This window comes from Salminus brasiliensis, chromosome 7 (assembly GCF_030463535.1).
Source record: "Salminus brasiliensis chromosome 7, fSalBra1.hap2, whole genome shotgun sequence".
Lineage (NCBI taxonomy): Eukaryota > Metazoa > Chordata > Actinopteri > Characiformes > Bryconidae > Salminus > Salminus brasiliensis.
The window spans coordinates 29,940,826-30,471,053 of record NC_132884.1 but is presented as its reverse complement, the minus strand read 5'-3'; the positions used below and the strand labels follow the sequence as shown (position 1 = coordinate 30,471,053).

General features: G+C 39.9%; 13 protein-coding genes across 24 annotated transcripts; 4 read left to right on the top strand and 9 right to left on the bottom strand.

Annotated features, from left to right (window-relative positions):
• The first annotated feature begins 14,369 nt into the window (after positions 1-14,369).
• LOC140559569 (caveolin-2-like) lies at positions 14,370-16,348 on the top strand. The gene is made up of 3 exons (XM_072683108.1): positions 14,370-14,561; positions 15,564-15,751; positions 16,198-16,348. Exons 1-3 carry the CDS (start codon positions 14,370-14,372, stop codon positions 16,346-16,348), a joined length of 531 nt encoding a protein of 176 aa, XP_072539209.1.
• A 9,443-nt stretch (positions 16,349-25,791) lies between these two features.
• cav3 (caveolin 3) lies at positions 25,792-29,534 on the top strand. Its single transcript, XM_072683107.1, has 2 exons — positions 25,792-25,902; positions 29,193-29,534. The coding sequence occupies exons 1-2, from the start codon at positions 25,792-25,794 to the stop codon at positions 29,532-29,534; spliced, it is 453 nt and encodes a 150-aa protein (XP_072539208.1).
• A 3,051-nt stretch (positions 29,535-32,585) lies between these two features.
• oxtra (oxytocin receptor a) lies at positions 32,586-46,452 on the bottom strand. The gene is made up of 3 exons (XM_072684571.1): positions 46,325-46,452; positions 45,038-46,050; positions 32,586-34,739 (listed from the first exon to the last, which is right to left on the bottom strand). Exons 2-3 carry the CDS (start codon positions 45,924-45,926, stop codon positions 34,486-34,488), a joined length of 1,143 nt encoding a protein of 380 aa, XP_072540672.1. The 5' UTR covers positions 45,927-46,050; positions 46,325-46,452; the 3' UTR covers positions 32,586-34,485.
• A 40,273-nt stretch (positions 46,453-86,725) lies between these two features.
• Positions 86,726-149,059, bottom strand: rad18 (RAD18 E3 ubiquitin protein ligase). 3 transcript variants are annotated; one of them, XM_072683105.1, is made up of 14 exons: positions 148,915-149,059; positions 148,413-148,491; positions 148,128-148,189; positions 146,942-147,012; positions 139,978-140,321; positions 135,157-135,256; positions 134,474-134,518; positions 132,443-132,624; positions 130,511-130,581; positions 130,299-130,359; positions 116,008-116,130; positions 112,635-112,773; positions 97,688-97,730; positions 86,726-86,927 (listed from the first exon to the last, which is right to left on the bottom strand). In XM_072683105.1, the coding sequence occupies exons 1-13, from the start codon at positions 148,963-148,965 to the stop codon at positions 97,706-97,708; spliced, it is 1,353 nt and encodes a 450-aa protein (XP_072539206.1). In that variant the 5' UTR covers positions 148,966-149,059; the 3' UTR covers positions 86,726-86,927; positions 97,688-97,705. The 3 variants fall into 3 exon arrangements, with proteins under 3 accessions (XP_072539206.1, XP_072539205.1, XP_072539207.1); XM_072683104.1 differs by lacking the exon at positions 97,688-97,730; XM_072683106.1 differs by lacking the exons at positions 97,688-97,730; positions 134,474-134,518.
• A 33,128-nt stretch (positions 149,060-182,187) lies between these two features.
• srgap3 (SLIT-ROBO Rho GTPase activating protein 3) lies at positions 182,188-305,106 on the bottom strand. Of its 2 annotated transcripts, none has more exons than XM_072684569.1 (22): positions 304,455-305,106; positions 267,989-268,184; positions 246,779-246,941; positions 235,125-235,187; positions 227,311-227,496; positions 222,504-222,632; positions 218,596-218,817; positions 217,456-217,557; positions 213,348-213,545; positions 212,692-212,776; positions 209,678-209,705; positions 205,932-206,034; positions 203,675-203,735; positions 201,616-201,693; positions 201,014-201,148; positions 199,706-199,811; positions 197,247-197,474; positions 196,838-196,911; positions 192,300-192,480; positions 191,358-191,507; positions 189,971-190,286; positions 182,188-188,595 (listed from the first exon to the last, which is right to left on the bottom strand). In XM_072684569.1, the coding sequence occupies exons 1-22, from the start codon at positions 304,519-304,521 to the stop codon at positions 188,161-188,163; spliced, it is 3,306 nt and encodes a 1,101-aa protein (XP_072540670.1). In that variant the 5' UTR covers positions 304,522-305,106; the 3' UTR covers positions 182,188-188,160. The 2 variants fall into 2 exon arrangements, with proteins under 2 accessions (XP_072540670.1, XP_072540671.1); XM_072684570.1 differs by lacking the exon at positions 205,932-206,034 and adding an exon at positions 205,471-205,501.
• Positions 305,107-316,055: 10,949 nt separating this feature from the next.
• Positions 316,056-331,430, top strand: hemk1 (HemK methyltransferase family member 1). Of its 2 annotated transcripts, XM_072684568.1 has the most exons (12): positions 316,056-316,113; positions 316,214-316,288; positions 317,609-317,785; positions 318,517-318,608; positions 320,724-320,817; positions 321,095-321,226; positions 322,263-322,327; positions 322,432-322,481; positions 324,814-324,919; positions 326,889-326,984; positions 329,005-329,115; positions 330,594-331,430. In XM_072684568.1, the coding sequence occupies exons 2-12, from the start codon at positions 316,226-316,228 to the stop codon at positions 330,622-330,624; spliced, it is 1,017 nt and encodes a 338-aa protein (XP_072540669.1). In that variant the 5' UTR covers positions 316,056-316,113; positions 316,214-316,225; the 3' UTR covers positions 330,625-331,430. The 2 variants fall into 2 exon arrangements, with proteins under 2 accessions (XP_072540669.1, XP_072540668.1); XM_072684567.1 differs by having other exon boundaries at positions 316,088-316,288.
• Positions 331,431-334,259: 2,829 nt separating this feature from the next.
• On the bottom strand, positions 334,260-337,761 carry cisha (cytokine inducible SH2-containing protein a). Its single transcript, XM_072684566.1, has 3 exons — positions 337,091-337,761; positions 335,918-336,081; positions 334,260-335,497 (listed from the first exon to the last, which is right to left on the bottom strand). Exons 1-3 carry the CDS (start codon positions 337,108-337,110, stop codon positions 335,007-335,009), a joined length of 675 nt encoding a protein of 224 aa, XP_072540667.1. The 5' UTR covers positions 337,111-337,761; the 3' UTR covers positions 334,260-335,006.
• Positions 337,762-342,090: 4,329 nt separating this feature from the next.
• twf2 (twinfilin-2) lies at positions 342,091-356,631 on the bottom strand. The gene is made up of 8 exons (XM_072684563.1): positions 356,535-356,631; positions 348,457-348,635; positions 348,236-348,331; positions 347,050-347,154; positions 345,729-345,854; positions 344,761-344,911; positions 344,448-344,569; positions 342,091-342,466 (listed from the first exon to the last, which is right to left on the bottom strand). The coding sequence occupies exons 1-8, from the start codon at positions 356,629-356,631 to the stop codon at positions 342,299-342,301; spliced, it is 1,044 nt and encodes a 347-aa protein (XP_072540664.1). The 3' UTR covers positions 342,091-342,298.
• A 2,583-nt stretch (positions 356,632-359,214) lies between these two features.
• wdr82 (WD repeat domain 82) lies at positions 359,215-364,288 on the bottom strand. The gene is made up of 9 exons (XM_072684564.1): positions 363,621-364,288; positions 362,793-362,890; positions 362,134-362,200; positions 361,075-361,174; positions 360,854-360,970; positions 360,438-360,593; positions 360,129-360,198; positions 359,875-360,017; positions 359,215-359,421 (listed from the first exon to the last, which is right to left on the bottom strand). The coding sequence occupies exons 1-9, from the start codon at positions 363,779-363,781 to the stop codon at positions 359,392-359,394; spliced, it is 942 nt and encodes a 313-aa protein (XP_072540665.1). The 5' UTR covers positions 363,782-364,288; the 3' UTR covers positions 359,215-359,391.
• A 3,572-nt stretch (positions 364,289-367,860) lies between these two features.
• cplane2 (ciliogenesis and planar polarity effector 2) lies at positions 367,861-371,323 on the bottom strand. 2 transcript variants are annotated; one of them, XM_072683102.1, is made up of 5 exons: positions 371,120-371,323; positions 370,082-370,234; positions 369,761-369,885; positions 369,391-369,527; positions 367,861-369,018 (listed from the first exon to the last, which is right to left on the bottom strand). In XM_072683102.1, exons 1-5 carry the CDS (start codon positions 371,226-371,228, stop codon positions 368,781-368,783), a joined length of 762 nt encoding a protein of 253 aa, XP_072539203.1. In that variant the 5' UTR covers positions 371,229-371,323; the 3' UTR covers positions 367,861-368,780. The 2 variants fall into 2 exon arrangements, with proteins under 2 accessions (XP_072539203.1, XP_072539204.1); XM_072683103.1 differs by having other exon boundaries at positions 371,156-371,323.
• Positions 371,324-372,932: 1,609 nt separating this feature from the next.
• Positions 372,933-462,076, bottom strand: cadpsb (Ca2+-dependent activator protein for secretion b). 7 transcript variants are annotated; one of them, XM_072684562.1, is made up of 31 exons: positions 461,429-462,076; positions 436,967-437,080; positions 432,467-432,799; positions 420,388-420,468; positions 420,001-420,234; positions 416,291-416,412; positions 410,798-410,909; positions 406,650-406,789; positions 405,853-405,919; positions 405,612-405,720; positions 404,228-404,440; positions 398,361-398,497; positions 397,211-397,398; positions 394,710-394,811; positions 394,512-394,575; positions 394,229-394,352; positions 392,558-392,626; positions 391,431-391,463; positions 389,804-389,910; positions 389,244-389,273; positions 386,486-386,642; positions 386,234-386,375; positions 384,949-385,110; positions 381,591-381,746; positions 381,211-381,358; positions 380,157-380,231; positions 379,981-380,064; positions 379,864-379,896; positions 379,622-379,729; positions 375,172-375,276; positions 372,933-374,292 (listed from the first exon to the last, which is right to left on the bottom strand). In XM_072684562.1, exons 1-31 carry the CDS (start codon positions 461,768-461,770, stop codon positions 374,116-374,118), a joined length of 4,068 nt encoding a protein of 1,355 aa, XP_072540663.1. In that variant the 5' UTR covers positions 461,771-462,076; the 3' UTR covers positions 372,933-374,115. The 7 variants fall into 7 exon arrangements, with proteins under 7 accessions (XP_072540663.1, XP_072540659.1, XP_072540657.1 ...); XM_072684558.1 differs by lacking the exon at positions 392,558-392,626; XM_072684556.1 differs by lacking the exon at positions 391,431-391,463 and having other exon boundaries at positions 461,429-462,075.
• A 26,368-nt stretch (positions 462,077-488,444) lies between these two features.
• synprb (synaptoporin b) lies at positions 488,445-498,824 on the top strand. The gene is made up of 5 exons (XM_072683100.1): positions 488,445-488,612; positions 492,799-492,917; positions 495,072-495,270; positions 495,482-495,673; positions 497,176-498,824. The coding sequence occupies exons 1-5, from the start codon at positions 488,589-488,591 to the stop codon at positions 497,497-497,499; spliced, it is 858 nt and encodes a 285-aa protein (XP_072539201.1). The 5' UTR covers positions 488,445-488,588; the 3' UTR covers positions 497,500-498,824.
• Positions 498,825-507,643: 8,819 nt separating this feature from the next.
• Positions 507,644-516,956, bottom strand: LOC140560242 (sodium- and chloride-dependent GABA transporter 2-like). The gene is made up of 14 exons (XM_072684554.1): positions 515,833-516,956; positions 514,251-514,385; positions 513,922-514,062; positions 513,599-513,680; positions 512,958-513,090; positions 512,534-512,668; positions 512,264-512,367; positions 512,022-512,146; positions 511,408-511,520; positions 511,138-511,275; positions 510,866-510,968; positions 510,613-510,713; positions 509,078-509,248; positions 507,644-508,424 (listed from the first exon to the last, which is right to left on the bottom strand). The coding sequence occupies exons 1-14, from the start codon at positions 516,026-516,028 to the stop codon at positions 508,281-508,283; spliced, it is 1,821 nt and encodes a 606-aa protein (XP_072540655.1). The 5' UTR covers positions 516,029-516,956; the 3' UTR covers positions 507,644-508,280.
• Positions 516,957-530,228: the final 13,272 nt, after the last annotated feature.

Here is a 530,228-nt window from a genome sequence, read left to right as displayed (position 1 = left end):
TTTCCTGTCTCTCTGTCTCTCTGTCTATCTCTGTCTGTCTCACTCTTTTCCCATCTCTCTGTCTCTCTGTCTCTCTATGTCTATCTCTCTGTCTGTCTCACTCTTTCCCCGTCTCTCTGTCTCAACACAAATGACGATTAATGAATCACTTGCAGTTTCACCTGCATTTTTGTCCAAAGGCCTGTGCCACCCCCTCCCCTCTCTCTCTCTTTTCTCTTCTCTTCTATTCTTTTTTTCTCACTTTCTTTATTTCAAATTCCTTTCCGCTCCTTCCCTCCTGCTCTTTTTTTCTTCAGTCCATCTCTATCTTTATTATTTCCTCTTACTCTCAATCTTCCTCTCATGCTCTCTCTGTCTCTTTTTCTCTATCTCTCCGTCTCTGTCCCTCTTTCTTCTTTTTTCTTTTTTCTCAGTCCATTTCTGACTGTGTTCCTTCCTCTCACAATCAATTTATCTTTTGTTCTCTCTCTCTCTCTCTCTCTCTCTCTCTCTCTGTCTCTCTATTTCTCTCTCTTTCTCTCTTTGTGTCTCTCTCTGTTTTGCCTTCCTTTTTTCTCTATTTTTTCTCACTTTCAATTTCTTGTCTCTCTGTCCCTCCCTCACTCTCTTACTTTTTCTCGCTCTTTTATTTTGTTTTCTTTCTCTCACTCGATCTCCTCTGCTCTCTCTTTCCTCTTTCTCTATTCTTTTTGCACTCAAATTTCATGTCCTTTTTCTCTCGCTTTTTTTATCTTGATCTCTCTCTCTCGTGCTCCTATTCTCTCTTCTTTCTCTTTCTCTTAGTACAGCTGCCTTTGTTCTTTCCTCTTACACTGCATTTATTCTCTCTCTCTCTCTCTCTGTCTCTCTCTCTCTCTCTCTCTCCCTTCCTGTGTTCCTCTTTCTCTAACCATTTTGTCAATTTCTTTTCTTTTACTCTCTTATTCTTTCTTCATTTCTATCATTCTTTCCTCTCTGTTTTCTCTCTGTTTCTCTTACTCTCAATTTCTTATCTCTCTCTTTCTCTCTCTCTCTTTCTTTCTCTCCCCTCCTCCTTTCTTTTTCTCTATCTCTCTTTGTTTTTCTTTCCTGTCTTTTTCTCTCATTTACGGGTAATAGGTTCTCCCTTTCTGTATCTTGATGTCCATGACATCTTGTGTGCCGTAAAAAAAGCTCTGACTACCCAATTGGAAGCTTCCTCATCAGTGGCTAAATACACAGTGACCTGGTCTGCCTCCTCCAACAATAAGCCAACCACGGGGGCTGAGAGAGAGAGAGAGAGAGAGAGAGAGAGAGAGAGAGAGAGAGAGAGAGAGAGAGAGAGAGAGAGAGAGAGAGAGAGAGAGAGAGAGAGAGAGAGAGAGAGAGAGAGAGAGAGAGAGAGAGAGAGAGAGAGAGAGAGAGAGAGAGAGAGAGAGAGAGAGAGAGAGAGAGAGAGAGAGAGTGAGAGAGGACCGAGCGAGTGAGCAGGAGAAAGACGTGCATGTGGCATGATTAGAGATTCATAAACTTGAGTGTCCCTGTCATGATCAAAACAAGGCCAGACCAAAATAGAACCTGAAAGGATTTGGAGATGTTGAGGTGAAGATTAAAGGAAAATGATTAAAGAGGTGTGGGGGGTGGGGTGGGGGGGAGGCTGTGGCCAGCATCCTTTTGTCTCTCTGAATGGTGGCGGAGGTGGAGGTTGAGGTGGGATAGAAGCAAGTGGCTTACATTAACTTGTATTAGCATACCTCTTAGAGCAGTGTGTTATGTGCTGACTATCTCCTAACACTCCACCAAACTTCAGAGGAACGTCACAGTACTAGTCTGTGCTGTGTAGATTATCATATATAAACCATTTTTAGATGCTTGAGATTTTAGATGCTTAGCATTTTTAGCATTGTGCAAGGTCGGATCATGCCTTCAGCTTATGATGATTTGGAATACTTTGGGCTGGAGTTCAGGTAGCTTCTGCTCTGTGGTGGGAAGCCAAGCCCCCCTTCTGATGTGTGGAACCAGGAATGATCGGTGACAGGGTTAAAGGGGATGTGATGGGCTGGTGGAGGGTTGCACAGACTTGTCACAGACATGTGTGTATATATATGATGTTAGATTAGGGAGGACTGGCTTCAGACATGATCCTGCTTCCAATTCAGTAATTTTCTAACTCCACTTAGATTAGTAGCAATTGTCACTGTAAAATATGATTAATTTTGCCATCATAACAACAACTTCAATCTCATATCTTATTGGGGCATCTGTACTGCTTACTGCATCATGAAATGTTTACACAATGATGTAAATTTACAGCAGTTTAGAACTGAAAACAATGAAAACCCAGAAAGTGAAGATACAAATATACAAGTATACAAGCTACAATGTTTGATTGATAACAGCAATAATATACAGCAGAAAATACTTTTGCTTTTACATTACTGCAAACACTCCGGTCTAGATTTGGCTTTGTGTGTCTATTGGCCCAAAATACTTTTTAAGCTACTACCACCTTTAATGGTGGTACTAAAGTACTTTGAGCAACACTTTGTAGCATTTTTAAAATACCAGTTTCAAAATCATTGTGATGCTCCACTAAGTTTTGAAATTGAGAAAAATGCTCCAGACTCGGCACACTGCTAGCTGTACTATGTAACTTTGGTGAGGTAGGCAGGATAATGCTAGTGGGAACTGTGTAAACTTGCGTAACCCAAGTCTATCTATATCTGTGTAGAATCTGGCATAATTACTTTACCTTGTCAGTCCACATGCTTCTTTCACTTTCAGTTAGGGTTTTGTTTCTCTCAGCTTGTCCAGAAAAAAAGTTCCTTTTGTTGCGGCTCGAAGCATAAATGACACCTTCCGACTGTAGGGGGAGCCCAGGAGCAAGAAATGCCCGTTTTTGTTTGCCCATTTGTGTTGCTTTAATTATATGTGTTTTTGGTGCATCTTGTTTGGATTTCCCTTGTCCGTATGAAAAGCCAGGTGTAAACACCCCAAGGCATATTGTGTTCGGATTATGACTGGATCACCATATTGGGAGGTGGTCCGAGACAGCTCTCATCCACAGTTAATGTGTTCTCATATGGGGACATCTGGGGACATATTGCCTCTCTGCACCATGATACTTGATTTTTTAAACTTTGACCCTTTGGCCTCATATAAGGACATTGTTTCTGTACAAAGACTAAGTTTAGGTTTTATACTTGTTAGGTTCTACTAATCCCAAAAATAAGAAATTAAAAATCCACTCCAAGCAAAAGTCCGGGTCAAAGGAGGTTAATGCAAGTGTAACTGTAATGCGTTTTCTGTGATCGGATTCCGTCAGGCAAGCGGAAATACATCTGTCGAAAATAGATGTTAATACTCCTTGATCATCTCTGAATTAGGTAGTGCCTCATATTTAAGCCATTTGTAAGAGCACTATGACTTTTTATTGGCTGTTACACTGTAAGCTCTAACAGGTCTGATTGACTCCAGCAGTAAATGACAGTTAGGTCAGCCAGGGGCAAATCTAGCCATCTGATGGGACGGCTTGCCGTCTATCTGCCACAATTCCGTAATTGTAGCAACAGCTGGTGGGGCAGATGTGGGTGTCAGAACACGGTGCTCTGAATCCAACCACTCAAATGAATTTCTGGGATGGGACTTTGTTACATCAGTGTGAGGTTGAGAGAGGTTTCATTTTTCTGATCATCATCTGACTGTCTTTTTGCACACAGATTATGACTGAAATACATTTGATTGTATAACCATTTGCCCTATTTTATTTACAGTGAGGTCCGAAGGCCTGAGGCCCCATAAAAAACCTGGGATTTGCTGAATGTAAATCTACGCTGTTGATATAATGTATACAAAAAAAAAACATTGAAGCTCAGGTTCAGATGACTCTGAGTTGATCTACTCATCGGAGGCTTTTGCATAAACATGTGGAGTCCATTCAGCCCGAGTGCATTCTGTCATTTAAGAATAACATTGCTATAATGCAAAAACCTTGTATCTCCATTTTTCATTTAGCCATTTTTCATTTTTTGGTGTAATGTTTTTCTTGCTTTATATTTTGTCAAAAGTTCATGGATTTTTGCATGGACCGATAGAAATGATCCAAAATCACTTGAAATAAAAGCTTTACATGGTCTTCCATTGAAAATTAAGATGTTCTCTAAAATTGTCATTGTGGAGATGCAAGGTTTCTGCATGACAGCGAAGATGAGGAAGACAAATCCTAATTCCAGTACATTGTAATTAAAAAAAAAAAAAATCTGCATCATCAAAGATTCTGGACTTAAGTCAAATTGTAGACTCAGACTCACAGTGTATTTGACACTGGGAGGTTAAGTTGTAATTTAGCAGCAACCACTTAGCACGTAGATAGCAATGTGCTTTTAATGCAAAATAGCTTTCAGTGTAAATTATGTAAAACCAAACATCAGCACCTGATACCTGACTCAAGGCCATAAAACAATGTCATATTGTATTGTCTCAGAGGTGTACTTATGACATTTGGATGACTTAATGTCATTAATAATTAATAATTAATTAACTCTGGTTGCGCAACGTTCCGCAGTGTTCTTGCAAGCAATGTCCTGCTCACTTCGGCAAAGTTACAGTAGTGCAGTTAGCACTGGAGCATCAAAATTATTTTGAAGCTGTTAAGCCATCAATGCTACAGTGTCGCTTTTAAATAGTCCAGCCTGTTCTGTTTTTGTGATACGTTCCATTGGAAGGTCACCAGTGATTTACCAGTGATGATTGGGTGTGTGACATATCCTCATGCAAAAAGCTGCAAATGAGAATCAGTTTTTTTGCACTGGCTTTTTCCTTCATTGACATTACAAAGCTCGAAACACTAACATGACAAAAATGTGTGCTTTTGGAATGGAGGTACACCATCCGGTACTTTCAGGATGAGTTGGAGACTTGGGAATGAGGTGGAATGTTAGTGATGTCAGGATCCAACATCCTGACCTCACTAACATTCTTGTCACTGAATGCAATCAAATCCTCACAGCATTGCTCCAAAATCTAGTAGAAAGCCTCCAGCTCCTTCCAAAGATGCTTGATAGGATTTAGGTCAGGGCTCATAGAAGGCCGCTTTAAAATAGTCCAATGCTTTGCTCTTAGCCATTCTTGGGTGTTTTTAGCTGTCTTTTGGGTCATTATCCTGTTGCAAGACCCATGACCCTGCGACTGAGACCAAGCTTTCTGACACTGGGCAGCACATTTCGCTCTAGAATCCCTTGATAGTCTTGAGATTTCATTGTACCCTGCACAGATTCAAGACACCCTGTGCCAGATGCAGCAAAGCAGCCCCAGAACATAACAGAGCCTCCCCCATCTTTCACAGTGGGGACAGTGTTCTTTTCTTGATATGCTTCATTTTTCCATCTGTGAACATAGAGCTGATGTGATGGCAAATTCCAGTCTGGCTTTTTTATGATTTGTTTTCAACAATGGTGTCCTCCTTGGTCGTCTCCCATAAAGTCCACTTTGACTCAAACAACGACGGATGATGCGATCTGACATGGATGTTCCTTGAGCTTGAAGTTCACCTTTAATCTCTTTAGAAGTTTTTCCTGAGCTCTTTTGTTACCATTCATATTATTCATCTCTTTGATTTGTCATCAATTTTCCTCCTGTGGCCACGTCCAGGGAGGTTGGCTACAGTCCCATGGATCTTAAATGTCTGAATAATATGTGCAACTGTAGTCACAGGAACATCAAGCTGCTTGGAGATGATCTTATAACCTTTACCTTTAACATGCTTGTCTATAATTTTCTTTCTTATCTCCTGAGACAACTCTTCCCTTCGCTTCCTCTGGTCCATGTTAAGTGTGGTACACACCATGTCACCAAACAGCACAGTGACTACCTGTAGCCCTATATTTAGAACCACTGACTGATTACAAGATTGTAGACACCTGTGATGCTAATTAGTGGACACACTAATGTCCCTTAACATGTCCCTTTGGTCACATTATTTTCAGGGGTACCATCATTTTTGTTCAGGCCTGTTTAATGAGTTTACTTCTTTAAATAATTCTTTTGAATCATGGTTCAAAATCAGTGTTTGTGCATTTTCATAGAATTTTAATCTATTATCACTTTTGTCAGATTCAAGTTATTTTTGTGACCATTGTTGTTTTTTCTTTCATTAACAGGGGTACCAACAATTTTGTCCACGTGTGTAGTGTATTTCAATATGTCCATGTGTATTCCACAGGAACAGGAGTGGCAACAATATATTTTAAAACTATAAACAAGAAGGGCCCTTTGAAAGGTTCCCAGGAGCCAGATGTTTTCAGGGGGTGCAGTTGAGTGCATTCGTTTTCAGTTACACAACTGTGTGGGGCCTATTTAGGACAATTAGCTGAAGTAGCAGAGAGGGGGGAAAAGAGTTCAAATTCCTGCCTGACAACAGCGCTGAACAGTGACTGGAGCCAGGGCATGATGGGAGTTGATGAAAGCATGGTAGAGGAGTGTGGTGGAGGGTGAATGAGTGGGGGGCAGGAAAAGGGGATGAATATTGTCTTGTTCACCTATTGAGTGCAATCAGGGGAGGTTATGGAGGACCTTGTTCACATATTTTAGGGAAGTGTGTGACCTCATCAAGGATACCAGATAAACAGCAGTTGAGAGCATGTCATGACGTATGTAGAAACACCAATGTAAAAATATGGATGAAAAACACAGACATGTAAAGTGCAGGTACTATATTGTACTACCATATACTGATAGGTACATCACCCCCCCTTGGACACTCTTACTAAATTGATTGTATATAGTATTAAAATTGGTGCTATATGTAACTACTTTTCAAATATTCTTCAAAGGTTCATTTATTAAGTTTTTCCCTGATCTAGCCCAGCTCACATGTTTATGTTGGGCCTGTATGGGTAGCCCAACTGGCATCCAGAGTTCCATGGATGCCCTTCAGGGTCAGTGATGGGGCCCATCTAGCAACTGTTCTTGATGCTAAACATCAGTGTACAACATATGTGTGCCTTACAAATGTTTCCTGAATGATTATGATTATCTTCAGTAGAGTTACAACGCTAACAGTTCTGCAGATCTGTCAAACACAAAGTGATTACTATAGCACACAGCCAAACATAGTCAAACGTAAGTCAAAAGGTAAGTTGTTCTTACAGCCTGTAACACTGAGGCCAGGCAGTCATCTATTACACAAGGTAACCCGGGGGAAACGACAACACATTTACGGTGACTACAGTCACTAACTGGGGAAAATGCTTGTCGCACAGACCAGGAGGACTGAAAAGTTTCCAGTAAAGCAGGTAGCTGACTTTTTCATTTATGCATTTTTTTATATTTAGAAAATTAGAAAATTAAAGCAAGTAATTTGGCCATACAGGTTATTAAAGTTGTGTATTGGTCTTGGTAAATGCATAAATGTTATAGCACTAGTGTATTTGCATGTTTTTGCAGCATGTAAAGGTATATAAATCCCTCCCACCCTCACACATACACATTGCTTTGGTTCTACAATGTGCACCTATATCTGTACCATGGTGGATGCCTGCATGTCCACAGTGTCCTCTTTTCAGTTCAGTTCTGTATCATTGGTGCCAGAAAACAACAAGCTTTACACAGGTGCAGATCAATCACATCAGGGTTAACTCAGGACACACATTTAATTCACACTGAATGAAATCAGTTGGAAACTCCCCTTATGTGTTTATCAATAAATGTGAATTATGCATTGCATTTCAGCTCATTTTGAACTAAAACTGAATTAAATAAACTGAAACACACTCTTACTTTTATCTGACAAAATAACATTAGCATAGCCCTCTTAGCATTAGCATAGCAAGATATAAAGTTAATTGTTAACTAGCTGTTATTTAACTGACAACATTGCTGCACCTATGTATGTTTGTTATGGAAAGGGTTAAATGGGTTTGATGTGAAGAGGCTGTGCAGTATAAGTTTCCATAAAACAAAAAAAAGCAAAACATGGTTGCTTCCAAAAAGTGGACTGTGGATTGTGTTTTCCCTGCAAACACACGTGGAAAATCCATGTTATCACAGCAGTGACAGCAGCCTCTCTCACACACACTAGACCAGATTTTACATCATTCTCCAACCTTTGGACCCATTAAGAGATCATCTTCCACAGCCATCTATTAATATCCAGTCAGCCTTGAACGTCTGCTGCAGAGGGGTTTTTTCCATCCTGTTAGGACACCGCTAATCCTCCTGGACAGGCCTACAGCAGGTAGACTACATGAGCCCTGGCAGGTGGGGCGAGCACTGTTATTGTAACAGTTTTTACTGTATGTGTGTTTCTGAGTCACACATGAATGAGAAACCAGTATGCTGTCCACTAATAAAAGAAAACAAGCATGGAGCAGACATGGTTTGTGATTGATAAATACTAGGTATCTCTAGAGTCAGTACAAACTGCATGTAGTTGAAAATTCCATATAAAGAAAGATGTGTGTTGTCTGTCCAATGTGGACAATTCCAATGTTTTATAAAAACTCATATACTCATATACACTTCAATTTATTCAGTGCACTTTATTGATAAAATAAATAAATAATAAACTATATCATAAATGTGCATTTTGTTGGTTTACATTTACTCTCTGAAGCCCTTTCAATTGATCAGTGGAATCAGTGGAAAGTGACAAACAAAGGACCACCACTGGTTAGATATCTTCTCAGAACAGCATTAATACTGAATTGCTAATGAATATAGTAGGTCAAAGGTGGTTTTGAGGTATATTTTGAGTGTATATTTTCATCAGTATACTCTCATGTTCTTTTCCGCTTCAGACTTTTCACACTTAGTTTGGCAGGATTTGCTGGTATTTTGTGGAATCCATTATTTCTTCCACCTGTGCTATGTTGCCAATGCCTCTGATGGCAAAACAATCCCAAAGCATGATAGCCCCCCAGTGATTCACTGTCAATGTGATTCAACGGTCAATGTGTTCCTTTCAAGAAATGCAGTTAATTTCTTCTCTCCAAATGTACTTTTGCTGATTCTGGTTAAAGAAGCATTTTAAGCAGCACTGCACATCAGAACAGTGCACCGGCCTCTTGAGCTAAATGTTCATGCAGGTTCTTGGCAATCATATGGGGATTTTGATTTGCCTGTCTTACTAGCATCCCAGCAGTTCAGACTGAGTTTTCTTGGTCTTCAGGATCTTGACTTCCACAGTTCCCCTGAATGGCCATTTCTTAATAACAGCCTACAATGTAACAATGTAACTGAAAGCCCTTAGCTGTCTTATGTGTTCTAGATGCATTGTAAGGAAGTAGAACTACTTTACTGTTGTACTTAAGTATTAAAATGCTGTATCTGTATCTACTGGAGTATTCTTTTTTCTCCTACTTCCACCTTTACTTCACTACATATTTTAGATGAGTTTAATACTTTTACTCTGTTACATTGTTTATGTGCTGTTACAATGCTCGTTACTCGTTATAATGCTAAAAATGGTACGAATCATTTTAAACCTACATTATCACCACGCCAGAGCACTAGATGACACTGTCCCCGGGTTTGATAAAGCCGCCTCAACATTGAGCAGAAGAAGCGATCAAGCCGTGAGCGTGCATGCTGCTGTTCTTCCTTTTACTCTGCTGTGAGAACAGTAACGCTAGAGCTTTCTTAGTTTATTTCCAGATGGAAGACACACCATCATCACCACCTTCAAATACTTGTATGTGGCCTAAGGGCCTGAGATCTTTTAGTTGTAGTTGTGTTTACTGAGAGTTAAGCTCAGTGTTTTAAGCTGCTCTCCTCACTTGTTTTTAGAAGCGAAACACTTGTATGTGGCAGGTTGCTGTCGATTCTGTTTAACCTTTCTTTTGGGTGAGTTTGTTGGGTGAGAGTTAATTGAAGACTCATGTTCATGAACTCTGTCTCGTACATTCCTGTCCTTGTACTACAGCCAAAAGAATTGTGACAGTCCTTAAGTCTAAGCATTTGAAATAATATAAACCATGATATTTAGACTTTTGACTGCCTTCTGTATTAACTACAGAACACAATACTGTACTTTTACTTTCAGTACTTAAGTAGTACATTTTAGAATAAACAACATGCAATGCTTAAGTAAAAAAAACATTGAATACTTTAGTACTTCCACTTAAGTATGGTGCTTAAAGAACACTTCTACTTCTACTCAAGTCACTTTTTTGATATAGCGCTTGTACTTTTACTCAAGTCTGGGTCTTTATACAAATCTGCTTATAATAATAATTCAGATCTTTAGACATTTGCTTAGAGGAGGATTTGAAGAGTCAAAGGATTTATAAAGCTTAGAAATTTGGTTCAACTCACAGTTGCTAATTACAGTTGATAACATGGCTTAGGCCTAATTTTCTAATGAAAACATTGAGAAACACAGAAAATCTGAGCCTTTGCAAGAATTAGAATTAGAATGCCTAACCTTTGCATAGGCCACATTGGTGATTTTGACCGACAAGTAACTGTACAGTATTTTTTTGTGTGATTAGCTTCACAAACTGTGTTTACTACTTCCCAATGTGTCATTTGGCCAAGATTGCCCAAACATTCACATTAGACTATATATATCTAAAAATAACTGCCTACAGATAGCAACAGATCTAATGATTGTTGTCTAAGAGGTCTAATAAAAACATGATGAGATGATTTCTGAAAGGGCTTTGAATCTGAAAGTGTAGTTATCATTCTGGCACTCAGCAGAAAGAGCATTTATCTGGTTAATAATCTCCATAAATTAGCATGTAGATTTTGATGGTCGATTACTGAAGCCACCACCACAGCTTTATAAACAGGACCTAAATACCATGCTGCATGTTTTGTGTGATATAACTCTGTCAACTCTGAGCTGAGTGAATGTGATCCATAGACAAGTTTGCAGGAACAAACTTATAGAGACTTTTGCTGTAGTTTCCACCAGAGAGGTTTAAAGGGAAGCAATGACCCATAATATTGGCCCTGATTGCTCATCGCCCTGTTGATAGATGTCCTATTTGATTGCCTTGGCACTGAACGTGACTTTTTGGCTCTGCAATAGACCTTGCACCTGGCACAAACCCCTCGTGTTCGATTCCTTCTGATTAAACTTGTATAGCCTGGTGACTCATCACGAACTTAATTCCACCGCTCTGTCCATCGACTTACTTCTCTGAAACTGTTGGACGTTATTTGTGTCCACATCTGTACAAAATAAATCAGCAAATTGATCATCTATAATTGATCTAAGCATCAAGGCCCATTTACTAGTTTCTGTTTGCCTCTCTGATTAATTCCTCTGCGTTTTGCAGCTTGTGTTGAGTTGCGGGACTCCTAGTACTGTTGGACTGGGCTTTATAGTTCTATAAATAATGCAAAATAACCCAGAACAGCTAGAACCCATGCTCTCTCTGTAGGTATACATACATTGGCCTGCTGTTTCTGACCGTAGAGAAAAAAAAAAAAAAATCTCTTATACATTATACGTCATTCTAGACTCCCAAAGGAGAGAACTGGCATTGGAACAAGTAAAGAAAAAGTACTTTAAAAAATTTTTTTAACTGTTTTGAGAAAAAGACCCCTTATCTTTTTGAGTGATAACCAGAAAAGTTGAGCATATGGACAAAGTTCTTTTTACACAGCTCATTATTTAAGCCAGAATGGCCATCACTCATCTACCAGCGGCCACTCTTACTGCCTAATGCATTTCATCAGTCTTATTGTCTCCACATTGTTTTAGACAACCATTTATCATATATTCTCCTGCTGTATCTCATACCTTAGTATAGTCTTATGTCGAAATGTCTAGTGAAAGGGAAAACATGCAACCATTGTGGTGACTGTATGTTCTCTTTATGGAAATGCTATTTTACAGAGTTGGCTTTAAGACAGGAAGATGAGAGCTGTGATGGTCTGGTGTCTGGTCAACAGGGAGTGCCATAGAGCCACAAATACAAAAGCTGAGGAACTCCACTGGCAAGTGATAGAATAGGCTTAACTTCTTAATTGTTTGACACCAGAGTTTAATTGAGTTAATCACTACAATATTCTGTGATTAATTGTAATTAATGTAATTAATTGCAAGTGAAAATGCTAGCTAGTACATCCTTAAACAAACTGGCAGATTATAATATCTCAGTGTAGTTTTGAGAACTTGAAACACGATGAAGCTCATCAGAAGCTTTAACAGAGAAAACACTTTAGCAACATTTTAAAAGCTAAATGGATGATCAGTCACTGGGCTGGATTAAGCTAAGAGCTAAGAGAGTGTGCGTGTGTGTGTGTGTGTGTGTGAGAGAGAGAGAGAGAGAGAGAGAGAGAGAGAGAGAGAGATGAGGGAGGGGTAGGAGAATAAGAGTTAGTTATGAGATTTCAGCATAAATAAAGTGTAATCTATCTCTGAAATACAACAGTAGTGAGGCTGTGTTTACATCACCAAATAAAGCCGCTAATATGTAACTGGGCTAAGAGAGTAACCTACTGGAGGGAGTTGAAGTCAAATCTGGTAGCTGAGCTGATTTATTTGCATAAAAAAAGGTTTATGCGTTAAAGTTTGCAGATTATTTCTTTTATTTATATCTTTTTTTGTAAATTATCCAACCCACTTCCCATCTAATGCCCCAGACACTGGGAGGGTCCCCTTATGCCTCCCTTAACTTATGCACAACCACCTTATTTTTTTTGAAGTGCTGCCGATGCAACGTCGCCAGTCAATCAACATGCTCTGGGGAAAGCCCTTGGTACCCAGCAGTGACATGGTATGCATATATTGTCCTCCTCTGGCCTTGATGACTTCCTCACTACACTCTGTCATATCTTTGATGGTTTCTGGATTAACTGCTTCTCACACATTCTTCACTGCTGGCCAGACACCTCCTATGCTGGTTGGATTTTTATTCTCTACACATTTCCCATCACACTTCCACACCTTCTCAGTGGTATTTCCCTCTGGTGATTGTTGACACATCACATCATTGTTTGTGGTTCTTCACCAAAACAGAAGCGCTAGATCCCCACACATGCATCCAAACAGTGTGTGGCACATGAGCTGCCAGTGTATAACATAACGCTGACAAACACTGTGTCCTGTGTGTGAAGCGTGCAAACAAGAGACGTGTTTGCTGACAGGTGGAGACCTAATTTTCTTCCCAGATACTGTCATTTCTGAAAATAACAGAAAGAACCATGTTCATCTGCTCACTCTTCGATATGAACAATGAGCTAATTGAACAAACTGCAGTGAAACGCAGGCTGGTGGATCAACCTAATGCGCAAACACAGCATTCTCAGTGCACATGTAATGGGATTTATTGAGAACATAGATCAGCAAATATAAATCAATCAATTTCTACAATGAATAAAATAATCAGTTCAACCTAAAAACAAGTGCTTCTGGAAGAAAAACAGAATGGTTGTGCAGCCTAAGTGATTCTCAGTCCAGACAGTTACTAGGCTGTTGCTACCTGGTTGCTACAATATTCCACATGGTTTTTATGTTGTTTCTCTGCGATTGTTATGGTATCCAAGGTGGCTGCTATGGTATCTCAGGTAGTTGCCATGATGCTTGCTAAATGGATGCTATTGTGTTGCAAGGTGGCTGCTATGGTATCTCAGGTAGTTGCCATGATGTTTGCTAAATGGATGCTATAGTGTTGCAAGGTGATTGCTATGGTATTCCAGGGGGTTTCTGTAGTGTTGATAGCTGTTTTTTATGGTATCCCAGGTAGTTGCTAAGTGCTTGCTAGACAGGTGCTATAGTCTGGCAAGTTGATTGATACAGTATTTTAGGCGGTTGCTATGTTGTTGCTAGGTGGCATCTAGGCAGTATCCCAGAGGGTTGCTATGGTCTCAGGGTTGTGATTGGTTGGGTTACCAGTGTTTCTGTATCATTTTAACATAAAAAGGTTGCACAAACTTTTTCACGCCATTCATTCTTATGTGGAAAACATCTGTTGCTACGCAGAAACCGTCTGTCTGATGAAAAAGCTGTAGACAAGCCTGAATGACACAATCAGACTGAGCAATCTGGAGTTGGAACTTTGTTGATAACTTGAAACTGCGAGATCTACAACTTTTCTACCTACTACTGCTGCAACTGCAAGAAAAGCCTTCACAGATCACACCGATCTAATCAGTCTCCACTCAAGCCCCACTGTACTACAGTAGGTCAAGAACTGCTGTTCATCCACAAGTAATTCTCACAGAGGTGCTGATGGTGTTTCTGCCAGAGAGATGGGTAGCAGAGGCCTGTGGGCCTAATTGCTGGCACAGTGGAGAAATGGAGTGCTGTAATGCTCTCACTATGTCCCACATTGGTGCAAGTGCCTTAACTTCTTCCTCAGTGATCAGCCCTTCTACTTCTTCATCATCTTCATCATCTTCTATGGACCATACTGTGCCATAGTGAGCTTCTGACTCCACTGATTTGGCCACTGGCTGAAATGCACAACATGGACAACGGCAGCGCTTCAGAGGAAATAAGGATAGACCTCCTGGACCACCATGGAATTTGTCCCGATAATATTTTTGGGATCACAGTGGAGGAGCAAACAGATAACCAAACAGTAGAGGATTCCACTCACAAGGGGCTCATTGAGGACAGGGACCCCAAAAGTGTCAACCAGTGTCTTCAGGTAGGTCTTCATTTAGCCGATCAACTAGTTTGGTTGAGACACAGCGAAATACGCAACATAAACCTTATTGATTAGTTAGATTTTTAAACAAGCCATGCGTTTGTGAGATATGCACAGGAGGTGATGATGTTATATTGCCCTCTTCAGTCACATAACGGTATCACAGGACTTCTCCTTTATTTGAACCCATTAAATCCTCTTAGACAAACAGTTTTGCTCTTGTTTAACCTTGGCATAACAGCACTGTGCACTAAACCCCTGATCTACATGAGTGTTTATCTAATGTCCAGTGAATGCTTATGATTTAATGAATAGTCCCAAAGGCACACGATTGTTAAATAATCCTTCATTACACATAAAAAGCATTTAGCTTTGGTTGGTTAATGTCCATTCATTAGCAGAGAAATTACTGTTCCACTGCAAGAAATACAAGCTGGAATTTTCAGGCTTACCATTTTAACACAGGAAATGAATAACACCTTCCCACAATGGTGATGGAGGTGTCTTATTTATTGTTACTGTTCCTAGGAAACAGCCCCTGGGTAAACAGGCATATCGTCGCTGTCACTCAAAAACCATCTTCATTTTTTATGTTTTTAACTTTTTGACATAATTAGAACGTGGCCGTTAAATACTTTGTCGAAATGTCATGATGAATGGACCAATAGAAATGCTCCGAATTGACTTGAAATAAAATCTTTTCCAACTTTCATTGAAAACTTTTTCCTTATCCTGTAAAGGTGGCATTTTGGAGATGCATGGTTTTTGAGGGACAGTGATGAATAGTAAAGTTTAGTGGTATTTGAAAACCACTGTTATGTGCTACTTGCTTCATTTCTGAAAAGGACACTGAAGGCCAGTCCATATACCAAGCCTTAGGCCTGCACTTCTAAAAATATCGCTGCCAGAAATGGCTCCTGGTTTCTTTACTGGACTGGAAAATAAGACATTCATTGCTTGCGATCTCTTGTTTGAGTTTTAGTGCCCCTTGTGTTCACTCAGGTGAGCTTTGAGGATGTGATAGCAGAGCCTGCTTCAGTGCACAGCTTGGACAAGGTGTGGCTGTGGAGTCATGCGCTGTTTGAGGTGTCCAGGCTGTGGTTCTATCGGCTCATCTCTCTTCTGCTGGCTGTCCCTGTGGCTCTGCTGTTAGGCGTGTTGTTCGCTTTCCTCAGTTGCCTGCACATCTGGTGAGTTAGATCAATGTGAGCGTGAAGAAAAGTACTGAATATTAATTACTGTCATTGTAGCTCAAAATAAAAATTCATCATGAACAAAAACAACAACAAAACTGTCATTTTTCAATTAATTAAATCATGTTACAGAGAAACATAAACCTATTGGCACCATGCCTAATGCCAGGCATTAAGCTGTGAAGCAGAGGAACTGTGTTCTCTGGAATGATGATGCTCCATCCAATACTTTTGGGATGAGTTGGGGATCTAAAATCTAGTAAAAAGCCTGCGTTGGATAGCTGACAGCTGAACCTTGATTTCAGAAGAAACAAGGAATGAGCAGGTGTCCTAATACTTTTGTCCATGTAGTGTATGTAGAAAAGATAAGACATAAAGGTATGCAAGATTGTTTTGCCCTGAATTGTAATGTCCAGTAATGACCAGCTGATCTCTCCTCTCAGGTTGATAATGCCCAGTGTGCAGCTGCTGCTGATAAACATGCACTGGGTGAAGGTGGTATGGGCCAGTGTGCTGGACCTCACCATCTCTCCCTTCTTCAGCAGTCTGGGAAGATGCTGCGGGGCCATAAATATCCGCTGGGCCAAGGACTAGCTCTGCAAGTTACAAGAACATATCCAACTCCTCAGTAATAGTGTAAACTGTTTAATAATGTAAACTGTTAATGCAATATTTCCACTCCTGCGAGACACTGAATAACAGACAACCCGACACATGCAACACATGCACTTTACACAATATATGGGAATAGCCATTTTGGGGTAATTTGGCTTGTTGTCAGAATGAGAAGATCTTCTGTTGGCATGAAATTACATAATCCTAACCCAAAACCATGCCATAGATAAAATAAACTTTTTATATATACTTCATAAACCTCATAAACAGCGACCTTATTATAATAGACCTCTTACACTAACATGACATGAAAGTTATGTCATAGAATAACCTTAAAAATCTCTCATAAAGGGTTCCTGCAAAAAAACTTTGCAGAACCTCCACAGAACATCTTTTGCCTCCAAATAATGCTTGCTTTGCCCTAAAACAACACATCCAACAGGAACAGGACACTCTGGAGCAGATAAACATAAACCTATTGGCACCATACCTAATGCTGGTGTGGGCTACAGGGAGGGGTATCGTCCGGGGGGACGAATGGGGGTCAAGTCTAAGGGCATGTGACTGACAGACGTTCAGAATACAATCAATGTATTAATTCAATATTTTGGCAGAATTGATAGAGTTGTGGGGCCCAGTTCAATGCGTTGGGGGAGTGGGGGATGAGGTGGGCTGGGAATCATCCAGCATCCTGACCTCATTGCAATGCTCTAAAATACAGTCAAAATAAACTATTTTTGAATACCCTTGATTTCAAAAGAAGCAATAAATAAGCAGGTGTCCCAATATGTTTGTCCTTTTAGGGTAATAGATTAATAGATTAGGGCAATCGACCTCTTTATATGTTTATTTATATTGCTTTTAATTCCATTCAAATCTGCACCTTTAAGAGTGTTATTATAACTTGTGTGCCAAGAACAACTTAATTTTTTAATGTTTGTGAGTAAAATAAACTAATTATAGCTAAAGAAATAACACAAAATAAAATGTCTCAATAAATACCTCAAGGACATGAAAATTTGATTTCCCTGCCGTGTCTTTCAGTGCTTGATGAAATGAAAGACATTGCTTTGAATATTAACAGTGTTTTTTTTCTCTGATGGAAAATCAGGCTGGTAACAGAATGGCTTACCAATTACCATGCAAACCAAAACCCTAACAGATTATTTATAACTGCTTGTTTCCCAGCCTGTAATTCAGTTTTCATAATTAGATGCATAAATCTTAAAATTCATTTCAGCATGAAGACTCTGCACATGAATCAAATGTTGCTGTGTGACATCAGGAGAATTTACAGAATAATAATAATACAAATGGGTAACATATGCATGGATGACATGTTAGATGGAGATGCTCGTGTGCAGTTAAAATGATCTGACTATTATAGCATTCAGTTGTGTATGCCTCATAATAACCTGGATAGAGTGTGGTGTTATTCTGACTGCTTAGGGCTGTGAGATCCCCTGCTTTGTCTTTTAAATTCAGGCTTTCAGGGGTTCAGGACCTTCCCCTATTTACACTGCCGTCTTCAGGTCTAACACTAGATGGATTTTTAGTGGTGCAGAGACTAAAGCATATGTCAGTCCATTCATAAAAGTAGTCATTTTGTTCAAACAGCTAAATATAATCATAGCTTTCACTTTGTTTATTCTTGACTTATTATTATTAGCTATATGTTGCAGAAGTGCTGTTTTTTAACCTTAATCTCCAGTCTCCAGTGTGGCTATAGCTATGTAGTTCCTGTTCCTGTTTCTTACATATTTATATATATATATATACTGTATATATAAAACACAGCAGTATATTGTAAGAAACAGGAACAGGAACTACATAGCTATAGTCACACTGGAGACTATATATATATATATATATATATATATATATATATATATATATATATATATATATATATATTAGAGCAGTCTGTAATATAAAATTACAGCATGTGCTTGCGGTCCTAATCTTGCAGTTCAATAGACTCAAACTTTTTAACAGTGCTTGGACGTACAAACAGCCAAATAACTTTATAATATTTTGGTTTCAGTAGTATTAGTTAATAAACTGGTAATAAACTGGTGCGGTATTGTGTTATAAAAACTGTCATCGTTTATTTCTACACGAACATTTTCTACCCTCTCTTCATCCCTTAGAATTAAATTAGCTGTGAAAAACAATTAAGAAATGAATGTTTTTGCAGCTAAATATATGTACATACGCATGTGTGGACAGGGAAGTGACCTGTACATTTTAAAATCTTAACAATGTTTACACTCAACATCAAACTCCAATCCATATGAGGGATCAAAAAAAAAAATTGACATGTTGGGTCTGATATTTGTGAAATAGCAGCTTCCTTGTGAATTTTTAGGACATCTGCACTGTATACTGAGTTCACATTTTAATTAATTTAATTAATTTAAGCAGTGGTTATCCAGAACATTTTGAGAACACTGTACTACTCATAATTTAATGATAACCTGGGTAAAGTGTGGTGTTATTCTGACTGCTTAGGGCTGTGGTGATCCCCTGCTGTACAAAGCTCAGGCTGTACAAACTTACTGTTTCCTTTAGTAGGATTTCATGACCTTCCCCTATTTACACTACCTCATCGGTTCTGACTCTGAGATGGAAACTTTTAGGGGTCCAGAAACTACAGTCCATTCATAAAGGTAATAATCCTGTTCAGACAAACAGCTAAATCTAATCGTGAAGCAGTAAAGTTCTAGCTGTACATTATCAATGTTAATGCAGAAGACTTTACTAGGTTTCGGTAGCTTTTATTCCTGACTTGTTATCACCAGTACAAAAACGATCATTTCGGCTAGTGCCTTTTCATTTTTCCCCAGAAGCTGATCAGCTATGCAGTAAAGACAAGAGAGTCACCTCCTTCTGTTGGTATAAACAGACTCGGGCATGTCTGCCCTGCCACTGTGGTGGGTATTTTTGTAGCTCTTTCCGTTGGGACTCCGACCCCACCCAAGCTCACAGAGCACTGTGAATATTTTTCTAATTAGAAGAGAAGCAGGGGGCATGTAACCTCTGCAGAATTCCTCCTCTGCTGTGTTCATTTTTGGTGCAGAAGAATGAGGGGGACAGAAATATCTCTACAGTGGTACTCACTCACCCAGCAGTGTAGTAAAAATGTACATGCTGCAACGCGTTTACTATGTTGCCAATACTATCAAATAGAATAGGATAGTGCTGTATAAAATAAGGGTGTAAAATGTTGTGCAATGTCTGTGGCAGTCACTTAATTCAACACATTGACATTAGTATTAGTATTTTTGTGGGTCATTACCAGATTCTCGCTAAAGATTTCCATAAACAATGTGATTTATAGTGGGAATGTTTGCTGTGTGCTAAGTTTAGAGAGTAGTCTGCAGGTTTTATTTTGGGTGGGGTATTGAGTTTTACACGGTTTTGTGCTGTATATCAGCAAGCACTGTGAGTAATTTAAAATGTTGGAATAGGAACTTCCTAATGAATTGTAATCCTGAGATCACAGTATATAGTTATTAATTTAAGATAAGATTATCCAGAACATGTTAAGTACTCCAGAACCTTTTATAAAGTCGTCACTGAATCACAGTATAGTTACCGCATATACAACAGCCTATGTTCTGTGAGACCACTGAGATGACATTTAAAGAGATGTAATGTCCTAAGTTGTTGATACACACTGTTTAGTTTAATGTAGGATGACAGCAAGGCCTGTAAATGGTAATACTCGTAGATACAGTATCAATCAAAATGACTGAAAGAAGCTGTTGAGGAAAGGGAATTTGCAGTGAGAACATGCAAGCTGAAAGTTCAAGAAAAACAGGTGCAGGTGTTGCTGAGAGAATCGTGTCCCATACCCCTGTGTGATGCAGTTAAAGCAGAGCATACATTCGTAATGCTTCATGAAATTCAAAGCGGTTTGATTACACCGTTTAGGTCACATCAGTGTAATGGCATTTCATTCTGTTAAATGTCAAGCACAGCCTAAAATCAGGAACACTTGCATGAGAATGAGTGACGTGTAGAATTGCTGGAGGCTTCCAGTGATAAAAGACCTTAATAGTCCAAATGATCTACATCAGTTTTGGGGAAAGTAGATAGTGGTTGGTATTTTAACATGAAAGATAAACATTAAGCTCAGGCCGTTTAAGAGGTCACACGAGAACACCAAACATTACAGTCAGGATGAAAATTATAGAGATTTATATAGAAATTTATAATTGTGCCATCCCTTTGAATTAAACAGTATGTTTCTGTGCCTTTAAGACTAACATATGTAAATGGCCTCTGTTCTGATTTGCTGAACTGTCTTTGCTTCCCTTACAAAGCAGAGTGAGCAGAAACACTATGTATCTGTATATATATACAGATATTGTCCAATAAAAACTCTTCTTAACCGTTCTTAACTTTGATTGGCAGTTGATGTCAAATAATAGTTTATTCCGAGTCATTTAGAGCATTTCTATTGGTCTATTCATCCCAGATTATTTACTCAATGTACAGAGAAGCTACAGGGTTCAAAACTTGAGATACATGTTGCTCATTGGACAGCAGCAATTTATATATAGATATTGTGCCGGTAAGGAGGCGGGAAAGAGCTGTGGGTCCACCCAGGGCGCCTCTCTACACCGCCCTGAACTGTGCACTTGTGGGCGTTCAGTCCAGGTGGCGGCATAAAAAGGGTCTGCTCAGCCTTACTTGGGAGAGAGTGGACACAGTGATCGAGAGGAGTGAACTGCCAGGGTGTGGCAGAAGGAAGGCAGAATAAAGGTGTGCGAGTCACTTGAGTCATGTGTTTGTGTTGTTTCTAAGCATCGGTCCTCACTGGGTCATGGTCATATATATATACAGTGAGTCCAAGAAGTATTTGATCCCTTGCTGATTTTCTTTGTTTGCCCACTAATAAAGACACTATCCTTCTGCACTTTTAATGGTAGATATATTCTAACATGGAGAGACAGAATATCAAGACAAAAATCCAGAATATAATTTTAAAGAATATATTTTAATTAATTTGTATTTCAATGAGGAAAATAAGTATTTGATCCCTCTTGCCAAACACACTCAATACTTAGTGGCAAAGCCTTTGTTTGCAAGCACAGCGGTGAGACGTTTGTTGTAGTTAACCACAAGTTTAGCACACACACCAGGGGGAATTTTGGCCCACTCTTCTTTGCAGATCCTCTCTAAATCATGAAGGTTGGTGGGCTGTCGCTTGGCAACTCTGACCTTCAGCTCCCTCCATAGATTTTCGATCGGATTGAGGTCTGGCGACTGGCTGGGCCACTCCATGACCTTAATGTGATTTTTCTTGAGCCAATCCTTTGTTGCCTTTGCTGTATGTTTAGGGTCGTTATCATGTTGGAAGACCCAACCACGGCCCATTTTCAGATCCCTGGCAGAGGGGAGGAGGTTGTCCCTCAGGATTGTGCGGTACATGGCTCCATCCATCTTCCCAGTGATGCGGTGAAGTAGCCCTGTACCCTTGGCAGAGAAACACCCCCAAAACATTATGCTTCCACCTCCATGCTTGACGGTGGGCACAGTGTTCTTGGGGTCATAGGCAGCATTTTTCTTCCTCCACACATGGCGGGTGGAGTTGAGGCCAAAAAGTTCAATTTTGGTCTCGTCTGACCACAAAACCTTCTCCCAATAACTTGGTTCATCTTTCAAATGATCATTGGCATACTTGAGGCGCGCCTCCACATGTGCTCTCTTCAGCAGGGGTACCTTTCGGGCACTGCAGGATGTGAATCCATTGTTGCGCAAAGTGTTGCCAATTGTTTCCTTGCAAACTGTGGTCCCAGCTGCCTTCAGGTCATTTGCTAACTCCTGCCGAGTGGTTGCAGGACGATTTCTGACTGTTCTCAGCATCATTGCCACCCCACGAGGCGAAATCTTCTTTGGAGCACCGGGCCGAGGTCTGTTGATTGTCATGTTATACTCTTTAAACTTTCTGATAATTGCACCAATAGTTGTTACTTTCACATCCAACACCTTACTAATCTTTTTGTAGCCCATTCCAGCTTTGTGAAGGTCAACAATTCTGACTCTGAGGTCCTGTGACAGCTCTTTGGTTTTACCCATGTTGGAGACTTGAAATCTGTGTGATCTGTCTGATTCTGTGGACAGGTGTTTTTCACACAAGTGATTAGTGAGAACAGGTGGCTTCAGGTCAGGTAACAAGTTGATTGGGAGTGTCTAACTGGTCTGTAAAAGCCAGAACTGCTAATGAATACTAAGGGATCAAATACTTATTTCACTCCATGAAATACAAATCAATTAATATATATTCCTTAGATTTATTTTCTGGATTTTCTTTTTAATATTCTGTCTCTCCATGTAAGAATACATCTACCATTAAAAGTATAGAATGATCATGTCTTTATTAGTGGGCCAACGAAGAAAATCAGCAAGGGATCAAATACTTCTTGGACTCACTGTATGAATAGGTGAGTGTAGGCTAAAACAGAAGATGTAAATGAATTGGTTAATTTCATGACAGGATGAAGCGTCTGTGGAATGTGCTGCAAAATACCAAGCACTTTGAATTTTAAGATTTGGAAAGCATTTCATTAACCTGCTTTGATACCCTGATACCCCTATTCATTCTTTTTTTTCTGTTAAACAATGAAAGAGACCATCTTTGTTTATTTTGTGTTGAACTTCCGGTGTGACAGCGGACCCACTGATTTAAGTTACAGCCACAGTGATCATAAACATACAGTGAGTAGTATAATATGCTCAGTTAGAGGATGTCCCAATATTTGTAGGAAGGGGAGAGTTTCCTTTGATCAACAGTACAAAAAGATTGAATAGTTGTGGGGAACTATTTAACTTATATCCACCACCTTCCAAAAAGAGGACGTGCATCTCTAGTTGAAGGCGCTTGCATCCACCCAAACATCCACACGCCTGCTCTTACCATTTTGTGGAGGAGAATCCAGCACCAGAACATCCTTAAAGTGCCAGTGCAGCAGATGCGTCAGTTGCTTGTGAGGCTCTTAGGTAGGTTAGAGCTTAAGCTAATGTCTTACCTGATAACCCCACAAACAGTTTATGTGTTTACATTTCACTCATTTACATTTCACATGCTAAATTGTCTATGCCTCTGCCCGATGCCAGAAGAGGCGAAAGCAGCTTCAGGCTCGGTTGCTTCCTCATCCCCATATCACAGCTCTGCTCCCAACAGAAGCAATGTGATGAACGACTTGTCAGTTGGCACAAACGCATAGGCCCACTGGAAATTTCTTTTATTATTATTAGTGATCTAGACAAATTTTTAAGGATCGAGTGTTCTGATTTGTTGTTCTACCACAGTGTTCAGAGCACCATCTATTGTCCTCAAGGCACCATTAACAGACATTTGTCCCTATCACTGTTTTACCAGCGGGAGAACCGTTCGCCTTTATTATTTGTTTTTCAACCAGCACTGAAGAGCTCATTCAGAACCGTGAAGAGGCTAACACTAATGCTAGTACGCACAGAGTGTGTACACACACACACACACAAAGTGACTTGACTGCAGTGTTGTAAAGGAGCTGGGAGCTGAATGGTCTGGGAGGAGAGTCGGGATTATTAATGATATTAAACTCATTATAAAACAGTAATTTTAAGAAAAGTAGAAAGGGGGGGTGTAGAAAGAATGTAAACACTGTAAAACCATTACTTTTTCATAACCTGCTGCAAAGCAAAAGCACAGTGCTGGTTGTTCAGCATAACAGCATCCAAAACATAAGATAACCTGGTTTTGCAGCTATACTTTTTCCTAATTCAGCAAAGTATTCTACAAAAAGGGGTCCAAAATCCCTGGCAGCACCTCTGCATTTACACATGAAAAAAATTGGGCAACCTGGTCAAAATATATTGGAGAGTTAATTGAGTAAAAAATAAATTGTTATGGACCTGCTTTTAACATTTTTCATGACTGAAAAAGACTTTGGAGTGGTTCTGCACTGTTCTACTGACACCAGCACTAATATGACTCATGTTTGGCTAAATAAAAAATAAACCTGCTTAGCTGTTCACAGTGGCAAAACGTTTAACCTGAGTGCCCAAGCTTTTGCATGCTGCTGTATGTTTTTATGACATCACAAAAAAGCTCATTTCCATATGTGTGTTATTGCACTTTCTATATGTGGACTGTAGGGACCGGAGGACCCTTGCAGTGTCTATACACGGATATTAAACTCTTTTACTTTTGTGAAATATCTTACAGAAAAACATCTGTAAAGTTTCAAATGCAGATAATGACACATACTTTTCCTAAATTTCACAAACATATGTGATATGTCTGTAAATACTGGGTTCCTTAAACAGAAACTAGGCTTGCATCTAAAAGGAATTACACTCAGCAAAGCCTCATTCCATTCCCACCCCACAGCCAAGACTAACTGAGCCCTGATTTCAACAAATGATAATGACATAACAACAGAGGTTTCATTGGCCTGTTTCTGAATATGACACCAGTTATAAAAAGCACTCATATGCAGAACCAGATACATTTTAATTGTGCCATATGATAGACATAGCTATCTCTAGTGGCCAGCGTATCTGTCTTTCATTAAAACCTGCATAATAATGCCTATTTGCATTGTTTAACTTTGAGAAAAGTTTTTTTTACCCAGAGAATCTTCGCATAATAAGCATTACACGATCTCACTTCAGCTTTTAAAAAAGACAGCAACTGCATAATGCACAGAGCTCCTGAAGTGCTAACCTATTAAACCCTTGACAAGACCTCTCTTGTTAGCCTCTTAAGCCTTTTTGCATGACTACACCATAAGGACTGTTATTCAGTAAACACAATAGAAGTATAGAAGTAATGAGGGCAAGAAAGGAAAGTCTGGACCTGCTGATGGGTCCATGGGTTGAATCAGAGATGTTCCCCAGGCAGCTGAAATGACTAGGTGATGTTACTTTTCTCTGCACAGATAATTAGCAGCTTTGGACACCCCACCAACGCAGCCAAGAGTGTCACGCCAGAGTGGAAATTCATGCCAGTGTGCAACTCCTGCCTGGGTGACCCCACAGTTAGGTGTGAAATCTGACACAGGCCCTGGACTCTTCTTTAAGTGTTGCCTTTACAAAGTAAAGTACGCATGATATGTAGTGTAGAGCTAGGGTGGGTAAAGGGGCTTCAGAGAGAAAGCGAATGAGAGAAGGAAAGAGAGAGAGAGAGAGAGAGTGAGACAGAGAGAGACCCACTTTAGAGTGGAGGCCAGTCTAGCGCAGCTGTCCTCTAGCATTCCAGAAGTGTCGTCAGATCAGCGCCGGGAGGTTCAGGGACAACTGCTGAAGCGTTTGCACTCTCTTTATGTTTAGCCACTTGCTGGTCGTCACTCTGATCCCTACGCTCGGACCCTTCCTCGCCTCTCCGCTCCGGTCCCATTCCGGCAAGTGCTGGGCCCAAGGCTCCAACCATGGCAGATCAGTATAACACCAACGAGGAGAAGATCCTGAAGGACAGACACGCCAAAGAGATCGACCTGATCAACAGGGACCCCAAGCAGATCAATGAAGATGTCGTGAAGGTATGTGGGTGCTTCTAAGACACCACCCTTTAATGCAGTGTGTTCTGAGGAGCTAACTGTGGAATGCAGGGGCCTAATGTCGTCTAACCTTATCAACACTCAAAAGAACAGGGAAAATTAAGGTGTTCCTTGCAACCAACCACTGCATGTGTTTTAATGTCTTCTCTCACATTGCTGTATATGAAACAGGCCTGTCTGATTAACTGTAAAAACATGAGTTTCATTAATGATTCTTAAATGATTATAAATGATAGTGAGTTCTCTGATGTTTTGATTAAAGGGCTCCATGGAAACAGCTCTGTTTGCATGTAGCGTGCATGGCTTAATGTACTGCTGCTGCAAGGCATGACCCAAAAATAGCCCACAGACATACTTCTGCCAGGCCAAGCTACACTGCTATTATTTATGGACGGGGTATAAGGGCGTGTCAGCTAGATCAGAGCTAGTCTTATTTCTGGTGATATCTACATTTCCAACAGACACTTTGTCACGCTCCAGGTGTAAAAGGAGTCTATAGCATGCAACATGTAGGTGTACATTAATGAGGGAGAATGTGGACTACCAGTACTTGGTAGGAAGCTATGTTAGGATCTGAAATGTTAATAGTGCAGCTGAATGAGTCATGCCTTATGCATGATGTGTACTCACGTTGATAGCAACCCCCATGTGTTGCATGGGTGAAGCAGTGATACACTGCATTCTTACATTTCTCTGCACGTAATGCTGTATTCTAGTCACGAAATAATTGGAAAACAGTGTGAATTCTATTAGCTCTGACACTTTCTCTCCAGAACGTCAATGGCAAGTCAGAATCTCATTAACAGTGCTTCTGAAAAAGAAATCAAAGACTTTTTGTTGTTGGAGAAAACAAAGATGTCTGAATAGATATCTTTACACAGACATCTCTCGTTCTGGTATTTTGAGTGGAAAAAGTGACCATTAATAAAATCTAGACTCTAAACTCTAGACACTAAGCTGTCACATTTGGGCCCTTAAACAAGGGCCTTAATCCCTTTCTGTTCCAGAGAAATCATAGCATGGCTTTTTTGTCTGTTGTCTTAGCAAGAATGGGCCTCATTCACCAATCGTTCTTAAGAGAGAATTTCTGCTTTAAGCCAACTTACTCAGTTTTCACCAATGTTTTCTTATTTGGAATAGCTTTCATGTACGAGAATCTGGGATCAAACATTAGATATAGCTGTGAACAGCTCTTCACTTTGAAAATACATCATGAATCTGTGGTAGACTTTTCTCAGGAATAGATTTCATTTGAAATCCTATTTCTTAGAAAGATATTGCTGAATGAGGTTCAATGGCTTTATGCTGTTGACAGAAGAATCAGAGAAATCATAATAGGGATGTCTGTCCATCCTTATACATGAGATCTACCAGCCTCTTTACTTAAGCCCTGTTACATTAGCCCCCGTTTTTAAAGACTATAACTGCATGATATAGGTGATTAGACTGATCATCTACATTATTTAGTCATTTACAGGTGTGGTCTAAATGACTCTGTATGATTCATTCTAGCTTGAGATGTTAAGCTAGGTCTAAGGTTTGAGATCTGAAGCACTGCTATAAAGACCAACGGTTCATCTGCCCCTGATTACTGTAGCTCATCCGTGTATCAGTACTGACAACTAGTTGTAACAAGTTTCAGAGCAGACATTCAGAGCATTTTGTTCCTCAAACGAACGGATATGAGCTGCTATGTAAGATCCAGAAGCCTATTTAAAGGCAGTTGTCCTGTCATAAATATAGCCACTGTTTACAAGCCGAGTTTAACAGAACTGAAGCTAGGTTAGTCAATCTTAATGCTTACTGTTGTTTTCCATTCACTGGATACTTAAAAGCACAGAATCTGAAATATTAGTGACAGGATTCGGGTATCGAATGTCTTTGTTTAGGGAATTAATCATCACCCATTTGAGGAGTATAAATAGCAGAGTTCCTATGCTGAGAGTCTCCCGCTGAGCCAAATGGGCTGTAACATATCAACAGATTCAACTGCAGTATTATGTTGTTATTTAAAGTTACTGTCACAAGTAAGCTTAATAAATCAGTTTTCCATTTCTTTCCTTCTTGCTCTATTTTTCGTCTTGTGTTTTGCTTCTTTTTCCTCCCAAAATGCTCTTAATATTTTGTGACTCATCATAAATGAATCTATGGTTATCCAAAATCACTTGGAAAAAACATTTTATGCCAAATTACAGGCATACAAGATTTCTCCCAACTTAGCAGTTCAAGTTTTGGCGTTGTGGCCTGTCTGACCAGCTTGACCATTTCCTAGTTCACTGCAAAAAGCAATATCTTGGCAAGTGAAATCATCTGAAATCCAGTCTTACTGTCAAATATTTCTCATTTTAAGACTGCTGTATGATACACAATATGGTCAAAAGTCTTGGGACATCTGCCACTATTTCTTTCAAATAATCAATGGTATTAAAACGTTTATTCTATTAAAAAGTTTATTCTGCTTTTGTTGGAGTAACTGTCTCCACTGTCCAAGGAAGGCTTTCTACTAGATTTTGGAGCACTGCTTTTAACTGGATTTAATTGCATTCAGACAAGAGCATTAGTGAGGTCAGGATGTTGAATAATCACCACCCCACCTCATCCCCAACTCCTAACTCATCCCAAAAGTATTGGATGGAGCACCATCCATCATTCCAGAGAACACAATTCCACTGCTCCACAACTCAATGCTGGGGGGCTTTATACCCCTCTAGCCCATACCTGGCATGAGGCTTGGTGACAATACGTTCATGTTTTTAGTCCAGTGCTATTGAAAATACTTCTCTACAGGGACTAGACAAGCTGTGTGTGTGTGTGTTTGCACATCTCTGTCAGCAATGGGTGCAACTTAAAGTAACTGAATGCATTCATTAGAAGGCTTATATATATTTGGAAATATTTGAACATATAGTGTATTATAATATGAATGTTTTAATTGACTGTTTTTAAGAGTGTTAATCCATTTGCAGTGAATCATTTACCATTAAGAAGCATTGATTTTGACAACAGCAACATTATTTGCATTATGTTTTATAATTAATATCATTATAATTATTATCATTATCATTATTTATTGTCATTAAATAAGATAATTAAGAGAATTAAATAAGACATAAAATTGCTGTAAACAAGTAGAACACATCTAGAGAACAGTTCCCATAAAATATTATTCAATTCTTTTCTCGAAGTGACAAAAAATGACTAGTGTTAATTGGAGTTAAGAAATGTCGGTACGCAGTAATGACGTTTAACCTGTTCATTTGTTCACAACTTAGGTAGATTTCGAGGACGTCATCGCCGAGCCTGATGGCACACACAGCATGGATGGAGTGTGGAAAGCCAGCTACACCACCTTCACCGTCTCCAAGTACTGGTGCTACCGCGTGCTGTCGGCCGTCTTTGGCATCCCTGTGGCCCTGCTGTGGGGATTCTGCTTCGCCTGCATCTCCTTCTGCCACATTTGGGCCGTCATGCCCTGCATCAAGAGCTACCTTATTGAAACCCAGTGCCTGAGCCGAATCTACTCCCTGTGCATCCACACGTTCTGCGACCCCTTTTTCGAGGCACTGGGAAAAGTGTTCAGCAGTGTGCGGGTGGCGCTCCGCAAGGAGGTGTAGAGTTCGAGAAAGGAGATCTTTGTTTACGAAAGCCTGCCAGGGAAACGTGGGGGTTTTGTTTTGCCTTTGTTTTGTCTTTGTCAAAAAAGGTCAGATTTTGATGGGCGTCAACCTGATCCCCATCACCTTTCTATGACGTCAAGCTGGATAGATGTAAGCAATGAAGCAACGCTAGCTGAATGCCGAACGGCATTGCTTACGTCTATGCAGCATTTTATATTCAATGGCATGTGGAGAGGGGCTTAGTGGGCATGTCAGGTTGAGCTGGTCAAGTATTCAGAGAAATATTTATGACGGATTTGAGTGCTGACAGACAGAAGAGCAAGTCTTATTCCTTTGCGTGACGAGGCCTTCTCCCTGTGTGCTCAATAAACGCTTTTATTGAGTGCTAAGCGGCTAACCGTATTCATGTAATGTCACAGAAAAGCCACATAAGAAGGTGAAACTGCTTGTGGAATGATGAATTTCCTTTTGTCCTGTTTTTTACACTCTTAAAAATAAAGTTGCTTCAAATGGTTCTTTGAGTGATTGCATTTAGGGGTGTCAGACACGTCTTCATGTCCGACACTGATAATGAAACCTTGAGTTTCTTCAGAAACCGAGAGTAGTCTTTTTCCCTTCTACGGCAGTGTTGTTAGTTTAACATAAGTTTATTCACTTAAAACATTCTAAAGAGTTTCTAAGAGACATGCCATGTTATTTCAGGAGATTCTAGGCTACTTAAGACATATTTTAAGACAGCCATCTGTCTGAATTTTAGATGTAGATAGTAATAGAATTTAAAATGTTATCATGTTATGATCATAAATTTACTTCATGTCTGCAATTGGATTTGTTGCTTGTAAAGACTATAAAACATGGTTAGAAAGGGTAAGTAGTGCTGCTTGTTATGACGTGTGTATCTGTCTTTAACAAACTGATATAAAGCCCAGAATAGCGGCATGTAGGCTTGCAACCAAGCACTTACCTGATTTGTGACCCTTACCAGTTTAAGGTAAGGGATCAGATTTTTTTTTCTTCCAAAAATCAATCCAGTGAGTCAAGTGATGCCAAGACTGAGTATCAGATCGGTGCACCCCTAACTGTTGTAGAATCATTTTTTAAAGTCTAAAGAAACTTCACTTGATGTAAAGGTTCATTGCCGATTTAAAGGCTCTTTACACTCCAATAAAGCGATTACAAACACGGTTCTTTATGTAAACAAAAGTGGTTCTTCGCTGGCATCACATAAAGAACCATTTGAAGCACCTTTCATTTTAGGAGTTTGAGATGTCTTGATTGTGTTTTTCTTTATCACCATGACCATGTCTCATGTATACTGTGCACAAAATAAATATGTTTAAAGACTGGTCGAATTGTTTTCCTCTTCACATTACAATGCTGAGAAAGTTTATATTGGCAGATTTTGTCACCGGTCAACACATAAGAATCACAAAAAACTTAACAAATGTTGTCCCAGTAGAGTAACAGGTCTAAGTTGTTTTTAAAAAAAGACATGGCCTAAAAACCATGAACTCAGTATGTTTTGCTTCATGAGAGAAGAACCCATAACTATGTATCACCGACTGCAATAGTCATTCGTAATTTTGCAGTGACCCATGTAATGAGTCAGAACCATAATATTCTTCTAATCTCAAATAAATACTGTTTCACTTTCCTGGAGAAAATGACATAATTGTGCACAAGACCCTTGTGCTAAGACAATGTCAGAGTGCTGACATCATTACTAAATTGATTATCCACACTGCCTGCTATAATTTCTCTTGGTTGACTTCACTTAAACTTCCCAAGGTAAGAATCATTAGTGAGCACATGTTTTTGAGGTTTATCTGTTCATTTTCAGGATCTCCCCGGGTACCAAATGATTATATGTTACAGGCAATGTGAGAAGGGTGAAGAAGAAAAGCAGAGCTCTCCGGAGATGTTACATGCCCGAGAAGAGTAGACCATGTGGATTCCCTTCTAGTGTGTTGTTTTGTTTTTGTGCAGGCTAACTAGTCTCGTGGACCTCTAGTCATGGTTCTAGGCCAGAAGTACCAGTCTGGAGCTCCACCATTCTGCAGAGTGACCCATCATAAAAGATCAATTGAAGCATGAAACTATAAGAATGAATTTTTTGGTGTGTTGGATCTGTATTCCAAGACCAGGATTGGAAACCCATGTTTTAAGCCATCAGAGAAAACTATGGTCGAAAGTCTTGAGCTCAGGACATGTCTACCAAGGCACCTTCACAGCTTTCAAATAATTAGCAATTATACACTATATGTTCAAATGTTTTTGGACACCCCTTCTCATGAATGCTGTCAGCTATCTTAGGTTGGCCCCTTGCTGATTCAAATGTGCAAATGCACACACACAGCTTTTCTTTTCCCTGCAGCGAAGTATTGCCAATAGAATAGGACTCTCTGGAGCAGATAAACATGAATCTACTCTGGCACCATGCCTCATGCCTCATGCCCACCCACATTCTTGTAGCTGAATGCAATCAAATCCTCACAGTATTGCTCCAAAAATCTTGGACAGTAGAGACAGTTATTTCAACAAAGGCAGGATCAACTCTTTTTTATACTCTTGATTTCTGAGGAAACAATTTCTGAGTGTCTCAATACTTTTGCCCATAGACGTATTCAGCTTCTTCAAAGTGCAGACATTGTTAACAGGCACACAGCTTATATAGTCTCCACAGCAAAAAAAAGAATGGGACACCCCGGAGCAGCTGCACCTGAGCCTAAGGCTACTGGGCATCAAATATCAGCTAAGGGTATAAATATCCCCGGTATTGGGTGGTAGAGCAGTGGACATTTGTTCTCAGGGGTGATGGAACTCCATCCAATGCTTCTGGTATAAGCTGAAGTGATGTTTCTGATCCAGAACTAATCATCCAACATCAGTACCTGACCTCACTAATGATCTTGTGGCTAGGCTGTAAATTAACCCTCACAGCAATGTTCTAACATCCAGTGTAAAGCCTAGTCAGAAAAGCAGATGCTGTTATTGCAGAAAAGGGGGACCATCCCCATTTTAATACATTTGATTAAAGAACACTCTGAATACAGTTTACATTTATTACATATTTTTTGGGCAATACTTATGCTGCTGCACACTCCTACAAATAAAGGTGCTCCAAATGGTTCTTTGAGCAATGCCAAAGAAGAACCATTTTAGGTTCCATAAAGAACCATGATGAGTGTGAGTGTGAAGAACTTTTCAAAGGTCTAAAGAACCTTCACTTGATTGAAACTTTCATTATCAATTTAGGTTAAAGGTTCTTCACACTCACACACATCTCTATTACACACATGGTTCTTTTTGGTGGAACCAAAAGTCTTTCTCCTATGGCATTGCTCAAAGAGCCATTTGAAGAAGAGTGATCCATATTACCATTGAGGTGGAAATTCCTCACTTTTCTTCAGAGGGCCCCCTAGACACAGAAACAGCCTAACAATAATGCCATCCTAAGTAGATTGCTTTAAAAATGCCTATTTTCCTAAAAAAAAATAAAATGAAAAAAAAACCTATTTTTATCAGATGGGAGAGACTGCTGTGTTTGAAAATTCAACAAGGCCCGAACATCCAACTTAGCTCTTTCACCTTTTCTTAGAAATAATGCGTAATAAGTTTACCAGTAAACATTCAGTCATGGTCACAACATCATCAGCACATATATTTTATTTTCAATAAATTACGTAGTTTTCTGATTTATATTAACTGTAAATGGGCATGACTGGTTTTCCGAGAAAACGTTCAGTAGCCTTTTGAATGAGACGAAAAAGCTTCACTAAACAATATGACCAAACACTGTGAGAGATGTGCCATGCGTCAGACTGTCTCTGGTAGCAAATCCCTGTTACCATCAGCATCAACATGGGAATAGCTAATGCTTCATTTTGCTGTCAAGGCTGGATTTCCTAAATATGTGCATGTCCTTTCTTGGAAGTTTCTTTTGAAGGTGCACCAACAAGATGAGTTTTTCTTCGGTTTTCAAAATGACACTGAAATTTGTTTACCTCACCTGAATCACATTTCCGATTTACAAGTAAAAATACATACATTTTCTTTGCAATTTCACATTTAAAAAACAACCAAAAGCTTGTGACTACAAAACCTCGACTCAGTTCAGATGTGAAGCGAAATTTGAAAGGAGTACGTTGGCCAGTGGACAACGGAAAATGGACGTGAAAAACGATCAGAAAAATGGATACAAATACTGAGCTCATAACGGGCCAAAATAACACTCTTTGCAAAACAACAGCAGATATCTGTTGACATCTATTAAGTTGAAGACTGGAAGAAAAATACAGTGGACACTTTCCCAATGACCCAGGCAGTCTTCCAGTTCGTACTGGAGTGTAGAGTCTAGCTCACGTCTTGCAACTTAAGCCTAAAATGTGCAGGTAAATCCACAAAAACACACAGTTTGCCTAGATGTGATCTTAAATAAGAAGTAAATAAGCTTATGCAGTGTCAGGAGTCTCTTTCTTTCGGCAGAAATTTAATGGCATTCATGTCAGTAAATTCCAATACGGGCAAAAGAAGAACATTTTCCAGCCAGAAGCATACCCACAGAAAAAGAAGCTAAGACTCTTCAAGATGGCCTCTGTTCTTGCGGCCAAAACCTCAAACAGATTCTAATGGAGACAGGCATGTTGCTGGCTCCATTTAAGATTGTGTGGCATTGCAGTCCCTCCTCACATCCTAGCACTCAGATGTATGAGAATGGTCTTTTTTGTGCTGTCCAAAGAGTTCAAAGCTAGACAGGACATTGTATACATCTCCAGGAGGTAATCACAGTGATCACAGAGCCAAAGCTCCTGCTGATTCCAATAGCACTCAAGTACTGAGTCCTATTAGGCTCCTGTCCAAGTTTCCAAAGCCCCCCATGACACAATTGTCCAGTTATTTCTGTGATGCTTTCATGAGTCATTATGGTTAGTTTGAGCTGGGTTAGTGCTTATGTGGTGGATGTCTGGGTGATGCTCCTTTGGCTGCTGGTGCTCTTGATGACAAAGGTGGAGGAGTTGCTCTTGCGGCTGGATTCATGTTCCAGATCGCAGCGGCACTGAGAGGATTTCAGGTAGAGTGCTGGACAGCAGAGCAAGTTCTGCTTCAGGTCTTGGAACAGATGTCCCGCGAAGCACATATAGATCCAGGGGTTACAGCAGCTGTTCAGACTGGCCAACAGCATGGAGATGATGAAGGGCATGGCTGAGAAGAGGCAGACAAACAGAGGTCAGCTGGACAATAGTGTGGCTACAACACTTTACTAAACCTTTAGTAATTGTTATTCCATTCACAGGCTACTTTATTAGACACCCCTACCCCATAGCTCTACCCTGCTGCCACACAGTAAGAGACTCATCTGTTCTGGCACAATTTGTGTATCATCCTCTAGCATTTCATAGATGATGAGTTTTCCGTTCGCTAAGCTTTTTTAAGTGGAAGATCATTTTGTACCAGGCACTGAAATCTACCAACTGGACAGCAAGTGTAAATACGAGGTAGGTGTTTCTAATAAAGTGGACAGTGACACAAATGCACACACTTCCAACTATTTGTGTACATTCCAAAAATATCTCATATTTGTACATATACAACTAGAGTATACCCCAAGAAATTCATAATGTTTTGTACATATTTTCTGATTCATAGGAGCTCCCATCCACTGGTGGCGCTGTTTTGCCACTGGTTAACGGTTAGGTTAAGTTTAGGTTGAGGTGTCAGCTCAGATAATAACATTTCACTGGTTGCTTTGTAACTGTTTGATATCTGTGTGTCTGGGTTGCGTCAGTAATTATGCATGACCATCAAACTATATTTAGTGCACATCCTGAAATGATGTTGTAGTCTTGTAGTCACATATATACAGTACATTTAGTAATTTTCAGAAGATATGCCTGAGCAAACTTGCATAAAAATGGGTAATGTCAAAGGAAAAACGTGGAAAAAGGTCAGAGTTTTCATCATCAACCAAGCTCCACTCTCACTTCAGACCTAAAAAGAAATCCACAGGTGTTTTTGTCCCTGCTTTCACAGCGAGGAGACTCAACTCAACTCTGTCAGAAAAGCTCCATATAGGCAAAAAAGAAGAATCTGCAAATCAATCTATTGAAGTCTCTGGGTTTCTCTGAACAGAATGGCCGCAGTGGAGTGTCCATACCGCAACATTGCTGAATGGTTTTGAGATTACTTGAATGGTGAGAGGCAGAAGATGCTCCAACTTCAGACAGTTTTTGGAGGTGCAGAAAAAACAAAGCTCTTGGACACTAAAAAATACCGTATAGCACTACAACTCTAAAGTCCACTACAAGTCCACTATAGCAGACATGAGTGACATTTCTGCAGCTGAGTATCTTGGCTGAACCATATCACTGACATTTTCCAAGATATACTTGAGATCAATGGGGAAAGCTCATGTTCTGCTTTCAGTCTCTCCCTGAGCCAAAGTGACCAATTCCTCAGCTGCGATAATAGCTCTGCACAAATCTAAACCAGAGGGGACAGTCGACGGCCATGAAATTACAGGATTTCATTTGCTGCTTATTTAACAATCGTTGGCCATGTTTTTGATTTATGAGCGCTAAAGATCCTCAGAACAGTGGTCTTCATACAGTTGATCTGTGAAAGCGCAGGCATGAGAGGCCAGGAAAAAGACTTCCATTTCAATCAGCACTATGGCTCTGTGTTTTCTCCCTGACGCGGCTGAAGATATCCATACATGGTGCGTCATGAAAAATGAACCTGCTTGAAGAATGTAAAGCATGCGGACACCTTTAGAGGGGTTTATTTTTCGGTTGTATTTTCTCTTTATGTTGGGTTGCTAAAACCTTGTATAATTTCACTGGTTACTTACTGAAAGCATGCAGACAAACTTCTATAGCCAGCTTAATTAACATTATACCTTGCCTCTCTTTAGTTACTGAATAATACACCTTAATGTGTAAAAAGCCTTTCTGTGTTAAGGGGTTAGACTGTTTAGAAGTGACACCACATGTATTTAACTAATCTGAATCTTTGCATGTCATTTTAGACCTAATACCTAATACAGTGTGATTACTCTCAAAATCAATGACAGTTAAGTTAACATGACCAAAATAAACAATGAAGCCGTCACCAACCTGACACCTGACAGCCTATTAAGGCTGAATATTTCTGAAAAAAAAAATTGCTGAAAATGTGTCTGCCAGTGGAGCAGTGTAGGAATGGCAGCTGACTCCCAGCAGTGCAGAGATGAGGGGCACATAAAACATTGGAATTCTGGATTCTGGACATTTTTAGCCCTAATCCATAGAAATCAAACTAACCTCAAAAATGCATATGTTTTCTGGCCATAGACGAAGCTTCATGTTAGACCGAACTGCAATTGCAAATTCACTTCTCCATCGTGGACCAGACCTAAACGTGTCTGGATAGTCTCAAACATTTGTTCTTTGTTTGACTGAACTCCCACTTTTTCTTAATGGAGGTATTAAAACAAAGCCCTCACTAAATAAGCTTGTATTTGAGATCTATAATGATTAAAATGGCAGATTATATCATGAGTGTTTCTTTCCTCTTCTTTGGCAAAGATAGATTGTTTTCATTATGTGCTCTGAAGCAAGCTGCAATTTGTCAAGCTCTGAAAGTGAAGGAACAGAAGACATACAAACAGCTCTACACAATATAAAATAATTGACTTATGAAGGCCAGAGGTCCAGGCAGTTTGGCTCGATGGATCAAATGGTCTGCACAGAGGACACAGAAGGTCCCATAAAAATCGATTTGTCTCTGAAGACGTTTCCACACCTCTAGACGCCTGATAGTTGAGTCGGATCAAGATCAGATCATGTACTTACTACAAACTAACCGCTACAGAGTTTGTTTGGGACCCGACCGAGACCACCTCTTCTCAGAGGTCTCAGTGTGGTTGTTTTGTGCGATTACTGTATTTCTTTAAGATTCTTTAGAACCATGTTTAAACCTTTCATTTTAATAATGAAGGTTTTAAGGAGGCCACTACATGGACCACTCACACCTATTGGCCATGATCTGGTACTGGTATCTAACATCTAACATATGTACCATGCTCATCAAGCTGACCTTTCACAACTGTGCCCCTCTTAATTCTGTGTGTGCCCCAGTGCAAGTAGTCTAGAAACACTCAATATCACTGTGTGTGTGCTATGTTCAGAGGGAGCAGGATGAGCTCAGTTCTTCTGTTGTGTCTGTAGTCTGATTAATGCCAGGGAAGATAAAACATCAGCTTTAATCTGACACTCTGAGGAGAGCACACATACTGACATTTCAAACTACTGTTATTTTTTGTGGCTGTGTTTTAATGGAAAAATTCACAGAAAAATTCACCCCCCCTCCCCCCCCCCCCCCCCAAATGTGCCAAGACATACTTGGTGTCTAATGTTTGCACTGGAGCTACAAGGCTACTGGGTAACCCTGTATTTGGAGAGTTTACTTTAAACGCTTTGTAGATATTTATCCTTAAGCTTTAACTTACAATCAACTAAATATCCAAAAACCTAAACCTAACCCCACTCTAGTCCAAAACCTAATCCCTACCCTAATAGTAACAGTGCTTACTATCAGCTAGGTTTAAAAAAAATAGATAGTAGATCATCTAGAGGACTATATTGCATGATTCTTATAAAGTGAGACTGGCTAAAGTAGTAGACATCAATGACCCCACTGACAGGTGGACTTTAGTGTGTCTTGAGTAACAAGATTAGATCTGGATGGTGCTTATTCACAAAATACAGGTGTAAACACACCCATATACATTTAATACCTGGTGCAATACCACTGTATGTGCATCTCACTCTACCGGCCAAATGTGCTAACCTCTTTCAATAATTTCACAGTGCCCTCTGGTGTATATAAGGAGAAAACCACCCCTGGAACCCTGCAATTGAACACAAGCATCACTGCTCCTTTAATTTAACTCTTGACATCAGTTTGTCCTCTGGATTTCTTTCAGTACTTTGCTGTCATTTGTGTTAAGCTAGTTTAGGTTAGTTTAGATCCTCAGAATCCTCAGAATCCCCAGTTTAGTCAACCTTTACTTCGCCTAGTGTTTTGTTACCAAAGCTGCATTTTAACACACATTATCAATGGCTAATACAGGAGGCTAATTATTTTTAATAAATATAGGGATGCAATAATGTTGTACTCCGGCTCGAAGTGTTCCAAACTTTTGGTTGCTGTTGGTTTGGTCACAACTGAAACTGAAAAGGGCCTTCCCCAAACTGTTTCCACAACATTGGAAGCAAACAATTGTCTAAAATGTCTTGGCATGCTGAAGCATTAGGATTTCCCTACACTGGAACTAAGGAACCCCTGGAAAACAACCCCATAGCATTATCCCTCCTCCACCAAAGTTTACAGTTGGCACAATGCAGGCAGGTAATGTTCTTCTGACGTTCGCCAAACCCAGACTTCATCAGACATACAGTCAGATAGAGAAGTGTAATTTATCCCTCTGCAGAACACTGAAAGGAGGGGTGTAGCCTACTTGTTTTGCTGCTGAGCTCAAATATCACAATCTTTCTCCAGAATCACTGACTCGCCCATTGACAATCATCGTTGGGCTAAAAATGCTTTCAGGAAACCCAACCCAGGGATACATTAGCCTACAAAGTGTTAATGCATATGTCTATAATCATATCAAGATACAATCCATGTACTGGTTCCATAAAAAATTTACCCAAAACAATCCAAGGTCACATAATTTCCATGACTTTTTAGTTATTCCTTACAAATGATACAACAGTGATTCCTTTCAAATGATAATTTAAGGGATTAATGCTTCCACAATTTTTTAGACTTCTGTATTTTTGTAGACTAGAGCTTCAACAACAAAGAGCTCTAACTAGTTTTCATTTGTACTTTTTTATGTGACTCTTATCACTCATCGGAATTAAATTTTGTTTCTTTCAACCCATCAAGAGTCTTATTCTTAGAGAAGATATTGGCCAGTTCCGCTTGAAATTCAAGCACAAAGACAAGATGATGAGAACTGGAAGCTAAATCTGCCATGACACTGCCAAATTCTACATGGTTATTCATCGCCAGGCTAGATAATAGCCACATTTCAGTCTGTACAATCCAATTGCAGGGCAGTGTGCCGTAGTCATCTCAAGCAGTCTTATTAGAAAATCAGTCTAGGTTTGGCCAACCCTGACACTGTCTTATCCCAAAGAAGCATTTCCGATCTTTTGTAAATGTAGAGGCTATCTCTGACTCTGCCTGACTCTGACTCTTCCGTTAGCAAATGTTAGGACATCATTCAGTTAATTGGTTTCTTTATATAAAACACATCTGAAGGTCAGTGTGGACTTTTAGTGAAGGTGTTTGGTACAGATTGCAGAAGAGGGTATGTGCTCTCTCTCTCTCTCTCTCTCTAATTCTTTGAAAAGTCTGCTGTATACCCCTGACAGGAAGAGCTATCCAACTACCCTTTTAATCTTCATTAAATACAGAGTGATGAAGAGAAAGCACTAAAGCTCTCCAATGCACACAGGGAACACCCAACACTCACATCACACAGTCCTTAAACGATCAGGGCTATTGCAGTTAATGACTATCCTGTTCTTACAATTGAATTATATGCATTGCATGAGGGAGTTATGACATAATGGGGTGAAACGGGACATCCTCCTCGTTCTTGTCAAGACTGTTAATCACACTGTTTCAGAGACTCTCTCCATTAAAACACACATAACTGACGTGAGAACACAGACACATTCATTTTAAAGTCTTGCTGTGCTGGAATGGAATGGTTCATTTATCACAGGGAACATTTCCAGGTTTGAAGATTTGTATGTGTTCTTGGACAACCTGTCATCCAATTTCTGAGCCTGTCTTCCAGAATTTACCTTCGGACTTGGTCTTCAGAAAAACCCAGAAGAAGTCTAGTTACAGGGTTTGTGTGGGTTTATGCACCAAAAATGACCTCTGTTCTGACTGAATGTCGCTATCGCGCCTCATTCAGAAAACAGTCTAGACTGACATTTGCTAAATAAATCTGTTATGAGTCATTCTATGAAACTGGTGCCATTTGCGTCTACAACTGATAAGTTTGCCAAAGCTTCCAAGCTCAAAGCTATCAAGCGTTACCTTTAGCGCAAGATATAAGAAAATAGGAGTACTATACTATTAACATAAGTACATACTATTTTTAATAATTCTTCATTAGGTCATGCCCATTTTCACATGCCTGTATTGACCAACAAAACATTTGCATTGAAAATATTTTTTATTAAAGCTTTATTACTTTCAGGATTATATGTGTGTCTTGGTTCCACCTTCCACATTCAAATATATTAGTATTAATATATATATATATATAGTTTCTCTTCCAACACAGTAACTTGTTTTTTTTCTGACAAATTGGTTCTGTCAATTAACCCATCCATTCAGAACTCCCCATTGCACTCACTCCTGACACTAGGAGTGTAAAGCCAGCCCCTGTCATGCGCCATGGCCAGGCAGCCGACACACTTGGAAAAAAGCGCAGGGTGCTAACAGCTAACAGTTTTTTTAATAAACACATGTTTTATTTGGTCAGTTTAAAAAACGACTCTTACACCAAAATCCTCTTCATTCTTTTCAGATGTCTGGAATATTTAGGAGGCTTGATTGTGATTATACCTATACACTGGTACATTACAGTTAATATTTGTGGGTCAGACATGCTACAGCTCCCTTTGAGCAAAGAGGGTTAAGTGTCTTGCTCAAGGGCCAAGTAGTGACAGCTTAGCCGATCAAGGTATCGAACCCACAACCTTGTGGTCAATAACCTGGTGCTCTAACCACAGAGCGACCACTCCCCACACTGGGGTGTTCTGAGCTTTGCAGTTGCAGCAGTGGAGACTACTGCAATCCTCCAAGACCAGAGCTGTTAGCAGTTTAACGACTGATCTTTAGAACAGGTTTATTTAAATCCAGGATGAGGCTGCTCTGGGTGTGCTATGGGAGGGAACTGCACCAGTAGCCTCTAGTTAGATACTGGAGATTTGACATGACGCCTGATGCAATAGGCAGTGGTTTCATGGTCTCCTCATACTCCCCTCCTCCTCCTTCTGAACAACACCTCTCTACTTCCACTTTCTCTGCATTGTGCACCACACAGTTCTTCTCACTGCATCCATGATCCACTGCATCCATCCCAGATCTGCGAGAGATCCACCAAATATATATATTTTTTCGAGCCAGAGTTTTATATTTATAATATTATAATAACTAGAATTATCCACAGTAATCTACTGTAATATCCATATTCTTATCCAGTATCACCACTTCTGTGTTTCAAATATTTAGAAAGCACTGTTATAATGTAAACACTTACTGTCATAAACAGTACTGTGCAAAGTCTTAGGCACCTGAGCTGTTTACCTGGACAATGCAGGAAAAAATACAAAACATGAATTGGATCTGAATATTAGTTACTAATTACTAATGCTGTTTGAGTATTTTCAAAAGACAGAAAGTAAATGATAGGGAATCAGAGTTTGTCAGACACATTATATTAGTAGACATTGTTGAATTGGGGTGTAATATTTATTTGTTTATGTGTTATGTTTATTGTGTCTTTTTTAAATAGGTTAATACTATTAAAAAATTAAAAAATTAAAAAATACTATTAAAAAATGTTTATGACTGTTTTGGACAGTGTTGTAAGTCTCAAATATTAGGGAAATACACTGCTACTCAATCATTTGGAATCACATATAGAGTGTAGATTGAAATGTAATAGGTTAAATAGCAAAGGGCATATCAATATTTCTATTTTTTAATACTGTACTGACCTATTTTAATTTATATATATGTATATATAAATTAAAAAAAAAAAATATATATATATATATATAAATTAAAAAAAAAAAAAAAAAAAAATATATATATATATATATATATATATATATATATATATATATAATTTCCTGATATTTTGCCCTCAAGATCATCATGCTTAAAAGATGAAGCATACCAGATTCAGTCAGTTCTCTACTGCTTTCTCAGTTACTGTCAAATCAGCTTCAGCTCTGTTCATCTCTCTGAACTCATCTCTCTGCTCATCTACATTTCTTACTTTTTACACCTTTCTCCCAATGACTTAAAACCTAGTAGTTGAGAGGTAGCATCAGAAAATAATAAAATAATACATTTATAACTGAATATCTTGATAATCAGTCATTTCTTTTGAATGGTTTGAATGGTAATTCCAAACTTTAGTCCAAAACTCCATATTAGTCACTGAGAAGTACTGGGAATGTATTTTGGCTGAGTTCTGGACATTGTTTTTCCTTCGGTCTGAGACAATCTGAAGTAATGCGAGCTGTTAAAGGTCCTTTCACTTTTAAAAGCTATGAAGCAGCCAAAACCATAAAGCTATCACTTAGAATATCAACTCTCAATATTTTCCCAATTCCTGTTTCTTTTAGATGTAATGATTTCAAGTCAGTTCTACAAACACAGTTACACAACTCATCACATGTACAATACTGCTCGCATGTCTCCAGTCTGAGCTCAAAGGATTTCTAATAACTTCTTTTGAAAAGCATGGTCAGTGTTTGCTATAGCAGGCTGATTAAACACCAAACACTCCATCTGTCACCACTTAAGCCTATCATAGTAGAAATATAGTCCTTATCAGCAGTAGCCTAGATTTGGTCTCCTTGGCTTGTTTGGGTGGGTGAGATTCTGTAGGATATGAATAATTTCTCACACTGCAGACAGTCATGATTTAATGGGCACACTTCTGCTAAATATTAATATGTTTCCTCAAGGGCGTCTGGGTGCTGTATGGAGCTGCTGGCTGCCGTAAAGTATCCGCAGCGACTTAAATGTAAAATACTCATCATGCCACTGATAGACATCACAGCTGTACCGAAATGACGCTCTTTCCGGGAGCTGATTATTAAAGAACAGCTTTGTAAAATCATTCCTGTTACGAACCCTAAACAGTTCAATCAACAGAGAGAATACAGACTCACACTCATATAAGATGGGAAAGATAGGTCACCAAGGTCGTGTGCATGAAGAAGGTAAAAGGATTTGGAAGAAAATTATCTGTGTACCTTTATGCACCTGCACGCACACACACACACACACACACACACACACACACACACACACACACAACATACAACACACACACACACATAAACAGACTGATCTGTATTCAGAGTTGTGAGTGGACTGTGCTGCGGTTTAATTGGGACTGTTCTACACTACCAGCTTCACTTCCACTGCAAGTAAGCACTGAAAAGATGCCTGATTGAACTGTGTCAGTCAGTTACACCTGAATACAATCTGTTAGACATGTGTTAGCTGTGTTGCCTCCACACAGCTGCCGTGTGTAGGTCTATTTCTTTTGGCAGGCAGAACTGTGTGACACATTTTATTCATGAGCTACCAACTGATACACTTCAAATCATGCACATTCAAAGCAATGTTTAACATATAATATACATATGTTGTATACATATTTAACACATCTTCCTAATCTTCCACATCCCCACATCTTCCTTCCACATTTCCTAATTGTGTCTCATAAATATATATATTTTTAATAAATGCAATGAGAGAGATGGATTAGAAGACTTCAAAACGATATAAAAGATATGAAAAAGATAGACAGGACACCCCTGTTCATGTTAGATTTTATTCTGTGTTTTCTTTAAAAACATATGTACATAAAGAAATGACTGATTATTCATTAATTTACTGCATAGGGAAAATGTACTAATTGATAGATAGAAAAATGAAAACAATGTGAAATTTGACCAGGGGTGTCCAAACTTTTTCATACAATTATAGATTGATACGTATGTGGGTACATAGATTGATGGATAGACAGACAGACAGACAGTTATTTAGCTATATAGCTATATAGATAGATAGATAGATAGATAGATAGTTAAATAGTTATTTAGCTATATAGATAGATAGATAGATAGATAGATAGATAGATATATAGATAGATAGATAGATAGATATATAGATAGATGGGTAAGTAATAGGTAGGTAGTTACACACACACACACACACACACACATATATATATATATATATATATATATATATATATATATATATATATATATATATATACAGACAGAAATGCAGACAGGTAGGTAGGTAAGTAGGTAGGTAGGAATATAGGTATCTGTATCAGGCTGATTCTGTATGAGAGGGGGGAGAAAGAATCCAATACAATAAGAAATAAACCCAGCCTGAACAAGCACACACACTGTATGATGAGCTGTTAGCTGGGTGTTTATTTCTGTGGGGTAACAGTGAGTGTGTGAATGCACCTAATTCTAGAGCTAACTGTGAAGCTTAGTATTATTATTTAGTAAGTATAATCAGTATGAACTGATACTGTACCGTCTCTAACTAACTGAGCTGAACTGAACTCTAGATTAGTAGCAACAAACAAGCTTTTCCGAAACGCTGCACCAAGCCCACCCGTTCTGCTACCAAACCCACCCGTCCCCCGCCTTGTAACTCACCCTCCCTGGGCGCCCCCGGGTCCCACGCGGACCACATCTGCACGACGAAGAAGGGCGTCCAGCACACGACGTAGGCGAGCACGATGACGAACGTCATCTTGACCGTGGTGATCTTGGCGCGCGAGATGAGCGCCACGCTGCTGACGTGCCGCTCGCGCTCGCGCCCGCGCCGCGTCTTCAGACGCACGTTCTGCCAGATCTTGAAGCTGATGAGGCCGTAGCACGCGCTCAGGATGCCCACGGGCACTACGTACACGGTCAGGCTGATCCACGTGATGTACGCCTTGGCGCCCCACGGTTGCACGAAGTCGCCCCAGCAGTCGTAGACGCCCGCGCCCACCTCGCGCAGCGAGAAGATGCCCACCTGCGGGATGCTAAAGATCAGGCTGAGCAGCCACGAGCACAGCACGTACAGGCGGTCGGTACGCCTGCGCAGGGAGCGCAGCGGCTGACACACGGCCAGGCAGCGGTCCACGGACATCAGCACGAGCATGTAGGTGGAGGCGAACATGCCCACGATCTGCAGGTACTTCACGAGCCTGCACAGCAGGTCGGGCCCGTAGAAGCGGAAGGTGATGTCCCAGATGAGCTGCGGGAGCACCTGGAACACGGCGACCACCAGGTCCGCGATACTCAGGTGCTTCATGAAGTAGTACATGCGCGACGGCCCGTGCTTGGTGGTGCGCAGCGCGAGCAGCACGCACAGGTTGCCCGCCAGGGCAAAGAAGAGCACCAGCGCGAGCACAGCCACCTCCACTTTGGCCACCTCCTCATTGCGCTTCAGCGGGTTCACGGTCTGGTTGGACGCGGCGCTCGCGTTGGAAGCGCTGGAGTTCTTCCACGACTCGTTAAACGCCCAGAAGGGCTGATCCACGGACAGGTCCTCCATGGTGCCAGACCCGCATCCACAGCTAACGAGTCCCACAGTTTGGACGCGTCCAGGGCGCGCGGAGATCAGCCGGCACGGAGGGTCTCCTCATGCGCGCTGGCTGGAGACGACGGACCCTGCAAAACTGGACAGGGTCAAAGGAGCGAGTCAGAGCGCGAGGGAGAGTGGAAAACATACGAAACCCAAGTTACTGTAAAACTTTCAAAATGCACAATAACAACAGGCTACTGTAAAAATTCAGAAACTGAAAATTAAATGCATTTATACATGTATATATAAACATTAAACACAAAATATAAATACAGTACTAGTGTGTGTGCATATATATCCCTTTATATATATATATATGCACACACACTAGTACTGTATTTTAAGGGTGTATAGAAGGAAGTACTTACATTAGTTGTTCATTTCCAGACAGTTCTGTAAGTAACACCCCAGTGCAAGAGAGAGTCCTGGAAGAGGAGCCTCAAACCTCTCTTCTCTCTTCTTCTGCTCTCTCTTTCTCCCTTCTCTCTGTGTCCCTCATCCCCTGCTCTCTCTCTCTCTCTCTCTCTCTCTCTCTCTCTCTCTCTCTCTTTCTCTCTCTCTCTCTCTCTCTTTCAGCTAGGGCTGAATGAACGTCAGTGCTATTTCTCCCCCCAGATCTCCTCAAAAGCAACTCTACCCATGACTTCCACTAGATGTCCGTATGAGCCCTGCACAGCTATTGATCATGAGACTATGCATGTTCTCCCTCATGGGAAACATCAAATAAACATAAAATGGCGATGTCTCACTCCTCACGTATTATGGTGACATTGTGGGATTTGATTTTCCATCTCAGTCTCAAAACCACAACCGTGCTTTATTTTTCTCCTCCACAAACCCTCTCCCAGCGTAATGATTTCCACACGCTGAAAGCCTTTTCTGCACATGATGACAAGCACTTTAGCTGGGTTTGTTCAAGGCTAATCAATGATGCGAAGAAAAAGTTTGGATGAATGAGAGCAATATCTTATTTTCATCAGCACTTTCAAAAATGATACAAATTGATCGACTGCGAAAGGAAGCACCACTTTTGGTTTACTATTTTTGTATGAAATTTGAGCGTTCGGTTCTACCTCAAGTGAAGGTTCATTAAGCCTTTTAAAGGTTTTTAAAAGCAGTTCTTTCAGGAGCCGAACATGGTTAGTAAGGGTTATCTTTAAAAGTGTAAACTATAGAAACACTTCATATCAGCCCTGTTTCCATATTTACAGTGAGGCAAAATAGACCTCTGAAGACGTGTCATTATTTGGGGCCATTCCCACACAGTGTGAGATGCTCAGGTCTGAGGAAGATTCCTCTCTGAGCTTGTTTACACCTTGCATTAACACAGGCTTCGTGTGGGGATCGGATCTGGATACACCTTGAAACACTCCAATTTGTTTACTGTTTATTCCCATCAGCAGGTTAGGACACCCCTCCTGGCCATGAAGGGCTGTGGTGTGGGCAGGACCTGAATATTTGATGTCTTTTGTCTCTTAAAGCACTCTACAGCTGTGAAGCAGCGAGGCCTTGTACAAGATCCAACACAAAGGTACATTGTACATTGAGTGTAATTATCCAGCTCTAGAGTGGCATAACAGTCTAACTGCCTGCTCACCACACGAGAAGATCGTAAGTTCAATTCCCATGCAGCAAGGGGTCAGCGCTCCATGGTCAAAAGCTTTCCAGCCTGGGAACATCCTGTAATAGAAGAAGTTCTTGCCCACAGCAAGGCATAAACTGTAAACAAATAGAGGAGCTTTTCTGTGTTATGGAGCTTCTACAAAAGGGATTAATGGATGGAAAGCATATGGTTATGTTTAGGGCTGCTTTGTTACGGTGTCTGTTTAAATCTTTTGATTTCTGTGTGTCTGAGTTGTGTCAGTAATGGATATGCGGGGTCGAACCATATGTAATATACATTGTACAAATCTTGAGATGGTCCAAACCTCTAAGATGTCATAGGATCCTCTGAAATATGAGATAAATAGATTCAAATAAATAAATTATGGATAACACTTTACTTAACCCTTTCACACGCCAAGGCTTATTACACACTAAGGCATATTGTTCAGTAACCACAGGGGCTTCTGTGCAATCCGGTTGGGCGACTCCTTGGTGAGAGAAATTTGCACTTTCGGCCTGCCGGCAGGCCATACCCTAATTAGTGGGTTAGACAGTGTTATATTTATAGACAAGTTGTTATGGCAACAAAGGACATTACATGTTTATGGCATGATTATGTCAATGATATGTTGCAAGTAAAGAATAATGCTACACCCATGCTAGCAGTTAGCTAACAATCCTGCACATTGAATTGATGTAGCTTTACACTGTCAAATGTTATTTGAGGAACTGTTGGAGGTTCTTCCATTTGACACTGTGCAGGACCTCTTATGGTGCTTTGAGGACTCTTCAAGAAAAGGTTTTTAGAAGAAAAAGGTTCCTTGAAAGTTCCTCGAATTCATATTTCAACTCGACTAAGGATCTAGTAATTCAGAGGATCCACTGACGTTACAGGGTAAGTGCACATAATAAATGAGCATTATTGTTTACCACAGGGTATGATAACCATGATTTTCAAAAAATGCCATTCATTTTTATCATAGTAAAATCTAGCTTAGACCTGCTGTTCCTAATATGGATGTGGAAATGACTGCAGAATGACAATGATGTTCTATGAAAGGTCTATGAGGTCTATGAAAGCAGTAAATATAGCATTTGGAAAAAGTTGCCACTCCAAGTAAATAAAGGCACATAAAGCCCCTTGAAAACCTGAGCACTGTGGAGCATGGAGAACCTTCTGGAAGGCTTGCAGGTCACGCTTTGGCCTTGTGCATGTGAGCAAGGCTGGTTAGTATGCAGTGAAAGAGGTGCACCACTCTTGCTCAGCTCAATGCCCTGACTCCTATCCCTGGACTGCAGCCTGGGGGGCAGGCCACTATCTGCAAGTCAATACATTCCAAATATAGCACAGGCCTAAATAAAGCTGGGAAGTGATATACGCCGCAGTGTTTAGTCGGACAGATGTTTTCGAAAGACAGAAACAAACCTGGAAATGCGGTTTATATAAGCGGTCTCCTAGAGGAACACATACAGGAGTGGGCGGTGGGGCCAGGGGGACATTTATGATAATCAATCACGTTGACATCAAATGAGTAATGTAAGTTGTCTGATGTATTATGGATAACCTTTATATATTTGATTAATGATATTATAGTAATACTGACAGAAATGACAGAAGGCTTCATGGTTGGGGTTTGTGTTGGCACAACTTAAAAACATAAAAGCATAGTCAGGAATCACAGTGATCTGATATAATAGCTCTGATATAATGTGGGAAAGCTCACTAAATGTGCTTGAAAACATTTAGAAATGGGGCAGGACTCAGTGGTTAAAGATTGCTGGATTATTGATTACAAGGTTGTGGGTTCGATACCTAAGTTTGCTTAATTGCCACTGTTTGGTCTCTTGAGTAAGGACCTTATCCCTCTCTGCTCCAGGGATACCACAGCATGGCTGACCCTGCGCTTGGACCCCAGCTTTCTAAGTGGAGATATGTGAAGAGTATAGTTTTGTTGTCCTGTATAATGACAATAAACTCACCTTCTTCTTCTTCTTAAAGCACTGAGCTACTGGTTCAAACTACACAAAGGTCAAAAAGCTGACCTACGACAATTTACTAAACTCAAATGTCCTAAAAAGGTTCTTTGGAGAGGTGTCAGAGAACCCTCTAGGACTCCCACTATCACACAATATGAAGAGTGCTGGTGGATGAAGGCACTTCCTTCAAGACATATGAAGTTAGGTTTTAGGTTTGCTAAAACTGCTAATGCGATGTCATTGGACAACTGAAGGAGTAGAGCGATATCTGACGTTTCTGTTATGTGGCTTTCAAGGCCAGCACCAGCTAAGAGATCCCTCCCAGCAACAGTAATGTTCAGTAATGTTCACTCTACTAACAGGCCATGGAACTCACAATCCCCCCCAAGGACAGGGGTAACACTTATACAGTCTGTTTGGGATCCCCAGATCTACTTACCTGCAGGTTTGACCTCCAACCCAAATCAAGCACACTGCATTCAGCTAATCAAGCACTTCTAAAGGCAATAATTACATGGATGAGGAGGGTTGATTAGAGTCTGGAGGGTTAGTGACCACTGTTATAGAAGAATTCATTTCTGTTCCCTAAAGAGCTTTTCAATTGAGTGTTTTCAATTGTTATTTAAGGAAATAAAGGGAATATGGGAAGGAGGAAGGAGAAGGAAATTCTGCTGCTGCTCCAAATAACAAAAATATTAAGATGTTAATCAGCGTCTCTAGGTCACTTCCATTATAAGAGCGTAAGCATACAGTACTTTCTTTACTTTTAATGTGATCAAAACTGCTGGTCTCTGTTAAATAAAATATATATATATATATATATAATTTGTACAAAAAACTGTAAAATTGCATTGTGTCACAAGGGCAACATGAAGTGCACTCAACTATGCAGAATAAATCACTTTTTGCCACTGGAGCTCTTGCGCTAGGCAACGCGAAGACACAGTGCCATCTAATCCCAGTCACTCACCCATCAGACAGCCTCTGTGAATTCCCACTCGAGTCAAAATGACTTAGTCTCTTAATGCATCCATTATAACCCGTCAAAAAGAGCACTCCATTTTCTCTTATATCTGTTCTTACCACTCCAAACTGGACCTACTCCACCACTTTAAAGCCATTTCCATGTGCCGTTGGCTTTCCTGCTGAGATAAAGAGCCTCACCTGGATCCGCAGGTTTCGCTGAAAGGTCTATCATCACACCACAGTCCTCTCTGACTTCTGTAATAGGTTATAATTATCTGCATGCCATTTAAACCCTAAAAACACCTAACCACTTATCCTTATTTCCCACACCTGCCATTTGGTCATGCTGAACTTGTTTTCCACCAGGTTCGCTTATCCAAAGAGTATCCACGATTAATTTGGATAAAATCACAGTTTGAATCAGGGACAGCATTACTCTACAACATTTAAACTCAACCCACCAGCGCATTTAACAGAGAACTGCATTCCCGTTATTCACTGAGACCAATGTCCATAGGCACTGTGCGATTTGACCTCGAGTGGGTTGGGTGAGTTATAAGTCAGGTGCAAGAGGTGATTCACATCTAAAATGTTTTATGGTAGAAGCAGCAGCACAGTGAAATGGGTTTCGAGCTATTTAGTTCGTTTTAGAATCAGGCTTGTAGCAAATGTTTCTAGTTTTGTTCCTTCAAATTTATAGGTTTTATATATGTGTGAGTTTGCCCATGTTTTTTTTCTCGTAGAATGACAGATAATGGCAAATTAATCATATAGCAACAGTCTCGTTTCAGTTGCACCTGTCAGAGGGTGGGATTTACATATTAGGCAGCGAGTGAACAGTCAGTTCAGTCTACAGTTGAAGTTGATCTGTTGGAAGCAGGAAAAATGGGCAAGTTTAAGAATCTGAGCAACAGGCCAAATTGTGATGGCAAAACTACTGGATCTCCAAAACAACAGGTAAGGAAGGACAACCAGTGAACTGGTGACAGGGTCATGGTTGGCCAAGGCTCAGTGACGCATGTGGGGAGTGAAGGCCAGCCAACCTGGCCTAAACCTATAGAAGAGCTACTTGAGCACAAACCACTGAACCATTAATGCTGGTAATGTCTTGTGGAGTCCATGCTTTGATAGGACAGAGCTTGGCAGAAGGGAAACTTACACAACATTAAAAAGGTGGTTTTAACATATTGGCTGATCAGTATGTAGTATTGTTTAAATGAGTGTATAAAGGAATCATGATTAGATGGCTAATATTGCTAATATTGAATAAAATATCAATAGCCTAATCAATAGTCCGCCAGATTTTATCACTGCTAATCTCACTGATTTATCTCATTTCCTCTGTATGATGTGTTTAATCCTACATTGGTTCTACTAGTACATTTCGCAACATTACCCTGTTGTTGCCAAAAGGAGGATGGGTTCCCTTTAGTATTAGATGCTCTTAGTGTTTCTTCTTTGTGCTTTTAGGGAGGTTTTTCTCATCACTGTCGCCCTGAGCTTGCTCATAACATGAAGCAGATTTTTGTAGAACTCCCATGTGACTATGTCTGTTGTAAGTAAGACACAATATAAATAAATAGGAACAAACATTAAGAATTGCAGAGAACTGTAAGCGCTTGGATATTGAAGGTAAACAAATACCTGTCATGTTTAATCCCAATCACTGAAATATCCAGGTAAAATTGAACCCGAAAAAAAGCAAGATCACCTCTTCCTCTCTTGGGCAAAGGCTCAGTCGAACGTCTTAACAAGGTGGTCAGTGCAGTACGGTATTTCTTCCGCTGATGTAAAGTGTATTTGGTTTAGGTACAGATATTGTATTACAGATCATGCAATGTCAGGTTCACACTACATGACTTGAGCCCTTATAGTTGGAGTTGGGACAGTCTTTAGAGATGGCTAGCAAGCCTCAGATCAGAGGCAAATTGGCATTCACTGATCGCTGAAGTCCCTGACAAATGTCTGGCAGGACCTATCGGCCACTCTAAATCTAAATGTGTGGGGGGGGTGTTTTTCGCTGCAAATCAGCTCAACTTGTATTACTCATTGTCTCAAGCATGCCATCGCATCTTGGGTTACAAAATGTGTCTTTTGAGAGCAGACGCACTTTGTGACAGATATTGTCATTTGTGATCCTGTGTTGCTGATCAGTTGTGTAGTCTGCAAACCACAACCACTAATAGATTCTCGATCGTAAGACAAGTTGTGTAGTGAAGGGTACAACGATCCCATAGTGATCCAGAAGTCTATGGCTTCTGGATCAAATTTATTTTCTCCACAAATCTTGTTCATTCTTTTTAACTAGTTGACAAACCATTAACACAAGCTCTTTGGTGGTGTGGCATTAGCAAGTGGGTTTGAAGAATTTGTGTCATCATCCAGAGAAAAGCCTCACTGAGACCATACCTGGCTGTAAATGATATCTGTCAGAGACGGGTCTGCAAAAAAAAAAAAGTAACCTCAGATGAAACCATATGGCTGCTGTCCACATCTCTCTATTTCTGTCTGTTTTTAGTTTTCTCCATTGTTTGAAGCCTTTCGCTGCTCTGTACACTGTGTAAATACTTCTGGATGAATAGACCAGTGGAAATGTTCTGGATTACTTGGAATAAACTCTTATTTTACATGAAGTTCCAAGTTCAAAGTTAAGGATATTTCTGCCTTCTTCTGTAAACACATCATTTTGGAGGTACATGCTTTTCATTGGACAGTGATCATATGCAGTATGTCCTTTTTTTTAGGGCTTTTCTCTTTTCTGGCAATTTCAACATAGACATTTCAACACTTTGATATGAACTGATAAAAAGACACCTTCAGTCTTCAGTTATTAGATTTTGGCATCAGTGCTTTGCTCACAATCAATGAACCACATGGCCACATGGCACTACGGCAGCGGTGATTATAAACATAGCACCAGCTCTGGCACCAATGAGAGGACTTTGCTACGTATATATATGACCTAATCTCATGATTAATTTTAAGAGCCATCCTGTTTTGAGCAGCACAAACAAGCTTTCACCACCCAATCAGACAATAACAGGACATTCCTGACTCTTTGCAGTGAATCCACTGGAAGGGCTCTTGGTTTCCTTTAAAATTCTCAAAATAAAGGCTGAAGAGGATGAAGAATATAAAGATTTCTGTTGGATGTTCTAGAAACTTTTCAAGATTCATCACATCATACATTATTACATATACCTGTAATACATCTGCCATAACATTAAAATCACCAGCCTAAAATTGTGAATGTCCTCCTTGTGCCGGCGTGAACCCCACAAAATCTCTAAAGGTGTCCTGTGCTATCTGATACCATTACATTAGCAGCAGATTCTTTAAGTCCTGTAAGTTGTTAGGTAAGGCCTCCATGGATCGCATTAGTGAGCCTTAGGTGCCAATAACCCTGTTGCTGATTCACTGGTTGTCCTTCTTTGGACTACTTTTGATAAGTACTGACCACTGCATATCGGGAAAACAAGACCTGGCATTCTGGAAATGCTCTGACCCAGTTGTCCCGGATTAAAGTAACTAAGATCCTCCTGCTTCAACTTCAAGATCTGACTGTTCACTTGCTTATATATTTTATATTATATTATATTATATATTATATTATAATACATATTATATTCCATCCATTGACAGATACCATTGTAACCAGATAATCAATGTTATTCACTTCATGTTATGGTTGACTGATGCTTACTGACAGCAACACAAGATTCCACACCTCTCAGGTGATGGATTGGGTTGAAGAGTGAGGAAGGTTAGGAGATGACATGGCATTGCAATAAAGAACTTGCAGGACTGTGTTAAGAAATGCGTGGAGAAGAAAAATCTAGCTATAGGAGCTGTGTGGACAGCAGTGATGAACGTGTGGGAAGCAGGTTGTTTAGATCATTTTGAGAAAACAAAAATATGACAAAGAGGTGTGAGGTGCTCACCAACACCAGAGGAGAACCTATACAATCGTGATGGACACTTCCTAAGTGTCTGTTTTTTTGTGTATGAGTAATCATTATAGAAAACAACTCTGGAACAAGTCTATTTAACTGTGAATTAATAGACTATGTGTATTAATATATATGTGTTAATGATCATATTCTGTGAACTGTGCACTCTACTCCTTCACATTTCCACCTTCATTACATTCAGTTTTAATTATGTTAAAAAAAAAATTGCATTGTCAAATATCTCATTAAACACCATGTGTGGTTAATAAATTTGTTCATCTTCACTGGTTCAGAAAAGTCAAATGTATCCCAGCTGGATGATTATTTGATAAGCAGCACTTTGTAAATCAAGCATTTGTTTTTCACCCAGTCAAGCAGTAACTACATTCAGCAAACTGCAGGATCAACTGGCAGAAAAGGCCAGGACATTGGACAGATACCAAAATGCTCTCTTGATGTTTGCAGATGTTTATTTGAAAATGGTATGCTTCTTGCAATCCTCGGCTGATTGTAAACATCAGTCATAACTTCTCACAATACTTCAGCTTGAGAGGAGATGTTATTGGGAAATTGCGTGTGCTGATGAGAACTCCGTATGGTTCTTTTGGACCTTGTTCAAACAGCGTACACAAATGCCTCAATCAGTCTGAGACATCAAATGAAGGGAAATGTCATTGTTCCATACCAGGTGGATTCAAAGTCAACCAACCGATCTCCTGGAAACCAGGCTACTGTTTATGAGCCCGTGTCCTTTCACGCTTCATTGGTGTGCTGTTGATATCAGCACATGAGCTAGTCATTTGTGAAAGTGGATGTGTACCTATGTGACATTGGCATTAGCCGACGTAGAGTACATACACACAGCTGATTATGGAGTTTCCCTGCTGTTGTTATAATGAAGATGCTGGTGAATCACAGGAAGTTCCGAAAATAATCCTGGGAATTTCCCGCTAATTCTGTGAATCTGCTTATTTTTAGATGCTGCTTTTAAATTGGCACCAATCCAAGCTATTAAGTTAATGTGCAGACTAAAATGAGGTAAAAGCAAGAGAAATCATTGTTAAGTGTATACTGACCTTGAGTGTATCCTCAGATGAGGTAGAATGTGGGAGAGAGAGAGGGGATAAGAGGGAGATGGACAGAGAGGTTTCAATTAAGGAAACTCAGAAGTGACTGATAGAAAGAACATCAAAATATGCAACGTATAGAAAATAGGAGTATAAATCTGTGACCTTAATAGTATCACAGTTGCAAAAAAAGGAATTGGAATTTAGTGTATATATACTGCTGTTTTTATTCTTATATATTTGTTATTATTTCTGTGTATTTAATTTTTCTTTACAATGTAGCAAATTTAGATTATTGCATTTGACAAAGCTGTCTCTTCTTTACCTCTTATTTTATGATTTTATTCTATATATTCTATCCTGTTGTTTCATGTGAGCAGACAGTTATCAAAGCATTTCACTGCGAGTTGTACTGTGTATCTAAACTAATAACACACACAAACATTTGTACTGTTCAACAGTTGATCCGTTCATTGAGCATATTACATAAACATCCAGAGTGCAGGCTAGAAAAAGTAAGTGAACCTCTTTGGTATTGGCTTTTCCAACGACTAATTGGCGGGTAATAGCAAATTGAAGAATAACAGAAAAAAAGGATCAACAGGTCAACTTTTTGCCTATGCGTCCATTATTAGAAAAGACACTGAACAAGAATGGTGATCATGGAAGGACACCATAAAGGTGTCTTCTGCGGCCTTAAAAATAAACATTGCCGTCCATCTCAGGTTTACCCAAGAGCTCAAACAAACACTAGATGAAAAAGATTGCATGTTGGAGCAAGCAACATGCTTTGGGCTGCATTTAAATTTGAACTATTATTTTTGAATGTCTATTTTACTGTAAATAATCATTTTGTAGTTATTTATGTTCTCATATGTGAAGTTATAGAATAAATAAATTCTAATCATTTCCATCCACTATGTATTATTTTTCCAGATGTTTGGATGTACTTTGTACATTATACAGTCTGATTTTTGGTGGTCACAGTTTATAAGTCCGTGCCCGACTCAGCAGTATGTAAAAAGGCTGGTGTAACCTTTAAAACCTTTACTGCAAAGGGAAGCTGTTCCCAAGTTCTAAACCTTATGCTCAAAAACCCACACGTATCAATCTCTCCTTACCCCAGTTCCGGAGGCCCTGGACAGTTTCTTGTTTTCTCTTCTTAAATAACTCATGGCATTGTTGATGATTAGCTATTGACGTCACTCAGCTGGGTTGGAGTGGGAAAATGCAAAGCGTGTCATTGCAGGGGCTCTCCAGGACTGGATCTGAGAAACACTGCTGCAGATAACAAAAATGCAATACATATACAGCCCAGTGTCTTTACTGCTGAACTCCACACCCTCAGCTCAGAGAGACTTACAGACGTAGGCTGCACTCTTTAAAAGAATTGGTCCTCAGTGGCTCCTGGTTTGGACATTTGGTTCCACTCTAGGTTCCACTCATACAGTTCCTTTGTTAGTTCCACTAACAGAGGGTCTCTCTTTACAGCAGTATCCATTGAAAGGTTCTTTAGGGAAATTAAAAATGGTTCCTCATAGGTTTATTTATCTGCACTATTTACACTTTACTGTACAACCTGTACATCTGCACTCCAGGACACTTGACTTCAATACTAATATATGCACATATTTACTCAGTATTGTCTGAGTATCTGCTGAAACACACTCCTACTGCACATTATGATTTATTCATTCATTATTCTTCCATTATTCCTTTTATTTGTATTTATCTGTTTTTATAATCTTTATTATTCCTTGTTATTGTATCGTCTGTTATTGTGTAACTGCTACTGGTTGCTGAATTTCCTTCAGGAATTTTCTTGCTTCCTCCTATTTATCCATCCATCCATCCATCTATTTTAAACAGCATCACTGCAAAGAACAGTTTTAGACCTTTTTGTGTGGATTTGAAATACAGTAAAGTGACCAAAGTGCAAGTGTACTGCATTTTAATAAATACATGAGGAGAAAGATCTGAAGTCATTGTTTTTTGTCATGAAGTTTAATGGATTTTTCTAAACACCTTGAAAAACATTAGACGCTGCTCCTTATCACCTAGTCTGTCTTTACAGCTGTAATAGAGCATTTTTGTCTGTGAAAATGGGGCAATCATTTTCAGTTTCATTTGCATTCAGTAAGCAATTTCTTTTCTATTACAGCGTTCAAAAAACGCTTTACTGAACACACTTTCCTGAACAAGTAAAAGACATAAACACCCACAATTTTCATGGAATTCAATCAATCACACTTCCTTCACCAGAAATGAGTATTTTCTTTATGGCACCACTCATCGCATTCAGTGAGAACAATTGTTTAATCAGATTCTGCAAAACACTTCACACTGAAAAATCATGATAATTATCCCAGTCAAGTACTTTAAAATGGAAAATGATGCTGTGGTTTTTATCTGTGTCTTGCTTTTGTTTATCTCTAATCTTTCCCTTGCTTGTTGGAAGTGGGAGCCACATACCTAATAATTTTTTATACATAATACATAAACAAAGAAGTACATGGATCAAGGCACATAGTTGCTGGATGTACTTATAAGTTTTACTGTTTTTCCATACAAGCTACTTAGTATTTTCTCATACTCTGAGACCTGTAGCCTTGGGCTACAAAAAAAAAGTTAGCTAAAAAATAAAGGTAGCTAAACCGTCCTTTCTAGAAGGTACAGTTTTAGTAAAATCAATCAACAATTGAAAAGAGGGAGACATAAATATTGAATATATATTGAGTAAATATATGCAGTGTGTTTGTATGTGTACTATGTTTTCCAGATATCTTCAATTCAAGATTCATGAATTGCCATATGGGGGAGGGGTGGGGGTGGGTGCCAACTGCCAATGCAAATTAAGCATATTAGTAAAATGTAAATATAGCAATAAACCAATCAAACAAGCACAATTTCAATAGCTCTACTGAACTAATAGAACAAGAAAATTCTTCAAATGTAACACAAAAATGATTTTGGTCATTGATTTGTCTTAATCAAAGTCAAAATATTCAACATTCAACATCAGATCTTCTTTTGACTGCATGATCATTTACTTGCAAGGGTTGTAGCTAGTTCCATTTATTCAGTTACTCAAAAAACATTAAGTATTTTCAAAAGACAACCTTTACTTCTACTCAAGATTTTTAGCTGAGCAAAGGAAGGGCAGAAACGTTAGTCATTAACATTTTGTAATTCCTTTTTTGGATGATTTTGTTATGTAACATTAGTAACAACATCAATACTTTTATTTTAGAGACAGATACATCAAAACAGAAGTGTAGAGCCCATTAAACCTTGTACCAAGAGGTTTCACAAGATTTATTTTCACTTACGTTCCACAGTAGTCCTATAAGTTGGAACAGTGGTTCCAAGGGCACTGCCAGGGATTTTGGGCCCCATAAAAGGATATTACACTGGGCTCCAGTGTAATTTTTACTCTTTACTTTTTACTAGATTATTCTATATTTCCTTTCTCTACATGCATGCCTGTATATCTGTATTGTTCTAGTATGTTAATAACAAACCCCTTTTGAACATATACATCAGTCTAACGTATAACTACAATTATACAATGCCAACCATTGGCTTTAAGACCCCCAGGGACATTCCAATACATATAATTCTAAAAAGTCATTCAGGTCAACCCCCTTTCCGAAAAAAACAAAAAAAAAAAACATGTTTTGACTTAGGTTACAAATTTCAGGATTGTGTTCAGATTACAGCAAATCAGCAAGAAATGAAACGAACACTGTTTTTAAGGTCAATTCAGTTTTTTGAAACAGTTCCAAAGCTCTGTGGATGTAGAAGTGCATGACGAATGTGATAACATCACTCTTCTACCTCTCTCCTCATCGCTCCCCTAGGCTTAGTTTTACCCCTGTGTTTAGACAAGAGTGAGATAAGATGAAAACAGCTCCAGGGCTGTTCATAAATGCCAGATATGGAGCCTTATTCAAAATCAAAAATTTGATATGCTCATATTTGTATTTTTTTTCCCACAGGTTTCTAAGGTTAAGGGATAAAGTGAAGTAGAACACCCCATCCAAAATTCCCAAAACTATCTGAAACCAAACGCCCACCTTATCAACCGAATAAAAAGAGCTGTCTATGTTTATATTTTTACAGAAAATATAGGTTTTACAAAATTCTGAAGCATATAAAGTTACACATAACTCTACTATCATTTCTTACTGGCCCCTTCTGGCCCAGATAACTCAACAAAAAGGAGAACTTCTGTCAAAAATGAGGAGTGTTTAATGAAGTTTTTGTTGGACGGGGTGTGGGAATTATGGCAGAATGTGACCTTTTGTCTCATCCCATACAAAGCACAGCAAATCCCAGCCTGCTAGAGCTCATTTGCTTGAAACAAATCCTCTAAGTAGATGAAATTTAGCTTATTACTCATGACTTGTTGCTGTGGGGAGGGAAGGGGATGGTGGAGTGTAGGCAGGAGTTCTGTTCCTTTCTGAAAGCAGCTCATCGCTCCCTACTTCATGTTGTAATTTGCCATGTTGTAAAGCAGTGGCGCATTACAGCAGCATAGCAGTGAAGTGTACGTGGCTGAAAAGGCATATGGTAACATAAAGTACCTGATGGAGAAGATGGGAAACTGCGAGCAAACATAAAGAGAGATGTTAGCGAACACCACGTTTAGGGATGAGTAATAATGCTGGATTTTCTGGTTTGGGGTCGTACTACAGGAGCATCACTGAAATGAATACATTCAAATCCTTTTTAAAAAAAAAAAAACTTTTTAAAGATAAAAACTTTTTCAACCTTTTCTTGAATGTCATCGTTTGAAAATGACAGCTGCTCTGTCCACTGTGTGACCATTTCATGACGAATGGACCAATAGAAATGATTCATTCATCACGAAACGTCCTATTGCATTAACTCACATTAATAATTAAGAACACGGCGCAACAGTGAGCTTGAACTCCACTAGTCAGCTCCCCCTGCTTGCAAAATAATGATTCTGATCAAAAATCAATGATCTATCAACATCACCTTGCTATCTGGGGCGTGTCTCTATAACACTGCCGAAACACATCAACCCCTGTATTAATCCAGGTGTGACTGGCAATTTATGCTCCAGTGATGTGTTGCAAAACAGAGTAAAAAAAAGTTTTGTTTGCCGGCTGTGCCTCCAGTCCTTTAATCTCACTGCGTAGCCTCAGTATAACATTTCTGACATCAAATTCAGAAGGTGCAGATTTATGACACTGTAAACAAATACAGCTGCACTCACCAGGTAGAGTTATTCTCTAGCTTCTTACTGGAATTTCCCTTTCCACCTTAAATGCTGCAGATGCCAGGTAACTACAGTGTTATTTTGAGATATATTTTAAGAATATCAGCTTCATGCTAAAACCTTTTGCTTTTTTACATTTTTTAAATTCTTAAACAAGTGAATACATGAATCATGAAGTGTGAGTCTTGAAGTGTCACTATCTTATTAAACATGTAAAAATCAATATCTGATTTTGTCTGCACAGTTACTGCCTGTTGATTCCCCACATCGTTCTACAGATGGTTAACGGCCGTGTTACTGAGTAATGAACTCGAACTTCCACTAAAGAACTCACTAAATCATGCTGCTCGTCATGAGCAGAGTCCTAGCAAGCAGGTTGGGTAATTGGTTGTCTAAATTTGGGAGAAAAAATGAGGTAAAAAATTAAAACATATATAAACAAATAAATTAAAAAAGCATTATATTAAAGATCACATTTGACAACACCTGAAATAAGTGGAGTTTGAGGAATTACCATCTTCAAAACCAACTCTTTAGTGAGTGAAATGGAACAGCTACCAAAGACAGATGCACACACAGGGGGCATAATGAGAATAAGCAATTTGCCTGTGCGTAAAACAGAGAGTGTGAGGAAAGTAAGTCTCATTAAAGAAGAAGAATATTGCTGGAGCGGAATAACATTTGCCAAATAAGGAATGTTCTCTCTGCCATGCCATTTCACTGTTTTGTTACTTTATACAGCATTTCTAAACCATGTTTAGTAGATTTTACAGTGAAATACGATTAAATTAAACAGATCTCAAAAAGTCTTTAAATGGTAATAGTGCATGGGCGACTGTCTCCAGGCCATTGCATTGCTAATCGGAAACGAACGGATTTTCTGCTTAAATACAGTAAAGAAATCTCTTGTAAATGTGATTGGTGCTGGTTGCAGTCGTGTTTAATGAGATATTTATATTACTCCAGGGCAAACAAAGTGGAGAAACATCTGATTCAGGTTTTGAGAACTGATTCAGATCTAACCCTATGATTTTTGTCCTGTTGGAAACGCTCTCCTCTGCTTGCTGTTCTCTGTTTCAGCAGTGTGAGGGTCAAAGAGCAGTACAGTGTTTGAGGTGTGTTTAAGAGAAACATATGGTGGATGGAATACTGAGAATTGATAGCAGCCATATTTGGCAGGTGATCATTGATGAGCCTGAGGCAGTGTGTGATGTGTCCAGATGTTGACAGATGCCATATTTCGCATGTGTTGTGTTTAGTGGCGACTGACTTCATTAACACTTGGCTCATCCTCTGTACCGAGTGTTCCCTCCATGCCCCGGCATATCTAACAGAGTCAACAAAGAGCCACAGCTTCACCCTGCTCACTTCCATGCCTGTGTGTATCTTTCTGTGTCTAAGAGAGGAAGAGAGATCTGGAGCGAATGAAGAAGACAAATCAAGTCATACCTCAATCCTACTGACCCTTACCAAACTCTCCAGACCCTCCTGACTTCTACCAAACTCTCCATACCCCACATCGACTGACCCCTACCAGTACTCTCCATACCCCAACCCTACTGACCCCACCAAACTCTCCATACACCAACTCTACTGATCCCTCCCAATACCGTCCATACCTCAACCCTACTGATCCCTCCCAGTACCCTCCATACCCCAACCCTACAGACCCCACCAAACTCTTCATAAACCAACTCTACAGACCCCTATTGGTGGAAGGCACCAATGGGTGTTTGTTGACTAACAGGGGTCCTAGAAAATGTACAAATGTAATATTTTGGCAGAATTGTTAGAGTTATGGGGCCCAGTATATTACTTTTTCATTGGGCCAAAAAAACAGGCAGCACCCCTGCCGACCAGTACCCTCTATACACCAATCCTAATGACCCTTTACTTAACCTAACAAACTCTCCATTCCCCAGCCCTTGAACTGACCACTACCAGTACTTTCCCAACACCAACCCTACTGATCCCAAACAAACTCTTATTACCCTAACACGGCTGACCCCTAACCTACCAAGTGTGGGTGTTGTTGTAAAGTTGAAAAACTTGAATTCTTTTTTCAATACATATCTGCATCCTGAGTTCAGTTTCATTCAACCCAACTTGAGCCAAACTGTAGCTGGAGTATGCCTTAGAATGATTCGGGTGATTATATTGCTATAGCTAGAAATGGCCCTGATAGTACTTTTAGAATGTTACTATACAGCAAGGTAGTGTAAATTTTTGCCAATCAAATATGGGAAGTCGATTGACACTGGACCTTTTACTCAGATATTACTGTAGGGAAGTCTGGGCATGCAGCATCAAATCTCTCTTCAGTTCCAGAGACAAGTGCCTAATGGACCTCGGTGGATTACAGGCTATATGTTCCAGTCTGACATGACAAATGAAAAGTGGAAATGATAAAGAAAGTGAAAATCCTGTCCATACATCATCTGTCCACAGTCACAGCCACTTTAAATTACTTGTCATCTCTCTTTGAACCTTTTAAAAGGTGATGAGGTGCTGGGAACATATTTCACAGCCTAAAAGAGCTTTAACTGCACTGAAATTGATCTACGCTTTAACAAGAGAGCAGAGCCTCATGTACAGTGAGCCAGAGTCTCTAGAGACACCACAGTACAGTGCTTTTTGGACAAAGTCCTCTCTCTCTTTCTCTTTCTCTGCGGACTTATTTAAGCTGCCTTGAAGATTAGAATAAACAGTGTTGTGAAAAGTTATCATAAAAAGTGCTGATGAGTTCTTTTTTTCTCCTCTTCCTATTAAGGGATTTATACAGCCCCTACGGCAGCAAGGCTTGCCTTAATCAGTGAAGTACTGTGCAAAGCCAGTCCACCAGCAGGGCTTTCAACATTGTCTGGAAAAGAGGCACATTGTGAATTATGAAAATATACGAGGTTCTGCTCTGTTATATTCCAATGATGGGGTGAGGACATCTCTAAAGAGATTTCTAAATTAAACTGGAAAATACATTTAAAGGAAACATAAATTCAGACTTGAATTTGAAAAGGAGCTGAAGTCTGTAGAAGTCCTTCTGTAGAAAGAACAATCACCATTTCTTTTTCTCCAGATCTGGCAACACTGCAGGTGGTTACACAATACACAAATCTAATCTGTAAATAGAGAAACACTACAGTGACTGTGAATGACCGTGTTCTACATAAGCTCTATTATGAAGCACAAACACTTAAATATGTAAAACACAGCAGTAATATTGTTTTTTTGTATAAATGTACAATATGTATTGCGTGTTTAAAATCACTACTCGTTTAGCATATCAGTAAAATGTCCAATATATTCAGAGAAATGCAGTAGATTATCATCAGACTATTTAACTGTGAAGATAAGGTTCATTTATAATCTACAGAATTCTGTCATTTTCCACTGTTTCTTTTTGAAGTATACAGTCCATATCTGAAGATGTTAACCTGAGAAACTCCTGAACATTTATTAAATACAATGTACATTATCTCATGTTACTCACCAACCTGTTCATGACGGTTAATCTACATTTAGTACACATTCTTAGGTGTTTTTTAGTCTCATAAGTATGAATTCTTCTTGATACCAGACTGATCTTTCTGGAATTCTGGAAATGACAAAATTGGGATTGTATTTTCAGAAAGGCTCAATTTTGGAAAAACGATAAAATTACAAACTAATAATATCTAATAATTCTGTGTAAAAGCATTTTTGTAAAATCTTCTGCCTTTAGGTTCATCATCACTTAGTCTATCGTTAACTGTATTATTGTCAGGCCCTCGTTATTTATTACAAACATCTAAAGTTACCCAAGACCATACGTGATTCCACACAACTGATTCTAGATGAATTCCTTCAAATTAGTCTTTTTGACTTACTTAACATTAACTATACAGTAAAGGTCGGCTTAAAATGTCTTGGGTCATATTAGGCCCAAATCATCCTGCTATATCAATTAAGAGCCAATACAAGAAAAGACAACCATATTCACCATTTGTGTCATTTGGACACGGAAAGAATTTGGCTTCTGCCTTTAACCCATTGTTGAAGTGAACACACACATACACACCAGTGAAACACAAAGTGACTGTGCATTGCTGTGGCGCCCGGGGAGCAGGGATGGTGAGGGGCCTTGCTCAGGGGCCCAACAGTGGCAGCTTGCTAAGCCCGGACAATCGAACCCTCAGCTCCAACCACCGAGCCACCGCTGCCCAACAAATACTGACATCCAGCTAGCCCAGAGACCCTCCCTGATGCTGAATTTTGCTCAGAAAACTTTAGGCTTTATCTCTGGGGGAACAAAGTCCAAACACAAAGCATTTCAACTGTACTCCACTTCAGACAGAATTTTACATCCCCCCACTCCTAATATAGTCATTCTGTCTGCTGAATATTCTCTCTGCTTCCTGGGGCGGTCTCGCTGTAAAAAAGAAGCTATTAAAAACAGACCATTAAGAGCACTATTAGACTAAAATAACCCAGCTGGCCTAGACATCCATTCTCCATCTCCTTCTCTCTCTTTAGAACTACTATAAATACAGTCAGCATTTGAGCAAAGATGACTAAAATTCAAGTATTTTGTGAAATATCTGACCTTATTAGGTATGCATGTAATGCATGATGTTATTAATAACTACATATATTAAGACAACCTTATAATAAGAAAACCTATGCTGGTGCATCCAGCAGTTTTACAGCATATAGCCTAAAACAAGAGCGTGTTCCTGAGCTTACCTTTTATAACAGCATCCAGTTTAATGAGCGAAACTGTTAAAGAGAAATGTCACATTACGGTGTACAGCCGAAAGCATTACCCAAGGTGTTGAGCCTTGTTCCAGTGAAGGCATGGTAGGGCCGGGCTGAGAATGCAAATGAAGCTTGTTAATGTGCTGCAAATGTCGTCCTGATAATAATGCCGCAGTGACGCAGGACGACAGCATTCAAAGAGGACGGGGTGAAATATGTCAGTCACATCATGTGGCTTATACCTGCCTTTTTTATATGGGACCTTCCTACTGTCTGTTTGAGGTCTGATGTCCACTGACACACAGTCACTCTACTTAACTTAAACAAAACGGCTTTCTAATAAAGTTTCTAATAAAGTCATGTGTTCATAGGAAGCTGCAATATTGGAAAATATTTTACTATTTTTAAAAACCTATAATTAAACCTAAATAAGGTTACCAAATTATACTATCAAACAGAGTATGGCTGATATGGCAAAAATAAATAAATAAAAATATATATTATATCATGATATTTGTAGACATTTTCACAATACACAAAATGCATCATGATATCTGTATACAATACTGCCATATTTTCAGATCCGGAAGCAGGAAAAATGGAGAAGCATAAGAATCTGGCCAGCTGGTTGTAGCTAGACGACTGGGTCAGAGCATCTCCAAAACAGTCAAACAGGACTGATTTTATCCTTTTTTAAATGAAATACACAGTTGGTCAGTGGTCAAGTATGAAAATATCCATGACATGCTATAAAATGAATCATGTTAATATGAGAAGATAAGCAATAATGCCACCAGGACATCATTTCATAAATGGCTATGCATTGAGCTTCACACAGCTGAAATCCGTTTAAACATAGTCTAGTGACTGGCTAAGCCACATTCGAAGGCAGTGTAAAATCATGCAAATCACCACACTCAGCCTCTGCTCTCAGAGTCCTCTCAGCAGGCCCCTGATTGGACTGGATTGATTCGAGTAAGGAACGTAGGAAACACTAGAAGAATGTGCGCCCTGCCCTCTGCGTTAGCTCAGTTCCTGCACAGATTGCTGAGAGGAGTTCAAGTGAGGCCACTAGAGAACCCTGCAGGTAAAGAGAGGATCAAATCCATTCATCTGTAGAGTCATGGCCTAGACTGTAAAATGTGAGCTTAAGGTCTGCATTCATGTTCGCCTTCTGCAAAAACCATAGAAGCAAGCCATGCAAGAGGCTTTTTCCACCTTGCAGTCTTGACATTAATGGTGACACAAAATGAAGGCATTCATTTATTCATATTAAAATGAACAGAACAGTAAACGACCATAAAAACACAGCAGCATTTCTACTGAATAACTTCCAGGATGTGATTCCGACTCTCGAGATTAAAAAATCTCCCCATTACAGGTCTTCAGCTGAGCAGCAGCACTCCAAGCTCAAGTGAAAAACCAGGAGTCAAATCAGAGCTGACGGCTCCAAGGGCACTGAGTGCAGCGGTGCTAAAAAGCACAACAACAGATTCATCAAAAGGAACATTGCAAGTGTGAGCTTCCTGCATTGGAAGAAGAAAAAGACGATAAGGTCTTTCGAGCACAAGCCATATCTGTCTCTCACAAACGGACACAAACTAAAAAAAAAAAAAAAAACACACGCAAATGACTTGGTTAGCACAATATGTTGGAAAGGGCAGAGCACAGGGGACGGGTGGCGTGGTTTAATCACTGTGGCTTTGATGGTTTTCTCTGCAAATCAAATATGTCTCTGGATCGGCCCCCACCACCCCCACCATTCCTAATTACACCACTGTTCTTCACAGGGGTCTGAATAGGCAGTGTGCTCTCCTCCTACACATCATGGTATTATACATGACAGTTGTGATGTGAAAGCACTTCTGCTCTGGAGGTGGATTCGGACGGAGAGCAGGAAATCAGATTACATTTGCTGAGTAAGTGGAGCACACAGTGGACAGAAAAGGCTGAAGTAATCTAAAGTTTACCTGCCGCTACGTGCCCAGCAAGCAACATGCATTCTGTCAAGAATTTCATTCGGGCTCGGAGAAGAGAAGAGAAGCCACCATACTGAAATTACAGACAAAAGAGAGGATGCCATGAGCTGTCTTACACAGCATTTCAGCTCTGAACCAATCTGACTGACCGTGACACTGTTTTAAACATATAAACTCCTATAAACAAGAAATCTGTTTTTTCTCTGATGAGGTTACTCGTCTCACTTCTACCCCCATGTAACCTTGTTGGCTCACAACAAGTGCAAAGCATTACTCTCTATGTTATTATGACTTTAAATCAGAGCTTTTTTATATGTGTTAATAAATAGCCCCTTATACATTCTCTCTCAGCTTTACAGATTTACCTCAAGAGTCCTGAGATGGTTTTCAGAGTGCATACGATAAAATACTCAGGGTAATTTACTCTCTTATCAATCTTTGATGGAATGTAAAACATACTCAAAGTTATAGGTTAACTATAAACTGGAAAGAGAACTGAGTGTAGAAATCAGAGAGTTAGTAAGTAGAGAAAGTTTTGATGGAAGAAATATACATTTTACAACATTACTCCAGAAGTTAGAAGCAGACAGCTTTCACTTTCACAACCATGCTGGAGACACTGTGGCACTATTGGTGTAATTCATTTTTTGATACACACATTTTTTGCTAAAAGTAAATGCTAAAAGTAAGTGCTAAGCTACAAAAGTCCTGAGAGAAGTACTATATTGTACCACAGCCAAAGGTGTGGTACAACATACTACTAATAGCTATACGATACTATTAATATAGTACAAATACTATTACAAATACTATTAATAGCTGGCAAGGAGGCCATAACCAAAAACTGGCTTAAGACTGATCCACCTGAAGAAAGTCACCGGTTTGACATTGTGCAGGATATATTCCAGATGGAAAAAAATGACCTATGCTTTAATCAGATAAATCAATAAAAACTGTCAGAAGTGGAAGAAACATGAATAGAGACACACTCTCTCTATGCATTTCATGTTTAAAGGAAATGTTGGCTTGTTTATAGCACAGTATTGTACTGAAAATGTAACCCCATCAATCACATCCCCTTTGTCCCCTTTTTTCTTCCTTTCCCGTTGTCCCTTTGTACCTGGATACAAAACACATGTTATTGCCAGGTATAAGCAGGCTCACTCTCCCTTTTAGGAATAATCTTTGAGCCAAGGTGCTTTCTGGGAAACAGCCATCTGCCTATTAACGTTTTGTGTTAAACAGGGAGTAGCACCTGTTGGAACAGTCTCTGTTTTCCCATCACGGATGATTTCCATTTATTATGATTTATGCTATTACTATAAGTTCATGAGGTTCACTACAGTGCCATCGTTTCCAGTACCACCTGTTGTTGTTGATCTTTAGTTTGAGCTATCTTCTCCAGGCAGGTGGTAGAACAGATAGTAAACCAGATAAGGAGAAGAAGATCAATGTTATCATCGCTGTGTTTGCTTCTCTAAACAGCACCATCTCCAGTGCGGCTTCACAATGTGTAAAGAAACAATGCTGTCTTATTATCAAAATGCGATAACTTTAATAATTCATTTGAAATTCATGATGCCAACTGATTGATTTCATAAACTGCAGTATAAATGCTGAAGAGTGTCCTCTGTCTATTTGGTCTCCTAATGTGCCTCTACTCCTCTGTTTAAGCCTGAAGGTTTGTGTGATGGTTGAAAGAAGAACCCATTCAGTATGAAGGGCAGTGTCTAAAAGTACTTCACTCAGCCTTCGTGGAGACCCAGTTACATTTCAGTAACTGATTGCTGTAATCTGCATTCACAGCATTCACAGCTGAGCTCAACTGTCATATACTCTTTTGGACAGGGAGGCCCTGGTTATCGAGTGGGCCATTGAGGACCTCCAGACCACCTCGCAGTCAGGTCTCATCAGTGCTGGCAAACCAGGAATGCTGATGGAGGAAAATGAGATTCCAAGGTGCCAGTGATGTTACCCTGAGAGCCACTCCAGACTCTCCTGCTGGCACCACTGAGGACTAGGGACAGAAGCCAGTGTGCCCACTTAGCGCTAATGTTGTTGGCCGTTGATGAGCTGAAATAGCGCATGGCTGCCACTGATTTCTCCCCTACTGCAGCCCACAAAGCATCTTACATGCCACTCTTCCCAGATGAGAGTACAGTCTAAAAAGGGGTTTTCAGGTTAAATAATGATTTGCTTGGTACTACATAGCACTGAACAGGCGTTCACTTTTGTTTTGAGCCAAATGCCTCTTTTGGCATTTAGTTTAGCTGCAAAGGATGCTCTTCTGCTCATTAAGATCTTCTCTCTTCATTCTAGATTCACCAAAAGAACTCGGGCAGTGTCGGCCATGAACCTGCCAACATTAGTCACCAGAGCACAACAGTGACTGGGGGACCAGAGTGATGAGTCATTTCACCTTCACATCTGATGTCCTTTCACCAGCACTGTGTAAATGATCAGACTTTGGGGGCACTCTGAGTGTGTGCATACCATGCTTCAATGTGTTACATACAGATACAATAAGAAATAGACAACATGGAAATGTGTAAAGATGTGCATCAGTCTGCTTCTTCATTCAGTTGGTGAAGCAAAAGAAAAAATTATAGTATTTCCTTTTTCAGTTTTCAGGTTCTCCATTGTTTCTGAATTGTTTCTTTCTATTATAATACTATATATATATAAGGTTATATATATGATATATATATGATATGATAATATGATATATATATGTAAGGTTAACCTTTTGGCATATTTCGAGCTAAGGTGAATTAATTCAGTTAAGAGTTAAATGAAATTACAGAGGACTGTAGTAGACTGAGCTGTTTCAAAGAAAATATAGTGACTTTAAGGGTGCGCCGTATGTTTGGGCAGTACAACCTTGAGTACAACTCCCATCTTTCTCATTGGCTCCTGGAACTTTCTATTTGCATACTGGGCCTGTCTTTCTCCCTTTTGCTCACTGCCAGTATGTAGAAATTCCCACCAGGCTACCTTCTCCTGTGCCGCCACTTTTTATTTATATTGTAGTGTACTTGCCCGTCCTCAATGCTGAAGGCTGTATGAGCAAGTTACCACTTTCTCTGCTACTGAGTGTGGCTTTATATGGGCTAAATACTACAGTGTCTACTGTTATTATGCTATTAGCATCCGTGAAGATGGTTAGAAGGTTAATGTGTCAGTTAATAACTCAAATCTTAAGTGGAAACAACTACTTTTAAATCTCAAGTCTTGAAATCTGGACCCTGAATCCAGACTAATGTTGGCAATGCTGGACTTTGTTCTCACTGGAAGTTAAAGGAAAGTAATTGACTAGCCAATTTACCAAGGATTACAAAGTCCATGACTGGAAACTGGACTCAAGCTCCAGATTTGACCTCTGGTAAATTGTGGATTTAAGTAGAGCTACTACAATTCACTTAACTTACTTAAGTAACAAGTGCCTTGTTTCTTACTCAGTTCAGGCTGTTATTTAAGCTTTAATTAAACTTAAATTTAAATTCACTTAACTCGCTAGGGTTTACAGTGTGACCATGGTTCCCTGCCCTAAACCAGGAGAACCCCCTGCCCTGTCTTTTTCTTGCTCCTAGCACACTAATCATTACATTAAAGCTTTTTCCATGTCGAGGTGGGTCGTTTGTGCCAGGAAAAACAAATATTCACATATTAAATATTCAGGGCAGATCCAGAACAGGTTGAGAATTATCATAGATGGTCCTCATTACTTGTGCCTATATTATCTGCCTGAATATAGACCAGGTGACCTATTTTCAAAGCTTATTGCCAAAATGAGGAGGAAATGCTAGGCAATCAGACGGCCACTTCTCATTGCAGTTCCATCTCCAGAGGAAAGTCAGAGCAAAGAAATGGTAATATCTGTAAAAGCCACTGGAGTTTGTCTTCAAACAAATAGTAGGTCAAATAAACCAGGTAATTTATCTTCACTCAACGCAGCCAATACGTGAGTCAGTCTACTTCACTAATCTCACCTGAAAACTGGAATATAGAATGGGTCTGTTTCTTTATGCAATTTAGAACCACAGCACGGAAGCGTAACTGATCTCCTGTTGGACGTGAAAATGTAAACTGTGTGCTTAAATACACATTGTGTAGATTAAGGTGTAGGTCAATGTGTAGGTTAAAATTAGATTTAGATGTAGAGGTGTGTGTTAAGGTTAGGATAAGATTAGATTTAGGTGTAAATTAAGAAGTAGGTCAATGTGTAGATTAAGGTGTAGGTCAATGTGTAGGTTAAGATTAGGTGTAAATTAAAGTGTAGGTCAATGTGTAGGTTAAGAATAGGTGTAAATTAAGGTGTAGGTTAAAGTTAGATTAAGATTAGGCATAGATTAAGGTGTATTTTAAAGTTCAATTGAGACTAAGTTTACATGTAAATTAAGGTGTGGGTTAAGGTTAGGATAAGATTAGGTTTAGATGTAGATTAAGGTGTAGGTCAATGTGTAGGTTAAGATTAGGTTTAGATGTAGGTTAAAAATAGGTTTAGGTGTAGATTAAGGTGTAGGTCAATGTGTAGGTTAAGATTAGGTTTAGGTGTTGATTAAGGTGTAGGTCAATGTGTAGGTTAAAATTAGATTTAGATATAGGTTAAGGTGTGGGTTAAGGTTAGGTTAACATTAGATGTAGATTAAGGTGTGGATTAAGGTTAGGTTAATATTAGGTGTAGATGTAGATGTAGAAGCACTACAACCATTAAAACTCCACAGGCAATGTTTCAACTTGCAGCTTTAATCACAAATGATTTGGACAAAAAAGACAAAGAAGGGTGAGAGCATTTTGATGAGCTGTCTGGAGAGGCCTGTATGACCCTTTTCTCTTATCAAATAATTAACCTTTGGCTCTGCTCATCTATGGGCCACTTGTGTTCATTACTGCTATGCCACTATATGTCTACAGAATTGATCATTAGGACACAATTAGACCACAGAACACTTTCTTTGTGAGAGAAATCTTTATTATTGCTCTTTACTTTGTTTAATCGTGCTACAGAGAATGTAGCATTAGGAGTCTTACTGTTGTGGCATTGTGTTTGCCTGGGTATGTAGTTGAACTCCAATCTCCTACATTAAATGCAGTGATGTTATCCACTACGCTATATATATCCACTACGCCAAATATAACAAACATACAGCATGTGGGCATTGGCTCTGCACTCACCACAGCCCTGACCGTGAAGATGCAGATATGAAGATTAGGTTTAGGTGTAGGTTAAGGTGTAGGGTAAAATTAGGTTAAGATTAGGTTTAGGTGAACATTTAGGTGTAGGTTAAGATTATGTGTACATTAAGATTAGGTTTAGGTGTAGATTAAGGTATTGGTTAAGGTGCAGTTTTAGATTAGGTTTAAGTGTAGATTAAGGTGTAGGTTAAAGATAGATTAAAATTAGGTTTGGGTGGATATTAAGATTAGGTTTAGATGTAGATTAAGGAGAAGGTCAATGTGTAGGTTAAGAATAGGTGTAGATTAAGGTATAGGTCAATGTGTAGGTTATGAATAGGTTGTAGATTAAGGTGTAGATTAAGGTTAGGTTAAGACTAGGTTTAGGTGTAGATTAAGGTGTAGGTCAATGTGTAGGTTATGCATAGGTTTAGGTGTAGATTAAGATTAGGTTAAGACTAGGTTTAGGTGTAGATTAAGGTGTAGGTCAATGTGTAGGTTAAGATTAGGTTTAGGTGCAGATTAAACATGTGTAGGTTATGAATAGGTGTAGGTTGTGTAGGTGTAATAATGTGCAGGTTAAGATTAGGTTTAGGTGTAGATTAAGGTGTGGGTATTGATGAATAAATGAACATGATCTGAGTACATGCACTGAAGTGGCTCAAACAGATTACTCTTATCCACCAGAGGTCTGCACAAGGCGGGTTTGCCCGCGAGTCCTGCGTGATCTGTGAAACAATAGGCGGCGGGATTAAGCGTGAAGTGCTGTGGTCATTGCAGGCATGCAGGAAACAGGTAGCACTCTAGTCTGAGTGGGTATCATCGCTCGCTGAGAGAGGCAGGCTTGGCTGCTTGCAGAAGAAAAACTAGAAATGACCCATGCACTAAATATATTTACAGTTTAGCTCTTTTTGGTAAAACTTCATTAGACCTAGATAATAGCAGCCTATTAATTAGGTCTGCTGAGGTCATTTGCTTAAGTGTAGGAAAGGCCATAGAACGTGGCAAACACAGTGACGTCAAACCAGCAAAGGCCAAACCGGATATCTGGGAGCAGTTTCTGCTGTAGCTGATGGTGAGGGTCAGCAGATGTCATACGCTCGGTGTGATAAATGCTCAAGACTTCTGCAGTTCAGAGGCCATAAGTCGTGTACATCACCAGTGTGCTCAGACAAGATGACGTACACAAACTGCGGAGAAATCCTAACTGCCCTATGTGCTTCAAAAAAAATTGGTTTGCGAGCATCTTTGACGTGGGAGCTGGCCAGGGATTTCAACAGCTGGAACAAAATCTGGTAAACACTGAAGTAAAAAACTGTTTGTGATATACTCCCACACCCAACAACAGTCTCTCGGCATGTTACGGGGAGAGCGCAACATGTCCGACAGACCGCAATGGAAGAAACAATACTGCATATCGACGGGCGGCTGTGCTGGGACAACAGAACATCTGGACAGACCTTTCATCTCTGCAATGATCCAATACATTAATGAGCAGTTTGAAAAGATCAACCACTAAAACCAACTGTCACAAAGACTGGTGCAAGGCTAACTGGGCAGGTCCCTTAAACAAACAGTCGAGACGGATGGAACAGATTGAACACAGTGTTTGTTATGTTTCAAGTTTCAAGTTTCAGGTTTATTTGTCATCTGCACAACATGTCAGGACATTTATGCATTGAAATGCTTGTGGTGAAGCTCAGGTTGATGCTCTACAGGAGGACAAAATTATATATATAGTAAACATTAAAATAAAGTTATATAAAAATTATATTAAATAAATACAAAATACACAAAATATACACAAAATACAGAATATACAAAGACAGGAGGGATGTTGGACGATGAGCTGCAGCAGTATGCAAACAGTATGACAAGATTTGAGGCACTGATGTCAATACTCTTTTCTTCTTAGACCTTTTAAATTTGGAAACAGGGAACACCCCAAGTGCACCATTAGTTTTACCTTGCTCTGTGAGAGTCGTGGACCACTACACAGCAGCATCACTGGAGCCAATGCTCGACGGCATCGCTACTTTTTGCATTTCACGTCTAGAGGTACTAAAGTCAATGGCCAGAAATGCACCCCAGCCTCTCCACATGCTCTACAGAGCTGATCCCTTTTTAACCCTGAAGTTTCGAAAGAGCACAGCAGGAGGTTAACAAGGCAGTCAAAGAATTGATCCTTTCCAGGATACTGGGGGTATGACAACTTCTAATGCAATGTGCTTTGCTTTGCAGTTGATGACGGTCAGCAACCTGCCAAGAGGCCATTGCGTGTCAGCGAGTTGTCAGACTGGGAGGATGTCACAGACAGGGAAGGGTCCACAATCTCTGGACAATTAGCTGCTGGAATATGCAGCTCTCAAAGTTAGCCCGTCAGATGCCCAACAGTGCTGTGTTCTGTGGCGGTGGTATGCACACAGACTCTTATTTCCAGACCTCAGCAAACTAGTACCATCATGTACTCTGCATCCCAGCTTTGAGTGCTCCTTCTGAGAGAGCGTTCAGTGTCTGTGGTCGGTTTTTGGAGCAGAGATGCAAAATGCTGAAACAGTCTGCTGTCAGCGACACGCTGTTTTTTTCATAGCACTTTAATATAATCAACTTTCAGTAGTTAAAACACTTGCTTGTTATAAATGCCATTCCAAACCAGCACTAATGATGGAATGCACTCGAGCTGATTTTCAGGGTGCACATTCACTCCGTTTTTGTTTTCGTTTATTTTCTTTTAATATTGTACATAAATTATGTTATAAATGACAGGTTTGCTTGTTTTAGTAACTTTTCAGTTCACTAAAACTACACTGAAAGCAATGAACTGCCACACATTCTTGCTTTTACAGATGGCATATATAGGTATTATTGTATCAACATTAAAATGCACCTACTGATGGCACAAAATTCTAATATTTTAGTGCATTTTATATGGCTTTAATCAAACAAGTGTCCAAGTCCAACTTTCATCGGCCGAAAATCATATTGAGTGCAGACGACACAAGACGACATGTCAGGGCCCAGAGTGATCCAGCGGAATAAGGATCTTTCACTATGACCAGAGAATCGTTAGTTTGAATCCCGGTCATCCCTGCTAGTCATCTACCCAATTGGCCTTGCTCTCTCCAGGGTGGGTAGATGCCACTTTCTCTACACATCACTCCAGTGCAAAGCTGGTTGGCACTAATGACTGCTGGCCAATGCTTCAGAGCCAGGTAAATGACACTTTCCTCCGAATGTGTCGGTTGCCCAGTGACGTTGCTTCTGCGTTGGCTGGCTGCGTCAGTCTTTACCCTCCTAGTATGGCTAGCACTGCATGTGATGGAGGAGAATGTGTTTGGGTAATAGGCAATACAAATAGGGGAGAAAATGGGCAAAAACGTTCCTTGTTAAATAAGTTAACATCATGTCAACATTTCAGGTTTGCAAGTCAACCAACCATGGCTCTCTTTGCATGCCCTAAACTAGGCAGGACAGACTATAACAACCAAAACACCAAAGAAGGTGGGCACTGACTACAGTGGCCAAAGTCAAAGCAGGCCGATGCGGACAGATATGACGTGGACGGAGAGAGCAAGCAACACTGGATTTTGCAGGAGGCTGTGAATGTAAGTGAAGCTAGATTTTGCATTTGAAAGCAGGCAAAACGTGTGGGTGGAGCGGGCAGGTAGGGGTATTACAAATCAAGCCTGTGCAGACCTCTACTTCACACTCTATATATACTTACACACAGTTCTCCTTTAACAGCACGCTGATGATCCCAGACTGCATGAAGCCTCGAGTCAGAGTTGATCTGAAGGGTTTTACTTCTACCTTCTCAGCACCACTTCAGAGTTCATTTCCAGTTCTGACTTTGTGAGCAGTTGGTCTGACAGTCGTGACCAACTGCTTGAAGAAACTCTGAAGCATTTTCTTGTTAATTTTCTCAGCTGAGGCCACAGCTCCAAGCATATACAAATCAACTCGGGGTGTTTAGACGGCTTAGTATTTTAACTACTTCTGCATACTGAGGGCGTGTTTAGACTGTGTTAGATTCTGTCAAAATACCACAGTTTTTTAATGGGTACAAAGCTATTAAAGACACAGCCATTTTCCTGTGAGGATAAAGGTAGGCCACTCTATGCTATTGATGGCTATGGCTATAGCTGGTATTTCTCCCTTCAGCTGATGTAAACTCAATTAGATGTCTACTACGCCCTGACATTGACTTTTCCCTACTTCTCCATGCACAATTCTTTCAGCTATGTGATGTTCCAGATTTGCAGATTCAGTTTTCGTACAGATGGTCTCACACTTTCCTCAAGCTCCCCCCGGTTATAGAACCTAATTCATAGTGGATTCTATAATGCAGAGCTCGTCAGGCCCTGCTGCAGCAAAGCAGATCCAAGCAGATTGGTATGAGGTTCTAATGTTCCAATGCTGTGGTTTCCACCAAACATGTCTTCTGTTTCTGTGGCCCAAACAACTCAACTTTGGATTCATATGTCCAGAGCACATACTTTCAGAAGTCCTGGTCTCTATCTAGGTGTTTTTTTTTTTTACAGCAAGGGTTACTCCTTGCACACCTCCCATGAAAATGCCCATAAACGTGTATGGTATTTCTTGTGGTAGATGCTGTACTTTGACATCAACTGTGGCAAACTTGCTAGGACAGTCTGATCTGGCCATGGTGCCAATTAACCCACCCGTTCATAGCTCCCCTAGCACTAGCAAAGGTCCTGACACTAGAAGGGCAAAGACTTAACACATGTCCTTCGAAACATGTAAAGCCACTGCCTCTTTTCAAATTGTCACCAGTGTGAAATCTCCAGGCAGCCCACACGGTCAGAGGAAAGCTCCAGGTCCCCAGCTCCGCCACACCAGCCAACATATGGCCTACGCCGCTTTTAGAGTGATGATGGGAGAGCACGACCAATTGTGTGCTCTCTGACTTCCACCACTGATGGAACAGCGGGATGGCTCAGAATACAGCTGATTTCTAATTGTTTCAAGATCTTTTTAAATCCCTTCCAAGGCTGATAAGCATCTACAACCTTCTTTCTTAAGGCCTCAGAGCGCTCTCTGAGTCTTGGTGATCCCACTCACTTCAACAATCAAAAAGATACCTAACTAAGACTACGTTCACATAGCAGGTAAAGTGAATTAAATCTGATTTTCTCACCAAATCTGATTTTTTTCACACTCCTAAACTGTGAGATGTTTCTCGAAATTCAATACCACATATAAAAGTGGCTAAATCATAACTGAAAATGTCCCTTTTGGGCCCGTCTTACCTGCTGTTTACACAGCCAAAATGTCAGAGGAACAGATAAGACAGGCTCCTCCAAAATCCTCTTTAACCACGTTCTGATCAATCTGCAACTATTCTAATTTGAGGTATTTTAAGTAGTAATAAACATGGGGTGTCCTAACTTTTACCACACTACCACATTTTACAAATCGGTTTTATTCTTCAGTTTCATTATATTAACCTCCATCTCAATATTGTTTAAACCAAAATCAAATGTCCATCTGTTTAAATATGTTAGAAGGTTTTAATGGGGTGTCCTGATTTATTTACATGACTGTATATGTTTACATTAGATTACGATCATGTCTTCTTCAAGTTCTTTTGTCCCCTAATCAATTTTCTTAATGCTGGGTATCAACTGATACTAATCTGATCTTTATGTTTAAATAAATAATACAGTCACACAGTTTAGATCAGATGAGCTGCTGATTAATATGTTAGGTAAAACATTCAGCAGCAGTTTCTATAATGAGAAATTCTGGACTGACTGATTTAGTTTAGTAGAGACTTTTCTTTTTTTGTGGCATTTAGCTGACGCTCTTATCCAGAGCAACTTTACATGATTAGTAATTATGTAAAAACGTTCCACACTGCAGACTCCCAACTCTTTTATTTACTTTCTGAGAAGGTCCACACTGCTGTTGGCTGGAAGTAATGTCCATTAACAGCACCTCGGGGACACCAGATCAGGCCCACAAAGACACAAGGCCTTCAGAAAACACCAGCTAGAAGACGACTTCTTTCAAAAAAACAAAATCAATAAAGCCAATACTACAATACTACAATTAGTGTAGAGATCAGAGAGCTAATCTGCCAATCTTGTTCTAGTAGAACCATGTTTTTGTGACCTTTAAACAGAAGACCAGAGGATTTGATTTTCAGCTTAGTTTTGCTTCAAACACACGAACACATGCACTGAATTAAACGCAGGACAGAGCAAAGCAGTAGCACAATCTGTCAATCAGAAAGTAACTACATTAGCAGAGGGATCCGTTTCTATCCCACACACAGTACACACGCATACAGGGAATACAAATACACCAGCTGCAGAAAATCTATAGTTATTATGCACCAGACACGCACACGCGCACACACACACACACACACACACACAACGTCTGCACTCTGTTGTTCTGTCCCTGTCTTACACACACAGAGAAACAAAGTCACACAGCGGTCATCCTCCTCTAATGACTCTGACCTTTCCCCATCATGTCCTAGCAGACCAAACACGACTCACAAGCACGAGAGAGCCGCGCCACTCATTACAAATGAACCTCACGGCTTCCACTAACAGCACAATGTAAAGGCAATGAGGCATATCCAACAATTACCCTCATCACCACCACACTTACATCATACTTAACATGTTGCCCTGCAGGACATAGTTAAGTGCCTTTTTGAAAAACAACACAATACAGCCAATAACTCAATTCATGCATCTTGAGTATCAGGATTATAACTGAATAGGACCAAGCCACATATATATGCAAGTGTAAAATGCACCCAAGACTCATACAGGTCAGATACAAATCTGATTACTCAAACCTCTTAAGGAGGTGGTCTGAGAGGCATTTGAGCCTTGTTGACCAAGAAGCATAAAAGAACCCTGGCAATCAGAATGGGGAGGAAAAAGCGATCTCTGTGATTTTGAGGGGCAGTTCTGCATTGATGACCGAGGCAACTGAACATGGCTGCTTTGAGCTGATAGAAAAGCTACAGCAACTTAAATGACTCTCTACTCTCTCTGACTCGGTCAGCCATGAACAGAAAGCTGAGGCTGCAGTAATCAAGTCAAGTGGGGTTTTATTGTCATTTTAACTACATACAGAGTACACAGTGAAACAAAACAAATGTTCCTCCAGGACCATGGTGCAACATAGACACAGTGCATACAGAACACAAGTGCAACACAGTACACGTGCAGACAGACAACACAACACAATACAGACAAAGAGTAATAAATCATTTACGGGTAGTGTGCAATAAATATTGAGTCCAGTGAGGTAGTATAGTTATTAGTGCAAAATGCTTCCCATATTGTCTGGGGTAAATGGTTGAGAAGTCTGATGGCTTGGGGGAAGAAGCTATTGCAGAGTCTGGTCGTGTTGGACCGCATGCTGCGGTACCTTCTTCCTGATGGCAGGAGGGAGAACAGTCTGTGTGAAGGGTGGGTGGAGTCATCCACAATGCTGGTTGCTTTGCGGATGCAGCGGGCAGTGTAAATGTCCATAACGGCGGGGAGAGAGACTCTGATGATCCTCTCAGCTGTCCTCACAGGCCTCTGTCCAGTTTTGTCCAGTAAGTTGGGCTTGGAGACCAGACTGGAGAAGTGTAGTCTGATCTGTCTCTGCCTTGTGTCAACACTGGTGAAGGAGGTACGGCAAGTTTTTTTTAGGTCGTTAATCCAAATAATCCTTTAAATAGCACAGCCTGTCTGATATTGTGCATCCATTATTGCCACAATTTTCTCCTAATTTGCTACTTATATAGACATATTTAAAATTGAATTGAATTGAATTGAATTTAAATAGCAGCATGATGTCACAGAGCAGCTTTCATCTCCAACTGGTTTCATGAACATGGCAATGAGTTCATTGTCTAGATCAGAATCCAATAGAACACTGTTGGGATGTGGTAGAACTGGAGATTCACGGCATGAAAGTGCTCCTGAAAAATGAGCAGGAACTGCGTGATGCAATCACATCAGCAGGGACCAGAACCTCAAAGAATGTTTCCAACATCTTTCAGGCTGTTTTGAGAGCAAAAGGAGGCCCTGCCCAGTGTTAGCATGGTCTCTCTCCTGCTCAGTATGTAGCAATAGTGCCGTAATTTTTTATTATTATTATTATTTCACTGTTTTATACCTATTTATCCATATATCTAGAAATATCTATTCACACATGACACATCAATAGATAGTCTTATGAGGTCAACATCTTTTCTTTTAAACTAAAGTAGCTGAAATATGAAAGAACAGAGACTAACAGTTCCTATGCTGGTGGGTGCTAGAAGTAACACTTTCCACTGCAGCTATAAGATCCTCATTTCTTCAGAATTTAAACTTTACTCCTACTTGAGTGGGTTTAGGAGTCTCTACACAACCTCTCCATACGTCACACTTACACAGCTACCAGATGCAGCACACATGGGTCAAAGAACAATCTGTTCATATCTCACCTTTATTCTGCCGCATTGAGCTTCCTGTCAAAATACACTGGTTCAGAAGGAGGAGGACACCTTCATGTACACAGTTGTCAGACGATAACTAAAGCAGGAGAAGGTCATGAGGTCACCGAGCACGTTGGCTTTGGAAATTCTCCGACACTACTTACAGAGCTGTGCCCAAATGAGGCATGTTTACATGTCGGAGGGAAATGAGTGTGAGTGTTTATGTAGTCTAAAGGCACCAAGAGGATTGCGGGATGTGTGTGGTGCTCTGTTACTGAGGGAAGATAGAGATTTGTGTGTGGATCTGTAGGAATTTGAGAATGCCAAGAAGGGGAGTGGAGGGGCATAAAATCTCACAGTCTTCTTTCCACACTTTTCCAATCCAGCCACTTACATATGACCTCATGCCCGTCTGAGTCATGATGGATTTTGTATCATAAGCAGTGGGAAAACATGGCGAATGCTATGAACTGACATTTGCTTGCACAGTGTCACCTTATGGCACACAGAAATAGTTGGGTTGAGGCTGTTGGGTCCTTTTCCTGGGTTATTTCCACAGTGCTGGGTGGCTTTTGGGTGGCCTTTGGGTAGTTTTCGTTGGATAGCCCAGTTGCTGGGTTTAGTGTTAGTATAACAATTAGCAAATAAGCTCATTTTCAGTATTAATGACCACCTGAGGAAACTGATCAGAAAATACTACGGCTTTCCATTAGACAGCAGCATGGAGACATGATTGACGGAAATCTGTGAATAATCTTAGTTAAAAAAAAAGTTTTAAATATACATTAATGTTACATTAATGTTTACTTACATTGCCTGTAGTTAAATATTAACCTAGCATGACCATGTTTTGGCTTTCAGAGAGAACAGAAAAGGAAAAAAAATGTTATGGGGACGTTATGCAAAAAAACTGTACAAAAAAAAAAAAAAAAGTAAATAAATAAATAAAAAAAATGAAACTGAAGTTTACATATTTAAAAAATATAAACAAACAATATATTCATTAAATAGTCAGTTCTCATGTAATATTCACGGTTTTACTTTATTTGATTATAGATATGATACTTTGATCATATTTAATTTGATTTGATTAATTTTAAATAAATCAGTGCTTTTAGAACTTTCAGAATTTTTGTTCCAGTTGGTTCCATAAAGACGGGACCACAGCATTTTTTTTCTTCGACTTGTGTTCATTTACAGTTGCTTTTAGGCATTTTTAGGATGTGATGGGTAAGTCTGACTAGTGGTTGATGTAGATTCACGGACATGTAGAACAGTCTTTACAGTAAGGTGGTGAAATCCCAGACTTTTTACACAATTTAGAAATTCTGACTGGAAAAAAGAGGACACGTCTGTGGGACCTATTGTCACCCAAGTTAACTGAACAAACTGGGTTTGACTAGACTTCATATCACTGCTCTTCTTCTCATCAATGTTAGGTAAATTTTTCTGGCAGTATTTACACACATACCAGTGGTCATATTATTAACTGTCTTCTGCTCGGTCCCAACTGCAGAACAGCAGTGGAGAATTCAAACACAGCGAACCGCAGTTTAAAGTCTTTAACATCACACTGAATAGATCACAGCCCTTCACACAGGACAATGTCTCAATGTTGCTTCGCCAAGAAAGTACACCTCCACGACTTCTCACGCTACTGTTGTCTAGCATTTTAAATAGCTGTGGATAAGAGCTCAGCTAAAACAGAACAAAAAGTTTACAGTGTGTACTTAATCCATCCCCGTGATCGGGTGAAAGTCTGGACATCATTAAAAATGGCTACTAGTGCCTGCTGCTTCAGCACCAGGTGGCAGAACAGATTTAAGGAATACAAAAAAGCCGTATGTGAGATGGGGAATGGGACCCTAAATGTTCTAACTTTAATTAGTATCAAAAACAGTTATAGTTACCAATATTTTTAGAATTGCAACAATAGTCATACTAAATATCATTTTTGTTGTCTCTGTTAGTTTTAGCCAAATAATAAATAAAAAACAAATCTTGCAGTCTAACTGCATGAAGGGAGCTTATGTAGTATACATAATATAAGCTTTACTGGCCATTTTAACCATGTAGTCATAAAATACTGTTTATTGCAAGAACAACAAAAAAAAAATGCCATAATTGCATAAACCCAATAAGCAAAACTGACTATTTAAACAAGGGGATGGGATTTTAAACAAATCCATAATCCACCTTCTGTGAATTTTAACGTGTGTGAATTTTAACCCAAATGTCTTTCTGTGTGTGTGAGTAAGATAGAGAGGGCACAGACTGAAAGCGTGCCCTGTTGCCATGACAAGGCAGGTGTGTGTGTGTGTGTGTTTACGTGCCCACATGCACGCACCTGTTTTTTTGGCTCTGGTGATAAGCTCCCATGTGCCTCTGTGGCTTCCAACCTGCAGCTCAGAAAGGGCTGATCTCGGTCCTGGACTTACTGCTGTAGATGACAGGAACAGGCCGTCTCCAGGCAGAGAAAGACTGAGATGGAGGCAGAAAGGAAGGGCGAGGTTAAGAAGGATAGAGAAAACAGTAGGCAGGGAAAATATAGGGAGAATGAAAAGGCAGAGGCAGTCCGTTAGACATTGGGGGAGAAGGAGAAAGTGAGTAAGAGGAGAGAGAGAGAGGGGGAGAGAGGAGAGAGAGAGAGAGAGAGAGAGAGAGAGAGAGAGAGAGAGAGAGAGAGAGAGAGAGAGAGAGAGAGAGAGAGAGAGGAGAGGAGAGGAGAGGAGTGTGTCTGAGAAGGAAGAAAAATGAAGGCTGACAGCTGACAGAGACCGAGAGCAGCAGAGGAAAGGCAGATAGAGATTCAACATTCTTCCCTTTCCTCACATCAAGGCTTGTGGTGTTTGGATTCAGAACAGCTGTTTGTGCGCAAGTCTACAATAAACAAGACGGCAACAATAAACTGCAAGACGAGGCAAGGGTTCCAAAATAAGAGGACATTAGTACCAAACCGTGATGCCCAGTATTTTTCCGGCATCAACCACAGGTCTCAAATGTAAAAATGCACTCATTTCAGGATGGTTGCAAACACTACAATAAATAAAATGCTGATATTTCAGCACAGTAGTCCAACTTCTATTGTGTCACTGGCCGCAAGACAAGAATGTCCCCTGGACAGGGCATCACAACTTATTAATACAGGCAGTTTAGTATAGCCAATTCACCTACAGACAGTAGAGACAGTTCCTTGGACAGTAGAGACAGATACTCCCAACAAAAGCAGTATAAATGCTTTTTTTAATACCCTTGATTTCACAAGAAACCAGCAGGTGTCCCACATTGGTGTCTTACATTGCCATCTTACACCCCACCACCGTCACATGAACAGAGCGTGTGGCGCTCATATGGACACAGGCTTCCCATAGAAAGGAGATGGACGTTATAAATGAGGAGACTCATTATTCACTGGCTGAAATATGAATGGGAGTTCTTGTGGCGCCTGTTTATAGATAAAGTCCCGCCCTTTGACAAAAAGATCCAATCAGCTTACTGTTCACAGGTTGATTGTTAATTAGCTCATGCATAAGCCCTAGTCTATAGTGTGACCTGTACTGTCTGTCTTTTCAGCTTTGGCACTGTCCAAATTCTATTTTTTTTTCTGCACTGCTGCTCCTCTTCTGCCTTTCTTCTCTGTGGGCTGTATTCCTCAAATCTTGAAAAGATTGAATTATCCTGTGCTCAGCATTTGCTTTCAAACAAACACAGAATCAAGCTGAAGGCTGTTTATAGCGAGCACCACGTACGCCGATAGCAAATGACAGGCAAATTCAACAGCTCTTAGGCTCGCCAGGCTTACGCTTCTAAACAAAGGAAGAAGGACATCCAGCTTCCATTAGACGGACAGATGGCTTGCAGGAAAGCAGCCGGGTATGTCAGTAAGAACAGTATGAAAACATGAACCTCTCCAGTGTCCTGACCGGAGAGGTAATCAGCTCCCTTGCTGCCCTGCTGTACACATGATGATCAAAGACACAGGGGTCGTACATCCACATAGCACTGACGATCCAGAGCTTCTCCAAGTATCTGATACACAGTTGCAAAAGGCAAACATCTGTGTTTAAACGAACATCAAGCATACTTACCACTTAAGAAGCTGAACATGTGCACCCTTCAAGGACAGTTAAAATGTGTAGGACATCTACAAAGTTGGTTCAGTGGTTATGGCACAGCTGGAGGACATGTACACTACTCTAAATGTTAACCAGGTCAAATAAAGTAGCTATAGGCTCTGTTTTTCTCTATTTGTAACTCAAGGCCCATCATATGGCTTTAATAAGGTCTTAGAATCAGCAGAACCTAGAGCAGGTACCACAGCAGAACGTTCAACTTGCTCAGCATTAGTATTTGATTTTCCAGTCCTGCTCGTCACCTTTAGATGTTTGCCTTAAAATGCATGAGCAAAGCCAAGAATGTTCTTGAACTTTTTACATATGTGAACACTAACTAAAATATGATTGTGTAACACAGATGGACTGACTCCAGCAAGAAAACACACGTTCAAAAATCCCCATCTCTCCCTTTCAGGCGCAAAAATCGTTTGATTGCTTGGGTGGGTGACTTGATTACCACTGAATCTGAAGCACCTCTTAAGATTCCCTAACTGTAGTTCTCTCTGTTTCATGAGAAGGCATGCAAATAATCAATTCATCCTTTAGATCCGATAAAGGGTGGCTAATCCTTTTTGTAAAGTGGAACACACAGTGCATCAAGTGGAAAATACCTATGGACTTCTAATTGAGCACACATTGAGAAGAGACAGGGGAGGCTTTGCATGCTAAGCTTCAATTAGGAATTCACCTTATAGTACATGCAGCGCATGCGGTGTGAATTAGTTCAACCTCTTTCAGATGCTCAAACGCAAACCGCTGTACCTTCAAGTGTGTAAAAGGACTCTACGGCTAGATTCAGATCACAGGTTGCAAAGCTCACATCCCATTTTGACTTGATACGATTTCTATGGGTTTCTAGGCGACCTGAAAGCATATTTGCAGTGACAGTTTTCTGCTTTAGATACCCCCCAAGGCATCAAGGATTTGGAACTGTAATGGTTTTGGAATATTGCTAAAATAACTGTAGTCTTGTTTACCCAGCCCACCCCTGTTCTTCCTCCTTTCTTGTCCAACGACCGTAGAAAAGACTGATTATCTTCATCTAAAGTGCCATCTGTCAAAAGAATTCGATATGTTAGGCAGCAAGTGAACAGATCGGTTCTTGAAGGTGATGATTTGTTGAAAGCAGGACAAATAGGCAAGCATAAGGATCTGAACCATGAAACAAGAGGCAAATTGTGATGGCTAGAGGACTGGGGCAGAACATCTCCAACACATTTTTCCGGTATACAGTGGTCAGTACCTACATCAAGGTCATGGGCACCTAAAGGGCGTACTGATGCAATTTATGAAGGCCCCACCTCACAACTGCTGCTAACATCACAGTCAAGGACATGAACGGTCAGATCTGTTGTGGCAGCAATGGAGGGGAGGGGAGGGGAGGGGTCACTCAATATTAGGTAGGTGGTGTTTATGTTATGGCTGAATACAAAAATGTATAGTATCATTTACTGGGACAAAGCAGAGTTTTAGAATATTTTATTTAAAAAATCATTATGTACAAAACATAATTAATACTACATTCCAGTTTTAACAAGCCTTTCATTATTATTTAAAACTTATCATCACCACCACACTGGTTCTTTCCACCAAGTGCCACTTGAAGTGAGTAAGTATATTTCCGGCACGGTGTCGATTACTCCCCAGAGACCTGCAGCCGTGCTTCAGCCTCCTGAACCGTTCCCCGGGGCTCTGGGGCTCTGTGGAGAGAAATTCAGAGAAATCAACCTGACGGCTCTAACAGTAATGCTCAGGTTAATTGAGCAGAAGGAGAGATAAGCAAAGAGAGACAAGTGTTATGCAGAAGCAGCAAAACATCCAACAGTCTGGTCTGAACAATGAGCTCAATCACACATCCACCAGAATCTAAATGCATAATTGCCATAATGTGATTTCATTCCACTGCAATGCCCCAATTGTGTTCGTTTTTCTAAAGACCAATGGCCCTTCCATTTTTTTTTTGCCAGAGTTCGAGCAAACAGCCAGCTTCCACACAGAGGGAAAACAGAGTACCCAGCCTAATGATAACGAAATGACAGCACCAGATCCAAATAGCGGGGTTTCCACAGAGACTGCCGACCAGGAGGGATCAGGGTGGATTGAAGCTGGCCATGCCCACCAACAAGGACTCTGAGAATCTTACCATCATAAAGAACTCCATGGTACTTCTACATTCTTTTTTAATTAAAGCACTGAGCTCAGATCTAACTCTACTGGCCTCACATAGTTTGCTTATTATGAACATGCAAGGTATTACACGTGATATTATGCCTGAGGCACTAAAGTAGTTCTATAATTTTCTAGAAAATCAGCTACAGCGCACTCATCTCTTCTTGCCCTTGAGGCTTCTCTCCACTCGACTCCTTTTCAGAGAGAGTGGAACGCTGAGACAAATCACATGGCTCTCCTAAGACAAACTTTTCAAAATTAATCAACACCCAGGCTTAGCTGCTTCTGGGTCAACAATCTGCCAACACCATTCCCAGCTTTCTGTTTCAAGCAAGTCAACTCAAAGGGGCATGCTCAGAAAGGAACAACCACAGGAGTCGAGCAGAAGGAAGTGGGTTGAAAAGACAGTGCCCGCGCTGGGAGATATTTCCTCAAGCTCTGCACGCGGAGATCACACCATGCGACAGGTATAATGCCCTATAGTGCATTATTAATACACAACTATGCAGTTGCAGTCCACATTGCTCGCATTGCATATTCTTGTGAGGACTGAGGCTGAGGCTGCCTTTCATGTTGCTGCAACAGATGCCGCACTGGAGTGCTTGAAGTGAGCCTTTAATATCCTTGTTTTCATATTCCAGTCAACTCCGATTCTCCTCAGCATCATTGTCTCACAGTGGTCCTTTTTTCTGAATTTGATGATGTCTGACTTTTGTTGACATCTCATTTCACCAGCTTCTCCCTCTCAGCTCAGGCACAGAATACCTCAATGCCTAACTTTGAGCTGAATCATCAGCATTTTGTTTCCTGTTTTTGTTGTTTTTTGTTATATAAAGTGAAATATTCCTTCCCATATGGCAACGGTTCTGTGCCAGATTATGTGCAAAAGGAAAAGCACATAATCTGAAATGACAGCATCTCCATCTGAAAGAAAGAACCTATATGAGCTCTCACTAAGGATTACATGAACTATGTCTAATCTACTCATCGTTCTGCAGAGTAATTAAGCATTTTGTCTGCATTGATTGAAAACACATTTTAACTAAACTAATAACACACAAACTGTTGTACGTCTCGTGTCTTTTATTGAGCATACTGAGTAAACATCCGCAGTGCAGGCTAGAAAAAGTAAGTAAACATGTAATTATGGCAATTGGCAAAAGTTTCAATTAAGGAGAGTGGGTCAAGTGTGGGTTTCACTGGTGCTTTGCTCAGTAAATAAAGGCACACAAAGCCTGGTTACTGACGAGTCTGTTCTTTTCAAAGACGATTTGTCAGAGAGAACTACGCCTCAATGCAAGCAACTTTCAGAAGATGCAGAATATGCATTACAGACACACATTAAGCTGGAAAAGGTTACAGAGGCACTGCTAAACAAATCTGTCTACAAATGGAAAAAATTCAAGACTGTTGCTGCTCTCCCATAGAGTGGGTGTCCTGTTAAGATCATTTCAAGAGCACACAGCACAGAGCACAACAGGCAATCTTGCAAAAAGTAAGAACGAACCCAAGAATAACAACAAAAGACCCACAGAAGACTCAGAAAAACACGTTTTCAAAGGAAGGTCACCACAGAGTAAGTTGCAGCTGCCCCCCAAAAAACAAAAAACAAATAATAAATAAATATTATGGTCCATATTAAGTTTGCCCCAGACCAGACCACCTGGATGTTCCACAACTACTACAAATACAGAGACAGAAGTGTTTTTTTTTTTTAAAGCACAAATGTGTAACGTTATGTTTGGAGGAAAAAGAACACTGCGCCAATACCTAAACCTCATTCCTAACTGTGAAGCATGGTGGCGGGAGCATTGTGCTTTGGGTCTTAACTCTTTGCTGTCATTGAGGGAATAAGACATATTAAAACATTTTAGATTAAAATGAATGCACACTAAACTCAACTGAAGAAAGGTTGAAAAAGATGATGGTTTGCATTTTGGAACAGCTGAGTCAGAGTCAGTCCTGACCTTAACCATATCAGGATGGTGTGACGTGAGGAGGGCTGTACATGCAAGGCATACCAAAAATATTGACAAACTTAAACACATAGTCCAGAATTGTATTTGCAGCTACAGGGAATGTTTGGTGGAGGTGAAGTTAAAATGCTTTTAAATGAAAGGGTTCACTTACTTTTTCTAGCCTGCACAGTGAATTGTGTTAGTCTCACACACAGTATATGAATATAAACACATACATGTTTACTGTGGTAAAAAAGATAACTTATTCCTCAAGAAAATAAACATTTATAGATGACTTTAACAGAATAATTGTCATTAATTGAGATATTCTAGCAGCTTTAATACAAACATAAAAATAAATAAATTGTTTGTCCTCATAGCTTTTTCAACAGCATAATAATTGTATAGGAGAAAACAGGCCTTTGCACCACTACCACAGGAGAGAAACAGAGAAACATGGCTATTGGTGAAAAGAAAAAAAGCACAATTTGATCTTGAACTGAGCTGAAAAAAGACGCTGGCCACACAGGGAGATAAGGTGGTGGTCAACTCGACTGCTGTGTGCTGTCAACAAGCTAAGCTGACCAGTGAAGACACAGGCAAACCCCCAGAAACCCACACTGTGAAGGTGACACCGTCTCTGTACGATCACCTACTGCACTCACGGATTGATGACGCACATATTTCATTACAAGGGCTTTAGTGGAGGGAAGCATAGGGGCTCAGCCATATGTTTTCATTCCATTCAAGCAGCTAGAGACGCCTGAAAGCCATTGCTCAGGGGGTAACTGGACACAGAGACTATTAATCTCAGTCGCAAAGCAGCCAGAGGGGTGGTACAATTTGGCCGTCTGAAACACCATAACAATAACGCTCCTTTGCAGGTCTGGACAATTCGTTCAGCATTATTTGTGGCATATTTGCAACGGTCTAGCAAAGTCCAGTGATCCTAATATTTTCCAGCACAGGTCCTAACAAGCGGAACGAATCAATTCGTCCTATCTGAAATCGAGGAGCTTTGAGGTGGCTCCATAGTCTGAACCAGAGTCATCATGGGCCAAGGACTTCTGCCAAGCGAGATGGCAGAGTTAGGGACACAGCGCATCAAAACATGCATAAACAGGGTTTGTCCTTGAGCCCTCTAATCCAGGCTTTTCTTCAGAGGGGGACACAAACTGAATGATGAAAAAAATGATGGGGAACTGGATGAGTCACAGAATAAGTGAGCAGCCCCCTCGTATGCTTTTAAAAATAGCGGCCTGATAAAGCCCTTTTCACAGTGCAGTGGATAATTAAAGCGCCATGTTATTTATTCAGATATTTACAACAGCATGTGCAAACACTAACACACCGACATTCCAGAGAACAGAAAAAACAGCTTTTTCATATCTGCAGTGGCCTTCGAGTCTTCTGTGCAATTAAAACTGCCTTAGCTTTGCATACAAGTAGACCTATTTTGCATTCCTGGGGAGAGAAAAAAAAAATAGATGAAAACTAAAATGGTAAATAAAAACACTACAGGTCAGAAGGGCTTCAGAAATATATACTGTATTAGAGAAGGAACCACCAGTGTTTTTGGGGCTGATACCAATTGAGGGCGAGGCTGGATGCCATATTAACTTTTCCAGACAAACTTAGAAAAATGCATTAACATGAAGGGCTTCTGTAATGTTCTCAAGATGTCTCTCAAGATGAAATGTACTTTACTTTTTGGAATCAACCACATTCCTGTTGTACTCTGAGCACCAGCTTTGAATTATAATACAGCACTACAGTGTGGCGCTCAGAGAGGAAACACAACTATAAAAGGTCAGTTTTTAACGTGATTCCTTCAGCTTTCTGCCTGTTGCTGCTGTAGTTTTGGTGGTGGTTACATGTGGTCTGCATTGTTTGCTGTTTGGTGTGGTTAAGGAAGCTTGTTAGCTCTGCTGCGTTCTGATACTCACCGTACTGGGTTGAGAGATGGACTCTTGTGTGGTATCCCATTAGTGGTGTTAAGTATTTACTCTACTTTCCGCACAAGACAGGTTAGTTTAACACATTCTTTAAATATGCAAGTTTAATTCAGATGGTAAAAACCCGCCAGACTGATGAACACAGCACACCGAGCAGAATACAACACTGGCTGTATTGGGCTTCTGCAGCCGTGTGAGAGCTCCGTAGTTCCCTCAAGAGGTTGAACAAGGATCTGCAGTGACCTGTAAGCGAGGAATCTCACAGAGAGTTGCTATAATGCTTAATTCGCAAATATGAACCGGTTTATGGCTAAATGGGATCTGATTGGCTAAATGTGTAAATTTGAGCTTCCGCAGCCATGCACAAGCACCATAGTTTCATCTAGAGGTTGACCAAGGAACAGCAGTGACAGCTGATTGGTCAAATCAAATATTTTGGCTGAAAATCAGCTGTTACCGATTCACTACAGAGAAACACACACAAAAAAATTTACCAGATATTCAAATAATACCTCAACTGCATTCTCTTTTTTTGCTGTTGTTTGAGTGATAATCTTTACCTTTACCTTTATCTTTACTTAAATTCCTTTCCACTGCTGGTGCAATTACAAAATCCAATGTCTTGTCCTGGATTATGTTGCAGTCATTCGGTTTTCAAATGAACCATAATAGTCAAAATGGCCCTTTTAAACACAGCAGATCACCAAAGCTCTCTCCAGCCGATAAACAGCACTTGCTTTCATCTTTGAGAAACAGGGAGAGGGAAGAAAAAAAATAAAATTATCTGACAAAAATAAAAAATCCACAGGTACATCTGTCCATCCTGTCACTGTGAGAAGACAACTTACCACTGAGGGTCTGAAAGAATGTGGAGCTGATGAATGGTCTTTTTTAAAGCCATCAGAAACAAACAGACAAAAAAAGAAGCTACTAGTGTTCTCAGGACAGTTCAGACCTCAACACCACTGAATAGATCTAATCAGTTTCGAGAAGAAGGAGAAGGAGAAAATGCTCCAACTTCTAAGACTGAACTTTAGAGAAGGTGGAAAAATCTGCAGATTTCTTTGAGAAACTGAAAGCCAGTCTGCTGAAAGGAATACAGACTCACAGCCTTTAGCAAAGAACCCTTGCATTTTATATGGGGTAAAGGTAAAGGGAGGACTCACTTAATACCGAAACACTTATTATATTTAATCAATGAAAATATATACAGTAATTCTGCCCAATTCAGTACATCTGAATCTTTTCAAAAGGTCCAATTTCAGAAAGTCGATATTAACTCAATCTTAATTAAGTCAGCAGAGATTTTCTGTTTGAGCATGAGTAAGAGAGGGCAGAGAAGGCCAGCAAGCAGGAGGGCCACTGCATCTTCCCTCCAGTGGAAAGAGCAGTTTCCACTCACTGCTGAGACCTGGGCTTAACAGACCCCATAACACCCAGGAGCCTCCCATATGGAACCACTTAGTTTTACATGAAGTCTCCTGTGATAGTTTACCCTACAGATGTACTTTTCTCTCGCGGTCAGAGAGCCAGCCATGGGCGTCTTGTGTATACTAGACTGAAAAGAAAAACAAAATTCCATCACTGGAATTCTGGTCACGTCCGCATACAGGCGAGGCATGCTAGGAATACTATTCATATGTGTGACATACAAGTTGTGACTGTCTCATGAACTTGCCCTCACACACTTTCTCCGCCACCATCACCGCCACTGCAGCCAAACTTAGAAAACACATCTGAAGTCAGTGTATAAACACTGCACAAATACACAGCAACACCTGTTACTGCAGGTATCAAACATATTCTGAGGTACTATGTACAAGCACCACGAAACATAGTACTGACAGGTGGAGCCAGGCTTCAGGGCATGGATAAGGTAAACGGTCTCATTTGAAATGGATGTTATGGTGTAGGACAGAGTGGGTGGGGTTGAAAAAAGCCCTTGCATCAATGGGGGTGGCAACATTTGTTTAAATCACACCCACTGCTACATAATAGAACGCAGCTGAATTAAATTTGTAACCTTGTAGGGGTGCACTAGTCAGGTTAGGAGCAGCAAAAGTGTCATTTTAATAGAAAATGGCTTTTATCCTTAAGAAAAATGCTAGAATGAGTATGTGGGGGGGATTTCTACATTAAATTAGTTTGTCTTTATTTATTTATTTAATTCTATAATTTTGAGAGCCCTTCAGAGCCCACAGTAAACTCTACAATATGCTCTGTACTGCCAGACATAATATACAGAGGGGACCTGTCAGATGGTACTACCCCAGGACAGGATTTCGTGTTTACGGGAGGCGAGACAGGCAAGGAGAGGATGCTGGTTCAGCAACAGAGAACAGAAATAAATCCAGTGGCAAAGCCCAACAAGTGGTTTATTAGTGTGACGTGACAAAAGGACAAAACAACAAAACGAAAAGACACTATAAACGGAAAGTAATTGCTAAGTAAATGTATACACTATGTCCAAATAGTCCAGACCCAAGCAGAAGTCTATGGTAAGGTGCAGCCACAAGGCTGAAACCTCAATCAAACTCAATACACACACCAACACTCACTTCTACTGGCAGCTAGTGTTAGGAGTTTGGGCGAGTAAGTCTTTACTACTGGCTGATCTACTTATCTACTACTGATCTTTTGACAATAAACCCCGCCCCTGGGGGTTAGCATTGAAACCAATAGTCCCTACATCATGATGATATTACATCATAGCTGTTAATGAACATTGCTGCAATATCACATAGTTATTTTACCGGTAGGGATTTTTTCATGCCACCAAATAGTCTTTTTTTTTGTCTATACTTTTTCAGGTTCTACCAGAACTGAGGAGCGGCAGCCGCTACATCCGTGCCGGTGGAGTTGTCCGAGCAGGGATTAAGCTGACTTCTCTCGATGGTATATTTATAGTTCTGGACGGACTGCTCTTAATTAATTTCATCCCATTATTGTTAATGAGCACTGAAGAGGCCGGATCTACATTAAATAATACATAAACTTATATTTGCCTCATGCATTTATGATTAATAATACAAAATATATATGTTGGTCGGTTGGTCTAGAACAAAATTATTGTACAGCAAAGGATTTGTTCAACAGTAAAAGAAGTTACTAGAACATCTTCCAAGGTACAAATGTCCAGTGTTTAAGGTAGACTTAACTAGCATTAAATCCAGAGTGGGAAATGACCGTACAACACAAATCCATTAAGAGTTTGACTAAAAAAAAGGTTTCTTTATTAAACACAGCTACAGTTTTCTATGGTATTCTTAGTATTATTACTGGAGCACAAGCACAAGGACACAAAGAGCCATGTACTGTGTGTTTGTGAGCTAAAGGATTTCTGGACATTTTGTTAGAAAAAAAGGGAACTTTTGCTGAAACTTCACCTCATTTTACTTTGAGAATAGTCTTTAAAACCAGCATTACTCAAAATATTAAAAACATACTGTACAATTCATTTATTTTGGACTGTAACACTTGTTCTAGTGTTCCTCCGGAAAGTGACTTGAGTTTTACATTGTTTTCTTTATTCTGTTATTGTTAAATGTGTTTCTCTTTATTTTTTTTACTTGAATTATTTAATTTCTTGTGGTTAAGAATTTATGTTTGATTGTAAAGCTGGTAACAAGTATTTTTTTGTTACAGAATAATGCCCTTAAGTGCAAACTAAGTGTTTAGGAAAAGACGAAGAAATTATTGCCATATTATAGAAATATTGGAGACATTTTAATTCCTAACACACTCACACCAGAGTAATCTAAAAATAAATTGTTAGATTAACTGACTAATTGAAAAAAAGAATCATTAGATTAATCAGTAAAAAATTCATTAGATGCAGCCCTAATTACAATTATTATTATTTTTATTATAATTAATAGCAAAAACAACCAATTAAACTTTATTAAATTCAACTGTTTATTCCTCTTATAGCATCGTGGCGTCCCCGTGGCTTATTGCTTTGTGACACTAGCTGAAAGTTGCAGATAAGCAGGATTATGGATGAAAAACTCACGCATGTGTATATGTGAATCAAGGGGGGGCACAAATTATTCCTTTCCTACAGTTCATCAGTCATACAAAGCTCTTCAAGACCAGCGAGAGACACTGAGCTTTTGCTTTCTACTCCCAGAGCAGCCAGTCCAAAAGCAAAGCCAATGTCATTGCTGGGTATACAATGACCATGGTCTAGCTAAATAGAGATGGAATAAAGGATTCTGATGTTTCATAAACACAATAGTTAAACCACTAACAAACAGATCCATCCCCAAATCATATTCAAACGTTCAACCTCTCTTCTGCACTATAGAGCAAGCGCTCAGAAGCGGAGCTAAACAGTTGCGGCCTCCATAGGTGTTCAATCTTACTTTCACCAATCCATGTATGGCCATATTAAAAGAAATAAGTCATGCTCAGAGTCGTACATATGGATGATCCAGTAGATCCGTCCCACAGTTGAGCATTACTCAGCATTTCTTCTCAATGGATACAAATTTTGATTATGGTATTAGATACATATTTTGATGCATATGGTAGGTACACATTTTTAATAGAAATTAGGATGAACTATGAAACATGAACTCCCTCATGTTATGACTTTAAACTCATGCTTGTCAACCATGGATCATTTTCACTCCATATGGAGGCCCTAGGGAACATGAAAGAATACAATACAAGAATACTCACAATCGGCACCAGAAACACAAGAGATTTCCAGTCCTCACTGGAAATCTGTTGAGAAAGCCATCATGACGCAGCAAAGGGACCATTAATGCTCTATGTGGTTGGCTTGAGGTCACATGATGACAGCAAAAATCAAGCCAATAATTCACCGACTTACTATGATTTATATAATATTCTTTGTGGTCAGGTTTCACATCAGTGCCAGAACTGAGAGCTGCAAGTCAGAAAACAGCTGGTGTGTACTGCTTCTGAAATAACATGAACTATGGATATTCCCGAGGGTGATGTCTACACTGATGTCTACACTGATAACTGCAAACAGATTCACACACCTGACAACAGAAACCATAAATGTTGCAGGTTCATTGCAAAGCCTTATCTGTAGTGCAAAATGACCTCTGTTTTTTTCCCCCTCCTGACAACAGAATTCCTGCTCTACCTTCACCTCGGCCCAGAGCTCAATGCGCCTGCTCGTGTGCACCTTGACTGGACATCAGCTGCTGAGAATGGCCATGAAAGAAAGGCCTAAACAGAAATTTCATCCCTTTCCAAAGTCCAATTCCAAGAGACTGCAACATTATCATCATCCCACTGGACTTAAAAATAATTAAAATAAAACTGTAATTGTGTTTTGTTAGTTGTAACACTGTGCTATGGTCCTGGTCATAGTGGCACCACTAAAGCCCCATTTACATAAATTGGGGGGGGGGGGGGGGGGGGGGGCGCTTTTAACATAGTTGAGCCTTTACACCATGTCCAAAGCCTCCTGTGTCTTGTAAACGGGCTACAACCCCATAGCTCTCAAATTTCCACTCTTTCTATTTCAACTGTTTGCACAACTTTAATTTCCCTCTTCCACACGAGCGGCCACTGATGAGGGGCACACAAGTACACCTATACAAAGATTTAGGCACAGTGGCAGTCCGTCAGTTTCAGTCTCTGTGTGAAAGAAGTCATTAATAAACGTGTTTGTTTTTGTCCGTAAAAATCGGACTCCACGTGAACAGGCCTAAAGAACGTTAACCTCTAACAGAAGAAAAACACATCCTTCACTTAAGGAAAAAATGGAGTTATTCGAGGTCTCCAAAAGAAATACTTGTGAGCAAAAGCAGCTAAAACTGCTGCCTCCTTGGTGACCTGCTCTGAATGAGAGGTATGTATCGCCCCACCAAAAGAGGCCAATTTCTTTCCATCTGGACAGACGGCAAGGCAGCCATTTTCACTCCACATGGCACAGGAACACAAACAGCTTGGGCTAACAACTGGCTAAACTCCGAGGCTTCATTCAATTACTCTGGAGGAGGGACGTTTATGAGCCAAGTTCATTCCAGCGTAGAGGAAGTGGGTTATGGAAATATTGGCAAGCATGAAATACAGCATAGCAGTGCATTAACGTGAATGAGAGTCCACATGTGATTAGAATGACACAGCAGGTTCCCTAGAGACTTCAGTGCACTTCAGAACTGAATCAACAGCCGGCTTCTCAAAAGGTTTTAAACTGCTCGAAGCAAACAATTAGCGTAAACTGATGCACGGTTCAGTCTGATAGAGGTCAGCAAATTAGCCTTAGCACATTTCAAGATGGCCAGAATTATTTACTATAGATTGCACTTCAAATATTACAGATATCACAAATCAGCTTCAGCTTCAGCAGCAGCTTTATGTAGAACACTGAAAAGCAGATGAGGAATCACTTACTGGGGAGGCTTCTATTCTTCAGGAGAAAACATCAGAAATGGAGCTACAACAAAAAACCAAAGACTTTATTTAGCATATTGTATGAGGTGCAAGGAGACTTAACATTGAGACAGTGAAGGTCATTTGGAACTAATTAGAACACATACAGACATAAGAGGGACAAAATGCCATCATGAGAAACACAGACCTTATCTGATTGCTCTTGATCACAAAGGAGGGGTGGGTATTCTGGTTGCTGTCTAACTGGTTAGCTTATTGTGCCTCAGTTCTTGTAACGGTAATCTTTTACCATTAAAAGCATGCTGAGCCAGTCTCTAAGGCAAGGTCAGCTTAAGATGCTGCAGAACATTTTTTTTCCATTCACATATTAAAACCATTTCACAGCCTTGGGGCTACATTAGGGCTTTTTATAAACAATGACAACACAAAAAAACATCCATACAAATGGTCCAATGGATGCTTTTATGAGGCAGTGGAAAAGTGTATGAGTGAGGGAAGCCAGAGAGCATGAGAAAGAAAGAAGCAGATCCTGACCAGGTACAGTCTCAGTGACCACAGTGTGGCCATAGAACAGGACAGATCCAAAATTCTAGCTGTCCTGAGAGAAAAGACTGTTGTCGCTGACAGGTGAGGTCCTGACAGTGTTTCAGGTAAAATTTTTCACAGTGAAGGAGAAAGTTCATATCTTAGCTTCTTATATTTGACATCAAGTGTGTAAGATCTGGAACCTTACCAGTACTCTGCGCTCCCCAACCGTACTGACCCCTACCAGTACTCTGCACTCCCGAACCTTACAGACCCTACCAGTACTCTGCACTCCCCAACCCTACTGACCCCTACCAGTACTCTCCGCTCCCCAACGTTACGACCACTACCAGTACTCTCCATTCCCCAACGTTACCGACCACTACCAGTACTCTCCATTCCCCAACGTTACCGACCACTACCAGTACTCTGCAATCCCCAACCCTACTGACCCCCACCAGTACTCGGCGCTCCCCAACCCTACTGACCCCTACCAGTACTCTGCGCTCCTCAACCTTACCGACCACTACCAGTACTCTGCGCTCCCCAACCTTACCGACCACTACCAGTACTCTGCGCTCCCCAACCTTACCGACCACTACCAGTACTCCATATTCCCCAACCTTACTAACCCCTACCAATACTCCTTATTCTCCAATCCAACCTCATTGAGCTCTACCAACACTCTATATACTCCAACGCTAATGAGCCATACCAGTACTCAGCGTTCCCCAACCCTGCCCATGCCACCAGTATTTTCCATACCTCAACCTTATTGAGCTCTACCAGTACTTTACATACACCAACCCTACTAACCCCTACCAGTATTCTCCATACACCAACCCTAAACTGGAAAAGGGAGAAAAAAGGGAGACGAATGGATGAGAGAGCGAGCGAGAGCGAGAGCGAGAGCGAGAGAGAGAGAGAGAGAGAGAGAGGGGGCACAAGAGAGAGAGAACACAGCTGGGTTCAGAAGAGATGATTACAGAAGGGTGTTCCACTAATGAAAAGCACATGGTTACAATAAGCCACCAGTCAGCCATGGACAAAGTGAGGAAATTGTGAGGCTGGAGGCAGTGAGGAGAGCGGGAGACATCAGCACTGAGGTAAAGGAGAGGTGGTGCTACAAGAAAGCAAAAAAACAACAAAAAATGAAAAATTACTACTGGATTTTTTTTTTTGCTGTTCACCGAACACAGCAGAGTATGAGATCAAAGGGTCAATTTATTATATAATAAGTCAAAATGTCAGCTTTTACAACCATTTCTGTTGCCCAGGTGTAGCCTTTAAGATTGTTTAAACTATTAAAAGCCCTGGATTTTGCCTGTCAAGACTGCATTTGTTGTTTAAGGTTAAACCAACATGAATACCAGAATACTGGTACTAACAACCAGACATTGAATAGGTCAGTTAAACACAACCTTCCCAGGGCAGGGGTGAAGGCACCTCAAACCACTATTTAGACACTGAATGAATGAATACACTGTGTGCAGAATTATTCGGCAAATGAGTATTTTGATCACATCATCCTTTTTATGCATGTTGTCCTACTCCAAGCTCTATAGGCTTGAAAGCCAATTACCAATCAAGTAAATCAGGTGATGTGCATCTCTGTAATGAGAAGGGGTGTGGTCTAATGACATCAACACCCTATATAAGGTGTGTTTAATCATTAGGCAACTTCCTTTCCTTTGGCAAAATGGGTTAGAAGAGAGATTTGACGGACTCTGAAAAGTCAAAACTTGTGAGATGTCTTGCAGAGGGATGCAGCAGTCTTGAAATTGCCAAACTTTTGAAGCATGATCACTGAACAATCAAACGTTTCATGGCAAATAGCCAACAGGGTCGCAAGAAACGTGTTGGTAAAAAAAAACGCAAAATAACTGCCCATGAATTGAGGAAAATCAAGCATGAAGCTGCCAAGATGACATTTGCCACCAGTTTTTCCATATTTCAGAGCTGCAACGTTACTGGAGTATCAAAAAGCACAAGGTGTGCGATACTCAGGGACATGGCCATGGTAAGGAAGGCTGAAAAACGACCACCTTTGAACAAGAAACATAAGATAAAAGGTCAAGACTGGGCCAAGAAATATCTTAAGACTGATTTTTCTAAGGTTTTATGGACTGATGAAATGCGAGTGACTCTTGTTGGGCCAGATGGATGGGCCCGAGGCTGGATCAGTAAAGGGCAGAGAGCTCCACTCCGACGCCAGCAAGGTGGAGGTGGGGTACTGGTATGGGCTGGTATCATCAAATATGAACTTGTGGGACCTTTTCGGGTTGAGGATGGAGTGAAGCTCAACTCCCAGACCTACTGCCAGTTTCTGGAAGACACCTTCTTTAAGCAGTGGTACAGAAAGAAGTCAGTATCGTTCAAGAAAAACATGATTTTCATGCAGGACAATGCTCCATCACATGCATCCAAATACTCCACAGCGTGGCTGGCCAGTAAGGGTCCTGACCCTCTTGTTCACCTGATCTGAACCCCATAGAGAACCTGTGGTCCCTCATAAAATGTGATCTACAGGGAGGGAAAACAGTACACCTCTCTGAACAGTGTCTGGGAGGCTGTGGTGTCTGCTGCACGCAATGTTGATTGTAAACAGATCAAGCAACTGACAGAATCTATGGATGGAGGGCTTTTGAGAGTCATCGTAAAGAAAGGTGGCTGTATTGGTCACTGATTTGTTTTTGGTTTTGTTTTTGAATGTCAGAAATGTTTGTTTCTAAATTTTGTGTTATATTGGTTTACCTGGTGAAAATAAACAAGTGAGATGGGTATATATTTGTTTTTTATTAAGTTGCCTAATAATTCTGCACAGTAATAGTTACCTGCACAAACGGCTATCCTCCTAAGATAGCCAAATCTAAAAACACCCACTCCAACTTCCAAAAATATTCGTTGAGTCTTTTGGGTTGATTGAGAACATAGTTGTTCAATAATAAAAAGAATCCTCTCAAATACAACTTGCCTAATAATTCTGAACACGCTGTAGTGGAAGGTTTTAGACTGGCTAAGTCAATCATCCTATATAACCCATATGACTTATAACATATAACATATAATAAGCACCTCTTGAAGAAGAGACTAAGCAAACCAAGCAAAAAGAATCTGGAGAAAGCTTGAATAACCCACACAAAAGAAGAACGTCACTGTCAGGTGATGTCAGAGGGTCACCAGCTTGATATGCAACCAAATATTGTGTCATTTTCCTCATCATTCCTATACTTTTGTTCACCTAAACATTAGGTGGTCAGCCCCAACGATGCCATGTTCCAAGTTGTTTCGATCGGCAGCATTTGGATAATACAGTGCAGAGAACTTCATCCGTGATCCGTCACACCCTGGACATCACCTGTTCCAGTATCTTCCCTCAGGTTGGCGTTTCAGCCAGTTGAGGATCAAGACCTCCAGACTACAGAGAAGCGTCTTCCTACACGCCATCACACTCATGAGCAGCTGAACATTACACTACATTCTGAATACAGTCTATTACATACATACATCCTATCCAGATGTTCTCTCACTCTTCACTCTTCTTTCTCTGTACTGCACTTTTATTTATCTGTTAGTGTCCCAGAACAATCTGTACTACCGTCTAAACCAGTGACTCCTCTGTTCTCCATATTTATATCTATTTAATCCAGTCTGCACTGTTCTTCTTTACTGCTGTACTACTGCTGCACTTTACTTTAAATATACAACTCTGCACATGTTAAGTTTACAGGTGTGTCTGTGTGTGTGTATGTCACACAGTGATGATTTTTTTTTTGTGTAGGATGGGTGTGTGTGTAGGATGGGTGTTTGTTACGTCTGTAATGTCAATTGTCGTGCACTGTGAGCTACTGTAACCAAAAACAAATTCCTTGTATGTGTAAGCATACTTGCCAATAAAGTCTGATTCTCATTCTGAATAATTAGCCAAAAGAACCCAAACCTAAACAAGTAAGGAATCTAGCTGAAAACCCCATTCCCTCAGCAAAGCGAACCTTTAGCAAGAACTACAGGGATACTGCTTTCTAAAGCTTAAGCATCCTGAGTACTGAATGCAGTTGGCTTAGAAACATTAAAGAACAATCTTCAACATTTCTGATCAGTTCTGGCCAAGGAGTGAGAACGAGAGCGATGGGGGGAGAGAATGCAATTCTGCCATTTATAAAAGAGCAATAAAAAGCAATAGCCTATTTGGTTCCAATGCAGTGCTGAACTGGTTTCCGGTGCACATATTACAAATCTCAAAGTATTGAATGCCCTCAATGACTTCTTCATTTTAGAATGACAGAGCGAAGAACTTTTTTTAAGATCTGATCATGGGGGTAATTACTTAGAGAGAGTGCGCGCGCGTGTGTGTGTGTGTGTGTGTGTCAGAGTGGAGATTGCTGCCGTTCAGCAAGCCAGCAAGAGTTTAGAAATGTAGCAAAAGTCATTTTCTCTTCATTTTCCAAGCAGAGGTAAAAACCATCATGGAAATAACACCTGCCCAGACCAAGAGTAAAGGTAAAGGTGCACGTATTTGTCACTGTACAGCGAAATGTGTCCTCCGCATTTAACCCATCTGTGGTAGTGAACACACACACACACACACACACACACACACACACACACACACACACACACGTGAACTAGGGGCAGTGAGTACACACACACCCAGAGCGGTGGGCAGCCAACTCCAGTGCCCGGGGAGCAGAGAGGGTAAAGGGCCTTGCTCAAGGGCCCAACACTGGCAGCTTGCCGAGCCCGGGAATCGAACCCACAACCCTGTTATCGATAGCCCGGCTCTAACCGCTGAGCCACCACTGCCCAAGAGGGTCGGCTGAACACAGCAAAGGGTGTTCTGAATGATCACAAAGTGAAAGGAGATAAAAGAAGTAACTGTGAGGTAGACAAGGGGACAACATTAACCACCACTGGTAGTTTCCTCCTTAACAATAAAGGTGACAAAAAAGGGCAATACCACGGAAGAACCACCTTCAATGGCTGTTTTTTTTTTTGACGGAGGCTTTGTGTAAAGATGACGTATAAGTGCCTAGAACTGTACACCAAAGCCAAGAACCAAGCAAAAGCTAGGAGTTTACCACACTGGCATCAGTCTGAAGCCACCACTGGCACATTGGACAGCGAGACTGCAAGAACGCCAAGAAAAGCTGACCTATCCAGGCCAGAGTAGTGTCCACAGGATTTACAATTTATAAATATTTACTGGACATAATTACAAAAGCTGCTCAAATACACTGTGCTGGGGGTCAAACAAGGAAGGTCGGCTTAGAAAGCTGTTCAGGAGACTGAAGTGAAGAATGCTTATATATGAAGAAAAAAAAAAAAAAAGTCTGTTTTCCTAAACTAAGAGTGATCCAGGGTTGTACAGTAAGTCAACACTATGGCAAGAAAAACAGACAAAGTCCCTGACATTCAACGTCAGACAACACCCCCACACACATGTTTGAAAATAGCATTTGCTGATATGTTTCTGACATCAGTGGATTTCTTCACTGCAACAACAAAAATGATCCAAGCACCGTGCACTGGAAAGTATGCATGGTATTACTAGGACAGATTTGGGCTGAAAGAGCAGATGCTGAAAAAAGTAGATAAAGCTTCAGAAGTCAAGGATAAGAATCCTTCAGAAGTCAAAAGTTATATGTTTGGTTCAGTTCAGTTTGGCTGGTGGGTGGGGGCTGTTTCTTACAGATTGGTCTTTAATTCAGCACAGGGAAAATAGCTAAAGTCCACTGGGAGGTAGCTTTTCCCTTCAGGAGTTTAGTTGGTTTGCAAAACTTAGAGATATTCAGGTTGGAGAAACCCTATACTTGTACAAAAAAAAAAATGTATGCTTTGTATGCTTTGTATGATTGTTGTAGTTTGCTAGTCATTTATCATTACAGTCAAAACAGACAGCAAAATGTCCTAGCGAAGAGCCCAGCACTCATCCATACAGATGGCCCAGCTATAAGAGACCAGCCAACGATCCGCACAATTGTTAAATTTAGGGGGATTGTACATTCAATCATAATCCACAACATGTCAGCTTTGCACCAGTGCCCCCATCAGTCCTCCTGTAATGAACAGGATTATTACTGCCACTTCAATTCGATATCTGGAATGAACACTTCAAAAGTGCTTGTGCTTTACGTCTTGATCAAAAGCACCCGACTATCCCTTAAATTACACTAACCAACACTGAATCAGACCTAGGAGATGAAAGAACCGCTCAAAACTGCAGAAGATTAAAACAACAAAAAAAGGCCATCAGAACTTCTTTCCATTTGGGATTTTTCTTTTATATCCCCCATTAATAAATAAGAACTGCTTAGTTAGGAATATATCAACATAAAAAGCACCTCTCAAATCACAAAATCCAAGCTATGCCTCCCAGAAAACTGATTCAATCTGGTACAGTTTTAACCAGGGCTGATTCAGCGCTGCTTACCGCCGACTATCACAGCCCACAACCATTATTAACACATTCAGCATATTAGTTATAACGACTTTGCGAACACACCAAAAAGTAAATGGGTGGGATTAACAGTAAAGCCTCAAGCAGATCCATATCAATGATGTCCTATAGCTTTAATTACACCAACCACTGCAGCTGCATTCAAGGTTTCGGTGGTCAGCATTCTTCTTTAATGGGAAAACATGAAGAATAAGCATAAGATATAACCGTTAATTAGGCAGCAGAACAGAAGAAACCTGTCTAGCGATCAGTGTAATTGGACATGCCTTCTAATCCTCTTTAAATCCAGTCCGATTAGACTCAATGGCCAATGACAGGTCTTGAGGGCACGTAGAGAAGATAAATCTCAAACTCCAGGTTATGTCATCAGCTATGGAGAAAATATTAATGATCAAGTATTTACAGAGTATTAGTCCGGAGCAGAAAAACGGCACAGGACCAGAGGATTCTTTCAAAAAGTAACCAATTAGATGGTGCAGGCTCATTCAGAAGAGCACACACACACACTGAGAGCACAGTGTATTGGTTACTATAATAGGGGGAAAGTCCTCATTAACCTCAACAAACTAAATAAATCAGTTTAAAGCTTCTGTAACTCAGAATCAGGAAGGCAAGCTAAGCCTTGTTGGCAAAATAAAAAAAACCTGAAGCGCTAATGTAATGCAAATAGAGCAGCCGAGCAGACAGGCGACTCAATTCACAAGTTTCCCCTTCTGACACATTTCCACCATCAGGAATGATTTTCCAGGCCAGGAGCTCAATCGGTAGCGCCTGACAGTGCAGATGATTTGCTAGTGTGAGAGATTAAAAATGTCCATCTTTAGCTCTCTGATCAAGCTCAGGAGTGATTGTAGAATTGGCTATGTTAGCCATCTCCAATATTTTATCCTCTCTTTTTCAAAACGTCCTCCATGAGTCCTGCAGAGCGAGATGGTCAGCAAACGCGACTGAACAAGCAACTCAGGGCAATTGGAATCTGGAATTTCAACACGACTTGCAAGTTAGTAAGACACTGCATATCCAGCTTCATCTGAAGACCAGAATGGCTTCTGTGTTCCCCAAAAACATCTATGCTAAGACAGTACATTACTAGATAGCAAGCTGTCTGCCAAGAGTAAATAATAAAAGGCTTTCCCCCTGTTCACCTTGGCCCAATCAATCCACTTAGCCATGAACAGTGCACTGGCAACACAAAGGAATCCATAAACCAAATTAGGTGTCCTCGTGCCTCACAGCAAAAGACAACTAACAAAGTTGAATGGAGGGTTTGAAATTCTTCCTTTTCCATGATAATGAAGAAAAAGGGAGAACTTAAATTGAAAACTTGTTCTACTTTAAGTCCGGGTTTTTGTGAAATACCACTGCAGATTAAGGATGTGCACTCAGTTGAGCCTTTTTAACCATTAAATCACGACTAAACCCCCAAACTGAAACGCTGCCTTCAGCTTCGAAAATTCTATGCCTTGGAATCATGGCTAACTAAACTAGCAATGTAAAGTGAAGACTAGCCTGAGAGCACATGTCCAGACCAGTCAGGATATTAAACAGTTTTAATGCTCTAAGGGTTCTTCACTAGTCTAACTTTCTTTGTTTACTGTTGCCAAGTTTCCTGGCAGGACATCAACTCCTACTACAGACTGCCAAAGTGGACTGTGTGCTACAACACCTTCAGAAAATAACAGTGGATATCTACATGGCACAGTGTCTCAGGGCTGCCATGAGGAAAATGCAGTAAGGAAACCTCATTTCAGGAGACATGCAGATAGTTATAGTGAATTAGGGATGGGCGATATGGTAACAATACTAAATACTATACACGATATTTAAAGACTTTTTTCACGATACACAATATTTATCACAATACATGTAAATCACAGACTACAAACATCCGTAGCCACAATTTCGATACTCTCCCGTACTAAATAGTGTCATTCTTATGCAACATTTGCTGCTCTTCATCTAAATAAACCAGTCTAATTACACAGTTCGTAATGAAACCTGCAGCTTATCAGTGTTTATTACGCATTAACAGTATCCTCGATACGCTTAGGAAAGCATAGTTATCACTATAACAACATTTATCAACATACAATAAAATATAGTCATACTGCCCAGCTCTATAGTGAAAACTAAGGGCACAGCAAAAAGTACAAGAAATGAAATGTATGAAAACAGTTTTTCCCTTTGCATATTCTAATGGTCTCCGTCTTTCATAGAAATCCCTGCCAATGATCAAACACACATCTGAGAGCGTTCTATCGCAGTTCACATTGAGTAAAAAGGCAGGGGCTTATGCTGGCACAGTCAAACCAATTTGTGCAGTACATAATTAGAGCTTGACCTCCAAAGCAAAAATCAGACTGAACTAGAGACAGCGCCACTTCACGTTTGCTTTTCCGATACGGACACTAAAATCTTCCCTATCAGCCGATATGAACCATTCTTCAATTTTTCCACCCTACTTCAGTTTAAAATCCTGTGTGAAATCCTTAGAGAGCTTAGAGAGGAGTGGGTCTAGGACGGCGGTTTTGTTGGCTTAATTCAGCAAAACACAAAACACAAAGGGAGGTGCATACCTAATGACTTCCTGTGAAAAGCTTGCGATGTAGTGGGAGATTACAGTATGGGTGAAAGGAAGGTTATGTGTAACCTTAACTGGTAAGTGTAGGACCTTTGTATCTTCCTGTGCTGCTTCACTTCACATTAAGCGACAAATGATAAAGGAAGAGTTGCTGATCGGATCACAAACGGCCATAGCAACGTAGGAGAGGGAAGTTGATTCAGTGAAATACTGACGAACAGAGGAGCCTGACCTGATCGAGCTTGCGATGTAGTGGGTGATTAGAGTATGGGGTAACAGAATGGGCTGGGCCCTATGTGTTAGGTGCAGGATTGTGTCATCCTTCTAAATTACTTCACTTCACTAATCTGTTTTTTTTTTTTTTTACTTCCCTTTAGGTAAAACATCTAAACGGTCTCACACCACTCATTCTCAAGCTACTAGAACAGCCCACAGGAGGACAATCACAGCTAGCATCGCCACATCATGTGTGCTGTTTCAGGCTAGATTTGTTTTTAGGACTTGATCGGATTCATTCTTTATTCCCTCACCAAGATCCAGCATCTCCTGCTGCTTTCAGCCCAGTACTGATACCCACCAATACTGAAAAGCTATCTCTATGATGTACCTAAAATATATGTGCGTCATTAAACCCCCATTGGAACCTCTTCAGCTTAACTCATGAACTTAATAATTCTATTTATTGCTACATCCCCTGTGTCACACCCTCTTATATTTCCTATCTGAATGAACTTATCAGTGGTCAACATCACCTATTGACCACTGGTCCTTCTTACGCTACCTTCCCAACCTTCAGGCTCTACTACCTCATTATCAGGTCCATCTGCTTCCTATTCAGAGACTTTTTAAATCACTTTTTATTGTCTGCTGAATCTGGCAGCTGTTCTGTGCATTGTGCCAAAAATCCATGATAAATGGACCAATAGAAATACCAGAAGTGACTTCTTTTTACATTGACTTCCATTTAAAGTTAAGGAGGGTTTCTACTTCTCCTGTAAAACTGCCACTTTAGGGATACATGGTTTTGCATGAAAGCGATGAGACACACATACAATTGACATTTTAGTCAAAAATCACATCTGATAATTTAATAATTCAGCATTAACTCAGCACAGAACCCGCAGAGATGCGTACAAATAGGAAAAACAGACTGCATGTGGATAGAAATATGAAAATGAAGGGGTGCACCTTTTGGTTCAAGAAGAGTTTTTTCAAGGAAGAAAAATAACTTTCCAAAACAACTCACTGCAAATTAATCTCTTGCATATTTAATAAAATATCATATTCACAACTGTAGACAAACTGGTGATCCTCCTCAAATATTGGACATTAAACAAAGCTGAGGTCCCATTTAGAGTAAGGGCATTTTATTATGTATTTAATGCTAAATAAAACAGTAGGAGAATGGCCACTAGCCCTGTGTGAGTAATAATGCTATATGGCAGCCACTCTAATAAACCACCATGCAATAACAGAACTACAGAGAAGGAACTCAAACGTTGAAACTGTGAGTCATATGCATCGCAGAGCCCCAATATCAAACACACAAGAAATAAAGAGCAATAAGGCAGGGAAATTTGAAGCATTAAAACTTATTTTGTCTCTGGCTGCTGAGGTTGAAGTAAACTGCAGCATTCTGCTAAAGATGTATTTTATTAGTACGGTAATACTTAGGAATTCTTCTGGGCAAAGCGGATCATTTCTGCCTCAATTGGCCAACACTGCTGCACAAACCACTCTGTCAGATTTATTACACATAAGCGTATAAACACGGCTGGCCCTCACAACCCTACTTAAACTTTCACTTTCTGTGGCTCAGTTTTAAACTGACCCCTCCAGAACTGGCAGGAATTATTACGATGTACACTTTTACTACGTCAGGCTTGTTCTGTACTGAACTTTTGTGCTGGGTCATGCTGTTGTGGGCTGGATGACAACGACAGCAAGATGAAAACAGAGACAATAAGGGCTCGGTCAATCTCCCTGCTTTGCTGAGAGTCATATAAAACAGAGTAAAGAACCGAGGACAGCTTTACAAGGTGATGAATGTGAATGATTTAATACATCAAATAAAGGTTGTGCAAGTGCGCTATGAAAACAATATGATGCTGTAGTTGATGCTGACATGCTATTTATAGGTGTTTGCCACTTATACAAAGAAATCTGAAATTTTAAAAACACTATAAATAAAGAAATATACTATAGGCAGAATGGTTTTTGGCTAAACTGTATCTATAATATTTTTTAAACTTAAATTATAAAAATGGTACATCTAATAGAAATATGTTTGTTCAGTGTGTATTGGCAAGCCACGTCCACTCTGAGGTTGATTCTAAAACTTCTAAAAAGCTCAGTATACAAACAAAAAATATCATAGTTTCAGTCATGAAAAAACTTCTCAATGTTTGCTGTTTTTCACTTTAACATAATGAGAATCAGGTATTAAAAATGAAAGAATAATGATAAATGGACCAAAACCAACGCTACAAAATAACCAGGAATAAAATATTTTAATTGAAAGTTAAGAAACCTAAACTTCCATTGCCAACACACAGGGATATGTTTCTAATTCTATTCTATAGAATATTACAGATGGATCTGTTACTATTTTAGAAGTAAATCAACAAATAAACAAATAAATAAATAAACAACAACAAAATGTATATATATAGTTTCCTGATAGGTTGTCCAGGTTTTGTGCTGAAAAATGTAAACGTAATAATATTTCTTTCAATAAACAATATTAATTATCTGTTCTGTAAAACTCTAAACGTGAAAAGGCTAGACTTCAGGGGTTTCTTTTCAGAATTATGCAAATATATATTTGTTTTTTTGACATAAATAAAATATCTAAATTGTGTGTTTGATAATGCAAAAAAACTAACAAACAAACAAAAATAAATACCAGTAAGAATATCACTAATAACTGGCAAGGTTGATCTGTGTGGCTTAAAAATAACCCTATTCACCCTATAGTGTCTCAACCATATAAACACCACCTCAGGCCCAGGGCTGTCCCACCAAAGTGAGGGTGCTTGCTCGCATGCATTTAAGTGTGTGTACAGAAGACCCCCAACATGACCCAGAGCCAGGGTCATAATGATGGTTAAAGGCTGTCGATACTGCTTTAAATGAAGCAAGATTGTTTCTCAGCAGAGAGGGAGAGAGAGGGAGAGAGAGGGAGAGAGAGGGAGAGAGAGGGAGAGAGAGAGAGAGAGAGAGAGAGAGCGCAGTTCTAAATGAGGAAGCTTGAAAGCGAGTCACAGTGGAGGAGACAGTACCTCTCTCTCCACTCATTTCGGGGAAGACTCTTATCTGTGTGCCGACTGAGAGAGCACGGAGTGCTGGGAATGTAATTAATCAGATTGCTCCCACACCTGAACAAGTCCTCAGCCATCCGATTCAAGCGCTGCTGATATTCCGCACAGGAAGAGAGAGATGCGGGGCAATGCGCTGCACGTAATATGAAGGGAAAAAAAGACCAAGACGTGCACAGTGAAACCTCACATTAACAAGCTTCATTATGGGATAAGGCTTCTAAATTGCGACAATATAGCCGGTGTTGCATCAGCGATAGAAGAAAAACCTGCCTTTAAATGGTACTATATACACATTCTCTTTTTTTTTTTTTACTGTTAAGATTTTCTCCATTTGGCTCACACTTCATGGTAGCAGAAGGAAAACTTTTGAATGGAGGTGTGAATCAAATTTAATTGAATAGTTCAAATGGAGCGACATCACCAAAACAAACAATGAGTTTCAATTTTTTTTTACAATAAAGATATTCAAGTGTACAAAACTCCTTACCTTAAAAGGAAAGTTCATTACACTCACGCTAATCTCGATTACAGATGTGGTTCTCTATGGAACCAAAAGTGTTTTTTTAATGGCACTGCTCAAAGCCATTTGAATCACCTTCATTTTTAAGAGTTTACTCCCAGCCATGACTTCCCTAACCCTGTAGGCCCACACTTCTTCACTTGCATACCTATAGTACTATCCTAATTAACAGTTTTATAGGCCCTAAAATAGAATCAAGTAGGACTTCACAATATATGCTAATTCAAAGTTTCCAAAAGAAATCACAACAATTTTGTCACTGGGATTCATAACTGAATAACAGACCTAGGGTTCAAGAGGTTCATAACATATGATTTCAGCACAATCTGAATCTGGAACTGAGTGAGTCTAGCCAGCTGTATATTTCATTTTTCCTCATTTTTCCCCCTAAAACAAAAAGCTGGATCTAAATTCAAAACACACTTTCTCAAACTGCATGGTGTTGTGTTTCCAGACAATCAAGGCTAATAGAAAGACCTCTATAATATTCCCACAATACCTATTTTTTTTCTTTTTTGTTATATAAAAAATAGATTTTTTGCTTTAATGAGACATGATAAAACAACACACTGGTGTGGTGAAAGTACTGAATTTGTTTCAATAAAAAGTTAATAAGATTTTAAGATTTTTTACTCAGGTGTTAACATCTAAATTAAAGCAAAACCAATCTGTGGACTTAATTTCACAAGATAGCATAACCAAAAAAAAAAAAAAAAAAAAAAAAAAAAAAACACATTTGGAAAAACTTCTCTAATATTAGTTCACAAAGAAAAATATGTGCAGACTAGATAATTTCCCAGTTCTTCATATTTATTTAATTGCTGTCGAAAGGGCCCACTCCCAGATGATGAAGCTGTTTATTTAGCATCTTCACTTAGGCCAATAATCATACTGTCTGAGGTCAACTCCCTCCGTTTTTTCTAAGTTTGGTGCCTGTCATGAAAAACATAATAAGGATAGAGGTTGTGATGAAGGATGGCGTATGCTGACAGATCTCACCCACTAGCTCCCTTGATAATGAAGAATTGATAAGAGGAGACATGTACAGCTTAAAAGTGAATACTTAATCAATACAGCTTTCAAAGCAAGACATAATGACATAAAACATCACAAATAATTCCACAAAAATAAAATCTACGATTCTGGGGAATAAGTCACAAAAACACAAACAGATAAAGAGACAATAAAACAGTACAACCACGCAGAAAGTTGACTGTTTGGGAATGTCTCTCCTGAGCAGAACCACAAACTGGAAAAAACTATAACTGACACTTTGTTGCATCACACACTACAGTAACCTGCAACCACACTTTAGCGTTCTGCTGTAAAGTACGGTCACGTAGCTCAAGCGGTCATGAACATGGCACCACCAGAAAGACAAATGAACAACATGTAGGTAACATTCGACCCCCAGACCCCTAAACTTGCCTACTAACAGCTCATCAACGCTCTTACAGTGCAGTAGTGGTGTATGGTAATGCAAAAAAATTCAGAGCTACAGACATACAGACATACATAAAATAATAATAAAAAAAGAAATGTACCTGCTGATCGACACTTCACTGAGGGTGGGACTGGGTGACCTTGATGAAATTTCTATAACTGGAGTCTTCTCATGATTGGCTACTTCCAGTACTGTGGAAACTGGTGTCTGGGTTGTGCTCTGTACTGTGGCATGATCAGCTGTACCAAAAAGACAGAGGAAGAAGTTTAATACAACATTGAGCAACTCATACCAAAACTAGAGACCTTCATTTAAGCAATACACACAGAATTTCGTCTCATATCCATGAAAGAATCAATGTACAAAACACGAGAGAAGTATTTAAGCAAAACAGAAAACACAGTCCAGTTTAAACAGACTGATACTCAGTGGACAGTTGTAAAACCCCATAGCTCAAAATAGATTTTAATGCTATTCAACTTGGGATCTATCGTAATATTTTGTTTTCTGAAAATTCATCAGCAAATGTGTCTTTGCACTACTGCCCCATAGCTCAAAATAGATTTTAATGCTATTCAACTTGGGATCTATCGTAATATTTTGTTTTCTGAAAATTCATCAGCAAATGTGTCTTTGCACTACTGTAAATTGGTGACTACTGTTATCTTGCTTACACATGCTTAATACTTCAATGTAACCCTCTAACAGTAATCCCATCACTTTCAATTACTGATAAATCTAGGCCTTAATGGACAAGAACAATCACTGATCTACAACAACTGATCTTAAGCCTGCATCTTTGGCACTTGGCTTGATCTGTATGATAATCTCTATGAGATTGCTAATATTAACTTCCAGTTAACCCAAATATATCAGTATGGGCTTAAGCACTTAGTGTCATTTGAACTAAAACATTCACACATTTCAATGAAATAAGTCCTACAGTGCTTAATGTCTTGCTCTATCGAGTGCCTCAATAGCAGCGTGAGGAACCTGGAAGAAGCAACTGCTTTCCACTCACAGGTGGCTCTTAATTATACTAAGCACCTGCTTCTGCTTTCTGCCCTGATTTCACAGAGTGATACACTAGGATTGAGCAGTACACTGGCAGCATCGCTTTCGCAACGTGTGAATGCACAGTAGTCACATCACGAAGTCAGGTGCAATGTCAAGTTAAATCAAACACGTCATGCTACATGTTTTTTGCTGCCTGATACAACCAGAGGCAGAACATATCTGCCCAATAGCATTTATTTTCTGCCAATCTTCCAAACATGGAGTAATATTCATGACAAGCTGGGTCAGAACCTCTGGTCAACCCCCCATTTAGCATTTATACATATGCATAACATTAAGGGGACAACTGCTACAACTTACAAGGTGGGCTTAAAAGGTGCACTGTTGTACTAAACTGTTCAGACATGCTAATTCTACTTCAGAGGGGGAAAAGGTTCGTCATTGCAATTATTGATGCAAATCTATATTTTTTTGTTTCTCTCCTTTATGAGTGTAATTACAGATAATTACAGAACATTTAAAATCACACTTTGCACTGCTGGACCCAATACACTGATTAACCTCCTGCCTATGGCATGTGGGAATGGATTCTGAAAATGTACAAAATGTCTATAATAAAGATTGGATATCCTCTTTTCATGAACAGAATAATAGAAATCACTGAAACGTCCATGTGTGTCCATCCGTGTTTTTTTGTGGTCGAGTCTTGTTTGTTACAACTGTATTTACACAGCTGAGCTTAATAAATAATCAACCCAATAAGTATAATTACAACTAACCAATTTAGCATCCAGGATTTAGCTTGAATCTTAGCTTAAGCCCTAAAGACCTTTTATGGGGACACAGACTTCATTTCCTTCATTATGGATTAATTTATATGTATTGATTAACCAAACAATTGTTTTGATTTGTTGATTAATCTAATAGATAATTTATTGATTATTCTAGGTGTGTGTGTGTGTGTGTGTGTGTGTGTGTGTGTGTGTGTGTGTGCGCTTGATTAAGATCATTTAAACCCGGTAATAAAATATATTTCTCCATCATCTTCAATCATTTGGTCTCCAAACCACACACAGGTTGCACTTAAGGGCATTGTTCTGCCACTAAAAATACCACAGTGTTAACACGTAACCTCGGTCATAGCAACCCTATACCTGAAATAGAATATTAATATTTTTACTAGACATTAAACTTTAAATGGTTATAACTTATTTATATTCTAACACGGAGGTAATGTGTAGTTATCAGGCCCTGGCAATTGATTCAGAATACGGGGGCACGGTGTCAAGTTCCTCTGCTGCGTTCCCCTCATTGGCTTCCAGTAGCTGCCCACTTCAGGTTCAAAACCCTGACGCTGTACTACAAAGCCAAGAATGGACCAGTCCCTCCGTTCTTGGTGGCAACGCAACTGTCAAAAGCCAATCTGTACCAAGAGTCCTTCGAACTTCATGTACAGCTCAGCTTCACCCACCATCCTTTAACATGCATAGAAAACACGCATCCTGACCTTTTCCTGTCCTGGCACCTAGGGTGCCCGAAAGGCACAGTCACTCGCTGTCTTCAAACAGAGACTGAAGACCCATCTCTTTCAAGAGTATTCAGCACTTACTAAGGCTTACGATCGAACTCGTCTTACATGATTTGTTTGATACTCAAGGCAAAGGGTAGTGTATATTGAGCATTGTGTATCTAGGTATCTAGGCAGCATCTAGCTTAATGTCTTGGATGACTGTGTGCTATGTGCTAAATGCCTAATCACTGGCGAGTGTATTGTTGCTTCAGTTTACTGCCTTTAATTTCTGGCTTATAGTGCAAGATTTTGCCCATAGGTACCAGATCATCAGTCATATCTCTCTCTCTCTCTCTCTATATATATATATATATATATATATATATATATATATATATATATATATATATATAAAAAGAATTATTCACATCTGTGAGGAAAAAAAGGAAAGGTACTGTTTTTCCACATGGTGAAATCAAATTGAACAGCTTTATTTTTGCCAGTCAGTTGTGACTTCTAGGGTCGAGAGATGCTGCTACCTCTCAGCAGCGATTCTGGAGCCATTATATGAAAAGACAGAATGTGATGAACAGCTTATTTGAGCATTTCTGGTGGTCAGACATTCACATATTGAACAATTTCTCCTGAACGCTCTCAAATGATTAATCTGAAGATGGTTTTTCTATACACTAGTTCCAATCTCTTCAGATGATTTGACCTGAACTACCTGTTGCCTTGTCTGAATGGGGAAGGATGCCTAAAGTCTATGCAGACAGTAAATAACCATTCCAAGCAGACACACACACAAACACAAACCGTGCCCATTTCTGCACTGGAAATTGCTTATTGACTCCAGTCCACCTGGACCAACATAGAGACTTTCCAGTTGCCTTATTTTGGAGTGAAGGCCTATCTCTGATGGAGATAACGGAGTTGTTGTTGTTACCTCCTGAACATGACGCCTCCACTGGCTTCTCCTCTTCCTGCCTAACCTGAGTCTTTCTCGAAGTATCCAAACGGCCTCGGACCTGGGCGATGAGACGGGAAAATTCACTGCTGTGCTGCTTCCCTAAGAATTTATGGGACAGATGGGAAATTAAACATCACATTTGTGAGAAACACACATTCAACACTAAGGCAAAACAACAGAATTAGATCAAGAATGAAATACAATTCAAATAATGGCAGGATAGAATCACGAGGCAGTTTTAATCTATATGCAAGTTAACAGTAATTGAACAAACACACTTAAATCAATGTAGCATTCAAGGAGGAGAAATAAAGACCATGTGTTCTACACATATATAAAAGGCACAGTAACATGATTAGTGCTTGGATTACAATCATATCAACATTACTAGAAGCAGATGTATTCATCTAGAACAAGACACAAAAATCTGGCATTGTTTGTGACGGCATATTGATCCCATTATGTTTTTGCGCTCATGCTCGAACACCATGAAAATTTAGCTTTATAAACAAAACCATTATAGCAAGGCATAACAAAAAGCAGATACATTGAAAAATAGCACGTACATATTCATTCCCAATGTACATTTTTAAAAAAAGAAAAAGAAAGAAAGAAAAATTCCATAAAAGCACTTATTCCTCATAGCTTCCTCCCTTTCATCCAGAAAGGAAGGTAAAAAAAATAACATCCAAAAGCTCAATGAGAGAAAAGCTAACTCTAACCTCATAATGCAATTGTCTAATCGGACTGCTTATCTCAAATTACGAATAAACTATCAAAGCCAGGAGCAGATGAAAGACCGATCCAGAGGGCACTGTTTGGGGAAGTACCTGCCAAAGTCTGAGAACGACATCACTTAAGATGCTGATCTCAGAGGAGCCCAGGAGAAAAGATATAGCGATAACATGCACATCCTTCCAATCGAACCCTGCACTAAACACTCGTTAGAAATGAGGCTCCTCAAACAGAACTGCCATACTGCAGTAAAGCAAAGGAAACATGCGACGCCAACTGTAAACAATCCTCCTTCTTTGAAACCGTATAAAGTAACGTGCGCTCTTGTATTTTCCTCTTCACTGAGCAACAGTTAATGGAGGTTTCCCCTTTCAGAGAAGTTAATGATCTGACACAGTTAAACATTACAGCGTAATGGATGCTAATGAGAACTCATCATCTACATAAAGCACAATATATGTCCAAATGTTTGTGGACACTGCTTCTAACAAAAGCTCTTGTAAGGTACACCCCACTGCTGATTCAAATGTGCAAATGCACAAAAGTCCCAATAGAAAAGTACTGCCAAAAGACTAGGACTCCCTGGAGCAGAAAAATATGAACCTATTGGCACTATGCCTAATTCCAGAGGTATAGAGGGGTATAAAGCCCCCCAGCATTGAGCTGTGGAGCAGTGGAACCGTGTTCTCTGGAATGATAGTGCTTCAACCAGAACTTCCTACACCCAGGTGATTTGACCTGAACTGTCTGTTGCCATGTCTGAATGGGAAGGATGCCTAAAGTCTATGCAGACAGTAAATAATCATTCCAAGCAGACACACACAAACACAAACAGTGCCCATTTCTGCACTGGAAATTGCTTATTGACTTGAGACCAGCTAGACCAACACAGAGACTTTCCAGCTGCCTTATTTTGGAGCTTATAATGGAGTTGTTGACCTCACTAATGCTCTTATCGCTTAATGCAATCAAATCCTCACAGCTATGCTCCAAGATCCAGTAGGGAAGCCTTCCCAGGACAGTTAAGGCAATTTAGAGGCTTAAAAAAAAAACTGTGTCAATTCCTTGTTCAGACCTTTTATATATTTGAAAGCCTCAGGCTAACTCTCCTTTCCTACTGAGAACACTGAGCACCGTTTGAATCCTATATCCACCCTCTTGCATGTGTCATCATCTATGCAATTATCCTTCCTAAAATCACCTGCAACATCAGTCGATAATTACACATTCAATCTACTTTACAGCACACACACAAATTAGCACCACTTATTTAGGGTTTCAGTAAATCAGGGCCTCAAAAACATCCAGACATCTCTTCTAATTAGTTTAATACGCTAATTTAAGGTCCCTTCTGACACAGGCCTGCAACTGCATGAGCTCGGCTCCACAGAAAAGCACTGTCAGTAGAATGGGATGTTCGGGAGCAGCTGTACAGAGACTGTAGTCACTACGCCCAATGCCAAGCGTCAGCTAGAGGCAGGGCTGGCTGATATAGTTCAAAATGTTGTATCACGATATTTATCGCAATATTCTATCAATGTCAATTCACTAGTGGCTGCAGATTTTAAAAACTGCTATTCAAATATTTTCCCATCACTCCGCCGAGGACTGAGCTTGCAGTAAAAAAATAAAAAGTGGTATGGAATTGGGATGGTTTTGAGAAGCCAGATGCTGAACAAAATGAGGTAATGTGTAGACTGTACTTTTGCCATCAAAAGTAGCAGCACAACAAATTTGTTGTTCAAGAAATGTGTAAAAATCTTTTTTTCCTTCCTTTCGCAGGAAATCCAATAGCTGGATTTCATATTGTTATATATACTGGTTTACATTATACATTTGAATCCCTCAAAAATAAATGTAAAAGATAAGTTTAGAGCTTTGGATGATGCTGTTCTACTTTGGCACATGTACATTTTCCATTTAAATAAAAAATAATGGAATTAAACTTTCTTTTTAAAAAAAATAATTTTAGTTTTAGTTTTAATTTTAAGTAATTTTTTGTTATTCCCCCAATATCTCCCAGCCCTAAATGGAACTGCATTCACTGGTGTGATGGAGCTTTTCCTAATAATAAAACAGTTAGGTGTCTGACCCATAACTAAATATCAAGTCAAGTGGGTTTTATTGTCATTTCAACTACATACAGAGTACACAGTGAAACGAAACAACGTTCCTCCAGGACCATGGTGCAACATAGACAGTGCATACAAGACACAAGTGCAACACAAACAAACATGTGCGGACAGACAACACAACACAGTACAGACCAGAGAATAATAAATAATTGACGGTAGTTTGGTGCAATATCTTGCACCAAACACCTAATCTCAGCCATGCTGGTGTTGGTGAAGGCAATCAAGTCCTCAAGCAAGGTTTTAATATCTAGTCTAATATAACAACTAAGAGGCAAGGATAAAAGATTAAACAAAAGGTTCGAGGCTAAAGAGGCTGAGAGAGAAAAGCTTGATCGATACCCCTTTTTTTTTTGTAAAAACAAAATGTGCACTTGTACGCAAGTTACACTGTGAATTTCCTGCTGTTACACTGTGAATTTCCCCACTGCGGGACTAATAAAGGACTATCTTATCTTATCTTAACTGTGAATATCTAAATAGCACCATATGTGGTTGGGAACATGTATAACAGAGTAGTTCACCCTCATTCAACAATTGGAATTAGCTTAGAGCCTGGAAGAAAGTCCATAAAATTCTGATGAAAGCAGAATGGGGTACAGCATCCACATGTGGCACCAAACATATTTCACAAGACAAACCTTTTCACAGTGATAACCTGGCTGATCTTTTACTCCACACACAGGCCTCTAGCTTTTTATTTGCTGATGAAAGATCTCTTGCTTGGCCACCATGACCTTCCTTCTTAAAGGCACGACACGCTCGGGTCTCCTCTGCCTACCTTGTATCCACAAACGCCCTAGTCAAGAAAACTAAAATAGCACGTCACCTCTGTTTTCTTTCTTCTGTCCATAAAGCCAACACAGGGGAATGTCATGTGGTCAGGTCAATCAAAAACACTCCAATACAGTGAAGGATCATCTGACACATTCTGCTTCTGCTGTAGGATCCCTGACGCCTCTTCAGGGCATTCAGGTCAGCTTTCCTCATGTTTTTACAACGTATTGATGAAATCTGCTCGTTTTCATGATGCCAGCAAAAGGAGAAATGTTAATGGAACTGCAGATCATAGAGAGCATAGAGAGTCTGTTTAACCAATACAATGTCTCACTCTAGACTCTGACATCACACACATTTCTGCTTAATGGATTCACTCGCTTTACTTTATCCAGAAACTGATAAAAATGACATTAAGGGGGTTCAAGTGTTAAAACGGCTCATAGCTTGAGTCTGACTTCTCTTCCAATAGAATACGGGATTTCAGACTGACTGGAAAATGAACAGCATGTATTCCATGTCAGCAAGATCACTCTACTGGAAATACTCAATATAAGCCAGGTTAGAATAAAAAAAAAATTCTAATAAATAAATAAAGTGTCATCCAGCTCAGACTACCGTTTTATGCCACTGGCTGTACTTCCAGTATTTTTTTTCCTTTTCTTATTTTCTTCTGTTGTAGGACTGCACTGTGGATTGTCAATGTTGGGTTCTGGCATAAATAACCTCTCAGATGCCTGCAAAAAGAGTGTGGGCCTCCAAGAAATCACAGTCCTAAAGGCAGGTAACCAAACACACATACAAACTAGTGATCACACACATACAGTCACAGTAAGCAAAAATGCCTGGCACGAGGGGTGGGGGGGCAGTCACTGCTGCAGAGCCCAGGGAGCAGAAAGGTTGAAGGGACTTGCTCAAGTGCCCAACAGTGGCACAACAGAGCCTAGGTATCAAACTCACAACCTGATCATCAATATCCCAGTGCTTCAAACATTGACCCGCCGCTGCCCCCAACTATACAGGAATTGTGGACTGAGAATTTACTTGCTGAAGTCAAGTTGATCTATAAATCACTTATAAAATGCAAAACTGGATTTACATAACATTTTAGCAACGTAGGTCAGAATAATCAAAACATTCTGTTCAGGACTTGCAATACTGCAATAAATTATGCTTTGTTGAATCAATGCATTTATTTCATGTAAAGCAACATTTTGTAGCATTTGTGCCTCAAAATAACAGCTTTAAAATGATGCTATTGCTTCACTGATCTGTAATAGGGAGAGAAGCGGCTTTTTAATAGCCGTTTCAGGTTTAGCATGCCAGAAACTGCACTTTGTAACTTTGCTGAAGTGGATACTACGGCGCTCGCAAGAACTGTGTGACTCATGTCATATTTGTGTAAAGTCTTAAGATATTGCTCTTCTGCCTCATTCCACACTCTCCTTTTACTTTCAGTAACAGTTCTGTACCTCAGCTTGTCTGGAAGTCATTATGTGACTGGACTCTTTGCACATTTATTGTGCATACATTGCACACTGCGTTTTGCACATACCTGTGTCTATTTTAAAAACAGCTGCTAGAGTAGCGCACTAACCTGTGCTGCACACTACTGTTTTTAACTTAGTATGTACATTTTATTGCACAACTAATTCCACTACTGTCTCCGTCTCGGTCTTTATTTACACTTTCTAGTCTGCACTGTGCTGTGTTGCACCATGGTCCTGGAGGAATGTAATTTCTGTATATAGTTGAAATGAAAATAAAGTGTCTTGACTTGAAAAAAATGCATGTGTAAAGTGTGTCCTATAGTGGTGGCTGACCGTGCAAATTGCACTTCGACTGTAGGGGGAGCCCAGGAGCAAGAGATGCCATTCCTCACATAAGACGTTTAATAAAACAGTGACCAACAGTCAAAGTAACAGAGGTCAGTCTTTATAGTCCATGTGTATCAGAAAGCATAATGTCTTCTGTACCCTTGCATATGTATTTAAAACCTTTAACATTACATTAAACATTGAAAAACATTAGATAAGTGTTTTTACTAGGTGATAGTTGGTGGTTTTGCTCCCGCTAGTGCATACCTCTGTAATCAAAAATCAGGAAGTGATTTAGAGACAGACAAAAGTCATTACTAGTTTTGGAGTACAATTCCTGGCTGAAAACATTGAGATATCCGCAGGGAATTTGACATTTTGTTTATGACCGCATTCCTATCACTAAAAGGGGGGGTCTGGCTCAATAAACTTTGCCTCAATTTAAGCTGACTCGAGTATTGTTAAAGTCGAGTCAATCTTTCTGCCTCTAAGGTCTTGCGTACAAACAGAAATAATTGTACACGGGCAACTTTTTCCTCGCTGTCTAGCTGCTGCTCTCCAAAAAGAGCGAGGGAACAATGCTTTGATACTTTTCATACTTGGGACTTTTTGGTCCTGCCAGTCTGTGAACATCTATTGTGTAGGAAAAGAGTGCAGTGCACACAATGTCCATTACATCAATAACGGTGTCTCTATACACACAGAACAGAACATGTTACTCGAGGCTAATGGGTGCTTTGGATAGGCAGGCAGGACAAAGTGCAACTGCATGATTATTCTATTGTAGATATAGAATAATATATTATAGATATAAATTAATATATCACCCAAAACCAAAAGAAAAATAGTACTAAAACATGAAATATATTAGCAGAAGGTTTTTTTTTTTATATAATAAAAATCCTAAACATTGCTTATCACCACAATTATTTCTGGGACAATATATCGTCCAAAAAAACTGTAATCATCAATTGCCAGAGACAAAGCAACACATTTTTGCAGGTTGAAAGGTCCTTAAAAGGTCACGTCTAATATTTAGCAATAAGGCACATGATAATCCAACAGGGTATTTTGTAAATATAGAAAATCTACATTCAGGTTAGTCTGGCCATGTCCCAAAGGGTATAACCCAATACACAAGCAAAACAATCATGGATCCGGGCTTGTGTGTACAGACAGTGATCCAAACATCTAAACAACATTGAACATGTCCCACTGACAGCTGTTGTGTGTAACCTCCAGCGTACTGAGAACAAACAGGGACTGTTCTTACGCAACACACGGCTCAAACACACGTGCGAGTACGAAAGCAGGTTTCTTACTTTTTGACAATTCCTTTCTTCTTCCAGCCATGTCAAACATGCCCTGCTGCTCTGATAGTAGGTCAAGGAGGGTACGATTTTTTCTATAGGCGGCACGCATGTTTCAGCCAAGAATTCAATTTCAAACAGAGCTAAAGGTGATTAAACCCATACCCAGCCCAAGGCTGGAGACACAAGTACTCCGGCATGCTGAAAGATGGTTGCTTGACTGGAAAAAATTAAAGGTTGACTGGAAGAAATAAAGGTTTAGAAATATTGTTGACAGATGAGCAGTTGATTTTTCCATGTTGTACTGAATTTAATATCCTACTGGGCTTATGGCCTTCTTAGAAGTTGTTTATTTAATGGAAAGTATGGTTTATTCCAGTGCCACACATGCAATACAGCACAGCGCACAGATACAGTACACAGGAAAGGCTTGTTTTACACTAGCACTTTTTTTTTATTTTTATAAATGGTCGATTCCAATTTCTTTACAACCAAATTGGACCGCCGCCCCCCCCCCCTCTTTTTAAGGCAGATTTAGGAGAACCAGTACATGAAGACATTCTGACCAGAGTAAACTAGCACACTATTCTACGTATTCATTAACTGAATTAGAGGAACAATTAAATACTATAAATGTAACCAGGCATGATGAGATTATTAGTCCACATGATACACTGCACGCCACAAGAAGCCTCACTAGCCTGGTAAACAGCAAACTTCCATAGCAGTCAGGTCTTGTGGTTTAATTAGAGCTTATAGTAAAAGAATCACGTGTAGTGTTTGCTGTGCTGTAGTCAAGTCAAATCAGATTTATTTGAATAGCGCTTTTTACAACTGTTGTCGTCACAAAGCAGCTTTACACAAATAGTTATTAATAAAAGACAGAGACAAAGAGGAAAGAAGAAAATAACGTAAAACATGATGGACTCCCAGTGAGCAAGCCAACGGCAACAGTGGCAAGAAAAAAACCCTTAGAGCTGGAGGAGGAAACCTTGGGAAGAACAAAGACTCACAAGGGGGACCCAACCCATCCTCCTCTGGTCAGAACTACTTAAATATTAATAATAAAAATTAGCCTCAATGTAGCCTCGCAGCCGTAATAGGAAATCTCCTGGATGTAAATTAGCTGCATATCTGCAGTGCGTAGACCGATATTATTAGCCAAGCTTGAATTTTGAACTCTGTGGTGAGGACACAGGGAAGGTTTTCTTCAGATGACTCTTCCATGAAGGTTTTATTTGTGCAGGTAGAACAGTGCACCGCCCATCCAGAATGTGCTAAATCTTTCTGAAGGATCTTTTGCAGGCCAGTGCTTTGATTTGCATCTCTAGCAAATGGATGAGCAGTTCTCTCATCATTTTCTTCCACTTCCAGACCTCAACTTGATTGCCATCACCCTGCTTACTGAGTGAGGAAATGGCTACCTTAGAAGTCAAAGTTTACACAGAAATTTGCCTTTAGAGCATTGGACATAAAGCACATACCTGGCTTTTATCTTGAGGCAGTCTTGATGCACTTTGGATCCTGTGTACTAACGAAGTTAACAAACTAAGCAAAGCTTTTTGCACACAACAAGCAAAAGGTATGTTTGGAGAAAAAAAGGGAGAAAAATCCTATGAAAAGAAAACCTGTCCAACTAATCTTTAATGCTTAGGGGTTGCGTTGCAGCCAGTGGCAGATGAAACATTTCAAAGGTTGAAGGAAGAATGTATAACGACCCTATCCATTTCAAAACCCACAATAAACTACCTCACACAGTCCCCTGGCCTAAACATCATTAAAAAAATTGCGCATAGACCCTCAAAAAGGGCTTGCAAGTAAAGTTGCCACTTTGGAGATACAAGGTTTATGCGTAACATAAGGGCTGTTTAGCTGCTATTCATTACAATCAATGTGTCCCCAAGCAGACAAGCTCGGACAAACTAATAAGAACTGCCTGGACATACTTTGATTATACAGCTCTGGAAAAAAATTCCAGACCACTTTTTTTCCCCTCTCAAAATTCAGATCACTACATGTATGGCAGCCACTTTATGAATGGCATAAAGTCACCCAACAGCAATGTGAAAGACTAGTGGAGAGCCTGCCAAGACATGAAAGCTGTGATTGTCAGTCAAGGTAATTTCACCATAGTGATTTTTAAATGCTCTCAAAGTTTAAATATTAGTACAGTGTTGTTTATATTTGAATAATAACTTCTCTGCATTAAATGATTATAATTTCTTTGCATTATTTAAGCAGCTGTTTTGAGCAGTTGGCATTTCTGCAAATAAATGCTCTACATAGCAATATGTTTATTTAGAAATTAGGGGAAATTGTCTATGGTTTATGATGGTTTATGAAATACAACGCTGTTACCTATAAACAGTACACATTACCTATAAATAGTAAAATCATATAATGTAGGGTGGTCTCTTCATTTTTGCCTACTTAAGCAATTTAACAGCGGAAATAAGAGTCAACTGCAGCACAGATCTGTAAAATCAAAATAACTAATCTAGCCGATAGTTGAAAAGTTCTTTGCCCAATAATGCTCTGTATAAGAATGTATGCTAAGCGCTTTAAAAGTGACCAATGATCTGAGCAGTGTGTGTGTGTGTGTGTGTGTGTGTGTGTGTCAGAGAGAGAGAGAGTGTGTGTGGGAGTGTGCGTGTGCGTTTTTGCCGCTCTCATTCACTACCTCTCTCCGTCATTTCCCCATTCACTAACCATCCAAGGAGGCCAGTGACTCATCAAGGCGTTCATTGATTAATCAAGAGGTTATCTCAGCATGGCTGCTATTTATAGAGACCCCTGTGCACTGAGCATCAATATTTCAGCATCCTCTTTCTAGCGTAAATGTCTGACTGAGCTATTTTCATTCGCTCTTTCATCTTCCTCCTGCCAGGTCGATTATACATGGCAAATATCAAACAACCCCCCCCTCACGAGAAGCACACAAAACCAGCTCAAATCACTTCATTTCTTTTATTTGTCTCTGAAAGGAGGTGGAAAGGGCAAGCTACTCCACTTTCAGAGCTACACAGAGAACTCCGCTGCTTTTTAATCAGGCTAGCACTGGCAAGCATGAGCCGTGGTGCAAGGCATCTGTGGCTCTCTCTTTAAAAATGAAAAAACAAAACCAAACAAACCCCCCACTCCACCCCACCCCACCCCCCTAAAACACACACAATAACACAATATCTCCTTCAATATATAGTCATAGTGCAATAATTTCTTTGGCTGTTTGAACACCTGGGATTCACCACTCTCTGTGTTACTGGACTTACTGCAACCAGAACCAACATATGTGCTTTATTCACATCCTGGTTTGATGAAATGGCTGATTATGATGCAGCATGCATACTGCCAAACAATGGGCCATGAAAAAATAAATAATAAATAGAGATGAGGACACGATGCACAGTATTTAAATCCTATTCACAGTCACCGTGCAGTCACTCCCTATTTAACTGTGCTGTGTTTCTACACTTGCCCCCAATAACAACCAAATCAAAACCAATCATATTGTCATTTTAATGAGCATATGCATATTAATATCCAGAGCTCAGTACCTTTCTGGGTGCCAAAATCTCAAAATCACAGCCAAGTATTCCACTAGGAAGAACAAAAGTAACAAATAAGCTACGGAAACATAAATATCAAGCAAGATCAACATGATACCAAATGTAACTAACCGATTTACTTCAAAAAAAAAAAAAAAAAAAAAAAAAAAAAAAAAAAGTAGAATTAGGGTTGGGCGGTATCCACTTTTTTCATACTGTCAAAATATTACTGTGGTATACAGCATTACTGAGGGTGGAAAAGTAGCCCATGTTGCACAAGTCACGAAGATGGTTCTAGCTTAGTTAGCAGGACAACAATCTGCTCACCACAGAACAAGCCTTTGCTGACCTAGCTCGGCTACAGATACCCAGAGCAGTATTTAGTTGCTCAGTCGCAGCCGCTGTTGACTAACCGCTTAGCTACAACACAAGTGTTGGCGATAAAAAAAACTTGTGTCAGAGAAGTTCTGCAGGGTTTGGACTTGTAGCTGGATATCTAGACTTGGATATGTTAGCTAGCAGGCTAAACACCACAGCAAAGACCTGCTAACTGAGGCTCAAATCACAAATGTTTAGAGGATTAAGCTTCATATATGAGAGCACAAAGACGAGTGTACGATCTTAGGAGTGTTTATGACTGTTGTCAGGCACATTTAGTAAACTGTTTCATTCAGGTTTGCTTGCTCTCCCTTATAGCGCATCTTGATGGACCGTTTTTCCCCCCACCTGCTTTCAGAGTGTGACATAACCAAATCAGTCAGCTCCCACAGCACCACCAACCTGTGGCTCTCTAAAATGCACATGGAGGAAAGTGGAGTTTATTTGGCTGTTTACTAGACAGACACAGAACAGAAATCAGACACATCGTAATTTTAAAATGCCATGATTGTTTTGATCACCTAAAGCACATTTTGTCAAAGTGTTTAAATACTGCTGTATACAGTATTACTGTTATACACACTTCCACACACCTCTTGGAAGAACAAGATACTTTGCAACTATCCTTATGTTAAAGCATTAGGTCAGACTATGCTGGCACAGTCTATGGTGGTACTTATCTCCAACACAATATTTATACATACCTCAGTTCCGATCTTTTTCTCAGAAGGGCTAAAAAAGTTTGTTGGCTGATTGTGCACATGTGAACGTATTTACTGACTACTACTACTAATAATAATTCACCTATAGAAATATATTGAATTGTAATCCCCCGTATTGAAACCTAAAACAATTTGCATATCTGCAAAAACAACCCAGCTGCAACCCAGATTCAGTCCTCTTCACACTTTTTTTCCGGCTTGTTTAGGAGGAGCAGAACATTGAATGAGGCAGAATTGATCGCAATGACTGGTCGTAGCTCTCGTCACATTGATCTATCTCTCTAAATAATCGAACACAGTCACACACACGCACATCCTGGCAACACTGCAACTTCTTTCAAAGCTTTTTCGTCTGGGAGAGTTTCTGGAAAAAAGCTCAGCAGAACCACTGAAAGGTCTGAGCATTCTCACTGAAACCACTGAGACAGAGAGATGGAAAATTCGAGAGGGCAAGTCCTCTCTGTCCAGTCGGTGTTCACTTCACCATCTCAGCTTGTTAAAAGCAATGTGCCTTCAGTGTCCAAACTGCACATTAAAGCATGTCAGACTAAAACTGAGTAACGTGTAATCTAATGAAGAAAGAAAGCGTAGATGATTTTACTGAATGCAAGAACACTTTTGAGGTAATGAACCAAGTGAGAAAATGAACAACGACACTTTTTCCTATTTTGACTGGCCAACTGAACACACACTAAATGAGCACTCCGTTCTAATCCTAATGCTGCTGTGGTTTTCAAAATGTTTGATTAGACAGGGCTTAAAATTCAAAGTGTAAATATGCGAATAAGGCAAAATAAACCGACTGAGATGTTTACCCGCTTTTCCCGCTGTCGCTGTGTTTGTACTGATTTCAGAGTAACTCAGGATAAATCTGGCAACCCTTGTAGTTTTTCTGAGAGTCTGTCACAGGTGTAAAAAACAAAAGTCCTTATAGGAAAGTCTGTTCACTCAACAGCCATCTTTGCATTGGCACCTGGCAGTTATTTTCACTGATCCCTATGAATAGGGAGAGACCAAAATACTCAAAATTGAAGGTCAGATTACAGTTTCAAAAACATATTTGGATAAAATCTGACAAAACCTCATAAATAGTCTTGTAGTGCTTGACTCAATAATGCACACAAAAAAAATAAAATAAACCCATAGATGATTTTTGGTTTGTTCTGGCTACTGCGTTTATGCAGGGGCTAAGCTACTGTTCAACAGTTATGGCAGTCATGTTTGATTTGTTAATGTTGTTTGGTCAGTTCACCATGATAAAATGCTGTACGCTGAAAGAGTTAACCATTTCAAGCGCAGCCACTGTCAGCTACTTTCACAGAACAAGTCAAGCCAAGTTTTACATGGTTGAATGGGAACCGGCAACGCCAACCCAAATCCAACACACTCCGTTCAGCCAATCAAGGACTTTAAAAGGCAGTAATTATTTGAATCAGGAGCGGTGGATTAGGCTTGGATTCGGGTTGGATTTAAAGTATGCTATAAGGTAGCTCGCCAGGAGCAGCGTTGGAGACCACTGGTCTACACTCAATCATATAGCAGAGCACAGTGCAGACACAAAAGGACACAAATGCAAAATGCACATATACAATGACTTTCCATATGCTAATGTCACAAATGATTAGTAAACAGAGCTCTTAGTAAAATACTGTTTGTGGAAAAGGTATTTAATCCGAACACACTGATTTTGTTCAGCCAGCAATGTTTGTTCAGCCGACACTGGCCTACAAAGCCAAAAATGGCCCATGTCTCGTCCCGTGAAGTGAATGGTCAAAACCTGATCAATACCAAGAGCCCTTCAAGATTCAAGTACGACTCTGTTTAAACAATCATCCATCAAAATATGTATGGAAGACCAGCATCTAGACTTTTATCTGTCCTGGAACCAAGGTGGTGGGACGAACAGCAGAATCGCTTGCTGTCTTCAAACGCAGTCTCAAGACCCCTCTCTTTCAAGAGCACTTAAATCAGCACTAGTCTTGCACTTATTAAAGGGTTGAGACTGCACTCTTTTTTTTTCCTGTGCTTTTTTGACATTCAAGCAACATGTAGTGTATGCTGCGGTCTCTCTGTTGTGGTCGGGAAAGTGCTTTGACTGCCTGAAGGCTAACCGATCATATGCGGATGAGCCTTTTTCTGCAGACTATACTGGCTCTCGGCCAGAACAGTAAATAAGTCCATCTACATGTACATTCATCAGACAACAAATTTCACTGGACGTTCAACACATATACAATTCTTTTTATTGTATTTATATTTATCTCCTTGCACAGCATTATGTTGCAGTCACTTCTTGCACTTCTATTTGCCTTATTTCCTATATTTTGTGTATAAATTATCTTTATATATTATTAACATTTATGTTCTCTGTTTGTATTTTATTGTTGTTCAATGTGACCAGACAGTTAAAGCATTTCACTACTAGCTGAACCATGAGTATGTATGTGGAATCTGAAACACTGGGATTAGATGTAGCAATTGAGCACTGTGCACCTTTTATAGATAGGTATTATTTCTGACTTCTGTATTTTGCAGTATCTAAGCTTGAAGCATATTTGAACTCTAGCCTATTTACAACTAGCTAGGGATGTCTTCTGAGTAAACCATGAAACCCTTTACTTTAAGCCACTCTGGATAAGAGCTTCTGCTCAATGCCATAAATGTATGTTACATTCCCATCAGAAGTCAAGTGAAAGAGACAATGTCAATCTACACACAATAAGGACATTTGACAGTCAGTGTTAACATTATCTGCAGCAGCAACTTACATAACAGGTAAATGAGTTTTTGGCTGTAAAGAACAAACAGAACACCTACAGATCTAACAATGTTTATTTGTGTGACAACTTACGGTAGTTTGAGTGCAAATGTTCAATTTCTTCAGCTGTCTGGTTCTTTGTGATGGTTATTGTCTGCAATAAAAAAATGGGACCAAAATCAGAATAATGCTTTGAATCAGCTGTTAAAGAAAACGACTCTTTGCAAACACAGTGGATCATACAAAACTTCAAGACGTTGCTGGATGTTCAAGATGTTACTGGTTACTGATTGACTGGTACATACAGGTTTACTTGTACTCCCCAGTTGATTTCTTGCCTTCTCATTGTTTTCAACCTCTCTCGCGATGTCTTCACCTGTATGAGAAAAACACATTATATTACATCATGAGATCATGATTAGCAGATGAAGACAATTTCCAAATATCCACATGATGTATTTTAATGTCCATTCAGAGATCACACGGACATGGAGACTGATGCATCATTGGGAAATTGTGCGCTTTAACGGAACAAAACTGAAACTTGGGTCTCCTTTGCAGGAACTCCCTCTGCGTTACAGATGGCAGCTGTCTGGAAACTGGACTTGATTTGCGAGACTTGCGTAAATGAGATGGCAGCGATTTAAACTACATAAACACTACAATAAGTCATGAAAGTGTCTTAAACTATTGCAGCTGACATTAAACTGGCACAGAAAGTAGTACTGAAGCCAGAAAATACAGAACTGTAACATTACATTTACTATATGATTCTCCATGCCACAATGTTTATTTCTATTTCTGTTTATTTATGAAATGCAAAACCTGTTTCTTAGTAATGCAAATATTCCAGATATCCAGATCACCTCAGATTGTTTAGGTCACATTATTTATAATACAAAAAAGCTCCTTAAACTAAAACAACCCAATTGAAATCAACAATTTGAAGTCTGACTTATTTTAGCTTTTAATTTTTGCAAAGAATACTGACTGTGAGACTAAATAAGTGGTCCTTAGGATTCAGACATCATTTAAATATATTAATTTTATCTATAGGACAGAAAAGGGGACCCTCAATTTAGGATTTGTAAAAACTGCAACTTTAGCTCACTGGATTAGAATTACAGAGAATCACATTTATGTAGTGGTACTATATAGTAACAAGGTAATGTTAACTATAGTATAGTACAAAGTACAACAGTAATAAAGTAATAAAGTAATCTGATTAAAATGCAGATATCCAAGCACAGCAGCCCAGCATCAAACATTCTGCTCTTTCAGAGTACAATAAACCCATCAAATATCGACTGGAAATCTCAGTCAACTATGAACGCAATTATCTTTAGACTCTGCTGTAATTCCAATATCATTGTGCATCCTTGCAATTTACCACTGACCACTTAAGAGCCTAAAATCCAGCACTCAATACCATTACTCTGCTAAATTGTAATATGAACAAAGCAGAGAAGAAGTGTGCCAAATTTCTAACTTGAGTGCCAAATTTCTAACAGTCTGAAATTTGTGTGGAACATGCAATGGCTCTTAATAAATAAATCATGTCTAAAGCTGCACATTGCCTGACAAAAGCTGTATTCGCAATACTGATTCAAATAAATAAATCACTGGACATACAGTGATTGTCTTCATGTTCCTCTGAATTCTGAACTTCACAAATGCCTTTTGGGAATTGCGGAAAAATAAAGACTTAACAGACAAAGCTGTCAGGTTCACAGTGTCGAGTGCATGCAGGGGGGGAAAAGAAGCTAACTTTTCGCAGCAAATCAGGACATTTCAACATACAGGGATAGATTCAGCTCCGCAGGGGTCAGCCTGAGGGAAGACAGTATGTCAAAACAAACCTAGAAAGGGCGTAACAAGGCCTACAGCCTTTTCACTGAAAGAGTCACCGCTGTGCCACGGTCCTCTGCAGAGCAACTCACTCCATGAGATATCCTTCAGCCTACACACTTTCAACGACAAGAAATTTCCTTCTATACTATTACTTATTTTATTCAACATCTCAGCACAACTTGCACAATATGGAAATTGAACAGAGACATGTTTTTTTTGACTGTTCTCTGCACACACATATAAGGAAATGTGCTTCTATAGAGCTTCGGAGAGAGTTTGAAGAGTATACAATAGGACACAAAACATTAAACGCTGCTAAGCACTCATATAGCTCGTTCACATGTATACAAAGCTCTGCACTATTTTGTTTAATTAGACAGTTTTACCTGATCTAGGGTTGAGTGCGTCACACTGTGCGTTGAATATGTGGGTAAACTCCTGATGCCGTCTGATGAGCTGCTCTCTGGAGCCCTGGGTTGACAGATGGCACTCTCGAAGCCTTCTCTTGAGCTCAGCCATAGTCAGCAGTGTGTACACCAGCTTAGCCATTGGCCTACGCCTCCCAGAGCTGCAATTTCAGAACAAAACAAGAAGCAAATAAATGACATTAATTAATGCTGTTCAACAATCTGTACAAATACTATTAAAATGTTCATTAAATGACTTAAAAGAATCAGTAATTAAACTCCTACAATATTTATGCTGACTTGCATAACTGTTTCCAAATGCTTGACTTTGGGCTGTAATGAAAAGCTTAAACGTCAATTACTGAATGAGCCATTAACTTCATGGCTTACCACGCACGTTACAGCAAGTGTCATTTAAAAGCAAAACAACCTCTGCAAGCAGATACATTTAGCAACAGGTTAGAGGTTTATATAGACTTATATTGGCCATTTTGGGCATTCAATGGTTTATCACTTTCGGCAGGAGGAGTGTAGCACACCTAATATTTGGTGCAATGTCCCTTAGCAAGTTGCACCTTGGCCAGAAGCTTTTAGTGGCTATAAACAAGCTTCTGCCATAATTCTGGCTTGATATTTGACCACTACTGTTGGCAGAATTGGTAAAGGCAGTCTTGGGTCTTCTTTCAGACACTGGCAAAGTGGCGACAAATCTTATATACTGTACTTCCATACATCTGTTTGAACTGATGAGCTTGTAATTTGACGTTGTTTAGGAATGGCTCTATCTCTGCCTTGTGTAAATCTGCACTGGGCTTCTTAGATTTTCCCCACTGTACTGTGCGTTGGTCAAACTAATAACTGGACGTTAAGAGGCCTTGGTAAGTAAAACAACATTTTAAAACACACACACACACACACACATATATATACATATACACACATACATACATACACACATACATATTATTTTTATTTATTATTATTATTATTATTATTATTATTATTATTATTATTAATAATAATAACATTACTTTAAAACATTAACTCACTCATTAGAGCCATCTTACCCTGACTGCAGAAAACACAAAATCACTAAAAGGTGAACTCATGCATCATGCTTTTAATTTGCCATTAGACTCCGTGGCTGTGTGAGAGCGCAGAGTGGTAGGGCGTGCTTAAGGCCAGCAGAATGCTGAAGCACACACTCATTCATCAGGCTTTCCTCAAGGTCTCCCGCAAACCGAATCAGCCTGCTTGCCAATCAAAGCCTGAACAAAATGGCTGCCCTTCAAAAATGCTCCCAGGGGGAAGTTCAGCTGAGTGGAAGAATCATTGGGTTTAATAGAAACTTCTACAAGTAAACACAGTCGAGCTAAGAGTCACGACAGGGCAAATGTCTGAGTTGAGGCATGAGGCACAGTGATAACCGAATGGCTTAAGTTTGGGTTAAAGTTTGGTACCAGGGAGGGGGACTGAGGATGTCGCACAGCAGTCTTCACCGAGGACACAGAGACGCTTGAAAATGCATTTGACTGAACGCATTTTTGTTACAAATCAATTGAAAGGAAAACACTGTCTGCCTTCCAAAGACTGTTATTTGTGCGGTTTCCTTCCCTCTTACAAGTACTCCCTCTTTATCATCTGCCCAATTTTGTGCGATTGCTCCTGTCTCTGTATACTACTCTCAGATGCGCTTCAGGCTCAGTGCCGCCGACACAAACGCATGCACCAGCTCTGAATGCATTACGCGCAGCCTCTTAAAACATAAGTGCGCCTTTGTGTGCAATTTCTTCAAGTGCTTACGTGAAGATCTTCTGCTTGGTGGCTTTCAGCATTGTATGTTTTGTTTAAAACAACAGTGAGCTACAAACTAAAAGATTGTCTTTGCCATAGAAGCTTATCGCATTATCAGAACATACAGAGGAGTAACAGGAAACCGTGGCCAGGATGTTGGATGATGTTTACAGAACCATCTAATTCAATTACTTCAAGATAATCTTGGGCACTCACTTGGGCACTACAAATGCAGAACTGGGAGAGCCTAGCTGGTCAGACCTACGGAGAAGACAATAATTTGTAAGACACAACACAACTTCCCTTAAACAATTGTTCAATAAGCGGGGAAACTATGTTTAAAGATTCCCAACAGAGATCCAAGCCTGCAATACTTTCTCTGGCAATAAAACAACTGCATTATTTTTGACTGAGCCTGACTACACCTTAGAGTTCAGCTAGGAATCCAGAGTTTGTGAATAATTCACAAGCAATGAAAGCCAAGCAACCCACTGTCCCTTTCCATGACAGAAGTCCACCGTTATGCATTGCCTCAGAATGGCAAAAACGTTGGTGTCATTTAAGCATATTAGATCACAAGAAGGTTTCAGATCATTTATATTCTGCCTGTGTGAAAAGAATGGGAGGGTATGGGATGCAGTAGTGCTTGGCAGTGTTTCCACAGCCCTGACTTGTGGGACGTGTTACCCAGAAGGTAGAAATTGCCTTGTATTTAAAAATAATAACACTCTGCACTTTCAGAGTTTGGAACACTGCTCAATACTACACTAAATTAGAGCTGAATGTTCAGAGGAAAGTTGATCAATGCAACTGAGATTACACCGCTGCTACAGCAAACAGTGCACACAGCAGTCGCCTTTTAGTAACTGTGGGCATATACATGAATTGATCCACCAAACCTTCTGAGGCCCTCCTTCTTCTCTTCTCTGGTCAGACAAGTATCCAGATGTTTATTAATGTGCTGCTGAGATATGCCTACTCCACATACTGGACATTCCACTGCAAAACAAGAGAGAAACAAAAGAACAAATTTAGTAACTCCACATGTAAACTCTGTGGCACCTCTCAGTTTCATTTAGGAAATTAATAGCAATTTCTACAATGGATCAGTTGCTCCAATATGATTATGATTAATCAGGAAGAAAAGGTGCTGCATATAGTTGCAATTTATATATAATATACAGCACCTTTTCTTCCTGATTAATCATAATTATATTGTGTGTGTGTGTGTGTGTGTGTGTGTGTATATATATATATATATATATATATATATATATATATATATATATATATATACACACACACACACACACACACATACACACACACACACGAATATATCATTTCAAAATAAAATGACAAAATCTTCTGTTCATAATTAGAAATATATACGATTAATCGAAATCCTAACTAACCAACTAATCGATTATGTAAATAGTCGTAAAGCTGTTACTGTGGTGATCATCATATTTCTGCAAGTTTCCTCACACCAGTGGTCTCCAATTCAACTCCTAGAAAGCTACCTTTCTACAATTTTCCTGCAAAAAACTCCTACCAAAACCTAACAGCCCATTCAGCCAAACAAGGACTTCTGAAGTGAGTAATTAGTTGGATTAGGAGAGGTGGATTAGTGCTGTATCCAAAGTCTGCAGGAAGGTCGCTCTCCAGGAGCAGGGTTGGAGACCACTGCTCTAGAAGCTCATGCAGGACAGTGGTGCTACTGCACCCCACTCGCCTTTACACATTGCACAGAAAACCTTATATTGCCATAACTGACGTTAAAGTGAAGCGTTGATTTTATAGCTGCACTGTCGTCTCTGCCGTCCGTATTTTTTTGTCTTTTAGTCACAGCCATGTTTTGTCTTTCAGTCATTTTCAGGGAAGGCTTTCTATTAGATTTTGGAGCATTGACAAGACAACCATATTCACCATTCGTGACGGACACAGAAGGAATTTGGCTTCTGCGTATATCCCATCTGTGCAGTGAAAACACCACCAGTACACACACACAGTGGACAGTAAGCATGTGCCCGGAGAGTTGGGTAACCATTGCTGCGTTGCCTGGGGAGCAGAGAGGGTTAAGGGCCTTGCTCAAGGGCCCAACAGTGGCAGCTTGCCGAGCTCTGGTATCATTGCTCCTAGGAATTGAGTGCATTCAGCGGCAGGAGCATTAATATGGTCAGGATATTAACGCTAATGGCAATACTTCTCTACAGGAACAAGACATGGCGTGAGTGTGTGCATTTGCACACCTGTGTCAGCAATGGGTGCAACAGCTCATTTAGCCAATCAAGGACTTCTGAGTCCAAAATCAGTGAGGCAAGGTAGCTGTCCAGAAGCAGGGCCGGAGACCACAACTCAAAGAGCTAATGCAGGACAGCTGTGCTTTATTGCCAATGATTTTTTTTTTATTATTTTTGATTATTATTATACTGATAATGTTGATTAGTTGTTGCAACACTAATTTCTTTCTCAATACAGACCACATGGAACTGCTGGCACTGCGCAGACATTAACAGTGCCAGTGGGGATAGGTATGGCATTAGTTTTGAGGTTGGTTAAATTATCCAAAGATCCAAGTGAACTTTGAAGTGTGGCATCTCAGAGCCACTCCCCTTACTGCTGAGCATTCCGGAGGTGTTGTGGGCCTAAATCAGTGAAACACTGGCAAAAAGCTGGTGCATCTGAAGAACCCTGTGAAGATAGTGGGTGATATAAATATGGGTTATTGCGTAACCCCAAATATTTAGTGCAGGATTCTGTATAATTTTGCCAGTCTATGGTCATACAGCAGACAAATGAGCATTTGGGAAGTTCATTACTCATCATAGTAAAAAGCAAATAAATGAAGCTTTAAAAAGAATTCCCATTTAAAACAGCTCACTTCAAGCTTTATCCTCTTTACTTTTGTAAAGTCAAAAGTTAAGACACCTCTCAACAATTTCCTGCACTGCAATTCCCATCAGACACAAATGTGAAAAAGACAAGGAAAGCCTAGTTCAGCCAGACTGTTATATAGCAAAGGTGGGGAACAGTGGGCTGTAATCCAGCATAGTTCCTCGATTTCCCTGCTTCAACACACCAAATGAACCTGTCAGCTAATGGCAGAGTTTAATCAGGTGTGCTTGTGCAGGAAAAGCACAAAACTATGTCAGCCCAGTTATAATGCTAATTACAAGCATGATGTAAATGTTTATCCCCAAACAAAGCTGACTAGTCCATTAAGAATAACTAGACGTGATTAATGGATCAATTCTTTACACTAATTTATTTGTATATCCAGTTGTTTATGATTAAAGAACAGGATGAGGAACGTCTCTTCTTATGGCAGGAAACCGTTTATATGAGTCCCCTTTGGCCTTTGCTAGGATAGTTTGATTGTGTTTGTCTCTAATTGTAGCCATGATGGCTGTCAAACCATTCCAGGTTAAAAAAAAAAAAAAGGTTCACTTACTTTTCTTTGCAACTGTAGAAAACGTTCCTTTGCCATGACTTTCTATATTGGAGAACTGTTTTTTGAGAACTTCACTGGTGCAGCAGCCATAGCAAACAAACAATACTGTTGATGCTGCAGCAATCCTCAAAATGCCACCACCTACAACGCACAACATCCCCTTGGACAAGTGTGCTTTTCAGCACTGATGAGTCAGTCAGTCAATAGTCAATTCCAGACACTGACCGTTCCGTTTGTGATCTACAGGAAAAAGAGTTTTCAAAACAAGCCACAAACCCAAAAGGTCAAAGACCAGCTTTTCTTATTCACTCTCTGCTTCATGATGTTTAGACAACTGCTACAATCACCAGCATAATTATCATTTGACTGAGCTTCAGGACAACTGCTTGATTAAATAAAAGAAGAGAAATTATAGTTTGAGTTATCACGTACCAAAAATAAATAAATAAGCAAACAGACGCAGAACAGGTAGATGCTGAGGAGGAGGGCAAATGAGAAGAAATACATTCCGGCATTAAAAGGAAATTTCTCTAATTCAAATAGACATCAGAAGTGTTAATGCACGGGCAAGCCACAATTTGTAAACATCTCTCAACTGGGCTCTCAGACGTCTGCAAGAATGCAAATGAAGGAAACTAGAACAACCTTGTTGACCTCCAAAAGGTGAGATGAGGAACAAGTACACTTTCAATTCAGCACAACATCTACACACTGTCCTTTCAGAAATCGCTTATCCACTTCTCAGAACTTCCAGGGCATGGTAATCAGAGACAGGTGCAGCTGCATGCATAAAAGGGAGACGGAGCTGTGTGTGTAACAAGCGGAAAGAATGTGTGTAGGTTCCGAAACAACGTCAGCAGCTCGGAAGTCTTCACAGCACTGAAACAATTATGCAACCTCTCACCAGTGAAGTTCTCAAAAAACAGTTCTCCAATATAGAAAGTCATGGCAAAGGAACGTTTTCTACAGTTGCAAAGAAAAGTAAGTGAACCTTTTTTTTTTTTAACCTGGAACGGTTTGACAGCCATCACGGCTACAATTAGAGACAAACACAATCAAACTATCCTAGTCATACTGTTTGTATTATATTGAGCCCATTCAGTAAACATTATGCAGGCTAGAAAAAGTAAGTGAAACCTTAAATTTGATTCCCCTGTAAACGTCCCTTAGAAACCTCCACCAAACGTTTCCCCAAAGGTGCAAATAAGATTTGAGAAGGAATTGAAGACCATTCCTCCCTGATGATGTGTTTTGGTTTTCCCAGAAGCACTGAGCGATGTAGTTGGTCTTTAGCAACCTCGAGATGGGGTGTAGTGTCTTATTTCTTTAACTGCTACGGCTTCCTTTGTGCTGTATTTTCCTAAACACCTTTTTGTTCAGAGCTTTGCTAACAGACACGTGAACAAAGCTTTTACAGTTAAAGTTATGCAGAGCACTCTGTGGGTCAGTTGCTGTTCGTTTATGCCTCTTCCAGGACTGCCCGTTGTGCTCTTAGAGCAATCTGAACAAGAAGCTAACTCAAGGAGAGTACCAATAGTCCTATTTTTTCTCCATTTGTGAATAATTTGTTTATCGGTAGATTGATGAAGACCCAGGTCTTGCTTTTGTAGTCTTTGCTTCATGCATCTCTAACACAACAGGTGTTTTTAGGTCTTTTAAAAAGCTGCTTGCATTAAAGCATGGTTTACACTAACCATAATCTTTCTTCAGAAGAACAGGTCTGTCGGTAACCTGGCTTTATTGTGTACTTCTATTTAATGGGCAAAGCACCAGTGAAACCCACACTTCCAATCTTATCTCCTTAATTAAAACAGCTTCTGCCAGTTAGTCAATAACAGAAATCCACTTACTTTTTCTAGCCTGCACTGCTGATGTTTACTCAACATGCTCAATAAAAGAAAGAAAAAGTACATGTTTGTGTGATTAGTTTAGTTAGACTGTGTTTGTCCATAAATGTTTCTTAGATAATGATCAGACCACATTATATTAGTAATATGTACAGAAATATGAAAACTGTACATCAGTCACGTTTCTTCTGCAGTGCGACTCTCACATTACAGACACTTATGAGGTTAACTTGTCATGGTCATTATTTTCTAATAATGTCCAGATTCCTTGAAGAAATATCAAGACGTGTACACTCACTGAGCTTCACTGGAATGTTAAGTGTGCAATGACTGTAAAAGCATAATATTATGAAAAAAATGTAACAGTTGAAAGAGTCTGATGTAATAGTTTGGAACATGCTTCATAAATACTACATCACCTTTGACAACAGCCTTAGCAACCTGCGATGTGGAGGGAGAAGCAGACACATCCATCTTTTCCTCTTTCACCCTGGTGCTCGCAGCCTCCACCTTCTCCTGTCTGAGGTGTCCAGGGACCTGCATAGACACCTCCATGGGTTCTTCTTTCACTGGGAAAGGAAGCATGGGGTCTGCCTTTGCCCCTGACTTGGGGGTCGCTGTGGCCCGTTTCTGGAAAAAGTGTGTGAGAGTGGTGCCCTCTTTCCTGGTGCATTTCTGTCTTGCTGCCTTGCCTTTCAAAGCCACAGAGGGGGTCTTGGGGGAAATCGGAGGAGAGTCAAAATTTGCCTGAGACAGCTGTTGCCTGGGGAGACAGAACAGAGAAACAGAGCAAGAAATTAAATTAGCCACACAACAAACCTGACACCTAAACACACACACACAGAAATGCAACACAGGGAAAAAGACCAGAAAACAACACATTAGTATACACAGCAAGTCTCTATATAATTCTGCAAAAGCAGAGGGGATGGGATAGGGGAATGTGTATGTGACTGTAAAACAAATAAGTCGCAATTTGCCAACTAAGTGCCACATAGAGTAATATGAGCGTCTTGGCATGATCTGCACATTTCCAATTATCCTGCACTTTTCCTGCTGTGTATGCACATGAGATGGGGAGAGGAAGCAAGCAAGAGTCAGACAGAACCAGTTGGCCGCAACCTGGTAAATGTGGAAAGCAAACAAACAGACCGGGGAGTCGACAGACCATTATGGTGCTATAAAGCAGAGTCAATGAGGTGTGCAATGCCTCGCTTTCCATACTGAGACTTTACTTGTCGTTTGTCTGCACATCTACACCCAAGAGCGCCCTCATTACATAATCGCCTTCTTGACATTCACAGACGCATTTAAATGTAAAAAATAAAAATAATAATTTACCCACAACACACTATATATCCTATCCATATTGAAGTGAGTTGCTTGACGACATCTTGAAAGTTATGCAATACCCATCTGCCTGGTTGATAAATCTGGGCTGGAAAGAAAGGCAGAGTATGTCGAGGTGGATGCGGAGAAGTTCAAGTGAAAAACGTAATAAATAAAACAAGGATTATGTGGAAAGTATGGGGATGCAATCACAGCCACGTCTGTCACCGCTTATGCAGAGTCATGTCTGGAAAAGAAAAAAAAAGCCCCCGAACGCTTTGGAGGAGGGTATAAATCTGCAGAGTAGGCAGAGGAACAGACATAGAGTTAAGACTTTTAAATTACACGCTCTTGGTTTTATTCGTCATAAAGCTGCCTTGTAACATTGGCCTATCCATCTAATATTGTGATTCAATTCCAGAAGCTGTCACAACCTCAGACCATAAAAATCACAGCCACAATCATTTCTTGACTGTTTGTTTTATTTATTTATTTATTTATTTATTTATCCAAATCATTTGGCATGTAATACAGCAAACAAGCCAAATATGAAAGCACCCTACATGCTCAGCAACGTACTGTTGTCCAGCTATGGTATGTTCCTTTATGTCGTCACTGGTCTAGGTGGGAAACCGCTGAGCTGTATATTAGTAGAGTTACTATCCTCTCAGTGTACATTTCAAGCCACATCATCTACTATAGATTCTTGTGGACCGTACCCCATGTTCAATAGAGTGCAGTAGTAGTAAGAAACATGTACACAATACCCGTTCTAGTGATCAATTGCAATTTCTGCTGACACAACCATGCAAATGCACATACACAGTTTATCTAGTCCCTGCATAGAAGTACTGGCAGTAGATTAGGACTCTGTGCAGCAGATAAGCATGAACCCATTGGCAACCGTGCCTAATGCCAGGCGTGGGCTAGAGGGGTACAAAGCCCCCCACATTTTGAACTGTGTTCTCTGGAATGACGATCATGCTCCAGCCAATACTTTTTGGATAAGTTGTGGAGTTGGGGATGTGGAGGGGTGGTGATTAGAGCTGCACAATATTGCTTTAGCATTGTCATCACAATGTGGAAAGTGTGTTGATGCTTAATTTACATAGTTTCCATAACACATCTAATTGATTGCATAAAAACTAAGCTTTTAATCTCTTACTTTTTAATGCATGTGATGTTTTTTTATACTGACAGTCTTACAACTTGATTCAACAAATACTGCAAAAAAAAGGAAAAAGAAAAAAAACAACATAGCAAAATACTGAATCAGAACCCATGACACATATCATATTACGCAGGGTCAGCACTCCGTTCACCAAGGGGCTAAAAAGGAATTAAAGGGAAATTTGCAGACAGCAAAAAGGATCCCAGACACTGCCTGTCAAGTAATAAAACATTAGCAAATAATAACCCAGATATATTTGTAGCCTAGATCAATCTCAATAAAATGTCCCCGGGTTAAGAACAAATCTTCCTTCTTCATTTCACACATGCAACACTGAAAGGTACACCACAACGCCCATGCAAGTAATTCTTCTCCTCCATCATCATATTCTGGTTCTGAGTGCAGCGGTTTAGACGGACATGCTGAGTGGAGTTATGCACGAGCATAAATAGTAAAGGCTCCTACTCTTCACAGTCCATCAGGACAACAAAATCCCCCCATTTACGAGGGGCATTCAGTCTGTGTCCAAGTGTTTCTTTTCTCACTCTCCAGGTCTTAAATCCGATTTCTCCTCTGCTTCTTATTTGCAGCCAATTTAAAAACCGTGAACTTCACAGCAATTCAGTGAAATCTGTGCAGCATCCTGCCGTCTACTAAACCTTACACTATCAAAGCAGCACACCTTAAACTGGACTGAGGCAGACCACATTGCACTGCTGCCATGTACACTTCACTTCCAAACACTGTTTCTACAGTGGTGGAACAAAATAAGAGACATATGTAGTACTGAAATATAGAGATTAGCATTTTCACATTTTCCCGTTTAAATATCCACAACTATAGGAAAAAACCTTCCCCATGTCTCAGAATCGGCCACAAAAGGTTTCTCCAACTCAGTCGACCATGAGAGCCAATCAGATCACATTCACAAGTTAAGGCTTACAACAGCCCTGTGTGAGCCTCCTCAGGACACTGGACACAGCCGTTCTTTATTCAAGCGCTGGATGGAACTACGGAGCTTAAGCACGGCTGCAGAACCGAATTAAAGCTAGTGTTTAACTCCGCTCCATATGCTGTATTCATCAGTCCTACAGATTTTACCACATCAGATTTAAACCCAGATCATAGTACAATGTGCAAAAGTAACATTTGTCATGGGGGAAGCAGAGAAAAGACCTTTAACACCACCTGGATACTCCTCTGGAGAGTAAACTCAGCTTATAGAGTATCTGGAAAAACAGCAGAGCTAACAAACACCACTAACCACACAAAACAGCAAACAGTGCAGACCACATGTAACTAGGGCTGGGCGATATGGTTAAAATACTATATCACAATATTTACTGGATCTGCTGGAACACACACCCTTAATTCAAAATGAGCAGTAAAGCATTCTGCTGCACGGCTGCATTTATTAGGGTTAGCAGCCAAACCGGGAACAAAACAACATTGCCTGCTCATTTTAAAGGCAGTTGGACCAAACAGCAATCCATCCAAATGACTAAAGAACCAACATCCAGGCTCAATTCAACTGAGGCTCAATTCTCACCGGTTTATAGGATAAAACCTCATTCCTGAGAGCACAAAGTCGAAAGAATAGTGTCAGGAGTTTTCAGACTGTTTTCGGCAACTTAACATGTTGCTAAAATCTACTACAGTGGGCTCCTCCCCCAAATCTGTTTGCAGAGCGTGACTTCACCACTCAGTGAGCTCCGGATTCCAGTCATTTCTGTGAATTGCAGCAATCTACTAGTTTATCTTCTCTTTAGCTTTCAGCAGTCAGCAATTTTGACACAATCTGACACAAAGAAAAACTTCCAGATCCCAATTATGTCGGCAAAAATGGAGATACAGGATTTTTGCATGCCTGTGACAATCTAAACAAAATAAGAATTAGTTTACCATGCAATGATTTTACCTATACATTAAGCAACTACTGTTATACTACTGTTCAGATCGCAATGTAGTCTAGACTAAGATGCTATGATTGATTAAACTGTACAAACTTCCCACACTTATGTTGGAAATATATATAAATATTATTTATTAAACTAAATAAGAACAGACAATTTAGTATTTGGGGTCGAGTATTATTGTAAATGTACTTGTGTACATGTTTACAAAAGAATGCTAAAGGACCTCCCAATTATTATAAAAGTCAGCACATAATCCCTAAAACAGCCACTGGGCAATGAACAGGCTATGAAAGCAAAAGAAAAAAGAAAAAAAAAAAAGAAAAAGCTTTTCACAGCTTGAGACAAACTTAGGCTCACAGCCACCACATTCAGAGGTGTTTGGGGGCTCATTGATCACTCAGACACAGAGGAGAGAGGAGAGTGTGCAGATGGGTCATAACCAGTGACGGACCAGAGTGGAAGTCAATACAACAGGCCAGTCGTTTAATTGAATTCCCTGCATCTGCTCGGCCCCTACTGTACATAATGAGGTGAGCGCGCTGATGCATGCGAATCTGAAGATCACTGCAGTATATTTAAAAAGAAATAAATATATATCTTTCTTTGTTCATCATTTAAGCACAGCAGTTTACACTGTGTGAATATTTAATAATAGATATGTCAACAGAAAAACGCCGAAAATAAAGTTATGAAGGTTTTAGCCTTCTTCTTTAAAGTCACTATTTTAGTGATACGTGTTTTTGGTTTGGTTGGGTTTTGTTTTTGTTTTTTGTTTTTTTGTTTTTTTTTGGGGGGGGGGGCTTGAATACATCTATATATACACATTTAAGCATGTTTAAGGGTCACCACTGTATGATTTTAAATGCTTCGCTTTAACACAAGCATCTAAAAGTTGGTTATCATGATCACATTGATCCAACACCCTACTACCCCACAAGAAGAGGTTACCCCACATCTCTAGTTACAAACTGCAGAGATTTTTGCACAGTAGCCCAGTGTCATAACCATTTCACCCCTCCAAAGTACAATAAATGAACATATACAGTATCATATACTGATTAAAATTACCAGTCAAATATAAACATATGTGATGACAATGACTTTCTCAAGCAATTATTTGCCAACATCCTCGGAACTCACAGTTCTAAGTAAAAAAAATAAATAAAAAGGATCTACCCTTGGGGTGGGCGATATGGTAAAAATATTATATCACGATACTTAGACAATTTTACAATACATAATATTTATCGCGATATGTTGCAGACATAATGCAGACATGCCGGACAAAATGCACTGGTAGCAGCAGATTCTTAATAACTGCTACTGAAATACTCTCCCACGCTGATATTTGTTATTTATATTCAAATTCAAAAAATAAAAGTCTAACACACATCATCTAATTAAACAGCACCAATTACACTCTCTCTAATCAAATGTGCAGCTGATTAAGGTTCTTTAAGCCCTGATGATATCGTGTCAGTGATCACTTGTTTACAAAACTGATCGCGATTATGATAAAACATCTTCATATCGCCCACCCCTACCTACCCAATATTGCTGTTAAGAAAACACACACTCTATAATCGATAAAAGAGTGTAAAACAACCTGCAAGAATAACCTCCCTCCTTGATGCTACAGCACTTTGCCTTTCACATCACCAGTGTGAGACAACAGGAAATTAAGCAACACAGACATATCAGCCCCTTTCTCTTTGCAGCCCGATGGCCATCTTTTATTCCACCATCCACTAAATTAGACCCTCAGCCCCCAGACAATACACTGAGAAGATTGATGACCGCCAGTGTCACTGACTCAAAAACAAATGACGCTGTGCATTAAAAGCTACTGATCTCTCCAATCACAGACAGTCTGCTGCTTTTATAGCCTTTCAAATAACTTTTTTTTTTTTTTTTACTAAGCAGACTCTACTTTCTGAATTAGCTCGTATAACCATACATATCAGATTTAGTCCTCTTATTACAAAAGGTGAATGCAGCGGCTTGTTTTAAGCTTTCTATTAGTCTGAATGTAAGACTCTAAAGCTCTAAATAATCCATGTCTAAAAGCTCTGTGACAAAAGAGCACCACCGTTGCAGCAGGTGAAGGGTGCCACTGAAACAGATGCAGTTAATGAAAATAAAATCCCCACATTTTATTCAAGGAAATTCTCAATTCCATGGCAGACAAATATTAGGTCAACTGAAAAAAATATTTAAGCCACTCATGATAGAGCAAATAAAAGGAAAGGACTCAATAAAACATTTCATTTAAACTATGATCCTATAAATGACTTTGACTCCTGACAGGCTTAAGCCAATTGGTTCTGTAACTTAGGATAACCTTGGTTTTACAACCTTGGCCTCTTTTTGAATTTATGGGCAGATCAATCTGCTGTGCCTGCTTATAAAAGCCTGTCTCCACTGGAACATCTCGAGGCAATCAAAAAATTGCTTTTTCAATAATGAAAAGCATGCAATGCATGTTGAAAATGCAAACATAGAAATGGAGGCTCACTTTTCACACAAGCACAATTCATAAGTACATACCATTTCTATAGATTTCTATCACTTAATATACAACATCCAGTCCACTCTGTCTGATAGATTCTGCCCAAAACAACCTACATGAGGCAACAGCACAAGCAGTACACCTAGGGGACAGGTACCCCTGAAATGAGCGCTTCAGCTGAGCAAGTGACTGAGGCACAAGGTCCAGTGTCCGAGCTACCGAAGAAAAACATCACATCATGTGCACGTACAATGTAAGTCACAGTGGCAATATTAGAAATAAAAATGTTCCCCAAATCTATTCTACCCTGTAACCAGTTTTCAAAATAACCCCTACAACATCTACTTTAACACTGACTTACATTTTTCATTACAAAATAATTACAAGGACTAGACTTTACACATGGACAACCGTCGCTAAATACCACCTTTGTCTCTTTTAAGAAATATTACAGTTACCTTGCAGACTGGAAACTCTGGACAAGCTCGTCTAAAATCCGGTTGTTCCTGAGATCTTGTTCTGTCATTGGCTGAAATGAGACAAGATATCTTAGTGACATTCTCCAACATACATAAGTACATACAGATGTGGTCAGATGTTGACAACCACTCATCATTAACAGGCATGTTAAGCAATACTGGGATTTCAGTGAAATCTTTTTAAACAAATCTTCATTATAAATTCAGTTGTTCTGAAAGTTAAGTAAATGTCTAACTTGTCTTACTTAACTTAACTTCCTGTTAGTGATCATGGGTGACTCACATCATAAGGCCACCCAAACCTTCATCCTCAGCTGAGAGGAAATTGGTTCTTCTGGTCAGTAATGACCCAAGAGCAACTTAAGTACATGCCGGTCATGAACTGGAAGCTGCTTGAACACAAGCGTCACTGTCTACAGTTAAGCACGTTTTACATCACCATGGGCTGAAAGGCAGCAGATGAGATGAGAAGCCCCTGCACCAAAAACCTAAAGGTAAGACATTCAACTCAAAGAACACTACATCTACTGTTGAGCATGGTTGAACATGCTCTGGAGGCGTTTTGGAGCTGGTAAACTGAAGAACGTGAACAAACAAAAAGATGAAGGATGAACAGAAGAAGGAACAAGGTATACTGTAGACCACATCTGTAAGACACAGATGAGGTTGTTGAATGGATAAGGCAGGGTACGATTAAGCTTTTGGAAAGTCCTGGCCTCAAATATGCGGACTGGGATTATGAGTCGGTTTGTACAAGGAAACCAACAAATTTTGCTGAACTCAACTTCCAACCCAAATTCTTCCAGAGGCTCGCTCACGGCTCCCGCCATCAAAAGCTTCTAATTATGGTGCAACTTGCTAAAGAACATGTAAGCATATATTAGATGTGCCGTATGTTTTGACATTGTGTGTATAATGTTTAGATTTCATAAACCATCAAAAATGTAAACCTTCAAATTCTTGAATGTTGTACACTAATTCTGTCCTAAAGTATAAGTGTGTATAAGTGTGTATATATGTATATGTATATATATGTGTGTGTGTGTGGGTGGGTGTGTGGGTGGGTGTAGTGTGTATTATATATATTATATATACATACATATACACACACACACTCGCATACACACACACTAAAACAATATATGCACAAAAATGTTCTACTTACAGTGTTGCAGACAGGACACAACAATTTGTATGACAGAAACTTCCGGATACACAGGGAACAGACTGCAAAGCAAACAAAAAAAATAAACATTTTATTAATCATGTGTTCCAGGTATGACTTGCTAGCTCATTTCCTACAGAAAGTCTATTCACGATCACAATAAATCATGACATGACAGTGCTGATACAGAACTATTCTTCAACAATTTCATCTTATTGTGTTCTTACATACTCTTCTATTGTACATTTCACAACAAAAAAGAACAACAACAACAACTATACTCACAGTTATGTGAACACTGTGTCACCATTGATATGTTCAAGAAGTCAAAGCAAATGGGACATCGGAGCAAGGTGTCTATAGTCTGGCAAAAACAGAAGGATCAAAAGGAGTTAGCTAGCACTGAGTATCCTCTGGAACTTCTCCTCAGCAGGCCAAGGTTGGTAAGGTACTAGCTAGCTAGCTGACCACCCATAAACAACAGTCCCTAACAGGAGCTAACAAAGGTTAGCGTTAGGTGATAATCGTTAATGTTGAGCTAGCTAGCTAAATCCCCAGGTTTCTAACAATACTGGCAGAAGAATAATCCCCACTGACGTTTATAAATTAGCTAGCCAGCTAAGGTACAGCTCAGATCACACCGCCTAAATTCCGCACAGTATGCCCAGTTAATGACATCCCGACAGTTACTTTAGCTTAGCTAACGCTAGCTAGCTAGCTCCTATAGCTACGACTCACAGTAGAAATTAGCAAGTGATTTAGCAAAGCCTTTATGCATTGCACTTACTTTCAAGCATGACAAGTTCGGAGGTAAATCCGTCTCATTTGAGTTAGACATTATTCCCCACACGGGTTTGATCAGCTAGCGCTATCTAGCTCCTTACGAAGGTAAACACAGTCCCGCTGCGCTGCTGCAGAACTTACCCGCGCGCACTTTCACACGCTACATCGACGTCACTTCCATTCATGTTTTCAGGCGGTTCGCGGGCGGCGCTCATAGTGATTCAGTTTAGTGAACCGATTCGAAATGTGTGCTTTAATGAATCAAACGATTCATTACTTCTCATCTCCTCCATTGATGAGAGTCGGTTCAGTGAGCGAGTCTAATGTCGCTGCTTGTAATATAGCTCATGGAATCGGACTCGGAATGCCTGAATCACAGAAAGAGAAAGCAATGCACATCTTCAGAGAGATCATCTATAAGGAACTATAACGTACTTGGTGTTATGATGTACATTTGCTTAAATATATTTGGAACAAATAAAATGTACAAAATGACATTGTGCATCACATTTAGTTACTAATTCACTTTCTGTGTTTCATTTTATTATGTATGATCACCCTGCCAAAAAAAAAAAAAAAACTCAAGCTGGCCCCGCTAGTTTAAGATGGTTGATTAGCTTAGCTCTTGGCCAACCTATCTCAGCTCTACCAGCATGACCAACCTGTCAATGACCATGCTTGTTGACCAGCATGACCAAGCTGGTCGACCCACACAACCATGCTGATGCACCAGTATGAACAGTTTGAAAAGTTGGTCAGTTGGCCATGCTGGTAGATCAACGACCAACCAAACTGTTAGACCAGCTAGTCCATAAAACCCAAGTGAAAACATATGCTATGCTGGTGTGGATAATGTGGTCAACCAGCTTGCATACCAGAATAGAGTAGGTTTTCACCTGACTGGCCGCCTGGAAATCTACCAGGATAACCATTATGATCATTAAAGACCGGACAAAGTTGGTCTTAGATGGATTTGGTCACACCTCTGATTTTCGAACATTCACTTCTTTCATTTTGACCAAGAGTGCATTAAAAGGAGAACAGTGCAGATGGGGAAAGAGAATGACACAGGGCACAAGGACTTGATCCTATACCAGCACTGACACATAAACATGGGAATTCTTGTCAACAATATTGTTAAAAATATGAAATAAACTGCAATTAAACTGATTATTTAGTGGATGGTAATGCCTACAGAACAATGATCTGTTACAGCGCTGAATGCACAGTTGGTGTCATAGAAAGAAATATTTAGTATACAGGTTAAAAAAAACTTTTTTTCTGTTTTGAACTTCTATTCGAGAGTTTTTTGAAGGGTAGCCTTAAATTTTCCTTGTGTCATAACTAGTGCTGGCAACGATTAATCTGCACATTTTAACATGTTATTCATCTTAACAAGTTTGGCCCCACCTTCCTCCAGCTGCTCACTCCCAGTTACATATTAATGGTTTTATGTAGTTATGTAAACACAGCGCTGCTACTGTTGAGCTCAGAGGATAGATTACACTGTATATATGCTGAAATATGGTAATGCGAATAATATTAAATCTCAAAACCAACTCTCATTCTCTTACTCCTCCCTCATCTCTCTCTCTCTCACACACACAGTTGCTCCTCTCTTAGCTCAGCCCAGTGACTAATTATCTATTTATCTGCTAAAAAGTTGCTGAAGCAATTTAGCTTGTGATTATTTAGAATTAATTTTTAATTCTAAATATTCAGAATATTTTTTTAAATACTTGAAGTAATCTTTTTAATACTTGAAGTAACAATATTTTGTCTTGAGTATAGATTCAGACTTTTTAGCCCTAACACATTAATACTATAAGATTTAGTGGGATGTATGAATTTGTTTGACCAGTTTAGATTTAGCAGAAAATGAAGCATTTCTGTATTTGCTAGAAATCACAGCTATGTGGAGAATATTTTATCCAAGGTGACACTATAGTGCCAAGCTTTGTAAATTTTAGTTCTGAGCTGGTATACATTTAGTGACACAGCTGTACTGATTAAAGAAGAGTCATACAGAGGTTATGGTGACCATTTTCAGAACATATACAATACAAAAACACTGCAGATGCAATTTTTACCTGATAGACTCAGTAGTTAAAATATTTGCAGCAATGCAAACAGAAAAATATGTAATTTGTGGATAAATCCCCTTCAGCCCAACACAATGCAAGGCAGTTTGAGTGTCTAGTTTCAAATCATAGGTTTTGAGGTTGTGGCCGTCAGGTCTGTACTGCAGCCTTATTAAGGCTTAGGCATAAACACTGTTTTATAACTTGCATGTATGTGACAGTTAAATAATTTGTTTAATTGCCCACAAACTTTTGCTTGATTCATTACATCAGAGACTGGACCTTGGCTGCTGTATCTCTGACTTGCAGCACCCACAGCATCATGCTCCTGCTTGGACAGGATTGATTTCTCAGGAATTTAATTGTAATCCCCACTCAAACGATGCATTGTCCACCTTAAAGAGTGTCCTTCATATACAATTATTGACTGGTATATGCAGACTGATATTCAGGCAAACTCTAAATAACCGGCTTCCTTAAAAAGCACTAAATATGCCAGTCAATAATTGTATATGAAGGACACTCTTTAAGGCGGACAATGCATCATTTGAGTGGGGATTACAATCAAAATAGGCCGGACATCCAATGTTCCACTGACTGGAAGATATCAACCGGGACACTGAAGAGCAATGATCCGTTAAACAACAGACGCTTATTTTGCATGTAATGCATTGATACAAAGGAGGAGGGTGACTCAACCAAGATAATAGCAGATCAGGAAATCTTACAAAGGAGTTGTCAACATGTTCAAGGAGAAGCTGAGCTTTTAGACACACTTTAAATGAACAAGTAGAGGCAGACATAAAGAAGGCAATTTTATTGTCATGATTGAGGATTTATTGAACTCTGAACAAGTGGAATCATCCAAATTCTTGGTAGTCTCACTTTTCAACAAAGGAGTTTAGATTTAGCAGTGAGAAGGGTTTTCTATGAGAATAGTGGAAACCTTTTTGTTGAACAAGGTTCCCCCAACATTTACATACACTCACCAACAAAGGTCTTTCAAGGCTGCAGTGGCTACTTCAGAAGAATATGGAAGCGAGGCTAAAAAGGCTAAAAGACAAGACAACCACATTCAACATTAGTGTTGGACACAGATGGAATTTGGCCTTCACCTTTAACCCATCCGTGCAGTGAACACACACACACATACGGAGCAGTCGGCAGCCATTGCTGCAGCACCAAGGGAGCAGGAAGGGTGAAGGGCCCACCAATACCGAACCCACAACCCTGTCATTAATAGCCCGGTGCTCTAACTGCTGAGCCCCCACTGCCCGCCAAACGTTAGGGCAACCAAAGCAAACACTGCTACAAGTAGCTGGTAAGCCAACAAAAATGCAGGGGGTGCAGCTAAAAAGGCTAAAAGCTAACACCAGGCCAAACGGAGAAAGGTGAAGAGGTGCTAGGTGAGCAGATTCTAGGCTAAAAGCTAATGCAACCAACTACCTACAATCTATCTATGCAATCTTTAGCTATCTAACCACACATTGTGCTGTGAGGACATGGAGAGGACAGCAGCACTTAATCTTAGAAATAATTCAAAAAAAATGTTCATATTACTAAGTGCTAAGGTATGCTATGCTAGGCTAGACCATGCTATGCTACATGGCTGCTGTTATCCCTGGCAGTGGCAGTGATCAGCCAATTCATCTTTTTTTGCAAGCCCTCCATAAAGGCAAAATAACAGGGCTGTAAATAAGCTGACAAAACACATCTGAGCATTGCTCACCCCAACCAGAGTCACACACAAGTACTATTTATACATCAAGCAAGTAAATTTACATTTGAAGAACCATTTAAGCAGCCAAAGAAGCATTTAGATATTCAAATGGTGCATTGAGTTATGCTACCACATCGCACCATTACCGTAACTAAAGAACTGTTGAAGAAGCTTTATTTTAAGGGTGTATGTACCTCGCCTGGTGCTTGGACCCCTGTAAATGATGTCTTCAGTCTTATTTTGCTGTTTTACTGAGGGAATGAATGTAACAGCTATTTTCTTCATATCAAAGAGTCACACTTGCTGATTCTGAATGTGGAAATAAACGTGTCTATTCATAACCTCCTTTAGTCCTTCATAATTATCTTCCATTTCATTCAGTAGTGCTGCATTGATATGGTTATTTGAGCAGTTAAAAAGAGAGGCTCTGCTATTCCAGGGATTATGTGGCCTAAACAGCTTCAGTGATTAAAACACAGCTCAGTGAATAAGCTTCTGTCTCATATTCCCTAATTCCCTCACCACAAACAAGGCAGGAAGCACGCAAATCTTCCCTAAACATCCGTGAAATTGATTTAAAAATCCCTGTCCGCCTTTAAACGAACATGCTTTGCTCAGTGCACGTACCGATCTCGAATATTTATATGCACTATATGGTCAAAAGTATTGGGACACCTACTCGTTCATTGTTTCTTTTAAAATGAAGGGTATTAAAAAGAGTTTTTGTAGGAATAACTATCTCTACTGTCCAGGAAAGTCTTTCTAATAGATTTTGGAGCATTGCTGTGAGAAACTGATTACATTCAGTGACAATAGCATTAGTTATTTAAGGATGTTTTTGGATGATCACCACCTTACCTCATCCCTGATTCCCCCAACTCATCCCAGAAGTGTTGGCTGGATCACCATCATTGCAGAGAACACAGCTTTCTACCTCTCTAGCCTATGTCTGGCATTAGGCACGGTGTCAGTAGTCCTATTTCACTGGCAATACTTCTCTACTAGCTGAATGAATTCATTAGAATGGGTGTCCGCAAACATTTGGACATGCTTCTGTGTGTGTTTACAGGTGGTGAAATTTAGGCTGAATATCAAACAAAGAAATCAGTTTAGCTCATTTTGTTTCCACTGTGAGACGGCCGTCAGCTGACAGCTGTGCATTAGAACGAATGGACCCAACTGCAGATCGCTCTGTGTAAATATAATCAGTCAGTGGAACAGACCTCCAGTCGAGTGTTTATTTTAATAGCCTTTAGCCATCGAACAAGGCAGGATGCATTTTAAAATGGACAAGGTGATCAGTCAAAAACGGGCCGCTGAATAGCCTCTGTGCCAAAGCAAGGCTGCATTAAATCTCCGAAGCTTTGTCACTGTATCTCCTTCATGCAGCAGCTCCCACGCTGCCCATGAATAAAGAAGGGTCCATAAAGCTGATGAAGAATGTAATTAAGTCAATTTGCATATTTATCAGCCTCATTCATAAACCCAGGGCCACACTTTTGTGGCGAGAAGTTGAGCACTGCTATTGATTAGGGTTATGAAAAATAGCCACACATTTGAAGTGATTCTTTTTTCTAAACACTTGAACAATGTGGTGTCAGTGCTGTTAGGTAACAACACTTTTCTTTCAGTTACAAATGTAGACAACAAGGACCAGGCATTCTAATTCACTGTATGTCAGCTTCCTCCGCATTCAAGTGCATTTTCCTTGGTCCCAGCTAACAGAGAACATTATAGGGACATTCAGCCATGTTTGTAGTGGTTCACATCACAGCGTTAGTTTCCCAAAACTAAAAATACTCTAAATAAAATACAGTCCAATAAAACAGTGATATAACTGATACATAATCACACTGATATCACACTAATAAATAATAATTAATTAATGTGTCATACAGCATTGTCCAAACTTAAGAACTGGAGCATTTATTTAAGCACAGAATATTTTTTACACTTTACACTGATAATAAAAAGTTATGAACTTGCATTGCTTTTTGAAGTATACCTGCAGAAAGTGAGAATAAATCAATAAACATCAAATAAAGTTCAATAAAAAACATTCTAGGAGGTCCTTGACAGATGACTTACAGAATGTTCTCCTAACATTTTACTAACCAACAATTCTGATCATAAAATCACTTAAGCTTAATAAACATTTTGATGCTTCACTGACCTGTAAAATCTGTAATTTTTTTCATGTAAAATTCTGTAATAGCACAATACCACATCAGTCCACACTTCTTTCACTTACAGTGACGATTCGGTGTCTCTTGGCTCGTCCACAAATGCATGTGTATGCATGCAAGTGTATCCTTTAGGAGTGGCTCAAAGTGGTAATAAAATAAAAATAAAAACACTTCCTGACCATAGGGGGAGCCCAAGAAATACCAATTCTTGCAGAATGCTGCTTTAAGTGAGAAATGGAAAAGCACAAGCATATGTAACCTATTAACAGAGACTGGACAGCTAAAAGCACTCTAATCTGACCTTGAATTAGTTCTGGGGTTTGAAGAGATGGAAAATCAGAATATGACACATGGAAAATAAACTTGGCTTCCAAACCACCATCCAGCCTGTGTGAAATTAGCGTAATGATAAACGATGAGTGTAAATGGCCGTGACCAGAACAAGACACACCACTGAAAGAGGATCTGTTGCAATGTCTTTAGCTGCTGAGAGACTTTTTGCGCATTTGCTACGCTAACCCATGACTCAGTAGCAGAGATGTTAGGCAGGTATACACCATAGCTGCAGTAGGAAATCACTAGGATTAAAAAATGCACACTTATCTGTAAGAGATCCATGTATTTAGCCGTAACTACCAACATATCATCACTGTTAAAAAATAAAACCTAAAAAAAAGAAAGATAATCATCTGTGTTTCACACATTACCATAATCACCCAACATCTATCCATCATTCATCAATCTATTAATTCACCCACCCATCCATACATCATTCTATCTATCATCAGTCTATGTATCCGTCTATCCATCCATCAATCTAGCTATTGGTTTATCCGTCATTCATCCATCCAACCATCATCCATCTATCATCAGTCTATCCACACATTCATCCATCCATCCTCCATAACCCTATCTGTCAGTCTATTTATCCACCACCTGTCCATCCATCCATCTCCCATCAATTAGACTATACATTTATTCATCCATCCAAATTATCCATCATCCATCCATCTCCCATCAATAAGACTAAAAATTTACTCATCCATCCATTTATCCATCCTCCATCCATCCAGTCATCTATCTATCCACCATCAATCCATCCACCTCTACATATCCATCCATCAATCTCTCCACCCTTTTATCTATCAGCCCAACCATCATCAATAAATCGAACTATTCATTCATGCATCCATCCATCCACCCACCCACCCACCCATCTATCTATCTATCTATCTATCTATCTATCTATCTATCTATCTATCTATCTTTCGCCCATGTATCTATCCATCATATGTCCACCTATCATCTATTATCCAACCAGTACAAATAATTACTTCTTAAAACCAATAAACAAACACACACACACAGACACACACACACACACACACATTTACGATGTGCTCATTACTTCAGACTAGTCATTACCACTGGATCCATAGTGTTCTATATACAGCAGGCTGCTGCTGCTGCTGCAGATAATGATGATGACCAGTAAAGCAGGGTTTTGGAGTGCAATTTGAGAAAACACACCTCAAGACAGTGCAACTCAGAAGAAATGGGCTTAGAGATAATTGTGGATAAACAATAATGATTGTTTTTAATGGAACTGCAAACCCCAGACTCTCCATCTATTGTGCTCAGTGCTGTGAAATTGCTCTGCAAGATGTTTTTCTCACATAACTGCTTCCATGACAGGATCTCTTACACTTTGTACATAAACCACCAAAATGCACCTCTGGAAACACGTACCATTTACACAAACATATTCGTACATATTGTACGACTTGTCGTAGAACTGTTTTGCCAAATACACACAACCTAGTCTGTCATGTCCTCTAAGAAGAATTGAGAAAACAGTGGCGCCTCAGCATTCTGCTTTTCTCTGTAATGCAGCTTCTTCAAAAGGGATTAATGGACAGAAACTCCTGCAGAAACGGTAAGAATTCTACAGTTCATTTGGATTATAAACAGCTAATATCTGTAACCACTGAAATGTATTAACTAGTGATCAGCTACTTTCTAGTGAGACTCTAACATTAATGTGACAGCAGACTTAATAAATGATCCTCTGTAATGTGTGTGGATAATACTTACTCCCAAGACACACACACAGTGTCTGACACGTCCATACATTACCCATTAATCACACTTGCTTTGACTACTGCAATAAATATATATGCTACCTCATTAGTCTAACAGAAAGCAAAGCAATTACAGTGCACACAGTTTACCAGCCTTGTTTTGCATTCATATTAGAAGTCCAATTCATTAGGTTGGAGAAGGTTTTTCTCAGTGTAGGGCACTTATGCATACTTCATTCAGTGAGTGCAGATAACAGAAATCTGATCATTTATAAGCTTTTGAACAAAATAAGCTTATGTTTCTAATCAAGCTTTGTTCTTCAAATTAGCTCACAATATTGACTACCTTTTCCAACATGAAAAATTCTTGTTACTTTTTTGTTTACTTGCATCTGTTCAGATGTAATCTGGAGTTTTAGTAAGCAGATTCACTCTTTGTGCTGAGATAAATATGAAAAGTAAGTTATAGTTGCTTTATAAATCAGTATTTACTTTTATAAAATCAGCTGGTAATTGTAAAAGATGTGCAACCAGATAAAGCATATCAGTGATTTATACCAAATGTGGCAGAACTTTCTGTTCATGTACTCCTGAATGTTGTAAAATTATAAATAATGCAATTAAATTTCACTTTAATCAAGTATATTTATGAAGAATGAAATCAGTTTTATTCAGTATTATTTTTAGTACTTAAATATCTTTATTTGTATATGTGTGTGTGTGTGTGTGTTTTATTGTGTTCTGTTGGTGATTGACCACATCTCAGGTCTAGTGTCTTATTTTATACCAACAGTACAGTTGTGGAGTTGTAGTCTAGTGCTACAGATGTTTCAGATTTACCACTATTGTACCATCACACATCACACGAGGACACATGAAGGTTTACTGGAGGTTTTGGACAGGTAATAACTGCAGTATTTAGGTTGTCAACTATTTCACACCAAATCACTCACTGCTTTTGTGTTTTTTTACGTCTCAACAGTTGCATTATGTAGAATGTGTGGAATTGCCCTTATAGTAGTTTGTTTCCCTGGTACTTTTATGGCTTTACTCAAGCCGCTCTTTGAAAGATACCTTTCCTTTTACAGGAGTGACGGTTCTATTGAAGGGGTCTGCTGTTTCTGGAGGACTGTTGGTTTAGGCTACTTTCCCCGCCTCTGATTAAAAGATATGAAAGGCTTTTGGTCCTCTTTCAAAAATCTCTCGAGATTAACTGGTGTCTCACAGCAGTAAACAGCAGACCCTGCACCCAGCTCTCACGCTCTCTCTCTCTCTCTCTCTCTCTCTCTCTCTCTCTCTCACATGCACACATACACACACAATGCCATATTATAAAACAGAGCACGCAATTTCTGCATCTTCTCTCTCTCACTGTCTGTCCTTCTATTTCTCTCTCTCTCTCTCGCTCTTATAATTATGTTCTGATTGTTAGAAAAACAGATGCGGAAACTGGTTGATGGTGTTTCACTGCCTGCCTCAGTCTGATGCCCTCACATGTTTGATTAGAAAGCTGGACAGTTCAGATTAGATTGATCAAGGCACTGATAGAGCAATCATAGAACATTTAATAGAGTTTGAGCATTTAATTTTTCTTAATTCTTAATTAATATTCCTCAGGTCATAGAACTCAAACATAATGAAATAGAACAGAAAGAATGAGGGAAAGAAAGAAGGAAAGCATTAAAAGAAAGAAAGAAAAACTGAAAAAGAAAGAAGTATGGAAAAAAGAAGCAAAGAATGAAAGAAGTGAGAAAAAAATGAAAAAAACAGAGAAAGGAAAAATTATAGAGAAAGAAAGATTAGAAATGACAGAATACTGATGTAACTATGTCTGCTGTGGAAAATGTAAACCATGTGTAGAACCCTTTCAACAGTTTATTAAATGTATGTAATAAAATAAAGAAATAAAGAAATAAAGGAAAACTCTTGCAGAAGTTCTACCAGGAGACTCTACTGCAGCGTCACCTTTCTTCAGCCAATCACCAGCCTCCACCTGTGTAAAAGACCTCTAATTACATGCTTTTTTGCTGCGTTGCTGTTTTCAAAAGTGACGTCACATCTCTACCTCCATCCTCCCCACTGCCACCAGTTTGGTCCCGATGGCTGCCCAATGGGTAGGCTCCGCCCCCTGCTTCTAAGAGTCCTGATCTTGCAAGTCCTGGGCTGGCAGCGGGGCCTACGCCAAAGACAATCAACAGTTTTAACTTGCTAACATTGTTTCCATCTCATTCCTTGTCAAGATTAAATTTAGGATTTACTGCCCTCATGTCTCCAGAATCCTCTGGTAGAAATCTGTGTGAATAAATCGCTGAGTTTGTGACCTTAGTGCTCCTGAAGAAGGTTGAGAACATAAACATAAACATTCACTGATCAACATCTGCAGAAATGACTATCTAGACGTTAGCTACGGCACTAACAATGTAGGGGAATGCACTTTCTGAGGAAAAGCATGCAGCAGTGTTCCTCCACACATCCATGATTCACTTCCCAAGGTGACCAGAGGGATATGGCACCATCCCGAGAAAATGATAGTGAATTCTGCTCACAGTTTTGAAATGGTGACATGAGGGGCCACTTCGAGCCAAGTTTACCAATAACAGTGTGTCACTGTGGCCTTTTCCAGCAGCAGGTGTCTGACTGCTCTATGGAGAGGGGAGAGATAACCGAGGTTGCATCCTGCAGAGTTTGGTAATGGGAAGATTACAGATGTCTTCTGCATTGATTCGTACGTAACAGGAAGTTTTGTCACAGCAAGATTGTCAGGTTTTTGAGTCGATACACAGTGACTATGCTTTTCTGATAAAGGAACGTGGCCTGATTTGGTAGCCTGGTCGCCTTTATAATTCCAGGAACCACAACTGCCTCAACTGTATTTCTGACAAAGCCCATTATTTGGTGAACTACAGCCATTTCTCAGAAAACCAAACGTGGCCTATGTTGTCCTTTCCCTCAGGAGGAGAATATGACTAACAGAAGATGGCACTAGCCGGTGCAGAGGTGCGTCTTTCACTGATATTGTGTTTCTTCAGATGATTAAAATAACACAACCCCTGGTTTTATCACTCGATTTCAGACCAGGCAGGAATGAATATGGGGGTCATTCTCTCTCTTTCTTTCACTCTCTCGCTCCCTCTCTCTCTCCCTCTCAGGGGACTCGTAAATGTCACAGCCAATCAGTTCTCCTGCTCAATTCATCTCGTTAGCCAGACTGATTAAATACCTGGAGCCAGAGACGATATATATCATCAGCCCTCGCGCGCTCTTTCTCCGCACAATGAAGGAGCCTGTGAAATATTCCTCAACGTTACTGTTTATCTCATTTGTTTGGGTCTATTTTAAAGTGAGCTTTAATTTGTTTATCTCATCTTCATGCAGGAGACTTCAGTGTTGTGGGGGTGTGCCACCCTGCCGTTACTTGCAACATAATGTATCTTTATTACAGTCATTATACAGTATTTCTCCTGTCTGGGGTTTTAATTAGAGGCTTATTCTGTCATATTTTCAGAAATGAAGTTTTCTCTCAAAGGTAAGCAGCTTAACTGGCTATGGCAGATGTACACACACACACACACCTGCCAGATAGTAACCAGACACTTTAACTGCCAGGCCCAGACCTATAATGTCCTGAGCTGTAATTATAAACCATGGTGAGTCTCAAGACAACTATGATCAGTAATCATGCAATTACACCTCATTAATGTCCCTGTTCTGCTGCCTCTGCTTTAAATTAGCACACTGAGAAAGCCAATGCACGACTGTTTTTCTATCGATTGATCTACTGTCTTTTTTATGAATTAGTCGATTCATCAAAACTAATAACTTTCCTCCAAAAGGCTCTATTGAACATTTAAAATTCCTTTTATCTTGACACTAAAAACTGTCTTTGTTTAAAGCAGCATGAAACAAAACGTAGGTTTACATAAAGTGTCAAATTGTAGCATCTGGTAAAGACATTTACCCAAATATATTTATACCTAAACCATATATATTTATAAACCTAAACACATATATGCATATATATATTATGCATAGTCTTAATTTACAGCATTTAGCTGACGCTCTGGATAAGCAACTTACAAGGTTACTGGTATTACAGAGGTGGGCCAATGTAGTGTTAGGAGTTTTGCCCAAGGGCTCTTATTGGTGTAGCCCAGCAGAATCGAACCCGAGTCTCCCACATGGTGTGGTAGCTTACTAGGAGGTAGCATTGTTATCTGTTGCACCACACCATAGTGATTTCAGAAAACCCTCCAAACAGTTAGACTTGTGCAGATTATTCTTCTTTTTTCTATTAAAGCTGTATGTTAAACAGAAACAGTTGGAAGAAATTACTGAAAGCCAAATATTGGCATTACATGTATGTCCATGATGTGTGTTTCTATGTGATCCTCCAATCACAACTGTGTGTACAACTATGAAAACTCACAGACCCATTTATAATTACATAGTGTTTTGCTTGTTTACAGGGTTCTTCGCATAGGTGGATAACCTTTTGTTGATTTCTTACACACAATATCATAACTATCCTTATCAAGTCAAAGAACCCTTCTTCCCCTTTTTAGCTTAGCGTTCCTTACATAACAACACCGCTACTAAAACTATTATATTTTACTACAGCAACAGCAACCTAAGTACCAGGTTTGACTAAGCATGCCTGGTGTCAGCTCACTGCAGTGTTGGAGCACGTATTTCAACTTATTAACAAGGACGACATTTATCAAGCTACTGCATTTGATTGAAATCAGTTTTGTCATAGCTTAAAACTGGACTGTTGAAAATGGGTGTGATGCTCACTAGACAATAGCACACAATCTCTGTGGCCTATTTGAATCTAGTTCATTTAGTGCATTGCCTTTAATTAAGAACAGCCAAAATCAGTGTGTGTGTGTGACCCTGTGTAACAATCTCTATTGTGAAAAAAACAACAACAAAAAAATGAAAAGACACACTATACAAATCCATTTCACCTGCATGAAGTGACTGTGCAGACTATATTGGCTGAGTTCTCGAGTTCTAGTTGCACTTAGAGAGCTCTGCTGGACTGCCCCAATTTCACTCCACACTCTCTGGTACTCAGCAGGACTCTGCAGGGTCAGATGTAGAGAAATTTGTTTTGGAAGCTTCTTGTACAGCACAAGTGTGTTCAACCGCTTCACAAGACTAGGTTTATTAGTCAGGGATGAATGTCAAGACATATTTTTCAGTGTTAAGTGCTGTAGTACAACTACTATAAATGATATATAGGGCTTCCTCAGGGCCTGAGGGGTTAAATAATATTTTTATCAGGTGTCTAAAACTTGTGCATATTCCAAAATAGAATTCAGGTACGAAAACTATAAATTTTTGCTATTTTTGCAGTGCTTGTTAGCTACATTAGCCTTGTAGCCTTACTATGAAACTAAAGAAGTGAACTTCAGGCCTCACACACATCTTAGATGATTGCCTGTTTGGGGTAAGAATGAAATTGGGTAAATTCGATTTTTCAGTGAACTGCACAGCGGATAGGACAACATCTTCTAAAAAGTCTTTTTCTGAAACCGCAGACATACTGCTGTTTCCCAGCTGCCTCTGCCATCATCTGCAAATGCACAGGGGCTGTCTGTGCCCGAACCTGCAGAAAACATTACAGCGTCTGTTCTCTGTGTGAGGTGTACGAGATAAAACACCACACTGTCAAACTGTCAAGACTGGGAGCGCGAAACCTGAAAGAAGCTAAACAGGGATTGTAATATCGTGAATGTGTGTGTGTGTTTGTGTGTGTGTGTGTGTGTGTGTGCTTACCTACACCTGTTGTGAGCTCTCTACATCTTTTGGGCAACTTATTTATTTAATTATTTATTTTTGGCAAAAAAGGGATTTAAGAAATTCCATGACAAAATAAAGAGCTTCACTATGAAACATCAGCTTTTACAATGTTAAATTCAGTCATTTATTATTTATGTATTAATCTGAAGTCTAAGTATTTTGTGATCACTTTGTATTATTGAACTGAATAACAAGTTTGCATTTTTTACTACTATTATATTTTTACTACTCGATATATTATCAATTATCATATTTGTTATGTAGTCATGAGAAGTTCTTGGAAACCTGGTTGCAGGTTACGATTAAACTATAAGTTTAAATAGGAGTCCTTATTTAAGAGTCATTATCCACAGCTTCAAAGGGGACCTATTATGAAAATACCCAAGCTCTCAGAGAGAGATGTGAACTCAAGGTGAAGTAAATGTTAACTAGCTAGTGAGAAGACAAATGAGAATAAACTTTAAAGACACGGTTAACTGACCTGATCTGTGTGTTCACAGAATCTGTCAGCATGTCCCTTACACACAGAGGCCTGTGTAACTGACAATGATGGTCCACATCCAGAGAGATATCATTGACATGTTTTTATTAGTAAAACTGAGAGTAGCTGCTGAGCTATAGAAAGCAAAGTCAGGTCTCTTCTCATTTATGCAGCGCAGTGTGCCGAAGACTGACCCTCTTGGAGATGCCAGCACTAAGAGCTGCTTAACCTCTTTCTCCTGGAGTTATGCGCAAATTGTTGAATAATAATAATAAAATTATTTGAGGACATTCGGAATAGATAGTGATTCTTACCCTCACTCAGGAAAATGAAGGTGCCAAAAAAGGTGCCAAAGATGCTTAGTTATAATTCTATAATGAACCTTTCAGCTGAGTGGCTTCATATCTGTCTTTCTAAAGAAGTGGAGAGTGGGGCACAAATGCTGTATATGTGAAGTGTTGGACTTTGATCATTTATTTAGACTGTTAGTATTTAAGAAGTATTTAAGTAATTCTAATGTGTAGATGCAAGCAAACAAACACATTTGCAACAAAGGTTTCCAGCACATTTTGAACTAATTTAGCCAAAACATTAGAGCTTAAGGTCAGGGTAATTGTAATTGATAGAACAGCAAGTTTTAGCAACTGCTATACATTTTAGTTAATAAATAGAAACACTTCAATACAATTCTATACGGTTTAAATCATATATGCATTTCTATCTTAAGACTAAAATACGTAAGAAACTAATAAATATGAAAATATATATATATATATATATATGAAATATGAGATTGATATGAGAGACTATGTGGACCATTCTCCAGAGTTGAAAACATTTAGAAATTTGTATCTTTCCAAATCCTTTTCTGAATGTACACTGCACCATATCTAAGTATAGTACATGTGTCGTAAAAGTAACTACAGCTAGTAAATAAAACAGGACCCAGAACTGAACTTGTGGGGCCCCTTTGGTCACAGGTATCAAGTCTGATTAGTAATTATCCAGTGCTGTGCCGTATTGTTGGCCATGAGAGGTCATTCTGGATCTATCGTGCCATATTTTTCAATTTTCCAAGTCAATCATTTGTTAATTACTTAGAACAAGAGTGTGGTCAACAGTGTTATAGGCTTTTCTAAAACCAGAAAAATAACAAGGTTTCTTTCGTCTTTTGCTGTCAATAATTATCAGAGGTGGTATTATGTGAGTAATTATATGTTGTATGGAGTGTATTATGTGGTATTTTTATGTGTTGTGATGTTAATGTATTGTGTTCTAACAGAGCTCCTGTTCTTGTGCAAGACAAATTTCAGATTTTTGATCTGACAATAATTGATCTATGATGGCTGAGATGAGGCTGTGTCTTTCTTTAAAGCCAACCTGTTAAACAAGACAGAGTATTTACAACGAATTCTTTGATTCTAAAACCTTAGCCAAGCATGACAGTTTAGTCTAGATTAGTCTAAAACTATATCTGCTGCTGTGCCTTCTGTGTGCAGCTGAATTACATTTGCTGTTTCCCAGATACTGGGAATTCTACTGGGAATAGTGTGCTGAAAAATGGTGTTGCAAAGGGAATACCAGTTAGAGCATTAGCCACTAAATAGGGTGAGAGAGGCTTGAGTCTGAAGAAACCATGGCTCCATGGTTAGTGGTAGATGTGATGCCAGATTGATTTAACTGCAGCTCTGAGTCAGAATTTTTGAAGATGTGACCAGCTGTGGATGTCCACTAAAAACCTGGCAGAGCTCTTTTTGAACACAGATTAACTGATCATCAGCTATGATTTCAGTCGGAATTGGAGACGAGTTGTTTTTTCAAGAATTTACTGCTGTCCAGAAGATTTGAGTGCTGGGCGAGTTAGTGATCAAGCCGAGGCAGTAATCTGATTTGGCTTTTCTAATGGTAGAGGTACATTCATTTCTCAATTACCTAAATGTAAGCCATAGTTGTCTTTTCCCAGAGCGTCTGGCAGTGGTCCAGGCTTTATTTCTAGCTTGAAGCAATGAGGAAATTTCATTAGAAAACCAGGGACTCGTTCTAACTTTTATTCTTAACTTTTGTTTCTTTTTTTTCCACTGCCAGGAAGGATTTATTAAATGATCTAATGCTAAATTAACATCTGGAATTTCAGATGGAAGGTGAATTTCTCTCATTGCAAAAGGAAAGCTTTTTTAAATCATAATCCAAGAAACTGGTTTTCTTAGGGGATTGCTTTTAATGCATCCGATAGGGCAATGACCACTCAAGCCAAGATCCAAAAACTCCAGAGGCATTTTATGTATGCTCTTGAACAAATAAATCAATTTAGTGTTCAACCTTTAGATTTGAACATGTCAGTTCAGTGATTAACTTTGTGAGGGTGCAATTGCTACATATTTCTTTTTAATGATTAGATGCATTAGAAAACCAGCTAGAATAAAATCACCTAGGATCATATGATGGAATATGGACTTTTGTTTTCTTTCATTGGAAGCATAGTTAGTAGCTCTGTGTGAGGCTGTACTTTAAAATGGAGAGAAAAAATACAGATCTTTATTCTGGGACTTAAACTCACTGTATTATAGAAAATCAGTCTTTAAGGTGAACCATGAGAATATTTGGAAATACAAGATGATGACCAGAAGCACATTGAACCTTCATACATTTCATGTTATATGTATCCTGTATTGCATCAGTGTCACACCAAAACTGTGTTTTTCCAAAATACAAAATCACTCTACGGAACCTGGATCCTAATGATGGTGCTGTTCATTATGCTTCTTTGTGTTTTAAAGAATTCTTATTTAACTTATTGAGGAAAGCTGCACCTCAACTCAAAGCTGGAACAGAAACTACATTTCTGAATAGCAGTCCATCAAATCCTCCAGCATTCTTTATTTGCTTCTTTTGGGACAAGCAAAAACAGCAGCTCTGTAAATGCCTCATCAGCTATCACACAGCCTCCTTCCAGAGTGCTCTGCTAAACTCAGAGGTTTAAAGGCAGGAAAAACAGCAGAGGCATGTGGAAGAAGCCGAGCTATGTTCTTCTCCCAGGAGCTTTGCATTGTTTTGACCCCATGGATTTTTTGGAAGGTTTCGTGGGTCAAAGTGAAAGAGTCTTGCTGTGTCAGTATAAAGATCTAAATGTAATTTCTGGAGCACTGTGAAGACGGATAATTGAGCATGATACATTTTGATTACAGACATGTTATGCTGTTCAGGTCTGAGCCTGAAACCAGCCTAACTTATGCATGGAAGATTTGGATGTCAGGATTTTATCTGACAGGTGGCATCATTGCACTAAAGACTTTGAGAGACTCAGAAGGAGCTATGCAGCTGCGCAGTGTGAAAAGCCAGTGTGCCTCCCTCTTAACTCTGCTTTGCACCTGTCAGATCTGAAACCTTTCTTACACACAATGTTTTGACCAAGTTCCCCTTGCTCGATAGGTGCTATCTGATAGCACATAGAGGCGGCACACACGGGTGAGTCTCACTTTTTGGACACTGTGTGGAACGATGAATGAATGACCTAGGTGAGTCATCCAATTATCTGGTCGCATTAGTAAGCCATCTGGGGATTGTCTGTTTGAAGCTATTTAGCAGGGCTAATTGCATACAACGTTCCGTCGCGTTCTCTGTCTCTCTTTTCTATTAAGCTTCCCCACAGGGTCAGAATATACACACCAAAGCACCCACTGAATAAATAGTGCTTTAAAAAATCCTGCATTGAAATATGTTAATTGGGTGCTTATGAATAAAATCTGTTAACTCTTAATAATAAAGGTGCTACAAATTATTCTTTGAGCGACGACATAAAAGATTCACGATTGATTCCATAAAGAACCATGTTTGTAGTAGAGATATGCAAGTCTGAAGAACCTTTAAGTTAGTAACGTACCTTTGCATCCAGTACAGTTGACACTTTACTTAAATACCAATATATGCTCATGTTTATTCAGTACTGCATTTTAGCTGCTGATACCCATTCCTCTTGCACATTTTTCATTCCTACTCTTTATTACTGCACTGCTTTATACAGTGTGTTTCAGAATTATTAGGCAATTTGTATTTGAGAGGATTCTTTTTATTATTGAACAACTATGTTCTCAATCAACCCAAAAGACTCAAAAATATCAAAGCTTAATATTTTTGGAAGTTGGAGTGGGTGTTTTTAGATTTGGCTATCTTAGGAGGATATCTGTTTGTGCAGGTAACTATTACTGTGCAGAATTATTAGGCAACTTAATAAAAAAGAAATATATACCCATCTCACTTGTTTATTTTCACCAGGTAAGCCAATATAACACAAAATTTAGAAATAAACATTTCTGACATTCAAAAACAAAAACAAAAACAAATCAGTGACCAATACAGCCACCTTTCTTTACGATGACACTCAAAAACCTTCCATTCATAGATTCTGTCAGTTGCTTGATCTGTTTACGATCAACATTGCGTGCAGCAGACACCACAGCCTCCCAGACACTGTTCAGAGAGGTGTACTGTTTTCCCTCCCTGTAGATCTCACATTTTATGAGGGACCACAGGTTCTCTATGGGGTTCAGATCAGGTGAACAAGGGGGCCATGTCATCATTTTCTTCTTTTAGACCCTTACTGGCCAGCCACGCTGTGGAGTATTTGGATGCATGTGATGGAGCATTGTCCTGCATGAAAATCATGTTTTTCTTGAACGATACCGACTTCTTTCTGTACCACTGCTTGAAGAAGGGGTCTTCCAGAAACTGGCAGTAGGTCTGGGAGTTGAGCTTCACTCCATCCTCAACCCGAAAAGATCCCACAAGTTCATATTTGATGATACCAGCCCATACCACTACCCCACCTCCACCTTGCTGGCGTCTGAGTCGGAGTGGAGCTCTCTGCCCTTTACTGATCCAGCCTCGGGCCCATCCATCTGGCCCATCAAGAGTCACTCGCATTTCATCAGTCCATAAAACCTTAGAAAAATCAGTCTTAAGATATTTCTTGGCCCAGTCTTGACGTTTTATCTTATGTTTCTTGTTCAAAGGTGGTTGTTTTTCAGCCTTCCTTACCTTGGCCATGTCCCTGAGTATCGCACACCTTGTGCTTTTTGATACTCCAGTAATGTTGCAGCTCTGAAATATGGAAAAACTGGTGGCAAATGGCATCTTGGCAGCTTCACGCTTGATTTTCCTCAATTCATGGGCAGTTATTTTGCGCCTTTTTTTTTCGACACGTTGGCTATTTGCCATGAAATGCTTGATTGTTCGGTGATCACGCTTCAAAAGTTTGGCAATTTCAAGACTGCTACATCCCTCTGCAAGACATCTCACAATTTTTTACTTTTCAGAGTCCATCAAATCTCTCTTCTAACCCATTTTGCCAAAGGAAAGGAAGTTGCCTAATAATTAAGCACACCTTATATAGGGTGTTAATGTCATTAGACCACACCCCTTCTCATTACAGACATGCACATCTCCTGATTTACTTGATTGGTAGTTGGCTTTCAAGCCTATAAAGCTTGGAGTAGGACAACATGTATAAAAAGAATGATGTGATCAAAATACTCATTTGCTGAATAATTCTGCACACAGTGTATTTCTGGTTAGGTTCAAATTGTCAGGCCCTCGTTATCGCGCCCTCCCCCGGGGTGATCGCGAGTAGGCCCGCAGGCCCAAATAAGGACTTCTGCCTCATTTACGGTTCTTTTGTGTTTGTCACGGTTCATTCATTGTTCATGTGTTGCACCTGGGACTGGGAGCATTTAAGGAACTCCACGGCGGCCACTCCTTGCTGTGAATTGAATCTCCAGGAACCCGTGATTCCCCAAGCAATGGTGACATATTCAGGTTGGCCAGAGTTCCATTCTTAGTCAAGGGTTATCACAGTCTGATTCGAGAGGCAAGTGTGTTACGTTCGCTTCCTGCTCATGCCCCTTGGCGACCCCAGTTCTAGGCAGTCGCTGCATACTCCGGTTTGGTTGGCTTTGTTTTCTAGTCAGGCAGCTGGCTCCCCAGCTACCCGTTTGTTTACAGAGCGCAGCTCTGCACCTAATTTGTAGTTGTGCTTTTTAAAGACTTTGAGAGACTCAGAAGGAGTTATGCAGCTGTGCAGTGTGAAAAGCCAGTGTGCCTCCCTCTTAACTCTGCTTTGCAACTGTCAGATCTGAAACCTTTCTTACACACAATGTTTTGACCAAGTTTCCCTTGCTCGATAGGTGCTATCTGATAGCACATAGAGACGGCACACACGGATGAGTCTCACTTTTTGGACACTGTGTGGAACGATGAATGGATGACCTAGGTGAGTCATCCAATTATCTGGTCGTATTAGTAAGCCATCTGGGGATTGTCTGTTTGAAGCTATTTAGCAGGGCTAATTGCGTACAGCTCCTAGGCGACCCCAGTTCTAGGCAGTCACTGCTTACTCTGCCAACCACTGGTTTGGTTGGCTTCGTTTTCTAGTCAGGCAGCTGGCTCCCCAGCTACCTGTTTGTTTACAGAGCGCAGCTCTGCACCTAGTTTGTGGTTGCTCCTGCTCCTGCTCCAGTATCATGCTCAGCTCTCTGCTCCTCCCAGTCCCAGAGTTGTTATTCTCGCCATCTTGTTTGCCATGTTTTGATTGTGTTCTCTGTTTAACCCATAGTTGCTGCACTTTGCTTTTCATAGCCCCTTGTTTTGTTTGTATCGCTTAATAAACGATCTTGCTTTGCTTCCATCTCTGCGAGTGTTCATCATCTTCTTGTCTGGCCGTACACGCCGTACACGTTTTTTTAAATGTCGTTCTATTTATTATTGTATTGTATGACTGTGCTGAATTTGTTTAACTGCTACTGGCTGCTAAATTTCCTTCAGGATCAATAAAGTGTATCTATCTATCTAGCTATCCATCATTTGAATCGTATACTTCAAACCTGTTAGCTCATTATAATATGGTCAGATTTCCAAGCACACCTGGTTTATTTATAGCCAGAAGAATGTTACTGAATCATTCCATGGTGCAGACATGTGAATGAGGAGTGCCTTCTGAGTCATCAGTGTTGTGTGTGTGTGTGGTTGTGCGTATGTGTGTGGAGACGTCTTGCTCTCCCCCCACCTGCTGTGTAAAGGGATATTGCGTTAGCATCTGCAGCCGCTGCTCTGGCCCACACCAGCACGGCTCCAGCCTAATCAGTTGGCTGACATGACAGATGGCTGCTGTTTACCTTCACACTTGGTCTGCTTCCACTCGGCATCCACCCTCAGCCGTGTTCAGCATCTCATGTCCAGCTCACTGTCGAATGGTTGAATGCTTCATGATGTCATATCTTTGTTTCATAGTTGTTTTTTTAATTCAACATTTAATCCCATTCCCTTATCTACTGTAAGCTTTATTCCCAACTAAAGGCAACACTTTACAGATATCCTCCAAATGAACGGTTTACATCCTGCATCTTCTGCAAAATATGTAACTTTTAAATTACGTTATTTCTAATCTTATAGCACCATTATGTCGCATTTTACCTTAAAATAACAGCTTCAAAATCATGATGGTGATACGTAATCTCTTAACCTTTTAGTTCCACCTGCAGCAGCAGTTGTTTCTTATGGAAGCCACCACCATATCAGTAACTTTGTAGTAGGTCTCATTGGTCTCTGCTTCAGAGAGAAATGGTGGATCAACAGGATCAATAGCTGATGCCAGCAACATTGTCTCCAGCTCATTGGTATCTCTTTCCTAGATCTTGATGTACTTCACTTTCTGTTTTTCATCCAGGCTCTTATCTGTGCCCATGCCAGGCTTGGCATACAGTGGTGCAACGATTCCTCCTCTGACGTTACCACAGTGGCATCCTTCGTCAGCTTCGGGGCCTGTTCCATCTTGTGAAGACGTCTGATTAAGCAGTGTTTTGGGAGTTGGAACAAGTCTTGTTTGTGTTTTAGCTGTTGTCTGGCTATGGTGCTCTGTCTGAAAAAGCTTGTTACATGCTGGATCCTGCTGAGTATTCCCTCCACTGTTTGTAATTTCAGTACTTTCTGTGTGGCGAGATTCAGGCTGTGTGCAAAACATCATTTGTAGTTTATGTTTGAAAATGAAACTGTGACATCATATTAAATGCATTTTCTGTTGCTCCATTCAGTAACAGCCTTCAGTAACCCTGCAAGGTTCTCTCTTGTGTCATGCATTGCCCGAGTTTGTAGCACATACGAGTCCAGATTCCATTCATCCGTTATGTGATGTGCTGTTATGGATACGTATGATTCAGTGGACCTCAATGTCCAAGCATAGAATGTCAAGAATGTCTCTATCACCTGTTGTTTACTTCATGATCAGCATCATCAACATAGTCATTGTGATCAGTAGCAGCATTATGAGCAGGAACAGCATCATCACTAATATCATCACCATCAGTCACACCAGCAGCGTAATCATCTTTGTCATCAGCATCATCAGAATCATTGTGAGTGGCATCATCTTTAGCAGCTGCCTCATTTGCAGCATTATCAGTATTATCATCTTCACCATCTGCAGCAATATCAGCTTCAGCATCATCTTGAGCATCTGCATCATCTGCAGCCTTATTAACATTATCAGCATTATCTGAATTATCTGCAGCATTATCAGCATCATCAGCACCATTCTCTGTATCTGCAGCATTATTAGCATCATCTGCAGCATTATCAGCATCAGCATCATCCTCAGTATCTGCATCATCTGCAGCATTATCAGCATCAGCATCTGCAGCATCATCTGCAGCATTATCAACATCCGCATCATCCTCAGTATCTGCATCATCTGCAGCATTATCAGCATCATCAGCATCATCTGCAGCATTATCAGCATGAGAATCATCAGCAGCAGCATCAGAATTATCATTATCAACATCATCAGTCACATTGTTTAGTGGGCAAACACACTGTTGATACAAAGTTATGGGTTTCTATTTTAAAATGATGATACATAATTTGGTAAAATAATTATTATTAATGGTAAAATGTGGTAAAACTTAATGAATGGTAAAAATAATGGTAAAACATACATTTTATTTTTAAGCTACAATCATCACTGTGGTAATAACAGTAATATCAAACATGTCATTTTTACTGGTGCTAGTTATTGTAGTGTCATTTTTCTATTTGATCCATTTACATTCAGTTATTAAACCTTAATGGCTTTATCATCAAATCGCTGATCGGTTAAATCAGCAAATCACTGTAAATCTGAATGTTTTTATGATTATAACATTTTTAAGAGCATGTATGACATACATAATTACAGCCTGTAATTACAGTGGATCTAGATCCTATTAGTTGTAAAAGAAAACTAATATTCTTTCCATATCTCTGCGTTTTGCATCTCCTGTGACGTTGGTTGGGTAGTTTGCTTATTATAACAAAACAATAAAACAATATGCAGTAAGTCACAAATGAAAGATAAAAGGTGTGACATACAAACCCAGGAATGGGCTGTAATTACAGAATAACAGTGAAATTACTGTCCAGTTTCATTGTAATCACAGCCCATTACTGCCTTTGTACATCAAATTGTGTTTCTTAGGAACACTGAGAGGAACCAAACGTCTAAGAAGAGGACGTCTAAATCTAATGGGCAACTCGTCCTCCTCTAGTCCTCGCTTCCCCTCCACAATAAACAGCTGATTGAAGCTCCTCAGCCTCAGTGCTGTTACCCTGCTCCTAAGCCTGATTTCGCTCTTATTGCTGCACATCTTCTCTTGGCTTGGCTCTCTTCTTCCCTGTGCCAGCTGCTAAAGGGATGATTACAGCTGGATTAAGGGTGTGGTCCAAAGTGCTCTGTGTGTTCCTGGAGCACGTCCCCTGCTCCCTGATGCCCTCTGAGATGGCAGAGATAGTCACTGCTCTGCCTGGCGCTCCAGGCCCTCCCTTCAAGAGCGGATTTATAAACCAAAAAACCTGCTGTCTCCAAACGTCGGTCAGCTTCACACACAATGCCCCCTTGGCAAATAAACAAACCCAGACAGTCTTCTGAGCTGCACGGTTTCCAAGAACAATCTTACCAGAGAGCCAAAATGCTTAGCAGTGAGGCACAGGGGACTGTTTCTGCTTAAAGTAATAGGCTCAGCTATTTAGCTGATTCACCTGCCACGATGATCGGATATTTGCGGCTTGCTCAGGCTCACGCATCTTTGAATAACTCATTATGGGCAGCCCGAGTGAGACAGCAGAGCACATTGAAGAAAAATGAGAACTGTCAAGCAGTCCTGGCCTGCATTCCTTGACCAGTTTTTGTTTTACACTCTGGTGCCAGAGATTTCATTCAAATCACAATCACAATTTAGAGGCACTGCACAGCAGAACTTAGCCTCTACATTCAACCCATCTATGGCAGTGAACAAACACACCCAGAGCAGTTGGCAGCCACCATGAAGCTATTGGGGGTTAGGTGCCTTGTTCAAGGGCACCTCAGCTGTGAATGCCAAGGTAGGAGAAACACTGTTCCTGCACCCCCCCCCCAACCCCCCAACTGCCTCCCATTCAGGGGATCAAGCTGGCAACCTTTCTTACTCTTGTAGGTGTGTCTTTCAGCCTCCAGGACTGGAACTAAATACCCCTGCTCTAATATAGGGCCATCACTTCCTGTAGGACTGGTGTCCATCACTGTAGATCTACATACGTACATGGACACTGTGTTGGCTATCATTCCTAGGTGAGTCACTGATTTAATCAAATTTGTGTAGTCCAGATTATCGGCCTAATTGTGCATGGATACCAATAAACCTTAGGGAAAGTCAATGTAATCAGAACTACTAATATTACTATGTTGCTCCAGTGCTGGGATGTTGGATTGGAAGCAGCACTGGTGGGACATTCTCTCATGTCTGTCTTCACATTTTTATTCATGAAATTCAGCAACTGCCCTTTGTATTGGGAAAAAAATAGGAATATTAAGTACTTGACTTAAGTTGGGGCAGAAAAAGGCTGAGATGTGATGCTGCAAGCCCATTGAAATGCATGCTGAAGTGGGGGCTTGTGAAAAAGTGTGGCTAAAACAGGCTCACAGATGCAGTATATTATAATATAGTTTTAATACTGTAACGCTTCCCTGGATCCCCGTTTGCCTCCACGCCTTTCGCTTTGCCACATGCTGAGTTTGAGCTCCACTTTTGCAGACACTTGTATAAAGAAAGCCATGGCCATGAGGCCTGGTTCACTTAGCAACCCATGTCTCCAGAACTTGCAGAGTCTAGACTATGAGGACCGTGTTACCAAAGTCTAGCAGAGGTGATGTGCTGCTCTGCATGATCAGCTCCACCATATTCCCCTGTCAGCATTACATTTTACAGTTTTGCCAGCCTAAACCAGGGCTTTCACTATTGAACTTTTGAGGGGGTAAATATAATGAATTAAAAATGTTTGGGTTTTAGAATTTCCCAGCTTTTCTTTGGAAGACAAGGAGCTAGAGGGGTGATCTACCAGGACCAGAGAAGTACCCCAGTCTAATGTTTCTAACACAAAGCAGTATTACATAATTAAAAGCCTGGTTTCCGTCCCGCTGCTTTACTTTCTAAACACTCCAATGCTTCCAGTGCATTCGTGTAAAACGGTCTCGGCACTTTTTGTGATTTTGTGAAAACCTGCTGTGATTTCTGCATCCTTGCCTGGCTTCAAAGTGTGAGATCTGGCTCCTTGAGTGTGTGCTGTAATTAGCTGCCTGTATTGATCTGTTGAGGGCATGCTGAATGCAGTGCGGTGAGCCATCTGCCAAAGCCCCCTAATTCAGACCAATTACAGCAGCATCAGCGCCTCAAAACAGCAGCAGCGCACAGGAGTGTCACCATGGCAGCGCTGTTGCCACGTCACTGCACCTTCAGCAGGTTGTAATGACGGCAAAGTATACTCGGAGGGGGATGTCTGCTGTTTTTCTAGACTTTTGTAAAAGCACACAAATAAGAGCATGATTGACAATCAAGGCACTGTGATTCGAACAGACTGGGGGCTGTGAAGTGACCGTTTAGTCCGTCATCTGTTTGACACTGTGTAATTCCCATTTTGGTGAAGCTGCATTTGCAGTGGTACTCGGTCAGTGGCAGCATGCATCTTTGTAAACATTTCCATAATGATGCAGCAGGGCAGCGGCGCCTCAGTGGTTAGAGAGCACCGGGCTATTGATGACAGAGTTGAGGGTTTGATACCGGGGCTCGACAAGCTGCCACTGTTGAGCACCCTTGAGCAAGGCTCTTCACCCTCTCTGCTCCCTGGCCACCAACACTCCGGGCACGTGTGTTCAATCACTAGTATGTGTGTGTGTTCATTGCTCAGATGGATTAAAGGCGGAGGCCAAAATCCATCTGTGTCCAAAACCAATGGTGAATATGGTTGTCTTATCTCGTCATAGTTGGAGCACTGGTATTGTCCAGTACTATGGTGTTATGAAAAATGCTTATTGACGAATCGAATGCTGTGTTTTTGGCCAGTGTTTGGATTTGTTGTCATGTCCAAGTGCTACAAGTTGTTCGGCATCCCTGAAATCCCAAAGAAACCAACATCCCATTTTGTTTCCACTGCCGTGTCATAACCGTAACTGGACCAACTTTTTTGCCGCCCTGCCATCATAATCATAACTACAGCATAACTGTGAGGGACTGGTACGTAATAAGAGAGTTACTTCATGTCCTGTAATAAAAGACTCTTTTATGAACATGTCCAACGTTTAAGAGGAGGCATTGTAGTGCTCTCCAGACAACTGTATCGGAGTCATTTTCCTTTTTCAGTGCATAAATCATAGATCATTTCACTAAGTGTTTACGCTCCGGAGGAAACAGGAGCCATGCTGTCAGTAATTCAGTCTTTTCAAAGGAATCTCAAATGTATGTCCACCACAGGCTCCCCTGAACAACATGCAACCTAATAAAGACTTTCTGCTAACATCCACAGAGGGAGTTAATGAGAGATTTAAAGAAAATTCCTGTCTTGATTCCTTCTAACGGTGATGAACAAAAGGCCACAACAGTCAGGATAAATCTGCAGAGGCGAGCTGAGCAGATGGAAAAAATACAGGAACAAAGAAGATTAAGGAAAACAACCGGATTCTCTTGTTTATTCTCTTAATTCCTATTTAGATTTTGAAAATATTTGTTCTGATTGATCTGATGAACAAAGACTGATCTTACCACATGCTATAAAATTCCACCATCACCATATATATACATATATATATATATATATATATATATATATATATATAAACTGGTGATTATATTATATATTATTTATTAAATATTTAGTATTTTATATTCAATACTGTTCTAGAAAATAACTTTTCTAGAAAATAAAAAAGCCATGAGGTGTCAGGACTGATTTAGCAGGTCAAAAACCCAGCTAATAGGGCCGTAAGTGTGGCCCAACTGGATTCAGAAAGTTTTGTCCTTGAGTTCCATGTTGGCCCTACATATAGATGCCCACCAAGGTGATGGGACCAGGAGGGGTTAAACATGGGCCTTATCTTGGTTGTACACTGCACATGGGGCCTAGATTTGACCCATGAAAGACTAAGGTGGGCTGTAATGATGGGTCCTAATTGGGAAGCCTAACTGGGTCCCAGTAAAAATGCATGTACAAACCCACTCAGAGCCCAGAACCCACCTAGCCTACGTTCCACCCATGTGAGCTTCACATGAGCAGGCTGGGTGGGATGTAACAATGAGCTTCTCTAAACATCTGACTGGGGATTGGAAAATGAAGCTAAATGATACCAATAAAGCAGAAGGCTATAAAAAAGGCATCAGCCTTTCAGCTGCTTTCAGCTCACAATTTGCGTTGTTTAAAATGGCAGGAGGAACTGTCAGAAACTGAACGTCAAGGCAAGATTTGGAAGACCAAAAAGTTGCTCACATAGAGCTGCCCATATGTTGTCCAGAAAGGACCTGCAGAAAGATTTAGCTACCATAGGAGTGGTGGTACGCTGTCCATAAACTGTAATAATTCATGTCATTCATATTACGATATTCTGATTACAGCACTTCAGTCTCTGGAATTATAGCATATCCAACAGTTGTAGTACAGTGAGGGGTTCCTCACCTTCCTCAGAAAAATGCATATCAGTCTGTTTGACTACATGTACAGTCCTGATTTATGCTGCAGTGCTATACGGACTAAAAGTAATGTGCACAGACCTTTTGTCCAAAAAATGTCTCAGTCTGGTCTGTTTTTTCGAGGGCAGCCAATCTGAACAGAAGTCATTGACATATGCCAGTGTTGGAGGCACAGTTCCAAAATGGTCTGTTTAAATCAGAATAAGAAATAAAAAAGGTTGGAGATGGTCATGTAGAAATGAACGATGATAGCTGTGGGAAACCTCACCATTCCAATATAGAACATATAACACATTTTCATTTCATATAGATGTCATATGCTGTTTGTTCCCGACTTAATGTCAAAGTTAATTTTATCTTACATAGAGTTAGATCACTGTCCACCAAACTGGATCTTCCATTAAAACCCCATTTCTATAACTAGACTTCGTTTGTGTCTGCAAATCCGGCCTCCAGGCTCAAATCAAAACCTCTCCCACACTCAGGCTCTGGGCTAGCCCAGTGGTCAGAGAGCCTGATCACAGATTGTAAAGGCCGTGACGTCTGTGGGTTTGAGTTCAGTTAATAACTCTGGTAGTTCTGATGAGGCCTTTAAAGCAGTAAAGCAATAAACCCCAGGCAGGGCAATGGATACTGATTATGAAAGTGCCATCTGTATGTTTTTATGGGATGGCTTTAGCAAAAATATGAATTTTTAGACTGGAGAATGGATTGTTCTCTCACTTTTTCAGTTGCAAAACACAATGTTTCTCCTGAGAAGGTAGTAATCCTAGTAAATGGTGCAGTTGTGTAACTTGATTTTTCTCGAGGGCTTTTCATTAGCTAGTAATTGCCAGGCAGTTCATTTGTCCCAATAAAGTAAAAATGAGATGAGATAGGTGACGGGGCCTGTGGGGAGAAATTACCATAACAGTGAATGTTCTGACATAAACAGATAAAATTACGCTTAATTAAGTAGAATGTGCATATTTGTTCCTTAATTGTCGCAGAGAATCGTCAAATTAGACCAACAGAGTCTTCTTAAACAACCTGCTGTTTCTGTTTGAGCGCGACTCAGAGGGGAAAATGTTTTGGGAGAGATGCGCAAGCTGCTCATCAAATTACAACAGCAACTGAATTCAACCCAAGATGTTTTTACTTCCACAACGTTTCAGATCATAAGTCTTCATAAATCATGTCTTTGCATTGTTTCTATTGCAGCCCCTTAAATCTTAAGGTTGATCATAAGGGTCCAGAAAGTTAATTAGGGGGGCTTAGACTAAAATATCTTATAATCAGTGAAAGTGACAATATGTAGCATTTTTTACCTAAAAATACATACCTTTTTTTTTTAAGGCTGAGAAACAGAATTAAATAGAGTTGTCTTGGTCCAGGTGTTTTGCCCCCAAATCCACTCGTCTAAAAGCTTTAGTATAATCACTGTGGAGACGATGTTTATCTGACTACAGCAAACAACATCTCAAAGGCCTAATTGTGGAGAAAATGAATGAGAGGCGTTGCACGGAGCCTTTGTTCAGTGTGCATCAGGCTTGTTTAGATGTTCCTTCAAAAAGTTTTAATGCTGAATTTAGTTTTTTTGGTGTTTCAGAAGGTTATAATTGTGCACTAGAACAGAGCTTCACCACTCCATAGCCTGCTAAATCTTCATGAAGTCAGAAGAGGGGTTTTGATTTGGCTTTCTAGCAATCCTACAAGCAGTTAGTTTGGTCTTCCAGACCTCAGCTTGCTTTCTACTGCCATTTCTTTATATCCTCATTAAGAACTGAGGAAGTAGCCACCTGAAAACACTACGCTATCTTATAGTCTCCTGCTGCTTGGTGGCCATCAATTGTTTTTAGAGCGCTAAGCAGCTGCTTAGAGGAGCTCATGTCAGCTGATTATTGGGACATGGTTTGAGAAGCCAGAGTATTGATTAAGCCTTCACATTTTCATCTCCCAGCCTTTCCTAACAAACAATCCATAGCCCTGAAAAGTTAATGAAGGACTATTTTCACTTTAAAACTGTCAAGGTTTAACATTTCCAAATCAGTTCATCCTCCACTCACTTTACTGTTCACAGTTACAGAAATGTTTGTGGGTGCTCACCTTTTGCTTTTGAGGGTCCTGAAATGCTTCTACACAGAGCTTTTTCTGTAACACTGTGTGTTGCACACAAAATCGGAGGATAGCTTTCTCTGAGCTTAATGGCAGATGGTTTGAGTTTCATACATGGAGGAGCTGTCATTTTATCACCCTCTGGATCTTCACCACTCCTCACAGAGTACCCTGCACTGCTCCATCCTGCAATTTAAGGCCTGCTGCATATGGAAGACCACATGAGAAAATGTGCTGAATGATGGTTACTCTTCATAAAAGTGTTTTTTGAGGTCCTGCTGTCTTGCCGGCACATCTCCTGGTGGACATGTACACTCCAAACTTTTACTTTCCCTTCTTGAAAACTTTCAAAGAAAACCAATCTTGTCTGTTGTCGTGACGTTACGGGGTGGTCTATGAATAAAAATGAGATACGTGAGAGAGACTGAATGACAGGCTCAACTTAACCACCATGCATCAGCTCCCCTGACAAAGCTCCACACACACAGGACACACACAGGTTCAACAGGGCCAATTGAACTGCAAGCTACAATGCTCTAATTCATCACTATTAGAACAGCAATGTTTAGCTTTGTGCAGCCTTATCCTTATCATGATCACAGGAATTGCAGTAAACATATGGGGGGGCATAAGTATGTGATCTATTAGCCAATGTACTCACCTCATCTTTACTAGCCTAATCAGACATCTATAGCTTGTGACACATAGGTGTAGTAGGCTATGTCAAAATACACTACCTATGACCACGTGTGACTGATGAAGCCTGGCAATCAATAGATAGTAACTGCCTCCTGCCCACTGTGCTGATTACAATACAAGGTACATTCAAGCATATCTGACAATCAGTATTCGAGCGAGGATGTTTATGACTCTTTTTTCTCAGAATGTGAGGGAATAAAGGAAAAAGGACACACAGGGAACATTGTGTGCTCAGTAAAAGTAATGGCTCTCTTTGAGTGACTGTCTGAAGGCGAGGGAAGGATGGTCGTCATGTTTGTGTCTTGTTTATTAAGAGTCTGTCAGGTGTGACAAATGGGACTTTGTTTATCTGCGCTCCACGCTTCACTAGATGACTGTATTCTGATGAATTACGACAAATGAATAACTGATTGGTGCAAATCTTGCCTTAGCACTCAAGAGCAAATCAAAAGGCTTTCTCACACATACTGGCCAAACTGGGAAGCTAATGAAAGAAGAAAAGATTGCTCGCTGGCTTGGACTGATTGTACTACCATGGCTTTCAAAAATAACCAAGACCAGGAGAAACTCATAAGACTTTATTACCTCTTTCTATTGAATTCTTGAAGTCACTGCTTGAAGTCCAGCAGTGTCACTTTCTGTTACTCCGTCTCCATCAAGTGGTGAGAAGAAGTACTGCAAACATTCAGTCCTCTTCTGCATTTTATCAGGAATACTAATACTAATACTGGTCCTGGGTAGGACTTGTCTCAATTCGTCATGGCACGGATTCCTCATGCTCTTCTCTGAGATTCTGATTTAGTTGACATGATTGTGTCACATGTCTCATGCTGCAAATCTCCTGTTATACCACATCCCAATGGTGTTCTATTGGATCCCATGACTGGGAAGACCACTGAAGAACCCTGAACGTATTGTCATGCTCACTAAACCAGGCGACGTCTGCTGTGTGATATGGTGCATTATCATGCTCAAAGTAGTCGTTAGAAGATAGGTAAATTGTGCCATGAAGGGATGCACATGGTGACAGTACACCTAAAAGTGTTCCAACTGTATGATGGTGTGCTTGATTGGCTAAAGAATCAAAGCCTAGTCTGCTATGGGGAAGGCAGTGTTGCTACCAGCCTGGACTGTTGACACAGGCAGGTTGGGTTCATGCATTCTTGCTATTGGTGTCAAAGACTGACCCTACCATCGGTCTGCCCCAGCAGAAATGGATGTTGGTCAGATCAGGCAACGTTTTTTCAGTTTACCGTCTCACTGCAGCTTCAGCTTTTTGTTCTTGGCTGACAAAAGAGGACCCCAACAATTTCGTTTGCAGTTGTAGATCAGATCAGGTCTCTGGCACCAACCATCACGGCACTCTCCAGTGAGTGGGTCCCCCTTGTGCTGCCACAGCGGCAGATTTGACCATTTGTGGCATGGACTCAAATGGACAAAACCTCTGAAGGTGTCCTGTGGTAATCTGGCACCAAGACATTAGCAGCAGATCCTTTAAATCCTGTTGTGAGGAGTTGTGATGTGGGGCCTTCATGGGCCGCATCAATGAACGTTAGTTGCCAATTACCCTGTCACCAGTTCACGGGTTGTTCTTTCTTGGAGCACTTTTGGTAGGTACTGATCACTGCATACCAGAAAAACCCCTCAAGATCAGCCTGATGTTTTGGAGATGCTCTGACCCAGCGTTCTAGCCATTACAATTTGGCCCTTCTTATGCTTGTGTAACATTTCTGCTTTAACACACCAACTTCACAAACTGACTGTTTACTTGCTGCCTAATATATCCCACCCATTGACAGACGCCACTGTAGATGAAGACAATCAATGTTTTTCACTTCACCCGTCAGTGGAGCTTTTATGGCTGATTGGTGTTTGGAACCATTACATTTACTACAAAACCCCTTTTGTACGGGTGTCTGTGTTAAACAAAGAAATTGTCTATAAATAATAAAAATTTGACAATAAATAAATAATTAGATTTAATTAAGTGGTTTGTGCATCATTGTGGTCTTGTGGCTTGGTTTTGGGACTCAATCAATTGCTTACTCCGCTTACAGCAAGAACCAGCCTTGGATGTAAGGGAGAGGTGCACTGTAATCATTTCAAACGAGATCCAAAAAAGTTAATTTGTTTTTATTTTGGACTTGAATATTCTTCACATCCAAACAGTGGCATGGTGTACAGTTAACCTACATCACAGGGAGGATTCAACCATCCAAACACTCATTAACAAACAGCATCACTAGACAAAAGTGTCAAGAGGAGGGCAAAAAACAGTATGTCACTTTTTCACAACCCACTAGCACAGACAGACGGCAAGTTTGGATTCATGAACGTTGTGTCTAGAGAAGGAGAAAGCCTATGTTACCTTAGCATACATACAGTTTAGCATACATACAATACACACCCTTTATAGCATACGTTCCAAATCTATTAAAACAAACAAAAAAAAAGTCTTCTGGAATTTACAGCCCACATACAGTCTAGAAAGGACAGGGGTGCACCAAGTGCCTTCAGTAATCAGTAATCGTGCAAGTACCAAAGAAGATCTGACTAGGCCTTAAATAGTGCGGTGCGTTAGCTAGGGTTAGGATTACATGGAGAGAAAGTCAGAAAGTCAGAGCTTTTGTGCAGCACAGTCGGGGTCGTTTAAGGAGGAGACACTAATGGAAGGAATTACTAAATGCAGATGATGATGATGAAGTTTGATATGTGGTGATCTAGACAGCGGCTATCTGTAATCTGCCTCTTATTAAACTCCAGCAAAACCATCAACAATGTCTGTACGCCAGCAAACTGATATGTGAGAATGTAGAATGAACAAAAGACCCTGACAGTAAGCGTTAGATGATCGCAAGGTGATGAATCAGGAAAAAAAACAGCTGAAAAACAGCTATGACTCAACAAAAATGTCACAAAGTTGTTAAAAGGCTCCAAGATAACTAAGAAACTACAAGTCTGTCATCTTTACACACACCTTCCTGTTTGTGCTTATAGCAGGAGACGATCTCAGAAGGGTCCAACCTAAGGATGCAAGTTAAATTCTTTAAATAACGCAGGCTGCTACAAAAAAAGTTCATGTCTGAACCTACCAACTCAACATTAACATTGTCTCTGATGCATCGAAGCAGAGAGAAGCTCTTCCGAGCTTTTTTTCAATGACCATGTTGTGGATTCTGCAATGTAGTGGCAATTTGTTCCAACAGCTAATGATAAAAACTCCTAGGCTGCGACAGCAAACCTTAAATTCAAGGAGAATTTAGGAGAATTTATCTTCAAAATACTAGAATTCACCAGCAGAGGGACGTTTGGTGGAGGGACAATGTCTGTTCTGTCCACTAGAGGGCAGTGCATTAACTGTGGTAAGACGCAGCAGCATCAAGTGAAGCTGGACGGAGTCAGAAGGACAGAATTTCACCTACTTAATGGACAATTCATCCATATCATGGTCCTGTACAGGATTTGATCATAGGTCATAGCGTGCAGACGTCTAGAATCCTATCCTCACTGATGTCCTCTCATGTTGGAAGGCATAGTGAGTGACTGTAAGACAGAAGGGCACATTTTAAAGCGACTCATGCTGTATGAGAATACTGTGCATATTCATTCTGTATACATATGTGCACAATCTGAGAAGTAGCACAGCAAGACAGTTAAGGGAATACTCTCAGTTTTTCAAACCTAACTTATCTGCCGAATCGACACACCTGAGTCGTACCATCAGTTACCACAAATCATCTTTTTAATGCTTGTCTCTGGAGCAGATTTTTTTCCTTGAGATACAATTATGATAAAGACCATCGGACAGTTGCTGCATTCCATCAATGTCAAATATATGCCTGCTGAAGGCTAAACTGAAGCAAGCATGTCTTGTTACATTGTACAATTCTGGTTACATTGTACCTCCATCAGGCTTTCTGGCATTCATGCATTATCAGGCAGAGGACTGGGACAATTCCCCATCTCCCTCTGCAAGGACAAACTACAGATTCAGCTAAGAATCCAGGTGCTCGACAGAAAAACATGCTTCACAAAAACATTCATTGACAGAATTAGCAACTGCCCAATGTTTCCAGTCTTAAAGGGGCCATAAAATGGAAAACTATTTACCTTGAGATAGTTGTTGATGAGAGTTTGGAACAAATAAGAGATAAAACATAAATGTTGAAAACTTTTGTCGTCTCCAGATTGAACAGAAATCCAATGTAACCGAACCAGAGCTGTAAAGCTGATTTCAAGCACAAATTCAGCAAGCCAGGAAGCTACGGCTAGGAAAGCTAGCAGGTGCCAGGCTAAAAGCTAACCCTAGCCTGGGGTTGTAAATCGGCTGGTATTTTTTGCCATTTTTAAGTCACACACTATTTGTATACCGATAAACACTTTAAAGCAGCATTATGTTCAGAATGGGATTTTTTTGCTCCTGGGCACACCCTACAGGCGTGAAGAGGACCACAACTAAAATACATGCTTTCCACATGCATGATACAAGCTGAGACATAAAGAACCGTCACTGACAGCATGTGGACAGGATATGACAGACTAATATTACAGGATTCTACACGAATATGACTCGAGTTAGGCAGCGTCACTTAGTTCGCCAAGGTTACGTACTAGAAATGGACAGATCAGTGTTTTTAGGGCTGATACAGACTGTCGATACTGATACTGAGAGGGGTATCTGATTAGTGGTGTTAAAAGTCTTTACTCAGCTTCCCCTAAGAGGCATATTAGTCTTACACATTCTACATATATATTTATACATACATATGATCTGACCAGCTCTCTGGATCTGCTAAATTACTGACCGTTCCCTGATTGCACGTTTTCTAATTATTGGCCAATACTGATGCATAGCCAATCTATCTTTCCGTCTTCTCCTATACTTCAGTTAGCAGCATGCTTAGCCCAGACTAGCAATACTAGCGGCACTACTGTGTCCATTACAGGGCAGTGGAGCATAAACATAATTTTGAAGCTGTTATTTTAGGGTAAAAATCCTGGATAATGCTGCTTTAAATACTCAAGTGCATTCTATGGCCCCTTTAAAGTATCATAGCATCTTATTATCTGTGGCACAGATGATACGTGTGGAGATTACAATGAAAAACACTGGAATATTCCTTTAAATGTTGGCCTACTGTATGAATCTTCTCATCGCTATCAATTATCCATGTGTTAATCCGAGAAAGGCCCTGACGCATCGTCTTCGGCTGGTCTCTTTGCAGGTGGTGGTGTAATAGCACATGCACGTCTGTCTCCCTCACATGCAGAATGAAATTCCATGCAGGGGGCAAGCCTAAGACGCGAGCCAGCTGCTAGCTACCGCTAATTACCGGGTGCTAATGCTGACACAAATTGCCAGCAGTAGAAAAGGGTCAAGTAATTCCCACTTAAAAGATGCAACACAGTGCAAAACAAAACATGTATGGCACATTAGACAGGGGTAGGACTCACACAAAAAGATGTGTGTGCATGTTTGAAGCAAAAAAAGGCCAAAATAGCAAGAAAAAGAAAAGGCAAGATAGACTTCTGTGCTGTTGACACATTAAGACAAGGGCTCGACTCTCACGTCCATCACATTAGAAATCAAGAAGTGTGCAGTAACAGTACTTTTTCCCCAGCATATTTTTTTCTCTTTCTCTTTTTTTATGCAGCTATACAAGCATTTACATACTGTAGATCTGAGCAGAACAGGCAAGAGGTGGCAATTAGGAAAGGCAGAACTGCAGACATGGTTGATTATCTGTGGTGAAGATGAGATTAAAGCTGAACTGACTGAAGTGGATAAGTGGGTCAGTCGGTCGAAGCGGGAATTCCCCCTCCTTCCAGTGCGGCGGGGGAGGAGGAGATGACTGGAAACCAGTTTAAAAGATGAACTGGAAATTGTATGACAGATTGGGGGCAGCTGAGATGCTCCCGGGAGGAGCTGGTTTAACACGGGGTGTGAATCTTCAATCTGGGATTAGAACGCATCTCTGAATGCCATCAGAAACCATGCAGCCTGGATTTACAGTTAAATCACAAGCCAAACTAATTTGCTAATGTTTATTAATTCCATATGCCAGAGATACAGCATACTACAGCCCTTCCACTTCTTTAGAAAGCAGTGATTGACATGAATATTCATTGTGATTGTTAATTTGCACACTTGAATAATATCGTTAATGACATGCTAATTTATGTATGTATGAGGTTTCTGTTTTCATTACAAAATATATTATTAGCTAAATCATTTGAGTGATAGGTCAAATCTTAATTTTAGAATTTTAGAGGGTCTTGGTATTAGTATTTGTCCCTATTTGCTTTAATGACACTTGAGCTAAAAGGACAAACTCCACAAGTTTACCTCTAAAGAGAAGATCACTTCTTTTTTCTTTTAAAACAACACTATATGACCAAATGTTTGTGGACACCCCTTCTAATTAATGCATTCAGCTACTTTAAGCAGCCCCCATTGCTGACACACACACATGCAAATGCACACATACAGCTTTTCTAGTCCCTGTAGAGAAGCACTGGGCTAGAGGAGTATAAAGCCCCCCTAGCATTCAGCTGTGAAGCAGTGGAATGGTGTTCTCTGGGATGATGGGTGGTGCTCCATTCAATACTTTAGTATTAAGTACTGAGTTGAGTATTGAGTTTATTTTAGTTTTGTTAGTGAGATTCATTCATTTTCATTACGGATTTAGTCGTATGTTAACTCAAATACTTCAGAAATGAAACTATAATGTGAAATATAAGAATGTCATTGAATTTTTAAATAGGCTTTAACACCACCTAGGAACACAAAGCAGAAGTAGAATCCTGATACGCACTATACTTGGGACAGAGTATAGCTTAAGATAGCTTTGGTGCAGTCAATCAATGTTAGGACTGAACTACAAACACTTTTTAGTTTTCAGATTGTTTGACTGAGACATTAACATCTATCCCACTAATGATGACAGAAATATATAAAAATATATAAAAAAGTAAAGATGCATATGATAGTTAATCTGCAAATTAAGAAAACAAATGTAAAAAAAAACAAAAAACTACCATATTTAGACTGATACTGAATCTAGTCTTAACTAAAAGTAATGGCTCAGACAGCTACCATCAAGTACCCATAGCGATGAACTATTTCTTCATTTGCTGGTTGTGATCATTTTTTGTTCAAATAAATGCCATTCTTGCCTGTTCTGTCCACAAATGTACATGTTTAACATTTAAAAAAAGAACCTACCTAAAAAGTATATACAAGTTAAACTACATTTTTACCACAGATTTCTTACAGTTAGTTCGTAATGTATATTGGTTTTCAGTTTCTGCATCTCATATATGTTTACAACTTGGCTATGCTGTTATGCTGCTGAACATCCCTTATACTACAAAACAAAAGGCATTACAAGTTCAAGTACAGTATATCTCTATTTACAACAGCGCAAAGGTTGCCATTTGGGCAGGCTTTGCTTTGAGCGACAGTCTGCTTCGAACAAACAGTCTAGTGTGGTGGGAGGAGCTAGCTGGGGGCCCCGCCTCCTCGATAACAGAACAACTCTGGCCAACCAGTGCAGAGAGAAACAAATGCTAAACTCATTTAGTATTGCTCTACCTACAGTGAGTTCATGTCGAAAGCAAGAGACTGGCCAAAGTGGGTCACTTAATAGTGTCTGAGGTTTTTTAAAAAAAAAAAAAAAAGGAAGAGAAAAGGAAAAAAGAGCTCATATAACGTATGTATATTTATATACACATATATGTTAGAGGATGCCGTATATGTGTATACTGTATGTGTATATACCACAGATATATCCATATACCAACACACATTTATTCATTTTTCATCAATTTTCCCCCCACCTTACCTTTCAATGTGCTTCACAGAGCGCTAACTGATATACTTCACACGCCTCGTTGCCATAGTAACCAGGGCTCACTTCTACAGTGTTCTGAGGCTGATTCAGAATTTGCAAAATCTAAAGCTAGAATGAGAAGAAGAAGAAAAAAAAAATCTGATCACCCCTCCCCCTTCATTTTGGTCTTCATAAGCCTAGAGTAATCTCGCCAGGTCTAGGAGCTATACACTAGGCTTTGACCATAACCCTGGTGGGGCTACATGCTGCCTCCTTGTTTATCCCCCATGTTTGAGGAGGATGTTGCAGCTGAGCTGTTGGGAAAGCCTTTTTCTGTGGGGGTGACCGCCGGGCTGCCCATGCCAGATGAACTGGAACTGCTGGAGCGGTGCTGGGTCGGGGGCGGCCGCACCGGCCTCATGGGCGGAGGTCTGAGCTGAGCACCAGCCAGCCTGGCGGACAGTGCCGGCTTGAAGGTGGTCATCATCTCTGAGGTGGAGCTGCTCCCACGCCGCAGCGCTGCATCTGGATCCCTGATCATAATGGTATGTAAGGGGCTGGCCGGTTCGGAGCTCACTGGGTTCTTCAGAGGTTCCAGAGTGTCCAGCACTACATCTGGAGCCTGCTTGGCTGTATTCTGGCGTTCTAGCTCCCGGAGCTCATGAAGAGCAGTGGTCATAGTCTTCTCTATGTCCTGTAGGTCAGAAAGATTTACAAACATTACAAACTGTCTGATATGAAGAAAAACAAACAAACAAAACAAAACAACTGACACGCATCAGCACGGCAATAACTAAAACAATTTATTGTAATGGCATTTCCAGAAATGTAGTATTTCTGACCTAGCATCTAGATAACAGTTAATGGACCATGCAGACTCTTTAAGCTCATTCTCAGCAGCAAACTCTTATTGATTCCTTGAAAATCCTGAGTTTCTTGAAAGTTCCCTGCACTCTACAGGACAGATTTATGATTGCTATCTGAGCTTTGGCTTCACTGAGCGGGTCTTTGCTGTATATTTACCTCATAAGTCCCTTATGTCACTGCTGTACTTTATCTATGGCATTTACACAGCGCCTCAGCCAGGCCTCATATGCTATAAAACTCAGTGCTTGTCTCCCCTCATTCAAACCAATGGGCTCTGGCCCGTCTTATGACTCCAGAAGCCATATTAAAGCCACAATGATAAGAGGTGTTAACTCCTGCATGTATCACACGTTCACATATGGATTCTCAAGAGAATACTACAGTGACTTTGTCAACAGTCATTATAATTAAGAGATAAGGCACACCGAAAACATTCAGAATCACTAATTCATTCGAAATGCTTTTGTTCTCTCTCAGACTCTTGACTATTAAGCCAACATTACATTTTGATGGCAGTATATCAGCTTCCCACTACCACCACCACACACTTGCTGACTCTAAATTACTACGTAATTAAAGATCATAGGATGAATTTAATCATCTCTTGTCTCTCCTGTCAGACAGAATGATCAGATTGTGAACTCCAAGCTCATGACCTCTTTTTGCTTTAATATAATGCTTCCATTTCATGAACTGTCTTTCTGTCAGACTGTGTTTTCTCAGTTCAGCTAAATGCAAACAGAGTGAGTCATCTAAAAGAGTCCTCTGCCACTGTCTGGATTATTAAACTAATGCTAAATGAATCAAATGAATCCATGGCCGTTTATTCCCAAGCATGCTCATGGCCACATGAGCCCTTTTAAATAGTAAAGATGCCAGAGGGTATTACAAACTAGGCTAATGATAATGCAATGAAATGCCTTTATTAAAATGAGAGGCATATTTTAGTGACACATAAAACAACATAAAAAGAAAAAATCTCAGTTTTTTTACATCCCCGAAACGTGCCAGCAGCCCTTCTCAATGAATGAACCAATAGACTTGTCAAAAATTACTTTGAAATTATTTGAAGTTTTAAGTTAAAATGACAAATATTCATGAAGGGATCTGAAGTTTAAAAACATGAACCTTCATTGCCATCGTCGTCTTATTAATACTATTATTATTAAGGTTATAGTGTCTGACAAAGGAGTCTCCCTCACCTCGGCTAAAGCCTCAGCCTCCAGGCTCTTGTGGTCTCCAAGGCTGCTGTGGCGTGTGGCCCCTGAGCCGGGCCTCAATGGATGACCCTCAGGGTAGGCCTTTCTCTCAGGGTAGTTAATGCTGCCGGCGCTGCCAAACGTGCCCAGCCGTCTCTTCTCAGGGCTCTCCACTCTGCCCCTGCTCACTGCTACTTTGTGTGGGCTGCTGGGACAGGCAGCAGCGCGAGGGGGTGTATCCGTGCCTCGCGTGGGGCTCTGGCTCTCTGTACCACTTCGTCGGCGAGGGATGGCAGCTCCGTCCGAGCGCAACCTCACCCTGACAAAGCCAACATGATACACAGTTAAACACACTTGAACAACAGCAAGATCCTACTGTTATGATTGAACTTACCTGTACTGTACTGTACTGTACTGTACATCATCATCACATTTCTTTTCATTGCAGAGTAGACGACAACCCAACCAGAGTTTGGAAACTAGATAAAGACTCATTTGTAACTGGTGTGATTCCCCTCGAGCAGCAATAACTTTAATAAAATACATTTCTGACAACTTGTGATTGATTCTGTAATGGATTTGAGTATTCTGGCCCACTGCTGCTTCAACTCAGTGAGGTTGGTGTGTTTTCTTGCACAAATTGTTTTTTTTAGGTCCTTCGATAGGAATATATAGTCTATAGTTTCTATAGTCTCTAATGGGTTAGAGTCTGGACTTTTTAACAAAATGGCAGGAATGAAAATCAGGTTTTGCTTATGTTTTCCAAACTTGTGTAACACATATAGATTTATTTCCCCCAAACATGATTCAAATCCATTTGAGGGCTGTTGAAATCTCTGACAAGATGCATTGGTAGATGGAAAACATGATGGGAGTGTATTTTAAACAGAAATGCAAAAAACAGACCTGATATAGCTGTGTACTTCAATAGACTTGAATATATCAAAGCAGTATTATGGAAGAATTCATTCATTTCCAGATTTCTGAGAGATACAGAATTGGTACTGAATGTGAAAGCGGCATGTGAACTGATAATTAAACAATTCTACACATATATGATTTGGGTTAAGCTCCGCTAATCAGTTCTTGTGAGCGTTCTCCTGCCCATGTCACCAAAATTCATAGTACAGTACCAGCAAGTCAGTGGAGAATCACAATGATTTTATTTTAGGATGAAAATGCTACATAAAGCTGCTTTAAAACAACAGATGAAAACATGGTCATTTGTAAAGTTAGTTTTTCTCAAAAGTATGACAGACAGTGCATGCTGTCCCTATACAATGCCTTCAACGGACACTTGACCCACACCACTTTAAGAGAGATAAACTCAATGGGAGTAAATGACATTGCTCATCCTCATTATTCTTCCATCTGCACTTTCAGCACTCACCTGCCCATCACACCGCTGAAGTTATAATCAGGCGACTGCTCACACGGTGAATGGAGGTCATTTTTGGACGAGGCCTTATCATCCAGCAATGGTCCACTACTTGCTTCACTGTCTGCCTTCTGACTCAGACTGTCAGAAAAGGCGTCATCCCTGAGAGAGGAGGGTGAAGACAGAGGTTTAATGTTATGGAGTGTGACAGTATGACAGGTGCTTTGGCTCACAGAGTCTCATCTGTTCAAAGCTTGATTTAGTTGTTACATAAATGATTACATAAAGCTCACTTCATTTCACTTACATAGGCCTACATGACTAACAGTTTGATCTGGGATAGTCTGCCTGGCTCCAAGTTGCCTCAAAGACAGGTCATCTTTATTCTTAAACACTCATTATATGCTTCAGGACAGTCTGTATATTTACAGTATATTAATTAACCATGCATTCATTTGTGTTTTTCCCCCAACCGAAACCAAAAGCTTCTAACTTAATCAATTCTGGAACTTTATGACTAACCATTTATAATGATAATCTAATATGACTAATTATCTATATTCATATATGGTCATTTTTTTAAATCTTCCTAAAGAACTGGGATGAAATCATTACCATGTCAGAGATTCGCACCCCTAAAAACTTCCTAAGTCATAGCTATTCTCATGCCCAGAATTCGTGCTTCCTTATTTCTCATTCCACAGCATGACAACCAGATAAAGAAGCCGAGTGAAGATCCCACACTGCAGACCCAAATTACATAGTGTAGGCTCTTATTTGCCACTCAGTGCCATTCTCCATCTGAATGTTAAACACTACAACAAGCTTCAGTTTGTAACTTTCCCTAATGTTGCAGGCACACACAGCAAGGGTTTGATGCTTTCAGAACAGTATTAAACTGATGACTTTTGTACTGATCTCATATCAGTGTCTTGTGTGTTTGTGTGCACTCACAGGTCCTGCACAACAATGTACTGGTGAGGTATGAGGCCGTCCACCCCGTTGTGCCTTCCTTCCCACCAGTCTTCAGATGCCCGGTGGTACAGCAGCAGAGAGGCTCCCTTCTTAAAGGACAACTCCCGTGGACTCCGCCCAACGTAATCAAACTTAGCAATGGCCTCAATCTGTTCCACCTCTGAGAGAGAGAGAGAGAGAGAGAGAGAGAGAGAGAGAGAGAGAGAGAGAGAGAACATTATTTCCACATTATTTCGGCACTAAACATGTAAATCTGTGAAGTGCTTTCACAATTAAGTGTGCTACGTGCCAGGAGGCCAAAGACTGTGCCCAAATCTACATGCTTCTGCACTGAGCACACTGTACTGTATGTGCTTTTAATGGTGGACTATTTAGCATGGCAGATGCTGCAGTCTCTGCCTCAGACACTTAGACAGAGCATCTCATAGCAAAGCTAAGCTGGTCACAACTATCATGATTTTGTCAGTTTCTACACCTGAGCATTAAAAACGTCTCTTTATAAACCTTTAAAACAATACTATAATATCTGTAATCTTGCTTAACACTGCATTTCCTATTTGTTTTTCACAGGATCTAGCTAAAGCCTTCTTCAGACAGGATTAGTTTTACATTAGGAGGTTGGATAATGTAAATATTACCAGTGTTTCTCAGTGATTTCAGTCCCATTCTAATGTGCCATGTCAGTCATTTTTACGGACTGTGCTCTTCTGTTTAAGCAAAGATTCCTGTGCCTTTTACCTTCTGTAAAATGAGCCATTGAAATGACCCTAGGTTATATTAATTCTGTGTGAATCAACATGTATGTAGTATCCTGTGGAAAAGTAGGGAGGTGCTCGAGGAGGCATTTGGTTTCATTGTTCATGGCACAGATACCTCGGGTTGTGAGCGGCAAACAGTCAAATCCAGAAAATAATTAAAAGGACTCCCAAGAGGTGTGCACTGCTGGCAGCTTTAGGCAAGCCATTGCGTAGCATAGCCTATAGCCTGGTGCTAATTTTCAAAGTAAAATTTTATTATTATTATAATTGGGTTGGTATTACTGCAAGATTAGTTGTCATCACATTTTTGCAGGTGACAGCAGCACATAAATCAAGCAGCCACTCTCATCTCAGTCATTTATGCCAAGATTTTAGATCCCGTGTGAATCGATCACACTCTCTCACACAACAGTCAAACTGTTCTGTGGTGATTCCAGACTTGCTGCTGTAACACAAGAATAACTCAGCCAGTTTGCACTGTTTTACTAAATGAAATAAAGTTTAAGAGTCTACATCAGACATGATATGCCTAAAAAGCCTTATGGCACAGCTCCATCCACCTGGGAATGTGCTTTCATTTCCTGCTCTGATAAACAGCTTTTTTAATACAGCCATGCTATTCAAAATGCAAAGTGAAGATAAGGCTCTATCTAAAACCTATCAAACCTGTCATCTCACATTGCCTCAGTGTCATTAGCCTGGCCACAGAGCTGGCCAGCGTTTAGCTATGTGTCTGGGGCAGACTCAGACAGACACACAGGTCAGCGGGGGTTAAACACATGCACAGAATAAATAGCCTCTCAGTGGGGAATCTCCGATTCAACCAGCAAAGCCAATCAGTTCCATTAAGGTCTTTAGCCAGGGGTGAAATTACCTACAGACACACAACGGACAGAGAATGGGAGAGAAAACACACCAGAATTTACTCTGTGTGCACTTGGGCAGAAGGTAATAATGCTATAACAATCTGTCCGAGGTGTGTGTGCTGACAAACAGGGCTTTTTAACTTTTAAATCTAATGACTATTTTCATTACCAATTGCAATTTTGTATTTGGTAGTATCCAATATTAGACTTATCTCTTTATCTATTCACAGTAGCTAGGGATATTTTCTGATTGGGCAGCGTAGCACTTCTCCATGTTAAATAAGAGTGGCTGCTAAACACCATAAATATAAATGCATTTATTCATTTATTTATTAATTATTTGTAGGCCCATAGTAAAAAAAGCTGTACAGGGAATCCCGGCTTACGATACAGCAGTGACGTAGCTGACAGTTTTTCATTACTTCTATTCTGCCAAATAGGGAACAATGCTTCTGTATTTTAGCATGTTTAGATATTTGCTCAAAGATTAAGGTTATATTTAATTACACAGATAAAACCTAGAGTGTGAACTTGCTGCACATCCATTCAGAGACACACTACTTCAGTCATGACTCTAATATTGTTGTTGCAATATTTATCAGTTTTACTGATAATCATGTGCTGCCCTTGTTTCAGCGTATTTGCAAGACTGCTTATTTTCTGCAAGTCACTGAGTGAAATGGCAGAGAGGAACAGCTGAAGGTAGAAGCCCCTAAGGCCTGTTTGTGAACCACAAGCAAAGAAAGCAGACGAGTGAGAGAGACCAGAGAACGGGAGCAGAGAGATAAAAGGCAGATGAGGAGAGGTGAACGTGAAGCTGAAGAGGAAAAAAGGAGGACATAGGAATGGCATTTTCCTCAAACTGTTCAATGATAACAAAGCTGCAAATACCGTTATGCAAGAATCTTGCCAACAGATTAGCGTTGGAGGAGAGGAGTGTGTGAAATAAAGAAAGAAAGAGAATAGAAAGAGAGTGAGAGAGACGGGGTGAGAGAGAGGATAAAGTGAGAGGACAGAGACAATAAGAGAATGAGAAAGTAATGGAGACTGGAAGGATAAAATGAGGGGCGAGACAAAAAGAGTGAAAAATTGAGGGGGATAGGGGGGAGAGAAGAAAGACAGAGACACAGAGAAACAGGAAGGGAGAGACAGAGAGGATAAAAAGAGAGAAGAGAGATAGAAAAAGAGAAAGAGGCGTGACAAAAAGAGCAAGAAAGTGAGGGACAAGGAAGGATACAGAGGGTGAGAGAGTGTGAGAAAAATTAAGGCCATCTTCTCTAAGTAACTCTCAGCATTCAAGTTTCTTTCCATTAAAGAAGTTTTCCTTCACCTGTAAAGCTGCCATTTTGGAGAAATATATATGACAAATGTCTCTTCTAGTGAATCCATTCAGCTACTTTAAGTTGCACCCATTGCTGATACAGATGTGCAAATGCACACACACACACACACACACACACACACACAGCTAGTCTAATCCCTGTAGAAAAGTACTGCCAATAGAATAGGACTCTCTGGAGCAGATAAACATGAACCTACTGGCACCATGCCTCATGCCAGGTGTGGGCATGAGGGGTATAAAGCCCCCCAGCATTGAGCTGTGGATCAGTAGAACTGTGTTCTGTGGAATAATTACGGTGCTCCATTGTTGGGGAGTTAGGGATGAGGTGGGGTGGTGATTCTTCAACATCCTGACCATAATAAACTTTTCTTATCCTTGATTTTGGAAAACAATGAATATGTGTCACCCTACTGTTTGTAATTTCATATGTGGTTGTGTGAAGTGTACATAAGTTCACATTTCCTACAGAGAACAAGATGCATGTACAAAAGTAATGGCACATTATATACGCTATGTTTTATTTGTTAAATTTAATGAGCATGTGAAATTCAGAAAATAAATGGGAATTATGCTGTAAAATGTGCAAAAAAATCCATATTTAAGTTTGTTTCCTGTAGAGGACTGTATATACATACAGTAACAATTAAGAAGACTACAAATTTGATTCACTTATGGAAACTACTATCAAAAAGATTAGTTTTTAGTATTTTGAGATTAGTAGAAAGTTCTCAGTATTACTCTGGTGTTCTTAACATATATAAAATTAAATCATATCATATTTATTGTCACATCACGTAACACATGTGTAAAGCACTAATACACACTGAATTCATTTCCAAATAAATAGATTCAATTAATAGGCTCTTATTTCTTTCTTTATGCCACCAACAAATCAACAACACTTTAAATGAAGCCATTATTTAACAGCACTGCTGCTGTTTACCTTTCAGATTAACCATGTAAACATGTGTTTAAACATCTGGCACATGCTTCGTCAGAAACCGGCAGCTGTAGGTTATTTTTTTCCACAGTGTAATTAATGGACTTTATGAAAACACATACCATAATTATTCAAATTGGAAACTGTTGGGATTACTTGCATGTTTTATTAACTAAATCACTGTCCCATCTCTAACATATGGAGGTGTGGTCTATATAAATCCTTGTCATTGTGGTATTCCGGACAGGGCAAATATCTCATTTACTGAATTGTATACGGCATCTCAAGCCAAGTAAAGACTCTAAGACTGCTGTTTTATTCAACATCTGATTTCAATTTCAATTCACAAATGCAAACAGAAACACGAGCACACACAAACAACTCAATGACAAAACCCTTTAGAACCCCAGGACTTCACATAACAATTACATAAGACTAAACTCTTCTGCCTCTTAATTAAAAAAATATAAGTCTACAATTAGACCAAATTTTTATTGGGTAGTAATGTTGCTGCTTATAGAGACTCCTGTCCTGAAATGCCATGAAATAGGGAAGCTGAATGAACAAATGAGGAGATAAATAAACAAACAAGTCTGCGTGTCTGCCCGTACCGTCATCACTAGTGTGTGGCTCTGTTCCGTTGTCAGCCTCGTCAATGGTGCCTGGTTCACTGTGGGGGCTGTCACTACACACACACACAGACACACACACACAGCTGTCAGTACAAAGGAAGATTCCAAAAGCAGTACACATTGCAACAGAACTGATACTGACAGTACTGCACAGTAATAGGCGCAACAATACCAGTGAATAAAAATCCTCACTTTTGCAGCCAGAATCACTTAAATTTCTGCGGCTTTTTTGCCATTAAGCTTTCTTGAGCATTTTCCATTACGTGACCTGACTGATGAACCCTCTTTTCATCTGGAGCAGAAAATTCAATCAAGCTGCATTACTCTGCGCCATAGAACACGAGGTATTGCATTTGCTATTTGACTTAATGGACGCCCCTTTTCTTACCAGTACTCCTCTCCTCCAGTCATGCACTTTTCATAGACAGGGCCCTCCAGCTCGCGATGGCCGGGGAAGATGACCTCGTTGTGGATGATGATGGTCTTGATGACCTCGTTGACGTGGGCCTGGCACGCCACAGGGTCCTGGCTGTCAGGGATGGGCATCAACGTGGGGCCAAAACAGATGGCCAGGTTGTAGGGGTCCATCATGTTTTCATCGCTGTACTGGGACAGGCTGATTTGGGTGAAGCAAGAAGAAGGAGGGAGAGAAATGTTCAATGCCTCAGAGTCTCTATGACCACACTCTCCAAATTTATGATTTCAGAAGTCAGTATTTACTGAAAGTACTGTACTAAACAAGACATCATTATTCATTGTAACCCTCCTGTACTCTTCCTCTGGTGCATACACACCTTAAAATGTATCTCACATTTTGAGTTTGATCAGACAGGCAGCTCAAATCCAAACTTTCAGCATATTCTATTTGAGCATGACAGACTATCAGCAGTCTGAACAGCAAAAGGCTGCATGGTATCTGCCTTCTTCTATCTGGATTTGAGCCACATGTCTACATACTTTCAAATGTGATTCAAATCATCTCTCAGGACATGGTTTGACCAGTTAGACTTTTATTTCAGGAAGGTCAGATATTATAGCTTATACACAGAGTAAGTTCAGTAAAGATATGTAACCCCCCTTTTTATTATTATAAAATAATAATATTACTGGAAGAGCCTATGACTCTGTGAGATAATGTTATCTTCTGACCAGGTCAGCCTACTGCAATGCCCTGTTTTGTTAATGTTGTAGTTGATTAAAAACTGCAAAACCGGTGTGAATGGTCTGTTTGCTAGATAAAGTCTATTAAATAACGTTGCAGAAAGGTTATGAATGTGATTGTTTAGCTAAATTTGGCCCTGTCCTAGTCAGCGTTATCACCTGTGCATTGTTATATGGAATTGCTTTGTAACTTGACATCTAAACAAGCAGTCATACTTTAAGAGCCCATATCCTTTATTATCCTCCTAGAATTAAATAGTTGTTACTGTGACTTGCAAATATATGTAAATATGTGTTGTTCTGATTGGCTGTTCTATATTGTGCCCTGTTTAAAAAGCAGGATAAAACAATCAGAGTGAATGGGTGGGGCTAAATTGCTGTAGACAGAATAGGCAGGTACGTAAAAACACACACTAAGGACAGGCTGTGTCTGTGTTCATTAAATATTATCTAGTTATAGGAGTGCTGTTCACACCTACTTCTCTGGTTACATCCCTTTTTGCATTCAGCACCTTACATGCTCTTTTGGGGGGAAGGGAAGCTATTTTTGTAAGTGCTGAAACATTAACAGACCTTATTTTTTAACAACAAAAATGTAAGTTTACATTTTTGTTCAGTAAAAAGACTGTATACAGTGCTTCACATTTCTCCTGTGTGAAACTATCTAAAATGATCTATCTAAAATGCATCCTGTCCAAAGGGGAGTGTAGTGAGTGCAGACTTGAGCCTTTTGGTGCAGAATGTAACTCTAACATTGCTGTAACTGATAATGCAACTGACTATTTTTAAAGTAGTAACTCTAGTCTTCTACATGTTATAGAGAGTGTGCCTCTGTGATAAGTGACATTTGATTCATCTTGGTTTCATATGGTCATCTGAACAGTACATCTTTGACATTTATGTTCTGAGCGAGTGTTCAGTTTCTCAAACATTTGCTTTCATCCTATATAACCGTCCAGAATCATTGATGATCCTCCTACAACCATGTTAATAACAATTTCCAGGTGACTGTACCACCTATGTGTATTGTGTATTGTACCACTGAATTGAAATCAGCCCTCCCTGCCTCTGATGCACAAAATCATGATGAACAAGGATTGTTTACAAGGCGTGATTTAAAGAATAGCAGCAGTCTCTTTTTCCTGGCATTTATGTTCAACCTGACTCAATTTGAACTGTATCCAGAAATCACTGAAGAATCAACGGGCCTGTTGAAAAGGAGACTTAAAAGCAGGAGAATTATACAAAGCCAGAGCTGAAGAACCTGCAGGCCTGCCACAGTAAACGAGTGCATAAATAAAGAAACTGTCCAGTTAAAAACTCAGGCTGTGAAATCAAATTCTTTGTCCTGTAGGGGGAAGCATGCAGAAGAGGCATCAATATCAGTACAATAAAAAAAGGACAGGTATAACACCGCACAGAGTCATGGCTTTCCGCTGGTATAAATAACCTGTAAAGCACTGCTTGACAGACGCAGTAATGCATCAGACATGAACAGTACCGTACCGTTCAATAACTCTGAATCTAGTCTTTGACTACAGTTATTCATATACATGCTGATTTACTGTACAGCAGAACAAGCACACAGAAGAAGAGCTGAAAACAAAGCATGTAGAACAGCCTTCAGTTTCTCACTGAAAATATACTGTCATGTCAAGAAATCCAGTTCAAAAGCTAAAGACTCACTGGTTGAGGAACGCAAACAGGTATCTCATGACGATGATGATGGTACGAGGAAGAGTGACAATCATCTGCTGAATGTGATGGACTCTTTCAGCAGACGACTCAAGCTCTGAAACAAATAAACACACGAATAATATTCTTCCACACTTCCCTCAAACGATCCTTCAGAATCTACCTACCAAAATCTTAAAGGAACAGTTTGGCCAAATAATAAAATCACACAATATTCCTTTTTCTACAGCAGTAGTCAATAAGCAAAGATAAACGTCTTTAGTTTTGCACTGGAGCTACAAGTAGGCTAATGTAGCTAAATAAACTGGTAAAAACTAGGGTTGAGGGGCCTAGCGAAAATACCGTATGACATGGTATTTAAAATGATGGCGGTATCTCCAAATGAGGATGGTATTTCAAAATTACGACATGTCTGAAGTGTCAAATTTCTATTGTGTTTATCGAGTACACGGCCAAAATAACTCATTCATTTATGTGCATTTATGTGCATGTACCACTTCTAAAAGTTCAAACTCCATAAGTGAAGTAACTTTAAGCTTATTCAAGTCTGACGATCTGGAGAACATATGCTACGTTTGCATATTTTTATGGATGTTCATATCTTATAGCCTGCTATCTTTGTCTTTCAGCTCTGCATGGAAAAACAGAGTGACCATGGACGTGCTCAGCATCTTCACCTGAATGTCCTTCACCAGTCAAAACATGGAGCCAAATGAATTAATGTGTTCTGGGTCATTTCTCTTTTCATATACACTGTCTGCCATTTGAAATATTTTCTTTTTTTCAGTCTTTCAAAGAAAAGGAGTGTTCTCTGTATTGACTTCTAACAATATATGATATACTACTGCTGATAAAAAGAAATTAAAGCATGGATGAATTCGGGCATAGACGTAGTTGATACTGGGTTTAGCTTTTTTCTCAATTTCCAGTGACAGAAACCGCATAAACAAGTCTATTTTGAGATTAGTGAAAACGTGATGCAGCCTGAAGCAAGGTTGTGATGATTTAGACATGCAGGTTGCACAAGGCTTACTAATGGGATATGAGTTCACACAATCTATTAACTACATTCATTTCCAGAACAAAACCAAAACTGATTCTAGGCTGCATCTGTAGTCAGGGAAAACATGTGCACATTTGATGTTTGGCCAAACTACACCTTCAATCACATGCTGGTGGACACCATTCAGATTTATTAGATGTCCATGTAAAAACGAGCACACTGAAGTCAGAGCAGAAAGGAAAGTTCAAAGCTCTTTCAGTAGTTCAAGCAGGGCTCTAGCAGCAAGGAGAACTCACTGATGGTGGAGATGAAGTCCAGGAAGCGCTCTTTAGGGAAAAGAGGATTCTCCAGCCCTCTGAAGTACAGCTTCAGAACGCCTGCCACCGAGTTTATGTCATGATCACTCTGATCGTCAATCAGTGGGTCTTCGCCTGAAAGAGGGAAAACTCGCTGCTTTAAAGACCTGCTAGAAAACCTGGCGTTCATGATTCATGACTGAATGTTCTACCATATCAGATCTTGCCCAACATAAAAGCAAGTTTTGAAACAACTCAAGAGGATATTTTATCTATTTATGCGTCATAAACTGTAACATGGCTCAGAATAAATTAATGCAAATAAACCCAACAATAATATACAATAATAAACAACGGGCTTTGTGCCCGATAAGACTGTGTTGTGGAGGAAGTAGATCACTGAAAACATCAACTAGCAATCGAGGTATTTATTGAACAGGACACTAAGGCAACCCAATGTCAGATTCGATTTAGAAATGTCATTCCCTTCTTTCATATGTAAAGATAATCTTTTCTGACATGGGCTGACAAAACAGATTGTCTAAGTTAGAAGAAGAAAAGCAATTCAAAAACAATTAGGGGCTCCACGCTTGGACACCAACCTCTCTCGAATGAATTTTTAATGTCGTTGACTTCCACCTGAGATCCGGGAACTCGAAATATGCCCTGCTGCTGGAGGCCTGAAATAGAAAAGGAAACATGAAACCTAGAAAACGTCAAAGCCTGCCATTATCCCAGCAGCACGACAGCCAACGACGTGAACGCAATCTGAAAATGCATAACAGGAAATGCAATCTGGTTGTAAAGCGACTTTTTGCTGCACGAGGCAGGGGCCCTCTTGGTTTTTGAGGGACATATGGTTTCTATTAAAGCTACTCTGATCAGTTTCTGAGATTTCATTAGATGTGGAGGGCAAAGGGAGAGAATGCCCTGAGGCCAGCTCAGACATAATAACATGTGAAGCGTAGACAAACAGCGAGGCAAGGGTGGAGAAGGTAATCTGATAAAGGAAATTAAAAGAAGACAGCCTATCTGAACTCCATCTCTAAGAATCTTACAATTGATGCAGAAGCCATGCTGACAGGAGGGAAAGGTCTGGAACGAAATGAAGATACTAAGGTAGAAAGTCATGTTCTGCCTTTTTTATCTCTTATATGCAGACATATGATCACTGAGAGGAGTACACAACACATGCACACCCTCATAGAGAAAGGTTTTTAGAAAAAGATTGAGCAGACATTTAATGCGATTTGAGAGCTACCCAGACACGCCAGTGTTTGTTAGATAGATAGATAACTTTATTAATCCCAAAGGGAAATGCAGGTAAATACAGAAGCACAGAAGTACAAGTACAATGAAAAGCAAACAAGAGTAAAGCAAAGTTAGAAGCAAAGTAGCCTCCCATATATGTACAGATACATAAACAGAAGGAAGAATATAATAAAGTGAAACATGCAGTAAGTACGTGCATAAATATTATGCAGATGACAGTGCAGTGTGTACTGTTATACCAATAAGACATCTGAATATCCAGTATAATATTTAAACTAACGGACTGTAAAACTCTGTGATCAGCCTCTGCTTTTTTGTTGTGCCTTAATATGTACATGTACTTATGCTATCCAAATCTACACTCACTGAACACTATACTAATTGGGTAGAGCCTCCCTTTGCTTATGAACCAGCCTCAATTCATGATGACATGGATTCCATAAGATTTTATTTTACAGCAGTTTTCAGGCTGTAAATCTTCCATTCTACCACATCTCAAAGGTGATTCATGTCCAGTGACTGGGAAGACCACTGAAGGCACAGTCAGAAGAGCTTTTAGGGGTTCTTCAATTGTGGAGGAACCTCTTAAAGTGTTCTGAGAGTCTTTAATAAACCTTTTTCTTCTAAAAACCTTTTCTTAAAGGTTTCTCCAAAGTTTTACATTAAAAAACCTCCTTACTTATACTTTTAACAGTGCAGTTTGAGATGACTTTTGCTTTGTGACGTGGTGCACCATTATAATATGGGTACATTGGGGCCATGAATTGTGTGATGAACATGAACATGGTCAGCAACAATACTCAAATAGGCTGTGGAATTCAAGCAATAGTTGACTGGTATGGACAGACCCAATGTGTGCCAGGAAAGTATTTCCCACACCATTACACCACCTCCACCAGTCTGGACTGCTGACACAAGGCAGACTGAGTCTATGTTGTTAATGCTGTTCAATATAATGCTCAGTGATGGGCATATAAAAAAGAACCTCATACTAACAAAAGTACAGAATCTGATCTAAACAAAAATGGCTTCCTGTTTCCTGCAGCTTTATGGACACAGCATGCTCCTCCACAGCAAATATGCATGATGGAAAAAGCCCTACAGCACTACAGTGCCATATTCCACGTTTCAAACAGATGGCAGGCTAGGAGAACTGTCTCCGTGTGACAGTGCTTAGAGAATGACAGAACTTCCAGCAGATGTATCTGCACAGATTAGCTTGCATTCAAATTAGCATCTGTGCTAAATCTACATACCTGCCACCATGCTCTTTAGAGTGCGGAGGACTCAATAAATGATAAGAAGCTGTATTCAAGCAGAGCTCTTTTATAGCCACTAAGAGCTTGTGAGCAGACATGTACAGGCCAAACTGAAACTTGATCTACTTACCATAAAGATTGATGTACCGAATACAGCTCTCTACCACCAGAGGAATGGGCTGACCTGAATCCTGAAAATGAAGTTGAAAGACAATGTAGGCAATGCAATATGGTCTATGACATTTTATAGTGGCTAAGTTTTACTTATGGAATTAGTTGATTAATAGACGGGATATGCACAAACATTTCATAGGGCTCTATGCCTTAGCAGTTTGTTATAACAAAAGACAGATTTACATTCCAAAGATAGATCACATTTTAAAGCATGCAATCAAGTCATTTTAGTAAGGAACACAGCATTAGGCACTTCTGTCCTCAACCGAAAGAAAAATTTAGAAGGAATAGTTTGGCAAAAAAAAAAAAAATAAATGTACACAATTTTCTGTTTGTCCAACATGTAGTCAGTCAGTCATGGCAAGTTTGCTTCTTAAGTTCAGCTGTGGAGCTATACAGCTAATAATATAACAAGAACTATTTTAAAAATAATGGTGCTTTGAGTGATGCCATAGAAGACCCACTATTGGTTTCATAGAGTGCCATGTTTGTAATAGAGATATAGAGATGTAAGAGTGTGAAGAACCTTTTATAAGTTTAAAGATCAAGCTCTCCACCCCCCCGGCTGCCCACTCTGACGCTGAAGTGTAGCTTTGGATACTCACACTGGTTCACTCATTTTACTCTAGATACAACATAGCTGTTCATATGATGTTTCACCAGCATGGACTTTCACAATAACAGTGCGAATGGGTCCTACACTCACTCACATTCTTATAACTCATGACCTGCTCACACATGAGCTATAGCTCTTAATCATCTCACTCTTTCTGTCCAGTTATTCTTGTTGTTCTGTTATTTGTTGTGCATCTGGTGTCAACATGAGAAGAAAAGGTCCTCTTTTGAGTCTTGGTTCTTCTGAAGGTGTCTTCCTTTCAATCTGAGGGAGTTTTTCCTTGCCACTGTTGCCACTGGCTTGCTCAAAAGAGGCTTGGACTATGTGAAGCTGCTTTGTGACAACATTCATTGACTTAAATTCAATTCAATTAAATCACACATTTCTGTTACACATGTGGTTCTTTATGGAAACAGATTTGAAGAACATTTATATTTAAGAGTGCAGGTCTTCACTGAGGTTGTGCAAGCATGAAAGCCATTTGAAACAGGTGTGCTAAATATCAATGCCTTCTCAGAATTGTATTAGGATTAATGTCATTTGTACATGACCCCTGACAAAATAATCATAATGAACTAAACTAATAGAGATCTATGAGTGTGAAGTGCCTTTAAAAAGTCTAAAAAACCTTCAGTGATGAAAACGTTCTTTACCAATTCAAAGGTTCTTCACACCCACAATACAAATGTGTTTTTAATGGACTCAAAAGTACTTCTTCGATGGCATAGCTCACAGAATCATTAGAAGCACCTTTATTTTTAAGACTTTATATCTGGGGTGATGTGGAGAATTGTGTAAATTAGATTGTTTGCCAAAGTATTCCTTTAAAAAAAAATGAAGAAATAGATAAGTAGTTGTTAAATACAACTAAATACAACAGCTTTTAATGTAATAATGTATTATTAGAATGAAAATTATTAATTTAGAAATCCACATGATTCCAATTTTCCAATAACTCTATATGAACGAAGAGGACATCTAAATAGTGTCCAATTACAGTATAATCAACATAGAATGACCGAGAATTACCATCACTGGATTTATTGACTACAGCAATAGGATCAAAATATGATATAAAAATATAAATGCAATATATGGAACATGGAAATCCTACAGCAAGCTCTGTGCTTAAGTACCTGGTTGCGAATACGTGTATTCCGTCTTCCCCTAGGACAGAAAGCAGTGGCAAGCGGAGCAGAGAGGTGAGAGAAGCAAGAGAATAACAGTTAGAGAGGGAAAAAAAAAAACGACAGAATCGCCATGGAGACGGCACTGTCGCTTTCAGTCTTGGAGCAGCTTGTGGAACGGCTCACGATGCAGTACAGGGTGGCGTTTCAGAGCCTAGCCATCCTACACACCCCGCTAATCAAGTATCCTTGATATAAAGAAGGCCATATCTTGTCTAAATGCTGGTCTTGAGTGTTACAGGTTAGCATGCGTGAACTGCAGCCACCCTTATAAACTGCATCATCACTGCCAGGAGAAGAGGAAGGCATGAGAGAGAGGAATGTACAGAGCAAGGGAGTGAGGGTAAAGATAGGCATCCCTCCACCCCAGCAGAGGGCGCTGTCGTTGACAGCACTGCAGGTGGCGGTACCTTAATAAAGGACTCCATATTTCCATTAAACAGCTTATGATTATAGACGGAGCGTGGCCTGGGCTTCCGCAATTTCTGTGGTTTTGGGGGGAGGGTAGGGGGTCTGTGGAATGGAGACAGCAAGGTGGGACAAAACAGACAGATACCACCAAATGCATATAGTGATATGTTACAAGTCTTTCTCAATCATATCTATAGTCCACTGATTAATCATGTAATCTGAGTCTTAAAAAAATGTCTGACTATAGAAAGAAAAGTAAGCAAACCCCTTGGAATGACCTGGAGTTTTCCTAGCCTGCATTTTTGCAAAATGAGGTCTGATTATCATCATTATCCCAGAAATATTGAGGAACTGAATATGAACATTAAGGATCTGATGACATGAAGTACATTTGCAGGGAGGAATGGTCCTAGATTTGCATGAATCTTCTTTGCAGCTATAGGAAATATTTGGTGGAGGTAATAGAGGCGGATGTTGAACAGCGAGATTATTAAATTCAAGGGATCACTTACTTTTTCTAGCCTGCACTGACATTTTACTCAATGTGCTCAATAAGGGATATAAGCAGAACTGTTTATAGGAACTGTTTGTGTGTTAAACTGTGTGTGTGCAATATTGTGTTAGTCTGGAATTATGTCTTTGTGTTACTAGACCACATTTTATTAGTAATCAATTCAAAATTCTAGGCAATTTCAAAGGGTTCACATACTTTTTCTAGCAACTTTATACTACTGTTAAAGGTTAGGACATCCCTACTCATGCACATTTCAATTTTGTAAAATTATAAGTTCACGGTCTACATGACATGACATGACATGATATGACAACGGTCAAAGATACTAACCTTCTTTTAAAAAAAAAAAGCCATTTAAACCCTCTTTGACACTTTGATACTCTCTTTTTTGTATGTGTTTGTCTGTGTAAGTTGAGTATTGAGTAACTAACAACCCTAGCATGAACACCAGCCATTAAGTTTAAACACGCAACAGAAAAATCTACAATTTACTCTACGTCAAAATGTTCCAGTGAAAGAAACAGCAATTAATGAAAGGTTTAAGGAAACAGCAGGAGTGGTACACCTTAATGCACTGTAATTATGATCTAATTGATCTGGCCCCTAATTAACTGATAACCACTTCAGAAAAAGTTCTACGGTAAGTGAATCCTGCAGCAGTTCCCTACAGCAGCACACGCTGGGCTAGGAAAGCTTAATTGCTCTCAAGAGTTGTGACCCACGACCAAACTCAATACAAGTCAAATAGCATGTGACTGCACAGTGCAGCTGCAAACCTCAGGAGAATGGCCCTAGTGAGTGTTTACATTACTTCTGAAGGCAGTCTTTAATTAAGGCCATTATATACTCATGAACGATGCCTTTTTTCTAAAAGACTCGGACGCTGACGTGTACAAGTTCAATAATCACAACTTCAGCTTTTTTAGCTCACTGATTACATAGAAGACTAATGTAAAAGTTTCACAAAGGGCTAATGTGCTGCAGTTCTAGCTGATGAACAGTAAATGACTGTCTGCTTTGGCATGCCACTCAGCAGATAAGGCAGGATTTCATGGGCACCTGTACAGATGGCCATTCACATCTGCTCACCAGCAGACACCCTATTCTCTTGTCCTCGCAGACTGACAGTGGACCCCCACCATTACTCAGCAGGAGTTGAGAAGGTGCCAGTGACAGCTTGGGGACAAGTCCTCTTCGACCGCTATGCAATTACTCAGTTGGGGTGCCAAGAAAATAAATATTTGCCCTTCATCTTCTTTCTGTCTTTGTCACTGGCCTGTTCAGGGTTGTTTGTGCGGCTGAAATTGTAGGCAAATGGACTGGCAAAAGACAGCTTTTATGTGAACGCACTGCTGTCAGAAGGGGAGCAATTGGTCTTTCAATAAAACAATTCAGTGAGCAGAATTAGATTAGATTAGTTTTTAACATAGTATGACTAAACAAATAAAACTGAAGAAATGCAAAGTTGGGAGGAAAACGTTGGGAGGGGACTCTCTATGCACCATTAGCTGTTAATTTGCACTACAGCTGAAATAACATCAATTAGATATTTCCTATTTCCTATAACCGTCCTTCAGTCTCAGACATGGACTGGGAGAATGTTTTCCCACTGCTTCATGCAGAATTATTTCACAGCTGTGTGATGTTTGAGGGGTTTCTTTCATGCACAGCCTATTTCAAATCACCCCACAGCATCTCAATAGGATTAAAATCTAGCCACTGACTCTTCTATTCCTTCTTTTGAACCAGTCCTTGGTGGATGTACTGGAATGTTTTGGGTCATTGTCATGTTGCATGGTCCACCGCCACTTCAGCTTCAGTTTTTGTAGGTCTCACATAAGACTTACCCACCTTCTGATACAATAACAAATTTATAGCAGATTCTATGATGGTTAATTTACCAGGCCCTGCTGCAAAGCTCCATACCATGTCTACCTCCATGCTTCATAGTTAGTATGGGTTCTTGTTCTCTAATCCTGTGTTTGGTTTGTGCCAAACATGGTTTCAGTTACTGTACCAAATAATTACCAAATACCAAATTACCAAGATGCCAAATAATGAAACTTTGGTTTCATCTGTTCATAGCACATTGTTCTACAAGTCAATTAAATTACATTTCTTGTAATTGCATTTAGCAAATTATTTTAAGAAGAATCTTTAGTTGTATGTGTTTACTTATAATATCCCCATCTCTTAATAATGTAAAAAGATTTTTCACATGACTGTATTAGAAGATGAGCAGAAAAATAGATCTTGGATTTGATTAATAATTTTGACTGATTAAATATTAATTGCACTGTGGAAAATGAGAATGTTCAGGTGGTGCTGGGTGCTGTGTTAAACATTCAGTATCTACATGGTATTATGTTTACTGCATTTGTAGGCCTATGCCAATAAACTAAGCACTTTTCTGTGATCTCAATCCAGTCAATGCCACAATTTCTACAGTCCATAAATGTGTGTGTACCTACACTGGCTTTGGCAGATCTGTATTTAAAAAATCCTGGAAATTGGCATTTGCCCACAGTTCCCATATTGTTGCACCTCTGTTGGATACATGCTGTAAGTCTTTGACTGAGACAATAGAGCTAAATTATTCATTATCAATGATCATTTATCTGTCTAGACCGCTCTACTAATGCTAAGAATGTCATTAGGCCGTCATATTCTCATTCAGTGTGTCCCCCAATATATAAAGTACTTTATTTATTATTAATTATCAATTACCATCTATCTGTCTACACTGTACTCTACTAGGATACGGTTAAGGTTTATTATCATCACATCTTACTCTTATTTAGAAACAGTACCTGAAATCTCTCTGTTTATGAATGCAAACAAGAGTAAGCATCATCAGCATAAGCATAAGGTAATGTGCTAAATACTTTCCATTAAAGGAAGACTAGTCATATTAGCTTCTGTAGTAACATTAGCTATTCATTATTAATTCCCATATTAATATTAAATACCATCAATCTGTCTACACTGTTCCACTAGTGCTACCAGTATACTGTATTCCGAGTTAGCAAGTGTTCAATATCCCTGCATGAATGAAAGCAGTGTTTTTATACCTCTTCTCTTGAAAGGAGGTCCAAAATGATTTAAAAATTTCTGTTTCTATGGTTACTTCTGCTCGTTTCACTGCTCTTCTTTCAGATACGATCAAATACTCTGACTTCGACTCAATGAGAAAAATGTTGTGTAATGTGCTTATCTTCATAAGGGTCTTACCTCGTAGTTCCACACTCAGCCCTTTCTCCTGCAAAAGAAGGAAAGAAAGATTATTCAGACATGAATTCAAAAGTATGATCTCATGCTCTCTGCTGTAGAGCTGTGGCAGAGTGGACACAGGGCTAGAGTGAGATTGACCCAGGCTATTGAGAGAGTGATGAATGGGTGAGCGGCAGCTCCGTTCCTCAGACAAAAGGAGTGCCAGCGGTCGCTGTATAGACCTTGGCAGATCTCGGTGGGGTGCTAGATGGTTTGCAGGAAAGATAAAGGGGGTAGTACATGTGTGTGTGTGCGCATGTGTGTGTGTGTGTGTGTGTGTGTGGATGTGGTGATTTAACTGAGTGATGCATGTGACGGCTCACTAAGTCCTTTGTCCGAAAGTTCACAGATATGAAAAGGGTGGAAAGGATTTGTCATAGCACAAGAAAACCCAACACTGTGACACACACAGACACACACACACACACACACACAACACGCAGACGCAAAACACACACGGACACACGAACACAGGCGGGGGTCTGTCACATATGGTCCCAGTGGCTATGGTTGGACCGCATCTATGCAAAAAAGCACAGAAGGCATGTTCTTGGAGCTAGGCAATGCTACGCAGAGCACAGCCTTTAGGAATTACATCTATCTATGAATGCATCAAATGAATAAAATGAACAAATGCTAGAAATTAGGAGAACTTAATGTCCTCAGGTTAAACATTTATTTTAGAAATACCTAATTACAAAATTAAAGGTGTAGGTATTAAATACATTACGCATTACACCAAATTCTGCAATATGCATAAGTGCATTATGTGCATTCATATTTAATTTAATACTATATATTTCTTTTCGTCTTCATATTAGTGCCTTTACATTACAATATATTACCTTTTAAGGTAACACCTGTTTTTCTGTGCAACCATGGAAATAAAGAGATGGGAGCCATAGGAAAGGAGTAGCCTTTTGATCTGTGGAAAAGTGAGCAATTTAACCATGTATTCCTCCTGATCACTTCAGAGATTCATTTAGCGTCATTACTACTCATAACCTTACAGCCCCCCCAAAAATGTTTACATTATTTGTATTGATTTGAAATGCATTATAAAAGCCATTTAGTAGTGCTGTGAAAGAGTGTAAACTGTCAAAACTGCAACACATCATTACCAACCCAAAACATGTTATAATCTTAAAGACATCTGGTTATGGTAATGACATGTTTTCAGTAACTTTTCAACTGTGAATGGATTACTTCCAACAACTAATTTTCATTGTTTTTCCCATGTCAACATGGCTGTAAGACATCTGTAGAGATACAGAAAAGTAAACCCTCAGAAATGACCTGGATCTCTGCACTACGCCACATAGCAAACACATATAAAAGAAATCTGTCTCACCCATCACTAAATCATGTAAACATTGTCTTGACATGATTAAAACTAAATGATGAGTCAACCAGTAATTGTTTTTTGGCAAACGACTCTGGATAAGAGTGTGTGCTAACTGCATAACTGTAAATGTAAGAGAGATCATTTATTAAGTACTGAACACTTCTTCCAAGATCAACTGATATCTCCTGTTAAATTTCTCCAATAGCATCCATCACTGAAACAGAATACAATAAAAACACAGCAATTGCCCCACTTTTTCTTCTCGGTTTGGCAGATAGAAAAAAAAATCCCTGAAGGCCACAAAGCATGAGAAACACGTGAAGCATGTACCTTTCCTGTTTTTTGTTTTCAGCAGTGACAGCTTCGCCAAATTCGGTAAAAACACTCCTTTTATAAGGCACCTGGTTTCTATGCTGCACACTATAGGCTGAGCTTTTCTGAGATCTTTCTGACTCTAAATCTCCATGTAACGCTATAAGTACTGAAGCTGCAAGAGAGCTACTTGAGAAACTGAGGAAGGCCCTCAAATAATTTTACTTCTGCAAATCTGCATATCAAATGGAGTGCTTTTGAATGTGCCATCGCTGTGCGTTCCACGAGAAAGCCTTTTGTATTGCCAGCTGAGGAGGAACAAAAATGCTTCAGAAGCGCCTTGAGCGCTCATTCACAATGCTGGTTCAGACTCAGTGGTTTAGAAGGAGACAGCTTTAAAACATCATTGGCTTATTCAGATGGCTGGAGCACATCCAAGCCCGCTTGTGTTGTTTTGCATCCCTCATTCAGACGTCCATGAGCGCAGAGCTTTAGCCAGGTGGCTCGCGCTGTGGCATCACTGATAACATTACTAGAGCAGAACAGGCTTTTTAGCCCAATTGGTTTAATGCGTCTAGGGCCAATTAAGTGAATAATTAAAAACAGGGGAGGTACCTGCAGCTGCCATATGTGACATAGGGACTCACATAGAAGCACACACACACACACACACACACAAAGAGAGAGCCCAGACGACTTAACCCCTGTCTGGTGTGGCTCAGCTGATGAATCTGCAGAGTAATTGAGTGCAGGGGTCGGTGGGTAGCAGGGGGCCAAATTTGTGAACATACATGTTCATGGCAGGCCTCAGCTGGGGCGTCCCACAATGCACCCCCATTAGATTAAGACCCATCGCACCGGCAGCTGCTGAAACGCTGCCGCTGATTGATTGACTGTAATCAATCAGATGACAAGAGGTGTTACGAGAGATCTGGAGAAAAGGATGAAAGCAGTGTCTAAAGCTGACAAAAGAAATCCTTGACAAGGTGCTCCTCAGCTAGACATTACAATAGACAACAAGACGGCTGGAAGGAGGACATGCTTTGTTGATGCAGACCTTTATTGCGCTTCTAACTGCCTTTCTGGACAACAAATACTCTTGAAGAGCCCGTACTGAAAGACCAAAGCATCGGCAGTCAACATGCAGGCCCCCAAACAGCGCTCTTCATTAGAGACCAGCGCTTTCAGACTGACCTTAATGTGACGGTTAGCAACCCCGTATCCCGCAGTGACCAAAGTCATAATGAGAAACCTTCATGCAAGGCCTGACACTTTTAGCATTTAGCGCGAGCACAGGGCTCGTTATGTAAGTACTCACCTTCCCCAAGCGTCTGCTTCAGCAGGTCGTGCTTGGCCTGCAGTTTAACGATGAGGTTGCTGCCGTTCAGGTACTCTTTGAATTTCTGCGGACACAGATGAAGGCGTCAGGGAGCTAATGATTTTAATGGGCTCTGACAAGAACAGGAGAGAGTTGTCGGTTACGGCGGATGAAGAGCAGGTTTTGGTGTGTTTTGCACACCGCTAATTCAATCTGTTCCGAAAGGAGAATTTAATTTCCGTTTCATCGGTGAGGCATGGAGCCCTGTCGTGAGCGCTTTGTGATTTCATGCGCGATAGAGCATGCTGGGTAGACTTTAATTTCAACATTGGTGTTTCAAGACACTGTGTTCTGCAATTTGATAACAAAAGTGATATCTCACACAGCAAATAACAGAAAGGCCACAGACAAGTAAAACCATGCTTGAAATAAGGCCACACTGAAGTGACAATCATCTTTTTATGTTGAAAGTAGAGAAGTAAAGTTTTCAGTAGAAAAGTCACCTTCAAAAAACTAAAAATGGACTACATACAAAGAAAAAGGATTACTAATTACATTTCCATCTACAAAGACTTAAGAAATGCCTACACTTCCACATGTGACACACTAGTGGATGCGGGTATTTGTAGGCCTTTCAGAGAACACATGCCACTCACAGTGAAGTAGAAAACCTCTGTCTCTTGTTGGTTGGCCCGTCGCTTGGCGATGTTCAGCTTGCTCATGTAACCCTCAGAGGCCACCGATTTTATAGACTCCGTAGATCTGCTGTGCTGGAAGGCATCCGACACGTCAAAGTCCTCCACGGTCAGCATGTCCTGCAGTGTCTGCATGGTGGCATCCAAGGTCTTGCGCACCTGGCCAGCAAGGAGAAACCACACAGCTAAGTGGCAAGGATATTAAGAAAGAAACAGTTTGCAAGTCTAGTATCAGCAGCAAGTCCCAAGTCAAAAAGTGTGTGCTAAAGCAGAGTCAACTCTAAATTGGATCTCTTATTATTTAATTAAAAACATTACATTATTACAACCATTACTCAAGCCAAGAAAGTCTTTCAGGCACTGCAGGTTAAAAAGTCAATTGAAAAACTGAATTGAAAGTTTCTGGATTAAACTTCGCAGTATTACAGACTGCCATGATCGTCTGGCACGTCTGGACTTTATGACTGTGCATTTCTTGTGAAGGCAGTCTAAAAGACATAAGCACTTGCTCAGAAAGTTCAGTACACTTGGTCAAATGTGAAAGCTTTTAATGCAGAGGGTGCCAGTCAGATTTCTCGCTGCTCTATCTTGTGTCTGTGTTATGTGCATGCCACAGAGCATCCGGGAGCTGCACTTTCGCACATCCAAGTTTCATGTTTTGTTTACATTACGCTATCAATTAACATACAGAAAACTTCTGACATATGGAATAGATTAAAATCAAATTCAGTAAAAACATTTTCCCCAACCTCTACTGAATACTATACCATATTTCGTACAAGAATTTATATTTTAAATTTGCTGCACTCTGTAAATTCTGCTCTATAATGAACTGTGTAGTTCATGGCAGCCCTACAGATATGCTCAGAAGAATCATATTGTGTATCACAATAACAAAACATCAACATATTCCCCACCACTATGTAAACCTCTTAACGCAGAAAGGCTTATTACACATTAAGGCGTATTAGTAACTACAGGGACGTCTGTACAAACTGGTGAGGCTATTCTTTGGTAATAAAACAGATTCACCGTCACCTTTTACTGTTTTCATCATCACTTGGATTGATTAGGTAGTGTACATTTGGAGACTTGCTACAGAAGATAAATGCTTACCACAATGGGTAGCTAAAGTAGCTAGATGGCTTAAGTGCAGGGCCAACTAAGTGCATGGGCTCAGAGGATCTGACCGCACACCTCAGCCTCCCACTAACATAAGAGCTGAGTCTCATTAAGTCACATACCCACAAGTCTCAAGTCATTACCAGAGAAGTCCAATTCCACACTCAAGCACTTTTCATAAGTGCAAAGTCATAAAAAAGTGCAACTCTGGTCTGACTGAATTCCATGTGTAACTACAGAACTTTCGAATAAAGTGGAGGTTGCATAAGATTGAAAAAGGGTTTTCACACGGGAGCCAAAGGTGGTTTCTTCTGGGGCATCCCTCTAAAGAGTCCTTACTGGCACCTTTATTATTCAGTTATTAATTTTAAGTCACATCTATGAATTATTCAGTAACTTCTATTAAACCGATATGTAAGTTATGCAGTTACGAGAGTGAACTTTGGCCCAGTGCCACTGCCCTTGCAGTATAATGTATTAAAGCGCAGCTTATCTGAACAATCTAACACAAGCCTGTGAATGTTTACACAAGTAATGCTTTTACCTCCTCGCACAAGCACATCAAGCTAACCACACAGGGTCAGGGATGTTCAGGGATGTTCCTGCTCACTGCTGCATCAATTTCAAGGGTAAATGGAGTCACACTTCATCTGACCTTTGAATGAACGCTCAGACAATCCCATGTCCCCTGGACCCTAAGCTAAGCCCTTGAGGGCAGGATTTGTAATGACCCCAGGGTTAAACATCCCTCATTCGAACAGCTGAAAATAAGGCCTGTCTGCCTGCCGAAGAGATGATACGTAAACCTGCCCCAGGACCCTATTATGTGGGCCCTCAGATTAATGTGGCATATTCTCTCCATGGCACAAATCGTCCATTACAGCCTGGTTATGAGACACAGAGTGATAAGGGCTAGATGGAGCCATCAATACGCACAGGCGGGGGCTATTATGGAGTCCATTAGCACCTGTGTACACTTAGTAGGAAATCTCGGCATGGCTTCTACTGCTACCCATCAACAAAAGAAGTACCTATGCAGCTTCAATACGCAGAGCTAACTTTGTGTTTCACCCCAACACACACATACATACACACACACAAAGAAATCACCATTAGTAGAAGGGAATGCTAAAAATACACCCTCTGTTCCCAGGGAAGGTGGACTGAATATTAAAAAATTAAATGAGTGCGGCTGCTATTCAGACGCACCCTCCTGAGTGCTTTAGAAACTGCAGAAAGGGAGAGATAGAAACTTGTCTCAGTGAAGTTAAGGAGCCTCTGAAGAGCAGACTCTTGGCACGAAAGCTGCAGAGGCTGAAGCATTGTGACTCACATTGGTGAAGATCAAGCATCTTCTCATGCAGAGCCTAATTTAAAGTCTCAGTCAGGATGTTTGTGCAAGAGATATGTTCTCAGGCTGTTGAAGCTGCCGGAGGCAAGAGGACTTGGCACAATATTGTTCAGAAGTTAAAACTAGAGGAAGCTGACATGATAATATAGGTTATTCAGATCAAAGCTTTAGAAGAAAGTTGCTCTCCAGGGACTTGTTGTTTTAAGGTAGGACCGTCTGAACAGTGTCAGAAATGAACTGTCAGTTTGCATATTCAGAGCTTAACAGCTTTAGTGTTATTGCTGGTGGAGGTGGGATATCCTAAAGTGAGTATTCTCTGCTTGATGTGGTGTACATGGTGTGTAGTTCCAGCTTGTCTCCAAGTGATGTCTATTTCTATTAGATGTTCCTTCATCATTCTTATTCTGGGACCAGTAATCCCCTTTTCCTTTCTTGGCCCCTGCACAAGTCTTGGTAAGTCTTTGGCACAACATACTGGTGAGCATCTTCCTAATCAAGATGATGGTGTCATCTGTCAAGACCAGCCATCCTCAGGATCTTGTCTTTGGTAACATCTACACACCACAACATCATCATTCCCATATGTCAGAGACCAGTGGTTCCTAGGCCTAGTTCTGAAACCCTATGTTCTGGACTTTTAGTGTTTTTCCTGCTCCTTGATAAAAGTTCTTGGCTAATTAGCAAGCCCTTATTGAGCTGGAGTGGGTGTGTTACATCAGAAGCACTAAAATGTGCAGGACGGGGGGTTCTCTGGGACTAGGCTTGCGAACCTGTGGCACAGACAATGGAAACGTTGACCCTGTTACAGATCTTGCTTGGATGTTTGCACCCCTTTACCATCAAAGTTGATTGGCTATGGCACACATAAGCCCATTGCTTTGGTCTTCCCATAGCTGATGCACAGCTGTAACTTGTCTCATGAACATCTGGGTTTCTTGTGGCAAAATGATGTCAACCAAGTCAACCATGACAGGATATAAGATGGATGTTGATGTCCTCACGTTTTGTCTGATGTAACAGACAAGCTAGAGCAAGCAATGAGGCAGATGGTGTTGGTAGTGGCACCAGGTACAAGGTTAGTGATCTTCCATAGGGACTTTACGAATGTCATAGGAAGGGTTTATTTAAGGTAATGAAGCTAGATCCAGGAAGCTAGATCCAAGAAGCTAACAGTTTGCTAGAAAATTGCTTTCTATTTCCTGTGGTTTTCCTTCTTAATTTTGCACAACAGTTAAGGATGACTATGAAAGACACTTTACCAGGAGCACACAGACCACTGGGGTTATTGCAATCAGTTGCAGTCACTTAATCCACTGATCCTTCATCTTTTTACTTTTGAGTTTTAATTGTAAGCATTATGAATCAGAATCTATGGAACACAAAAATCAAAGTACAGTCCCACACACAGGCCTCTAGAATTTCCATGCTTAAACATCCTTTTTATTTAATTTCTTCTTCTCATCAGCAATCACTTCATTGTGTCTTGATGACAAGCTGGACTAGTACAGGCCTCAACTACATGGCTGCTATGCTTCAACAACTCAGCAGTCACCCAGTTTGTAAGATTTCAGGTATCTTATTCAAACAGAGCCTCACCTCCTCATTCTCGATCTTCAGAGTGGCCAGACGAGACTGAAGCTGATGGTAGCGCATCAGGAGCTCTGTCTGAACTGGCTGCTGTGCACTCACCTGACACACCTGAAACACACAGACAAAAGACACGCCGCCTTCCTGATATTCATCTTTTCATGAAGACCTAACAACAATAAACCAAAGATCTATCCAGTCTAACCAACATCCATTAATGCTAGGCTGGACAAGCTTTACAGTTTTACCTATTTAGTTAATGAGACTCTGTACCACAGCATGATTAGTGTATAAATTCACATAAACTCACACGTTTTGTCTATTTAATTTTATTTAAACATCTGGACATTTGATCTTCATGTCAACAATATTGAAAAGAAGAAATTAGAAATTAGAAATAAGCAATGTCCTCACAATAATTTTGAATATAGTTTTGAGATCTTTTTTGAATCTATTTCCAGACTCTTATGCATCTAAAACCTTCTTTCTGGTGGCCTCAGAGAGCTCTTTGGATCTTGCTATTGTGATACCACTAACTTCAACAATCAAGAGCAAACCAATCTTATGTCTGTAAAAAGTCTGCGGTTTCCTTCAAAATCCCCTCTAACCATGTTCTAATCATTTGCAGCTGAAGTGCTGCACCTGATTGTACTTTTAGGTATTTTAAGTAGTAATAAAAGCTCTTAAAATTGTTCAAAAGTAGATTAAATGTGTATATAAATTTGTATAAAAAGATTTTCATGAGGTCTATTTTTTTCCACGTCTGTAGGTAAAGTTGAGCTTTCACTTTATAACGTAGCGCTACATTGTGCTAAACTAATCCAAACGTAAAAAAATAAATAGCTTAATTACCTTGCCTTTATTTATACTAGCATTAACTGACATTTCACACACACTAAACAGAATAAGAACACAACAACATAATGGCTGACCTGGCAACCAGGTACTACCAAAGACTGAGCTTATGGACAAAGCAGGGATAAGTTGATTGTATGATAAAGATCAGATACTGTGAGGTCTGTGAGACTGCACGAGGGTAATGTAAGTACACCATAGGGGTTTAGGCAGAACAGCGTTTGTAATCAGGGATACTGCGTGATAGATAATAATGTACATGGGTTTTAATGAGCAGATGTACAGCAGCCTCACCTCATCTCCCATGTGTGGCAGATACTCGAAGCGCATGGGCGGGCAGAACACCTGGTTGTACATGTCCATGATCTTGTGCTTGTCACTGCGGGAGTCCAGGTTGTCCACTGCATTCTCGATGAGGTCCAGACCCTCATGGCGAGAAGTTTCCAGATTATACTCAGCTGAGAGATAGGTCCTAAAAGTGCGCGCCAGGCTAGCATGGTACCCAAGGTCACAGCACTGAAAGAGGACAGAGAAAAAGAAGAGGGTGTTCTTGACAGGCTGCAAAGCATCGTGAGAGTTAAATAACACTTCTCTCTCTTCTCTATGGCAACAGGCTGCAATCATATCCATCTCAGTTCGGAGTCAGAAGATCATTTGTTTTGACATTTGAGCCATTTAAAAGAAGAGTGGTGCACACTTCCTATTAACTGGTGCATATTTGTGTCAAAAGCAGAGCTCTTCAATAGGTTTATACAGAAGCGGCGGTTGCATCAGCTTTTTAGACAACAATACACGTATGAAGATTTGAGAAAACAATCTGAAAAAGATCTGAACCTGCAGCAAAATGAGAACACAAATTTAGAAGACACGCACAGTGGGATACCCAGCCTAATTAGTCTGTGTAAAAAAAAAAAAAGGGAGAAAAAAATCTGCATAAACTAACCTCATTTAGCAGAACATGGCATGGGTTTAAAATATGCTGCAGGGAGGCGAACGTTTCTGTGAATCATTATATGGTCATTTAATGAAGAGGAGGCACTTAGCTCTCTATTGAGCCATACACTCATCCATTAGGCTCAAGGAGGTGTCTGGGTAAGGTGGCTTTGGGGCTGTTTTGGATAATTATAAGACTCTTCTAATGTGTACTTACATTTACATTACATGTTTGCAAAACACTTTTATCCAGCGCCATTTATACAAACATGAAACGAGAGAACAAAGTACACAGAGAATTGGAAAGAATTTGCAATCTGAAAAACGAGAGCCTTGTAGGTCCTTATATCTTTGTCAAATCTTATATTTGACAAAATAGCTTGTGCATCAAAACAGTATCCAGAATATCAATATGAACTAATACGTCAGGCCCTAAATGTCTACTCAAATGGTAGGACGCAACAGAATACATACACTATATACTATAGACACATACAAATAGTACTGCCAATTAAAAAGGACTCTCAGGAGCAGATAAACATGAACCTATTGGCAACATGGCCTAATGGAACTGTGGAACAGTGCAACTGTGTTCTCTGGAATGATGGTGCCCCATTCAGTACTCAGGATGAGTTGGGGAGTTGCTGTATGCAATTAAATTCTCTTGTCGCTGAATGCAATCAAATCCTCACAGCAATGCTCCAAAACCTAGGAGAAATTCTTCCCTGGACAGTAGAGGCAGCTATTCCAACAAAAGCAGGGTGAACTATGTTTTAAATACCCCTGATTCTGGAAGAAACACTGAATAAGCAGGCGTCCCAATACTTTTGTCCATATAGTTTAGCATGGTAAATGTTAAGTATACGGTAACCAGATTTCCACAAAGATTTATTTTTTTGTATTTGACTATTTCACTGGTTCCTTCCAAACAACATGAAACATCCAGCAGATTGTATTTATCTGTAGTTGTCAGGTGTTGGACACCATTTGTAAAGAGCAAAAAAACAAATGTACACTTGTGTACTGTGGTCAGTCAGGCCGTGTGACTGTATGTAGATCTCTCTGTAATACTGTCTGCCATCTTCCCCCACAACACAGTGTCTCACATGCAGCTGTGTTTCCAACTGAGAGGCAATGCATTAAAATCAATACATCAATCAACACAACCCCCGGAACAGTCCACACTAAACACCTCTACAAAAAGTCGAGACATTACAACAGCAGCAATTCCTGCACCCTCTCATCACTTCACATAGAATTACAGGCGATGCACACATCAAATACACCACCAGGGCAGACCACAGGAACAGGAGAAAACCAATCACGACAAAGTGGGTGAACCAGCAGCAGGCCAACAGCCAATCACAGGCCTCCAAGATGAAAGGCAACTTTAACACAGAGTGACTGTCACACTTCAGTGTGTTAGCATGGTGTTTAAAAGAGCAGGATCAAGAGAGAGCTAGAGGAACCATCAACCTCATTTCCCCAAGCTGGCGGAATTAGAAACCACCCTCAATTCAGTTGATCTGGCACGAGCATGAAGTGAGCCCAAGTGTATTTGCACCCAGTAAACAACTCAGAGTGTGTGGGCTGCTGCAGTACTGTTTCGACTCTTGGCTTTGTTTATACACATCGGGACCACAATGCAGACCCAGCGCTGCATAAAAACAAAAACAAAAGAAGACCACCATGTCTGGCAGGGGGGTATCACTCTGCAGTATCCCTGGAGGAATTTACTGGGAGAGTTGGTGAATAACTTGGGGAGGAACTCATTAGACTGCAGAAACAGTGCTATAGCGAGATTACTATACAAAGGTAGCCAGTTGAAGTCACTACTACCAAGAAAACGTCGATCTCTGCCTGCAAGACTGTGGGGAAAAGGCAATCAAAATGCCTGTTTGACTGCAAAAGACCTTCAGACTGTTTTACTATGCGGCGACACCTGCCCAAATATGACCTTCATGGAAGAATCATTCGACGAAAACCTTTCCACTGCTCTCACCACAAAACCCGGGAGGGCAGTTTCTACAGCAGGAGAACACACCCAAGCCGAGCCTGTCCCTTACTGTGACCGATAATTTGGCAGCTAGGACTTTAGATTTTACACAGCTCAAGGAAAAATGCAGAGATACATAGCAACCTGAAGAGACCACAGAGGCCACATGAATTTCTATGTGCACAGACGTGGGCTCTGTGGCATAGCATTGGCTCAATCTCCACCTATTAGTGGTTTGAGAACCCCCTCACAGAGACCTCCTTGACTGAGATCCTGGGCCTAACCCTCCTTTCAACTCAGCCTCTTAGAATTTCATACTGGACTCTGAGCTCTCTTCTTTTTTTCATGCTCCGATGAATGAAACATGTATGTAGGTTCATTGATGTGGAGACTTTGCCTTGTAATCTTGTACATGTATAATTTATATGATAACACAATGCAGAGGTAGTGCTTGATTACAATAGCTATGCACCGTTTCATGTCCTGCACTATGTACTATACTAGCTCATCTGCGGCCTATATTCCCTCCCCACTTCTCTGCCTTTAGCAGGAAACAACCAGGAGGAAGCTTTGCCCTGAATATGCCACGCTGAGCCATATTTCAATGTAAGCGCGTGCGAGTGTTTGTTTTCCACTGCCGCCTCAGGAGATCAGTGTGTTGAGTAGTGACAGACAGCAATGCAAGGCCACACTACATCTCTCAGCACAAATCCCGGAGGTTGGAGTCGTCTACTCACACACACTAATGCCGACACCACACGCACACACAGCAAAAAGTGAGCAGACACAAAGGGTCAGCGTGGGAAATCCTTCAGTGTTATCACACAGTTTTGAGTAAGAAACAGGGGAAGCATTCATGACAAGATGATCTCAACAGTGTCAAAACTAACAGTAACAGGTGGCCCGGATTACAAATAATATACATTAGAAAGCAATGATGCTGGTTGCCAGGTTACTGGTGGTGAAGGTGAAATAAATATCTGTGTGGGTTGTAAGACTGCTGCGAGTTTTTAAAAGTTTGCGAGCTTCTATAGAAACAGAAAAATCCCCAATAAACCGTACAACTTGCGAGCCAGAGAAAATGAAAATGAAGACAATGTCAGACATTAGGAGGAAATAACTGAGTCAGATCAGCATTAACGAGACCCAGCAGCCACAATCCAATGGAAGACAGATGGAGCGGAGTCCTCTGCAGTTCAACTGTGTTAAATCAACACTCACAAATCCCACCTAAAACACACAAACAAACATGCGCCTCATGAGGCATACTCACATCAATCATATCCGAGACGTCGTGGATGTAGTATTTTGCCACCACAGCGTTGGTGGCTGCCAGGTTCAATAAATAGTCGTTGCGAGCTTTTGTGCATTTCAGCTTGTTTTCCGAATACTTGGCTTGTCTCTGGAGGAGAGAAGAAAAAGCAAGAGAAAGGAACATTACTTCTAAAAGGGCTTTTCACCACTTAAAGGTCTGTTTCAGATGTTCCAGCTACATAGTTAAGACGACCATATCATGTCTTGTGCCGAAATCCTTAAGATACTTAGATCACAGCCATTGCATTTAGGGATGTGCCACATGGGAATTTGGGGTCAATGCTTATATGCCAGAGTATTCATTTTTCATGCAAAGTAAAAATACACTGACATGGTACAAGTTGGGACTACATCTACTTGGATGATCATTATGAAGAAATGTAAACATTTAAAGCAGCATTACATGAAAATTGGTATTTTGCTACTGGGCTCTCCCTACAGCTGCAGAGTGTAATTCATGTTTACACCACTGGCAATACAATCACACTTTAAGCCACCCCATTTATGGTACACATGCATTTGTTGACAAGCCTAACGAAAGTAGTCTAAGGGGATCTGCCAACCTTAAGTAACTGCAGCCTTTATTTTTAAATTCCTTGAGTTGTGATTATTCATTGTTTATTCATTTTTCTTTTATTTTTCATTTCTATGATAATACGCCTTTTCTTTTCCTCCCCTGTTCTGGATGGGGGGGTTGTAAGAATAGAGTTGGGGTGTAACAAGGGTTTCACTTTGAACCTTTCTGGTTTTCATTTTTTTTTTTTTATCTTAAAAATGCTAAATTGGATTTTTGTATAGTTGTCAACAACAATATTATATTCAAAAATAATATATATATATATATATATATATATATATTATTAACACACACACACACACACACACACACACACACACATATATATATATATATATATATATATATATATATATATATATATATATACATACACAGACTGCTACCAATGTGATTTATATATCCTGATTTAATGACAAAGATTATGATCAGATTTTCAGATATATGACACAAGATACACAAAGCATTGCTAGCTAAAGTGTTCAGTGGTCTACAGGATGTCTCAAGATACCATTAGCAGACAGGGTTTAGACAGGCAAGCTCTGGCCTGGGTAGATCTTTCTCCACTGACTACCAGTAATCTAGTAATTTATTCATGCAAATGTAGAGCTTTCTTAACACAGAAAAATTCCCACACGGCTGTTTTAGGTGTCCTACTGTTCTCCCTTTACTTACATATCATTCACAAACACAATGTTGGCAATCACTTTTATGCTAATGATACACAGTTACACACGACAGCTCAGCCAGATTCAGCGACATAGTTGCACATAATGGACGACTGAGGCGTGCATGCCTGGATGACCATGAACTTCCTCCTGCCTCCTTCTGATGAGAGAAAAGTTGCTTAGTTGCAAAACTTATCCTTTTTCTGTGCAACTAAATGCTGTGAACAACCTTATATATAATATTACATAGCATATAAGTGTAAGACATGTACAAGAAAAATACCAGCTATCAACATAGACCCAGAATGCTGTTAAATTCTGCATTGACTACAAGGTCTTGCTCAGCTCTGCCATGAAAGCATGAAGAAATAATAATTAAGAGAATATAAGTAATGCAAACACAATCTTTGTTGAAACCATATTTGCTCAGGCTAGCATATGTCTTGTGTATCCAGGCTAATTTTCTCCCACTGTTTTTAACTTCATTTAGACCATGGTGGTTTATCTGTATAGGATTTTACTTCTCTACTGAGTCAAACTAAGTGAAATGCATCATAAAAATTAACATGTGTTATTATTATTATTATAATTATTACCATTATCATCAGTTTACACTAAAACCTTTTGTAAACATTCACTATGTTGCACACAGGGCTTTAGAGTATTCTATGTAGAACTGCACACACAGACTGGGCCTCATCTGACAGGTGCTCCAGCTGGGCTGTGTTGAATGTTTCATCAAACAGAATCAGTGCTCAAAAGCTGACAGTTGCTTTAATGGCATTAATAACCCAGACCACCTGACCACTTCAACAAAATAATAATAACAAACAAAATACTTCAGTGATGTACAACAAATACCTGTAAAGTAAATCCTCATCATTTTTGATCACAGAAACGCATGTTTCTACATGTAATTCTTTGCTAAACATATTCTCACATGTCCATTTGATCAAAGGTAGCATATGAGGAAGAGTTGCTCACCGCTTCTGCTAATTATTATGGCATTTGCAAATGAGTAAGTTAAGGATTAGTGTGGCTCAGTCTCGGCTGGCTCTTTGAGGAGTGTGCAAGCTTGCAGAATCGGGTCAGGCATGCACAGGGTGAGCAGAGAGCATCCATGGCTACGACGGTTATAAATAGCGTGCGCCTGAGCGGCTTTCCTGCCAGCATCTCCACGCATTGCAGCGTAAGGGGGGGAAAGGGGGGGTGTGGGTGGTGTATATTGGCCTGCCGGCAGCCCTTGCTTACCGCATGATGCACCCGCCTGGCTTACAAGAACACAGAATTTCATTTACATGAAAAATCACTCTGGCGAAAGCCTCCTATACAGTAACGTCTTAAGCGCATTATGCATTAGGCACTTGGAATGCTGGGGAGAGAAGCTTTACTGTGAATTAGCATGAATTAAAGTCATGGTCTCGCTGGCAATGTTATACACTTGAGGGCACTCACCCGAAATAGGGCATTTTGGTGTGTGTGTCTGTGTGTGTGTGTGGTCAGGCATGAGGGCTCCAGGAAGTTTGGATGGCCACTGCCTTTCATATAAACTACACTCAACACTCTCAGTGTTATGAGCCCTTTTATCGGGCCTAATCGAGCTGTGCTGGCCGAGACCCTCAGGGCCTGGCGAGGAGACAGCAGTTATCAGAGGTGGTGGATGCAAGTCAGACGCACTTTGCTGAAGGAATGGCTGCCACGTGTCACCCACTGTAGCGGCCATAAACATTGTGGACGGAAGGATCAACGAGCTGACAAATGGGCGTCCTGGGGAGTCACTGTAAAACAGTCCTGGGATAAATGTGACCTTGAGACTCATAGTGCATTCTTCACACACAAACTAAATCAAAAAGCAACACTAGCCATATGTTGGAAACAGTCCCTCGACCTTTACTGCCTACACTGAGAAATGAGTTGCATTTAATAAAATGGATGATTTTAGTTCTATATGCACCGATCAGCCATAGCACTAGCACCACTGACAGGTGAACTGAAAAGAACTGAGGATCTGCATCTACTGTAGTATCTGTCAAGTGAACGGTCAGTTCTTGAAGGTGATGTGTTAAAAGCAGAAACAATGGTCAAGCATAAAGATCTGAGACACTTTGACAAGGGCCTATTTGTGATGGTCAGATGACTGGGTCAGAACATAAACAGCAAAACAGCAGGCAAGTATTGTAGGGTTTTCTGGTATGCAGTGGTCAGTACCTACCAAAAGTGGTTCAAGAAAGGACCACCACTGAACCTAAGACATGGTTATGGGCAGCTAAGGCTCATTAATGCAATCCATGGTGACCCCATCTCACAACTTACAGGACATAAAAGATCTGCTGCTAATGTTATGATGCCAGATACCACAGGATGCCTTTAGAGGTCTCGTGGAATCCATGTTTCGAATGGTCAGATCTGTTGTGGCAGCACAAGGGAGACCTACTCAATATTAGGCAGGTGTGATGAAGTTGTGGCTAATCGGTGTATAGTTGGAGTTCACTTTCTATTATAGTGAATGTAATTTGTAAATATAAATTGGGCAGCAGCAGAACTATTTATTGTAATTATTATTGAATTTTGATGCATTTATCAAACATTCAACAACGTATAAAAGCAACTTAACCGACCTGTCACGCTATATTTGCTTGAAAGGTTCTGCAGAATGCATTTATTCTGTATTTTTAATTGTTATTTTATGTTTAAATAGTCGAAGTCAGTGACTTTGGTTGCCCTGATGTGTTTTGCACACCCATTTAAAACTCTATGTTTTGACAGATTATTTTATGGTGGACTGGTTTACCAGCTGAAGAGATGGTAAAGTCGGTCTGCAAGGGTTAACATGTAGCCTACCACGGATACCTGGATTTTGCTTCATATGAATACTAGCTAACCTTCTGCAGACACTGGCACAGGAAAAGCTGCAGTGATGAGGCCTGGTTTGCTTGAGGTGATTTAAAAAAGACGATCTCAGAAAACAAACTCCATGTATCAAGAACATCATATTCTCCCATATTATGGATGTTGTTTTTTACCACATTGATACTTTAGCTAAAAAAGGCTAGGTTGTACATTTTTGTCTTGTGTTACAGTTTTGGGGTTTGGATTTGGCTTGTTTTACAACTTTTGAAGGAGCAGACAACAATTTTTGTGGTTCATGTCAGTTCCACGTCCCGAAATCTCATTATTCAAATATGCCATATTAATTACAGTTTTATACCACCTTACAAGGAACAGAAGCCAGGATTTAAAATACTCCTTTTTGTCCACTAACATAACACAGGTTTGTTCATCTCTGTGACAGCCATCATATTCCACTGCATACATCAGTGGTACTGCATATATTTGGTGTCAGCTAGGGTACCTCACATTTATGCTACCTATTGTGGTGCATTGTGGGATCGTAAGAGTTTGCTCCTGAATTTTCTCCATGTCTTCAGGCACCCTACATGTGAACAAGACATAATGCTGGACATACTCCAAGCCATGGCTCAAACAGCATGGAGTTCATTCATAAAGGAAGATACCCCCACCTTCTCCTTCATCTTCTCGATCTTTCGGACAGAGCTGCGGCGCTGGGCCCGTTCTTCGTGCCGCAGCAGGTTGACGTTCAGGTCTCCGGACTTGCTGAACTGCTTCTCCTCCTGTTTCTCAGCATCTTTCAGTTTGCTCTCAGCACTGATGCTTTCTGTGTGATACATGTGATATGTCTTCATCACCTACAGGGGGCAGAAAGGAGGCAACATGGGGACAAACAGTCATTTAAGGCCTGATTTATTTTTGAAGGTGAAAGCATACTGGTAGAAATGTCTCGTTTAGGGCAGTCTGTATTAATTCTATTAAATGATTAAGATTACTATATTACTCATTTTCAGAACAATTAACCAAAAACACTACCAGAGCTACTTCAGTTCACCACTACATACAGTCCCAGAATCGCTGAATCTGTTCTATGGTTAGCGTATTTGATGTGTGGTTGTACATGAGAACAATTTAGGGGGCACAGCTGTCCCCCCTCACAGGACAGAGAGAGCGGTTTTCAAGGGTGGCGATGATGAATGAACAATAGAGTCAATTTGCTCAGAGATTCAGCGACATATGTGCACACACACTCCCTCCCTGTTCATTGCTGTTGTTGAATCAAATCCAGAGCACCGTCTCTGGGGGTGAGATCTGTGCACTGATGCCACATTCAGCACATTCAGCACAGAAGTTCCCCTTCACTCTTAGAAGTCCCAGTTAACTTTGGAGATAGTCTACAGCAGTGCTCTGATATCTAGTAGAAAGCCTTTCCTGGACAGAAGAGAATGTAAATCAAATGGAAATGTAACTCTGTGCACAATTCTATGAGTCAGGGTTAATTTAGGATGAGTGATGCTAACAAGTCTAAGCTTCCCTTCACTGCCTTCAACCGCTTCAAAACTGGCAAAGCAAACCTGGCAAACCAGAGATGATGACTGCAATTCAACAAAAAGTATATTACATCGAATATTATATTGAATTTCTTGTCTATTTAGACTGTAAAAACAAACGGATCAGACCACTCATTTCTGCTGAAAGGGGCTTATCCTCTTCCTGCGGGAAAGATCACGCTCTGCAGTCAGACACTGTTTGCCTTTAAATGAAGAACATTGTATGAGTAACTTCCTTGCTGAAGAGCTGCATAAGGTTCAGGTAAAGATGATGATGATGATCATGATGATGATCAGCATTCCATCAGTACTCCACGGGCAGGTCATTCATTGAATATGCATAGCATAGTTGAAACTGGCAGAGCCAGGAGAACCGGAAGTCAGTTCTCAGGTCACGACCTTCACAGAAACAGCAATGTTAAGTCAAGATGCATTAGGCCTGTGAATAAAGGAGAGATCATTGGGAAGCTGATGAGGTTCTAGACTAGGTATGACCCTGTCTGGGCCTAGACATCAACAACACTACACTTTGTAGAGTTTAATCTGCTCTAACTCACCTACCTCCTCAGCTCATCAAAGGCTTTGTAATTAGCTTACAAGTTGAAACAAGCCTTAGTCCATCCCAGCTTTCTGCAAGAGGGCTCTGTAAGTGCCACTGGCCTATACTATTATGGCTCTTGTACAGCAAGAAGATTCAAAGATCTAAATTGAACAATGAATTCACTAACTGAATCACAAGACTTTGACTGCTCATGCAGGCTCGCACAGTTGCCAACTAATTTGGTTGACGATTGTAGTCGACTGAACACCTATTCACACCAAGTGTGGACGCATGGACATCTTTTGGCTTCTGTGTTCTGTAAATGGGGCTAGAAGCTCCATAGCTCTCAAATTACCACTCTTTCTTTTTCTTTGCTCTCTGTCCGTTGGTGGTTGGTGTGGCGCAACAGATAACACCACCACCTATCATTGCGTTACAACAACACCATGTGGGAGACCAGAGTTCGATTCCCGGTCTGGGTGACTATGCTGTGCTACACCAATAAGAGTCCTTGGGCAAGACTCCTAACACTACATTGGCCCACCTCTGTAATACGAGTAACCTTGTAAGTCGCTCTGGATAAGAGCGTCTGCTCAATGCTGTAAATGTAAATGTAATGTAAATGTCTGCTGTTGCTCTCTTTAATTTCCCTCCTCCACATGAGCGCGCCTTAGCAAGGGAAGCTGTAGTCTGCAGTTCTTTAGGGACATGAACAGACTAAGATGTAACTAGACAAACCAAAAAACATGGCTAACGTCATTTCCAAGCCTTATGCTCGTGTGTTGCTTGTCAAATAAGCTTTTGTGTTCTGCTATGAACAAGATGGGCTGTTCTGCCACCACACCAACCATGACAACGGAGCTGACAAGTGGAAAATTTGTGCAGTTTTGCACTCTGTGTGAAAGGCATTATTATTAATTATTAAATACATTTTGACCTATGTTTGATTCTGCTGTTGCCAGCTCAAAAAAAAAAAATAACAGCATATCATAAAGTGCTAAAAATGCTAAAATAATCAAGTCTCATTAGAGTTACTTGCTTAGGAACGAGTTTTCAGGCATGTTTGTGGTGATTAAGGCAGTTTGTATGATGCTAATAGGTGGAGTATACCTAAAGGAGATGATCTCCAGTACAGGCTAATATGTCTTAATATGACACACAAGCACTAAAGCACCTCTTTAAACAAGCTCTGCAAATCCCGGTCATTAAAGCTGTCTGCTGCATCCGGGTTCTCATCGCCTGCTGGAAAAAGCTGCTTCCTGCAGCTCATTAGGGAAGAGGATGAGCAGGGTGTTAGCGTAGATACTGCTCACTAGCCCTTTACCTCAGTCTAGTAAAAGCACACAGATGTGAGGAGCTTATTAAAGCACACTGCTGCAGACTGCTCCCTTGACACTGGTGACTGTCATGCAAGGCTGTGTGCCAGCTGTAGATGGTGTTACAAGCAGGATCCAGGGGTCAGTGTAATGCTAAATGGCGATTCAGATGCATCGTCATTAAAGTGGGAATAAGAATGCTTGCTTTTAACACACCAGCGTGATGCTTGCAATTAACTGATAAGGATCACGCAGCAAGATTTTCAAACATCTCTACAATCTTCTGAGACAGCTGCCAAGAAGCATCTAAATTTCACTTTATGGTGCAGCTTAATGGCCGGCGCTGCACAATTTTTATGAAAGCTAACAGCTGGCTCTTTTATGGTGTGCTGGTTTCTGGAACATAGATCTGCAACCCTGTGCAAAAAAAAAGAAGCCTGAATTTTACCAACAGGAATAAAAGCCAAATTCTTATAATCACATTCATCTTTTGATGTGCAGGCAGTCACAAATCATGAATAAATATAATACGACAGGAAAACATAAAGCTGTGCCCTAGTTGGAGGGGTTCACAGAAGTCTTTCTACATGCACACACACACACACACACACACACACACACACACTCCAGCATGGGAGAGAAACTAGGTTACCATTTCACTCATCCCAGAGCTGTCAACCATCAACTCATTTCTATAGTAAGAAAAGAAAGAACTAAATAACAGTGAAAGAAAGAAATAATAAAAAAGGAAGAAAGAAAGAGAAAGAAAAAGAAAAAGAAAAAGAAAAAGAAAAAAGAAAGAAAATTTAAGCTAGTTGGAGAGGCATGGTCGAAAGCCCTCCAGCAATAGAATCTCATTTACAGGCATGCTGAGGACGTTCAGGGTCTGCAGTCTAATGATAGCTTCAAGCTGTTTGACTTTGAAAACAGGACATCGACAACACCTTCAAAATAGACCACCCCTAACATGGGGGCAAGACTGGCAGACAAGATTACAATAACCTTGATACATTTTTGACAATACATTACATTTCATGCTATACGTGGGTAAAAACCATGGCCTTATGAGGCAAAGCTCCTAAAATCAGTTTTCCATAATAAAGTGTAGCATTCATTATTGACTACATACATGAACTGTTCTGAATGTCAGTTTAACCCTTTAAACTGCCAACAAACCAAGTACAGAAATAGTTGACAGTGAAATAACTCTTATTATTACTTCTGTCCTTTATATAAGTGGACATGCTTGCACAGTTTAGGCCTGGGGAGATACGTCTCTTCAACATTTCAATTACAGTGTTGAAATGTTAATATCTCTTATGAATAATCAGTAATCAGTCTTTTCCCACTTTACAAAGGCGAAATCACTGTTGCTCATGACGAACAGGCAAGTGGGTGCAACTACACAACTTCCTCACAGCTGAAGGTGGTGCATGCAGCACTGGATAAAACACTGCTGTTATTTTCTCTCGTCTTTGTAGTAGCATCAAGCAGGCAGAGTAATTGGCTGTACTGCAGCAGGGGGACTGCAGTCTCTCTCCGCCCTCTTATGTCTTATTCCCAAAATATAATTCAACCAGCAGACATCTGACTGATCAATCAAACCCATGCCAGCAAGAATATTTGTTAAATTTTTTATTTTAATAATTGATCAATTAGAAGTATTTGAGTTGTTTTTATTTATTTATGATGACATATGACTGTAATCTAGAAACCTCATTGTTTTTAAATATTTAATATATTAGAGAATAGTAGAGAATTGTGCTGAGCTGATAAATAATGAACCCTTTGTCATATCAACGAATCACAAATTTCTTGTTTATCAATCGTGCAGATATTTGAGATAACAGCATGGCTTTTGCACACCAGGACTGTCCCACTCTGCTGATGCATCGACAGCAATCAAACAATCATTTCTATGAATGGGTAGAAACCTCTCACATGGACCCTCCTTTGCTCGTAGTGTAACCTGCAAGTTGACTGGCTCTTTTTGATGAAGGGTGGGACTTGACGCCATATTGAGCGTTACAACAACAAACTCCCTTTCACACCAGTGTCCGGCTCCTCATTTATAAGGTCTCTGGCTGAACTTCATACTTTGACACTTCTGGCAGTTCAGTATCCGTCCACAAAAGGTGAGCCTGTAGAATTTGGAATATTTAGGGCTTCTGTGGTTTATTTTCATAGCTAACATGTCTGTGGTGGGTCTGTATGGGTAGCCAAACTGGGAAGCAGAAATGTTTGTCTTCGAGCTCCATGTTGGCCCGATATATGAATTCCTACTAGGGTCAGTGACAGGACCAGGAAGGGTTAACCCTGGGATCCATCTGGTTTGTACACTGCATATGGGACCTAGATGAGACCCGTGTGAGATTAAGATAAGCTGTAACAATGGAAAGCCACAGGAGCCCCAGTAAAAGTGGCTATACAAACTAACTCAGAGCCCATGCCCACCTGGACCCCACCTATCCACGTTCCACCCATGTGAGCCAGACAGGGATATGTTGGCTGGGCTGTAATGATCTATGGCGCTCACTTTCGGCTTGTGCCTGCAACAATACACTCTACAATTTGTGCTAAAACACTCTCTATCATGTTCTATAGTTTATTCTCAACCATATACAATACTACATCTACTGACATCATTCCAGTAGTGAACTACAAACTAAATTGAATCAAAAGCAGCTTTTAGAAATAGATTTAGAGAAAAATACATTAATAGAAAAGGAGAAAAAGATATGAATCAAGTAATCGTGACAGCCCTATCTGTCCTATTTTAACTGACATTCTAAAAGTTCTCTTAGAAACTTCAAATATGATATCCTACCTAAACTGAAGGACAGATCATCTCAGAGCCTGCGATCATTCCCAGACGCCCAGAAAATATATTTTTCCTGGAATGGGGGTTGAGGTGTTAAAGGGATAAAACTCCTCTCCCATATCTCTACCTTGATGTATTATCCTCTCTGACAGTGACCTTGAAATGCACACCACCGCTCAAGCTCCACAGCTCAGTGTGTGCGGCACCTACTGTTTAAGAAGGGAAACAATAGTAGTAGTTTCATTCATAAACATCTCTGAGTTGGTAGAAAGCCTGTGTGTGACTCAAGGACAGGGAGGGTATTTGCTGTGCACTTACTTTCTGTCTACGCTCAGCAGAATACATTCACTACGTTTACACTGTTGACTAGAGCAGGCAGCATTGCCTCCAGCGACTGGGCATGATCTGCAGTACTATAGCATACTGTAATACAAATCTCCATTTTTAAGCTTTTACTTATATTTCCAGAAGCTTATCAGCTAATGATACTGAGGACAACATCACACTGCAGTATTTTAGGTTAAAGCAGTAAAAACTGAGGTCTTAAAAAGATATTATACAACATGGACAAAATAGTATTCTGCCATTTATATTGCTACATATTCCGCAATATATAGCAAACACCACCTAGACAAGGACCGGGACAAAGACCAGATCAGGACTGCAAGAAGTCTTGGCCTGATGTTCTTTTTGATAGCAAAGGTTTCCTCTTTGCACACCTCCCATTAAATTCACACTTGTGTGTAGTCTCTTTCTGCTGGTACATGCATATACTTTGACATAAACTGTGGAAAGAGCTACTATTAGGTCCCCTGAAAACATTTTAGGATGTTTGGAGACTTGCAGTCTGTTCTTGGGCTGAACTTGCTTTGACGATCTGACCTGGCCATTCTGGCAGTTGTTTCACTAGTGAATTATTTTGTGGACAGTGCAACAGCTGATCGCTAATTGTGGGACTTATTATTAGATCCCTTTCCAGACTTATATCCATTCACAACCAGCTTTCTGAAGGCCGCAGAGAGCTCTTTGGATCTCACCATGGTGACACCACTTACTTCAACAGTCAAACAAGACTAAATGTCTGAGGTTTAAATAAGACAGGCTCCTCCAGAATCCTCTCGAACCATGTTCTAATCATCTCTGCCTCTGCCGTGCTGCACCTGATTCTGATTTGACTCATTTGAAGTAATATTAATGCTTCTATCAAACTTCTATCTGTGGATGTGATTCCATCATGTTTGGATGCGCAAAATCCTGCATAATGCATTGTTACCGGATATCACTAACAGTGCTACCCTGGGGCAACGCAAACAATGCTAACCTTTGATTAAAAAAAGGATTTAAAAACTGTTGTTTTTAGTGCTTTTGGAAATGTTATGAAATTGTGTACAAGTGTTGGAATGTTTAACGGGAGTGTGGTCAACTCAGGAGTGTGGTCATTCCCAGGTTTCCCAAGACTTCACCTTCCAATATCAGTTTTTTGATACATACAGTTATGGAAAACTGTCCACCTGCTCAAAACTGCTAACAAGGCAGCTGCTGTGGTCCATAGAGGAAGAGCGATGAACTGGGAAGAAATTGCACTCAGATACACTGCTACTGTAGATGCTGGACGAGTGAGTAATGTCAGTCTGCTCTCTCTCTCTCTCTCCAGGAGAAACAGAAGCACTGAGACAGCAGGACCTCATCCATAAAGAGAAAGAGAGGGAGAGAGAGCTACTATGCTGTCTTCATGTCTTTTTGACTCAAGAGGAAAGGAAAGTTTACAGCATCACTGTGTGATTAAGCTAAGAGGTGAAGGGACAGAGGGATGGAGGAATGGAGGGAGGGAAGCAGAAGGAGAGGGAAAAAAACACAGAGGGATTTTCTGCAGCAGTGCTCAACTGCATTCCAGCTTGTAATTCAGAGAGGCACCAATGTGGAAGTGATTTAAGCGGGGAAGACTGGAGCTTGGAAAGGCTTTTCTTTCATCATCAAATATTTCCCTCGCTGCCATCATTATTATAAATGTCATCTTCGTCATCATCATCATCATCACCACCACCACCCTCACCACCTCACCACACATTGCATCCACGCCTTTGACAACAGGTCACGTGAAGCACTGCTTTCCTTCCTCACACAACTCTGGCTGAGAATAAGAAACAGTCAGACAGCAAGCGAAAAGCTGCGTTGCCATGGTGAAGGGGCCAGTGGGTAAGCTCCATTCAAAAAGAAAAAGATCAGAATGGAGGTGAGGGAGAGAGATTCTACTCACGGTGTACAGCTCGTTCGTCACCTTCACCAACTCTTCATGCATCTGAATGCCGATTTCTTTACTCTGAGGGGAAAAAAGAAAGAAAACGTCAACAAAAGTTCTAAAAACTCAGGTTCTACAATACAGTTTACCAATCAGCCTGATTTAGATTAAGATCAAAATTCTAATGTTCTGATACACCAGATCAACAATAGGCTGCATCAGGAGAAAGAGAGAACATTACTATTTGGTAAACACCTGCGAAGCAATGCAAACTGGCTGAACTGTCCGCAAATGATATAGTGGGGGAAATAAAGCCTGGAACCACCAGAGGTTAAAATGAGATGAAGCACGGTATGCAAGGCAGAACTGCTCAAAAAGGACCACAGCAAACCATGAGGAACATTCCTTGATTCATCTCACATGTTCTGTGGACTCATGAGTCGAATCTGGCACATTTTAGAAGACAGGGTTTTATTAGTAAAAGAAACAAAATTAAACTGTTGGAGCAGTTTAGTCAAAGTCCTGACCTGAACCCTAATTGAGATGCTTCAGCAGGAACTTAAATGGGCAGTTCATGCTTGAAAGACCTCCAATGTGCTCGAATTAAAACAATTCTGGAAAGGAGTGTGGGCCAAAATTCCTCTACAGCGATGTGAAAGGCTGATCTGCAGTCACAGGATGCATTGGGCTGCAGCTGCTGCTGCTTAACGTGGCAAAATTACATGTTCACCTGGGTGATATGGGTATTGCAGACCTTTTTCCATTCAGAAATGAAATGATTCAACCCCTAAGACCCTGGAGCCCACACTTCTAAACTTTCATAGGCCCTAAAATAGAACCCTGTGGGACTAAAATATGCTAAGTCAAATTGTTACCAATAATTTATAAATTGTTTCTGCATAAGGATTAATAACTGAACAAAAAAAGTAGAGCTCAAGGGGGTTAAAAGCTTTTTTCATGCAGTTTTCACATTACTGTACTGAAAAAAGAAATAAAGCAACAACAAATGAAATCTATTCATAGAGGTTTCATGCTGAAATGCACAGAAAGATCCATTCATCAAAAATAGTAGAGGAAGAAAGAAACTCCAGTGTTTTAATATACAAACAGAAAGTAAGCAAGAGGCAAATGAGACAAAGAAAAGAATATCCCTACATCTGATAATGTACCAGCTGCAGTTAGTCTAGCACAGCTAAGGACGTGTGTAGTCGCTCTTTAGATGGGTTTAGGCTGCAGGGTGTACTAAGCACTCCTCGCATGTCTGTGGTTTGTAGTTAGATGTTTTGTGCACTCCTTCATTTTCCTGTGATTACTGCAGCTCTATGTTTAGCAGCAGTGCAAATGTCTTTTCACATGTCTTTTCATTACGCTTTGCCAAGGCTTACTCACACACCATGACAACCACCAAACTATCCGGATGGAGAGAGGGAGAGGAGAAGCGACTGAAGGAGGCGATTCAAATAAATGATCCAATATTTGACCGCTCTCTCTTTCATCATGCAAGTCTTACATTTCCAATTCTCAACAGTGGCCACAAACTGAGGACAGTGCTTCACTGTCACCCAAATCTAGCTCATTTAGATGGGCTGATATATACACAAAATGGACAAAAGTATTGAGACACCTGCTCATACATTGTTTTAATGCCCCATATTAAGATTTTATCCTGCTTTTGTTGTAGTAACTATCTCTACTGTCCAGGGACAGCATTCTACTAGATTTGGGAGCATTGCTGTGAGGATATGATTGCATTTAATGAAAGCACATTAGTGAGGTCAGGATGTTGGATGATCACCACCCCGCTTGCACGAATTAGTTCAAGTTCACCAAAAGCTCACTTGATTTAATTTAACAAAGGATATGATAAACTAGGTATTAGATGGTTACTGTAAATATTGGGCTTCCTCAAAGAGCACTTTGGAAATGGTTAAGTAGACTCACCTGAATAGACATTATATGACAATGCACTGTTTACTGTCTTGTGTTTATTAGTTTATTATAAACCAAATCTATGCTTACTGTCCTGATAAGCAAATTCACACATGATTTTCAGATGCCTGTAATACAGTGCTGTACTGACTCAGAACAACAGGGCAAAATATAAGTAATTTTCACAATATGTGATATGCATCTCAGTGTAGTTCTGTCTGAGATTTGAGAAGTTGGATAAATCAATCATACAGTCATTTATCACCATAACAATGTATCATTGTCCACCCTTAGGTATTATAGACAAACATGCTCTTCAACTGTACACACAAACAAACACCTTAGGGGTGCACAACAGTATTGTAATTATGTCAGCATTGACATTGGGCAGGGCAATAAGATTAATTAAAGTAATTAAATACAGTAAAAATGCTGTATCACGATATTTAAAGACATTTTCACGATACACAACATTTAACGTAATACATGTAATCACAGACTAAATATATGAGTAGGAACAGATTCTTAAAACTACTATTTAGATACTCTCCCATACTGAATACACCACTTCATCTAATTAAACCAGTCTAAATACACTGTTATGTAATGAAACGTGCAGTTGATTGGTGCTTATTAAGCCCTAACAATATCCTTGATATATAAAAAGCATATTGTGCATCACAATAACAAAATTCATCACAATACGATAAAATATCATCAGATTACCCAGCCCTACACTGACACTGCTATTAGACAGATGTTTAGATATGGACAACATTTCAAAGTAATATTTGATGTGCTCCTCAAATGTATAAGAAAAAAAATTCTCTGTACCACTTATACAATGTTTAAATATAGGCAATAGGCCACAAATTCCCATATCAGTGCACCTTTATCACACCTGGTTCAGTGTGAACAAAAAGTGAGACAATATGCTAGATTTAACACTGGGGTTGGTAAGACTCGCAGACAAATGTGAAATGACAAGAACTACAGGGGTCCTCTTAGCTTTTTGATTAGTGCGATGGATTCCCGCAAGTAAAAGGCACCTTAACAACGCTGAGTTTTACATTTTCAGTGTTAAAACAAACGGCTCCACAAAGAGGAAAGGATGAAAATGTTGCTTTAGCTTTGCAGACAAGCTACACTGAGGCTAAGACAACCATTCTCAGCAATTCTATTAACATATTTTCAACACAATGTAAAGACACAACCCCAGTAACCTTTATTTAAGGTCATTTTTGCATGTAGCGAACTTGTGCTACTTTACACACATTTGGCACGAGGTAGCCCAGTTGCATGCATAATTTACCTTACACAAAAGGTTACTGCAGTACTACTTGTGTTACAGGGTTGTGTTTTTGCCTTATGTTCTAAGTATGTTAACAGAATTGCTGTGTATGGTTGTCTTAGCCCCACTGTTTGCCGTTAGTCTTACTCATAAAGCCACGCCTTGTTTAACGCTGCAGGAGTTTTACATGCATTCTCAGCAACAGAAAACCAAAAGCATCAAAGAGCTAATGTACACAAATATGTCCAAAATATGTCCAAATGTTTGTGGACCCTTCTAATGAATGCATTCGGTCACTTTAAGTTGCACCCACTGCTGACACAGATGTGCAAATGCACACACATAGCTTGTCTAGTCCCTGTAGAAAGGTATTGCCAACAGAACAAGACTCTCTGGAGCAGATAAACATGAACCTGTTATTGCCATCATACCTAATGCCAGGCATAGGCGTAAGGGGTATAAACACCCCAGCATTGCAGCATTGAGCTGTGGAGCAGTGGAACTGTGTTCTCTGGAGCTGGAAATGAGGTGCGGTGGTGATCATCCAAATCAATCCTAATCTTACTAATGCTCTTATTGCTGAATGCAACCAAATCAAAGTAGAGACAGTTACTCCAACAAAAGCAGGATAAACTCTATTTAAAACCCTTGATTTTGGAGGGAACAATGAATGGGCAGATGTCCCAATACTTTTGTCCTTCCATTGTATTAATGTGTACCTTATGAATCTGGCCCAATGTGTTTTAGACTGTGATTTTATGAAATGGTGACATTGCACACTACTACAGTAACATTCTGTCCTGCTATTGAAGAGTTATTTCACAGAACACTCACACTTGGATAGCGCTCCAGAGGACAGCCAGTTCCACAGCCCAGTGGTGGGGGGTTTAATAACCCTCCGGCTGATGCCTGGTATTAGGCATGGTCATCCTAGGTCCTTAGGATCTCAGTGCTCAGTTGAACACTGTATTAGCAAAGGGGTGCATCGTAAAGCCTAATTCAATCTGATTGAAGTTGAATCCTGAATTTAAAGGGGCGTCCACATATTTTTGAAGACATAGTGTAGTTGGATTTTTGTGCTCTGTTTTTATTTTCATGAACATGTTCTTGTTCTGTCTTCACTTTATGTTAGCGTGCCTGTGTTAGTGTGTACACTGAAGTACAGTTTCTGGATATGAACTAGAATGATTTATCTCTGCTTCCCAATGGCCTTTCATGCTGATAAATCACAAAGAGCTATAATACCCAACGATCAATAAAGCCTGCAGCATCAGGGCAATGTGCACTCAAGACTGCATTTGGGGACTGAGAGTCTTTCTCACACACACACACACACACACACACACACACACACACACATCCATTTACAAACCTTCCACATTAAGGAAACAAGAGCCTAAATATATCTCGTTTGAGCGGTATGTGTGCTTTGAACAACACCTGAGACCCTGATACATGCATCTCTTCCTGTCAGCACACAAACACTCTTACAAACACACACATACATACACACACACACACACTCTGAAAAGACATGCATTATGCTGTAAAATGCCAACACAAAAAAACACTCTCTGACAAAATCCCACTGTATTTATTTTTCAGTTCAGCGACAGTTTTCAGATAGCTATGGCGTAATGTGAACACTGCACTTGTGTAGAAGACTAAACGTGATGGGCTCTGAGTGGCTCAGCGGTCTCATGTGCTGCCAGTATGGCCGGGAGGTCGCGAGTTAAAATCCCAAGCCTTGCCGCTTAGCCATCAGCAGAGTCCGAGAGCACTATTGGCAGTCTCTCTCTCTCTCCGGGTGGGTAGATGGAACTCTCCCCCTTCATCACTCTTAAAGTGATGTCGGCCGGCACAGGCGTCTGTTGGCTGTTGCGGTGGAGCTGGGGAGCCCAGTCCTTACCCTCCTACTAGCATTGCATTGCGGGTGGGTTAATTAGCACTACTAAATTAGAAGAGAAACAATTAAACGAACAATAAAAGTGTGAATCTTGTGATTTGTTTGTCTATCCAATGCTTTTTATTTTAGACGTTTTAAGGCCCTTAAGAACTCCACACTTCATCACTGTCGTCACTGTCAAGCAAAAAACTTGATATTTTTTTTTGACATAATAACTTTGGGAGTATATGGAAGCAAGGCTAGAAAGGCTAAAAGCTAACACGGGAATAGAAGCCCTGAACGTCATATCAAATGTGCTTTATTATTACATTTACATTTATGGCATTTAGCAGACGCTCTTATCCAGAGTGACTTAAAAGGTTACTCGTATTACAGAGGTGGGCAATGTAGTGTTAGGAGTCTTGCCCAGGGACTCTTATTGGTGTAGCGCAGCATAGTCACCCAGACCGGGAATCAAACCCTGGTCTCCCACATGGTGTTGTTGTAACTCAATGGCAGGTGGTGGTGTTATATGTTGCGCCACACCAACCACCAAGTTCTTCCGTCAAGTAGTTCCACAGCAGGTGGCTTGGTATAAGTAACTGTAATGAACTTACTACAAATCAGTGCTTACCAACACTTCAGCTTAGGAAACATAATTAGCTTGCTAGCCTGCTGGCTAACTGCACAGCCTGACGTTTTGATCTGTGGAGCTAGAACTACATCACTTCATTAGACTTCAGTTTGACTTGTCCATCGTCTGTCTCCAGCTATTTTACAAATATTCTGTTTGATTTTTATTGGCTAGTTTATTTTAGGGATGTACAATTAGATATTACAATCTTTTAAAATGTGTGCATAACTTTCACTTGTTGTAAAGGTTTTTTACCAATAAAAAGGTTACACTGTAATGTGTCACTGTAATGTGTCACTCACATTTCCACACATCTCTGTTCTACTTCTGTGGCATCGCTCTAAGAACCATTTGAAGCACCTTTATTTATGAAGACTGTGAAGAAATAGGACATGTATTAACACACCGAATAGATTATTGTAGAAACAAAAAAATGCACATCATAACCTTTTTAATGATTGTAGGTTTATCTGTGATTATTATCGACATTTATTAAAGGTCATTCTGAAATTCCTTATTTGTTACTGACCCATGTGTGGTCATTCCTGGGACACAGAGCTACAATTACAGCCCCCTTTCCATGCAGAGGACTCCTCCCTTGTATAGAGACAGCTGAGGAGAATCAGGAGAGTAGCCAGACACTTAACCTGAAGAGAAAGGACCTTGGCTGGAGAGCCACCAGACAGAAGAGATGTGAATGTCAGCCAGATTTGGCTTTATTTCGGCTGGTGTTTTGTTCTGTTTGAATACAGCTCTGTATTGCCCCTGTGCTGGCTGGAATATGTGTATTTGCTTCTGTGTTTACATTGTTGAGTTCCCAACCTTGGCCCCTCCCCAGGACGACAGCACAATATCAACAGCAGCACATACAGTATATACATGAAAAATAGCAGACATTGGCACTGGCCCACAATTCCCATATCAGTGCATCCCTAGTTTATTTCGCATGCGAAACACGGACAAAGAGGGCTGTTGCCTGTTCTGCAGATGCAGCACTGCTTCTTTTCACGACTGGGATGCATTGCGGCTGTGTGAATGCTGTAACCTGTGAGCATGGGCACTGGAATGAAAAGCAGGAGCTGTGCTGTGTTACTCAGGGCGTATCATGCAGCTGTAGCCCATTGTTTCCTTTATTGTTTTTAAGCAATGATATTAAACATGCCTACATCTAGAACCACCACACAGACATTCTGTAGTCTGAAGACATGTTTATCACGGAACATCAAACTAATGGCGAAGCACGGAGCATGGAAATGTCAAGGTCTGGCTGGCTCTCCATCACGGGATCCATTATGAATTCTTTATTGTTTCAGAGGGTGCTTGAGGGAAATGCAAAACCATCTGTGCAAGAACTGGCTGTGGATCATGCAACATGACAATGACCCAAAACATTCCAGTGCATCCACCAAGGAATGGCTCAAAGGAAAGAAACGGACAGTTCTGGAATGATCCAAAGTCAAAGCCTAAACCATAATCCTATTGAGATGCTGTGGGGTGATTTGAAACAGGATGTGCATGCAAGAAATCTCCCAAACATCGAACAGCTGAAAGAATTCTGCATGAAGGAGTGGTAAACATTTTCGCCCAGTCCATGTCAGAGACTGTTGGTGGAAGAAATACCGGCTATTAGCACATAGGGTATCCTTACCCTTACAATCACATTTCACAATTATTTTTAAAAAACCCATTTCATTACCCTCATCTCTCAGTGTTGTTAAAACGAAGGTCCATATGTATAAATATGTTTTTTTTTACATGCTTGTATTAAATACAATCAGAACCAGTTTTTGATTTGGTATTCTGTGTGTAGCGGGCATGTTTCCATGCACTTTTTGCATGTGCTGACTTCAATCACAGAGCAGGCAGGCACTCGTAGCTCTCCGTAGATAACTCTGATGCAACCCTAGTGAAACTGCAAACGCAACTGACACAATGCAGTCACTCTCTGTCAGAACCACTGCTGCTCCCAACGCTGTCACGCTTCATTCTCCTCCCTTCTGCCCTGCCTTTAATCATCCTGCTATCATCTTCACCAGCAGCACCAGTGACTAGCCAATTTCTCTGTGAATGTAACTGGGACATCAATACACTGATTGTTTTTAGCCCAGACAAACAGAGCTCTGTGCAAGCTAAACGCTGTAGACAAGTTTATGACTAGATTTAAGAAAAAACTGAATAAAATAAACTTCCTACGGGACAGGAAAGCAACTCATTATCATAAGAGATGAGCCGTCAGGCCAGCGATGCTTTACATGGTGCAAATCCACCAAGACTGCTGTTTAGCCCCAGGCTAGCCGGGCCTCCAGCTGAGGAGCCAGTTTGAGTTCTCTGTATGTGGGTGTTTAACACCTTAAAATTTAGGTGAAAAATGCACTGCCTGACGGCAAGACAACACAGTAAACACTACAACAGTAAACAGAGCCAGCAAGCAACTGCTGTTTTCATAGCATCTCTTAAAGCAGAGTTGAGGATAAATGAGAGGAAAATGACGGTGGAATACACTAATATAATTCATATGACCAGTGATGTACAGTCAGCTTCACAAGTAGGACACTAATACTATAAGGTATATTAAGTACTATTATTAAGTACATGCAAGTTTGGCAGGTTAGTACACAAAATATGAAATTATTTATTTGTAAAGTATAAGAGGTGAAGGATGAAGAGTTGCTATGCCAACAAACATCACTGCAAGTTCTCCTGATTCTGTCGTACTTGCGTCATTATCTGCCATTTTTTATTCCAGATGCTAGTAGCTTCTCCCTTTCTGTTTTGCATTGCATTGTGGGATAACAGTGTCCACATTTTAAATATGACCGGTTCTGAGTATGCATCGTGGATATTTATGTATATTCAACTACTACAAAGCTCACAAACTAGTTAGTATTAGTAATTAGTACACAATTGGGATGCACCCAGCGTTCATACACAGTCCCTCCATTTCCACAGGCTCGAAAAAAATCAGTACAATTGACTAATAAGCAGGTTCATTGCCATGTGTGGCCTGTTCCCTCATCATTTCATGACAAATTAAGGACATGAAAGGCGTGCATGAAAGGAATTTGTCATTTGCATTTGGTGGCAAGTGAGGAAGCCATCATTAGGTGGAAAAAACAAAAGAAACCTATCAAAGTGATAGAGATAGAGAAACTTCAGGAGAGGACAAATATTATATATATATATATATATATATATATATATATATATATACATACACACACATATATATATATGTGTATGTGTATGTATATATATATAAATATATATATATATATATATATATACACATACACACACATACATATATATATATATATATATATATATATATATATATATATATGTATGTGTGTGTGTATGTGTATATATATATATATATATATATAAACAATATAGTACAGTTTTAAGAAAAACAAAAACAAACAAACAAAAAAACATCTACTGGAATAAAAAGGTCCTGATTAGAAAAACACAGAAACGCCCCATTTTTTTGTCTTGCCTACAAACTTTGTTCAATATGGTTGTTGGTAATGAATGGAAGATGACAGTGGGGTTTGTCAAATTAGTATGCTTGGTAGAGGGTCTTTTGCATATGTGGGTCAGCAACTGATGTCAGATATAGGCCACATTTGAAGCAAAGTAAATTGGATGTGGACCGTGTGTACCTGCAATCTGCATGTAGCCGTACCGTAGGCCTAGCATGCTCAAGCTACTCAGATACTCCCCCACAGGAATAAACAGACGACTGAGAACATGACATCACACAGTGTTAGTGTGTGCTGGTTTAGGCTAGATTTGTTGCAGGACTGGACGAGACGAGACCTGAATATGCTGCGTTTCAAGTGGAAAAAAAGAATAAAATAAGATAATGGCATTCTGAGCTGATTAACTACTTTTAGAACACAGTATAAGCAACTGATTACATGCTTTCAGGCTCTCGATAACTGAATAGAGCTGCACCTATTTTAACAGTCCATTTTTAATGAAACCTACCGAAAACAAATAATTGATTTTTTGCATTACGAATCACTAAATTACCAAATAACTATCAGCTTTTTAAATGTAGCAGTTTTAATGAACTTTCCTGCTAATATAAAACATTTTCCTGTCAAAATTTAAAACAAAAAGAATGTAACAGAGCTAAATCAGTTTACCCTGAATTTTGTGGATCGTCAGAGAAGAAAAGAGAGACAAATGAGACAGTAATTTTAGATATTTTGTGTTACTGCTACATTTGTATTAGTGACTCTTATTTTGACACGCCAGAGCCACAATATTGTCGGCGCTTCTCTACTATACTCTAACTTGACCCAATTTTGATTTTGAGCCGCAAGCTGAATTTTTAGTGACCGGTCTCCATTTATAACGTCTCTGGGTTGACTTGAAGATTTCTCCTTTTTTCACTGAGCCCATGTCCATATGAGACTCCCACACCTCACAGATATAACTCCACTCTCCACTCATTTACATTTACATTTACATCTAAGGCATTTAGCAGATGCTCTTATCCAGAGCGACTTACAAAAGTGCCTTGCTATTTACCCAAGAAAGACCTTAGCTAGTTAGAATAGACTAATAATTCAAAGATACCTCTAAGCTTTAGACATTACTAAGCACAAGTCAATAAGGTGACCATAATACCCTGCTATTCGCACCCTACTCACACACCAGAGCTGCAGATGTGTAGCCTTGATGCCTAATGGCTCTGCCTTAACGGTTTTATCCACAAGCTCTGTTCATGTGACAGAGAGCTGCTCAGTCTGTGTGTTTTCCCTGCAGCTCTGCGTTCAGATTGAGTAAATTATTACTTATAAAAGCGACAGTAAACTGTTTTCCACACTGTTATGATTCAACTTAAGGTTAATTCACAGTTCACACACGCCCCAAACTGTTCCTAGTTAGCATGAGAAACACATGTGACGATGGCACAAGTCAAAAGACTATTAAATTAGTTGGCAACTAATTTGGTCGTCGATTTTAGTCGACTAAGTCGATTAGTCACTGCACCCCATTCATGATACATGCAATTGTTCAATGTCTTAGAAGTACTGACAACAATCATGATATACTCAGAGGAGCACACTGTGATGTAATTTATCACTCTGAACAAGCTGTCATCCTGCGTGAGCTGCCCACCCCTACACTCATTCAGATTTTTCATCAGCATGGCTATCTAAGTAAGGCCATGTAAGGTTACTCTACCCACAGCCTTTCTAAATACAAGCAAGTGTCAGTTCTCCAGGGCATTTTAGTTGTGTGTCACTGGCTCATTCCATTTCCCCCCTCTCGTATGAATGGAGACTGAGAGGGAAGGGCTCCACTTGGAGGAAGAACAGCCAGGTGTAAACATGCTGGCCTGTCTTTGGGTTAGACCTCAAGAATCTGGGCCATGTGCTGACAGCATTCCAACACGTATAGAGCGCACCCTGCGGGAGTACACTATACCAAACGTTGCCCTGTGGCAATGTACTTCCTTATAAATGCAGATGAGTATGCAGCAGCGGGCCACTGTATTGTGTTAACACATGCCTGTAAATGTAAATTTGTACAAGTCAGCTATTCAAAAGGCTGACTGTCACCAGTTAAATTAAAATCACTCCAGGATGGGGTCAGAAAGGCTGAAGTGTGCAGCTACAACAGTTTAGCAGAGTTCTTTTGGGCTGACAGATCTTGTCTTTCATTTCCAAGAGCACATTTATTCATTTTGGAGAATGAGTTCTGAGTTTTATTATCTGTGCAGTACTGCTCCTGTTAAAGACGTCGCATCAGCAAGGCTTATTTGCTTTAACCAAGAGTTATCTCATAAACTCTATTTATTACTGCTGTTGCTATTGCCTATTATTGCCTCAGCTCCGAGAATCTGTATGCCTGTATGTTTGTGTGTGTGTGTGTGACAGAGAGAAAAAAAATAGGAAAACTGAGAAGGCACAGACCTTTTTGAAGAGCCGGATGACATCCTCGCTGATCTGAGCGAGACGGACGATGACGTTGTTGATGTAAATGTCGTTCAGCGTGGCGTGATCTCTGCTCTCTCTGCGAGTTTGATTCAGAACCAGGTACCAGCAGTTCACTGAGGAGAGCAGGTGCTGATCTTTCCTAAAGGACACAGAATTGACAGGGATTTTAATACTGAAGTTTAAAGCACATTAAAGCAGTGTTACAAAATACTCAGAGAAGCACACTGTGATGTAATTTACTACTATGAACAAGCTGACATGTGGGAGCTGCCCACCCTTATACTCATTCATATTGTTCAGCAGCATGGATATCTAAGTAAGGCTATATAAGTTTACTGTACCCAAAGCCTTTTCTAAATACAAGTGTCAGCTCTCCAGGGCATTTTAGTTGCGTGTCATTGGCTCATTCCATTTCCCCACTCTGGTATAATTGGGCTCCACTTAAATCAACAATAAAGCAGCCTTATGTGAGAATTGGTATTTCTTGCTCCTGGGCTCCCCCTACAGTCAGGAAGTGTAATCCACATTTTGAGCCACTCCTAAAGGACAGAGGTACACATGCATTTATGGACAAGCTGAGTGATACACAACCAAAAACTAAAATAAAAATAAACATGTGGACTGACAAAGGAGCAGTGGTGGCTAAGCGGTTAGAGCGCTGGGATATCGATAACAGGGTTGTGGGTTCGATTTCCGGGCTTGGCAAGCTGCCACTGTTGGGCCCTTGAGCAAGGCCCTTTACCCTCTCTGCTCCCCGGGCGCTAGAGTTGGCTGCCCACCGCTCTGGGTGTGTGTGTGTGTACTCACTGCCCCTAGCTCACGAGTGTGTGTGTGTGTGAGTGTGTGTTCACTACCACAGATGGGTTAAACACGGAGGACACATTTACACAAATACAAATACGTGCACCTTTACCTTTTTTTTTTACCTTTTAGAGTGAAATTAATTAATTATACACAAGCAGCTTTACACAATTCTCACGAGTGTGGTACCAAAGTTAGACCAGGTAGATTTGGTTTGTTTGCTCAGTGAAACACTAATTACAATCAGTACTAGTACCTGATACAGACTGTGGTAATTAAAACATCTCCAAAGCTCTCCTCATGAGAGTTTTCTCCAAATTGGGAAATTCTTGTTATGTTGTACAGTATTTATGTTTACTTGCTGCTGTTCTATTGTGACAAGCGCAACACTAATTGCAGAGATAAAGGTTTTGAAAAATGTGGTTTAATAATTAGGTGTCTAAAACCTCTGCAGGGTACTGTGTCTGTGCCGTGAAAACCCTGGGCCTTGGATGTGAATCTGGTAGATGTTCATTACATTGTGCATTACAATGGACCAATAGAAATTTTTCAAACTTTGAATAAAATATATGAGGTTTAGGCAAGACAATAAGAATATACTACATATACAGTTCAGACAGGCTTTTTTTTTTTTACTTTAACACCTAAAAATAAAGAAAGAAAGAAGGTGGAGAGAAAGCATGCAGTGGGAACAGCACGCTCAATAGAAGCCATTTAAAAGCTTTCTTGCTAGTCATTGCTGTTGTCAATAGACTGTTGCACCATTACTGTATGGAATATGTTGTGATTGTTTAGGCTAATTACAGGGGGAAATAATAAAAGCAATACACATTTGTCTGCATGTGTAGCTCATTAATCTCCTTAACTGGAGTTGTCTGAGGACAAAATATACAATCACTTTTAATTAACTCTATTTGGCAAAAATCATGCTTTTGATGCCCAGTCAGTCCCATTGTCTTCACCAGGGCTCCTACTGGCCAGCATTGTCTCCTAATAACAGACACAACACAAGCCTCAGGGACATTTCTGTCCCTCGTTCACACTGAATAACCATGCCCACACAACAGGCCATTCAACCAGCCCTCCTCCGCTAAACACAAGCTCTTCCACACAAACATGCGTCCTGACAGCACATCGATCACTTAATTCCTTAATGCTGCTAATCATAATGACCCTGAGAGAGAAAGCGTCCTAGCTTGAGCCTAATCAGCTTTCAGGGTCGTAAGCTCCCGCTAACCACTAACCCAGCCTCGGCCTACCTCCTCAAGTCTATCTCCTTCTTCAATCAATAAACAAGCTCGAGGATGAAGAAAGAGAAGAATGGAAGAGAGGAGAATCTCAAGAAGCTGCAGAGATAGCAGGATGAGGCCTCAGATAAGCGACGTGAAGGCAATTATTTTGGGGATTTTTGAGGACAAGGGAGAAAACATCAAAGCACAGCCCCTTCGGAGTGTTAGCGGAATGCTAATCACTGCTAATGAAGTGTGTATCTCTCTCCTGCAGTGTGAGGCTAGCATTATTAGCCTGCTAATCCATCCCCTCCACCAGGGATGCACAGCAAACAAAGTAGCATATGCTAACCGTCCCACTATTAATCTCTTAGTCTCCTTGGCTCGCTGGCAAAACCACTAATCTGATTCTTCGTGTTAATGTTTCAACCAAATTTACGAGATGCTGCAAGACTGACAATTGGCTAAACGAGAATTTAATGGACTCAGGGTGTGTCGAACCCCCTCCTGTTTAATGCTTTTTCATTTGGAAAATAATCAGGTTATTTTTATGGCTTTCTCTGTAACTATTTTATGTAACTGCATTAAATACATTATGTTAATGTGTTTTGGTACCACCCTTCCCTGCAAGCAAATCCACGGAAGAGTCATCTGATGAGGAACACATTTTCTGGTCTTTAGGACAAGTATCATGCTAAGACATGAAAGAGTTAACATTGGAAGTGCTTTTCCAAACAAAAAAGAGAATTACAACGGATGAAGGGGAGGAAGTTGGACACAGAATTAGCAACGTTCCTTTTGGACACATAATCAAAGTCCTTATAAGCTAGTCTCTTCACTTGGCGGCCATCTTTCCAGTCAGATTTCTAGCGTTTGTCTCAATAATGCACAATTTTTTCAGCTTGTTCTGACTATTGTTCTGACTACTGCGAAGATAACAGCAAGCTGATTGGCCCACTTTGCTGAGAGACAAGACTTTATCTGTAAACCAACGCCATGTTCAGTGTTACAGTTATGTTAGTGAACCGTTTCCTCATTTATAACTCTGGTATAATGCAGCATTGAATCCTAATCCTAATTCAATGCCGCACTTCAATGCTGAGTTCTACTTTCAGCTCATTAGCTCATCAGAGAACCCAGCCTTCCATACATAAACCGACCCTACCCTATTGTGTTCTGCTAAATTTTAGTACTACTGATTTATTAACCCCCAATACCAGAGTAATCACGTAGCTATAAGATAATGTCAACCGACGTCCTAGTTGATGTCCCTAGTATAGCACCTTCACCTCATTCTTCATTTATTTCTACAAATGAAAGTGCTATCAGGCTCGGTTCTTCTCAAGGTTTCTTCTTCCTCTTGCCCTAAAGAGGGGTTTTCTTGGTTTGCTCACTAGGGGCTTGAACTCATATTTCTGTTTAGTGACGAAGCCCATGGCAAAAGCACCACACAAATACATTTAAACTGAACTGAACGTGAATTAAAAGCTTCTTTATGAATCCAGAATTTCACATTGTTGTAGAAACGATAAAGGCACAGGGCGAGATTTCTCCAGCTCGTCAGTGTTTCCACTGTGAGTGTGTGCTTCACTGGGACTCTGGTTTGGAAGTGGGTCATTCTCAGCACTGAGCCTCAGGCTAATTCTTTTCAAAATTGTCGAGGAGACATGTCTTTTCTCCATCCAATATTTGTGGAGTGACATTATTCTCTGCCCTCATCTGCTTTTTTGAGAATGTGCCAGACGTTTTTACTCCAATGGAGTATTCAGAAAAGCAGGACATGTGTAGAGAGAGCAAAAAAGAAAACTGGTTCAAAGCTGAATTCACTTCACTACACACTCTGTATTCAGTGCATTTCATGCCCCTATGTCTTGTTTTATTGCTGGTGTGGAGATTCAGAACATGCACATTCACTTCTGCACACATGTAAACAGGGAATTGCGGTTCTTAATCATCTTCTTAAGCATGACCATGACTGACTGTTAATTTCCCCCAACACCCTCATCCCCACTGACACCCCACAGACTCACACACTGTCCATTCAGGCGCATGGAGGGATTTAAAAGTTTCAGATCAGTCCTCTTTGCAGAAACGCTGACCACACATATCCTTCTCGTGTAATCCTACATTAAATATTTATCTGCCTGTAAAAAGGGCCTTTTTCAGCTTATTAAAATTCACTCAGCTGTTCTGGTGTGACAGCAGCCTCTGGCTTCCCACATGTTGCTCTCTGCCAACTCTACAGTTAATGATAGTAGTGAGAACCCTCTGCAATCAAGCAGTAGCCTCGTCTCTTTATTAGCTTTACTTTTTGTCATTAACAAAGTTCTAACACACACACACACACACACACACACACACTGAAGTCTTTCAAGCTGTGTTCGCTGTTTGGACCACTGGACTGGACAGGCCTTAGGGTTCATTGTCCCACTTCCAAATTCCCAAAGCAAGATCCTGACACTGGACACTCATTTGACTGAGATCTAATCTTACAAGAGACAAAGGACACCAATTATCTGTGTTTAGCCGTGTTCGCTGTGTCCTGGTTTGGAAAGCTATTGAGGGCAGATGGTTAGCTAATAAACTGGTTAACGGGAGCTCTGAGGGCGCTGCCTATTTTTAACGCTCCTGAATGAAAGACGCTGAGGTGATTTCATCGAGCTGTCACACAAATGCAGACATGCTAAACTACAGGCATTCAGCTCCATGCACATGAACACTTGTACACTTTTGGCCAATTTGTAACTGCATGAGAAATACAAGCATTTTCATTTTGTATCATATGTCTTTGTAGCCTAAACAGAATCAGAATCTCTTTATTTTGCCAAGTATGTTACACATACAAGGAATTGTACTTGGTGAGAGCAACACAAGTATGACATGTAACAAACAAAAAGATGAACAATACACTAAACAATAAATAGATTAAAGATATAAAAGTAATAATAAGCTGTTAATGGGCTGTTGTCTTTCTGTGCATCCATGTATAGAATAACCACAGTAAACCTGAACTGAACTGTACTTTGCTGTCTTTGTGTTCTTCTATACTGTATACGATATGTGATATATTGCAGTGGTGCCTAATCCTAGTCCTGCCTTAAATAGGAGAAAAGGTTGGTGCACCCTTCTTACATCCCAATGATACAAATGTACTAGTAACACCCAATCAACCACATGGGATACCACAGCAAGTGTGTGTGTGTGTGTGTGTGTGTGTGTGTGTGTGTGTGTGTGTGTGTGTGTGGACCAGAAAAAAACATCAGTTCAGACTCTGGAGGTGAGAAGTCTGATGGCTTGGGGGAAGAAGCTATTGCACAGACCAGACCAGAAAGTGCCATTTGAAGCCTGTATGACAAGTCTGCAGGTAGAGGTCTGCACAGGGCAGGTGTGTCTGTGGGTCCCTAGATGTCAGGAATAAATATACTACAAGAGAACTGCAGAGGAAAAAAAAAAATCTAACCCCTGGACCCTTAAACCTAGCTTACTAAATCATGTCTTCTTAACATCAATATTAAACCACATGTTTGATAATGTTCATTTGTTTATCGCCAGGGAACAATGCATGTTAAAGCTGTAAAATTGAATGTCTCTACACTGTGTAGTGTAGTAGTATGTAGTTTGGGACACAGCCCTGATAAACTGAAGCAACAGCCAGCAGAAGTGAAAGCACAGAAACGGGAGCCGGAGACTAGGGCAGATGTGGACGGCATGACGTTGGTGGAGCAAGAAGACCGGGTTGACACTAGATTTTGCAGGCAGACCCCCAGGTGACCCCCCGTGCCTGTGCTCCACCTGCTCCACCTGATCTTGGTCCGCTTGTTTGGTTCAAAAGGCAGCGGTTCACACTTACTACAACGAACTGCACTGAACTGAACTGAACAATTGCACCAGGGTACGCTTTAACTACACCAAAGCTGAAAAGTAAAAACACACCCTCCATAGCAATGAACTAGCAATGTCATAGCAACCATTTTATACCACATCAACTGCCAAGCAACCAGCTAGAAACACCCTAGCAACCACTAAGCAACTCCACAGCAACACCAAAGTATCCACCTAGCACCAGTACAGTATGCAGTGAACACCTAGCAACAATATAGCACCTATCTAGCAACCCCTTATTAACACCAAAGCAATACTCTGAGATACCACAGCAACCAGCTAGCAACACCATGTCAACTACTGAACAACTCTATAACAACTTACCAACACTATAGCACTTATCTTGAAAACACATTGCAACAATATAGCAACCACCTGGGATACCATAGCAACCACCTAGAAACACCATAGCAACCGCCTAGAAACACCACCGTAACAACCTAACAACTACTTGGGAACCCCAACAAAAACAGTTTTACTCCAGGGACCACAAAGGAACCCCCTAGCAACTGCCTAAAGGTGGGAACCTTTTTGAAACCATTCTATGTTGCCTTCCAGAAATGCCCTTTCTCTAGTTTCCCAATCCTGTTTCCGTTTCATATAAAAGCACAAGAAACCGGAATTTAAATATATATTTAAATAGCACAAGAAACCTGAATTTAAATATATATTTAAATAGCACAAGAAACCTGAATTTGGAAATCCATCATGTGAAAAGAATAACAGCTTTCCTTTTCATATATATTATCATATATATTTAAAAAGAGAGTGCTACTATGTCTCTTTATCACTTAATTTATCATTTAGTCGTTACTGATTCTTTTCAGCATATCACCTTTCCTGTTTTATTGATTCAAACATGTTTAATCATTAATTCTCTTCCCGGTTTTGTTTATGATTGTGAATGGGGCGTGTCTGACTGGGTGACAGCTAAAACATTACTGGCTAAAAGGTTTCTGCACTTAACAGTAATGTTTATGACTGGCAGGAATGATGGACACTTCTGTGTACATTTTATAGATTTATTATTTAAGTGTTAAGTCACGCAACTTTGTTGAATCCTAAGACAGACTAAAAATCGTTCCATTTTTGTGTTCACAGACACAGAACTCTTCTCTTGACTTGAGCGGACTGAAGTCAGATCAGTGGAGAAGTTCTGTCATGTCTGAAGGGTTTTTCATCGCTTAAAATCTAGTCAGTCAAAAAAAACACTGCCCCACCCCTGGTTAAAGCTTGGAAAACTGCTCCAATCCCTCTGGGTGGGGGTAGTCCAGGACCCAGATTTGAAATCACTGAAATCACTTGTGCACAGTCAGAGCTACACTGAGCTGAAGCTGCACTGAAACCAATGACCACTTCTCCGGCCACAGAGAGGTCAGGCAGACGCATATGGCAGCATACCCTCACGGTTAGTCCCACCAGAGCACACTTCGCTGGAAAGACCAGCAGTCAGTGGGATGAGTCACCAGCCCTTAAAAAGCCAGGATAATGACTGTCTGTGTGTGTGTGTGTGTGTGTGTGTGTGTGTGTGTGTATCGAGTGGGGTATCATTAGTGTGGAGCTGAGAGCAGGCAGATAGGCTCTGAAGCTCCTTAGGGAAATGCCTTGCTGTTGAAACAAACAGAGCAATATTCCAGCATCTGTCTACCTCACACAATCACACACACACACACACACACACACACACACACACACACACACACACACACACACACACACACCTCACTTCCTCATGTTCATCACTCATTGACTGTTTTACACCACCTCTGCTAACCTGACAGCTACAATGGCTGCTTGCTGACATTTCAACCTTTAATGCAGAGCCAAAAAGGCAGCATTTAATCTACCCTGATTTCTCAATGCTGTTGTCGCATTTATTTTGACATGTAAATAGCTGAATAATCTAACATGATTAGAGGAATGATCTAACAGAGCTGAAAAATGATTCTGTGTGTTATAGGGTCAGCTTTTATTAGTATACCAATAAAACAAAATAATAAGAAATTTAGTGTTGAGGATTTCATTCTGAAACTAATAAGAAACAAATGCAGCCCATAAAACAACAAAGGCAGCATGGTGCTTCATGCATGCTGTTTGCACAAAATTCACTTCAGTAAAAGGTGCTGTAAATGATTTCAATCCAATACGCTTGTTGTAAAATTCAGCACACGTTTCCTCATGGTTCGCTAGCTCTCCGGCCTGTTTGTACTCAGCCATAAAGCTAAGCTCGGCTCTGTAAATGGGAAACAAAGAAAGTGGCTTGGGCTGAGAAACACAACAACATTACTGCAGTCAATCAACAACAGGGGGTGTTAGTGATTGTGCAGAGGATGGGGAAAGGGGTGAAGAGATGTGTAAACATTGGTGAGGAGGTGGAACATTGGTTTGGACGATTGTTTAAAGGCATGAAAAGGATGAGGTGAGGAACACACTTATTTTAGCTGTTTCACAGAAAAAGTTCAGTATTATTTTGTCCCGTTTGTGAATTCACTTTGCTGCAGCTGCAATTGTAGCAACAGTTTAAAAGCCCACAATGTGCATAAAATTGGGGGGTGAAACAAATGGCAACAGTAACTCTCCAGAATCGTATGCAGCACCTGTAAAGTGAATTGGAAATGTCTTGGTCTGTAAATGCTTTTTGTTTTTATCATGTAAGCATGTAAACGTAAAGGGTCCTCTTCAGCATCGGTGAGATCTCAGACCACTTGGTCTTCACACAACAATGCCCTTTAGAACTTCAGGATTTGGACAATTTTGTTTCGGTTTAACATATAACACATAAAACTGTCTGAGTCACGTTTGAAACCTTGATGAAATACTCCATATTATTATTTATTAAAAAATAAATAATAATAATAATAATAATAATATTACTGTATATCTCATTATACAGTATATTATATTGTTTGCGGCCTCCTTGTAACATGTAGGAGATTGAACTACCTTCACAAGACCAAACAACTCATGAGCTGCTGTTTTCCTGAGTAGCTTGTTGAGCTGGAAGCCGGAGTGTGCACTACGTGCCTTGAGGTTCACCAAATGCACCAGGGTCATTTAGCTTTACAAGGCACAAATCAATCGGCTTCCAAGACTACTGACTCACTCTGACATGCCATTCCTTTGCATATGTGAACTCAGAACGCTATAGTATGGTCTGAGGTGATCTCTGCATGGTTCATTTTTCTGGTCAAAGGAATAGCATGTCAGAGTGAGTCAGTAGTCAGTAGTACACAAACAGTCGCACTCCATACCCACATGCTGATCAATTTTACTATGTTCAGCGTGAACAAACATGCAGTCCAGCTATTCTGTCAGACTACAATGACGATAGGTTACACAGGATAAGATTAAGGCCAACCCTCATTGCATGTTCATGTGAGAATTATTATGCTAATAAGTCCCTTAGTAATTATGTATGTGTGTGCATGTGTCTGAGGAGATTCTCACAGATGTAAAGACCTCTAATCCTATCCTATATGGATGAATGGCGACAAGCCTCTCTCAGACTGCATTCAAAGGCACCAGCACACAGGCTTTAACTCCACCACACTGGGCTTCAAACACAATCATATGACTGCACGTTTCCTTTCACTTCAATGAGAGATGCTGTTGTTTTTTCCCCCTCTAAACACAATCGAGCTGTGCCAAGAGGCATTTCATCTAGTTGCCAGCGGCTTTCTCAAGCTTATCTCCTAAAAGAGAAGAAGGAAAGGAATCAAACGGGTATCAAAGTGAGCTGGGAGGGGGGTGGTGGTAGGGGGCAGGACGGGCACACGCAGCTTAGCTTTACGCTTCAAATGCATTTCCAGCCTTTAAAGCGGAGTTCAATAAGCTCCAGCCATGATTTGCACATCATACGACTGTTATCCTTCTCCACACGCACACATGTACACATAAACACACACATACATACAATCACGGTCAAAAGCTTGAGGACAATTGTCGTTAAGACAGATGGGTCACATCTGACACCAGGTATCGGTATCGGACTGTTTTCAGCAGCAAATGGTGAAACACACTCGCAGTGTGTGATGTGATGCTGTGTGATGGAACTGTGTATTACTTCCTGTAGGAATGGAAAGCGTTTGACTAGGTTGAGGATGAGCTTTTGTGAGTATGCAAATGAGTAATGTCTTCTTTGTAGTTTTTTCTTTGATGTAGCATAGTTCAGAGCGGATTAGCAGATTTTATTTTAAGGAAATTATATAATGTATAAGTAATTATATAAGTGTAAAGGTATTTGTGAAATGAGCTAAAAATCATTTTTATTGAAAAAAGAATCCTCCTACACACACAGGGAAGTCTGGGAAAAGGACTTCATATGAATAAAGTGTGTGCTCCAGTTGCTAAGGCATGTTTTTTACCTGTTGGTTGCCAAAAGACCATCATTTGTCATAAAGACATCAAACAACCCTGACCAAAGACCCCTGAGATTGAGACGGAGACTTACTAAATTACAAGCAATAAATGGTCTCTTTAAAGCTTTTGGCTAACATTCATTAGTCAGTCAATGCAAAACTAGGCAACATCTCTTTAAAATTCACTTTCACTGGTTTTCAGTTTCCTGCTGAAACAGCTAACGGCAAGAACACAGCAATATCTCCTTTTTTCAAGATGCCTAATCTTGTTGAATTTCCTGCAACTGTTAGTGCCCCCCTACACTTACAAAAGGCTCCTATGATGACTATTAGATGCCAACGAATTTAATAATTGATTAGTTGGTGACGTCACTGCGAGGAACGTTTTGCGTCACACACGTTCAACAATCACAGTGTAGAGTAGAGATACACCGATCCGATATAAGGATCGGATATCGGTTCTGATACTAACAAAAGTAGCTGGATTGGGTATCGTATAATTAGGCTGATGCATGGAACCGGTCCTTTCACTTTAATTTGTTGGTGTGAGAGTGCATGTTTACATGTTCGCAATTTTTGATTGTCGCTTGTATGTTTGACCAAGTTTCTTATTAATTCTGCTAGATTTTTTTTTTAATTACGCAAAAAAAATGTAAATAAGATTGATTACTGTTTGTGTGTTTGACAAAGTGAAGCTATTTATTTTCAGTTTGGGCTGACACATTTTATATATTTTAATATATTTTAAGTTTGATTTTTTTTTTATTTTGAATTTGAATGCTGTGTCAAGGTCCTGCACCCTAGTTTATTTTATAACAATATATATATGTGTTAATTTGTTATATTTTGTTTTACAAAGGTAAAGTAAAGTAATGTTTAGGTCAATTCTGATGCCTTAAGTCTCTCCCACATGGTGAGGTATAAGGTTTAGCCATTTTCATGGAGGAACAGGGTTGGGGAAGAGCGGCCTGGTGGATTATTGCTGCTTAAACCTTAGCAAACTTTTTGTATTCATCTCTGTCCTTGAGGATTGGATTCCCCACAAACTGTGGAGATACCCCAAGGAACTGGGTGAGCTCAATCCTGTTTTGTTTCTTGGCACTGTAGGAAAACTTACACTAGCCAGGAAAGCTTAGGCAAAACTTATATAGAACATTTCTTAACTGATAACTGATCATAACTGATTGCTGTCCCCAAATGCTGTCAATCAGCCAAAACGTTTGATATCTGACATGTGGGTCTGTAGCTCACAATGGGTAATGCTAGCCCAAGTTTGCTAACAAACACTGAACTTAGACTGTTACCAATGCCAAAAAGCTTCATTTATTCACTCCAAAAAGCAATCAAAAAGGGGGGCTAGGGATGTTCAGTAGTAATTCAATTCTGCCAGTTTTGGTGATGGACATCTGGCATGACCTGATGACCACACACAAACCTCTGCTTTTATTCACACCAACACGTGCTGCCCGCCAACTTCACCACTCTACTGCAGCTCCTGCAACTATGAGAGACAGTACTGTGTGTCACACACATACACACACTCTTGTCAGAGAAGAGACAGTCTGAATGATTCATCCTCTTACACACACACAGAAATTTTTGGCACATGCTCGGAGGGCCTGGCAGTGTGTGAATGAAGGTTGGAGGTAGGAGGCAGGTGCTTGTGTGAGGAGAGCTGAGCCGTGCTGCAGAGGTTTGGGCTGTGGCAAAAAATAGAAATTGCTTTTATAACAGTTTTTGCTATTGAAAGAAACAGTTTCTCTATGTTTATCTGGTATATTAGGTATTTCTCTTTGTATTTCAGACAGGTGTCAAGATATCGAAGCATCACAATGTTATATGTTGTTCGTATTAATTCTCAAACATTATTATTTGTAATAAATACAAATTTACATGACAGACAGTGGTTTGTTTTGTGTTGTGTTCAAACTCAGGCCACTAGATAGCAGTGATTACAGTATCGCAGTAAATTGGATAATACTGAACTGTACCTCCATTGTATTGCCAGGTTATTGCTAATACACAGCCCTAATTTTAAGATTATTGTGTGATTTTAAAAACTTTCATATTTCCATATACAGCTCTGCTTTGATTGGCTGCAGTTCTACATCATATATTTACATTTATAGCATATATTTAAAATGATGGCATTGAGCAAAAGCTCTTATTCAGAGCGACAGAGCAAAAGTGCTGTACTGTTCACTCAGAACATACACCTAACTAGTGTGAACAGGCTGGAGTCCAAAGACACCTCAACCTTAGTTATTGCCAAATACAAACAAATCAGAGTAAGAGTGCAATCGCAAGCCTTTAATAAGTGCAAGATTAGTGCTGAATTAAGTGCTCTTGAAAGGGTGTCCTACTCACTATCCCCTGTATGACACAATCCAGATTATGGGGAGCTCAATTGGCAGAGTGCGTTGCATAAACAGCATGCGGTCGGCCTTCCTCAGAGAAGCTGCATGTGAATCTTCAAAACCAAATGGCACAATGAATTATGGGTATTCAATGTCCATTTAGTGTATTGTCTGTATACTATATATTACAGTGCATTGAGGGATGTTTGCAGTGCACTGAAAATTCTGTCAGTCTGCCTTTAAAAGCAGCAGGTTTCAGTCGTTCTGACACATAGGAGAAGGTAGTTCTACCACCTTGGTGCCAGGACAGAGATAAGTCTGGATGCTTGTCTTCCGTGGATCTTGAGGGGTGATGATCAAACCGAGCCGTAGTTGAAGCTTGAAGGGCTCATGGTACAGATCGGGATGTGACCACTGACATCAAGTACATAGGGGCTGGTCTATTTTTGTCTTTGTCAGCCATCATGAAAACTTTAAATCTGCTGCAGGCAGCTACAGGAAGCCAGTGTAGAGATTGCAGTAGTCATGGTGTAGTCATGTACTCAGCCAAAATGTGCTGAAATATTACAGGACCATAAACGATTCGTTTCATTTCATTCTTCCAAACTACCCATGCCTTTTTAGAATACCTAAATAGACCAATATTGGAATAACCACGCCCCTCCATCATTCAGGCTGCAGGCAGAGCAGTGCTGCAGTGATTTTAGCTCACGCTGCAGTGAAGGAAATAAGCTACTGCCATGGCAGGGCTGCAGGCAGCTGCCCACTGCTGAGCTAAATCCTCGACTCTTCCACTCGCCACAACATGAACATGATGCTGCTAGGATTAGACTGTCTGAAGGAGTTTCTCAGACCTCCTCCACTTAATCCTGCACTGAAGAATTCCAATTTGTATTTTTTTCAGAAGGAGATGCGGCCTGTACCAGGAGATACTAACAGCATCTGACTCGTCTAATGATGTAGTTCTGAATCTAGAATTTGTAAAATGACTTATCAACAATACGTAAATGCATTGTCCACTTCTGGTAAATATGGTGTTGCTAATAAATTAGACGCTAGATAGCTTGGACTGCGGCTTTATCTGTACCAGTTTCCAAAGGAGGAAAGCTCAAAAGTGGCATGTGCCCAAGTGAAAGCCAAGGAAGCAAGCAGGTATAAGATAAGATAAGATAGTCCTTTATTAGTCCCGCAGTGGGGAAATTCCCAGTGTAACAGCAGAAAGGGATAGCAAGACACTCAGTTACAACAATTTAGATAAATAATTTACACTATAATCTGTGCAAGGCTAAAAGCTAACTGTCTGCCTTTAACCATCTCTCCTCTCCAACATTGATGGCTTTGCCTGTCACAATTCAGCAGCAGCAAGAGGGCTAAAAAAAGCTAGCCCTGTTCAGCTAGCTAACCACACACCACACTGAGAGGACACTAAGAGGACAACAACATCTGGTAAGACCGGCAAAAAAATTACACTGTTCAGTGCTACATGGCTTCTGTGAGCAGTGGTGGTAACATAACCAGTCAATCAGAGCAGAGCTCTTATAAAAGGAAAGTCTATGTGTTTCACTCCAACAAACAAACAGAGGTTTTAACGGGCATCTAAAACAACATCTGTGCTCAATAAATCCATAAAAATTACATCCTTAATATTCAGTTCATATACTGTTACTGTTTGCTGCCATTGTTGTTTCAGAGTTACACAGCACCTACAGAGGTGCTGTTATTATAATGCTTCTGGACACATCATTAGTGGATATGTTCTACACAGTTATTGGATTAAGAGGTTTCTGTTACTGGTACAAGCCTAGTTACAGGGGTTACAGATTTAGATAAGCTTTTTGCCAACAACACACACCAAGCATCTGATGATAAGGAAGCTATCCAGACTGCAGAGTGTAAGGTAACACTATGAGCGTAATAACTTTGGCTGGATGACGGGTAACTTGCTTAGCGCTAGCATAAACGTATTCCGCTTGGCACTGGTCCGGCATCAGACTGTAATCAAGCCTCCATTATTAAACACATGTACTCTCGCTGTAAACGGTAATTAGGTAATGTGATTAATGATCACATAGGACTGACTAAAATTTGAAAGCTAATACATCATAGCATTGGAGAACATACTTCGTATACACTATATGTCCAAATGTTTGTGGACACCCCTTCTAATGAATGCATTCAGCTCCTTTAAGTTGCACCCATAGCTGACACACAGATGTGCAAATGTACACATACATAGCTTGCCTAGTCCCTGTAGAGAAGTACTGCCAATAAAATAAATATGAATATCTGGAGCAGATAAACATGGATCTACTGGCATCCTGCCTAATGCCAGGTGTGGGCTAGAGGGGTGTCATGCACCCCCGCATTGAGGAATGGAGCAGTGGAATAATGGTGCTCCATCTAATACTTTTGGGATGAGTTGAGTTGGGATGAGGTGAGGTGGTGATCTTCCAACATCCTGACCCCCGGAAATACTCAAATCCTCATGGCAATGCTCCAATATCTAGTAGAAAGTCTTCCCTAGAAGGTAGACACACTTCCTCCAACAAAACTCTTGTTTTAATACCCTTGATTTTAGGAGAAAAAATGAACAAGCAGACAAAATACTTTTGTCCATATAATATAGCTCAAGTGGGCTTCATGAAGTGGCAAAATGATGAAGCAGCAGGAAGACATACTAATATCAACTAATATCTATTATACAAAATCATCTTAAGACTTTCAGATACAAAAATCAGATCATATCATTGCTAATCAGCTTCCAATCGGAATCCAAGTTGCCAGTCAGAAAGTCGCTGTTCCTATTATTCAGTTTTTCAGTTTGTTACTGCCTGTACCATTTCTGCAGAACGTCAGTTTTACTGGTGCAGTGTCTAACGCTGGAGGCCCCATTCTTATGCATGGCGGAGTGACATATAGGTGCAGGAAGGCACGTGCTGAAGCAGGACTGCAGAGCTGCCGCAATTAGTATTCAGTCTCTGTGTCTGAGCACCAACTCCCTGAGCACCTGCTTCTCGCATCAAAGTGGACAGCAGCCGTCCAGCAGGACTGAGGAGCGGCAAACGGGAAGCTTCTACTGCTGCAGCGCGGGCGTGAGGCTGGATGACACAATGGAACAGAGCGGAATTGCAGAAAACATACACAAGATATTCAGCATGATGAGGTGATAAAGAGGACATTTGGTGAGGGTAAAGAGACAAAAAGGTTCAGAAAGAAAGAGGGGAAGAGGAGGGAGATAAAGAGCAGAGAGATAGCGAGGGCAGAAAGAAAGAGAGAAAGAAACAGAGAGAGAGAGAGAGCAGCTAGAATAAAAAGAAGGGGGAAAAGAGTGCTATACAGAGATGGGGGAAGATTGATTGACTGATGGACTGATGTATGAACAAGAAAGATGGCAGAGCGAAGGAGAGAGGGACAGAACAGCTAAAAAGAGAGAGAGATGAGAGGACAGACAAAGTAAGACAGAACTGTGGGAAAAAGAAAGAGAAATGTTGCGAGAGAGACAGACAATGGTTGGATCTCTGAGCAGGGGGTTTTCGGTGGATGCAGTGAGATGCATGAACGGCAGGTTTTTCACTCGGTTGTGTTTAGTTGAGTTAATGGTGTTTACAGAACGCCACAGAGAAAGCAATAAAAGATCCAGCAGAGGTCATAGTGTCACACCTCGTTTCTCACACACACTCACAGCTGCCATATTCACACACACAGGGAGCTTCTCAGTCCCCATGCTGAGAGAAACACACACTTTAAACTGCTGTCGGAGCAGAAGAGTGTTCACTTTTACAGAATCATTTATGGTGTGTGTGTGTGTATAAGTCTTCAAAATGATCTGCACCACAAGTATCCAAGATTTCTAAAACTGTCAATATTGCCAAATGTGTCCGTTATACTTACTTCTGCTGCTGTCAGGAAACCCAGTAGTGCTGGTGATAAAGATGATGATGATAACGACGATAAAATTCAGGCCTATCTGAGCTTGTGGCGTTCAGCAGAGCAGAGACCTATTATTGGTATTGGTAAGGAACTATCAAACTTTGCCTTGTGTTGGATTTGCTTAAACAGGTGGAAACCCATCCCATTTTAAAGAAAGCACATCAGAATAGCAAAAGCCCTGGACCACAGGTCTTCAAAATTCGCAGGTTGCTGTTGGTGGGAAAACAATGTCGCAATGCTTTTCTTACTGTCCATAAAATCTGCTTTAACATTAAACTCATAGAGGCTCATACTGTTCCCGCAGCAAAGCCGCTACTAATAACGGCATAGGAGCACATGGACGATGGAACATGGCCTATTCTTAATATTCTAGGCAACCTGATTGGTTTAATGATGGTCAGCTTGAATTTAAGCAATTAATCATGAACAAGTACACATGTAAGAACTTTGCTAGTGATTCTGAAGTGTCTCTTTTTTCATAAATTATAAAGGGTAGAGCGGATTGGTATCAATGGGCAATATGGTAAGAAAAACATTGCTTCACAACACTTAAAAGACATTTTATAGAAAGAAATATGCATTCCGATATTTTGACACACAGAGAAAATACACTCATAGCCCCAGGATTTAAAAACTGCTGCCAAAACTTTGTGGCAATACATCCATTTAAACTGGAACCAATTATACTCTTTGTAATGAACCTTATAATAAGTAATTTGTAATGAACATTATATGATCAATAATGCAATAGAATAGAATAGAAAAATAAAAGAGGAGGATAGATTTGAGTTCTATACTCCAGTATTTCCAGTTGCAAGTTAAAATAAGAAACGTTAAAGTAACAGAGCACTGGTAGCCTTGGCCAATTTCAGTCAATCAGTGAACATAGTGAGCATCCACGTTTACAATTTGGTGCAATTCAGCCGTTGAAGTGCCATTTTTCTTGTCGCTCCAACAACAAAGCTCTTGCACGTGACATGCTCATAATTCCGACTTCACAAGTGGATGGTAGGATCTTTCAACTAGCGTGTGAAGGCAGCATTAGACTCAGTCAGAACAGGACTCAACAACAGGAGACAGAAATATGAGCAGTTTTGAATGAAAGCTGGAAAAAAAAAAAACCCAAAATATCTCAAATCCCAACAAAAGCAATACACCTCCACATGCTCGAACCCCTACGGATTTACAGAGTAAGAGAGAGAGGAACGAGGAAGAAAACAAACTGAACTAAAGGCACAGAAAACAGCAGCGAACGCAGCACAGGATCAGGCCGAGGTCTGCGAGATTGGCACATTTTTCCTCCTCATTGTTGACTGCTGGTGCAGGAGCGAGGCTGGCCTGGGGAACACACAGCCGTCCGCCTGCTCCCCTACAGCTGGCCTTAATTACACACACCAAGCCTGCTGCTATTGGACTAGGCCTCAGCAGGCTCACACACAGCCGGTCTACACTATACACACATGCACGCATGTGTACTCAAAGCTTCGATTTACTGGCCAGACACACTTGTGCTCCCCCCAGCACTCACACATTCACAGCTGTATATCCCTCCTCTCACTCGAGAAACCTATCCACTGACTAATCCATTAAAGCGGCAGTTCAGCGAGAAGTCAAATTTACACCAACATTCCTTACCCGTTAGCTTCTAATGGTCAATTAGCACTGTGCAAACTGCATGCCTAAATCTACACAAGCTAAAGTATGGTGAAATTCGGGCTTCTATATTGGCGTTACAACTGTATTGGCAGTGCGACATACTTTTGTTTATTTTTATGGATAACAGTAGGTAATAAAATGGAGTGATTACTTAAAGGGGCCCTAGAATGTCAAACTGTATTTACTTTGGCATAGCTGAGGTGGGTACATAGGAGTGACATTCGTGAACCTCAAACACTGCTGAGTCCTCCTTTAAGAGGAGCTCCAGCATAACCAAAACAGGGTGGGCAAACGGGCCAATTCCAAAACCCCAAACCTGTTTTGTAACAGCCCCCCTATTTGAAATAAAAATGACATAAACCCAGACCACCAGAGAAAGCTCTAGAGAATGGTATAACTTTATGGCAACAGGAGAATATGGTGTTACTAGTATTGAAGAGCAGCACATCACCACCAGATTCTAGTTTCGGGACTGCTAGTTTTAGGAATACGGGCTACTACATGAACTAGGCCTTGTGAGTCGAACAGGAATCTGTGCTAGGCTAAAAGCTACAGCTAGTCTTTGACCATCTTGTCTGCTCCCTCAATACAAACTGGTCTTGCTCAGCTGACTACCAAACTGGAGCTGAACACAGGTCAAAAAGAAAAGCACATGATTATAGAAAGCCAAACCCAGGAAAGCGAGGGGTCAAGGCTAAACACTAACCAGCTACAATCTTTTCAGCTTATCAACAGCACATTGCGCTGTTGCGTAAACCAGCCAATAAAAGTACAGCATGTTTGTTGTGTTCATAAGCCCTCTGTAAAAGAGAAATCAGCCATTTATTCTAAATATCAGACTAAATAAAATTTTTCTTTACATACATACATAAAGAGCATTTTTTTTACCCTGACCAAAGTCACATACTATTGATATGTCAAAGAACAACCTTAAATTCCTTAACTTTAACTACATGATGTGGTTTGAGTATAGCAGTACACAGCTAATTGTGGAAATGTACGTATGTTTCTATGACTTGCTGGTCTCAGATTAGCCTCATAGCTCTAGTGGACAACCGGAGAAGCATACCAAACATTTTTTGGCTGATCAACTGCATCTGGGTAAAGTCTATTTTCATCTAACTATCACTTTATGATCTCTCTTTGTTGTCATTATTGAACAAGACCAAGGCTACTAAATGCACAATGCACTGTATGTACTGTATTGCAACCCCTTTCAAAGAAAAGCATCCATGACAGCAGGATCCTTCAGACACCAAATGAAGCCTTGTGAGCGGAACCCCACTGCAGGCTAAGAATCCATCGCTGGCTGGGTGCCACCAAGCAGAGAATTGCCCATTGATCTAATACGCACCAGCAGCAGCTCTATCACATGCAAAAAGAAGAACTCCAGTTGTGCTCTTTTTAGAAGCAGAGCTGAGCTAAGTGCCTTGAAGAAGCACGTCTTTGAGGGGCAAAAAAGACAAAGGAAGCTCTTTTTGGTTAAGAGTTAAATTAAAATTTCTACAGAGAAACAGAGATAATAATCCTCATGCTTTTGGTTGTTTTAGGACTTTCTTAGAAGTTTGAGAGCGAGATGTTTATATCCTGAGGAGAAGAGCGAGAGTTTTTAAAATTCTATTTCTCAGAACAAGAGCACAGAGACAAAGGGTGGAGCAGAGAGTGTAATAAGGAGGACATTTTGACATCAGCAAGGGAGATATATATATATATATGTGTGTGTGTGTGTGTGTGTGTGTGTATAATATACACACTTACATGCATTACATTTCTGCCTAAGTCAGTTGTTGAGATCTAATCATCAAGAAACCTGCCATTTTTCTGAGGTCATAGTGTCTAAAACAGAAAAAAAAACCTTCACATTTTATATGCTGTCCAAAATGTCCAATACATCTTTTAGAGTTTTATACGGAATTCTGAAAATGGTAAAATAATGGTAAATCTGTTTAAAAAAAAAAAACATTCTTAGGTGGGGGCATGCATGTATCTTTCCACCATCAATGGCTAAAACCTTATCTCTAATCTACCGTAAAGCAATGTCTCAGGCAAAAGGCAATGTATTTTTAATCACTTTCTGTATGGGATATTTTTGAGGCAATAAAACCTTTCAGACTGGTTCCTATCACCATTAATGAACAATTGTGAGTCAGCAAGTTAAAGACAAGATAAGACTTCATTAATCCCCACCGGGAAATTATTACACTTTATTACACTACACAAATGCAGAACACACATACGAGTACTAAGAAAAAAGTGTTACATGCGTGTACATGTACATTAACACATTAACACTTTTTGCTGTTTTTCACTTTGATATCATTTGACAGTTGTTCACTACATTGTTTCAAAATGCCATGATGAAGGGACGAATAGAGATGCTCAGAAATAATAAATAAAACATTTTAGTTGAAAGTTGAAAGTTCCCATTCTGCCATTTCGGAGATGCAAGGTAATTGTGTGACAGCATTGATACACAGTATTAAGTCAGGGTTAGAATTATAGAAGTGGTAATCCACAGATGAGGTTTGCAGTAATCTAAAATACCCATCCAATACATAGCTGTATATGAGGTTAAGCACAAAATACACAGTAATAAAGTATCCAGTGCCAATGATGCATACATGTACAGAGATACACAAGGAATAATGAACTAATAATAAACCTTTTCATATCATCTCAGGTTTTTAAATGAGTGGAATTCTCTATGCAGAAGTATCTATATGCAGTATGTCCCAATTACATGCAAATATCTACATACATACCTCTGTGTAACAATAACTGTCTAAATCTATGCTTAATCTTAGTAATCAGAAGTGTTTGACCTTCACAAGGGATCATTCTGTTGTTCCTGATATTGTAGGTTACCTCTGTTTTTTCTCTGGTTTGCAGTCAGATATTTCTCCTCAAAATGTAGGAAAGCAAAACACACACACATACACACACACACACACATGAAGTGGATGGGCGGCTTACTTGAACTGCTGATGTTCCCTGGAGGAGCGGATTTTGGAAGAGAATCTCTCAGCCAGTTTCTCCAGGCTGCGGGAATACTCCAGCTGAATCTCGGCCTTGCGGCGGAAAAACTCCTGCAGGTCCTGCAGCAGCTGGATCCGAGACTCAGACTGCTGCTCCAGACACTTAAACTGCTCCACCAGCTGATTACGAATCTCTGAAACAAAACAAACACACAAATGTGCAAACACATGTTAGCGTCAGAAGAACAGCACACTTCACCATCACTGCACCCTTTTCTATCAGTGTGAATTCAGCTCTATTATTCTGGTGCAATTCAAAACACTAAAAAAGACTTGTGCTATTTACTTTCCAGAAATGCCACACTGCAAAAAGCTCAATCTAAAGTTTTCAAATGTCATTTTTTATTACTCGCTGCATACTATTAACATCTTCAGGAAGCCATGGTAGCATGAATCAATAAGAGACGTCAATGAGAAGTTTCTGAAGACATTTCCTTCACCTCTCCCTGTTCTCCACAGAGTCACACTCTTTTTGATCCGTGTTCAGCTACTAATGGGGCCATTTTTACAAGAAAATCAGATCTTCTTTTGTAGGTTGATGGCCTTTTAAAAGGCTCAAAAGGAAAATGTTCTTAAGTGGCTTGACAAGCTAGACAAAGGGAGAGCTAGCATCAGTACATTCAGCCTGTACAGCCAGTCAGCTCCCTAGAGCCAGCAGTGTCTAATGTGCCAAAACACAGCTCTTTCATGAGCCATTTCAAAGCTGTTTGTGCCGCCTCGAACAGCACTATGCCCGTTTGCTTCTTCTAAGGTTGACAGAGAAATTAGGCATGTCCACTTAGGCAGGGCAAATGAAACTATTTGCTGAGGCAAGCACACTTTAAAAGAAGGGTGCAGGAATTCTTCACGATTTCATGAACATTTGATCTTCCTGGTCTCACAAAATTTAATACAGCCATCATAAATATGAACTACATGCGCTACATTACAGAAATGTTATTCCTAGCTATGGCAGATTGTTTTCTGAACCTCAACACAGATCATAGAAACCTAACAGACATATACACTTACTTGAGCAGTTTATTAGGTATACTAATACTGGGTACGGCCTCCCTTTGCTCTCAAAACGGCCACAATGTGGCATGAAATCCACAAGACGTTGCACACATGTTGATCTTTTGAGATTCTCGTTTGTGTTGAGATCATTGCGTCACACAATTCCTGCAGATTAGGAGCACTTTCATGCTGCAAATCTCCCGTTCTACCACATCCCAAGAGAAGACCACTGAAGAACAAGGACCTCATTGTCATGTTCATGTCATTTCGTACTGGAAGTAGCCATTAGAAGATGGGTAAATCGTGGCAATTAAGGGGAGCACATGGTCAGCAACAATACTCCAATAGGATGCAGTATTCAAGCCATGACTGACTGGTATGAACAAATCCCACCCACACCACCACACCACCTCCACCAGTCTGGACTGCTGACAGAAGGCAGGTTGAATCCATGAATTTATGCTATTGCCTCCAAATTTGAATTTTCCATCAGTTTATCTTGATATTCAGTAGAAATCGATATTTGTTTTGGTGAGCCTGTGCCCACTGCAGCCTCAGCTTTCTGTTCTTGTCTGACAGAAGTGGAACCTGGCTTTGTCACCTGCTGCTGTAGCTCATCTGGGTTGGACGTGTTGTGCATACGGGGATGCTTTTCCGCTCATCACAATCGTACAAAATAGTTATCAATGGTTACCATAGCCATTTTGTCAGCTCAAAGCTCTATGGCCAGTATTTCCGTTCGCAGAACTGTCACACACTAGATGCTTCTTATTTATTGCACTATTCCAAGTAAAATCTCAGGAGATCAGCTGTTACTGAAATACTCAAACCAGCCCTGGCACCAACAATAATGCCAAACTCAATTTTACTGGGGTCACGTTTTCGCTCATTCTGAGGGTTGATTGTAACATTAGCTGAAGCTACGGACCCATATCTGCATGATTTTATGATTTCATTGCTCTAATGTTAAGGTGGTTGCCTGGGTGCAGGATTGAGGAGGTGAATAGGTTTGCCTACTAAAATGCACAGGTCAGTCTAATCTAATGTCTTGTTCTGTTTATGTTATAGTTGATCAAATGTGCAAGATGTCATCCTGTTCACTAGTTATAGCCATGCAAGCAAATGACACGCCAGTCTGACTATACAAATCAGATGAAGTCACCTGTATTATGTCTAATATTATGTCTGCACTAATTCACTGACAGCTTCATGATGTGTTCTTAGTTTTCAAAGCCTATAAATGTGGCTAAAGTATGCCGTGGTGTTTGTACAGTATATCAGACAAACTAAATAACCAACATGAATAAATGATCTATATGATGAAAACAAGCCCTTATGGTCAATAAGGAGCATTATTATTGTCTTTGTGGTGTTGTGCAGGCTAGCCATTGTCTATGTTACTCTCCACAAGCTCAGGTTAACACCCAAAACACCCTGCCTTTTCTTTCAGATGCTGAAAGCTTCGGCCTTTCTGGTTTACACCCTTTTCAGACACCTCACATACTGAAGGAAAACCCAAACCGTCCTCAGCCTCAATGATGCTGTTCTCACAAACATGCCAAGCCTTTCCAAAAGCTCAGCCGTTTCTATTTTCTTCCAGATCTTTCACTTCTTTTACTCAGTTGCTTGCATGTATCCGATGACAAAACAAGACAACCCAGAGGAACGCCCCAGAAACATCTGACATGGTTTCGCTAGAATGACAGGCAGGACTTCGAACATACTCTCATAAAGAGACGACTTCACTTCAAAACCAGCAGCAGCACAAGAACACGCAGGCGGGTTTGGAAAAATAGGTCACGTTGTAAGTGAGCCTTCAACCTCTTGTGGAGACCATGAGCAATCACAGAGCTATTCGGAGGAACAGTGGATTCCATGCAGACACACACTGCAGTCACTTCACTGTGTGATTTCACTGCAGGCCTGGAACTCGTAGCTGCTTTACTGCTTAACCCTTTAAAGTCTGGAGTAATTATTGTTTCAGTATACATTCAATTCATATTCCATTACTTTATGATATACATTTCTATTATTATGCCATATATTCTAATAAATTCCATTTACACCACTATGTATAAACATATACATAATATGTAAAAATGAATCTAATGCACACTATAAATAAAATTAGGTTGAATTAGGTTAAAAAATTTGTGATAAGCAATGCCTGTCAATCCCCATTCAGAATTCATCATATTTGAAAAGTGAGGATCCTTTTTAAGGTACACTATGTGTCCAAATGTTTGTGGACATCCCTTCTAATGAATGCATTCAGCTCATTCAAATCGCACCCATTGCTGACACAGATGTGCAAATTCACACACAAACACACACACACACACACACACACACACACACACATCTTGTCTAGTCCCTATAGAGACGTTCTGCCAACAGAATGGGACTCTCTGGAGCAGATAAACAGAGCCTATTGGCATTATGCCTCATGCCAGGTGGGGGCTAGAGGGGCATAAAGCCCCCCCAAGCACTAAGCTGTGGAGCAGCGGAACTGTTTTCTCTGAAATGATGGTGCTCCATCCAATTCTTCTGGGATGAGTAGGGATGAGGTGGAGTGGCTATCGCCAAGCATTGCTGCTGAATGCAATCAAATCCTCACAGCAACACTACAAAATCTTGGAGCAGAAAGTCTTCTTCCCTAGACAGTAGATACAGTTACTCCAACAGAAGCAGGACAGACTCTTTTTACCGTTTAATACTTTCGTCCATACAGTGCATCGTCACTGCCGGAATAAAACCTGTAAAACCTTGCTCATAGGTGCACATGCTGTGGTTAATGTAAGAGCACTAATCTAATGGTTAATATCATCTTGCTGCAATAAATCCAATACATTTTTATAGAAAATATCCTGCCCTAATGGCTTTGGACACTCACACTGTGCACATATTTGACCACAATTATGCAGTGAGCATCACAGAGAGCTGAGAGCATCTAGGGTAAAACACTCCTTTCTCTCAGTTCCTGTGCATGTTCCTGCAACTAAGCCATCTGAATGATTAAGAAATGATTACTCCCACACAGAATAATGGAAGAGGGCGGAGCATCACTGAAGAGCCAAAACACAGGAAAGCTTGTTTAATGAGATATAGGCTATGAGCTTAACCTTTAATTGAAGGGCTTTCCACCTCATACTGTGGTTTGATTAAGCAAAGCTGTAATTAGAGCCAGTGCATCATGAACATCCCCTCCCCCACTGCAGTTCCACTGGACGCCCTTTGTCTGCTCGCCTGCAGTGTGAGGATGGAGGGGAGGTGCATGGTTCAGAGCCCAGAGCTCCAAGCGCACCACCCCTGCGTGTTTGTGACAGTGGGGAGGTCTTCGCAATGCTCTTCCTCACTGGCCCTGAAGCACAAACGGGTGAGGGTTCAGGTTTTCTCGTCTTTATTTTTATTTTGTTTTGCTGTTAAAGCCAGTGGCAAAATGTTGGTGTTTACCGAGCTGAGGAATCAGGAGGCTGGTCAGTGTGATGTGAGTTCATGTGTAGCAACTGCCCTTGAACGCATGTGTGAAACAAGCTTCCTTTAGGCAGGTATACACTGTAATACTGTTGCAGACAAGAACTGCGAACTGTGAACAAATACTTTGGCATATTAGATATGCAGGATGAGAGTTCAGTACTAGGGGAGGACTCAGTAAGTAAGTAGCGCAAATGGTTCTACATGATCAAATACAAAATTCAGCTTGCTCACAGGGTGAAGAACCAAGTGGACAAGCGCAATTTTAGATTTCTCATTCAGTAAGTGTTCAATCATCAGCCTGGAAAAAACTGCAAATGATAAACTGCTCTGAATCAGGAGAGAAACCGGGAATAGCAGTCTGCTTACTACAGAACTAGCCTGGCCGACAGAAAGCCCACTCATAAACGTTTAGACGAGAATGACTCAGACCGAGTGACTGCTGTTAAAAGGACAGATACATTTAACAGTCAACATTTTAAAACACTGCAGTATACGGTATTACCGTTATACCGCTCAGCCCTGTTCAGTATATGGACCTGATTTACTGTGAACCTCACACACTACTGTGTCATTCAAACGAAAATGAATTCCCAACCATAAACCCCATAAACACCTGCTTTGTTTACTGCCTTGTGGCCAAAGACAGCCAGAACCAAAGTTCTGACATGACCAGCACTCCTGGACCAAAATCTCAGAATGTGACTGCTACTACAGACCACATTTAACAAGTCACTCATCAACAGAGAATCCCTACATACTCTAACCTTCAGCACACATAAAAATAAATAAATAAATGATTCCGCCCAGTCTGCAACACAATTTGTCCAAGATTTATTGGCAACATCTCCCTCAGTGTGAAATGCTATAAAATTGTAAAGCCGTTCTTTTTGCACAGGTTGCTCGTGTAACTAAGGAGCGGTGGATACATTCACTCAGTGGTTGTGCTGTAAAGAGGAGGAAAATGCTGAACGAGGCTGGGACAGCTGCTGTGACATTTATTACAGGAATCTATTTTTTTATAATCTGTGTAAGGTTTTAGAATACTGTAAATGATAAGACATATAAAGCAGAGTGGATGCTCCATGAAACGACCTTGAGCAGCTGTTTAGTTCTTTTAAGGCAATGAAACAAATACCAAAGTACCAAACAAATGAACTGTTGAAATCACTGTTGGAGGGAATTGCCATTTTTCAATGGTCCACAGCAAATGAGGGAATTCAGTATTCATCTTCTGGTGGGAGCAAGTCAGCGCTGCACTGTCCACGCAATCTGCCTGTTTTAGCATTTGACTCTTCACAGATGCTCATATCATTCCTGCATTAGGAACTGTTGCTATGGCAGACAATGAAAAAGAATTAGAGCAAAGCAATGTGCCTGATTTTAGCAGTATGGACTGAACAGTCCTGATTTTTAGTCAAGCATCAGCGACTGACTGGTCACATCCAAAGGAGCATTAGTTAAGATTTAAGAAACCTGACCACTAGTGGTTAGGAGATGGTGAACGCAACAACACTGGAATGATTTTCCCCCTTTTAGATCTCCCTTTATTCCCGGCCATTAACACAAAGCACACCTTTCAAATCTCTGTTTCCAGAGTCTAATCATGCTCCCCACACACATGATAGCGCCAGGATTATATCCTGATATGTGGATCTTCACTACAGCATTTAGCTTCTTAATAGTAAAATTATAAACCTATAAACGAATTCGAATTCATCTCATAACAATTAGCTGCTCCAGCATAGTCCAGTGTGTTCACTGTCAGACCACCCTTTTTTTAATGAGCTCCAATGAGTTTATCAGTCACCTGCGGTGTTAGTGGGATAGCATTGGAACCGTATTACATTTGTTTCTCTGAAGGAGGTTCACCCAAAGCTTTGGCTGTTACTCAAACAGTTCAGAGAATTATACGAATCAACAGAACTCGTCAATTATTATTTTTATGCATCCAACTTTATCAGCTCCACATGCAATAATTCTCTCCGTTTCATAAAATCACTTACTGCATTAACTGTAGTTCAGCACATTTCGCTGTTTTTTTGCCCACAGCGATACTGGGTTCTGTCTGACCTCGGCCATGCTGTTTTAGCCAAACAGACGGAGATGAAGATGTACTAATGGGGCACTGAAGAGTGTCTCATACAGGCTGACAGAAGATCCGTGTAAACACAGATGAGTTTTCACAGGCATCTGACACGTGCTGCTGCAAATGCTAGAATAAGTCTTATTTCGACTGATCAACAAATTTCAACTGAACTGATATTAAAATGGAGAGAAATTCGACCATTGCTCCTTTAAATTGGCAACCGATCACAAAAAAAGCAAAGATTTATTACTTATTGTGATATTTGCAGACATACACTATATGTCCAAATAGTGTTTGTGGACACTCCTTCTAACGAATGCATTCAGGTGTGCACATCTACACACACGTCTAGTCCCTGTAGAGAGATACTGCCAATAAAATAGGACTCTCTGGAGCAGATTAACATTAAAACATGATAAACATGAACCCATTGGCATTGGTAGGAAGCAGTTGAACTGTGTTCTATGGAATAATGGCGCTCCATCCAATACTTTTGGGATGATCTGGGGAGTTGGGGATGAGATGGAGTGGAGATCATCCAACATCCTGGCCTAGCTAATGCTCCGGTCACTGAATGACAATCAAATCCTCACAGCAATGCTCCAAAATCCAGCAGAAATCTTTCCCTGGGCAGCTTTTCCAACATGAACTTTCTTGTAACACTCTCGATGTCCGAAAAAACAATGAGAATGAGAATGTGTCCCATTACTTTTGTCAATATAGTGCAATTGATAGGACAATACAGGACAATGTCTATGATGAGCTAAAATGTTAAAAGGTCATTTTTGGCCACTAATGGCAACTCAAAGGCAGAGATGTCACAAAAGCTCAAATTGTGGTGCGGCCTAAGCTCTTGTGTTGTGCGTGCCTGGGCTGATAGCAGGTGTTACAAGTAAGCATACGGTGCAGGAGGCTGCAGTGGAAAAAATTACCAACTACATGTCGACATTCAAGAAACCTTTCACCTTGTCTGGAAGGAGATGTTGTGGTAAAAGCCTTTCACGCTGTGACTTCCTCAGAAGAGAGCTCTAATCGCACTGCTAAAGCAGATGGTGTGGAATGGAGTGATGGTGGATACCCGAACACAAATGTTCTTGTTAGCGGCGTTATTTAACTAATGCCTGTCTTTTGACAGGCTCGTCTATTTATGGACTGCGACACTGCTTTTCATAATTCCCACTGGACTACTTGTATGCCCAAATAAGACGAGCCAGTAGCTCTTTATATTAAGCCCCTTTCATCAGTTACAAACGGCCATACCAGTAACTAATTCTGCACTTAAAGAAAGACACTTTGAAATGATCCATAATGCATTTATAGTCCTGAACAAAGGGATATCTGTGGCTCGGTTAGCAAACACTGATTGGCTGCCTCCTGTTTGCTATGTAGTCAATGAAAGCAGTCAATGTTAAACGCTTTAGAACATGTCTGAATAGTAATAGTCTGCATTACTGGTGCAATGCTCATGCACATAATAGGAAAGTGTTCCTAACACACAGCACAATAATAATCCCACACAAACACCATGGGATACGCAATTTATCCTGACTTGCAGGTCATTCCCATAAAAGACTGTAGGCTCCGGGATCTGGGCCTGCATCCCACAGGATGTGGAGGAGAGACAGTAAAGCTCAGCCTCATCCTGTCTGACTTCTGCTCGGTTCAAAAATAAATGAACATTTTTGGCTATTGTTGACCGACGTTATAATCTGTACAACGAATGTCTGCCGAACTCACAGACTTCAGGCATTCCTTTCAGTATTTTGTAATAAAAGCTTTATAGCTCTCACCAGTCAAAGCTTTCACATTTAAAAGGTGGGTCTTGACAAACTGTACAGTCAGATTGTGGCTCAGTCCAGCTACTTCTACTTGTTGGACACTACGCTCGCATGTGGCTGCAGTGTGCAATTTTAAAATGCAAACAATAGTAGCCACGTCCTACTGGAAAGACAACAGCTTGCAGGAGGACAGGGGATATCTGCACACACATTCTGTGCCTCAAAGACAGGGAATAATAATAATTAACTAAAATGGACTGTGATTCTAGAGATGGAAAGTAAAAATCGGCCCCAGGATTTGTTCCAAATGCAGTGAATTTTTATCTTCTGGACCTGAATTTTCCATCTCCAGACTGTGAGCACCTTCACACTGTAAGCTAAGCTGCAGCAGAGCTGCCCAGGCAGGCTTACTGTAGTGTAGACATTTACACATACATCAGACCCTCTTATCACAGTACATCAATTTAGTACTCCAACAGTAAGACAGGGCTAAGCTACTGCTACTGCAAATGAATCTCTTTAGTAGCAAGAACCTGGTAAGACTACTGTGACAGCGACATACATTATACGTCCAAATGTTTGTCAACATCCCTGCTAACGAATGCATTCAGCTACTTAAAGGTGCATCCATTGCTGACACAAATGTGCAAATGCACACACACAGCTTGTCTAGCCCCTGTAGAGAAGTACTGCCAATAGAGTAGGACTCTTTGAAACAGATAAACATGAACCTATTGGCACCATGCACCTAATGACAGGCATGGGCTAGAGGGGTACAAGCCCCCCTAGCATTTAGGGGAACTGTGTTCTCTGGAATGATGGTGCTCCGTCGAGTACTTCTGCGATAAGTTGGGGAGTTGGGGGTGAGGTGGGGTGGTGATCAATCGACATCCTGACATCACTAACGCCCCTGTCGCTGAGTGGAACTAAATCTATACAGCAATGCTTCAAAATCTAGTGGAAAGCCTTAAGGTTCTTCGCTGTTCCTGCCACTGCAGAGAACTGGCTGTAATTATCAGTAGCATTTCCAATATCATACATGTATCATACGATACATATAAATAAATATAAATATTTCGTTTCTACATGACTTGGTGCATACACCATGAATTGGTGCAACAATCTTTGTTGTCTTGATCTTCATGCATTGTGTTTATGACAGTTTTGTTTAAGGGAACTCTCATATTCCTCTAATTATTGGGACACCCTCAGCATAACTAAGCATAGTATACTACTCATTTTGTATGTTTATGGCTGTAGTTGTAATTTATTTCAATGGATTTGCTGTTGCACCAAAGATCCCCCCATTGTTAAAAAAGTAAATAAGGTGGATACTGCACACACTAAGATCACAGAATAGGACAGACAGAGCAACAGTTAAACAAGCTATTCACAGACCAAGACTGCCCGTATCCCCCTCTGTCAGTCTAAGTAACAATAATTAGGACAACAAAGTCACCATACGCTGCTACATTTTTCAAGGGAATCAAGATCACACCTTAATTTCTCAATTAAATAACATTATCCTCCAATAAACAGGAGTACGCTGCTACCGTTATCCTGCCCAATCGATTCAGACTGCCTTTGTGTGGGGTCCGGGCTCATTACAGCCCATCTAAAAGCAGACAGGACGACAGAGATAAGCAAAAAGTACTTCACGTTGACCTCCAGACAATACATCAGCATTATCCAAGCATCTCCATAAGCCCTGTGTTTGAAAGTGGCCTTCAATTCTTTGTGCGAATAGGTGAACAACCTCTGCACACAATAGCAGGATACAGAGGAAGCATGACCCTGCTGTCTGCAAGAACACAAAAAAAGCCGACGTTGAAGACGGGCGTTATGTTAATGAGTGAAGTATGACTGCGAGGGGAGGGAGCGAGCGAGTTAGAAAGAAGAAGAGAGAAGCGTGCAAGAGAGAGACACAGAGAGGTCAGGTATAAATAAATCCAGTCTGTTGTAAGAGAAGAGTTTATGCAGGCCACAGTGCTTCTCGCCAGAACTGTTAAATCTCACTGAACTGAAATGTTAGTTTTCACCAGGGTTTCCCCTCACTTTTCAAAAAGGTTTACATTGTAAGGAATGTAGAATGAGTAGTTTTACAGTTTTACACTAATATTACACTCATTTTATCATTCATTAGCAAAAGAATTAGTCAAAACAAACAACATAGTGGTAGTGTAGCATTTTCATTTAAAACACTAAAGAAAACCTTCTTTAGAAAAATGAAAACCTCCAACAGACGTTCCAAAAGTCATTTGGTGCATTTCTATTGGTCCATTCATCATGATATTTTGACACAATATTAAAAACAACTCAAATTGGCAACAAGTGGAGATACAAGGTTTTTGTCTGGCAGTGACAAATGCAATCTTGTTTCCAACCTGTTTCTGTTAGGTTCACCGATGTCCAACTTAGCAACAGCTGATGTGGGAAAAATATATTTGTAGAGTACAGGTATGGACCAAGTCCATTTTCAAACATACACACTCTAACCACAAGAACTTGGTGTACTTGGTCTCAGATGTCACTCATACACTACACGGACAAATGTATTGGGACACCTGATCATCCTCTGAAATCAGGGGTATTCAAAAATAGTTTTTGTTGGAGTAACTGTCTCTACTGTCCAAGTAAGAAGGCTTTCAACTAGTACTGATGTGAGGATTTGATGGCGTTCAGCAATAAGAGTGTTAGTGAGATAGGAATATTTGATGTTTCCCATCCCACCTTATCCCCAACTCCCTAACTCATCCCAAATGTCCCAGAGAACACCGGTCCACTGCTCTACAGCTCAATGCTCCTTTAGCCTACGCCTGACATTAGGCATGGTGCCAAAAGGTACAGGTTAATCTACTCCAGAGAATCCTATTCTACTGGCAGTACTTCTCTACAGATACTAGACAAGCTGTGTGTGTGCATTTGCACTTCTATGCCAGCAATGGGTGCAACTTAAAGTAGCTGAGTGCATTTATTCTAAGGGGTATCCACAAACATTTGGACATAGAGTGCATCCAGTAAATCTGTATGAATCCAGCGGTTCTTCTTTGTTTTCATGATTGAAGTATTTCACAGCCTGCTGGTATCTCACCCGTACACAAAGCCGTCAACATCTGTGTTTCCCTCTATTGTTGCGGAGGGACATTTCTGCAGCTTTTCCAGAAAATAAACCCCTGAAAAAGAAAATGGGAAAGCAAACAACCCCGTGGAAAAGAGGGGTTTGGAAGATCATCAAAGTGCATTTCATAACACGCTCTCGCTCTCTGTGTCTCATGCTCTCTATCTGTCTCTCTCACTCTATTTCTGGGAGGAGCAGCTGTAAGGCAGAAGTTCAGCATTTCTCAGTTCACTATGTTGAAAAGATGTGAGTCATAGGCTGTGTGTGAATGCATGCCACGGGCAATGCGCTTGTTGAGCACAGGTTTCTGAGCAAGGTCCACACAGGTGAAAACTGACAATCACTGTTCATGCAAACGTAAAAGCTATCAGACCAATCGCTGTTCGCCTGTTCTGTTTGGTGGTGGGTACTGTCAGTACTGCATGTGATACTGTGATAAGGATGTGTGTGCGCAGAATAGCAGATTACTCTGAAGGCCTTCTTTGGTCTTAATGTTGGCTAGTTGACCATGGTTATAGTGCGTATAATGCAAAAAACTGATATTATGACGATTATGGTGAATTTTCTATTGTCAGCCAATGAGAATTTAAGCATCATTACACAATTTTAACTTAATTATTGCTTCCAAATAATCTTGATGGTACTCTGACTGTAACAGGAAAAATGCAGTCTCTGTGATTGCAAATCTGGAGCCAGAATGCTGTTACTGCACTGTGTAAAACCTCTTGGGATTTGTGTAATTCCTGTGATAACACTCTACCTTGTCAGTCAACCAGATTTTTTTGCCTGTCATGCAGGTTTATAGCTTGTCCACAATTTGAGTTTGGGGGGAATTCAGGAGCAAACAAAAATTGTACCACCGGACTGTCTGTGGCGTGGACAATGGTAAAAAGGCAAATTGGCTCTGGTTGGTAGCAACTACAACCAGGCAATTTTTGCTGCTGCTAGCTAAAGGCGAGGCTTTCATGCTATACTGTACACACAGGAGCCAGAGAAGCAGCAGCGTCCCATCTCAATGATTTTTTACTAACACAGCGATCCCCACACTCTTTAACAAGACTAAAACCGAAGTCTCTGGACTCTCTGAAGAAAACGGGTAGGGTAGGTGTAACATGTAAAGCATGGACATCCCCTGCTACAGAATCTTAAGTCTCAGTAACTGCACATTTTATCACCAATGAGTGGCAGCTAGTGTGTCCATGTGCTCCAAAATAAGAACAGTGAATGAGAGCAGCATGGGTGCAGATCAGGCTGAGCAGATCACTAAGAAAGACTTAGTGTTAGTTACTGATAGCGCTTCAATTCGGTTCCTACATGTAAAATGCTATGCCCACACGCTAAGCCTGGCCTCTCAGCAAGCGCTCACGTTGCCCACTGTGTCCAGGCTACTAGAGAGGGTTGTATTTGTTTTATTAATAAAAGATATTGGAAGTAAATTCACTATGGATCCTAACAATAACTTTAAAAACGTACCAAGTAGAGGCACACAGTGACGAAAAAGAAAGATGCATCGAGACGCATCGATAATCGTTTTATAATCACTGATCATTGAATCAAACGTAATCGTAAGATTCCCACTCATAACCTGTATATAACTCACGCTTAACACAAGGCCACAAACATCCCCTCCATGTCAGCCTCCTGGGTCACATCTGCAAATAAGCACATTTTCTTACACATCTCTTCAGCCAGCAGGATTAACCATACATAGCCCAGTTGTTCTCAACATTTAGACACAACCATTAGCATTTAAGCATGTGTAATAAAGAGCCAATCAGGATTTGCTCATTCTAACAGGCTAGTTTTAAATACTGCAGCAGCAGGAGCAATGCTAGATGTAAAAGCATGCCTACCATTCTCTCTGTTGGTAACAACTGGGACATTAAATCTCTGCAGCTGTAAATAAAAAAAACTCTGTGCAGAGCAGCACTTTTAAACACGAACACAAAAACAGAGCAATAAAAAAAAAAATCAAACAGAACAAAAACAGACATCCCGAAAGAAAAGGCACAACATCGCTGCTTGGGCCTTTTTGTTCCAGGATTACAGTATTATGTTGCAGTGAATTGGTTTACTCACACCGAAATACAATACCGTTCTCATTGATCAGAAATAAGAACTAACAATGTCTACTGAAATTGTCCTCATAGTCCTAACTCCATAGAAAAACCCCTCCCTCTCTCTCTGCCTCTCTGCCATCTGTAAAGCAAGTTACTGCTAGACTGCAGCAGCTTTGCAATGTTCAGACCGAAGGTTACACAGAGCACACTGCAGGCAATTAACTTCAAACTGAATGTGTTAACCCCCCATTGGCTCCATAACTGCCCATTCATTAATGACAGCAGCCGTGGCCTGCAGTATCCATTAGTCAAACTCCTGAACCGAAACCGAGCCGAGGTGAGAACAGAACAGGAAAAAGTGTCCGATCCACACGCTGTAAGAGGACCAAACAAAACAATACAAAACTACTAACAATGCAATAATACACCATATAGCCATCATTTCAGCCGGGCTACAGAATGAAGAGGTGAAATCTCAGCTTGTGTATCATATAAAAAATAAAGGCACATGGGCAATATCTCTTGGCTAGGTCATTACCGTCTCACTATGATGATGTCTTATTGCACTGCTACTGAAAATAAGAGTAAACTGTACCTCTTGGGCAATGTCACAATCTAGGTTACATGATATATCTGTTCCATTAAATTAAATATTTTCTAGTCTAGCAACACTGAGTCTTTGCTAATTTTGCTCAAGAACGACAAGAATATTTTTGTCACTGCTGGTAGACCCGTATAACCATACGCTTCAAAACATCTGCATCTTCCTGCACACTATGGCCTTTAACACGCCCCAATGCAATCACTCCTTTTTGCAAATCATTGACATCCTTCACTGCGCTGTATCACCTCTTCTCAATCTAGGAATGCTGTGTCACACCCGCATGTATTTACAACCCCATAATCCTGAAGTCTAAAGTTACTACCACCTTGAACACGCAAGGTGAAGACTGTTTTGTCCAGAGAGCTTACATGACCATATTTCTTTTCTTTAACCTCTTCGAATGAATATGTTTGTTACTTTGTCTTTAAGACCGAAATATGCAAACTACGTCTCTTCTGACTGGTTGCCATGTATTGTGTCGTAGTTAAAAATAGAGGAAAAATAGTTTTCTGTAATTTAGGCCCTTTAAAAGGTAAAGAAAGCTGAGCTCTCAATTCCCCCTGCATAGTACATGATAAACCAATCAGTGTTAATATCAAGTCCCATCAAAAGCCAATGATTCGTGTTTATGTGCTTATAATGGAGCAGCAGACATTAGTTGTTCTTTTTCCTCTGCAGATAATACTATTTGCTCCGTAATGACACAAAATGACATAAAATCCTTTAAGTGACACACTTCCTCAGTGTGGCTGAAGCACTGACCAGTGGTCATATGATGTAGCTCTTGATTCCATAACCCAATATTGCCATGATGGTGCACTGAGGCAGAGCGATTTCCACAATGCTGAAAATAAACTCAGTGTGACCCACGCTTGTTCCATTACAGTCATTACACACCAAAGAGTTGAGAGACTCCTTACAGGTAAAGTAAGGCTTCATCCCCCCTCTTCAGTTCAAGCAAAAAGTACAAAGTGGTGCCAGTAGAATATTACCCCTTCACAGCATATCCATCAAACAGATTTAAGTGACATAAGGGTGTGTGTGGGTTGAGGATGATCTGGAAATGCTCAAAAGACTTGCTTCCAAGTCAGGCTAATTCAATGTATCCGATACAGCATTGAGTCTACAATGTCTATGCATGTCATTCTTGATGCGTAGGCTGCCTGGCAGTTATTAAGTCACCAACAGCCCACAAGAGACAAACTGTAATAAAGACAGAATGAAGACTCATTATGAGTTGAGACTCACTCTGGAGGCGCACATCATTTTCTTTGCACATCGAACATTAATAGATCAAGAGAACTTCGGTTAGTCTTAATGCCAGTGATTAACACCTACCAGCCGATTTCCTCATCTAATCCGTAATTCTGTTCCACACGGATTCAGTGGATCCAAACGGATCCAGTGGACATATTTTAATGGATTAGATTTTGGCTATTTTGAGAAGGATCTGACTGCAGCTAAAATATATATAGTAAAATATAACGTTAGCCCGACGCAAATTGATCACAAATTAATTAGCCTCACAAATATAAACCAAAACAAGTTTCAGCACATGCACTGAATTTAGCTGCCAGCTGGAGTGAAACTGTGGCTCTGCAGTCAGATTTTATTGTTACCTAGCAGTACCGGGTATCAGAGCGATGAGGGAGTATTGTATTGTAAGATATTACACTATAAAATGTATGTACATACATACTTTAGAAAGGTGATTTTACTGTAGCATTGATTGGCAGCATTTATAAATGATGTAGCTATAAAACCTAATATTTAAAATATTGAAAATATATAATACAAACGCATGATACAATATACTGATCAGGGACCAAGTAAAAAAAAAAAGCAAAATCCATACAGAGGAGAGCAATGTGGAGGAAAAACAGAAACAAGCTAAGCTTGTAAGAAATCAGTATTAAACTTACGAAGAAAACTAACAGTACTTTAGGAAATAGATCCACTTTGAATTGTCATGAATTAGACATTAATTCTAGAACTTCAACTATGTGGACTGATGACTTTAGAGGCTTACAGTCTTCTGAACAGTCTTAGACAACTATAAGGCTATTATGGAGGCTAAAAAACATTTAGGAACATGTATTTTTTAAGAATAGCAACTGTTATTGCAATTGTTTTCAAGAAAAACATCTATTTTTGAAGAATAATTATTATTCTTTATAGATCAAGAGAACTTAGGTTAGTCCTAATGCCAGTGATTAACATCTACCAGCCGATTTCCTCATCTAATCGGCAAAGGAGCCGCTCGTACATATTTTAATGGATCAGATTTTGGCTATTTTGAAAAAGTTCGGATATCTCTATGTCTCAGTTCTACATGATAAGCATACTAACCACCCTCTTACAAAATATTCCTCACAGCCTTAGGCAGCTGCCAAGTACAGACTTTCAGAAATGTGTGCTAAATGCAGCTGCAACATTCCAAACTTTCTAAAGTTTATTTTATTTTAACGCTAGCTTGAAAAAAAAACACATTTTAAAGATTCACCAAACCATGAAAGCCACCCTGAAGAATTCGGCCATGCCAAAGGGGTTAACACAAGCAGTGAGTTGCTACTTGGCTTCACTGTGAACCTGAGCCAGTTAGCATCTGCTAACATCATTGCCGTAATTTCTGACAGACCAAAACATGAACAGATGGACGACAACGATGCAAACAGCATTACGCTTCTGCCTGGAAGCTTGGTGGAAGGAAATGCAGCACTTGTTTGAGAGCACATGCAGCAGGGTATTTGTCTAGAAGAAATACGCAGTGCTAACTGGCAGCAGGGGCAGATAAATGTGACATGCTGTGCTTATCTTTACTGCAGCGAGAGCTGGAGTGAAACGTATTCAAATCAAATGGAGAGCTTTGACAAGCACTTAGATTTGTAAGATGAGAGAGGAGCTGAAGCAGCACATTTCATCGATTTTCCTGATAGTGCAGTAGACTGTGGTCAGCTCTTGCTATCTCATCGAGGCGCACATCACTTTTCTTAGCTTCTCTCACTCTCTTCCATTCTCTGTCTCTCTCTGATTGACGCATGAATTCTTTTCATGTGCAGGAATGAAAAAGTGTGGTATACCAGTCTGATGCAATGCTTAAAAAGCTTTTATCATGCAAATAAAAGATATATATAAATAATATACAAATGAATGACCCCGTTTATACCTTCTCACTTCATGCATCTTGAGTATCAGTATCAGCAACACAGAAATGCAGGAGTAAACACACCCAGTGACTCAATACAGATACATTTGAGTCACATGCTATAGCAGTGTAAACACATCTGTCTCTCCAAGACACACTCGACAACCAAAACCCCACCCAGTACAACCAAAACACCAGTAATGATCACTGCACAACGAGCAAATTTGCAAAATCCGTCCCACATGACGATCAGATTTCAGTCCTACTACCCGGAGACTCATATCGAGTGTAAATGCGCTGTATGTGGCTAAAATCTTATCAGGATACAATTAGAGCTGGGCAATATGATGATATTTTATCGTCTCATGATAAATTATGTTATCGTTATAACAACATGCTTTTTTAAGCATATGGAGGATACTGTTAGTGCTTAATAAACACTGATCAGCTGCAGGTTTCATTCAAAACACTGAATTTAGGAGATGTTTTTTGCATAAAAAGTACTCTATGCAGTACCTGAATAGTGGTTTAGAAGAATCCACCACTACTGATGTTTTTTGTGATTTACATGTATTGTGATAAATATTGTGCAAAAGAAAGTATTTAAATATTGTTATATAGTATTTTTTACCATATTGCCCAGCCCTAGGATACAATCCAGATACTAGTCACATGCAGTGACAAAGTGTAAGCAGGGTCAGTCAATATATACCTGCTAACATTATAAGAGTGCTTTTATACAAAGCTATGCTGCTTTTCTTTAATAAGGCACAAAACACAACAGCCAACCCCAACAAATATCATAGGTCATATCATACGTCTTAAAGGCACAGTAAACAAAACAGTGTGTTCATATAGTAACTCTATATGTCTGTATATACGTAAAGAGAGGCTGGAAAATGGTCGTGTACGAATGAAGTAAGACTGTTCACGGTGCATTAACTACAATTCAAAGAAATAGCAGGACGCTGGCCCTTTAAATCAGCAGCGCTCATGAGCGTGTGTGTGCGGTGTGTATGGCCTGTTAGAGCCAAACACAAACACAACACACTTCTTTAGGAGTGAAGTCAAGTGTGTAAAACAGTTCTGAAGGACCTTTGCTCTTCGAAGGTTAAGGGCCACCAAATATGTTGTAGGCTGTGATAAATATGTCTTGTTGTGTAAATAAAACTGTAAGTGAAGCACTTCTGTAAACGGAAACAAACAAACAGACACACACATACACACACACACACACAAACCCACAAGCATGCACACACACACACAAGCATTATTTGCAGGCTTTCATCCACCCAGCGCATCGATTTTTCCCTCCGTGGCTGAGCCATCAACTGAAGCATCCTGTGTGTGTGTGTGTGTGTGTGTGTGTGTGTGTGTGTGTGTGTGTCTGTGTGTGTGTGTTACATGATCCGGCCCCTTCAAGGAACCACACCCTATTTAGAGCCACACCGTCAATCATGCCCGTCTCCACGCTGACTGCAATCACCCAGAGAAATGACTACATAGCGTCTCTACGGCAACGCGTGGTCCAGCACTCTCCAGGGAGGAGGTGTGGTGTGATGCGAGTGAAGGGGTGAGGGGAAGATGCTGACACATGCTTATTCACAAAGCCCGACATGACTCGATGACACTGACCTCTTTTTCCCCCTAGTGTGTAATGTCGACTAATCCTTTTATCCTAAACACATTAGTTATCTGGTAGATTTTAAACAATTTGTCAGGACAGCTTACGCTTCAGATTAAGGCTGATGAAAATTTAGTAAGATTTTCTGACACTACTAGAAGACCACTGTAGTTATTAACCCTGAAAATAAAGTTCCTTTAGATTTTGCTGGACTATTCAACCTTCATTGCATGATAAAATATTGAGTAACACTGAGTTACACACTAAAATACATTAACGTTCAAGTTATCTGTATCGACACCTTCAAAACTTTACTTTTGACTTGTTTCTAGAGATGTCCCGATCAGGTTATTATGCCCCCAGTATCAGCCGATACTGATCCAATCTTTGTGCTTGTATAAATAATACAGTCACACAGTTTATATCAGATGAGCTGCTGATTAATTCTAAATTAAAATCCCTTTATTTCTAGTAGCAGTTTCTATAATGAGACATTCTGGACTGACTGATTTAGGTTAGTGGAGACTTTTCCTAAAACGACTATAATGTTTTATAGTGTTTAATGTCTTATAATTCAGTCTGACTCAAGTCACTGACCAATCAGCTCCCAGTTCCTTTACAACACTGCACATTGTGTATGTCTGTATGTGTATGTGTGACCGATATCTGTAGTTGTTTGTCAACTACTAACATGTGTAATAACCTCATTTTAGAATGAGGTGAATGTGCTCTGATCTATAGCATTAGTGTTAGCCTTCACTCGGTTCAAGTTGCCTCTGGGAAACATAAAGGGAACACTTACTAGTACTTATTCTGGCCAACCAGCCCAAAACAGACATCATTACACTGGATGCTGAAATCACGTGGATAATTACATTTCTTGGTTGTGGCATCACTGAGATTCAAATTCTTGATCTACCAAAGATAGGCCGGAACCAACAGCCTCAGCCACAGAATTTCGTATCAGAAAGGCCTGAGAGGCCTGAATACAATGAAAATGTGAAATGCTATTGTAAAAAATAATTTATTATACAGTGTGGTATGTGGCGTTACATCTAGTCAGGTCAGCTATGAAACACCTAGTCGTAACATCCGTACTACCATGCATATTACCATCAGGGAAATGTAATAGCTTCATCAATTACCCATAAGGATTATCCTTCTCTCACTGCCAAGAGTAAAGGAAGAAGGTGAAGATGTGGCATAGCATGAGGCAACAGCTAGCCCACATCCAAACCTTTACTGCACTGCAGGGCCAATTACGATCATCAACAGGAGAGAGATTCATTCAAGTCTATGACTAAGAGTCTGGATGCAGAGTGTGAGACATGTGTGCGGCCTCGATCAGCTAAAGCTTCTACAGAGTAGAGCAATTCCCCACAGTTTCAATCCTCAGAAAATCAAGACACACTTGACTAGATTGCAGAATGACTCAGAAATTCCAGAAGAATTCTGTGTAAGAAAAAGCAACATTTTCCTCCCTGGCTTCATTAGTCTGCTGTGCATGATCAGAGCTGAAATAGGAAGATGCTGATTCACAAGTTCTTACAAAAAATAGTTGTAAGGAATGTTTCCCTTGGTCACAGAAATTACAGTTCAAAGGTTTTTCCCCCCTGTCTCACAAACGCAAAGGCTTACCGTTAATTAAAACAGGAAGAAGAACTCCTAGCCACAGCGACTAGACTGTGGTAATCCCTAATAGCTGCAAACTGAATCACATCACACAGCTGACCTTTTTTTGGACGTCCTTATAGCTGATCTTCCTGTATTGTTTGCAGGCTTGATACACAATCTAATACGAACTGTTGCAGGAGTTATGTCTCGCTCAAAAGACTGACTCATGCACTTGGCCAGGCGCTCGAAAACTAGCCTGGAGCCTTCCAGTGTCCGAGAACTAAAGCTGTCATGCACTCAAACCACATGGCTAACCAAACCTGTTTGCAAAACTCCTCACTGCTTCATCCACAAACCCCACTTCCTCAATTCAATGTTCAAATGTTTGTGGACACTAAGTTGCGCCCATTGCTGACACAGAGGTGCAAATGCACACACACACACACAGCTTGCCTGGTCCCTGTAGAGATGTTCTGCCATAGAACTCTCTGGAGCAGATAAACATGAACCTATTGGCACCATGCCTAATGCCAGGCATGGGCTAGAGGGGTATAAAGCCCCTCAGTGTTGAGCTGTGGAGCAGTGGGACTGTGTTGTCTGGAATGATGGATGGTGCTCCATCAAATACTTTTGGAATTAGTTGGGGAGTTGGGGACGACGTGAGGTGGTGATCATCCAACATCAGGACCTCACTAAGGCTCTTGTCACTGAATGTAATCAAATCCACACAGCATATTGTCTGCTTCTTGCTTGCCAGGTTATGTGAACAACCTTAGCACCCTGGTCAGCAAAAAGCTCATCATCAACATAATCAAAACAAGCAATAGAATAGAATAGTTTCTTTTGGATTCTTGATCAAAAGCAGCTCTCACTAGGTATAACGTGGCACATATTTGCAGAACTGTGCACTCCATCAATCAAACCACTGTGAAAGAGGTTCTCTAAGGACTCTACAAAGCCCATGTAAATGTATTAAACCATCAACTGTGACAGTTTTCGATCTAAAGCTCCCCAGTGACACGTACAGCGAAAACGAGGAATTGTTGTAAATGCTCTAAAAGGTGGAAAATACTGTACGGCCATCTTCAGTCATCTCCTCATCTCCTCAATGTTCCAGTGGAAACATATTTTAGTGGTGCCTGACAGCTGCACTATTTTGAGTACCAAAACTGAGAGCACTTTTCTCGGAGTCTGACACTTGGCTGCAACTAGGTGGTTCCTGCTGAATGAATTTCAAACTGGCAGCTGAATAAGCCTTTGGAGACCACTGACGACACCGTCCTTGCATTTGGCTTGCATAAGCCCCAAAATCATCAAGTGTTCCTAGAAGCGCACATGACGATAATTCAAAACAGAAGGGCATGGTAAGGGCTTGAAGGGACTCGCTAACTGGGTGAGAGCCACTAGCTTTACAGCTACACTCAAATCATTTCAAGAAATAAATATATTCTTTGGGTTATGGCATACCTGTGGTTGGTATTACTGGCTGAAATATGAATTGCTTTCAGATTACAAACAGAGCAAACGGCTTCAGAAAGGATTACATTCAGTAACTCAAGCTATCATAATATTTGATCAATATGTTTAAACTGTTCAACTTGATTTTAGATGGGAAAAGGCCTGACATGAAATGTAGGACTGTATGAGAAAAGTTGTTACTGGCATCAGGTCTCTTTCAGTACTTGACATTCGGTACTTGAAGCTGGAACTGGATGTAGAGTCTATACTTCACTGAAAATGTGAGATGATTAACAGAGAAAAAGAGCTTCAGCAGTAGAAAAATAATACAGAGGATCAGGTCTTCAGCTGGGACCTAAATCTCCTCTATTAGGAAGAAGGCACGGCACCAGCACAATACTTTGAAAAATAACACCCAGGCCCAGTGAAATTAAGGCCATCACTAAAAGTGTCGTCACATCTTTCATCACTCTGTGGTTTGGCTTCTTATCCACATCTCATCTCGTCCACAAAGAACATTGGTGGCTGCAAGTTATGCCTCTCAGCTGAACGAACCGATGGTAGAAACTGTTCCAAAAATCGCTGCTCTATTTCTGTCAAACAAACTGGCCAGATAAACCAGACTTCTACAGCCCACTGATTTCCCCTTCGCCTTCCCCTTTCAGCAGTAAGTCAAACGTCGGTTGTTAAGCATAGCGTACTTGCATTTATGGTAAAATCTAAACTTCTGGATTTTTTTCTTTTGTGTTCACGCATCTCCTGCTGTGTTCGCTCCTCACCAAATTTATAGTTATCTCCAGATCACAGAGATCACATCTGGGTCTCAGAGAATAGCTTGAAGGTGCATTATGCAGAAATGGGTATTTTTGGCTACTGGGCTCCCCCTACAGTTATGAAGTGTAATGGATTTTTACACTACTATCATACATACAAATCGAGCTTTGACAGCAGTACATGTGCATTTGTGAAAGAAACACATGGACTGACTTCGTAGAGCAATATTACAGGATTTTACACACATATGACTCTTATAATGTAGCATTGTGCAGTTCTTCCAAGAGGTCTTGGGCACGCCCCAAGTAACAGATAGAATGCCAAGAAAGGCAATGACAGAGACACCATTCTCCCAATAACAAGTCAGCGTACCATCAAAATGAAAAGTTGTTATTGTAAAATCCAACATGATGCTACATAATGTTTCTTTAAACAGGAACCAAGTGCTTTGTATGAAATGCTCCATTCTAGAGAAATGTACAATATTTACTATACATTTTATCTAAATATACATTTAATAATCCTGCAGGTGGTATAGTTTGCATAGTGCATAAAATGGCAATATTTGCACTGTAGACATTGCAACTCATGGTTCTCATCAACACTGTATAGAAATCAGAAATTTATAAATATAGTATTTTGAATAAAACTCTTTACCTTCATCTCAAAGACTTATGTTATGGGGACAGGATAGACAGGATATATTTTGGATGCAAAGCACATCTCAGACCAGGCTTGTAACTGGCTAACTATCTATCTCACTAACATATTTAGCAGGCTGATGAACCCCTTCAAGGAGGTGCTATTAGTATTCAAATAGTTTTCAGTGCTTTACTGTGCATCCTATTCAGTAAGACCCGGTGCAGATGCAACCCGGTCTAGAAAGTGTGCAGCTGTAAGCAAGGAAATGGAGATCAATTCTAATTTTAGTTACAGAAACCTCTACCTGTGTTACATAGGCTTTATTATCTAATGGTCTACACTGCTGGACACGCGCTTTGTGGACAACCCTTCTAATGAATGTATCCAGCTATTTTAAGTTACACTTGTTGCTGACGTAGATGTAAGAATGCACAAATACAGATTGTCTAGTGCCTGTAGAGACATACTGCCAATAGAATAGGACTCTCTGGAGCAGATAAACATGAACTATTGGCACCATGACTAATGCCAAGTGTCGGCTAGAGGGGTATAAAGCCCCCCAGCACTGAGCTGTGGGGCAGTGGAACTGTGTTCTAACAATACTTATGAGATGAGTTGGGAATGAGTTGGATACCAGCTGGGAGGTGATAAACTTGGTTTAATACCCTTGATTTCAGAGAAAATGATGAATAAGCAGGTGCCACAATACTTTTGTCCATATAGTGTAGCTGAGCTTAGGCCACAACACAGGAAGCCTAAACAGAACAGGCATAGCACCCGCAGAGGAAGAGAAAAAGGTGTGAGAACCTGTATATACTCTAACCTCAAAGTGTCACTTTGTTGTTCAGTGGTGTAACTGTGCACAGGAAACCTGGCTAGGCGAGAGTCACTTCAACTGATGGCTCTGAATGGGCTGTGGCTGTACACCAGTCTGACTGGATTAGTGCCCAAGTCAGAGTTGGCTAGACCTGCTGTCTTTGTCTTGGTGTTATCGCTGATGATTAGGGTATGTATCCTCTTAGGAGCAGGAAGATATAGAGGGGACCATGAGCTGCAGCTATGGCTCAGGTTTTAAAAGGCCATCCAGCACCGGGGCATCCTGCCAAGATCACAGAAAACCTGCTCTCCCCCACTCCCCAGCACTGCTGCAGAGAAACGCAGAGAACAATGGAGGATAAATAACGGACAAACCTAATAAAAGTCAGGCACTGAAAAAGGCAGCCTCGCCATGTGATCTACACCATATGGCCACAGTGCAGACATGAGTAGTTTACGAGGGATTAAGATCAGGGACAAAACCATTCTGCAGAGCAGTTTGTTTTAGGAGATCAGGCTTTATCAGTGCCAAGTAAGCCTACATTCTAAGCCTCGACATAAGTAAGATTAGCTAGGCTACTTTAAAGGACTAAGTTAAGTTAAGATTAGCGCATGTATACAGGAGATAAATAATACATTATAGTGCTGGACGATACTGATAAAATTCGCAATATTTGCAATGTCGCAATATTTAAGGTAAAGGTAAAGGTAAAGGTGCACGTATTTGTCACTGTACAGTGTACACTGTACAGCGAAATGTGTCCTCCGCATTTAACCCATCTGGTAGTGAACACACACACACACATGTGTTAGGGGCAGTGAGTGCACACACACACCCAGAGCAGTGGGCAGCCAACTCCAGTGCCCGGGGAGCAGAGAGGGTAAAGGGCCTTGCTCAAGGGCCCAACAGATTTACCAAATATATCATGATATTACAGTTACAGATGATTACATAGAATTTCACATCAGTGAAGTTAATGAACCTGTGCTTCCTGAGGACTGTTACACTATGTTAGAGAAATGTCTTATAAATCTAGAGCCTGTTCTGTGTCTGTTCTATTTGAATTGCCCCAAAAGGAAATATTAACCAGACAGAAAGCAGATTTTCAGTCCAGAAAGGAAACTTCACAGTATGAGGTACCCAGTAAATGACTGCAGTTAGGCTTTTGTTATCAAGCACTACACTAAAAACTACAGACCAGTTGATATATTAGAGGGCCGGTAATAGTGTCTATTACTGCCAACCTGTGGTTTCATCAGTACTATCATAAATATTGATGATAACATGCCAATAATTTATGATTCTTTCCCAGCTGCAGCATCACTGGGATTCAAACTCGTGACAGTGTAAAAGCTTTGGCAGCTGTGCCGCTGGGGCCTGCCCTTGTGTAACTCTAAAGCCCTATTCAGATTAGATTCGTTTATCAGAGGGGCATCAGTAATAAAAGAAAAATTACACGCCTTTTCTGTGATAAAACCTTCAAATTACTACAGGCGAGCAAGTTTACCACCTGACAGCTTGTGTATCACATGGCCACATGATTCACTCCATTCACAAAGTGGGGTTCCAACAGTTGAAGTGAAGTGATTTAGCTCTGGGTAAAGCAAAGCTCTGACGACAATTTGATTTCATTTTCATTCTGCAGCATAAGAAGTGTTCAGTATCTAGCCGAGGACCTCTGATGGATGTGTGTGCTCGGAAAAATAAATACAGAACGTAGCCGAAGCAAAAACCTTCCTTTTTTTCCAATGCAAGCTGACAACTGCCTGGAATGGACAAGAACCAGATCTCAGAGGAGCACCTGTGAAGGAGAAAATAACCCTAGGACCCATGTAAATTTAATCCTCTCCAAATAGGGCTCATGACAGCAGTAGAGGCCGAAGATATTCAGTCTCCAGCTTTTAAAAAAACATGTTAGAAGAAAACAAATATAAGAAACTTAAAGTTATTTTGTGAGTCATTTAAAGAAGTGTGATAGTGGACATTAAAGCAGAAAATATACTGTGTTAAGTGCAAAATCAAAAATTCTAAAATCTGAATGCCAAAAAATATATATTTTTATTATATCGTATATACTATATTATATATTAGAGATGCGCCAAAGCAATCAGCCATTTTTCAGCATGATCAGTCTCCTATAACCGATTCTGCACCAGTCAAGTTCACAAATCTTCATTGGGCTTGAGCACAGCCAATAGGAGGACGTTACCATGTCTGGAAGTCACTTCAACATGGATGAAGGGCTAGTTTGTGTAGGCCAAAGTGCATCCCGCAAAAGTAACACATTTATGTGTGACCCCACACGCATGCTTCATTGCGAGTTTTGCGGTTCAGTTTAACTCCCGTTTTATTGGTTGACTCGTTAAAAAAGACACACGATGAGCAATGCTTCTCAGCTGGAGATGTCCATTTTTAAACTTGATGGAGTGGTAAGTGTGCTTGGTTGAATTATGGGGGTATTTAGAAAGGTGCAGATAAGAAGTGCCTCAGATATTGGTCACAACACCCCTGGAGGCCTGTCAACAATATTATCTATGCTTTTACATTAATGTTTACATATTTATGTTAAAATCAGTCATGTGTTAGGATCAGTATCAGCCACATTTACGTATTGGTCAGGCCTTACTAAAAATTGGGTTTGTCACGAGACAACAATACCAGTATACCAGTGTGCACAATACATTGCCCAGTACTAAATGTCTGACCTAACCTTAATGTCCAAGATAGCTGAATGCCCTCCTTTAAAAACATCACTGCAAAACCAACTGGTACCATTGAAACTGGCAGAAAAGAAGCCTGGGAGTCCGACCTTGCTCTAACATTTAGCAGTGGGGAGCCAGCGATCCTCCCGGCCAAAGCCTGACCCATTACATAATGCACCCCTTTCACTGTCTGTGAATATGACAAGGCTAAAAAGGAGAGAACGGGCAAGCAGGAAGCAGCTCTATCCAAGCCTGCCGCTGTTCTGCGTGAGAGGAAAGACTAAACCAGTCCATTTCTAAAGGCCCTGCTCCTTCTCCACTTGGAGCCTCTCTATTTAAATGCAAATAAAGCTGTGTAGCAGCTGAACAGCTTTGGACAGAGGTGAGGCACGCAGCCTCCCTCTCCTTCAGGGGCCCGTGGTCTGGCACTCGTCCGCTGGGTCCTTAAACCAGCTGATCAGGATTCCATCCCCTCCTTCCTCGATGCACCACTTTGCTCGTCTATACAACCCCCTCCATAAAGTCATGTGCTCTAAAGAGCTGAGTCTCTGTACACTTTTAATGCTATGGTGCAATGGGGAGTGCAAAGGTTGAGCTGCACTGGCTATGGCAAGGTGTTCGAACTGTGGTGATTACGGTCTACTTTACATTCAAATGAAATGGCAAGGGCTGAGGGCCATCTGTGAATGTAGCCTGACTCTGAGCAACAGAATCTTAGCATCCTTGGCTGCACTGGACGTAGTGTGTGTAAATTAAGGGATGGGGTGAAGGGGGGAAGGCATGGTCATGAATCACTGCTGGCCAGTTGCGCAGTCCCACGTAAACCCGTCATTCACATTCCTGCACAGTGATGTATGGTCCGACAGGGCCTAGCAGCCACTTCGGCTAAAGTAGGTAGACTACGTTGCAGGACGCATCTGAGGAAAACAGATGCTAACAACTGGGTGTGTAGCAGTGCCCAAAAGTCACGGTTCAGTTTACACCATGGTTCAGACCTCGGGGTGAGTTCAATACAATGGGGGAAAAGTCAAAAAAAGTCCCAAAATGCATTTTTTCACTGATTTTGAACAGACACACATGGAAGTTTCAGTTTATATCACCTACTAGTCCCCTCTGAGGTAGGTGGTACAGTCGGTAGTGTGATGATTGGTATTTCTCGCTCCTGGGCTCCCCTTATAGTCACGAAGTATAATTTGCACATTTCTGTGCAAGCTGAGAGATACAGAACCGTCACTGGAAGTGAAAGAAGCATGTGGACTGAAGGCAGTAGAGTAATATTACTGGATATTACACAAATATGACCTTTCTTACAAGCGTTAGCCTGCCCTCTTCGCCAAAGTTACATAGTTCAGTTAGCAGTGAACCGAGCCCAGAGTGGCAAAAATACAGGCGCTATTCTTTACAGGTCACTGGAGCATCACAGTAACTTTGAAGTTGTTATTTTAAGACAAAAATGCTTCAAACAGTAAAATGCAAACATTAGCATTGTCAATGTGTTTCCGCACACATACCCTATAATTGTCCAACAATGCAACACACCGTCCTCGTCCGATCCACTATGATTATAAGTTAAAAAGAACAGAAAATTACTAGAATGTCTGTAAAATACTCCTAAATCCACTACAATTCGTCAATTTCGTTAACGGCTTACATTTTAAGGTCTCTGAGTGGAGCTTGTGCTTGTAAAATTAGGCTCTGCATTACATTCACCATGTGGATGCTTCATTCATAGCTTCACAGCATATCATGCAATCTCCATACGATTGCGGGCACCAAATCATGATGTTTGTCCTATACAAATACTCTGACTGCTAAATCCCGTGCTCACAATGGCTAAAACTAGACAAGGACTGATATGAGAATTCTGGTTGTGTGCTGATTTTTAATATTTATGTACAGTACTGCTGCTTCAGATATCAATACATAAATATTTATAAAATATAAAACTGGGATGATTACAGAGAATTACTAGAGAATTACAAATGCAGTAAAATACATTACCTGAACACTGTGTTTTACCTGGGTACAATAAACACATTACTGAAGAATCAGGCCACTTACATGAGCAGTAAACTTCACAGTTTAAATTCAAAGGGAGTAATAGGGTGAAAATCTTAAAGGTCATGCTTTTGTATATTGTATATTTTAGGAGAAGATTGGATAAGTGATGTAATTTTATTTGTATTTAATTCAGGTGCATACATGTTCTTGTCTTAAAATCAACATAAAAATAACATAAGATTTGCATTTAAGACCTTTTATTTCTAAAACATCGTTTCAGGCCAAGTAAAGACAAGTGAGACTCACAGACACCCTGTGAGAAACATTTCCGTCCACGAGAAGTAGCATTTGTAATCAGATAAGGCACTCAGGGTGTGTTCCAGAGTAACCTTAGCTAATGATGTTCTGACAGATAAACTCAGAAAAGCTCCCATAAACAAGCAGTCACATGCTCATCTTATCTAATCAGATGTTTCTGCCACTGCTGTAGATGCAAGAAGCAGCACATCTGGACAGGCAGGAATTATTGCTGAGCATCCATGAACATATGAACAGTGAAGATGGCACTTCATTTGCCATCATTCTGGACAGAGATAAATATAGCCTAATTACTGCAGTTTGTGTAAATAAAAAATAAATTGTTTCACAAACCTTCCAAAAGCTCGGCGCGCCTTTATGTAAATTTAATAATGATGTGTCTTGATAATGATCCTTGCACCGATTATGGTCCTTATCACCTTGCACCGCATCACCTAATCTCCATGTGAATAGCAGAGCTGCAAACATCTCATCATTTAGACCCATGATATAATTTAATCCACTGCTGACTCCTGAATATGCAAACCCAGCAAAACCATATAGCCATATAACTCCAAGTATGACGCCAGCCGTTTGAAGCTGCATCACATTATCAGCTCCACACAGTGCTGCACAGATCCTAGTGATGAAACAACTACTGCTTAAAGCCAACATATTACAGGGACAAATTCCCCTGTGGGAGTGATAAGCAAACCTCAGTGTGCGTAAAACAGCTGAGACTGAATTAGCATTGAATTCCTATTAACACAGCACTTCTTTATTCCTCGCTGTCACATGTGGAACATTGCTTAATTAAACAGGAGCTGGGCACCAATGGCAAGCACAGATGCAAACTGCATAATTAATGTTCATATGCACAACGAGGAATCCAAGCTGCCTGACAGGCTGAGGATAAATGGTACTAGCATGAGTCCTCATAAGCATCCAGACTATTAGAGGTCATCACTCAGAGGACACTGAGGACATGAATAACAATAGTCACTCAGTCAAACATAAGATTCAGTAGACAAGTACACCAACTTATTTACATATATCTGCCTAGTCAGCCTACAGCAGTTCAGCCCCGCCCACTTATATTAAAGGTGCCTTGGAGTAGCATGTGTAAAAAAAGAACTTACTATGGTTAAACCTAGTCTAAAGCTAGCACCAGCTGACCTGGTGAAGCACTACTCCAAGAACAGTCGCATGTCACAAGTAAGCTGATAAACTAGTCGGGTGCTAGGCTAAAAGATAACCATACCTGACCCTGCTACCATCTCTTCAACTAGATAGCCACACACCATGTTGACTCGACACAGAGAGGACCACAATGAAACACAGAGAGCATGTATAACTGAGGTAAAATAACAGGGTTGTAAATAGGCTTGTGAAACCGCATCTGAACATTTTTACCCCAACCAGAGTCACATACTCACTACCTACACATCACAGAACAACTTCGAATATTCAATAAATGCCTGCAATGGAACCTCTGAATTTATTAGGAGTGGCACAATATATGCACAATATAGGGCAGCCAATCAGAAGCTTTTTTTTAGATTATCAGTCTTAAAGGCACAGTAACTGCCTGTTTAATTATGAAGGATAAGAATATGAAAGCTGAAATTATGAAGGCTGGGAATAGGGCTGGGCGATATGGTAAGAAATCCTAGATCACGCTTTTTAAAGATATTTTTTGCGATACACAATATGAATCAAGATTATATGTAAACACAGGCTAAATACTTTAGCAGAGACACATTCTTAAAAACTACTAATCAGATATTCAGTATCTTCGAGAAGCTTAAACGTATATTGTGTTTCACGCTATTCTGTTCTAGATGTTTGGTGGTTGGCTCAGTATTTTTTCTTTAACAAGAGGAAATATGTGAAACTGGACCTTAAAACACTACCATACATTAGGATTGTATACATTTTCACAAAATTAACACAACAAAAAGCCTTCCTCTTGGAAGCTGAAATGCATGCTCTATATATTATATATACTTTATATATTTATATATATACAGAGAGAGTTGGGAGAATTCATTTGGAGGGGTGGTAATATATATATATATATATTACCACCCCTCCAAATGAATTCTCCCAACTCTCTCTGTGTCAGACTGTGGTGTGAAGACAGAAGAGCCCTCCCAGATTCATGCTGCCATTCCCTGTGCATTTTCACTGCTGCACTGTCTTTACACTTCTGGTGGTTCTTCACTCTCTGGGTCTTTCAATCTTCTTCTGTCTATAATTCATTCCTTTGGCTTACATTATTCACAACATTTTTAAAGAGCTCAGCTTTTCTAAGCGCAGTACGCAGCTTCCTGCTCGTACATAATGCAGGCGAAGTGTTAAGATGATTATCAGTGCAGTCTTTAACAGTGCTAGTGACAGTGGCGGGTCTAGTTTGACAGGTCCTGGTACTTTTAGAAAAAAAGTCTGTTCCAATAATGGCTTTAGAGATAGCGAAAGTAGCCCTAGCGTCTGGTTAAGCAGAACTATATATATATTATTCACCTCTTTTAAAGTGACTGACCTAATTCAACAGTGGTCCAGTCAATTGCTGCTAGTAGTCTCTCAATTAGTGCAATGGAGATCCAGTGTTTGTAGAATATGGCACATGTGTAAATCTGCCTAGAGCAGACCACCCTCACAAACTGAGTGACTGTGCAAGAAGGAGACTAGTGAAGAAGGCCACAAAGACACCTATGACTACTCTAAAAAGGTTAAAAAAAACTCTTGCAGCTGAAATGGGAAAGACTCTGAATAACTGATTTTTTAAAAAATGTGTGCTTTTATAACTAATTAAACACAGTTTATTATTTTTGTTCATATTAGGGCTGCAAAATATACCGTTTCCACATCATCACTGCAATGTAGCCATGCACAACAGTCACACCACGGAAAGAGCAATGTCACGTAAGACAAATTATATCAAACAAGCTTGATACAAAAGGAAAATTCCCACTGCTCTGATTTTCCATGACATATATACTGGAGGCAGATGATATTTGACCAGTATATATATCCAATCTTGGATACACAGAGTGCATTAACAATATTATGACATATTAGAGAAGGCTTGTCACTACCGTCCAGGGGCCTTTTTAACACAAGGCTGACGAGAACTAACTGTGCCTGAGTTCACCAATACAGAACACCAGTCATTCTTCCACATTCAATGCCAAGCCTTCAACTTAGTGCATCACTAACATAACTGTATGCAGATAAGGACAGTTTCATTTACATTTGTGTTAAATGAAGTCCAGCTCTGTCTCTGGTCACCTCGGAATGTGGTCTGAGTGACCCGATCATAATCTAATCACATTGTGTTCTAGGTGAGTTTACATCTGATTTTTCGAAATCTGCACAAAATCTGTTTCCATCACCAAAACTCATGTTGTAAACAGCCTCTTAGTGCAATATCAAAGACAAGACATGAGCCAGACTAAAGGCAAAAAGCACACGTTCTTCGTGTATCTAAGAGACGGTTTTTAAGGCGAGGCATCCAGACCAGACATGAGGCTTTATCTGATTAACACAGAACAACCAGAGGCACTGAGCAACACTGACCTGACAAGACTGTTTAAAACAAACCTATATATATATAAAATCTATATATATTACATACATACATACATATATACATATACACTGGACTGGTCTCTGTCTTTTACTTCCCTCTAAAACAGCTAGGGTGTGCTGATTTAATAGTCTGTGGCCCGTGTCGGACTGGTTATGTGGATTAGAAACTTCAAAAGGGGCTCCACTACCTCAATGAACCCAAGCAAGAATACAGGCGTCACGGGGCTTCAGCAGGCCAAAGCAGCCTCTTTTTTTTCCAGTGTTCACAGTTCACTGCTGCATAAGCTGTTCCCCCCACTAACAACAATTACTGTCTGTCTTTATGTATTGCCATTACAGGCCACTACACTTGAGCACCTTACACACCGCAGACACAGAATTCAGAAAAACAGTCCACACACACATATGGAATCTAAAGCCATTATTGGAACAGACTTTTTTGTAAAATGGCATGTCAACATCACTTGTTTATTCAGTTCTATAACAGCGAGGCCATTTCTTAATGTAATAGGCAGGTGTGCACTACAAATCATGACATGCACACAGCCTTCGTCCGTCTCACAGGGAAAGATCCTTTTACACATGCTACTCAGGTGAGAATCCAATAAGACACCTCTCTATAATACTCAAAACCACGGACAGAGCCAGGCTGTAAGGCAGTGGACTTTAGCATGGTCAGCTCTGCCTGAATGTGCTACTTCAGTTCATTCATGAAATTTAAAGCCTGAATCAGTAGCCTCTACTACTACTATATTTTATTATCACTGGGATAAATGAGGTCACAATATGTATATGCATATACTGTGCATTGTTAGTACAATGATAAACTGTACAAGCAGAGTTGGGCAATTTGATCATTTTCACATCACAATATGCTTTTCTGAGAATTTTATGGATATAGTCAGTACTAGTCCACTAACCAACTATGACTAAAGAGTATAATTAGTCATGGTTAACGGGATGTGGAGCAGTGTAGGGAAGTACATGCGTACTCAAGCATTTAAATCTAAGCACTGAAGTGACTGTTTGGGTACTTACTATGTTACGTGACTAATGCTATGTTCATTTCTGCTATGTTACATTACATTACATGCATGACAGAAGGAAGGAGAACATTAACAGATCAACAATTCAATTAAGTTATTTGTTTTATCAAACCTGTAAACATGTAAAATGTTTGAACCCTAGGGCCCAGATTTATTTTGATGAAGGTTCTCGGACCTTCATTAGTAAATCGGGCTGAGGCATGTCACTCACTGTCATTAGAGACTGTCAGCTGAATCAAGTTTTTTTTACATGCCTTTTACAGTTGACTTTTAAACCTTTAAACCATTTACCAACACTCATTAAACACAGGCTCCTCTAAGCACATGAAGCTATAAGAAGGTGGCCAAGCATTTTCAGCTTGTGGTTTCCACAGTGCAAACTGTTAAGTAATAAATGGCAGCTCAGGGGAACTGTGGAAGTCAAAATAAGATCTTGAAGACTAAGAAAACTCTCAGAGAGAACAATGTATGTTGGTACGAGAGGCTTATGACTAAATCTTATGACTGCCAAGAACCGTGCATGGATAGTGCATCATTCCAGTGTGCAGTTTTGCTTGGAAAAAAAACAATCTGTGTTAAAGAGTCATAAGAAGGAAACGTTACCTGTGATCAGGTGGAGCAATCATGCTTTGAGGTTGGGTTGCTGCCGGTGACATTTGGCTATATTTCATGAGGAGGGAAGAATGGATTCCATAGAAAACACAAACGTCAAACTCAGTCCTGTCCATTTTCCTTTCCCTCCAGTCAAATGAATATCTGTTCATTTAAAGGTGCCTCAGATTGAAAAACTGCATCTATCTTGGCATAGTTGAATAAGTATTGTTTGGTACACAGAAGTGACATATCGTGAACCTCAAACACGACCGTCTCCTCAACTCCAAATGCAAATCTTACATAGGAAATTAGGGTGGTATAACAGGCCCATTCCCAAAACCCCCAAACTGTTTTCTAAACAGTCTTGACTATTTAAACCCTCAAGATATATCTCAGCAATAGAACAAGATGGTTGCGTTGTAACACGCAGATGAACACATGGCTTATTTGCAGCATGTTCATTAAGGCTACTCAGCTAGATGGCTAACTGCACACTCCACCAACAAGAGTCAATGCTATCCATTAAGAGTTGCAGTGGTGGCCTGTAAGTTTACACTACACTAAGTCAGGTCTGTGCTGTGCATAGTCACGGTGCCTCACTGTAAACCAGCCAATCAGAGCAGATCGCCCATTTCATTCTACAACCCAATCATAGAAAGGCAATGAAAAACTGCTTCCCTAAGCCAGATTACTTTATAATTATAAACAACTGAGAATGAATTAAAATACTGAAGATGCTCAAATATTAAATTGGTCAGAATGCACATCTCTAGTGCAGAGCACCATTTGTGCCCATTCCAAAAAAAAAACACAAAAATATTGTGACATATCATGCCCTTATTAACATTAATAATTTATATATTATATATATTGCCCACCCCCTATGTCAAAGGATTTCAAGAAACACCAATCAGCAAGAAGGTAGCCTGTAAGAACAGCCCCATTAACCTTACTGATGAAAACACCCACAAGCTAGTGGTCACTAATCCACCCAATCGCAATCTGACTGCTCTGGCTTCATACCACTGTTGTCTTCCAGTGTCTGCAGACTCACAGCCTTCATGGAAACACAGTAACAGTAAGTGTAAGGATTGCAATGTTTAATTTTAGACACTTTGGAGGCTAAAATAATCAACTGATTATTGAATAATACTGAGTTTGGGGGAAACGACGATGCTCCACCACCCACCCACCCACCCACCCACCAACTCACCCATTCACCCACCCCTAGCAGTCTACATCCACCCTGCACTAGCAGGCGGTGCCAGACATTTGATCTCGCAGAGGTCTCTCATAACGTGCACAAAGGGAAGAATTAACGGAGCTGGTCGCCTTCAAGTTCCACCCATCTGTGTAAGGAGCATGGCACTGGTCTACAGGACCCCATTCTACCCAGCAACAAAGCGAGCTGTAGCTTCCAGGTCGGCGTTCAGGAGTTCAGATCTGCACTAGGTGTAACACAAAAAACACACTCAGACAAAAGTAGAGGGCAGCGAGCCTGCAGCCTGTGCAACATTACCCGTCCCTTGCATAAGGCTGTTTACCCCTAGGATATAAAAACTTGGGCCGTACGTTATAGTAACGGGAGTGAGTGGATGTATTGCACTGCACAGTAATGCTGAATATGCACTGGATGCAGTGAAACTTCCATTACACATAAAATAGTGATAATATATAATAGTCATCCGGGGAAAGGAGGAGGAGGAGGAGGAGGAGGAGGAGGAGGAGGGGATGGGGGGTCATTGGCAGGGTGGGATGAGGCGGTACCCACTCTGTGCTCAGTGCAGACAGGCGACCACATCAAGGCTGTGTGTGTGTTTGTAAGTGGCGTGCACTCTGCTATTGAGACTCGTGCAGCGTCAGTGATCAACACGTCTCGAGATGCGATGGATGCAGCGAGCTAACGTGGGCGCGACGCCTCCCAAAACTTCAGATTTATGGCATTTGTGAATGTGTCCGAGCAAACCGGCGACCACGTACCTTTAACTTGCGTCTCATACTCTCCAATGATCTCCTTGTCCTTCTTGAATTTCGTCTGAGACGACATTTTTGTTTCCTGAGGTAAGGTTAACTAACTAACGTGGTAGAATCCAGTGAGATGTCGAGCCTCGAGCGAGAGCTCGTGTGGCACAGCGCGCAGCGGCTGCTGTTGTGTTTGTTCTCTTCTCTCTTCTCTTCTTGTCTTCTTTCACCGCCTATACAAAAGACCAAAATGTCCCTGCTGCTGTCACATCCAGCAGTTCTGCCTCGGATGTTCTCTCCAACCCAAGAGACCACCAAGTGCTTAGAGCCTCCTCATACACACACACATACACACACACCTGCGCTTTCTCAAGCCGAGCTAGTCCCTTACTACGCTGCTGCTGCTGCTGCTGCTGCTGCTGCTACACACTGGGGGCTCCTCCTAGTCCTCCTTGCCATGCAGACTGACTGAAGAAAAGCGAGTCCCTCCGTTCATAAAAAGGTGAGTTTGCTGTGTGGGCGGTAGCGCCTTGTGTGTGCGCACATGCCGTTTAAAGTGTCGCAGTGGCCATGGCTGGAGAGTTTCGAGCGCATTTCAGAGCCCCGGTGCGCATGAATCAGCTCCGCTGCTCTAAAATCTCAGCAGTCTGAAAAACCGAAGAATGGAGTTACCCCGAGCAGCGCCGCCTGACACCCCGCCCATTGCAGAGTCCCCGCCCTCCGATGAGCCAATCAGCACTGTCCTCGCCTCTTTACTTCTCTCATTGGCCACATCAGCCGTTCGTCTTCTGAAAAGCAGCCAATAGGCTTTCGAGAAGCGTGTTTGTTTGCACTTATTTTTCTCCTTTACATTATGACAGAGATCACAGCAACATCAAATACTGCCAAAGTTATTGGAACTGCTTATAATGACAGCGAGGACCGTAAATAATACCGTTTATTATTATTATTATTAATAATAATAATAATAAATCATTTTAGTAAAGGTTAGTAAAAGTTCTATACAGAACATGATAGCTCAAACAACCATTTAAATAATTACATTATTATGTGCTTTAAAAAGTATTCAGTGCTTGGTATGAATATGAAATGTTGACACTCACATGGCATTCACATTATGTCACAAAAAAGTGGAAAAACAGCAAATATGTAGAGGTTTTTGCATGACAGTGGTGATATGGGCCTTTAAATAACCCTTTAAATGTTTCTATAGAAGGAACTAAAATTGGTTCCTTGAAGAACCCTTATGCTTAGCATGTACAGAAGGTTTTGTATTCATTTTCTTAATTAGTTCTTAATTGCAATAACAATCCACTGTAGCCCCGAGCTGAATCCTTTTTTTTTTTTGGTGGGGCCTTAAGGTTTGTCTCTCACCTGAAAAGTAGTCGATCAGCCATGACTTGTTTGGTGTCTGATGTTTGCTTCTCTAGTTTTGCCCTGGAGATACAGGAGTGATTAGGTGATTTAAGTCCCCCTTAAACTCAAAAGCCAGGGGCAATACTGGGATACCTTCACTGGCCTTTTACACTTGCAGTCCTAAAATGGTATTTTTCCATGGTACATGCCATGAAAGTCCCAGTAAACTATGGCAAACTCTCCACATAAGATTTCAGAGCAGAGATGTGTATTATGCAGAGGGAGATGTTTGTAGTTCCCTAATATTCAAAGTAATGTACAAATAAAGAAGGCTGCTGGGTTTAAATTGAGTTACTAAAGAAGCATTAAAACATTACAAAAAATACAGTTTAAAAAAGAAAGATACTTCAAATTATACATAGTATAAATTGTGTATACTGTAGGTTATATATGGTATGTACAGATATGTTCTCTCAATGGGTGACAGGGTGGGGTTGGGCCTTTTGGTTTGCCACATCAAATGTCCTTACTGACTAAATTTGGTCCGTGAGGCATACTTTGGGCAGCCCTGCTCTGGAATCATGTACAAAATACACTCTCATGGTGTTTTTCTCACAAAAGAACACAAAAATAACAGCAGATAATCCAATTGTCATTGAAACCAAACAAGTAATACCATGAGGAACCCATAGAGCAAAGCAGTTTAAAGGTTATTCAGCATGTTCTCCTTTCTATAAAATAAACAATGTAACAACTCTAACACAAATCTCATAGCTCATGTTCTCATGGCTCTTTGCTGTGCCACACATGTCTTTGCAGCTTGGGAGAAGAACCGAGGCCTGCCAGAGCAGTGTCACTAGCGCAGACCTATAGACCGGATGTCAAAGCGAAGTTTTCAAAGTGAGGAAAAGTGAGCCCTGAAATTGTGTCTTTGCTGACAGCTCCTGTCAGTAAACTGTTCAAAGCTAAGATCTGGGAGAAGAGCATTGCTGCTCTGAAAGCTGTCACCTCACCAACTGATCCCAGAGTCCAGCAGTGTGGCATAAAAGCTCTTAGTGAAATGGGCTGTGAGCCAACTGACACTGTAAGACAACAAATGTGAGCAAGGGTTGATGCAGAAAAATGCAAGCAGGGAATGGCTATTAACTGCATTTATGACAGAGATTGAAATGCTTGTGAAGAACTTACTTCAGTTAAACATATAAACTCAGTGTAGTGGCTAAACGCTGGCAGTTCAAATCAAGCTTTCTTAAAGCGATGTAGGATTTTTAATAAAAATAACAGCTTCAAAACCATGTTGATGTTCCAATGTCCTGTAAAACGGAGAACAGCACCTCTGTTGTTGCTACTCTGGGCTCAGCACATCAAAAGACTGCACTATATAACTTTGTAGAGGCGACAGAGCAACGCTCACAAGAACTGCACAATGCTGCGTAACCCATCATACTTATATGAAATCCTGTAATGTTATTCTTCTTCCTCTGTCCACATGATAATTTCACTTCAGGTCATGGTTCTGTATCTGTCAGCTTGTCCAGAAATGCGTGTGTACAGCTGTCCTTTAGGAGTGCCTCAAAGTGTGAATTACACTTCCTAGCAGTAGGGGGAGTCCAGGAGCAAAAAGTCCATGGCTTACTTAAATCCTGTTTAAATTAGTTATATTTTGATTTTTTATGGAAAAATTTGAAAATTGCTCAAACGGTCATTGGGGTGGTACACCTTAAGTCACTGAGGTGGCACCCCTGAGGAAACATCTTCAGTACATTTAGTTTGGGTACATAACTATAGTGCTTTCTAGTTGCATTGCCTCCATTCACTCTCCACTGACTCCAGGCTCTTTATGTTTTATTAAAAGGTACAAATATGCACCTTCCACCCAGGTAAAGCAAACACAGTGTACCTTTAACTCATTAAGGTACACAACTGGATCTTAAAGACCTTTTTATCTAGTTTAGTCTTGTCATTTCCACCTTGTGCTTTGAGCTAGAATTGTGCTGATTGACGGGTGAAAGGTGGGGACTTCTATGGGACATAGAGCTTCTAATCTCACCACTACTCTGGAGCCTCCTATTTTTAAAACCTTGTATCTATTTTGGTTCTATGTCATGTCAGATTTCTATGATTAGTAAAAATGGTCCAAAATCATTTAAAATGAGCAAGTTTTCAATTAAAGGAATTCGCTTCTCCTGCAAATTGCCTAAATTCTCCATTTATCTCTTTAAATGAAACAACAATTTAGAGATATTGTTATATGTGTGATTTTTCCACAAATTTCCCTATTTTATCATTAGCAGTGTCCATCCACAAGCAAGCTCTTTACATTTCACATGATGCCACCGGCACAGGGAGGATGAAGACTAGGATGTCCTTCCTCTGAGACATGTGAAGCGCTACCACATTGTTGTACCACAACTGCCATTTACGTAACACTACTGGACAGCTCAACATGCTCAAAGGAGAACACTAACCATCTAATTCTGTTATCAGCTAGCATCGCACTGGGAGATGGGAGATTAGGAGGGTCATCCTACCCCATGCATGGAGAGTGAGACTAGTTACGCTCTGTTGAACTTACAGCCACTCAATGACTTTAGCATCCCCTCCTCATCTCCCAATGACTGAACCAACTTGTGGGAATGTCATTAGTAACTTTGTGAGCATTCTTCCACATAACAATATAACCTCCATAATGACATTTTGAAAGTGCATATTTAGACAGAAGTATGTCTTTTTACTGCCTAGTGTCCCCTTTTATCCACTGGTCATATTTTCATTCATGCATTCCTCACTTTGCACTGGTTATGCATAGTGTTGGTCAATTGCTTCTTGAGAATGAACATATATCCACACTAATGGTGAAAACACACTCCCCCAAAGCCTACCCTTAACCCCTCTAAATCCGCACACGTGGCTGCCTCCCCTCGAGGATAATGGCTTTGGAAGTGGAATAATGCTCCTTCACATGCAGTATGACGTGAAGCTTGAAGATGCTGAACCTTCTCCAGCAATGATTTTACTACAGGTCTGCACACTAGAAGACCCACAGGGTTCCTCCAAAGCCTTTAGCTGTAGGTGGACCTCTGTTATTACATAATCCCTAAGAGTCCCTACTGCCCTGGCTACTCAAGCTACCATCTGTGCGTGCCTCGCCTGTACTGCTCTTGTCTTTGTGCAGCAGCATTTCTCCCAGGGAAACAGTTCCTGACACAGTCAACGTTAGACTCCTCAGTAGATGCCCTGAAAACAAGAAGAAAAAAGAGAGAGGAAAAAAAACAAGCTTCTGAGGCAAGAGCTGACCTGCAGTCTACAAGAATGAAGATGACAGGCAGGAGGAATGCATAGCACAGAAATGTGTTTCTTCTCAAACGCATCCATCAGTGGGAGTGGTCCTTCTGTGTTCTGCTGAAAGGGAAACTCTTGAAGGCTTTGCACTTCTAACTCGGGGATTCAGGCAGTGATTTACGTCTTCTGAAGCAGTGTTGTTAATGCTTTTCCTGGTGACCCTACAGCACTGCATGCTTTCACATATCCTTTGACTCAACACATCTGATAGAGCTCATTACTTGATTATGGAGCCTCTTCATAAGTTGGATCAGGTGTGCTGAGTCAACACATTCTTGAAACCAGGCAGTGCTGTAGGGTCACCAGCTACAGGGTTGAGAAACACTTATTAATTTATTCATTATGAAACAATTAGTAGATTTACAGTGAATGAAGTCTACAGGTTTAGTATTTGAAAATCTGATCAAGAGCCAATGGAACTTCTGTACATTCTGCCAAAGCGTCTGATGTTTTTCTGTTGCGTTATGTTGAAATCACCCGATTGCTCTGGTGAGTCATGGCCCAGACTCAACACCCGGCTTTAATTTATCTGGATTGGGCTGAGCTTTGAGCTTTATAGAGGCAGCGAAAGTTCTATTGTCGGCCAGGCACAAGAATGTATCCTCTCTATTGCTTATGGCAAATCGTGGCCAAGTCTTGTGCCCCTCCTCTCTCCGACTCATTGCTAGGCGTCTCAGGGGGCAGGAGCCTGGGAAACTATGACTTCAGTGTTTTTGAGGGACAAAGCCCCATTGTGAGGGTTCTCTCAGAATTTCAGTCTGAAAAGAAGAGGAAAGAAAAGAGAGAGAGAGTCTCCGCTGAGCAAGTCCATCCACCAGACTAAGACACAGGGGACACCATATGAGCTGGAGAGAGGAGACCATCTGGAATGCTGCCAGGAATTTCAGACTAGTGCTGGGACTGAATGCAGCTTGGATGCAGTATTGGAGGACGATAATGTGAGACATGGTGGAGTTAATGCTATTAAAAAGAAAAACACTTTGCATCTTCGGTAGGAAAAAAAAAAAGAACCCAGTGCCTTTTGGTGAGCCATCTCTAATGGTACTACAAATATTCTTTGGTCCAGATGTATCTATCTTTCCAAAGGCAGCTGAAAAGACCTGAAATTCCTAGTACACATAAATGTCACGTTACGATCCCAGCCGTGACCCCTACACAAACCATGTTTCCAGTGTGAATTAGAAAAAGTAAATATTTCTTGCACTGTATACTTCTCTTTTATTGGCCACATCTGGCAGTGAGCTGCAAAGGCCAAGTGTTCTCTGTCAGTTTGACATCAACTCAGGTTGCAGGTGAAAGAGCTCATTTTTTCCCCAGCGGAGGTTAGGAGAACATGTAAGGCTCTGGGAAAATAAGCTAATTGCACTGATACATAAATCAGTGTGATGGATTTTGACCATGCTTCATCAACCCTCATGTTTTGCTGTGACGACATGATGACCTTGCCCCAACAATCGGCAGCTAAGAGCTCCTCTAAGCAGCTGACTAGCACTTTAAATTAAAGATCACTAATTCCCACAAAGCAGGAGAAGGCTCTAAGAAGAAGATAAGCGATTTCAAGCCAAGTGTTTTCAGGTGACAACTTCATCTGTTCGTGATGTGTTTTAGAAATGGGAATTAACAGGAAGGGCGGAGGTCAACTTGAGGTCTGGAAGCCAAAAAAAAAACATTACAAAAGAACTGCTTGAAGGATTGCTAGAGAGGAAAATTATAACCTCTATTTGACTGCAAAAGACCACCAGGAAGATTTGGCACACTCAGGAGTGGTGGTGCACTATTCTACTGTGCAGGGAACCTTGCAGGGTGCTCAAGCAATTGCTATATATGGGCAAGACCTCATCTCTAACCTGTAAAACATTTCATGTACTGACATTCTTGTAGATTTTAGAGGCATCTTCAATTCTCCGCTGTTTTAAAGTCTTTAAACATAAGAATTCCCACCTTTAGCCTGCCATCAGCAGCCGGAGCCAGAGAGAGCACAATTGGCCATGCTTTCTCCAGGTGGGTAGATGTCTCTCTCTCTCCCCATATCATATCATTGTGATCTGCCACCCGAAGCATCAGAGCTGGGTTCCCGGTGCTTTCCTCCTAGTTGGTGTTGGTTGCCCGGTGGCATTGCATCTCCAGCTGTTTGAAAAGAGGCAGTGGCTGGTTGCGCATGTGTCGGAGGAGGCATGTTTCATTGATGGAGGTTTACATGTGATAGGGGGAGAGTTCTAACCAGTGGGTTGGCTAACCTGAGGTGTTACACAGGATAAAAATAGCCAGTAATGCATATAGATCTGCAACAGAAAGGCTATGCAACAGCTAGTGAGACACATTTCACCTTCATATAAGCCCGTCTGGAATCTAATGATTCCATAAAGAGGGAGAGAGGGTCTGGTGAACTCATTACTGCACACACTCTGACTCTGACTATACAGCCCCATGGGCTTCATTTTGTTGTCACGTGTGCTTTTGTTATGGCATTTTTTTGGGGGGGAAGTGAAAGCTGAGGGATGCTTGGAGATAAGTTGCAGTTGTTGCTATGAGGATTAGCCCCCAGCTTGGGCCAAGGCATTATTTTAGCCTTTTTTTTCACTTCTCATCTCGATCCTGAAAAAGGACCAACACTAAACTACATCTAAAATAAACATGTTACGTAACCAGTGCTTTTGGAATCAACAGTCTTTTTCGTGTCCTTCCCTCGGTGCGATTCAAACAAGCTTTGTGCAGCAGTAACTCACAGATGTTATCAGCCGTGCGAGCCATAACACAGTATGTGGGAATACACCTCGCCCTCCACTTCAAAGAAGCTTCACAAAGCTGTCTGTCACACAGGAATTGCGACTTGTCTTTGAAAAGAAAATTTCTGTGTGTTGTTTCCTCTCTCACATTGTTCTGGGGCCTATTTAAGTCTCATACGAATGCCGTTTTCTGAATATTTGATTTGCTAGTGGAAGTAGCTTTCACTGAGGAAAGCCAGGCAGGTGCCCATTAGCTTGTGCTTCTACATAGACAGAAGTGCAGGGAGGCACAGTAAGGGGAGAGGGAGAGAAATCTTCTGCTCCACAACATTTTTAAAGATGAACTTGGTTTGACTTGTTGGCAGAATGATTATTCTAATTTATACAGCATCTACCTCAAACTCAAGGTCGCCCAAAGCCTGTTATATTTAAATATATCCCGCATTTCTCCTCTGTTTTGAGTGAAGGGGGCGATTTCACACATTTCAAATAGGATCTTTGAGCTGAATCAACACATTGCAATGTAGTTTGGGCCATTGCCATTGGGAACTGGTGAGACTGGCCTATAGGTGACAAGATTTTATGACTTGGCTTAAATTCACCACACTGAAAAACTTGATTTGAATAATCTCTCAATGTCATCCCAATGAAATACAGTGAGTGGTCAGGTTTAATTAATCACTGTTCATTTTTAAGATATGTTGGATCGTTATTATACCTTTGTTATTATACCTTATTCTGAAAGAAATTCATTTAATCATATGGGAATGTGGAAGTTAAGGTACACTACATGTCCAAATATTTGTGGACATCCCTTCTAATGAATGCATTCATCTTCTTTAAGCTGCACATTGCCCATAGCTGAAACAGATGTTGAGTCAAATGCACACACTCACACACACACACACACACATACACACAGCTTGTCTTGCCCCTGTAGAGAAGTACTGCCAATAGAATAAGTAGAACTCTCTGGAGCAGATTAACATGGACCTGAGAAATCCAGAATGATTGCCATACCTAATCCCAGGCATAATGCGTGGCATTGAGCTGTGGAGCAGTAGAACTGTGTTCTCTGGAATTATGGTTGGTGCTCCATCCAGTACTGTTGGGCTGAGTTGGGGAGTTGGAGACGAGGTGATCGAGTGGTGATCATCCAACAGCCTGACCTGAATGCAATCAAATCCTAATAAGCAGGTGTTCCAATACTGTATGCTGCATTATTAAAATTTAACTTATAAAAAAGCATTTCATTGTGTAAAACTGTGGAAAATAGGAAGTGAAATGAGGAAGAAATAAAGGCAAAACAAGCAAAGGCAGACTGTCGTTTAATTTAAGGCCTTGCACAGAACCTACTACTTGTAAAGGCCTGCATTTGTATATTTGTCTCATCAGTCTTTACATTTTAGCCTTTCATTGCAAATTAGCTGAATTTCCCTTCTACTCCATCATACACAGCGTAATCAGTCCTGAGAGAGCGCTGTACAATCTCAGGAAAATGCTCCTTCTTCTTGTTGTTTCTCTTCAGCAGTTAAATTGCTGGTTTGGAAAATACTGTGTAGTAGTCTGCTCCTGGCCAGCATACCAGCACGAGTTCTGTTTGGCTCGAGAGCCTCGGCCAGTTTCTGCGACTGTAATTACAAACACACTGTGAGCTATTAAACGCAGGCACGCCTCTGGGAGAAATGCATGTCAAATAAACTCTGCGCTTCATACATGCCCTGTGTGCTTTCCCTCCTCAGCTTTCTTTTCCTTTCTTCTCTGTTAGCCGTCGTTTTTGTTTTCTCCGTTTCCCTTTCTCTTGCTTCCTTCCTTCCTTCCTTGCTTCCATGCTTCCTTGTCTACTTTCTCCCCTTCGCAGTCTTTCATTCTTCACTTCCTCTGGTCTCTCCAAACTGCCTTTTGTTTTTCTTTACTATATTCCTCTCCCCTTTTCTTTCTCCCATGGTGTGTGTGTGTGTGTGTGTGTGTGTGTGTGTGTTCCAACTGACTGGCTGGGAGATGTGTTTCAGGGTAAACACAGAACTATAGGAGGAATCATGGTGACTTTTACAGAGACCCAGCCTGAACTCTGTAGCCCCTCCAGAACACAACAACAATCAGTACCATCTGGCCTACAGAGCTCTCTCTCTCTCTCTCTCTCTCTCTCTCTCTCTCTCTCTCTCTCTCTCTCTCTCTCTCTCTCTCTCTCTCTCTCTCTCTCTCTCTCTCTCTCTCTCTCTCTCTCTCTCTCTCTCTCTCTCTCTCTCTCTCTCTCTCTCTCTCTCTCTCTCTCTCTCTCTCTCTCTCTCTCTCTCTCTCTCTCTCTCTCTCTCTCACACACACACACATGATCAGCTCAGGCCTGCCAGCCAATCTGCTTCTTTTCATACTTTTCCTTCACAGACACAGTGAAGTTACCAGACACCCACTCCATCAGAAACTCAGCCATGAAAGAAGTAAATTTTATGAAATGAAAAAGACATTACAGCTTAAAATCAGCCTGTATCCCGAAGCTGGACAAATATGTCCAGAAACCCCCTCAAATCTGTGAATTCTGCTGCTTTAAAGAACCCATCTCTAATGCAGGAGTTTGGTTGCACGCACACAGAGCCATTGTACAATCTCCTCTACATCTAGTATCGTCTTACCAATATAGCGAGATGCTCAGGAGCAGCCAGACACGAGAGCAAAGTCACACTGCCAAATGCCAAGTGTCGGCTGGGAGGGGTGAGGTGGTGGCTTATAAAGCCTACCGGTACCGAACTGTGGAGCAGAGGAGCTGTGTTCTCTGGGGTGATGGAGGATAGAGCTCCTTCTAGTACCTCTGGGATGAGCTACAGTGGCATTTTTAATCCAGATCCAAACATCCAACACCTTACATTACTAATACTTGTGAGGCAGAATGCCATCAAATCCTCACAGCAATGTTTCAGATTGTGTACAGATTTCCCAGAAGAAAGGAGTCTGTTCTTGAAGAGACATGTGAATACACTTGAAACATTGAATGACTGTCGGTGTCTTGGATGTCTTGTTTTCACAGATGGACAAATGAACCCAGATTGCCCAGGATTGCAGTCAGCCTGTGTCGCGTCTCGGTGGACTGTGTGTGCATGTGAAAAGTGCTTGAGGAAAACATCTTCGTTTTATCTGCTCCTGACTAACTGGGGCAGAAATGTCATGGCATTTAGTTCACCAGTTGGGCAACCAGTTGGTCCTCACATTTCCGCTCCCCACAATTGCTCTTTCAAGCCCTTTTTAAAGTAAAGGCTAACTGTGGCTGATGGGGTCATATGACCTTTTATTAAGCTACTCGTTTTCATTTCTCTTGATTTCACTTCAGTTCACACAGACACACGCGCTAAAGGCTCAACCCGTAACTTTGTCCACGCTTGAGAAGTGCTGACATTTCTGAGACACGAGCGACTAAAGAAACATACGACAGACGTGGGAAGCGCGCGCCCCCTAGTGTTCAATATCGGTTTTGACGATGGAAGGGATAGTGTGGGTCATGGCTTCAAACTAAAAGTCGCCCTTCTGTACTTTTTATTTTTGCCATTTTAGCTCATTTAATTCTTGGAGGTGAATAGAGAAGCCAAACGCAATATTTAAATGGAATAGCTTTTTTTTTTTTTAAAGAAGTAATAACAAAAAACAGAGAAAAGAAATAAATGATTTGTGCATTATATATATGGTTTTACTTAAAAATAAAAATCCGCTGGAACCAACAACAGGCTCAGGAGTTAATTATCCGCTCTAACCGTGCTGATTGTGAAGATTGTGTCCTTAAGCCCTACAAACCGGACACAAAAGTCCAAGTACTTTTACTTTACAATTTTATCTACTATAGATAAATACAATTTTATGCTACGCAAAAAAAAAAAAAATGTATCTCCATTTTAGTATTTCACTTTTTGACGTACCGACCAATATAAATGCTCTTGCCTGGCCTTTACCTCTTACTGTAAAGTTATTATTATTATTATTATTATTATTATTATTATTGAATACATTTGAAAGTACACAAAACAAGACAGACAGTACACGTATACAAAACAATAGCACTGATAATGGTGGGTGAAAGGCGTTACTTTTATATTTTCTCATTTTAAAGTATATTAAATCAAAATAATAAAAACGTTTAAAATGATAAACTTGTGAAATGAACCCCTCAGACTGTGCTCTTATTTTGAAATTTTTGTGATTGCCGTTTCCGCGTTTACAATATCGCCGAACAGCGTGGGGTAGGGTAAAGTGTGTGTGGGTATTAAGAGGTTCGTAGGAATGATATTCAGAGTTCAGTCATGTTTTAAGAGACTGTTCAGAAAGCCATCACCTCATGATCTTATTTTAATATCCGACACATCCATTCAGGCTTGTTGGAGAATGTACTGGGCTGTCAGACGTGCTGTTCACCGGCTTACAAGAGGCGTTATTACTCAGCAGCGGGTAAGAGAGCAGGGAAGAGGAGAGTGCTGCTGAAGTCATGCTGTTGCTGTTCTGTTACCTGCCCTTTTAATGCCCGAGATGTATTGACCTGCGTTTCCACAAATATCATTTTGGGCCTCACATGTAAACTCTCGCGAGACAGGAAAACCACAGTATTATTACAGTGTATTATCTCAATAATAATAACATATGTTGTGGCACCTTTATTGCTTTTGACATGAACCTCAAAATGCATTCAAGGCATTTTTAAGAGGCATTAAAAAAAAAATTAAAAATTAAATCGAACCCATAACCCCTAAAATAAATACATTTTTAATCCATTAAAGTTGGTAAGGTTAAATCTCATCCAATAACTAATATGTATTCATCTGTAACTATTAAAGTACTACAGAAGTGAGGAATTGGAAGTCTGGCCCCTCTGGCTCTGGCCTCTGACCCAGCGAGGAGAGTCCATTCATGTGAATGAGACAAGCTGTCAACTTAGTTATTTATTTAGAAGATTATTATTTTTTTAATATTCCAACTCCTGTGTCTGAATATAAGTTCATTGCTCTTTAGCGCAGGTGCATTGTTGTGCTATTACATTATTACCATATCAGTGGCATAACATGACAATAATATTATTTATCACAGTTATTTCTGGGACAGTAAAAATAGTTTATTAAATAGTGTATTATTGCGACCTATTCAGTTCACGCTGGCTTGAGTCCAAAACCATCTAGTACTTTACCATACTAATGAACACCCTTCTAATGGTAGTGCTCAAATTATTTAGTGGTGTCTACTGTGGTTTTGAATGCAGCCATGGTCTTGCTGAAGGATGCTGAAAGCCTCTGAGGATGGTTTCAAAGCACATCCATATACAGTATCTTTCATATTGATGTTATCTGTCAAAAACCTTGTATCGCTACTAGCAACTTTACAGGAGAAGGAAATAAACCTTCCTAACTTCTAACTTTCAGTGGAAAAGTAAAGAGATTTGCATTCATTTTGTTGCATTTCTATTGGTCCACTCATCATGGGATTATGATGCAATGTAAAGAATAACTACCAGATTATAAATTATGTCAAAAAGTGAATAAATGCAAAAATAGAGATACAAGGTTTTGCAGGAGAACAACAACATGCTTTACATGTAGTTGTGCTCCGATTTAATGGTTACCATTATGTAATTTACTGGCTTTGTGTAAAACACCTTGGGGTATTGTAACAAAATTGCTTATTAAAGTTATTATTATTATTATTATTATTGTTGTTGTTGTTGTTGTTGTAAAATTGTAGTCCAGTCTGCCTTCAGTGTATCGTTTTTTTTTTCTCCAGGCTTTGGTCATGGCGCCCTGCAGAGCTGTAGGTGGTGCTGTAGGCCCTCTTGTAGACGGCAGTGTCACAGTAGAGCAGGCGGTTAGTCTGTGGGCTCAACACTTCCAGCAGCACTGTGTTTCTGAACCACTCCTGTCCAGCCAGTACATCATAGCTCATGTACTTGGGCAGAAAACAGTGAGTTTCTAAGCCTGTCTTTCTGTCTGTCTATTTGACTGTGTGTGATATTTACATATTAATCAATCATTGTTTGAACAGTCTAAGCTATTTCTGTTGTTCTCTTAAAGATCTCAGGGGATCTGATCTGCATTCCGTCTTTGTTACACAAAAAAAAACAGCAGCCAGATTGTCAACAGATTGTCAGACACAGGCCTTTACTTACATCATCTCTGCCTCAAATTCTGCTCTGTCCAAGTCATCTCTCCTGTACTAAAGATAATTATGTTATGAAGTCATTCAGACTTGTTTTGTGTATTACATGTGTGTGTGTGTGTGTGTGTGTGTGTGTGTGTGTGTGTGTGCGCATGCCTGGAATGATGTCTGTTTATTTGTAATCACTTTCAGCTTTTCTTCATGAGTCACTTTCCTGGTTTTATTTGTCTTGGTGGCCTGCCTGCCTCGCTGCCTGAAAATTGAGTGATTTAGTGCTGAGCAATATGGGTTAATTGGGGGTGTGTGTGAGTGTGTGTACGTGTTTGTGGGAACTAGAGAAAGTGTTTCATTGCTGTTTTGCTATATTTATCCTGTGAGAGGACATTTCTGCTCATATTCTTGTCAACAAACACATCGAGCCAGACCAGCACAATTATTGCATGTTTATCCCGGGAACTTCTAGGAATCTAATTATATTTCCCTGCATCCCCACTGCCTTATTCTCCTAATTCTAAACACATCTCTCTCTCTCTCAGCTGGCGTGTATAGAGAGGAGCAGACTCAGGGACAGACTGACAGAGCAGCAGAGAGCGAGTGTGTGGGAACTGTGTTCAAAACGCCTCGCGAGGTACCGGCTCTGTAGCCTGCAGTGGACGTTGTGATGTTAATATGCACATGTATTCAGTGTGTGCAGAATTATTAGGCAAGTTAGACTCATAAATATCAAAGCTTAATATTTTTGGAAGTTGGAGTGTGTTAGCCATTTGTGCAGGTAACTATTACTGTGCAGAATTATTAGGCAACTTATTAAAAAACAAATATATACCCATCTCACTTGTTTATTTTCACCAGGTAAGCCAATATAAAACAAAATTTAGAAATAAACATTTCTGACATTCAAAAACAAAAACAAAAACAAATCAGTGACCAATATAGCCACCTTTCTTTAAGATCACACTCAAAAGCCCTCCATCCATAGATTCTGTCAGTTGCTTGATCTGTTTACGATCAACATTGCGTGCAGCAGACACCACAGCCTCCCAGACACTGTTCAGAGAGGTGCACTGTTTTCCCTCCCTGTAGATCTCACATTTCATGAGGGGGTTCAGATCAGGAGAACAAGGGGGCCATGTCATTATTTTTTCTTCTTTTAGACCCTTACTGGCCAGCCACGCTGTGGAGTATTTGGATGCATGTGATGGAGGATTGTCCTGCATGAAAATCATGTTTTTCTTGAACGATACTGACTTCTTTCTGTACCACTGCTTGAAGAAGGTGTCTTCCAGAAACTGGCAGTAGGTCTGGGAGTTAAGCTTCACTCCATCCTCAACCCGAAAAGGGCCCACAAGTTCATCTTTGATGATACCAGCCCATACCAGTACCCCACCTCCACCTTGCTGGCGTCTGAGTCGGAGTGGAGCTCTCTGCCCTTTACTGATCCAGCCTCGGGGCCCATCCATCTGGCCCATCAAGAGTCACTCGCATTTCATCAGTCCATAAAACCTTAGAAAAATCAGTCTTAAGATATTTCTTGGCCCAGTCTTGACGTTTTATCTTATGTTTCTTGTTCAAAGGTGGTCGTTTTTCAGCCTTCCTTACCTTGGCCATGTCCCTGAGTATCGCACACCTTGTGCTTTTTGATACTCCAGTAACGTTGCAGCTCTGAAATATGGCAAAACTGGTGGCAAATGGCATCTTGGCAGCTTCACGCTTGATTTTCAGTTTTTTTTTTTTTCAACATGTTTCTTGCGATCCTGTTGGCTATTTGCCATGAAACGCTTGATTGTTCGGTGATCACGCTTCAAAAGTTTGGCAATTTCATGCATTGCTGCATCCCTCTGCAAGACATCTCACAATGTTTGACTTTTCAGAGTCCGTCAAATCTCTCTTCTGACATATTTTGCCAAAGGAAAGGAAGTTGCCTAATAATTAAACACACCTTATATAGGGTGTTGATGTCATTAGACCACACCCCTTCTCATTATAGAGATGCACATCACCTGATTTACTTGATTGGTAGTTGGCTTTCAAGCTTATAGAGCTTGGAGTAGGACAATATGTATAAAAAGGATGATGTGATCAAAATACTCATTTGCCTAATAATTCTGCACACAGTGTATATCACATATAGTGTATACTCACACACACGTATTTGTGCAACTTCATTTTACATTCGATCTGATGCAAGAGGTTATAAAAGCAGAAAAAGCTTGGTTCCAGATTTCTCCTGCCCCCCCCTAACCAGTATACTGTTGTGTTCAATTCCATCAGCAGCTCACCTGATTTGTCATTATTAAGGACTGATTTAAGGACTAGACTCCAATGAGGAGAGCTCTTTAGATGTTGTAATGAACACAGTGATGTAAAACCACTACTTTTTGTAATAATGTTATTTGTACTGTTTCCAATGTAAGTGTACTGTTTACTGAGCAAATACAAACTCAGCTTCTTACTCTAATCCTTACAGCTGTCTAAAACTGCAATTCTTTGCCACAGTGCTGGATATACTATACATACTGAGTCAGAAGCCACATAAGCAAGCGTAGTTGGCATTACTTTAAGAAAGGCTTATTGGGGGGATGAAAGCTTCTATGACTTAGATTAGCCTCAAAGCTCCAGTGCGAAACTAAAGTGTGAAAATGAGATCGCTCACTGAACGATCAGTACTATAAGGTGGCACTTTGGAAAGTTTAAAGTGTGTGTGTGTGTGTGTGTGTGTATATGTATATGTTGTGTGTTTCAGAATGCCAGTGCAGTACGTGATTGAAGAGTGGGATTTTAGGGACATCACATTGAAGATGAGACCACCGGTGTTCATTCCCCGCCCTGAAACAGAGGTACTATATCACTGTTTCTCTTTCTGTTTCTCTGTTTTTCCTTTTATCTCGCTCACACACACACACACACACACACACACACACACATATATATATATATATATATATATATATATATATATATATATATATACTGGCCATACAACACTCTTGCTTGCAACACTCTTGTGCCCTTTATGATGTTTGCCAATCGATGAATTTGTAAAACACAGGATGTGACTCATAGGCATAGTCATTTTTAAACGTAGTTATCGTGTGTGGGTGTGTTTGCATGCAGGAGCTGGTTACTTTGGTGTTGGAGGATCTCCAGGCAGAGTTGAAGGACAGGACGCGGCCTGTTTTACGATGCCTAGAGGTGGGCTGTGGAACCGGTGCCATCTCTCTTAGTTTACTGCACAGCCTACCACAGGTGAGTCTCTGCTACACTGCAGAACACCCAGCGCTCATATTACTCTTCGGGTCATAGCTTTCACATAGCTTCATTTGCTATAAATATAACTTCAGTTTATACTTCACTTCGCTTCATAATTAACGTTTAATTAAACTTGCATATTTCAATATTTTTTACTAGTTTAAGAATTTACACTGAGGTGCTGAGTAATAAATCAGTAATTAAGATTAGATTAGATGATTATTAAGCCTACTGGTTAAGTGATTAAAAGGAAGCTTTCGCTACATACTCCTTAAAGGGTCCAACCTCTTTTAATCTGCTAGAATTACAAAAACATATGTAGCATTTTACATATGTAACCGATTTGTAGATAAAAGGTTTTACAGATAACGTCACTGTTGTTCCTACTCCAAGCCCAGCATGCTGCCCTATGTAACTTTGGTGAAGCAGACAGGATTGGAGAACTGTGTAGCACTGCATAACTGCAGTAATATTTGTGTAAAATCCTGTCGTTTTCCTCTACCGCGTCAGTCCACATGCTTCTTTAACTTTCTCTCAGCTCCTCCAGGAATGCATGTGTAAAGCCTGTCCTTTCGAGATAATTACACTACCTGACAATTCTACTGCTTTAAACTTTTAGACTTTTGTTACTGTGTCTTAAAGACCAACAGGAGATAAACAATCTCTGTTTTGATTGGTTGCCCTGTATTGTGCCTCTTTAAAAAAAATAAAAATAAAAAAAACACATAGCACTGAAACACTTCAGAAAACCAAAATTGTGAATGGCCGGGGCAGAATGGTGTGGAGATCTGTTAATGAGCTGGTTCTTGTGACATCAGAAAGTTATATCGAAGCGTGGTATTTTTGCAGCTCAGTGTCTATATATGGACTGTGTGTTTTGGGAAGTGAACAATATGTTCTTTGTTTAAAAACTAAGATTCAAGGAAATGTAGTTTTCCATAATTAGGATCCCTTTATTTAATGCACCTTAGGTAATTTTGCTGTGTCTGATAATTCTCTGTGTGTTAATTTATTCCTTGTCTTTTACTCTAAGCTCAAGGCTATTGCATTGGACAAAAGCCAGGAAGCGGTGTGCCTAGCGAAAGAAAACGCAAGCAGGTGATTTCCACCTCTAAGTGGGGGGGTTGGGGCGGATATGAATGTGAGCGAGCTGTTCATTCATGCAAGTGCATTTATGCTTTTTTTGTTTCTTTCTCTTTCAGATTGGGGCTCGAGGACAGACTGGAAGTTCATCATTTAGATATTATGAAGGGTAAGTGATTGGCTTGGATGCTAATGAAAATTTTAACAAATGTTAATAAGCTGTAGAATTACAGTACAGAATTAAGAATCATGATAAATGATTGAAATGATGAAAATGTAATTACCAAGTAATTGGTACATTACTGGCTACAGTACTTATTGATTTAGATTTAAAACTATAAACTGTCAGACAGCATGTGACACTTTAAATATTCCATAATTCATTATGTTACCAATTTGGCATGTCAACACCCTTCTTATGGACAAGCGTATCTATTTTCCTCTCTATCGTAGAGCAGTTCTCCCCTCTTTACTGAGACATGTAGTGGCTAAAGTGGTTGACTTTGACAACACTGACATGATTGACTGCTTTGACAACATTGTGGGTTTACACAATTAAGCAGTTTCCACTTGTTTTGAACCTTGTCCTCAACTATACAAACAGATAAAATACCAGTGAAACACTCATGGAAGTCATAGTGACCGAGGTTGATGGTGCTTTACTCAAAACTTAGAGTAAAGACAGATTTAGAAAGATAAGGTCAGTCAGGTACAGTAAATAACAGGGAATTATGGAATACAGAGATGCTGAGACACAGAAGGCGCATACAGAGGTATTTGCTAAGATAAATGACTTCATTGTTCTGCTAACGAGATAAATCAGGCAGATCTTGTGGGGTGTTCCCAGTATGCAGTGGTCAGTACCTACTAAAAGACAAAAAAATTCCAAGAAATAAACCACTTGTGAACCAGCGAAAGGGAAATGGGCTCATTGATGAGCCCTAGATGATGGACAACCCACTTCATAACTTACAGGACTGCTAAAGTACAGGATCTACTGCTTCCGTCTTGGTACCAGGTACTATAGGGTGCCTTACCCCAAAAGCCCAAGGAGGGTAAGGAGTTAACAAATGTCTCCTCCGATACATGCAAATTCAGCCACTGCTTTTTTTCGAACTGCTGCCAATCCGGCATTGCCAACGCACTTGGAGGTAAGCGCCGACTCAGATGCTGTGCCAGCCAACGTCGCTTAAGAGTGATGAGGGGAGAGAGCGACATCTACCCACCCGGAGAAACCATGGCCATTTGCGCTCTCTCAGACTCCGGCCACCGATGGCAAAGCAGCATGGCTCTGAATTGGAAGTTGCAACTCCCTGACTATAGTGTTAACACATTAGACTGCTGAGCCACTCTGAGTAGTAAAAAATGCTTGATTAGCAACAAAATGTTTGATTCAAGTGACGAAATTTCTCAATACTTTTGGCAGAACAAACCAAAAAAAACATTGAAAACAGTCATCATTGACTGAATATCAAAATATTTATTGGATTACATTTAATCTTTTTTTTAAATATTATTTAGTTAATATTAATTAATATTATTTTATAGATGCCCTGTTGTACTGTGTTTGATACTTTGTATCTTTTTATAAGTCTAATTGATGTCAGACAAGGACAAAATGGTAATTTTTTTTTGTTGATATAAAATTTCTGAATTCACATAATATTTTCACAATAATTCATTTTGAATTCCACTGTGTTTTTGTTAACACTACTGATATCTGAGGCCTCTAAGGGTCAGTTAGCTGATTTGTGGGATCAGATGTGTTAGAGCAAGGAAAACATTCAGAAATGCAAAGCAGGTGGGAGCGGGTGGGTGCACTCCAGGTCTCCAGGACTGGGAGCCAGAGCTTTATAGTGTTACATGTCATGTCAGACTTTGTCCACTAGATGGTAATATACTTTCTCCTCACACACGCACACGCACATACACACGCATATACAGTACAGTCCTTTCTGTAAAGTACCTGGACTGTTAATACTGGCTTATATGAGAGAGATGGAATTTATATGTAATACAGGGACTGTATGCTCTTCAACACTTTGATAAGAACATACCTCAGCTCATTCAGTATTGAGATGAACTGCTGCGTTTCTTTTGATCCAAAGAGCAGTTGCATACGTTAATATCTAGACTTTCAAGATTCTGAAACACACCATTTCATTCATAACAAAGCATATATACCTTTTGGACATATTAGCATTGTCAAACTGAATACATAACTTGTCATATCTGAACATTGACTCTACTGTGGTTGTATTTAATCTGTGCTGGATACTTGCTCCTGATTGGTTGACCTCCACATGGCTTCGTGTGACTGCTGTTGAATATTGTTCTTGCAGTCTCAGTTCCACCAGCGTAATGCCTCTATTAGTGGGAAGCTGAAGCTGAGTGTGTTGCCAGGGCCTCCAGGGCCAGTTGGCATGTTAGCGGGGGTGCTTTAGCACTAGTGTGCTGATATTGTATTCAGGAAAGTGTGTGTGTGTGTGTCCTATTCTTAGATGAATATTTGATAGTGCGAGACTGCGGTGCTTTTGATGTGCTGGTCAGCAACCCCCCCTACCTGTTCACACAGGATATGGAGTCTCTGCAAGCAGAGGTAGTCAGGTACTTGAAAAACACTCATACACAGTCACATACACACACACATAGGTGCTGTACCCACATAAGTTACCCGTCACTGTCTCATTTTAAAGATTAGTTTAGCTGTGTATTGCATTTAAACACATAATACATAATACATAAAACTGTACAAGTGCTGCCGGGCCTCTGTCTACTTTTAACTCTTTTAAACTCGTCAGCACTTTGTTCGTCTCTGTCACAGAGGTAGTAGACTGTTACTTTTCTCCAGTCATGTGTCAAGATTTTTATCTACAAACAAGCATGTTTTCTCTGTTGCACATACCCCTTTTTGACAGATCACAAAACATACTTAATCATGTTAAAGAATAACTAAAACTGTATAGGACACTATTTTACGCATATACATTACACTGATTTTACAGTATTACCTTGGGAATGATATTGTGCTATATATTCAACCCCTTAAAAAGCCTATGGCTCACCAGCGTTATTACAAACTTCTATTACCAAAAAATAGCCCCAGTCTATACAGAAGTCCCTGTAGTTACTGAGTAATACATCTTAGTGTGTAATAAGCCTTGGAGAGTTAAAAGGGTAAAGGGAACTTATATCAATTTAAACCAATAATTCTAAATGTCTGCAAAAATAAATAAACATCACTTCTGTGCTTCTGTAAACAATACAAATGATCAAGTTTATTCTAATGAGCTGAACCTTTCAGAATCTCAGAACATTTACTAAAGTGGGAGAATCTGCTTTTAGCCATAGCGCACCAGAGATCTGCAGTTTACTATAGGATACTCTAAAGCTACAGTCACTGGTGTCACTCCATGCTTTTAAAGTTTTACTCATGTAACCACCTCCTCTCTGCAACTCCAGTGGTTTTATTTGGTTTAGATATAGTTTTATCATGAATTATTATTTTACTGTTTTTGTTATTATTTTCTATTATTTCTATTATGTAATATGTATTTTATATATGTATATATATATATATATATATATATATATATATATATATATATATATATATATATATATTTTTTTTTTTTTTTTTTTTTTTTTTTTAATTGAATAAAAATCTTCCTTTTTACTTATATCACTTGTCAAATTTGGTTGTCCTGTCTGATATAGTTCTGATATAAGTTATTTTACTTACTTTTAGATTTTTTTTTTAATAGATTGTATATTTATTTTCTTGCTAAATCTTTTTCTATTTTGCTTTTTTCTTCTTGGCTAATTTTATAGATCTGTCTTATCCGTTTCATTCAGTCTTGATTTGTAATCATTGCTTGACTACATTGTAATTGAGAGTCCCCCTCAGAGTACTCCCGAGATTAACTAAAGGTTGATTGATTGAAATAAGAGATAAACAGAGTCATTCAGAGTGATTTGGTGTGAAATGCTCTGTTCTAGAGAAGCTTACCAAGTCAGCATTGATCACAGTAGTGGTGATGGGAAACTTGCCTGAAAGAGTTGCCTGATGCCTGAGACATTGTTCTGCTGTTGTTGTACAATTGCAACATTTTGCTCTAAAAAATCCTTTGTAATATATATTTATATTTATATTATATTTATACATAAACAGTTCACTAGAAAACCTATGTTTTAGTTGTATCACTGTTTTACCATCATTGATATCACATATATAAGTAAATAATCATAAAAGCTAGCAGACATTGCAAGCGCTGGTTCCTATTACCACCACTGTAAATGGTATGAGTCAGTATGTTTTCTGCATGATAAGTCATTTCATGTTAGAACTCTCTGAAGGACTTTTATTTTAACACAAACTTTTGAGAGATGTGAAGCTCCTCTTTAATTTGCTTGTCAGCCTTTATTAACACTTTTCAGGTGTTTAAACCAATCATGAAGCAAGAGACACTTTGATGAACATAAATCTGAGTGCTGCAGCAGAATATACAAAGATGATGTACATTTCAAACGGAAGGTTATGTCCAAACTTTTGATTGATTGGCCTTCCCCTCTGCAGATTTGAAGACCACGCAGCGCTGGACGGTGGCTCAGATGGCTTGTCGGTAATCAGTCAGATTCTAGCTCTGGCACCAAAGCTCCTAACAGACAAAGGGTAAGATGGAGGGTTGGTATGTGAATGTAAGCATTTGTGTGTGTGTGTGTGTGTGTGTGTGTGTGTGTGTGTGTGTGTGTGTGTGCGCGCATGCATGCATGTCTGCAGGGTGTCTGTTGCTCAGTGAATATGATCTTGTGTCTGTGGCCTAGAAGAGCAGTGGAGTATAAATAGCGTGCTCTAATCTAGCTAAGGAGCTTTCCCAGCACTTCTTAAGCACTTCAGGGAATCCGTGCTGCTCACACTTCTCCACACTTTCATGGAAGCAGATAACAGCGTTCCAGGGACCAGGGCTTTCTCCCAGTAATTAGCCCACAATGCACACAATTGCACATGGAATCATTGGCCTGTGGTAATGATAGTTAGAAAGTCTGGTTCTTGTAAAGCGTTTTCTGTTTCTTGTGAAATTACACATTTGAAGAATGGCTAACCTACTGTTTTAAAAGCCTAGAATTAACAGATCATGCTTGAGAGAGAGAGAAAGAAAGAGTGTGTATGTATGTATGTATGTGTGTTTTATGACTCAGCACTCACTGTGTGAGTATTCTGGTTTTAAGTATTTTGCATGCCTTCTGTTTCATATAAGTCTTGTCAATAGTTCTTTTTACACTGTTCATCATAAGGTTGTGGGTTCGATTCCCTTGCCCTTGAGCAAGGCCCTTAACCGCTCTGCTCCAGGGGTGCCATTACATACCCTGTGCTCTGACCCTGACTTTCTAGGCTGGGATATAGGAAGAGAAGAGTTTTTATTGTACATAATGTATAATGACAGTAAGGGTGAGGGTGGGCGATAAGATAAAAAATATTATATCATAATATTAAAAGACATTTTCACAATACACCCTATTTTATCGCAATGCACATGATTGCAGAAATAATGTACCAGTAGTGACAGATTCTTAAATACATTACCATAAAGAGAACAAAGATTTTCATTTAAAATTCTCTTCACTGGCTTCCTGTAGCTGCCCACATCAGATTCAAAACTCTGATGCTGGCCTACAAAACCAAGAATGGACCAGCCCCTCCATACTTAATGGCAGCGGTCAAAAGCCAATGAGTACCAAGAGTCCTTCGAGCTTCAAGTAAAGCTTAAAGTATAGCTTCAAGACAAGCTTTTTTTCTGTCCTGGTCCGAAGTGGTGAAATGAACTTTCCCTGGGTGTCCGAACGACAGAGTCGCTCGTTTTTTTTTGTTTGTAAGGGTATTTTTGAGTACACAGCGAAGCACTTTTGTAAGTCGCTTTGTATAAGAGTGTGTTCTAAATGCCGTAAATGTAAATGATGTACCGTTATCCAATGAAACATGACTAATTACATTGTTTGTAGTGACGATATCCTAGATGTGATTAGAAAAGCATATTGTGTATCACAGTAAATATATCACAATATGATAAAATTGCGTCATGTTGCCCACCCATCACAATAAAGGCACGTTATTATTTTTTTTTATTTTGCTCTTGTACAGAAATGACCAAGCTCACAAGCAGGGGAGATATTTGATGCTTCTCTTCATAATCTTGTACAAAATACACTCCCATGGCGTTTTCACTCACAAAATACAATAAACAAAATAAACACATAAGAAAATCAACTGTTGAACTACATCGCTCCACTTTGCCAGCCATAAAAGTGGACATCTCAGTATTTACTGGTGACGTGTAATTTTCTGTTGACACATGAGCCCTCCCTGCCAGTATTTTCCTGCAGTGTGTCTCATGCAAGTAGGTTGAGAGCTTCATTCTCCTGGGATTTTGACTTGGCTTGCATTCACACGTAACTCCTTTACCAGTAAATACCCAGGTAAAAGTATAAAGGTGAAAGGGCCTACTTGAACCTAGTGAATTTACTGGAAAGCAATTTTCATTTATGAATGACCTCTTTCTTGCTTAACAGTCTTTCTGGTTTTGTGATCCTGTAATCTGTTTATGTCTTTTCTAGCTGCTACTGTGATAAAATCTTCCCCTCTGCTTTATCTTCTGTCCTGTACTCATTGATTTCTGTCTCTGGCTCGCTTTCAGTCGTGTGTATTTGGAGGTGGATCCACGGCATCCTCCCCTGCTAAAGCATCTGGCAGATCAGGGTATGCTGGGACTGCAGTATTTGGAAACGCACTGTGATTTCACAAACAGGTCAGAATTTCCATAAGACACAAAAGACTTAATGAATTAAAATAATTAAATTAAACGATCAAATAATACTTTCTAAGCTAGTGGAACACTATTTAAAGTTCTACACTTTTCCACTTACCCCAAATCACTGGGTCTTACCCCCAAAAGACTGGGTCTTTCTTTTAAGTATACACTGGATTTTGAGGTAAATGGGAAACTGTGTAGGTGGTGAGGTCAACCTGGCACCACACACTACACACTGTATGTCTAAACATTTGTAGACACCTGCTCATCCAACATTTCTCCTAAAATTAAGAGTATTAGTAGGGTATTTGTTTCCCCTGCAGAAATAGCCTCTAATCTTCTAGGAAGGCTTCTAGGAAGGCTTTGCACTCAGTGATTAAACATTGATGTTAGGGTTTGATTGCATTCAGTCCCAAGGGCACTAGGGTACTGATTTTGGATGATTAGTTCTGAATCACAAACACCACTCCAGCTAATCCAAAAGGTATTGGATGGAGCTCCTTTCCACAGCTCCACTGTTTATACCCGTCGATGCTTGGCATTAAGCACAGTGACCTTAGGTTCATGTGAGGCTGCTCCAGAGCATCACATTCTATTTGCAGTGTTTTTCTTTGGACATTATACAAGCTGTGTGTGTGTAACTAAACACTTGTAGTGGTAGGTGCATCTTCTCCTACTGGTCTGTCTAAGAAATAGAGCCCAGTGGACACACTCACAGTGGACATACATACAGTTTTGGCAAATTTCCATTTGCATAAAATAATTAGCATGCAACAATAATAAGTATACGAAGCACAACATAATAATATTAGCATATAATTATAATAATAACATTAGCATATTATAATTACCAGCTGGGCTAGGTTCTAATATTACACAAAAATGTATAGTAATAACTATATTCTGCAGCACTGTTAACATCCAGTAGTTCTTCTCGTGTTTGTTTGATCAACACTCGTCTTCTTTTTTTGTTATATGTGTATACATTTGTGAGTGAATGTACAAAGGCAATGGTTAAATAAAGGCAAACGATATAAGAAATAGGGCAAAAGTACAGACATTTGCATAATCTTTGCACATTCAATAATATCAATTATAAACCCATTATTTTATGTATGACAGTCAAATAAGGCTGGATTTAGCAGTCAGGCTGGAGGTAGCAGCCTCAGTGTGCAGCATGTTTCAGAGCACTGCAGAGCATCTTTCAGATGTATTCTAGACATCACACCAGTCGCATGATACAATTATATGCGCGTGATTCCACCAGACAATCACAGCCATGCTTTGTCTAGCCAAAACCACAAAGTAATGAATGGAGTTAAATTGAAAGAATTAAGCACATTCAGAGCCATGCCAAATGCCATGTTATCTCGTAACATTTTTATTAGATAATATCTCTAAGCATCAAATAAGCAACTTGCAGTACATTCTGTTCTAACGAGCACCACTGCTTCACTTGTCTGTTGGTTTTACAGGCCACGATTCTGCGTTCTACAGAGAAGATGATGAGTAGGAGAGATAGAGAGAGGGTTTCTGTGTGACTAACAGGTACAGATTGTGTAAGAACGTCAGTTGAGATACAGGTTGAGAAAGAGGGGGAGATGGACGGATGGATGGAGCACATAACTTGGAAGAAAGCTGATATGGAGGCGGTGGATGGAGCCACCGTTATGAAGGATCTGTTTCTGTGGCCTCCTGCCAAAGTGCATTGCTTGCACCTCAGCTCCCATCATGAGCTTCCCTCTTCTCGGCACGTACTGATGTTTGAGCTAAGTTAAAGGACCCATATCATTGAAATCCAAATTTCTACTTCCTTTTTTCTTTTTTTTTCTTATGAATAAAACAGTTTGATGTACTTGGAAACACTGGTAATGGGTGTCTGTCAGTTAAAAGTTAGCATTATTAAATGCACCCTTCACTACACTGTGCAAAACTGGAGAAAAACCACATGAATTTATAGTTGTGATTCAGAACATGAGCCCATGTACATACATGAGGTAAGTGCTTTAAAGCAGCATTATGCAACAATTGTTGTTTTTTGCTCCTGGGCCTTCCCTACAGCTGCGGGTGTGATTCACTTTTACACCACTGCTGTAAATACAGTTCGCTCTTTGAGCTCCCCCTTGTGGACAGCTATAAACGTGCATTTGTTGAGGAGCTGAGAGATAGTGAAAGAAGCATGTGGACTGACACAGTAGAGTAATATTACTGGACTTTAGACAAATGTGACTCTTACACAAGGTCATATGCAGACAAATGTGACTCTTGCACGAGGTCATATGCAGACCCATCTTTGGAAACCTTATAACCATAGCAACAAATAAAATCCAGGAAAGTGTAGGCCATGGTCTCTGTAAAGTGGCTTATACTGTGGTTTATAATCTAGAAAATCATTACAAATTACAAATGAAAGGCAGACTTATCACAGTGAAGTGCCTTGACTTTTAGACTAATTACTCTTCTTCACACAGACCGCAGATCTGCAATGATTTCATGGAACTAATTGTTGTTTTGATACTTGGAAACTATAAAAGCATGTGACCTCACATTAACTTTATCTGTTGTGCTACAATGGTTTGATTTGCAAGCAGTGTGAAACCCTAAAATAATCTAAGGGCGTTTCCACACTGTCTCTAAGGAACCATAGAGTTGGTTTCAGTTCCAGGCAGGTTTGGAGGACTGAAGATTGTACGTTTCCTCTGACTACAGCAGCTGTGCTCTTCGGCAAGACACATAAACCTTAAATTGCTGCAGGTGGGCTATGAAAGGCATGACTTTTCTAGTTGCAACAGGTGCACAGGTGTTATTATGTCTTTAAAAATGGATAACTGTATGGCTGTTCAAGAATGATTACTTTTGTAAGAGGTTTATTTTCTATTTCCTGCTCTATTTTCTTCCTAGCCAATTCCCAGTGTAGTCAGCCAGAATTACGGCTTCCGGACACACCTCAGCATTGCTTAACATTGCTTTTAACAGGTGCGCCCTTTAGGAAATCACATTCTTAAAGCTGGCATGTCATGCCGTTTGAGCTCATAAAGCATGTCAGCAACGCGTGTTGCATCACTGAAAGTGACACAGAATGAATGGATCTCTATGGGAGTGATTCATTTTGCGTCACTTTCAGTGACTGAGCTAAGCAGCAAGAGGCTTGGGCACACTTCCATTGCTTGCAACATGCCAAGTGCTGACCCTTTGAATTTAATATCACTGCTGAAAGGTCTTAGCTTGATTAAATCAGGATTTTTAAAAGACCTCATTCAACACTCTGGAAATCTTTTTTTGTGAAATTCCCCTGATGTAGAATACCTGGCAACCCTGTTCTGTTATTGTTTTGTTGTTGTGATTTTTTTTTTGTTTCCTTTACAGCTAGCGCAGTGCCTCCTACACATGTATATCTGGCTATGGCTTCTTGTATGTGGCTGCGGTTTATTGTGGTGAGACTGCATATAGTGCTTTTGTGTGTGCGTGTCTGTGTGAGAGAGAAAAAGAGAGAGAGAGAGTCAGTGTGTGTATATGTGTGTGTGTGTGTGTGTGTGTGTGTGTGTGTGTGTGTGTGTGTGTGTGGCAGGGTGCAGTAGGCTGAAGGTAATTATTGAGGCCTTTTCTGAGAACTCCCCCTCCCGATGCTGCACTAGCCTCTCCCTGGAAGCAGTGTGTGCATTCTGCGAAACAGCTGGCGGCCTGCCGCACACTCACTTGCTAGCGAACAAACACACACAGACCGTACACACAGGCGAAAACACATATTCCCGACAATACTGTTGAAAGTGTACACTGAATTTTGTTTAACTGTTACTGTGAATCATTTACATGCAGGTGAGATGTAATCACTTATAAAATGGGTTGTAGCAACTTGTAATTTGAAAGGAAGCAGTTTGAGGCCCATTGAAGTCAATGTATCTGATGTAAAAAAAAACAAATTTAAAAGTACATTTGGAAAAGCATATATATATATATATATATATATATATATATATATATATATATATATATATATATCTATATATATATATATATCAAATATAATTGCATTATGGTCAAGTCTCAGGAACGTTTTTGTAAGAAAAAAGCAATAGCTAAAGAAAGCGGTTTTAGTGTGTGTATATATTACATGTATATATTGTGTGTATATATGTATATATACTGCAGCTTTGTTCAGTGAGTGATGTTAGTAGTATATATACACAGTTAAAATCTGTCTTTATGGTTTTACCCATATTTACGTTGCCAGCACATTTATGAAAGCTTGCGCCGCCACTCAGATGTATAAAATCTCAGAAAAGCCACGCTTCAGTTTCTTGGAAACATTAATCATGTTTTTGCCAAGAGAAAGACCTGCAGTCGGGAAGTGGGGGGAAATGATCATTCTCTCCCTCTTTTTCCTGTTACTAACGCATCACTGTCCCACTCTCTTCCATGAACTTGATTGCCACATTTACTTTTTCCAAAGTAATCGGCTTTGACAGCCACAAAATCCGGGCCGTTTGTGAACAGGCAAGTGAATAGCACTGCGGCTCTGCCACAGTCCTTTGTTGTGTTTCATTAAAACAAACTGCTTAAAGTAAAGCACACCTGTAAAACTGTTTCTTCATATTTTTATGAAATCAGATTACTTGAACAAAATGTCTTTTTCTGCCTTGCAGTGTTTAGTTCTCTTATTTCTCAAAAAATGCTTTTAATCTGGTGAACTTTCCAAGACACCTGTGTTAATGTATTCGGCCGTGATTGCTCTGCAAGTGCCGAGCAGTTCTGCTCATCCACGTATGCATTTACTGAAAAGCCAGTACCTGGAAGACGAGGGACTCGCCTGATTCTCTTACGTATTAATGCATTTCAGGCCATTCTCTTTCCCAGAACATTGTCTTTGTTTTCCCGGAGCTCTGTGGCAGATCTAAAAAAAACTCCCTGACTGGTTTATCACCATGTCGTTCCCCATGTCCATATGTTTTACTTCTCGGCCTCAGACATGGCTCTTTTTTTTTTTTTTATATATATATATATAATTCAACCTCACTACATTCTTAAATCACAAATACAAACTGTCTAGCAAAATAAGAAATATTAACAATAAAAGTTCAGTAATTGTCTGTATGTATATAATAATTTTAAAAATAAAATCAGATAAACTGATGGGACTCGGATGGCTCAATAAAGTAATTTTATTACAAAATGACAAGGATCTTAGTCCATAAATATATACACAACACCCACATTGTGGGGATAGGAAAAAATAAATTAATCTGGACTGATTAATATAGTCATATACCAGAATGTATTTCACCAAGAAAAAGTAAAATGGAAGGAACGAGACAGGGCAGGGCTTTGACTGAATGTGCCACGATAGTGTAACTACCAAGCCGTCACGTACCGAGCTGTATAGCTCACTGACTGCTTCACACGCCGTCCTGCCTCTTTAAGAATCTCTTAAATATGTGACGTGATCCTATGAAAAGGCTACATTTCTGGGAGCAAGAGACCCATGGTAAACTTCAAGTCTTTTTTCTTTTTCTTTTTATGAAGCCCACCCAAAGTCTGTGGTCTGATGACACTTCTTTGAGGAAGCAGAATGCTTCCATTAAACAACTTTAGGACACTGGCCTTGCTTGCTTGGCTGTTAGGCTCGGTTATATTCCAGACAGTGGGTTCTTGGAACATAAAGCCCAATTTTACTTTCTAAAGAAATGTGTTGGCCAAAGCATAAATTAGGCTTAACAATCAAAGGACAGAATGTTCTAGAACGTTACAGGTTGCCACCACTAAACGACGAGCCAAAGCCCCATTTTTTCTGGAAGTGAGCTTCCCTCCGATTTCCATGCCTGTGAGCTTTCTGGCATGATGTCAGCACCCTCTCTTTTGCTTTCAGCCTGGCTTGTGTTCTCATAGTGTCTTCAGAGTTGGAAAGGGTAGTCCTGAAGGTACTGGAGTAGTGGCCTTGGTAGAGGCAGCGTTTCCGGGCAGGTTGTGCATTTGTTGATGGCCAAGCGTGTGAGATGTTGCAAGGAGGGAAACGCTTGAGACCGATGGAGTGGACGTTTCAGCTTTAACAACACCCCACATTCCTTAGGCACCAGGGGTGCACTGGAGTCTTTCTCGTCCTTCTCGGACGCTTCCTTTGCTTTTCCGGAGCCCACATAGTGCTGGACGAGACTGGGTACATCTGGGAAGGAGAGCAGCCTGGTTCGGGCCGGAGAGCTGGAGTCTAGCCGGAAGCGTCCGTGGCTGTACTCGATGCGAACATTGGTGGGCCCTTGCCTCGTTTTGACGGACAAGGTCAACATGTAACGTGGATGGCTGCTGTCCCGCACCAGGAACGTTCCTTCCATTGCCCCCTGAAGGACAGAATGGGCCTCGCCAGCAGTGATGGCGCCCCAGTACCACCCTAAATTTAAAAAAAAAGCACAGAGAACCTCTTACATAGACATCAGTGATAGGACCTTTAAACATCTAGTACAGTTTCTGTATCTCTGCACGCCTACGTCGTATCTAAGCTGTGGTCTAAAGAACTTCCTCTGCAGTTCTCATTTTGTCTTTGATTTAAGAAACATGAAGCTCTAAATATTTCCCTTGATGAACACAGTAACCCAGTGTGCCTCGTGCCCTTGCCTATGAGCAAATATCAAAAAAAAAAAATCCCAAATATCAGATTCAAGACGTGGCTGTAATCAAGCTGTGAACACTAATCTAGGTGCTGCATATGTTCAGGTTACTTTTGTCACACATATGGCTTATAAGTATTAGTCTGTTTTGAAAGCCAATCCCCACCCACTAATAAGCTCTTTTTTCATTTTATTTTTTTTACCTGATGCATCTAGATAACAGAATGTGCTGGCAATGGCACGCAGATCTTTGGTGGGATCCCATATCTTCGTGGTACTGTGAAGACATCGCGGAGAAGAGGAAGAAAGGACGGACACCCCAAGTGGAACTACCGGAGTTTGTGAGTCAGGCAAGAGTGCTCTTGGACTGGACAGAAAAAAAGATAAACACAGAAAATAAAGTATTAATTAAACAAGAGTCCAAAAATAGCTCTTATACATAAAATATATATTAGTATAAAGGCCCAACACTGTTGTTCTCTCTTACGTCAGTATGTTTTACATGACTAAGAAGAATCAAAAACTCACAAGCGGATTATCAGAGAACCACGTTACCCAGAACAATACATTATTGTTCCCCTCTTTGTTCTGGGCTTGGAAAGCCTGTCCCTGTCTATTGATTTACTGCGTCAAACAGGCTACTCAATCTGGGACAAGCTAGAATGACCTACAGTATATGTTGATATATATGACATAACCATTGGCAGGACCCAATTTAATGAGCAAATTCAATACATTAATACTAGGAAAAAAAATTATTAGGTTTATTACTATGATGAAAGACTCCACTACTACACTGGGTTAAGCTGCAGTCTAGGTGAGCTGAGGGTTTTTTTTTTTTTTAGGTCAAGCCTATAGGTTTTGTTGCCGTTTTATTTCTGTCGCTGAAAGCAATGGATTTCTATGTGATGATGCTTATGAGCGCGACCTCACTGGCATTTCCAGCTCTAACAATATCGACTTACATGTTTTTTTGTTTTTTTATTCAATGGTTTCAGCTCTAAATATGAATATTAAACATGAGGGATGAGGATGGGAGCAAAGGAATGTGATATTACCCTTTAATAAAAATAATAAATGGAAAAAAAACACATACGTACGAATTGTCCGTTCCACCTTAAATAGTGCAGCAGTTACATTCAGGCGCCTACAGGCGCCTGAATGTAACTGCTGCACTATTTAAGGTGGAACGGACACTCACAAAAAAAGAAGGTGGCACACTAAAGTTAACTCAGGTCTTTTGCTCCAAATATCCTATACCAGCATCTAATGTGTGAAAAGACTCAATTAATGAGACTATCGACTCAATAAAAGACTATTAAACCCAACATCACACCTGTTCCCATTCACACCGCGTACAATCCGACTGAACTCACCCTTGAACGCAGAGAATCATCGTTGATCTTGAAGGCTAAAGCTAAAGTCTTGAATCCTGAACGACCTCGGAAAGTTTCTCGTCCTCTCCCGAGGGGTCTGCTTTGCCGTGTTTCCAAAAGAACAAAAGCAAAATGTAACTCAAGTCCAACCCTGAGGGCTCTAAAACCGGATCCTCGGCAGTACTGTCTCTACTCTCCCACCCTTGTGAAGGAGGAAAGGACCGATGTTAAAATGAACGAAGCTGAAGAGGAGCTGTCCGTGAAGCGGCTGCTGTGGACATGGCTTGTGGAAATGAAAGGTGCTGCTCCCGTTAATATCCTAAAAGTGAACAGACGAAACACTGTATGGTTTGGCCGCCGGAGCTCACCTCACTTCCAGGAAGGCTTTTTCTTGGAATCGCCTCTCTGACGTGAGCCTCTCCCTCACACACACACTCGCCCTGGGTGAATCATTTCCAGTAGGCGACCAGGTTTTGTTATCAGTTGTTGTTGTCGTCTTTTTTTTTTCTTCCTCTTCTTCGTTTACCCAGTTCTCACAAAGTCTTCAGACTAGTTCTGCCGTGCGTCGTAACGAGGTTTCTTTCAATGCGGGACAGCGTTTGCGGTTTAGTCAGACAGACCTGACATTGCTCCCTCAGCGCTGTTTGCGTTACAGGGCTTTCTCAGAACTTTCCAGGAAAAAGCAGCGTGCAGCCGGCCACGACCAATCGGCGCGAGAGCTGCGTCTCTGTAGCCCCGCCCAATTCAGCCTCGCGCCTGGCTTAAAGGGGAGTTCCACCCATTTTTTTAGAATTCCAGAAAAGTTAGTTCATGTGCTTAGAGGTAAACAAAGTCATTCAGATGTTCAAGAAAACTGCCATCATTCATCAGAATTAAGTAAATGAATGACATTGTCAATGATCTCTCTTAGTTTATTGATATTAATCTTTTCTTTATGCAGACTAATATTGGTTTGTAGAAAATCAAACATGTTCAGTAATTGGATACTAAACAAGAACTATTTTGCTTTTAATGTCAATAGGTTGATAATAAATGTCAGTATATTTGTATAATAATATAAAATAATAATAATATATTTACGGTTTATATTGGATTATTGCAAGCTTGTTTTACAAGCAGTAAATTAAAGGGTCTGCTTTACCTTTTTTACACAGTGGGTAGCTCCTTTTGGCTTTAAAATTTGCTTTAATTGTAATCTAAAATAGGTTAGGCCTTTAACGTGACTGTTTTTTATATATATAAAAAGTCTTCTGCACCCCAAGGCCGAGATAAACTGGTGCGTTTTTTATTCAGTGTTTTTTACAATATTTTTTATATTTATGGCAGTTTTGACTTTTGAAGCTTGTAAGACAAATTAATGTAACACATTCTTCACTTTGATACAATTTTAAAGCAAATTCTTCAGTAATTTTTTAAGTGACAGCTTAAATACTGTTGTTCTAAATACACCCCCCCCCCCCCCCCCAAAAAAAAAAAAAAGAAGAAGAAGAAAGGAAAAACGACCGTTGGCAAGTTTGTCTGTGGAGGGTCATCCATGAAAATGCAGTAGCAGTGTGCCCTTATTTACTGTAATATATAATGAGCTTTGGACCTAAACATTTTTTGTTTAAACTTGTATCCTTCCTGGACTACATGAAGGGCATTATAAGGAACACTGACAGTCCGGAAAAAAAATCACTTTTTTACGACTTACCACTATTTTAACTCTCAGATTTATGTATAAAAGCCAGCCTCACCGACTGTTTAGATAACAAACAAAACTGCTATCTTTGCCTTGTTGACATTATAGCCCCTGTTTCCTGCTGCTAACATTGTAAGGAAGTCCAGCTTGATAGGTTTCTGTAGAATGAAGTATTTTCTACTAAACACCTTCATAAGAAGTCTGTATGACGTTGGTTTTGTGTCAGCGGTCCACTTCTCAACTGAAATTTGAAAGCAAAACAAAAAAGTGGTGGATTTCACCACAGAGAACCAAATAGAGAACCGTGAGGTAAAGGGACTACCAGAGGAAGGCAGAGCAGTACTAAAGCCAGTCTCAGACTCAGACTGACATAAAATGAAAATGTCTCACAAACACAAACAAAGAAGCTTATTAGTAACTATTAGTAAAAACTGATGTAGAACTGGCCATGGTTTGGCCTAAAAGATGCTTTTGGTCTGAAAGGGAACTATAAAACCTTAAAGAATAAGAAGTTTGAGCAACAGCTGAAATAAAGTAAACCCTAAGCTAAATGTGATTGTCTAGCACTGAACTAAATAAAATAGGCTTGATTGGTGACAGTATTTGGCTGATATTTGAATATACTCAGAATAGGACTCCGTTATTATCCTGTACTACCACATAGCTGCTGTGAATGAGCTCAACTATCTGCAGAACAGATTAAAGACGTTATTGGCTGATTTGTAAGCCTGATCTTATTAAGACTGTTTTCCTATCAAATGTGAGACCTCTGAGCACGACCACCGTGAAAGCTCTAGTGAGAAAAGTCCCGCAGCTTCTCACTGGGCTTAAATCCAGTCCAGTGGAGCAGTGGGTGAAGCTCACAGCAGCAAGCTAAAGGTGTATGGATTTTTCTCCACGCGCAAAAACGGACATGCAGAAAACGCGACTGATGCTGGATAAAATCTTTGCTTAATGTTCAAAATCTGCTCGTTTTTTCTTACTTTACTGCAGTGAACAAAATGTCATTTTCTAATGTTGTTAAGTAGGAACTGTTAAGGAAGACTTGATGGCAGCATCGACGCTGTGAAGCAAAAACCCTTGTATCTCCAAACTGGAAACGTTACCTGAGAAAGGCAAAACGTAACTTTGAATGGAAGTCAGTGGTAAAACTCTTTTATTACACGTGATTTGGGATCATTTCGACTGGTCAGTAATCATGTTTATTTTCCACAATGTAAATAAAATATTTCCTAAAGTAGAAAACGTGTTTTAAATGCATGAGGGGATTTATGAACATATGATATGGTCAGAGCAAATGCCCCAGCGGTGCTCTGTGACCTGTTCAACTCCCCATAGGCAGCACGTGCTCAACCCTGAGCATGCGTATAACGCGCTTGTCGGTTGCCATCTGGAGGTCATTGAGGGTCTACAAAATTGGTCATGATGTCCCGGGTCAGGCTATAGCCTATCTCCCAAACAGAGGTGGGTGACATTCATGTAGAAACATGTACTTGTGCAGTTATGTAATTGTTGTGATGAATTTATACTTTTCTGAGCAGAAATATCAGTAGGTCATATTTACAAGATCTGATAAATAGTAATATTAATTAGTAATTATTTTATTGGTTAATATCATCGTACTGTGCCACTGGCAGCTCCTAGTTTAAGTTGGCTACACTTTTACACTTTTAAGCTCTGAGCTAAAGACAAAAAACATACCTAATAAACTTAAAATCAAATGTTCTTAAACATTAAACAACATTGTTTTATAAAAGTGCATTTATATTTCTTCAGATATCGAACATTATGTTGTAGATTTATCAGCACTTTAACTTGACTGTAGATCAGGCTGCTCTGCTCACCTCTGATCTCAAACAATGTTTGACTAGTCTGTCATCTGCTGTTTTTACCTCTTGAACCCAGGAGAGTTCATCCTGCTTGCCTGGAAATGGTGCATATGTGATCCAGTTCACATTTTAAGAATTGTGCACATCTTTAATCTTGATTCCCTTCAGTTTGCATTCTTAGAAATCGTGCACCTGCGGTACATGGAAAACAATGGGTAGGTATCAAGTCAAAATGGTATTGAGTGGGAGCTGGCCTGTCCTTTGCTGCACAATCCTAAAAATGTGCTACATAGGGATCTTTGAGCAATCCTATAGAACAACCACTTTTGGTTCCATTATGAACCGTTTTTGTAAAGGAGCTGGAGTGTGAACAGCGTTAAAATTGGCGAAGAACCGTTACATTGACTCAAAATATTTAAAGGGTTCTTCACACATGGTACTTCACAAAAATGTCTCTATTGCTTAAAGAACACACTGTCACAGCCTCTGCTCTTCGGAGAAGGCCTTATACTAGATGTAAGAACATCATTGTGAGGATGTGAATGCATTTAGCCACAAGAGCATTAGTGTGATCAGGAATTGATGTTTAATGTTTAGTTCTAGATCACGAACTCCTCTCCAGCTCAGCCTAAAAGTACTGGATAGAGTTCCATCTCTCCAAAGAAGGTTCCACTGCTCCACAGCCCAACACTGAGGGGCTTTGTATCCCTCTAGCCAATGCAACTAAACAGCAATGAGAGCACCTGAAAGGTGTGTCTAGATAGTAAATGATTTTTTAATCAGTCTATGATGCCTGTGCATGTGGAAAACAATGATACACACCATCCAGAAAAACAATAAATAAATATTTTATTGGGAATTCACTGATTAGTAACAGCTATTTGCAGAAAATGACACAGTTTGACACAGAAAACTGAGTTCAGCAGGAGAGTGAATGGAGCATGTACACACATGATTAGACCTTCAATGCCATTAGACCTGCCATGTAGCACAGATCAAAAACAGCACTTATGTCTTACTCATACACAAGAGTGCGACATGTTCAGGATTGCTGTGTCCACTCTTTAACCAATTGGTCAACTCACAAATAATCTACTGACATTGTAATTTGTTCACTTGGCTGTTATGTGGGTGTGTAGTTGTGTGTGTGTGCATCCTTGAAAAAGAGAGAAAGAAGAGAGAGCGACTTTCTATGTCTTAAGTGTCTTAAAATGTCTTTTTCTATAGAAAATGTCATGAAAATATCAACAAACCCATGAAAAACTTTGTCTGTTTACCAGCTCTCTGACTGCGATTCGGCTGCAGGTGTCAGGTTTTTATTCTCGGATCGAGGTGAGTATATTTGTGGGTATTTCACTGTCAACCTCGATATCTCAATATTTCTGAATACATGACAGAATGTGGACAATTTACAGAGACGAATGAATACATGATGAATTCCTGAGTTTTCTCGTTTCCTCATTGATGTGTGCATCATTGGAGTCTGCCACAAAGAAAGTCATCTCAATACAACTTAAAGACAAGCCAAAGAAGTACAAATCAAAAATCACAATCACAAAGAATAAAAACAACAGGAGACGAAATCCCAGCCTGTTCCAGCCTGTTCCTCACAAGCCGACAGACTGTTCTGCTTCAGCAAACAGCCCCAGATTCACAGAGAGAACAATCTGCTCTCGTTCTTTCTCTCTCTATCTCTCTCTAGCTATTCTCTCCGTTTTCTCCTCCTCCTTTAATGAGCCGTTTGTTTCCTCTCTTGCCTGCAGGGCCGCGGGGTTTGGCAAAGGCCTGCTTGTGAGCGTGCTGCTTAGGATGAACCTCATCATACAGGTACTCCTCCGTCAACTCATCGCCACTGTCTATCTCCAACTGCACAGAGAAAGAGAAACACACACACACACACACACACACACACACAGGTGTTGCTATTGCTATGCTATTGCATTATCATTTTAGCATTTATCCACACTAAAAGTTTAAAGACAAAAGTTAAATGACACTTCATATGGCATATGTGTAATTTTGTGTAAAAAAAAAGAACTTATGTTGATGTGAGCGCTCCATCAGCACTCCATCACTTGAATTGTTTCAAAACAACCTTGGACCAAAAGTGTCTCATGCAACGGTTTGAGTGCCTCTGGTCAAATTAACTTTTGGTTGATTTACTGAGTGAATGTAAATGAGGTATACTATACATGTAAGTATAGGAGACAAACTACAATTTAGTAACATGCATGTTTTAGAGCACAAATCTCATAATGTTCTAAAGTTAACATGCTGTGAAATAAGATACAATTAGAAAATCAACAACACATATAACGTGACCTGGGTTATCCAAATATTTCATCCATCTGTAAAAATTTGCTCATTATCTTGAGCAGTTTTATTAGCTCAGGAAAAAAACATATTAGAATCAATACAAATAATATTCATACACAAAGTAGTGATTTGACATGCAATGTCATGAAGGGCAAGTTAAATTTAATATTAGGACTGTATTGCTGCTTGATGCGAAAGGAACATTTTCAATGACAAGTCTACCAGAGGCACTGTCTATTTATTTATTTATATATATTATACTCCAGACTTGGATACACAAAGTGGTTTATTAACATTGTGACAGGTTGGCTCATTGTCTTCTGATGAAAATTCCTATATTTTTTATATGACCAAATCCATAAACAGAATATATATATATTGTTTTTTCCCCAATATCGTGCTGCCCTAGTGCTGATCAGTGCTGACATCACAAACATGTGGACATTATTCTCAAAGTAGCACTGTCACAAATACTTGATACTGATATACCCTCATATATCATATTCCCTTCTATGTGGCAGACTGGGAATCAAACAATACCAACAAGAGACTTTAGCCAAGACTTCTAATGCTACATTCACTTTAATAATGGAACTAAAAACTCTGGATACGAGCCTGACGTCTATGAAGGTAAATAATGAACTTGGTTAGTCTTTATTGTCTTTATGTTTAATGTGAACATTTTTGCAACCTATTAAAAAAACATGCTCATTTGTATTTACTCTAGACTCTAAAACTAAACTGAGCTGGAAACAGACATTTTTGTCCACTTTTAGAAAGCTGCTAGAGTTTTCCCTCGTGGGGACCAGAGAATGTTCCCACAAAATCAGACTGTTCATAATTTCCTATCATCATGGAAACATTTTGTTCTGACATGGACAAAGTACACATGACACATGCAAGGTTTAGAGTTTAGTGTGTAAAAACCTTTTAAACCAAAAGTTTATCTGACTTAGTGCACTGCAGATTGTAGAGGAGGAACAGCTGTGCGGGGAATACCTCTCTCTCTAATGAGATATGTTACTTTGTTACTTCACTGTAACTTTGTGTTGGAGTTTTCCTCACAGCTTTCCAGAGCTGCGGTCTTATTATGTCTTCTATAAACAGCTGCCAACAAGTAATAACAGTACAGGTCGCATTTGCTTCGTTGACAGTAAAGATACATACTTATCAGCGGGTTTCTTTACTGTTTGTCTTCCTGTTACCTCCCTGATCCAACTTTTTTCCAACTGTTTAATCAGTTCTCTTAACTTTCTGTGGCTGATTTGCTGAGAAACACATGCAACAGTTGTGTACTGTCTGTGATAACAAGCTCCAATGAAGTGAATTTAAGGTAGATTCTTCACCACAGTGCTGCTTCTCTGATTTGAATGTTAACACACTGCATACTTTATCCTCTTCTTTTGTGTCAGAATATCAGTTCAGTGCGCTCCCCTCATCTTCAGGGCCTATTAGGCCACCATATTTAGAAGCTTAAGGACCAGAAGTGAGATACAGAGTGAGCAGTACAGTGCAGGCAGTGTTTTTGTACCTTTTTGACCACCTCTAAGTGGTAGTCCCGCTCCACCTCGTCCAACAGCCGACTCTTGCAGCTGGAATACAGCATCCTTTCCTTAACGCTGCAGCTGTAGCCCGGCATCGAGTAGATGAACACTAAGATCAGAGTATGTGTGAGTGAGAGAGAGGGTCGTTGGAATAATCACTTTTGTTATACAGCTGATTACAGATGACACTCTTGTGAAGTTGTACAAATTGCTTTTATATGAGAAAACACTGATTGCAGACTTTTGAATGATAGTTTGTGAGGTAGTATATGAGGCTGCATTGAGGGCTCTGGTTCGTACCCACAAACTCAAGGTAGTCTCCCTCGTGGGTGTGTTTGTAGAGAAAGAAGTGGTAGCGGGGAGTGTCTGTGGGGATCCTGCAGGGCAGGTCGCGCGTCTCTGTGGGCCGAGTGTGAACCAGCTCAATCGTCTCCTTCTCTGTGTCCAACCTCTGATGCAGTATGCACAAGCACGCAGAGCAGTAGATATGAGAGTTAAGATCATGCTTAGGATTTAAGATTAACTCTAGGCATTTACAGAATAATAAACCTCATGATGGAAATACATAGGGTTAAAGGTTTAACCCCAAAAATAATAATAATAATACAAAATATATCCAAATGTTTTTGGACACCCCTTTCTAATAAATGCATTTAGCTACTTTGAGTTGCACTCATTACAAACACAGCTTGTCTAGTCCTTGTAGAGAAGAATTGTCAATAGGACTGTCTGGAGCAGATGGTGGTGAGGGCTAGAAGTGTATTAACACCCCCCCCCCCCCCCCCCCCAGCACTGGTGCTCCAGTAACAATGAGTGAGCAGGTGTCGCAATACTTTTGTCTATGTAGTGTGGGCTATTTCTAACAACAACATAGCATACTAGTGTCAAGCGCCAGGGGGTCATTGCCTGACCGTCACATGAACACATACCAGACATCCCATAAAGATAAAAGCTGTTTGCATTCTGAGTTGAGGTCAGTAGGCTAATGTTACTAATTTTAAAATTTATGTCATTGTGCTTAAATATCTGAGTCTAATACACAGTAATAGCAGTTACTACGGTTGTGTCAGTGAGTAAAGCACTGTTTACCTAAAATTACTGGGGTCTGTAAAAAATGTTACCATTAATAAAATATATTAGCTGGTATATTATCAATGATTGCATTTTTTACCCTAAAATCGGTATTGGACAACAAGTCTAACAGTTCATTGTTTGGTTGGGTTCAAGGAGTTTCCTAGAAAGTGTGTTAGAGTGTGTTGTGGTCTCACCAGCTGGATGTAGTTAATGCATCTCTCTTTAAGCTGCTGCAGAGCGCGCTTCGCCTCTGACTGTAGGGGAAAGGCCAGGCCCTGCAAAGTCTGATGCTTACTTTCCACATTGATCTCTGTTTTCACCTGCAGGGGGAGACACACACACACAAGCAGATGTAAGGACTGGGAGACACGCAGATCTTTAAAGATGCTAGACTATGGAAGCTGAAAGAGTGATGAGCTGTCTGTGCTTACATTCCACACATGCTCACATACTAGCCTGTGTGCTCACAAACACCTCCTAGGTCACTTTATTTGAAGGACACTATAGTAAGATTTGATTAACATCAATAATAAAGCCTCAGTGTGTTGCTGGTTGTGTAGTAGCAAATCCAGCATGTCATAAGCACAGTTCAGAAATACAGTTGCACAGTCTTGTCTTATATCAGATTATTTATCATTTATTTATAATTTTACCCCAATTTGAAAGGCCAATTGCCCAATCCCTGTTTATGTGAACTCCCCCTATCACAATGTCCTCTAAAGTAGGAGCAAAAACTAGCATATCTCCTCTGACACATGTAAAGCCAGCTACCACCTTTTTTCAAACTGCAGCAGATGCAGCATCGCTTGATAGCTAGCATGCTCGGAGGCTCCCCAGCTCCAATACAACAGCTAACAGACGCCTGTGCTGTTATTTCACGATGACACACTCCCTCTCATATTCTGTTGCTTTATTAAATCATAGTAATATGATGTACACTGTAAACTATAAACATCTACTATAGATCACCCAAATCTTGTATCTGTAGAAGCCCATCCAGGTAAAGCCCAAAGAAAACATGTTTCCTATGTATTTTTCCTCCTCTGTTTCTGTAATGAGTTAGTCATAGATTTCATCATATGTATTTCATCATATGATTTACCATATTATGTGCTTTTAGAGAAAAAGTAACTAAAACACAGAATATGTCCTGGCTAATTACACAGAGAATTTGATTTTTTTTTTATTCTGATGTGAAATATTTATATCAATGCATTGATTGTCCTTCAAATTAAGTGTGACACAGTGTTGATCAGACACACAGTTATTTACACTGGGGAGTGCATAAAGTGAACTGAAGACACACACAGTATCAAAGCCTGTCAAGACCTAATGGACACTCACCTGCTTAACTCTGCCCTGCAAAGACAGAATATTGGAAACATTACAATCTAAATGGTCTGATGTATTAAAACATATTAATATCAAACTATTCTGCTAAAGAACTACAGTCACTAATACAGTGTTGTTATTAAGTGATGTGTGAGGATTCACTTAAAGAGGAAGGATTATCACCTCAGTGATTTTGATTCGCTGTAGCTCTTGTTCAGCAGCTGTGAGTGGAGCAGGGCCGGAGCAAGAGGAAATATGGCGCAGGTAACCCTGAAGACTCACATCATCCTAATGGGGATAGAAATACACAACAGAGAGTTATGGCTCTTATGACGTGTTATAATAGACTAACTATTTAGACTTAGCATTATTACTGTAGTCTTAGAAATTACGCTGCATTGGTACACAGAGGAAGTGAACTCACTAAATATATAATTTAATTTATAAGGCTGCAGAAAAGGCCCACAGAGTGAACTGAAGCGAACCAGGACTACTAAAGCTGGACTTTCAATTCAGACCATAAGTGTACAGACTCAAAAAAACATGAATATACACATCTATGATGCTGTTAGCATTTGGAAGAGTTCCCTTATAGTATGTCATCAGTGAGCACACACTGTTGCTGTTCTAGAGTAAACACAGATATGTGAATCTTTCCAAAGACAGTTTTACACTATAGCAGAGCTGGATTCTGTGGGTGCTGTCTTACGAATACATTAATATTATTTGTCATATTAAATAAATTCATTGATTTGTTTTTCTAAGAACAGACAGCAGCAGCCCAATAGGTGGTTTCTTTGTCACTTTCCAATGATGACAGTTAGTCTGACTCTGACATGCAACATTTTTTGTCCAGGTTCTAAATGTTGGAAGCACTCACTCTGCACATGGGACGTTTTTCTTTTGACCAATCTTCTTTTGACCATTATGATCTTAATACTTTTGTATCCAGACACAATTTAATAAGACAATAGAGAAAGTGCAACACTACAGTACTCACAGAGTAGTAAATATGGTACCATTAAAGGGCTCTCATTATTGAAGTAGTGTGAAATAATGGGTCAATATTGTTCAAGTTTCAAAACATAATAAAAAAAACAATCCAATTAATCCAAAACAAAACAAAACTCCCTACATATCGCCACATATTCAGTCTATCACAGTTTAGCCCTGTCCTGCATGTTGCAGTTTTTAGGAGGATTGGATAATTGTTGTTTAAAACTATAACATTTTTGGAACATAAAGTCCAGCAAACATTGTAAGTGGACCTATATATGTGTAAAAGGGCCTGAGTGTACCAGACTGCATCAGTAATCTTGGTGGTTCATTATACGTATTTTGTTAAGAGCAATGAAGTCTTGGGAAATACCTCTACATTGCCAAAAATTTCATCTTTGACATGGCCTCCTCCAAATTCTTTCTTCACTGTTGCTCGAGTGGCAGCATACAGCATCTTCTGTCTGACCTACAAAGAGCAAAAGATACCCACAGACAGAAAAATAGTGTCTTTGGACATTTTAGATTCTTGTATGTTTTCGTAAGCAGATTTCGTTACTGTGTGTTTTGTTTAGGCATAGATGCATCACGCACTGGAGACTGGTCAGGTGACCAGGAAATGAAGAGCCACTCATAGCCCTGTGCATTCTGGGAGTCGAGGCGATAGAGGATGTAGCAGGGCTCCTGAGGGTCCAACAGAGGAAGCAGGAAGTGGTCATAATCTTTCTCCCAGGACTGAGACGGATCTCGGTACGCCCCCAGCACCAGCTGCTCTGAAACACACAGAACAGCTCATATTACACACGCAGTCCAAGAGGCCGTTCACTCTATACTCTTCAAAGTGCAAACTATTCAAATAAATTGAAGAGTGATACCTGGGAACAGGCATTTTGGGGGCCCCCTATAGTCCCAACAATAAAACATCATCAGTTATGAATAATACATTTAAAATAAATAAAAGAAGAAAAACCTGGGCATCTTTAAGCCAAACCGAGTCATAATGCACATATCAAAGGCTAATTGCTAACACAGTCACACACTATTTAAAACATCCTATTTATACTGCTGCCATACCTCAACAATATCCCATATAACTCGGACTTGAGATTGGACTGGCCTGATAGAATAATATTACAGGTTACACTTTAAGCCGATTTGATTCGATTTGCTCTCGTGAGAGGTCTTGTACACACTTCAGCAAAGTTACATAGTGCAGTAGCAGTGATGCGGCTTTTAGCAGCAATGACAGAGATGCTATTCTCTCTATATTACCATCAGAGGGGCAGCTTTTAGGCCATTGCTATTCTCTGCAAAGGGTTAAGTTCCATCAACAGTAAAAATTAACAACAATGTGCTGTTTTCTGTGAAGCTGCTGATATGTTGGTTAGAACAACACAGTTAGGAAGAACACAGATCTGATTGCGGACTTATCTGTGAACTCTGGCCACTGTATTGATTAGTTCAATGTCACCAGCAGCTCTCCTGATATCATTTAATGAAGGACTGATTAGATATGCTAGTACGTACAGTTACTGGATGTTAACTGTAAATATTGAGCTTATTTAAGAAGAGGTTTGAAAATACTCACAGTCAAACAAGGATTTGTGCCCCAGATAATTAGCTTTAGGATACAGCTATACACTGCCTCTATTTACAATAAATATAAGTAAATATATAAATAAATTTCAAATAAATTAATAAAGAAATTAAATGAATGTAGGACCCTCCTGGATATACTGCACTGTTTTTGTCTACACTTCTTTTTGTCATTTCTTCTTTTATCATTTTTCAAGCAGTTGACACATTTGGAAGTCATATAGCATACTGTTTATATTTAGAAAAATCAACAGAAAATGTTAAGCTCAAATCATGTGGCACAGATTATCACATCTAAAGTGACATAATATACTAGTTCTGACAGTCACTTCATGTCCTCTGTCTCATTTTACACTCTTCACAGAGATTATATGTGCATGCACGTACACAAGTTGTCTGCAGGCACTAATTAACTCCTGCAGCCTATTAAAAGTAATTCTTTCCTGAAATCATCACAAGCTCCTATTCCCTGCTTTTCAGTCTGTGGACACCCCTAAGCTTGATGCCTTTTAGTCAACCTTCAACCTAGTCCTACTGGTCACAGTAGGTCACAGCCATGCTTACATGACATTATAGGTTGTCTGGATTTTATATGAAAGTTGGTATTTGGGTGGTCTAAATGGTCTAGAGCCATTTGAATCAAAGCTGTTCCTAAATAAAGTCTCGAAACGTTTTGTAATACAGACACAACTGCCATATTTGGGACACATAAGGGTCCATATTTAATATCCTAACAGGACAGTACAGCTACGTTATAGCATGCTCACAGGAGGTGTAAATGTGTGAATGGTCACAGCTGTGACTGGTGAGATAATGCAGTGGCTCACATTAGTTGTTGATAGCTATGATGTTTCCTTAATATTTAGCTTGTTTAGAACATGCTAGCACACTACCATGTCTAGTCTGCTGCCTCTGTTTTTTCAGGGTTGATCTTTTGTCATTTATATTGTTTAATATGCAATTACAGACAAACACAGTCTAACTAAACTATTAACACACAGAGAGTTGTACTGTTTATGTCATGACAAAGTGAGCATCATGGTTTAGCACTGCTTTGCTGCCTCAGAACCTTGTGACTCCTTGTGATCATTGAGGGAACAATGAATTCAAAGGTGTATTAAAACAGTTTACTGGAGATTAAAAGGGCAGCAGCCCATGACCCCAAGCTGAAGAGGCAACAAGACAACGAGCCAAAGCACACAAGCAAATCATCTAAAGAATGGTTGAAAAAGAAGAGCATTTGTGTTTTGGAATAGCCTAGTCAAAGTCCTGACCTTAACCTTATCAAGATGCTGTGGCCTGACCTGAAAAGCACTGTGCGCACAAGACATCCCAGAAATACTGATGAAACTAAACACAATTGCAGGAAAGAATTTTTCAGAATTCCTCCCTGATGTTGTGCTAATCTTATTTGCTGTGACAGGAAATGTTTGGTAGAGGTGATTGTCTTTCTAGTCTAGCAATTCACAGGTTTGGTTCCCTTCAGAACCTTTTTTGAAAAGGAGATGTATGTGTATGTGAAAATTGATGTAAAGGTTCCTGACCAGTTTAAATGTTTAAACACACAATTTCTTTTTTACAAACATGGTTCTTTAAGTGCGTTGAAAGCCATATACCTTTTTGTAGTACCTTGATTTTTGAGAGCATAATATTAACATTTACTGTTTTTGAAAGGTCATACATATGTATGATGTGTCAGTCAGATCAGATGTATCAATCAGTACAATGCATGTACTTGTATAGATGGGGCAATTGGGAGATTAAAGGGGATTCATGCTTAGGGTAGATGTTTTAGGGGACAGGCAAAAGCAAAAGAAGGGAAGGGATCAGAATCATAGACTCATAGACCAAACAGTCTGTTAGAAGAACCTTCATTCAGTTAAATTCCCTCTATTAATCTGTTAATTCCTCTATTAATCTCCTCCTGTACATTATTCATTTATTTATTCTTTATAACTGCACTGCTTTTCATCTCCAGTTGGTTCAAATGCATATTTTTTTTTACATTTATTCTATTTATTGTTATTATTGTAATTATTGTATTGTATTACTGTGACCTACCTACCTACCCACCAACCTATCTCTTCAGCACCTCATGTTTAAAAATCTGTCCTGGTTTTCATTTGGCTTGAACTGAATTAATGTTGATTCAAAGTGATTTGTGTTCTTGCAATTGTGTAAACCCCTCTACCAAAAAAAACCCTTACATTTTATTTGTCATTACCCCAATGTCTATATTGGGTAATAACTTGTTATGAGGTTGCAACAGACCAGTGCTGCTGTTGCCGAGGCCTGATGATTTAAAGCATCTTAAAATTGTGTAGATTGATTGTGAGAATTTACACTTCACCAAAATAGCCACTGAATGAGGACAAGATGTGTCAATAGTGTGCACATCATGAGCACACACACACACCAATATGACCTTGGTGGGGGATTTCCTGACTGTCTTTTGCAGCAAAGGCTATTCTAGGCCTGCCCACATTCCGGCTATCAGCACAGATGCATACTTTCCATTAGCCATTTATTTAACTACACACACATGCAGACAAACATGCAGAAAGTGATCGGCACAAAGACATATATGGCCTATAGCAGCTATAATAAAACTACCGACTAATCCAGGGTGCTCAGAGTGACTGGCCATTCTTTCTATGTTACTGTTCACCAAAGTGCTGGTATATGGACCCCAAACAACGGTAGACCACATTCCCCATGTCTCCAGCCAATCAGCTACCAGTTATGCATGTGACTGATGAGCTCGACCATTTGTAAGACTTATGACCGCTTTGGCCAGCTTCTCTGACTGAATCACGCTGAAAATATCTGCGTCCAAATGGCAGCCCACTGGCCGACATGCATCGAACAGGAGACAACCAAAACAAGCCCAGACATCTCTCTCTCACACACACACATACACACACATATACACACACAAGATGTAGAAAGAGAGTCTAAAGTAGCACACAGAGCACCACCTCACACCTTACAGGACTTAATGGACCTGCTGCTGACATGCATTGAATGGTCAGATCTGTTGTGGTGGCACAAGGGGGACCTACTCAGTATTAGACAGGTGGTACTAATGTTATGAATATTCATATTGTGTCAAAATACTGTGATAAATGGACCAATAGAATGCTCCTAAATGAAGTAGAATCCTTTACCTTGACTTCCACTGAAAGTTAATGTTTTTTTCTTCCACACTAGTACACTGATATTACACAGGCTTGCTCACCACTCTATAACAGTAGTTACCTTTTGTAACTAAATACATGAAAATAGGTCTGTGAAGCTACTATTTTCCCTACATTTCATCTGCTCAATCTGCTCACTATACAGCAAACAAGCTAAGGAGTGAACCATGATATAGTGTATATTTCAGACAGCATTACACAATAGCAGACTCCCAAAATAGTGTATTACATACAGAATAGAGCACAAATTTGGGCATTTCCTATTTCAGCAGCAGATCATCTGATAGCACTGAATTAAATGTCTGACCATCACTGTGTGTGCAATATGATAATGCAAAAGTCTGACACTCTGTCTGGCATCCTGTCAGAGAGACATTTTACCCCTTTACACTCTGTTTGACTAGCATGTGAGTAGCCAGAACATGAAACCATTCTAAGTCTCAGATGCTTCGTCCACAAATCGCTAACATCACTATTAGCTAGTGGATTTCTGTCAGTTACACTGTAAATGGCCATCCGCAAGGCTGTGTGTGCTCACATCCATGCACTGTTTATCAGTCCAACAGGAGACACACGTTGGTTTACAATATAGCCGATTGGTTTAAAGAGTTCACATCATGTTTTTAACATTTAGAACCAAGTAAACAGCACACCGATCAGCCAGAACATTAGCACCCCCCTTTTTAAATATTGAGTAGGTCTCCCATGTGCCACCACAACAGAGCTGACCATTTGAGGCATGGACTCCACAAAACCTCTGAAGGTGTCCTGTGGTATCTGGCACCAATATGTTAGCAGCAGATACTTTAAGTCCTGTAAGTTGTGAGGTGGGGCCTCCATGGATGGCACCCTGTGGTGTGGTTCTTGGACAACTTTTGATAGGTACTGACCACTGCATACCAGAAAAAACCCACAAGACCCAATGCCTGCTGTTATCTAGCCACCACAATGTGTCCCTTGTCAAAGTGTCTCAGATCCCTGTGCTTGCCCATTTGTCCTGCTTTTAACACATCACCTTCAAGAACTGACTGTTTATTTGCTCCCTAATATATCCCAACCCTCGACAGATGGCACTGTAGATGAAGATAATCAGTGTATTTCACTTCACCTGTCAGTGGTACTATTGTTCTGGCTGATACCACTTTGTCCCCTGTGGGTCTGTTTTCGCTGTAGCACTATTCTGAAACATGACTGTCTCTAACACTGCCAACATCATGACATCATACAGGGTCGTGAGTGTGTACTATTTCAGACTAGATTTGCTACAGGACTGTATCCTGTCTGGCTTTAGGTTTGGGCCGATATCAGCCTGATCCTAAAAACTCACCATTGGTAGTATATACCTCTTCTACACAGAACGGAACTAATTATACATACAGATATTTACACACAAACTCACACACAGGCATATACACAGAGTGAGAGGTGACAGACAGATCAGATCAGTGGTCAGATCCACTGTTATAATTATACACGTGAATCATTGCACATAAAAACACGACCAATCAGGCTCACATAAACAGAAATGACTCGGCTGTAAGGTAAGCTGAGCTCACTCAAATGTAATTGTCTGTTCTGTCCTATCCTGTCCTAGCAACTGAGTCATGTCATCTGATAGTAGGCTAACATTTCACTGGATACTGGAAACCCTCACACACACACACACACACACACACACACACACACACACACACACACACACACAGAGTCACACACATTGCAACAGTAAATCTGTCATACTACAGACACTCCTGTATAAAGTAAATTCCTTATGGGCCAATCAGCTTCAGTGTCAACTAATGCATCACCTGACTTCCCTCATGATCATCAGGTCAAAATATATTGTGAAATATATTTTTCCCCTTTCCTGTGTATTGCTTCATCTCAGCCATGTTGAAACTCAAACATTACACTGCAGAAAACAGGCCGGCTTTTTCATACCTGTGGGCCTGAATGCACATTACAACATTATCAAATTAATCAATAATGACATGTTAGAAATAAGAAACGGGGCTCCCATCGTGCTCTTAACTAATAAGGGTGTTTTTTCAGTAAATGATAAGTTGAGAATTTTTTCACTCTCGCCAAAACCTTGTATTTCCATTTTTGTTGTTTTTTAACCATGACATTTTAAAATTGTCTGATCTTTATATTGTATTAAAATTTCATGACGAAAGAACCAATAGAAATGCTCCTAAATGACTTTTACTTTGACTTCATTTGAATGGTAAGAAGATTTTTACTTCTCCTGTAAAGTTGCTGTTTTGGAAATACAAGGTTTTGCATGACAGCAGTGATATACAAGTTATTGTTTTTCAGGCTTGGTTTCATTTACTGATAATGGACTTCAAACAGTGTGTGTGTGTCTGTGTGTGTGTCAGTGCTGTGTCATGTTTACTGAAAAGCTGTACTCAAGGACACGCTTGGATCACACGTCAACAAAACCTTTGGATTGACATGAAAGCAGCAGTTTCCCAAGTGCAACCACAGTGTACGTCCTCAAGGCATTCACTACCGGTCCAACACGACCAGACTCTGCAACAGCTTCTTCCCCCAAGCCATCAGACTCCTCAACACAACTCAACTTCTGAACTGATATCTTTCTGGTACATGTACACTCTCCCTCTCTCTCTCTTTCCAACCATTTACCCCAGATAACATGGGAAGCATTTTTTGCACAAGCATTTGCACTAATAACTTTACAACCTCACTGGACTCTATTTATTGCACATCGCACAACTTGCACACTACCGTCATTATTTATTATCCTCTGTCTTTACTGTGTTGTGTTGTCTGTCCGCACTTGTATTGTGTTGCACTTGTGTTTTGTATGCACTGTCTTTGTTGCACCATGGTCCTGGAGGAACGTTGTTTCGTTTCACTGTGTAATCTGTATGTAGTTGAAATGACAATAAACCCACTTGACTTGACTTGACTTGACTTGATTTGACTTACAGCCACTCTGACACGCCTCAGTCATCTGTTCCCACAGTGCTGGAGGTCTTAAGATTCTCATTTTAACCTGATGACAGTAAACAACAATAAAGTTCAACTCCGTCTCGACTGCCTTTCACTTTGCAGCACCCCATTCGTCATGTCTGTACCTCCTGCCTTTAAACCACTCTGAAGTACAAACCGCTCATTCTAACATTTAAAGCCCTTCATGGTGTCGGCCCTGCGTACCTCACTGAACCCGTTCATCCCTGCACCCCCCAGCTGCACTATTAGATCCTTTGGCACACAACTGTCTTTCTCACAGGGCGACCAGTCATTCAATGCTCCAGCTTCCAAACTCTGTAACTAACTGCAATCTCTCTCTCAATTTCATCATCTGAATCTCCAGTCCTTCTCCTTTACTCCACACTATTCTCCCTTCTCTGTTTGACCTTTATCTCCTGATTTTATTTAGTTTTATTATTTGTTCAGATTTATTTTAATATTTTTAGTGTCCATTCACCTTTGAACTGTATTTATTTATTTATTTAAAGCAATTAAAAATAATTTTCTTTACAGGAGAAGGTCAAAAATAGTTGGTAACTTTCAATATTCTGAATAATTTGTAGGTCGTTTCTATTGGTCAGCTTTCACAATGTAAAGGGCAGCATCTGCCTTCTAATAATGTATAAAAAACAAAAATAGACATACATGGTTTCATTGGACAGTGACAGTATATGAGTTATGCACAGTTATGAGAATGCGGGCCCGTACAGATCATTGCAGTCTAAAAGGGTCAACGAAAGGTTAAATAAAACAAATACATCAATGGGTTTAAGAAATGCACAAAAGAATGTGTAATTATAATTGTTATTATTATTATGATTAGGTTATCACTGAAGCTGATAGCTGCCTGCCCCTGTAGGGGCGCTGGGGCTTACTCACCGTCCCGGATCAGCACCTGGATAAGACGGCCTGTGCCGCTCCTCGCCTTCACCAGGAACTGCCTCAGCTCATCCGTCACCACCAGAACCAGAAACATGGCGGGTCCGTATGTCTACCCGCCCAGGAGCACTCAGTCTGGGGATAAAAAGCTGAAGCCTGGCGTAGAGGCAGATGAGGGTCACCTGGAAGATCTTCACCGCACTAATGACGTCCAAAAGCAAAGGTAAGAACTAGATCAAGGCTTTCCGGGGTGGGATAAGGACTTGAGGTAACAGTATGAAGCAAGAGAGCTGGGGTGATTGCACCTTTTAAGACAAGGCAACATGTGAGACCTATCTATGTGTGCGTGTATGTGTGTGTGTGTGTGTGTGTGTGTGTGAGAGAGAGAGAGAGGTCCTGTAACTAGGGCAGGATTGTGTGTGCCTGCTGAAGGAACCCGATCCCGCTTGCCCCAAATTTAGCAGCCACAGGCTTGGTGTGCCTGGCCTTGGGTAACAGCTTTCCCTCCCCCCACTGCCACTGCCACCACCACCCCAGCCTTTTACACAAGGAGCCACCAAGAGACGTTAGGGAACTGCGCTGAACACTCACCTGGGACCTGGATCATGAGTCCAAGGCCTCAGCCGGGCAAACTCCTAAGCACATCCTAAGATTACATCGGAATGCAAATGTGTTAACACTGCTGAAAGCTCAGAGCATACTGACCCAGTGTTCTCCAACAAACACCAGCAGGGTGTGAGAGGGTGTGAGAGTAGACAAAGTTGAGAATTCACACAGCTAACTTGCGAGTGCTGTAGAGGAGTCAAGATGCACATATTTGCAGGTTCAATATGAGGTAAAAGATGTCACACAGACGCTTACCTTCAGGGGTATTGGTAGTACTTGAGGAAATGTGCCCCTCGGCCCTTTGTTTTCCCTCATGTACCTTAGTAAAGAATGTGACCGTTTAATAACCCTACTATTCTTTGTTATTCACTCTTATGATAAAGGGCTGTATACAGTACTGCCTATGTATCTTTTTCAAGCTCATTAGTCTTTGGACCAGTTTCAGAGAGGGGGAGCAAGCCTAATCCTGGACATTGTAGGCAGTCCTGGTAGTTGTCCTATGTTTACTAGTATGATAATTGTGCCGCAGTCACAGAACCTACTGGAAGACCTGGATCAGATTCAACACAGAAAGAAGCTCCTTATTACATTGATTTCTACTGTATTCCTCCTAGCCCCTTTCCTTGGTTCTGATACCACCTGCTGCATTTAAATGTTCTGGGGTTTACTGTTCCTGGTGATAAAAAAGATAAAAAAGGTCAAATCATATTTAATATTGAAGAATATTAATATTTATATTAATCAACATGTCTCTGTAAATGTAATGTTAATTCTCCACAAACATCCCAGTTAATCCAGACAGGGAATTTCAGGGATATTCAAAGTTATTTATCACGCTCTTTCACCTGCCGACCCTGTTGACCCGTTTGGACTCCATCTCCCAGAATTCCACGGAAGACCACATGATATTAACGTCTCGTCAGTCCTCCAATCACAAGCCACTTCCCCATGTCCCCTAATTACTAACTGTTCTCACCTGCACTCAATCTCAGCTCCATTATGAGCTCTCAGCTGCCTTGCTCTGTGTGGAGGGTTGATCCACAGAGAGCAACACGATGCATTGCGATCGGAGTTTATTTACATTTAATAAAAGTATAAGGAGAGTGGTTTAATGTGATCGGATTGTGCCAGGCAAAACGTTAGTACATGTTAATAAACCTTAATTAACCTTAATAAAGTCATTCGTCCGTCATCCTAGTCAAGTGCTCTCGGAAGAGGAGGGTCTTCAGTCCGCGTTTAAAGACGAAGTGAAGGACCCCCAGGGAAAGTTTGTCCAACCACTTCAGTACCAGGACAGAAAAAAGCCTGGACGCTTGTCTAACGTGGATCTTAAAGGATGGCGGGTCGAGCCGAGCTGTACCTGAAGCTCGAGGGGCTCCTTGTGCAGATCGGCTTTAGACCATCACCATCAAGTCCGGAGGGGCTGGTCTGTTCTTGGCCTTGTAGGCCAGCGCCAGGGTTTTGAATTTGGCTCCTTTGCCTGGATCTCTGCTCGCTGTTGCGGTCAAGAAAATGCTTTTGCTCTGAATGTAAATACAGAAAGGATGTGAGGACATTTGGGCTTTTTTAACCAGGACAGGAACTAGGACAACCCCCCACCTCACACTCAGACCTTTTCACTGAAGTGCTCGTTTCAAATCATTGTTTGATGGATTAGAATTTATCAGAAAAATACAATAAAACAATACATTTTCAAAAGATCAGATTGTTTTGATTTGATGATTCAGATTCAAATAGAAACTAAAAACTGATTCAGTATAAATATCTGTATAGTGCTGATTGTTGGACCATGTACTGTTAAACAGTTTTGTTCATAACAGGACATGACATTCTCATAACATCACTGATACAGAAGAGTAACACTAAACCTACGATCAACCGCTCATTTATTCAGGCAGGGGTGGGTTTAATAAAAGCAGCTTTTTGATTGTATTTCCAGTTAAGCAGGAGCTGTATACATAACATCAAGCTTGTCTCACAGACCGTTCAACAGGCTGCATATTCTTGTCTTCTGCCATTTGACAGCTAAAGCTTCTAAGGGCAATCAAACATTACAAACAAAATTACACAGATGTACAAAAGAACATTGTTTAATAAGTATAAAATGAACAAAGAATACAATTTGACCTCATGGTCAACCTATTTACAATACACACGTCCCACAATTACTCCAAAAAGCTAGAGGCAGTGCTGCCCTCTGCTGGAGTGGAGCAACTGCTCAAACTGAAAATGGAGATAAGAGCTCAGCTCCTCAGTCATCAATAGTGGGTAACCAGAATGCCTGCAAAAGTAAGAAGTGAGGTTAGTCAGAAAGAGGGGGGGTTACTCTACAAAGCAACTAAATCTGCTTTGTAGAGTAACTTGATTTATGGCTTTATATAAAATACAAACATCATACAGTAAACTGGTTGGAATTTAGTTTTTTGGCATCAGTCAAGCAACAGTGTATCTTGTACTGTACACAATTTGTATGACTTCTTCATACAATAGGATTGATGATGTGTGGATATATTTTATTTTTATATTATAGTTATTTTTTTAATACAGAAAAATGCAAACCTTAAATGTTATAAATTGAGGAACCACTTAAGGCTGTCCAAAGGCACACAACTGCAGTAGTCAGTCAATCTTGAGCATGACACTGATGCCAAAAATGAGAGAACTTATAATTCACTATAAAAGGCACAATGGCCAACGTTCAAATCTAATACGATGTAATATGGTAGCATCTCACCATGTTAGAACAGGCGCTGGCAAATGTCATGAATTTGGGGTTAAACTGTAGACAGGTGACAGGCCCTGTATGTTTCCCATCCAATAGCGCCACCTTCATTCCACTCTCAGCATTCCACACGTGGATCTTCCCATCCTCTGAACCTGGAGAACCATTGCAAATACAGATTTAGTATAAACAGTATGAAACAGACAGCTACAACATGAGTCGCAACTTCAACATTCTTAAATAATAACCACTAGGTTTTAACTTACCTATCATGATGAACTGAGAATCTGGGGTGAAGGAAGCTTCCAGAACTACACCTTTACTGTTGTTGTATCCCTATAAATCAGAATAAACAAATGAGCTTGACAGAGGCAGCAAAGAGGTAACACACCAACGGTTTAAACCAGGGATCACTTCCAGGTCTGGAAGGTAACTGGATCAAGGATCACCATTTCCAGTACACTGGAACTGAAAATTGAACACACACCATTCAGCTAATCAAGCACTTCATAAAGGAGTAATCTAACAAATCAGGTGGGTCTGTCGGAGTTGAAGCAAACGTTTGCAGCACTCACCCCAAATGAATGTAGTACAGCGCCTTTGAATGCATCAAGAAGTCTAAGTGTTCCTCCATTGCTGGAGACCAGGATGAGTTTGCCATCATTGCTGAACTTAAGGCCAGTCCACTCACATGTGCGTTCATACTGCAACTTAAACGTAGCAAAGGGTCCCTAAGGAGGAAAAAAAAAAAATGACATTTTAGAACAATTTTAACAAAGGCAAATTGAACTGTACACTAACAGAATGAGCATGTTGTTTTAATGTTCTTACAATCTTTTACCACACTTATTACAAGAACATTTGTGTTTGTATATATATTGGCTATTCAAAAGAAAAATCCTTATCTCAAGCAATATGGAAGCAGATTTTAACCAGGCATGTTTCTACAACAGCCCTTTATACACCCTAAATATCTATGCATCTCTCTTACTTTGTCAAAGGACCGCAGGTCATATAGTTTGACCATCTCTGAATTGACCCCAGCAGCAAATATCAGGCCCTCAGGATCAAAAGAGCACACTGGCTTCCCCTGCAGATGCATCAGTCCCTGTGACCAAAAAAAAAGGATTGTGATCAGCCTTATATGTTACATTACAACATAAAACAGACGGAAATCCACAGTATTTACAACAGAGGTAATATGAGGCTTACCTGACAGTTGGGGGACCGAAGATCCCATAGCCGAATCGTTTTATCCAACGAGCCAGAGATGAACGTATCATCAACAGGGGACATAGAGAGTGCAACAACTCTGCAAAATTCAATGCACATTATTTGTTGTTTTTAAAGACATGCTGGAAGGTACATGAACTACTGTCTTGCATCAGAGTAAAACATAAATATCATATTTAAAGATATTTCACTGTGAAATAAATTCATCCTCATTTACTGGCTACGCTATACTGCCTGTTTGTTGACTAGAATAACAAGCATTAAGGCAATTATCCAACCTCAACTGCTACTTTGCACCGACTACATGAGGCAAGCAGGTCATGAAAGTATTAAATACACTACATGGACAAAAGTATTGGGACACTAATACATTGCATCTTCTGCTACTACATTGTTTCTTCTTAAATCAAGGGAATTAAAGAGCATTTATCCAGCTTTTGTTGGAGCGACTGCGTCTACTGTCCAGGGAAGGCTTTCTAATAGATTCTGGAGCATTGCTGTGAGAATTTACTATATCATTTTAAATGAGCAGAAATCTAAAAATATCTTAAAAATACAACCGTTTCATCTGTAATATATTATCTATGCCCATAATGCACCTTTTTGCACCTTTGCATAACGTACAATACCTGTCCAGATGCCTGTGTTTATATTATATATATCTCCAAGAGTGTCAAAAGTCCAAAAGCTGCTAGTTTATTATAGAACTTACATGCTAACATCATCCAGTCTGTTTACAATCTACAATTCTGACGTTCAACCATTGAGAATTAACCTTCTAGCTCACAGATGATGTTTATTAAAGCTGTGTGTTCAGATGGTGGACCATGTTCTGTAAATTTGCAATTTTGCAAAGCAGAGAATACATAGAGCTGAGCATCTGCATGGGCAGAATATCCAAAGCTGTTGTAGTAAACAGCCCAGTGTCTGCCCTATGGTAAGTTTCACCCACTCCCTTGCCGTAGAATAGTCTTGAGTCCTTGAGCCGAACAGTCTGATTAATAAAAGCAGCTTTAATTTAATGTTAACAATCCTTACCTCTTATTGTGTCCAGGAAAGTAACGAATGTACTTATTGTCGTGTAGAGACAGGTACCGTATAGTGTCTGCAGTAACAAAGTAACAGTGAGGAGATCAGTGTTAGAAAATGTACACTTAAACAAATGTTAAATCATGCAGCAAAGTCTGTTAAACATTTTCAGGTTTTTATACTGCTGCAGAGAAAACTGCTCATGCTTATGGCATTCAAAAAACAGGTGCATTTTAACAACAAAGACTAAATGTGAACCACAATCACAATTCCAAATCTCCAGGCTGAGTTTTAGACGAGTTGGCACCACCCTGGGCAAGGCAGTAGTCTGTACAGTTAGCTCCTTGAAAGGGCAGAATCACAGACCCTCAAACTGTACAAACAACTACCTCAAGCCAGAGTGGGCACAGTCAGGTAGCTCCGATCAGTCACTGATTACAGCGGTGACAGAAGGGTTCCCAAATACTTACCCTATCTACACTTCCACACAAACCACACACCACAACAGACAGGTCTGTAAACATGAATACAACCATACAGAAGGCAAAGAGCTTAACATATTTTTGAGGGGGGGGAGCATTACCAGCAAGCAAGATTATCATTATAAGCAGAAAGCAAGTCAATGCAATGCACAACAAGACACGAGCGGCTTCAAGAGAACGGTATACCATCTATCTTGTTGGAGCTGTAGACGACTGTATTGGCAGCATGCGTGTATCTGATGAGGTCCACGCCGTACTTTTTACTGTACAGTGTCCGTTTGGGTCTGTTTGAGAAGAAAAAGGCTTGTTTAGGTAAATGACAACAAACTGACAGCACCAACTTTGATCAAGGCATCTATAAAAACATAGAGTTCATAAAGTTTACAAACATGCTGAGTACACTGATCATATTACATCTACCCCCCCACACACACACACACAAATAATATTTCTATATCTATATTAGCTATATAGCATATTAATCTGTCTACAGTATTTCTGTAGTAAAACCATCCCATCATCTAGAAAGCCCTACAAGCTGCCTGCCCTAGGATACCACTCTGCATGAACTAGGTATGGACATGCTCTCCTCGTGGTAAACAGAGCAGTGATCAGGGAGAAGGACTCCATGCCTGAACCAACAGCAGGCGCTCGTAGTTGAGGCGGGTCAGGAGGCCGGCAGAAGCGTCTGTCTCCGCTAGCATTAGCCAGCTAGATAATGTTAAAAATAACAAGTCCGATTAAACTGGTTTAAGAGTTTCACTGAGGGTCTTTTTAAACAAACGCCAACTGCATGTCACTCCACACTGAATTTAGTGTAGGCTTTCCAGCCACGCCTCCACAGCATGTTAGATAGCCCGCCGTTAGCAGGAGCACGTCGTGTAGCTAATCTACTCGATGCCGAGGCTCTATGCAGCAGCAGCAGCAGCAGCAGCAGGCCTCAGGGACCCGCAGCGCGGAAATCCGCCCACCAGCCTGCCTATAAACAGGGCACGGACACCGCCGTTCACTCACTTTCCCTCCTGGCAGTCGTATAAGACTATCGAGTCGTCGTCGCTGCTCGAGATCACCGTCTCGCCGTTCGAGCTGAAGTCGAAGCAGTTGATCTTGTCGGAATTCTCTCGGAAAACCTTCGCGACCCTGAAGCTCCGCAGAACATTGTCAGTGAGCTTCATGCTGGCGGCCTTGCTTTGTGCCTGGCCAGGCGCAGGCTCCTCTCAGCACAAGGTCAAATAGACGAGGGTGTCTTTAGGTGACGTTAGAGAATGTGTGTGTGTGTGTGTGTGTGTGTGTGTGTGTTTAGTGGATGAAAGCGTGTTTAAATCTGCGCTTCTGTCACATAAAGAAAAGCCCGCCTGAGCGATCCGGTGAACTCGGTAACGGAAGGTGTTTCCTATCGGTGGTGAAGTTAGAAGTCACTCCTTCTACAAAATGGCCGTTACTCCCACAACGACCCTTCATAATAAAAGTCCTCATAGAACATACATTTCCCGGAGCCCCCCAAAAAATCCAAAAATGATATTTAGAGACTTATCAATCCCCTCATTTAAATAACTAGCTAAAAATAATTAATTTACTTGATTTAAAAATCGGTTCCCTCAATTTAATAAATTGTTCATTCAGTGTAAAAAGCGGCTAAGCAAAAAATAAACAATGCATTGATCAGATTGGCAATTTGAGGGAACAATTTATTAAATCGAGGGAAATATAATTTTTCAGCATAAATACTTTATGAACTTTGTAAAATCATGCTAGAAATGCCATCCAGAATATCATAGTGGAATAATGGAAACACCATGCATAATCATTCCTATCTGTTTATGAAAGTGGTCCAACAACTTAAGCTTAATTAGAGGAGATGTGATGATTAACACTTGTGGTTAGAGAAGGCCTAGAATGTCACGTCAGTTCTCCAGCTAATACACAACTCTATTTTTGTTGTGTTGCTAAGCTTGAGGCTATTTCATAAAGCAGGATTTCTTAGCTAGCCAGATAAGGCCAAACTCTCTCTCCCCTGTTCAACGAGAGATGGGCTTTTTTTTTTTTTTGGCTGGGCAGTGCTCAGCTCTCAACTGGCGAACTGAGAACACCTGTTTTGCAAAATATCCCCTGAAGACATTTCCCCCCCTTTTATTTGTAATTTGTAGTTTCTAATCCAGTATCTCATTCTTGTCAATCTTCTGACCTGGGATATTATTAGTTGTACAAGTTGATCTCCCTTGTGTGTGACAAATACTACACCCAGACATCATAACCTCACCCATATTCACAGCTATGCCACTCAAGCAGCAGTCTACTATATAAGGGACATAAAGGGACATGTGTGGCTCAGCGATGGGTTTTTGGAGAAGGCCTTGTGTGAAGCTACTAATGAAGCATTAGGCTGTTGTTGTGTGGTATTTTGTGATACAAGGAGAAAAACAATATTTCATTTGTTCAACTAATAAGAAAAAAAATACCATGATGTCAAGAGATGATCCAAAGGTGAGTTAAAGGAATCTTTCCACAGCTTACTAAACATGTATGCTGCTTACTGCTATGTAGACTGCCTTCAGTTTTTGCTTGTTCAGCAAACGTTTAACACTGGACATACAATACAGTAATAGAGCTGCAAGTCAGGTACACAGCAGTGTGTGATTTGCACTGTCACAGCAGAACTGTGCTCATATCTGTTCTTTAAAGGGGGACATGTGCACTCTTGGAGACACATACATGTTCACAGTGGATGTGAGTGCGTTCTCACCAGAGCAAGTGATTGTCACCTCGTCACATAACCTCATACAGGTTTCTGCTGAAAAGGTAAGCAAAAGCATAGAGTGGGCTACCTGCACAGTATGGAGGGGCAGTAACACTGATTCTTCTTTGTGATTCGATACCATGTTATACCTAGGCTAATATTGGGGGGGGGGGGGGGGGGGTATTAACCTCTGAATTAGTACTGAATAAATTCATTATTCATAGCCATTTTGAGCCTTTACTAACACGTGTTACCACTGCTCCAGTTCTTTAAACATCGAAGACAATCTGATAAAATGACAGTTGTTTACTGCTTAAAGAGAGCAGCACTGATTCTTAAGAGTAGGAGACATGAAAAAAAAATAAAACTGTGGACATGTGGCTTATAAAGGATGGTGTTTCATCTTAGATTTGCAGATTTTGCTGAGATGTATACATTCACTGTGTTATTCTAATATGTTGCTTTTGTTTCTTCATTATTTCTCATCAGCTGGCATCAGATGGCACAATCATAGACACATTTTTCCACAAATGTCAGTTTCCACCAGATGCGGACCCCATGTCAGTGACTTCATCCTTGGGGGAAGGGGGTGCCCTTACAGTTACAGCTTTCAAACACAAGACAAAAGTTAAGACTGTATGAAGTTAAGACTGTAGGAATGTAGTCTTATTACACAAATCTCTTCATCTTTTGTGAAATTAACTATTTTTTTCTCTGTATGATTACAGTTAAGTGATCCATCCACCTTTGACCTAGACTGAAGAAAAAAAAACCTTCATTAAAAGGCACTTTTTATTTCCATCAGTTATTTCTTTATAAGTGGTGTGTAGTTCGATAGCATTAAGTTGATTATAAACAGATTTCTATATTTCTGTCCTAGTATTGTTCTGTTTTGCTGGTAATTAAATACCAGCATTTTAAGACACTTCATTTTGATATGGAGATTACTTTTGTGCATATTATTTGATGAAAAATCAGTAAACTAAAAAAAACAATGTTTTTACTTTGAGTGCTTTGTTAATGCTGTTGATTTACAGTGAGTCCAAGAAGTATTTGATCCCTTGCTGATTTTCTTTGTTTGCCCACTAATAAAGACACTATCCTTCTGCACTTTTAATGGTAGATATATTCTAACATGGAGAGACAGAATATCAAGACAAAAATCCAGAATATAATTTTAAAGAATATATTTTAATTAATTTGTATTTCAATGAGGAAAATAAGTATTTGATCCCTCTTGCCAAACACACTCAATACTTAGTGGCAAAGCCTTTGTTTGCAAGCACAGCGGTGAGACGTTTGTTGTAGTTAACCACAAGTTTAGCACACACACCAGGGGGAATTTTGGCCCACTCTTCTTTGCAGATCCTCTCTAAATCATGAAGGTTGGTGGGCTGTCGCTTGGCAACTCTGACCTTCAGCTCCCTCCATAGATTTTCGATCGGATTGAGGTCTGGCGACTGGCTGGGCCACTCCATGACCTTAATGTGATTTTTCTTGAGCCAATCCTTTGTTGCCTTTGCTGTATGTTTAGGGTCGTTATCATGTTGGAAGACCCAACCACGGCCCATTTTCAGATCCCTGGCAGAGGGGAGGAGGTTGTCCCTCAGGATTGTGCGGTACATGGCTCCATCCATCTTCCCAGTGATGCGGTGAAGTAGCCCTGTACCCTTGGCAGAGAAACACCCCCAAAACATTATGCTTCCACCTCCATGCTTGACGGTGGGCACAGTGTTCTTGGGGTCATAGGCAGCATTTTTCTTCCTCCACACATGGCGGGTGGAGTTGAGGCCAAAAAGTTCAATTTTGGTCTCGTCTGACCACAAAACCTTCTCCCAATAACTTGGTTCATCTTTCAAATGATCATTGGCATACTTGAGGCGCGCCTCCACATGTGCTCTCTTCAGCAGGGGTACCTTTCGGGCACTGCAGGATGTGAATCCATTGTTGCGCAAAGTGTTGCCAATTGTTTCCTTGCAAACTGTGGTCCCAGCTGCCTTCAGGTCATTTGCTAACTCCTGCCGAGTGGTTGCAGGACGATTTCTGACTGTTCTCAGCATCATTGCCACCCCACGAGGCGAAATCTTCTTTGGAGCACCGGGCCGAGGTCTGTTGATTGTCATGTTATACTCTTTAAACTTTCTGATAATTGCACCAATAGTTGTTACTTTCACATCCAACACCTTACTAATCTTTTTGTAGCCCATTCCAGCTTTGTGAAGGTCAACAATTCTGACTCTGAGGTCCTGTGACAGCTCTTTGGTTTTACCCATGTTGGAGACTTGAAATCTGTGTGATCTGTCTGATTCTGTGGACAGGTGTTTTTCACACAAGTGATTAGTGAGAACAGGTGGCTTCAGGTCAGGTAACAAGTTGATTGGGAGTGTCTAACTGGTCTGTAAAAGCCAGAACTGCTAATGAATACTAAGGGATCAAATACTTATTTCACTCCATGAAATACAAATCAATTAATATATATTCCTTAGATTTATTTTCTGGATTTTCTTTTTAATATTCTGTCTCTCCATGTAAGAATACATCTACCATTAAAAGTATAGAATGATCATGTCTTTATTAGTGGGCCAACGAAGAAAATCAGCAAGGGATCAAATACTTCTTGGACTCACTGTATAAGTAGGGAAACTGTGTACATCCGTTTATTAATAATGCTCATAACCGATGGCAGAATGGGTTATGAGAGCTGTATTATTTTTGAAAGACTATACTAACTCATATCAGTTTTTGCTCATATCATGCAAAAATGTTTGTCATTTTTTCATACAGTATGTAAACAAGTTTCAAAGTTTCTCCGGAACATATAATCCATATATGGAAACTTTGTGAAATTATTATTTTTGTGATGTCACAAAAGCCAACGCATTTACGCATATCCACCCATTCAGCCTCTATTAATTAATCCTGCAGTTCTAGTGTGCATTTCACCCTGAACTGCTTTCTAAATGTCGCCCAAACCAGGGCAGCCAATCGGAACAGAGCTCATTTACATTTAGCAGTCTTAAAGGCACAGTAACAAAACTTAAGGGATACAGTGAAGTTGGAAAATGTCAAATTAATGACAGCTGCACAAGGTAGAGATGGATTTTGATGGGTTATTACATTAGGTAGGAGAGACTTTAGGCATGTTCCACCTCCCTAAATGTAGTTATTTCCACTTAGTAACCCTCAGACGCAAAACACAGGCCCTTTACCCATACTTTAACACTAGTTGAAGCACAGTACCCGATTACACTGGTGGTGTAATTGATATTCAGAAGCTACATTTAAATTACACAGGTGGTGCCAGGCATTAATGGCCAGGATAGGACTGTTGCTTTACACTGAGTAAAATTCTTTACAAAAGAATAAAAACATGGCAGACACATCTCATGTTATGTTGTGATACAAACAGGCAACCATGGTGATGTTAAACTGTACAGCTACACAATGACCTCTCGGTTTGTATCCTCTGGTTGAGACTGTGGGAGCAGGGAGGCAGACGAGGCATTAATGCAGTCCTGATGCCACAGGTTTTCGGCCAAGGCATTAAGCAGGGGTGCAATCTCACCGAACCCTCCACTCACATCACCTCCCACACGAAATACTGGCACACCCCACACCTTCTGAAAGCGTGTGATCTCACTCTCTGTCACATCTGTGTGCATGAACAAGTCAAATCTGTGCAGTTAAGGTCAATGCTCTCAATCCAGACCACATACAAACGTGCAGTGGTGTAGCTGTTCCTCTCACACAGTGTTTTACTAATTATAATGAGAAGTTTATGCATTGTGACTTTCATTAAATTAACATTGTGTGGGTTTTACCAATGCTTTTTTGGCCTTTTTCCCCCTGTCCATTCAAGAAATGACCCAGCAAACATAACATATCATAAGCATAAGATGCAAACATAAATGTCATGTATCAAAACCAAAAAACACTACAATTCAGACTGATGGGTGTGAATAAGGACACACACTGTCAGTACACACTGAAACACTTTCAAGCACAGAGCGTGAACATGTGCTCGTATCAGCTTTGACTGAAGGATACTTTGTACCAACCACCAGTCTGACAACTCTGTCTGAGGGGTCTGTGATCCGAGACATCTGATTTGAGATGTCTTCGAAAGAGCCGTGGTCAGTGAAGGAGAACAGGAAGAGTATGGCATCAACCTGTTCCTTGCAAGACTGTAGAAAGATTGTTGGAAATCGTTGAGGTATGCAGAACATGTCAAAGAACAGGTGTGAGAAGCTGACTAGACTCTTAAAAACGTGGTTCTGTATAGAACAACCTGACTACTGTGATCCTGCTGTGCCAGGTTAAGGTGTTCTTCAGATTGGTGAAAAACCTTTTGTGGATGGCTCTGTATAGAATTACTCTATAGGGCTTATGCAAAGTGTGTACTAGGAGATGCTGTCACCGTTAGCATGTGGTCGAATCTACGCATGGCGTTCTCCCCACAGTCCCAAAGCTGGTAGTGAAAGAACAACACACGGCCGCTCTCTTTCAGCTTCACAGGCCAAAACACTAGGGACGTCTCCATGCCTGTGGGGATCAGAGCAGTGGTACTGTTACTGGAACCAGTGAATCTACTGAAACAGTGTCTTAATATGGTGGAAGTTATTAAATATGTATCAGGTCCTGTACTACAGCAGTGTATTCTCTACAAAATTGGACTACCTTAAAATAATTATTCAACATGTGGGGTCCACTACAATCCACTACAACACAAGACATTTACCTGTGGTTTCATAGTGCATGTTTGGAATATGATGGCCAGTGAGCCGAGCAGCTAGAGCAGTCTTTCCCACTCCACTTTTGCCTGAGATGAACACTTTGTACCGAACGATGTCTGCTTTCAAATGAGGAGGCATCACTGGTGCCTCGAGGAGACCTAATATAAAATGTGACAATGCAAGACATTCACTTTAAAAGCAAGCTAAACTTCTGAACCTTTGAGGGTCCTACGCGACATCTTAGTGGAAGTGCTCTGTTGACCCAAATTAAACCCATTATTATTAATAATGTACCAATTGAGTAAATGATGCATTAATGCTTATGTAATAGTAGAGATTAAAGCTAGCGTATGTTTAGGTTGCATGTGCATCAGTCTTTTCCATTTTGGAAATGTCAAATAATGTCATCTAATAAAGATTTCTGTGTCTGAAGAAAAAAAACAACAACAACAAATAAACAGAAACTGCACACTCATAAGGCCCACTGTGCTTTGAGGGCTTAAGGAACTGCTTAACGTTGCTCAGTGGTCAGAGAGCGCCTAATTATTAAAAACACAAGGTTCTGGGTTTGACGTCCACTAAGCTGCCACTGTTGGACCCTTGAGCAAGATCCTCAACCTCTCAGCTATAGGGGCACCACAGCATGACTGACCCCTCATTCTGACCCCAGGGGATACGCAAAGATAAGAGTTCCATCGTATTGTAAAAGTATATACACTAAAAACACAATAAAGGCACATGACATGACATTATTGCTTAAATCAGGGTCAGAGCAACAACACTGACCGGTTTACAAGTTTTGCAGATGTAAGAAATATAAATATATACTATATAGCACCAGCTAAAATAATATGGACATTTATATAGTACAATTAAGAAAGAAATTTGATATAATAACAATAACAATTTATGAGTAAAATAAAGCATTGTAGGACTATTTCCTTCTGCCATTAGTGTGATTCCGACCCCTGATCTCAGATCAGCACAGCGCGGCTGATCACAGAGCTAGGCAACCGCGCCGTCTCCATAGTGACGAACCGTACCAAACAGTCGCCGTTTCTTCTTGTGCAGAATCTTACTGAAAAACTCTCTGCTTTCTGGACTTCGGTGCCAGTCCGCTACAATGACTGATCCGGGAGGCACAGCCTCCATTTCTGTGCTCTGATTAAACCGCTCATAAACCAGACTAAACTATCCCCTCAGCCAGGGGCCCGAGGACGCTTTCCAAAGCCATCAGCCGTGAAAGTAGCCACCGCTACGACCTTTCAAACACTTCAAAATAAAAGTCTATATTATCATTAGCTACAAAAAAAAAAACCCCACAAACAAACAAACAAACAACAAAAAACCCCAGGAAGAAATCGTTCGTTCAGGTCACACTAAACAGTTTGCCTCTGAAATAAAAATGAGACATTTAGACAAATTAAAAGTTAACATTAAATGACATCTGAAATGTGCACTGCTTTTTTGGCCTTTTTTTGCATTAGATGCATTAAATCAATTTTTAGAGTTACATTGATTAAATTAGGAATCAGACTACAAATTAAGGTACAAATACTCTGCTAAATGTTTTTGGTTTACATTTTTTAAGCACAGGTATAAAGCACACGCTGCTAAATGTACTAAATATGTAAATGTTCATACAAATGTAAAATGTTTTTAACGCTAGATGTACACTGTGCATAAATAATGCTATAACTGCATATATTTGCAAAAATCACATTTTAAAATCAGCTTTTTTGTAGAGCAAAAAAAAAAAAGTGACATTAATAAAAACACAAAGCCAACAACGTGGGGAGACTATGGTAATGTCAGTTACGTGCGTGCTCGCTCTTTTCTTCTGAGCTGTCAATCACCGACAAACACGTCACTAGTCTGCCATCAATCAAATACAGAGACACAAAAAAGGCGGGGCTTCTCGTTTAAATCTCGTTTTGATGGTCTGTCTGCTCTGGCCTTTGTTGGGAGTCTGCTAGTGCTGTTAAAGATGTTGTGTGAACTCTAGTGGCTTCTGTTGTTTCCGGTCAGTCAGCTAGCTCTTCCTCTCACTAGTCCCTCCTGGAGCTCCTGAACAGGTTAGACTGCACTTAAACTTAAAAAGGTAGCTACATCTGCTGTCTGGACACACCGGGTTATAGGTCAACCCCTGTATTTTTGGTGTAAGTTAGTTTGCTAGTTTTACAGTTCAGGTTTTTGTTCACTGTACACTGTCCTGGAGTGAAGCTGTTGTAAAAAGAGAGGGGAGAAAAGGCCCCACACAACCTGTGTGTGTGTGTGTGTGTGTGTGTTCCCAAAATGAAATTAAAAAGTCCATGTATTGTAAACCTCTGACCACAACTGTATCTGAAGAAAAACACACACACACACAAACCACTGCACTGCTCTAGTTGGTCATTTGCTGTTTAATTATATAGTGTTACATTATATAGCTATAGTTGGCTATGTGTAGGCGCCTTTGAATGTATAACAGTGTATAACAGATATCGGCTACAGAGGATCTGTCAGTGGGGTTATCACGCTGCTCAGTTAAATGGTGTTCACTGAGATTAACATTTTCCCCAGATCGCAGTGCCAAAATTCAGGTCTTTCACTTTCAAATTGGCTCTTTCAAATCATTTGGCTGCTTAATTGGGAGCACAAAACAAACATTAACTTGCTACAGGTAAAGAGTAGATAAAAAAAAAGTGTAAGAGTAAAAAGTATCAAGGGAAAGATGTACTCGAGTTAAGTACAGATACTTGGCTTACTAATACTTTATTACAATACCTAATCAGAGTGTCAAGGAGATATCAGAAATGATTGCATTGATTCATTAGCAACACTCAACATCTGTTTAAATCAAACGTAGGAAACCGATTTATTTGTACAGTTATCTTTATTGAGAGGCCACAGCTCTTGCATATAACAACTGTTGGCTTTGATAAGGCAAACGCAAGAATGAATCCACCAGCTAACTGACACAGAAAAAAACCCAAAAAGCTTTTGGAGAAGGTGGAACCCACAGGCATGCAGCGATGGCTCAGAATGCAATATACAGCTTCATATATACAAAACAATAGTGAGACCCCCCAAAAATGGCACGTATCTCTGGCTACGGAAATAACAAAAGAAAGAAAAATGTCTCTAATACAACATAAGAAAAGCAAGAAATCTTTTTTTTCTTTTTTCTCTTTGTAAAAGTGAAACTAAAGAAAAATATATTATTTTGTGGTCATTTCTGACATCTAAAGAAAAGACGTCTCCAATAAGATATCAAAATGGAGCTAATATTGCCTTTCTAGAATACCAATTCATTTTTAGTTTTAAGATGAATGTGAGACAATGCCTTGTTGAGTTGCAACATAAGAGCCTCAAAAGAGTCACAGAGCCTTAGCACAAATAAAGAACATACAAATCAAATAAAAACTAAAGTTGGTACATTTTTTTTATGAGAGTGTGCAGACACAGAGGACATTTACAGTTAACAGCTTTTAACTTAAATACAGAAGTTCATTTTCAGTTTTGAAGCAGTTGGCATCCACTTTATAAACAGACAAGACAAAGAAAAGGATCCATACACTCATCTTCACGACAATGTACCATTAATGTATGTAAGAGTACGTCAAAGAAGCGCCATATATGTTATCGCATTGGACAGGGACACACCTAATAATCTCACTCGACATTGTCAAACAAATGGTACTCCATATTGCTTAGGAACACATAGAAAGAAATTCCCAAATAAATCAGTCCAAAAATCTGTTAGTGTTTTTTTTTTATTCTTTATTATATCATCACACATCTAAAATTGTCAATCATGTTCTTGTAACTCTTTTAAAGTTTCTTTTTACTTAGTATAATTACTAGATTTTTCTCGACTTTAGCTCTGTTTGTGGGCATTTCGAGCTGATGGGGGAGGTCCTAGAGTGGCTAACTGGAGTATTCAGAGTTGGTACATGCATCTTCTGTTACCAGGCTAAGTTGGGATAGGGCAGGGAGGGCGGTGTGGACGGGGAAGGTTCCAGGTGGCTGGGGTGGGGCACCGGGATGGGTTGGTGCTTTAATCATCCTCCTCATCTTCTTCGTCGCTGTCCTTCATGGTAATGCCCTGCATGCCGCCTTCTCGGACCGAGGCAGTGGCCTCTTCCAGGGTGAGCCGGTTCCGTACCGTATCATACATCTTGCTGTTCAGTGTGGAGTCAAGAACGCCTTGCAGCCTAAAGTCTCGGTATTTTTTCTACAAAGTGCAAGAAAAGTCAAATTGTACTGAACTCACTCAGAGTATGCACAGAGCAGCATACTAATGTGGGGTGGTAATGTTCAAATATGTTTCATGATATTTAAGTTAGAATTAATGAACTTACATGAACCCATACATACTGAGAACTACAGAAAGGTTTCACAAACCTGACACTGATCTAACTGTTTAATGTCTCTTAAATTATATATATATAATAATAATAATTTATATATATTATATCATATAGTTATTATTATAATATTATATGATATTATATTTATTATATTATTATAATATATATATATATGTGTGTGTGTGTGTGTGTGTGTGTGTGTGTGTGTGAAAGAGGACACTGGGGACACACAGGTATCCACTGTGGTTAGGATGCTGTGGCTGGAGGGTCTCAAGAAGGCCTAAATTGTAGGACTGTGGCAATGTGTATGTGTGAGGGTGAAAATATGTCTCAAATTATGCAACTACAGTATGTTAATGTACATTAATACATACATATTTACTCATTTAGCAAGTCCAATAAATAGCCTTAATAGCCTATATGACCAAATAATCTCCTTTCGGTCCTCAGTGTTCTGTTTCGCTTTTTCCTTTTCTTTAAATGTAACATTTGGTAGATATATTTTGTACATGGTATGGAGTTCCACTAGTATGCTATGTATTTACTATATTTAGTGTTATCCTACAGTAGAGTGATTACCTCAAGCATTTTAATGCATGAATGTCCTGACATGCTAAGCAAATGACAAATAAACCTTGGGGAAACAAAACAGAAACCCAAAATCCCAAAACTAGGACCATGACAACTGGATAATTAGCTTCCGGAATATACAGCATATCTGCTATCACCCCCCTACGCAGTACCTTTACAATCCTGATGAGGATTTTGAGTTGGTAGACGTGGAGCTGTTGGTCCATTCGGTCAGTGAGCCAAGTCCCCAGCAGATTCATGGTGGCTGTATACCATTGCTGCAATGCACACAAACATAGCGTTCTCCAGCAACACACACTCACACACGCACAAACAAACCCATGCAAGAGACCAGAGTGTCTAGACGTACATGTAGACATAAATATTAATGAATACTCCATACATCCGCGCATTTGTAGTCACAGTAACATACTCACAGTCACACACGTATGTCCACTCTCGTACACACATGCACATACAAATCTGTGCACACACATACATACACATACTCACATATACTCTTAGACATGCAGGGACAAGCACACACACACACACACACACACACACACACACACACACACACACACACACACACAAACAACACAAAATGCATACCAACAAAGACTCAATCACACCCTCACTTAGCACTAGGTTAGTCAGGCCATTTAAAATTAATTTACAGAGCCAGCAATATGACCATCTGCAAAAAAGTACATAAACCATGCATTAATGAGTTGCATAATTATCAACAAAATAAACACCTGAGTTGTAGTTTTCTTTACATGTATATACAGCATAGTCTGAGAGTTAAAAGGAGCATGCTCTTAAGATTATCGCAAAGGTAGGCCTAAATCCAACAACAAAATGGATAAATTGTAATAATAGATGAAATCTGATGAATCAGATGTTTTCCAAATGCTGTCTGATCTTTTTTTTTTGGCCATTTGTCATTAACGTTAACAGAACTATGCTGAATGTGATCAAACCTTGAAATGAAAGCATTTACCCATGCTATTAACCTTTAAACGCAAAGATTTGACAAACATCCCCAAATCCAACAAAACATTTTCAAGTCAAAGCAGCAAACTTTAGAATGATCATAACCATAAATCAATGTATAAACGTGAGAGTGAGAGGAATCTGCAGGCAAGGAGGTTTTGTACTGTTATCTTAAACCATTTGTGTTCGATATTGTATCCAAAATACACATATCTATATACAAATCTGAAGACAAAGTGCATTGGGAAGTCTTAAATCTCAAAATGCCATACTTTCTACTTATAGTTCAAAGAGAACAGCACATGTGTTGTGTAATGGGTGATGTAATCTGTTATAGAGAAATAAATAGTAACAGGATTCTGTGGAGTGACTCAGCATATTGGAGCATTTTGAAGTGGGTTAGGATTATCTATTCAAGCTATGAAGGCTTGGAAATCATCTAGCATCCTGTGTTTTCTGGCTGAAATCACATCTGCCAACACATCTGTAGGTCGTTTTCCAGACTTTTGCTGCATTTCAGACTTTTGGAAACTTGTGTTTTTATATTTTATCACCATTGCGCAAAAATCTCCAAAAGAAACTTCTTGACTAGAGCATTTCTATCTGTCCATTAATCATGAATGTTGGCACGATGTACAGAACAAATGCCAGATTCATGTCAAAGTGTGACGGATGATTTACTAGGTTAAATCTGAGGTGATGTATTCCATATATACAAAATTATAAATGCACCTTCTCAAATACGACTTTCCGTTATTTTACTGGTGTTTGATTGGCATCAGCCATTACTCATTACAGCCTGTAAAACTGAGCGAAATCTTCCAATTTCTAGTTTTAAAAAATTGCAGACTTGTATTTCTGCTGATTCCAACAACATCAGAAATCAGCTGCAGTTTCAATCAATGAATGATTGGAGTGATTGCTGAGTGCTTCGACTAGCCTCTGACAAACCAACGTTGTGATTTGCTTGTTTTAAAAGTAATTGGCTGAGTCGTTTGCCTTTTTGGTGATTTGGTTGGTGATTGGCTGATTTGTTTGCTTGCATGTCCACTTCAAACAGTTGATTGGTCGGAGCGTGCAGTGCATGCAGAAGGAGCAGGTGAGTGGGTGGGGCAGAGAGCTGTGTGTATATGTGTGTGTATGACGTGGGAACTTTAGGAGGTGGGTCATGCTAGTAGATGTACACAGGAAGATTATTTGATTAGAAATCATGCCACTCAACAGAATGTGATCAAACAGTAGGACATCTAGAGATAAGTTCCACTTTGTTATAAGAGGAGAGTGTGGTGGTATTAGGGCAGAATAGAGTAGAATAGAGTAGAGTAGATGGTGATCAACAGAGGGTGATGTTAAAATATGAAGAGCAGAGACAGAGACAACCTGAAAAGTTGAATATGAATATGACTAGACCTGTCTGTGAGACGATAGCCATTTCTCAACCGTGTGTGCTTGCATCCTTTAGTTCTGCATATCTATCAGTCTTTTTATTGGGTTTGGTTTAGCTGAACTGATGGATTTTTTATGTACTGGGAAATAGTGTACAAAATGTCCCTAAGGCAAGAATGAACAGTTGCTCGCATTTGACATTTCACTTTTTGTTGTTTTTACAACTTATGGCACTTGTGAGTTCTTATGTGCCATGCCATAGTTCATTTTTATCCTTTAGAATTAAACAGGCTGTTTTTTGCCTTGAAGACTGATACAGCCTCTGTTTTGACTTGCCACCTTATATAATCACAAATTTCAAAATAGCAATGAACATTTTTGTTTACCTTATTACTGCAACCATAACCCATATGAATGCATTTTTTATCTTGCTATATAGTCCCATGTTGTAGCTGTCATTATCCTTCAGATGAAAGTTAAAACAGCACAAAATGAGACACACCCTGTCTTTCAAGTATGCAAGTGCACAGATTGAGAAACCGCTTGTATGTATTAAAGGATTAATGTGATGTTCATTGAAATGGAAGGCTGTATGTCCTTTAATTTATCCTATCAATGAAAGGATTGCCAATGTGTGGCTATTCACTCATTTGGACATACACTATACACCGTTTAGCCATGACATCAACACCACCTGCCTAATACTGAGAGATGGTACCCCATGTACTACTACAACAGAGCTGAGCATTCGAGGCGTGTGATTTCTGGCACCAAGATGTTGGCTGCAGGTCCTTTAAATCCTGCAAGTTGTAAGGTGGAGCCTCCATGGATCAATGAGCCTTTAGTGCCCATGACCCTGTTGACCATTCACAGACGGTTATTTTACTGGTATATGCTCTTTGCTCTTGGTCAAAGTGGCTCAGATCCTTAAGCTTGCCATTTGTCCTGCTTTTAAGACATCACCTTCAAAAACTGCCTGTTCACCTGCTGCCTGTGGATGAAGACAATACATTTTTCCTCTTAACATCAGTGGTGTTAATGTCATGGCTATGAGGGTAAGATTATTAATTAGGAATTTGAAGACTTTCGCTGCAGTAACAGCCTCTACCTTTCTGGTAAGGCTTTACACTAGATGATGGAACATTAAAATAAGAATTTGATTGCATTTAGCTATAATAGCATTAGTAAGGTAAAACACCAGTTCATGCCAAAGGTGCTGGATGCTGCTCCACCACAACAAAGTAGCTGAATTGAAAATGCTCTAGGTTAGAGAACGTACCTAGGACATACAACCTCTCATCTGAATGTAACAGAACAGTTAAATGATGCAATGGATTGCAAGTGTTCTTTAAAAGGAGCAGGAAACACAAACAGATCCAACAGTCATGCATCAAAATGCTTATCACTCGTTCAAAACACAAAAAGGAAAAGCAGCAGGCTTTGCACACTGCATTTCTCTGACAAATTTCACACACACCGCTCTCCAGCACGGACACACACTGCATATACCTTACCACACTGTGCTGCAACCACAATCTCACAATGGCCACACACCCACTCTTTCTGTCTTACACATACACACACATAAAAACAGCACAAATCTACACAGAATAAATCACCTCCCTCTACACACACACACACATGTACACATTTGTGCAACACCAAAAGTCACAGAATGATTCACAAAGGATTATTTCTAAATGTAACAGTGCTCTCCAGTGTGTGTCATCATTTATGGCATTTATACTGTTGGTCTGTAATACCTAATTTGGTATATACTGTATTTAGACTGCAGGCGAATCCTGATTTCTATGCTAATATTTAATAATACTGAAAAAATATGTCAGTAAACAATTATCCACGAGCACTTCATTCACTGTCTTTGAGAGCACTGTCTTAAATAATCCACTTGGTGGTGGTAGTGACGCTTTGCCTCGTGAGCTCTGAGCACAAAGGTCCGACAAACAGTAGCTAACGCAACATCAGAGCACAAAGGTGCAACTCATTGTGGCTAAAGCAACACCAGAGCACAGAGGGCTGAACGTGAATTCACATCAATGAGACACTGAGGAGTGAGAGAGCGAGAGCCTTGGGATAAGACTGGCCTTATCTGTCAGGATGGAAGGATTCAGAGCACAGCACTCAAAATGTGACTTATCCCTCATATGCCCCATTGTTTCGCCACATTTTGGATGGAACCTCCCCTGTTAGGCGTGGAGGAGACGGCATCTTACTTACATCAAATAACCTCTCTATATACACCTCCTCATTGACCTTATCTCGCAGTATGTCCTGAGAGTGACGAACAAAGGTCACATAGCCATCAGCAACGTCCATTCCCGGTTTCTGTAGGAGGGAGAGAGAGAGATAGAGATCACAGAAAGAGTTAGCTAATCTACTGTATATTCTATTCAAACACTAACAACAACAAAAAGCTACCAGCTATCGAAGTCAACAGAACTGATCCGTTTAATACTTACAGGGACATCCACATACTTTGATGCCGCTTTCACCTGCAAACATAAGTTTTAAAAGGGTTTAAGGGGACGAGTTTACTAAAAAGAATAAGAATATCTGAAAATGCCATTCAATCTCACCGTGAATGAGAGGAAGGATGAGAAAAGAGTTCCCTCATCATATCTGGAGATCTTGGCTAGAACACTTTCCAGGATCACCACAAACTGTGCAGGTGATAAAAAATATACCACAGAATTAAAAACAGGTCAATGGCCAGACACCAACCCAACTCAAAACATGGTTACTAAAAATGTACCTTAGCCACCAAAAGGGCAATCATGTCCTTCACACTCTCTTCAATCAGGTCATCAATTTTAGAGTGATACTGTTTCTAAACAAACAAACAAAAAATACACATGTAACAATAAATCCCTACACTGCAAATATCATTGATGTGATACAGAATAAAAAAAACTTATTAACTTTCAAAAAACATTTTATTCTAATTTCCATCTTAGAGCATTTCTACTAGTTCATTAGTAAAAGGATAACAGGGTTTATGCTAAACATATTTCAAACAAACTGATCTCTTTTTAGAATCCATTTTTTTAGCTAATCATGAAAGGACCAACGAGCAGAACTTAAAAGTAAAAAACCCAGAAAAATGTCTAATACTAAGTACCAGGAAAAACTGTGATATGGTGTTACACTAGAAAGGTTATGCTGATCTTAAAGCACTTATATGTCGTTTTGTGGCTTGAACATTTAGATTAAGTGCTGACACAAGTAAGCCAGCATTGAGATGGTGATAGTGTGTCAGAATAATGAGCAGTACGGCCTAAGTGTAACTGGTTCCTATCTTTGTGGCCTGTAATGATGAATGATGAACAGATGAATGACTGCCAACTCTGGGTATTGGGTATTCTCAGAAAGGAAACATTTAAAGGCTCATTTATGCTCAACATTAAATACTAATACAAATATGGACTGAACAGTACAATTGGAAATTGGGGGTGGCAGAGTAGCTAGTAGTTCAAATGAGACAGGGCCACTGACATATGGACACAGCAAAGAAGAAACTCTTCTTACACCTTTTTACTCTTTCTTAGTGTTTTTATGCCGCTTACACAGCCGCCTTTTTCTCGCCATGGTTGTTGTTCCCAGAAATTCTTGATGCTGAACTGCCCTCTAGTGCATGCATTGCTTAATATTCATGCCAACATAAAGGACACATGGAAGTATGTGGGCAAGACATGTTCCTTTTCGGACATAAAGGGAGAATAAATAAGCCTTTATAGATTTGCATATCTTAATTATTTGTCTTTTTGAATTTCCTCAAAAAATACAGACTACACAGATCTTCTGATTACCTCCTGGCCCATCTCCATGGCACACAGTTTAGCTGACTGGTCCTTGGCGTCCACCATCACGTTAAACATGGTGCATAAGGACAGTGGGATGCGGAAGTCTGTTGAACGGCTACTCTTGGTCAGCTTGGACTCAAATGCTGCCCTTGTGCTGAAGCAAAAAGTCAACCAAAAAGTCGTTAGTAGATGTCAAAAATGTCAAAAATGAAGAGTCTGAGTGATCCTGATCATCATTGAGATTGGGTTTTATATTAGGTTAAACACAGTGGATGGTGGGATATATGAAGATTTTATGTAGGAAGTGTTCAAACCTTCATATGCACTAGCTGAGTTAGCACTTGAGTGAGATTTGCCCATTTAACTCTCTCACCAAACACACATACCGTTTAACACAGGACTCGATCATGTCGCTAGACATGAGCTTCATGCGGTTGTCAAGGTGCTTGGCAAACTCTTCCTCCGGCCAGTGCAGGTCTCTGATGAACGTCTGAAGGGCATCCAACTTCCAGAAAAGATCTTCTGATGTTCCCGAGCCATTACTGCCAGGCACAGTAGCATGTCAGAGATCAGTGTTCAACAACAGGCTGCTCAGTGAAAGCAGCAACAGAAAGGTAGAGCTATATCTAGGACTCTACTCATTAGTTCTTTTTTTTCCCCAGATTATTTTAACCATACACTGACAAGTGGCCCAGACACCTGGTGAATCTTATGGGTGTGTTTAATTCACAGGGAAATCTTTCACATGGTCAGTCAGTGTATGGTAAAATAGACAGGTGTGTTTCCAAAACACATCAATAACCTCGCACGGCTGCGTGGTTATTCACCCTTGAGAGGGCCTGGTATCATGCACACTGTGGTTGGTCATATTTCTCTAAAGGAAAGGGAGTGAGGGGCTTGGGAATGTCATGGTGAGAGAAGGCATGTAAAGAGGGTGGGTCACTAAGCCCTTTTCTAATGGATTTTCACCTTTCGTACACATCAGTATCTACGCATGCTGGCCAAGAAAGTGCTTTAAGAGTGAGCCAGGTCAGTGCTATAGAAGCCAACTATTGTCTCATTAGTGCTGCAGACATTACTCGTTAGCAATGCTAATACTTCAGAAGGCTACATTGACTGAATAGGAAGAGCACAAAGGCCAGAAGAGGGACAGAGACACAAAGATCAGGCTCTCTCTCACCACCCATGCCCGACGAGGCTGACGGAGTTCCAGAGGTCAACACACACCATGCAGTCAACTCTGAAGACGCTGCCATCCTGAGTGAAGATAGATGGGACGGGAGGAGGAGGAGGAGTGTTGTAAGGGTCAGGGAGGGGGTGGTAGGCTACCATAGAGTTCAAACATAAGAGTGTTTGTGGTTTCTGAGAGAACGGGGCTGCTGATTTCTTGGTGGGATAGACCCATGGGACAGAATATGAACAGTCAATGCAATATCTTGGTCCACAGGGCTTAGCAACAATACACAAGAGATATAAAGTCATACATTTACTAAGACTTTGTTGATTTTATGACAGACACCACATAATGGGGTGAATGTTTGTGGCATACAGGTATGGAAATCTGAAAGCCACTCTCATGTTTAAACTCCATGACAGCTAATTTCTACTGCCTTGGATGCCAGCTGCAGGCTGACATGAAGACTGCTTCAGAGCATCTTCTTCAAATACAAAAATATCAAGCAGGGAGTCTATGACCAGGCAGGGAGTTCCACCAACCCACACCCACTGACACCTTTCAAACAAACCCAATGACCCTCTAACAAACCCCTCCACCTCAAAGTCTGGATGGGTCCTTCTAAAAATGGATTTCTTACCACAGATGTCAAAGGTTACAAGTTACTAATAGTCAAGGACCACCTACACCCTAATGTCTCCACATGATTCAAATGTACAGATTTTTGGGTTGTATTAAATGTTATGTGAGCAAACATTCTGAAAAAGACCTAAAAACAGCCTTATGGCCAGCAGGGCGTCAATAACTCAAGAAGGTTCTGGAAGAACACAAATGATTTAATCTGCAGTCCTAACCTTATGCTTATTAGGGGAAATATTCCTTAGTTGAAAGCAGGGAGACTTAGGGCTGACTGTTCGTAGGTTTGGGTTGCAATCCAGATCTCACCACCTCAGTCCCACCTCAATGGCATGCACATTGAGGAAAATGAAAAGCTTTTCAGTTCTCATTTCAAATAAACAAACGACACGGGCTTGACCCAAACCCCTTGCAATCTGCTTGGCATGAAAATGACAAGAAAGGCCGTAATTGCTGAACTTCTCTTCACATTAAGATTGTTTGTCTGCCTTTTATTATACTTATTTCCTTATTGTTAAGACTGCAACACATTGCAATTGTGTCTGATCATGCTACAACGTGCTATAGTGAATTATGCTGGCTTGACAAACATGTCTGTCCACTGCATTTAGTTGTTAGTTATGTAAAGTAGCCTATTTATGCTGAAGTGGGGTGGCAAAAATAGTCTACATCCACAGAACTGGGATGTAAGAAATGGGACAGGACTTTAGAGCTTTTGCTTAAAGTCAGGTAGATGCTATTTTGGCCTTGTGTCTGTGCTAAGAGTGCATCACACAGGATATGGTAGCATAAGCACAATTTTAGGCCAATGTGGATTCAAAATTGTGCCAGGATTTTAACTGTTACAACCCCTGTTCTGCCACCCCACTCACAGCAATATGCCAGTGTTTTACCATAAGGTTATGTAAGGCATGAAAAAAGGCATGGTGTGTTCATCATAATTTAAATGCCTTTACCCCAAACCTTAGAGCTTTGCAAACCTTCAACTCTCTAAGCTTAAGAGTTAAGTCAGCCTAAATTAATGTTTCTCTTTTTTTCAACAATGCCACTGTATGTTAACTCAAGCAGATTCAGTTACGAATGAACTAATCCAAAGTGTGCTATGTTTGGTAAATTCACCGGAAGTTCAAAGTATGATCATGCCCAAAACAATGATGGCTGACTGACAGGCACCATTAATTACACTATATGTCCAAATATTTGTGGACACCCCTGTTAATTAATAAATTTAGCTACTTTAAGTTGCCCCCATTGTTGACACAGATGTGCAAATGCACACACACAGCTTGTATGGTCCCTGCAGAGAAGTATTGGCAATAGATTTGGAACCTCTGGAGCTGATAAACATGAACCTACTGCCGTGGGCTAAGAGGGGAATAAAGCCCACAGCATTGAGCTGTGGAGCAGTAGAACTGTGTTCTCTAGAATGTCCAATTCTTCTGGGATGAGCTGGGAATTGTCCATGGTCTTGTTGCTGAATGTAATCAAATCATCACAGCAATGCTTAAAAAATCTATTAGAAAGCTTGCAGGATAACCTTGATTTTGAAAGAAACAATGAATGAGCAGGTGTGCCAATATTTTTGTCCATATAGTGTATCTGCAACTCACTCTGGACACTGAATGAGTAACAAAGAGCAAGGCTTATTTGTCACATTTTACCTGCACTCCCTTGAACTAGTCGTGATATAGAGCCATTTGTTCAGAATGCTAAGGTCCTACCCTAGGGCTGAAGCACTTAAAAATAATCAAACCAAATAAAATGGATTGAACCATGTTTGTCAAGCCAGTACAATATTTGATTTCATTAATTTGCTTCCTTTCCCATTTCTACTTTTTATCCAAAGTTAACAACCCGCCTTAAGAGAACACCTTCATGCCAAGGGGCCACATTTTAAATGCATCAGATCTGATGTAAACTCATTGAATACACACTCAGAGTCATAAATAGCAGCCATCCAGGATGGAGTGGAAAAGCTAGGCATTTGTGGAAGGTTAACAGATAGTCCTGCTACTGGCACGGGAAGATTTGGTACTTTGGGAATTTGGAGGTTCACATTTGGTAGATTCACATTGGGCAGATTACTTGTTAAACTCCTGCAGAAACAGACAAAAAGAAACAAAAAATCCATAACAGTGGCAATGTGGAATGCTGCAAAAAAGCAATGTAAGACATACAGTAAGAAAGTAACAAGAAGTAAGAAAAACTATATAAAGGAAAAAGCCATTTTTAGACATCTGAAAGTAGCAGACGTAAAGAATCAGTTAAATGTAGGGAAGGTCTCTAAAACATTGAAACAGAAGACCTACAGTAAAACAAAACATGGCTGATAATATAGACAAAAGCACACACACACACATACATACACACATACATACAGATAAATAAAGAAACAGAAGCAGCATCTTTCAGTAGCAGGCACAAACAGCAAATCGACAGGTAAAACAGCCAGCGGTGACAATTAAAACACACAAGTAGAAGACAAAGAAATAAGTAAGCTGCGTTCTATGGCTTGTTTAAAAGGGTATAACCCCTTTTACATAAGCTTATTCTATAGCCATTCATCACATTACAGTTCAGAAGAGCATCTGTATATTTAGCTCAAAAATATTGATGGGATATGGTTAAAATGAATGCTTGCCAACCCCTCATCTCAATAGCATTATCTATAGCTAGTAAATCAATATGCAAAGCAAAATCAGAGAGGCAGGGAGGACAGAAGAACTGATTAGCACATAAAAGACATCTAATTTCATTCAAGCACGCTTATGAGGGTTAGTTTACGAAAACAAAAAGATGAAAACATGAAAGGCACTGACTGGAGTCTAGCCTGACAGCAAGCTAAAGTCCAAAATGAACCTTGCTCTATAGCAACTCACTGCTTATGAGATCAATGAAAGAGGTCAAATTGCCTGGAGTAGCTTAGATTCTCTGATTATCAGTACTGTATTGTTGTATTAAAATCCTTTAAACATATCCTAAAGCCATCTGCTAAAGAGTCAGGAACACCCGGGCGGCCAAACATGGAAAACTTCAGCAGACTGAAGTTGCCTAATGCTGGATGATACCTGGATGATACACTGGATGATACCTGTCACCTTATATTTGCACACATTGCTCGCTGGGACATAAGCATCTCTAAATGAAGTTTGTGTCAAGAAAGACCCTGGCTCACAATCACACCCAGCACTGCAGAGTGGGCAGGAAGTAGTATCTTACTTCACAGGCTCCCATGACTCGCGCTCAAAGCCCCTGTGAATGGACTGAGAGATGGAGGACTCCATTAGATCGACATATCGCACCACTAGGGGGGCATAAAGGTCTTGCAGGTGCTTGTGAAATTTCCCATTACACAGATGGTCTGCAAAGAGAGGGACAGACATCAGTGAGTAAGTTTAAGGTTTATTTACCCATATACATTTGGTCACTGTCTTTGGTCACTTAATTGCCTTTGGGACCTTGGATGCTTACAGTCGGTACGTAGGAAGTCATTCAGGAGCTGGAAGAGAGGGAAACTGTCCCAGCTTTCAGGAGACTGGATTTCTAGAGCGGCGTCCATGTCCACGCCGTAGAGGGACAGGAAGTGCTCAGCATGCTCCACCATCAGATCTGACCACCATGCAAAGGCCTTGTTTACCAGCAAAGGACCATGAGAAGAGGGAGAAAAGGACAGAGGGAGAGACAGTTAGAGTTAGAGCAGAGATGGGATGATCTAACCAAAGGGAAGGGGAGTAAACTGGTTTTTGCCATGTGGTGTGTACGATGCACAAAATGAAAGAGTTACGGAGTCCAGCCCATTTTTTGACAGAATGGCTGAACACTAGGAATTGCTAACAGATTTGTGGTCACATTCCAAGCCAGTGTTGGTGCTACTTGTCACCAAAATGATGTCACCAAAAACCATCTGCATAAAATTAACCCCTATAGGACGCTTAACCTATTGTGCTTGTGCTGTACAATTGTAAATCAATATTATAATGTTATTCATAATGATTTTGGATGAAGACAAAATGAATCTCATCTTCTTGTAAATGTATGGCACTCTTTTAACCAGTTTACACCAGTAGACATGGATTTATAAAGATTAGTAAAGATTTAGGCTAAGGCACCTCAAAATCTACAGTCAATTTTCAGTGAATTTGCAACACAGAAAACAAAATGTTTCATATACTTTTATGAAGTGAACATACACTGGCTTAAAGAGACACTGACCTAATGATTCAATGAAAGACGATTCACATTATGTTAGCTATGCTGCCAATCATAAATATTACATGTGGCCCTTCAAGACTAATTGTAAAGGTAGCTATTATTGTTTTATTTGTAACTTTTAACAGCCTGTGTCTGCACATATTACAATGACCAAATATAGAACAAAAAGCTTTAGTCTTGTGTTGCAAATGTGCTAATGTATGAACAGAACTACTACTACTGCTTTTCATGAGAACCTTTTCTTATTTACAGTAAATCTCTAATCAGTGGAGTCAAGATGCCATAAGAGGTGCATTTCTCATGCAGGTGAAGTAGAAATCGCTGCATGCTTTCGCTCTCCAGATGGAAGATGTAGTCGTTCAACCATTCACATCACTGCATCCCTGCCATTAGGATGGGGATGTGTTTCGTCATCATGCAACCTTGCAATACTTCCCATGCCTAAGACTGCAAGCATGCAGCAAGCTTCTTAAAAGGGTTTGAGAGCAGAGTAGGTTTTTCTTGGTATGAACAAATAGTTCTTTTTGGTCTGATCACCAAGAACACTGATCTGCTTTGGAAATGTGGTGGAGGGCTGAGGAAAAAAAGCTCTCGTATGCTCTCTCAGTTGGATCAACTTGCGTGCAGTCTTGGCATCAGTTATATTTTTCTCCTTGCTAAAAGAAAAACAAAAAAAAAACACCTGACCAGTGGCAAAGTCATTCAGGGAACTGATCAGCCTTTGAGAAGGTTAATCCTTCCCTTCCCCTTGGCAGCATGCTGTTTAGTCATTAAATCCTGCCAACCCACTCCAAAGCTTCCACATTTCCCCCCAAGGAACAGTTGGAACTGGGTTACAAACTGGGTCTAAACTTACCATTTCACTTACCTGGCCTACCCACCATTAAGCTTTGAATACACTACATTGACCACAACATCTCAAATGTTGAACAGAAAACAAAGCATTCGCCAGGGCAGCAGGGCATCGCATATGGCCGAGCTCAACCAGACACACAAATAGGAAAAGAGTAGAGATAGAAAGAGGGTTGAGATGTCAAATCCAATCAACTCCAAGATCCTTCCCCAAGACCTTTCTTGCAATATGGAACAATGTTGCCCTTTAACACAACATCATATTTTAGTTTATTTATTTGCAATTGACTAGAAAGGTCCAATGGAAGTAGCAAGGCTGTGATTTTGGATTATAGTGTATAGGAAGAAAGTAGACCAACTTTGGAAGGGGGCCAGAGAAACACTAGCAGAGAGGGGGAAACTGACAAGGCAAACTGGGACAAGGCTCGGATGACAAAACTAGGGGATGGGGTGGTGCAACTATATATACATTCTCTCTATAAAAAGAAAAACTTTTCTCTTGACCAACCCCTGCAACATGGGATGCAAGTCTTACAGTCAGTTTCTTCAAGAGAGACTGGACAGAGACAAACTGTGCTAGCAAACTGGGACGCTACAATTCCCCATACTGGGAAGAATAGGGAATTACAGGGATAGAAGCCCCACATATCTCATGCACAAACCATTATTAGGGAACAAAGGAGCTCATTTATTGCATTCAGTTTGCTCACGTACCTCTTTTCCCTGCCCAAGCCCATAGGACGGATTGAGCGGTGAGAAAGACATGGGAAATATTCAGTGATGTATGTGCAAACTGCTTAGAACATGAGATACTGAGATGAACTTTGGGCATTAGAAAGATTTTGGATTCTTCCTTGGAGGACCTCTGTTCACACCTTGTTATTCTGGTATAGACATTCCTTAAATGTAAGCTTCTTAAGCTTCCATGCTTTATACAATCAAGATTCATAGTAAAGCCGTGTAGGGGGTTCGAACCTCTATAGACATATTAGATACTTGATGTCATCTCATCAGTTCCCTTCCATGCTCAACCTTCTTTATGTAACTGCCCCATCCACCCACCCCAAGAATGACAGTAAAGCCCCTAGCGTGACTTGACATGCTTGAGGGGAAAGATACACTATGTGATGAGGACTTGAGAAGGAAGGAAACATGGATACTGTACCGACTGGTCTCCTGTACTTGTGACCGCAGCCTGTTAAGCATATTCAAAAAAATAGAGTAAATCTGTAGAGCCCAGGAAGACCACGGGTTATCTAAATATAAACTGCATGTACTGTAGTCATGCCAACCATGGATATTTCTGACCAGTTGGTGGATGTAAACTACTGAATCATGCAGACTGGCTAATTATTATAATGCACTAATTTTAGAATTCCTGTCAACCCCATTTGCTCTTTTTTCCACTTTACATGTCTATGATTTGTGGTTGTCCAGGTAAAAAAATCCTTTAATCCTGTATTTGTGAAGACAAACAATCGTTCTGTATTTTGAGCTTGTTTTAGAAGAAAGATCCAGAAACAGAGGATGAAAGAGACTGGATTACAAGAAAGCATCTCCATCAACTACAATTTAACACACCGTCCTGTTACAGACGGTGCAGTTGCTATTAAGAGGAAATCTACATCTTTTAAAGCAAGACACTCTACACAGCATAAGGCCTGAGACACTGGATGGAAAGAGAGAAAGAGGGACAATAAAGAGAGAAATGGAAGCCTTGCTCACCTCAGCATGATGATCCTGATTCTGCTGGAGAACCTCTATGACTAACTCTGCCAGACGGATGACATGCTCCAGTTTTTTGGCAGGTGTAGCTAGGTTGGCTACATTCTCTGGATCAGAAAAGTATGTAAGAACAGAGGTCAAAAGCAGTTACATTTGTTGGGAAGGGACCTAAGCAGCTAATATTAAACAACCCCATTTTGCATGCAGAAACAGTAATGTGGTTGATGACACTTATTTTAACCTTAATCTTACATCAGGAAGTTATCCTGAAAACAGTGGTGCATAATCACTGTAATGTTTGGAGATTGGTCAAATCAAATAGTGACCTTCTTGTTTCCAAAAATTAGCTGATCTGAGGGTGCACTTTAATTAGGTGCTTTGGTGCATGGTTTCAGTTATGAAGTGATTTTAGAAGTCAAAATAGAAATATTTTTAAAATGGTTGTGGGTTTATAAATCTATTGGCAAAACCTTTTCACAGAGAATTCCTAAAGATTGGCCATTAAAAAAACAAACAAAAACAAAACAGAATCCAATTCCAGATAATTTCGAACAGCACGTTAATTAACTGGCAAAGAACCGGTTGCAAAATCTGTGGAAATGCCACACATAAGACAAACAGCAGATCAGACTGTGAGACACTTGATTCAATGAAATGAATGCAGGACATATAATGCTTTTGGTTTTAACACATAATATAACATTTTCTCGACAAGACAAGAATTGGAATAAGACAGATAACAAAATACATAATAATGATAAGCAGCAAAGGTTGATGTTTCCATTGAAACATGGGTTAGCACTAATTATGTAAAGTTGCAAACACTGCTCAACTGAAATGTCAGATCATAGGCCTTTTGAAGACTGCTTGAATTCTTAAAATAAGAGTTGAACGTTAATGAATGTTTGGGATACGCAACACTGGTATGCTGATGATATCTGTTAAAGGTTTGCTCTTAAAAACACTATTGATTGGCTCTTAGTCAAGTCAAGATGTCATCAACACAACATGATGAAGTAATGACAGGCCATAATGGATGACTACAATCATCCATTTTTCATACTTCATCTATTTTCAGTGTGTTAAACTTTTCTCAATGCTACATTTCCCTCTGTTGAGATGTATGGGCTTCTGCAAATTAGAAACAAAATGGAACAAAGACATCTAACTATGAATTCCCTACCGCCCGGAGTACCATACTAGTAATCTAATGGCCAAGGGACACATTGTGGGCAATTTACGAAACATGGTGTTCTTATCATTTTACAGTTTAACACACTGAAAATGCAGCCACTGAGATATTTGTGATAGATAGTATTGCACAGCTGGCCAGTCACAAATAATTCATGGTCATAGCTGGCCATATTTGCTAGGCAAGGTTTTTGGAAGTATACTATCTTCACAAACAATCTTTAGCATGTATTACTGAAGGGGAGGGAGGACAGACCATGCCAAAATTGCACAGGGGGGGAATTCTTGTGTCAAGGGGTGAAGGGTTTTAATTTAGTGTGGTTATGTTAGGCCTCATTAAACTGTAGATGAGTTTGTGAGGGAGAGCATGTTTGTGTCTGAGTGTACTGGGTTATTTGTTGGAGGGGACAGAGGTTGATGTCAAATATGGCTTCACCTGGATCCCTTTGATCCTTTAGAGTTTTCTCAACTTGAGAGAGAGAGAGGAAGAAAAAGAAAGAAAATGAAGAGAAAAGAAAAGAAAAGAAAAGAGAGAAACAAAGAGTAATTATTAGGAATTATTTCGCATAGCGAGGTTTAAGTCCCAAAGTCAGGGACGGACGTCACTCCTTGAAATTTCTGACCTGACTGTGCGTCAGGAGAAGTTTTGGGGCGTTAGTAGGCAGACATATCTTTTAATAAAATAACTAAAACATCCAGCGACAAAGACACAGACTTTTACCTGGCAGAAAAAAAAATCACAGTGAAGAAGCAACATGACACAGTCAACAAAGAGACCACAGAGTTGTTCGCCCCGACAGAACAGTGACAACAGCTAGTCGTGAACAAACTTATGATACCGGATCTAACACATATGACTCATTTCTCCGTTGCTCTATTTCAGTTCTCCTGGCAGCTGAGTCACCTGCTGAAGTGCTCTGGAATCCCCAGTGAAACCAGCTAGCACACTACAGCACAGACACACAAGCAGACAACTGAGAGAGATAAGTGAAAAGCAAAAATGCATTCAAGTCATGAGCATGAGCTTCAAACCAAAAAAAAAAGGACAAGAAGAAGCTGAACAGATGTTTGATCATGTTATGTCACAAACAGATGTGGCCATAACATCTGACACATTTTCCTGTCCACTCCATGAAATTGCAGTGAATAAAAGGGACAAAACCTTCTGGGTGACTTAATACACAACGGATGATGGTGAAAAACATAGTAAGTGTTATCTCCTGTTGTTCTGACAATTTATGTATCAAAGAATCATGAGCCGGTCAGGTCACCTTTTCACACTTCTTCATTAAAATGTTAATCTGGTTAATAAATCAGGTTTGCAAGCTAGTTTATAATTAACACTAGTGTTTCTGGCTGTAAAGCTAAAGATATGATGCTTGTAAACCTATAAACAATAACAATTTGTCTGGGAGACACAGATTCATCAGATTTAATTAATTGCTCCTTTCCCTTTCAAAAAATATAAATGAAAGTAAAAGGGATTGACAATCCTATGACAGATGGCGTGGACAAGACTGAAGAAAGAGGGTAAGGGATGAAAAGGATGAGGAAATTACTCACGGATGGTTAAATCCATCACTTGTGTAGCCAAGGAGTAGACAGGGTGATCATACATTTCCCTCTTTTTTCCTGAAGAAAAAGAGGATTTCGGCATGCAAGAGTTCGGGGTCAGAAGTCAGGGGGTTAAGGGTTCAAGATGGTGAAGGGCATGTCTGGCGGTCACGTGTGCAAACTTGTGCAATTTTAAGAAACTTGAAATTCAAATTAATTTTAACAGGAAAGAAGCAGACAATGCCCCTGAAGAATAAAATTGTAATAAATACTGTTTCGTTCACCATTTGTGACCCTTGGGGATCACAGATTATAAGGGATAAAACATTATAAGGGACAGAGCCCTTATAAGGGATAGTTGAAAGACAGGAGAGAACCCAATTGAGAAAGGTCCCCTGTCTTTTTCTTTTTTCTTTTGGGGGGGGGGGGGGAGGGGGGGGGGAGGAGGAGGAGGAGGAGGGGGAGCCCAATTCTAACCAGACCATCACAACAGTCCTGTATTTTTTTCTGACACAGGTACACTTGAAAGCAACACATTGATCCCTGTCTTTTCTCTTTTAGGTCCTTCCATTGAGGTACTTGTAGGTAGCTGGTAGCTATTACTCACTGGGTTTTCATCTCTGGGATTTGTCCTATTCCCTGGGTCGGATCAACAGATATCCCCTGTTCCGCCTTTTTTTCCACCAAACGATAATCTAACTCTTAGATAGATAAGCATAGTCCTTAAATGCTGCATCACCACTTTCCTTTCAGAATGGTTCCTTCTCCTGTAACTTCCTTGCTTACCTTCAGTCCCTTCCTCATGTTCCCAATTCACTAGCCTTTCACATGGTCTGAAGACCTGAATGGAAGGAAACTCCATAAGGCCAAAGAGAGGTCTATAATCCATCCATTGCAAGAACAGTCGTAAGGATAGATCTTGGTTTTAGAATTGGGCAGAACTGTATACAAAAAAAACAGAAAGGTGCAGGGTAATGGAGGACATTTTACGTCTTCATGTCAAGTCCTTATGTTCCATTTTCCATGTCACCTCAAGTGAATGGAAGGTCAGAAGCTCTTCACTATGAATTTGAATGCATTTTCACTCACAAGTCTACAACAAGAGGATACACACACAAGCATTTGAGCCATAACATGTTATAACATGTTAATCAACCTCAAAATTAATTGAAATACAAAAGATACAAGTCCAGTAAGTAGTATTTAAAGTAAAACTGATGAATACTAAGTAAAAATAGTATCAATTAATCTTACACTATTTCTGTACACGAAGGAATTTTCTCTTTCCCACTTTACAGTTTAGCTTTGTGGAAACTACTAACTAGACTTAACTAGATAAGCAACACATTTATAGCTACATTTGAAGACAAATTTACATGCAATTATACACTCCACCTGATCATCACAAGACACACATACTGTTAATTCCACTGATGGCCTTGGAAGTCACTCATGTGGTCATTATCAAGCCGGCAAAAAAGGCAAAAGTTATAATATGACTTGGTGACATTATTATGAGTTCTAAACAGCTATGAACAGCTTCAAGATCCACAATAGTTTGACAATGTGAAGACATGAGTCAGATTGAAGGCAAATCACAGCTCTTTCTACAGCTCAGATCAAACTGGTGAATGAGAAGGTTAACGGCTTAGTGTGAAATAAAAGGGCGATTGTAGTCACCTTCCACTCTAGCGTAGTCAGTAATGTGCTCGTAGTTGATCTGAGCTGCCTGCTCCAGGCATTTACGGATCACGCCCTTTACTTCTTCCTGTGGGACTGGGGTCACAATGTCCTTCATAAGAACCTGTGAATAAACAGAACACAAAACTGTTACTGTCTGCATATTTAACACGGAAGCATGAGCCTCGAAGCTTTGAGTGTCTTTTCTCTCACTCCACTTTTCTGACACAGATTCACACACACACACACACACTCTCTCTATAGAAAACAATGATGTCATTACCCTCTCCAGCAGAGACAGAGTGGCTTTCAGTGCTCCTTCTGGGCGCCCAAAAGGAAAACAATACCTATGTCAGGAACAAAACCACAATGAGCAATGCTACAGGCTGTATAGTTTTGAGATACAGGGCTAAGAAAAACATTAGATATGGAAAAAAAGTACACTAAAATCACAGTATGTGACTTAATAGCATCTACTCACCTAAAGTTTGTGATCTGGTTCTCCAGCAGAACACGTAATCGTTCTTTGATTTCTTCAAAGCGCTCCTTTTCCTCCACAGTTACGGTTCCGAGACCATCAGGCCTATTTTAGAACAAAAAAGGCTATTCACACTGCTTAGATACCACCAAGGTTTACTGTTACAACACAATAATCGGGCCATTAGAGTAAAAGGATCCATTTATTTCAGCACTACTTTTCTATGACCTCAGAAAAAAGATATTTTGGGCGCCTTTGCAGAAATATTTAATAGATTTGTTTAATATTAAAATTAAAATTCTATAATGAAATTATTCTCACAGTAAATTATCAGTTATGTTTATCAGATATCATACTGCATAATCTGATGTATGCAGAAATCAGCTGTTTTCTTACCTCTAGAACTGCAAGTAAGAAAAATTAGGGCAAACTTTTTTTTTTTAACATATTCAACGTTAAAAATGGACATAACTTTAACTATAAATATAATAATATTGTCACTTCATAAAGTGAAGACCAAATGTTCATCAAATGTTTAAATATGTTTAACCAACAAAAAATAAAAAGGTTTTCATGACATGTCCCAATTTTTTGCACATGACTGTAACACTTTGTTCATTCTATATGACACAGCAGGGAAGATTCCTCACTGAGATACTTTGAGTTGTACCTCAGTTACAGCTATCAAGGTGACAATTTTCAGCTTGTAGTTTATGCAATATTAATGCACACTTCACTTAATGCACCCTCTGGGATTTGACCACAGCTCAGTCACTTTTCAATTAGCTCATTCGAAGAGCTAATCCTGTGATTCATTAATTATTATTATTCATTTTCATACCTCTTGTGCCTGTCACTGGCTTTGCGCAAATCATTTGTTTGCAACACAGCTACTATTGCAAGCCCACACAGAGTTTTTGATAGGTCAGCTAGCAGCATTAAAGCTTTTAAAGGTCACATTTTTAATTAATTACATATTTTGGATTGCAAATGCATGAATGGTGCTTTCACTTTAAAATGGACTCTGGAAAACATATCCTCGAGGTGGCAGCAAAGGCTTATCCTTGTCAAAGTTTGACTGTGAAGGCAGAGGAATTATTGATTATTTAATCATTTCTGGTTATCTCTTGGTGTGCAGGAATAAAAATAATGGGAATAACAAAAAGGGGATGTTCTTTAAAGTGACTTAAAAGAAATATGAATGCATTTCTTACAAAACACAAATTTTAATTGTAATGAATCAAGAGAGATAAGAAGGTATAATAATCATAAAATCATAATCATAAAGTATCATAAAATGTTGCAACAGAGGTTTGAAGGTCCAGTTCATAGTTCTTAAACCTCTCTGACCAGTTTAAACCACAACTATATTCTGTTAGTGCCATAGTGTCATCTAGAAACACATCTAGAGTGACTCTCTATTTTCCATTATGAAAGCTAGAGGGAGCTTTCCACCCTCCTTGCCCTCTCCCAAGAGCTCAACCTAAAAATAAATCTGTCCTATTTTAAGAACAGCGCAATTTCTCTGTTGTTCAAAACTGAGGCTGCTTTAGACATGCATCCTGTTAATGATCTAGCGTACTACTTAGATCACCATTCAATCTGAGTCAGCATTCTGGGTTTACGACTCAATATTCTAAATTTTTTGATCAAAATTTAAATGAACACAACCTACTAATGAGGCCTTAAACTGGGAGTATGGCACCAAATGTACTGGTGTGGGTAAAGTCCTTTGCAATCTTTGGTGTTAAAACAATGCAACTGTGTTAGATGGCACATTTTACACTGCAGCTGATATCTCCACACATTGCTTTGCCACGTTGCTGCATGACAATGCACAGTGATAGAGTCCCACATTAGACTGCTAAGTGCAGTCTCTAATTATTTTTATAATTCTGACTTTTTATAATCTGCCATATTTCTGAGTCTGTTGTCAGGAATCTCCACTGAACCTTCACTTGCACAAAGGTTAAAAACAGTTATCAAATACTGGGTTACTTCTCTGCATTTAAAGCCCTCTTACCTTTGGCATTCAGGGACTGGCTGAGCCTTACAGTTCCTCTTTTTTTTAGACTCCTTTCTCCCTCCTGGCTTAGAGCCACACCCCTGTAACTCAGACCCCCTCTGACTATCAGGAACATATGATGAGGTGAGTGATATTAAAACAAAGAGATTCAGGGAGCGAAGCAATGAGAAAAAGGAAGGAAGTAAGTCTTTAAGGTTTAATGAACGCTGCTGAAATACACGGGAAGACATGGATTAAGGTGAGGGAGAAGAAAAAACAAGCCAAAATTAATAATGTGAAATGCCATACAACAAAAGAAAAACATGACATTTAAAAGGAGAAAGAAAACAACTCAACAGACAAAAGCCGAAGCAAATGATGACAAAAAAGCTCTAACAAGCCTCTGGCACTTTATTCTTTCCCTCAAGCACCCCCGTGGCCATGTGTTTGTAGACTACTGTGTGGCCTACCGCATTTTGCAAGGAAAGTGTAAGTGTACCTGTTCCCATGGACATGCGAGGCACAGAAAGCAAAGCTGTAGTGCAGCAGCGTCGGGTCAATCATGTTGCCCGCATCGGCTCTCTCCAGCAGGTCACCAAGGTAACACAAGTGTCTGTGACATCCCCTCACTCCATTTCGAGCGCAGTACTCATCCAGGACAAAAACCTGCCCCGGGCTAAACCATCCCTGCAAACAAAACAGCAAAGCAATAAAGAGGTTGAAGGTGGGTACCAGCAGACATAGTGCCTGTAAAGCAAAAGCACGCAATGGACTTTTCATGACTTTATTCCCAGATGAAATGGCCTTGGAAGTAGTGGTCACTAAGGCAAATACCAAGTATTTGAGGTGGTTAGTACACTTCTCCAAATAAGTTGGAACTCTGATGGTAAGATAACATTGTGAAAATTTCTTCCTCTCAGGATGACGGCAGTAGTTGGAAAGGCCATAATTATATGCAAGAATCAGAGATTGGGAAAGTAACCTAAGCATGATGCTACCACCGCCACCACTAGTACAGTGTTCTTAGGGCTGAATGCCTTTACTTTGTCCAACATACCTCTGGTGATTAGGACAAGACAACTCAATCTTGGTCTCATCTGACCAAATCCTTTTCTCTGTACAGTGTTTTCTTTACCTAAGCGGTCAACTGCAAACTAGTTGAGCCAGAAGGTGTCAATTTTGGAGCAGCTGCTTCTTTTTCAGATGACAGTCTGAACAGTAAACAGTGACTCCAGTGACGGTGTTCCAGCAGCTCCTAATTCATGGCAAACCGGTGCCTTGGTGGAAATGTGGCTACACATCCCAATAACTTGTTCTTGCATACAACTGTTTGGAATCATCCTTAGATATGCACTGAGCTACTGGGACTTTCCTATTGTACTGTGTGTGCTGTCAAAACAAACCTATTTCATGTGGGCACAAAAAAGCTAGCTGTGATCAATCTTAAGCACTAACAGGAAGTTAGGCTTGCCTTGGAAAGTAAAAAGACATGAGAATGCGTGGGTATTGCACATTCATCCTGCCCTTAGAGAACGAACAGTTTAAAGAAATGACAAGAGACTGGGCAAAAAGGGACATCAGGTAGTTCCTGTCAATAATTTACTAGTTGTGTCTTATGACTCCAGCTTGTCCTAGCATGTCATACTTACCAGGCATGCGAAGTTGTCATTGAGCCTGTGGTCCAGTGTGAGCCTCTGCACCATCTCAAACAGCGAGGCGTGGTCAAAGCTACAGGGGTTAGCCGAGATAAACTCATCCATTCCGTGCTTCTGTGCCCTGTCAGCATCTAATCCAGCCAATCACGCAAGACGTAGGGAAAGGAGGTGATGTAAGGAAGATGAAGTTAGTAAAACAGTCCATAGAAAGATCCGTCTACCTTCAACAAAAGATCAGCATCTAGTTCAGCTACTCTACAGCAACTCAAAGACTTTTAGCTTTCACATTGTCAACTTGCAGCAAAAGTCAAGCAGAGATCAATCGGACCTAGCAATATGGAACTGGGCGATGCTCAAGTTCAACTCATCAACCCACATTCAAACTGGATGGACATGCATGGACTGATTTGGGTGCAGTCTCTCCAAACGTTTACTACATATTTTGTTTGTGAAAACCAATAATTATAGCTCGAGGGAAAGTGGGTACAGGCGAAATTCTTAATGATGAATTGTAATGCTTTTACATTCACATGAATACAATAGATTCTGCCATTCGCAACTGGTTAATGTCACTCACTTAGAGAGAAAGGATGGATTGTGTGCTTGTAAAAATGGAAATGTCAGAAAATCAGGAGGATTTTTAGTTTTGGCAAGTTAAGAGCTTTTGTTTTGGATTATAAGGTACAGTGTCCTTTGATAGGTTAGAAATACACTATAATAAGAATAAAAATGATTAATGTCACATGTGAAAAATCTATAAAGGTTGTGAAGTTGCTCTTCCCCAACATAGATTATTAATTTTTTCATGTATAGTTTAGATTTTTGTTTTAGCGGTGTTTCCAAACTGATTTGTCAATTATATACATATAAAAAGCAGACCTATAAGTGATTTCTGTTTTGGTAGAAAAAAGAAAAAAGTTTTACGAAGCCTGTCATAAAAATGCTTATCCACACTATTAAACATGATCTTCTTCCTGGCGCAAAAATATCAAAAAGCGTGATATAATACAAACTGGTGCTGTGATGAATGTGTTCTTATGAGAGACAATATACAGAGAAATATGTGTGCAGTGTCTGAGATTAATAGAGAGAGTGGCAGCTCATGTTTTTGACAAAAACAGGTAGAAATGGTTATGAATGTGGTAGGAAGTGGTGACTGGACAATATAACGACTTTTTACATAGAAAGAAGACAAGACTCTACAATGTAATTCTTGTAGTTATTTTTCCCCTTTTAAATGTAATTTTACTGTGTCTGTCAATGGCTTTTTGAATTTAAAGATTGTCTGTTAGAACAAGCAGCCTAGCCTATAAAGTTTTTTTTTGTAAAAGGATCCATTAGCAGGGCCAAGAACAAAGAAATGTGCTGAGGTGGCAAAAAAAGGAATAAAAAGTAAACATTTCTTTATGGGTAAAAGCAAAAATGAAAAAAGGGAACAGAAAATATAAAGATATAAAGAGCAATAATGAGGAAAAGTGAACCATGAACAATAGAGATAATGGACTTGAATAAATAGTAAATGAAGCCTTAAAAAACAGTAGTTGGCAAAAAATACAGACTGTATGGTGTAGAATGGTAAGTGAAATATAAAAATGGGCTAAATGGGAAAGTGAGTCACAAAAGGAAGGGGAAAGAATATATGAGCAAATTCCAGAGTTGGACAGTACAAAAGAAATAGGCTGGAAGAAAATAAGAAACAAGAAAAGTGGGCTTGAGAGAGGCGGTCTTAGTGGAAACTGTGTCTTAATGCAACTCATTTCCCAACAACTAAGTCTGAATATGATCATACAAAAACATCGCAAACTTTGATTCCACTATTTAAGACTATTTTTTACCTATTCATTTTCTTTGAACATGAGTGTATGTAAATGCTCCATGATTATCTACAATCGCATGCGGGAAGACCACTATGCTTTCCAATGTCATGCAAATAAACAATTGCTGACACATTTTCCATTTAAAGCTAACTATTTGCATTCCTTATTTTCTATTAGCATTTGCAAGTTGACAATACTTGAGAAATTATCAGTGTGTTCACAACAACTGCTGAGCACACTAGCAAGCAAGCCACCAAAGTGGCACGCTAACAGGCTAGCATTACAGTTCTGGTGCAAGTACATGGGTTTAGCATGAAGCCAACAGAGGCCAAAAGTAGGTCATTCATTCTCTGGGAAAATGGGGGAATAACGAAACAAACAAATCCTGCCCTTTTGCCACCACCTAAATGGACAACGTGACACTTGAGTGCTCATCTACTCAAGCAATAAATGGGCAATCAAAACAGAAATTCAAAATGGAGTCTCTCGCTGCTAAAGGTGTTATGCTGGGCCAAGCAGCTATCCAAAAAAAGGCCCAGAAAATCTGATAAATACTACAAAAATCGGGAGTATTTCATTGTAAAGAAGGATGGCAATACCTAGTCCTTGGCATTGGCATTCAGAATACTCCACTTACATATTTGCCAACTCTTATGAACCAAAGTCAAAACAGCAAGACAGTGGCTAAAGGCTAAAGACAACAGAACCCTCAAGAGTAAAGCATTTCAGATCCAGCTGCTATGAGCCATGTTTCAATCTTTTTATATTTTATTTTTTATTTAATAACTATAACTATACCATAACTCAATCAAATATTTGATCAATTTAGCTTAAAACTCAGCTTAAAGAAAACTGTGAGTCCTAAAGTTAGTCAATATACAAGGTCATGTAAAATTAGCATTAGCAAGAAGTACAGACTGTTGGTATCTCTTGTTTGGATGTCCAAGGCTCACATAGCTGAAAGCATTCAACACTGAATTTAGCTTTTATTAAAGCTTTACTCTGAGGGGTCTTCTCACACCAGTGATATCATGTACTATAGAGAAGGCAATTATGCAAATAAACCAATCATAATAACGGAGCTTAATGATACTGAGAGAAGAATTAAAATTTCATGCATCCTAAACTGGCAAGAAAAATGGAAGTTTATATTTTAGACCTACAACCAATAAATTAAATCGACAAAAAAAAAGTCTACTTTGGTCTAAGGCATGAAAAGCGAGATTCAAGAGAAAAGGAAAAAGGAAGAGGGAACAGAGAGAGTAAAAAAGCATGTTGCATTTGTCAGATAATGGTTTTAGGATTATCTGACTGGTGCTAGCTAACAGGGAAGCACTTACCCTTAAGTCCAGCTAGAAGACAGCAGGGTAAGAAGGGACAAACCAGAATAACATAAAGACTAGCAACAAGGCTGAAGGAAAAAAGCAGACACGAAAACCCTGACCCCAGTACAGCTGGCACGACTAAAGAAGGGTACAAGCAAAGCATGAAGGAGGAAAAACACAACGTAAAAACAACGACCTGTACCAACATGATAAGGCAGTCTGAGCTGGTGTGGGACAATGTCAGAGAGAGAGAGAGAGACAGACAAAAAGAGAGAGAGCGAGAGAAAGAGAGAGCGATAAAGTGAGAGAGATGAAAAGAGAGAGAGTCAGAAAAAGAGGGAGAGAAAGAGAGAGAAAGATGGGGAGAAAGGTAAAGTCGGGTGTCTTTTGTTTCTTGTATTCATTGTTCTGCTGCAGTTGTTTTCTTTTTACAGGATTCTTTGCTCTATAATCCACATGTGTGTACTGGATTATGAACACTTACAGCATCTAAATGGAGAAAGATCAAAGCAATTCGACTTGTACATGTAACAGTGACTAGTACTGTACTGGCAAATACACTTACCTTTAGACATCCATATTTGAATGCGAGTAAAATTGTGTATTTACTGCCAGTGACAGCAACTACAAGGATTCTATGAAGGCACTGAATCAGTTATTGGAAGTATCAGCATTTTAAGCCCCAATAACATTCATATGTTTACTATCGTGAAGCAAAATGCAAATCGGTGCTCTGCAAGACTAAAGCACTTATTTACAGGCCGATTTTTTAAAGTTATGTTAAGTTTACTGCATGGTTCATATTGTTGCTGTCACGGGAAAACCTTTTATTTCAATGTTCACTTGTTTTTTACACTGTGTCTAAATTTCACGATAAACGGACCAATAGAAAGATGTTTTTACCTCCTCCTGTAAAGCTGCCACTTTGGAGATATGGGGTTTTTGCATAACAGCAACTATATGTATATTTGTGTGTCTATAATTTAACCCTTTATTAAATCCCGATTGCAAGAAAAGTGAACATCCCAGAACCTTCATAGCATTCTAGAATCTGGTAAAACCAACTGCAGCACAATTTCAAAGTGTTGTTGAGTGCCCTTAAAGTGTGTACTGTATGCGGTGTGTGTTACTTTAAATATGCCATTCAAAACCACTTGGGTGTATAGAAGGTGAGAGTGTGAAACATTTACACTGTGTAATAATGTTTCAGAAGGGGACGGGTAGGGTCTGTGTTATAGTGAGGAAGTTGAATGGCATCAGCTGAACTTTGTAAGGAATCAACTGACCACAAGAAACATTCACATACTGGACGAAAAGAATCAATGGAGAAATAACAAAGAATCTCTGTTGGTAGTTTTGTTTTGTTGATAAACCTTTGCTATTGTATCAACTTGTATGAGTTCACTCAACGATAAATAACAAAACACTAATTTTTCATGCTAGACTGCCTTGAATTTACCCTTTCATATGGAAGTTACAAAAAATCGAGCATCTCAGCTTTCAAAAGCGGTTGTCACAAAAATATTCTTCTGGATAGATGCTGAGGTACAAAGATGCACACCAAAACATGGATTTGGTTCTGAATAGCAGGATCTATTTTGTTAATATGCTCGGAAGGGGCTTAATTTAAAAGATCACTTTGAAAAATTCATTTTTGCCTGTTTGAGGAAAAGCACATTAAAGACGTTTGAGAATTCAAAAGTTAATTAAAGTCTTATTGATAACATATTTCATTCCGTTGGGATTGGACTGTGATTCTGTAATTATAAAAGGGTGCTTACTCATATACTGTTTTTATAAGACTTCATGTTCAGAGTTTAAAAGATAGAGCAGCTTTCAGTTTGTTATAGATAACAGGGTTAGTTTGAACTGTATACCGGGGATTTAGAAACTGCATGCGGTTTAAACTGACACAGCATCATGATTTAGGTCCTCAGAAGACTACTTTATGCAAAACACCACAACTAAAAAAACAAGGTCAAAAACTATTTTTTGTGGGAAATCTGGTTGTTACAGCTACAGTGGAGTCAGATTAAATATTTATTACTAGGTCATTCTCGAAGATGTTACATAAAAACTAAGAAATCTCTCAATACGTTCTGAAAGTGGCTCCATCTTTTTCCAATTTTGGGGGGCAGGCTAAAACCTAACACAGAGGTCAAGAAGTACGACATAAAAAGGGGACATCAGAATGAACAGACGTTCCACTCTACACACTCTTACCTTCCCTTTGCTACCACTGCAGTCTGCTAAGAGCGTAAGCTGGCGTATGGGTAAAAGTATTAGTTTCTCAACATTGACCAAACGTTTCTCGAATGACTAAATGAAATGGTACGCTTTCGATGGATTCTGGTAATTGAACTTCTGGTGGTACAGTACAACTCTGGCATTAGAATCCCTTGTGACATTAAATGCTCACTGTGCCAAGTAAATGCAAACAGTAAGGCACATAGTGTGTTAGGTTGAATGTCATTGTGTATGTGTGCCGGTGTTTCCATATAACTCTGAGTGACATTGCTGTCAGTGCTTCCCCATGGGCTGTAAACTTGTCATGGCTCAAGGTTAACAGAAAGCATCAACCACTGTTCCATAATTATATTACATAAGTTTAACAGTGTGCTCTGACTTTTAAATGAAAAAGGTTCAAATGAAATTGATACACTGTGTGTGTATGTGTGTGCGAGAAGGGAGTGTATGCTTTGCCAGTGCGTTGACTTACAGAACTGAGAGATGGGCGCATCCATCTGCGCCGAAGCTCCACCCTTGGAGTTGAGTTTCTGGACCTGGGTGGGCGGTACCGGTTTATGTGATTGGCCAGTTGCCCGGTACATGGCCTGCACCCAAAGGATGCGGTCCTGCTCATCATCGCTGGCGAAGATCACAGTGTCGCCTTCCTTCACGGCATTAAAAAATGCACGGCCTCCATCCAGACCTACATACAAGACAAGAAAGAGTAGACAAGTTAAAGTGTGGGTCAGTGGTCCTGTAACATGCAAGAATTCTGATCAGGAAGATGACATTAAGGTGATTAGCAGCAAAACATGCATACACTACACATACAGTGAATGTATGCATATAATGGGTATCAGTGGAGGCTGGTGTTCTGGTACAGCACTATAAAGGAAACTATGAAGTCTATGAAGTGTGTCCTGTACCCGTTGACCGCCTGGACTCAATTTCCTTCGAGTCCTTTGTATACATACCTGTTCAGTCCCATTTTTACCTTGCGAAGTATTGCCAACATTTCTGTTGCTTACTGAGCGTTTCTCATTGTCTATATTACCTTCCCGTGTATCAATACGCTTTGGTTTTCTGTGTTTCCGATTCTTGGTTTTGCCCCTTGGACTTGGTTGCTTGTATGTTATACTTTTCTGGTTTTGACTGTGGCTAGTATCTCGATTTCTGATTCTACTCTGTTCACTGTATGTTTGTGCTTTGTTGGTTATCAGTCTTGCTATACACCTTATATCAAAGTATTCTTGTTATTTTACATCTGCAAGCACCTGATTCGTCTCCCAGTCGTCACAAAGTGGGCATTTAGGCATGTCAGAAAGAGAAAAATAAAATATGACGGAGTTACATTCTTTCCCTGACCAGACTATGAAACTAAGTGTCTCTTTCTGGGCTAATGATTGACTGTGCAAGCATCACTGGACACAAACAGTAGGTGGTGCTATACACCTAATTTGATACTGCTACCTTGTACTTATTTAGAGATTTTGTGAATCTCACAAAACAAAGAAAGTGTTCCCGAATAACGGGCACAATAACACAGCGGTAAGTACAGTGTTTGCTTTTTGAGCTCAGGCTGTGGTTGGCTATGTTATTTAGCCCATTTCCAGTCTTTCATGCGGAGATAAAGTCATTAAGTGGCAGTATGTGACCAGTAATGTAACAATTGTAAAAACAGCCCTATAATTATTGTTTGCCAGTGTCATAGCTATGAAGCTATACAGTATTTTTCATCTTAATTTAATGCGAAAACCCGAAAAGACAAGCTGAATCCCAAATTGCTCCGCACTCCCTATGTAGTGCACTATGCAACTAATGAAATGTTGAAGAGTGTAGAAACCACAAGCTGCCCCTGGAGTTTGTGCAAGTACCTGGTTGTGGGTCAGTGTAATCCACAGTATACCCATCCAGCTGAAGCAGCTCCTGAGGCTCAGACTTCTTCTCCCGATAGCTGCACATGGCAAAAGTGTACTGACTCACCTGCAAAGAAACAAAACAAACAAACAAACAAAAAAAACTCACATGGACACACATAAGACTGTTTTGTTGGACATTATTTCTTTCCCATTGTTCTGTCTACATGGCCGGAAACTCAAATCCCTTCTCACTTACCTGGACCAGTACAAAGAATCGCTTCTTCCAGCGCTTCCAAACGTTCTTCCCAAAAGCCCACAAGTACCTATGCAGTAAAACACAAGATAAGAGAAGAAGCCTAAGGACAAGCGTGCCACTTAAATGTAAACATTTAACATTTGTTTTGTAAAGGCATGCAATATATTCATATACACCAAATGGACAAAAGTACTGGGACACCTGCTCATTTGTTGTTTTTTCTCAACTCAAGGGTAATCAAGGGTAAAGTTTATCCTGCTTTTGTTGGAGTAATAATTTCAGGGATTTAGGAAAGGCATTCTCCTAGATTTTGGAGCATTGCTGTGAGGATTTAATTGCATTCAGAGACAAGTGTTTTAGCGTTAGAACTAGGATGTTGGATGATCACCATCTCATCCCCAACTCCCCAATTAATTCTAAAAGCATTGGATGGAGCACTATCATTAGAGAGAACACTCAATGCTGGGGGGCTTTACACTCTTCTTGCCCACTCTTGGCATTAGAAAAGGTGCCACAGATTCATGTTTATCTGCTCCTGAGAGTCCTACTCTATTGGCAATACCTCTTTACAGGAACCAGACAAGCTGTGTGTGTGTGTATGTGTCAGCAACTGGTGCAACGTAAAGAAGCTGAATTTATTCATTAAAAGGGGTGTTGGACATATAATGTACACTTTCGTTCTCCACTCATAACTCTATATAAGTTCCACAGAAGTTACCAAATAATTTTGGAGTAAAATGAATACCTCAAGAAAAGCCTGTCAATGAAAATATACTCCAAACCAATTCAATCCTCACCCGCAAGCCTTCATGTTCTGAGGCTTGTCCATGCGAACAGCCAGTTTGATCTTCAGGTCTTGGTCGGGGCAGGCCTTGGTCACAGTCATCTTATGCAGCTCGGACTGCTTTGGACTGTTAGGGGTTGGATGAAGGACAACCTAATCAACCGATCAGAGAGAACAACGGTGGTTAGTGCCATCAGACTTCGTCCGCTCAAGCCAGAATGAAGGGTCACAATGGAAGAGCATTATGTTGCCATGTTCTGTCCAAACTGTTTTCACGCACGCAGCACTACTAAAAGGATAAACAGGTTGCAAGCGGGAAGGAGAATATCCGGGGATGTGGGTGTGAGTCGGGTCGAGTCAAGTCGAATTGAACATATTACTTTTGCCAGTCAGCATTTTTGGAGAAATTCTCAACACTCAATTAATTTTTCACTCATCCCCCCTGAGCGCGGGGAGGCTGAATGTGCTGCTGCTCCTCTGGCACCTTATCAGAGTTGAGCGAGTTTCTTTCTCATTCTCTCTCTCTCTCTCTCTCTCCCTCTCCCACACAATCTTTTTTTTGTCTGTCTCTCCTCTCACTCTTTCATCCCTCAGCTCTAGCTCCCCCTCCCCTCTCCCTCTCTCTGATGAGTTGGCGTAATCTTTCTCTTTGCAGAGTTAAAGAGCTTTGAGACGGCTGCCTGCTTCAGCCTCAGAGGAAACATATCACACAGCCCTGTCAGCAGGCAAGGTCAAAACGCAGAAGGCAGCGTCTAGTCAGACTTCAGCAGTGCATTTCCTCAACTCGTGCAGCTTGTATTAGTTTGTGCTGAGGTATGTGGGCTGATGCCAAATACGTGTTGCAGATTATATCAATGCTAACTTGAAATCAGGTGTGGAATAAAGTTGTTCATATTTGAAAACACTGATGTATCATGGTCATTTTTAGCCATCTCACCAAACCTCTCTCAAGCGATAGATGTAGAAACTCTGAATACAACCTATTTGAAATGGAATAGTAGTGTGACACATTAGTCAAAATAAAAGCACGTGGAATTGGATGTGTGTGTGTGTGCCACTGTGCTTTTTATCGCTTTATAAAAGAAGCACAATGCTGCCCTTATTGTTGTGTGCATACTTGGGACAGTATAAGGAGCACTTCTGCCAGCAATCTTGATCTTGGAGCACTCCATGGCTTGCATATTTAAACCTGTGTTTTTTTTCTTGCTCCCAGGACATTTGATCAATCCCCTTAGTTAATGAACAAAACCTTACTGAGGTGAGTGTGAGTGTGTAAGAAGTGCGTGTGTCAAAGTGTGTGAAATGTACACGGTAAGGGTTCTCCAGGCTCACAGTCCAAAACCTGTGCATAAGAGAAACAATAACCCTGTTTATACCTGATCACTTAATGTGTCTTAAATATCAGGATTATATCTGGATGTACTGTAAATGTGAGTGTAAACTCACCCAAGATACAAATCTGATCACTCAAACCACTTTAGTAGGTGGTCTGAGGAACATTTGAGTCAGGTTTTAGTAGTGTAAACCCACCAGTAATACACACCAGTAATAACTGCTGGACAATGAGTGAATTTGCATATTTCTTACCATACAGCAATCAGATTTAAGTCTGACTAACTGGAGATGCATTTGACTACCCAGTGCACAAGCATGTGACTAAAATCTTATAAGGATACAATTCAGATACTATTAACATGAAGTGGCCAGGTGTAAACAGGGTCAGTGAAAGGAAAGTGTGAAGTACATTTCTATGTACATATACTACATCTACATATACTATTTCTATATATTTAGTCACAATTGCAATACCAGCATTGGGAAATTACATTATTTACAGAGCAAAATGTAGATTAGGAGATTAGGAAATTAAATTTTGGGCTAAAAACCTTACAAAAGGCTATTATTGTAAAATGCTGACTGCATCCGATACACACCATCCGCAACTGGCAGGACAATTTCAGATTTCAGAAATGACTAGAGACCCGGCGAGACACAATTTTGTTCAAGTTATTTCTGCTTGTGGCTTCATCATATCGCAGTGAATGTGTTTAGACTTAAAGGTTGAACTGTACTTGTCTCTACACATGGAGGTTAATTGAGTCTGAGACACACTCTGCTATGTGAGTGTGTGTGTGTGTCAGCAGATAACACAAAATGGACAGAGTGAAGTCAGCAAACGGACATGGCGGCTGGTCTTTCACTTTTAACTGAATGTTTTTTTTTCCTACAAAAAAGGTTCCTCAAAGGTTCTTTAGCAAAGGCAATGGTTCTGCACTTTATTAGGAATACTTTACTATTTGCTCTTAAAACAGCTTCAGATGTTTGTGGCATGGATTTCTCAAGATGTCACACAAATCATTTTTAGGAGCACTTCCTGCTGCTAATTTCCCATTCTACCACGTCCCAAATGTGTTTTACTGGATTCAGATTAGGTGACTGGGAAGACCACTGAATAATACTGAACTCATTGTCATGCTGGAAGTAGCTGTGCCAAATAAACATTCCCCACATTATTACACCACCTCCACCAGCTATGTTTCTCTAGTCTTCAGCAGTCCAGTTTTGGAAGGCTAGTGTTCACTGCAGCCTCAGCTTTCTGTTCTTGGCTGACAGAAGGGGAAACTAACATGTTCTGCTGCAACCCATCCATCTCAAGGTGTGATGAGTTCTGCTGACTACCAATTGTACAGAGTGGTTCTCTGAGTTACAGTAGCCTTTCTGTCTGTCTTGTCAGTCTCAGTTGACCTTTTTCATCAAAAAAGTGTCTGTCCACAGAACTGCCCATCACTCTCCCATCATTCTAAGTAAACTCTAGAGACTGCTGTGGTGAAAAAAAATCCCAGGAGATCAGCAGTTATAGAAACACTCAAATCAGCCCTTCTGGCACCAACTGTAAAAGTCCTATACCAACCCTCAATTGATTGACGCTGCTGGCCCATATTTGCCGGATTTTACACACTGCACTGCTACCACACAATTGGCTAAATTGCAGGAGTGAGTAGGTGCAAATGTCTGGTCAGTGGTATATAGAACTATTTGGATGCTTAAACTGTTGGTTATAGCACTAAAAAGGATACCACTCTTGATTCAAAGAACTACATAGTTCTTTATATATACATACATACGCAGTGCTACACAGAATGAGATATTTAAAGCGTATTGCTCTCTGATCGCAAAGCAAGCTAATGGAACCCAATCATTGGAGCTGAAATTCTACTGAAATGGCCTCTGTAGCAGCCTTTCTTTGTGCAAAGTAGCCACGGTGTTAACATTTTATCCATTGACGTCCACCTGACCACAGTATGTCTACAGTATTTTGTTACAGTTATCTTTGAATCTGCATCTGAATAATTAATTAATATAGATTTTCCTTGCTAGTCATAAGAGGGAAACTAAGAATGGCTAAGTACCAAAGGATATGTGACACTACTATTTAATGCTACTAGAAACTGTATACATTAACACATTTACATACATACTGTGTGTGCCATGTGTTTTCCTTCTCTATGACAAGCTCACAGGGACTTTTCCATTTCTTAATGTGAAAATAGCCTGGAAAAATTATATCTTATATCTTACACCACCTCACATTTATCTTCTAGAGCTTGTTTTGTAATTAGGTGTAGAAAGACAAATTCCAAGTTTCAAATGTGTTGAGGAGATTAATGTAATCACAACAGTGGTTTAAGTACATGCCTCATCTGTATTACTTGCAAACGTTGCAACCACATATTCTAATTTTCCTACTCATTAGCACGTAATTTAATTAAACTGTCTACAAAATGTGATGACATTTTTATTTGCTCTTAATATATCCAACTGCAAAAAAGATATTTTAGCAAATTACACATTTATCTATGAGCATTATATAATTTTAGTTAGTGAAATTGTCTTACTGCAATGGTCCTTCCTTGTTTTAAGAAATAATGCTTGATAATGAATGTTTTTTTAAAATAATAATATTCTCATGATATTACAATGAGAAATATTAGATATTTTTTTCTGTTTACTTTTATTTGTAAAGACATCTTTTGTCTTTTGTCAGTGCTGTTGTCTGTTTTACGTCAAATGCCATGGCCTAAGAGCATGATTAGACTGTTCCATTTCGATAAAGCAGAAGCACATGATGAACAAGCAGACAAAAGAGAAGCAGACCCATACCCTGCCCAGCTCCTTATCCTCCAGGGCCAGTACTCCCGTACTCTCAGTGAACAGTTTGACTTTGACCGCAGGCAGAGGATGTGTAGTCGTGAAGTCTCCTTGAGTCCCCCATCTGTAACACACAAAAAACCTAATCCATTTAAAATTTTCATCTGTAGTCACAGGCTTTTCCTATAATCTTTCAGCAACAAAGGACAGATGAGGTCAAACATTAAGAATTCCTGTGGGGTTTTAGATGACCAGGTAAGCCCTTATATTCAAACTATCAAAGATAATTGTATTACTCATTTGTTGATATAAATGACACAATTGTGTAACACCGGGTACAGTTCATTACGATCTAATAAGCGCAATTATTTCATAGTTTAGAAACGTCAGCCGATATTGAATTTCATTTGAATTTCACAGAATGTCTTCACAGTGCAGATAATCCACTGTTTCAACGCCCTCCCCCTCTTCCCTGCTCTCTTTCTGCGATGTCTAGGTCCCTCGGTTGATCTGCTCTCCACCTCCAGATATTTTCCTTTCTACGTGCTCTTTTCTCTACCTCACATATCTTCATTCTATATGTTCTCTTCTCCCCCTCGCAGATATTTCCTCATTCTGGGTGAAGTCTTCTTAGAGGGAGGAAAACAATGAGGAGCAGTCATGTGTGTGAGGGAGATACTGCAATAAAGAAAGTCAATGTGAAAATAGAAGAGAGAGGAGAGTGAGAGGTAATAGAGAGAGAGAGAAAAAGAGAAAGAGAGAGAGAGAGAGAGACATATATAATCCTTTGAAATGCTGGTACTGCTACAGTATGCAGTAACCTACAGCGCATTTCAATCGATTGTGTTATGAAAGAAATATCAGGCTGTATCAGTAAGAACCTCATACACACACTTAATACGCACACTATAAGGACAAAAGTATTGGGACACTTGATCTTTTTATTGTTTCTTCTGAAATCAAGGGTATTTAAAAATCCTGAGTTTGTCCTCTTTTTTTGGAGTAACTGTCTCTACTGTCCAGGGAAGTCTTTCTACTAGATTTTGGAGCATTGCCGTGAGGATCTGATTGCATTCTCCAAAGCAGCAATTTTAAAAGAGAAGTGTGAATCAATTCCTGTGGACTTTCATTCAGTTACACCTACAGCAATGAAAGACATTCTACTGATGTGCTTAAACACATAATATGTTTACCTCAGCCAGCATCCATCACTCTGTCTTTAAGCGCATATACATACACAGCCTCAATGAGATGCTGCGCTGGCCTAGTAAAGCCAGGAACACGTGACATCATCCGCTGCCGTGGAAACAGGCTGCACGTGTCAGAGACGGCAGTCAAATGAGACTGAGCGAGTGCAAGAGGCAGAGAATATGTGTGTGTCTCTAGAACTGTGTATGTGCAAGCGTATTGTGCTTTATTTGCACGCAGAGAAAAAACGTCTCTGAGCAGCGTGAGGGCACCAAATTTAGAATCAGGATGAATTGCAGTCAGAAGACAATATCACCACTCTCACTTCTAACCACATGGTGGCACAGCAGTGACAGCAACTCAGTTGGGAGAAGTCCATAAACATGCGTGCAGGGCCATAAAAAGCTATCGTAAAAATTAAAAGATTAAAGAACACCAGAGCTGTGGGTGGCTCTAAACAGGAGCTGAAGCAGAACTGACACAGAATTGAAAATAAAAAAGAATATTACCCAGCTACTCATTCAGTGTTTACATTTTTATATTCAGAACATTATGACCACCTACCCACGAGTGGGAATAAGCATCCTTGGCTAAGAGGACACTAGAAAGACATTGTGACATTGTATTGGGTCACGAAAGATGGTAATTATAGAGGTTAACTAACAACATTGGCATGTCGATTGCTCTGTACCACTTGCCGGAGTCTACTATATGGGACGTTAGAGCCGCCATAGTGTCTACACCAAACAGCATACCAGTGGTGCCCAAGTGGCCATTGATGCCAGAAGGGAACGACAACTCCGCAGAGTGGTACAGAACAGGCTCTATAATTAACACCTTTCTTCACCTAATACAGTACATGCCACAACATCTCACATGTTTCATCCAAGCCAAGGATGATCATAATATTCTTATATGACTGTGCATATATATACAGTAATACAATTTAAGTTAGATATGTTTTTCTGCTTAAAATCACAGATTTTAGTATGTGCAAAATGTGACATTCTGGACAGACTTCTAGTCAATTTGTTTAATAATGGTTGAGATATGGCTATAACACGCTTCTAATGAATGCATTCAGCTATTTTAAGCTGCACCCATTGCTGACACACTTGTGCAAATGCACACACACACAGCTTGTCTAGTCCCTGTAGAAGAGTACTGACAATAGAATAGTTCTAAACATGAACCTATTGTTGGCACCATGCCTAATGTAAGGTATGAGCTAGAGGGATATATGAGCTGGAACAACAGCTAAAATGCATTCTATGGAATGACGGTTCTACATCTAATACTTTTGGGATTAGCTGGGCATCCAACATCCTGACCTCACTGATGCTTTTACTGCTAAATACAATCAAATCCTTCCCTGGAAAAAGTAGGGGCAGCTAACCCCAGGATAAACTATTTTTAATACCCTAGCTTTTTGGAAGAAACAATAAATGAACAAGCATCCCAATACTTTTGAATAGGTGGATGGTAAATGCATTGATTTTTTTGACATCGCAAAACCTCCAAAAAAAGATTAACCTAAATGAATTAATAACCTCTTAATAATAAGAGGTTAAAATCATTAAGCACCACAGCTGGGGCATGGAGAGACGCTTCTGAAGTGGTCCAGGCCTCCACTGAACCAGTGAAGCCTGTGAAAATGAATGGAGCTTGGTTGCAGCTGGTCAGGTGGTTGTTTCCTGGTCCAGTGTGTTTGGTTCCCACGGCGATGAGGCGGTTAGCATTCTGACAGCGCTAAGGGCAAACGCCAGAGAGGGTGCTGACACTGCACTACGCCATGCATCACTGAACATTGTGCGCGCACGCGTGTGTATGTGGTGCGTGTATGTGTGTGTGATACAAATGGCCTGGCGAATAACACTCTTTCTAGTTCTGTCTTACTTAACCGATCCTGATAGTTGCTGTAAACCTTTATAGGTAAGGTGCAGGCATACATCCGCCACTCCTTCACAGGGACCAGGACAAAGGTGAGAAATAGAAACTTGTAAAGCAGTAAAGGGGAAGACGAGTGGGACGGAGAGGAGAATCAGAGGAAAAGGTAGAGAGAGTAAGAGAGAGAGAGAGATGGGGGAAGGGGGGGTGGATTAGAGGAGAGAGCGTCCTTGGTGCCGCCACATGCTGGGTTTTGTCACAAATGACGCAGAGCATGAAGGTGACCTTGTGCATCCAGGGACAGGCAGAAAGACATTATGCATCCAGCTTCCTAAAGGTGCAAAATCCACAGATGTGTATGTGTGTGTGTGTGTGTGTGTGTGTGTGTGTGTGTGTGTGTGTGTGTGTGTGTGTGTTCTGGGTTGGGCTGTCAGTCAGTCAGTCAGCTGTATGTGAAACTATCCGTTCCATGCGTGATGATGGATCACATTAATTCTCCTGTGATGTCATTATTCTTCAGCACAGGAGTGCTCAAGGCTCTCTCATTTTCACTCTCTGGTTCACTCTTTGCCATTCACACCCCTTTCTTCCCCCTTCTCTCTCTCTCTCTCTCTCTCTCTCTCTCTCTCTCTCCACATTTCTAATCAGTTTCTTCACAGCTGACTGCACTTGTGAGGGGAAACAGAGGCTGTGCGCCCTTTCATTCCTCCATTCTGGCTCTCTCACTCTATCTTACCCTCCCTCTCTCTCTCTCTCTCTCTCTCTCTCTCTCTCTCTTTCTCTCTCTCTCTCACTCTCTCTCTCTCTCTTTCTCTCTCTCCTTCACCCCCCCTTCCCTTTCCCCTCCCCCTCTTTAGTTCATTATAAATTGGCACCTGATCCAGTGACGGAAGAGAGGGCCCAAAAATAGCTCAAAATCATGTGCTCCTCCCCAGAGCCTCTGCCTCTGTGTGTCCGTATGAGTGCAGGCTGGAACACACAGCACCTGAAGCAGCGCTGCCATGATGTTCACTCACCTCCTTTCTCTCAAAGAATAGCAGCTGTATTCTGCAGGGTTTACCAAAGGATTTTGTCAATTATAACAAGATTCTGTCTTCAGAGACCAAAGAGCAATGCTTTTAAATGGGCCAAGAGCCAAAAAACAATGTATAAATATTTTTCATGGAAAACAACTATTAAATAAGAAACAACACAAGTGCAAATGTTTGTGGACAGCCCTTCTAATAAATGCATTCAGTTTCTTTACGTTGAATGTATTGCTGACACACATGTGAAAATGCACACACATACCTTGTCTAGTTCCAGTAAAAAAGTAATGTCAATAGAATAGGACTCCCTGGAGTAGATGAACCCTTTTGGCATCATGCCTTATTCCAGACATGGGCAACACTGAGCTGTGGGGCATTGTAACTGCATTCTTTGGAATGGTGGTACTCCATCCTTACTTTTCAGATAAGATGGGAAATTAGGAAATGAGGTGGGGTGGCAATTATCCATCATCCTGACCTCACTTATGCTTATGTCGCTGAATGCAATTAAATCCTCACAGCAATTCTCCAAAATCTAATAGAAAGCCTTCATTGGGCAGTAGAGACAGCTACTCCAACAAAAGCAGGATTCATTTTTTTTAATACACTATACTATGTATAGCATAGTATAGTATAGTATAGTATAGTATATGTTTGCTGTCTCTTTTGGTAAGGAGATTGGGTTAGGAGACTTTTTTGAAGGGCAAAGCCCGTATTTTAGACATTGTACATTCATTCATCTTCTTAAATGCTTCTTTCCGGTCAAGGTCACAGTGGGCCTGGAGTCTGCCCGGAATCATTGGGAGCAGGGCAGGAATACTTGCCCACACACTCATTCACTCATACACTCACACTTAGGGACAATTTAGCATAGCTAATTCACCATACGGATGTTTTTTGGGGGTAGGAGGAAACAGGAAACCTGTGCCGACTCGGTGAGAACAGACCAAACTCCTAACAGACAGTGACCAGAGGGAGAACCCCTGGAGCTCTGTGGCACCAACTAGCCCTGATTCATAGAATAGTTTATTTTATAGATGCATTTTTATTTTTTAGGAGTCATTATTTAGTAACTCCTATGAGCTATTCCATACCCACTCAGAAAAAAATATGCTATGTAGTTACGAACAAACATTTAATTGTAGACCACAAACAGGCTGTGTAGTTTATAGTGTTAAAATGTAAGAGTTTGCCGGTACTACATTAAATGCACTTTTAGGCACAATGTTAAGACATAAGGATTAGGGCTAGTGTTTGGCATCAGCTTTCGTTTTAAATTATAGGATAAAAATGAGTAGATTAATGAACACTTCTGCAAACTAAGCTGTATCTACTTCTCTACATCTCTACATCATTGACTGAAAATGAATAGAAGTTGCCAATGGGAGTAAACATGTCTTACGTTGGTTTGGAGGCCTCGGCCTGGTCAGTTTGGAGCTTCTCCCCTCCCTCCACCTCCATGGTGCAGTACACAATGCGGTTCGGAGCCAGAGACTTCAGTCCCTGCACCTCCATGATCACCACCTACACAAAAGGACCATATTGAATACTTAACAGCAATATAACACTTAATCAGCGGTTACAACTCATGTCCAAAACAGAGATACACAGAAATTATCCCTGTGTACATTCATCTTTAACTCTTCAGTCATCTTTAATTCTCTCAGACTCCATATCGTTACCATCCAAACAAAACCTTTTATATGTAAAACTTTATAGTGGGAAGAAAAAACCTTTACTTTACTTTACTTTACTGAACTTTAAATACAAGCTAATGTAAACAGATTTGTATATACCTTTGAATACCATTCTATTTTTATTTCCATATCTATTTCCATTGATTTAATTGCTTTGAAATGTAATTGATTTAAAAAGACTAAATTGGAGATGCAAGGTTTAGTTCAGACAGCAACATTACACCCTGCAGAAAGTTTATGAAGACACACTTCAGTTTGGTCCAGAATCAGAAATATTTGGATATCATTTTGATGTCCACATAAACTGGTTGATCGATGTTCTGTTAAGAAGGCTTTTGAAACCTCTAAAAGCTCCAAGGGCTTCTGTAAACCCACAGTACAGAAGTGAGAATATTTCCAAATTCATCTTAACTTGGAGAACAGTGTCTTATTTAGTGGGGCAATGTGAATCCAAGTCTGACGCACCTGAATCCAGGGGTGAAGGAACCGTTGGGAAAGCATTTAAATAGATTACCTGTGCCCTCAAATAAAATTATGAAAATTAAGTTTGAATTCATAACTAAATGACTAAAATACATAATTCAGTTTTGCAATTAGCACATCAAACAAAGTACTAGAAAGGGAAGAATGCTGTGGTTACAATTACGCAGTTGAGGTCTATCTTCAAAAATTTTTGCTAGATCAGACCATGCCTTCAGCTTATAGTGATTTGAGTTCAGGTGGTTTCTGCTTTGTAGTAGGAAGCCAGTCCTGCCTCTGATATGTGGAGCCAGGAATGATGGATGACAGGGTTAAAGGCAGGTGACAGGGTGGTGGAGGGTTGCGCAGACTTGTCGTAGACATGTGAACAAGGTAGAGATGGAATTTAAAGGATGTTAGATTACTGAGTAGGGCCTTCAGGCATGTTCCAAATCCCAAAATGTACTTATTTTATAAGTCCACTCACATATAATCTGTTTGGTTGAGTGGCACCACTTTAGTCATGGTTTGGACAAGATGGCATTGTGATTAGCGAGTGATTAGCCTATTATGTCAGCTAAACGAAGGCTAAATTCACAGGTGATTTTGTTCTCATTACACCTCGTGTCAGAATCTTTACCTGAGCTTGAGTTTACTATCAAGTACCATAAGTCAGTTGCTCCCATTCCTATTTCAACCAGTTACCGGTCTCCTCCCTTTATATCTATGTTGTCAGTTATGCTTTTTTGTGGCCTGTAGATAATTGGTACCCCTCAGTCTCCAAACCTTTCCTTATCTGAATCATTTAGTGCAATACTTTTTTCTGTGTACACATAAACCCCAGTGCTATTTGTGTCTTGTAGGATCAGAACATGTAATTTTATGTTTGGGGCTGTGAGGCACTTTTTTATCCAGTGCTACTCTTACAAGTGCTTCGCTTTGTTCCAGTGTCTGACTAAATACCTGTTGTTTACTTCATTGCTGAAATCAATCCCCACACCCCCAGGAGCACCAATAAAACCAGAGCACTAACACAAGACAGACACCCAAGACTCAATTCTGTGTCTCAAATCCATAAACCATTGCTTTGCCAGGTGGTGTAATCACTACAGCCCTGCAATGTTATAATGAACAAGCTAGCACAAGATGCCATAATTACAGTAAAAACTATGCAGGGGAGAGAGTTCAAAAAAAAAATGCAGTATTAATAATATAATGCAGCCGAGCCTGCTCACAATGCAGTGTGTCTGCAATTTATTCAACAGGAAAGCGTGGAAATCTAGTGAATATTGAAGCCTTAGACGTGTCAAACTAACACTGTAGCTGCTAGCTAAATCTATCACTCTCTCAGATTCTCAGATTCTCTATCATCAGTGGGCTTTTCATGAATTCCTAATAAGGAGAGACAAACTTTGAAACCTGCAGAAGACTATGTATGTAAATGAAGAGTTGGATTTTTAAACACAGTGTAACGTGTTTGTGCAAAAACAATCTGCCCATATACATATACCCCCCTCCCTTCATCACGGCTGATATTCATTTGTTCTTGAAAATCAAATTTTACAGCACTAAATAAAAGACAAATCACTAAATCGTATTCCCTGATGTGTCTGAATGACATGGCAAATAATGGGGAAAAACATTAAAATCACATTTAGCTGATCTTTCCCGTTTGACAAATTAGTGCTGTCAAGCAGAAAAAGCAGAGTTGTAGGCAATGAGTAATGCAATCTTTCTATAAAAAGGCTACTGACAGTGACACATAGTGACAATGCTGTTAGGCCCTGCATAAAGAGGACGCTTTACACCGTAAAAGGATAACAGTTCTGTTTATATGCCACTCAAGTGTGTTTTCTAATTGTTTACTTTTTCACAGCACTGCAAAAGTAGTTTATCAGATACTGACTCACTGCGGGCACTTTACAACTAATTCACAACTAATGTACAACTAATCAACATTACAAACTACCCCATGCCAATAGGTAGTCTGGTAATGACATTTATGTTATGTTATGTTATGTAAAATCGAACAGTAAGTATGCATTTCTAATGCTAATTAGTTTCACTCTAATGTTCGTGGGTAGGGTATAAGTTTCTGTGGGTAGAGTATACATTTCTTATCTGTTAGGTCCAAAGAAGGAAGTATAGCATAATGCAGGCTAAATGCTCCATGCCACACCATCACCTGTACCACATAGGAAGCGCCATGTAGAAGTGCAGATAACATCATTCATCATTCAACATCGTTTAACATCATTTAGGAAATGTATTATCTGGTATTATATGTATACTGTTTCTGAGCTAAAAGGTATGAGGGAATATGATGTGACACCAGCTGAGGTGTCATAAAGAATACTTAATATTTGTATTAAAGCAGCTTTATGCAAGAATAGGCATTTCTTGCTCCTGGGCTCCCCCTGCAGTCGAGAAATGTTATTTACACTTTGAGGGACTCCCAAAGGAAACACATTTCTGGACAAGCTAAGAGATACAGTGACAGCATGTGGACTGAGGGGACAGAGTAATACTAAAGGATTTTCCTCAAATATGACTCGGGTTAGACGGTGTTATGCAATTCTTGCCATCATTATAGCCCGGAGTAGCCTCGATATAGTGGCTCAGATTCTTACAACCGCTCATTTTTCCTGCTTCCACCACATGACTGTTCATTTGTTCATTTCATTATATCCCACACCTTGACAAGTGCCACTGTAACAAGACAATCAATGCTATTATACTGTTATGGCTGATCTGTGAAGTTCAGTAGTAGTAAAATGTGGCATCCGTTATTGGAATACTTTTCAAATAATGCCATATAAATATGAATATCAAATTTGACTGAAATTCGACACATTTCAGGTATTGGGTGAAGCAGGCGAAAAACACAAGTGCTTTTAGAAACCTTTTGTAGACATTCTGCAAGGTGTTCTCAATGTGACAATCAGCAGCTCTGTACCTCAAGAGTGAAGGAGAGGACCACGTCTGACTTGGACAGCTGGTTCTCATCCTCCTGGCCCATGTCAATGATGGAGGTGTTGTGTCCTCTCTTTAGCTTTTGAAGTTTGAACTCGCCTCCCTTAGACACAGGCATGCTTTCCAAATTAGCCATTAACTGGTTTACTGATGACTTCAGCTCCTCAATGTACATGGCTTCCATCTCCTTCGACACAAACTTGGGGAACTTGCCAGCCTGTTGTTTAGGGGAAAAGCAGGAAAAAATTCTGTTACACAATTATGATCATCAGTAATTTCCAGCTTTTTATCACATGCAGATGAATTCACGCTGCCTGTACCTCCTGTGTATGTCTAGCTAAGGTGTGACTGATCAGAAATTGAAACTCACCCTGGCAATCTGATCAGCCATCTGCAGACGGCCATCCAGCTCCCTCCTGATTTGAGCTGCCTGCTCGTCCAGATTGTCCAACTGCAAATTAAACACATACACACACACACACACACACACACAAACACACACAGTTAGATTCATCCTTGCTGTCCCCTAACTGCTTTTTAAAACCATTTCTTGCACTTCCAGTGGACGACCAATTCATTCCAATATAAGTTTGCATAACAGACATTTACAACACATTTGGGGGCAACAAAGGTCAAACCTCAATTTAAAGGTGGCAGATGTTTCCTGAAAGAAATGAAAGGTCAATTACTGAGTCTCAAATCTATCTATATTAGGCCAGCTTATTAAACAGAGTGAAATTAATCAAAATATATCATGGAAGTCTGTGGTCTGAAGATATAAGATAGACGAAAGGTACATAAAAGGGCTTTGCATAAAGTAGTGAATATACTGAGGAACGTCAAGAGCTAAATGTATTTTCTGATGGCTGAAGAAGTGTGACTGATGTGAAGAATTTAGCAATCTGTTTTCAAAGTAAGAATGCATTGACTAGGGAATACTGGTCCAATACCATACATCTTCCATTGCTGATATATCAAGATTTATAAATGTAGATGTACCTTTATATTGCAGATATATAAATATAAATATAATATTTATTTACAATGCAGGAAAATTAATGTGTCACCAATTAGTTCTGTTTTTCCAGACTACAATAAAGAGTTGACATTTCTCTTTTTCTAAGCGAACCAGTACCAACATGATTCTGATATCACAGTGCATCCATAACTGTTAGCAATATAAACACTAAATGCCCTAATAAAAAATCGAAATGTTTGTGGACACCTCTTCTAATGAATACATTCAGCTGCTTAAAGTTAAACCCACTGCTGACAGGAAGTTGGAGGTAAGGTGGGGTGGTGACCATCTGTCATCCTGACCTCACTAACGCTCTTGTTGCTGAATGCAATCAAATCCTCACAGCAATGCTTTAAAAAATGCCTTCCATGGACAGTAGAGACAGTTACTCCAACAGAAGCAGAACTAACTCTTTTGTTATAACCTTGATTTCAGAAGAAACAATGAATGACAAGTGTCCCAATACTTATGTCTATATAGTGTATATTTCATAAAATCACAACTGTGGGACACAGCACGCACAGTACAGGCCCAGTGTGATTATCTGCACATGCGCATGTGTTGTACGCGAGTTTGCATGTAAATTAGCGAGATTGGAAGCGTGTGGTGTGTCCACCATCAAACACACACACACTCGGTGTGAGGTTATGCATGTGTGTTCACTGTGATAACTAGCACGTCCCTCCCACCCACTCAACCGTCACTTCCTGTCTGTGTCACTTGCTTGTTCTCGCCCACACAGTATCCAGGGGCTACAGTGCCACGGAACCCTTGCTGTGTCAACTGTCACCGCGGAGTGGGAAACCCCGTCACCGGGGGCACGGCACAGTGTGTGTCCCCTGAGCCCCCTCTCTGCGGCCGGCTCTCCTGGGGCTCTGCTCTAATTAAGCATGGCACAGCATCCACAGGAAACCTCTGTCCGAGCGCGTGTGTGTGTATGTGTGTATGTGGATGGGGTTCTGGCGAAGGACAGTGCTGTGAATGAGGGGGCAGTGGGGTTCTGATAAACAGGAAATGTGCTCACAGTGAACCCAGCCAGTACTTTGCCTGCATGTCTAAAGAATAACACAAGTGAGGAGTTGGGGCGGTCATGATCACCCAATTAATGGATTCATACATCTTTTAATCTTCTCAATAAATTGCCAATGATTAGTTTCTACGATGACGATGCATATATTTCCATTTTTAATATCGACTTCTAGCCTCTTTTAAAGTCAAAAAAAAAAAAAAAGAGCCTGATGAATTGTTCAGTCATGCAGTGTTTTATATTTTAATGAAGTCTTTTATTATTCATCATTTAGGGATATTTGTCAGGATTTGCATGGTCTTTGCTCTGATTATTTGATTAGCTGTCAAAATAACAGGTGTATTATTCAATTTCTAATACACAGCGACAGCCCTAGAAGAGTTACTGGCTGTAACAGTGCCTGACCTATATTTCTGGCCCAAATAGTGCATATCAACCAGATCCAGCAGGAGGTGGCAGAGGTATATAGAGCAGCCCATGCTGTACCGAGGCAGAACTGCAAACAGTATGAAAAAAAAAAGAACCAGCCTTTTCACATCAAAGTCAGAAACTTCTTCTTTACATCCTTTTAAAGTAACAATGCTATAGAAGAACCACATTTGGTTCCAGAAAGAATCATGTTTGTAATAGTGATTAAAGTGAGTGCGAAAAACTTCTGAAGGTCTATAGAAACATTACTTTATATAAAGGTTCTTTATAAATGAAACCAAAAGAGGTTCATCTATGAAATTGCTAAAAAAAAACATTTCAAAAAACTTTATTTTTAAGAGTGTAGCCTGCTGAGACCTTGCATCCTCATAAAAGGGCCTCATCTGTATCCTGTGCACTATTTCAGAACCAATGCTCTCAAATGAGCGTCCAGCATATGCTAGAATGTTTAAAAAGATGGCACCCATCTCAGGAAACACGTCTTAGGAGAAGAAGAAGTGCGTGAATAACAGTACAGGAAGGTATCCCTGCTTTGCTGTTAATGTTATTTAGTTTATTTACAACTACCAAGGTTAGTAGTCTGGTCAAATGCACTAATGTGAAGCTTTAAATATTTACGCCTTTGATATTTAAATCTTAAAATAATGAGTATGTGTACAAGGACAGTCATATTTATGCATAATACATTAATGGCATTTGGGTGATGCTCTTATCCACAGCATCTTACTTTGGAATAATGTTATACAGGAAGGCAAATGTAGCGTTAGGAGTCTTGCCCAGGGACTCTTAGAGGTATGCTTACCTGGTTGGGGAATCAAACTTCAGTCTGCCACACAGAAGGTAGTGCTAATACAACATAATAATAGCATAACAAACAAACAGTAGACTAGCATAACACATAATTTAAATAACACAACACCCCAACCAAAATGCTCACGTGGGGCTCACATGGGTGGAACGTGGGTTAGGTGGGTTCCAGGTGGGTTCCAGGTGGGTCCCAGGTGGGCATGGGCTCTAAATGGGTCTGTACACATGTTTTTACGGGGACCCGGTTGGGCTTCCCATTGTTACAGCCCACCCTAATCTCACATGCATCCCATCTGGGCCCCATGTGCAGTGTTCAACCCAGATGACCCCAGTGAAACCCTGGTGGGCATCCATATGTGGGACTAATTTGAAACCCATGGAAAAAACATTCTGGTTCCCAGTTGGTCTAAACATACATGCCACACATAGGTCACTTCTCAGTAAAGTCTGATGTTCCTGTTCTTAAAAAAAGTTAATGCAGCTACTACCAGCATTTTACATAAAACTATACAGTTTCAAAAACGCATGTGGGCCTGTACGTCAATTCCTTACCCTCAAATGACATATTTTTAACATATGTGACATAAGTTACATATTCGTTATATACCAGTTACTGAACAAAATAAATTGGCTACTGAATAAGTATTCATTTCTAAATAATAAGTCATAAACATAGACTACACCGCTAGAGGTTAAACAAGTCGTTCAAAAACAGTATCCATATTTAATGCTTCAAAATTGGACATTCTGGAATGAAAGTGGTATGTAATGAAAATGGGCCCTGAGGAGAGGAACGAGGACTGTTCATTTTCAGTTTTTGAGTAAACTCCAAATTCTTATCGCTACTATCGCTGAGACCCACCCCCAGCATTAAATATCCCCTCCAGTTTCTAAATGACTCCTGTGCCCAAGCTTTCCACTAGAAGTTGAGGTTTAATGCAGGAAACCTTTGACTGCTGTTCCATAGCCAAATTTCCAGTCTGTCACAACCATCTGGTTAAATGACAGCGTAACCACAACAAACTCAAACCACTGGCTTGGATCTGACCAAGGGACTTAATTAAAACTACAGATGGAGAAAAAGTCTACTTCCCCCCTCTACTTTCTTGCTGCTCTGTTTATTACTTCATTTCATTTGCTGCATGAGTGCCATGTTTTTGCTTCAGCGGTTGGCCTTGACTGCAGTGGTTCTGTAGCTCAGATCCTCTCTGCTTGTGGTGCACCTGAAGGGCCTTTCACTAGCCTTGTTCATTTTACAGACAGTGGCTGTTTCTATGGAGATAATCCATGAACAATGAACCCGGGCTATGTTATGGCCTTATGTACACCAGCATAAACAGCAGAATTCATTAAAATGTTCCCTCTGCCTTTGTGCCTGTGTTTACTGCACAACATACTCTAATCATGACATTCCAGAATCCGGTTTGATGTTTAAGCTCACAGTCCTGCAAAAGATTCTATAATCGGTGTGTGCATCTGGCCTCTTTATTAGGAACATGTACCATGCAAGTTCACCACAAACCTACTAAGCCTGACAATTTACAAGTGAGTTAAATCAGGTGTGCCTGAGCAGGAAAAGCGAAAAACTGTGCAGGAACCCCACACTCCTGTACCGATATTGCCCACCCTATGTTAGGGGGTAATAAATGGGGTAGCCACCCTGTAAAACATGCTGTGTTTGATCCAAATACATATAAACTATATACCACTAGCATTATAAATACACGGTAGTGGCTATCTGAAGGTCTACAGAAGATCTATCTTGAGAATAACAGTCTAGTGCCTTTCTAATTCCTTATTGAACATAGCTGTGTGGCTTGTTGCACAGGCGTGGGACTAGTGTGCTAGGGTAGTGGCTGGTTCTTAGCAAACAGGGAGCTCCTGGCAGCTGTTAGCCTAGATTCATCGACACACTGATGGAGGGCACTGAGGATTCTGTGCATTAATAATGAATCCACACATTTAGATTTGCTGACAGCAGGATAGAGTTGACAGAACCAAATCCTCTGACTCTCTCGCCCTCTCTCGCTAGAAGAGATGAAAGTCCACCCACTTGTCTCTCTCCCTGTGTCTTAGAACTGTCTGAGTGTACAAGAGGGGAAGAGAGCAACCATGCGGTGGTGACAAGGTTAAAAACCTTCTGAATGTCTGTTTCATAACTGCAATCCTCTGTGACATACTTCTGAATAGGGGAGGGTGAGAGACAGAGAGAGAGGGGAAAAGAGAGAGTGAGCGAGAGAGAGAGAGCATGCAAGACAGTAAGTATATCATGTTTGTGTGTTCAGTATAGATGATATGTGGCTTCTGTTGTCTCTCTTTATATATGTGTGTGCTTGTCTTTTTAATGGGGTTATCTCAATGCTCTTTGACTGCCTGTGACAGAGAGTGCTCTGGTTTCTACTGTTTGACATCCACTGCAGCACCCACCTGCCACACCAGACGAGTATCTGCTGTTTGACTAGACGGTTTGTGCGAAGATTATAGCTTGCTGCAGTTTTTCAGAGACCAAATATTCATTGTTATTTTTATAGTCTACATATCCCACATATGGAGGATGTTCTCTGTTTTTCTGTTCTCTGATCCCTGTTTTCTTTAAGACCAAAGCAAGAGTGTCTACTGTATATGTGCCATTAAATCTAATCCAACACTTTTTATTTTGTCTGTCAGAAAATACCATTTTAACAAGAAACAAGGAATGAATACTATATAAGGATCATTATCAATAAATACAAAGAAATTAAAATAATATGAACAAAATTATACATCAGTCATGTTTTATCACTACTCCACTACTATTTAAACAAACCATTAATAAGCGCTTATTGATGATGAGTGTGCATCACAAATACACCCCCCACCCATTACAGCACCCCTGATGAACCTCTGGGACCAGGTTTAAAGGATGACAGGGGACAACATCAAAATCTCTGAATGGATCAGCAACAAGATGTTTGGTTTGAAAAGGCTCATTTTGTTCTCTTCTATTACGGGTAGGGACAGCCTCTTTTATTTTACACCTGGATCCTTAGAAGGTTGCAAGGAAATGCAAGCAAATGGACAGAAGAGACCCTATATATCAGCAAGTTTTTTTTAAATAATTAAGTGTTCAGTATCTACAGTAGCCTGCCACCTATAGTAATTCACTTACTGACTCCCAGGCCGGCTCAGCTATAAAGTACACAGCCTGAATAAAGCACCTACCATGAGGCTGTATGATTGCAACTATGTATAGTGTGTGCGCATGCAAGTGTGTCCATGTGTGTGCGTGCTGTAACCCTGCTGGTTCTCCCTGAGCTGCTGGTTAGTGGAGCACGTAATCAGCTCTAGCCACCAGCTGCACAAAACCACCCTCTCTTCCTTCCCTCTCACAGAGAGTCTGCACTGCATTCATTCTGCTCCAGCTTCCCAGCACCCGTCTCTCACACAAACATGCAGAAACGTCAATTCTGCTGTCCATCATGTCGACCCCAGCGCTGAGGGATTAGCGCGTCTCCAGGCGGAGCATCTCTCAGACGCTCAGATGTCAAGGTCCAGCCTAGTTGTTCCAATTATTAATACTCAGTAATAGTAATGTGTGAGCTCATTCCTAATTAGGCTGGTGCACCTCAGCAGTCAAAATACTCCTGAAGGTGTTGAGCGTGTTTTTAATAACACGGCTGGTGACCCGGCAACTCGCAAGATCTACTGAGCTGTCACGGCGCACCACGAGAGAGAAACGAGACTCAGTGTACACACGCACAATTATAATGGCTCTTCACATACAGTTAGAGATTGACATTCTCATTGCTCTCCTGCTCCGTTCCTGGTTGTTAACTAATTCAATCAGCACAAGAGAGCTGGAGAGAGAGAAGTGTGTTACAAAGTGAATTCGTGAGGGGAAATATTCATGACTGCAGGGAGATGGGTGTGAATGGAGTGACTTACGCGACATAGCACGTGACAGCATTGTAACAGCAAGGAAGTGTATAACGGCGCTGTCACCCGAAATATTGTATCTTCCAAAGGGTAACTTTATAGGAGAATGTAAAACCTGATTGTCAAATTTTGAAAAATTAGAAATGATAAAAAATTTGACAGTGTCACAAAATTTGCTTCTGATATAGTGACCTAGTGATAGTGCAGAATCAATAAATTTAAAAACAATCATAATTATTGTTTCATGCAGATGACCTTTAAGAAGAAGGAAAAAGTCTTAATGTGGAGATATATTTTTTTTTTTTTTCCTTTTTTCTCCCAATTTGGTAGAATTTACCCACCCATTTGTAACTCTCCCTTGCACTAGCAATGCCTCCTAAGGGTAAGGATTTAACACACGTCTCCTCCAAAACATGTAAAGCCAGCACCAATGCGGCATCGGCAGATAGCCGGCTTCGAACTTGCGGCTCGAGATTCGAACTTGTGATCGAACTTGTGATTGTATTCTAGGTCATTTTATACCAGGTCAGTTTAATCCAGGCAGAGTGGCTGATTCTGGCCTACAATGAGGATGGGCAACTAACAACATTTTGCATGGAAAAAGATAAGCAAACTAATTGTACACAAACAAGATTATTCTACGAGAGTTACAGTATTTAACCAATTTATATCCACCTATTTATCCATCCATCTTCTTTTCTGATTTATCCCTGTCAGGATCGCAGTGGGTCCATAGCCTACTTAGAATCATTGGCACAAAAGGATTCTAAAACACACTCACACTTAGGATCACATAGCCTGTGTGTTTTTGGTAGGTGGGAGGAAACTGGAGTACCTGGAGAAAACTCACGCTGACACAGGGAGAACAGACCAAACTCCTCCAAAAAAAAATTCAACCCACAGCCCTAGGTCTTCCTGCTCCCCACCGTGCCATCAGTAATTTGTATGATGATCATTATGCTAGTCTGACCCATAGCTTCAACATATGGCAGTAGTATAAGAAGACACTAGGACAGTAGGAGAGGAAAAATCCTTGAGAACTTGGGCTGGACTCGGATTCTGCTTTAAGCTGGAAATGCCGGACCCTCTGATGAACAGAGACAAGACTGAGGAACCAAATATTCTACTAATTATATTTACTACCGCATCCGTTTGAAATGCCTCAGCAAAGGGACACGGTTGACTGTGTTGACTGTGCTCTCAGTTGCCATGGTATCTGCAAACAGTAGACTGTTAACAAACATCACGCAGTTCTGCATGGTCAGTAGATAGATGTTACGGCTCATTATGAATTTCCACACAAGAGCTCCAGCTATGGGAGAGACAACGAGGGTTGTTTGCCGATGCGAATGCTCAATCGGCCAATTTCCAGACAAAGGTTTCGGCTGCCTCATTAACTGCGCAGGTGGGTGATCATTAGACTGCCTTTTAGATTCAGTGGCTCAGCAAGTGTCCATTTCAGAACATCCGATATTCAAATATGCAGAGTCAACAGTGAGACAGTGTTTGCAGAACTTGGGTCCAGCATCTCTCTCGTTAGTATTCCTCAGACGGATGTAAGATGATGGACCACTCACTCCACTTTATTTGTGACAAGGTGAATGTTGCACATGTGTGCGCGAGTGTGTGCAGGGCACGAAACAGTGCGCTTGCTCCGACTGTGTCTGTGTAGCGGCAGACAATTTCTGCCAATTACGTGTGATTGTGTTTTCATTAAATACACTCCAGGTGGTGTACGAGGCATCTATTGGCAGGCAATGAGAAAAGGCCTCCCATGCATGGCCTTGAGATCCATACAGCAGCGTCCTTCCCATGGATCGAGAGTAAAGGGGCGAACAGATTGTTTTCCACTCATTTACAACAGCTAAACAAGCAGCGTTTGATCTGGAGAGGACTTCTTGATGTGTGTTTAGTTGATTTTGTAAGCGGTGTGAATGGATAGTGCGTACGGCAGAGGCAAGTTATTGACTTAACAAAGGTGCCCAGGAGTTAACAGTGGGGTGCTGGACACAAACTGAGATTAGCCCGCAGCTACAATGACTGAGATGTTGGAAGTATGACTCTAAGATCCATGTCAGATCTTAATCCTTCTCATTAAATTTATCTGATTAGCGAGTTATTTGCTGTGGAGAAGTCAACTGAAATAGGCTGTGCTGGAATACGTGGGTGGCATATTAAATATAAAGACTCTCTGGGCATTGACCTAGCATTTCATAGCAATTCAGTGAGAGTTTGTTTTCTAACCAGTTGTCGCCTACATTTTACTACAGACAGCAAATTCAAAGCTAGCAGCAAAAAGAGAATAGAAATACAAGCATACTAGGTTTGCTTTTTTATATACGCAGGGCTACTAATTGCTCAAATGGCCAAACTGCTCCAGCTTTACGATCAGAAATGCTGTTGCTGCTATAGCTGACAAAACGACGGTGACAGCTAAGCCTCTGACTCATTCCTGATGTCTGCCTGCTTCGCTTGATAGGAGACAAAAATAGGTCTCTGGATTGTTTCACGCTTCCTGGATGAAGGACGAATATATAGACAAATCCGGGCACCCTTGAGCAAGTGCAACAAATTCCACCTGATCTCCTTGAACTTCTTGTCTTTAGGGTCTTTGCTGTCCCACACTTACTCAGTCTCCCATCTATGAAGGTCTGGCCTCAAAGTACAGAATAATGCATTACTGTTTAGTTTTATATGCCACATTGACCCTTACAAATAATGTCTCTTGAGATAACCTTAGTCTGTTCCAGATTCTTCTGTTCCAGTGTGACATTCTTCAGGCCATTTCGAGGTGTGGATGTATTGAATGTATTGAAGTTTTTTTAGTGATTTTAATGTTTTGATGATATAAACAAATGCATGTTCCATGAAATTGCCACCAAACCGTAGGTAGAACACTGTTTGAATGTCAGATGAACGATGCTTAAGCTTGAGGCAGTACATGTCATTTGAAAATGGCAAAAAATGGGCGATTTCTCTACAGCGATGCCTTGATGTTTTGACTGCTCTGACATTGCCTGGGCACTGCAGATTTAAATATACTGCTGAACACTATCTTTAAAGCATTGTCTCTCCTCCATTACCTCGTTCTCTTTGTCCGGCGCAAGGACGTGTTGGCCAGTCAGTGCAAGGCAATCAGAGTTCATCTAACAGCTTGTTCCCTGAAAACACTTTGTAGCTCTTTTAAGCTCTGTGACCGAACCTCGGCTTGGCTATGTTTGGTAAATGGAAGGCAGTTGATTGATATCCAGTTGATTGAGCCCAACACAAGTCTTTGAACTGTTCCTCTGAACTCTGCGGCACTATGACAGAGCAGTGTCAAGCCTTTAAAGTGTTACTAACCTCTAAAGTGCTAAACAGACTAAACATGATGCTCTGTATCTTTTGGTTAATGATTCTGTTTGGATTTCTGGGAGACGTTTGCGGGAAGACTATATGCTAATTCCTGACCCTGAAGTCTGAGCCAGCAGCGAAGGAAAAGTGGGTTAGCCATCTTCAAAGAACAGAGGGAGGGGGGATTAAATACTGGGGACTTAGATGAGATCTCTATCATGAGAGAGAGAGAGAGAGCTAGAGAACGGAGGTACAAAACTTGTGTAGGCATCCGCACCTAAAAACAGGTTTCAAATCAGATTCATGTTATTCAGATTAGAAACCAGAATTTGAATGCAAAGTCTGTATTTATATGTTATTTTCCCACCACCATAGCATCCAATTGTCTTTAGGAATTCAATTTTTCTATTAATTCATGTTTGCAGTTTTCATTTCAAAACAATGTCTGAGGGTCTAGCAGGTAAAGGCTGAGGAGCACAGAACATGGACCAGTCAGATCCAGTTTATGAGTTCAATTAGAGTTCATACAAACTGCAACTGCAAGGAAGAAACCTGTTCCAAGGTCCATGAACCCTTGTGTGATTGCTCTGATGGTGCGGGGGTGTTCTGTGTCCCGCTGCTTTTACCTGCTATTTTAAAATTGAATCTAGAAATAATTAAAAGAAAAACAGAATGCTTTAAAGAAACTGAATTTCAGATCACCAACTGTGAAATTTAGTTATAGATTTTATATTGTTCTTCAATTCAGAATTTCAGTTCAGATGATACAGATTTTTGCATTCACATTTCCAATGATGTGATTCTAGCTGGCACCTCAGGTGTTTAAATCCATTTGGGATTGGTGGCAAGCAGCATCAGATTCGCTGTGATCATCACATTGCTATACTTCACAGAGTCCAAGGCCATGCATATTATAAGTACATGCACAGGCGCAGAGGGCTCTCAAATGCATTAAACTGATGAGGAGATGTAAATTTCTTTCTGCTTCTTGCTTAATCGCCTCGTGACAAGGCTTCTAATCATGGCCTTGGAAGAACATTAGCTCCAGTGTGCTTATTATTCACAGAGCTCACTTCAAATTCTGTAAAACTTGTTCTGAGCAGAAATAATGAGTTACGAACTGTGTGACACTGAAACACAGCATATTCTGCATGAGGTGTAACTATTCTGCTTGTTTAATTTGAAGATACAGAGGAGTCTTCTATTTACAACTTTATTTAAATTAGAGCATGATGCACAAAACAACTGATGGGAAAGGTGGACATCCAGGGAATTCACACATGGAATGCTGGCATGTCTGATTGGACTAATGGATGGACAAATGATCAAGCGAACAAACGAACAAATGAACAGATGTGCAAATAAATGACCAGACAAACAAAAGAATGAATAAACAACCGGGCGACAGGATGAATTCACAATGAGAGGGGAGAAATATGCCAAAGTACACTATATAGACAATAGGATTGGTACTCCCGCTCATTCATTGATTCTTAGAAAATCAAGTATGTTAGTGAGGTCAGGATGTTGGAAGATCACCACCCCACCTCATTATCAACTCATCCCAAAGGTCTTAAATGGAGCATTCCAGAGAACACAGTTACACTGTTCCATAGCTCAATGCTGGGCGACATTATACTCCTCTTGACCACGCCTGGCAGTAGGCTCTAGAGTCCTATTCTATTGACAATACTGCTCTACACAGACTAGACAAGTTGTGTGTGTGCATTTGCACATCTGTGTCAGCAATGGGAAAAACTAAAAAAAACAAAAAGTGGTCAATTGGTCAATAACTGGTAATAGAAAATTAATAATAGGTCATACTTTGTATATGAAGACTGTGTGCCCACAAGACGGTATCTCCACTGACTAAGTTCTCATTCTCCTGCTCCTGTAGTGTGGCTGTAAGAGGGCCCTTACCTGGCAGGCTTGGTACAGCAGCTGGTGCTCAAATTTCTTGATGCCAAGGATCTGCTGGAACATCTCGTAAAGCTGGTCTTTGCTGAGGATGAGCTCAGAAGCGGCACTAGCTGTCATGCGCTGCTGTGCCTTGCGTGGGTCCTCGTCCCCACGATAGATGGTGTCAAACTTGGCCATCCAGGAGCTCAGCACCGTCTCCTTACTCAAGCCGTCGATCTCAGGCAGGCTGCGTACGCGCTTTTCGATGTGACGCTTGAACACTTCACGACAGTCCACAGCAGAGAAGCCCCCAGTCTGGACCATCTTAGCCACACGATCACTCTTCAGAAACACCTACGAGTCACATACACAAAGAGTGGCTTTAGTGTGTCAGGCTTTCATAGTGGTACTTAAACACGTTTTAACAAAGGTTCTAAGATGTATTGGCTATACTGTTAAAAATGAAGGTGCTACAAATGGTTCTTTAAGCGATTCTATAGAAGAACCTTTTTTGTAATAGAGGTGGTAAATAACCTTTACACCAAGTGATGCTTCTTTAGACCCTCAAAAGATTCTTCACACTTACACATCTCAGAGTGATTCATTCTCCAGTAATTTTTTTGCAAAAAAGAAGCTATGTTGCCATGATAAATATCCATCAGTGTACTTTGACCATGTATTTGCATTACTTTTATAGAAAAGAACCATATTTGTATGTAAACACAGGCCTTTGTGGGGAGACCATTATCAGACCACTACCACATCTCTGGTATGTATCATGCACGCTTTACATGCAATCACCTTTCATAACACGATACATAAATGTTGAACAGCTGAACACATCAGATAATGGATGTTAGAGAAAAAAGAACCAAACTTTAGAAGCATTTTCTTTTCTTTTACTTGAGTATTTTTTCCAACAGTGCTCTGGAAAGTAAACCTGATTCAATATCCATAATGTTTTGAATCAAAATGAAACCAATTCTAGTCTACGTGTGGAAATTATGGCTGATGCTTTAGTATTCTACAATATGATGGAAACGCCTCCATCTATAGTAATATACTGCAATAATATAGCACGGTCATTACAGCCAAAGGAAGAAATGGAAACTTTAAAATTTCACAGCTTTGAAATGATGGGGCCAGTGTGGGCAGAAATGCTGCATTCATAAGGCCACAAATTTGCCATTTCTCTTCCCACTTCCTCTCTCTGAATTATTCAGACTGTTCGTCCCTACTGAAACCAGGCTGATAAAATAGTGTGATTTCTTCTCTGGTCCTGCTGCGGTGGCACTTGAGTATGGTGTGAGGGGGTCTATCTAAGACCCAACCCCCCCCCCACCCCCCCCCACCCCTCCAACCTATGTTTCAAAGTGAGTTTTATGGAGGTGTGAGTAAAATGTGATTTATGCCGTTTCTCTACATTTGGAGGGTCTGGTAGAGCTGTTTGGCAGCTGCTTTTCCTTGCTTTTAAAAGCGCTCTCCACTGCTCTGTTCAGGAAGATGGATGGGGCTCTAAATTGCTGTCTGGTTCCAATCCAGACGTCGATTTCCCATGAGCCTCTCTCTACCTGTACATACAGTGACAAACCACTCTGAAAATGCACTGTTGTCTGAGGGGGCCCAAGTTTCTGGACAAACTTGACCTTGGAACTGGGCTTAGATGTTTCATTATAAGGACCAGAGTGTACTGTTTAAGGATTTTGACCATTAGCATGAGCACATCAAAATCTATCATCCAAATTGTTGTGCTTTCATATTTTGTTCTGAACACATTAATGTGGATAAAACAGACTTCCGGCATCGGGCATCTTGGTTGCGATAATATTGAAGTGAGTCATGGTAAGAACGCACAGAACTATCAAGGTCACAGGGTATATTAATGGCGGATGAAATCAGAATGCTGTAACTTTACCATCAGTAAAATGCAGCGTGTAGACAAGGCTTCACTTTACTGTGGGGTGATAATTGGTATTCAAGCCACCAATAGCCAGGTTTCCATTCAGTGAATTAAATTCAAGTGAATAACTGAAAAGTGAATTATGCAGCATTTCAATCAGCTCTGTACAGGACAATGGCACTCTAAACAGAAAAACACTTCTGAGAAATGCAGAGTGAGTATACAAGACCTCTTTACTGTTGTGCAAGTTCTCTTTGCTGTTTTGCTTCATTGTATTGCTATATTTTACATTTGAAAAATCTGAATGAATGCAAGGAAACAGAATGAACCAGAGAAATAGACAGAACTTTAGGCATTGAGTTTGGCTATTCTATCATGTACATGCTGGTCCATCAAGTCTTTCTTATTCAATGTGCCAAAATATGAATAAATAATTTGTAATGTATTCTTTTTTAAATCTTATTGTTACTACATTTTACTCCAATTGCATGTATATGTTGCTGACCAGCTCATTTTACACCTCACCACTTGATGCCTAGCATCTGAATTGTATCCTGATAAGATTAAAGCCTGGTAGTCAAATGTGTCTCCGGTTAGTCGGACTGAAATCTGATCGCTATGTGGGACGGAAGAAGCAAAAGAGGTGTGAAACCACCTCCTAAAGTGGTTTGAATGATCAGATTTATATCTGGTTTAAATGAGTCTAAATGAGCATTTTATTTTATGTGGCTTGGCCTGATCCAGATATAATCCTTATACTCAAGACGCATGAAGCGACCAGATGTAAACAGTTTCAGTGTGGCTGTATGTGTGACAATTTGTGTCGTATTATTGTATATAAAAAAAAAGTATGCAGAACTGTAGACTGCAGATGTAAAAATAAATGGATGGAAACTTATGAACCCTTGATTATTTATGTCTTTGATAAAGTAGTTTAGAGTACTTGTCCATAATTACCAGGTTCCTTGCACCTGTGGCCACAATTACGGACGTATGTTCACTGTTGCGGAATGCTAGTACATGAGCACTCGATAGAAGGAAAGCCATAATGGACTATTATCAGGGTAATCTAATTACTTCAAATTACCCTAAAAGAGAAGTCACTTTGTTGTGTTTGGTGTAATGAGGTTATTTTCACATTTAGGGCACTGGTATTTTCTTTGCCTTAGAATATGCTAATGACACTTTTATTGTGATAATAATGTATATTTAAGACTATATTTAAGACTTCCATACATGAAAGCGTACATACAATAAGCATTGTAAAGACCTCTTCATATCACTAGGTTTAACACACATGGTTACTGGGTGTAGGGCGTAGAATTCAACATATAATACTATATGTAAAGTTTTTCTATAAGATGCAAATCCCTCTATAAATTTGTTGCTGTTTTTTCTCCTGGATTTCAGAATTGTTCTTGGGGATAGACAGTTTAGTGTTTTTGGTATTATTTATTTATTTATTATTTATATTATATATATTTATTTTTGGTATTTAGTATTTTGGTAAAAAGTTAAATAAAGGCCACTTAGAAAAGAAGTGGGGTATTCCAAACTTCAATCAACAGGATATCAGTGGCTCAATATCTCAACTTTACCAGGACCTTACATTAATTTTCAGGACTGTAAAACAAGTCTCTAAAGCTTTTCCAGTTTATCCAGGACACATGGAAACCCTCTTCCAGTGCAGGACTGTTACTTGCAATGTGAGTATGGCCTTCTTGGTACATCAAAAGAATGTACTAGCTACATAATTTCTCATTCATTGCATATGAATATTAGCCCATTCCTATAGCTCATATTATTCATGTAATATGGTAATGTGTTTCATTCATTATGATTATATTAATACATTATAAATTCCTCAACCTCTGCTTAATGTGCTTAATGCCTTACCAAATGGCAATGTTACCACTGCATATTGATGAAGTTAATGTTTGGAAAGGAAGACAGCATTTTCATTTTTAACCAACAGCTGATTCATGGTTCCAGAGCCTTGGTCTGTGATTCCGCCTTGCATTTAGCAGCACAAGCTAATTAGCATCCACTGAGGCCCAAACCATAGCAACAGAAGAGAATGACATGATGACCTTACCACAACAATACTTTATCAGTAAGGCCATTAGCATAGAAATGTCCTTGCTGTGTGTGCGTACCAGTGAATGTGTGTTTGGGTGTGTATGCTCAAAAAGCTAAAAAGAGCCTTTTAAATTTTCCTTGAGGGTTGTTTAGGACTCTCATCTCAATGCTAATTTACTTATACAAAGACATGTCATCACTACAGTGTACTCTATAATGTGACATCTGCTATGAGATAACACAATTAAATGCATTTCTAAACATGTTATAAAATACTCAGGAGGCTGGATTGTGTTGTTTTAATGCGGTATATCTTTTGAGGGCCTATCAGTGCTGCCGTCAAAGGGGGATGGCAAAGGTTTGTTTGAACAGATTATAGGAACGTTATACTGCATTTCCTTATCAAAGGGTTCTTCCAGTGCTGAAGTGAAAGAAATAAACGTAAACTGACCCTGATAAGACCTCTAATAGGAAAGTAAATGGTGGGTGGTTGTTTTGTGCTGTGTTTCTCTCAGGCACTGAATATGTGGTGGGTTCTGTACCTCATAGTAGCTCTGGACTGCGTTGATGAAGGCCTCGTCCGCCACGATCTGAGTGTCTCCTTTGAGGAAAGACTCAAAGCGGTCCTTGGTGGTCTGAAGCTGCTGCTTGGTGATCTGGAGAGGGAGAGGAAAACAAAGCTGCCTCAGTGGCTAATCAATGATAACGCATGCACACAAAGAGAGAGAGGGAGCATTGACTGGAGGGGGACTATAGATTCTCGTAGGCAAAATGACAAAAAGCCATAAATACTTTGTACATTGATTTGTGTGGCATGCTGTTTCAAGTTTCCTTTTATATTGCCCTGTGGACTGTAGATTACTGTTTATTGATCCGTTATAAAAGTTTAAAATTTGAGTACTCCCATATGGTTCCAATAGTAATGATTTTAAGGCTTATAGAGGACCCATGGGCAATGAGAAGACAAATGGAGCAATAAATCAAATAATGTTCCTCAGCCAAGCTGCTCTTAATCAGTGCACTCTCTTCACAGCACTTCATCCCAGGCATTTTTCTCCTCAAAACATCTTGTGAAATCATCTCATGTACATCACATCTCTCTTCTCGAACACACTCTCTGTTATCTGCTTCCAACATTTCCTTCCGTTCATTTCGGCTTCACACACACTTTGGCTCCAAGCACAAAAACACAACACATTCATTAAACACTCTGTCTATTTCTCTCTCCACATGGCTCTTCTGACGTCCTTCTGTGCAGGTGTGTAAAAACAAAAAATGAACCAATGGTTTTCAGCCAAGTCCTCAAGGGCCCCGAGTCGGCCCGCAAATTCCTATTCCAGCTGCAAACACACCTGAGCATCCTAATCACAGTTCCACAGCAGTTGTTTACCTGGCTCAGGTGTGTAGGGAGCTGGAACAGAGCTTAAACATGGACACTGTGAAGTCCTGAAGGACTGGGCTGGAGATGATGTAAATGCATCACCCTTGCCGATTATCAGCGGCAAACAAGGCAGCCACAGAACGAAAAGAGGTGTCGTGCAGGAGACGGAGATGACAAGCAGCCAAGCAGCAACCGCCTCCTACTCACAACAGCGGAGCAGCAGTGAGAGGAACAGCAACAATACTGTGACTGTTTCCTCTTTCTTTATCTCAGACACACACAACTCTTTCTATGGTGTATGTACACAGTGTGACTAGAAATTGTCTATTACCACCATCGTCTACTCCTTTTCCTAAAACAGCACATCATGCACTTTTCTTGAATTCTGTAACTCTATGTATGCAGTACTTTGTCAGCCTTGCCTGATACCAATCCCAAATTACAGCCAGTCAGTTACATTTGAGCCTTTTTCACTAATCCTTGTGTGCGTCCTTTTTGTGTGCATCAGTATAGCACTTAAAACATCTGTAAAGGTATGTAGATTGTGGCCCATTTTTAAGTTTATTGTTTAACTGGCTCTTTATGCCCCTTTAATGTTCCATTAAAGCAGGTGAAGAACACAGAAACAAGTGTGAAGAACAGTGAAGTTACTATGTTGAAGAAGTTTCTGCTGTAGACCATCAGCAGAGATATGATACCCTGTGCTCAGTGCTGGGTCTGAATGGGCTATATGGAACGCCAGCTCCAGGAAGTGACAGAGGGACTTTTAGATTGTATATGAAATTGTATTTTATTCAATAAATATGTGAACAAAAAGCAAATATTTACTGTAATTATTATAGTCTTCTGTAAATATTCAAATTGGTAGTTTTAATTTGGTAGCATATGCTAATATCACTGGGATTGTAGTGCTGCACCTCACCAGCTTGCCGTAAAATAATTTTCTGAAAATAAAGAGCAGAACGTTATCACTAAAACCTCACCATGTAGAGAAAAGAACGACAAAACCTGATAACAAGCTACTAATAGGCAACTATTTTTCTTTCATTTTGCCTTTACAGCTGTTTTGGAAAAGCATCCGATAAAGCAGAATCGTCTTTCTATCAGGGCCATATTAATAAAAAAGTTTTGCAACAACTAAGCTAATCTTCAGAGGAAGTAGTATTGAGTAGACATGCTACATACTAAAAAATAATTCAGATAATAAATACAAGAATCTGAAAATGTAAAAAAAAAAAATAAATTAACAAAAGTACATTAAAACATGTGTAAAACAGTCTACACTATAAGGACAATAGTATTAGGACACCTTCTCATTCATTGTTTCTTCTGAAGTCAGGTGTATTAAAAAAAATTGAAGGTTTATGTTTATCTGAATTAAATGAACATTCTATTCTGAGTTCTATTCTATTGCCAATACTTCTCTACAGGGACTAGATACATCTGTGCCAGCAATAGGTGCAACTTAAAGTAGTTGAATGTATTCATCAGAAGGGGTGTCCAAAAACATTTGGACATATAGTGTACATATTTTTTGTGTTCATATTTATTCATATCATGTTGTTTGAATAACACCCATGCAGTGTTAGTTTGCATTATTTGGGGTGTAGAATATGCATTTACTTACCTAGTGCAAGCCAAGTGACTGAGTGACTTTTTTTTATCATTCACTCACACTTTAATGATTTTAATGATTTCTGTGAACGAGTAGCTACCCGCACCTCATTGTCTCATTTCACGGTCATCAGCTTTTTTGACGGTGGGTAATCGCATATCAAAGCATCCTGTCATCTTCACTGCTCCCGCTACTACGTCTGTATAGCGCCAAAGGGCTGTGATACGTATTTACATCCTTAAAGAACATAACCCTGTTATACTAGAAACTAGAACTAGGAACTTATCTACTACAGATAGATAAATGAACAAATAGCCCACGACTATGGACAAATTATTATATAAATGTAGCAAATACATATTTATTCATTATGAGTGTAATCTGAACCCTCCTCAAGTTTGAACTCATCCATCCATGGGATGTTTTTTTTTTTTTTTTTTTTAATAAATATAATAATTAAAAAACAAAACAAAAAAATCTGAAATTGCAATACCATTGTGTGTGTATCCAAAGATACGTCTGCCCAGGCTATCACAATATCATTGTCTATCCCTGACTTGATGTGACTGCATAGGCTTGTGGGATACACCACACACTTTACCTCTAAAAATGTATAACAGCCTTAAAATCGAATAAATAATTTTAAAATAGACAGCATTCTTGCCATGGATGATTCTCGCCATTCTGGGTACACCATCTCAGTGACAAATATAATCTTTGTAGTCTGATGTGTCACTTTCATGCTTCCTTACCCTGAAAAGCTCTGCCAGAGAAAAATTGATGCTTAGAATTTACGGAATTCTTGGAATCAATGTTTAGTTTCAGGGCTTGATTTCCAATTTAAGGCAAATGGCAATTTAAAAAGATTGAGCAGCTTGTTTCCCATTGACCTTTAACATCTTGGTTCAGTGGTGCTGTTGTGTGATTTAAGACACACCTGAAATATGGGCGTTCAGTATGAGTAAAAGGAACTGAAAGAGCAGGAAACGTCATGTGAATCAGAATCATATGATGCCAAAATGCCCTCCGTTTTTAATTGCTTGTGGCCCACTGCTGTCTAGAGAAATGAAAAAAGTCTGGGTTGTGTGTCTATGTGTATGTGAGAGAGAGGAAGAAAAGAGAGTGTGCATGTGTGTGTGTGTGTGTATGTGTTTGCATGCGCGTGAGATAGATTCTGGTGTGGGAGGAAGGTGGAAAAGTACCATGTAGAGTGTGCCTGTGAGGCATTACAGCACCATCTGTGTGTTCATCTCTCGGCTACTGTCCTCGCTCTCCCTCACACAGAAATGGACATACCACAGCACACAAACACACACACACAATTTGTCCTTTCAGAGTGTTTTAGTGTGTCTTGGAAATGAGCAAAAGCAAAATACAATCAATATTTCTGATATGTTTTTGCTCACAGAGTTTTTTTTTGAGAGAAATAGAGCTTTGTCTGTTCTGTGCTATAAAGCTCCCAAGAGTTATGCTGCAGCATGAAAAACTATTTTGCTCACTTCTGAAAAGGAAAAAGGGCAAGGGAGATGGAGGGGAGCCTGGTGGGGTTTCTTCCCAGGTTCTGCAGAAAATCATTTAACCAGCGTAATGTGTTTTTTAGTCTAAGAACCTGTAAGTTCTTTCACTTTAGATCCTTTTTCACTTTCAAAATAAAAATGCCTGAATGGGTTCTTTGGAACAGGCCCCTCGGTGTCAGGGGGTCATGTAGAGGGGCAATGCCTTATCAACCAACCTTCAGACCCTACTAAATCCACTACTGTATACATGGTTCTACAGGCAAGCAGCGAAATACACTTAAAGTGAGAGTAAACTTTGCGAGAGCTGTTGCACCACTTGTTAAAGGCAGCAGTCATTTATACCGTCAGGTTTGCTTGGATCATTTTGTACTGGCTGCATTTTAAATTAGCTGATGGATTTCTAAATGGGCAGACATTTGGTAATTTTCTGGAAATATGGCTCTCCTGTTGATTCTCTCCTTTTCTCCTTAGAATTTGTGGCTGCTTTTGGAGGAATCTAGCACAGAGTTTCACCTAATTCATCCAAAAAGCCTCTTTTCAGTCATTACATGGATAGCTGGGCAAACTAGCTGAGTTATTCCCAGGTTGTAGGAGTGAGGAATGCAAGTCTAGAACAGGACTAAATCAGAAGAACCAACTGATTTAGGACTTTTAAGATCAGTTATAAAAATCAGTTATAACTTCCTCTTGTTTATGCAATAAATTGTTGGATTTGTTTCTAGCTAGCGTGCTGCTGGACCTGTATGAGCCTGTTTACACTGTTTACGTATTATTATGCATTTTTGGTGACCAGATCATTTGAATATCACTGGTCTGCATAAAAAAGCCAGGTGCATACATCCCCAAGATGCATTGTGATTAGATCCCACAATCTAAAAACACATGTGCTTATTTAGAAGATGGCAGTATTACAGAGGTTGTACCCTTGTGGTTTAAACAGGCTATTCAGGCCATGTGAGAACCTTCGATTGTTCCACTACGTTGTAGAGCCACCACTATTCACCTTAACTGTTAACCGTCTCTCAGAGCAGGACAATTCTGGTGAGAATCCATAGTTTACAGATGTAAAACGGGAATTATGTGTTTTTTATGCCATTTTTAAAATCTGGTCACACTGGAGACAAATCTTGGTAAAGTGTAAACAGGCAGTAAAAGTATTTTTAGATACTGTTCGGAAATGAAACACAAGTTAATGTCAGGTGTAAACAGGCTCTATGCGTCTTCCCATTTCCTAACATTTTCTTTGCCACCTACTCAGCTCCTTCACCACTTATGTGGACGGTAGCAGACTAGGTTGGGTTTTTATTGCTTTGCTTGTTGTATTGTGTTTATGTTTCTGTATTGTATTCATTTCTGCTTTCCTGGGTGCAGCCTTAGGGTTACAGTGAGGTTTGGACATTTATAATCACTCAGCAAACAACATCTCCCCATTTTATATGCAGCTTAGACCATAGAAACAAATAAGGTGATATTTTCAGTGTATAAATATGATAAAATGGCATGTTAATTTTTATTGCACACATTACAGCTCTCTTATGAATTGTGAAAATAACTGTGTTTGTGTTCTTATTTCAGTGTGTAACTCTAGAGACGGTCTGTAGTTTTATTTTATGCCTAACCTTTCATTGTTTATTCTTTTACCAGTCTGGCCTTCCATGCTAACTCTTCCATTGCAAGTAAAAAATAAGCCAATAATTTCCCTTTTTCTATTCCCTCAGCTTTTATGTCTATATGTATTTGTTAGGGGTGTAATAAAATATTGATACATTGAGTACCTCAGTATGTTATTTCGCAATACTGTATGGATTCTCAAAATTACAGTATTGAATTTTATTAATAGTTTACAAGCAAAGATTGGTGGCAGACAGTGGTTCATTTAGTGTTGTGTTTAAACCCCAAGCACTAGATAGCAGTGTTGTACTCTGTCTTCAGATAACAAAAAGTAAAGCTTTTTCGATTACAATCTCTTCGATTACACAGAGATTGTGCATGTCTTTGTGTTTTCCTTGAATTTGATTCAAAATAAATAAATAAATAAAAATGACAAAATTGCCTGCCTTGCTTACAGTATCACAATACATCACAATTTATTGAATCGTAACCCCTGTATCGTGATACGCATCATATTGCCAGGTTCTTGCCAATACACAGGGGTAAGGGGGAGAGGACAGGTTTTTGTGCAAGTGCAGCATGAAGAGTCTAGCGAGGACTAGCATAGGTCAGCTAGGTCCCTTTCTTCATTAGATTAAAAGCACTCGAGCCTTGGTCAGTTAATGTTGTTCCGGGCCTTTCGTACACTGCTGAGGTCTGGAATTGCTCATCCTGCTGACAGATTGGAGAAGGAGCCAATGTTCTTCAGCAAGTTCACTGCATCTCCGCCTACAATTTAACCCACACAGAGCTCATCAATCCTTTTTTCCCCCCCAAAGTCTGCTTATCAGGACTGCTGGCAGCCAGGTTTCTGAACAGCAGACTAGAGAGGACAAACACATATATCACGCTCTATATGTCAGCGCAAGGGCAGAGAACATACAGTATGCGTACATGCTGACTTGCACAGATGGGCAGTTTCTGTTAGTGAGAAGCACACACAGAAAGTGTGACTTTTCATCACCAATTGTTGCTAAAAGCCTGAATATCAAGCGCATCCTTTAGCCAAGTGGGAAATTCCGTTCTGATCCAACATTTGGTAGCATCATTTGTTGTAACCTAAGGTCTGCTTCCATATGTACATTTCTATTCCTTTTTTTTTCATACATCCTTTCATATCTTGTGAAGATCAAAAAAACAAAACAAAAAACAAACAAACAAATCATTGCGCTATACTTGCTAATGTGTCTACTTTCACGTACTGGAGTGTCTCTAAAAAAACACCCTCACCCACCCCAACGCCCCCACGAGGTTACGATTATGACATTTTCACTTCGACGGGATGTGTGTTATTTATGTATTTATGGAATCATTTGCATTTGTTGTGGATGCAAAACAACATTCTTTCATTTTTCTTAAGTGAATTGGGAGCAGGTCCTCCGTGCGCGATGCAAAGGCAACGTAACGGTGTGTTTGTGTATGTGTTTGACTGAGTGTGTGCGCATACTCAGCAGAAGCACACTGCAGAGTCGTTAGTAATTATGATAATTGCATGAGTGCAGCAGCTTTCGCTAAGGGCCAGGAGATGATGCATAAGAGAGAGGGAAAAGAGTTAGAGAGTGAGAAAGAAAAGAGAGAGAGAGGGGACAGAAAAGAGGAAAATATGAAAGAGAGGCTTTAAATGTCACACCGCGGACATGGTCACGTTTGATTGTTGTAGTACGTCCAAATTAAAGCCCCTTTTAGCAAAATTAGTTCAATTTTGTCTGTAATTGCGCTTCGTTTGGGCGGGCCTGGGCCTTGGCCTTCCGTACTGGCACATCAACCTCAGACAGGAAGGCAGGGACAAAGGAAGAAAGATTCCCCTAGATATTACATAACTGGATGGGTAAAGCGAAATGGAGGTGCTTGCCAAATTTAGAAGCAGGCAGCTGAAGTACAACTGCCTCTTCACGGAGGGGCTGCATGTGAATGACGCATCGTTCCTCCATGAAAGCTCTGTGGTCTCCAGAAAAAGATGACCCCTGAACCCTTTAATGCACCACCTTACATATCCATTCATTGGACTTTGTGTTCTCAGGTAGTCTGTGTTCAGACAGTCCCATCAAACTGGTGCTGTGCTGACTCAGATCCCTGGTCTCTTTTAACCAATGTAAACTTGACATAACATGCAGCGATTGCCGCTTGCCTTATCTGATCCACTGTAAATGCAAAGGGACATATTTTGTGCTGTGTGAGCATCCAGGAGTACTTCAGGAGGGACAGCGGTTGCCTGGTTTAGAGACAATCTCTGAACGGAGGTACATGGGCGTGTCCATATACAGTATGTGCCCACACCCAGAAACGTGATGTGACATAAGTGGGTGTTGGTTTATGACTGTGGAAGTGGAAGTGTGTGTGTGCCTGCATAGGTTGCTGTAATTCCATTTGATCTCTTCACTGTCCGTAGACATCATTTGACCCCAGAGCCAAAAGTCACAGCAGACCAAGCCAAACAACGCCTGCAGAAGATAGCAGAGAAGCACACACACACAGCGTACACACACACACACAGCACACAAAGCGAAGCACAATCCGGGTATAAATAATGCAAGGAGAAAAATCCTGCAGCAATGCAAGTTCTGCGGGTTTTCTCGTAATATTTACTCAAGGCTTTTGCAGTCACACAAACACGCGCTCGCAAACCAAACACACAGTTCCACACACACACACACGCAGTGCCCTCGAGCAAACAGAGGAGCCCTTTGTGAGTCCACGGTCCATTCAGTACATTCATCGTCTCCATCTAATTCACATCCACGTAGAAGCAACTGAGACAGAACAAACGTCACAAAGCTACCCGACGCCCTAACCCATCCACCAGCTCCTTCTGAACTCTGAGAGAACTCTTGCCAGCGGAGGAACACTGTGTTCCACTTCCACATCAGCCTCCTTCTCTTCTCCCCTCCCTTTATCCCTCCGTTCTTTCTTTCTCCGCCCTCAGGATGACTGCGCTGGGAGCAGGCCACGGAGCAACTGGGTCTGACTGCGCCTGGTTAGCTGGAGTTTCAGTACATTCTGAGCCGAAGGGTGAACTTCGCAGCCTCTTACACTGTGCGGCTTTCGCACACAGCATACAGCTCCGAGTTGAGAAGGGGAACTGCACAAACCCTCCAAATAGAGAGGCTCAGCAGAGCTTTCTCTTGAGACAGACCAAGTGCCAAGGTTTCCATTTTTGGATCTCATCTGAATGCATCGCTCAGCCTGTGAAGTTCACCTCAACACACCTTGAAGCACTGCAGTTACAGAGAGATGTCACCATCTGTGTACAGTATATTACCATGGACCACAATTTCATTGATCCCCCCCCCCCCTTAAGAAAAAGAAGGGAGTACCTGTTGACTCAAAACTCATCTATAGTACACATGGACATATGGACAAATATATAAGGACACTTGTTCATTCATAGTTTCTTGCAAAATGTAAAGGGAAATAAAAAAAAAGTAGCTAAATGCATACATTAGAAGGGGTGTCCACAAACATTTGGACAAAGCTGTGCTGCTGCTATATTCTATCACTCAATGTTTATGTGAAACAGATATAGACCATCTTCATATATTCTTCAGTGGTATGTGTACATGGAGCTGTAAATCTTTATAATTTACACTGTAAATTTTCACTGTATGAGGGAAAAAGAGTTAGAGAGTGAGAAAGAAAAGAGAGAGAGAGAGAGGGGGGGGACAAAAAAGAGGAAAATATGAAAGAGAAATTTTAAATGTCACACCGCGGACATGGTCACGTTTGATTGTTGTAGTACGTCCAAATTAAAGCCCCTTTTAGCAAAATTAGTTCAATTTTGTCCGTAATTGCGCTTCATTTGGGCGGGCCTGGGTCTTGGCCTTCTGTACTGGCACATCAACCACAGACAGGAAGGCAGAGACAAAGAAAGAAAGGAAGAAACATTCCCCTAGATATTACATAACTGGAGCTGTAAATCTTTATGATTAGTTTTTTAGGTTTTTTTGCACTGTATGTCATTTGTTTCAGTGTTTGAAAGATGGCTAAGGCTTAATTTGAAAAGCACTGGTAGTACAGATTTTCTCAAATTCATGTTGATTTGAGGAATTGGAGAAACTGCCCAATGACCTCTGTGCTTCTGCCAGATCACATGAAGCCATCCAACTGCTGCTAATGCAATGTCATTGAACAGTATGGCTGCAACAAACCTCTATTCTGATTAAGAATAATCTTAAATGTTGATAGTCTAACTAATTACAAATTTAGATTGAGGCTATTTTTTGTGCTTTTTGTATTCATAACAAGGATGTGCAAAGTAGCAGCAATAAAATGCAAAAAGTAAATCAGTTTTCCTTTTAATCAGTTGTTTCATAAAAGTGAGACAGTAAATTTAGCTTTCAGTGTAAAAGTATTTAGTGTTACTGCTACATTGGAACAAGTGACTTATTTTGACGCAGTCTTTTTGTTTAAGGGCGGAACTTAATTATTAACAGGCAAGCCAACTGGCTTTTTTGTTGAAGGGTGAGTGTTAAGAAAACTTACGTTCATATTTCAACCAGTGACACAGCTTCTCATTTATAATGATGACATCACCAACTTGTCGACTATTAAATTAGTTGCCAACTAATCGTCATTGATGAGCGTTGAATTTAGTTGACTTAGTCTATTAGTCGTTGCACCGTTACTGAACAGGTGAACACACATGGAGAAGAACACTAATCGCCTGTTCTGTTAAATCAGGTAACAGATGCCTGTGCTGGCTGAGTAAATGGGGGGTTGGGGGGGTAGACAGGCAGGGCCATCTCCCTACCCACCCAGAGAGGAAGATCAATGCTCTCTGGTTTGCAGTTAGTGTTCTCCTCCAAGCACATTCAGCCGTCCAATTATGCTGCATTAGCGGCAGTTTGAAAATAAGCTGTTGGCTGGCTTCATGACTTCATGTGCTAGTATGCTGGTAGCACAGTGCAATAGGGAGAGACTTAACTAGTTTGCAATCCTGACCACAAATGGCAAAATACTGTTTTGTGGTACAACCAAGATATACACTGGAGTATTCCTTTAATGTAGCATCACTGTCAGAACAAACTTCCCTGAAAACGTGACAAATGGACCAACTGAAATGGGCCTAAATCACTTGGAATAAAATCTCTTCACACTTTACTTACACTGAAACTCCTTTTTGGGTTTTGTTCCTTTTTAAAACGCAGACCACAGAACCACACTCTGCATCCAAACGTTCAATAAGCATTAGGGTTGTACGATTAATTGTATTTGAAACGTAATCATGACTTTGGCTCCTGCAATTATCTAATCATGAAAGGCCATAGTTATTATATTCTATTTAGTAGCATTCCCATTACATTCGAATCAGCCATTTTAATCATAAATGGTACCACTGAGAAAATGAGTGCTCTGGTGAGTCTTGTCGAATGCACTGCGAGTGATCTGACCTCTGTACACCCTCTGGCCAATGTCACAACTGAGAACAGACCGTTTTCAAAGCACTTGTGCCTGCCTGATTGCATCATTTTCTCTGACCTCAGTTCAACAGTTCAAAATATGAGCATTTAACTTTCACAGCCTATTTTGCCAAGCAGGAAGAGGAAGAAAGCTCCAAGGCCTGTGGTCAGCTGCGTGCAGATTTTCCTTACTATTCATGATAAGTATAAATTGGTCACCCAACAAAATCAACCTAGCTAGGGCAAAAAATGGTATTGTTCATGTGTGGAACCAGTCCAAGTCCTGATACACGACAATAGCATGCCACTGTATATATGTACACGCATTTCTTGTGTGTACACACTCTCCCTCATAGGCAATTCGTTACACCAAGCCACAAAAACCTGCACTAGGCAGTGCTCAGAAAAAAAGTGTTTGCTTTATGTAAGACTGCATCGCACATGCACACATGTGCAAAGCCTTATTCACCATTTAAAGCAGCTCTTAAATGCTTGATGTGGCTGAGCTAGAGATTCTATTTATCTGAGTATAAATAACAACCATTGCATGGAAATACATATAATATAGGTACATATGATGTAGGCGTGTACATGCCTGAGTGCACTGGGAAGATAAGTGTTCAGAGGCATGGATTTGTTTGTTTGTAAATGTAACACTAAGGGCTGTTTCAGGATTCTCTGGGCAGGCATGTGCTTAAAGACTAGAATGGAGAACCAAGCAAGTAGAAATTCTGTTAGAGAAAAAGAACACTATTGGCATTCTGTAGCTGTAGAGCTGACTACGCACTGATCCATCAACAGCACCTAACATCCAAAAGACAGATTCTACATCCTTACTCTTTTCAGGGGGAGGCAGAGAGAAAGAAAGAGAGAGTGCATGAGAGAGAGAGAGAGAGAGAGAGAGAGAGAGAGAGAGAAAGAGAGAGAGATTATGATGGAGGAAACTGGAGGTATGAGAAAAACTGTATGATGGAGAGAGATGGAGAAGATTCACAAAAGTAGTGGAAAGTATGAATAAAATAGAATATAAACGGCAAGAGGCAGAAGATGAGTGTTCATTGGCCAGTTTCACACAAAACATAGACGGATGCACAAATCCACCAATTACAGATGAGAGGCAGATGACGGACATGCAAATACACCAGTTAGACAGAGCGAGAGGCAGAGACAAGTATGCTGACTCGTCTTAACAGCCTCGTAACTCTAGATGTGAGTCACGTACCGTATTTCTGCAATGTATTATTGCAAAGATAGAAACATCAGGAAACATCAGATTTGTCTCCCCTAGTCCCCCTTTTTTAAGTAACATCTCCTACTCCTTTGGAGATGCTTTATGCTTAATATTACAACACTGCTGTGATGGTTTGATTGCATGCATCCATAAGAGCATTAGTGAGGTAGGGTACTGATGTTGGATGTTAGTTCTGGATCTGGAAATGCAGTTCCACTTCTCCATAGACCCATCTAGTGAATGCTTGTAAGGCTTATTCACGGCTGTGTCAGACATGGAGTGTCTCATTCTATGGACATGCTTTTGACCGCATCTATATTATACGTTCAAATGTAAAAAAAACAAAAAAAAACAAAAAAACATTTTTATCATTATTATTATTACTATTATTATTACTGTAATCATCATCATCAACAAGCTGCTATTTGACTGAAGTGAATAGTTTTGAACTGTGTTGTTGCGCCCAATGCATGAGAAAAGAACTAATGTGTGTGTATCTGCCAGAGAGTGCTAATGTGTGTGCGGGGGTGAGAGCACTTGCCTGAAACTCTCCTAATCCAGCTAAAAATAAGAATTTGAGACATGTGACATGGCAGACTCTGTAAAATGGCTCCCCGTAGAGGCATACTTATTATGAGTGAAGAGACAGCAGAAACGCAGAAAGAACGACACTCTCTCTCTTTCTTCACAGACACACACCAGAGAGGGAACCTTACGGTCCAAATGCATGCGAGCATGTCTGATGCTTCCTCTTTCCTCCCGCCAGCCAGAGAGAGAGCTTGAGCAGAGTGCTTTTTGTTATTCAACCTTGAGCCACCGAGAAGGTCATGCAGGCCCGCCTGCCAGTGGGGGGTGGACGAGGGACGGTGTTGCTCAAAGGTTGATGGGATATGGAAAAGGGCAGAAAGCTAACTGCTAAAGTATTCAACATTCATAACAAAGAAAAGAGCAGTGAGTCTAATACATTTCTTAACAACAATAGATGAATCTGGGGCTGCCCTTTTTCCGGGAGGGATGCTTTCCAAAGCCAAGGTATGGTTTCAAAAAGGTACCTTGCTAACATTAGTTATCTAGTCTGTATTGTTAAGCATGGTGTGTTCAACTGACAACGAACCATGACGAGGGAACTTGCTGTCCATATGACGCTATAGTCACTCTGTGTAAAAGAGAGACTTCTTGGTCTTTGTCAGAATTGTGTAGCTTTGCCTCAGGATAAAGTCAACTTTTGAGGCAATAAATACCTTGATCATCTCAATGCACAGCAAACATAAACAATCATATCTGCAAAGTTATTGTTATTGTTCCATAACAAACTTATTTACCTAATTTGCATGTCAATTATCCAAACCTCATTCATGCAGAAATCTAAAGGCAGATTAGATGGCAAGTTACCAGATAACGAATGTAATCAGCAGTTTGCAATGTTAAGGCTCATTCAACTCTCTAACGTATGTTTCAAACTATCGTAACCGTCACTGCCCACACACCTCTATGTCCTTTATCACCGCTTGGATGTTGAACACTATATTCACCAGAGAGCTCCTTGTGACCTCCTTGTGACTATACAGCAGTGTTCCTTTTTCGCTTCAACTATTGGCTACCCAGAGTTTCCAGTGGCACTGCTTTGTTCCGGTCGTGTCTGTGAGTGCTCAGAAAATGTGCACAAATGCGGATTAAATTAACACAGAAAACAGACAGAAGGCTCTGTATGTATTCATGTCTGTATTTAATACTGAGCGTAGTGGCCGAGTACTTATTCTTTTGCTTACTTTTATCTGGCCACTTGCAGATGTGCACACCAAACGTCTCTGACTCATTGCCATTTTGTTCCTTTTACATGGCAAGTTGACTGGAAAGATTCACTCACAGACTGCAGGATAGTTGTGTTCAATCTTTTATTGGAAGTCTTTTTCTCCATCCAAAGTAATCCTTGGAATCACAACAACATTTGGCATTCCAATAAGGAAGCAGACAGCTTATCTTACTTTACAAAAGGCTGATGGTGAAAAACGTCTTGGTTTTGCGTTTTTTGTCTTGCTCATGTGCGAAAGTACCTTAATCTAATGACAAATCAAATGCTGCCACGTATGCACATAGTGAGGCATTCAGCACAACGTAAATAATGTAAAAATAACAAAAATACTTAGAAACAGAAAATAACAATATAAATTAAACTTAACTTACATTTGGCTCTCACACTTTAAAAGCATTAATGAGCTTTTATTGGTCAATGATAGAATACATGGTCTTACTTGATACAATACGTGTTCTTAATGAAAACATTGTTTGTTTAGGGTAGAATGGTTGGAGCACCTCAAATCAGCCCCTAGAGCAAGATGTTTTAGCTAGCTGTCATACTTCTTAACAAATAGATATTAGAGAAGGATTTTGAGTCTGCCTTAGATTCATTCAAATAAGTGCCTTGATGTGTTTACCAGCACGTTATAGAAACGTCTTGATCTATTAGGCATGTCCCATTCTGGGTGTAGTGTTAAGACAAACTAGTTGTCCTGTGAGAACTGGTGTAAATAAGTGGAAATGAACAACAGTGGATTTGAAGCACCTATGAGGTTTGGATTGATGAAAAGCATTGCTTGAAGATCTGTTCTAGATTTTGCTTGTTCTTGTCTTTCAACATAAAATATTTTTATTTAGGTTGACCTGGTCTTTTTGTTTTAGTGTCTGTGGCAATTTGTGTGTGAGGCTGTATGTGGCTGGGAGAGAGTGAGAGAGAGAGAGAGAGAGAGAGAGACAGCCTTTGGTCTTCAGAATAAGGCCTATTCACTACTGTTAGGAGTGTGTGCATTTATTGATCCTAAGAACAGCTGGTATGCTGTTGCTCTTAGTGTTAAGAGGGCACAGTCCACCCCCTTTGTTCTTTAATGGATACCTACTCTTTTCTCTTTATAATAGCTTGTGAAATTACAGTCTGTATCCCACATAAATAGCTTCATTCCTCGAGATAAAAATCAATGGTAAGACCAGTATTAGTCAGCATTTTCTGCATTCACCACAAAAGAACCAGCTAGATACCTTCCAGCTCAGCATCCTCACTGTACACCCACAGACTTATTTCCAAAAGCTTACTTTCTTGTGAACTTTTCTGACTTGTATGTTTGATGTGTATTGTAACTACTGGATAGGATCATTATTCTTGCTCTTGATCCTAATTGAGCCGTCTGGCTTCAAAGAGTGGTAGAGCGAGAGGCCTATTAGTTCTGACTAGCAACATAAATTAGACATACTGTATGTTTGCCTATAATTAGCGATGCAGTGGGACATCCTGTTTTCAGAATAATAGGCCTCTCATTAGTAGAGTAAGTAGGGTATCTGTAAGAACCTAACTGTGCAGGCAGATTGTGTACATACGTTTTTCTTTGTAAAACATACAATAGTTAGAACTGGAACTGCATGGTCAGTACAGCAGTGCTACAACATGTTTGAATGTTCCTACTTATTATAGGAGCAGACGCTTCTTAGAACTGCAAATGAGAACCATAAATACACTGTATTGACAAAAGTATTAGGACACATGCTCACAAAAAATGTATCCTGCTTTTGTTGGAGTAACCCTCTACTGTCCAGCAAAGGCTTTCTGCTAGATTTTTGAGCATTGTTGTGAGGATTTGATTGCATTTAGCAACAAGAAAGTTAGTGAGGCCACCTCATCTTATCTCCAATTCCAACTCATGGGTGGAGCAACATCATTCCAGAGAACACAGTTCCACGGGGGGGGTTATACCCCTTTAGCTGACACCTGGCATTAGGCATGGGGCCAATAGGTTCATGTTTATCTGCTCCAGAAAGTCTTCTTTTATTGGAAATACTTCTCTACAGGGGCTAGACAAGATGCGTGTATGTGTGAATTTGCACATCTGTGTAAGCAATGGGTGCAACTTAAACTTAAAGCATTCATTAGAAGGGGTGTCCACAAACATTCGGACATACAGTATATCATTGCATTGCATATCTTGAGAAATCTTAGTATAAATAAATAGTTTAGTATAAATATTATATATACTGTAATTTATACTAAGCTAATACTATATATTAGCTTAGTATAAATATAAATAGTAACCTTAATGAGTTGGGAACGCTGTAGCGGGAATAATGTAGTGTTGCAGTCTCCAGGACTGTACATGCTCCACCCTATAACACTATCAGAGGTCCAACTCGCTTCTGCCTTTCTCTCTGCTCCTGTACCTGCTGATTAAACGCACCGTTTTTGGTTTTAAAAGCTATTAATCTACAGATTGTCTCCCAGCACAGCTTGTTCTACCTCAAACTCTACCTCTTCCTTATATCAGCACGTAATCCTCTCTTAACCTGCTCACCCTCCATTCACCAGGCTTTACTGCAGTTATCTCTTTCTTTACCTTCTCTCTCCCTCTTGTTTGCGTGCTCTCTCTCTATTACTGTGTCTGCCAGTGTCTTATCCATTCTCCAAACACGTCACCTTCTTTTGTCCTGATAGCCTGCGCCTCTCTGTCTCTCACTCTCTATCTCTCTCTCATTCCTCTTTATCTGCCCTACGTGAGTCTGATTTAATTTCCTCTGGCGTAACCATCTTCTTGTTTTAGGCCACAGTGCAAGCTGTGGGTGTCTTTAGTGAGCTACAGATTTATCAGCAGTATCTAAGGCTGATCCCATGAGGAGTCTTTATAGACCCTGCAGTACACTTTATGTTCAAAAGACACCTGAGCATCCTACGGTTCTTCTGAAATCAAGGGGACAGGAAGTTTCCTCCTCCTGCCCATCACTGCAGTAACAGCCTCTACCCTTCTGGCAAGGCTTTACACTTGATGTTTGACACATTGCTGTGGGGATATGATTGTATTTAGCCACAAGTGCATTAATGATGTCTGGGACTGATGTTAGGTGATTGGTTTCGGATCACAAATGCCATTCCAGCTCATTTGAATGATTGGGTGGTATTGAACGGAGCTCTATTACTCTAGAGAACACAGCTCCTCTGCTCCACAACCCAATGCTGGGAAGCTTTATACCCCACCAGTTGACTGTTAGCATTAGATATATTGACCTAAGGCTCATGTGAAGCTGTTTCAGAGGGTCCCATTCTATTGCCATTGCTTTTCAATCGAGAGATAATCTGTGTGTGAACACTTAAACATACAGTTTGGACAAAAATATTGGGACACATGCTCATACATTGTTTCTTCTGAAATCAAGTGTACTAAAAATAATTTATCCTGCTTTTGCTGTCTCTACTGTCCAGAATATTAGTGAGGTCAGGATACTGGATGATCACCACTCCACCTTATTCTTAACTCATCTCAAAAGTACTGGCTGGTATTTCTCAGAAAGCATAGCTGTGTACCTGTGTGTGTTTAAGCAATGTTACATTGCATTGAATTCAAGGCCGTCCTGTATGGAATCACTGCTGTCAGTGCATACCATGTGGATCCTGTGCTGTCAGGTCCATTCGAATCTCAGACTCTGCTCAGCGTGTTCACCTGCTGAAATGAAATGAGTTTGTCGGGAGCGCAGCTTGTCTTCAGCCTGTTCATACAGCTAAACTTGAAACGTCTTTATCTTTGCCCTTTTCACTGTTCAGCGCCCGCACCAAAACAAAATATCCTGAAATTTCACTCCTATCGCGTCTGGGTTTCATATCATGAGCTGGTGGTATTTATGGTTTTCAAATGGACCCAGATCAAATAAATGCTTTTCGGTTAATCTTTCAATTGATTTGCTACGTGCTGAGACTCCTCTGTACACATCTTATACACTTTTAGGTTGTTTTTTTTTTCTCTGTATCTCCCTCATGTCTCTCTCTGATTACCTTACAGTCTCATGTTTCGTGTTCATCACATGGCTTGTGACTGACGTATTGATCCATCAGAGTGCACAACTGTGGCAAAGGGCTGAGGCTGCACACACTGCCTCTTTCTGTGTCACTCACACACACACACATGCACGCAAACACATGCAGATGTGCACATGCAGATCCATTAAAAAAAATCTCGAGAGAAAATCAGCGGAGAATGAAAGTGAATTTTCCAGACTGGCTACTCGATTACAGCCATGCTAACTTCACCCATCACACAATATCACCCTGATTTGCATCCCGCTCTGAAGAAGGAGATAATCATGTGGCCTGCAGCCTCACTCTGTTGCGCTCTGACTGCAGTGGAGGGTAATGGAGTCGCTCTCATCACCGCCCATTGTAACAAACAGTAAAAAGCACGGGGCCTGATTGACTAACTCATTTCTCATTCACTGAGAGCTTTCACTGCCCTGGGCCTGGCTTCACAACATCACTGCAGCACTAAGATCATCAGAAGATGAAAGAAAGGGATCTCTTTGAGCACTTGTTAGAAACGTTGAGATGATATTAACGTGGTGGTTTGGCCAATTTCGCAGCGGAGGTATGAGCCTAACCTAATAATAGACCATTATGGCCACCCCTTAGCTTCATGCAAACTGCAAGCCTAAATCATCACATACATGCTTCAAACCTTGGGTTGGCAATTAGAGATGGACTATCTGCACTAATGGGTGTGTGAGGTCATGTTGTTGGCAGTGTATTTCTTCTTGTGGGCTGGCAAAGTGGTCTGCCTGGCCAGGGTATCCAAAAGGTTGTGGACATCATCTCCTCCAGGGTCAAAAATCAAGGATGTTAAAAAGGAGTTTGTCCCCCTTTGCTCCAGTGCCAGCCACTGCCCTTTTGGGAAGGCTTTACACCACATATTGAAACAATGCTTTGAGGATTTGATCATATTCAGCCACAAGCATTAGAGCATTAGCGAGGTTAGGAAGTATCACCACTCACTTAGATGCTCGGCTTAAGTGAAGTGCTTCAATTGAAAAAAATGTAGTTTTTAATGAATATTAATGTAGTTTTTAATGAAAATATATGATCAGTTCAATTTCAAAATCGGTAACAGAAAAGAAAAACTGTCTCTACTGTTAATTACTCTCAATTATTATATTTATTTTATGTTGTTTAGCTACACATCTATTGCATGAACCTGACACTGCAAAGTAGAAAAACTAGATTATGAAAGCTTACCTATAACAAGGTAATAATAATAAGGTTAGCACCATAGTTATTCACTAAAATTTCCCCACTGCGGGACTAATAAAGGACTATCTTATCTTATCTTATCTTAAAAATGTATAAATGTAATTATATATGTATATATATATATATATAAATATATTTCAGCACCAAGCTGGTATTTTTAAATTTGGAACAAATTTAATTTCAGCAAAATTGAGCCCATATATGGTTGCATTTGTTATCTTGTACTTCCTAATGAACATGACATGATCTTACCTTTAAACTCAATTAATGTAACATTAGATTGGAGTGTCCTCCAATTAATTCTGTCACATTTCTGTCAGTCCACTCATCAGTATAAAGGGCAATATGCATTTTCAAATTCTTATGTGATTTATGGGGAGTGTGATATTGCGATGGTGATTTGCTTGTACCACACTCGACTGCAGGACCTAACACGCAAGGAGACAGCATGTTAAACGCACCATAAGTGATGCCGTCTAAAAGAGCCACCGAAAAAGAAGAAGCGCATGTGTGTGAATTTGTGCGTGGAGGGTTGGGTGAGGCCATTACACGAGCTAAAAGAATTTCTCAAAGGGTTTCGATAGCTAGTGACAGAGTGTAATAGCTCTTTGTGTTCTCTTTCATAAGGTCAGTGACTGCTACTTCAAGGCACAACAGGGCAGTTCATACAAAGAGCTAACTAGGCCTGTTGGCATGTAGAAAAAAACAACACACACACACACACACACACACACACACAGTAACACACACATGCACATAATTGTACAGCTTACCCTAACTGTAATACTATAACATGAATCATGCTCTAAGCCCTAGAATCACCTCATCAAGGAAAAAAAAACATTACTGACATTTGGTTTCTGAATTCACAGACATATGCTTAATTACTTCTGGGGCTCTACCTCCTTTTAAGTCAGAGTAAGAGCTTAATTCATTTAAATCAATTGGAAAGAAGGGTTGACGATAGGAAGCTCCTTATGTTGTTGAATTTGAAGCCTGTGATTTGATGAATAACGCGAGTAATCAGAAAATGATCATTTAAGCATTGCAAATCAAGTGAACAGACAATGGGACAGCGCCCAAAATGAAATAATAGGCTGCTACCAAAGAGGCTTCTTCTGCAGACTTCAGCAAAATTACTTTACACAAAGAATTCACTGAAGCTCAGAAGAACAGACGTGGAAAGAGAGGTATCACCAATACGAATATACAGTGATGCTAAATGGTGATTTACTGTATGTTGCAGTACAAGGATGTACATTATCCTGGCGTGCTTAATGTCTTGAGAATCCTTCTTGTAAGTCTATGATTTTAAAAACGATGAAGCTAGAATCCTTTCACAAACCCTGGTAGTGATTTTTATGGCTGTTATTGCAAGGTTTGGGTCTTTCACATGTTTCTATCATTTCTTTAAAGTTTCATTACTTTAAAAGTCTTTTTGCGGTTGAGGTTAAATTATGTCTAGGTCAAACACTGTGCACTTTGTTCAATACCTGTCACTTGTACAGGTACAGTATTTTATTTTAATTACAACGCCTCATTTTCCACTTTTGCCATCAAATAAATAGAATTTTAAGATGGATTTGGTAAGACCTGCACTGACACTCTCTAAATACAGTCAGCCATGATAAATAATCCTTTTTTTTCAGTGAAAACAATTATGCCTGATTCAAGGCCTCGTGTGGATTCCATTTCAAACCCACCAAACTGGGAAATTAATTGAGTTCAAGAGGGGAATTGAGTTTGTTACATGGTAAAATTACACCAAAATATATAATTTATGTAAAATGATTTGAACAACTATGCCGATCATGTCAACTTTACCATAGACCTGCCTTGTATCTGAGAAACAGATCAAGGACAATAGCAGATGTGTCAGTCCTTTAGTGCTTACAACTGACGAATGTCCTTCACCATGATGATTCACACACACAACTCTGAATCATGGCAGTGATTGACTGCAGTAACTCTTTTGTGCTTTAGAGACTTCAGACGTGACTCAACACTAAAATTCATACCAATGACCCAAATACCACCAGCCGTGACTCACTAAACTGAACTGACTCCCAGTGGGAGAATCGGGGCCTTGATGTCTTCTACTGACTGATATAATGGCCAAAGTTCACATGGCTCAACACACACCTAATCACACTGCTGTTCACTCAGGATCTGGTATAATATTATCCGTTCCAGATGTCCATCCGAAATCCAAAAAGTCACTGTGTGGAATTCCTCCAAAATATCCTGTCAATTAAACATGATGTGAGCACAGTCATTTAGAGACGTTGAGCTACATACTTGCCAAGGCAGAATGTCTACAGGGTGGAATACCCTTCAAGGTTATAAAGATGCTGCCTGGTGCCTGAAACACTGTTTACTATGAATTAGGAGAACATATAGCCTAAAACATCCATTCATGGTTGTGAGGTACAAGGAGGCAGCTGTTGGAATGCATCAAAAGCATCCCCAATATACAGCTATTTTAACATTATCAGTATCACATATATGTTATATGGGTAAAAGTATTTGGACGTCTATTAGAAGGCTTTCTACTAGATTTGGTTGCATTTAGGGACAAGACTGTTAGTGAGGTAATTATCACCACGCCACTTCAACTCATCATTAAAAGTGGATGAAGCACCATCATTCTAAAGAACACAGTTCCACTGCTTCACAGCACAATGATGGGGGGCTTTATACCCCTCTAGCCCACACATGGCATTAGGCATGGTGCCAAAAGATTCATGTTATTGTTATTATTGTTATTCTTATTATTATTTTTGCCACCATTAACCATTATCACTATGTTTAGTATTTGTACCATCACTTCTATTGACTATATTAATACACAATTAAATATAATAATAACAATTAAAACAATTACAATTTAAATAAAGTTACATTTGATTGTGTGTATCTGCTTCATAGAGTCCTATTCTATTGGCAATACTTCTCTAGAGGGAATAGACAAGCTGCATTCATTAAAAAAAGGTTCACTAGTCATTCTGGACAGTAAATGGCTATATTTCCATTGCAGACACACAACCTCTGGTTCCTGTCGCCACCACTGTCCAGAAATCGGAGTAGGTACGTTTCTCTGCAGTAAACCGTTTCACAAACCACTCTCGGTCACTGATCCACATTTGAAGATTTATAAAATGTAAAAATGTAATAGCTTATAAAATAAGGATGGCATAATTGATTTTATCCATCTGGTGTTGAGTGTAGTAGGGCTAGTGACCTCAAGCTGTTAGGAGCTTGTTGTAAATTGTAAGTGATCAACCTGGATCAATAACTGAGGGGAATTAGTTGGGCGCTGTAGTGCGTCCAGGCAAGATCAGGATCAGATACATTAGTGGTAACAGTATGATACTCTGCAGCATACTGTGATCAATAGCCTGAGGCTTTATACCAAAAAAAAACATCAAAAGATGATAACAAAATAGGCCTTCTGTATGCAAAGCAGGATTATGTATGGGGCCAGTAGCCTGAAAGTTAATACCAAGTTTGGTTGTTTTAGATTTAACACTGAAAATACAGGGGCAGTTTGACAAAGGCTTCTGCAGTCAATAAGGGAAAACAGCCAAATAAACAAAAGAATGAAATGAATGCATGAAATGGGTGGGAAAAGGAACACAAAAACAAGCCTGTTTTGTATAGCTTTAAGGTACACACCAAATTCAGAGCCTCTACCTTGAACATTGAAGGATTTGCAAAATCTGCAGTTTCCTATGGGAGGATGGGGAGGAGTGAAAGCCAGGAGAGAAGGATCAAAAACAGCAGGGCTATCAGCCGACTACACATGGGAGAATAGTAAGAGGCTTCATAGCTCAACACGAGAAGACAAAAAAAGAGCTGAAGGAAAAAGTCTACAGAGTGAACTGGGGGTTCAGCAAGCAAGCCCTAAATAATAATAATAATAATAATAATAATAATAATGTAATTTTCTACTGTATTGTATTGTCCAATCTAAGCCAAATAATTACACAGAGTACCATAAAGATTCTTGTCTTTATTAACCCTTTCATTGATGGTATCCACATACATGTTAGTTCTATTACTTTTCATTGTGATATTTAAAGGAATTCAAGGTTCTTATTTTTTATCTTTAATATCAATAATTTTTTTAAAGAAGCCTTGATGAACCTCTTTTTAGAGCATATAGTTGTTATGGTGCTTTAGTAAAGACAATGTTTTATGTGCCTGCTTGGTTAAATTGCTCTTCATCACGATGAAAAAAACCTCTTTAAAAGAACCTAATGTTTCTACATTGCTCCAAAAAGGGTTCCACTATTATTAATACTAACTGTACTAGCAATAATATTAAATCATGAAAATAATTGAAATATTTGAATGGAAGCGGTGTGTGCCAGCAGAAAAGAAAGGAAAAAAGAAGCAAGGCAGGGATGGATCAGAGTGGAGCTTATAACCCGAGAAGCAGCCGGTATCTATTCTCTCTTAAAGCGAACAGGAGAAGCACGTCCCTGTAGTCGAGATGCGAGCCGTAGCGCGCGGCGGATCTGGCGTTTGCATCTTGGCCCTAAAGTCACCTTGGAAGATGAATGAGCGGGGTGGAGGATGGCGCGCGCGCGTGCGTGCGTGCGTGCGGGAGCAGAGCAGGGCTGTGCTGTGCTCTATGGAGCGCGCGCGCCACCGCGCGGGTCACGTGACCCCTACTACGGCAATGACACTGCTTTATTTTGGTCCACTCTGTCAGGAGCCTCCGAAAGAGAGAGCGGGAGAGCCGGGGGTGGCAAGGGGGAGCCGTCCCGGGCCGCCGTGCTGCTGTTTAACGAGCACAAAGCTGCGGATCCTGCAGTCCTGTCCGCGCTCCCACCCCTCACACTACTGTCCCACCAGCAGCGGACTGCATGGCATACACACACAACGAACACAAACACACTCATCAATCATCCGTGCTGCCCCGCTTGCTGCCCCTTATGTAACTGCAGAACCTGAAAACTGCTCCCAGCTGGAGGACTGCGATGCGGCCTTGTGTTTATCTTTGGTGATGGTGGTGGAGATGGTGGTGGTTATGGATGGGGGTATTGTGGAGGGTGGGGGTGGGGGGGGGGTGTTAAACCAAAGTGAGCCTGTGAAGGTGAGAGAGGAGCGCAGACTCCACCTCCCCCCTCCGCCACCACCTCCCGTTCCGCGCGCTCTTACCTTCAGCTGTCTCCGCGCCATGTCGGTGGGCTGCTTGGCGTTGAACGGGTACGCGACGCAGCGCATGACGAACACGTAGAGCTGCAGCTTCCTTTTTCTCTCCTCTTCCTCGCGCTGCAGTCTCTCTGTGTCCTCCTTCTCCTGCTCTCCGGCGGCCGTGGGGCTCGGGCTGGCTGGCCTGGCGCTGCTGTTGCCGCGGCTGCTGGGCTGCAGCCTGTCCGAGCTCTCGCTGCTCCGGTTCGGCGAGAGGCGAGTGGAGCTGGTTTGTGGCGCCAGTGCCTCTTTGCTCTCCTCCTCCACTATCCCGTCCGATTCCTCCTCGCTGGACGACGGATCCAACATTTTTCTCTCTTGCCTTTTTCCTTCGCTGTTTAGCTTCGAAGCAGCGCGCGAGCGCGGTGGGCTATAGCCTTTATCACTAGCGACCGAGATCGACTAATCGACTAATTCACAAAACGCGACCTGGGCTTCGAGTATCGCTGTGTACGGCGGCTGGATGGTCGGGATGCTGGGATAATTCCGGAGAGATGCACGCGTAGAGGCTGCGGGCACGGACGCTGCAATCGCTCTGCACGCGGCCGGAGCGACGCCGCTGCTTACGTGTGTTCAGGCGGCCAGTCAGTGCAAGGGATGCGCGTGGAAGAGAGAGAGAGAGAGAGAGAGAGCGAGAGAGAGAGAGCGAGAGAGAGAGAGAGAGAGAGAGAGAGAGAGAGAGAGAGCGAGAGAGAGAGGATGGAGGGTGGGAGGGGGTAGTGTAGGTTGGGGCGCGCAGCTCTTTCAATGAAAAGAAACGAACGGCGGTTGTTTTTTCCCCACCCGTTTTCCGAACGATTCACCCACCCGTATTTGGCACGATGTTTCTTTTCCCACCCGTACTGTGGTTGGCGTATACCAACAGATCCCGCCTCCTGCGATAGGATTGGCTATTACTCTTACTGGCCATGAACTCTTAGCCAATAGTAATACACATGAAAAGACTTGACGGAATACAGGTGGAAAAAAAACAACAACGCCAACAAACGCCGGCCACTTCCTGCCAGGCGCGGCAGCTGTCCGTGGTGCTGAAAGCGGGTGAAGCTTGTTCCGGCAGCTGACCCTGGAGATAAAGGATAAAGGTGCACGTATGCACGGTGTGCACCGTACAGCGAAATGTGTCCTCCGCATTTAACCCATCTGGTAGTGAACACACACTCACACACACACACGTGTTAGGGGCAGTGAGTACACACACACCCAGAGCGGTGGGCAGCCAACTCCAGCGCCCGGGGAGCAGAGAGGGTAAAGGGCCTTGCTCAAGGGCCCAACAGTGGCAGCTTGCCAAGCCCGGGAATCGAACCCACAACCCTGTTATCGATATCCCGGCGCTTTAACCGCTGAGCCACCACTGCCCCAGAGAGACGGAGCACCGAGTGACTTAAACACATGGTCAGCATTTAGACTTTGGGGTCAAAGCCAGAGATGGACTCAAAGTCAGCCTGCAAATATTAATGTTGCCTTCAGGTTTAAACATTTACGTCACTTTTCATTGCTGCTAGTCAAACAGCATTTCATATTTTAATATTATCCAAGAAAACTGCATAAAAAAAACAACTAAACCTGGACCAACACAGAGCTTCAGACAGTGCTTTTGTTCCAGTCGACAGGTGAAGCGGCTGCCAGCAAACAAGGTCATGCTATCAAATGCAAAGTGCTCTCTGAAATGGTGATGTTAGACCTATTCAAGCACTGCTGCCTGTAATAATAGAAGGAAAGTTCCACATTTTCTCTACAGAAAAAGATATTTCTCTCACAAATGGGATGTTGGTCTCCAGAGCTAAAGTAACATTTCTAAAGGTCAGTCTGAAGCCAGATTGTGGAGAGGCACGCAGCAGAATGCAGTCACTAGTTATTCTTGACTTACAGTGCTTTGATTTTTATTTTTTATGTTATGAAGAACTGTAGCGTTTTATGTTTAATTACCTACAGTGGCTGTGTTTACTACTTTGTATAATATAAAATGTGTCATTTGGCCAAGGATATATAATAATAGATTATCTGTTAATAGAATATCTGTTAATGTGAATAGCTAAGTGAGTAAAGAAAGACCTGATTTCCAAAAAGTATGAAGTTGAAGATCAAACACATCTTTAATATGTTAAACAAGATTACTGTATAACCATCTTTTACGGTTTCAGAATAATTGCCTGAAGCAAACGTTGTTTATGAGTATCCTGGCAAGTAGCACAGCTTCCATAGTGGTATTTAAGGTATGCTTAGAAGAATTATTCTGCTGTAAAAACAATATTTTTTATCCATATGGTGTGATGTTTGCTTACAGAATTTGCTGGTATTTAATGAAATCCATTCTTTACAGTGAAATGTCCCCTTTGCTACTGACTATAACAGTCCGAAAGCATGATTGATCCACTCACATGCTTAACAGTTGGAGAGGTTTTAATGACAGTTGTTTCTTCTCCATACATACTTTTGCTGACGGCAGCCAAAATGTTCTATTCAAACTTCATCGATCTACAGGACTTACACCATTTACACCAAAATACAACAGGCTTCCGTAGATGTTCCTCTAAAAGACCTAAATAAATGGTGGTAAAATACAGGAAATGTCATATTTGTGCAGGCATTGCTACACAGTAGAATAGTGCACCACCTTTCAAGGCTGCTAAATCTTCCTGAAAGTCTTTTGCAGTCAAACTGGATTTAGTGGTTCTGAATTGCCTTTCTAGCAATCCTACAAGCAGTTCTCTGAGAAAGTTTTTTTGGTCTTCCAGCCCTTAACCTGACCTCTGCTGTTCTTGTTAACTGCCAGAGGAAACAGATACATAACATGCTTTGCTGGCTTCTTATAGTTTTCTCCTGCTTTGTGGGCATCAATTATTTAAAACATTTGTTTAAGTGCTAGGCAGTTGCTTAGAGGATCCACTGCTGATTATTGAGACAGGGCTTTTGAGGAGTCACCTGGTCACATTCACACATGCAGTATTCTTTCAGCAACATGTGAGGTTATTCATAGTAATCCAAGCTTGCTGGCCAACACTCTCTCTCTCACACACACAAAGCGGCAATGGTTCAAATATGGCTTTGAGAGCAGTAATTAACACACACCTTTCTTAAGACAATGTGACAAATGCCCCCCTACATAATCATTGTTATTAATTCATTCAAATATAGATGTTTTCTGTAATGAAAATACCATTGATTGCACATTTTTCTTTGATGGATGATCTAAAATTTGGGTCAATTGTGTTGATTCTGTTTGCCTTAGCCCATTTTATGGATGCCGGAATTTTACTCACTTGTTACTCACAATGACTGTAGCATACAAGCACTGTTTTAAAGCAAATAACTGATGCCATAGTGCACACAGTCCTGTAAGGACAACAGCTTGTTATGATTCATTTTTTGTGAGGTCATGAAGACTCAATCAGAAGAGGTCATTTACATGAATCAGTCTTAATGGCAAAGTAACACAGCCCATTTAAGTTACTCATGTAAAAGGAGTTTAATTGGTATATGACATAAGCACTTACATACAAGGAGAAAATAAAGCAAATACCAGAAGCATAGACTATGTGTCCAAACTAAAGATGTTTGCACTACAACGAACACAAACCCAAACTGGCATTGTTGTCTGCTTTATGCAAACAGACTGATTAAGAGTCATTAACAATTAATGAAATTAATTAAATTTGCCTTTCACTCCCACCACCTTCAGGCTATCTGCAAAAACATTTATCCAGCTCAGACCATTCCTGGTACTGTTTCACTCAATCACAGAACATGATTTTTGATTCATATGAACCTTAGGTTTTCATAAAAGTTGGCCCAATTCTCGGCTGCGTAATCTGCGTTAAGGCCCATAGCTAGTAGAGTCCTCAACCACAAGCAATGATCCTCAGATATGCCTTCCTATAGTTGTACATTGAATTCCTGAGCAGCCCACTGGAACAGGGAATAATAAAAATTCAGGTTCAAAGAAGGGTGCCATCACCATCAGGTTTTTCAGACCTTCTTCTGTTTTATGCTTTCTGATAAAGATAAAGCGTTCTAAAAGCAAATAGTAACTTTTTTTTACAATTACAAACAACAGCATATAACTACTGCAGGTACAGGAAGGTGGTGTAAGGAGCAGACTGGTAAAAGAAGTACCATTTCAGTCATCTGTAGCCAACAGTATAGATACATCTAACCTGTTGTCAAAATGACAATACCATCATTTACACACTCGGTTCATTTTAAAAGCTGCTGTGACCGCTGTCTTTTCTTATTGTGTCCCTGCTCAGCATATCAATTCATTAAAGCCATGTCCATTCTATTTTTCTTCACATGAGGTTTATCAACGCTGAATCTAATTCACTGTTTTATTTAATCTGTTGCTTGATATGACCTCAATAAAGATGGTATAATGTGCAGAGACTATTCAGCTACTATAATACATTGTATGGTTGTTAAAACAACAGCAAATAGTTTAAGGACTGTCAGGTTTTCAGCTCAACTAAATGAACTTATCCAAATGTTGCATACACAGTGATTTAAAAAACACTCTGATTTAAAAAGAATCTAACATGGATCAGAATACTTCAAGATAAACACATCATGCTCACTTGTCCTCTTCTCGGTTTCTTTTATCTCCCACTCTGTTAATGGTCAGCTTCTGACCAAATTACTGTTGTCAGCTGGATATGGTGCTGGGCTATTCAGAGTTTGTTTAACCTCTTGAACCCGATATTTTTTTAATTCTGTGATTAATCCCTAATGCAGAAACAACTATAAAGTATTTTATAACTGTTTAGCATATTTTGGACCCCACAGGGTTCCATTTGAGGGCACAGGTTAATTACTGTAGTTTAAAGGCTGAATAAGTGTGGGTCTACAGGGTTTATGGAGTTAATGTACACAAAGGATCCCTTTCGTCTGGCCTTTAGGCATCATCTTAAGACTTTTAGGACCATCAGGAAGCCAGGATCAGCAGAATCCAACAGAGAGAGAAAGAAGAATTTCTCTGAGATGCTTGATCTTAACACACAGTAGGGGCTTAGGGGCTCCCAGGCAGACATTGCACTTAAGACTATAAATACAAACGTCTGACAGCTCAAGGTACTGAGGTACTGCGCCAGATGTGCAGTGAATTGGAAGCACTGCAGGGACATCGGTATGTTCACACAGCTTCAGCCAACACTGGTTTAATTCAGAGAAGCCACACTCAGCGTGTCGAGATGAATTCACTTTAATTAGAAGTCAAGTCAAGTCAAGTCAAATTTATTTGTATAGCGCTTTTTACAACTGTTGTCGTCACAAAGCAGCTTTACATAATTAGTACTTAATAAAGGACAGAGACAGAGAAAAAAGAAGGAATAACATGAAGGGTCAAAGACCCCCGTGAGCAAGCCAACGGCGACAGTGGCAAGGAAAAACTCCCTCAGAGCTGGAGGAAGAAACCTTGGGAGGAACCAAGACTCACAAGGGGGACCCATCCTCCTCTGGCCAGACTGTTTTAAACATTAATGATAAAAATTACCAAAGCAGATACAACAGAAATTTGATAGTGGTGATATTAATAGTGTCAGACAGGCACGAGTCCATCTAGGTTTCAGCACGGCCACCAAACAGGCAGCAGCGGCAGGCGGGTGAGCCATGGGTGGTGGCGGGTTGGGGGGGACCCGCTGGCCGGACTGGTAGGTGGCAGCTGGTTAGATGCAGGTAGAGGGGACCTCAGCGGGCAATCTTCCTGCAGGTCGGGCTGGGTGGCCATTTACTCGAAGAAGGTAAAGAGAGAAAAGTTAGTTCTAAGAGGAATTTTATGGAGTGCAGAGAATGTTGAGAATCAGCATCTGGGTATGTCTGACGACTCCGGTCTGATTATCACAGCATAATTAAAAGTAGAGAGCCAGAAGGTAACACGGACACGGGCGTACCCTGAGAACACCCGCATCTATCTGCTCCACCGTCAACAAACCTGAGTGATCGCGTGTAAGCAGCGAGACGACAGCTCCAGCATCTCAGTGTACTACAATTCCCTGGGTCCGCGAACCCCTGGACCTGCAGCCCTTATCTAAGAAACATTAATTACCAAAAGCTAAACTAAACATATAAGTTTTCAGCTTAGATTTAAAGATTGAGACTGTGTCTGAGTCCCGAACATTATCTGGAAGGTTATTCCAGAGCTGGGGGGCTTTATAAGAAAAGGCTCTTCCCCCTGCTGAGGTTTTCTGAATTTTGGGAACGAGTAAGAGGCCAGCACCCTGAGATCTAAGTAGTCTTGATGGTTCGCAATATACTATAAGATCCTGCAGGTACTCAGGAGCGAGGCCATGTAGGGCCTTATATGTTAATAGAAGAATTTTGTATTCGATAATGTATTCGGAATTTAACTGGGAGCCAATGAAGTGCTGATAGAACTGGACTGATATGGTCAAATTTTCTAGTTTTAGTAAGGACCCTGGCTGCAGCATTTTGCACCAGCTGAAGTTTATTGAGGTTCCTGCTGGAACAACCTGACAGTAATGCGTTACAATAATCTAGCCTTGAGGTAATAAAAGCGTGTACTAGCTTTTCTGCGTCTTGTAGTGATAAGGAGTTTCTTAGTTTGGAGATGTTCCTAAGCTGCATAAAGGCTGTTCTACTAATATTAGCTATATGTTGCTCAAATGATAAATCTGAGTCGAATGTGACGCCAAGATTTTTAGCTGCTAAACCAGGAATGATGGAAGAATCAGCCAAGTCTAACATTAAGTCTGATTTATTTCTAGAGTCTTTTGGACCTAAAAGGAGAACTTCGGTTTTGTCACTGTTGAGGAGAAGGAAGTTATGTGACATCCAGAGTTTTATATCCTTTACACAGTCCTCCATTTTCTGTAATCTAAATTTATCGTCGGGTTTGGCTGATATATAGAGCTGTGTGTCATCTGCATAGAAATGGAAATTAACGCCATGTCTGCTTATAACTGAGCCCAGTGGTAACATGTATAATGTAAATAATAGCGGTCCTAAAATTGAGCCTTGCGGAACTCCATATCTTACTTCTGCATAGTTTGAAGATAAATCTTTTATCTTTACAAATTGAAAGCGTCCCGTTAGATATGATTGGAACCATGATAGGGCTGTCCCTGTGATTCCAACCATTTTCTCTAATCTTTCTAGTAATATAGAATGATTTATTGTATCAAAGGCTGCACTAAGGTCTAGTAGGACTAATAAAGATACGTAGCCTTGATCAGAGGCAAGAAGGAGATCATTCGTAATCTTCACTAGGGCTGTCTCTGTGCTGTGATTGAGTCTAAATCTAGAAAAAAGACTCCAGTTTTCATCTGTTGTGTATGTCCACACAACACAAACATACAGAGAGATCAATATGTCAGACAGGGCTGTAGTGTAAAACACAGACCAATACTTCTCAGTTTTTACATCAGTGAGTTAGCAGTGCAGATACAGCCCCGGCCTCATATTTTATGATACACTTCTTGCTCTATGTCAGTGACCTTACCCTGCTGTCTTCAATTTAACAAGAGCTATAGCATGCTTGGGCTGCTCTGAATTCATTGCACCAGCTGTCCACCTAAAAAGGACAAATATTATTCTTAAAAAGAAAGCCAGAGTGTAGGGTTTACTGCTCTGAACTATTTCTAAATACTGGCCTTAACATCAAGTTATGAAATGGCATTTAATGCACTGAATAGTTGAAATGAAAAATGATCTGGCCATAAAGGCTATTTATTAGTCCTGGCAATGTTTTGTGTATTAATGTTCATTAATGTAGTTGTGTGATTTTAGAGATATGTAACTACATCCTGCCCTCACAACAACTTGGGCCTACTTGAAGCCCCCCAGCCATAACATCCTATAAACGACAGACGCCTGTAAATCCCCAATGTCTTTTTCTAAAAAAACAAAATATGGTTACCCTAGTTTAGTAGTATAAAAGTTGTTCTGCTTGCTAACCCTCTCTTTCTCCAGTGGATGTTGGCCCAGGGGGCTCTTCAGATTTCCCTTGCTTCATTTGCAGTAGCACTCTCCCTGCATCTTAACCATTAATAATTGATTGTGTCTCTCCTCTGCTCTACTTCTACTACTGAATGTATGTTTCATTGCTTGTGTAGGTGCTGAAGAATGTTCCGCTCTTAAGCTAATTGTTAGCAAAAGCTGAGTAAGAGGCCATGTTCAGGTACAGACGCAGCGATGAAGACGAGCATGCTTGACTGTATCGCGGCACAAACATTAATCATTATTATCGCACTGGTTTGTAGCATAATCTATTTATGAATAGTCCAGACTGCCAGTGTAATGCATCAGTGCTGTTATAAACATGTATTTATGTTTGGTGATGGCTTTGTTCTCTGAATATATATATATATATATATATATATATATATATATATATATATATATATATATATATATATATATATATATTGTTAGTTTATCTCCAGTATGTTTTTATTTACAAAGGACATAACTCAACATTTATGTGCATTTTCCTGTGTTGCGCTTTCCAGGAAGAATTTCTATGATACTAAAACTAAGCGGACATATTGTATCCAAGAACTGTCTAGGTGTGGTCTTTATTTTCTAATGAGCACAGTTGATTGACAGTCCTCTGTCCAACATATAACAACATAACAGACTGAGTGAGGCAGAGAGAAATGAGCAAACTGAGCTCCTCCACATATGCACACGGGCCTATAGGTCCCGCATTGGCGACCATTTTCTAAACCAGTCTCCAGTTTTAATGTTGAAAAGTACATACTAATTAATACTTAATAATTATTTACAGATTAATACTTAATACTAATACTTAAACACAGAGTGCTGGCAGGGCCAGACAAATAGGCAAACAGATGAATAAAAAAGAATGGAATGGACAAAAGACTGGTAGTGGGATGGGCAGATGAGCTAGCTTGCTAGCTTTTGGTTGCGCTGGCTATGCTCACCAAGTTTGGATGGATAGGAGGATACTGACGGTCCAACATCATACTATACTTCATTGAGTCTTACAGCAATATCTCTGTGATTTAGGTAAGCACTGAATTCATTGTTTTAATTACAGATTGCCATATTCTAATGGTAGGAATAGTCCATGCAGTTCTTCATAAAAGTTTAAAACCCTAAAATTTTGTGTCAATGGTCTTTAGAATATTAACATATAAAGCTATACTTAAAGCTATACTTTTTCAATTCCCCAGGAGCCATGTCCACGGAGTGGGTCAGGGGGCAGCCTGGTCTCAAGAAGAAATCCTACATATTTGTATAATGTGTACTAAATATAGTCCGGCCCTCATGTAAATGCACAAATTACTGAAGCAACCCAGACACACAGAACTCAACTGGTGAAATTGTATAACATGAACCAACACCTGAACCTATACTTAAGCTATACTTGAGCTAAACGTAATCTGAACCAAATCCTAACCCTAACCTTAACCATAGCCTAAACTTAACCGAACCCTTAATCGAACCCTGACTGCAAAATATGTACTTTCTTGGGGTGCACTTTAGCGATATATGCACAAATTTCATGAGACATTGCATTGAGTGGTAGCTCAGTAAGTGTGGGCCTTACTGAGCATGTCTTCATGGGCATTTTTGTGAACTTACTATCTGGAACCTTTCGAGGGCTTAGTCTTAAGAGCACTAAATAGCATCTCGGTCATGTCAGTATTCAGTAATAAAACATGGCAGACATATTTATGAACTGTTTGTAGAATGTGAAGAGTGCTTCATACGGAATGGTAATGATGAATGAAACCTGTAATGTTGACTAGTTTGATCCACCAAATTGAAAGAAGACTTGTGCTATAAAAGAGTTGTTCTTTCTGTTAGTCACTGTGGAAACTCAGAGGCTAATAACAAAGTTCTAACCCTTCAAGAGTCAATACAACTGCCAATTCTGTCTTCTTAATCTGACTTCTTGCCCTGCCTGTTGCCACACCCTTACACTGACTAAAATAAGTTAGACTTCAGATGAATGGATTGTTGTGTTAAATCTGTGTGGATGAAACAAACCTCAGCCTTGTGATCATCATACACAGTACCATAACCACAAGGAGCGGTTTTGTAGCACTTAGCTTAATTATGTTTAATGGAATTGTTTTTTGGAAGCTATATTGTCTTTCCTTAAGAGTAAGACTGCCTACATGTATTTAGGCTATATATGGGATAATATTCTTACTGTGCCTTGATGATTGACATATTTAACTATCCTATATATTCAAAAATCAGTCTATGCTGAAACTTTCTCTTTTAGGCTGAACAGGTGAAGTGTGTTTTATGTGACATCACAAAGTGAGTAAATCGTCAGCTTAGTTTATGTATATAGACTAGAGTTATGCGTATATTGTGAAACATACTGCATTAAACTCGTTATCCATATACAGCTGTCTGTGGTACTTTAAATAGGCCCTTTAACTTAAACATTGTTTAGGTGGAAGAATAATAAAATGTAAAATGGGGAAAAACTGAGTGCATCATACAGTAGGCATATTTGTTAGTTAGGGCCTTGTTCGTGAAACTGGAAGCTCAGCAACACACTTGGCTTCTACTATTGTCTATTATCTCTCTGAATGTGAAGAGGGAATTAAACTGTGCTATTTTTAGGACGATAGACGACAGTAGTTTGACCTCTCTATCTCTCCCTCTTTCTCTTTTCCTCCTCTCTAAAGCTCATCTAACTTTAATACCTCAGTAATGACAGTTTCATAATTGCAACATTTTCAAAGAAGTTTAAACCCCCCTCTGTCCCCTTGTGTGCCAGTCTCCTTTCTCTGAGGTTCAAATAAAGAGGAATACTAATCCCACGCCTGAGAAAGTTTAATATCCCTTTTCAACAATGCCTCTTCTTCCTCTGGCCAGCGTTGGCTTTAGAGCCAGGCAGTGGGTGCAGGGGCAGGTTGGAACAGCTAACCTCTGTACATGCCCACTTCCTGTGTAGATGCCCATCTCAGTGGATTCTAAATGAAGCAATTAAGACATTATTGAAGTATAGACTTTCAGCTTTGGTTCAAGGGGTTTGCCAAATGTATTGCTTTAACCATTTAGGAATTACTGCATTCTATATAGTCCCTTCATTTTCACAGGCTCAAACATGATTTGATCATTTACTGATCAGCAGTTTCATGGCCAGGTGTGACCTGTTTCCTTGTTATTTTATGACAAAGTAAGATGATAAAAGGCTTTGAGTTGATTAGGCCTTGAGTACATATGTACTCTCAGAGCTCTGTGACACCAAAGAACCTGAAAAACCACAAAAGACAACTAAAGACTATAAACATTAGTGAATAAAAAAAACCCCACAATATCTGGTTGTAAGAACACTATTGAGAAAGTCTACAGTTAAGAAATACCTTCATGAAAGTACAGTCACAATCAAAAGTATTCTTCCCCCATTGCAAATTAAGTTCATCTGCTAAAAAGTTTTTAGCTGTTGGTAATAAACCAATGAATCAAGAACACTTTAAACAGTGCAACACAACTAGTTCAAGTTGGGCGACTGTGATGGTCAATCCAGAATCTTCCAGGACTTCTTCTGAAAGGTATGCTTGGGATAATTGTCATATTGGAAGGCCATGTTCATTTGATCAGAATCCCAAAACTGGATCATTTCGGGCCTATGGATGAGCTGTATGTCTGGAAAGGAAGAATACAATAAATTAAGCATAAGCTGCAAAGTGCACTCTGTCTACAGTCAATCATGGCTGTGGCTTGGTGATGCTCTGGGGCTGATTTGTTTTCTTTGGCACAGGAAACCTGCAGCATGTGCAGGGCAAGATGGATTCAATCAAGTTTCTGGAAATTGTAGTAGAAAATGTCATGCCTTCTGTGAGGAAGCTGAAACTCAGGCATCATTGGACCTTCCTACAGGACAGTTTTACCTAGCATGAAGTCCACCAAGGCTTGATTTCAGAAGTCATGCAGGAAGTTTCTAAAGTAGCTGTCACAATCGCCTGACTGCAGTTGTACATGCAGTTGTACATGCAAATTCAAGAATTAGTTAACTGGAGGCCAATGCTTCTATAGAATGGGCTAAGATTATTCATAAATGGCAAATATGAAAGCACGTAGGGTTTTGAATAATTTTAAGACTGCAGTAGTCTTTAAAAGTGGCATTTTGTGTTAAATTTAGCACATAACCACATTTTCAAGATGCAAACCACTCATATAACTCAGAAAGGTCAGATCACATTGCTAGAAACCACCGAAAAAATAATTCCTAGGACAGATGACACTGAGATTCAACTGGGAATTGAGATTGAAAGGAAGGGTTCATGTTTCAAAGCCAATATCATATCATCTGTCAATCATGTTAATTGTGGCATAGGCATATATGGCTGCCATCGGAACTGGGTCACTGGTGTTTATTGAGTATATGACTATTGATAGAGAAGCAGTAAGACTTGTGTATAGAGCTATGCTTTCCTCTAAGATTCAATCAAATGCTACATAAATGATAATATCACAGAACTGGTGGACTAACATTATTTGAAATAATTAATGCAACCTTACAAGCACAAAGGGTCACTCATTAAGCTGTTACAATTATGTTATAAATTATTGTGTCAATAATTGCAACATTACATTAGACTTACATTGTCATACTTAAAGGGTTTTGAGATGTTACTTAGGCTTTTGAGATGCTTTTTGTTGTACAGAAATGAGCTTGTTTACTTTTTTAGCCAGAATTCTCAGAAGAAGCTTTGTTAACACATCCATTGTGGCATATTCAGCTGTGATCTAAAGATAATTAAAGATTCTGGTTTTGGGTAAGCAGACTAGGCTTGTGATGGATTCATTTGAGTATTAGTTATTAGTCTCAAATTATAGCAATAGAGTCTTGAATGAGGAAAATGTATTTATATTGAGTCCCTCTATATTCTATATTCTGCATTAAACCAGAAATTTTGCTCTTTGATCAAAATGCTATATCTGTATTTGTAAGAGATTTAGGAGATAAACTTGATAATATCTAAATTCAGAAATTAAAAATAGTAACTGTTGTTTACCACATCTACAATTATTTTCTTTCCCCTTAATAAATAAATTTACATCAATCTCATTTTGAAAATATATTTTCTAGTTTTTGTTGGTAAATATTAAGCAGTTTTCTGCAGTTTTAGTGAAATATATGCAGACAATGTTTTTACTCAAAAATCTGTTTCAGTCACTTCCACACTAACCTTCAACAAGGTCAGCAAATGCACTCCCACAGCTTTGTGGCTGTAGCTCAGATACAAGCGGTACTGTGGATGTTCTACAAGCATCTTGTCTCTTCTCTTCCCCTCTCTGTGTAAGACCAATAGATCCATTTGGAAAAACACAAAGGGGGGAGAAATCACTCCACTGGTAATCAATCACTGGAACAACCTTCATTTGCATATTCATGAGGCCGTCCCACAATCCATTGCAAACTCCAGCCCAGGGACTTAGAGCTCAATGTGTGAGCGAATAGTCAAAAGAAACAGTGGCTGTGTGCTGGCAGCACATATGACTTAAGGCTTTCATTGTGAACACTCTAGTTCGAATAAATATTTCATGTATGAAAAATGCATGAAGCGCAATGCTTTCTTTATCCCTACAATCATATGTTAGACCAAGCATTTTTGTATGTATGTTTCTGTGTGTGTGTGTGTGTGTGTGTGTGTGTGTGTGTGAGAGAGAGAGAGAGAGAGATAGGGTGGCAGATGTTTTGGGTGGGAGAGGTCACAATTGGGACACCCTCAGTGAGTGTGAAAGTGACAGGCCCACAAAGTAGGCAGGATGCTGAGTCTGAAAGCTCACAAACACGGGCCAAATGTGTATCTCTCTCTGAAATATTAAAGCATACTGAGTGTTTCTCTCTCTCTCTCTCCCTCCCTCTCTCTGCACACATAAGATTGATGGAATAAGGCCAGTGTACAGTAGCCCTGCTGCAGAGTGCTTTGTGAATGCTGCTTTTCAAAGCTGCTGAAAGGCAGCTATTGTTTAGCCATCTGTGTGAAGGGCACTGACCATGAGCCCTGTCCCATCACACACATGAAGGTGACTAACCTACTCCTAACCTATATAGGCTAAAAGGTTCTGACAAATCACTGTTTATACTGTATTCACACCTTGTGCAATGTATTCAAAACCGACTTTACATTATGTTTAAGGGATGCCTGATCACTGAAACATTATTTTATGGTATTGGAAATGATGGTTTGGCCAAATTTGTTATGGTGGAGGAATACATGAGGTGCATGCAGGTCACCATAAAATGTCCAAAGATAAGACAGTTGTCTTGGATTTACTACTATTGTATCAATATCAGAGTTTGTTAACATTATCATTGTAGGTTCACTATATTTGCACTGTAGACTTGGTGTACCCTAGTTCCAGCTTCTTTGCAATGAACCATTTCTGATTCAATTTCAAGTTTTCTCTAGAATGCCACTTTTCATATCAAACCACAAAGCCATTCAGAGTGGATTTGAAAAGCGCCATTCTAGAGAAAACTGAGTCAGAAATGTTTACAGTGGTGGTAATGGGAACCAGTATTAATGGGACTAATGGCTTCATCATGTAAAGTTATTGTACAAAGTGGTTATGAATATGTTGCCTGATGTCTAGGATATTATACTACGATTCATTTGAAATTGTGACCTGAAACCACCGATCCATCCAGTCATCCATCCATCCATCCATCCATTCATCTTCTTAACCACTTCTTCCTGGTCATGGCTACCTTGAATCAGTGGGTGCAAAGAAGACAGGGCAACAGTCCATTGCAGAGTACTTTCATTTACACACTCACACACTCACAACTAGGTGAAATTTCGCATGGCCAATTCATCTACCGTGTGTATTTTGGAAATGCAGAAGGAAACGAGTGTATGGAGGATACTGGCACAGAGAGAACACACCAAACTCCTCATTGGTAGTGACCAGGGTGAGGATCTAAACCACAACCCAAGGTGTAAGGCCTAAAACATATATGAGATAAATATAAAATGTTGAAAGGTAAAGAAATGAAAAGATTGGAAAAATCTGTGAATTGTTTTCCCCAATTTTACAGTATTTAACCAAAGACAAATGACCATGTTTGCACTGTATAAAACACAAGCTCTGGTTCCATTCACCACCACTGTGTATCTAAGTTGGAAGGTTTCTCTTCAAACAACCATTTCACACTAAACTACTTAGAATGATTTAGTTTAAAACTCAATTACTGAATTACCCAGAAGAAAAATCGGTGGAATTCCCCTATAAAAAACACCCTCTAAAAGGTTCCTTAGGAAACCAGAAGTGGTTCTATGGCATCACTCCAAAGCACTTTTTTGGCACCTTTCTTTTTAAAAGTGCAGAGGTTCATTCACTGATACTTAAACCTCAGCTTTTGCATTCTAACTCTTGGGCTGTTCAGGCTTTTTAGAAAGCTATATCTCTTACCTCTCTCCTACTCCCTCAGAGGGGAGCAGAGCTGGTTTGAAGAGTGCCATCATTTCTATATATAGAGTTCTACCATGTGCTGCTCCTTGATCTGTCACATTAGCAGACAGAGCTGGCTAAGAAGTGCATTTCTGCTGTGTTCTGAGCCAGATCTCTGGGTTTTATAAGGTCTATGATTGCTATCTGAGTACTTCCTTCCTTCCAGCAACCCTCTTACAGCAGAAAGAGAAGGAAGTGCCGTTCTAAGAGCACTACTGCAATGAAACTCTGACACTGAACATTTGGGCTGATCACAGCTTTGCAGCCTCCGCTGTGTTTTCACTCTTTTTCGTTTTCACCTCACAGCTTCTCAGGGTAGAGGGTGATGGAGAAGGCCAGAAAAAGAGGCATTAATTATGCAGCGAGGAGCAGCGGCCCTCCTCACTTCAGCCTGGTGAAAACCTCAGTGCTGCTAGAGCGTCAGCCCCAGTCTCAACAGGGAAATACCAGCTTTCTGGAGGCTGCCTACACAGACAAACACAGGCAAATATAGACAAACTCTCCTTTAAGTGCAGACACAAGCTAAAATAGAACATACCAATTTACCTGTCCATACTCCACCCACAAACGTGTTCTTTTATAGCTCCTGTTGGAAGCTTGGCCCTGCTCAGTCTACTAAATAAGAATGTTTGTAAACACACAGGTTGGTGGTCCTTCAGAGCAGCAAACTCACATCTGGTCAGCAGTGGAAGTAGCTCATTTGAGGTAGTGATAAATGCAACTGTAACAGGCTTAATCAAAGTACTGGCATCCAAAATCCCAGTATCCAATAGATTTTTTAAAAGTGTCATTCTGTATTTTGATTCATGTCCATTTCAAGGACTCTAGCTGGATTTGGTGTGGCGCATTACTTGTCTGGGTTATTATGCTGCGCTACACCAATAAGAGTTCTTGGGCAAGTCTCCAAACACTGCATTGGCCCTGCTCTGTAATATGACTAACCTCATGAGTTGCTGTGGATAATAGCTAAATGCTGTAAATGTAAATGATTTCTGTATCACAGAAATGAATGTTTTTTGTTAAAAATCACTGCTATTTTAACATGTGGTGTTTTGAACTCAATATATTTTATTTGTATCATTGTTGTCCTAAATATTAAACTGCGAGGTCATTAGCAAATTAAAATGTAAAATGCTTTAACCACTTAACACAGAAAGGCTTATTACACGCATACAGGCATATTATTCAGTAACTACAGGGGCTTCGGTACAAACTGGTGGGTCTGTTCCTTGGTAATAGATGTTTATAATAACCATTTCGACCTGCTGGGGGGCAATTGCCCCAATTGTCCCTTCATGTCACCAAGAGTGCAATATTAAACGTTTGAGATCTGAAACATGTATATGACCCAAAAACTGTATTTACATTGACATATTTAAATACTGTTGACATAACTCAAACACTGTTGTATCCCCATTCAAGCCACGTGCAACATCCCTGCCTGGAAGACTTAGCTGGGTGCTAGGAGGGTGCTAAGCTAAATCCTAACTGTAAGTGGACACAGGATCCAGAGAGGACACCAACATTTTCCAGTTAGACTCAGAAATAATTGCAAAACAATTACATTTAATTACATAAAGTCTAGGCTATGCTATACCAATGTGGACCATCTCACTGCAATAAACCATCCAATCAAAGTAATCCAAAAAGAAAATCAGTTTTCAAAAACAGGCTTGTAAAACAGCATCCGAACATTTTTTGCTCAACCAGTTTTACATACCTACTATTAAGGTGGTCTATAATAGTTAAATATAAATACATAAATCATAAATACATTCTTTGGCATATTTAGGTCACATTTTCTGGTCACAATCACCACTACCATGAAACACTACTGCAGTCATTGAAGATTCCAATGGCAGCAATCTGGAGACCGCACTGGACCCTAATTTTAATATCCATTGTTTTCCTAGAGCTAAAGTAACTGCCATTGTCCATCAAACTAAAAGAGTTCTTACTAATCACTATTTTTAACTGTTCCTATTCATGTAAATACCAACAAAAAAAATAACAAAAAGTATTAGTGTTGCTTGACTTGATCAGCTTTAGTGTTACGTATCTTATAGCAGTATATACCTTTATTGCCAATCGCCCTGGAGCTGATATGGAAAGGGTAGGAAACAGTACCAGTGTTGTGCCTAATTCTGTTGTCCCCCCACATCTGATTCCCCCTTGTGAGTGTATCTGTTGTCCCAATACGGCTGTATGACATGAGTACACATGGGAGCCAGATTATGGTTGGGGGTCGGAATTCTGCACTGCAGCTGGTGAGAAGGCCTGCTATGCCAAATAATAAAATGCAGATGTGCTGGTACTGCAAAACGGTGAGTACTAGCCCACTTTGTTTGGAAAAAAAGGGAGAATAGTGTCTTGTTCATTCCCACTCCAGGCTTGGAACACTTGAGAAGTGTAACTCTGGAGAAATGGGCAGGACAGCGCTCGCAAGATCTGTGTAACACTGCTTAACCAGAGACACATTTGTGTAAGACCCTTTAATATCACTGTACTACGACAGTCCACATGCTGCTTTCTCTTCAGATGACAGGTCTGTGTCTCTCAGCTTGTCCAGAAATGAGTAAAGCGTATCCTTCATGGGTGGATCCTTCATCCGCTTTCTGACTGTAGGGGGAACCCAGGAGCAAGAAATACCAGTTCTTGCATAAAGCTGCTTTGAATGTGACAAATATGCAAGACGTTGGGGAGGGGGCAAGTACTTTGTCACAGCACTATAGTAAATTGCAGACTAAAAACTGCTAGCTTCCCAGACCTACTTAAGATTACTGCTGTCAGACCATTACTAAAAAAATAATTTGGACCTTTCAGCTGTAAGCATTTTTAGACCTAAAATGTTTAAATGATGAAGCTCTACCCACCTGAACTTCTTAAACAAAATTATAGAAAAGGTAATCCATCAGCAGCTAAATGTGTTCCTCCTCAGTAAGAATATTTTTAAAAAGTTTAATCAGGATTCAAATCTTGTCGTACTACAGAAACTGCACCACTGAGAGTTAGTTAATAACCTCAGGCTCAGTGCTGATGGGAACAATGTGTCACTTTTTGTCTTGTTTGATCTTTCTGCTGCGGTTAATACTGTAGACCACACAGTATTAATAGATAAACTCGAAAATGGGTCAGACTATGAGGAGGTTTTATTTCTGTTTAACTGGTGGAAAGTACTTTGTCACTATAAAAGACATAAGTGCTCATAATTAAATATTTTATAATGTTCTACAGGGGTCCATTCTTCAAATATTTATCTGCATCATGATAAGAAATGGATGCATCCTTTTGTTTTCTCATAAACTTACTACTGTAACTCGTTGTCTACTGGGCTGCCAAAAAGGTGATTGAGACAAGTTGAAGACCTCAACTTGACCTCCTTTGTTTCTTAATTACAGAATTACATGCAGAACCAGCATGTAAAGCAACTGCTCTAAGAAGTCCATGGCTGTTGATTGTCAGTATAAGTTTTGAGGAATCATAAAGCTTTAACTTTTTACATGACCCTCCCTCTTGATGTTTGACAACAAGCCTTAAACTTACCAAGTAACTAAAAAGTTATCTGAGACCTTAAATCTCCTGGAGTCTTCAAACTTTTACATGCCATTGTATTCTAGGGCATTGTTTACAACTTGAACACACCTTGGGTTGCATCTTCCTTAAAAGTGCTTATAATATAAGAGAGTCTGCTCTTCCATTATCAGAGCAAAGAGACACAAGCAGACACCTACCACCCTTTGTAGGCACATCTTTGTGGGTACTCTTAGTGATTTAATGCAGAGTTCAGAATCACCCTGACTGTCCATAATAGCACCAATAGAGCAGTAAATAATGTACTTTCACTGAATTTCAACTGATATGGTTGAGATCATGGTTTGTCAGTGCAGTAGGGACCCTAGGGATGCCATTGTTCAGCTTTAGAAACGCAATAGTTGTCTACCTTTAAAAAAAAGACACTTGGCTTGTGTGCAGAAGGGAGCCAAAATGAAATTAGCTTTGAGTGGTTCCTGGCACAAGTGAGAGTGAGAGAAAGAGAGAGAGAGAAAGAGAGAGAGAGAGAGAGAGAGAGAGAGAGAGAGAGAGAGATTGAGAGAGGGAAAGAAAGAGAGATGAATGTTTTAAAGATATGGCCTGCGCAGACCACACAGAGACCAGTGATGATTGAATAATTGGAATGGGTTGTGCGGCCTCTATATTGAGCAGATTTCGTCGATTTGTGCTACCTTGTCAATGTGTCCTACCATATTGTGTAAAATCCTATTCCAAAACCTATTCCCTAATACACTATCCGCTACATGCAAAAATCCAGATCACTGTATGAAGCACTATTAAAGGGAACACAATCCGAGAGGGTAGTGAACGATTCTGTGTGTGTGAGAGCTCATTACTGTGCATCAGCAGATTGCGTCGTATAGCAATCTGAACAGCGGCCTCTCCTCAGAGAAGCTGTGCACAAATCTTTAAACCATTGAATTATGGGTAGTCCAGGTCCGCTAGAGTACACTGTTTGTGTACTGCTTATTTCAGTGCATTCTGGGATTGTTGTAGTGCACTGAATATGGTGTTTTTTGCACCGTAAGCAGTGCATTATATAGTAAACAAAGCACAGATTCAGACTAAAACTAAAACACTCATTTGGACTGCCTAAATCACATCAAAAAAAACATATTGACAGGTAACACAACTCTTCTGAACACCAGATGACCTGAGTTCCAATAAAAAAAAAGTATTTTTCCTTGTGCACCAATATAAACAGGGCCTCGCATTCACCATAAAACCACAATCTGAGATCACAGTCTACTCTCCGGCCACAATAAACCTCTGCAACAGCAAACAAGAGTGATAAAATCAGTCTTAGCTTTCACTGAGGTAAACCGAGATGAAAGTTTGGATTAGTTCAGTCAGTTAACAGTTATGTGAGGAATGCCTGATGAAAAGCTGACTGCACCCTTTTTCACTGCAGATATTTTGGCCTTTTCAATTTCAGCTAAATGATGGACCTTTTCTTCACGACTTTAAGGTCTTTCAGGTTAAATCCACACCAGTGACGACAGTGTGAAGTGATCATTGGTGTATCACACTTCTAGGCCATGTAGCCAAGTATTAGGACATAAGCATCTTAATTGTACTAAAATATACACTGTGAAAAAATGGGTCAAATGACAGCAATGGCTGCAAAAATAAAACATAATTTAAGCAATTTAAGCAAAATACTTTAATTCAATGGGAAAACAATACATTTACAGAAATGTTCAAGTTTCTGCAGTGAAAAGCCATTATTTTACAGATTTTTGATGAAATTAAAATAATTCTGTGGAAGCATGAGAGTGAACACTGGCAAATGGTAGTTTGCTCTTACAGCCTACATCACTGAGGTCAGGTAGGCCCCTATTACGTAAAACATACAAAGACCTAAGAGAAGGTAGCCCCTGGATATTTGACTTCAATTTTAATGATTTTGTTTGACAGCCATTGCCAATGACTTTTAATTTTTTTAACAGTGCTACATTAGCCATGTTAGTAAAGTTAAAGCTGATCCAGGTCTGGTCGTGGTTCTTTATATCTTGACAAAGCTTTAAGAAAGCATTGCTATATTTTCACAGTCGTTATAGTTTTTAAAGTTCAATGGCTCCTCCAGTGGACACACAAGCAGTATTTTACTCTTACTCTTGCGTGTGTACAAGATGAAGTTAACAAAAAATGCAAAATGCTTTCAAGTGTTTACAAATTTAAAACACCTTTAAAAATAAGAATGGATTGCATTTTTGATTCAGCACATATGATATGAGGAAAAATAGCAATATGAGGCATTATCCTGGTTGGAACAGTAGATGGCAGCAGTGTGTTGATAAGTGTAATTTCGGTCGTGAGCCTGTGGTCCCAGTACACTGTTAAAATAGAGTGACCGTATTTTGTTTTTCAACAAAGAGGACACTGGGGGCACACATGAGTCTATTATGGTTGTTGTGACTGGAGGGCTTCAAGTAGGCCCAAGTGGCAGTGTGTGTGTGTGTGTCTGTATGTGAGGGTAGGAGGGAGTTAAATATCTCTAAAATCACGCAAGTTTGTTAATAAACATTAATACATAACCATTAATACAAGGATAAACTGCCTCAATAGCCTATATACATCTATCTCCATTTTTGGTTTTAGTTTTCTCCATCATTTGAACCCTGTATTTGCTCTGTAGACTATAATCAATAATTCTGGATGAAAAGACCAATAGAAATGCTCTATATTACTGGGCATAAACTCTTATGAATTAACTTTCATTTAAATTTCAGAACATTTTGGCTTCACCTGTAAAGTCACCATTTTGGAGATTCATGTTTTTAATTGGACAGCGATGAAATGCAGACATGAAATCAATGCAAATTTCTGAACATTTTACATAATTTACAAATCCTTGCTGGACACATTTTTACCATTCCAAAAGAGGACATGTCCCGGAAAACTGAGGACGTCTCGGGATGTCTGGTCACCCTAGTTAAGACAAAACAGCAGCATATCGTTGCTGTTCTGCAAAAGCATTGTATCTGTGTTTTGAGGCTTACTGAAGGTTCAGAGTAGAGTTTCTCTATGACTCGTCCAAACAAGAGGTCTGAAAACCTTGATTCTTTGATGTAAAGGAGTAATAACTTTCACTAACTGGTCACTAACTGGTTCAACTGACTGAAAAAATGCTGGAAAACAAACAACCGAATTACTATGTACACATCCTCAAATTTGGATATGAGGCAGTTGCCCACCCTACATGGAACAACAGAAAACCAGGAGACAGAAAGAAAGTTAAAGACCACATTGCTCCCAGATAAAAAAAAAAAAGTCCTGAGAGCCCCAGGATTTTTTGTGTCAAGGGAACATAATGCAACAACATAATACCTGCCAGGACTCCATGTGGCACCCTCTCCACAAGCATTAGCAGGAACATACTCTCTGGAATCCCACATGGCACTGTCCTCCCAGGCTGCAGCAGAACTCCAAACAGGCTGTCATGGGAAACACCCTCTGACAGTGTGGGTGGCTCCATCAGTAGTGGCAGCTCAGCAGCGGTCTCTGAATCACAAGATAATAGAAGAACAGTTGCTAGTGGTGGAAGAGTACTCTCAGAGAAATAAGATGGTGCTGTTGGCACAGGTGGAGTCCAAGTGGCACAAGGCAATGGGTCCTAGAGTTTGGCAAAAAGCCTTAGTGGTATTATCCAAGGTCCACAGGATGCAGTTAAAAGAGACTATGGTCTGGTGGCACTCACCAGGCATAATCACATCAATGAGAAATCTTAGGACGCTGTCCATAACCTCAAGCTATAATTTTTACACTCCTTAGCTCTTGGCTGACAGAAAGTCAAACTAAGTTGAATCAAGGTAGGCCCAGTACTAAGGCTGTCAGCTGTCAGTAACATACAATCCTCCTAGCTGGTGAATGTGGCAATATAATATTGCCAGAATGTTTATGTGCATGATGACTGCACGGTGAGCAATCTCTGGGACTATTGGCACTGATGGTGATATCCAGACCCCTTAGGCTGATAGCAAGGATCAATGTTCAAGGATCAAGTTGAGTCATGGAAGGCCCAGTACTGAGCATCTGAGAAACACACACTGGAGTATGTGATGAAGGACCAAGGTCCATTTCTTCAGTTGTTTCTATGCAGGATGGTAACCCATAAACAAGGAAACTATGAAGGCCGTATGGATGTCTTTGGAGTAAATCTTGTAAAGGAGAGCCAAACCTGGCAGAGATGCTCAGGGCACCTCTGTGAGTCTCTATCAAACAATTCAAGGACAGTCAGATGGTGGTTGAGGCCACTGTCTACTGCTGGAAACATGGATTGATGAAGCCTGCCCAGGTATTGATAGCAACACTAAGCTCTGACACATGCTCTCTGGGGCATCAGTTAGCTACACAAGTACTCTCACCCCTGCATTCATTATGTTCGGTGATGTCTTATGTGATACGGATGGAGGGCCTACACAACATAAATAGAATGTAAGTGACCAGTGATGATACTTATGTAGGTAGTACAAACAATAATTCATAAACACAAAAAAACAAGAGATATCCTGTATGGACAAGTATTGGGATACCTGCTTATTCTATGTTTCAAGGGTAATAAAGAGTTCATCATTCGTTTTTTTGGAGTAACAGTCTCTACTGTCCAGGGAAAAAGGCCTTCTACTAGATTTTGTTGTGTTGCTGTGCAAATTTGATTGCATTCAGCAATAAGGAGCAATAGTGACTACAACTTTCTGTTGTATCTGCTTTGGTAATTTTTATCATTAATGTTTAAAACAGTCTGGCCAGAGGAGGATGGGTCCCCCTTGTGAGCCTTGGTTCCTCCCAAGGTTTCTTCCTCCAGCTCTGAGGGAGTTTTTCCTTGCCACTGTCGCCGTTGGCTTGCTCACGGGGGTCTTTGACGCTTCATGTTATTCCTTCTTTCTTCTCTGTCTCTGTTCTTTCTTAAGTACTAATTATGTAAAGCTGCTTTGTGACGACAACAGTTGTAAAAAGCGCTATACAAATAAATTTGACTTGACTTGACTTGACTAGTGAGGACAGGATGTTGAATGGTCACCACCCCACCAACTTCCCAACTCATCCCAGAAGTATTGGATGGATCACCAGCATTTCAGAGAACACAGTTCCTCTGCTCCACAGCTCAGTGCTGGGCCATGTTTATCTGTTTAAGAGGGTCTTATTTTATTGGCAGTTTTTCCCTACAAGGGCTAGACAAGCTGTGTGTGCATTTGCACGTCTGTGTCAGCACTTAAGGTAACTGAATTCATTCATTAGAAGGGTTTGTCCACAAACATAGCGTACATGGAAAAGGTGCTGATTAAATAACTGGATATTTGGGGAAACATTGCTGTGCAAGATAATTGAAACAGCAAGACTTTACAGAGATAAAGAAGGGGGCACTTGTGCTGTGCAGCATTTGCCTAAGTGGACCCTTGAACTGAGGTTAGCTGAGTTAAATAAAACTATTTACAACCATGCAATCAATCCATGGTAAGATCTATGTCTGCCCAAGAGGGGGCGATCATGTATAACTTAACAGTGCAGGAGGCAATTTTTCATCAGGACTGATTATTGAGCATTCCGTTCCCTTCAGCCTTTTCACTGACATAATGGGGAAGTTTTGACAAGTAAGTACAATATGCAGTGGTGAACATCAATATCTGTCCATGTTTCTGAAATAAAGGATGCTTCAGACCCATTGACCTGCAAATCTAATGCACTGTGACCTTCTAAGGTCCATTTGATACTTAATAAAAAATAAAAGATGTATTGCTTAAATCCACAAACCAAATAAAATCCAGCTGAAATATGCTGGATAAGACCTTCAGTGACCAGAACTTTTAGTGTGGAATTGAACTAGAGCCAAACTTTTTGTTGTCTGTAGGATGATTTGATTTGCGTAACGAAACTGCTTGGGTTTTTAATGTTCTTCCACGCTACAAAAGAGTTATTTCTAAATCGTTGCCTGGAAATGAAGGTTATGAGTTCCTATTTCATTACAGAGGGTTATTAAAACAGGTTATTAAAACAGATCTAAAATTAATTAAAGCAGAAAAACACTGAATTATTTTCCTTATTCGCACAGCCAACATGCTTGTGTGTAGCTCACATAGGTGGAACGTGGGCTAGGTGGGTTCCAGGTGCTCATGGGTTCTGTGTGGGTTTGAACACAATGTTTTTACCTAGTTGGGCTTCTCAAATGAGCCCACCATAATTTCACTTGGGTCCCATCTGACACTGGTGGGTCTCCATAGGTGAGGCCGACATGGAACCCAAGGACAATGGGTTCTACCCACACAGGTCTTACATGGACATGTTAGCTGGGTGGGGTTCGTTGAATTAAAATACTTAAACTTTTAAGTAAATTTCCAAAAATAAAAAAAGTATATATTTCAGTACTGAGAGTCTGAGTAACACACACTCCTTCCAGCTGGAGTAAGTAACGAGGTCATTATTAAGTTGGTCAAGGTCTGTGATGCTTTTCTCTTATCCTAAAGACGGTTTTGAGGATTGTTTGAACTTGGAAAAAGAGCAGCATATATTTTAGTATATTAACGTGGGGAATTCTGCTGTCCTACAGGTGCCAGACTGAGCTGTGGTTCTGTGTCTGAGCAAGCACAACATCTACATTCATTCAATCTTAAAGAAAGGGTCCTTCAATTTTTGGTGCAATGTAGTAACATTGTTTTTTAGAACATTCCATACAGAACTATCTATAACACTTTTTTCATTACTCTGAAGAACCCTGGAAAGCATTAAAGCATTCAAATGGTCGTTTGAGGTGTTATGGTTCAATACAGAACCATTGCGTTAGAACAATGTAGAACTAAAAACCTTAAAGAGAACCGTTTTCCAAAGCCAGACCCACCCCCTTGCTGTGCAAAGACCAAGCATGTGTTTGAAGGAGCTGGGGTGTGATTTTTCATGAGAAGGTGAGGGAAAAGGAGCATTTTTATGAGTATGGTGTACTAATAGAGAGAAAGAGTTTGGGAATGTTCTTCTCTCGAACTTAAGTTGTTTGGGGTCTTTACATCAAAGAAGGGCCTTAGATTGTTCTCCATTGCCTGTCTCAAAGTTCATACTTGCGGTTGTGTGTTTGCATATTCATGTGCTTCATCTTGAAGGTTTTATTCTTTTTAAAGTCTAAAGAAGCTGACTTCTGTGCAGTTTTGGAGGGTGTCCGTGCTTCTACAGGGGACTGCAAGAGCCAATCTGCTCAAATTGATTTATGTCTCCTGTCAGCAGTGCTGAAAAATTTGTGATGGAACCTTTTCATCTCAAACCTGCTGCACAGATCAAACTACGGACTGTTTGCCAGCATAATATCCAATACTGAAGTTATATTGTGGTTTTCTAATAGTTTACAATTTAATAGTTTACGCTAAAGCCATAGGGGTCATTCTTCACATCACTGTAGAATAGCTGCAGTGTTCATAGGGCAAGAAAGGGTTTGTTACAGTAGTGAATTGTAATGGTTTTATTTGCTTCTTTTGATACATTAGAAATGCAGTCTGGAAAGCAACAACTGTATCATGCTTTGAAAACACTACCGTCATTTTATCAATAACATGAATTATGACATTGGGGTTTTAAACATGTGCTAGAGCTGTCTTCCAATTCACCTTTGCATCCATGAAAGAGTAGTCTGATTCCTGTTAAAACTGATTGGAAAGATTGATATGGAGCAAAAATGAGATTTTTTAAAGCAGCATATCAATTATTCAAAAAGTGGTACTCTTTTAAAAATGGTAATGGTAAACTCTTAAAAATGAAGGTTCTGCAAACTAAAGAAGAGAGCTATGTGACTTTTTAAAGCTTTAGATAGACTTCACTTGATGTAAAGGGTTTGCACTTAAACATCCATTTTTACAAACACGTTTCTTTAGAGAACCCAAAGTGGTTCTTCTCTTAAATCTATCAAAGAACCTTTTGTTTCACCTTAATTTATTTATTTAAATGTGTCTTGGTTCCCCTCTTCCCTTTGTTGCTTCTCTCACCCCCCTCTCTCTCTCTCTCTCTCTGTCTCTCAAAATCACACACACACACTCACACATGCATACACACACGCACACTAACACACGCACCGTGCCTGGTTCCTATGTAGATGCGTCTTTGTAGTGAATACTCTGTCAGTGTCTGAGCCCTTGGATGGGAGAGGAGCTGTCACTCCTTCTTTGAGAGATAGACTGATGATCAATCGCCTTCATCAATGTGTATGGTCATATTCGCTCCGGTAAGACTGTGCTTTTCTCCATAGTTTACTTATCATGGTTGAGAATTTTATTCTTTTTTATATATGTATTTGGTCATTTTTGTGGTTGTTTGCAGAGAATAGGTTATAATTATAGACTTAAAGCCTTCTATGTGTGAATAACTGTGGGGCTGGGTGTTCATGTCTGAGAGAAGGTTCAATTATTTCATCAGATTCAATCACTGTGAGGGGTCCCAGCACCAGTCTCCTGTTTGTAGTCTCTCCTTTCTGAATAATTCATCTGCTCTTACTGACATGTGCAAGATCGATGCTAATCCTTAATCACCTCTATGCACTGCTCTTTGAACTAATTTACACACATCTGTAATTAACGTGTGTGTTGATGTGTGCATATAGATGTATTTACTGTACATGCCTCTGTATTCTGGCAACGCCAAAGGCGTAACCTTTACATTCTTCAGTCAGTTTTATCTCTGCTTCCTCTGCATAATGTTGCTCTTCTATTCTAACTGACACACCTGTAAACACCAGTTTAAAAAGTTGATTGTCCAAGGGGCAAGCTAGCTGTGGCTCATTAATAATTTATGATAGATGTCTTAAAGCTAATGTTTTATAATGTTTGTATGTGTATTGTGAGGAGTATGTCATACGCACACACTGATAAATGCTAAAGAGAGAGACAGAAAGAGAGCGAGAGAGAGAGAGCGAAAGAGAAAGAGAGAGAGAGAGCACCTGTTTCCACAAAAGAAAGGCTTGCAATGTCCAAATGCACCTTCTATTTACTACAGTGCTGCACAGTACACAATTTGTGAGGGGCATTTAAATCATGTAAGATAGCTGTATAAGTGGCATTGTTTAACATAGACATCCTAAATCTACAGGTTTGCGTAGTCAGACTCTGACTCTGAAGCTCTGATGTCTGATTTATAGTGTAACGTATAATTACTTTGGTAGGTATTGAAACACGAATTGAAAAAACAACAAAACAGTCTAACAGTCTTTTCTAAGGGTCTTACATTCACTGTCTTCCATGGAAACCACTGTCAGTAAGGCATTTGGGGACATCCTATCAGAGTAAAGTTTGCAAGGAGGGGGAGGTGCTTATAATATGCATGCACCCATGCTATCTTGTTAGAAAGCGACAACAAAGTTACATTGGAGAATGTTTAATTTGCCTTGTCTTTAATTTAACTTGCATGGTTTTATAGAAGTAAATTATTTTTGAAATATAAAATATTATTTATCAAAATAATTTGTGACATCAGAATTGAATCATATCAAACGTGAAGATTTCTGTAAAAAAAAAAAACCCTGAATATCTGTGTTTTTAAGCTGTGCTTATGGTGCAAACATGAACATTAACCACAGTCTTGTGAGTTGAATTTAGAATTTTATGTCTTATTGCAACCATAATGTTTTGTACATAGATGAACCCCTAGTGTTAGAGATGCTGAAGCGCAACAGTTTAATAAGGCAGCTGACAAAGAAAACAGCAATATACATACTAAAATGTATCTGCATGTGAGATTATAGCTTTGTCTGTGTCTATATCATTGTACCGTTGTACAGCATATACAGTGCATCGTTCTATTGGCTACTTCAAAATGCATTACTGTATTATTTAACACTGTAAATAAAATAAATAAATGAATGTTAAATTCAGATAAATAAAAAATTACATACTGTAAAATGAAGACACTGTTTATGTCAAACAATTTTTTTTTTATAATTTTCAATATTTTCTAACTTTTTTTTTTTAAATACACAGGCCATCAATAAATTTTGCTATAGGAAGAGATAAAGACGCAACAAGCATGATGAAGAGAAAATAAATGTCCGTGTGTATAGCCAGAGCTGTATACTACAGCTAGTGCTAGCTAGCTGTACACATGGACACGCAACACTGATGATGTCATCAAGTAAATGTTGCCAGATAACAAATTCTATTATAATTGTATGTACAAATAGTTTTTTTTTTTTGGTGCTGCTATGCACACTGGCATAACATCTGTGTCTCTCTATAGTATTTCCCTCTCTCCCAGTACAGAGTAGCTCAGTAATTCAGTACCATAGAATGGAGGTAGGGAGAGTCGAGTTACTCATATAAATGAAAAGAAATAGAGCTTATAATAAAAACAAGTATCTGCATTGGAAATAATGGTAAATATATCATTAGCAAATATGAATTATTGTCCAAACTGCTGAAAACAAATCATGCTCCTAATTACAGTGGTACCATGGGGATTTACAGTATAAAATATCCCTACTGTTGAATTCATCCGCCACTGAATGTTGACCAGGTTCTACAGTATGAATTTGTTCATTATACAGTAGTAATGCTGTGACTAAACTACATATGTCACACTGTGGCTATATCATAAGTAGGCCAACACTGCTGCACATAGTAAATGGGGTCACCATTATAATCTTTACACTGCTTTAACACAACATCATATAACAACATTTCTGTCACACTGTAGCCCACTACTACCAAAGTCACTTCACATGGTTGGGTAGAAAGTCTTACAATTTCAATCAAATTGCTGGAGTGTTAGCTTGTGTGTAATGTGTGTGTGTGTGTGTGTGTGTGTGTGTGTGTGTGTGTGTGTGTGTGTGTGTTTGTGTGTTTGCTACCATTTGCTGTATCAAATAGTATCAAAATCCAAAATGCAATTGTGATGCAATAAGTTATATATGCATGTCTATAAGCCTGAATATTTAAGTTATGGTTAAACTCGGAGTGTGATGCAGGTGAAACAACATTCTGTTCTGTAAAAAATGTCTCAAACCTTCTCCAGATGCAAATGATGCTAATGATGCAACATGTACTCAGAGGTCTGTGGTGGTTTTGTGACTGAAATCCATGTAGGTAGATTAAAATATCTCTTCATGTTAAAAAAAGAAAAAAGAAGAGGCAAAAATATATATTTTTTGTCTTTACATTAAGGCTAATTAAAGAGCAGAGCATTAAGAAGAAAATCTCACTCAGGTTAATTTGGGTCAGAAGGAGCCACTCTATGCTATACTCCTTTGTTTCTAGTTGAAGCAGTTTCAAGGAGAAGTTGTCAAGAATTCTATATATGGGTCCTCTATTATTTATAATAACGTGTTTTTTTTTAAATTGCATTAATGCATGCTATAGTAGAGTGGGAGCCTTTTAGTGCTATATGAAATTACAAAGAAATGATTTCACAAGGCTAAAGCACATATACACCATTTAGACAAAAGTATTGAGACATTCCATCCTAATGATTAGCCATTGACGTGGAGTTGGTTCTCCTTTGCAGCTCTAACAGCAGGTTTGGAACTCAGGTATGACTCAGGCTGACTCAACAGGTATTGAGTCAGCAGAGCGTCAGAGACTTTTATGCACTATTAACCTCAGCACTCATCGACCCTTCTCTGTAACTTAAACACTTTCACTTTTTAATAACACCACTCATAGTTGATGGTGGAATATCTAGGAGGGAAGAAATTTCATTAACTGACTTGTTGCAGCTGTGACATCCTTTTACAGTACCACGCTGGAAAACTACCCATTCTTCCACTAATGTTGAGTTTATACATCTGTGGCAATGAGACTGAATGACAGATCTGAATTTAATGATTAAGAGGCGTAATGCTTTTGTTCATATACTGTAGACGTCTATATGAGATTTCCATGTTATTCTGATATACTGTCTTCCAGATAATAAGAAAAGTGCTTTGATTTAAAATCACCTTGCGCAGATGACTAAAGTATCATACTGTATTTTAGTCTTTGCATTTATTCCATTGACTTATCCCGGAGGTTCAGTTTCTGTACAGTAATGTGCAAAAGTCTAAGACCAGAAATGTTTCTTTCCTGTGGTTTTCTAAACTGTTAAAAATAAAGGTGCTTGAAATGATTTTTGGGCAATGCCACAGAAACACTTGTTTGTGAGTGGGATGAACCGACATTTTTAATTTTAAAGAACCTTCACTTGATGAAAAGGTTCTTCACACTCACACATGTCTGTTATGAACATGGTTCTTTATGGAACCAGAAGAGGTTCTACTTCTGCTAAAAATCTTCTGTTATTCTTCATTCAATAAAACCTGCTGATGGAATTAAGAGAGAAGACAGGAACACAAATCAATAACTTTACAAACAAAACAAAACATTATAACTTTTTAATGCATTTGTGTTTATTAATGTGTGTGTATATATTGTACATATATTTTTCAGCTTTTTGCAGTTTTTGCATTTGCATTATGTGGGGGATATTCTGGCCAGATAACGGTTAAAGTGGAATGCCTGGACAAAACTCAAAGCAACATCAGTATCAGATTCGCCTATCCGTTCAGGTAAGTGTGATCATCATCTTTATGTCACTGGATATCAAAGCTGAACAAAAGAAGCTGGTCAATGAAACCTGAAATATTACACAATACTTGGTTGTCATTGGATTGAGGCCTTGAGTGGACCACTCTCAGCAATGCAGAGCTTTGCAGTCAGTGGGGTCTCAGGCAGATGTGGTGACAGATCTGTCATGCCTCTGAGAAAGTGTGTGAAGACTTCATCCACCCACAGCCATTGCATTGTATTGTGATACAAAGTGACAGTTGCAAGGGCTGATGACTAAATTTAGCACACATGTCTAAATTGGGTGAAAGGAAACTACACAAATAACTTACTTACATTCAAATATTCAATAATGTACTCAAATGTAAGTAAATGAACACTTCCAGTGCAGGGAAGTATATATTCCCTGGAACATGACCACATAATAAATATTAAATTACAGAGAGTGTTAAAAAAAAGAAAGACAGCTTGTACTTTACCACATGTAATGATTGCTGTGTTGCCTTTGGCAAGACAGGCCTAGATTGGATTTGCGCAGACTTGTCTGTCTGTTAAAGGCCTGGCAGTGGATGAGGCTGAGAGTTTTAAGCACTTCAATCAGTAAAATGATTCAAGTGTCAATAGTAGATTGTTTAATGTACTTCTTTAAAAATAAAGTGAGGCTACACTCAAGAAAGATCTATTAGTAGATGTAATTTAAGCCCATTTACTTACACCTTGAACTGTTGTTGATTTGCTAATGTTTAAGGATGCCTCAACCTTGAAGTATATAAGATCCTTATAATGCAATCTCAGAGGTATACATCCATCCCTTGCACACACACACAGCTTGCACTGTCTCCACAGAAAAACATTGCCAAAAAAGTTGGATGCTTCCCACATGAGCATGAAGTCAACATGCCCAATGCTAAGCGTTGGCTAGAGGGGTGTAAAGCATTCAGCATTTTCTGGAGTGATCTGGAGTCCATCCAATTTCTTCTTTTCAATAAGTGGAAGCTTTGTGATATAGACACATGTACACTATATGTTCAACTGTTTTTGGACACCCCTTCTAATGAATGCATTCAGCTACTTTAAGTTGCACCCGTTGCTGGAGCAAGTAAACATGAACCTATTGGTGCCAGTCCCTGTGGAGCTGTGGAGCAGTGGGGCTGTGTTCTCTAGAATGATGGTGCTCCATCCAATACGTTTGCAGTGAGCTGAGGAGTTGGGAGTGAGGTGGGGTGGGGTGCTGATGATCCAATATCCTGACCTCACTAATGCAATCAAATCTTTATAGCAATTCTCCAAAATCTAGGAGGAATCCTTCACTGGACAGTAGAGACATTTACAGTAGCAAAATCAATAATGTTTTTGCCAACAATAATCTCATTTTTTTAATTCCATTGATTTCAGAAGAAACAAAGAGCCTTTGTTCATATTGTAAATGCAAAGCTTCATCCAACATTAGTCCTGGATTTCACTAATGTTCTTGTGGACAAACAGGTGTCCATATACTTTTGAACATGTGGTGATGGATAAAGACACACCAGAAAAGCTAGAAAGTAAAAGAACAGCAACTGCAACTCCAGTTATGAAATAAGTACATTTTGGGAGGAGGAACATGACTGAAGCCCTTCCACCCTAATGTAACTTCCTAGAAATTCCATTTTTACCTTGTTCACATGTCTACGACAAGTCTGTGCAACCCTTCACCACCCTGTCACCTTTCTTTTAACCCTGTCATCCATCATTTCTGGCTCCACATATAAGAGGGGGGACTGGCTTCCTGTCACAAAGCAGAGTTTTCCTCTCTCTTACACAGCCTTCTCCTAAATGTTAATAAGCTGAAGGCATGGTTTGAACTTTCAAAACTAACGTCATGAGAAGCATTGTATGGAGAAAATGCTCTAAATGTTCTAGATCTGCTTTAAGAAAGGAGTAGGCCTTCTTTTTCACTTTTCTCTCATTCATTATATTTTCACACTTCTAGTCAAAGGTATGGTATTATATGTGATAATAAAAGTACATAATATAAAAATATGTATTTGTAAGACGTATGGATGCACAATATATCAATATATTAACTTGTGCATAACAACTAATTATTTATGAATATATACTGACTGTACTATGGAAAGTTATGTGCTGATATTTCTCCTGTGCTGCTCCTCCAGACTCCAGCAGGTGCACTTTAATGCTCTTGTCTGTGAGGGTAAGAGGCATGAGACGATTTTCCTCGAGGGAGATTACTCGTCTTCTGCACAGTTCTTCGTTACAGTGTCTGTTCTTGCTTTTCTGTACTCGCTCCTGGCTACAGTAGTCTACATCTTCTATCAGAACAAGTACAGAGAAAAGAACAGAGGCCCTGTAGTGGTGAGTGCTTTTCAGACACTGTGGATGAGCTGAAAGGAGTCTTCATTCATTACGTTCAAATTCCTTACCTCTGAAAAAGCCAAAATAGTTAATAATAAATAAAAGTTAAGAGAAGCTAATTTTTTACTTGCACAATGATAATTGATGCCTGCTGCCTTTGTGTTTTATTGACAGGACCACCATATTTAAACCTAATGTGTTTCTTCTACAGGATTGTTTGGTGACAGTGGTTTTCTCAGGTCTGTGGTTAGTGAGTTCAGTAGCCTGGGCTAAAACGCTTTCTGGATTGAAAACAGCCACAGATGTTGGTCAGATGCAGCTGTTAATGTCTGCCTGCAGAGATCCAGAGAACCTGTGTGAGACACTAGAAGAACCCGCCTGGACCAATCTAAACATGTCGGTGGTAAGTTTCACTATGAGCCTCAAACTGAATAATCAACAAAGTTTGCAGACTATTGATTCTGGGAGAAAGCCTTTAAGTCCCAAAGAAAGCCTTTAAGTCTGAAAGTATTACAAACCCCATCTGCTCTCATCTGAGAATATCTTTCTGAAAATATCAGTTGCTGAGGTTCTCTGTCATCATTAAAGGGTCAATTTAGTGGGAAATTAATTTTCCACATAAAATGTTTAAAATAAAAGTATTTAAATTTAAATGTGTGGTTGGTGTGGCGCAGCAGATAAAACCACTAGCTGCCAGTGAGCTATTACACCCCCCATGTGGGAGACGAGGGTTCGATTCCCAGTCTGGGTGACTGTATGCTGCGCTACACCAATAAGAGTCCCTGGGCAAGACTCCTAACACTACATTGGCCCACCTCTGTAATACGAGTAACCTTGTAAGTCGCTCTGGATAAGAGCGTCAGCTAAATGCCATAAATGTAAATGTAAATGTAAATGTAAATTGAAATTATATGTTGTATTTTCAAAATATAGTCCACTTACATATTTCACTCTTAAAGACACAGAGTACAGTAACTGTTTCATTTTAAGGTATAAATTAAGTTTAGAAAAAACTTTTGGTGGTAGATATGAACCACACAGACACTTTAAGTGCACTATATCAGAGTTAAAAATGTAATTTCAAGTAATGTTGAATATGGGTTGTTTAGCCTTGAAGTGAAGAGAAGTGAAGAGAATGTAAAGCATGGCGTGGGCAGTTCCTAGAGGGCTGATGTTCAGCACAGGTTTCTGTTTAACACAGATTTTCTTCCTCAAACACATCTTCACTTCAACTCAGCTGTTAGTTACTAGGTTTCATAGGTGTTTAAAGCAAGAAAACCTCCAAACAGTGCTGGATACCAGCTCTTGATGAACAAAGTTGTCCACCACTAGGCTGAAGCGATTGTTGTCTTAAACTGGCAATGCTTCTTTGCTTGGTAATTGGATTATTGGACATTACCATACACCAACATAGCACCAAAAAGTGTTCCACTAGTGTCACAAATCAAATAACCCTTTTTTAAGTATTATATTGAAGCTGTTTTTGCCTAGAGCAGTGATTTCCAACTCTGGTCCTGGAGGACCACCTACCTTGCACTTTTTGGTGTTAACCCCAAAGGGGGTGGGGCAGGGGGTCCTCCAGAAACAGAAACCATTGACTTAGAGTATAGGATGTCATCAAAATAAATGACAACAAACTGAAAATATTTCTGTACTTGATTCATCAATATGTTCTTTTAAGATGAACCACTTTTTGATCTCAATAGATTAATCACATTTTGCTCTTTAAAGAACCTTCCTTTTTTGGCAAATGAGATATGTGAATTGTGGAAAAACCTTTAAAACCTCTCAACACAATATAAAGACTCTATTTAAAGCTTTTCTTCTCAAATCAAACATCCAAGAGCCATTTACTGTTTAAGAGAATGAATTGGTCCTGACTGAGCCGTCCTCCCTTGCTTCCAGGCCTTCGGCTTCTTGAACTTCTCCCTGTGGGCTGGTAACATTTGGTTTGCCTACAAAGAGACAGGCTTGCACAACTCCGGTCAGCGTCACCTCTCCAGAACCCTCTCCGAGAAACGCAGCAGTAGTTTTAGGCAGTACAGTCAAACCAGCTTCGATCAATCCGGAACAGGCTTTGGACAGAGGCTCTACAGCCAGGCCAGTTTTGACCTGTCAAGTGGAAACTTCAGCTTGCCGCAGACCACTCTGGGACAGCCCATACTTTACAGACAGATGGGGAGCCCCACCTCCAGAGGACCTCTGATATTTATCAATGAGAGTCAGTGAAAGAAGAGGATTCAGAGTGATTACAGCATATAGTGCAAGATAAAGAAGGACAGGGGAAATGACAGGGGGAGGAGATAAAGAGTGAGAAGATAAAGAGAAAATAAATTAGGTTCCGAGAAGCGTGCGTCCTGTGGGACACCGAAAGAGACAGAGGCTGAATAAACCTAGACGAGTGGCAGGATCCGAGGCTACATGAGTATATTCTATTGTCATTGGCAGAAGTGGTTATTTAGCTGACTTTCAAGTATGTTTGGAAAATGCTTTCTCTAGTTTAGTGTTGTGCTTTTCTATTTTTGAGACGTCTGATGATAAATTGTTATTATTATTATTATTATTTACATTCAAATCAAATGTATTAGCCTATAAAATAGGTTTATTTAAATCTTTCTATTGGTTCTGTTACAAGGCCTCATTTCTTTGCTGTGCACAATCTATTTGGTGTTCTTCTCAAATACAGTACTGTGCAAAGGTTTTTTGGCACCTGAGAAATTGAAACAGCTTCTTATCTGGGCAGTATGTGTTTATTTGTTCAGTAAAACATTCATATTGGAATAAATACAAACAACATTCGCTCAAAAATTATTGATTTTACATCACTGTGTTCATTAAAACATCTCCAATGCTCTCCTCATGGGAGTCTAGTATTTTTTTATTATTTTAATCCAACACCTGGATTGGTAAATCAGTGCTTATGATGGTGATTAAATTAACACAATCCACATGCTGACTGGGAGCATTCAGAAAAAATCTGGACCCTAGCTTTGTTCTTCAACTATATATATTTTCTACTAAATGAAAGATTAAGTTTACCTGCACCTTTTCTAAAGTATTCTAACATTCTCTTATTGCTAAGATAAATGGTTTTAAATAATGTGCCCAGATGCCTAGAACTTCTGCACAGTACTGTACTTTCTCAAGTGTAATAAGATGAACAAGTCCAGTAATCTTGACTAGTCTTTGTAACAATTGCCTCATCTGCTTATTTACTGATATCGTTGGCAAGCACATCACACTACTCCAATAGAGTAGTCCTTGGGCAGGACAGCTGATGCTACATTTGCCTACCTGTGTGACCTGATTCAATTGTAAATTGCTCTGGGTAAAACGTCATTGAGATATTATTGTGACAAAACCACAATCTGAGTTTAGAAAGTGTTTGGGGATGTAAAACGTCTGATCAAAGGCCTGTGTTGTTTATTCACAGTATTCAGTGCAGTGCATGAAGTGTAGTGATGTAGAAAGTCTGAGTGAACACAAGTGATGCAATCATGTTGTAACTAGTAGAGTTCAATACACAACACTGTAAACCGGCCTTGTTGTCTGAAAAGGGAATAAAACATTACAAATTCTGTTGAGTCACTGTGATTGATGTGCTTCTAAGCTTCATTTTAGTTTAAAGCTTTTCTCATTCCAGTCTTCTAATTTTTAAATATTCACCTCAGATTTAAGAGTGAAGATGCAATTGCTATGTCTTTATAGCTGAGGTTGTATCTATCATTATCCTACTCAAATAAGGATTTGAAAGTACTCCGTAGCTGAGAGAACTAACCATAATCCTTCCTGTACCTCCATTCTCATGCTTAAGAGGTTCTGCGTGAGGATCCTAACACATGATTTCCAATATGACTAATTTCAATGACATGGCAGTGATGTTCCAACATCTCATTTCCTGTCCTCAGAACATGTTTTTCAATGTCTGATGCTCCTCAGTGTAGTCTTTGAGCTGCCTTGTTTCTTTGTTCCAGCTACCCCTTGCGAAAAGCCAGCTTCTTCTCAGGCTCAACACAAAGGCATGGAGAAGACACTCGTTTTCCTCATTAAGCCTCGTTAATGAAGGGTTATTAGGGTGCAATTAGGATCTCTAGGTCTGTCAGGGCTCTGGCTTGCCCTCATGCTTACAGGCTCTGTTTTCCATTCTTCGACCCACTGCAGTGAAGCTAACTGCCTGCAGGTGCCCAGCCTTCGAAATTGCAGCTTTAGGTGGCTACGAGTCTGTAGCTGTTGCCTTTTAGCTTATAACAGGAAATGAAAGGATACCACTTAAGAACTGTCCGCAGCTGTTAGTACGGCTCAATTACATATCATGGAGAGAGAGAAAATGTGTGTGTGTGTGTGTGTGTGTGTGTGTGTGTGTGTGTGTGTGTGTGTGTGTGAGAGAAATTGAGAAAGAGATAAAAAAAGAGAAAGAGAGGGAGAGAGAGAGCAGTAGGTGGAGCCTGCAGGGCACTAATTGTAGTGTTCTTATATAATGAGCACTGTTCTTCGGAGCTCATGTTGATATAAGCAGCATTCTATTGATAGACATATTACATATGTCCAAAGAAAATGTGCCAACAAATGTAATTCCTTCGTCATTCTGCATTAAATTAGGAAGGTGTGCTCAGAAGAGCCTTGCACACAGTCTTTTCAGCAAACATCTTAAAGCTTATGGTCTTTTTCTATTTTTGCAAAGAAAAAATCATTAAACGCATGTTACACCCACTCTGCAAGAGACAGATTGTATTACTCAGTCTGGCAGTTCATTCAAGCAAGGTAGAACTGCCGACTCATATATATGATTTTGGTGCATCTGGGCTGGTTTTCAAATCAGCTACGGAGAATTGAGCATTAAAACTAATCCCAGACTCATCTGTGCGAGCTGAGCAGATGATAAGACTCTATGGTGTTAGTTATTAGCTGGTACAAGTATGGGTGAGAGGGGGGGGGGGGTTACTTTGACCCTCCCTTCGCCTCTCTGTCAGTCCTTCTTCTTCTTCCTGTTCATCCATCTGTCCCTCCTGGCCATGTGACAGGTTCCTGGTCGGACCCTCATGAATCAAAATGCTAAAGCATTCAGCTTTACTGGGTTTTGTAATTCTTTTGCTTATCACTCTTGGCAGCAGAATTTATGATGGTCAATCACAGTGCTATGTAGGATAGTGTATTCTCAACTGAAATAAGGGGAATCTACAGTATCAAACTAATGATAACTGTTTAGTAGTAAATTGTTAACTAAAAACTTGAAAGAAAAACACTTTTCAGACAAACTGAACTTGTTAATAAATGGTGGCCAGTGGAATGAACATTTTTTTCAAAAACAAGAAAAAGTATAGTCACTTGCCATTAACTTAACAGACAACTATTCATTTCCTAAATAGTCAAAAAGCTAAACATTTACATCAGTTACAGTGCCTTTACTGTTAATTTACAATAGATTAAACAGTATCAAGTAACAATCAGTAATTCGTAACAGGAACAATAGTAAGATATGTAAAATGTGTACTGTTGGTTATAATCACATGTGTATTTCTATAACTAGACAGTTAAAATGACTAAAATATAACTTATTGGTTTCTTGGGGGGGGGCTCCCTAGAAATCCAATGGTAATCATGATAGTTGACAGTTTCAGAATAAGAGAGTGTAAATTAAATTACAGTTGTTTTGAAACACTGCTCATTCTATTGGCTGTCATTTTTTAAACAGTGTTTATAAAAAGGCCAACAACTTCAGTTCTTAGAGCATTGTTTTTAATATGACTGCTGAATAAAAACCCTTTTATTATTTGAATAAAACCAGTTAATCAGTTAAATTGCATGTTACCACATATTTGTTGACCCAATAACCATTTTACAGTATTAGAAACCATTCATGCATTCATTCATTCATTAATGCATGTCCTAATAGGAGCACAAGTGCTGGCAGATTGTTCCATACATGCTTATGAGAATGAAGATCAAAGCACATGATCTCTCTCCAGTTCCTACTGCTCTGATACAGGCAAGAATCCCAAAACAGGACATGCTCCTCCATCTCCAGGCAAATCCTCTTAGTAGCCATTTCCTGTTTCCACACTGAACGCGTTTGGATGATGGCTTGATATGCAAGCAGACATGTTAAGTGAAAAAAGTGTGAACTGGACTGGTCTTAGTATTTTCACTGTGGTTTCTAGTCTGCTGGAGGGAAGCAGTTAGTTCACAGTGTCTGCTGCCCTCTGTAGTTTGCAACTGCATGTTCAACCTCCACACTGGAATCGCTTTGCTGACTTCAGACTGAAGAGCTCTCTTGTCTAGCCTTGCATAGACACACATAAATACCATGCCCCCCACCTCAACTTTAGACAATTAATAGTCAAGATCACTACAACCCTTCAGGATTAACAGATTGCCCCATACATTCTTGAAAATGGAAAAAGACATGCACAGACAAGTGACTTTTTGTTTTTCGACTCATCATGACACAAAGACCAGTCTGTACATTTTTTTTGCAGTGAAAGTGAGAGTTTACTGATAAAACTCATGATTTTCATGTAAAGATTTCTTTTATTTTTCAACTCAGGTTGTTTTGTTGTTCGTTCATATGTTTTGGTTTATATACAAAACACATACAGCGTATATGCATAAACTCCCTCAAAACATATGAACAAACCCGCTTTTCACTTTGTTCACTTTGCACAAGTTGATTGGACAATTAATATACTTTCTAATGAGGAGAACAATTTCCTGTAAATTCTGTAATTAACCAGATGTATATTTAAGATATTTAAAACCTGATTTCTTAAGCCTGTTACTGTGTGAACAGCCTGTGCATACAGTCTCTGCAAGTCTGAGATGGAGAAAATCCAGAGAAGGACATGAACCCAATATGCATGTCTACTGCCAAGCAATGATGATGTCAGGACAGTTCATGCAGAGACCAAGAAGGGGAAGAGATAATGAGCTGCTTCTATGCTGGAGCCACTGAAAACACTTCTGTTTTGTTCATGGTCACTGAGGTGGACTCGTCACCAATAGGGTTATCACCACAGAAATGGGGGGTCATCATGCAGCTACAGAACCGAAAACAACAACAGAAATCAAAGGGGAAAGTAGTTCAAAGTTTCAGATCCATTATAAATATCATGTTTTCACTCATAAAAAATAATGGTCCCAAAAATTGTGTATTTGGAGTAACATCATAGAAGAGCCATTTTTTCATATTTTAAAGAAATAACTGTGAATAGCTGAACATTTAAAGAACTTTCTCAGAATGTAAATGTTCTATACCAATTATGGCCTTTTTACCTTGAACACTACATCCGCATCAAGCTATTTAGCGATCTTGATTTGCATGATTGAAGGCCGCATTAACTGTGACTGCATGATGGTTACCGGTGACTTATCTGTTTGTTGAAGAACTGCTGAGGTCTTTAAGAAAAAAGGCAGAACCAGCCATGAACTGAGCAGTGAAGGCTTTTCCCTCGTTCATGAAGATCCAGGCAGAAACACTAGCTAGTTTATTTATGTGAGCAGTGAGCAAGAGGAAGATTTACACATATCATATTGTAAAGGTCAAGTGGTGTAAAATCCAAAAATAATTTAAAATACCAATACCATTTTAATACACAAAGTGGCCCAAATGTTTTGGCAGGCTAATATACTATACTTAAAATGTCTTACTGCATCTGCAGTGAAGACATGTCTTCACAAGTAAAAAGAAGACTGTGACAGGAGCAAAAAAGTGGCACACAAACATGACACAGAATTAATTGTCATATGCTGGGTTCAGGGTGGAGTAATTTGGTCCACATGAACACTGCATGCCTTCAGGGATATACCTGTTTAACAAGAGATTAGGAGTAAGGAGTAAGGCAAAAAGCATAGTAACAGTTTTTGAAAACCCTGAGCCCTATTTTAACAATCTTTAGGTGAGCTGTCAACCATGCACAGTGCAGCGTGAATTAGGGCGTCAGTGTGTCTTTGGTATCGTAACAACAGTAAAAAAAAGTCTTGTGTGGCTTGAAACATGCAAAAAGCATCTAAGTCTCTTAATTAACCATGGGTGTGTTTTGGGCGTAACATGCAATAAACCAATCAGCGTGTCACTTGATACTTGACAGTGTAGATCTGTCCCTTCAAGGTCAGTATTAGTATTAGGCTATCCCTCAACTTGTAATTGTAGTCTTGTGCGACTGATTGAAACACTTCTTTTTGGGCTAATCTTTTTAAGTTAAGTTACTATGTTGCTATGATTGTACAGTATATCCTTGTCCTGCAATTTTATATATACAATATGCTAATATACACATATTAATATGCAAAGGTAATATGCTTATATACACACAAAGCTTGCTTATTGACTGTCTGCTGCTGAAAAATTTGGGTACAAGTTATCTGATGCTTTACCAAACAACAGTGGCAGAGGGACATGAGAAGAATGAGACTGAATTGCTATTATTATGTTAAAGGCCATCATACTCAGAGCCAGCCTTTCAGACCATCTGAGAATAATCTTACTGCATACAATTCCCATATATAATATTTTCTTATTTAAAGAAATACATTTGTTCTTCATTGTTTGGCTTCTGTAAATGTTTCTGTGTTATTGTTATCAGTTCTTCTTTATATAAAATGAAAAGATACATAGACATAATTTAAAAAAAACTGTAGTTTTGTTCAACCATGGGAAACTTAGTTGTTCAAAGTTTAATAGATCAACATAGAGCCCCAGAACACTAAAGCAATTTTCTAAGAGAGCGTATTTCTTGTGGCAATGCGTTTATTGCAGCAGTTAGTCTTAACCAGTTTGTTCTTGCCAAGAACAGACTCCCTGGAGAGCATAATGGAGGATCTAATTATGCGATTGGTTTTAACTTTATTGTGAGTGGATCATTTAACATGCTTAGCCTCCTCATTCAAACCACTGCTAAAGCTAACAAATAAGCTTTAGTAATAAATGGTATGATTCTATTCAGTTGCTGGTATTACTCTTCTTGTTCAACCATCTTCTTGTAAACCATAGATTAACAGCATTTCACCTTGTAACGGCCTAATAACAGCTTGCTGTGATAAAAATGCTTGTAACAGACATAATGTAGTGTTGACCTCTCAGCTATCCCAGAATATGAATCACTGAGCCTTTAATTCACTGTTCTTCTAGCAGCATTCTTCTTGCAGTTATTTTTTGCACCTTTACATTCAAAAGTCTTTGCACTCTACTGCACCTGTTTTGGCAGAATGTAAGAGGAAAACATTATTTCATTTACAGTAATTGACAGGTGTACTAGAAAAATAGAAACTTTTGTACTGGTTCACACATTTCCTCATAAATTTTTCATACATTTCCACCAAATTTCCCCATAAATCTGAGTATAAAAGTAATAAAAAAAGCATGTCTACTACTAATAAAAACTAGTACAAAAAAATAGTACAACATACTGCGTCGGCTCAGAAATGAGCAACAAGATCCCATACAATTCACACATTCACTGTGTGCAGAATTATTAGGCAAATGAGTATTTTGATCATCCTTATTATACATGTTGCCCTACTCCAAGCTCTATAAGCTTGAAAGCCAACTACCAATCAAGTAAATCAGGTGATGTGCATCTCTGTAATGAGAAGGGGTGTGGTCTAATGACATCAACACCCTATATAAGGTGTGCTTAATTATTAGGCAACTTCCTTTCCTTTGGCAAAATAGGTCAGAAGAGTCTTTATGAGTCTTTTGGGTTGATTGAGAACATAGTTGTTCAATAATAAAAAGAATCCTCTCAAATACAACTTGCCTAATAATTCTGCACACACTGTACATATAAAGACTAAAATGTACCCAAAGAAATTCATAACATTTGTAACATAACAGCTACTCCTATGTTTTTACAAATCACAAGGAGCTCCTGTCCACTTGTGACACTGTTTTGCCAAATACACACAACTCAGCTGGCTATGTACTATGTACTATGGCTATGTAATAATTGAGAAAAGAGCAGCATCACAGCATTCTGCTTTTCTCCGTTATGGTACTTCTACAAGAGGAATTAAAGGACAGGAACTGTACTTCACTTTCTACTACAGTTACATTTAGGGTTGAGGCAAGGGTTTGGTTAAGTTTAGATTATTGTAAAGATTACAATTAGGATTACAGTTAATGGTTAACAGTTAAGTGAAGTCTAGGTTATGGTGTTGCAATCGCTGTCCAATTGTTTTTTTATCAAATTATCTTTTTTTTTTCTATTTCTGCGTGTCTGGGTTGCATCAGTAATTTGTGCATATGCACAAAACCTTCAGAACTTATAATGGAAGTCAATGAAAAGAGATTGTTTTCAAGAAATTTCAGAGTTTCAGTTGTTTTTGTGACAGTGAGAAAATTTTTCATGCTTTGCTGCTAATTTTGGTTAATGTTGACTTTCCCAATACCAAGAACATGCTGTTCAACCAGCATATCCAGCTGGACTATCCTTGCTACTGCTTCTGGCTCAACCAGAACACAACACTGCCTGCAGATACAATGTGTTACTGCTCACACATACAATACTCTCTGCAAAAACAGATTGATGACTTTTTTTCTATTATTTCAATGCTGAGCAAAAACACAACTAATCAGATAATCTTCAGAAATGCATATTAATAAGTATTTATAATACTGTATATTGCAATTTTTACAATTAATGTTTGATTCTTTTAGAATCCACTAAGTCAAAACCATACCTAAACTAATAGGCTGTGTTGATATGGAGTTTATGTAAACAACATGGACCCATCTGTCGGACAGCTCTGAAGTTATTGGATGTTAACACTTTAGAGAAGGATGTCCTGTCGCTAGCAGCTAGAGTGTATGATTAGTGAAATTAATGGCTACTAATGAGCTGGTAACACTGTTGAAGCCTTGGCTTGTTATTTGGCCTGAGCAGAGCCTAGACATAGCTGTTGACATATGTTCACTGATTCTAGCTAATGTCCTAAATCACAGGTCTGTACACACACACACACACACACACACACACACACACACACACACACACACACATATATACACAGAGCATCTTTCTCTACATAACCAGGTCCACTTACTGATTTCAAGAAAGGTCACAATTTCTCACTGTGTAAATGGATAGTAAGCAGTTCCATTATTCCAGTATTTTGCTAATTTAGGGCTTTAGGGCTAGTCAGTTATATTATTGACATATGTAATATACTTTTTAGAATATATCCTTATGATGACATACGCTAAATATTTTACAGCAGTTTTATATGTTACTTAAAGCAACATTGTGCAGCAAATTGTACCTTGAAATAACAAATTGTGTTGATGCCCCACTGACCTGTGATAGAGAGAATAGCAGTGCTTTTATTGCTACTCGGGGTGAAGTGGGCAGTACAATGTTCGCCAGACCTGTGTAATGTTGTATAATTTGAGTCATAAATCAGTACATACATACATAAATACATACATACATACATACAATAGGGGAAAAAAAAATTTAGTCAGTCACCAATTGTGCAAGTTCTTTCACTTAAAAAGATGAGAGAGGCTTGTAATTGACATCATAGGTAGACCTCATGCATGAGAGACAAAATGAGAAAAAAAAATCAGAAATCACAAATCACAAATTCTTTAAAAATCAGACAATGTGATTTTTCTCATTTTGTCTCTCATAGATGAGGTCTACCTATGATGTCAATTACATTCCTCTCTCATTTTTTTAAGTGGGAGAACTTGCACAATTGGTGACTGACTAAATACTTTTTTTCCCCACTGTACAGACATTTACAAATGAACACAAAAATGCCAAGCAGAATGGTAACTCTGCTATCCTCCCGCAACAAAATATATGTATACTGCAATTTTTTGTGTTTTGCAAATTTTTATATACATTCTTTTATTTTTGTTTATTTTTGCTTTAGTCCACATTTTGTTTTAGCCAAGAAAAATAAGACAATTGCAATAATAAGGATTGTATAAAAATGTTTTGTATATCATATTTTAGTCAATTCAACATCAAGTGACGTTTTTCAAGGAATTGCAGTACAACACTTAACAATTTTATTTTCATACATGGAAATATTAGTGTTAGTTTGGTAGCAGTCTGTCTGAAAAGTCGTTTATGTATTTTAAGGGTAAACACTGAGGACCTGGCAATTATATAATATGTCCAGTAGATGGAACTGTTCCTCTAAAGCTGTCAGAAAATATGACTGTATTTTTCAATGTGTGAGAGGTAGGGAATAGTTTCTTTCATCTGAAGAGATCTTACCACGAAATGCATTTTGCCGAGAGTTGCAATTGGCAGTAACCCGAAAACACTTTTGTTTATAGTGAAGCACTTCACATGAAGCATAACAGTAAGTAAGTATCTGTAGTTTTCAAGTTTTTTTTATTTTTTTATTTATGTAAAGTAACCGTAAAGGAACCAATCTGGACCAAAGTGACAGTAGTTATGTAAGGCATATTATGCCCAAACTGGGAACTTCATCTATTACAAATGAGCCCAATCAAAGCATACAAACATACATTCATATGACACATGCAGCAAAATACATACAATTTCATGCAAGACCATTCAATCAGACGACATTTCAAATGCCCTGTTTTCACCACAGACACTCACAAAGACTAACCACTGTAAAATACCAAACAAAATAATCTATAGAAATCACTTATAAATATAAGTATGAATATACCAGTTATCAGAACTGGCATTAACTGTAATGTTATGCAACATCGCATCTTCTCTGTTCTTCTTTGTTTTGTTCACACAACTTTTTCATACCATTATATTACTTTAGCAGTAAACGCAACAAACAGTTCAAAATGTTGATGCGAATAAAAGAGAAGAACAAATCAATGTTGTAAGTAAACAAAATGAAAGACAACACAATCAAGGGAACTTTTCTGGTTTAAGAAAAAGAAGACATGATGCAATGAGATGACTACAATGATGACGATGATGATGACCACGGCGATGATAATTTTGTAAGGGGCCACTGTGTAACAGTGAGAATGTTGAAGTGTGTGTATACATATTTGTGTTTGACAGAGAGGCTCAGACATCTGCTGGAGTGTGTCTGTCAACAGTGCGTAAGGTCTGAAGATCTGTAAAAGTCTCGAATGTGCAAGAGGTCAGCTCCTTTTTAGGAGATTTTGGACTAGGCAGGTCTTCAGCTGGAATGCACAGGGTTCTCATTCTCTGTTTCAGAAAGAGATTTTACAGTTAAATCAGTAAAGTGTTCTTCATAAGCACAAGAATTTGAAAAAAATGCTATGACCCCATATTAAAGTTCAGTTTGTAATGAAAAATAAATAAACAGTTTTGACCATACCACAAAAATGGAGTCAGTCAGTCAGACATGTTTGGGGTCTGATGTCTGTGGTTTCTTTAATTACTGCTGGAGCTATGAGGTTACAGTGTCAGAAACCACTCAAGCAAGTCTATTTGAGATTGCATAACATCTCTACATAGTTTGAGGCAAGTGTGTGATGATTTTGGCAGCCAGTTTGCACAGTGCTAATTGACAGGCTGTAAATTTTCATCGTGTCTTAGCTATGTTAGCCTCGTAACTCCGATGTAAGTCGACATAGGAGAGCAAACATTCTAAATGATTGACGACATTTGGTAGGAACTCTTTCACTGAAAAAGTAGCTGAATGCATTCACTAGAAGGGGTGTCCACAAAAAACAAAATAGCTTAATTGAAATGAACCTTCCATTTCAAGGAACAGGAGATGTGTTTTCAATACTAATACAACAGCAAACTGTTTGCACTGGCACCACTGACTTGTCACTTCCATTCTCTTCATGATTAAAGTTGAATTGGGCTGCATGTGCAGTATGATTACTTACCTGACGCATAGACCCAGGGGTTTTGCACACGGCATACATCATCCACAAAGGGACCAGCAGGGTGGAGGAGAGTGTGAAGAAGCCTCCAATGGCATAGCCCCACCAAGGGTACTCATATGTGTTATTGAACTTCAGGGGGGTGTACTTAACCAAGGAGAAGACAAATGTTCCCTGAAAAAAAAAACAGAAATGGGAACAGTGTCAGAGTCCTACACAACCAATTTGTTGGAGTTCATATAAACACTGTTAGTGTTAAATTACTGTGAAAAAGTACTGTGCTTTTTAAGTTTTAACCCTCACAGTGTTAATTTAATACCAACAGGGTTGATTTAACACTGGCAAATTTGCTGTATACAGAAGATCCCACCTGTCTTTCCAAGTAGGTCAGACGCTGGTGACAGGTGTCACCAACAGATCTACAACTGAAAGCTTGGTCCTACATTCTCACAAACTCTCACTTTGGAGATATAGAAGAACCACTATTCAAAAAACCAGTCTTGATTCATGTTCTTTGTTTATACATGATATGTAAGTATGAAGAACCCAATACAATGTTCTATACCAATTAAAGTGTTTTTTTGCCTGTCTACCCAAGCCAAGAAGCATTTAGGAACCTTTATTTTTAAAATGTATGTAGGGACACAATGGTCATGCACTATTTGAATGTATACTGTGGCGGTTAATACACAATAAATTGACAAAACTCTTCTGTAATCCAAAGCAAATATTTTCAAATTGTATCGAGCCGAAAGGACAACTGTATTGCTCAAAAATGTATCTTTGATGTCTCTAGATCTTACTTATGTTTAATTTAGAGATCAACTTTGTCACAGATGTTCCTCTGCTTATAGCACTAGACAAAAAGAGACATGTCTTTACAAGAGAGATTTACTCTCTTTTAAGACTCCATATTCTTTCTTTAAGAATGAACAGGAACTACTTTGATTTGGTTATCGGAACTTCCAATGATTTATTTGATTAAACTGAACTTGAACTGATATATTTGTAATATGCGCAGCTATTAAGGAGAATAAAATTACCCAAATAAAATAGTAATTCACAGCATCAAACTGAAAACACTCTCATTAGGCCTGAATGAAAAATGGTCGAGTTCACATTGAGACTTCTGTCTTTAGTGAACAAGTGTTATTATTTATTATTTTTATTTATTGAGATCTGTTCTAAAACTCAAGAGGAGACACATGTAAGATTGCTGTCTTTACCCAAAGGGACACATTTGAAGAGCATATAATATGAATAAAATGAATAATATTATGTGCTTTAATATAAAGTCTCCTCTGTCTCTCCATCTGATCTCATTATTCTAGAAACTACAAATTTATTTAGAAGATCTACTTTCTGATTTTTCTTTCCTCTGGGAAGCTCCTTTTATAACTCTACTGACTCATGGTCTGCCGTAAAATAAAAACTGTAAATAAAAAAGCTCTAATTTTAGTAACCGCTGATGACTGTCAGGATTTTCAGTAAATTCTGTCATCTTCTTTTGAGAACTGTTTAGCCTGCATATAACTCACTGTGCAAATAATAGGGGTCACAAATTTCCAGCAGTACTTCATATGAGGCCAGGGACGATAACCAATCATGTCTTCAATGTTGTTATACAGACGATCTGCACCTGAAATCACAAATACCACTTACAAACACTGGACATCATTCTATAGTTTTTTTCTTTACTGTCAATAACACTGTCAATTTGTTAGTCTTGCATACTGAGATTCATATTTCCAACATAATAAATGATATAAACAATAAAAGAAAAATATTTACCATAAACCCATCCCACACAGATGGACTGAAGAATGGCAAATGCCAGGAGAGTCATTCCACTGCAAGCATAATAGTCAAACAACTGGAAGACATACAGGCCACCCTTCAGAGAGAGAGAGAGAGAGAGAGAGAGAGAGAGAGAGAGAGAGAGAGAGAGAGAGAGAGAGAACCAAAACTTGATTTTTATTCTGAAGAATATAATCAGGACTCTAAGTAGCTCTAAGTATTCTGCACTGGCACCACTAACAAGGGAACAAGGGATAACCTCTCACCTCTGTTACCATCAGCAAGCCAACAAGGAAGCTGACCACACAGATGAGAAGGAGCAGGATTTTACGCCGGTGTCCAATTTGGAAGAAGGAGGGATACATGTCGGAGATGGCTGTCACTAGAGCTTCGTGGTAGACAAACTGCAACACAAAAAAGTAACCTCATCAAACAGTGCTTCTGTATGACAGGCCTTAAGATGATGCCACATAAAGAAGGTGTTCTTCATTTATGAAACTAGTTCAAAGCTGGAAGTGAATGGAGTGCCAACATACCTCACTGTCTAATCCAAGGAAAATTATCATAATGAAGAAGAAAATTGCCCATAACTGAGGTAAAGGCATTAAGGCCACTGCCCGTGGGTAAGCAATGAATGCCAGTCCAGGACCTACGGTAACAAAGACTGATGAGTGCGAAAAGCTTTACGAGAATTCTTCAAACTTCTTCAGGAACAGACTCATAGAGTGTTAGACATGCAAAATGATTAATGTGTGTATTTTAAAATGTGTTGCAACAGCATAAACAAGTCTATTCAAGCAGTTATACATTTGCAATAAAAAACAGAATTCTCAGAAGAGACTTGCCATGCTCATCAAATGTGTAACGGTAGGTAAAGTAGCTTTTACTCAAGTCAAAGTATTGTTGCTTTCATTACAAATTACAAATCCACATGCTCAATAAAGCTACTTGAGTACTAACAAACTTATAGAGCTCAGTAACTTTATACATTAATCATCTATCTGCATACGAGCTGAAAGCTGTAACTGTAACTGACCAGTACAGATGAGATCACCAACGTAACATAGTGACATTACACACAAAGAGAAACTACAAACTAAATGATTTAAATTACTGACTAAAAAGGTTGATTCCTTTTTCCTAATCGTACCTGACTCTGCCACCATTGAAATGTCCATTCCCTGTTCATCTGCCATGAAACCCAACACAGAGAAGATGGCAAAGCCAGCCACAAAGCTGGTCAGGCTGTTTAGCAGGCACAAGTACACACAGTCTCTGCAAAACAGAAAAAGGTAATACATTCATTTTTTTGTTACTGCTGATACTTCTTTAAACACAAACACATACTGTAGACACAATGGGCTAATGTTCTAGTAGATATCTTTTAAGCACCTGTAACAGTTGTTTTCATATTTATTATAGCTTCCCAAAGCTGTCAGAACTCCCGTGCAAACTCCATAGGAGTAAAAGATTTGACTACCTGCGTCCATCCATACCTGAAATGGAACATATCATGTTTTAATGTTCGTTGAAAATAATGACACATTGCTTTCAAAGCCAAAATGTGTAACATTTTTAAACATTACATTCATTTATATTCATAATAATGCTAAAGAACAAATGTTAATTGCTGAGAAGATTTTTTTCCCTTTTTTTCAGTACCTGAGGGTCAGTGAGGCGTGAAGGATCTGGGTACAGATAGAATTTGATACCATTAATGGCTCCTGGCAGTGTTAGTCCACGCACCAGCAGAACTGCCAGCATCAAATACGGAAACGTAGCGGTGAAATAGACCACCTTAGAAAAACACACAATAAAGTGCTAAACACTAAAGCAGCAGGGCCCAACTCATTTATAATGCAATCATATAGCTTAACCTTAAAACTAGGCAAAGAGTCATTTTTCTGAATGCAGTTCTGTTCAACCTTGAACAAAAACATTATTTGTGCTCTTCTGGAAAGCTTTCCAACAATGTCGTTAAAAATGCTGAAGAACCTTAAACTTGGTGGACTTTAACAACCAAACAATGACCACAGCCTTCTAAGCATCATAATGTAATACATACATTTCTGCCCTATATTCTCACCTTGCCTGTAGACTTCACTCCTTTCCACACACAGAAGTAGCAGATGATCCAGGCCAGCAGGAGACACAGCGCCAGATCCCATCTCACATTACCAACCTCATCAATCCCTCCAGACAAACCCAAAATCCTTCTCCTGAAAGGACAGAGAATGTAGAATGTAATCTCGACCTTTGCTTATGTTTCAGTTCATCCAAGCTCTATTCTATTTTCTCTGAAGGGACAGACATGTTTATTGTAGCATCATGTGCAACTTCTGTAAAACATAAACTTTTAGTACTATCTCATCAGTGACATTCTGTCAGAGCCAGAGTTTAGATTGGAGGGTCTAGACTATTTCATTGTAGCTAAATCTTTGGAAAGCTATGCCAGTGTAGCTATGCCCTAACCCCAGATGAAGTTTATCAAGTTTGCTTCTTCTTCTTTAATTTACACTGGAACTGCAAGAATAATGTAGCTAACACACAACATATACACATATACACATATACATATCTCATGCAAATCATGCAAAAACGCACAATAAAATGTGGAGTAATTTCAAAAATACTGGCTATTATGTGTTTTGTGACACAGAAAAAAATTAATCAAATTTAGGTCAATTTATTTTTTTGGTAAAAAAAGTAGCATTTCCAAATACTCACTCCCAGAACTCCACAACTGGGGATGCCACTTTCTCTGGAATATTTTCAGTAACATTGCTCTGACTAAATTCCACGCAGTGCTCTAGAACATAGAAAATGAAAAGACACTTATTATAAGTTCCCACATTTAAAGAATATTAGCCTTGAAAATTCCAACAGACCCCAGACAATGGGAGAGGTTGTGTTGGGCATGCCAGCGAAATATGTGCTCCAAACCTATCATTAAAGTTCATTCAGCTAAACTGAACTCTATTTAATCGAAAGAACATGGTGTAACTCTAGACTGCTGTACTGGCAGGTTTTTACAATGTCAGTATTGTCACCTGTGTTCCAGCTATTCCTACAGCTAGCCCATGGGAGTTCTGAGGTGAAGGAGGAGAACAGGTAGAGAAACGCCCAGGCCAGGATGATGATGTAATAGACTCCAGTGTACAGGACCACTACCTGGCTACCATAGCCCAGTCCTGAGAAGAAATGCAAAAGATTTGTCTCTATCCAACAATTCCTGATGTTTTTATAATGTTGCAAAATGAACATTAAATGCTTGCTCAGTATCTTGTGGGACACTTTATAAGGTGTGCCTGTAGCTAACAGCTTTTAAACACTGGCTTAATATATTTGACAGTGGGTTGGGGACATTGTTCTTCTTCACCTTCAAAGAGGGGGCAAATCTTCCTCCAGCATGTGATCCCTCCCTGGCTGGTGTACTGGCCCAGTGATGTCTCCAAGAAGAAGAGCGGTATCCCACAAGAAAACAGGAAGAGCACGTATGGCACAAAGAAAGCTCCTTTGAAGCAGAAAATGGCATTCAATACACAATGCCTCAAAGTGTGTGTGTGTGTGTGTGTGTGTGTGTGTGTGTGTGTGTGTGTGTGTGTGTCAACTAGCAATGTTCAATCAGCAAAGGTTAATGCAATCTATGTGGTCGGCTACTCTTGTTATTTACATGCACACTCAAAGAAGTAGTTTACACAATTTACAGAATTTACTCTTTACCCCAAATCTAATCAATTAGTCAAGACATGTTTGGTGACTTCGTTTTGTACCAGAACTATGAAACTAATGAAGCTAACAAGTAACGGAAGCTCATAATTCACCATTTGCTCATAATTCACCATTTAGCACCATTTACCATTTAGCATTTTATTTAGAAAAATATATCCATAGATATTCTGTATGGATTGACTCTTTGCAAGAGAAGTTTTCTGTAGTGCAAAAAAATATATATTTTCTAGAAAGTATTTTCTATATAGGTTCTTTATAAGTATATAGGTCCTATAAGGTATTAGGTATTTAACCAGACAAAGATATGTTGGCATTCTAATGATTCTTCGAGATTGATTCATGGTTTTATATACATAACCATAGCTATTTCTATAGCTATAGTAACTATAGCAAATCTTCAAAGAACCTTGTGCATAAGAAGCACAATTAGACATCAGTCTTGATTGATTGACTACATAAGGGGTAACATCAATACGGTACTTTGTACTTTTTGATTTTTCAGTGAATTATTGCTCTAAGCATCATGCACCAGATAATTTAAGAAAGAGAGAAGCTTATGTAAACTTTTGTACAATCCTGCTCATGTGTTTAAGTCACTGAGTTCACTTGCATGTCTTACCACAAAACCAAGTATGCAGTTATACAACTTCACCCACCGCCTCATGCGGCCCCTGTCCTAGAGAAACAGTACCACATACAGTAGGCATGTTTAAGCGTTTCTCCAGGAACCAAGCTTTCCCTAATGCTGATCTGAGGCCTGCACTTCAACTAAAAGTATTGTGTGCCTTTAATGCTAATCTCTTCTAGTAATTTCAATACTGATGATTTCAAAATAAAGAACCTAGCAGAGCATGCCAAAGATTTGTTTTTAGACATAGTAACTGACATGAAAAAACACATTAAGCATGAAAACTGCACCTATAGTCTTATTATTATTATTATTATTATTATTATATCAACATGTATTAAGAATGCATGCAAAAAATAAAATAAGGTCTGAGTGTTAACCTTCTGAACTCTGAGGGCCTGTATGTAAGGCTAGACTCTAGTCTCATAAACTACTCCTCACTCTCATAACTGCATAAAATATTAGAATATTAATTTCACAGTAGTTACCAAATAAAAGTAAGTGTTTACTGAACAATAATCATTCAGATCAAACAAAAAAGGTTCAAGGTTTTAATATGGATTTTTTTTTATAAATAAGGGCAAAGTAGTTCCTTGCTTACCTCCTCCATTCTTGTAACACAGATAAGGGAACCTCCATACATTTCCTAGGCCAATAATGTGTCCTGCAACAGCTAGGAAAAACTCCAGTTTACTGGCCCATTGCTCTCTCTGCTGCGGTTTGGGCTGGGGCTTTGCCATAGGGCCTGCCCTATTCATCAGCTTTAACCGCACTTCTGGCTCAAAGCCTTGCTCCATAATGCTGCTCAGAAGATAAAAAGCACATATATAAACAGGCTACAACAAGTTCTTTTAACAGGAAAGGCAATGTATAGGAATGCACCCATGGGGAATCGTGATTGTTCAACGCACTTCAAGTTTTCACAGGTTGGTTATTATATGGATCACACATGTTTGTTAGTAATGATCTAATGAGTTATTTCTGCTGAAACACAACCTTGCGTTTACCTTGTATAAAAACTTTTCAAGAGAATAGGAAAAGCGGACAAAAATGAGATATACAGTGCCTTGCAAAAGTATTCACCCTCCTTGGCTTTTTGCTTTTTTGGCTTTTTTTGGGGGTTATAAAACCCAACCTGACCATCAAATTCATTATCATCAAATGAAAACGGGCACAGTTCTCAAGCAGAAACTGGAGTATCTGTCCATAACGACCACAATAAGCTATAAACTCCATAGAGCTGGACTTTCATTACACACAAAAATAGGAAGGCTCGTTTTGAGTTTGCCAAAAGGCTTGTGGGAGACTCCCCAAATATATGGAGGAAGGTGCTCTGGTCAGATGAGACCAACATTTTTGGCCACCAAGGAAAACAGGTGCAACTGGTGCAAAACCAACACATCCCCATAGTGAAACATGGTGGTGGCAGCATCATGCTGTGGGGATGTTTTTTAGCAGCAGGGACTGGGAAACTGGTCTGAGTCGAGGGGGGGATGGATGGTTCTAAATACAGGGATATTCTTGAGCAAAATCTGTTTCAGTCAGTCAGTGATTTGAGAATTGGACGGAAGTTCACCTTTCAACAGGACAATGACCCAAAGCATACTGCTAAAGCAGCACTCGAGTGGTTTAAAGGGAAATGTTTAAATGTATTTCAATGGTCTAGTCAAAGGCCAGACCTTAATCCAATTGAGGAGCTTTGGTCAGACTTGAGTAGACTTGAGTTCACCAGCAGAAACCAGCTAACTTGAAGAAGCTGGAGCAGTTTTGCCTTGAGGAATGAGCAAAAATCCCTGTGGCAAGATGTAGCAAGCTCATAGACACATATCCAAAGCGACTTGCAGCTGTAATTGCTGCTAAAGACGACTCTAGAAAGTACTGACTTTAAGGGGGGGTGAATAGTTTTGCACACTGTTTTTTGTTATTTTGTCCTATTTGTTTGATTCGCAATAAAATAAATATCAAATGTTCATAGTTGTAGGCATGTTCTGTAAATGAAATGATGCAAACCCTCAAATAATCCATTTTAATTTCAGGTTGTGAGGTAACAAAACACAAAAATGTGAATACTTTTGCAAAGCACTGTAATATAAAGATATAAAACTATATAAACCAGTATAAAACAATATCATTTAATACAATTCATATAATCACACAGTAGTCACATGATTTGGTGTTGGTTTGTTATGTAATCTTTGGCATGTGATGTGAAATGAGGCCCATAAGTAAATCTGGGGTCCATGATAAGTGTAAAGCTGTTTTGGAGTTGGACCCAAGCTAATTTTGAAATATGTTATTTAAACCCCTATCAAAAATGACTCATGTTCATTTAAGTTGCCACTAGTTACTCCCTAATGGACTGCAACAAAGATATTCAAATCAATTTATATATCCTTTCAGTTTAAGAGCCCGTGAGGCCCAGAAGGCCTAGTCCTTTTCTGCCAGCAAAATCAAGGCTTACACTGTTGCACACTATTCTTAGAGTTTACTTACCCATCAGCATGTTCTACAGCTTTGGTTAAAAAAAAACTTAATTCCGAACAAAAATAGAGTCTTGTTTAGCAGGGCAAGACTGCATTCTGGAGTTTAGCTCAATATATTCTGCAGTTTAGCTCAGAGCTACTGTTTCAAGAGGATACACCCACTGGAGTGCAGCCCCCGTTTTTGCAAGTGGAAAAGTACTGCAATATCAGCTGTTGCTCCTTATCATAGCTGTTTAGAACTACATTAGGAAGCAATGGAAAGGGGGGGGAAAGATGTAAACACTGTGTGACATAAGCTGTAAGGTTAAAAAACAGTTCAAAACAATCATTTCCCACAATCCCCAAAATTACAGACCTAATTAAAAAGTCTTTTAACTTATCATATATCAAACCTGAGTGACCACTAGTGAGGGTTCAAGGGGTCATTATACAGTTAATAAATAGTAGTCCAACAAGACCTAGGTCTCTAGGCTGCTGTCATCTCTGTCATCAACTCAAAATAGCAAAATAATGAAATAGCTCAAAATCCTCAGGGCTTTCTGATCTCATTCCCACAACCTGTGGATAACCCTTCATCTGCACCTTCCTCTGCCTCCTTTGATAGTCAAATCATATCCCTTTCCTGACCAGACCCACCTGCTTTGTGTTTAACAAATCAACGGTTTCACACTAAAGGATTCTTCAGAGCAGTGCAAACAGAGGTAGTGCCTTTGGGTCAGTATCTTTCCGTTGGTGGCTCTTTAAAAAAAACACACACACACACACACACACACACACAAAGATTAATAGTGCTGTCAATTCACCAGTGACAGAAATGTCACTCATCTTCATGGCTAACAGTCCACTTAAATTCTAAAGTCAATTTAGATGGGTAAAAAAAAACAACGTTGTTTCCTGTTTATGGCTGCTGCTGCCATCCAGAACAACAAGAAAAGCAAGAAAGAAGAAAAGAGAAAGAAAATCAGTAAAAGAGGCATCAGACATTACCTGAGACTGCAGATGTCTGTCTTTTATGTCTCCTGTGTGGTGGCCCGTTTCTACATATGGCTTTGTCCATTAGAAGCAGCAGCTCAGAATGATAGGTTGACACAACAGGAATGAGAAGAATTGAGGAGGAGTCTAGAGCCCCGGAGACAGAGCTGCTGTGAGCCACTGACTGAAACTGGCCTTGCTTTGTCTTGCACCATGCTGAATATACCAGATGAGGGAAAGCATGCTGATCCTAGATCAGTACGTAGAGGTACCCCTAAAAAGCAAGCTAACACTGGGCTTGTGAGGGCAAGGGGCACACCCTCTCTGTCTCTGCCCTTCTGTTTTACTAGTTTTTTTTAGAGAGATATGCAGACATGTCTTATCAGTGGTCTCACTGGCAACTAGCATGGGCTTCTGTTTCTCCCCCTTTCCTTCAGCCTCTCTGTCTGTCTCACTCTCAGTTTCTCTCTGCTTCACCAACCAACACCTAACTGTTCTCTTTTTCTCCTGCTTGCTAGACCTGATCTCATGCCAACTTCCACATGAAACTCTTACTCGGTTGTGAAAGATTGCAAGAGAACAGATGACTTCAGACTCAGAATCAACCATTTTAACCCTGTAATATTTAAGACCCTGCTGGAGGGTCTGAACAACCACTCCTCATTTTTTTCAACCCTTTATTATGTAGGTGCTGAATAATAAGCCTTCGGATGTGGGTTTAATCTTTTGCCTTTAGTAAAACGCTCAGATGAAGGTTTTATTTTTCCAATCTTGCTTAATCTATTCCGTTTTTTAGAAACCTGATATTACCTGCACTGCCCAGGCCCCTCAGTAAAACCAGCAAAACCTGAATGGGAAGTGTTCTATTTACACGTCAATGCATACTTCCGTGGGTACAGTGGCTGCAGTATGTGTTTGAAGAGGTGTATTTTAAGTGACCTAAAAGGAACTGCTTACTTACCAAAAAGGGACAGAGGCTACTGGTGTGCAGTAACAATGTACAAAATGTTTGAGTTTACTTAGTAAACCTCCTGACACTGACAGTCCTGAGACCTCCAGATGTTTCAGACGCAAAGAAGCAGCAACAGCACTTAAGTCTGACCTCTAGTGTTAGTTTAACATGTCTGATAATGTTCAGCTTGTGTAGTAAGTACTACTTTTCAAAGATATATCGTCAACAGGAGGTGAATATGGGAGTGGAGGCCTAACTACCGTTCTTCAGATAAGCAGTAAAGATATTCTGTCAACATAGAGATCAGTCATTCTGAGGTATAAATCATTCAAATTAGAGAAGGCGTACAGACAACATGATCTCATAAAAAAGTGCACCACAACATAACATTTGCATGAGTGCCTGTTTCATATTTCATACATACATGCCCATCCTGAAATGGTCTTTTAGTAACATATGTACAAATTCCTCTTGACCAGACTGGTATAGATTAATTAGTTGATTATATTATTATATTATATTATATTATATTATTGATTATAGACTAGTTTTCACGTTATAAACAATGAATTACCACATTATAGTGTACTTTTCAAAGGTCCTTAGGTAAAGGCTAAGATTCTATATGTATTAAACCATCACAACTCAAAAAACAATTTGAGTGCTCAAATGATTTATTATTCAGTGCTACTGTATAGAACGCTTTTTGCTGAGAGTGTGGTACAGTGAAATGTCTGTTCGGAGTGTGCTGAAGTTGTTTTGTTTATTATTGTAGAAACTAATCTGCTCAGTATTCATCTAAAATGTGCTGGACGTTAAAGCCATTTACTACTGACATGCTGCAGAATAAAATGTGCGCATTGTTCTACCAGTCTGTGAAGTCCTCTGTCTCCAAGTTATCCGCATCCTGGGATTCTGTTTTGGAATTTTACAGCTCCACCCAAAGCTCCTCCCTTTCATTACTATTCACCTGCATTTCATGAGCCCTGCTTCTCTGCTCACACTACTTACTGTCAAAACATTTTCTCCTGACCCACATTAATCATCATGTCCTACAATTCATAGTCCAAGGCTTATTACACACTAAGGTGCATTATATAGTAAGTACAGGGACGTCTGTACAAACAGGTGGGGCTATTATTTAGAAATAGAAGTTTGTAATGTCAGCAGGCCATAGGCTGTTTTAAGGGGTTAAGAGTTGCAGGTATTTCTTTTTCTTTCCCCATTCCTATACTTTTATTTATACTTGTATGGGTATGTTTCAGCTTTTCTGATTAAAGTTTACTATGTGACCTATTCATTTTATCTGTAATTATTTTCTACGTTTTATTTAAACTAAATTAAATATTTTTATATTAAATTGCAATAATTTTAATTACTTCATATTTTTTGTCTTTAATTCCATGTTCTTTGTGCTATATGTTTTTAATTTTATTTATGTACAGTGAGTCCAAGAAGTATTTGATCCCTTGCTGATTTTCTTCGTTGGCCCACTAATAAAGACATGATCATTCTATACTTTTAATGGTAGATGTATTCTTACATGGAGAGACAGAATATTAAAAAGAAAATCCAGAAAATAAATCTAAGGAATATATATTAATTGATTTGTATTTCATGGAGTGAAATAAGTATTTGATCCCTTAGTATTCATTAGCAGTTCTGGCTTTTACAGACCAGTTAGACACTCCCAATCAACTTGTTACCTGACCTGAAGCCACCTGTTCTCACTAATCACTTGTGTGAAAAACACCTGTCCACAGAATCAGACAGATCACACAGATTTCAAGTCTCCAACATGGGTAAAACCAAAGAGCTGTCACAGGACCTCAGAGTCAGAATTGTTGACCTTCACAAAGCTGGAATGGGCTACAAAAAGATTAGTAAGGTGTTGGATGTGAAAGTAACAACTATTGGTGCAATTATCAGAAAGTTTAAAGAGTATAACATGACAATCAACAGACCTCGGCCCGGTGCTCCAAAGAAGATTTCGCCTCGTGGGGTGGCAATGATGCTGAGAACAGTCAGAAATCGTCCTGCAACCACTTGGCAGGAGTTAGCAAATGACCTGAAGGCAGCTGGGACCACAGTTTGCAAGGAAACAATTGGCAACACTTTGCGCAACAATGGATTCACATCCTGCAGTGCCCGAAAGGTACCCCTGCTGAAGAGAGCACATGTGGAGGCGCGCCTCAAGTATGCCAATGATCATTTGAAAGATGAACCAAGTTATTGGGAGAAGGTTTTGTGGTCAGACGAGACCAAAATTGAACTTTTTGGCCTCAACTCCACCCGCCATGTGTGGAGGAAGAAAAATGCTGCCTATGACCCCAAGAACACTGTGCCCACCGTCAAGCATGGAGGTGGAAGCATAATGTTTTGGGGGTGTTTCTCTGCCAAGGGTACAGGGCTACTTCACCGCATCACTGGGAAGATGGATGGAGCCATGTACCGCACAATCCTGAGGGACAACCTCCTCCCCTCTGCCAGGGATCTGAAAATGGGCCGTGGTTGGGTCTTCCAACATGATAACGACCCTAAACATACAGCAAAGGCAACAAAGGATTGGCTCAAGAAAAATCACATTAAGGTCATGGAGTGGCCCAGCCAGTCGCCAGACCTCAATCCGATCGAAAATCTATGGAGGGAGCTGAAGGTCAGAGTTGCCAAGCGACAGCCCACCAACCTTCATGATTTAGAGAGGATCTGCAAAGAAGAGTGGGCCAAAATTCCCCCTGGTGTGTGTGCTAAACTTGTGGTTAACTACAACAAACGTCTCACCGCTGTGCTTGCAAACAAAGGCTTTGCCACTAAGTATTGAGTGTGTTTGGCAAGAGGGATCAAATACTTATTTTCCTCATTGAAATACAAATTAATTAAAATATATTCTTTAAAATTATATTCTGGATTTTTGTCTTGATATTCTGTCTCTCCATGTTAGAATATATCTACCATTAAAAGTGCAGAAGGATAGTGTCTTTATTAGTGGGCAAACAAAGAAAATCAGCAAGGGATCAAATACTTCTTGGACTCACTGTAAATGCCTTCACTTCTTCCACAAGATGCTGGAAACATTTCAGTGAGATTCGTGCCCATGTTGACATAATTGACATCAAATGATTCCTGCAGAATTGTTGTTTTTTTATGCTGTGACTCTCCTTCTACCTTTATCTAAAAGGTCTATTAGAATCAAATCCTTTGACTGGGAAAACCACTGAAGAACACTGAACTCATGACTTTGCTTTGTGACAAAGCATTATCATGCTTGAAGTAGTTAAATTGTACATGGATTCATGCTGTTGGCATGCTGTACATTTCTCCAGTCTATAACTGTAGAATCCACTTTTGGTGAATCTGTGGCCATTGCAGCCCACTTTTCTGTTCTTGGCTGACAGAATTGGAACCTGACATGGTCTTCTGCTGTTGTAGCACATCTGCCTCAAGCTATGCTTTCCTGCTCACCACAGTACAGACTGGTTATCAACTGGTTGTCATAGTCTTTCTGTCAAGTTAAACCAGTCTCAACTCAAATCTTTCTCATTAACAAGGTGTCTGGCACAAACAGTCATGCCATGCCTAAAAACATGGAGATCACACTTCTTTCTCTATTCAGATGGTTAATGTGAACATTACCTGAAGCTGCTGGTGCGTATCCTGATTTTATGCATTGCACGAATGAGTAAGTGTACATGTGTACAAGTGCTCAGTAGATATTCATTACATACTTTTGTCCACGCAGTGCCAAGACATTGTGTACTCAAGGTAGAAAACCAGACCCAAACCACAATATTGTTGCACAGTTGGGATGAAGCTTTTATGTTGGAAGGCAGTGTTTGGGTTTCACCAAATATAACCTTTTTCATTTAAAACAAAATGTTCTATTTGAAATACCAGAAATTGGGTTCACAAACTTTCTAGGGGCACTGTAGCCAAATAACTTTCAATACACTTTTTGAATAAACTCTTTTATGAATAAACACATTATTTTTCTTTGCCAAGTTTCAATCATGTATTAATGATATGCTAATATCCAATATGTAGAAATTACTTATTTGTTAAGTTACCATTGCAGGAGATATTTGATTGATTGTGCTCTGAAGTGTACCTTAAATTACAGCTGTTCAGAAGACACATGCTGATGTTCTGAAAACAAGAGGTACAGAAGCTGTTTCATTATATACTAGCAAGTGTCCCATTTGTAGGTTAATGTGAAAAATTACACAAGCTGCCAAATACGAAGATTAACTTTTAAAGGTTATTGGTTAAAAAGTACAGGGTGCTCGCTGCTGAGTACAGAGTGCTGTGTAACGTCACTTTCGAGCTACCATTTATTACAAATCTAATAATTTACATTATAGACTATGAAATGTTGCTGTGTGCTCCTTTGCATAGTAGTTCTACAAGAGGTATGTAGTTGAGTGACAATGAATTAGTGATTTTTTAAATTATTTTGTCTTTTATATATAAACATCACAAATTCTTTACACATGCAAAGTAATAAACTACAGTACAGTACAGAGGCCAGATGTAACAAAAAGAGGCCAAGATGTCACAAACTACCGCAAGCCGCTAAGGGGGACCAGCTCCATATTAATGCCTATTTATTTAGAATGGGATGTCACAAAAGCTCATGTAGGTGTAATGTGTAGGTGTCCCAATACTTTTGTCCATGTAGTGCATATAGAAATCTACTAGTAATAAAAATGCTTCAAGGTGTTTTTGCTAGTCTTAGGTCACTAAGAATTCAGGCTACAGGATGCTCATGCCTGCATTTGTTCTCATAATAATGGAACTTACAGCAGTAATAATATCTATATACATATATATCAGCATTGCTTTGCCAGACCAAACTCAAAAGAGAATTAGTGTACATTTGATTACTGTGTGCCCTCTTAACTCAAAATGCTGGAATGATCTTAAATACTCTGACCGATTTATACCTAACTAAGGTAAGTATAATAAGGTGAAAAGCGGTGTGTTCTTTTATATCTTGGCTGAAACAGAGACCTGGATGATCCAAGTAAACTCAGTAAACCTGCAATGTTCTCTGTACTTAACAATCTCTGTACACAATTTAGCTGTTTCAGTCAATATTATAGAACAAAATGTGTTATCCCACCATAATTATTGTCTAATAAGTAAACTAATAGTAAAAAAGTTAAATATATTACTTTTATTAGTAACACTTCTTAGAATACTGTTGGTGATGGGTAACTTTACAGGTAAAAAGCAGAAATTAATGCATAGTGATATACTGACACTACAACTATTATCTATCAAGGAATGCTGGTTAATTACTAGTATTAGTGATTAGGCTAGTTTACCACTGACTTAAGAGGTGAATTACTGACTCCTACACATCACCTGTAAAACTACTTATATTTATATATTAACTACTGGTTATTTACTGATCACATCAGTGTGAACTGCACAGTTGCTGTGCCTTACATGCCTACTGGAGAACTATTAACTCTGGGCTCAGCTGAGTTTTATCCAGAGTTAAAACTAGGAATTATACAGAAGACAAACTGTGCACTGTTAACTAAGAAAGCATGAATGAGTTCAAAAGAAATGATTAAATTCTGAAAGCTATTCAAAATAAATAAGGACTAAACTCCAAATATAAAACGATTTAGTGCTGATAGGTTCAGTTCCAGCGCATTTGTCCTTGCTAATCAACATTAAATGTATTAAAGATTTTATTTATAATATGTTTGTAAGTTGCTGAATAAGCTCAGCTTTTCACAACTCAGCTTTCAACTTAATGAAACATGTAGAGAAGCAGGTATCTGGCTGGTTAACTAATGGCCAACTTGAGTAGCAATAACTACAGTCAAACATTCTCGGTAACTGGTGATCAATCCTGCACATTGGGTTGGAATAATTATAGCACTGTATACATATATATACATATACATATATGGGCTTCCTTGCATAAACTGTTCTTGTTGGGTCCTTCCACAGTTTTTGGGGTTAGGTCTGACTTGGCAATGAAATGTTGTAGAAATGTTGAATATCTCTTACTGTAACCATTTCTTTGTAGACTTGCTTGTTTGGATTGTTGTCTTGTTGAATTTGCTGGTGAAATACAGAATTCAAAAATGCATTGCTATTGCCAGGACATTGTGTACTCAAGGCAGAAGACCAGACCCAAACCACAATATTGTCAACCCCTTGCTCAACAGTTGGGATGAAGCTTTTATGTTGGAAGACAGTGTTTGGGTTTCACCTAACCTTTTTCATTTAAAACAAAATGTTCTATTTGAAATACCAGAAATTGGGTTCACAAACTTTCTAGGGGCACTGTAGCCAAATAACTTTCAATACACTTTTTGAATAAACTCTTTTATGAATAAACACATTATTTTTCTTTGCCAAGTTTCAATCATGTATTAATGATATGCTAATATCCAATATTTAGAAATTACTTGTTTGTTAAGTTACCATTGCAGGAGATATTTGATTGATTGTGCTCTGAAGTGTACCTTAAATTACAGCTGTTCAGAAGACACATGCTGATGTTCTGAAAACAAGAGGTACAGAAGCTGTTTCATTATATACTAGCAAGTGTCCCATTTGTAGGTTAATGTGAAAAATTACACAAGCTGCCAAATACGAAGATTAACTTTTAAAGGTTATTGGTTAAAAAAGTACAGGGTGCTCGCTGCTGAGTACAGAGTGCTGTGTAACGTCACTTTTCGAGCTACCATTTATTACAAATCTAATAATTTACATTATAGACTATGAAATGTTGCTGTGTGCTCCTTTGCATAGTAGTTCTACAAGAGGTATGTAAGGTTCAATTGGTAAACATTTACAATTTATTGGTGATTTTTTTATTATTTTGTCTGTTGTTATATATAAACAGCACAAATTCTTTACACATGCAAAGTAATAAACTACAGTACAGTACAGAGGCCAGATGTAACAAAAATAGGCCAAGATGTCAAAACCTACTAAAGTACCAAAAGCCAGACATGAAGTGTGATCTAAGTGTAGAGTCCATTCTTTCACAAGCTACATTAAAAAAATCTTGGTCAGTGATTTGTCAACACACAGCATAATTTAATGAGTAGCTTAATGTGTATGTGTGATGTCTGGTGTGGTTTAGAACAGGCTGAATATCAAGATTCATACCAAAACATGACTTATTAATAGTGACTGTCCCACTTTTTTTTAGGTAATTTGTGATATAAATGGATATGGACAGAAAACTCAACATACATGAGCTTTAATCAGACTCTGAGGTAAAAACAGGCCCAGAGGACCAAGGATTTCAGTTAGCAGCTGCAGGGCGACAATGGAACCAGCAATGAAGATGTTTAAGAGATGCTGCACAGCTAACCAGCATGGAGATTAGTGAGTATTACTGCTTTTCCAACTAATTGCATACTAAAATGCAATAACTAAATAAATTCTTGATATCATATTGTTATCACATTCTGGTTTAGCCTGAACTCCAAATAATGCATATTTTACATTTTACTCTGCTTCAGGCAGATTCTTGGGCTGGTTTTGTGTTTTAAGGCATTCTTGCACAAGTTACTTGTCAACATTATTCTGGGGCTGACCTTAGCCAGGTGAAGACAGCTGCAGCCAGGCTTCTGCACTGTGTCTCCTTACACATCCAAATGTTTAGTCATTAATGAAATTCACCTGTGACACCCTTCAGCACTCCGAATCCACAGTCCACTCACTCAGCACTATAATGTGTACAGTAAATAACTCATTTAAGATCTTAAGGCCTGACAAGTACAAAATAAAAGAAAATAGGGCTGCATGATGCTGGAAAAAACTGACATGTCATGCTGTTAATAATGCACTCTGTGTATCCGATTTTGGAGTATAATAAAAATATTGAGTAGATATAGTCACATCAAAGGATGAGCAATGTCAAATTACATTTTTTAAAACTTTTTTGCTGCTTGATAAAATGTTTCATGACATATCTACCAGATGAAGGTTATAACACATGCGCACATTGTGATTACAATGCTGACATGATATATTGTGCAGCCCTAGTTGATCCTTGCTTCTTAGGGGATGTTAAATCACAGTAAAACTATAACACATGCTCCTGCTGAACAGAGGGAGGTTTTCTATTCTAAGAATGGGAGGTAAACACTTAATTTAGTCCGTCTAGACACTAATGTTTTTAAGAGTTCCCCATTTGTAGGCTGGTGTAGGCTAGGCCCGTACTGCTGAATAAGAACATTAAACATTGCTGGTTAAAAAGAACACAGAAAGGACACTGCTAAGGACAGAGTGTTGTGTACTCCAGTGAACAATCATCATTGAATTATGAGACTGGGGGAAGTTGTCCCAGTTATTATTCTGTACAAATTGTACAAAACAACAGTACAAATTGTATGACTAACTTTATAATAACTTTATAAAATGAATGCAGCATAAAATGACATTTCATTTTAAATTCAGATGCATTTACAACAATCTACCACATAGCGGAAACTCATTTCTTAAATGATTCAACAACCAAATGTTGTTGTTTTTTTTGCTAACTGTAATAAAGGATATAATAGTTTACATTTCAGACAATTAAATGTTTATTTTTTCACACAGTTAAAAGTGGGTCTCAATTCACAATATGTTGACACTACACTGTATCCCCCTACACTCTTAAAGCAGCACTATGTAGCATTTATACCTAAAGATCATGATGCCATGATGATGCTCCACTGACATGTAAGAATAGCACCTTTATCATTGCTTATCCAACCCAGCTCTCTGCTATTGCACTATGGGACTTTGGTATGTCGGGCAGAGAAACACTTGTGAGAACTGACTCTACCGCCTGAGTCTGCATACTTCTTTTACTTTCAGTGATGGTTCCGTATCTCTCAGCTCGTGCAAAAATGCAAAAATTAAAATTAAAATTTAGTGATGGCTCAAAGCATGAATTACATGTCCCAACTGTAAGACATGCTGATTCCCCTATGATACTCCTTTTAAAACCAAGGTGCTTCAGATGGTTCTTTGAACAATGCCATAGAATAACTATGTTTGGTTCTATAAATAACCTTGGCTTAGAGATTATGCATCAAGTAAACACAATTACTATTATCTCTATTATTATAACATCCCAATTACATATAAGGAACATTATGGAACAAATTTGTTTTATCTATTTATTTATTTATTTATTTATTTGAAAAACTTTTTTTTTTTCTAGGTTTAAGACCAGGATGAGGTTTAGATTTAGGGGGGACTTTGAATTGAGGTTAAGGTTATGGTGGGGGTAATGTTTATTGGTAGGGAAAAAATGAACATGAATTTAATAGATATTTAGTTTAACATTTAAACTAATGGTTAAAGTTAAAGGTCTGTTAAATATCTATAACTACATCAAGTATAAAGATAAACTAAATAAATCTCATTTTTATCTAAATAAAAATAAATAAGTTTCAGTATATAAAACATATATTCGTATATATTACTAATATATGTTTTAATACTAGAGCATTTTTGCACAGTGTAGTTATTATAAAGAAGTCAAGGTAATTTGTTCTAGATTCAGTGGGGTCCAAAAGTCTGAGACTACATTACAAATGTTTTTTTCTTTTTCATTTAAACCTGGAAATAAATGCTAGTTGATTTGTCACATGGATGAGGTAAAAAGATAGAATGTATAAAATATAGAGAGCAAATGCAAAATATAAAATAAGTAAAATAGAAAAAATATATAATAAAAATAGAGTATATATCTAGAGAAAGACATCAGAGGAATATCAAAGGTTCTGCATTTTAGAATCAATATTTCTTTTTTAGTCAATTCGTGACGTCAGTTTCTCCATGTTCAGAAGTATTGGTGTATTAATAGACACTTTAAGTAAGGCTCATTAACTACTGTGATCATTAGTTTGCTGTCGACCATTGGATAATTAACCAGTATTCCCTGGTCGTGCTTGTTCTTGGTTGTTTAATACTAGTGACTCAGGAGTTAACTAACTTTCATTCAGACGCGGATGAACGAACAAAACGAGCCTTCAGAGCTGTGCGACCCCCTGATTTACATACTGATTTGCATTCTGCGGTGTGGTCGCATGCTTGTGGAGGGGGATGAACAATGGGACAACTTGAGAAAGAGCTCGAGAAAACATTTTAAAAATGCAGCATTTCTCTGTGGAGGGCAAACTGAAAGTCAGGCTGAGAAAAGAATCCCACACCACAGAAAGAGCGCAGAGGTGAGACACAGCTACTGAATAAACTTGGGAAGATGGTGATAGCGAATGAGAAAAGTTGAACACTAGATGGCAGCAGAGCTCTGCTAACGCTTCCTGAGCAATGCAGTTGACGGACAGTAGTCAGGTCAAAAGTACTTAGGGGTCACAAAGGGTCACAACTTTTACATTATTATTATTTAATAAAGTGGTTCAGATATAGTATGAGTGAAACCTTGGAATATGTCTACATGCCCAGCTATCACTGTGTCTGAAGATGTATTGACAGGCTTAGGCAAGATACCTTAAGGCAGTTTTTGCAGAGACATCTGAAGATACCGTTTGATCTAGACACACTGTCTCCATTTCGAAACCTGAATATTAATAACAGTAATTATTTGGCGTGTTCTGA

Bases quoted from the DNA above. Each gene is read 5' to 3' on its own strand.
- LOC140559569 (XM_072683108.1), top strand. From the start codon at position 14,370: ATGCACAACATGGACAACGGCAGCGCTTCAGAGGAAATAAGGATAGAC. The intron at 14,562-15,563 runs GTAGGTCTTCAT...GTGTTCACTCAG, and splicing joins GTGTCAACCAGTGTCTTCAG to GTGAGCTTTGAGGATGTGAT. The intron at 15,752-16,197 runs GTGAGTTAGATC...CTCTCCTCTCAG, and splicing joins CTCAGTTGCCTGCACATCTG to GTTGATAATGCCCAGTGTGC.
- cav3 (XM_072683107.1), top strand. From the start codon at position 25,792: ATGGCAGATCAGTATAACACCAACGAGGAGAAGATCCTGAAGGACAGA. The intron at 25,903-29,192 runs GTATGTGGGTGC...TTCACAACTTAG, and splicing joins TCAATGAAGATGTCGTGAAG to GTAGATTTCGAGGACGTCAT.
- oxtra (XM_072684571.1), bottom strand. From the start codon at position 45,926: ATGGAGGACCTGTCCGTGGATCAGCCCTTCTGGGCGTTTAACGAGTCG. The intron at 34,740-45,037 runs GTGAGTTACAAG...GCCTCTTCTCAG, and splicing joins CCCGGGGGCGCCCAGGGAGG to CCATGCCCTTCATCATCTCC.
- rad18 (XM_072683104.1), bottom strand. From the start codon at position 148,965: ATGTCTAACTCAAATGAGACGGATTTACCTCCGAACTTGTCATGCTTG. The intron at 147,013-148,127 runs GTAAGTAGAACA...GTCTCATTTCAG, and splicing joins TGTGTCCTGTCTGCAACACT to CCAATGACAGAACAAGATCT. The intron at 140,322-146,941 runs GTAACTGTAATA...CTGTCTCCCCAG, and splicing joins CAGAGTTTCCAGTCTGCAAG to GCAACAGCTGTCTCAGGCAA.
- srgap3 (XM_072684569.1), bottom strand. From the start codon at position 304,521: ATGTCGTCTCAGACGAAATTCAAGAAGGACAAGGAGATCATTGGAGAG. The intron at 217,558-218,595 runs GTGAGGCTGCTG...TGTGTGTTTCAG, and splicing joins TGCCACACATGGGAGATGAG to GTGTGTCAGGTGAGTGCACA. The intron at 199,812-201,013 runs GTGAGTTCTCCT...TATTTGTTTCAG, and splicing joins GGACTTCATCTCCACCATCA to AGCTTGAGTCGTCTGCTGAA.
- hemk1 (XM_072684567.1), top strand. From the start codon at position 316,124: ATGATATTCAGAGTTCAGTCATGTTTTAAGAGACTGTTCAGAAAGCCA. The intron at 316,289-317,608 runs GTAAGAGAGCAG...TTTTTTCTCCAG, and splicing joins GCGTTATTACTCAGCAGCGG to GCTTTGGTCATGGCGCCCTG. The intron at 321,227-322,262 runs GTGAGTCTCTGC...TTTTACTCTAAG, and splicing joins TACTGCACAGCCTACCACAG to CTCAAGGCTATTGCATTGGA.
- cisha (XM_072684566.1), bottom strand. From the start codon at position 337,110: ATGATTCTCTGCGTTCAAGG. The intron at 336,082-337,090 runs GTGAGTTCAGTC...TTTTCTGTCCAG, and splicing joins ATGATTCTCTGCGTTCAAGG to TCCAAGAGCACTCTTGCCTG. The intron at 335,498-335,917 runs GTAAAAAAAATA...TTTTAAATTTAG, and splicing joins CTGTTATCTAGATGCATCAG to GGTGGTACTGGGGCGCCATC.
- twf2 (XM_072684563.1), bottom strand. From the start codon at position 356,631: ATGTTTCTGGTTCTGGTGGTGACGGATGAGCTGAGGCAGTTCCTGGTG. The intron at 347,155-348,235 runs GTATTTCCCAAG...TATCCCCATTAG, and splicing joins AAATTTTTGGCAATGTAGAG to GATGATGTGAGTCTTCAGGG. The intron at 344,912-345,728 runs GTGAGACCACAA...ATACTGCATCAG, and splicing joins GCATTAACTACATCCAGCTG to AGGTTGGACACAGAGAAGGA.
- wdr82 (XM_072684564.1), bottom strand. From the start codon at position 363,781: ATGAAGCTCACTGACAATGTTCTGCGGAGCTTCAGGGTCGCGAAGGTT. The intron at 360,199-360,437 runs GTGAGTGCTGCA...TCTGATTTATAG, and splicing joins CTGTACTACATTCATTTGGG to GGATACAACAACAGTAAAGG. The intron at 359,422-359,874 runs GTGAGATGCTAC...TTACTTTTGCAG, and splicing joins CCAGCGCCTGTTCTAACATG to GCATTCTGGTTACCCACTAT.
- cplane2 (XM_072683102.1), bottom strand. From the start codon at position 371,228: ATGGAGGCTGTGCCTCCCGGATCAGTCATTGTAGCGGACTGGCACCGA. The intron at 369,886-370,081 runs GTAAATGTCTTG...TGATCCCCACAG, and splicing joins CATGCACTATGAAACCACAG to GCATGGAGACGTCCCTAGTG. The intron at 369,528-369,760 runs GTGACAGCATCT...ATCTTTCTACAG, and splicing joins GATTCGACCACATGCTAACG to TCTTGCAAGGAACAGGTTGA.
- cadpsb (XM_072684562.1), bottom strand. From the start codon at position 461,770: ATGTTGGATCCGTCGTCCAGCGAGGAGGAATCGGACGGGATAGTGGAG. The intron at 381,747-384,948 runs GTGTGTATTCAA...TGTGCCTGGCAG, and splicing joins GCTGCTATTTATGACTCTGA to TAATGGCTCGGGAACATCAG. The intron at 380,065-380,156 runs GTACATTTTTAG...TCACCTGCACAG, and splicing joins TTGCCCTTTTGGTGGCTAAG to TTTGTGGTGATCCTGGAAAG.
- synprb (XM_072683100.1), top strand. From the start codon at position 488,589: ATGTGTATGGTCATATTCGCTCCG. The intron at 495,271-495,481 runs GTGAGTGCTTTT...TTTCTTCTACAG, and splicing joins AGAACAGAGGCCCTGTAGTG to GATTGTTTGGTGACAGTGGT. The intron at 495,674-497,175 runs GTAAGTTTCACT...CCTTGCTTCCAG, and splicing joins CCAATCTAAACATGTCGGTG to GCCTTCGGCTTCTTGAACTT.
- LOC140560242 (XM_072684554.1), bottom strand. From the start codon at position 516,028: ATGGAGCAAGGCTTTGAGCCAGAAGTGCGGTTAAAGCTGATGAATAGG. The intron at 512,147-512,263 runs GTGCTTAAAAGA...TCTGTTTTGCAG, and splicing joins TATGAAAACAACTGTTACAG to AGACTGTGTGTACTTGTGCC. The intron at 511,521-512,021 runs GTACGATTAGGA...TTGTTACCGTAG, and splicing joins TTCAATGGTGGCAGAGTCAG to GTCCTGGACTGGCATTCATT.